This window comes from Carassius auratus, chromosome 29 (assembly GCF_003368295.1).
Source record: "Carassius auratus strain Wakin chromosome 29, ASM336829v1, whole genome shotgun sequence".
Taxonomy (NCBI): Eukaryota; Metazoa; Chordata; class Actinopteri; order Cypriniformes; family Cyprinidae; genus Carassius; species Carassius auratus.
In genome coordinates, this window is record NC_039271.1 from 11,891,491 (window position 1) to 12,443,468 (window position 551,978).

Consider the following 551,978-nt stretch of genomic DNA (forward strand, 5'->3'; position numbering starts at 1 on the left):
GTATTTTCTTCATTAGATAATCTTTGTGCCTGCCTCTCTTTTATAAATCATTATATTAGCCAATAATAGGACTGGCCTGGCTCCCCGCTGGAGAGAGCAGCCCGTTAGGCGAGTGGATAATGAGTGTTTTTACATGGGGCTGGGTGGACATGTTTTAGGGGAAACCTCATTTTAGTCTCGGCGTGACACAGCATGCGCAGACAGTACCGCAAGTGCTTCAGACGATACGTCCCTCAGGGGAGCCTCAAATTTGTCAGCCGCTTATACGAGCAAGAGACAAACAAAGAAGAAACGAAAAGGAGAGAAGCTGAGTGTGAGGCCGATTTTTGTGATTTTTTTCACGGCAAGAGCTGTGCCCTGGGCCTGTTGTCCCATATTATTATTCCAGCAATTTGGTTGCAGTGAGCCGGCAAACAATTTACTTTTCTGCCAAAAAAGCACTGACTACCTTTCAAAATTGACCACAGGAAGCAAAACCTAGGTGGAACATAAATAAGGAGACAGCAACATGCGGCACTGCAAGGGATGCAGTATACAAACCCTTTTTATTGTTTGCTTGAGTTAAATGTGGATAGTCATTTGTAGCATTTTACTCTAGAAGCATAACAGCACACGGAGGGAATCAGCATAGTAAATCTTCATGGAGACGAGCTACGGAAGGCAAGGGACTTGGTCGCCATAGCGACAGCAAATCTGTTTGCATGACAGGAAGATCATGGCAGTGCATTTAGAAAGAGGCGGCCAGTGTGTACACCTTGCTCCAGTAATGATAACTTTTACAAAGAAACTATAGGAACATTAATAAATAGGGGTGTAACGGAGAACCACGTGCCAGTTGAAAATCAATAAAAATATTTGAGGATTCGAATCAGTTGGGTTTTAAAAGAATCATGATACAGTTGGGGTTATGAGTTTATATGAATATATCTCTGATTATTGTGTATCTCTGAATATTACTGTAGTGATTATAAGTGTAGCGCTGCTTTGTTTTCAGTGGCAACAAATAAAACGCTGTATAGCTGCTGTTTCATAAGCGCCACCTGCTGTCAGAGAGTGAATTTGCAACTCTGCAGTTTTTGTCCTGTTCAGATGTTTTATGAAGCATAAATTCACAAAGTTAAAGTAAGTCCATTCTGTTTTTGCTTCAAATTTCGAAATTATACAATCTAATTTTGATTAAAAACTGTTCATGTAGCATGTATGCAGTATGATTGTTTGGATCATGCTTACAGTGGCTGTCTCTAACTAAATGGAAAGAGCACAGGCAAAGCATTGGTTTGTATATATGAAAATACATTTTATTTGTGTTATTTATTTATTTGATTTGGGGTTTGTTTTAAATTTTCAATTTAGTTTTGTAATTTGACATTTCACACAAAAAAAGTTTTTTTTTTTTCAATTTGTCTAAGCGATAGTCAAAGGTCATTTTTTATTAAAAATCTCATTTAGAAAAAAATGTAAAAAACAATAAAATAAATAATAAATAAATACATATATATATATATATATATATATATATATATATATATATATATATATATATATATATATATATATATACATACATACTGACAATACAATCAACTTTTTCTGATAGAAAAAAAAAGTTTGTCAAAACAAAAACCAGTAGATATCTGTTATTGACAAACAGAATGATAGAATCAATGATAAAACGACAGGAAGATAGATAGAATAATAGAACTACATATACAACAAACAAATGATAGATAGATGGGGCGGGGTCACCACTGTAATAAAAGACAGTGGGATCTGTTCAATATAAGGGCAAAAGCAGTAACAAATCCACACTAGTGGGAAACTATGGCTTCTTCAATCACATGCAGACACGTTTTTGTTGGACTCATGTTTCTGATTACAGTTAAAGAGTTTATACATAGTGTTTCCTGTGCTACTTTTCTAAATCTCAAAATGCCACAGCAAAATAAATGATATTTTACCAGTGATGTGCTCTTCTGAATCCAATGTGATGAGATGCAAAAGACTGCATACTGTGAAATAATGTCAAGACCACACATCTTGCATTGTCTTCACTGGCTGAGCTCAAAAACTATCATCAGCCCATTTCACAAACAAGCCGATTCTTCTAACTTATACAATTATTTATTTGCTCTCAATCTTGGCCAACTCAAAATAAAGTTATACGTACCCCTGATATTTACATCTGCTTCTATTTGTGAAAACTATTTATTTCCATATTCTCTGTTTATGTGTTTTGTCTTATGTCATGAATGGGGGGGGGGTACATTTTAATCTACACATAAAATGTAATTACTCTTCTCTAAAGATCATTCAATTAAACAGAGCTGTAAGATCCTTAGTTATTGTAACATGCTCATTTGTAATGTTCATTAATGCATCCTGGGACACATATTTTCCCATAATGGCACATGAGCGACAAGTAATCTATAGCACAGCAGCATTTTTTCTTGCTCTCTTATTTCCTTCCTTATTAGAATCATATAATATTCAAAATGTTCTCCAGTTCACCTTTGAGGCAGAGTCTGCCCTTTAGTAATAATGAATCCCCCCTGACTCCGACACACTCATCTTCAAGCAGCGGTGTGGGAGTAGGGGGCGTCAGTGGGGCGCTAGAGCGCACAGCTGGGGCATCTATATGGCCATGGGTTTCTCTATAGTAATGTTTGATTTGTGACATATGAAGTGCTAAAATCAGTTACTGCTTGAAGGATGTCATCTTTGTAGCAGGAAACCCAGATCTGAAAAGGTGGAAGGCAATTTTCTTCGTAACCTTCTCGTGAGGAAAAAGAAAAATATTCTTCTTTCAACAATAACACCTCTAATTTTCCCAAACGCTTCTGAGATCTTAGGGTGGGAAAGCAGATGTGAGCAATATTTGTACATTTAATAAATGAAGATGTGGTGACATGGGAAATTAAAGGGAAATTCTGCATTGTGGTTTGTGGATTTTCCCTCCATTTCTGGGAGGTGACACCTGAAAGACAAAATGATGACTCATGGCCCTGTTTTCACCCAAATGAAATGCTGATGCTTATTAGCTGTGACTTCTGTGAAAGCATTCCATTATTCTTAATTGTCACTAGAGCGTATTCATGCCAAATTATTGTGGCTAAAATTGAAGTGAGACAAGTCATGCGTGAAGAGAATGTTTCAAGCCCTTCTTAAATTGCTGGCTGTCATTGGTTTTTAACACTCTCCGTCTTGTTAAAATTTGCTAATGGAAGTGACCTAATTTTACATACAGTGTGACTGCTCTATTTTCTGGTTATGTTAAACGTTTGCAAAGAATTAGACTAAACCAAGCTTAGCGTTTCTAAATGTAAGAGTGATTTCTTACTGTTACATAATAATTTATAGCATATTAATATTCCAATGCTATTTTTATTTTTTTTGGCTGATGACTAATATGTCCAACAAAAATAATAATCATTATATAATAACACATATTACAGACATCCTAAAAAAAATCAGCAAATTTCTTGGTCAATTCATTAGACCATATAAATTAGATGACATTGTTTGAATACAATATTTATCAACCAAAAAAACAAAAACGTCCGCAAACTGAAAGACATACAAATAGACCAAGACAAGGGCATATCACAAAATGACTTTAGTTTAACACCTACAGGGTGACTTAAGTGCAAGACGTTTCAGCTCAACACTCAACGTCTGCACTTTGGTCTGTTTTTAAGACACTTTTCACTTTTTTGCACTTTTGCCACCCTGTATAAGTTAAAAAGTAATTTTTGTGATAGACACTTGTCTTGGTCTAACTGCATGTCTTTCATTTGGACATTTTTGGTTTTTTGGTTGATCAAATTTTTCTTGCTTTACAAACCTGAGAACGGACCGGTTATCTTTTTGGAGCGCATACAATATCTTTTTTGAATACAATATATAAATCGTAATTTGAATTAGGCCCATGTTATGTTTGAGGCCAAGCTGCAGGCAATACCTTGAGGAGGATTTCTGAAAAGCCAAAATGCTTATCCTCTCTGTTGTGATCAAGTCTGCATTGATCCTGTAATCCTAGTATTATCAGTGTAGGTCCACTGCGATCAAGACGGCCATGTCCCTCTAAAAACAGACAAAGACAATGTGTTGCTTGACCAAGGGCATAGAAGTAAACAAAATTGGATAGTAAATTTAACATGCTGGTTTAGAGCAATTATTAATAATCCAATATAATTAAAAAAGTGAATATTAAATGAAAGTAATTCATGACATTACTACAGAATGAGCACAGAGGAGTTTTCATTCGGATGTGTTCTTGTGTTTAAAAGACATCCGAATGAAAAAGACATATTTTTCAATGTTTAAACTTGTGTCATCTTGAAAGCATAGTGAGGATTCAAAAACCGCAAGAGATGACACAGAAGTCCAATATTTTTGCTCAATACGTGTTTACAAAATATATTTAATCTAATATAATCATTAATATGAATGACTCCCAAGTCTATCTAAGATAAACTTGATTGCAACACAGTTTGCTGTGATTTGTAGGCCAGTTATGGACTTACACTCAGTTATATTATTATGTAGAGCATGCATATTGATGTATTTCTCTATGATGTATTTTCAGTGGTTATATTACAACAATGTAATGTCTGTGAATTATCATCATTTGGGGGCATTTCATTATATGAATAATTTATTTAATTAATTAGCATATAAATGTAATTCATTTGATGACACTTTTTAATCAGTTGACAGCCCTAATAAATAAATAAATAAATATATATATATATATATATATATATACATATATATACATATATATATATATATATATATATATATATATATATATATATATATATATAGATTCCCTGAACTGCTATGAAAAATGGGAATATTACTATCGTTAAATCAAATAATTGTCTGTGTATTGTAATCATTCAGGGCTCAAGGTGAGGCTTCACCACTTGATTGCCCCCTTGTGCAATGATTAAAAAGAAGGACGTTACATCACTTCTGTTAACTACGTGCATATGTAACCGCCATGGTAACACAGGCGTAGCAAACGCTATGGAACAAGATCTGCTCACCACCATCTGTGAGTGTGTGCATGCGTGCATGTGCCAAGGCTGTGTTATGGAGTCAGAAGGCTGGCTACATTCTCCAAGGACCTCTCCTCCGTTGCTTAGCAATATGTGGAACAGTGAGCAGCCCCAATAAGGCAACTGCATCTACTGTATTTCCCTTGCAGAAATGTAGAAAGAATTTAGCAATTTAGCATTCCCATGACAAATATATATGATATGCTCTCTATATTTTGTAATATAAAAATCTAAGTTTTGGGTACATTTAAGGATTATACAAGATCATTAACATTAGTGGTGGACTATGCATATCGCATTTAAGAATAAGCACTGCACTAATCTATTTATGGTACTTGGCGTACTATTAACAGACATTATTAACAGATTATTACCTATTAAAACATTTTCTCTCTCTGTGTGTGTGTATAAACAGACAGACAGACAGACAGATAGATTTCCAACAAGGCCTTAAAAATGGGTCTATATTATGTTAGGTCAGAGCACTTTGTCAAACATACGGTCTCATGGCTCTTCTGCTGACCTTGAGAGTGTTCGTGTTCTCTGATCCATCAAACAATATTTATTCACCAGCATTTCCCATAAGTCCTTCCTGCTTGTGTTATGTATGACCCCTGCTGCTAGCCTGTACAAACACAGGCCCTTTTCTGTTATTCATCTCGGTCACTGGGTGAAGAATCACTTCCTTACTGTTGGTGTGGTTGCCAAAAAGACACTGTTTTAAAACTCAATCCCATGGATATAATGGAAAAAATGGATCCTTTCTAATGGATATCAATTATAACACCCCCTATGGCTTAGATTTTAATCTAGTCACTGGAAGCTCGAGTGCATAAAAAATGATGAGATCACCTTCAATTTTCCATGGTTGTAATATTTTATTGGTTTTGAATCTGTCCCAGTTACTCGAACTCACAGTGTGTGTCGTTTAGATGGTGTCTGTGCCTGCTGTGGTGTAACACAACAAGAGCATGTCACTCTGCTATTGCACACATTTATCATGGCTGCCCCAGACTCTTCACGGAGCATGACAGTGATCTGTACACTTCCCTCACCCAGGTATCTGCAGCCAACCAACCAGCTGTCCAAGGTCAAATCCTAATACAGCTGCTATTTTTATCTTCTGTCTGCTATTACTCCTAACAACAGCATATTGGCCTATTAGCAGACATGCACATATGTACACACGTGGTCACATTTATTTCTCCACCTTCAATTTCAACACACAAGGGAATTGTGTAGGCGAATGACAAAAGAAAATCATCCAGGTGACTGATTCTAATCTCACAGGCTGACATTAAAGACTTCCAGAGATACCGTGATGAGCATAAGCAACAGAAGAAGGGATGGTTAACTCCACATTTCGGAAGTACCGGGCTTGTATCTCACCTCATTAATGGATATTTAACAAGGCTGATAATGAACAACGTTGCCCTTGGCAACTGCAGGAGGTGTGAAATATTTGGGCCAACATCTGCCATCCCATATTGCCCTGAAAGGTAAACTCCTCGTGCCGTGTTGCTGACGTTGTCCAGAAACCTCTCGTGGGGCGATATTAGATCTAAGACCGTTGGGAAAATAGAAGAATATTATTGATGGGATGGGACTTAAAGTAACAGCTAATTTCCTTTGTAGACCAATTTTAAATTCACATTTTATTCCGTCATCACAAGAAATCCACACAACAAAAAAATAAAACAACTATTATAATAAAAAAAAATTATATTGAAGAAAATCATAGAGGTCCGTGGTTATCCTTTTTATTTAAAACAAATAAATTAAAATAAATATATACATTTGTCACAAAATCTAAAAGTATACAAAGTTGTTTAGTTTTTTTATTTACTTTGTTTTCAGATTTGGTGTGCAGACTTATTGATGACTTGATTGATCTGAGTCAACGCACCAACTGACCCTGAATAATTGTTTATACAGAACATTTTGATAGTAAAATGTAAATAAAGCAGTGCTGGTAAGTTCATAAGAACCATAGTTTACCATGGCATGTGCACTACCTGCATCTTAATGTGAAGTTGTGGTCTATTTTGATGAGTTTCTCAAGATAGTCTTATGGTATCACTTAGCAACTGTTTGACCACAGCTCCTCTTGCACCAATGTATTCCAGAGGAGGATCTGCACAACTGAATTGGATAAGCCCGAGGCTATAGCCAAGCAATCCCTGCTCCTCGCTCTCACCAGGCGTGCATAGCAACCGCTGTTCTGCCCAACAGAGATATGAGGTAATGACAGGCGCATTTGTTGGTGTGGGCAGCAGCTAGCCACAATGGACCAAGTCCTTCATAACATAACGGCTATAATATATAATATATAAGATATATAAGATATCAACTTGTTATGCAATCCATGCTTAATCCCTCAACTGCAAACAAAAGGAGCGCTCGAGTTGAGAACGAAAGTACGGTTATTAATAACAATCTTGAGATTTATATTGAGGGACGCCACAAGGCAAACATACTTTTCTTTGGCTGCCACTCTACGTTGAATGAGACAGCACCGATCTCCAAATGTACGCTGGTAGTCGTGATTCCCAGGGCAGAACAAAATAATGGTTTCTAGGGAAGAAAGCAGTTCTTTTACTGTGGGGATTATCTGCCTTTCTGAAATATTCCTCCACTGGAATACTTTACCACTATCCACCACCAAAGATAAACCCATCACAAATAAAGGGTAAAAAGAGAAAAGACGAAGAGAGTGTTTATCAGATACAGAGAACTGTGCTGGGATTAGTTTCCCTGGGATGAATACAGCATCTCAGCTTCCATCTCCCTTACCTTCCAACCTCAGCCGTCCACCCGCACACACACTCCCACACACAAACCTACATCTGAGAAAATACATCTCCAATCTCCAGCTACAAATGTGTGAATAATTTCCCCCTACTTGGATAAGCAGATCTCAGCTAAGCGTGGCAGTAGATGATGGCTTTCTCACAGGAACCATCCAACCAGTAAACCACCACCTTCCCCGGCTGGCCAGAAAGAGGAAGGAACTGTGCCAAAAGCAGCACTGGCATGAAAACAAACGGCACGCTGTAGGGGCGGGCATTTATGATGGCACGCTCTACTCGGACCCAGTATATTCTCTGTCAGAATCGCATGCAATATGAAACAAAACCAACAACATCCGAACACCTGCAACTTCAGAAAGGGAAATATGAGTGCCTACCTTTATGTAGCGTGCTGTTATCTCCTGCTTCAGCTGGAAGGAAGTGAAGTACAGATCATATGCAAGAGAGAGGGAGTCACAGAGAGATGGAGAGGAGGAGTCTTGTCTGGTAGAGGTGGAGAGAGCAGGAGAGAGCAGGAGAGAGAGAGACAGCTGCTGTTGTCTCTATTGTCTGCTGAGCCTGCAGGGAGTAGTGTGCATGGTAATGTGCTATCCCTGTTAAAAACCAGACCGTTCGTGCATCCAGTCCAGAATTAGAGAGAGGGAGGGAGAGAGAAACGGACTCTTGTCTGTTAACCATGCGCCGTCACAAGGCACTTCCCTTGGAATCCCTCCAGTTAGAGTGGCACAGCATCACTAAGTCCTTGACTGTGATTGGCTACTGTGGACGATGATGCAGTCAGCTGGTGATGGTTCTGGCAGCAGTCAAATAAGATGACCCTCTCAGCTAGTATTAGAATCCTCACACATCCTAAGCAACGGGTTCAAGGATAGCAAACAAGAACATTTACGAAACACGCCTTGGAGCGTGTTCATGCTCTCCAGGAGGTTGGAAGCTGGATGGTGTATATGGCAAGTCCTAGCATGGTGACTTGTAGACGTTTGTGCACATATAAAGACAAAGAATTCTCAGAAGAACATCTAGGTGTAGAGGTTGTGTTTTCCCCAAAGACAGCTCCATCAATAGGAAGGGTTTCTCATTGTAAAGGAAGGGCAGGTGCTAATTAACGGGATGAATTCTGGTTAACGTGACCTCCCATCATGAAGGAAGAAGCTTGTAGAGTGTCTATTATGCGGTCTGATATTCATTAATTTCTAAATGGCCTGAATCTGTACTGCGGATATAGCTAATAGCAGTTCCCTGCGGGTCGCCTGATGTCTCTTATGTGGACCCTACTGTTGCTGTGCTCAGAGTTCGACAATTTCACAGTGAAATGCCTCCACTTCAAAAGGCCAGCATTCTGCATAAGAACAAAGATATAAAAAGCGAGAAGGGCAAATGACTCATCTCTTTTGTTGAAAATTAAATGTCAGATGGGTTATGCTTGCAAGTGGTGGTTGTGAAAAATCTTAAAATGCTGCAATTAAAATATAACTGCATTAAAGAAATTACAAATTATTAAAGAAGTTTGAAAGACAGTTTGAAGGAAAGTTGCCTAGTCAATTACCGAGGTGATGATGAGGGGTTTAATGTAATAATTACTTTAATTATAAAAATGATAAAGAGAGCATGAAGTGATGTGTAATCCAATATAGTGCCATCGATTCAATATCGATTTGTAGTGGCCTCTTGGTCAGCACTTCTAAACAATGTTCAGTGTTCAGTCAAACAACTGGTCATGAATAATGTAATTCCCAGATCTGCTGTTATTGTATTAATCTTACTCAATACTCACATTCACTATTGCCATGACGTCTTTCCCAAAATCATCTTTCTGTTAACATGATGTCCAAAGTGACATTGTCCAACTGTCACATCTATGATAAAAGAAATAGCACCAAGTCTGAATTATTTTTTTATTTTATTTTGGTGCCATTTCACACCGATGCAATTTTGTGCTTCATTTCTTTCCTTCTAGAAATCGAAGCTAGAAATGAATGGCTGCAAAGTGACATAACACGTTGATCCTCTATGTGTTCTGGTGAATCACCATGGAAACCCTCTTAAATGTAACCCTCTTCAATGACAGGGAGTGGTCAGGAAGGGAAAGTGTTAATTGCATGGGTTCTTCAGGGTCTTAATGGTAACTTTATAACCCCATATGAACAACTGACTGGTTAATGTTTTTCTCCGTCTGCATTCTGCTGTGACTGCACCTACCACTGTCTCTTGTTTGCTGTTCTGCAAATGGCCTCATCAAAGAGTGATCAGCAAGTTATTTCTTGTGTCTGCATACCAACTCTTACCTTGAGATACCCTGACTCACACACATCTAGACCTTCAAAGCAAGCAGTAATTGCATTTTTTTTAGAAAACACATGTGGATTTCATACACAAACACTATTCTTTTTTGAAAGCAACTAAAATGGAAGATCATGCATTATTGATGCAGTTCTAGGTAATTTAATGTGCACTTAATCTGACTGGAATATTAATTATAGTCATCATGTTTTATTTTGAATTGGTATGCAGTGTGCTGCAGGTGGCTGTGATGTGCCTGTACACACTGCAATAATGTCAGCTATTCCTTTTGAGTTCTGATCTCTTAGAAGCATTTCTGAAAAATTTGAGGATTTGTGAGCTTTTCACTGAAAGTGACCAAGATTTGGTGCAGCAAGCAGGGATGTCATTGATGCTCGTTATCAACTCTATCCTTATATTTATCCTATCAAGGGCTAGGAATTGAGACAGATTTCCAAATTAATTTCAATTATGATTCACAAGCTCCCAATTTGATTAGACTCATATGTCAATATGATTTGATTGGATTTAATTCAAGATTACATTGGGTACATTTCAGTTATAACAGCCATTCGCTTACTGTTCTTGCTTGCAAGAAGTTGTTATGAAACACAAAATCCTACAATTTCATGACTTAAATATAATAGAACAAATATGTGTATGACAAATGAATGCCGTATATTTCTGAATTAATTAAGAGAAATGGATCAGATGTTCATGGATCAGACTAAACTGGTCATGATGTACTGTATGTTCGTCTTACATTGCAGTCTGCGAACCGATCAGACTAATCAGAATTATCAAGCTATCGTTCTGATTTAAACTGTGTTTAATGGTTAGGGTTGGAGTTAGGAATGCCTTGGAAACGTTTCTCCAGTAAAAACATACAGATCCAAGAGTATGTCACCAAATCTACCCCTCAAATCTGATTACCAAATAGCTAATTAACCAAGAAAACATGATCTGTTCCATAATCTAAAGTGCAGTACTTTACAGTAACATGTAGAGACAGTAAATGCAGATGAGTGCACACAACAAAGGTGAAAGAAGTACAAGAGGCGGGTTTGAATCCATTGAAGACAGACGGTTTCTCAGCAGCAGCTGATTGGCTTTGTTTCAGCAGGCTGGCTGCTTTACACTCCGAACAGCAGAGAAACCAGCTGTACCCTCCCCAGTGTCCTTCAGAAATAGCCCTTACCCAGCAGAAGCCTGGCCTCTGCCCAGCCTTCCCAGCAAACCAAGGCATAATGTTGGCCCAGTGTTAGCAGTACCAAGACCTGAGCGCTCTCCCTGTGGGAGGTAGATTTATATCAAGCGTTGACCTGTTGTTGGCTTCATTAGCCTGGCCTCGCCCTCAGAATTCCCATCAATCGCTGGCCCAACATTGGTCAAACGTCAGTCTCAATGAAACGGATGGCTGTCATAAAACAACTCACTGATATCACCACAAAAAATATTGTGTTCATGCACACTTTGTAATCATACACCGTGACTATAGAAATCAAAGTGACATTATTAATTATGCAGTGGCAAAAAAAAATAATTACATACCAATAAAAGATTAATGGAGAGACTTCGACCATCTGCAGCACTAGATTGTGCCTCAGCCTGCCGGGCAATAAAAACACAAAACAATGTGTGCAAAATATTTTACCACAATTAACCATTAATGCAGCCTCCAACCTTTTTAGACTCATATTCTATCTACTGTATCTATTTTATCACTGTTTCTGACAGTAACTCAAGAGATTTTGAAGAAGGGAATCTGCTTCTCCCAAAATTGTTTGATAATACTCAAGTCAGGTGATTTATCTGGACAAGGCAGAAATTTAAGCTCATCTTGGTCTCTCTAAATTAAAATTTTAACAACCGCAGCCAACTGATATTGGTTTTGTGAAGCTCTCTTTTTTTATGTGGAAACTGGATCTTCAGGGTGAATGTTGAGGTTTGCTGTCACATTCCTGCAGTAGTTCTGTGTTGCCTGAACACAATTCTTTTTAGTGCTCGACTGACCCTTTCATCTGCTTTCGGTTTTTACCCACTTCACACATCCTTCTTCACTAACATGTCTTGCCATGCTTTGTGTATGCAGTTTTAATTGAGAAGACTGTTGTTCTTAAAACACCAAACAACTGGGCTATTATAGTTACAAGTGCTCCTGCTAAACAGCCTTCCATGGTTTGTGTTGCACAATTTATATTAACCCCAAAAATAACGGGTTTTCACATTATTTTATCCAACTCCTGCATATGACGTGCATGTATGGTTTGAGTAATGTTTGGGTACAGGTTTGTCACAACTATCTCCACTCTGAATGAGATCCAGCGTGGAAAAAGACAGGATCTAATAACGATAAGAGCACACAACTCAAACACAGACCAAAATAAAAACTAAGTCAAGCTAACTTCTAGGATTTTACTCAAGTAATTCCACAAGCGATTATTCATATACTATAACCAAGCTAACACCTCCGTAATGTGTCAAATCTGTCATTCGCCACCGAGAATTTAATGATACGCTTCTCCCTGTCTGCATAAGAGTGAGTCATGCGGGGAGGCCCCTGCTCGCCCCCGGGGCCCACGTGCATCTCTCATTTGGTGGTTTACAGATCACTGGCATTCCTCACCAAAGGCTTGGTCACCCGCCTGTCAGTGCCTGATGGATGGCTTGGCATCTTTACCACTGAATGGGTAAGATACAGACACAAGAGAGCAAGATGGGAGAATCTGCATTTTAAAGGAATAATTCACCTAAAAATTACGATTCTATCATCATTTACTCACCTTGTTGTTTTTTTCTAAATCAAATTATATTCAGTTATATTCTATTATATTCAATATGTGAATAAGGACCAAAATGACAGAAAAATAAATGTGTCATTGAATTTTTTTGGTGAACTGTTCCTTTAAGGGAAATAGATAAATAGGAAAAAATAATGAGAAAGAGCGAATGAGGCAATCGAGAGTGAGGAGGAGAGACCCTTGTGCTGTAACTTCAATGTGGCTGATTCGTTCTGCGGGCTAAGTTAGATTGCAGAGAGTGCGTGGGCGGCCATCAGTTTGCCTGCCTGTCAGAGCCTGGTGACAAGGCCAGGTCTGCCTGAACAACACAAGAAAAGAAAAGACGAGCAGCGAAGAAACACACTTTTATGAATCTTCCTGGAAATGAGTATTTTGGGGGGTCTGGACCATTTCCCCTATCCGGCCCTGTCACGGTTTTAACCTCATGGTTAACATGCAGCTGATCACAAAGTCCAGCCAATCAAAACCAAGACATAGGTGGAAACAGAACCATCTTCATGCATCATGTATGAACAAGCAGCGTGTTTTTCTCAAATGCAACCCAACAATTGTAAATTCGCCATATCTCCTATAACACATGCAAAAGATTTCAGACTCTTTTTCTGTGTTGCTACCAGTCAAAAATTTGGACTCTGTGATGTCAGTGATCTTTGTACTACTGCACTAAATATATATATATAAATATAATAACTGTTTTACTAATTTCTAAGGATTGGAGAAAGAAGCTCTTTCGATTTAGCATCTGTCTAATTTGATAACATTTCTTTCTGGAACATACTGTAGATAATCATGATTTTCAACTTCACAGACTTAGTGATTGACTAGAACTCTTTGACAGCAGATCTCAGAGCGTACTGGCTTTGTATATGCTCCAAACAGTTAGAGCTCTGTTCACTATTATAATTTATATGGAACTTTTTCTGGCAACTTCTTAAACTGGCAAATTGCTGCAGCAGCTTCTTAGAAGCACTGTAGAGTTATTCTGGTGCAACTTCACAAAACTGACAGAGTGATTGGAGAAAAAAAATGTCAAATGGAAAAAGTACTAAACCAAGAATGAAGAAATTAAAGAAAAATAAAATTGGTCTCAAGAAAATGTGTCTTTTATGGGCTAACAAATAAGAAAGGTGGAATAAATCAGATGTTATAGCATCTACTAATCACATGACAATAAGGAAACGGCTATAAAATAAACTAGCGAGTAGATGAGTTTCCTCTTATGAGTCTCTTCTAGCCACTTGTTAGCAACTGCATTTTTCAAGACACGTAAAGTTTTAAAATATCTGAAGTGAAGTATTACTTATGTATTTTATGCTGTAGAATAAAACATGAAAATAACTTTAGCCTGTGTTAAACCACAAACTTTTTTAGGCAATTAACCAAAAAAATAATAATAATTATAATTTACAAGACAAAACACACATTTCCAGTTTTTTGTACTCATTCCTGCAGCACTCTATTTAAATGAGCCTTTTTGCACTCTTTTAGCCCCGACAAAGGCCCATGTGCCAAAACGCATTAGCAAATACAAGCCTCGTGTCCAATCTTTTGATTCTTTGATTTCTCGATTCTACAAGTGTTTCTGGTTTTGTATGCAAAAAGCACTTTAATGCATGTCTTCTAAATGGAAACATGCTGTTACACTTAACCAGTACCTGTGAAAGCTTCTCGTGATTTTCAAATAGTTTTGTTTAAGGATGCTATCAGACTTCAAACCCAGCACAATGCTAAATATGTTCATTAAACAAAGTAAAGAAAAAATGTCTAAATCAAATAATCATGATGTACTGCAGAGGTCCAACAACATGTTATATTATTAATATGACAGCATCAACAGGACAATTGGCTATTTCGGCTTCTAAACAGTTCTTGAATTTTGATGGTTTCATGCTGTTTGCAGCCAAAGATTCACAGCACAAAACACATAGTCGAGTCTTCATCTTTATAGCAAGTGAACCTGTATTTAACATAATCTGGATTATATTTTTGTTGTTTCTTATGTAGTGTTGCATACCCTGTCTACAGTATATTGGCATCTGTCTAATTTAACTAGCTTTTACCAAGTGACAGATTAATTTGTAATAAAATAATAGTCTGATTGGATAGCCTCTACAACAATAACTTAAATGGGAAGTATTTTACCTCCTTTCTGAAAGATAAGATGAAAGATAAGTAAAATTTATTACACTATTCTATCCGTGGTTGTTTATATGGTTATTTGCATTTTACTGGTTGCTTTTTGCTCCGTTTATGACCCTATCAGAGCATCTTTGGGCGTGAGACACCACCCACCAGTTGAGATCTGTTTATTTATATCACCCACATGACAAATTAGTTGCTTTTTTGCTCATCACCAATCATGTGCTATTTTCAAAAGACATATGGACCAAAGCCAGCATATTTTGTCATGCAAAATGTCATGCATAACTAAGCAGCCAGTAAGTTCTTTTTCCTAACACACTGATGAGTCACCTAAACACATGACACTCACTGATCAAGACCAATTCTGAGCATTTGATTACACTGGCTATTAGAGGAGTTCTCAACATAACAGCCACTATTTGCAGGGACCAATCAGAGAAAACGATCATCCCACGAGCCGCTCTGAGAGCATTTAAAATGCACTAGATAAGGTCTAGTTTTCTCAAACAATTAAGCGTAATGAATTGATATTGTGCATGTGCCTAAATCATTTACAAAGATAAACAAAAGCCTCTGCTGAACTCTTTAAGGGATGCAGAGCCCTGTCTTGTCACAGTCATCTATTACCCCATCGATCTGTTGACTCAAACAGACACATTCACTGCATTTGAATGTGCATGTGAAGCTGGCGTGATCATTTAAATTAAAGCTCCAAGATGTCCAGATGCTGCAGTGGTTTACCTTATGTTACTGTTTTGTGTTGATAAATGATAATCAAATGTAATTACTGTGCACTTCACAGAAGTGTTTGTATAAACTCACTGTGTAATGATAATTCTAACTTTCATGCTAAAATACTGACACTAGTTATTCAAATTCTATAATTTACTCTATGTGCAAGTGTAATGTAATGTACTGATGTGCGAGTGTCTTCCTAATTAATAAAAATGTTATCAAAGTCACCCAATGTGACCACAAAAATGTGTCTAAGGCTCTCAGTGAATATAGAAAATCTGTGTTCTGCACATCTGTGTGTGCATTTAAATGTACAATCACTGTTTGAACAATCTAATGCCAAATAAATCCTTTGAGAGCTTGATTGAACAATTGAACAACAGAGACAGATTTCTGCATGTGCATGTTATGCAGATCTTGGTATGACTATATGCATGTGTTTTGAAGTCAAAGCTGGAATCTATCATTTTAAATAACAACTATTCTAAACACTCAATGAAAATGCCAATGGAAGTCTCTCCAAAGCCAATAAAAATGTTTAAATTACAAATACAAATGTGCTGTTCATTGCAAGCAATTGTGTTCCGCCTTTTTACCGATGAGATAAAATTTTAGATTAGGGAACACTATTCACTATTAACTAGTTGCTTAGAATACATATTACATACTGTATATATTAATGCATTCATTTGCATGACCATATTCTAGATCCCTTAACCCTACCCAATACTTCTGAGTGATAGGTGGAAGGTGATGATGACACAAAATGTATTTTTGCTTTTAAAAACATGAGATTCATATAGTTACTATAGTACTGTCTGCAGTAGTAACAATGTTGCAGTTTAGTCGTAGACCAATCTGCATCTAGTGCATTATGCATTACAGGTTGGTGGGCTCACATCCAATACTAGTGCTGCATGCAGAACAGTGTCCATAAGCAAGACTTCTCTGGTCTTTTTTCATAACAGAGAACAAAATCCCCATTTTTTATATGTATAAAACAGATTTAGTGCACTGTTTACACGAGCTCTTTCATGCATCTTTTATTAAGCTGTACCTGGGCTATTGTGCTTGTGATATTCCATGCCTCATTTTCTCAAAATTATGCATCCACCATTGATTTCAGCATTCTTGGTGTTTTGGCTATGCAGTTCATTGCATATTATACTTTGACATATTTCTTCACACACTCTTCATAGTGCTGTTGATACAATGGACAGTTGTGGCAATGAGTATAATTACATTTGTTTATTTCTTAATTTTATATATTTATTCAGCCTCATGTTATCTGACACCTGTTAATGACTGAGGAGACAAATATAATGTGGGCAACTAAGACTAGACACTGAGAACATTCACTAAGAACAGACATTGCAAATCGACACATTTTAAATGCAACTTGACCAGTTACTTGAAAAAGATGGGGCAAGAGTCCCATTTAAATGGACAGATAATAATAATATTATTATGTAGCTACAAATTTCCATGAACTGTTTAATTTTCTCAATTTACACATCACATGGGATTCTCATCACAAAAGTATTGTACTTTTACTTGACATCCCTACTAGATATCAACAATCTCTTAAGATGATTTTTTTTTGGTCAAATTTAAAGTTGCAATGAAATGGAAGGGGTATCATTTCTCATGTATTACAAAATGGAAGTATCTTTTCCTTAAGTCAGAATGAAATGTACTATTGAATTTTGAGCAGGCCCAGAAGTCTGCATTATATAGACCCTGAGTTAAATTCTAGTTTTGAATTTAAGAATGCAGTACATGCCTGACATGTTCAGTACGATTATTCGAAACCTTCTGACACATTCACACATCAGTGACACTTACTGGGTCTATTTAGTAATGCTGAGGCAGAAATATCAATAAAGACAGATGCCATTATTCCTAATAACCCCAGAAAAGCTACAGGGTATAAATGAAAAGCATAGGAAAGGTAATCAAACTTTGAACGTGATCGGAGCACCTCTACTGATCACCTACTGTATGATCAGAAAAAAAGCACTACTGAATAATTTCAAATGCGAAGGGTAATTTTATAAAAGCAAAGCACCAAAAATGGCTTATTACTACTTAGGATCAGACAAAAAATGGTCAGTAAAAACTAAACCACAGAAACCTTGATGAGCTTTATATAAGGAGCACTCAATGTAAAAAAATATGACTCTTCTAAACAAAAGCTAATGTAATATTTATGAGAAAGACAGAGTAGAAAGGTCAAGAAAATTCAGACGTCAATAACGCTTTCCCCAAATGCTTAGCATTACCTCTTATTCTTATTTCAATGCTAATTATAATAAAATGAATGAATGAATGTATAAATAAAATCTCTTATAAATAAATGCTAACAAACACTGAGCCTACCGAACAAGATGTATTTCTGTTCAGCTGTTCAGATAAGCCTCAGGTGGTTGGATACCTCTGATTTTGACTATAATTGAGTGTCATTCAGTCTGGCACCTCCAGGTGCCCACAGAAGAGACAAGAATTGTATTTAAAAAGGTGCCTGAGTCATGACTAATGCATTTACATGCATAAAGCCTTAAAAGGCAACAAAAGGAAGACGGGGAGAAAAACGGAAGATGAAAACATGGTCAAGTACAACTAATGTATGACTGCTTTTGCCGCAATAAACCTTGACTAACTTAATGGCCCATTCACGCACTTTGCAGGTCGTGGAGATTTTTCGTGTACAGAGACACGCCAATGCATTTACACTGGCCTGGGTGCAATTATTTCAAATGATGATTACATGACATGAATTCCTCTGTGATTTTCTCTTGGTAGCTGATTTCGTCAAGATGTGTGATTGGAGAGCAAACGATGCCAAATCCTCCTTAAGCTGCCTGTGTTTTTCTACCCTAGTGATAAAAGCACTGTTTAAGGTGACCTTTAGGCTGTGTGATATTACATCACGTTCCCAGAAGCACTGTATTAACATGGCAGATGACCAATATAGTACTAAACTTTATGGCACTGTGTGAGAAATAAAAGTGCCTTTTTTATGTAAATTTGTGTAAATGCAGAAATCTGAAATGCTGATCTTATGGACAACATGGAGCTGATGCCACATCAGCGCTCTCAATCTGAGATTTCTGTTGCATACGGGCCCAGGTGACTCTCATCCCCTTCAATCTATGAAGGTGATCTGAGCCAGAGCTCCAGTCGTTCCTCTCTCTGCTCACACTTAAACTTGCTAATTCTGCATCCTTTTCAGCACTGCACCCTGTGTGGGTTCTAGGCTCTAATAGTTTCTTTTGTGCACTGGAAATGGATCTCAGGCTCTGGCAGATAAGTATGAGGTGGGAGGCCATTCGGCTCATCTCTACAGCACATCTCATTGGCTGAACATGGAGGGGAGATGATAGCTAAGACACTGGCTTACAGGCAAGAGAGCATGATGGATATAGAGAATCCGTTAAGCCTTTAGTCAATAAGGCTACAAGGTATTGCGTGGTGATTCCCATGGGTTGGTTTGGAAACGGGTGCTTATAGCTAGGAGGATTCAGAAGTATGTGGGACTCACTGGTTATGTTTGATTTCTAACTGGCATATGTGATAAAGCACTAACATTCTATAATGGGATGTCATGTCAAATGTTGATGAATATTACCTTTAAAAGTTACCTGCAAACTGTAAGTGCATACAAATTTGTTAATTATGATGAGAGCAAATAAGGTTTGGCAATCCAAAGGTGTATAATATATATATATGTATATGTATATATATATATATATATATATATATATATATATATATATATATATATATATATATATATATATATATATATAGTTTTTTGATTGTTTTTGCAGATTAATGCCCACTCTCTGAATCAACCACTGGAAAAAAAAGTGTCAAATTATTTTCAATTGTTGGTCCACATAAAGTGCTAAAAATACACATGTATATTCACTGTATATTTGTTCAATTAATGCACATTTTTGAAAGATATGACAACAGCTGGCCTATCTGAACTGACTACGATGATGCAAGGCAAATTAAGGCAAGTGGTACCAAGTTAAACTAACTTTAACTGTAGAAGTAATGCAAATATTGAAAAACATAAAAGCATACTGCAGCATAACATGTTTGCTTATTCGTGACACATTTATAGCGAATTTTTCCTTTAGAAAAGGCCTACTGGTGCTAATGTAAAGTTCCATAGTATTGTGACTGTAGGCTGTCAAACGGTAAATATGACACTTTTATTTATACTAACAATTATTACTTTCCTGCACTGTAAAATGTATGGGACTCGGGTAACTTACGAATACAATTGTATTACCATGGCACAAGTAATGTCAAGCCTACGTTTTGGCATTTTACACGTTTTAACGTATTCTTGTTTACCTGAGGTCGTTCACAAGCTGCAGGTGCAGGTGTTGAACTTCATAAACGCCCTTTACATCGCCAGCAAACGACATGACGCTTTTCCATGTTGGGTTTCGATGGATTCTAGTTGAATTTCCACTTTATCTATCACGTTTCGTGTTTTTTGTCTTTTAAAGTCTTTCTTTAACGTTTTAATTACTTAGAGAACCCGCTGAAAAGACAAACGCCCGAGTGAACTGTCAGAATGATTCAAACTGAATCCCGAAATGATTCAGACTCGTTCGACCGATTTATTAAAAAAGAATTGACACAACAGAGTCATTCGTGAATCGATTAAAAAAACAAACAAACAAAAACAACAACACCAGGGGTTCCCTTGCTCTCAAATATTATTTATTTTTAGTTTCGTTTTTGATTTTGGCCAGCGGTTATGAAAACATGAATGATCACATGTCGTAGTCTTGCTAGACTAAAAGTAATCATACAAACAACAGCCCTTACCAGTACTAAATTATAAAATAAACCACTACTTCTTGGGACTTATTGCTGTAGTTGATTTCCAAGCAAAAAATCTATAAAAAGACTCTATGTATGTCTGTTAACATTGTTATTTGTAAGTTGTAGAATTACAATTGTCATCAATGTGAATTTGTATGGTGAGATCTCTTTTTCTGCCTCTGCCTTATATAAGATATCTTTCCATCCAGATTCTCACCCATCGATTATCCCTCTTTTAAGCTTGGAGCTCCTCTGAGACCATCAGAAGGTATAATAGAGGAAAGTCAGAGATCACATGCTGTATATAATGTCTTTGACCTGAGCCCGTGCAAACACTGAACACACCTGCCTGACAGCAGCACACTTCACTTATCAGCCTAAGCACGGAGAGCTGGATTTGCCTGTTTGAGGCCTGTTCACCGCTCTAGAGTGTATGTACTTTGCACTCTCAAAGTATTGTTGGAAGAAATGACACCTTTACCTTAGCCTAACATCGTAGAAATAGTCATATGATTATTATTATTATTATTTGTTTGTTAAATAATTAGGGCCTGAAATAGAGACTCTTTAGTGTAGAAAATCATCCCTCAACTCAGGATGGTAGGCTACTACAGATCCCGAACTTCTGAAGTCAGCTATTTTCCCTGAAAAGTTTTAACACTGTACTAAATTTTCTACAATTAGGACATAGCCTATTTGCAAAAACAAGGCACAAAAATCAATTTCCGTCGAAACATTGAAGTCACTAAGCAGGATTCTCAGACACCCACCTGATAAAAGCTTGACTGAGTTGAAGCTGATATAATTGATGTGGGTGTTCAAGAGCAACTCACACAAATGACTGACACCCTGTAATTTTCGCCAAACGCTCAAGCTATAATTTACCTCATTATGCCACACAAAGGCACTTTTTATTATTTCTGAAAAGTATATATATATATGTAATGGGGAAGGCTTGGTCAACCACTGCAATTCTGCATGCCGTTTTTCATTTTAGATTATCTCATGGGTCTTTGTAGATTATAATTATGAGCCCACTGAGAATGAGGGATTTCAAATGTTCTTGATTTATTTTGAATTGATATGCTCAACACACAGGAAAGTCGTGATCATGAACATTTTTTTTTTTTAATTATTATTATTATTATTTGTAGGCTCAGCACTGCCCCCAAATTCTGTAGATCACTGATTCAGGAAGACTGAAAACTTTCTGCAAGTAATTTTTAAAAGAACATTTCCACAAATATTCTTTTTTTTTTTTGGAATGCGGTGAAAGTTCAATCATTTAAAAAAAAAAAAAAAAAAAAAAACGACTGTAATTTTTGTATCTGATGGTTTGCTATTCCTTGATGCATACATTTTCTTTCTTTAGCTTATTTTGATCTAGTACCACACAGAAACTGCTTTACCAAAAACAGGTGTTTTGTGTTTAGCTGATGGGAATTGCTCTTCAGCGCACTGTGTAGTCTATTTGAGGTAAGCAGGTAAAATGTTGACACTAATCAAATCACTTCATCATCAACATAGTGAGAGTTTTAATCTATCATCTGCCAGAGGGCACGGATCTACTGACGTCTTTTGTGAACCAGAGAGAATGATTCAGTGTGAGGTTGTCTCTTTTCTTAGCACTCAACACACAATGTCCCAGCCTCCTTTCAATTACACTGCCAGCTCATGCAGATCAATAATTAGCTATTATGGAATTAGACACTGATAAGCCATTTATTTATCTGACAAGTGGAAGCCCAGAGAGAGACTGAAGCTAAGCATTACATCACTTGCTCACCAATGGATCCTCTACAGTGAATGGGTGCCGTCATCATGAGAGTCCAAACAGCTGATTAAAACCTCCACAGGACTCCAGTAAATCAATGTACATCTCGGGAAGTGAAAAGCTGTCAAATTATGAATCTTAATGATTTACATTACAAGCTATCAAAACTATGAAACTAAACTGAACTCCACATTGCAAGACAAAATATGACACAGATAAGACATAAAAAAAGACCAAACATAATTATAAAATCATTTTCATAGATATATAAATAACGAATCGACGCTCAATGCTCAGGTGACACCAAATACCATTTATTAGGGCTTTACAAAGACTACAAAATCCCCCAGATGAATTAAATTGTGGTCTCTTTCTATTTACATGATATGCTACTTACAAATGTACAAAATATAAAACATCTACCACCAAATGTTCCACCTGAAAAGAAACGTTTTCAAAGTCGCCCCGATGTTCTGCCCTCATTGAGAGATGCGTTTGCAGTGAAGAAAACGAAAGGAAGATTTCTGATGTACCATGGACAATCGCTATTTGTGTTTGAGGTTAAGGGACCATTAGGCAGTTTGATACCTTTACTGTTCTTCTTATAAATGTTTCTCTTAAGTATTCCTACACTGAACAAAGGTTGACAAGCAAAGGATCAGGCACAGAGTCACAGAGTTTGGAGGTTAATACGTAGCACCGCTGTAGTGCCGAAGAATTATAAAGAAGCAGTTTCCTGAATCAACAAAAAGGTAGATTGGAAAGACCCAAAGCCTGTAAAACTGTGGCTGTAAAAATGAGTTACTTTGTGACAAGCAGTTCAGGTGAAGCTGGATGTGAATACTGTAATACAGAGATCTTTTCAATGATTCACCTATAGCACCTTGTATGAAACACCTTGTATCTCTTGACCATGTGCATCAAACAAACAGAGATTCATTCACTGTAAACATGTGCAAACTCTTAAAATCTAATCCAATGAAAAGTCGTTCACAGTTAATTGGGTAATAATCTGTTAAAAAGTTTTGCTAAATCGTTAGTGATTTACAGTGGCCCTAAGAAGTACTCAGGCACACTTTAGTCAAACTTGAATATCATTGCATTACATAGCAAAACACCAAAACAAGTTGCATTTCATAAATAATATTACACCTTCAACTAACTTTTTTGCAATTAATTTTGCCTCAGGTTACCGTAATTTTGTAGTGGAGTCACAAATAAGTCCTAGCAAATTAACCACTTGTGTAGTTTATTTGCAAAAGTGTCCTCATATAATTTTTGTCTTCATTTTGAACACTGTAATGTTCCCTTGTTTAAAAATGTAACTAAAATATATGCCACTCTTTAATTTTTTATCATCTAGGGCAACGATATTCATAAACTAAAAATAAATTAAAATTTGTTTTAAATAGTTTTGTGGCTTTTTGTCTTTCATAAACATTTGAATCAGACAAAAACAGACGCGCATACACATTTTTGTCCAATCAAATGCTCTTTAGAATGGCTATTTTCGGCAGTCAGGTTCTACATTAACTTGCGGTTGTCAGAAAACATTCGTGGGGTCTTTAGGTGTGGCTTTACATCCAAAGCGACCAGTGTTTCTTAAAGCTGCAGGACAGGAAGTTTAACAGTGTGATGCAAGTTAGATATGGTTGGGCTCTGATGCATTGCGAAGATAAAACAGTGAATCGTTCTGAATGATTTTACGCCCTTGAACAGCAAACTGACACTAAAGTTTTCTGAAATTGAAAAACACTTCACCCTTCACTGTACAGTTTAGAGCTCTGTATAATAACCAGTCATTACAAGACATATACGGTTTGGACAGGTTGCTGGTTTGCTTTTTTTTCCTCTGTAAATCACAAAGAGCGTAATGCTAAACTAGAAGAGCAGAAACGCATACCGACCGGGCAGAGTGCATCTTTAAGAGGCTGTGCAAGACTTGGATATTTACAATCACCTTATCAACTGTGCAAAACCCACATAGCAAATAAAAGAAAGGATGAATGAACTACAAGAGCACTGGCACACGGAAGTGAAAAAACTTTTTCGCGTGCACGTACACACATATAGCAAAGTAAAAACAGCATGCTAGCGAAGCAACACGTCGGATTTGTGCTCTCGATTCAAGTGATCCCAGCTCAGCTGGGAGTACATAAAAATCTTTTTTACTTTTATACATTTGGACCGTTTATAATGGCACACACACACACAAATTGTAACAAAAATAAAATATGTGGACGTGGCATCTTTAGGAAAATGTTTGATCGTTCTGTCCTATTCCATCATTCCAGCAGTGGAACGAGGGGGGTGATTTGCGAATTTGCGCACGATTTCACAGTAGCGGTAATGACACGTTGCACGTTTGTGCTTGTTGGCTAGACGTGTTTCCTGAATGGTGCTGGCGAGATGAGTGTAAACCACATGTTGGTTTTGGCACCACAGCAGCACCAGTTTATTAACTGAGGTCAGAATTCAGAATGTTGCCCTTTAGGTTTTTACACCTCAGTGAATTTAAAAGAAACTCTCGCCTCTGTAAACATTTTTAACTAACGTATCGCCTCCAACAAATTGAAATTCCAGTTGTTGTTTTTTTTATTATGTGGGCACACATGCTTTATCGCCAGTGTCGTGTGCGCCACCAGCACCTTTTCATTCACCGTATCCCACCCGAGGTGTCAGGCGTTTCATAAGCCTGTTTCATAAGCACAAGTCCTATGGGCCCTTTGCTCTGTTTTTAAACCAATCAGAAGGTTTCTTCTTCTAATGGGGAGGGGCTTAGAGGGCAGACTCCAATGAGGAGTCCAGCAGGTCGTCGTGGTGACTGGCGCTGTCGCTGTCACAGCTCTGGGCGCTGGAGTAGTTAGCAGCTTCCTGTAGCCTCATCAGCATATTCATCTAATGGACAGAGAAGGAAAAATATGTGTTTGCAATGTGGAAGATGTTACTCAACAGAGCATGCTGAGGTAACAGTCAGTGTCAGGGTTACAAGTAACAAATAGTTGCCAACTATTTAAGAAAAAATAATAGCCAAGACTTGTTCTGTTGTTCTGGAAAAAAAAAACACAGTCAGTCAGTGACGGTGAAAATAAACAAACACATTTAGCCAAAATGTTTAGAAGTAGTCACACTGCAATGTAATAAGTTATTTGAAATGTAACATTCCCCCATGCTAGTCTGTGCTAAACAAACAACACGCTACTTCAATAGTACAGCACATGAACTCACACAAACACACTAGTGATGTTCACAAACAGTCACAAAGCTTGAAACTAATGGTGTTTACAAAAAAACTCATTCACAAATTCACATCAATGGCTATTTAAACACTGTAGTTTAACACACAGACAAAGACAGACCAAACACACAAACACGGATCAAACGCAGACAGACAACATGTTTGTACCTTAACGCTCACACAAAGAGACAATAGACAGAAACAATACGACAGTCAAATCCTTTAATCTATAAACACAAGCGCTACGAGACTAAACTAGAACAAAGTAATCGCTGATATTTAAACAAACAACAGCAGTTCTGTCACCTTATAATCTCTGAACGTCTGTTCTCAGAAAAAAAAAAAGAAATGAGAGGAGATAGCAAGATGAGACAGCGCAATAAAATTTGTTTAAAAGCCTGTTGGCAAAGCACACCATTGACTTCAGGGAGCCAAAGTCACTATTATGATATTACTAGCAGAAAAATGATAAAAGCTAGCAGAACCCATTTCTGTGTAAAAGTCTATTCTCACGTAAACTGTTCAATTTCACTTAATGCAACACGTTACACACAAATGGTTTTATTTATGATTTAAGACATAAGTTCTGCGTAAGTGTCATGATTCATAAATCCCACTTCTTGTGCTAAATCTATATTTAATATCTAAGTGGTGCCACCTAGAGGACATTGATATCATAGCATTCATATTCATATTCTTATATTACAGTGATGTCCAGTGATGTAGGAGAGGGCTGAATCTATTTTGACTCTCTCTTTCTCTCTCTCTCTTACACACACACATTCTTTTTTTTTCAATGAAGCCCATATTGATAATACATTATAAGGGTCTCATATATTGCCATTTTTCATATGCTACTTTACAGCAAAGACCACTTATAAGTAGTAGTAGTAATAATAATAATAATAAATCTCTCAAACAGCCATAAGATCAGATATCAGATGAATTTGTAATATGTCATATTTACTTCAAACTATTTTTATTGTTATATCAGTTTGATTATTTTGATGGTACCCTGTTGATAAGTAACTCTGAAACTACATGTCAACTAGCGGTCATTGGCATATTAGTATGTCTGCTACTGTAAATATATCTACACTACACTCTATATTGATGGTCAACCATCAGATAAACTGACTATAAGTATCACTGCAACTTATTCTACCATTCTTGAGCATACTAATACTCTATTGAGAGATTGTTGTGATGTAGTTGCAAAGTTGCTTATAGTCGATTGATTAAATTGACCATCTTAATAAAATGCAACCATATAAAACATTGAATTTTTTTCAGTTGGAATATTAAACTCACATCAATTAATTAACATTAGCTCAACATCTAACCACTGACAAGCTGTAGTAAGTACTGTGCAGATCTGAAATAATCAATGTCAAGTCCATTATACTGTAAATGAATTAGGTTTAATATGGTGTTCAATGTGTGTTATAAATAATCATACTCTTAAACATATAACCACACATGCATAAGTATTATGATGTATTATAATTGTTGTTATGATTATTTATGAGTTGATACAACATATTATACAGTACATTTTTTTTTTTATAATGAATTATGCATTTATTAAAATGCCTCAAGAATACCCTTATAATGCATTATAAATACAGGCTTCATAGAAACTGTTACCGTATAGACTATTTCTAGCCTCTAGTTTTTTAGTCTATTTAGAAAAAAAGAGTTAGCCATTTAGCAAGACTTTATCTCTTGGCATATTATAACTTACAGTACAGTATACACTACCATTGAACGATTGGGGTAAGAAATCAGTGCTTTTATTTAACAAGGACACATTTAATGTTTCAAACGTAATAGTAAAGACATTTTATAATATTACACATTTTCAATTTTTGTTTTAATACTTACCATAATAATACATGTTTTTTTTGAGATGCAAATCAGCTTATTGAAATGATCTCTGAAGGATCATGTGACACTGAAGACTGCAGTGATGGAGTAATATTTCACAATATTGCTATAGTTTTAATCCGACCCCAAATTTTCGAACGGTAGTGTATTACCTAAATGAAGTTTTATGAAGCTATGTTTACCAGTGGGTCTCCCTCAGTGTCGCTCTGAGACACTTGTTTGGAGGTGGCTCCATCTTTAGAGGAGCTGTAGCCATCATAGCCCACATCCTCCGGCCGCAGCTGTAGCAGTGACTGGCCTTCATGCTGCAGGGAGGCGGAGCTCCAGGGGTAGGTGTCAATCACCCACTTGGACGGGTCCTCCCATGCTGCCCGCTTTCCATACAGCTGGAACATGAGTCAAGTAGAAAGCAAAAAGTTTTAGCAACAAACTGTGAGAAAAAAAAAAACACAATACATGATTACGTGTGATTGCATGTATACCTGCAGTCCTTCTCGTACTGCTTCCAGCAGATATGGCACTACAGAATAGTTCCACAGGTCGGTAAACCACACACGTGAACCGTCTGCATCCATCGGACAGGACAAGAACAGCCGAGGACCTAGAAGTGACAGGAACGAATATCTCACCTCTGCTCTGTGCAGAAAAACCATCTCAAATGTGGCTTGTGTGTTGTGTGTATTACCGATAGTGACGTCTGAGGAGCTGTGAGCCTCTAGGAAGGAATTGAGGTGTTGCCAGGTTTTAGGGATCCAGTCGATGATTTTGATGAGGTCGTTACTGCGCATGTTTTTATCGATCTCAGTTTCAATCAGCTTTCTTCTCAGGAATCGGCCCAGGAAGCCCTTCACTGGCTCAGTATGATTAGCACAGAGCACCCACCTGAAGGGATGATGGACTGATATTACACTGGAGAACATCACTGGAAAGGTCAGTGTGTGTTTGTTTTTGTACTGTACGTGTATGTATGCTTGTTAAGTGACAAATGTAAAATATGATCACTTATGGCCCCCATGTGGCGAGAGGCTGTAATAACAATCATCACATGCATGTAAAATATTTGAGCAAAGTACCTGAAGTTATGATGCAACTCCAAGTTTGGAGAAGAGGAAACACCCTGGTTCATAGTTCCTATGACGTACGGGCTGTGGAAGGGACAGTTGCACAGAATCAGATGCAATTTATGTATAATCAATCAGTTTGATACACAAGAAAAATCAACAAAACTGGATGGCATACTGTGGTTCCAGTATTGGATGCTGACTGGTCAATAAAGCTTAAGTACATGGTTAAAACAAGCTAGGATGCAATGCAGTACTCATATATGAAAAATTAGGCTAAAACTAATAACATAATCTTTTTATTTCAAATCAATTTTAAATAGTAAAAAATGTGTGTCCATTTTATTATTATAAGGTAGTAGCTGTTGTCTAAAACCTTGCTGTATGCTAATATGAATTTTAATTTGGTACTCTAGAAACATTTTAAATAATTATCAATGTTGCAAACAGTTGTAATGCTTGATATTTTTGTGGAAACCATGCTACATTTTTCAGGATTCTTTGATGAACAGTTCAAAACAGCAGCATTTATTTGAATTAGAAACCTCTTATCTTTCTAAACATTATAAATGTCTTCTTAAAATTTTTAATTTAAACTGACCAAAGAGTTTTGAATGTAGACAGTACAGCAGGTCTCTCGTACCTGATTGAATTAAGCCAAATAATAAAGTTCTCAAATTTGGGATAATCACCATTTGTGATATTTGCAGTTGAGGAATCCATTAAAGATGTCACTAAGGGAGCCAATATGATGGAGGTTATCCAGAATAACTACAGAGGGCAGCTCGATCTCACACTCTTCTGTGTTGCACTGCTCAGCCAGGCTTGAGAGGTACTGCCGAAGATCCTGCTTACAGCAAACACAAAGCACATGAAGTCTTACACATCTACTGAAGACCTACTTAATTCTTACTAAATAACTAACATATCAGCAGCATTGATCGATTGTGTGAGTTTGAGGTGGGATTATATGTCGGTTCAACCAATGGCAGATAAGGGAAATGTATAGAAAACCTTCATTAAAACAATATTTTTATTTGTTTCCACTAGCAGCACACCTTAAAATTATTTATTTAGACCCTTTCCCGGACTGGAAATATGTACCTTGCTGGATTTCTGGTCAACATTGAAGCGAGCCAGGTTAGTGTCCGTCACTACTTGACCAGTCTTGGAGATGATGTAGTAAGCTAGTTTAGTGGCTAGGTAGGATTTACCCGTTCCACTGGGACCAGACAAGATAATTCTACGGTGCTCCATCAGCAGGTTTAAGTAGCGTTGAATGATGGGTTTAGGAATCAGTGTGTCAAACACCAAGTCATCAATGCTACCCTCCTTCACACCTACAAAAACAAAAAGACATTTTCAAATCTTTGCCGCACATTTGACCTCTGCTATGGAGAACCCTCTTGAGCATCCTCACCTTTGAGACTGACTGTGATGGCGTTGTTGTCACCCACCAAATACCCACATGGCAACAGTTCAGGAACCTCGGAGGCATGAGATCGGACCACATCCCCCATCCTATAGCACACTATACTATCCGAATTCAGGCCCAAACTGGTCAATGGGTCCACCCGGAACACATACTCCTAAATGCAAGCAAAACTGAATCTGTTAGACCATGAAATATGGCAACTGAAACATGCATCTTATTTTGCAAGAGGCTAAACTGGCACCTTAAACAAGCGTCGTATTACACCGTCCAACACATCCCACTTAGTCTTGCCGCTGACGCCAATGGAGCCAATCAGATACGCCTTCTTCTGCACAGCCTAAGATGATGAGAAGATATGGAATGATGCATGTAAGGTACTGTTTATTAGTAGTTTCACTTCAAAACAGATGATGGAACTCAAAAGACTAGTTGAAATCTCTGTATACCTTGGTTTTGTTGGAGTCGCTGTTGATGGTGACCACTATACGGACACTCCTGCCCTCTTTGCGTAGATTGCCCTCATAGCCATCATCGAGCAGAATATCTGTGCACACAAATGCAAACTTCAAACTCACTTCGTGACAAAAATATCAAAGCCTGAACAACTCAAAAGACTTATCACCAAACGAGACATTAACTGTGGGGGAGCAGAACTTTTTCAGCACTGACTAATTCGGTAAGCGACGACAGTAATGTTCAGTTTTGACTGTAGTTAAACACCGATTGCTTTAAGCTTTGCTTTCAGTGGGGCTGAGCTGTTTTGTTGTAACAAGGCTTTGAATACAGGAAGAAGACTGTAAGTGGAGGAGGCCGAGTGCGAAAGGGTTGGTGAATGGGCTTGAGGGAGGCATTTTGTATTCGTCTGGCACGCTGTTCTGCAGAGGGGTGATAACGTCCTTCCACTGCACGTCCGTCCACACTCTAGTGCTCATATACACATCTCTCCATCAATTAAGCAGCCCAAAGTCCTGAGAGAGCACAAAAGTCACTACTTTTAATTAGTCGGAGCGCAAGCGAGTCTTTGCCAACGCATCCCGAGACGTGGCCATAGGCTCGGCGTTCAAATCCTCGCTTACAGAAAAGAGGCCATTTCACTCTTGGCTGCGTTCATTCTCTTCCTGCACAGCTGTGAAATGGTCTTCCACATGCCAGGGGGTTTTCATCATCGCCACACTAGAATCATCAATAATACAGCCATATGCAAATCTACACTGCACACTGGTGGAAAAAACTAAATCATCAGTTCGAAAAATATCTACACGGACAGCCACGACGAGAAAATTATATATATGAGGTTTGCATGTAATGCTTTTAAATGTGACCTTATATGCCAAATAGAAGCATGGCTCACAAGAGAACACTAATGCAGCACTCTTTATCATGTATCACCAAAACGCTGAAGCATAAAAAACTGCTCGTTTATAGTAATAAAGGCTAATCTGGCTTCTACATTAAATTTTGGCAGTTTTTTTTTTAAACTAGTTGTACTTGCACAGATAAAATTCACTGCCTTGATGCTGCCTTGGGAGTGGCAGATGGTTGTGATGCCATTGCTGTGTGTTTTCTAAAGTGTTCTGGTTGTTTTTTTGTTTTTTTTTTAAGCACTGATATGCGGTTATAGCAACCTGTCCTCCAACCAATACGCTCAGATCCCTGAAATGTGACCCATCAGAGCGTATACTACAATTGCGCCCCTATGGGCAAAAGGTCGTTTTAATATGAATGTTTTATACTATTTTATTTGCACTCTGGTTTGTGTTTCGTGTAGCTCAGTTGGTAGTTTATTGCGTTATACCTTGATATGTAATCATGCTATCATGGGTTCGATCCCAGGGAACGGACGTGCACGAAAATGTATATTACATATGTATATAACAAAGCATGTTTTCTGTGAGGGTTTAGGGTTGGGGTTAAGTGTGGTAATTCGAACGAATAAGCAACCTAGTAAAATCTGTAGGAAATACTGTGAGATCGATGTAAAAAGCCCACACATTGCATTTAAATAAACATGCGTTTTGATTGGAAATGACGTTATACTTCATTTCATGACGACAGACGCAACGCGATACTGTCATTATTTTTACGCCCGCTAAAAGGCGATTAACTTTAAAACGTAAATATAGATCGTAATAAGGTGCTTGCACAAACGACCTATATATTCGTTTTTTGTTGGAGGATAGGCTTGGTCATAGGGCGTTTTTGAAGGTTGAAAGGTGGTTGCTTGCTAGCCAATGTGCAAAGAGTCCATCCCTAAGTCTATATAATATTGTCATTCCTAGATATGGCTCCATTAATGTGACCCTTTTGGATTCTGTCAACGATTTGATCATCCACCACTAATAACACGATTAGTGTCAATCTGAAACCTGTTATATTGTACTTTTGTTGCATTATATGAGGTATATTAGCTTGTATACTCTAAATATCCATGTTGGATAATGTATATACTGTTATATTTGACCATGCTAAGTATAAAACTAATGTAATTGTTGCTATCATACTGGCATTCTAGCTACTTTCATAACAGAATAACATTAAAAGGACATCCAAAGGCTTTACAGAGTCATCCAAAACAAGGCTTAGAACGAAATTTCGATGGTGCATAAACATTGTTAGACCTAAATAGCTCCACACTGAAATCACGAAGCAAATTCTGACCTGACATAATGGTGTCTGTGATGTTGAGGTTGTTCAGCGACAGCCCCAGAGATTGCCGTGAGGATGAGGAGGACGTGCTGGAGGTTTCTGAAGGCGGACGGGCCGTTTTAACAGGCGTGGCAGCAGGTGTGGTGTTGCCGCTAGACTTCAGTCTGTCGTTCTCTGCCTTCAGCAGCTCAATTTCATTCTGCATGTAAAAACAAAACAGATAACACTACAGTGATGGTTTTGACCAATTTATGTACATTGGCCTAACTGAACAGAAACACATATGCAATTCACACACAATACTGTGATTAAAATTCACAAATTTGGTAAGGTTAAGAAGGGATAAGTAAAAAAAAAAAAAAAAGAAAACTGAGTGAAATACGCTTCTGTGAAATGCTAAGCAGATTAAGACTTGCTGTCTGTTGTCAAAGTTTCTAAACGATTTCTAAGGCTTTTAAAGTCTGTCAGTAAACTGATGCAAAGGAGAAGCTCAGACACATACTTTAAGAATACTCCGTCTGGTTGTTTTATCTTGGAATTAGAGCAATTTAGCCCTTTTATCAACCATTTCTCTGATCTTAGTCATTCAAACACTCTGTTACCGCTTTAATTCATGTACACATTGTAACATAAGTGTTCCCCAGCAAACAGTTTCTTAAACAAATCAACTCTCTTTGATTTTTTTCAAAAAAGTATGCGGGACTCCACAAACTTCTTAACAATCTCTGCTACTGTTTGAGTGTTTTGTGTGGATCCCAAGAGAGTACTTTCCAGAATATGTATATATATATATATATATATATATATATATATATATATATATATATATATATTTTTTTTTTTTTTTTTATCAGTATGAGATCAGTTTCAGATTCAAAGATTCAGTATGATTTTTGTTAAAGAAACTAATACCTTTATTCACCAAGGACACATTAAAGATATTTATCATTTTATCAATATATTTATCTTTGTTTTTTACTTTCTATTTGTGAAAGAGTCCTCCTTTTAAAAACATAACAAAATCTCACTCAGATTTCCATAGATCACTGCATTGCACAAAAACACTGTATACGAATTCATAAGGCATGTATATTATGTTGCAGCACTCTGGAGTGAGTCAGCATGTATACATGTGTGTGTGTGTGTGTGTGTGTGTGTGTGCGTACCTGCATGCGGTTCATGGCTTCTCGTATCTGGTCAAGGTGGTGGGCGGAGCTTAACGCCTCCAGTCTGATATCAGTCAGCTTCAGCTCCTTCTCTCTCAGCTCGTTCTTCAGCTGGAGGATAATCTCTGCCTCGGCCTCTGTACATTCACACAATCTGCACAAACACACACCATACAGGGAGGAGGGAGTCACAACACTGTTACACATCCAAGAGAGCTACAAAACTCAGGCGGGTTTAATACACAACAATACACACTCCTGGGGAATTAGACGTGGTCAGAATATTTACATAAACACTTTGATGCACACATATTCACACTCTAGGCTTTATATATTTATGGGGAGTGTTTACTGCATTCCATTCAATGTTGGACATAGATTTTTGTTCTTGATATCTCTGAAACATGGTTGTATGTTTGAAAAATTATAAGTAAGAACATGTTTAAAAGTAAATTTGTAGCATTATCTTTGTTTGGTTGTCAGCATGTTCGACTGACATCATACATCTTCACACTTTGATGGAATCAGAGTTGTGAATTTCTGCATTTTTTGCAATCTAGACTTTTACAGGTAGGAAATTCCAATATTTTGAGTTGAATGGAATCTAGCTTTAGAAATCACGCACATGGCCTTCATGTTGTCCAATTAGTTTGTGTTCTAAATGCTCATGTGAAATGTGACTGAAATATAGGGGAAGGGATATCTTTTGTTTACTAGCTTTGGTGATTTTAGTCACTGCACACTCTCAACCCTTCCCAGCATGCCACACTGTGCCTGTTACCGAGATCTGTGCTTGTAGACCACATGACCGTTTGACTTTTTCTTTGGCATCCAAATAGGGGAGGACTTGCTATCGCAAAAACACTTTCTAAAGACACATGGATTTGAGGAACAGGGACAGAATACAGATTAAGAGAAAGGATGAAATCTAAAAAGGATTGTCAAAAAAAAGAAAGAAAGCAAAAGCTCATGTAAAAAAGAAAAAGAAAAAACAAGAATCTCAAAAAAACATGCAATAGATTCACTAAACAATACAGTAGGTGGAAGTTACTGATGAAAAATAATGATTTATTGTTGTGGTCCATTATATACAAGTGAGGTTTGTGATTGAAAAAAAACAAAGTATATAAAAACATAAGTATGCAAATTTTCATGCATGTCCATTTCATAGAAGTGTCTAATACTGTATACAGTATATGCGTGTCTGTACTCACTCTGTGGAGGACGGTGATGAGCGCAGTGGTTGGGTGGTGCTGGTCTGTCTGTCGGTGTGTTGTAGTTTGGGTGAAGAAGGGAGGGAGGAGTCAGTCATCTCTTCAAACTCATCATGAGGTGATTGGGGCTTGTTGGTCTTTTTCTTGCTGAAGGCCTGCTTAAAGGAGCTCCGCAACTGTAAGTAAACAACACAAATCAATATAATTAATATAGCCAGACAACAATCATTTCAAATTATTCTGTGGTCAGGCAGAAGAAATGGTTTAATAAGATTCATAGCCTGGGAGAATTATGTATCAGTACTAACTCTGGATATTCCAGTAACAATTATAAAACATTTAATTAATTTTTGTTTAAATTCTGTCAATTACCACAGAAAATAATTTACCTTCCAAGGGAAAAGTACAAGGTAAAATCAAGGGAAAAACCTGTGTACAGAAATGTACTTACAATGACAGTCTATACAATATACAACAAGATTTCCAAGGTAAGGGCATTTCTGTCACCATTTATTTTTTCACTAACTTTTCAGGATAAGTTATCTTCTGCGGTAACCCAAATACATGGCACAATAGTTTTATGTAGCCCGAAGTGTGTGTGTGTGTGTGTGTGTGTGTATGTATATATATATATTAGGGGTGTAACGATACGCGTATTCGTATTGAACCGTTCGGTACGACGCTTTCGGTTCGGTACGCGGTACGCATTATGTATACCGAACGGTTCGTTGGACTAATTCATTATATTAAAAAAAAAAAAAAAAAAAAAAAAAAAAAATGGGGAATATAATGATATGCGTTCAACAAGGTAGCCCAATAACCCAAACGACGTAACAGGCAACGCCCCTGACACTCCCGAAGAAGAAAAAAACACCAACTTATATGTTTATGTTAGGGTACTACTCAGTCAGGCGCTCGCTCACTCAGTACGCGCTGAAGGCTCGTTGCAAAATGGCCAATGTGTTTAACATACCAGAAAAAAGAAGATCCTCCAGTAACCAACAGGTCTGGTGTTTGGGTGCACTTTGGATTCCCTTTAAGCTATAATGGTGATGGCAAGAGAGTGGTGGATAAAAAAACAACGGTATGTCGCATCTGCAACATGACAGGGTACACCAGCGGGAATACAAAAAAAAAAAAAAAAAAAAAAAAAACACCAGCGGGAATACTTGAAACATGTCAACTCATTTACGCTGACATCACCTTATTGTGTCAGTATCTGGGAAAAGACGAAAAAAATGAGAAACAAGCACGCAACAAACTATCCCTGCAGCATTTAGACACCGGTATTATAGCTTACAGGGAATCCAAAGTGCACCCACACCAGACCTGTTGGTTATTTTAGGATCTTATATTTCTGGTCTGTTAAAGGCATTCGACATTTTGCAACGAGCCTTCAGCGCGTGCTGAGTGAGCGAGCGCCTTAGGGGCCGTTCACATATCGCGCCTAAAAACGAGTGGAAAACGCTAAGCGCGTCTTTCTCCTCCTTTCCAAAGCGCTCGGGCAGAAGCGCTCATGAGGCGTCTGTCTTTGCTAAGCAACAAAGACGTGCTCTCTCCATGAGACGCGGAAATTTCAGCGAATGATAAATGGATTTGCAAGCTCTAAAAATCGCTTGCAGTAGCTCTGCTACTAAATTTAATTCAAAATTGCAATCCATATACAACTGTGAACAGCTGTTCCTTCATCTTGGCTGAGTTTTCAACGTTGTTACGGGAAAGGATGAAGCTGATTGGTTAGTTCTTGTCACATGACCCGCGGTGCGCTTGCAGCATTCTGAAAAGTTGAGATGTTTTTACATTTTGCTGTATCTAAAACGTACCGAACCGAACCGAACCGAACCGTGACATCAGTGTATCGTATCGAACCGAACCGTGAATTTTGTGAACCGTTACACCCCTAATATATATATATATATATATATATATATATATATATATATATATATATATATACACATACATACATACATACATACATATATATATATATATATATATATATATATATATATATATATATATATATATATATATATATATACATATATACATACATACATATATACATATATATATATATACATATATACATGTATGTATATATATATATACATACATGTGGCGTCTTTATCTATATAATAACACTTTATAAAACTTTCACTATTTAATATAATTTAATATTTAATTCTGGATTGTATGGATTGTGTGTGTATATATGTATATGAATATATATATATATATATATATATATATATATATATATATATATACACATATACATATATATATATATGTACATATACATATACATATATACACACACAATCCATACAATCCAGAATTAAATACTAAATTATATTAAATAGTGAAAGTTTTATAAAGTGTTATTATATAGATAAAGACGCCACATGGATGATTTTTGGTAAGCTAAACATAAAGGTTAAAATATGGTTGATTGTAAAATTTTGGGAGGCTTGCTCATATAATTGACTGAGCAGAACTAATTAAGCAGCAGAAACATACTGTCAGTCAGTGGGACTGGGGGTGCTGGTGGCATGCAAACGTTTCTATGGAAATGCTTCGGATTTAAGGGGGTAGAGGGGTTGCAGTTATCGGGGTAAGGTTATCAGAGGCAAAAGGCCACACTGACCTGGGCGGGAATGGAATCAGCCACCTATGGACAAAACACACTTACTGTTACCATTGACTGAAACGTACACACCGCTGGACCAGAATATTCAGACACAGCGGCATCATTTATTCATTGTTAATTTTATTAGCTCTGAATGATTCATGGAGGCTGTGTCTGTCAGTATGGAACTAGATAATTCCACATAACAGAAAGTCTATGTTTATGTCTATGCCTACTTCATTCGAGATCAGTGTGCTCAAAAATACGGATTTTTGATTTCATTTTTTGTAGCTCTGACTCTTGTAGCTAATATCACTTATTACATTTTAAATGTATTATATATATATATATATATATATATATATATATATATATATATATATATATATATATATATATACGAATAATCATTCAACTTTTGTTTTCTTTTTTTATACAATCAAATATTTGCATACATACATAAAATTATAATCATATATTTATAATATATTTTATGTAGTATACACAAGAATGTAAACAATGTAAAGTTGCAACACAAGAATAGACTGCATTATATTTTATTTTTAGTAATCTAGATTTTAGTATTTTTATATGCCATGAATTTTTTTTCATTAAAAATTCCCATATATGCATATTCAATTATTATTCATAAGATAACGCTCTCATGATGTATCCTTATTGTTAAGCCCTGCTATGAATATATTGTTTCACAACCTTGTCTCACTCACTTTCTTTTTAGTTTGCTTTCTCACGCGTCTTTCACCTTTAAGACTGCTTGAATCTAGAGACCACACTGCCTCAATTATGCAGATGAATAATTAATGGGCGCATAAATAAAGAGGTGATTTGTATTTATGAGGTCAGTTTGAGCTCTGCTCTCATTACAAGAGTCCAGGGCAGCTTGAGGAAAAGTAGCCATAACTGCTGCACAAAATGCCAGTGTTATTTTTCAAACAGCTGTTTACCTCAAGTGCTCTTGACTTAACGCACACCCTAAATGAGAATAAACAACAGCCCGCTAGTGTTAGGAGGTAATAAATCTGTAAAATAACTGTGAACTAGAACAGCTGACTAGGAGTAAGACATGCACAATTGCATCTTTATAACATGAATACATCACCAGTAATGACTGCATCTTGAGCAAAACGATGTTCTTAATTTGTGTGCATTCTCAAAAGAAGATACACAGATTTGTTTTCTAAAGGGTAAGCACCAAAGGATGAGGAAGTTTAGGGTTTCAAAGGGCCACCGATGGGAAAAAAGTGGGACGAGCATGTCGGATCCTCCATAAGGACATGCAGGAGAGTTTGAGGGTGTGTTATAGTCACCTTGTGTTCTTTATCCTTGCCCTGGAGGTGTGGTGAGAAAGTGAGAGACAGAAAAAGTGTGAGAGAGGGTGTGAAAGAGGGAGAGACAGCTGGAGGGGTGAAATGACAGAAATGTTTGTGCTACGTGTACTTAATGTTCCCAAAGTCAAAACTGAGTGAGAGCAGATGCCACTACTAGAATGATGACTGAATCAACATCAATTTGATAAAAGCTTTAAACTATGTGATGAAGACTCTCTAGTTTCCTCAGTTCGAGTCAGGATTTCAAAAACTGTTGCTAAATACCTAAAATGCGTTAGTATGTAGACATACGTCTCAACATCATAACTGTAATGGTTTTTCATCAGTTTGGTCTGGGTGGGGCCATTTATGGAGTATTTGCCCTAAAAAAGTATTTGGACACTAAAGTCACACTTAAAAAAAAGCATGAACATCATTACATACTACCAAAATATATGAATGATTACATAATAAATATATGTTTAAATTTTTTTTTATTATTTTACAGATAAGAAAATTAAATCTCATCTCTATGTAAAACAACTCACAAAAGTTTTTGTCAGAAAAAAAGAGACATTTTTAATTTATATTTGTATAATAAATTATATTTAATATTTAAGGCAAAAACAATGCGCTGTGATGATTTAATATAAATCATTAAAGGGATAGTACACCTAAAATAGAAAATTAGCCCATGATTTACTCACCCTCAAGACATCCTAGATGTATGTGACTTTCTTTTTTCAGACGGATCCATTGGAGTAACATAAAAGCTTTATAATGGCAGTGGGTCCTAACGTCATCTGCCAGGAACAGTTTCCGCGTACAACAGTTAGCGCAAGCTCTAGAAAAGTGGTTATAAAGTTTTACATATGGATATGTTTCTTCCAAGAACGCATTGATTCGCAACATGAGGCCTTTAATCACCCCCCAGAGCTGTGTGAGGCACTTTTTTTATTATGGATGGATGCGCTTTATTGGACTTCTTTTGAACTGTTGAAAAGAAACACCCAGTCACTGCAATTATAAGGCTTGAAAGAGCCAGGCCAATAAACTGGACCCGTCTGAAAGAAGGAAGTCATATACACCTAGGATGCCTTGAGGGTGAGTAAATTATGGGCCAATTTTCATTTTTGGGTGAACTATCCTTATTTGTACAAAATTAATTTATAATTTCTGCTTATAAAACCTTAAGGTAACGAAAATAACCTAGACATCAGTTCATTGCACAAATGATGCTGGAAATGTAGTTTTGAGTAAAGATCTAGCCAAATTTGAATGCAGATGTTACTAAGCTGGATATTCATCACAGTTGCAGTCATTATTCTAAACATGGATGAGCCTTGTGGTGTGAAGATGAAGCTTTGTGCAGTGACTCACCCAGCTTTTCTTCTTTTTCTTCTTGTCGTCTACATCTTTAGCGCTACCCATACTGGAGTGGCTGGCTGCACTGTTAATACTGGACATACTTTCTGACGAGTGCTGTCGACGGAGCCTCAGGTCTGCCACACACACACACACACACAATGGTCAATTACAGAGTTACAGTAAGACACTTGCAATGGAAGTGAATTTTAAGAGCATAAAAGAAGATTAAAATTTTACAAAAGCACTTACTGTAGATTTATTCTTTTGCTAAAACTTGTATTATTGTATTATTTATCTGTGAAGTTTAAATCGTCTATTTTACGGTTGTTTTTCAGTTATTTTACAGGGCTTTATGCGTTACTTGTCACGTTCATGAACTTTCTGTTTCCTTTTTTGGTCTTCCTGTTCTTGTTTTTGTTAAGTGATTGATTCTTCCCACCTGTTTCCAGTTCCCTCATCACCTCCTGTTTGTTTAAATACCCGTTCTGTTGAGTTCTCCCTCGTCCGTGATTGTTTGTATGATTGGATGTTCGAATGTAGATGTTTGCATGGTTCCCAGTATATGTAACTTGATCTAAGTGTTAATGCTAAATGTAATCTAGTCTATTATCTTTGTCCTCCTCCTTCTTCAGTAAACTCCTTATTTGTTCCATATCCTCTTCTCGCCCTTTGTTTGACGTTTAGCACTACCTTAGTTTATAACAGAATCACGGACCTAAACAGTATAGTTAATTTAGCTGCGTTTTTCTTTCTTTCTTTCTTCTTTCTTTCTTTTTTCTTTCTTTTTTCTCCTCTCCCGGAATGGCCATCCCAGCAGTCTGTCTCCTATGCCTGGAGCAACTTGACCGTTCGCTGGAAGACCACACCAGGGACTTTTTAGATCTGGCGTGCCTTACTCACTTTCCCGACCGCTTGCTCCGGCCGGTATAGAAAAAGTTAGAGAGTGAGTGGTCGGGAAAGTGAGTAAGACACGCCAGATCTAAAAAATCCCTGGTGTGGTCCTCCAGCGAACGGTCAAGTTGCTCCAGGCACAGGAGTAAGGCACGCCTACCAGCGAACGGTCCCCGAGAGGATTTCGCCGCTTTTGTGGAGTGGGTGCTGGAGAAAAACGGATCTTCATGGACCATCAGCACCGCCGAAGAGGATATCTCCAGCCCCACTCTCGACCCAGAGACCAGCCAGCCACCATCACGCCGCACGGAGCCAGAGCCCACCGCAGCCGCAGAGCCCGAGCCATCCACTGACAGGGAACAGGATCTCGAGAGCGCGACTGACCAGGTGTGTGAGCCGGCAACACCGTGCATCGTGGAAGTCCTCGTGGAGGTCGAGGGCATGGAGGAAAGCCCTGCCCACACTCCTGCGACTGAGCGTGAGCTGTATGCAGTCTCGGGAAATCTTATGGAGCAAGTTCTGGACCGTATGGACTGGTCTATGGAGGTAATGCCTAATTTTCCTGTTTCCCCGCTGGTTCCGTCCAGCCCTGATCCCCCGGTGTACCCTCTCAGTCTCCCACTCCTACCTCCTCCAGTCATTTCCTCTGCTCCATTTCCGCTGGTTCCGCCCAGCCCTGAGTTTTCGGTTTCTCCGCTGGTTCCGTCCAGCCCTGAATTTTCTGTTTCTCCGCTGGTTCCGCCCAGCCATGAATTTTCTGTTTCTCCGCTGGTTCCGCCCAGCCCTGATTTTTCTGTTTCTCAGCTGGTTCCGCCCAGCCCTGAATATTCTGTTTCTCCGCTGGTTCCGTCCAGCCATGAATTTTCTGTTTCTCCGCTGGTTCCGTCCAGCCCTGAATTTTCTGTTTCTCTGCTGGTTCTGCCCACCCCTGATTTTTCTGTTTCTCCGCTGGTTCCGCCCAGCCCTGATTTTTCTGTTTCTCCGCTGGTTCCGCCCAGCCCTGACTTTCCTGTGTCTCCGCTGGTTCCGCCCAGCTCTGAATCTTCTGTGTCTCCGCTGGTTCCGCCCAGCTCTGAATCTTCTGTGTCTCTGCTGGTTCCGCCCAGCTCTGAATCTTCTGTGTCTCCTGCGTTCCCTCCCGGCCTCCCTCTCCCACCTCCTCCAGGACTTGCTGGTCCCTCTGCTCCACTTCCGCTGGTTCTGTCCAGCCCTGATCCTCCTGTCCTCCCTCCCATCCTTCCTCTCTCTCCTCCTCCTAGACCAGCCAGTTCCTCATCATCCCTGCTGGTGGTTCCTCATCATCCCTGCGCAGCCTACGCACAGTCCGTGCCATCTGGGTGCGATGGTTCGCCGCTGGACTGCCAGTCTCCAGCTCCGCCTTGGCGCGTTAAGGCCCTGTCTCCGCCTCCAGCCTCCGAGCCCTGGACTCCTCCTCGGTCCTTCGACCCAGCGGCTCCGCCTTGGCTCTTAGCTCCCTCGTCTCCACCGTGGTCTGGCATCCCACCTGCTCCACCGGGCTCCCTCGTCCCTCCGGCTCCACCTTGGTAAATCGTCGACCATCCGCCGCCTCGGGACTCCACTCCTCTGGTTCCACCTCGTCACTCCATCCCTCCGGCTCTGTCAGGCTCCTCCTTCCCTCTGGTTCCACCTCCATCCTCGGTCGCTCCGGCTCCACATCGGTCTGCAAGAACCCTGCCTCCGCCTTGGTCGCCTGAGCCTTCTGCTCCACCTAGGCCCTCCGGATCCTCGACGTCACCCTGGCTCTGCAGCTGTGCTGCTCCATCTTGGGCTCCTCATCCACCGGTGCAGTCTCCACCTGTCGGCCCCCTGGTGTCCTCCCGCTGTCGACTCCACCATGGATCTCCGTCCTGGCTGGTCTCTGGTGGACCATCTGGCTCCTCCTGCTCCTCCCTCCATCCACTCCGCCCTGTTCCCTACCTCCATGCTCCCTCATCACCTGCTCTCGGCCTGCTCCTCGCCCGCCTCCAGAACCTCCACCCTCCCTCCGCTGGTATTCCTCTTGCGGTGCGAGGATGCACCGTTCCGGGAGGGGGCGAACTGTCACGTTCATGAACTTTCTGTTTCCTTTTTTGGTCTTCCTGTTCTTGTTTTTGTTAAGTGATTGATTCTTCCCACCTGTTTCCAGTTCCCTCATCACCTCCTGTTTGTTTAAATACCCGTTCTGTTGAGTTCTCCCTCGTCCGTGATTGTTTGTACGATTGGATGTTCGAATGTAGATGTTTGTATGGTTCCCAGTATATGTAACTTGATCTAAGTGTTAATGCTAAATGTAATCTAGTCTATTGTCTTTGTCCTCCTCCTTCTTCAGTAAACTCCTTATTTGTTCCATATCCTCATCTCGCCCTTTGTTTGACGTTTAGCACTACCTTAGTTTATAACATTACTACTGTATGTCATGGAAACAAAGAAAAATGGCTAATTTACCATTACACAGAAAATATTAAGTAATTTTACATCATATTAAAGTCTAAATTAATTTTACTGGTCATTAATATTATACCACAAGTGTTGCCGAATGGTGTGGTCAGATTGAATCAATTTTGTGGGTAAAAAAGGTTAATTATCTATTCAATAGTGTAGCGATGTATGAAGCTCAGCTAAAACAATCACAAGTCACTTTCAAGCTAAGCAGCTTTACGTTGGTCAATGCGAAATAATTTAGACCAACTTGAACCCCCTATAAAATCTGAGTGGGAAGATCCACATGAAATGTCTGGACTTTGCTAAAATTCACTGAACAGCAGTAAATGTGACCGCATCTTAACTTGCAGTGAATCCAAAATATTCATTTAATAATTGTAAAACAGTCAAATTGTTATGGACACAAGCAGCACCTTTATGAACGTGATCAGGGCCATTGAGGGCAACTTGAATGGCCGTCTGAGCATCTGTATTCTGAGTTTTCAATGCCTCGATGGTCTCTCTTAACTCTGCAAGCTCGGACTCCTACAACACAAACACAGTTACTATAAAAAAAAAAAAAAAAAAAACCACAAACCACTTCCCTTAATTGATTAGAAAAGAAAAGGCATGCCTCACTCCATCAAGCCACTTGATTATGATTAATGTATGGTACTGAAATAGTGCAAGACGAGTTGTGCACAGAACTTGAACGCTTATGGTAAGCGGTTTGTTCAAATCCCAAACTGTAAGTATGCACAATAATATTTGTGATGCTAGCAAACATTTCAAATTAAAATTTCAACATCAGCCTCACTTCAGAATCACTAGAGATGAAGCGAGCCACATGGCACTTTCGGTTTTTAACCCTACACAAGCTCATTTGTATACAAAACGCACACTCCCCCTTGTACCACCAGCTGTCTTATTCCTCTATCAGATGTTTCCTGCCAAAAAAAGCACATGTGGAGATAAACGCCCTGCTGATCTGAGGATCTATACATGTGTTGGGGGATCTCAACCATCCTATTTAACAGCCACACGGTCTCTGTATATGCAGAGCTCAGGATTTTAGAGCTTGCGAAAGGGTTTCTGCTTTAATTGAAAGGCAGGCTGCCTTGACAAAGATGTCCCTCTGTAATCTCTGATGATTTATTCAAGAGGGATTAACAGCAGCAGGAACTCATTAAGTCGATGAGGGTGCTTTGTGCAAATTAAGGGAGCAGTGTGACATTTTAACCTGAAGGTAACATTTGGGTGCTTGGAAGAACTGCTCGGACTTAATATCATCTGATTGGTAGAATACTGTATGTGCTGAACACAGAAGAAATTTTAATGTTTAAGTTATTTGTGTGTGTGGGACGATTCCTACCTTTTGCTCTGCTGTCATGGTTAGACTCTGCAGTCGACAGGTCATGTTTGCCAGACTTTTCTCAAACGCTGCCACCAGGTGTGCCTGTCAAAACACACACACACACACACATCGATTTGGAGTTTGGTAAGATTTTTTTTTCACATGTTTTGAAAGTATTCTCTCATAATCAGAAATGCTAAAAGTCTATTTGATGCAGTTAAAACAGTAAATACTGTTACAGTTTAAAATAAATGTTTTCTTTTGCAATACATTTTAAAATGCAATTTATTTCTGTGTTGGCAAATATCAATATACTATATGTAAAGGTTTGCCTATACATAAACTAAAAAACATATACACACTATACGAATGCTTCACATAAATACTGTACATGAGCAAAGAGAAATATCATATGTCCAGTAAGTTTCTAATATATTTCAGTGATCCTAAAACCTTCAAAAAAGAGTTTGAAATTGTATGTTTGCATAGTGTATCTGGCTGACCTTCTACATACTCTTGACTTCACATTTCATTTCTAGCATTATGTATAAAACTAGAATGAAAATAATTTCTAAACAAAACAGAATTTAAAAAATTTACAATTGTCAATATTTGCTGATTTAAATGACATACATTGAATGCTGCAGCTTCAAATATGAATCACCAGATAATGAATTCTGTTTCCAACATATTTTAAATAGTACGCAGTATACAGTTTATAATGAGCAGTATGCTTGTATTCCATTCCAAACATAGCAATCAACTCACATTGCCTGCTTTCCTTTCAGCTATACAAACCGGTGACGCCAGTGGTGTGAATGCAGTGGGTGTAAAACATGTACACAGTGAGACCCACATTATAGATTCACAGGTCTATTAAGTTTACTTCCTTGTATAAAAACCTGAAGCCCACTCTTGGCATCTGAGCACAAAAAAGTATTATGTGTCTTTGTATACACCTAGTCTGAGCCTCCAGAGAGTTCCTCCTGGGTAATTCAGATCTATACTGCACCAGCAAGCTGAATAGTGCTGTAGACTACTCAACAGTCACCATGGGCTTTGAAGCATGTTTCAGATTTAAGCTACTGAGTTGGAGTGCAAAAGATCCATAATGTCTAAGGCTTGTCTGAACATAAGGCCCCAGGGCTTTGATGGAGGAGACGTCTCTAAAGCTGACCTCAGCTACACTGAAAAGACTTCTGATGTCAGTGAATGCAAAGGAGAACATACGAATATTCACATAACAAAATATAACAGTCTTAGATTTTATACATCAAAAAAAAAAAAAAAAGAAATTACCCAGGTTATCATCTGACCTTCGACTCTGAACAAAAAAAAAAAAAAAAGCAAAAAAAAAACTGACTTTGTTAACAATGCATACAATAGTCAGAGTTGGCGTAAAACTAGCAATAAAATAAAAATAAAACAAAAGTAAATGCATGTTTGAACTTATGTTGTCCTTCTCGATTATTTCTTGTTACATCTACAACTATACTATAAAAATGACACTATAATCAAAGGTATAAAGTACAACACAACTTAAATAAAAGTAAAAAAAAGAAAAAAGTCTAAAATTTTAAATGATACATCACTGTGTTTTATTATATTTTAGCAGTAGGCTGAGCTGTATTCAAAAGGTTCTTGGTATATACTATTTAAAATGCCTGCCAGGAAGTGAAGGCGAGTGAACACTGAGAGGCACAATGCCTAATGCTTGAGTGACTCTAATGGGCGAGTGCCTCTATAAACACACTTTTACGTCGCGCCCTGCCCTGACCTGTTTGTACATCCATTTATATTCTCTCAACTATCTGTCCACACTGAGGCTCTCAGCCCAGTCAATCACACCTGAAACAAACAGCATTTCCAAAATCTGTCCACAAAGGTGCCTGACGCATGAATCCCACTAAACAAACTCACCTGTCTACAATCTCAAGGTGGACATTTTGACATTAAAGTTATTTTCAACTATGATATTCAACAAAAATGAAAGCCACATATTAAGAATATGACACAGCAACATAAAACCACATGTCTTCTCATCACCCTACCTACCTGGTGTGGTTGGGATGAAATCCAGATGTTTTGCAGCCATAATGATAACGTCTGAACAAACTGATCTTGGCTCTCTTTGCCTGGATAATGTTTCAGCTGTGGCCAACATGGTGAAGTAACTAAAGCACTACCACTGTTAGCCACAGCAATCCTTAAGCTCTCTCACACCTTAAAACACTATAGAACTGCACGGACTCTCTGTCACAAATGCGCATGAGACTGAGGGATTATCCAAGAATGGGCACAAACTTGTGGATGGAAGAAATCGAGAACCCTAACTTGGACACTTAACATACACTTAAAAGCAAATTATGGACCTTTTGAATTTGTAGGTGACTTTTAGTGGAAGTTTCCCTCAAGTTCAAACAGACAAATGTGCTTTTTCTAATTTTAAAATAAACAGTTTGTTTGATAAATTGGTTTGATATCTAATAGAATGGCAATCAGGCATTTTTAACTGTGTTATAAGTGTCCAAATAATTTTTCTGTAACAACATTTTTTATTTTTATTTTTTAGAAAGTGCAATATAATCGTCATACAATGTGTTTCTGTGTTGTTCATTCATCATTTATTTTATACACCATCTTACTATGGAACATTAGGATTCAACAGAAAGAAACAAATATGCTCTTTTGAATCCCTGAACACTGAACACCAACTTTCAAAAGTTGTTCTGACACTGAGAAGTTCAAAAAAATCTGTCAGGAGAGCAGACATATCAATCCACTCAACTACTGTACAACTTGAGGAGATGTAGTTCTCCTGTCAAACACGAATCACAGAGGAGGTCGAGCGGAGAGACGGTAGCTGTCTCATGCTCTGACACACTTCTCACTAAACTGTCAGAGAGCAAAGCCCTGAGTCACACCTGTCTTCATCACTCCAGAGACAGGAAAGTGAATTCGAGCTCAGTCCAGTCCAAACTTTGCTCTCTTCTTGCAATGCATTCACACAGAACTGTAATAAAACTCTGGGAAACACTGTGTCCTACTTTGACAATGTAGGGAAACAAAGTAAAACTCCAGTCTAAAATAAAATATTTGAGAATTCAAATTCCCAAACATACCGACTATGAACAGTTTATCTTTTAAAGTCACCGCAGTGCATTTAAAATAAAATATTTTTCTTCTATAACCTTTAGTATTATATATCATATTATATTATAACTTTCTTTTCCCATTTCAAAATATTCATTATTATTATTATTATTATTATAGTACATTTCTAATTTGTTTGCACCTGAAAGTGATTTATTTTAATATTTTTTTGTATATATTCTATTTTGTATATACATATTAAAATCTATTATTTCAAAGTAAATATTATTAATTCTTCTGGGATTTTGGAATTATGCAGAATTTTACCACAGAACAGGCATTTATTATGTGTTCTAAATAATAATAAAAATAAAAAAGTAAACACTAGACAAAGGGTTTTTGTATGACTTTTGACTGCTTTTCTTCGTTTTTTTTTTTTTTTTTCATCAAACTCACATTGGCCGCCAGCTGAGAGGTCAGGGTCGCCACTTTCTCCTGAGAAGCGTCCAGCTCTCTTCGCAGTTTTCTGATTTGCTGTAGGAAAATAAATGGTTTCTCATTACAACGCTCTATGAGCTGTGCACTCAAGCAATGGAGAATAAACTGCTTTCATTTTCTTTGCTTAGCGGTAACAAAAGAACCTAGATATCAATCAGTGGCCTCTGGTAAACACTCTAGCAAGACTCTGAAACACTTTCCAATGCATTCTTTCGTATTATACTAGAAGAGAGTGTATGTAAAATGGGAAATTACCGTTGTATTTTGGACTGTTTGGCCCTTGATTGAAAAAAGAAAAGTACAATTAACTCTTATGTTGCATGTTCGTACAAAATGCAGGTTTAACCATGAAATAAGAATACATTAGTTTTAAGCACTTCTAATAAAAGTTAGCTGTTCGTTGCATGTGAAGCATTAAATGTCACAGCATATGCAAAAGTCTTGGACAAATGTTAGCAGGAGAGAGAATAGTGATGGCACACAAACACAAAAAGGAAGTGAAATCAAAAGAAAGCCAGTGATCAAATGAAGTGTCCAAATCAAAGTGAACCTGGGAAATTATGGATGTGAGTGTTAAAGATGTTTGTCCATTACTGTATGTGTGCCAGTGTAAAAGTGAATAAAAGATATTGATAGCATAAGATAATGCAACATAGGTTTGCATCTTAAATTTTGAAAACACTTAAATATATTGGTTTGTTTGTCCGATTCATTCAACCACCTGATGATGGACTTTGCGAAAGTGCGTCACTGTTGGACCTTTTATTGATTTTACATATTTGATTCTACCAAAATCACAAATATAAGTAGGAAACAAGGTATTCTTACCTCAGAGTGGGCTTTCTCCTCAGTCTGTGGAAGAAAACAACAGTTAAAGGACATGAAAATGACTCAAATACAATATTACCAACATCCAAATAGTTTTTTTTTTTTATCTACACATAACCTTAAAATCACTTTCCAAATAGATCCAATAAGAAGAAAGAATTAAAAAGCCAAAATCCACACCAGCTTTTTCCAAACAATTAAAGGTAAGTCAAAAAAGCCATACAAAATAACCAATGATCAGAATTTTGCCATTTGGATCAGACTTTTGGTTATCCGTTAGTAGTAGCTGATTTGAAGCCAAAAGTTAGACTGTTAGGGTCTGCATGTAATTAAAAATGGAAAGGTGAAAACAAGCAGGCTTTCTGCATGACAAATTATTACCTTGTCTAAAAATGCCAGCACCTGAAAGTGAGAAAATGTGTGTTCAAACAGTGGCAAAGTCACAATACTGAGCCACCATGAGCCAGCTTTCTAAATCTCTTCACAAGTCTTTATTCATAGCCTTGACGTATAGTGAATATAACAGCAAGTGTTCAACTTGCCTTCTCAAATAAATGACTCCTTAAAGTTATTAGTTTTTCAAGCTCAGGCAAATGGAAACAGCATGTACAGTATAAGGTTACTGTTATTCAGAGACTAGTAGTTAATATTGATGAATTTACTATTAACAAAAATATATATACAGAGAAATCTAATATAGAAAGCAAGATTCAAGCAATTATTTTGAAAGGAAGCCCAGTACATGGAAAAAGGGTAAATCAATATATATATATATATATATATATATATATATATATATATATATATATATTAGGGGTGTAACGATACGCGTATTCGTATTGAACCGTTCGGTACGACGCTTTCGGTTCGGTACGCGGTACGCATTATGTATACCGAACGGTTCGTTGGAGTAATTAATTATATTTGAAAAAAAAAAAAAAGAGAGAGAAAGAAATATAATGATATGCGTTCAACAAGGTAGCCCAATAACCCAAACAACGTAACAGGCAACGCCCCTGACACTCCCGAAGAAGAAAAAAACACCATCTTATATGTTTATGTTAGGCTACTCAGCAGGCGCTCGCTCACTCAGTACGCGCTGAAGGCTCGTTGCAAAATAGCCAATGCGTTTAACAGACTAGAAATGAGAAGATCCTCCAATAACCAACAGGTCTGGTGTTTGGGTGCACTTTGGATTCCCTTTAAGCTATAATGGTGATGGCAAGAGAGTGGTGGATAAAAAAACAACGGTATGTCGCATCTGCAACATGACAGGGTACACCAGCGGGATTACAAAAAAAAAATAAAAATAAAACAGCGGGAATATCTGGGATATATGCGTCAGTACTATCTGGGAAAAGACGAAAAAAAGGAGAAACATGCACGCAGCAAACTATCCCTGCAGCATTTAGACACTATAGCTTACAGGGAATCCAACCCAAACACCAGACCTGTTGGTTATTTTAGGATCTTATATTTCTGGTCTGTTAAATGCATTAGACATTTTGCAACGAGCCTTCAGCGCGTGCTGAGTGAGCGAGCGCCTTAGGGGCCGTTCACATATCGTGCCTAAAAACGCATGGAAAACGCTAAGCGCGTCTTTCTCCTCCTTTCCAAAGCGCTTGGGCAGAAGCGCTCATGAGGCGTCTGTCTTTGCTAAGCAACAATGACGTGCTCTCTCCATGAGACGCGGAAATTTCAGCGAAGGATAAATGGATTTGCAGCTCTAAAAATCGCTTGCAGTAGCTCTGCTACTGAATTTATTTCAAAATTGCAATCCATATACAACTATGATCAGCTGTTCCTTCATCTTGGCTGAGCTCTCAACGTTGTTACGGGAAAGGATGAAGCTGATTGGTTGGTTCTTGTCACATGACCCGCGGTGCGCTTGCGGCATTCTGAAAAGTTGAGATGTTTTTACATTTTGCTGTATCTAAAACGTATCGAACCGAACCGAACCGAACCGTGACATCAGTGTATCGTATCGAACCGAACCGTGAATTTTGTGAACCGTTACACCCCTAATATATATATATATATATATATATATATATATATATATATATATATATATATATATATATATATATATATATGTGTGTGTGTGTGTGTGTGTGTGTGTGTGTGTGTGTGTGTGTGTGCGTGCGTGCGTGCGTGCGTGCGTGCGTGCGTGCGTGCGTGCGTGCGTGCGTGCGTGTGTGTGTGTGTAAATTAAAGTTTAAATGTCAGCACAAATGAGTTTAAGTTTCTCTCAAAATAATTTTAATGATCATCATTTGTTTTAATAAAAACATTAAATATTAATTAAAAGGTAATGCAGAATTGACTTTGCATTGCTGCACGCATTTTAAATTAGGAAACATGAGGTAACATGATTATTCACAGATATATAAAATCCCAAAGAAAGCTACAGCCAAGACTTCCTACTTCTTTTGCAAAATGTAATTTTGACAGTTTAGTCAGTCTATGACAACCTCTTATAAGAACACTGTAAGGTCACTCACCGCAGAATACAAAGATGATGTGCTTGAGACCAAAGATAGAGAAGAACCATGAACTGCAGACAGAACAGAACAACACAAGAGTGCAAAAAATATTTCAGGAAACACACAGTTGCACAAACAGAAAAGTTACAGTTGTACATGCACAGATGTAAATAAATAAATTCTTCTAGAGGAAGTAACTGCAATGCTAACCTTCATCTGTGCTGTCCCGGAAGGAGCCGGACCGACTCATCCCACGTGGCCGTTCCTCCAGCGAGGTGGCACTGCCACCCAAATTGTGTCCCTCCCCATACAGCTCGAACGAGTCCTGTGCTGGAATACTGTTGGAGCGGCTCATACTAGTGCTGGGAAGATTGTACTGCGACATACTGGTGGGGCTCACTGCAGCACAAATTCAGGATGTCACAAAAATATCATTTATTTCTCCATAGAATAATGCGAAATCAAGATATTTATTGGGGCTCTATTATTAAAAAGCATGTCAACATACGCAGGTTTGAGTAGTGGTATTTGCCAGTGCTTATACTGGTTGTGCCCGGTGGTGAAAGTGGACTTCCTGTGTCCTGTAGTCCTCCCGTGGAGTGAGAACGCAACCACTCCTTTCCTTCCTCATGTGATGTCTGTCTGGAGGACGGAGGGTACCTGATTGAGGGCAAACAGACTATTTTAGTCATTCCATGAGGGAATATTTCCCCAAAATGCCTTTTCAAACCGTTTTTTTTTTTTTTTTTTTGAAAATACAATCTGTTTCAAATGTTTTATAGGGTGTAAAAATGATTTATGCAGTAAAGCTTGATGATAATAACTGCCCACACATTCATCCATTGTTCTGCAGTAATAGCTTAAGGTATTGGGCAGTCTTAACAGCATGTTTGAAAGACAGTTTCCATAAAACGAATGGAGATCACATGGATCTTCCTGACTGGACACATCGCTTCTGACCTGAGCTGAGAATTTAGTATTAATATACCATATTGTGACCTAACTGATTTGCTCACATTGTGATTTGCTCACACGCATGCAGCATTAAGGCAGTTTATCTTTCATCATGACTGCAGATTGATGGCTCATTTATATTGGTTTTAACACAATAGTCTGATTTCATTCAGATGCTGTGCTAATCTTTATGAACGCTTAATTGCTTCTTAAAAACATTGTGATGTGTCCCTGCTGTGGTTTCTGTGGTCGTCTCTTGCTAAAAGCATTAATAAATGGAAGACTGGTGAGTCACACAGTGTGACAAGTCACTGTGGATACAGGACGCAAAACATTTCGCCCAACACTGCCAGCTTTGTGGTTCATTGTCATAATGTTGCTATGCAGTTAATAAGGTGTTTATTAACTGTGGTTGTTTGGTAGTGAATTAATGGCTCAGGTCAAAAGAAATCATCCCCAAGTCTCTTGATATTCTAGTCTAGAGACATTTTTTAATAAAGTCTCTTTCTGCATAAACCCTCAGTTTTCAGCAGCTCATAACAGTTTTAAATAAATAATACACTGCACATGTTTTGAATGTACTTTAGCGTCCATGCTGAATAAAAGTATTCAATTCTTTTCACCAATTTTACCATCTACCAGGTGAAAAATATAGGCTTATTCACTTTGAAAAGTAATAACACAAGTCCCCTCAAAAAGCCTCAGGATTCGAGGTTGTTGGTATAGGTGGAGGTGCCAAAGTTTAGTATTTAGGGTTAGGGCTTTGTTCAAATCACTAACTTGGTAGAATAATAGTGATGCTTACTTTAGCAAACACCACTAATGCATAAATAAACACATGTAATGGGTAAGTGACACAAAAGCCACTACTAATGCTAGGTACTTGATAAAGGTGAGAACATAAAACATACTTCTAAAGACAATTTAATATATAGTGGTTATATTAGTACCTTAATCCCTTTTTGGGAAGAGTGTTTCTGTCAAGAGGCATGCTATTAAAACAGAAGAAAAACAGGAGTGTTATCTACGAAAAACAGGCAGTTTGACAGTTTAATCATGAATAATATATTTTAACATCAAACTAATGCTCCTTTATTTTATTAGCATTTTTTTTTTGCCTTTTTTTATTAAGTAATATATTATGTCATCTTATCAGTCAACGAGTACCATTTGCTGGGTATACTCCACTTACCCCTCAGAGAGGGTGGACTTGACGCTGCCCGTGCGGGTGACTTTTGGCCCATGGTGGTGTGGGAGCAGCAGGTCTATGGACTCTGAGCTTGTGTGTAAACTGGTCATACTTTGGCAGCTGAGTGTATCTTTACTGCCCGCAGATGAACTGCTGAGGTTTGGTGGCCATGGCCGGGTGTTAGAGGGCAGAGAGAGGCCTGACGCCGGACTAGAAGCCAGGGAGTCAATACAGAGATCGGGTGTTTTGCCATATAGAGGGCTGCTGCCTCCGCTCTGCCCACCCATGCTGCCCAGACTACCTGTTCCTGAGGAGGGTGAATCCAGGCTGGCCTGCCGTGCCATTGTGCCATGGGGGCTGCCCAGTGCTGACGGGCATTTACCAGAGTCAGGGGTGCCAGGGGAACTGGGTTTACTGCTGGCTTTACTGCCAAACAACCTGGGCAAAGTGATAAGACAAACAATTGCTCATCAAATCTTGCTCATGTACACTGTTGCATTGAATTGAGTTGATGAAAATGTGTTCATTCATGACAAAATGTACATTTAACCATGCAATTTCACTTAAAAACAAAGTTTCATAACTCAGTAGCCTGCATAATTTAATTGGCCAGCTTTTACTCCTTGCAAATGATCAAATCAGCTTTCAGTGGTAGATCTGCCCATGGTTATCTCTGTAAGGCTCCAGCAATAACAGTTAACAGCCTGAGGTGAGGCAAGCAAACCTAGTTATACACTTCAACTAAAAAGAGCAGTGCAGAGCTCCACATAGACGTGTGTTTAAATGGACACAACTATTAATACAGAAATCAGTGCGCTTGAAACACGCTTACACGTCTACATTAATCAGCCCTGAATTGAGTCTGTTCCGAATGGCAAATCACGGCCCCTGAGGAGTGTTTCTATAAATGCACTTATACACTATAACCACCAGGTGGCAATCTGCCCCTCCACCTTCTTGTGTGCAACTGTCCTCTGATGTGGGAGAGAGGCGCTGAGAAAGACTGCTAAAGCTGCAGTGTGACTAGGATTCTTAGGTTGCAGGTCTAATATGAGAGTCGCAGATAGCCGAGGCACAGACTACAGGGAGATACAATGCTAATTTTTAGCTAATGCTAGCTTTTTAAAGGCTTTCAGCATCTTTCATTATTGATATGAAGGCTGCGTTCAATCAAACTTCACAGTGTTTTGGCACAAAATCAGTTTCTAAGTAGAAGCTAACCAAGTTAGCTAGTCAACATGGACAAGTTGCATAACAAGACCTCATTCTCATAAACAACGAACAAAACTACAAAAATATAAGGAAATGAGCCAGACTACATGCAGAGGATGGACATGGTTTGTTCTGACCACAATTTTGTTTTGTGCAGTAAATCACCACCTGTCATGAAGAAATCAATATTAGAAACCCAAATTCCCATGTTTCCCATATGTCATGGATAAGGAATTTGCATATGGCTAGGCCTATCTCAGCCCTATCTTTATTATCTACACTTCTCATACTTCACTGGGGTATCCCTTGATGTCCACAGTGAAATCTGATCCTGAAGATAAACCAGTTAAGAACCACATTACTTCCTGGTCTATTCATCAGAGCTTTTGTGGGCTGCTTACAAGATTTGAGACAGTGAGACTGACGACTATAGACGTGACTAAAACAATGAGCTCTGTAATTCATCACAACATTTCCTGGATTTTCAAGGTAAGCCTTAACTCATTGGAGAACCAATTCAGTAGTACAGCGCAGCCTGAGGCAGCTCACACACATGCTGGAACGCTTCCTCAGCTCTGGCCAAGAGGTCACAACATCACAGGAGTGAGCCAGACCACAAAAAGCAGTTGTTCTTTCTTACTGTCTGCTTGTGTCCATTTGTCTCAAGCTAACTGCCTACTTTGCTGTCATATTTTAGTCTTATCTCTGCTTATGTCTGCCTCGTGTCATCTTTGTCTAACTTTTCTTGTCCTCCCATTACCCCAGTCATTTTATTTAGAAAGAAAGTCAGTTACCTGCGGAATGTGGGGGATGCAATGTCTGGGTATTTGGAGCCTGGCTGTCTGAGTCCAGATTGGGTGGAAGTGGGACTGGATTTTGGCGAGGTGGACAACCCTGTTCCCTCCTGATCTGACCCTGTCACTTTCTCCTTATCCGTCTGGTTGATGGTGACTGGACTTGAGCATCCTGATCCTACTTTCCCAGGGTCTCTTCTCTTTGTGCTGGTTGGGGTTCCTACCACTCCTCCACTCCCTCCTGTAGACTTTCCGCTGACATTCGAATCAATGCTGCTAGAGCTAGAACGATGGCCACTCCGGCCCACCACGCTGCTTCCCCCACTAGACGACTTTGCCGGTCTAGGTAGGGAGCGATACTGGAGTGTAACCTTTGAACCTCCACAACCTAACAAAACAGCGTCGTCCTGGTGTTGAGCACCATCAAAACTTGTTTTCCGCCCATTACCAATTCCTGTGCCCTTCCCGATGCTTGCAGACTTGGGTACCTTGCCTAGAGTAGCGGAACCACTGGCCAGAGTGGCTCCGCTGGCTGTGACGAGGGTCCCGGCAGGACCCGGAATCTTCTTAAAGCCAAAAGAGCTTGTGGTAGGTGGCCGACCAATGCCTGAGGGTGGCTTCTTCCCTTCATCTCCGCTACTCTTGCCCGCATCTGATGGTGAGCGCTGGATACTTGGGCTCTTAGATGGGGCCTTGCCTTTCTCAGATGCCTTTGCATCATCCGTTTTACCTGTCAGCACAAAGATGTTTGTTATGGCACTGGTACCTCCTGCTTAATCATGGCCATTTTTTCAACATTTTTGCTAATAATTTCACAACCCAATCATCACCAATACAATGCAAAGCCCCTCTGCCAAACACTGCTGTGTTCTAGCCAATGGAACTTTTTTGCAACTCAGCAAAACAGCACAGTTAAGGTACTCCTGGCCAAAATTATTTGTTCCTACTGAGTATCACCCAAAAAAAAAGAAGACAAAATTGTAGCTAGACATAGCTTGGGTTGCAAAAGTTGGCTGAGATAAAAAAATAAAAATATACAAACACTCAACAGTCCCTTAAAGTTACCAAAAAGCCTCTTCTCTTTTGATTGCACCTTGTCTGTGAAGCTACAGTTAGCAATTTTCTGGAATACCATGCATAAATGGTCCCCTACTGACAGATATCATTGAAATTGTACAGCCTTTGGTTTTGTAACAAGCTAAAAGGAATCATTTTCTTTCATGCTTCCTTGCAGAAACTTGCGGATTCCATTTTAAAAAGTTATTCCGAGAACTGACATTTTGAAAGGGTACCCAAAGGTTTTCTAAAGTGCCAATGTGTCACTCTGAGGAACTACTGCTTCAAATATCTTTTCATTTTTTACAACACACAACTGTATGAGAATTTGATACCTGGTGTTTTGAGAGAGGCTGACGTGCCTTTGGTCCGTGATGCTGTGATGCCAACCTGGGCACTCATGCCCCTCCTCCAGGAGCCTGTTTGAGACATGGACAAACCTGCCTTCTGGCCAAGATCCTCACCCTGACAAGAGGATGAAGGGGATGAAGTCTTCCACTTGTCCATTCCTGGCTCCATCTCTTCATCAACCGTCTTCAGATCCTCAGCACCAGCCCAGCTGCTAGCATCCTGTTCGGTATGCCTGTGTGTATCTTTATTTGACTGTGAATCACACAGACACACAGAATATAGTTCACACACACACACACACACACACATAGAGACAATTCACTTTGGCAATCCATCTGACAGATGGCCTAACTTTTCTTACTAGCCAAAGCAAAATGTTTAAAACTCTCAAACAGTTCAATCTGCTGTGGCCTACTAACAGATTGTTGATGCAAAGCTAATTAAAAAAAGAGGAGAAAGAATACATAAGATTAGAGTGTATGCATACCTGTGCTGCTTTGCTTTTGCGAGATGAGATGCCAGAATACGTGGGTGGATTCAGGTCGTCAGTGCCGATGTTATCTAAAGTATCACTCAAACCACTGCTGACTGAACTACTGTCATCCCAACTGTAAAGACAAAAAGAGAAAAGTGTTAAAAAATAAAACCTTATGAGCAGAAACAAACACAGCCAAAATTCTTCTTCTTATCCACATCCCAAAAGTATCACTAAACTCGTACTCAATTTAAGCTGATAGACCAACATAAATCCGTTGACAAGCCATGATTATGTCAAATCATTCAGCACTATTGATTTTACTGTATAAAGAAAAATTACTCATTAATATCATGCCTGGCTAAGAAATATTAATGCACATTTTCTGTTAGGACACAAGGGTTGTCTTCGATTAGAATTTTCCAATTGAACATTTCTGGACTGAAAATATGATTCCAATGCACGTTTATTCATATTTCAAAGCCCACGATTGTTGACTCACTGTCACCATCTCATTCATATTCATTTGCTTAATTAGACCACTCTGCGGCTTCGCCACTTCAATTCTCATTAACAGTTGACAATATTTTTCTTCCCCCCAGTCTTTACATTCTCATTCCTCCTAATTTACCAGACCGTGTCTCATTAATGAAGAATATCAAACAGTAGCTTTGACACCCTTGATTTTGTTGACCCAGTTCAAAATCCCATAGTAAAAGCTGGGTGTGAATACATATGAAGTTATTACTACTCCCAAAGTGGAATTTTGCAGACTTGCGTAACATGTCCCAGTCAATTGCAAGTTGCTAAGAGAACTCTGTTTGATCATGTGTGTCCACACATATGTCCTCACATTTAATGAATCTGATCATAGAGATATTGTGTTAAATTCTCTGACGACTGTTTGCTTCCCGTATCTCCAGACAAAATTGATAGCTATACCGACATGAAATCCATTTAGACAAGACAAAGAGAAACATTCTGGCATTTACTGACATCTTCTGACATAAAATGATATCTCTGAAATATTCAAACCACTTTCCTGATGTCAGTATAGTTTAATTATTCATATCAATTCTAAGATTCTGAGTAATTCTTCCAGAACAATGTTGGCATTGAAAATTCTATATATGCATGTCTACACAGGAGACGTGCCTGTCCAGGATGTTTTGTCTTCTTCTTGAAATGTTTGATGAGCTAGTAAAGAATCTCTCAACTTTTATAATATATGCAGGACAAGAGCAAGCAAGAAAGAAAAGTCTGAGAGGCTGAAAGCGACTGGATAATAATCGTGAGAAACCTCGCAGGGCTCTAAACACCAGAGCGTGGGTGTTTCTGAAGACTCCAGCCTTAGAAATAGGCTCGGTGGGAGCGCGTATGTGCGCAATCACTCTAAAAATATCATTATTGATTTTTCAACATCCTTGTTTCTCCCTTATTTAACTCCAGGAGCACTTGACACATTTAGCTTGAGATCTGATACTGTTACACAATAACAAAAATTAAAGATTAGAAATGCCAAATATTAAAGACTAATATTAAACAACAGACCGGTTTCTTAAATCTGATGAGATGGACATTTGAAGCCAACTGATATATGCATACATCTGACTGCAGAAATTCAACATAAATGGAACATGCTGCTACAAACCATTAAACAATCTACAGTTATATAAATTAACTATATTACTTGGCAGATAGCCTTATTTGTGATCCTCCCCGTCAATTGGGATTTCAAGCATAAAATACATTAAAAACTGATAACATCAACGATGGTTGTGCCTAAAACTAGTGTCTAAACTACGCATTGGTTGGAACTTTTCAAGAGTGAAATGACTTCAGTATCTAGTGGCTTGACACACATTAGCAGCGAATGCTTTAACACCTGGGTTGAGTTACTGACTTGTTGGTGCTATGTTGTGTTGAGTTCAGATGAATGTTAAATCAAGCTTAATACTGCAAGTTGAAGTGCAAAGTGATGCAGGTGAGCACCCACACAAATCAATAACCACCAAACGCTTCACTCCAGTTGGCAATTTCCTAATAGGCACTCTGCTGAAAGCTTACCCTGCCTGAGAGATTTCTAGGTCTTTCTATCTTTTCTGCATTAGCCCTCCCTCAATGCAACAGTAAACATCTAAAACTGTGGTGCTCAAGCTTAGGTGGACACCCTTTGTCAGCCGGACACTTTTTGGCAAGGGCTCACTGGTTAAGGTCACCTTGACAGTCTTGTTTCCACACACCCTTGTCCCCACTGAGTGTGTGCCCACTGCTTCGAGAGAATGACATCAGCAGGAAAAGAGCACAGTCACTGTTATGCAGCCAGAATGGTGATTTAAGCACTACTTTAAAAACTCGACTTCACAGGAAGCTGCAAGTAGGAAACAGACTATCTAATTTTGGGTGTTCATGTTAAAAATGTCTGTTTTGGTTTGACTGTTTCATATTATTTCATAATATATTAATTTTTGGAAACTAATACTTAGGGCCATGGGTAACATTTCAAATATATGTTCCTGGTAATTGACCATGAGAAATGAACTGTGAAAAATGTTAAATATCGAAGCACATTGTCAATGAAGGCAAAATGAGCTGCAAATGAGTTCCCTATTGTGCAGTTTAAGATAACATTACATGGCTCTCCATTAAGCACATGACTAGGATTTGAACAATTTGACTGTATAAAAGTATTAGCAATTTTTTTTTTTTTTTTACACATAGCAATTGCTTCCTTCTTATGCTAATTCCGCAAAATATAATAGTTTGTTCTCCTGAACACATGGACATTATCTTAAATATCAATTAATCGATTAATGTTTTAATGAAATAAGTGATTAATTAGTAAATAATTATCTCAGCTTTTGGCTACTAAAATTTGTCACAGGAAATACAGCAGAACAACTGTCTCTTGGCAACTCTCAGTGAATATCTCTAGGGTATATTATTTTTGAGAAATTAGATGCCCTTACAGACAGCAATACATGATAAGAAGTCTGTTAGGGTGGCAACGTTCTATGAGACGGCAGGAAGCTCTGTCACCACATACAGTGAGACAAACAGCCCATATTTGGGTTATCCACTGCCGTTTTACAGGAACATGCATGCTGTCTGTACCAGTCATTCTTATTTAAAATGAATTGTGATTTTGCAGATATGTTTTTTCAAGCCTTGCCACAAACTTTCCTTCGCTATCCACTCTCATCACTATCACTCTAGGCTGCTATGCATAAAATTGCCCATGAAAAAAATGTTTTATATGCTAAAAGGCAAAACAGATCAAGTTAATACAATCTAAGCCCTGAGCTGTGGAAGTAGCAGCTGACTACCACAATCTGGTATGCTTTACTGGGATTATACAACCTGATCTCACTGTGTTTCAGTTTTTTCATAAAGTTTTTTTTTTTTTAACAACAGTCAGACCTAATGCTGCTAGCGAGATAAAGACCCTAGAGAGCTGCCCTAGAAGCTTGCCTATATGAGTTGAATATTTTATTCTTTCATGTGCTGTTGTATTTATGACAGGACTGACAGTCACCGGTCCATTCATGACAGCAATTCCAGCCTGAGAAAACACACTCAAACTGCCTGCAATGTTTGCCTCCACTTGTGTCTTATTAAAGATGTTTTTTTCTAGTTAAAATCCATCCATAATTCACTTCAGCCAAGTTGCTACATAAAATGTGTTTCTGACCCATGCACCTGTGTTTGGTTGGATTAATATTTTCCACATATTTTTTTATTTATTATTATTTAAATGCCCCACAGTATGAGTGTCGGCATTCACTTTACTTTCGTTGAGTGTGCGGTGCAAATGTCCATTCATGCGTGCAGTAATACTCTCATGCAATATTCAGTGATGAAAGAACCATGCAACAATAAAACTCAATAAACCTTGATTACATCCTACTGTACGTGGTTTAAAACAAATCAATTTCTCGATCACTAGCGGTGTCCATTGGTCTGTAAAATATGTTTCATGCAGCGGCATAATTATTGCAAAGGAACATATTTCAGATGAAACTAACCATTGTCTGTATGGTTGCATAACAGTCCTGTACATGTCTGTCTGTCTGTCTGTCTATCTATATATATGTGTGTGTGTGTGTGTGTGTAAAGAACAAATGCTGTCTTTTAAGTGTATGCAGCCATCAGCCACTAATTTTCACTTATATAAATCAAATTGAATCCTTAAACAAGACATACAAGAATTCAAATAAATTCAAAGTCTTAAGGACATGATGCCATGATAACATGGAAATTCATTTCAAAGAAACACATTTACAGAAACAATTTCTGTTATCAAATCATCCCCAAAGGAAAATGTACATTTAGCAGTCTTTCAATGTTGACGCTGATATACAGTAGCGAAACACTAAACGTCATTTTCAAATGTGCAACACAAAATATAATCCAATTTAACAGAGTAAATCTTGTCAATATACATCAAAACGAAAACAAAGTATTTCGTGCTAACCTGAAACTACATTAAACCAAACAGTGACAGGCCTTTTAGAGTCACCAACATACCAAAGTATGTCTCAAAACCAGTGACCACTACTGGGTGAGGCAAATGGGTGAACACTAACTCACCGCCCTGCGATTGATGCTGTCTGGCTGTCTGCAAGCCACCCATGTCATGCTGTAGCTCCAGGGGAGGAGAAATCAAGAGAATAGAAGCAAAGGAGAGGGAAAAAGGATGGGAAGAAGATAGAGGAAGAATTCAACCCACCTGCTTGGCTGCAAAACACGGGCTGGAGGGAAGAGAGCAACTCGCCACTTCTTACAGCTCCACTCCGCCCCCCACACCTCACCCCTCCCCTGGGCCCATCATGCACTCTGAGAAATGCTTCAGACATCCCCAACCAACTGGGGCGTTGCCAGAAGAGACAGACTCCAAATCAAAGTCAGAGTCAGGGTCAAACCTGAAGTTGAATGCTGGGTAACACAAGGGAAAGGATGCGCAATGACCTTTAGCCACTGAAACTTTGGCAACTGGAAAAATCAATCTCCTATTTATAAATTCTTAATGGTCCTGATTAAATAAATGCATACTTGCCTTAACAAGATGCGTCATTCGAAGTAAAAAAAAGAAGTGAAATGGTCTTCGGCAGTTGTATTTGTACAGCTTAATCAAATCAGTTTGAATGAAATGACCTTGTTGAGGCAGAGTATGACAATGTCTTTTATGAAATCAGGGACAGTCAAACGTCACTCCACTGGCTTGAGTGAAAATATTTACTTGATTTCTGCATTGCAGAGGAAAACAACAACCAGCCACCACCGAAACACTAAATCTGCAAACCTGAGCTTCAGATATACTGCATTACTTCTGCAAATCAATACACTGGCACCACTCAGGGATGTAGAAGCTCTAGCTCTAGTTTTCAAACAGACAAACCCACAATCACAGAACCAGGGAACTGCATTCTAGATTAGAGATTGTATTTCATGAAAGCTCATTGTGACGAGTGGGGCGGGGCCGAGGGACATGGGAACAAGCGAGGCCGGTGGAGTGATTGGAGATGAGCGACACCTGCGACACTCACCGGTCTCGAGTCCCACGGAGGAGATGGAGGGATATAAAACAGGAGCTACGACAGTGAAGGATGAGAGAGGACCAGGCCTGGGCTTTATTTTATGTTTTGCTTTTTTATTTGGGATCGTTCCCACGTCCCTCGGCACTGCCACACTCGTCACATACCCCCATCGCCCCTCGCAGGCGGGGTGTACTCCCGAGACTGCCGCTCACGGGGACCTGCGGGTACCTGGGGGTAGGACAGACGAGGCTGTTTTGTGTTTATTTTGAATTATTAAAGTTTCATTTGATTGTCCGCCGGTTCCCGCCTCCTTCTTCTGGATGAATATGAAGGTTTTATTATTACAGTGGTGCTGAAACCCAGGAGAAGGAGGGACGCGCTGCTGAAGATCCCTTGCCGCTGTGTTGAATCGTGAATCCGCGGTGCCATCGAGCTGGCGAGAAAGTCTGCCGCCATGGATGCTCAAGGTGGTGGGCTGGAGTGAGTTGCCGGGGACGGGCGAGCTCGCTGCCGGCCGCCCGCGATGTGGAGGGGTGGCTGCCGTTCGCCAGGGGGCCGGAGCCTGCTGCCTCCGTGAAGGAATCCGGAGGAGCAGGGAACGGGGGACTCCTGCCAGCTGCCCAAAACCGGAGGAGCCGTCGCCGTCCACCGGTGGACGGAGGAGTGTCGTGCTGTCCGCTGAGGGCCGCCCAGTGCCACCGCCAGGCACCGCGGAGGAGATCACCCAGCTCTTTTCTCCTCTCTCCCCTCTCTCGTCTCTGTCACTCCTCCTTCCATCTCCTTTTCTCTCGCCTCGTCTGTCCTACCCCCAGGTTCCCGCAGGAAGGGGGGGGGAGGGGGGGTAGAGCGCAGTCTCGGGAGTACAAAGATTATTATTCAGTTTTTACTGCCACAGTACTGGTACCCAATCTGGCTCTGTCCCATTTGTTTCTGCTGAAGAAAAGGCAGTCCAGGGCCATTTAAATTATATATATATATTTTTTTTTTTTTTTTTTTTTTTTTTAATCGTCACATTTCAGTACTCCATGTAAGTTTTTTTTTTTTGTAATCAGCACTGGATTACAAATTTAAGAATGCAGCATAATTATGTTGCCAATAATTATTCTGCTCTTCTGTAAATTCTTTAAAAAGTGCTGACCAAGTAACATTCTGAGTAGCTTTCTCTATTTAGTTACTACTTTACATCCTGAGGGAGTTAGAATAGACATACCAACACTGACATACCAACAAAGTTTGTATACTGAAATGAGGAGGAATTATTTAGAAAAGGCTCAAGAGAAAAGAAAATGTTATTAACATGAAACTGTTTATAGTGTGGGTTGACCTTAAACTGTCTAGAGTCAGGCTCGGGTTGATTTGGTGTTTGATGGATGGTCTTGAATGCAAAAGGAAGGAAACACAAACCAAGAGACTGGCAGGGGGTCTCAGGATTGGGAGTCATGGGAAACATGGTCAGATATATAGTAAAATACAGAGAAAACATAGTCCTTAAAATATGGTGTCAAAAGCACCTCTCAGCGTTGTAATCAACAATTTATCTCTCAGAAATTTCTGCGCACTTTATCTAGCTTATGTATTGTTTCTAAATAAACTGACATTGTATCATACATATCCTGATTGTGAAATACATAACATTTTGGAGACAAAACAATAGAAGTAAAAAAAATCTATATATTCATGACTGTTTTAAAATATAAACTATTTGATGTACTTTGGGGAGCAGAGTAAGAAGATTCATTCATTTATAAAGCGGGCACATGAATCTCAATTAGTGAGTTATTTCCTGCACCAAATGAGATGGTACGGTGACCATCTATAACCTGAAAGAACTATGTGACTCCATTTCAATGTGATGAATGAAGTTGCAGGAATCATTTTCAGTTTAGAATAATTATTCATCCTGTCAGACTGGTGCATAAAAATCCTTAATCCATCACAAAACCACATTGGTCTAATAGGAATCTTAGTCAATGACTGTAAAATCACATCACTACAAAATCCTCCTGCTGTTTACCACAGAATAACAAAACCACGGCTCATTTTAACATCAGTCCTTCAAACACAAACTAACCCTCATATCTTCATTTGCTCTCACTCCCTTCTCAGGAATAAACACAAAGCAATCCCATAAGCTTTCCTTTCAAGTACAAAAATGCCGAGCAAGCTGTCATAAGCAGCCAACCTCTTTATCTGCATCTGAAAGCGAAGGGTTTTACTTATTCACGTTGGCGTGCTGTCATAAGGGTCCTGCTTTCTCAGACTCAGAGCTGCCGCTAGCCATGCCTCATCTATGTTGCATGATGGGAGTATTTATAGCTAAAGTCTTTCAGCCACCATTGGTCTAATCTCATGGTAACTGATTTCCAGACATCATCACAATGATGCATATATAACTTTTTTATCAGACTGTGGCGAGTGGGGCGGGGCCGAGAGGCGTGGGAACGAGGAGTGAGGCCAGGTGTAGTGATTGGAGATGAGCTACACCTGAGCCCCACCGCTAGTATCGAGTCCCACGTAGGAGATGGAAGGATATAAAACTGGAGCGACGACCGTGAAGGACGAGAGAGGACCAGGCCTGGGATATTACTTTATGTTTTGGTTTTTATTTATGCGCACCAGTCGTCCGTGAGGGGCTGGTGCGCCGTTTTGTATTTACTTTTGAATATTAAAATGAGTTTTGATTGTGCGCCGGTTCCCGCCTCCTTCTTCCCGATGAATATGGAGATTTGTTTATTACACAGACACACACTGAAATCCCATTACGTTTAGTCTGAAATGGCTTCAATGCAGTAAAATGAGCTGTTTCATGCAAGTCAACACTGTCTTTTTAATGAATATTATTACAGGATTACTAAAAACAACACTGTGAGATTACAGTAAGATTAACTAGCAGCAGTCCAGTTTTGCACTTTTGGCGGATTTCTACGAGGCAAAATTATTGCCATTATACGGGAGGCATGTTGCTGTTGGCCAGGCCTCATTTCTGCTTATTCAGCAGTCAGAGTTTTAAAAGGGCAACAGCAGATTGAAATAATCTCATTTCCCCCAGCCTGAGGGATTCAAACTGAGCTGCACACCACAGCAGGAGAAAGATGGAGTAAGCTTTGTTTAAATGCCCAAATCTCAGCAGTCACACTCTTTGATATTCTTCATACAGATGGCCACTCAAAGCATATGACAGCCACAATTACACTACTACACACTGCCAAAAAGTTAGCCAGCCTCCAGCATGTTAAGCAATGATAAGAGTTACTAACATCAGCCGTGTATGTCGACTAGGGGTGTGACGGTTCACAAAATTCACGGTTCGGTTCGATACGATACACTGAAGTCACGGTTCGGTTCGGTACGGTTCGGTACGTTTTAGATACAGCAAAATGTAAAAACATCTCAACTTTTCAGAATGCCGCAAGCGCACCGCGGGTCATGTGACAAGAACTAACCAATCAGCTTCATCCTTTCCCGTAACAACACTGAAAGCTCAGCCAAGATGAAGGAACAGCTGATAATAGTTGTATATGGATTGCAATTTTGAAATAAATTTAGTAGCAGAGATAGCCTACTGCAAGCGATTTTTAGAGCTGCAAATCCATTTATCCTTTGCTGAAATCTCCACGTCTTCATGGAGAGAGCACGTCATTGTTGCTTAGCAAAGGCAGACGCCTCAGGGGCGCTTCTGCCCGTGCGCTTTGGAAAGGAGGAGAAAGACGCACCTAGCATTTTCCAAGCGTTTTTAGGCGCGATATGTGAACGGCCCCTAAGGCGCTCGCTCACTCAGCACACGCTGAAGGCTCGTTGCAAAATGTCTAATGCATTTAACAGACCAGAAATAGAAGATCCTCCAATAACCAACAGGTCTGTTTGGGTGCACTTTGGATTCCCTGTATAATGGTGTTGATAGAATGAATGGTAAATAGTAAGGTCTCATATCCGCGGCTATAACATAAATCTAACGTAAATGTAGCCTACCAATCGACGCGGTGATGTCTTTTGCCCTGTTTGAGTCAGTTGGAAATGTCTGTCTAAATGCTGCTGGGGTTGTTTGTTGTGTGTATGTTTCTCCTTTTTTTCGTCTTTTCCCAGAAACTGACACACTAAGGTGATGTCGGCGTAAATGAGTTGACATGTTTCAAGTATTCCCGCTGGTGTTTTTTTTTTTTTTTTTTTTATTCCTGCTGGTGTACCCAGCAGATGCGACATACCGTTGTTTTTTTATCCACCACTCTCTTGCCATCACCATTATAGCTTACATGGAATCCAAAGTGCACCCAAACACCAGACCTGTTGGTTATTGGAGGATCTTCTATTTCTGGTCTGTTAAACGCATTGGCCACCACGTACCGTGCATGAACTGCTCGCTCACTCAGCGTGTACTGAGTGAGCGAGCGAGCGCCTGACTGAGTAGCCTAACATAAACATTGCAGTTGGTATTTTTTTTCTTCTTCGGGGGTGTCAGGGGTGTTGCCTGTTATGTTGTTTGGGTTATTGGGCTACCTTGTTGAACGCATATCATTATATTTCACTTTCTTTCTATTTTTTCAAATATAATTAATTAGTCCAACGAACCGTTCAGTACATAATGCGTACCGCGTACCGAACCCGAAAGCCTCGTACCGAACGGTTCAATACGAATACGCGTATCGTTACACCCCTAATGTCGACAGTTCAACCTTTGCCTTGATGCTCATGTAGGCAATGCTAGTTTGAGTCTAAACACTGGTATAAACACTGTACAATATATTGAGTAAATTAATATTTTTGGAAGAAAATACAAGTCACCACTATTTTAATGATATAATATAATATAATATAATATAATATAATATAATATAATATGATATAATATAATATAATATATATAATATAATATAATATAATATAATATAATATAATATAATAAATAGCTTATTATGACATAGCTTAGTAAAGTTTTATTTATTTACAGTATTATTCAGATTTCTGCAGCAGAACCAAAGTGATGACTTCAGCTGTAGATTATAAGTGCATTGCAGGAAAGAGTCAGAATCGGATTTGGAACAACATTAAGCAGCGACTGTAATGAGTCCCTCTGGAACCTTCTGCTTTTTCCACTCTAACATCACATCGCACAGAGAAGAAACGCACAGGGATCATGTTTATCTCGCCAATTAGTGCAGGCGATTGGTCAGGGAGTCAGGGATCAGTGAAATACTTAAAATAAAACACAGGTTCGGACTACTAAACATTCAGTAATCATTTATAGAAATCCAATATATGAGAGAAAGCTATCAGAATTGGAGAGAAAGAGAGAGAAACATTTCTCAATGCCAATCTAATGTCGCAGGGGATGTGAGCTGACAGTTTTCCTCAATCACATACCCTCTGGACAGGTAGGGTTCATTAGTCTAGGGACTGAGGTTCAGTCTGGGGATTTTCAGCACAGCTGATCCTTATCCACAGAATGCCTGACTGTTACCAGAGGCAAGACCAAAATACAGTTCCCCCCTAGGCCTGCGATTCTGCCAGTTTACTGGATTTTTGATTGTGAAAAACATTTGACACCGATGGGAAATGGAAACAGATGAATCCCAACAATTCCAAATGAAGCAGCAGGTAGTCCAAAGACAGAACTGTCTAATACAAACTGTACACAGAAATGGCTAGTGTTGTCAAAATCGTAAGCTCCAGGCTTTATCATTGCATCAGCATGCACTTTCAATGAAATGGGGAACATGGATCATATCATATTAATACTGTAGTATTAGTAATAGTAGTAGTAACAATAATAATAATAGTTGGTTTTGTTATGATCAGGGTTATTATTAGTTTAGTTCCCTTTCGAAAGGGAACTCCATGGTGCGTCCTCTAGAGGGTGCTTTGGGCACCCTGTCAGCATAACCGTGGCCTGAAGCATAAATGAAATAACGACAATGAACTTGACATTGGAAGGCGGAAGCTTATGACGTAAGCAAATGAGCGACTGCGGATATAAAAGGGCACTTGTAGAACACATCATCCTCTTTTTTGTCTTAAAGCCTTGTGTATGAAGCTCATATGAGTTTGACTCACGAGAGAGTAGGATGCGCTCACTGTGGAACTCGCGTAACTAGAGGTCTGTATTCGAGTTTTTGCCAGCGTTTGCATGAACGCGTTCGCCTCTCGGGTGAGTTGAACAAGCTTGCCCCGCTGTGAGATGTGATTCCATTGAGAATGCCTGATTCTTTTTGGAGAATTTAGCACCTCTCACCCATGTTTGGGGTCTCGCGGATGCCGACGCAGTTAATCAGGCCGATCACAGGGATTGTAGGCAGGGCATGGAAGGAATCTGATGAGGAATGCTTTTTCTTCCATAATTCCTTATATATATATAGCATAGGAACTGTGTATAATGTGGGTTATCTACATTATTGGTGAAGGAGGCTCCTGACTTGCTGTAAAAAAAAAAAAAAAAGTTGTTAGGCACTTGTTTGAGCCTCCTCATTCTATCAGCCCAGGTTGTGAAGCTCTCTGTCAGTTGTCCTGAGGGATTGCTAGGCTGAGATCACAGTTCACGGTGCTCTCAACAGAGCTCTGTGGAGCTGCTTAGACAGAACTATAAGTATGAAGGAGATTCACTACTGTGTCTAGCGTTTAGTAGTCAGGTCTCCTCTCGTTTTAGAGAGATGTTATGTTGAGACCTCCACTCTTAACTTGATTGACAGCCTTTATGTTGAGTCGATTTGGCCTCCTCTCGCTTGAGAGAGTCATTCTGCTGAGGCCTCCGTTCATCAGTGCTAGTTAGATAGCGTAATCAAGTGTTCGGCCTCTCGAGGCCGCTTTGATAAACCGCTACAAGTCTTCCTCTTATTAAGAGGGTGTTCTGGCGAAGCCTCCGCTCCACAGAGCTCCACCTAGGCAGTAGGAAGGAGTGTAGGCTCTTTTATTTGAGCCTCGCTAAGTGCCTCTGGCGTTAAGTGTAGCTATGTCTCCCCTCGGTTTAGAGAGTCATTATGCTGAGACCTCCACTCTTAGAACTTCAGACTCTGGTGGATGAGTTAGTCTATGATGTTTGGAGCTTGAGCCTGCCGTAAAGCCTAGCAGTTTTGCTGGTAGGGATGCTGTTCCTCAAGTCCTGCCTTGGGGAAACAGTTACCTAGGCACTTATCCTTCAGCATGGCAGCGTTGGTATACCGTTCCCAAAGCGCCATCTAGAAGACGCAGCGTGGAGTTCCCTTTCGAAAGGGAACGTCTCAGGTTACGCATGTAACCATGGTTCCCTGAGAATAGGGAACGAGACACTGTGTCTCTTTGCCAGGCTTCGGTATCATGCCTAGTGTTCCTGTAGCTCAATTGGTAGAGCACTGCACTATCAAGCGCAATGTTGGGGGTTCGATTCCCCGGGAACACATGATATGTAAACATTGATAGCCTGAATGCACTGTAAGTCACTTTGGATAAAAGCGTCTGCTAAATGCATAAATTAATTAAATTTTAATTTATGCCCGTGTCTCTTTAGACAAAAAAGGATGATGTGTTCTACAAGTGCCATTTTATATCCGCAGTCGCGCATTTGCTTACGTCATAAGTTTCCGGCTGCAAATGTCAAGTTCATTGTCATTATTTCATTCATGCTTCAGACACCGGTTATGCTGACAGCGTTCCCAAAGCACCCTCTAGAGGACGCAGCGTCTCGTTCAATATTCTCAGGGAACCATGATTACATGCGTAACCTGAGACGTTTTTAATTTAGTTAACTTTTTATTTTTATTTATTTTTTTTTATTTTTTTTTTAATAAATGTTAGCTAAATTCAATGACTTGCCAATGTCAATCATGTTGCTAAGAGAACATTTCTGAATTTTATTTAGATTTATATACTAACTAAAACTCAAACTGTAAGAAATAGGTATGAAATGTATGAAAATAGACATTAAGTATATAGACAAACATAAAAAAACCTACTAAAAATGAATATATATTACTAATACTTTAACTAAATACATAACATTATAAACAAGACCTATATTTCATTTAGTTCTCAGAATTACATCAAATTTTATAAGTACAACCCTAAACGTCTTGTAAACACTGTTGGTTGGTCACTATGGATGTGGGTCAAAAGGCTTGATATATAACTGAGTAGTTCATTGTACAGTTAACCTCTAAAGTGAACCAGACATTATGCTAAACTGCAACACTTATGTGAAACTAACCAATAGGTGAATCCTGTCAAAATATGCTTTGCATTTGAGTCTCAAAATATAAGATTTGTTTATATACAGATACTGAAAAGACGTTCTTATCTTCTAGTTTGACAGCAGACAAGATGCAGGTTACATGTAACTGACAGGCTGCTATGATACCGTCTGGACCTCATCAGTTACAGTCACATCCCAGTCATTCATCTCTGCTCTCAAACAGCACAGACAAAAGCAGGAAGAAACTCACTGATCACAGAATGGTGATATAAGGTCCATAAAACGCTGAATCTCATTCATCACCTGATCTGAACTCTGTTAAAGTGGTGTCAGAAATGGTGTCACATTGATATAAATCACTTGGATTAGAGTTTCTGCTAAAAAAATTCATGGTTCCCATAATCAAATGACACAGTGAAGGAGACCAGCAATGAAATGAGCTCCATTTTCTAACATTTTGCCAATATCCCAGAGTTATGGAAAATGTCACATATTCATTTAAATCTTGTCAGAGCTTCTTACTTTCTTAAATGAGATTTTCTCTCAACCTGTCAACACTTGGCTGTTTCATAGTCTGCCAAGAGACCTAAAACGAGTGGAAATCCATGACAGGAAGTCTTACCTGTCTTCCCCTTGCATCTCTTTGACCCCTTTCTGAATGACCTCTCGTGCAAGTGTCATCTCTGGTGGGCGTCCAACATTTCGAGAGTAGAGGTCGACATTCCGAGAGTAAAGACCCCCATCTGTGTGGTACCTTAAAGATTAAATAACAAATTTATAGTGAACTATTATCTGGGAGAATTTGTCATATGATTATATACGTGTGGTTTAATAAGTGAGGTTACATATGCATACATACACACATACATACATACATACAGCTTTCCACAGAAATATAAATGTAATTCCAGTTTTGAATGGCAACAGGGTGAAGAATTCCTTTTTTTTATGTAAATATATATATATATATATATATATATATATATATATATATATATATATATATATATATATATATATATATATATTAAAAATAATTAAAACAAATTAATTTCCATTGTGTTCGCATTCTTATTGTAATAAAACGAAAACTATTCAAATGATTATTATTATTATTATTTTTACTGAAATAAAGCTTAAATATAAATATAATATATAATAACTAAAAAACACAAATTTGAACAACTGACAAAATAAGTTTTAGTATTAAAATGACTAAAACTACAAATGAAATAAAAAATAAAGCTAAAAAGAAATATTAAAAACTAAATCTAAATGACCAAAACTTAAACTAAAATTAAAATAAAAACCTCAAAATATAAAAATGATACTAAAACAACACTGCTTTGTGCGTTTAAATGAGCACAATTTTAACTTACAATTTGTTAATGCTCTTAGGTGTGAGTCAGGGAGTTATAAACATGCCGCAGATGAGAGAGCACCAAAACCACAAATGTTCTGATAATTAGCATCTTACATCAGCTAATCGCTGTTTTAATCAGATGTACTGCCTGCAGGAGCTTTATTGTATTTATTAACATTCTCAAATCCATCACTTTCATGCAACTTTCTTCAGGTTCAAGTATCAATACTTCTGTTCCCGTGTGAGTCAGTCTTTCATAGACTTCATTTCTAGTGCTATTTTGCTTTCTCTGTCAATTCATCAGCGTAGAGACGGCAAGTGCAGAAGCAATAGCGCATCAAACACTGATGTATATGTGACCCTGAGCTATTTCTCCAAACACAGACACATGACGGCGTATGAGTGTTTCTCACCCACATATGGATACTGTGAGGCAGCTGTAACTGCTTCTCTGCTCTGATAGAATGCGTGTAAATGTTATTAATCAATCATCATTTTTTTTCAAAAAGCCTTACCAGTGCTTGATAATTCGATTGACCTGCTTAAACTAACTTCTTTTAGTTTAGTTTCTTCATGGTTTGTTATCCAACGTGGTTTTGTCATTTCATAGTTTCTTACCCACTGATATCATCTGCGTGCACATTCTTGAGGAGTATGTCACCATCGCTACCGTATCCGGTCATGTCCACCTCTGGCCCCGCCTCCGAAATCCCACCTTTCTCTCCCGGCTCTGACCCTCGAGCCCCTGAGGCGGCCGCTCTCCTCAGGGGGGCAGTGTATAACAACCTTGAGGGGTCACAATAGCGACCAGTGGTGCCGGCACTGGATCTGGGAGGTGTGTAGCTAGGGGCATCGCCGGCCTGAAGACGGGGGTTCGGCGCTTGGTTGAGACGCCAAGACATTGGGGAGGAGCGGCTCGAGAGGGCAGGGAGGCCACGACCATTCACTTCTGTAGTTACAGTGGTGTCGAATGTCGTCTCAAGGGTACTACAAAGAAAAAAAATAAAGGAAGAGGAAATTAGAGGAGAGAATTTGGCGGATTTAGGTTATTAGATCAATATTCTGCTTCCGAAAGAGCTGACTTGCGATATAAAGTCATAAATATCCAACACCTGTGCCAAGTTGTGGAGCGTGCTTGACAGTTTTGAGGACTATTCTGTACCCTGCAATGCAGCACTGTTTTTAAAGTAAAGTTTAGAGTTTAAAATATCCACCTACTTGCTTGAATATTTGTGCTGACTCAGACTTGTATGTTGAATACACAAATAATGTTGACTACTGAGTTGATTTGCTACAAAACAATGGTGCCCATGCCATGAGCAAAGAATTACACTACTGTTCAAAAGTTTGGGGTCTGTAGGATTTTTTTAAATACTTTAGAACAAGTATCTTATGTTCTCCCAAGTTGCATTTATTTGTGAAAAAAAACAAAAAAAACACATGAATAAATAACATTTTAAAGTATGTTCAAATAGAAAATATTTATTTTAAGTCTTAATTATATATCTATCTCTCTCTCTCTCTCTCTCTCTCTATATATATATATATATATATATATATATAATTAAGATTTAAAAATAAATATTTTCTATTTGAACATACTTTAAAATGTTATTTATTCATGTGTTGGCAAAGTTGAATTTTCAACAGTCATTACTTCAAGCTTCAGTGTCACATGATGAACAAGTTGTGTTGCCAAGTATTTTTGTGGAAACTGTGTTTTTGGTTAAGGATTCTTTGATGAAAAGAAAATTTTAAGAACAGCATTATTTGACATAGAAGACATTTGTAACATTATAAATGTATTAAGTCAATTTTGATCAATTTAATGCATCCTTGGCAAGTAAAAGTGTTTTTTTTTTTTTTTTTTTTTTTTACTTGCAAATTGTAGTACATTGAAGAGCGAATGCAACTGACATAAATAAGAATGCTAATTGACACAATTATATTGTAATGTTTTCAAACTGTATTATCACTAGATAATGCTACACATATCACTGGTATGAGACGACCCTTAGAAATGTAAAGCAACTATTTAAATTACATATTTGATATTTGTTAACTAAAATAAATAAAAGACGATTCTAATAAAAAAGACAAAGGAATAAAATGGTAAAGATACAAATAACATAAAAAAACACTCCTATTAAAAACTATAATAACTATGCTTTTTAATTAACTGATGCATACAGTAGCATCTTTGCAAGATCCTGCCCACAACAGATCCTTGATATGTCCATATTAGACCGAGTCTCGCTCCACAGCAGGTCTTCTATCTGTAGGTTGTGAATGTTTAGCGTGGTGTGAAGGACCCAGCTGAAGCAGAAAGGTTGCCAATGTGCCGGTGTTTGATTGCTACTCATCGTGTCATGTCTAATACACTTCAACTAGCAGCAGCCCGTCAACAAGCATGTTAGCGCGGGCACCACTTCAGTTTAACCTCCTGACCTTTGACTGCGTGACTATAAATGTGTGAACTGATATGTGCATAGGTGTCTCCACACATCACAAACTTGTTGATGCAGGAACGTGTGAGAAGAAAACAGCATACGGACTGATGCTTAATAATGACACACCCAAGATGACTGTCCAGCAACGGCTCTCTCTAGTGGTGAGATCAAGTCATATTACAAGGATACTTTTAATGGGTAGGCTTCATTTTGAATATTCAGCATTAAATATACTGTTCAAATTCATACATTTGAAATAGCCTGTTTAAACAATATCTACAAGCATAAAAAAATCCCTATGACAGTCAGTTGTTTGCATGAATATTATTGTCAATTAACTAATAAGTCATCAGCACCAAGGCAATGTTGGTCATATATTGATATCTTCAACATCAAATTCCATTCAGAATGAATCTCATTAGTGGTTTGCTAGCATGTAAGCTGGTTAACAAGGTCCTATGGAAGAAATACATTATCAAGTACTGTGAAAAAGTGAGCTACAGCAGTTATAGACCAAACATACAGTACATGTAATGAATTGCACTGAACGATCCAAGGGTCTCATTTACAGAAACAGCTTTCGTGCCTATTGTTATTCTGCTGCGCTAGGTGTATTTGAAAGGGTGGCCACCAGTGCTAAGTGTGGCTATTAAAGCTTGTTCTGTAATGCTCCTGTTATGAAATACACCAGAGACTTGTGACTCAGCTGCAGTGGAGGTTGAATAACAACCCAGTGATGGTCGCACACATGACTGACCAGTGTTTTTGAATAGATAGGACACAAACACAAATATCTGAGCAGTAATGTTGAATTTTGCAGTCTGAACACAACACAGTTGATTTATGGAATTGGAGGTATTTATGGTGCCAATATGTAGACAAGACAGATAAGAATCAAAAGCATGCATGCATATACGATTAAAAAAAAGAAAAGAAGAAGGGGACTTTGGGTGCACTGTAAAAAAAATATTTTGCATGATTTGTAAATAAACATTACTTTAGTATGTTTTCAGAAATACCATTGTTAATTCAAAGTTTTACGTGCCATTTATTTGTTATTATGTGAAAATTACTTAAATTTTTTACTTTTTTTATTTTTTGTGTAGTACAGACAGAAATAGATTTGATGGATTCATGCAAGAGGATGAATAAAGTTTGTACAGTAACGCATCTTTAACATTAAGTTATGCATTAATGCATTAATATTTTTACAGCACTATTCTGGGCCATTATTTATTCATAAATATACTATTGTTTGTTGTACAGTAAACGAATGTTCATTCAAAATACGTCAAATAGTGTTGTTATCATTAACTTAAACGAAAACTTGCTTATTAATAAAATAAAATATTATTATAGGAAAAAACTAACTTGAAAAATAAAAATAAAACAAATTTCAAAAGTTGTCTTGGCAGCTAACTGAAAGCGTTAATGTAAGTACTTAAATAACTACAACTAAAACAAACAACAAACTTAATAGACATGTTTAAAAATAATACAAATCATCAAAGCATATGTAATCACTAAAACTAAAATTACAACTGAAAATATTAAAAAGCTAATTCTAAATATTAATAAATGCTATCATAGTACATGAATAATACTAAAAAGAACACTGATTTATAGAGTTTAAAATATTATAAAACAAATTCATACATATTATCAAAGTACTTGAATAATGTTAATTCAAAATGCATTCAACTCAAGAAGCAAAATGTAAGAATGTAGAGACACCAACATCATTGATTGGTGTGTATTAACAGGTCTTCAAACTGTGTGGATTGTATTTAGAAGCAAAAATTTGGTCAGGTTTAAAGACTGTATTCACTGCCCTCTGGTCACCCAGCATTTCCTAAAAGTGGTTCCAGAACTGTGTAATGTGAGCATACCTGCAGTACTGTATTATATACTGCTCCCAGTAGTGTTGAACAAAGAACCCTGAACAACCAAGAAACAATGACTTCCTTTTCATCTACAAATCAAAGTCAACAGGAAGCGTGTGAGCTGAGGTTTATGGCTTGCTAATAAGATAAATCATGTATCTGGAGTTAGTTAACGTCACTGGATGCAGGACATTTGGGGTAAGTTGCTCTGACTAATCTATTGATCTCCCGGATCACCCTGTGGCCCAGTCACCAGTGTTTATCTCCCTCTCTAATGTCACTCCTCATGACAGCTGACAGTTCCACTATATATATTCCTGATGTCTCGTCTTCTCGACAACACCCGTCTCTTAGCAACATGCTAGTGCTATTGGGAAATGGTAAGACTGCAGCGTTTTTCTGAATTTGCCATCCTCCACTGCTATCCCTTGAATGGACACACAACAAGGAACACAACAGAACACTTACAGAAGCCACTGGTGGAAAACAGCTAGAGCTTATTTCAACATCAGTGGAAATTAGAAAAATGTTCTACAGGGAGTATTACAGGAAGATAGGGAGGTGCTGATCAGGTACATATGTAATCAATTATGGCTTATGATAGTTTGTAATCTTCTACAAAATTTTTGAGATACACATGTACAGTACATATAATGGTAAACAAGCTCATATTACATATAATGTAACAAGCTCTAGCTGGATAAATCTGCCAACATTTCAAACAGTTTGACTCACGCAATTATTATTATTATTATTTTTTGTCAATTTATAATGCATAAATATTTTTGTGAAGTTTGTAAAATAAGTGTTTAGTCAATTTTAGCAATTTCATACACATCTTTTTCGTCATCACTGGACTGCATTATGTATATAATGAATCTTTTTATTTTAAATCTGGAAATAAATACAAATATTTTTTTGTTAAAGTCATGGGAGTACAATAAAGAAGAAATGTATTTATAGTAGACTGCTGGAGATAATATATTTTACAATACAGATGAATAATAAGAATATTTAAAGGCAGAGGTTGTAGGACTTGCCACGAGAGGGCGCACTACCAAAACAATAACAATCACGTGGTTTGATGACGCTAAGAAGGAGCATGGAATGATGGCATTTCTTGTCTTCTACCCAACCGCTGACGGCCATCAATCAGACGGAAAGATAAATCATGGATTTAACGCGAGTTCAATGATTTGCGAGAGTAGATTACATACAAAGTCAATGCAAAGACGCGATCAGACTATGGATCAGATGCGATGCCCTTTGTTTGGCGTGTATGCCCCATAATACTAATCTTGTTGATCGTTATAATAGCATACGTTTTCTGTAAAGATACGAATCAAAACCACTCACCGGTCGAGTAAAACACAAGCGAGATCAGCATCTCTTTCTAGTAGCGAAGCTACTTCCGCTTTTGTCCACGAGACTGTTGTCATGTCGTTTCTACGTCAGTAAAGGCAGTAACAAAGGGTAACTAACGTCAATGACAGTGTCACTGTTTAGAATGGGAATTTTCTCATGATTTGCAAGTAGTTGAAAACATTAGAGATATTGTTAGTAATCAGATGGACAAAATATATAACACTAGCCTAGTGGTTTTTCGATATTTTACTGCAAATATCTTACAAATTGTACCTTTAAGATAATATGTAATTAATCATAAAAAGATAATCAAAAACTAAAATATTTAACTTATGCTGCCTTTATAGTAACTACTTTCATTGAGTCAACATTTTTTAAATCCCCTTGACATTCTTGACTTTAATTCCAGAGGGATTTGTATTTTCTTTGAGATGCTGTGTTGACCTTGAAGAATATATATATATATATATATATATATATATATATATATATATATATATATATATATATATATATATATATATATATATATATATATATATATATATATATATATAATTTTTCTAACAATCAATACAAAATGTAATCTCTGAGAATCTTCAAAATATGAAAACAGACTAAGATCAATAGAGCTGTGTGGTGTTCCCAACACAGCACTATATATGTGTGGGAAGAAGATTCTGAAAGGACACTTACACTCTATAATCTTTCAGAAAATATACCATATGGTATGTTTGGGGATGAATGGAAGTCAATTTTAAAAGCTCCTGCTAGAATCCAACGTATGTGTAATGGAATCCACATAGTGAGCCAATGTCTCAGAAAACCACAGGTCAACTTCCTGATAACCAAACAGTGTAACGAAGGTGACTTGTATGGAGATCTACTGTACAATTAAAAGAGTCCTGGCTGGATCGCTAGATTTTTTCCATGTGTGCAACCCTGTCGTATGTTAGAAAACATATTCTCCTGAATTGGTCTGTTTAGTTGGTCACAGGGTAGAATAGCTTTTGCTTATCTTCATTCATTGTGAGCACAGCTTGACAGCTATGTCAACAATATATATCTGACCATTATGAACACCAAGAGTTGGAGTTTTTTGATTCATGGGCTCTTAAATGGTTAGCTTTATAGCGAGGGAATGTGAGGAAGTCTCTAACTCCTTTCTGGCTCCTTTTAAGAGGCAATGTGCTATGAAAAAAAAACAAAAAGGCCAAGCATTGATTTCCAAAGAAGATGCTCCCCGTGAGGGAAAGAGAGAGAGAGAGGGCCGACACCATCTGTCATGTCAGAGCGCTGCCTCTGAACCACTATCCTGTGAAATTATGTCCACATTGTGAGTGAGATAAAGAGGGAGGTGCCGAAATAGGCCATTCCAGAGTTGGATAAATGTGGTTACTCTTATGTATTTTCTGCAGTAATTGGGTGTTTGGGAATTTGGGTTGATAAATTCAACAAAAATGAAAGCATTTTTCATTTCACAATGAGATTGGTGAGAGTCTTTGTTAGCAAAGATGTTGGCACAGTGAGGGTTTGCATTGTTTGTGAATGCCAAACTGAGCTCTGTCTTTAAAAATATTAAATTGGCAAAAGACACCTAATTTTTTGAAAGTGCAGCTGTCACTGTTTTGGAGCTAATTAACTTTCTTTTCATGATGTTTTACTCAACTACTATATATATATATATATATTTATATATGGATAAGACAATCCCAGAACACATTGCAACTACTCATTGCAAAAAGCTTCACAAGTAAGATCATGCTTCATCTAAATTTTGATGGTCCATCAGATAAACTAGAACTAAACCAGCTCAAACTTGCCTGGATATTTGTTTTTGCTGTTTTTTTCCTTCTGTGCATTACAATGACCCAACACTCACCTGTGGCTAATCTGTGTCCCACGTAAACTAGACATGGTTTCTTCAAGATTCTGTCTCAGATCTGCAATGTTCTTCACTGTACGCATCCGTCTTGTTTCTGGATCCTCCCCTGATGGACAGAGAGAAGAAAACATAGGTTACTGACCCTGTTACAGGTGCCAAGTCACTTGCTAGTAAATAGTCCGGAAGACTGGGCATTTGATCCAGTCAAATGTGCTGCGACCAGTGGTTATGAAGCGGAGGGTGTCTGCTCTTGCATGTAAGCTCAGACGCTGAAGTTACAGCTTGCTGTGCAGCTGATGGGATAAAGGGACAGATTTCACAGTCATCATTTTTTCTGTGAAGCACAGAGTAATCCATGCGCTATGACACCCATTCTTAACCCCTAAGCCTGGCTCAAAGTTTGGCTGGAGCAAGATTTGCTCATAAAGCAGAAATTTGTCAATTTTAAACAGACTTAATCTAACAGAGTTGTTTTCTAAACAAAAGCAGAGGTATGAACTCATAATAGATTCATCAATAGAATATTATTTGGATCTGTTCCCCCATAAAGATTAATTCCGAGAACCTTGTCTTCAGCTTTATTGTTAGTGACTAATGAGTGCCTTTTTGTGTGAGACATTGAGTCATTCATTTAATTGATTCATTTAAACATCTGCTTTGAGATGCAAAGTAGACACCAGAAATGTTGTTTTGCCACAAATTACAACAAAATATATCTTTTGTTTCTATAAATTAAATTAATATAAATTAAAATACATTGTAAAAACACCTTTACAAAGCAAAAAACAAAATAAAATAATAATAATAATAAAAATTATGTCAATAATGTTCTTTACAAAGCAAGAAAGCTGATTTGAATATGATTTGTTTGCTTAAAAGAGTTGTTCATGAAAACAACACTAGAGCACAGGCTCTAGATCTGCAGAGGTTCAGTAAAGTGCTTTCTTTACATTGAACTCAATGAATAAAGACACTCATAGAGACACTGATAAAGGCTGATGATGGCAGTAGGTGGTCTAACAGCAGGTTTGCAGGGTTCTCACATCCCATCAGAGACCTGTTTATTTGATCCAATCATATCTGGTATTACAGACTCCTCCTGAATATATAACACCATGTTAATGGCATGGCCTATGATATAAAACACGAATTAATAGAAAAAAAAATCTATCGCATAGTATATTTGTGCACTGATCTTAAGTGTGTTGCTTGTGTGTTGCAGTGAAACTCTCATATGTGGCCATTCATTTCTTTGTATTTTTTTATTTATTTAATGCTCTTTTTTCATATTTACTTTCACAATTCGCATTAATTTTAAAATAGATTTTAAATGTGACATTTTTGAACATTTTAATGAAATGTATAGAAGCCTTCAGCTAAAAAAAATAAAAATAAGAAAGAAAGAAAAATAAGAGAAATATAAAAGGTGATTCCCATCTGAACCATGATGAATCACATTAAGATTTACACCTAGAACTATTTCCAACAGCGTTTCTCACTTGTGAAATACTTCAAGGTCAAAGCTTATTTTTCTTCTGTGTAAGTAAACGCTTCTACATGTTGAGTGAGAGCATGTCTGTGCTGCTGCTGAAAGAACTGGACAAGTCAGAGTCAAATCAATGTTTTTTTTATTTTTTAAGGTAAACTGTCTGACAAACAGAAACAATTATGCAATTAATCCTGTCTCAAGGCGTCTGAGTGGAAGATGTGTCTGAGAGTGCATAAGATTGATGAAGAGCACAACCAAGTGTGAGAGTGTCATGATGACTAACCACCAATCCAAGGCCAGAATGAGAGGGAGAAAAAAAGTTGAGAAATGTGTCTTGAGGCTGTTTTATATTCTTATCAGACACAATTTGCAATGGATGCATTATAATATTCAGTTTTAGATGGCTAAACTGCAATCTAAAGATGTTCATGGTATAAGAAAGTACAAGATGTCTGTTTTCATATGTATATAGAGCATTATAATCCTCACAGCAGATGATTGAATTTGTTTCAAAATTTGACTGCAGAGGGAGTAACATCAACAAGTTAGCAACATAAGATCTCAAAAATGACTTTTTCAGCTACCATGCCAAAATCCTCTTTGAAAGGTTACATCTTAAAATCATATCGCACCAAATATTAAATATAAAATGTCAACCTAACAGAAAAACAAAAACAAAAAACATTTAAACTCACAATTTAACTATTTGACCGTCCTGATCCCTACAGCAAAGAATAGCACTGCCCTGGAGCACAAACAAACACATATGGAGTCACTATGAATGTATCAGGGCCTCTTTTACCCAGAAGGCTTTGTTTTATAGGCTTGCAATGGACCATTCAGCCAAACTGTGTAAGGCAAGGCATTTATCTTCCCTTAAATCTCACATATAGAGCTACAGAGCCATTTAAACATAGCAGGTGCATGGCTATTCTCACTGCATGTGAATGCTGGATACAGACAAACAATACAAGCTTCTGAAACAGATTTTTGAAAATCAAGAGATCTCTGGGTGGCATAATGTGCACTTCTTGCCCTCTGGGTGAGCAGACACATTTCTGCAAGCACCACTTGAGCCTGTCAACAGCAAAGGAGGGCGTGAGGACACACCGCTGGCTATGTCTGATCAGATGGTAGCTGAGAGTTTCCACTGATTTAACCTCATTGTGGCAGTGTGAAAACTAACCTCAGAGTCTACAGCTTCAAACCTCAACATCAGACCCTACTGACTTTCACTGTATTGCCAAAAAGCACTGAATTTCTCTAAAAAGCATCTTCGTTTGTGTTTCACAGAAGATGAAATACACAGAGGGCTGGAATGAAAAGAGGGTAAGTGATTTTCAGACCAAATGTTCATTTTTAGGTGACCTATCCCTTTAAGCATTAGTAATAGTTATACTGACGACAAAAAAAAAAAAAAAAAATGAAATAGCATTTAAAACATTTCCTTAAAATGGTGTGTGAAAATGCTGTGTGAAAGAATGCTGCTACAGGGAACTGAATTACTTCAGTAATATGAGGTGGTGGGCTTGTGAACAAATAGCCCCGTGGTTGACGGTTAACACTAGATGGACTGGGAATACAAGCATTGATCACACCGACAGGAGGGTAAATAGAGCTATTGATCAGAGCAGCAGACATCATGGCAGCACCTCAATAGCCGGCAGGTGAATCTGGCTTCCAAATGTTCTTCTATAGCACAATTAGAGCACCATAATTCAACCAGACACCCCCCAGAAACATTTCTCACGCAATTACACACACACTCGACCCAGAGTTCAAGAATAAAAATGATCACGACAACAGCAAGGCACAATAAGCTACTGATGCGTTTGAGTGACACTTACGGCGTGCCTGTGGGTTCAAAACCTGCTCCAGGTCTCCCAACATAGTGAGTATAACCTCTTTATCCAGCTGTGCCTGCTCCTCCCTGGCACTCTCAAGCTCCCAGTCTCCTCCAGTGCCCGCCGGACCTGCTCCGGGGTCCTCACCCGATTTTCTACAGCTGTCCGCTTTCTCCACCAGCTCGGGCCGCTGGTGCTGATGTGCAGGTGCCATCCGGTTGGACTTACAACCCCAGGGCACAGGTATAAGGGAGTGTTCGGATTGGGAAAGCACCTTGGTGAGGGACAGCGAGAGTGACCGAGCTCGGGTGCTGCTGTCGGGATGTCTACGGGCGCTACCTCTGCCATGTTGGGGCGAGGGCGACGGAGACGATGTCCCGGAGGCTGACGAAGGTGGGCATGGTGGTTCATCCAAGTCAAAGGCATAAACCCTCTGCTCCCCATCGCTAAGCAGCACGAGATTGCCAAGAGAACGTTGCTTGCGGAGGTTTAAGTTGTCCCGGAGAGGCAATGGTGACTTGCAAGGCGGGCTACCGCCCTGGAACACAGAAAACTCGGCTCCTCGCTTCATATTTTCACACGTTCTTTAGGATCCCTCAACACTTTTTTGTCCTTATCTTGAAGCTAGTTCCTCCTCACATGATCTGTGAGCTTCAGGTGGCTGCTGGCACACGCTCAGTCGCAAAGCTGCCCCTTGCTCCATGGAGCTTCAAATATTATCCTGCCCACACACATGCTCGCTCTCCGCAGCCAATAACCAGCATCCAGGTGAATGCATTGAGAGCACGCTCCTCCTGTCTTCCTCTTCTCTTTCTCTTCTAACACTTCTTTCCTTCAGTTCAGCACGGATGATCGTGTGAAGCAGATCTGCACCAGATCACGGTTATATTGTGATACACGCCCTTCACAGCATCTCTCCCTCTTCCTGTTTCTCTTTCAGCGACCGAAGACTCTTCACACACTCTGTCTATTAATTACCGGCTAGAGCAAGCGCATGTGGTTTGCTCCAAGGGACAGCAGCAGAGACTGAGTGTGTGTGTGTGTGCATTCTCAGACACAAGCTCAGGGTCCGCCTGCTCCTTTTAACATGCTGTGAGCTGCTTCATTCTCTTCATCTATCGCCCTCTTTCTTCTCTGTTTCTCTTTGCAGCAATGATGGCTAGTTTCCCGTTGCTGTTAGCTACCAATTCAGCACACACCTTGTGTGTGTGTATGAGAGAGAGAGAGAGAGAGAGAGAGAGAGAGAAAAAGAGAGAGAGGTGGGAAAAATGTAAGACAAAACTGGCTGTGATCTCTTCTTTAGACTCTTCATACTGGAGAAAGGTGTTAAGATGATACATTTAAGTTATGCAAAAAAGCTAAATTATGATAATGTATAATAAGATATATCCCAAAATAAGTATTTTCAACTTTAAGCAATCAGGGGCCCTATCATACACCCGGCGCAATGCGACGTAAGGCGTAGCACAAGTTTAATTAGCAAATGCATTTGCGCCCATTTGTGCGCGCTGGTCTAAATAAGAGGTTTGTTGTGCATTGCTATTTTAAGGAGCTGAAAATAGACTGTGCCAACTCAAACCTGGTCTGAAGTCTAAAGTCAATGGTGCAATATTTGTTTGTTATTTAAAGAGCGCGTTGGTAGAAAATGCGTCTCTGGGCAGGTCCACAGTGCGCGTTGACATTGCTTATTACACACAGGGATGCGCATCACAAAAACATGCCAAATATTAAAAACAAAAGGATTACAGTGTAAAATAATATTATTGTGTAGGCTACATAAATAAAAAAATGTAATGATGGATAGTCATTGCGTGTATTAGAATTAGGCTACCTATTTGCAATTCATCCTATTACTACTTATAATTATGAATTAAACTGGCAAATTAATTAAACAATTGTGCCAATGCACACACATATATATTAACAGACTCATCGCGTGGAGCTATTTGAAAGCCTGCATCCAACGCAGACGACTGAAAGATTGACTGGCCACTTAACAGGTAATTTCAGCAAAACATCACTCGCTGAACTCCTCAGTTTAATCAAGGTGTTTAATAAGTCAGTGTATTTCTATTATGGTACGTATTACGTATTACGAGGACAAAGTCACTGCTACTTCATCCCACGAATTCTTCACCTCGGGACGCTTTGGTGAATTCCTGCTTGTCCCATAGATGATCTGCTCATGTGCTTTAACTTCATGCACAAGCAGATCGGTTTCTTTGCTTGAGAAGCATTCAAGTTCCTCCATGTAAATAGCGATCTGCTATGGCGCGAGCACATCTCGCTCTTAAAGGGAATGGGAGATGACACTCTGTTTGGTTTATTGAACATTACGCCAATTACTTTTTAAGAGAATAGGGACAACTCATTCCAAAAATGAGCTCCGGCGCACGGACCATTTTTCCATCGTTATAATAGCAAAAGTGGATTTGGACACGCCCTGAGTGCACCGTGCACTTTACACTTTGCGTTTAGATCATTAAAATAGGGCCACAGGATTTCAATCAAAACAAGGACCCCAAATATAAAAATCTAGATTTTAACAATCTAGATCTAGATTTTAATTGTGTAATATTTCGGAATTAAACTGATATTTTTTCTGTTTTTGTAAACATTCCATCACTGAGCTAATAGGGTACACATAGCAGAGATGCTTATCCAAACTTCCAGACAATTCAGCAAATAAATGTCTACATTTCTTGCAATACTACCCCCACTAACCAGCCTTCTAAATGTGCTAAAACAGAACAGGTACATGCAGAGATTTTGTTTATGTACTTGCTTGGAGTGGAACATATTTTACAACCGGGCGGACCCCACAATGCCCTTCAACAGGAAGTGAGTTCTGAGGCTAACGTCTATAAGAACTCCATATGAAGGTTTCCCTGACCACATTACTGCCCAAACCACAGCATTTCAAACATGACCAGACGTTCCCAAACTCTAACAATGCAATGCAAAACACACAACAAATGTCTGACCATGAGTCATGATGTTATTGCTGCGTCTAGATCCACTTGCAGACAACAATGTCCCTCAGCTTCAAAATGACCACAGCTGGGCTGCATTCTCATTGACGTGCAAACACTGACCACATTGTGTCTGCAGTTTATTCACTTTAATTTGACATTCCAGGCATTTTTGTGCAAGCTGGAGCACTAATTCATATCTCATTAAAGAAGAGTTGGCTGGTTTGAGGAACAATTTTCGAGTCTAATTTGTTTTTAGCTGTTTTAGATTGTTAATTATGAACAAAATGTATTAAAGTAACAAACAGGGAACCTCAGGGAAACAACAAGATGATCAGATCCCAACCTGATTAAAACTAATATTAATGAATAAATGAAATAAACCAAGAGCATTTGCAGAGGGATATAACGAGAGTGTCTGTGCTGATAAATATGCACACAGGAAATGAACGACTAGGACTGCATGTCATAGTGCACCCTGCAATTACAGAAACTGCAGCACAGGTAAATGCAGTATTTGGGCACGATTTGCATTTATTTCTCACAGTTGCTCGCCGACTGGTTGTTAAGAGAAGTGTGCAAGCAGAGCCTGATCCCCAGGCAACTATCTTCAGCTAATCAGCTGTCACATCACGGTCCCACACACAGAGAAATACACACAAGCACAAATAAACAACACATTCTGCAGCCTGGCCTCCCAAACAAGGTCAGCCTTTGTCCACCTGTCATATCTGACCTTTTCTTGCTGCGATAGCAACATGGAATTAGTGGCCTGCAGAGAGAATCTGTGCCTGTGTTTTGGCTTCTGTGTGTGTGTGTTGGGCTTGTGCCACTCTCTTATGTCTGACTGTGTGTAGGTGTACAAGTGTACATGTGGCAGTACTCATCCTACTGTACCTGAGATCTCCTCCAGGCACTGTTTGGCGGTCTTGCTGTAGACCAAGTCTTTTGTGGGACTGAGGCAAGGTTCAGGGGGGACAACAGTTGTGCAGTCGTTCTCTGAATATGTCCTGAGTGAAGCAAAAGAAAAAATTACTCAGCATTTTACACAGAGTAGATTTTTTTTGCATGCATACAGTCAACATGAATTTTGCATTAGATCAATCCAAGTTCCATTTATTTTAAAAGACAAAAAAAAAGTATCTATGCACTTTTAATTTTAGTAACATTAATATACTATAACAGAATTTGATTATAGTTTGAACAAGACTCTTTTTTTTTAATTTTCTGTTTTAATTTAAAATTTTGTTCGTTTCATAATTTTGCTGTTGTTTTTGTTATTTCAATTAGATTTTTTTTATATGTCTATATAGTTTATTTTAAGTAATTTTTTTTTTTATTTAGTTATGTTAGTATTTCAATTTAAACAAAGCAACAAGAACAAAAAAAGTATAGATATTAGGGGTGCAGAATAAATATCGGCCGATAATTAATAAATAAACAGAAAGGAAGAGGGCTTAAACTTTCAGAGCTGAATGAACTCATTAAGTGATGAAACTGCATAAAAGACGTATTCAAGAGAAGGTCAACTAAAATGTTTTATATTAAAAATCTTTTTAATATAATTTTCAAGCAACTTCACTGAAGCTGAGAGTGCTGATGTGAGGAGGGGCAGTGGATGGTTGGTCAACCCACTGTTCTCCATGCCAGTGGATGAAAAATACAAAAGCTTCCAAACCCATGTGAGCTACCCAACTAGACATCATTTTTTAGGAAACATCACTCCAAAAATAAAGACTTAAACAGAAGCCTGCAAAATTAGACAGCAAGTAAATCCTAGAATTTATTGTGGACATTGAAAATATTCTAATGTTTAATGTAAATAATATTTCATTTAATACAGAAAAATACTGAATAACCTGATAAATCATTAATTTATATGTAATAAATAAATACATAAAACTAATTTTTAAATAATGGCAATGGCAAACACTACTATTGTAATTTATTTATACATTTATTTGTATGTTTACTTTTATTCAACAAAGACACATTAAATTGGTCAGTGCCAGTAATATAATATCACAAAAGATAAACTGCTGAAAATTTGTCAAGTTTGCCATCACAGGAATAAATTACATTTTAAAATATATTCAGATTGAAATGGTTATTTTAAATTGTAATAATAATATCACAATATTGTCATTTCTACTATATTTTTAATCAGATATGTGACCCTGGAGCACAAAACCAGTTTTAAGTCACTGGGGTTTATTTTTAGCAATAGCCAAAAACATTGTATGGGTCAAAATTATACATTTTTCTTTTATGCCCAAAATCATTAGGATATTAAGTAAATATCATATTCCATTAAGCTATTTTCTAAATTTTCTATTGTAAATATATCAAAACTTATTTTTTGATTAGTAATATGAACTTCAAAGTGATTTTCTCAGTATTGGTTGTTTTGCACTCTTAAATTATAGATTTTGAAATAGTTGTGTCTTGGCCAAATATTGTCTGATTCTAATAAACCATACATTAACGGAAAGTGTATTTATTTATCAGCTTTCAGATTATAAATCAAACTTTAGAAAAATGGACACATAAGACAATAAATTTCACAAACATACAATAATTTTTCCCGACCCAAAACCTTTAAATAGTAGTGAATATATAATTAAAATTAAAAATTATAAAGAAATACAGTTCTGAGGCTGGTAATGCAACATCCTCAACTCAACTGCCCTTGTCAAGCATGCCAAAAGGTTTGACCCTTGTTGTAGTTCTAGGAGCATGATAACCATGTGGACTTGTGGAAATGCAATGTATCGTCTCTCAGTGGGCTGTCGCAGCCCTACGGGTTTTACAGAGACAAGCAAAGCTCTCGAGAGGAAGATCTGCAGTACTGGAGAGGAGTGTGATAAGAGCTCCAGTTTAAAATTCCATAAAGACTTTAGGTTATAATCCTTATGAGACGGCACAGAGAATGCCAAACACAGCTTTAAGAAAACGCCACCGTCTTCCTGTGAATAATGAACCTGTGGCAGGCCGGTAAGGAGGTAAGTGTGTTTTTATGAGAACTGTTAAACACTTAAGGTTCAGTTTGTGCAGGTGCGCAAAGGTAACTGGGTTTGAGAGCTCTATATTCAAGCAAAGGATTAAACCAGCTACTGAACATACACAACCACTCAAGGACAAAACCCTTTGGCTCTCGTTTTCAACATTCTCATCTGTCTTTCATGTCATTATTATTTTTTGTTGTCTATCACAGGCCCATTAACACTCTCTTTCTCTTTAATAAGCTGACTCAAACTGTTATGAATGCCCTTTGCCCATCGATCACATATTCTCTTTTCTGTTCCCACATTCTCTTCAACATATTCACCCTCATCAGTCTCTTTGTGAGGACTGAGAGAGACCATGCCCATTAAACGAGGCGGTCTGGCAAACAGCTCAGTGGTTCCCACTTGGGCTAATAATACCATCGAGATGAGACATTTACCCGCTGCTTTTTCTTACAAAGCACTGGGTGATTGGATAGGTGATACAAGGGACAGATGATCAGTGGGTAGGTGTCTGTATATCTAAAAGCTGGTTTGATAAACTATAGATAGATTGCTGGTTAAACATATATTTGCCTGTAACTAAAGATGCTTTATGATGCTCTGTCAGCCTTGGTGTGTAAGCAGGGTCTCACTTTGCCTGGTCGAAAAAGGACAATTGTCTAGACAGTCTATACTGAAAAATAGATCAATTCTGTTAAAATCACCCTCCACACTCAGATTTAACAAGACATCCTCCAAATTTCTCGCTCTGCCTATAAAGTGACAGCAGAGTGGAGAAACGATTGACTGGAAAATGACTGAAAGCCGGGTTAGCTTGCACAGAAACATCACTGTGCACTTCCCACCAGGTCACCACTAAAAAATGTCTTTCTTTCTAGATCTATCATGAATAAATGACTTTCCACTTTTCCAAAAGGAAATTATTTTCTGAATCTTATTAAGAATTGTTACATTTTGTTACAGAGATGCTCAAAAGTGTCCGCCTGGTTAGTGGTGTGCAAAATAAGTAAAAGAAGAGGTAATTATTCTGGACCTCCTGGGGATGAGGGTTTCATCTTTGCCTGTCTATTGAGGGTATTTACAGAGACATGGTCCTGCTGTCTGATGGATAATGATAATGATTTCACAACCCAGAATAGAACTCAGGAACCCAGATCTGTCTGTTTGTCTGAGTCTTGCCCTTTTAAGTCTCTAAGGGTCATTGGATATCTAGACCCTAGTAGCCCTGCTTAGGACTAGAAGTCAGCTGGGTCCATGATGAGGACATAATAGGGTTGAAGAATGACCAGCTGGAGGGATTTCTGTCCAACAACTTTAGCTCAGAAATAATTTTATCCAAAGGGACGACATCACAAGGAAAGCCCACCTGCCATTAATTATATTGCTAGGGTGCAATAATAAATTGTAAAGCAACAGAAGTGGTATCTTATGTACTTTTCTGTGATTGAACGTTACAGATCCAGATCTGTAATAATTAAGCTGCCCCCCCCCACAACTTCAGCAACCATCATTCACAATATGCAAAGCAAGAGATCTGAAAATGCAAAAATCATGTGCAATTGTATTTAAGAATCACTCACCGATACATGAAGGGGGCGACAGTTGCCGTGTTGGGATGGTTGTGTTGTTGCTGCTGTGGAAGTTGTACTGTCCCATTACCTGCTAAAGCTCCTCCACCACCCAGCCCAGATGTGGCGGATCCAGAAAGTGCTGAGGTACTGGTTGACGACACCATGCTGGTCTTCCGATTCTCCAATCCTCCCAAGGATCTCTGCATATATATAGACTGACCACCTTTACTAAGTTTGGTTTTCTCACCACCTGTAGCAGGTACACTAGTTGCAGGCACACTGGATTGGCTTGCTGCAGGCTTGGCCATTGCTATTGGAGCCTTCAGACCAGGTTTGGGGATGCTGCTGGAGGCAGGGATTACACTTTCTTTCTTCACAGAGGCTGCAGAAGTTTTGCCTCCTTTTGGGATGAGGCTGGCAATCTTGGAGCCTTTCTTAGAGGGCTCCACTATCACTGGCTCCTCCTTGGGTGGCGTGCTTGCTTTGTTCTTGGTTTTGTTCTTGTCCTCTTTGTCTTTGGGCTGGGGCAAGGACTTGTTGTTGTGGTTCTTGCAGTTGTTGGTCTTGTTTGGGGGTGCAAAGGAGGATGCAGGGGATTTCCCCTGCTGCTTTGAGATCCCGCCGGGTGGTGTAGGACTGCAGGTCCCCTCATCTCCAAACTCCGACAAGTCATCCTCCTCCTGGAGAGCCATTTCAGCCACTGAGGGTGATGTTCTGGATGCAGATCTAGGGTTGATGAGTCTGAATTTCTCCAACATGGAGCGCTGATTTCCGGGGGCTGATTTGGAGGAGTCTGTGATTGGGGGCCGGAGGTGATCGGATGATGAGGGAGGGGTTGGGGAAGCGGTTGGGCTGGGCGGCTTGGTGGCCAACATAGACGAGGTGGCACTGTGCTTCATGTTCATGGATTTGCTGCGCCAGGTCTTTCCAGCAGTTGGAGAGGGGATGGCAGAGGCCAGCTGCTGCCCACTGGTGCTGGAGGGCACCGAGCCACTGCCATTCATGCTGCCTGGCAGAGGAATGCCCTTCACCGACTCTACATCAAAGAAACAGACCAAACAGTGGACACATATGTTAGACTGATATAACTACACCCTAGAAGCAATACATACTTTGTCTTTGGCAAGGAGGAACATTATGACTACCACAATAGTCAAATATTAGCATAAGTAGAAAGAGATCGTAAAAAAGGCAAAGCTTCCCACAAACACATGAGGAATAGATGCTCCATCCAAATCTTTGCTCTGCAATCCCAACGCATACTGAAATCCCAAGCAATGCGGCGAAGCACTCAGGCAGAAAATTGGATCCTAAGTTGATTTTGTGGGATTTCAAATACTCTGTTGTTTCCATATACCCTCTTGCTCTTTGTAAATGCAGTAATATTTTGGGAGAAATCAACACGTCTCTCAAGATAACATATATAAACGTACTTAATACTATATAAATAGATAATTTTAATGTGGGGGAAACAGATTTATCAAGCCCCTTGATAGCATAACAATGCAGATATGTAACATCCTTTAAATTACAACTTGTCTAGGCCTTGACTATCAGTCCAGTGATGACTGCTACAGTGAATAGCTAAGCTTAGGGCCGAGACTCAAAATGCATTACACATTTAGTCCACATAAATTGAATCGCTTTGACTAGGTCTCAGTGGATTATACATTACTGTCAAAAAAGCTGTGTATAATATTGTTTTGAGTACCTTGTAAATACAATGCATATGAAAACAGTAATCAAACAGTACCATGGTACATACCAAAAACCCATGGTACTACTATGTAATTTCACCAACATACCATGGCGCCAGTACTTCTTTGTAAGGGGAATGCTAATGCTCCGAACAGTTTAAGAGTGAATCTCATGCAACTAGCATAAACATTTATTTTTATATAAAGTATATATATATATATATATATATATATATATATATATATATATATATATATATATATATATATATATATATATATATATATATTAAGTATTTAATGAGAATCCCAACTGAGAATTATGGAAATTCCCAAAAAATTAAACATGCAGACACAATAAGGAAATGTAAATTTGAGTCATAAATGTGTGACAGACAGACAGACAGACAGATAGATAAATTAATCTTACAGCAACTCAGGCTGCACATAACTTTGATTTGCACACAGACATATGAAAGTTAAGCTGGAAAGGAAGACAGAAATAGATGGGATTTAATGGTTCCATTGAAAATCTAGTAGAGTGAACAGAGATTGGACTGTGAATGAGCGCTGTGTGGATCGGTTTCAGTGCATGTGTCAGCTAAATTAACCCTGTCTTTGGAGATAACAGCAGCTTAAATAACAGCCACTCACACACATACACACAACAGACCATTGAAACAGGGTTACCATAGCTACCCTTTTTTCCACACCACTTTATGTTGAAAGTGAAATACCACTTTGTTCTGGGAAGTCTGAAAGGATGCCACACACATTTCAAAACAAACACATTGATAGGTGTGATGACAGCAAACATGGCATTGACGATTTTCCATCTTAATCCACTCTTGTCTAATCATGAATGGACTGCAGGCATTAGGCATTTTCTTTGCCTCTGGCTCTCTGTTATCTCTTCTGCCCAGTTCTGATCAATCTTTCCCATCTTCGTCACAGGTGCTACTATATGAAGCTATGCCAAAAGTTCAGTAAATGTACGAAACAACACTGATTTCCTTAAAATTAATCCAGAAACTGAACACAGTGCTTTTGAAAGCCTTCTGGACTGAGCTAATGCTAGCAAACATGATGATTCACTCCCGCAGCCTGTGTGAATGGTGAAATTAGCTTTGTTATACAAGACTATTTAACATGCAAGTGTTTGTGCCCACTACCTTGGCACAGGGCTTATAAACAGTATGAGATGTGCGTCCACAGAGAGGCTTTGTGCTGAAATACGTAGGTGATGTAACGCAGGGTGTTGACAGATTTGGGGTTAAGGATTAAATCAGTTAAAGGTCAAACTCAGGATTATGACATTCTTATTCAAGCCTGCCATGAAATGAAAGACTACATGCTAATTCTGTTTCAAAACCTAGTGAGATGCCTAGTGGGCTACAAAGGTGGCGTCCTTACTGTCACGAAAGTCCAAAAGTGACTGAATAATCTATGTAGGCAGCATGAAGCACAAATGAGACTCAATTCACAATTGAGATATTAGCATGTAGCTAAGCTAACAAAGTTGTTTGTTGTTACACTATTGAAATATTTACTTCAAAAAATATTCTAGGTCTAAGGAATTTGGCTGAAAAAAATGTGTAAATCCCTGATCTATTTAAATAGGGACAGCCTGAAATCTATATAACCGTTGTTAGAAATGATGCTTTAACAACACATGCACAGACAAAAATCATATCATTGAAAATTGTCAGGATGATCCAGCTAATGCACATTTTTGTGGTGATTTGCTCTGCATGACGGGACTTCTATTCCTACAGCTAACATTTTGAATGTTTAACTGTCTCTTTTAACTGTAAAGTGAAACAAAATTCACGATTTCGCCCATTAATATTTGTTCCAGACCATTTCTGAATGCATTTCAGAACTGCATTCTGGGATAGCCTCTCTTATGAAGAATAAAGAACATGTGATACTGCGTCACAATTTTTGTTGTTGTTCTTGTAGGCAAAACTGGTAGAAATCCACACAATTTCAGTTTTGAATGAGGGGGATGGATGTTCTGGTGCAGATTGGGTAATGGATTCAAATTGGTCACACATTCACCATGTTGACCATCAGGAAGATGATTGGTTTGAAAGCTACTGCTGTGTGAGTTTGCTTCATACATCGCTACTGACTTGTTTTGCCTACAAAATTTAACTGGGATCGCACCTTTACAATTTGGCTAAAACATTGCATCTCACACAAAATCATTTGTTCTGCCTACTGCTTGGAACAGCATTTGTGTCAACTGAACACCTACGATGCCTTAAAATGCTAGGTAGGCAGCTCACTAGGTTTTGGAACAGAGCTCTGTTCTCTCTACCAGCCCCTCCCATAGTTTCTCCAGTGCGGGAGACTTTTTGGTCAGAGAAAAAAGGAAGATGAGGGAAAAAAAGGCAGATGGGAGTTTGCTTTTCTCATCTATGGAAGTACTAGCGGAGTAGCCCTGTAAATCTAGGTTTTGAGTAATGTTAGGCCTGATGGAAAAGGGCAGGAATAAGTTTCGAGAGAGACGTTGCCTATTAGGACTCTCCGATTCATCAAAGCTCCCGTCTGCCATGTAAGACCCTCTGTCTGGCTTTGTGTGTACTGTCTTGCCCTTTCCATAAATAGTGTCTGGGAACACCAGCCTCTGTGCTAAAGTCCGGTATAAATCTAACTGGGCAGTACAGCCAAAACAAAGAGTCTGGTCGGGAAATCAGTTACGTTTTCTTCACTGATCGCCTTGCAGTGAGGGGTGAACCAGGGGCGAAATACAGGTCACACGTCTGTGAACTCCCAACCCTGCTTCAATCGACACACTCCATCAGTTTGAGCACAGATTTATGAAGTAACCAATTTAGCCTGTGGAGATTTACACACTGGTGGCTAAATAGCCATGTGGTTTTATGAAGTCAACTTTGAATGATGTTTCGGCTCTGACAGGAAGATGAAATCTGAAGTGAACTCTGAATAGGCTGGTTATGTGGAAGAGGTAGAAATGTAACATGAACGTCATCTCCGAATATATTGGAGGAGGACAGTGAATGCCGATGGCAGATCACCTTTTCAGATGTGAATAACACACCAGAGAAGAACCACAGTGCAATATCATACTTTAATTTCCCAGGAAATAGTTTTTTTTTTTTTTTTTTTTTTTTTTTTTACAGATTTATGTCATTATGAAAATATAACAATAAATGCATGAGGGAACCAACTCAAGGCAACCTGCCCTGTGCTACAGCGCCATTGTTCATTGTGATAGTGGCACCATCTAGTGGATAACAGGATTTAGCTGTTGCTGTTTCATTTGAGTAATGTGCAGAGACCTTGATTTGAATATTAAGATTCTGTTTATTGCTCACCTCTGTCATTGCCACTAGCATATTGCAGTGGTTTGCTCTTGTCAATACTGTTGAAGCTCTGGCTCCTTCGGTTCAGGTTTGAGGATCCGTGGGCTTTGCTACTGCTACTGCCGCTGCCTGCAGCGGGGACTTTGGAGGGACCTGGCAACCTGTAACACACATACTGCACTCATTAGTTTGGGTTTCAATCACAAAACAGCTCATTTTTCAATATGACAACACAATAGACATCTCTTAGTTGCTCTATAATCTGCAATAAATATTGCATGGAGGGTGTGTGTGTGTTTCTTTGCATTGTCTCATGCTCCATTCATAATATTGATGACTTACTCGTGAATAAAGCTTGTTAATGGCTCACGAGTGCCAGTGTTTAATTGGGAAACACGACCCTGTGACACATCAGCCTAACAACGGCTCATAAACATGTTGCGGGGTTACAAAACAGCAGTAAGATAACATTCTTTGCCATTGACAGCTGTTTCACCTTCCTTCAATCTGATTATGCCAACAGACAATTGATTTTAACAAACCAAACTGATGACCTAATAAAGACTCAATTATAGTTTCATTTTAAAAATAATCATCATTTGAAATTCTCTTCACTGATTAAATGTTTTGAAAAGTCTTATCACACAGAATCAGAGCAAATAGCTTTCTTAGAGATGATGGAGTGGAGAACGATGATTCAGGCAGTTCAGGTGCATGTCTCATCAAGCCTCTAATGACACTGCTTCATCACTCGCTCATTTCCCATCAGGCACTTCTGCTTTTCCCCATTAACCTGTGTGTGCAGACCACCATAATATGCAAGCTCTGATAAAGCATATCTGATGATATTTCTCAAACAGGTTATTTTGGTGAAAATTGGGACGGACATCAGTGTCTGAGTTGAGGACATGGGTCTGAATGAAAGGCATTTAGAGAGTGCAACAGAATCCTGCTGGGCTTTGTGTGTTTGTTTATTATACATTCTGACTAAATTCATCGTGCTTTTAACTATCAGTAAGACTGCGTAACTCTCAGCTGAACGTAACACATGTTATCATGTTAAAATCGGCAGATTTCTGCCGATTTTTCCGCTGAATGTACAGAGAAAAACATCAAAAGAGAGCAGATTCAGTTTGGCCTGGTTCAAGGATGCAGGCAACATCTGACATCAGCATTTATTAGACATTTGGTTTTCTAATCTGGTCTTGAAATGTTCCTTACGCAAAGATTTGCATAAATATGTATCATGTACACATTCACAAACACAAATATGCCTGTAGAGGATACATTTTGTGCTTACCAGGCATCTCAAGACAGAGAACGATGCTAAAATAGACCTGAAATAAACCTGTGGTGTGTAATGTTTCTCTGTGCTAAAGGATTTTATTCTACCCAGACTTATATTCAGAGACAAGTATGACATTTATAGGTTGATTTCCCTGAAAAATCCATGACGCTTTCAATGCATTGCTTTTTTTGAGCATCCCAACCAAGCCAACACAGCAACACACTGGCTTAACCAATTGCATGAGTTCGGGGTGGGACTATATGTTAGTTCGGCCAATGAAAGGGAAGCAGAAATATGTTTTTTTTTTCTCCTAACTGTTTGTTTGATGGCATTAGTGGCACAGACATATATATTCTGCTTTAAAGTCTGAATCTGAGGTGGTCAGCTGCGAGACCAGGTCTCTGGATCTGTTCTTGTTTATTTCACAGTAAGAATTAAAGTGTTGGGGCTCACGGAGTTCAACTGTAAAGCATCTCAACGTTTAAATAATCACTGAATTTTAATAACGCTTCACATCTTATCCAATCTGTATCCTGCATGCATAAAACGGCCTTATGGAAGATAAAATCTTTCAAATTATGCTTATTAAAATTTAGAGCAGGATGTTTAAGGATCAAATAAGACTGTTTCTGTCATCTCCGTTGAATCTTAATAATATCTTTCTGATTGAAGTACACTGAATATAACTAAAAGTTTTGGATTCTAGAAGACAGCTAATATTATGCATTATTATCCACCCTGCTTTCCTTCCTTTAAGAAACAAGATTATAGGTTATTACAATGTTCTATCTATCCCAAATTACTGCACAATAATTATGTGTTGAATTGAACAGACACAGAGATTCATATGCATTTCTCTGAGGAAACAAACAGGAGTGTGTATTTTTGTTTGTGTAAATGTATATGTGTATTAGTAACCTTTGAAGCCTCATGTCAATTCAATTTAATGACAAATTAATACATGATATTGCTGAAATTAAATTAACAACAATAAAAAAAAAAAAAAAAAAAAAAAAAAACTGATTTATGCATAAAGGATAAAGCTGAATATAACCCACCAGCCTATTACTGGAATATATTAAATATTAATTAACTATAATTAAAAACGTGTCTCAAATTCATTAATATGTGATCATTCATTTGTGAACCCACAGCCATGCAAGCATCAAAGCCATTACTCCGGTCTTCAGTGTCACATGATCTTTCAGAAATCATTCTAATCTGCTGATTTGGTGCACAATAAACATTTACTTTTATTATTAATGTTGGAAACAGTTTTGCTGCCTTTTTCAACAGAGCAAAAAAAAAAAAAAAAAAAAAAATATATATATATATATATATATATATATATATATATATATACATATATATATATATATATATATATATATATATATATATATATATACATATATATATATATATATATATACATATATATACATATATATATATATATATATACATATATATATATATATATATATATATATATATATATATATATATATATATATATATATATATATATATATATATATTGTAATAGAAATCTTTTGAAACATTATAAATGTCTTTAATTTCACTTTCAGTCAATTTAATGCCTCCTTGCTGAATAAAAGTTTTAATTTCTGAACTGACCCCAACTTCTGAATGATAGTGTATAGTGATGTCATCTGGGAGAAACAAAATAAAAACGCCTAAGAAATGCCATGAACAATTCATCCATTTTTACAGTTTACTCTTTAACGATTTTTGAAATACGGTTCATCTGTTTTCTGGTGCCTCTAAACACAGGCATTCTCACTTGCAATCACCAATAAATCTAAATTCTGATCCGATTTTCAAAAAAAAAAAAAAAAAAAAACTGTGGCCAGTTGTGCAGTCCAATGACAATATTAGGTGTGAACGTCTCTCTGCATATTTATACTGCATCTAAACATCTACATAATAAAGTATACATTACATCTGAACTTCGGAAGAGACCAGAGTCTAGTATGAAAAAAAAAAATATTCAGGTCACTGACCAAACATTGTATATAATTGCTTTGAGAGAAGATACCAGATCTCAGATACCTCAAAGAAAACTGCAGGCACATGTTGTCTTTGAGCAAATAATGCCGTCAGTCGAACCCTACCCTTCAGGCTGTCAGTTCAGAAAGCACCATATCATACAAAGTGTCCATCACATTTCTCACATAGTTTGACCAGGGGCTGCTTGAAATGCTTTTTGCCAGCACAAAGCTTCTCACCAGCTCTGAGATTGGAGCAAATGCTTTCAGGGCCAAACAACTGCTGCCGGAGACTGAAACGGCAAAAACCTCAGAAATAAACCGCATTCAAGATCTAGGGTGCATCCAACACTTTCTGCATCTGTTCATCTGGAATCAACCAGGCTGTTCAGTTCAAAACCCTCAGAAAAGCTCCAGAAATATATTTTTTTTTAATGATGAAAAAGCCAGACTAAAGTTGAGTTGAACTGCATAAGTAGATTGGCTTTCCCCGAAGGTCTGCTGAGAGTTTCAGGTGGCAGAACAGAGCAAGAGCAGACAGATACAGTTGAAGACTCTACCTTGTGTTTTTCTTCTGAGGGGCTGCTATTCCACTGTGACCGGGTGGACTTGTATATCGTGCGGTGAGACTGTAAAGAGGTAGTAGGAGAGAACGAGAGAGAAACGGGAGAGAAAAAGAGAAAGGGAGAGAGAGAGAGAGGAATGAAGTTAATGATTGGATTGAATTGTTTTTCAAACTGTGGCATCTTTCTCTCTAATGCAATAAGGGCGGCACTTAGCGAGGGCTTGGCGCACACGTGCAAACACAAACAGCATGGCCTCTGTCCGCACCTACTCAGATTCACATGACATGTCACTCGTCTCAAACCACAAGTATGTGTATTTCCTCCAACTGTCCTTCTGTTCTTGTCGCTGTTGTATGTTGAAGATCTGTACAAGTTCAAAGCCAATCATAATCTTCATAAACACATAAGTGTTTGTGTGAATGCAGTGAGAGCTTTATTCTCAATTCTGGTGAATCACTGATCGGTTTGGATTGACCTCCACAACAACATATAACTCAGAGAAAGAAATCCCATTTGACAGAGAAGATATTCCTGCAGCTCCAGTCATAATATTTTAAAAAATAGACTTATCCACACACTCTCTTTCACAAACACACACAAGCACACACCTCTTTCAAGAATAATTTACTTGAAACTTGTATATACTGTGACCCCTGTTTATACAGTTTTTTTTTTTTTGTTTGTTTGTTATTTATGTAAAAACATGCACTGTTCAAAAGTTTGGGTGAGTATGATTCTGCATATATATTATACATTTACTGAGCAAAGACACAGCAGAAACTATAGACCCTCTCTTTTCTAGCACTTCACGGATGCTCCTTTATGCTTAAAGAGTCCGACACCATGGTATAACAAGCGCATTTGCGTCCTAAAGAGAGCAGCCTGGAAAATGGAGCACAGCTGGAAGAAAACAAAAGTAGAGGTATTTCGTATTGCATGGAGGGAAATTGTTCTACTTACAGAAAAGCTCTTAAAATGATCAGCTTACTTTTTCTCACTTTTAGAAGAAAACAAACACAACCCCAGGCATTTATTTAATACAGTGGCTGAATTAATGAAAAATTAAGCATCAACTGCACAGACATTTCCCAACATTACAACAGTACAGAGGTAATGGCTTCATGGACTTCATTACTTCCAAGATCAATGCTATTAGGGATAAAATTCTAGCCATGCACCCGTCAGCTACAGTATTGCATCAGACAGTGCACTACAGATCCCCTGAAGAATAATTCCATTCATTCTCTGCTATAAGAGAGGAAATATTGTATAAACTTTTAAACCTACAACATGTATGTTAGACTCTATTCCATCTAAGCTACTAAAAGAGGTGCTTCCAGAAGTCATAGATCCTCTTCGGAATATTATTTATTCGTCATTTTTATTAGAATATGTCCCAGAATCCTTCAAAGACTGCACTAACTTGTCATTGGGACAAGATCACGGAAACCAGATAAAACCTCTGCACAATATGACCTGTGTTGTAGCCTGGAATTAAACCACACCATGCAGGTTTCGTCTGGCCAGAGGAGAACTGCCCCCCTGTCTGAGCCTGGTTTCTCCCATGGTTTGTTTCTCCATTTCTGCCACCGATATAGTTTTGGTTCCTTGCCCCTGTCACCTTTGGCTTGCTTAGTTGGGATGCTTATTTTCTGCTAATATTGTCGCCCTGATTGCATAGAAGCTATTGGAAGAGAGATGAACTGATGACATCACTGATTCGTCAATGAACTGACTTTAACTGAAAAAAAAAAAATGAATCTGTCTTGTATAAAGCTCCATAACTATAAAGGTGACTTCACTATATCAGCTATTTAATGGCTTCAAAAGTAGTTCAATCAGATTTTAGAGCTGAAAACACTTTCATACTTTATATCATGAACAAACATGCACTGTATATAATGTTTTAAAGGTTTAACCTTTGAATATATACGTAGCATATGTAGAATACCTACAGTTACTGTGAAAATACATACTGTAATCTACAAGGTATTAGACATATGCTGCCTTCAAGTGGAGTTGTCCTTATATGTTTGGTCATTCATTACTACCATAGATGTAACTGAGTTCATGTACAGCCTGGAGGCTGGAGTCACTTTCCTGCAACACTTGATACATTACTGTAATAAACTTCATCCAAACATGTTTTATGGCTGTTTAGGTGAAAGTGCTACATGTTTCTGAACCAATCTCTGTAGGACAGAGATGACCCTTGCCTGAGGCTGGGATGAATGAGTGCAATTTGTCAGATCGAAAATATGCTGGATAGAGGCCCTGCCAGTAGGACTTGTACTTACAACACACTCACACATAAAACAAAGCACAAACACCACAGGCCAAAGCACAAAACACAGAACAGTTGGCTATACAGGTCTCAAATCTCTTTATCTCCAGCCACTGATGGCTGATTGACACAGGCTTTGTTCGTTTTGGGTGTGCACTCGTGTTTGTCAATGTTTGGATATGCTGTGCTAAGCTGTAAATGTGCCTTGACAAGCTTTATAGCAGGTTTGTTAGCCCTGCGTGATGGAACGAGAATGTCTGTGGATGGATGGAAGTTGATTAAAGTCAAAGTATGAGAGAGAATGAGAAAAGGGGGATGTCCAGTTTGCAATGGTTGAACAGTTACAATAGGAGGGCTTCCATATAAATTACATCTAGGTGGTTTTACCTTCTGCCACGCTGAAGACATTTTTTTTTAGCTTAAGGTCATCGGTAATATTTGTTGCTAATCCAAAGTGGTTTACCACCAACAATCAGCCTGACCAAGATGGTTGACAAGGTCAAAACCAAGTCTAACAGCTGGCAATCAATCTGATCAACCATCTACATTACTGTATCCGGGGCAGCTAGAGATCATGAATGACCAGCTTAGACCCGCAGAAAACCATGGAACACTTGACACAACAAGTGTTCAGTCATTTGATTTATGTTTCTTTGGTGTTCCATGCTAGATAACCCCAACCACAGTGAAATTAAAAAAAAAAAATTCTGATTGACTATGATTTTGTAATGTGACATCTAGTTAGGACATAAGATAAAACAAGCATCCATCTGTATTTCAACCAACAAGAGTCTTCCAAAAATGTCCTTCCAAAAGCTTCCAATATTGAAAGATAGGTGGGTGTGCATCCTCAGATGGAGATCATTATGACCACCATGAACGTTCACTTTAACAAGTAACTAGGAGCTGGCTTAAAATTACAGACTCCCTCAACAGAAACCCTGAGGAGCAACAAAGACTTCACCAGACTGGGAGAACGAGAGGAAGACAGTAAAATAGGGAGGCAAGACAGCAGGTTAACAAGCATTGTAACCTAAGACAGCTCCAGTGAGACACTAACACTGTCTTTCACTTTCTCATTCTCTCTTTCTCTCTCTCATGAGAATGTGATCATGTCCACATGATTAACGAGGCCCATCGTTTCTCCTCCATTTTTTCTATAGTATGGCAGAAAAAAAAACACTCCTTACTCTACATCTTTCTTTCATTTCCCCTTACAGTCTAGCAGCATAAATGTATGACAGTGGTAGGTCTGACAATCTCAAAAAAAAAAACATTTAGACACATTTCACAGTGAGAAATCACTTTAAATAATAATCATTTCAATCATAACCAGTAACTCTGCCAAGTCACTATTCGGAACATATTAAAATTCATCTAAACGGTAAGGTTTAGTAAGGATCTCAAACTCACTCACTACAGTTTCTCTAGTGCAAGGGTGCCCAAACTCAGTCCTGGAGGGCCGGTGTCCAACCCCAATCAGACACACCTGAACCAGCTAATAAAGCTCTTACTAGGTATACAAAAAACTTCACAGCAGGTGTGTTGAGGCAAGTTGGGTCTAAACTCTGCAGGACACCAGCCCTCCAGGACTGAATTTGGACACCCCTGCTTTAATGGAAATCAATAAATCTGAAGATTACCCTACCTGCTCAATATAAAATCATCACAATGATAAAGAAAAGAAAAAAACAATTCACGGTCTCATGTGATGAATTTCCAGTCATTTAAACAACAGAGACCACTTTTTGTGTGAGGCTACAGTACATTCAGAACAACAGATATCAGTATTAAATTCAAGACCACTGTAATATCAAAGGGTAAACATAAGGTGCATGACAAAAACAAATAATATAAATCAAATCTGTAAAAATTTACACAACAATGTAAACAAATGCATTTTTAACATTCTGACTAGTCAGTGTCTGTTCTGAAAATACCTTAAGTGCATTATAATATACAGTAAAGTACACTTGCTAATTATTCGTTTCTTATCTTTATCTTAGATTAAGTGTCATACGTGCTATGTATTGTGTACATGTGTATATACACGCGCACACACACACACACACACACACACACACACAAACATACACAATCTTACCTTTAAAATTACAAATCTTTTCTTTAGCTGTACTTCACAAGTTCTGTTAAAATAATACTGTGATACTGTATGACTTCCCACAGCAAAAGACAGCAAGCAAAAATGACCACCCTCCGAAGAAGTTTGAAAACTAAGAGAAGCTGAACAACCCATAAAATGAGTTTAAGCTTACCTCCCGAGAGAGAAACATCTCATTTTCAAAGCAGAACAGGCAACTTCCAAAAAAAGGAACTAAACACCTAAATATAAAATGTGACACTTTGGATCCAGAATAATGATCAAATCTGGAGTGACACAATAGCCTCAATACACAGAAGAGCACAAACCAGAAACTTGTGCCATAAAGAAAAAAACCTAAACAATAACCATATGGTTTCCAGTCAAAGTTCCTGTTTAACTCAGATATGTAACACGGTCAATATTACTATACCTATTGCTGTCAGGCTTTCTCTCATAGGACAATTGGCTCTTCCTGTCCCGTGAGTTGGGGGCAGGCAATCGTGAGCATGAGACCACCGAGTAGAGCCGTTCACCTCGGGACATGGTGCGCTGAGAGGATGATACTTCACCCCCCATATCTTTCCCAGACCTAAAGGCTCCCCAGTGTCCAGCTATCCCTCTCTCTCTTTCTCTCTCTCTGACCGTCACTCCAGCTGGTGTTGGCAATAGAAAGCTTGGATCTCTAAAACTGTAAATGGGAGCAGGGCCTATGGGTAAAACCAGCCAGTGTGTGTTATAAAAAGCCCACCCCTCATTCCCAGGGATCTCAGACGGTGTTGTATTATGGTATTTAGATCTTTAAAACGTAACAGATTCCCAGCTGACTGGGTGTCACAGTGTAAAAGGGAATTTCTAATACCATGTTCTAAGTAGTGCTAAAGGTTATAGTAAATCTATGATAAAGACATTTAGATTGTTACAAAATGATTTCTGATTTCTGAAGGATCATGTCACTGTACTGTATACAGTATAAGTGTGGAATATCTTCTCATGTCAGAAAAACCGAAAAATTATTTAGCACCAGCAATTCGACATATGAGTACAGACCAAAGAAAGATTTAGTTTAACCCTAGTGACGCAAGCGAAACAAAATTAAAGCATGCTGAGATTGATTTAGATGGTAAAAGTATACAAATATGCCAAAATTAACTTTTTACTCCATATATCTACACAAGTTGCGTTTAATGTAATATACACTGTCCTATTTAAAAACACTAGATTGAGCGATAAACAAGTGTTGTGTTGTGATATTTAATTTGAAAATAAATGTATGTCTTTTATCTTATTTAACCATAATCATAATACTGTGACTGTTGTGTCTTGCTCACTTTCCCACGAACAACCGCACACAAATCATTATTGGGACTAATGAAATTAAAGAATTACGGTGGAGCCTCAACATCTTTTCACCCAGTTTATTTTAATAAAACTTTTTACAATGGCCTATCCGTTGTGATGCGGATGGCAGGTGGATTAATTTCCCTCTCTACTATTGCATTAATCGTCCATTATCACCTGATCATACCTTCCGCAGGTTATTCGTGTTCGTGCTCTGTAGTCTGAAGACCATCAAAGATTTCTATTTACAGTTCGATTTGCTCACTTTCTGTAGCCTATATCATGTTATCTTTAAAGCTTCTACAGCCTGACAAATGGCCATGTATACACTGCAGAGTTTAAGGAGAGAAAATGTAAAAGTAAAGGGTTATGTTTACATTTTTTTTCATTTATTTCATTGTTTACAGAAAGGATGCATTTCAAATTTTCTGTTTTCTTTTTTTTTTCTGTTAATAATCCATGTTGCGCTGCTTTTCTAGGCTATTTTTCTCCAAAGGACACACTTAGAATGCCTAATGTTGGTTTGATTTTTTTGTGTTACAGGAGAAAATAAAGAATTTAGTCTACCTGATGTAGTAGATTTAATGCGGGTGGGGTTCAGGTTGTGGTCTTCATGTCAAACGGGTTAGTTTTTCGTTTATTTGACCATTTTATTTTATTTCAGTTTCTAAGATTTTTTTCCGATCAATCATTTTCGTCTTAGCTTTCGTTTTCATTTACGAAAATAACCTTGCAAGCCAGTAAACGTTTGGAGAAACACTTCCCAAATGCCAAACAATAGCTTCCCTTTTACCCGACTGTCTGAAGCTGGACAGAGAACTGAGACTGTTATCTGAGAAGACTGTGTTTACAACATCCTCCAGGCCAATCTACAGCCCTCCTGGCCCAATTCTGCTCGCTGATGTCATTTGGTGTGTGTGGAATGCTAAAGCGTGTGTGTGTCTGTTTCAGGCTGGCAGTCCAAGACCCTCTGAACACCTGTTACTGCTGGATGAGAGTTGAGAGAGCTCCCACAGGCCCTGGACAAGAATGAGGGGCAGCTGTTGTCTTTCTCTCACTCTCTTTCTCTCTTTTCTTCGAACTTGTGAACGCTGACAGAACAGAGAACTCAGCACTACAAAGCGTACACTCGTGCTTTTCTGCCTGTCCCACACACACACATGCGCAAATGCATTCTGGGTCAGGTAACGTGAGCCAGGCTGTGTAACGCCACTCATGTGTGGCATCTCCTCTTCAGAGCTGCTAAGAAAGATTACTCATCTATTTACATCATAGTCACAGCCTTCCTTTTTTTTTTACCAACACACATATCCACACTGTATACAGAGGCGTTTAGTGTTTAAATGAGAACATGGCTGAGACTTTCGTCTTATATAGAAATATTTATAAATACTGTAACCTAACCCTAACCCACACCTGAACAGAAAACTTTCTGCATTTATTTTTACAATTGAATGGATGAATGATTACTTTATTTTGATTCCGTTATTACAAACAAGGATGTACCCAAATGGAACTTTGTCCCAAATTTGTAAACAAACACAAACTTGATCAAATCTGAAATTAATTAAATGCAATAGAATGACAAATGTTGTGTATAAAAAGTCCAGTGTGATAATGATAATTAAATACAGTTGTTATATAGTGTGAATTGCACACTAATCTAGTATTAATAAATAAGCAATAATAATAATAAGAAGTTGTATTGCACATGAAAATCCCTTATTGCACATAAATATATGTGAACTGCACAGAAACTCAGCTTTTTCCCTTGTTCATCTGTAAACTAAATCACATTATATTTCAAGAATTTGAAAGAAAGAACATCTAACATTCCACCCCAATATATATATATATATATATATATATATATATATATATATAAAAAAAAAAAAAATATATATATATATATATATATATATATATATATATATATATATATATATATATATATATATATATAATTTAATATATTAACTTTGTTTAACTGATGAAAGAGAAAGCATGGACTGTGAAATGACATATGGCTTGGATGTTAAGACAATATTCTGCTTACAATTTCTTACAAAGTATTACAAGGTCTCTCTCTCTCTCACACACTCTCTTTTCATGATTAAAGATGCAAAAGTCAAATGAAGAAGCAACAGCAATAGAGATTATAAGACATGTCCTACCTGGACTGCATGTCTTGTGTTTTGTGCTGGCTCGCTGGCGCCGCCCCCGTGGTCTGATGCGTGACGTGCTGCTGAAGCTCCACTAACGACTGCAGGTACTGCTGCTGGTGCTGCTGTTGCTGTTTGTAGCGGGACAGGATGAAGAACAGACCCAGGATGCTCTTCAGATTCCCATTACACACTTCTGAAGATCAAACACACCATATTTAAAAAGTACCACGGGAAGAGCACTTTAATCCTGCATTACTTTGATGCGCTAAACCTTCGCATGTTTTCGGTACAGAATCAAGTGAGAAGAAACCGTTGTTATGACACATGGCAGTTAGCCTCATCATAGGGAAGTTCAAGTTTTGTTTACAAGAAGTTGAAAATATGGGGAAGATGAGTTCTGCTCTGAATGAGGAAGTGATATATTGTATGACAATATGAGACCGTCTGGAGAATCCAAGTTTAGCACAGTCATTTGACTGTCTGGAGTCCTGTGCGTCATAAATTAGATGTTAACATTTATAAATAGTCACAGAAACAACTGACTTCTATTTGACATCTTTTATGAGGATATGCCGATTCAATAAGTAAAACTCTGGAGTGACGGGTTGGAGTTTAGAAGCCCAAATGCTATTATCCTGATTCAGAGACGATGTAAATGAAGTGTCCTATGAGGAATGCTTTTCCGAAACTTTGTTCCACAATTGCAGTTGTGAGTTTGAATAAGTGCCAACACATCGTAGCTCTGATCACAGAGATAAAGGATTGGTGTTGAAGGCAAAGGCATCGATTGTCTGTGCTCCGCCTGCCAGCGACGCTTTACTATCTTGTGCCCATTTATGAAATGGCCTTCATTCATACTCACACACTGCTAATGGTTGGTGCTGAAAGCGACTGAAAGATGGGGGTGCTGAGGCAGCGCTAAAGAGAAGGATCTGGCTTCATTCTGACAGCCCGCCTGTTTGTTCTGCCCATCAGCAATCTTCGGGGTTATTAATCTCCCCCCGGTTCAATTTGGGATCGTGCAGAGCTGTAATTTGTATTCTACATAATAAAGCAATCAGATGGTATGTTTCAGCTGAACACATTTTCTGTGTCAGGCAACAGAAATCTGGCACTATTTGGTTGCATTGCACTTTAGATCAATATGGAAAATGCGAGGCGCAATAATGTTTTCAACTGTTTATTCTGGAAGGCTAATTTGTAAATATGCTTTGTATGTTTGCATTTATTGAGGGAATTAGTCTTTTTTGTCACAACTGCTCTTTGAAACAGCTTACGGAGTGCATTTGTATTATGGCAAAGGCTGTTTTGATTCACATTAATGGGATAATTTTATGTTCATCTGCTTATCCCCAGGATCCAAGATGTAGATTACTTTGTTTCTTCAGTAGAACACAAACAAAGATTCAGAACTCAAATCGTTGCAGACTGTCAGTCGTATATAATGTAAGTGTATGGGAATCGCAGCTTTGGGAGTCCAAAAACATACACAAACAAAACCAAATTAAATATTGCGGCTCGTGACGACATAAAACCAATCGTCTGTGCAAGAAACTGAACAGTATTTATAACTTTTAATTTAATTTCATTTTCACCGCAATGTCCAAACTGTCTGTCCTGAGCGTGTCTTCTTCTTTCTTTCTTTACAGCAGATTGCAGACTTAATCGTGCATTACCGCCACCTATGTCTCAAGTGGACCATTCACACTCCTAACTGAGATTTTAGATAGCGTGTCAATAGTCCATTTGAGAGATAGGTGACAGTAATGCACTTATAAGCCTGGATCTGCCATAAAGCAAGAAGAAGAAGACGTGTCAGGCACCTGCTGTTGAAAAGAACGCGCTCAGGACTGTTCGGAACTTGCTGTGAAAACAGATGAAAACAGAAAACTATACAAAAACCAAACAAAAAACAGAAAACTAACAGAAAACTATATAAATATGATATGTACAAATTGATAGCCTGAATGCACTGTAAGTCGCTTTGGATAAAAGCGTCTGCTAAATGCATAAATGTAATTTAATTTAATTTAGTTTAATTTAAATACTGTTCAGTTTCTTGCACAGAATGATGGTTTTGTTTCTTTACTCATTACACATAATTTGGTTTTGTTTGTCTATGTTTTTGGACTACTAAAGCCGTGATTCCCATCAAAATCTTGTGAAATATTATTTAAATTGCAATAATATTTCTGGATATTATTAATACAAATTATTAATAAATATAATAAGAAAGTGTTAAAAATAAATCTGTCAGTCTATCGACAGACAGACATAGTGAAAGTGAAATTCTAGCACTTACATAACCCTGAAAATACTCAAGCTAACAGATCACGCCACATGTTTTGCAAACTAACACCTGAGCTAGGACTTAAATTGGAAACATGAAGTAAAAGCTGTCAGCAAATCAACACACTTTTAACAGAAGTTTAAATGTGGAGTCTTTAGGCTTTGCTGTCACTAGCTGCAAAAGATCAAATGTCGTATCTGTTCAGAAGGGCTCATAAAGGGAAGTGGGGACAGAGAGGTGTGCATGCATTATCTATTTACAGTGATGTGCCCTTGACCACTTCCACTTTAAAAAAAAACTTTTTTGTCAGTTTTTTTGTCTATGGGTCGTTATATTTCTCAAAGATTTCTGCTCGTTCTAAATCAGATACAGATAAAGTAACATAGTAAAGATTACTTGTATTTATGTATTTATTTTTATTTTAACTGTTTGGAAACGGAGTGTAAATGTGGAAGTCTTTCAAAGATTTATTATCCTGTTGCGCCCTCTATAGGACCAATGACTAGTTGACGTCAAGCTTAAAGCATCAATAGATGACTACTCGATTAATCGGTGCAATCCCTACTGTATACAGTAGTTTTCTAGCATTCCCTGGCAAAAATAGGCAGTAAAAACGTAATACTTTATTCAGAATTACAATTTTTTTTTAGGTGTGTATACAATATCACTCAAAAGTTTGGAGTAAGATTATATTAATGCTTTTGAAAGTAACTAATGCTCACAGAGGGACTATTTATCGAACATAAAAACAATAATATGGTGAAATAGTACATTTTTAAATAAATGTTCAAAATATTTTAAAATGTAATTTACTCCCATGATAGAAAACTATCCTTTTAACATAGCTAAGATTAGGAGAAGTGATTTCTGTGAAAACAGGCTTCCTGTAGTTTACATATTAATGAGTGTCTTTCAATCTTAAAACCTCAGAAGGTCATGCTTGATCTCCTTCGACTTGTGAGGATTTTTTTTTTTTTTTGAGCGAAAGGATTAAACAGTTCAGCAGCGGAAGTGCCTCTTCAGTTACGCTGAGTTAGCATGGACGACAGTTGCATGAGTATCTTCATACACGTGTGTGTTTCTTGTCCTGGTGAGTTTCATGGTCACATCACCGAAGAAGGTGCCCCCTTTTGACCCTGGCAGAAGTCTTTAAGACTGACCTGCTTTATAACAAACTGCACCTTTTCACCAGATTCTCAAAGCCAATGAGATCAAAGCTCACTCTGTGCAGAGTTCATGGTGTGCCCTGCACTTAAAAGCATTTAAAACCAGAGTCCCGCTGTGCATTCTGATACCCTACACACTGTGAACAGGGAGTCACGGCCACCGCAGCAAGAAAAGGGATATTGAGAGTTTGCACCTATCTTTATTGGGGAAATAAGGCTAGGATAACACTCAGCAGGGGTCAAGAGCAAACTTTCCCAGAGGACGATTTTATTGCACAGATGATGTGTTTTTTTTGTAGCGTAGGAGGTTAGGTTTCATTTAAGTATCAACTTTGTCTCAGATGTTTCTTAAAAATTCCTAGTAGAAATAGTATTAGAAACAAATAACTGTAAATATAAAGTAAGATTGTAAGTGTCATTCTACGAAACAAATGCGGTTTGGAAAAGTGATTTGTTTTAAAGTACATTCAACATTCTAAGAATGGAATTAAGTGCTAATAAAATATCTAATTTTTTTATTCTATTTTTTATAATTACTCTTGAATTTATATATTTAAGCTTGTCTTATATTTCGATAACTTCTAAAGTTTATTCTGCTCTAAATTGAATCCAATTTCTGTCTAGGAGAAATCATTTCACAAGTTCAAAAATAAACAAATTCAACACTGACAGTAAAGAGAAAATTCTATATATGTGACATATTGTCTGTGGCTTAGACATCATTACTTTTATATTCCTTGGAAAACTCCTACACACTCAGGCACATCAAACACAAAAAACTACTTCTTTTATTAAGGCCTCGAGTCGGCATGCCTCATAAAAAATTAAACACAACCGTATGCAAGCCTTCAAACCCCTAAAACTGAAACCCCAGCTAATTTAATTAAGACAGCTACTCACAGCTTTAGGAAAGATGCTCAACAAAAACACAAACACAGCTCTATGGAAGCAAAAGTGTGTGAGAGTAAAAGCTTTGAGAAACCAAATACACTGTATATTTATGGACCCTGTGCACTCATGGTGCTGAATTTAGCAAGAATACAGTGTCCAAGCTGTTTTAGGTAAATGATATCATTCCACACTGTATTTAGTACGCTTAAGCTCCTACTTATGCTAAAAAATGAAAATCATGGATCTTTAAAGTTTGTCGATCTTTGTGGTTTGTCGATGCAGCATATCTAAGAAAAATGAAACGATCATATTCAGATATCAACAGCTCTCCATGAGCTCAAATACTCTAATAACAATGATGTGATACTTAGAAGTGTACAGTATGTATGGAATTTAATGGAAATGCTAAAATAATGATTATGCCCCCTTACCACTACAATGCTAAGCTACTATAATGCGGTTTCTAACTTGTTCTGAGACGCTAATGTGTGGTTACTCGGAAGTTTTGGATGGTTGCTATAGTGGTCCTAATTGGGTTTTTATAAGCTTGAGTCAAAATAGTCGACCCCTCAAGTCTCTACAACATTACTTCTCACACTTTTGCCTCGAAGGCCCAATTCAACATTTTATATATTTCATTACAGCATTTCTGCTGTAATTATGATGTGTTTTTAAACTTTTTTATTAACAAAAACTGAGAGTGGTAATATATTTAAGTAATTAAATTAAATTAAATTAAACGATTTATAAAAAATGTGCTTCTAGAAATAAAGGTACAAAAGCTGTCACTGGGGCAGTACCTTATCAAAAGGTACACTTTTATACCTATTGGGTTCTAATATGTACACTTTAAGGACTCAAAGGAACCAAAATGTTCCAAAACATATACAAATATGTACCTTTTGAAAAGGTACCGCCCCAGTGACTCTATTTCTGAGAGTTTATTATAAAATTCTGATTATGTTTTATTTTAAATAAAAAATAAAATAAAAAAAACTTAAGGTCCCATTAGTAGTTTACTTAATGAAATAACTGCAATACTTAATCTTTTTTAAATGTTAGTTAATAAAATACACGTGTTCATTTTTAGTCCATCTTAGCTCAGGTCTGGTAAAGGATATTAACATATACAACTTTAGATTTTTATAAATGACGAATAACATTAACTAAGATATTTAAGTGCTTTAGAAGTTTATTTTTATTTTTAGTTCATGTTAACTAGTGCACATTAGTTAATGTTAACAATTGGAACCTTATTGATACAGTATACGTATAAGTATGACGGTTTTAACGTTGAAGTTGAACATGATAATACTGACACAAACACCACTGATGATAAGCATATTTGTGTATATGAAGGCATTTAGCAGTTGTAAAAGTTTCAAGCAGACAGAAGGGTCTTACCTTCAGCAGAGAGCCCTTGAACACCGACTCCTCTGGCTCCTAAGAAATTCAGACAAGCCTCCACATTCTCAATCTGAAAATGAAAAACAAAACAAAAAATCAGCCATAGAGCAAAATTACCAGCACATGGTTTTGGCAGTGAGGACTTGGACGGTGTGTGTGAGGGGGGAGTGATGTCAGAGAAGTGACTATTGAACTTCACACACACATTCCTGTCAGCATTTAGAGTTCAACGAAGCCTTTGATACAGAATGCAATGGTTTCTTCAGAAGATCAGCGTATTCAGCGTATTTCAGCATGTTTAACAACTCAACTGGTGGCTGACGAGCGCATGTCGACATTGTGTGTGGACACGTCCATGGCCTTATGCCCACAAAGGCTCTATTGTCATGAGTCAGATAGTGTCATGCCCCCTGGCTAACCTTTGTGGGTCAAACTCAGAGTGTGGCACTGTGACGGCAGTGTGTCACACCTACACACAAGCTGACGGACAGTCCAGGCGTGACATTGTGGCCCAATCGAGGGCTGTAATAATACAACACTTGACTGAAAGTGTGGTGATATCCTGGCGCTTCCACTCATGGGCACACGAAGAGACTTTAGCCATGTGATATTCATGGCTCACATATTTTGCATTAGTGTAGGGCAGAATGCTGGAGAAGTCGTACAGTAAGGTCAAGGCCAGACCGCACTATATTATTATGCGACAAGCACAGTACTGTGTGGAATGCATTGTGCTGTGTGACAGAACCGAAGAGAGTTGACTCAGCTCATGAAGTACATGAGACCCTGAAGGACTGCTTCTGTGCACAGTTATCAATACTGTCCTTAATACACCGAATCACAAGGAAGATGTCACTCTGGCCACAACTTCCAATGCTGTTTCAAAGGGTGATTTAAAGCCCCAGCTGTCCCTTCAGATGATTGTGTAATATTAATGTATAACATTCAGGTCACACTTTAGGTTGGGGGTCCAACTGTCCAATTGTATTAGCTAACTGTTAACTACAACTTTTACATCAAAGAACTCCTAATTTGCTGCTAAAAAATAGTTCTTAAGTTTAGGTATGGGTTAGGATTAAGCTATCTAAAATAGTGTCATGCAGAATAATGCATTAATATGTGCATTATTAACATTATTCATATGTGCATAATATATGTAAACAGCTAATATGATTAAGTAATATGTATGCCATAGTTAACTATAGTTAATAGTGAAAATTGGTTTCTTTATATTATGTGTAAGCTTTATTCATATCTATTATAAACACAAAGTACAGCACCATAATATAGAATTTTATGTTTTATGTATTATTATTAGATTACCATTGGTGCATTTTTTTTTCCGGCCCATTAACATTAATTCACAACTCTTGTCACGTTGTAAAATCATATTCAATTAAAGCATCCAGAGTAAACAGCAAGTGAGTAAATGTATTCATAAAGTGCTTTCATAAAGAAATAATGTTATGAAATGTTATGACACGGCTCTGTATTGTATAAAGTGCTCGAGAAATATAAGTGACTTGGAGGTGACTCGAATACTTAATCCTGATTGGTCAGTTTTAGCTGTCAATAGTTAAAGACTGCTAAGCTGTATAAAGGGGGTCGCACACCGGACGAGAAGCGCAGCGCCGCGTCGCGTCGCGCCACGTCTTTAAAATTCGAACACATTATTCTCTATGTGAGTACACACACCGGCGGCGCCATTCGGCGTCTGTCCGCGGCGCCCAGCTACGACTCAGAACGATGTTCAAATTTCTGCCGCGCCACAGAGCGCCATCCGCATAGTTTTATATTAAAAAACCCAGATGTTATAAACTGAAACTGAAATTAAAGTACAGCACACTTGTTTCATTCAAATAAAACATTACAAAGTGTTTGGTTACGTTTTCAGCAGCACAGTTGCCTAGACAACAGATACAACAAAACAATAACAGACTTATTATAATAACAGATTCTTTTCATTAATTAACGTTCAAAACCCAGCTTTTATCAATTAAAATAATATATTTAAAATTAAAATAATAGATGAAGTTAAAACTCTCCCATCTTGCTGCGAAATTGAGCTCACGCATATAGAATGTGCGCGTCCAGTGTGCGATACCTCGAGTTGTCCTACATGTGGCGCGACGCGACGCGGCGCGTCTCGTCCGGTGTGCGACCGCCTTAACTGATTGTATCAGTCACCTAATTTCCTGTTTGTAACCCATATCACTTCATATCGTCTTTCCTGACATAAGGAATTATTTAAACTTATTTTTAACAGGCAACACTATCTGTCATTATTTAAAATATTGCTGCACTGCCGCTATGAGGGATGACTGTGTTCAATTTAAACTAATTCTCACAGCTGTCCTAGTGCAGCACAAAAATGTACCTAAGTCTATCCATCCAGTATCCTGACCTCTGACCACAGTGCCTCACAGCGTCCAGTATTAAGCCAGAAAGATCCACACAGATCACATACAGAATTAACTCCCACACACACTTGCAAACACACAGGATGACGCATGAATGAGCAATTGTTAAATGTGATCCATACCGATAGCATCTTGTTTCTTCTTACATCTGTCCCAACGACAAGTAGCTGCTTTTCAGACGACACACATTCCACACACAGCCGCACATGCAAAGAGCCTAATGCACTTTAAACATTTCATTTATCTTCTCTCATAAACCTCTTTGAAAGGCAACATGGTGCAGAACATGTGTGGTGCACCAGAGATGGGCTGTTTTTCATTGCAGTCTCATTAGACGACAGCAACCGCGCACATAGGCACCCGACAGCATGTCCCGACCAAAAAACTGATTCAGACATTCTCAACGTAAATTAAATGTATTTCACACTAATGTGGTGGAACGCTAAATGCTGGCCTGGCATTTCAACCGCATCATTTAATGCTTTTCTGGCGTGTTTAAGATATATGATAGCTGGTAATGTCTTGGCGATGGATTGAACATTTGTCGCCGAATCCAAAAGTGTGAGCGCACACTCTTGATTGTTGGACGTGTGCAAACAGACGTAAGGATGGGGCTTGCGCTGTAAAAGCGAGATCATCATCATATTCGGTGTCCATTACGGATATAACTCCCTAAGTATGGAGGGAAAATCCATCCTCGTTTTAATAGCGATCCCATCAGCTCATCGCTCTGTTTATTTTTAGTCTGTCTCTCAGCCTACAGTGATGTACACAAACAAAATCTGAGAGTCTATATGCTAATGGTGATGCCGAACTGCTGCTTGCCGAGCAGTTTTCTCAAACCATGTGGGATTTTAACAACACTCCGGGAAAGTCAGATCATCTGTTTTTCCGACATAAACTGACATTTTCCAGCACCAGATATGTCATTAAACAAAATTAGGGAGGAGAATGTTTTGATGAGGTATATTTTCACAAAATAATATTGAGAAATTTATAAGCGAGCAGTTTTCGGAGCTGACATGGATGCAAAAGGATGGAAGATTACCATGAGTTGGCTTATGTCCCTTCCTCCAAATGACAATGATGATTAGTCGTTTATGATTATAAGTTTACTGTCGCCGCGAGTGGCAAACATCATAAATATGTTTGTGTTTAATCTATACTAGACACTTATCAGAGCAAGGCTTTAATGCGGAGTAAATGTTTGTATTCGGGTCCGGCTGTGTGGATCCAGATGCTGAGGGGCCCAGCTTGTTGCGCAGGGACTGGGTCCAAGCGTATCGGATAACCGTAGGGTGAGCGCTGGCTTTGGAAAGTGTTGCTGTTCCAACACTACCATGAAATACAAATGGTCTCAAGCCTCAATTATATGGGTTCCACTTAAAAACCACTCGGAGCTAAGAGAACAGATAAACGCTGTGTTTTCTCCAGTACCTTTGGTTTTACAGAGAGAGAGTTGCAGTCATTTTTTGCAGCATTTCATTTCCTCTGACTGTAGTGACCACATGCACATGAATCTGATGAGCTGTCATAAGTACACAGCAAAAACACTGTACACACTGTCTGAAAGGTTAACTGTCATGCAGTTACCAAAAAATACAAAATAAATAAGTTTTCTTATATATATATATATATATATATATATATATATATATATATATATATATATATATATATATATATATATATATATATATATATATTAAAGAAAAAGTTAATATTTAGTTATAATTTAGGAGAATTATATCATACAAACTAACTTTTGCTTTTATAACCAACATGCTTTGAGTTAAAAAGTTATTTTCCCCCTCAATTTTCTCATACCAGGTTTACTATTTCAATTATGGGATAACTATAACTATATAAACATAACTACTATTTCAACTATGCGATATATAAAAAAAATAATAATAATAATAATCTGACAACATGTCCTTATAAGTAAATGTGTGTCATCTTTTTTATATGGCAAAAATTTTGGAAATATTTAATACATATAATTTGCAAATACATACATACATACATACATACATATATACATACATAAATTTGATTAGTAGCTGAAAAAAAATATTAAATGGAAAAGTAAAAAGTAGTCCCACTCCCTCCCCCTTTATTCAATTTATTATTATTACTATTTTTTTTTTTTACTCCAAAGTATGCCACAGAATTGCCATTACATCAGTATAACAATACGTACAATCTAAATAAAAATACAAATTGTGAATTTTGCTCTTTAGGACTTCTGTGATAAATTATTAATACCTTTTATTTATAGGTTCAATTGACAAATGCAACAAATAAAATTATTTCTGCACTAATAGTGTTATAGTAATTCTTGGCAAGTCTCTTTGTCAGAGCCATCCCAGTGCCAACTTCAGCATGCCATTCTATGTGCCCAGTGGGCACTGAGACAAACAACCGTAGCTGAGCCATTAAAATGCCAGCCAATGATGACAGCTGTTAAATTCCTGTGGCCTCCTCTGTCTAATTAGCAACTAAATGGATCAGGCTGCAACCGCTACCCAGCACAAGACTGGTGAAGGAACTACACCAGTGGACGGCCTGCCTGCAACATGTGCTTTCAAGTGTCTCCTGTCTCAAAACACTTGAGAATGCCCAGATTCCATATTGCAGATCCACCATTTAGGACAAGATAAAATGCCCACAATTTTTAAGAAAGCACTTACATTGTTCCAAACCAGTATTATTATTATTATTTTTTTTTTTTTGAAGATTAAAAATGACCCAAAAGCACAACAAAATATCATAAAAGTGGCCCATGTAACTTTTGCATTACAATAACGTCCTTAATACAAGTATTTGGGTTAACCCAAGATCAATCTGATTTGTAACCAATGGTTAAGAGTCTTTTGTGAACCACATCACTGAAAAGATCTGACTCAAAGAATCTGATCTTTTACCCAAACACACAACTAAAGAAGATGGCAAGATCTACAGTAGTTAATAACTTGGAAGATGGCACTTTTAAGTTTGGAAACTTTAATGATAGAGTACTTGTAGAATGCTTTTGCAAGAAGTTTTTTTTTTTTTTTTTTTTTGCTTACTATCTTTGGAAATGCATAGAAAGGAGTGACTAGCAGTCTTAAAATTTTCTCGTTTTTTTGTGTTCCATGTAAGAAAATGGATGTACATGTTTGGAACTATATGAGGTTAAACCCATGGTGACAAATTTCATTTTGGGATATCCTATCCTTATGAGGCCATCATCTCATAAATGAGGCTTGTGGATTTTTTAGTAATGTTCTGGGTGTCAGATTTGCTCTTTTAGCCACATCACACATCAAGTTCTCCCATATTACCGTCTGAAACCATGACTCTATGCTGTGGTTATCCTCGTCACTGTCTGTTTTATGGTTGGATCTTTGTAGATTTCTTAAAAGAAACAGAGTTGCTCTGGGATTTAACAGACTCAGTTCTATAGTTTTCTCGGCGTGGTATTAGTAAGCTTCTTATTGTTGCAGAGCAGAATTTGAATGAACCACAGAAAAGCATTCAAGTGAGATGTCATCAAAGGCTTAGACGTTCTGATTTTCACTCTGGGAGAGCGGATATTTGGAGCTCCATTAAAATGTCTGTCAAATATGTTTGTTGACGATATAATAAAGGAACATTTCCTTCATTTGTCTAACTGTAAAGATGTCTTCAAAGACATCATTACAATAGGACACAGAAATTTGATTTTGAAAGCGTGTAAACAATTCTGAGGCAGTGTTGCCAACTTCTTTCAATGGAAAGTAGCTAAACCGTGCCTGAAAAGTCGCTAAATGCCGCTAGATGACGTCATATGCTAATTAGCATATTCATGACGTAAGTGCGTCATATTATTTTGCCCTTTCTGTGCTCATGTACTGCATTTTAATGCAGCCAAAATTCTCAATAAAACGTTTTTTATTATTATATGTTAATGTTTCTGTTGTCCGACAATGGAATTAATATTATAATGACTGAAACGCGTTCCATTAATACTACATACCAGGTCTCAAAGATGTTAATCTCTGCACTAAAATCCTATTCACGACATTGTCTAATGAAATCACATACACATAAGATTAAGACAATGGTAGTACTGTGATTTTGGCTATACTTGTATGTAAAATAGATTCGGAAGCAACAGAATATCTTTTTTTAACTGAAAGTGCTCCTCTCTGCTCGCAGATGCAGAGAGAGAGAGGCGTGTGCGCACGCTGGGAGAGAGAGCGAGAGAGAGAGCTCGTGCTGCAGTACCGGAGAGTCTCAGAGACTAAATAAGGTCTGTCAAAAAAAGTCGCTAGATTTGTCGCTAGTAGCTTTTTTGGAAAAAAGTCGCTGAGAGGGTCTGAAAAGTCGCTAAATCTAGCGACAAAGTCGCTAAGTTGGCAACACTGTTCTGAGGAAGGAAAAACGACATCAGTACCTGCCAACTTCAAAGTAATTTATAAAAGGATAGAAATCCCGACAATTACCAAAATGATTCCCCGTCAAAGGGGTGGAAGATGCATCAATCCAAAAACAGATCCTCCCACAGCAGAGGTCAAAGCACAATCACAGTCCAGTGACAGTAAATATATCTGACAGGAAACAATCAGAACCATTTCTGTTATGTCTACAAGCCCAGATGGAAAGGTCACTGCTAATGTCAAACGCTACTTGTCACAAATCAAATGTGAAAATGGGGCGTTAAACATACGAAAAGACAAGGTGAGAAATGTCTCATAATTCTGTGCAAGACACACTTGGTTAATATCAAACTGCTCAACCCCTTTGAGAGAGCTGTGCATAGAAAGAAAGAGAGTGAGAGTTGAACTGAATAACTGATATTTAAGCTGACCACCACCTGCCCCCAAAAAAGAAAGGATTATCATAAGTTGGCACAACAAAAGAGGGAAATCGGAGGCAAAAGTCTGCTAAAAAGTCCATCTCAAAAAAAAAAAAAAAAAATCATGTAGGATACTTTATAAAATAATGTGTGCTTAATGATTAAATGTAAATGTGTTCCAAAGTGTATTCTCTTAAGAAACTAACACACTAAATAACCAGACCAACTCAATAATGAGCCATCATCACGTTTCATTTACAACTATTATGCAAACTAACTAAATCAACACCAAAATCCCATCCTTTTGATGAACTCTCTTACTAACTGACCATATTGACGCATTAATTAATTTTTTATCTAATAACTCAATCGAACCAAAGTGGTAACTAACCAAACAGACTCATTATAGACTCAAAGTCCATCAGTTAAGGGCTGCATTGATCTTGAAATTATGTGGACCAGCTGATATGTAGCATCCTGTGGCCTATCCAACAGCTGGGTGAATGCTGTATTAATCACATGAAGGTAAATGCGGTTTGCCATCAGAGGGATATGCTGATGTCTGTAGATGAAGCAAGGAGTGTACCTCTCAGCTGTCAGGCTGTATGCTGCTTACAGATGGAGCCCAGATGATGCATCCACTTTACAAGCCCTAACACACTTAACTGCACCGGTCCTCCCACACGACCTGGAGAGGTAGCTGATCAGTCAACCTCTCTTGAGCAGTAGAAGACACTGAAAGCAAGTCATATGTCCTGTTTATAGACAGACTTGTGGCTGCAACCTGTAGAGTTTACAATACCCAGGTCTATGTGGTGTATTCTGGGAAGTGCAGTCCAATTATGTGCCTACACATCTGGCGCCTTTTAAAGTGCAAAGTGGTTTATTAATGAAAGTTTTAATTATATAGATTAGTATTCTGATGTTTTTGTTTCAGCCGAATGGATCTGTATAGTGCTGTTTGGATTTCTTTCTGTCTTTTTCTGGGCTGGAGGGTGTCTGGTTGTGTTCAAAGGCACTCTCTGCATGCTCAGTTCCTGCAGTTTCCAGTTTTAGGGACGAGACAACACTTGTCAGACTGAATTTGTCCTAACAATGTCTAATAAGAGAGGAAAGAGGTGCAAACAGAGATTTGTTGAAGCAACCGTCAGCCACAAAACAACCACTAAGAAGCCAAAACATTCCTCAGTAACATCTTAATGTTAATACTACTCAAACTGCATATTAGATTGGCCAATTTTCCAATATGTCACCTCTGATGATCTTTGAGAGTTGTATACATAAAATATGTTGTTTACACGCCTCGGGGACATCTCCAAATGTTGCAATCCCTGGATCTGCTAATCAAGGCAGGCCTATGGGATATGCTCATGTCCAGGGGAACTCCCATTCTGATTCATAACCTCTAGAAATAGCCGTCTCTCACTAACTAGGCCACAAATGGCAGCGGGGACTCATTTTGGTGGACCGGCATGTTCAGAATTCCTGACTAATCATAATACCAGCCTTGGGATCATAGCCATTCCTTTTGGGAAAAATGGGTCCTACCTTTTTATCTTCTGGTGCAGTTGCGGGGTCCAATGACAAACATTTCCATAAAAGCCAGTGAATGAACAGACAGCCTGTAGGCAGCGATTTATCTGCCTCTCTTCATGCCAGTTTAATTAAGCCCCGAGAGACCAATCAGATCAATGAGAGAGAGTTTATTACGCATGTAATTTAGCAACCATCTTCATTGCCTGGGAAATCACCCAACAGTACACTCATTTAACTGAAGCTGAGTCACTTTTAACAGGTGCTTTTAATGGACGTGAGCAAACATTTCTTTGCTAATGCCAAAGTTGTAAATCTTTACTGGTCCACAGTGGAAAATGCATAGAGGACTATCTATTCTAAATCGATAAGGAATTTCTTTTCTGAAGGATATTTATAATTGATTATTCCTCAATGGCAGATTGCCGACTCTCTGCGCAATGAGGCTTGATGTGATTTACTCTTTAATATTGACTGCCACACAGTAACAAATACAGGAAAAGGGGCACAATAGATTAGCTTCCTGACTTATTCCCGAAAAAGTTAACCAGGCTGTGGCCAGGATATTTCTTATCCTCTCATTTAACACACATAAATGACAAAATCTTACACAAAACCCTCCAGAAAAGACCAGCTTAAAAAATAATGAATTTGGATGGTGAACCAGCAAACAAACAACAACAAAAAAAGCTGATTATTCACCCAATTTTTCAATGGGAGGTGGAGCTGGTTAAAGGACCCCTATGATTTATTAATTCTGTGGAAGATACAACTAAATAATTGAGCAATGTTTCAGCTATTTTTGTCCATTCAGATGTAAGTCAATTGAGTCAAAAAGATTAAAGCTCCAAAAAGGATATGTAAGTATCATAAAAGTAGTCCATACTGTTCCAGTGGTTTGATCCATGTCTTCTGTCATACTGACTTTCACTGCTTGGACAAAGGCAACATTATCATTCTTGGCTGAACTATTTCTTTCAATCTACCCTGACCACCAGAATCCCATCTACCAACAAAGTCCATTTTCTCCTCTGGTTTAAATCATTCTTTGAATCTTTTCCCTGTCATTTCTGTGTTCCTGTGGCTCAATGGTAGAGCATTGCATTAGCAAAACAAAAGGTTGTGGCTTCAATTCCCAGGGAACACGTTAGGTAAAATATGTTAGCCTGAATGCACTGTAAGTCGCTTTGGATAAAAGTGTCTGCTAAATGCATAAATGTAATTAAAAATGTAAATTTAATATGAAAAATCCCCTTGCAGCAAGTTTAATTCCCTTCCTAAACAATACAGCCAGTTTATAAAAGCATAAAATAAAACCTCAAATTAAGATGAACATAAACCTTTTTTAAAAATCATTAAATTAAGATGTATCTCTAAAGCACTTTGCACAATGAATATAAGAAACATTCCAAAGAAACATGTTGAAATTATAAAGAACTGTAATAATGTGTCGACAGATGGGCTGGATAAACCTGGAAGTCATGCTGTAGACTACTTGAAAAATAATCTGTTGATCAAACTTAGAGTGCACTGTACTGATATTGGCGGGGGCGGGTCTAGGGGGACTAGGTAATAGTGAACCACTTTTTTTCTTTAGGACTACACCACTGATTCCTATCAATCAAATACTGACAATTATCTTAGAGTCACAGAGAAGTCCCCTGTGCTAATGTTATGGCCGTGAAGTTGGCAGCGATACATTGTGTGTATGTCCTAAATATTCCTCCCTAACCTCAAGTTCCCGTAAACAGTTCCTCATAAACAGACACACTTCCTCAGTGTAAAACCTCTACATATGTCTGCAAACTCATGCTGGCAAACAGGTGCAAGATCAATGGGCACTGAATGGAACAATGAAACCTCCTACGCCTCCCCCAAAACACACACACACACACACACACACACACACACACACCATCTCACAGTTAGCCTTGAACGTAAGCTTTTACTGGGGTCTTTGTGCTCTTCCAATCTGAAAAGCATACCTACATGGGAGTTGTTAGGAGAAGCCCACAGCAACTAACCCAGGATTCTCTGCTGTACTCATTGACATGCAGAGAGTTATAGCCCAGGACTCGACTGGGCCATTCTACTGCAGAAAAGACCTGTGGGTCCACTAAAGCCTTTACTCGATGTGCTACAGCAGAAACACAACGTAAGATCTTACCTACACAGATAACAGAAAATAATATTCATTTTGCAGAACCATTAGCAAAAACGTCTTGATTGGGCAGATCAAAATATGTTTTCTTGATTTTCTGACAGGTGCATTTTTTATGAAACTGGTTTATCTTAGTGACACAGTGAAACGTGGTGTTTATAGGAAATATGCTATAAAAAAGCTATATGATACTGTTGTGACATAAATAAAACTTACTGAAAAAAAGTTTGCACATAAAACTAGTTTCCTTACTATCAGTTTCAGTCAATTTAATTATTTTCATTTACTATACTGTATATGCAGACACAATTTTACGTTTACAGTATTTTCGCCTTTTGATCAAAACATTTGTATCTGTAAGAATCATTTATCGCTGGCAGATGTGGTAGAAAGTTAATATGTCAGGGAAAAATGAATAATATAGAAAAGTAACAATAATAATGCAGAAAACAGACATTATGCTGTTAATGTATTACATGCATTATGAATAAAAAAAATTTAACTTACCATTTGAGAGTGACTCTTGGGGCAACTGTTAATATCTTCTACCTTTTCATTAGCTGCAACAGAGATATTGCTGGGTTAAAACTCTGCAGTACGCTTTACAAAACACAGAAGTGTAAAACAACCTCTGGCCTTTCCATCCAAGGGTTACCGTCATGAGGCAAGATAGTTTGTGTTTGCAGTTTGTGATTGAATGAGCATGTGTATATTTGCAGTGTGGAAGAAAACACTGAGAAAATGAATGGCTGTTAATTCATCAGCTTCTGGTTGCAAGTATGTAGCATAAGATCTGCCATTGTAGGCTGGAGGTTCATAATAACGTTTCAGGACAGCCCAGAGGAGGGGAAAATGGGATGGGGGAAAGAAAGAAGGAAAAATAAAAAAAGACAGACTGACACACATGCACACAAAGCAAACCACTCAGGGCTCTGTAAAGTGAACATATGGGAGACACATGCTTTAATTGTGCAGAAATTGCATTCAAATTTCATGTTGCTGATTTCCTAATCCAGTTAAACGTGAGCAAAGTAACTTATATCTGAATCACAGTAAGTAGTTATGTTTTACACAAATAATTTTTTTCGCTGAAATGAGCTGTGAAGATTTATTAGCTTGCACTGTGTGTGTGTGTGTGTGTGTGTGTGTGTGTGTGTGTACCCTTACCTATTATCTGGATGATTTCTGCCAGCAGAACTCCATCGGGTATGTCATGAGTCAGGTCCTTAATAAGCCTCGGACACCCGGATTTGGCCAAATAATGGTTTGCCCAATCAGTGTAGATCTATGGGGAATAGGAGAGTAAAAAATCTGATAAGGAACAGAAGATGGATGAATAAAAACAGGAAAACAGCCTCTAGACAGACAATACTGATTAATGAAGAATTGTGTCAAAGAGGACCTAAGCAGGGAAAAGATTTCAGTGGTTTGATTGACAAAAGATCAGAACCGGTACCACTTAAGAAAACAAAAACAATGAGAGTAAGAGAAAGAAAAAAATCTAACCACCAAATCACCCAGCTTGAGTATGAGGTCAATTTAATCAAAACAATCAATAAGGCCTCTGCATTTGTAATAGATTACCTGGATTTTTTTTACAGGATAAAATGCAGCCCTTACATGATGTTTTGACAACTGATCCATTTAATCAGATGTGGATTAAGGATAGTGCCAATTTACAAAAAAATAACTTTTCAAAAGGCTGATTCCTCTCTTAATGATGGTGTTATTGCAGCTAAGTTTTTACAAAACTGTTTCAGAACAGCAAAAGTGTAACAGCAAAAACACTGAAACAGCATGCAGGGAACACTAAATTAAATAAGTCATTATTTATTGCTTAATATACCAGGTCTATACGAACAAATGCAACCCCCTGGTGTCCTTGGATAGGTGTTCCTCAGGGGTCTGTTCTAGGGCCCCTTAAAAACTCATGTCACAAATCTTAGCGCTCTTTCATTGTGATCTTTGGGTCTCATTTCACATGAAACAAACGGTTTTCCATTTCCCACTTAAGTGAGAGCACCCCAGTGGCAAGGGACACTCTCAGAGCTCACATCCTCTCACTAATAGAATTGCCTGTATGGGGCTTTTGTCTGTAACATTTCAAATCACTGTGAGATTATACATTTTTCAGCTCATATTTTACTTTTTATTTGTTTCAGTTTTTTTTTTTTGAAGTACTGTACCATCCAATTTTGATCCTAACAGAAAACAGTCAACCATCCTAATATTGCTATAGCCTCCAATCGTTTTGTTCTGGCTTCTTCTATGCAGTTTCAGCCTTAATTAGGGTGAACAGACCTCTCCAACATCTCATAACCTGCACACTGCTTAATGTTAAAGTCATGAATGACGTGCAAAAATGTATTTAAAGTGGTAAACCTAATTTACACCCACAAACCCAGTAAAATTTCAAAGGAATTTACATTTGCGTAGCTAGTTTCATTTTAGACCATAATATAATGGCTCATAAAATTCAAAAAGATCAGCCATGCTCTCTAGCCACCTCAAACGCAGTGACCAATTAAACACATTTATGCCTTTGCCAGGCAAAAGGAAGCATTCCACTCAAAGATGCCACAGTTTAAATATTTTCCTATGTTGTGGTTTCAGCATATGATGAGGAGTTGTTAACAAGAACAGGGTGATGAAGAGATCTTTAGTCATCCTCCCACTGAAACACAACACAATACAAAAGAGATCCAATAAAAATCACAGTCATCTCCAAGAGTTGAGTAAACAAACAGCTTCACTACCGCACATGCCAACACCTCCAGTCACAGCAGAGGAGACAGCAAAGAATTGACCCATTTCACAAGTATCTAGAAAACCAGGTGAATTCTGCTCTGGTTTGGCTATGATATTGATATTTTGGTTCATCCTGTGGCCCGGGTTGTAGAAGGAATTTGTATTTCTGTGGCTTAACCTGAGTGAGTTGGCAAGGTAAACTGATGCAGTGGTTAAAAGGTCAGAAAAGGAAGTGGAGTATAAGACAGCGATTCTCTGCAGCACAACCCTGTTCTTCTTTTCCCTGCCTGACGGAGGGCTGAGAGAATTAGAGGTGCCGCAGTGCCACAGTTGTTCATGTGCTCGACAATGTCCATCTGGACCTATGAAAAGAAGGAAAGAGAAATCGCTTTGTCTTCCTTTTATTGCCTCCAGTGCCCGGAGATCAACAAAGAAAGCAAGTGAGACATGGGAAGAGAACGTAATATGAGGGAATGAAATGACAGAGAGAGAGAGAGCGAGAGAGAGAGAGAGCAAAGAACAACAGAAAAAGCAAGAGACTAGTGCACATTTTACATTTAAAATTGTTAACCCAACAGCAGCTATCTTGATCTTACTTTAATGTAACTTACTACAATCATAGGTAGTCAGGATTTTCACAGTTTATATGTAAATGTTAATGTTAATGTTCATATTTGTATATTAATGGTTAATAATGTCAACTGGACAAATACAGCACATAGTGAGCAAAAAACCTGGACAAATCTATGCACAAGCCAATCACCAAAGCCATTCATGCCATGTGACTAATGATCACTCTAGAGCTGTTGGAAAATGACAGTGCTGATGGCACCACAAGAAAGGACATAAACATGTCTATTTCATGCTATTTCAAGTCAGACTACACAGCTTCTTTTGAATGGCTATCAATGGAAATGCTTTTGGAAATGCTTTTTGGTGTAGTTAAGTTAGGCCATCTACCAGCATGGGCCAGCTAGCAATTGCTTGTTCATTATTCAACCTTTTTCAACCCCCTTAGACTATGAAACAAAAGAGTTTTTGGGAACATTAAAAAATTCACGAATATTTAATGATCGCAATACTTTTTGATAAGTAATGTCCCACACTTCTATGTTTAACACTATAGTATATACTCTACTTTTGGGACTATAAAAGTTAGGCTTCATAAACTAGGGTTAAAAGTGTTGCTAAGGTCTGTCAAAATTATACATGTGAAACGCTGCTTAAAAGATTCCTTATTTCTGTGCTACCTGTTTTCAAACAGGTTTCCTAAACACCCCTACCATTGGCCAGACAAACAACTACTCCCCAAACGCTATTGGTTGAGCTAATGTTGGAAAGCAGGGCCGGTTGGGATGCCAAACAGAAAAAGTGCTGTTTTGAAAGCACCACAGAGCCAAAGCTTTTTACTTTTTAGGGAAAACTGTGTTACTTAATGTTGCCTCTGCATATTAAGCTGGGATAAGATAAGGTATTTAAAGAAAAATTACAAGCTTTAGCTTTAACTTGAGGTTTAAAAGATAAGCAAAAATGAAAATGAAAAAATAAAAAGCTGACAGGTAGAGGAAGAGGAGAATCTCATTAAAATAAAGCTAAAGGAGTATCTCTGCATTCTAGTAATGAGGATAGCAGTGGATACAGATTAAATCTCGCTGAGAGAACCATTACCACAGTCAATTACTTTCTTAGAAACAGATTGGTTTATCTGAAAACCACCATTAAAATTTTTATCAGCCTAGGCAATGAAGAGTATACCGAAGAGAAGTTCTGTTACAAGCAAGCCGTCTTCTCCAATGCACATATGACAACCAGCAGCACACTGTAAATGCTTTAATCAATGCTCCCATTAACACTCAGGCACGAAGGAGGGTGAAATGGGACGTTCTGCAGCTGTAAATAAGCGACTGTTATGGCAGAAGGAAGCTGGTTGTAAAGCAGTCTTTCAGTCCAATAAATTCATGGAGGGAAGTAGACAGAGCCAAGGTTAAACAGATTCCTGTCCCGTTGTTTCAGGGAATGAACTTGCTGGTGTTTCCCACTGTGAGACCGGCAGAAGCTCACACGAACGAGAACACATCTCAAAGTCAGTCCCAATGCTCCTCAGTCCCCAAATGTGTGCTGGATCCCATCTAAACTGCATTAATCTTTTCATGCGTCACTGTTTCTTTTCCCGCGACCCATTATTTTCGATTCATCCTAACAGCTCTGACACTGTGGTTCTGTCTCTATTAATGAGCAAGGGGCTTGTTTGGCTAATGCATCACTTCACTGTAAAAAAAAAAAAACCCAACTATGCCACCCTCAGCGTTCACACAGCATTAAACGGACACACACACACACGCGGCTGTCATTCATGAGCGCTGCCTCCTCCCCTCGCAAGCAGGTTGCCAATGTACACATACATGCATCCACACACACACACACACACACACACACACACACACACACACACACACACACACACACACACACACGTCCCTCAAACAAAAACACAAATCCCTTGGCTTTCTCCCCAACTCTAAGAAGCAGTAAACAGTTGCTGTTTCAGCCTGCTAGAGTTAAGCTCAAGTGAAGTGTGTGTACCTCTTATGAGTATCTGAGCCCAGGTTGTCCCCGTCCCCAGCGTCCCGCTGATAAACGCCAGCATTCGGCTCTCTCTACAGTCTGCTCTCTATGCAGTGCTTATGACTGCGCAGGTACTGGAAGACTGCAATTACGATCGTCAGCCAAAAGGGGGAGTCAGCTGCTGAGAAAAGCTGTCATGCATCAGCCAGAAGGGTCTGTGAGTTCATCGCCATGCGGACTGATCCAAAGACTGTATTTGGGGTTTATTTGAATGTTTTTAGATGAAGTTTAGATTATGAATCACATGACTGGTGTGTAAAAGGGATGGAGTTGTGTTGTTAATAAACAATGAGGCACTTCACAAGCATATGGAATACTTAACAGCCCTAAAACACTTGAGGGCTGTTGCGTAATGCTGTAAATTGAGTTATTCTGTACTGTACAGAACTGTAAAAACTTCTTATTAGAGGAATTTACGATAATTGGAAACAATACCAAGGCAAAAGGAAAGAGGTAAATAAAGCAGAAAGTTGTGGTGGTGTTTGTTTTTGATGTGCAGTTCATATGAGTGTTTTTTTAAATTATGGTTCTGGTTGGTTCAAAAGTTGTGGGTCAGTAAGATTTGAAAATACTTTTTCGAAAGTCTCATTCTCCTCAAAGGCTGCATTTTTTTTTAAAAATATATATAAAATATAGTAAAACTTTAATATTTTGAAATATTATTACAATTTAAAATAACCCGTTTTTAATGTGAATATATTTTACATTTTAATTCCTGTGATGCTAAAATGTATTTTTCGGCAGCCATCAGTCTTCAGTATCACATGATCCTTCAATAATCATTTTAATATGCTGATTTGGTTCTCAAGATTTTTTTTTTAATCTTTATAAATTTACTTTAATGTCACTTCCGATCATTTTAATTCATCCTTAATTAATACAAGTATTAATTTATGACCCCAAACCTTTGAATGCAAGAGTCAAATTTAATAGGCAAAAAGTGTCAGTATCAAAAAGTATCATTTAGTTCTCATGTTGTCCCTAACCTGTATGCCTTTCTTTCTTCTGTGGAACACAAAAGAAGATATTCTAAAGGGTTTCTTTTTTTTATCTTTAAATACAAAGTTAACAATAAATGCTGCCCAAAACAACATTGCAACCCATTGACTTTCACTGTATATACACTTTATTCTTTTGTGTTTTACAGAAAAAGTCATAGTTTAGAAAAAAATAAGGGGGTAAGATGAGGCATTTTAATCATATACAAAGAATCAAATAAAGCTAGGCTGTGCTGCAGAGGGAGAGCATACAGAATGTGTTTGCCGTATTCAGGGATAGAGTGACACTTCAAGGAAAAGTGTGACACTGTAACTGAGAGACGAACAAGACTTTGCTGAATCAGGGCTGAGGCGGCAGCAAACGCAGCTCAACGCTGTTTACCCATAACACACCAGCTGTCAGTCTATGCAACACTGAATTGAACGCAGTTTGGATGAATTGAATTCAGTTTCTTCATTCATTTCATAGAAGTTTTCCATTCATACAGAGGTATACAGATGACATATGGCTGTGATTCTCTCATTTGGCTCGGGGGAGACTTGAAGAGGATGGGGTCTTGGGTTTTATTGCGTGTGTACGGTTGTGTATGTGTACTTCAAACATCACTCCCAGATGAGACCCTCAGCCGAGAAGGGCGAGAGTGTTTGTCGTTTCTGCAAGGACGAGACGCCACTGTGTGTTTTGACAGGAAGCGCAGGCAATTGGGCTGTCAGTACTAGTTTCCTGTGTGCGCGCTGGCCCTTGGCTGCCCCTCGTCCCATTGAAAGATTTGCCTCTCAAATGCACTCAAACTTGAACCCAGTGAGACCATGACAAATGTCCCTTCCTCTCACCTGGCATGACATTATCAGTGTTGACTTGGCATAAAGATGACATTTGTAGATGCGCTTCATGTTGGGACCTCATGTTTCCGGTGAAGGTGAAACTGATAGGATGCCAAACCCTACCCACTCTCTTAGACTGCATTCTCATTGGCCCATTGGTGATATTTTAAAATGTAACAAAATAAACTGGCAAAATCTCTCTCTTAATTGTATATCAGGAAGATAAAAGGTTTGCCATTTGCATGCTCTTAACCGAAGACCCACACAACCGACCGCCAGATTCATTAAGTGACCTGAATAAATCAGTGTCAGTAGCTGCCGACGGAGTTAATTGTGTTTGTTTGAAGGTTGATTGTGCATCTTCATAGAATATTCTCCTGAATGATGAAGACCATAAAAATCAATGGATGATGATGCATGCAAAATAAGATTAGATAATTGTAAAACAACTCTTGTATAAGTTTAGATATAATACTTGTTTGTGATAAACAGTGAAAGGTTCTCTGTTTGAGCCGTGGTTTAGTGGTGATTCATTGAGCCTGAGTGTTCATATGGGGAATACATTTTCATGTCTTTGTTTAGTGAACATATTTCAGACATCATTATGTAACATGGTTGTCTACGTTGACACCTTGAGAGATTTACAGCATGAACCACACTGGACACATCTGGAAGATATCACCATGCCAAACCTTTCTTCTCAAGGCATCTTTAAATAGCTCCTGGTTTTCCTCTTTCCAGCACAAACATCATTATCGTGTCCGAGGGAGCCAGTGGCCCTTCATGTCACTTAATGTTCCCAATAATAGCACCTTTCAGCCCCATGGTCACTTCATGAAGGGTCTACAAACACTCACAGCAAAACTCTTCTTCTTTGTGCACCGTACAAAAAATAAATAAATAAAATAAATCTCTCTTTAAGTGGAAAATAATGCAACATCGTTAAGGCAAACACATTTGTAACCCTGCCACTTGTTAATGGCTGGAACTTCTGCCAAGCAACAAATAAAATACCTTTTCTCATATGCAAATGGCTTATAGTTTGTCAATAAATCTTGAGGTGCATCCGTTTCCCAACGCAAAAACATGTCAAGGCTATATTTCACCAATAAATAAAATATAATACTTAAAAAAAAAAAAAAAAAAAAAAAATATATATATATATATATATATATATATATATATATATACACTGTGTATAAAAATATTAAATTATACAAACTAGTACTATGATTCAAAAAACGCGTATTACATTATGCAAATCAGATTGAACAGAAATAGAAGACACTCAGTCTTTAAACTTTTTCAAATACTTTTCTGAAGCCCAGAGAAGTGGGAACGTTTTTCGATCTGTTACACAGACACATGCCAACAAAGCACACTTGTCTGATGAGAGTTGAGACAGAGATGTGAAGGCGCTCACGGCAGGGGCGCCAGTGTCTTAAAATTCTCTTGTAGATGTCAATCAACAGAGGTGGAGAGAGAGAAAGCAAGGAGGAGGGACAGAAAAATACAGAGATTAAGAATGCTAGGGAGAGAAATCTGAGGGAAGAAAGTACATAAGCCGTTTTCTTGAAGTGACATTCAGGATTTATGGAAACTGAAGGCATTTTATAAAGGCTCCCTGCATTTCCACACAAACGGTGAAGGACACACTTACATGCAGCCAATAACCCGTTCAAAACCGGAATATTAGCAATAACCCGGTCGCGCATGTAAACGGTTTATCCCGAATGTTTCAGAAACCCAAATAGTGACCTTAACCCGACCATAACCCGAATTTTAACAGCTTATAAACGTAGTCACTGTTCCTAGTCTCAGATGGGAAGACTGGATCAGATCTGATTGGTTTTACACAACCTCAAAGGTGACAAAACTGTGGTAAACAAAACTCGAACCATGACTGGTTGGCTTATATGTCCATCAAAAAGTCTCTTCCTGCCTAAGTGGGCGGATCTTGACCAGAATAAACTGCAATGAGGACCAGATTTATGTCGCAAGTCAAAAGTCTCCACGACCACACTGACTCTGACCTCAGTTTTTGAGTTTGAGTGACAGCACGCCGCCGTCTAACTAGTTACCACAGAAAACATAATAAACACAGGGAGGTTTTGTTTACTTTGACCTACGATGCGGTCACACTGACTCCCACTGTTGCAGAAAAAAGGAATCTCCCTCGGCCTGCCCAATTTCAAAAAATGCAATTACTAAAACAGGCAGCGCTTCCAAAGAAATATTTTTCATCTAATTAGTAAGCACATTTCATTCACCGGAAAGGAATAATGAGCGCTACGCTAGAAAATGAAAGTATATCCAGTGGGATCTAGTGTGAAATAGAGCTTAACCATCTAAATCCTTAAATAATTCTGCTGTCAAGGTGAATTGTAGCACTGGGATGCAGCAAACACTGAAGCCTGTAGCCTATATATAATGCATTAAATGTATTTATAATGCATTACGGTGCACATTGTAATCGGGTTTATGCTGCCGTGAATAATTGTAGCTGCAGTTAATACATTCTAATACCCGTCTTTACATATTCAACGAGCACAGTGCATTTAAACACTTTGTGATCTCAAAATGTGATGATTGTGTGCTATAATGTCAAATAATTAATCACTTAGTATTCATATATATCATAGCTGTGATTTGAAGTATACAAGTATATAGCTTATTATAAGGTGTCATCAGACATTATGTATCCATATAGAGTAAATGGCACATTAGCACAGCATTTATATACACTTCATGGGAAAAGTGTTACACCAAAATCCTTTAAATAATTGAAGATTTACTGAATAAACTGAATAAACACACTATTTATCTGGATATGTGCACTTATAGCTTAGCTGGCTCTGGTTTAAGACATAGCATCTTAGCTCTACTAGCTAGTGCGCTTTGTCTCTTAGCGACACAAAAAAGCTATTCCTGTCTCTTCGTATGTCTCTATAATTAGCAGCAGACCTGTAAGAGCCACCTTCACTAAATAAATCACCCAGTTTAGAAAAGTAAATACCAAACATGTAATTAGCTTCCATCAACTCCACCACCAGCTAGACTGCAACAAGTGACTGATGTGTGCGCGGATTGGGTAAGAGACATGTTCCAAAACCTAGTGAGCTGGCTACCTAGAAAGGATTTTAAGGCATCGTGGGAACACCAGAATAAATGAATATGCTACCAATAAAAAAGTTTGAGGTCAAAATTAAATAAAATATTTATTTTATTCAGCAAGTATAAATTTAATTGATTAAAAGTACAAGTGAGGACATTCAAATATTTTTATTTTATTTTTTAAAGCTGATGAAAATCTACCTTTGACATCACAGAAATAAATTACATTTTATAATATATATATATATATATATATATATATATATATATATATATTGCTATAGAAAACAGTTATTTGAAATTGTAATACTTTTTTCACCTGTATTTCTTATCAAATTAATGCAGCCTAGATGAGTATTAAAGACTTGTCCAAAAGGAATAGCATAATCATTGTCCAAAGTAATTAAATTAATTACATTTTTATGCTTATTAGAGCAACATTGTATTAGATTAGAAACATGCTTATGTCAAACTGTACTGGAAACAATTGTGAGTCAAGTCTTCTTGGACTTCACATGAGTTTGTGTGGCCTGTGTAGAGCATTCCAAATCAGTCACTTATAAGGTCCCATTACTGTTGTGAACTTTGAAAGCTGCTGTCTATGTAGGTGACTCACTAGGGTTTAAAAGCTCTAGATTTGCATTCCATTATCATTATCTGACCTCAAAAAGATGTCAATAAGAAAAACACTGCACAAGTTGTCCTGTTAATACAGGATGACTGGCTGGTATGGAGGAGGTAGATATGGTGGTCCCGGTGAGTAACACTTCATCCCTGTATCAGTAGTCTGATTTAACATCCCATAAGAGGATATTAGTGAGCATGTATTGCATTTGGAAGAGCACCGATTGCAGCATTGCATTGCAGCGAGTCTGCTTCCTCTGGTTAATTAGTCACGCTTCCTGACAGTGTTCAATTAAGTCTGGCCTCACGCTCACCCGTGACTAGAAGGTGAGTCAAAGCCTGGAGAAAACCAGTGACACACCAAAATAACAGCACACTCAATGATAGCATGAACCTGTGACCTTCGCTATGGAAAACACATGAATGCACACTCTCTGCTTTTCACTTATTTGATATTTCCCCCCTCTACACACACACACACACTCATGCTTGCAGTTAGGCAGAATGCAGAAACACGGAATGGTTACTGATTAGATTTAATGCCCAAGTACTTTCATAAATAAAGTCAAATTATACTGCCAGCTAACTGAATTGCATCCCATCTGCCTTGATATCTTAAACCAATAATGTTTTGATGTGAGGAATTGTGGGTGATGTAGTTACTATGAGTATCTCTGTACCCAAAACCACCTGTTTTTCAAATAACCATGATGCAAGAGGGATGCCACATGATAAGTGTCAGAGCTTATCTTTGGTTTTGACGTGGCACTAAACTAATATTTAATACAGATGGGCTTTCTTTCATCTGAAAGGAATTTGCTGCAGTCTGCCATTCCTGTCATACTGACGCAACTGTAATTGGTTTTATAATCAATAATTATGTGGGCTGGTCAGTCGAACACTTGATGCAAAGACGTCCTCATGTTCCATGGATACCGAGAGTAGGATTATGGTTACTTTGAATTCAGGAGACACGTTCTCTCTATGTAAATCAATCTGTGATCAAATGTGATTTAACTCGCTGGCTTTTCTAATGGTTTTTTGATTTGCATCTTCACCCGGACTGCTTGGAGCCCGGCTGTCTGCTGTCACCCCACTACCAGAAGCCCCCACTAGAGGGCATCGATTTCACTCAATATTGTGGTGTGTCTAACAGTGGAGGGAAAGCTTGGAATTTTACCCACACCAGAATCCAACGAGCAGGAAACCAAAATATACGGAGTCATTTACATCCACTTATTAGTCATTTGAGAGTGAAACCGAATGCAAAGAATAATTTCTACAATTTGATACAAAAGCATTGTCATAAACCAGTGCTGTATATCTCTGCGCTTCGAATCCTTATAAACCAATAAAAGGCCAACCACCTATCAGATCCTTGGGGTCTGTCATTATTCAGCGAGAACAGGGTTGCTGAGTTTGGGTTTGGTCTGACCTCCACAAAAATTCACAGTTTTTCTCTTTCAGGACAAGATTAAAGATACTGATTGAATTTACTTGACACATATTTGGGTCCAATCAAATGGTGTTTAGAATGAGAATATCAATATGGCCTATCCTACATTTCATGTTTCAACATGTCCACACACACACACACACACACACACACACACACATAAACATGTTTTACAGAGATTTTGTATACAGAAAGTTTTTCTTATTCAGAAAGACCTTTCATCAGCTGAGCAATCAGTGTGTTATTACTTCTATCCCAGACAGCCCTGTTTTCTTTCCTAAAAAAAAAATTATTATTATTATTATTATTATTATTATTATTATTATTATTATTCATGTATTTTTTTTTTATAAGACTGGGTGCTACCCTGATAAGGTCTATTAAAGCCATTTTAAAGCCACATTTTGAAACAATTGTGTTTAAAATGCAAGTTGCTGCATAAGGACTACAACAACCATCAAGTTGTCAGTTTATGTGCTTGATGAATCAGACAGCTGTTGTAGTCCTTATGTAGAGATTTCAATTGTAAAGCAAAAAATCAATCTACATGCACTATTCTAAAAACCTATCAGAAATTCCTGAGGGAACCTATGGTGAATTAGCCTTCCAGGTTGGCCTAAAAACTGACGTCATGACCAAACACCTCCTTAAATAGTAGTCATCCAATCCTCTCCGGGAGAAGAGGACAACATTAGTCATCATATATAGGATAGAGCCAGACATTTTGTGTGTGTTTGTGTGTGTGTGTGTGTGTGTGTGTTGATGGATAGCACGAGTCTGCACTAAGACACTTAACAAGTTAGTGGCTGGTAGACATTAAGTTTTAGTCAAACATGTCACATTAAATTACTCTATGTAATCCATAATGATGGCATTTACAGTAAAAGATTCTTTTCTGGATGTTTGAAACATCTGCCAGCGAATGAGTGTGTGTTACTCATGTCTGACATTCTGTGAATCATCACTGGTCACTGACAGCTACTTATTTTTTTGTGTGTGTGTTTGCTTCATTTGAGCTATTTTCCACTGCCTTTAATCAGTGTTGACTCATTCAGGTTCAACTGCATATCCTGCTCTCTGAGTCATGTGACTATCAGAGGTCAGAGGTCAAGAGCCCTGCAGTCGTTCAGGATTTCCCTGGGATGCTGTCTAAAAACGCCTCTCTGCCGCCTTGAACCGCTTTACCAGCTTTCCTGCATGAAGTTTCCTCCTCCACTCGACTGAAAGCTTTTGCTCTAGTTGGCACACAGCTCAGCCTTCCACTCCTTCACTCAACACAGCTATAATAACAATATCAGCTCAGGAAAGGAGAGATGGGAAACACACAGGCACACGAGTGCACACCTGTCAGGGGAACGGGAAGAGGGAAACCCAGTCTTATGATCCCTTTAAGGATGTTTATGAATGCCGGCTTAGCTACTAGAGGGAAAATATGAATCTGAGTCATCTGAAAGGAATCTTCAAAATAAGTTCTATCGACAGCTTCTGAATCATGCTATTGATACCACTAAAATAAAAAAAAACATAAATAAATAAACATGTATATTATTATTATAGATAACCATATATTGCTTTTACAGTGGCTATTACAATGCATTCCCATTTTAATAATAATAATAATAATGTCCACATTAATTTTTGCTTGTTTTTAAAAACTGGGAGGTGGGGAAACTGAGATGGAAACCCTTATCTGGCTGGAAAACCGAGTGTCACAAATCACATCAGTTCTTTCAAAAGAACTCTTTAGGAAAGAGTCAACCCCTCTCGTTGCTTTTTTTACTCGCTCCCTCCATCCTAAATGTCTATTAACTTTCCAAATTGTGATATTTCTTTCAGAGTGAACTGCAGTAGTGTAGCCCCGGGAGACAAACAGACCTAGAAGAGTTACAAGAACCATGCCAGTAGTATCAGTAAAGGCTGTTGCTAAAAAGCCTCTTTCACACACACACACACACACACACACACACACACACACACACACACACACACACACACACACACACACACACACACACACACACACATTTGGATGTGAGGACACTATATCCACTCTCAATCTCATGCCTTCTATTTGCTGTCTGTTTTGACCCACAGTCAACTCCGCAGTGGTAGAGAAAGGAAAAACTGAGATCTAAAATTACAACAGTACTGGCTTGTCAGTTCAGCTGGTTGAGTGTTGAGAACTTCTCAGTGGCCCTTAGTGGCCTTTGCACTCACCAAAAGCTCTCCTCCTGAGTTCACAGTGCGTAAACTCGGAGAATCGTGGGCCGCCACGGCTAAATGAAACGCTTAAATAATATTCCAGCTTTCCTGACCACGTGGCTGAAACCAAAATGCACACATTTTTCTAATAAGTCCTGTTGAGTACATCGAACACACAAGCATTTTGATTACCTATTAGTCATTTTTTAGTTATGGGCTTGATTTACGATCTTTAACTTGATATATGCGTGAATGCTGAATACATTAAAGAGGGATGAAAAAAGGCTGGATTTGAAAACTTCACGGCATTTGGGTCCAAGTATCTCTCAGGACTTTGATTTGTCCACTGCCAGTTCTACAGGAATATTTAATGAATGAACAGACAGGTGAACAAACTGACGGATGAATGAATGAACAGAGCTGAATGAAGAGAAATCGACAAATGGAATGAATGAATGAACCAACAAGCACAATGAACACTGAATGAGTAAAAATAATAATAATGAAAGAATGAATACAAATTTCAGTAGCATGCACATCTGGATTTTCACTATGCATACAAGCCCACTGTACACAGAGAAAAACATCTGTCCTTCATGGAGAGCACAGCGTGTCTTGACACTTTAGTAAACGTGAACCTGACCCATATTTGAATAAGGACGCGGGACAATGGAAGGAGCTGAATGAAAGAATGACAGTGAGCAACAGAAAATGAGGCAGTGCAGCTCAACTGTCCTTAACCTCACTTCGCCGACATGCTGCATCACCATGGAAACAAAAGAGCCTTTATAAATACATGTGAACACCACAAAGCTATGCCTTGAAAAAAATGAAAGAGAGAGATAGAGGTCTTAGAGCTCAGTATTATTACTTTACTGCATTCTGCTTTCTAAATATCCTATTCATAAAGACCATTACTGAGAACTTCACAAACGAGAAAACAACTATTAAAAGGGCTGCTCACACTGACTTCTGTTTGACTTTTCTTTGTAGGCAAAATCCAGACATTTTAATAGGAAGATAAAAATATTCCCCCACAAATATTTCATATAATGTTCAGGTGGTAATGTGAATTGCCACATAGATCAACAGAATTAAATTGATATACAGTACATCACTATATTATCAACAATATATGGACATTTTCTGCTTGCAAATATCTGCTGAAATTTCACACATAGAATGAGTCTTGGATCTGATGTTGGATGCTGATCGGTCACTACAACATAACTGTTTTATAAAAGCAGTAATGCACTTGTGGCTGGGATATATTATCAATATAGTCATGGCTAAATGGTTTGTAGACCACTAAAACCATCCTTTAGTGGTGACTGTTCTCAATACACTATCAAAATAAGCATTCTTATGCCATTTTTAAACGAGAATTCCAGGTTCAATTTAAATTAAGCTCAAGTCAATTGAAGGCATTGGTGGCAAAATGTTGATTGCCACAAAAAATGGGTTAAAAAATGTGTACAATGCTATTTCAGTGTTTCTACTTGACAATTTCACATTAAAATCATGTGCATATTCTTTTATAGCTGTACTATTCAAACATTGAGGATTGTATAGTTTACAAACGGTTCCCATTCACTTCCATTGTAAATGTCTCACAGTAATTATTCGTTTTTTTTTTTTTTTTTGCCTTGATTGAGAATCCAGAACTACCTTTAACTCAAAACACCATATTGCCTTATTATAATGGTTTGTATACAATAAAAATAAACTGTAAATGTCTTTATTTTTTCTATAGAAGTCTGGTGTGCTATTTAGGGCACTAGGCCAGCATGTGTACTTTCCCATCTAACAGGAAAGAAAAAATACAATTTTATGAAACGAGGAGGGAAGGGGTTTGTCTGGTAAACTGATGAGAGAATCAGTTGCTGAGTCGCCTGGTGACATAATATGATATAAAAGCCGTCTCATCCCAGACTGCTTTCTCCCTTTCTCTCTCTCTCACTCCGATACGACTGGAAACGTGAGCCACTGTGACAATCGATTTTCCAGCCAGCCCTTCCTGGATTTTTTTCTCCCTTTCTTTGCAAAGAAAAAAAAGCTAAGCGTGTTTTTGATTTAGCATCTCAATATGTGGTGGCAGGGCACGAGCTATTGAGGGAGAGATCGCTTATTAAGTTCTCACATAGCGGCAGGCACAGACGCAGCAGGCGAGCGGCCCATGTGATTTTGTATTATTACTTTATTACCAATTTGCTCCAGATGCACCACTAAATATCCTAGTGATATAACAGCACAGGCTTATGGCCTGTAAATGTCTGTTTGATATGAATGAAGCTGGAATGATGGAGCGATGTTGCGGTGTATCCGTTGTGGCAAGTCTGACTGCACGTCTATCCAATCCAAATAGCCGTGGAAAGTGACGGTCACTCGTAATTTAAAACATCACCGGAGCCATCAAACAAAGGCTCTTGAAATACATCCGTCAGTTCTGACAGAAGTCTACAGAGAATGTGTGTGTGTGAGAGAGACGGAGAAAGAAAGAGTGAAAAAGGAAAGTCAGTTTAGATGTGTAGATCTATGCATGTGTCTGTCTGGATGCGCTGGACAATCGCCATTAAATCCCACATGCAAATACAGGAAAATATATTCGAAACATTTAAAAGATGCTTTTGCAAAACGCAACATTTTAAATATTGCCCTTTCGTGGGGTTACTGAATAAAAAGATCTAATAAAAAAAAAATCTGCACTGCACTGAAATTTCAGGAACTGAAACAGCAAAAAAGATGAGTGTTTTCTTATCGCCTCTCTGATGACGTTTTAACTGTGTTACTGCCTATTTTGTGCAAATAACACGATAAGAAGTATGGACACACTTCAGGGCTTCACCGAGACCAAAAAATATGCTGGAGTAAAATGTGTTAAATATGTAACATTTAACTTGGTTTGAGTTTAAGACTTTTGATTTTTAAAAAAAACAAAAACAAAAAACAATGAATCTGTGTTTCTGTAAAAAATAATCTGGAGCATCATTACTAATGCACTTTCCTACAAAATCTGACTTTCACTTTTTACTTGGCAGATGATAAAATTCCCACCGAAGGAGAGAAATCTAGAGACCAGACTATCATTGACACTACTTGGAACAAAACAACTTTTACAACCACGTAACAACACCCGTAGAAACCATCCATAATAATGTAGCAACGTTAAACAAACAAGATGACTTTTGTTTGTTTGTCCTTCTCTTTCTTTTTTAGTTTCTTTATTTCCTCACACTTTTCAAATTTTTTCCGCCCCAATAATTATTATTTTTTCTGGGTCATGTGGCGCTTTCAGGCAGCTCTGTTGGAGGTTTTTCTTGGTCGCCTTAAACTCATTCATCAAACTCTAATCTTGGTCTTTTTGAACGCAGAACAACAAATAAAAGAGACTTTTTGAGAGCGTGATGATTTTCTGAGAGAAAGAAACCACTAATCACCACAAAACCAAAATCTTTCATCTCTGGCGATGTAAAACTGGCACAGACAAAAAATAAAAAAATAATAAACTCTTCACAACACACATTGACATTGGTTCAGTGAAAATCTGCTCTCTGGCCCAAATCATGAGTCATACTGACCGATAAAAATTCAGTCCTGGGGAATGCTTTGTAAATGATACAGCGTGCTCAGAAAAGGCCTTTAAATCTGCTGCCTGTAACTCAAACCCGACTCCTGGTTTCTGTGGTTCATGTCGGTAATTCTTCCCATTGGGCAGAAAAGTGATATTTTGCTGCCGTAGGGGGAATGCCCTTGTCACCACAAACCCATCTTACCCCTGAAATGCTCACATACACACTCACTCACACACAGCCTAGAGCTGAGAAAACGGTCTCTTTCATCTCTTTCAGATCACACATGGGCTAAGCGTTCAGTCATTCCCATCTACTTATCGGCACACCTGATGAAAGTGCTACAGCTCCATACAGACCAACAGGTCCCCCACAGGAACTTGATCCCCCAAACTTCTCGGCTCCCAGAAGCTCCAGCACCTGCTGCTTTGTTTCACATGTGCCCTGAATGCAGAAGGGGAGCCGTGTCAAACATGCACTTTTGAGGAGAGCTGGGAAACTCTCCGTGAAAATCTGAACAAGCATCAGGCCTGATGTTCTCTGTGATCATGTGTGTATAAAAACAAAGGACGAAAAGCCCTGAAATAATATCCCTATCAGATTCCATTCAAGACGCAGCCTGTGGTGTTAGGAGAACCCATAAATTAAAGTTTGTGATGGGTTCTTTTTTCAGTGAGGACCAAAATGTTTTTAACCTCTTTAACTTAACTTCAAGTTCTACCCACAATATCTAGTTCTTTAGATTTTTTTTATTTTTTTTATTTAGTTTTCTAAATGGTATTTATATATAAAAATCTTATACTGTACACTGAAAAAAAAAAAAAAAAAAAAAAAAAAATATATATATATATATATATATATATATATATATATATATATATATATATATATATATATATATATATATATATATATATATAACAAATATTATTGGAGTATTTCTTGCTGATTTTTATTTTATTTTATTATTATATTATTTTTTATATTTGTGAAATTAACCATTTCTTAGTAAAAATGCTGACATCCCTCCAGAGAGCCATATAACCAATTTAGGAACCATATATAATAAAAAAGTGGTTATGAAGAGGGACTTTGGTTTAACCTGAGGTGATAATTTGGTTCTCATTTTCCTGTCTGCCTTTCCCTTTCTGCAAATTAACAATTAAAACCGAACTGAAAACTCACAAAGATAGTATCTCATGAGAAAAACTACAGTTTATTCAGTTATTAAGTGCTTTAGACAGAGACTGCAAGTACTCCTCATAATGTTCATATCAGCAATAAAACTGACACACAACTTTGTGTGTCTTCGTGGAGCTCTGCTATATATCCCCAGTGCCTCTGAGGCAGTAATAATCTCCTGTCTCTTTTCCACATGGCCACAGATTCCCACACCCCCCCACATGCCCTGTGAGGTCAGATGAGCAAAGCAGGTATGCAGCCTTGGGCTGGGCTATTATATGGGTAAATATTGGCCTTATCTCTTCTCTGTTTGACTTCTGCATCCATTCATCTCCCTCAGCGTCACTGGCTAAATACCTGCCATTTTGGTGAGCTGCACAAGTATCTCATGGGCAAAAAAATGATCCCAGCAGGCAGACATCTGTTAAACTTTCACTCACAGTCTCTCTTTAGAGGGATTAAGTCCGAAGATCTAAGAGCTTGTATCACAAACCTTCACGTGATTAATCAGCAGTTGTGGACAGCGAGGGGTGAACCACTATGTCTGTGTCCCCACATGCATATGATTTAACATAGGACCACCAGCTAAACTCTGCTCTAGCTTTATATATATATATATATATATATATATATATATATATATATATATATATATATATATATATATATATATATATAGTCCCAATGAATAAATGAACAACTGAGCACTGTGCTATCTGCTTCTTTAATTTACTGGGGAGGCCTGATGAGAAAGTAAGAACTGATTTGTGGCAGCTGTTGTTTGCATTTTGTTTTCATGAAGGGATGCAGCTCACTGTGGGGAAGAATGCAACGAAGAACAACTGTCACTGAATGAGCATGTGAAGACAATTAAACCACCCAGAGTGATGTCAGAAGACATTAACATGGACAGGATATCAGTCTCCGGTTGAGGAAATGACATTAGACTACAACTGCTCCGATATATCAGGTTCATTTCCGCAACTAAAGGGCTTAACACAGACTTTAATTAGCATAACCGGTCAAGATTTACATCGAGACACAACAACACGGACAAATTCCGTATTAAGACGCGATATCCATTGATGGCAATTGAATCTTAGGGTCTTATCAGGCACCTTGACTCGTAAACAGTATAACCAATGCAGTCTAAGACAGTGCTCATTCTTATCTTATTGCAGCAGCCTTGACTAATCGAATTCAGAGCAGCAGATACAATCTGCTCAGCGTGTCACTAGATTAATGGGGCTTTACGCATGTGGTCGCTACGGTAATGGAGGAGTGGGCTTCCTTCCCGATGAGCGCACAACATCAGTGTTGTGTATCAAGAGATAAAAGAGAGAGAAAGAGCCTTGCATTTGTTTATCAGGAGGAAATGAGTGAGTTGGAGTTGATGGGGATTTGTTCCTGATGAGCCGTGCATCAGGTGCTCCTCAGAGAGAACAGAGGTCTATTAATAAGATGCATGTGGAAGGATGTTTGATTGAGCCTTGATGTTGTTTCTTAGACGGTCTTTTCCGTCGTTTCCTATTTCCTGTTTTATCTAATTGTAGAAGGATGTAAACACACAAAGGCTATATGTTCGGAATGGAATATTAGCAGACTCATAGACTCTTCTCTAGAGCCTTAGTTTCAAAGTCATACTGCCTGCTGATCCAAGTCGAGCGAGCGAGTGAATCAGTGGAGCAGAAGCAGAAACAACATGACCCGTCTGACAAGTCATGTTCCACTCAGGTAGATAGGCAGCAAGCTCATGGCTTACTAACATGCTCCGAACTTTCGAACCCACTTTGCCTCAGATTGCACAAGAACTGCCAGAGGAATATGTTTCCAAAAAGAATCCTCCTGGATACAGAAAGATCTTCTCTCTTCTAAGCTTTTCCGTTCACATGACCTCGGCCGGCTCCCTCAGCTGACCCCAAACTAACTACCCTTCCTCCCACTCCTCTTCCTCCTCCTTTGCCTCTCAGAAACACAACAGAACTGGGAAACTCAAAGAAACAGAGCAAAAGAGACAAATAAAAAAAACGAAACTAAAGGGAGATCCCCAAACAAATGTATAATGCATTATAAGCATGACTATCTCCAAATCCAAGAATATTTTCATACAATTTTGACAAATCAACCCCAACCTTTGAGAAACAGTGCATGCAGGTGGTGGATCAGAGGAGAAATTACCACTACTACATACTTAAAAAGATAAAGGACAACACTAAGCAGTTTAAAGTTTCCGTCACACTCTCACTTTTCATCTTTCTGGACGACTTCCAGCAAGTGTAAACCTCTTACACAACATGAGAGACATGAAAGCAAAAACATCGGCGATCAAGGGAGTCAATGCCGGCCCCATCATAAACAACATCTCCGGGAAAACAATGATCTGGAGCTGGTCCAAACAGGTGCTGATCGTTTCCTCCCATCAGCAGCGACTGATCTAAAGGAAAGCACTTTTACGGCCTTATGGTTATGATTTCATTATGTCTTTTAAGGCTTTTTTAATCGGCCTCCAGCTTATCTCTGACTATCTAGGGTGATGAAGATAAATAAAGATGCTCTTTTGTATCAGTTCCAGCTGAGGTGAAGAATATAAGACTTCAAACAAAAAAGCTGCACATGGGCTTTTGACAAAAAAAGTCGACAGGTATTGATGGCTTTTTTTGTAGTGCCTTACGAGAGTACAGGTGGCTTTAGAAAAGGACTCTCTGGAACATATATTGAGGGAGAGGTGTATGCTTTCAACTGGCATGAAATGTACAATACATTTACCCTGTGGTAAATGCAATGAAACCCAGTTTAAGGTGGTAGGTGGTTTTACATGGTTCAAGTTGGTCCAAATTGACAAACTGAGCCCAATTCAGTCCAGGTATTTGATCGGTAAGTTGGTACACCAGGTTTCAACCTAGTACACCAACTTCATAAAGCTGATTTGAGCTGATAGACCAATTTGGACCAACAGTATTCTACCTATCTTGTTCAAAAACAATCTGGAACACCTTAGGCATACACTGTGCGATTTTCATCTGATTTTGAGCCGAATTCTGACTCGTGCGACTCTTTTTTTTGGGTCGGGCCGATTTTCAGCATTTTCATGCGTCGTTTGTCATGGAGTTTTCATGCAGTATACAAGGGGAAGCGAGAGGCGATTAACCTCTCCCGACCAGCAATCGGTTGGTCGGATGTGTCATAAATTTTGGTTGCCTCTCGTGAGGTATCGCACTATTGAAGCAGGGCTACGGAGCGATTTTCCGTGTTTCCCTCACTGCGCGTGCGCGAAACCATAAACAAAACCATGGTGACACGGCGTGTAGCGTGGACTGAAGTGATGGAGGGAAAACTTGTGGAGTTATGGCAAAGAAAAATTAAAAAATAGGGAAGAAAACGCCTGCTTTCCTCCAGTTCACGTTGCAAAATGGATAAACCATATTGCCCACGGCCTCCGAGCCACCTGCGCGTCTAGATATGCCTACGCCTTTTTTTTCTTTTGACGTTTCAGCACACAGAATTGCGCATATCACCAAAGCAGTGCGTTTATCCTGGGAAAGCATGTTTATTCAGAAACCGCCACAAACATCCGGGTTCTGAGGGATCCTACGTGTTGATTCGGTTGATTCGGTATAGTGTGAGCAGTCAAATCGCAACGCGACAATCGGACCGTACAGTGAGCGCATAAAATCGTGAGCCTTGGCTTTAAATCGCAAGCGATCTACTCGCACAGTGTGAGTTGGTACCTTGCCGAAATCGTGCCTTTACGTCGGTATGATCAGGTTTTTCAGTAAGTGGTGTGTTCCAGCAGTGCAACAAACAAAATATGACATGGTTATATATGATAACAAAGCTTTTTTTTTTAGAGGGCCCACGTACAAAAACTTATTAGCTCATACATATGTAGGCCTGGAGACACTAGCACTGTTTTATCTTTTAGGCAATATTTTATGCTCTTAAGAAGACAAGAAAAGACTGGAAGACAGTTGTGTGGAAGCTGTGGGAAGATGAAGGTGGCATCAAAGTATCTCTCCCATAGTGTCAGATCACACAGTGCTCCGGATGACCCTGCCGTCTATCTGTAAGTGTACACCGGCAGATACCACTGAGAGAGACGAGAACACAAGTACACCCTGACACTCGACTGAAACAGCAGTTTGCATTTCATCAAAGCTGACACAGAGACTTTGAAGTCATATTTCATGAAAGCATAACACATACAGTGCAGTTTATTTGCAACTTATTCTCTGGGAATGTGTGTTCTCGTTGAACGGGCCAATCGAGTTGAGCCAGTAGCAAAAGGAACCATCTTCAGTTTAGCAATAAAACATGATACTAAACACTTTACTGCAACGCTAATTCAAGAAAACAACTCTTTCTCACATTTGGATCTCGTGTTCCCTCTGAGACTTTGTGGAGATTCGTGGTTTCCTGTGAGACAGTGGGTTGTGGGAATGAGGACAGAGAAAGCATGGATGCAATCACAGCAGTTTTAAAGAAGAGTTTGCTAATAACTCCCCTACCCTCTCTCACACTCTCTCTGCCAGATGATATTGCATAACTACCATCAAACCAGTTCTTGATGTGGGAATGTCAAGCTGCATGAGTCTGTAGATTCGACTGCTAGTCTTTGATTGTGAATGTAGGCATATGTGTATTTGTCCAGTCTTGAACCATAGGATCAAAGCCTTCTATCTTATCATCAGCGAACTGAATGTATATGGTGTATTCTTATCGTTCACATGCCTATGACTAAACATAACCTGTGCTCCCCATCTGGATGTACCCTTCTCTGCAGGACTGTGACGTCCACGTTCCTCTTTTGACTCATTAATGCAACCATATGCACACTTTCTCACTTCCTGTTAGGCTTCAAGGTAGAGGTCTCCGTGGGTCCACTTGGATCTGAAAACCCAAGTTACAACCTGAGACCCAAGCGGGTTTGGTTTCAATACTTTGTCGAGTACCTCAGAAATAGGTTGGGTTCGGTATTAGCGACCTTGGGTCTTGGGTAATAAAAATAAAAACATGCTTTTTCCAAATGGACCTGATTAGACCTGAATTATTTTAAACTATCCTGATTGCGTAGGTGTTAAGTGAGGAAGGCACATAGAAAATGAAGGTACGTTTGTAACCATATTATATATATATGAGATCCATCAGGAAAATCCACTCGCTTCATTATGCTGTGCTTTCATGCAGGGCTTTTCTTTTTTTGTGCAGCCCTTCGCCAGAGATCAGTGAATACTTTAATTATTAGCCTATCGATTTATTCTTTATCAAACTATCATGCTTATTTTTCAAATCCACTGGTCACAATTGAAGCCAAGCTCAGTAATAGGTTAGTCTCCATCAAGGAAGACACTAATATAAAGTAGCCTAATAATAAATTAATGTTAAATAAATCAAAGTAATGGAGAAGCAGCCAAATCAGTCAGCAGGACACCGGGAAATTTTCCTGACTGAATGCAGGTCTGCAGGCTGTACACACATCAATGGCGTTTACATTAGGGTCCAGTCGTTTTCGAAAATAAATGCTGTCGGGTCAGACTAATTTCACCTGGGGTTGAGTTTTTTCTTTAAAAAAATGATGCACTTAGGGTTCGGGTAAGAAGTTATTCGGGTCTTGTACAGATTTAAGGACTTGAGAAGACCTCTACTTCAAGGTGGCATAAGATGCTTTCAATATATTATGTCTAAAAATGGCAGATCAACTGTCACTATTCCATCCAGGGATTTCGAAAATTGCATACCTGCCACAGGACCAACAGCCTGAGACTGATTTTAAGGGATGTCAGCAAATAAATTTGTGTTGCAGATGAGGTCGAAAAATAAAAAAAGGACACTGGTGCATGGCATAGTTATTATCCAGGGCACTGACAACTACTAATAAACACTACAGTACTGAATTCAGTAGCTATAACAAGCTGTACTGTGCTAAGAGACACACAAACAAAGTTGTTCCTGACCAAAGAATAGGGTTTTCTTTTAGTTGCTTTAACACAAGGAAGAAAAGACTTTGCACAGACACTTTGGCAGAGGTGCTGTTCTTAGACAAGCAAACTTGGCATTTGCATCTTGACCTTGGAAAGAGAACAGACAGTGTGAACATCATTACCACACGCTCTCACCATATCACCTCCCTAATTAATAAACTCAAATGCAAAGCTCAATGAATATGTGTAGCCTCAAGCAAACAGTGTATCATGGCTGGATATTATAGCTGGGGTACTTGGGGCTACAAGAGTAATTAACCACAAACTTTGAAAATATCTACTCTGGCTTGGGGGTCAGTATTGTGTGTGGGATACTTGTAAGAAACTACTTTTCACAATGCTCTCAAATTCCGAGAATCCGGTGGATAAAACTGTTCCACAAATCCTATTAACCCCTATGATCTAGCCGAGCGTTTTTCAATGTCAGGACTCGCTAAAGTTCAGAACAGTGAGGTGATGACTGTAATTGTAGGTACAACTTCTCAAGGATGGGATAGATTCATCAGTCATAATTCTGACCAAGCCTCCACACACCCATACAGTAAAGGCTGTTCATTGTGGCATTTCCAATCATTTAATTACAGATTCAAAGAGCAAAAACAGCTCTCTTACTTTCTCAGGTGGAACAGGAGGAAGTGGAGACGGGGTCTCAAGTGAATAACCAGACTTACAGTAGGTCATGACATTAGGTTGAACTGCACCCAAACTCTAGGAAGAGAGAAAAACAGTTTCTTAATCTTTGGATTGGCTTCCTTTTTTTCACTCTTCAGAACAGGAATCAGACAAAAAACTAGTGAATGTCTCTGTCCTGCTTTCTGCCTCTTATTTCTCTCTCTCACACACATTAAAAGTTCTCACCTGAGGGGCCCTGCGCTCAGAGAGTGTCCAAGTAGGGCAGACATCTATGCGTATGTCTGAAATGCTGCCAAGCACAACAGTATTAGGTTTCAGTAGTCAGACTTCAGAAGCCGTTCACTTTTTCTCGAACCAAACCAGCAGCAGCAACCTACATGACCCTGCTACACTGTTTAACCAACAACCCTCAGTAGGTCACTTTAAAGATGGTCTCTCCCTGAAGTTTGTACAAGTACGAATATACATTTTGTATGTATATCTACAGTATGTCAGTGTGTGCAGATTATCCCATGTCGCTCTTCTCCAGGCAGGAAGGGCCATGTTTGGAAAGCAGTGAAAGCAGTGGTTGCAGAGGCAGACAGGGTCTCTGCATCACAGCCCAAAAACATTTGCTCACAGAGGATCCTGCTGGGCCAGCTTGAGGCCAAGGCCCTTATCTGACTTGCTCCTGTCCTCTTGCAGCTGTGCAAATACAGACTACAACACATTCGCTTGAATGCACAAGGTACCAAGTGCTGCTCTGCTGGAAGCCCACCAACACACAGACACACATAAAAAAACAGGTGAATTTTATCGTAATATCTGCATGCAAAACATTTAGCCATTGTTGGACTTTGGTTACAAACATTAGATAGATAGATAGATAGATAGATAGATAGATAGATAGATAGATAGATAGATAGATAGATAGATAGATAGATAGATAGATAGATAGATAGATAGATAGATAGATAGATAGATAGATGAGAGATCAAATCAAAAACATCCAACACAAATGTAATTTTTTTTTCAGAGGAAGCCCAATTTAAGGTTGTTAAATTATTCATTATGGATCTCTATGGATCCAAAGACTGCCTCAGTCATTGATAAACCAACGTCATTCAGCAGTTGACCTTTATAAAGACGGCGCTTAACTGCTGAAAAACTGTACATCTTAGGAGTGGACCTTAAATGGTCATGTCATATAATCTATAGGCTTGAAGCCTGTGGAGGAGGAGGTTTACATTCCAAGCCATAAAGCTGCAAAAAAAGACAGAGTCTCCGCTGACCAAGTGTGAGGGTAGTGAAGAGAGAGCGAGACATTGAATTTAAAGCAAAACCCAGAAACATATGTAGTCATCAATTACTCGCAACCTCTTGGAGAGTACTTGTGCAATTTTCAGTGAGGACAAATAGATCCAAGGCCAAACTGTTCCTCCTGAGAGCCAGGCCCTTATAAACAAATGCCAGCCGTAAGAGAGAGGCTAACATAATTCTCCATGTCACTGACCAACAACAAGTACAACAAATAGTTGAACAAATTTTCCAAATTATAGTCTTTACAGTAGTGGAAATGGAGTTCCTGTTGGAGCTATCAGCAGGGGATCATGTTGGAGAGACCACAGATGCAATCCTGGCTGATAGCTGCCCGATAGCTTCACCAGTCGGTGCAAATCTTTTTTTTTTCTGCAGAGTGTAAGCGGTGTACCCCTAAGTGTAGATGCAGTCCAATCCAAACATTCCTCACAGAGCTGTCTGAGAGGGTTAAGACATTTGGTCTCTCTCTATAACATCATCGGCCTTCTTAAGGTCTTGACAGAAGGCTTAGCTATTGGCAAATGCCGACCACTGTCCTTGGTTTTCAACGGGTTCTCTGATCACTATAACAGGGTACTGTTGAGTCCCATCAAAGCCAGACCTCTATATTATAGATCATGTAATGGCTAACCGCAATTACAACCTTTTCTTTTTGTCCTCAATCAAGAGCATCACATAAAGCAAAGACCAATCTGCTCTCCATTTCCTACAAGCAGGAAGAGATGAAAGATCAGGTGCACGTGGCATTCATGCTGCCTCTTGGCCAGATGTAAAAAAGTACAGCTTTTGGCAAGCACACCTCCTCTTTCATCCCTTCTTCCCACCACCCAGACTAGTCCACTGGACCCCTTGTCTTATTTTAATCCATTCCTTTCAGGGTGCAACGGAAAGCTTATGGGCCCAATATCTATTAATTAAAGCCATCTGAATACATTGTCTTCTTTTAGTCAGTGAGTTCACGGTGTTCGTCACCCTGTGGTGTTGACTATGTCGGAATGAAGGAGGCCTAAAACAGAGGTGGGTCTATTTCCCAAGCTCGTTTGCATTACCTACAGCTATCATAAAAGAGAAGCACTTTTTGGGCGGATTGTAAAATCAGTTAGTAAGACGGTGGTGGGCACGTTACAACGTTAACTTTACTGCTCAAAGCATACCTGCCAGCAAAGAGGCATACTCCGAAGTAGAGTGCATCCAGAGTGGGTCTGGAAAAGAGTAAACAACTGGCCTATTAAAGTGTAACTGCTTTCAGCCCGCAGCCAAGTGCTACTTCAGAATATAAACCTGAGAAAACAAGATCAGACCCACAAACACACTCACAACATGCACATAAACAGTGAAAAATCAGGCAAGCCTGGCACGCTTGTAGTTCTTCTGTCTGCCAGGCAAAAAAAAATAAAATAAAATAAAACTATGTAACCACAGAAAAATATTGGGCAAAATCGAATCTCCCAAGTTTTTAATGTTTGCCTTCATCCTCCTTTTCCATTTATGTGGGAGCAATTTGATTGGACCACCAGGAATACACATCCAACTGTATTCAATTAAATGGAATTCTGAGCAAGCTCTATGAAATTGGAACAAAATTTGACACCTCTCTTGCCCCTTCTATGTTTGTTTAGGTAATATATTTTGCTACTCTGATTTGAGTGCATTTGGCAACATAAACAACAACTTTATTTTATTTTTTACAGATTTTCATCCCATGATCAATGTGGACATTAATATTTCTTTAAAAAATAATGCTGGTCTCAAAAATACAGTAAATATATATAATTTTTTATTTCTTAGTTTTAATTATTTTTTCATTTAACAGAGTTTCTCTCTCTCTCTCTCTCTCTCTCTCTGTAGCAATGCTCTTTATATTTGCAAGGGATATCCACATGTCTCATTAAATGATAACTTTTTTTAAAAGGTTTCTTTTTTCACTAAAATTATCAATTTCATTACAAGAAGAAAACTTGCAACAAGCGGCAAATTATACAGCTATAATATAACTACCCAAGTTCATAAACACTTACTGATGCTTTCAATATGATCACGTCATTTACATGACATAAAAAATGGATGATCTTTTCATTGGCAATGCAGCAAGACTTAAAAGTCTTAAAACTCTCTCGCAGATCCTTGTAAAGTCATGCAAAAAAGAGACCATGGGGCAGGACTCTAATTTACACAAGGATACCTCTCTGTCAAGATGGTGCAAAATATCTTTCTCTCACTTTCCCCATCTCCCTCCCTCTTTACTTTTCTCCCAGTCTTTCTTTCTGCACATCTTTAACACTGCACTCCAGCATCCTGTTTTAATGCAACTCTCAGCAAAACAGGCTTCGACCCCTGAGGCACCAAGTGCAAGGATCATCCTTTGCCCAGAATATAAGAGGTGTCACAAGCTGCCACACCTATGAACAATTTAACAGAAAAGCAAAAATTGTTTGCAAGTAGTTCCAAGGCTGTTGCAGTTTTGAAGTACACACACAGAGATACATAGCACAGGAGGGGCTGACGTTTTCTCAATGCAGTGCTCTTTAGCCTGTAGCAATGTAACTTACTGTAGCCATCTTTCGTATGACTAACAGCTCCTGTCAACCTGGGAAAATGAATATCAAAGCATGCCTTAGCTATACGCACTACTGGAACGGCCCATTTGGAGACTCTGTGCCAGTACTATGGGTGTATGTCTGGCATATGTGTGTATATTTATGAGATCAAAGGACACAAAGCATGGCACACTCCTTCCCTATACAATATGCTTCTAATCTAAATTTGCCCTTTAAAACTTAATTAAACCGGATTTACTCCACATTACTGCAATACTGGCTCAGTAGACTACATGGAAAGAAGGGCTGAGATCCATGAAAGCCAACCAGACCTCTTCATCCGCCTAGCTAACTCATCCCGTTTCCTTTCCTCACTTAGCAAGTCCTATTCGTCCTTTACCTTTTCCTCTTAGCTGTTCCTTTATGAAGTTACAATAAAGCATGAGTGAGAGAATGAGGAAACAGGCAGATGTGGGCTTTAAAAATCTGCAGTTGGTGCTTCCATCTGTTTCCAATGCAATAAGTCTTTCTCATGCACATCTTCTTTTAAGGTGAGCAAGGGTGTGAGCCAAACACACATTACCACTTCAGTGCACAGTGCCAATTCAACTGAACTAGCCTTGCTGAAAAGACCTGCTAAATGTGTTGTGTTTTAGATTTTGGTGTACTTGAACTGGTGCTTGGTAAAGATTTATGAAAATTCAGTTTTCCTTGCCCTCATGCTGTTCCAAACCTGTATTGTAAGTGATAATTAAAACTAAAAACTACTAAATATTGTTTTCAGTAATTGATATAAAGCTTAGATAAAATTTAATTTTGCTGCAAAATATACCTTAAAACATAAATGGAAGTGCGTGCGAAGGTACACATGCTTATCGACATCGGGATAACAGCAGCAAAGGGGAAGAGAAAATGAGATGAGGCTGGGCGATATGACGATTTTAAGCTATATTGACGATGTCTTGCAAGTATCGCAATGTCAATAATAAAATTTAGTTACAGACGATAATCACCAATATCGAGGAAAAATAAAATACAAATATAATTAACATAGTTCCGTAGTTACCATGCACATATTTATTCACTTGAAGTAGCATGAGTGAAATATTTTGTAGCCTATGCTAGCAGCTAATTTGGGAATTAAAAAAATCTATTCTGGAATCACTTAATTTACGTAAGGCCTGGAATCGAACAGCCAATATATATGTTTACTTTTTAATAATGTGATTTTATTTTTAATCCATTCTTCAAGCAAAAGATGAAGCAGACACTTCTGTAGATACCGTGCACTGTTTTCTGAGCTGCATACACATCTAAAGCACAGAATAAACTCATATAGTGTGTATAAAAGGAATAAATATGCAGTTTATATATATTCACTTATTTACAAAATTAACAGATTAACAAAACTGCATGGCAAGTGGTAACCTGTAGGCCTTTGCTGCGTTTCTATTTATTTTTACGCATTCTCCTCACAAACACGCTCAAGTAAAAGGAAACTTGAGATGGAAGTAAGTTTTCTTTATTTTACAAAAACACAATGTTTTTATTTTTATTTTTAGTTTACATAGATAAAGGCCACAACACCAAAAATGAAAGAGAAACATCAGACCTTTTGGAAAAATAGGCAAGACACATTGCAATGTAACATCAACATGCATTTATCATTTTTACAATCACCACCAAAATGTCCACCTTCACAATGAACTCTGTTAAACACTGTTCAGTTCGACACAACTGACCCCTGTGCCACTGTCATAACCGCAGTAATGGAGTGTTCATTCAATGATAACCTCCCGCTGTCACTAGATCATTATGAGAGACTGATGTTTGCATATATATATATATATATATATATATATATATATATATATATATGTATATTCAAGGCCCATCAAACATCAACCACTGCGTTAATGGCTGACCTAAACCATGCATGAACAATTTAGAGGACAACAGTTCCCTCTCTCTCTCTCTCTCTCTCTCTCTCTCTCTCTCTCTCTCTTTCTCTCTCTCTCTCTCTCTCTCTCTCTCTCTCTATATATATATATATATATATATATATATATATATAAATATATATATAGACTCAGAACACAAGTAAAATTTAGAAGCATTATGCTATTAAGACGATTACACCATAATTATGAGATTAGGAGGTTCTGGCAATCTTCAAGGAAGCACAGAGAGTAGTCTGTGCAGTGTGAGAGAAAAAGAGTTTGTGGTAAAAGCCAGACCCCATCATGTCTGGTCAACCTGGCCTTGACCCGCACAGTTTTGTTGTCCATAATGCTGCACTTCAGTTTTAAACACCGTTAATGAAGAGCTTAACACCTTTCCAAAATAATATTGTTTTGTTCTATATTTATTAAACCCTTTAAATAATGGGAAATATTTAACCTCTGGTCTGTTGTTGAGGCAAGATACGAATATCAATTTTCAGAAATGATTAAGGATTAAACTAACTACAAAGGTACATATAAAGCTGGAGTTTATTAAGGGTAAAGTAATTTGCCACCTGCTAAATTGAGAACTGCTAAAATAAAAACTAAAACATTTTGTGCTGAGCAAATAAATCTGAACCATCTCTTAAAATTAAATCGCTTATCAGATCTAATTAGTTTCTGCTGGCACAGCTTTTTTTATTTTCTTGGATGTCGGCTGGTGTGGCAGGACACACACACACACACACACACACACACACTGAGTTCAGAGTCTGTCTGTACTTCACAGTTCATTTGTTGCGGTCATCTGGGCAAACACAGATTCAATCATTTAACCAAATGAAGTACTGGGGTGAACCACTGCAAATGTCACTAAAACTTTAAAATCACAACAAAATAAGCACCTCACAGTGTTTCAGTTATTCTAAATATGTTCTAAAATTTAAGTAACTCGCTTGGCAGTTCGGCAATTCATTTAATGTAATGTACACTACTGTTCAAAAGTTTGGCCTAGGAAAGATTTGTATAATGTTTTTGAAAGAAATCTTTTATGCTCACCAACCTTGCATTTATTTGAGCAAAAATACAGTAAAAACAGTAATATTGTGACATTACAATTTAAAATCATTACAATTTAAAATAACTGTTATCTATTTTCAGCAGCCATTACTCTAATTTTCAGTGTCACATGATCTTTTAGTAATGATCTAATATTCTGACTTTCTGCTCAAGTACATTTAATTTAATTTCATATTATCAATGTTGTAATAGATGTATAGCTTAATATATATATATATATATATATATATATATATATATATATATATATATATATATATATATATTTATATATATTTCTTTACTGTTACTTGTGACCAATTTAATGCATACTTGCTGAATAAAGGTATTTCTCCTTTCTAGTATCTTGTAATATTTGAAGACCATGTGACATCTTTGACAAGAAAAGCAGTTAAACAGTAGCCAGCTAAAGTTCCCTGAAGTTTGCAATAACCTCTAAACATTCATGCATGTCAGTGCATAAACACTCCAATAAAACACTCTGGACTTTTGCCCATGGGCCAGGAAATCCCATGATTCTGTAGCAGGTCACAATGTAACCATGCAGTCTGTCTCAGAGGGGCGAACTGAACTTGTTCTGTTTACTTCTCCTCTCCTCTCCTCTCCCCTCTCCGGATGAGTAAACTAGTCATTTTAGTAGTTTTAACTCACCCTAAGACAGTGAGACTAATGAATGTAGACCAACTCGTCCAGTAGTTGTTCAGACTTCCTAATGACTAGTCGATCATGAAAATGCGTAGCTGTGTGCATCCCTACTCTCCTTTCCTTGTGCGTATTAACAACATGCTGGGATGTCCGCTCTGTCTCAGTCCCTGCTGATTGCTAATGAACCCCATGCTTTGGTTCCACAGATGTGTCTCCTTTGACCCGAGCCAAGAGGAAGAGAGTGTGTGCATGACCTCTGTGTGCAGCATTGGGCTCATGGTGTGGATCAGAGCCAGTTATACAGACAGTGCCAGGTGTGTGCACTGCCTTTATCCCTCAATCAGCACAACATCAGTGAGAGAGAGACAGAGACAGAGCACAAACTGTGAGAATTAGTAAAGGAGAACAGAGGTCTGGAATGAAGTGAATGCTCCAGGAAAATGATTAGGTAGATTATGTAACAAATGACAAATGCAGCTGATTGGAGCAATGACGGAAAGGGAGTGAAAGAAGAAAAAAATTAAACTAGAAGACTGGAAGTGAAAGGTAATAGACTAACCACTTGAATGTGCGTGTTCATGGGTTTGCTTACCACACTTTGAGCTAAATTATCTTAATAAGTTAGCTATTCTGACAAAACAATGTTTTCAGAGCTAGCATAATTCATAAATAAACTCAATTGTTTTATTTATTTTTAAATATATTCAATTAAAATTAAGACTTCTTTATTTATTGGTTTATTCATTCATTCTTAAAATGCATTGTTCTTTTTGTTACAGACATTCCACAACAATATTCAATCCTTTTCAATACGTTTTCATTATTTATTTGACAAGGATTTAAAAAATATATATTTTATACAAAATTTCTTATGCAGAAAAAATGAATTACAATAATAAAGATTTAGATTTTTAGTTGTTAAGATAATTTTATTGCTTGCCTCATCCTATTTAAAATCATTTTAATTGATCTTTAGGCCACCTTGGAAGTCTGCTGAGGCCCCATAGTGGGTCCAGGCCCCCTGGTAGAGAACCACTGGTCTTTGATATGTCATTAGATAACTAGGTAAGTTTGCCTTCTGTAGTTGGTCTGTTATTTTTGTTCTTAACACACAAGTAATCAACATCCAAGTCTCAATGTATAGTTTGTCTAGAAATTATTTTGCAGCTCTACCGTGCCACATCAGTAAGCATCATTCAAGAGTATCAGATATGGAAAGGCCACTGAAACTGGCGATAAAGTCCTCAGCTGAACCGAGGGAAACAAAATGGCATCTGCCAGATCATTAAATGTTATTAGATGTAATTTTTTTCTTTCAAATTGAGCTGTATGCACAGAGTGTTCTTAGTCTCTGGACTGCACACCCCTGTAAAATAAACAGGATGCCTGGCAACTTTTAGTTTAGGTTGCACGCTGTTTTTTCTCACCAATTTTTCTTCCTGTTTTAACTAAAGACTGATTCAGGTTCCAGAAAAGTTCAATATAAATTTGCATGGCTGTTTTGTAAACAAACACTATAATGTGACCACAAAACATTTAAAAGAATAGTTATAAAATATCTAAATTCTTTCATCACTTACCCTTATGCTGTTCAAACCTTATAGGACGTTCTTATTAGAAGTTGTGAATAATTAGCTGGTTTTTCTTTTCCTCGGAATTACAGTGAATGGGGAGTGAAGCTTTGAGCTTCACACAAGGATACATCAGCAAAAATAAATACTGTAAAAAAAAAAAAAAAATTTTTTATATATATATATATATATATATATATATATATATATATATATATATATATATATATATATATATATATATATATATGCAAAAAAAATATAGAGTCAACTTATGTGATACTTTATTGGTGCTTCTGCATCTCTTTTGAAGCTTGAAAGCTTTAGCCTATCTTTCTTATCTGAATGAAAGCGTTTGGAAATAACTTAGGGATGTATAAATGACGACATCATTGTTTGGGTGGACTAATTCTTGTTAATCAGAGTCAGAATTAACATTTTCATTAAATAAATGAATAAACAGCGTAAATTAAATTGTCTGATTTTATCTGCATAAACAGCATCATCACTAAACCCTTGAGTTGGTACACTGGAAAAGAATATGTAGATGAATTAATAGATTATTTCGATTTGTACAAGTCACACATCTTAAGAGAGTTGTTATATAATATGTTTCCATGCAAGCTGAGCTGTCTAATTGTTCTGAGACTCCACTTCTGCTTGTCTAAGGGGCGGGATCATCACTTGTCTTCAGTGTCCTGCACTCTTCCAGATAAGGAGTGCAACATGCCAGACCACCCATGGCTGCATCATACATAAAGTCTCAGTGTTTTGCCAACGACAGCACCTCTGCTGCTGGGAAACATTGGCACTGTCCCCTTGCACTCTCAGCATTCCCCTGCCTCCTCATACAAAACACTGTGAACCGTCAGTGGCCTGTCTACATTCCTTGACTTCCTAATCTCACACATACAAATCTTGAGTGGGACAAGTACAGAGCTCTGGGGAATCTCGCTATTGGACTGCACCACTAAGCTTACTAAGAATGAAGATAATGAAGCAAAATGTGTGTGTCTGTGCGCATATGTAACAAGATACGCCAACAGCCTCAAGATATTTTTAATGAGACATAACTGTAAAAATCAAACAAACAAACAAACAAACAAGAAAGGGTTTGTGGACCCAAATATTTTGTCTAGGCTATATAATGAAAGTCAAAAGGGTCCAATGTTGTAGGGGCAAAAACAGGTGGAACATTCTAAAAAAGTATTTTATTTTGTTTTCCACTGAAGACAAAAAGTCATACAGGTTTTGAACTATCCCCCCTTGAAAAGTTATACTAAAAAACTAGCAACAGCAAGGTCCGAGTTTAAGAGAGGCTACCTTTCACTGGACAGTTAAACTGTCTAATCAGAGGTGTAAATACAGCGACCGCATTGGATCCATTGTTGACAAGTTTTGAAAGTTAAGAGCATCTGATGGAGAGGGATTTAACATAACTTTATTACAAAAGACAATTCATAGAGCAAAGGAAACACATTAAATAAATATGTTAGATGGCAAAAACAAACTAAGGATTTGCACACACGGAAGACACGTTTACTTCTTAGAACAGGATTTTGCTGCCACTGGATGCTAAAATAGACAGACAAACCTCAGTTTCCACATGCAGCATAGAAGACTCCCCCACCCCATATGCATTCAAAGCCAAGCACTCAAAGGAGGCTTTTCAAAAGCTGTTGGGACAATAAATAATGCAATAAATATGAGTAATAAAATCTAACAGATGGATTTATCTCAACAAAACATTTCTGGATCATTATTTTTGGATCTATATCAACAGCTGTTTTATTTGATGATCTAAAAACAAGAAAAAACTTCACTCTGCACAAGAAGATAATTCTTTATGTCCCAATTTTAGGCTTGTATAACAGAGAACAGCACCCTGTGGAGTCATTCCATTTTCAGTTGTTAAGTCAAGTGAGCGGAATGCAGAGCAGTGGAAGCTGAATTAGAGAACTGTTGTGATTTTTCATTTACTGTTCTACAGTAGTTCATAAAAGTAGGTTTAAATTAGAAAAGATTTCCTTATTCTTCATATTTCATAGAAACAGAAGACAGTTAATTAAAATACCGTTGTTTCCTTCTTTTTGTTGTCTTTTTCCTCATATTTTCACAAACCAAGCCTTCCACAGACACACATTCTCGAACACACCTTACTGCCCTTATTCTCAGGTGTATAAAGTGTACAGCATCAGCTAAAATCAGTACACCAACCAGACCAACCACATATTTCCTTTGTTTACCACGGGATACTGAACTTGCACAATCGGCATTTTTTACTCTCTTCACAATGTCATGAGATAAGGCCCTTACAGGCTCCTTGGATGACTTCTCTTACAGGTGTCCAAAAGAGCTTCTACAGCACATTCGCAGTCTGTCCACACATTAGCCGTTAAGTTGCTCCATGGGTTTACTTTAAATCTTGCTCTGTGGAGCTCCTGTTTGTTTGGAAACTTGATAAATAGCATTTGCAGATCACAGCACTGCCAGGCAAGAAGTATATTGATGTCCTCAAATGCAAAGTTTGCCATGAGTTTGCTGTCCCGGCACATGATTCAAATCAAACTGCAGTCAAATAAAGCCTGTGTCAACAATAAACAAGGTGAACATGCTGCCCTCTGTGGGAATGACTACAAACATGGCCAAATAGACATGTGGGTATAAACAAATCCACATCTACTGAATGAATGTACTCGTGACGTGCCACTGCATTATGATCTTAACTAGCCCTACAAAAACTACACTGTCAGAAGAAAGTAAGCACTGCCTCAGGCTCTTCAGCCATTTCAAAGAGAGCTGAAAGACCTGAATGGACAAGCTCACATTAGTACTAAATGCTCCATTGTGACCAGTTAGGAAGTGACAGGTGGGACATTTCTTTATTTAAGGAGACACTAAAAGGTCAGTCACATTATGACATTATTTATTAACATTCTAATAGGTAGTGCTTGCTCAGTTGTGCTTTATGACCAGTATTAACATTCCCACTGCTTTTTTAACAGCAAACTACAATGAAAAGACAAATCTAATCTTTTTTCTCACTAATGACGCTTGAGTGAATGCTGTATTAGGTCACAGAGCACTGAGTTAATAATAAAACACACTTCCCCTCATTCTTGGCCCACTGCCTTGCAGCAACCCTGAACATACTTGCGACTGTGGCACCAGAAACACTGCACAGTCAACCATGACCCGGCTTTGAAGTTATTACACACTTTCTGCAGGTTAAAAGAAAATCCCTCCTTTCAGGATTTGAAAATGAAAGAGGAAAAGCTAAAGAGGTCACAAATGATACAAAGATCAGGATGAGCTTACTAAACAGGAAAGTCTTTTCCCTACAGTCTTTTCATTTTTTCCTCCAGTTTTGACAGGCGGTGTAGCAAAACCTCAAATGAATATCCATGGCGGGATTTTTGAAAGATTCTCACTTCCTTCACTCAAAAGCACCCCGCCTTCCTTCTGTCTCCACTCTGGTTTCCAGCCAAATGTGTGAAAATTGCTTTCAGAAACACTGGCATGCTTTTGTTTTGAATGGGAAAGAGTTCACGGCAAGTCTAACATTCGCTAGCAAATGTGCCTTTTTAATATAGTGGTGCCTGAGCAGTGGAGCAGGGGGAAGACATTAGCCATCTATCTGCAACAGAGCACCACACATGGGGGATAGGGAGTTAGTGTTCTTTACTGGTCTACTATACACAAGGGTTTCTCAGGTGGCTCAGCCTCCCCCGCAAACACCCCCCTAAATCTGGCCCCATGCTTCATTTCACAGATAGAGATCTTAATAGCCATTCAAAACTACTACAACAGCCCTCTCGTAAACTGGAAGTATCAACGACATGAATGACATGGTTTGTAATGAGAAACTAGCCATGCTCAAACATTACATGACACAGCAGTGTGATTCTTCCCTTTAGAAATTAAAGGGTTAGTTTAGTCAAAATGAAAATTCTGTCATCATCAATATACTCTCATGTTGTATGACGCTTTATTCTATTCTATTCTATTCTATTCTATTCTATTCTATTCTATATATATATATATATATATATATATATATATAAATTTTTTTTTTTTTTTTTGAATGACATGATGGTAAATAACAATTTATTTTATTTTTTTATCGATCAATCAATATTAATTTCAAATCCAAATTCATGCAAATGCACTACAGCTTAATGGCTACCAAAAAGAATACTAATGTCTAGACATGACCGATCTATGGCACCTGCTAAAATATTGCAGTGGTCCACCAGGCATATAGCTGGTCTATTTCCAAACACGCATGCAATCATATTTCCACACAAATCAAACGAGAACCGTTACTAGCTTGAAGAAACATGAAAACCACTTGTAGAGCGAATCAGTACCTGCTCTAAAGACCAACCCAAACACATCACACGTTGAATGCCTGGATAAAATGCCATCATCAGTCTCACTGACCTTGCAGATCTTGCTCTCCTCTGCCTCTCTGCTGCTACGCGCCAAAGTTGTGGCTGGAGCTGGGACCAAGCTTGACCTCCTGTCATGGATCTCCGTCTTGAGTGACAGCTGACAGGAGAGCATAGACGTTTCTGGGACTCTGAGCTCCGAGCTCCTGGGTGTCAGTCCATGTGCCATTCTGCTTCTCCCAGGGTTGGGGATAGGTAGTGCAGTGTGGATGGGTTTGGACCCCACAGCTGGCTGCCGGAGTTTCGATGCAACACCAACTACCGGCATAGTCCCTCTGAGTGCAAGTCACAGAGAAATAAGGAGGAAAAAAAAGTGGAGGAGTTGTCTCTCGTGGCTTACTCCCACAAGAGAGAGAGGGAGAGAGAGAGAGAGAGACAAGAGCCCTGTGTCTACTCTTGACGTCTGGCAAGGACTGTAAGAGGTGGGAGGGGGCGAATGTCTCTTAGAGAGCGCTGGTAGCGGGAGAGAGTGCGGACATGCTCATTCGGTTGCAGAGAGCGTGTGCTGCTCTCAGTAACTGAGAAGGCTCCTCCACTACACATTCTCCCCTCCTCCTCTCTCTCTTCCACTCCTCCTCTGACGGAACACCACTACAAAACCAAACAGCTCTTGGGGGCGTGAACTTCCCTGGAAGGTAACCACCACTCTGCTCTCCTCACTAGAGTCTCTCTCTACACACACAGAGAGACACATCTAACTCTCTGGTTCCTCCTCTGTCATTTGAAGAACATTCCACAGCAGCGTGTCACACTCTGCCTGCAACTGTCAAAACAGTCTCTGGATAACCCAGCTCAGATTGGTGGACATAGACACCTCACACTGGCTGCAACTGGAATAACTGAATGCTGTGTTGAAAGAACGATTGCAAAAAGAACACTCGAAAGTAAGGGGAAACATTTGGGGTTGTCTAGAGTGAAAGTAAGTTTGTGTATATGTGATGGCCAACACAAACAGATGTTAGAGAAGGTCTACTCTCTTTAATCCCGGAAACAATCCACACTAAAGTTTTGTCTAGTTCCCTGGATTTAGCTGCCAAACTCGAATTCTCGTCTCTAGCTTCCTTTTTTGTGGTGTTTACTTTCACTCTCATCTCATCTATCATCCCCACCCAGTTTATGGAAATGAAGAATCAGTGAAGAATCAGAAAGACAGGAAAACTCGGAGACAGTGGACTGACAACAGAATTTGTGTTAGACATTTTGCATTGCATTTGATTGGGTGAAGTGGAGAACATGACAGTGGCGCTGACAGCTCTGGCACTGATATCACTGCTAATTCATGTCAAACAAATAATCAGACCATTTTCTTGTGTCTAGCCCAGGAGATACAATTCATTTCCCATGAACAGAGCAATGATCACTAAACAGTCTGTCATTTAGTACCTGGCAACTTTGGTGTGAAACTGAGCAGCCCTTGATGTATTGAAGACTTCATTAAGTGGGCAAAATATGACATGTACCATGGTTTTTAACAGCCATTAGCCCGGTGTGAGACTTAAAAGGGAGTGAAAGTTTTATATGGAAAGAGCCCATCTGGTTCAGTTTAAAAGCAGGGATGTGTGGAGGCACAGCAAGGATTTCGACCACATCGGAACACTTTAACACTGCAACATCCAGTTCCTAAGCCTACTCTGAGCACCTACAGTTTATTTAATACCTCAAGGGATAGACTCATCACTCTCAGTACTAAGCATAAATGCTTGTCTGTTTGGTATATGTAGAATCAAGCATATGTAATGGGAAGATGAACATTGTTTTTTTTTTTTTTTTTCATTTTCCTCCTTTACCATCATATTTTACAATCCAACGAAACTGCAAGGCAATGAATGTCACCTACACCTTCAATCTGAGAAATTATATACAATTATGTATTACTCTTCAGGATTTCAGGCGCTCAGAGGATCAAATGTAACTGAATGCTCCAGGCAGGAGGTCGGATTCAACACAAAAGTGTAGTCCAAAATTAATTTTCATTGTCTCCCTTGCAGAGTTCATCAAGCCGCTCTGGAAAAGCACTGCTGAATGACGTGGTTGCAGCTACCTGTGTTTTCTGAACTTACTGTGGTGACGCTGAGCTGGAAGTCTGCTGCTAAGCACCTTAGAGAAGCCAAAGTCAACAGGAGTAAAGCAACCTCCAGGTTCAGTTCCATCTAAGCATGGTAGGTCATGGCTAGTGTAATGTTCAGACACTCAACCACATTTCTCCACATCAGAGCCTGTACTCTAAGTGAGTTGGTTAAGTGGGGACAAAGATCATAAAACATGATGAAGACGTTGATGGGAATGACAGCAATATTGTTTTTGATGCCGCAAGGCGATGATGGTAATCATAGAGTTTACTCCCTCGGGCTTGTCTAGTGAGGCACAGTTGAAAACTGTGGCCTGTACCTCTTTAGTACCATAATTCAAGAACAAACAATGTGTCTTATGAGATTGGGCATGGGCAATGCTCTTTGGAAGAGGTTAAGAGCCCTGACAAGAGCTAAATTTACAGCCTCAACCTCTATTTCTGAATGTGGGCTCAGCAGAGTTGCTCCATACTAGGTGGCCTCCAAAGCCACAGTGGAGTATCTTGTGGCAAGGAAAAGGGCATTCCAACAGGAACAGGGGAAGGGGTGGGCTGAGGGAGAAACCTCAAGATCTTCGGGTTGGGGGAGAATTATGGAAGACCCAAAAGCCACAGCCCAAGAGATGAAATAGGAACTCAGCATCTCAAGACTCAAACCTCCTGGCCAAGCACCATAGCGTGTGATTAAGTCAACTTGCTGCATTCCACGAAAGAAGGAAGGAAATCTGCTCCTCTGATTGATGAGACACTCTCTTTTCTCTCTGACTGATAAAAACAGGGGTTCAGCATTATACAATGAGCCCAAACTAACGTTGGGAAATCTCCAGCTGACTTGCTCCCAGTTGCCCTTTTCATCAATGAATTGGAATATCATGAGAGGCCTGAGACTTTGCTCTGACAAAAAAAATATCCCATCGGTTACAGAAAAATAAATACCAGGTAGAACCAAAGCAGTGGTTCCTGATTATATGGAACATCTCTATGCGAACCATACATCAGAAAGTGGCCTGCGCTCCCTGTGAAAACAAGCAGTGAGAGAGTGAGAGACAGGCAGAAAGAGAGAGAAACTGAAAAGAGAAGGAGAGAGGGGTTGACCCTCTTGCATCCCTTCTGGACCCTACCCTGTCAAAACAAATCCCTTGAGAGGCTGATAGTCATGCACCTGGTCCCCACCACAAGCACATGCTTATCTTTCCTCTGCATATAGGATGGCATGGAAAAGAAAACACACACACAAGGGGAGCTAGTAGAGTCATGGATTCCTACTCCCCAGTCAACCTTTGATGCACTCCATGAGCTCTCACCCTCTGCCTGATGGGCTTCAGGCACCAGAGATAAGCATTATATGGCACTATGATGGTATTCATTTTTCATCATTAGCATCATAAGAGTGCTTCTTAAGATTCTCTTACCATGCTAATCCTCGTGAAGACTTCTCGTCTGGAGTGAATCATAGAATATCAAGACATGACAGGGGTTAGAGGAGATGGAAGAACCTCTATTCAATTTATTATTCGTAATTTCGTCATATTGAATTCTTAAGCCCTTAAGGCCACCGTGATGGAGAAAAGTAGTGAAACAGATCGAAACAATTCATTTTAGTGGGAGCAATTGTGCTCCGTGTCATATTCAAAGGAGTCGGAGCAAATGGAATGTGAACTATCCTTTTTCAAATGGCCAAACTTATAAACACGCATTTAGCTAAAACGTCAAAGAGATTCCAGCTGCAAGGAGAACATGTTTGGAGCGGGTGGCTTGGCCACAACCCAAAAAGGAGTGGGTGGAAACAACACAACATTGAATCAAAGCCGCATCCTGCTTTCCAACAGAAAATCTTCTACTTTCACCCAAAAACAGAGCTGCCACTTTCCTACTTAGTGGTCAACTTCATCTACAACAATCAACCCTCAAAATCTGTGATCAAGGGTCAATGACATAACAATATGTGTGATACAAAAAATCTATTTTAAAAAAATAATTTAAAACACCTTTGCCAAAATCAGTAAACTTGTTGCAATTATGGTCATTCCGTTTAGCTTGAAACTACCCTATTAAAGAAAATAAAAATTGTAAGTACATTTTTTTTCTAAGAAACCACATTTGAACAAGGTTTCATTCTTCATGTTGATTACATGACAACTTGTACCATAATATATAAGTATCATGATAAAACTCAAGCATCGAATCAATACCTTACCATCAAGAACAATAAGCAATATGTAGGGATGTACAGTAACTACAAAATGTGCCTATTGTGGCCTAAAAATAACATGAAAGGGAGGTCAGCCATTAATCCGAAAAAGAGGAAGAGGCCACCACAACACTGGGCTCAGTCCCAACCAAACATCCCAGCAGAATAATACTAACATGGATAAGCGCAATAGTAGATCAGTGAACACTCATCTGCCCAGTAGTCAACAGTTATGTAGCCAAGGTCAGAATAACAGACACAGACAAACTGTTAAAGGTCCAGCCCTCTGTGAGACTGACTGAGGATTATTGGGTCCAGAAATGTGCACACCAGACATTGTGAAATATACAGGGAAATGAAAACTAGTGATTAAAGAAGGGGAAATAATCAAAAGTGACAACACATATGAATTACAATGTTTAATCTTCATAATCATAACCAATATTCAGACAGTTGCTTCAACTTTATGTTTGATACTGTAAAGAAATAGCTTTTAAGTAATCTATTGACTAAAATGCCATAAATAACATGACATTACTTTACTGGAGTCCTACTTTGCAGAGATCATACTATGGCTGGACCAGAATATTCGATTATTCAAATATTAATTTGGTGGGTTGGCATTTGAATTTTGAGATTTTAATAATCTTTTTTTTTTTTTTTTTTACATCTGGCATCCCCCGCGAAACAGTTCTCATTCACTTGAATATGACTGTGAATGTCATGATTCATTTCATCTGGAAGAGAAGACAAAAATGCCAGGTATTCAGCTATGTGGGAGCACTTTAAATTGAGTAGGGGCAAGACAAAGGCAGTGTGCCAAAAATGCGATTTGAAACTGGCCAACCATAACAGCAGATCAAACTTAGAAAAAACCTTCTGTAAGTAGTTATGTAAGTAGTAAGCCTATAGTATATTGTTGGTGTAATTTCACACATGATAAAAACGTGCACTTAACTTGCTTGGAAAATACTTGTGAATACGGCAGTCAAAAAAAAAAACGTACAGTAGTAGGCTACAAACTCATCTTCCTCACACACAACATGGAAAGTGTGTAGGTAGACGAAGTAGGTAGCTTCACCAACTTGCAACCTGATTTTTTGGAAAGTTTGTAAAGAAATTGTTTGTTTATTGAAATGTGAGCTGTCTAACCACCCTAACATTACCTTGTTCTATTTAGCCTATTACAGTTTGTTTTATTCTACACTGAACAAAATTATAAATGCAAAACTTTTGTTTTTGCCCCCATTTTTCATGAGCTGAACTCAAAGATCTAAGACTTTTTCTGGGGACCCAAATGGCCTATTTTCTCAAATATTGTTCACAAATCTGTCTAAATGTGTTAGTGCGCACTTTTCCTTTGCCGAGATAATCCATCCACCTCACAGGTGTTGCATATCAAGATGCTGATTAGAGAGCATGATTATTGCACAGGTGTTATTTAATACAAAACCACATATAATGTTTCTACTGTATCTCTGTCAATCACTCTGATATTTAGTGTAAAATGAGTGCTGTGTGTCACCGTCTTTAATCAGTTATGTGAATGACTGTATGGTCATTCTTTATAAAGTAACAACAATGTTATTTGTGAAGTACAGTACTGTGCAAAAGTCTTAGGCACAATAGTATTTTCACCCCCCAAAAAAAGGGTTTTGAGCCAGTTATTTATATATTTTGCTGCAGTATGTCAGTAGGGAATATCAGTTTACATTTCCAAACATTCATTTTGTCATTAATTTTAATAATAATATAGTGAAATTATTAAAATTATCCAAAGCTGCAGTACTGTGAAAAGTGTTAGGCACTTGTGTAAAAATGCTGTAAAGTAAGATCTCCAAAATGACTTTCACCATTGGCTGTGGCTTCAGCCAATTGCTACTGACTTACATTTCAAAATAAAGCTTTATAAATTACACATTGTTTCTAGTTCATCTAAAATAAAATTTGCTATATAAATAAATATTCTCCATGAGAGCAGGGGCCATAGCTTGTGGCCAGTGGGGTTTGGACCCGAGTTTGAACCTCTGCTTCATGATGTAAATGGGAATCATTCAGGAGCCATCCCAGTGGAGGGGAAAAATTTTACTCTATCACTTTATTCCAAGCAACAGGGGCATCCTGGGGCACGAAATTCGCAGGGTAGAAGGGTTTTAGTGATGCTGGATGTAACTAAAAAGGCGCCATTGTCCGTTGAGTCTCATATCACATGATCTCCTGAACTGCAACTTTCTTTGCCACGCTATTCAGCGCCAATCCCGCCATTCAGTCAATTTACTGGTTAAGGTAAGGTGTTGGGTAGGTTTAGGCGTTAGCATTTTTTGTTGCATAGTGTAGGAAATCAACATTTTAAATGACACAACCAATAAAAACTTCAGAATCCGCTGTGGGGCGGAGTTTGCACTGAAGTGGATTGGGGGGAAAATGGTGCATGTGTGTCATGCGCCTGTCTGTCAATGGAAGGAAGCCCTATTTTGGAGCATCCACCCCGTTGTGGAGTTCCCGCCCCTATTTGGAGATCTCCAGGCAGCAGTTCTACCCTTCTCAGTTCCTTTAGCAAACAGCATGGAGTCACAGCTATCCAATGCCTTACAGGGTAAAAGCATTCACCAAAGACAAGGATGGGTGGCTGATGAACGACAGTCAAACCTAACCTCACATAGTAATAAAAAGATGAGATCCTTCCGCACCAAGTCATTAAAAGTGTATTTTATATTTCAGTTTCAAAACATAACTGTGGATATCACCCAAAAAGAAAAAAAGAAAAAAAGTCAGTTGGTCAATTTATCAGCTATACAACCATAACAACAAACAAACAATAAATAAATCAAAATTTCTTTAAAAAACAAAAAATAAACATCTTAAAAAAATATGTCATTTAGAATACACGTCACAACTCATTAGAACATTAACATGACCACCCACATTTGCATAACGCCAATCTAGGCTATGTAATACTTTTTATGGAAGTTTATGGAAACTTAAAGGTAAAGTAACAAAAACAGCCTCTTTAATCAAAAACAGCCATTTAAAACTATAGTAAACTTATTAGTATGCTTTTTAGTATGCTATTCTACGAATAGAAAGGGGGTCTGATACATGACTATAAATTCTGGAGCCTCCAGTTTGTGTTCCGAGCACATTCTCTCCCTATGTAAACAGATCTGTTGCATCTGTTCTTATTTTAAACATTCTTTTATACTAGACTGGATCTCCTCTCCCCCAGCTTCATTATAGTGTTTGCTGTGGATATCAGCATGTGTGCTTTGTAAATAGCACTCAGTCTCACAGTTTTTTCTTGCTAAAAGCACACAGTGCTGTTACCTGTGGCTGTATCCCCTACTCATTACAGATCGCTCATAAAACTGGAGCGGTGCTCCTCGAGAGAGAGATTCTGATTAAAGGCCTGGGATGTGAGGCCGTGCTCCTGTGGCACTCCGCTATCAGTTCCTTGCGCCAGCCTCAGTTCAGCAGCTCCAGATGTGGAGACACTGGGTCATTACTGGAGGCTTCTCATGTGGAGTTTGCTAACCGTCTTCCAGCTCATTACTCCAAACACTTGCTGCTCTGCGCCGGGGTGTTTGGCTCGTTTGGAGGATTCGTCTTGATGAGTTTGCGGTTTCTGAGTCCAGTGCACACTGACCGCTTCAGGCCTGCGAGAGGCTAGTCCAAGCATTAGCCAGCACACCCACAGATGTTTATGAACCGTGTGATGTGCACCCTGTTGTTCCTGCCAGGCTTCTTAACTAACTTATCCAACAAATGAAACATCAAAGAATGTGCTGTTAATGTGCTGTGCAGCTAAATCTTGCTGGTGAACAGCGTGGCTTAAGGTTCAGGAACTAGACTACCAGCAAACCAACCCTAACAGGTAGAAACAAGCTTTTCTTTGAGACACTTATCTTTGCTTATCTTGAGATGCACATCACCACACTCTCAGGTTTAAATACAATTTATATTTATCAATGCAAATATCAGGTAGCACTGGATAGTTAATTGTTTTATTAAATATTTAAATATAACCATTTGCAAATCATTCAAATACTACATTTTACATACGTTTTAGTAATTTTATTTATTTTATTTTTTTTTTTGCTTTGACATTTTATATATTTGACACTTTATAATATATTTTACATTTTTATTGAAGTATTAATATTATGTAAGCATATTATGTAAGCATTACTATTATTATTATAATTTTTTACTTAATCATGATTTTAGTACTTGAACCTAAGCTTATTTGATTTAGTTGTCAAGACAACATTAAAAAAAATTTAAGTTGTCATCTAAAATCAATAAACTTTCATCATTAGGGGACTATTTTACAGGCCCGTTTCTGTCTAAATGGGTAGTTTGTGGACAGATAAAAAAAAAAAAAAAATGGAAATGGGTTGTTGAAAACAGAGTTTATCCCTTGTGATGAACATATCACAAAGCTTCCTGTTTGACTTCAATGAGTTTGGGCAGGTGTTGTTCTACAGTGCAACAGAAACATCAAACCCAAACTTCACCCCCATCAGCTGTGATACAAACAGTCTCAGGCTGGCACAGCCAGAAGACCAATTACATAAAATATGAGCATATAAAAGACTGTATAAAGAATGGAACGTCTCGGTTACGTACGTAACCCTCGTTCCCTGATGGAGGGAACGGAGACGTTATGTCGACCGACAAATGGGGTCTCACTTGGGAGGCCAATCATCTCTGATTTTAAGAGAAAACGCCAATGAAATTGGCAAGTGGATTAACACACCTGAGCCACTCCCCGTGCCAGCGGGTATAAATAGGGCGACAGGTGCATCCACTCATTAGGTTTTACGCTGAGGAGCCGAGAACGTGTCCCGGCAACAGCGAATGGTTCAAGGTTGTGGCATGGGGACATAACGTCTCCGTTCCCTCCATCAGGGAACGAGGGTTACGTACGTAACCGAGACGTTCCCTATCTGTCGGTCACTACGAGTTATGTCGACCGACAAATGGGGTCCTATGGAAAACGCCATAACCTGAACCTCGTCACAACCCTGAGGCGCTGCAATTGTTGACAAGCCTTGGCGTGCCACAAAAGCTACGCTTAAGGTCGTAACCTTCCCAAAGCCCCAGCGCAAATTCACTGACCTTGGTACCGAAGGGGCCAAAGGGTGAGTACATCGCTGCTGGAGAAGGCCATGCTGCTGTTCCGCCCACATAAAGTAAATGGAAGGGATTTCAACCTTCAGTGAAAGATTGCTTCAAATCTTCCCTATTTGTTCTTTCAGCTGGCAAGACAATGGGGAAGCGAGCCTTTAGGAAAGGTCGCTACGGAGACCACATCCTACCCGTAGGGAGGTGACATGTGGATATACTGATATGGACTGACCCAGGGGGCAGTACTACATATGGAAGGGGTCTCTGAGGCAGGTCCTACCTTGGAGTAGGGATGGGACGGCTGCCAGAAGAGACCGACAGAGCGATCTGTCAAGGGAAGACACGGGTTTGCCAAGAGGGAAACCTTACCGTGGAAGAATACACATATGGGATTACCCGCAGGGAACCCAGCCATATGGACACCTAGCCCAGTACAGGGGCTGACCGGCTCCGGGCATGCTAACGCCAGTACTGGGCCTGGCGACAGACTGCTCCGCCAAGTCTGACGCCGAGGGTGCTGGAGGATGCTCGACCAGGGTACGCCAACCGGGGAACTCTACTGGGAGAAGAAGGCGCTCACATCCCCGTGTTAGGGGGAATGGCGCAGCAAGCGAGACACCCAGCCAGCCCTTCCCGCCAATTACCTGTTACCCAACACACGGGAGGAAACTGGCTCTACACGGAGGTTGTAAAACCTCGCAAAGGTGTTAGGTGTCGCCCAGCCCGCAGCTCGACAAACGTCTGCCAGAGAGGCGCCGTGCGCCAACGCATAGGAAGAGGCCACACTCCGTGTGGAGTGGGCCCTCACCCCCAGGGGGCACGGCTCGCCTTGGGAATGGTAAGCCAAGGCGATGGCGTCCACTATCCAGTGGGCCAACCTCTGCTTAGAGACAGCCTTCCCCTTCTGCTGACCTCCAAAGCAGACCAGGAGCTGCTCAGAGCTTCTGAAGCTCTGGGTGTGGTCCACGTATATGCGAAGCGCTCTTACGGGACACAGCAACGACAAGGCTGGATCTGCCTCCTCCAGGGGCAGCGCTTGCAGGTTCACCACCTGGTCTCGGAAGGGAGTGGTGGGAACCTTGGGCACGTATCCAGGCCGGGGTCTCAGGACAACGTGAGAGTAGGCCGGCCCGAACACAAGGCACTCTTCACTTACCGAAAATGCTTGGAGGTCCCCGACCCTCTTGATGGAAGTGAGCGCGATCAGGAGCGCTGTCTTGAGAGACAGGAACTTCAGCTCAACCGAATCCAGCGGCTCAAAGGGACCCCTCTGAAGTCCCGCCAGGACAATAGAGAGGTCCCAGGAGGGAATCAGGGGTGTCCTAGGAGGATGTAACCTTCTGGCACCCCTCAGGAACCTAACGATCAGGTCATGCCTCCCCAGGGACCGGCCGTCCACTGCATCGTGATGTGCTGCAATGGCAGCCACATACACCTTCAGGGTGGAGGGTGACAGCCCACGCTCCAGCCTACCTTGCAGGAAAGAAAGCACGACTCTGACCGGGCATCTCCGGGGGTCTTCTCGGTGAGAAGAACACCAATTCGTGAACAGACTCCACTTCAGAGCATAGGCCTGCCTCGTAGAAGGGGCTCTAGCCTGAGTGATAGTGTCTACCACTGCTGGGGGCAGATCACTTAGGTCTGCCGCGTCCCGTCTAGAAGCCACACGTGGAGGTTCCAGAGATCTGGACGCGGGTGCCAAATGGTGCCAAGCCCCTGAGAGAGAAGGTCTCTCCTCAGGGGGATGCGCCAGGGAGGGGCTGTCACGAGGAGCATGAGTTCCGAAAACCAGGTCCGGGTGGGCCAGTAAGGCGCAACCAACAGGACCTGTTCCTCGTCCTCCCTGACCTTGCACAGTGTCTGTGCGAGCAGGCTCACTGGGGGAAACGCATACTTGCGTAAAGCCCGAGGCCAGCTGTGTGCCAGTGCATCTGTGCCCAGGGGGGCCTGGGACAGGGAATAGTACAGCTGGCAGTGGGAGGACTCGTGGGAAGCAAACAGGTCTACCTGGGCTTCCCCGAATCGACTCCAAATCAGCTGGACCGTCTGGGGATGGAGTCGCCATTCCCCGGGGAAAGTGAGCTGTCGTGAGAGCGCGTCGGCTGCACGATTGAGCTCCCCCGGGATGTGGACAGCGCGCAGCGACTTGAGCCACGTCTGACTCCAGAGGAGGAGATGACGGGCGAGTTGAGACATGCGGCGTGATCGTAACCCGCCTTGTCGGTTGATGTACGAAACAGCCGCAGTGTTGTCCGTGCGGACCAACACGTGCTTGTCCAGCACTAGCGGACGAAACCGTCGCAAAGCTAGATGCACTGCCAGCAACTCCAGGCAGTTGATGTGCCAAAGCAGTCGAGGTCCTGTCCAGGACCCAGAGGCTGCCTGCCCGTTGCATGTCGCGCCCCAGCCCGAGTTGGAGGCATCTGTTGTGACAACAACGTGCCGGGACACTTGTTCCAAGGGCACACCGGCCCGTAGAAAGGCAAGGTCCGACCAAGGACTGAATAGGCGGCGACACATCAGTGTGATGGTGACACGATGTGTACCGCGGCGCCATGCCCATCTCGGGACTCGGGAGTGTAACCAGTGCTGAAGTGGTCTCATATGAAGCAATCCGAGCGGCGTGACTGCGGCTGCGGATGCCATATGCCCCAGGAGCCTCTGAAAGTGTTTCAGTGGTACCACTGTCCTGCCTCTGAAGGAACTCAGGCAGTTCAGCACTGAGTGGGCACGTTCGCTGGTGAGACGTGCCGTCATACTCACCGAGTCTAACTCCATACCGAGATAAGAGATTCTCTGCACAGGGGAGAGCTTGCTCTTCTCTCGGTTGACCTGAAGCCCCAACTGACTGAGGTGCCGAAGCACGAAGTCCCTGTGATCGCACAACTCTTCTCGGGACCGGGCCATAATGAGCCAGTCGTCGAGATAGTTGAGGATCCTGATGCCCACTTCCCAAAGTGGGGCAAGGGCGCCCTCCGCGACCTTCGTGAAGACACGGGGGGACAGGGAGAGCCCGAAGGGGAGGACCTTGTACTGCCATGCCTGACCCTCGAAAGCAAAGCGCAGGAACGGTCTGTGACGAGGGAGGATAGAGACATGAAAGTACGCGTCTTTCAGGTCGATCGCTGCAAACCAGTCCTGGGGCTGGACGCATTTGATAATGCGTTTCTGCGTCAACATCCTGAACGGGAGCTTGTGTAGGGCCCGATTCAAGACTCGCAGATCCAGGATAGGTCGAAGGCCACCGCTCTTCTTGGGCACGATGAAGTAAGGGCTGTAAAACCCCGTCCTCATCTCGGCTGGAGGGACCGGCTCGATTGCATCCTTCGCCAGGAGGACAGCAATCTCCTCGCGCAAGACAGGGGCGTCCTGGACTGCCACCGAAGTCTCGAGCACGCCATTGAACTTGGGGGGTCGCCGGGCGAATTGAATCGCATAGCCGAGTCGAACCGTCCGGATGAGCCAGCGTGACGGGTTGGGCAGCGCAAGCCACGCTCCCAGATACCGTACAAGTGGCACCAAAGGGACAGTCGACATACCCGCAGTGGTGCAGCGATGGGGAGTCGTGCCGGAAGGCCCAGAAGGCACAGCGTCCTGGGTCATCGCAACCACACTCCTCGTGTTCCCAGAGGAACTGGCCAGAGACGCGTGGAGAGGCGTTGCGTCTCCGAACCGCGACCTCTTGGCCGCTGGCGAAAGGGGGCGTCGTGGGTGAGAGTGAGGAAGCTGTGCGTCGCTCATTGTCAAGCCACGAGCCTTCCGGCCAGTGGCGGAACAGAACAAAACAGAAACTGAAGATTCTCCGCCCGGCCCTCCTCCGGGGGAAGGAGTGGCGCTGTCTTCGCCATCTCCTGAAGAGCAGTTCTCCGCATCTCCGAGTTGCCCGTGTCAGGGCCGCTTGGTCGACTTCCTGGAGGACTTCGCAGCCGGGAGTGACACGGGGGGCGCCGCTCTCCTGCGCGGGGCTCGACGCGCCGGCCTCGAAGAACTCTCAGCACGGGGCGGAGCTGGCGTAGAGGACGCAGGGGGGCGCCCACGGCGACGAGCAGGCTGAGGCGCTACCCGCGACGGAACGGTGGCAGCCGGAGAGACACGTCGGGGCAGGATGTGCTGGATGGCCTCAGTCTGCTTCTGTACCGCCGAGAACTGCTGGGCAAAGTCCTCGACAGTGTCGCCGAACAGGCCTGCCTGGGAGATGGGGGCGTCGAGAAAGCGCGCTTTGTCCATGTCCCTCATCTCAGCCAGGTTCAGCCAGAGATGCCGCTCCTGGACCACCAGCGTGGACATCGCCTTCCCGAGGGACCGCGCCGTGACCTTCGTTGCCCGTAAGGCGAAGTCGGTCGCCGTGCGCAGCTCCTGCATCAACCCCGGGTCGGTACCACCCTCGTGCATGGTTTTGAGTGCCTTGGCTTGGTGTACCTGCAGGATAGCCATGGCATGCAGGGCAGAGGCAGCTTGGCCCGCAGCACTGTAAGCCTTGGCAGCGAGTGCGGCCGTCAGCTTACAGGCCTTGGACGGGAGGCGCGGACGATTCCTCCAAGTGGCGGCGTTTTGTGGGCACAAGTGCACCGCAACCGCCCTCTCCACCTGGGGAACCTCTACGTACCCCCTGGCTGCCCCGCCATCGAGGGTGGTGAGGATGGAAGAGGGAGAAGAGCGGCTTCTGGCCGTGAAAGGGGCCGTCCACGACTTTGTCACCTCTTCATGCACCTCCGGGAAGAAAGGCACCGGAGCAGAACGAGGTTGTGAGCCGCGTCCCGCGCCGAGAAACCAATCATCCAGCCGTGAGGGCTCGGGACTGGGCGGTGTAGTCACCTCCAGTCCGATACTCACGGCTGCCCGGGCAAGCATGGCCGACAACTCCAAGTCCGATTCGGCAGTAGCGACAACACCCGAGGGGGGCAGCCCCGCCGAACCTTCATCCTCAGAGGTCGATAACCCATCCCCCGATGCAGCAATCGACATCTGGTCCTCGGGCGGCGCACCGAAAGACACGCTGGGACCGCTGTGAGACGGCCCAGCAGAATCAATCGGCAGCTGCACGGGACAGTCGCTGCGTGAGGAGTGAGAGGTCCGTGGGGCGTGGCCCGGCGGAGAAGCTCTCACTGTGATCCTCAGATCTCCCAGAGCGCCAGCCGGCGGCCCTCTGCTCGAGCCAGAGAGACCGGGACGGGTGGCGACAGAGGGGTCTGCTGCACTCCCCTTGAGGAGTGAGAGACGCGATCGCAGCGCTGCCATGTTCATACGCCCACAGTAGACGCATGAATCATCCACGAGCGCAGCCTCAGCGTGTTGGACGCCCAGACACTGCAGACAACGCTCGTGACCGTCAACCGAAGACAGGAAACGACCGCATCCAGAAGGACACGGACGAAACGGCATCTTGAAAAAGACGCGAATCGTCCGTGATTTGCTCTTTTAGAACTGTCTCTTTTAGCCGAAGCGCCCAGGGGAATCGCCGACTCGCAGGGACACCGCTGTAATGCGCCGTCACACCGACCAGGAACAGTAGAACAAAACAAAGATGATGGCTTTGTAGAGGTTTCTTCATCCACTACTCGGCTCCGAAGCAAAAATCTAATGAGTGGATGCACCTGTCGCCCTATTTATACCCGCTGGCACGGGGAGTGGCTCAGGTGTGTTAATCCACTTGCCAATTTCATTGGCGTTTTCTCTTAAAATCAGAGATGATTGGCCTCCCAAGTGAGACCCCATTTGTCAGTCGACATAACTCGTAGTGACCGACAGATAGGGAAGTGCTGATATTTATCTGCAGAGTGAATTTTCCCTCTTTACCCCATCCATCATTAACAGATAGGTGTTGTTAAATGGGGGTAAAAGGCTGTGGAGTCAGCACTTTGGCCCATGTATGTGAGCATGCTGAAAGCTTAATGGGCCTTTGCCCACACCGCTGGTGCAGATCAGAGCCTTGCGTGTGTTTGAGCAGAGAGCACAACTCTTTCATCTGCAGCAGTGTGTTTACGATGGGCCTCTCTCTGCTCTGTGTAATCAGCAGCTCTGAGAGACTCAATCCGCACCTTCTTTGAAATACTTAAAATGCCCAATTGGCCGCAATGTGAAAAGAAAGACCCCTAATGGATTCTGACTCATTAGCAACGAGATACTGTATTTACATCGTGTGCATTGTCCTCTATTACTAATCACCCATGGACACAGATCACAGCTTTGAAGAAATCTTCTCCACTAGAGCTATTCAAATGTCAGATTCACTAAGATTTTTCTGTTGAACTTTTTTGGAAAGATATTTTAGCCTGGAATCAGAGGGCAAACTTTACTTGGTGACTGATGTTAGAGAGAGAGAGAGCAACCATGTGCTACATAACAGGGTTGGGCAAAATTCTAAATCGAAGAACTGGCTCTATTTTAACTTATGAGTATGAATCTGAATTGAATTGACCACACTGAATAAGATCTCTAATGGGTACACACAAGTGCATTCTGGGTATTATACCTGCATATACAGTAAGACATGTAAACCTCCGGACTTAAAAAAGGTATTATTTATTTATTTATTTAGATTTTGTCAAGTCAAGTCTGCATTCAGCATTTATTTATTTTTTTTAATTTCCAGCTTCAATACCTTTTTAATTGCTTTTCAAATTCAAATTGCAATTCCGTTTGTAGCCTTAATTCAAATTAAATTACAAAGAAGTGTTATTTAACATTTTTATACACTATTAAAAGTAGTTATTACTTTGAATTCATTTTTATTTTTATATCTTCAGTTTTCATTTAAATTTAGTTTGTTTTAATCAATTTTGTTAATTTATTCTGGTAATTTATATAGCTTCAACGTCTTTTCATTTCAGTTTTAGATAAGTTTTAAATCTAAACATATAACAGTTCATTTTTAAGGATGCAGTTTTTCATGTCTAAGTAGTTTTTTCCTAATATTTAGGTTCCACTTCAGTATCATGATTTTTTAAATAGCCTAGTTTGTTTGAATTAACAATAACAGCACTGCCATTCTCACCTCAATTCTCAATTCACAACCCTGCGAGGCAAAACACAAACACATGAGTGAATGCTTGGCCTGAGCATTGGAAGCGTAATCCCCATGCACATATAGAACTTTGGGGGGTGTTAGAGTTCCCCTCAAATTTCTAAGTCATTGGATTTGAAGTGTCATTATTTAGGTGGCTAGCTATAAGGCCAGCAGTTTAACTAACTTTACCCAACTTACTCCTCGAAATAAAATGATGCCATGACAGTACAAAAAATACAGTTTTGAGAATTCCCCGCTAAAGCACTCCATGCTAATATGTCTGAAATGATGTGTGAAATCAAGCTTGTGTACTCGAGCTAACAGCAGTTGTCTTTGCAAAGAAAATGTCATGCCTTTCTCTCATTAAAGCCATCAGAAAAGTTGTTCATCATTACTTGTGCACACATGTAGTCAGTTTAGACCGTGAAATGACCATATAAATACATTTCGAATGGAATCCCATGGTAATTCAAGGACTAATATGAGTAATGGAGGACTTCCGTCCAATTTCAAACTAGTAAACCTCAATAAAATTACTTTTGGGATACAAAGTGGAACTCTGCTATCACAGAAGTACTGTGAGTCTAAAAATCAATATCCAGGTCTACAGTCTATTAATCTCACAGCCAATAACATCTGGCTTCTGCTTGCCAAATGCTCTGAATCTGATAGTTTAAGCAGAGAGTTTCGGAGCCTGTTTGCTTAACTCTTGGAACCGTGTGGCCTCCAGGACATGATTACATGCGATGCTGTGTTTTCTAACACTGGATGTATTGTGTTTGGCCAGGAAGCAGGTCCGGCCCCTGGAAGAGCGTCCAGCACTGTGTTAGGTTTGGCACGACAGTCTCACCTCCGTCAACATATTCAGATTGTCTTGAGTTCCCGCTCCCATTCGCCCCTTACACATGCACTCATACAGTTGAACAAACTCTTTTGCCTGGGCTAGTCCAACACTCATGGGTGAGATTAACAGGATGTAAACTATTGTGACAAGCTTATCAGACCTTGACTTGCCTCAAGAAGGCAAGAACAACAGAGCATTTTGGATTAAGGGGTCCGCAGGTAATAAATCACAATCTGCTTAGACTGGTCAAACAGATAAGGCTATTAGAAGCAATAATACCCATCGCACCCAGTTTTAAGAACGTGCCTACCATGTTGTTGTTGTTACAGGGGCCCCGTAACAATTTCTAAGTCAGATTTGCCGCAGTCAAGATGTGGCCTGGGAGACTCCGAGTTAAACTTCAGGGACCGTGTGGCTAAGTAGTGTGGTGCTGAGAGGTGAAAGCACTCACTTCATTTCTCTTCATTATGGCCTGCTGACGGAAACCAAATGGGAAGCTGGAACCGGCAAGAAGCCAGAGCGCGTGGTGCCCAATTAAGGGCCTGAGTGGGGAATGGGACATGGCATTGCCAGAGCATAAACAGCTGTGTTAATCTGTGCCATGTCTGTCTTATGAATGACCCGGCACTTCATCATTCATGAGTGGCCACTGGCGTGTGGGGAGAGGCCTATAAAAGGCCTGAGAGTACATGTGCAGCACGGTCCCTAGCGAGAAACTGGTGGGGACCCGTCACAGTTCAGTGGAACACAAGGACTGGAATTACAAGTGAAAACTTATGATTCATGCCTATTCTTTAAAAATCAACCCGGTGATGAGCCATTAATCGTGGAAGTGAATTGGGACAATTTTTAGAGGATTTAAAAGCAATTACATAAATAGTTCTTGTTAACACTTTCTATTAGAACTGTAAATTTGTCATCATTTTTAGGGTTACTATCATTTAACATTTTAGTAAAGTGAAATCAAGCTTTAGTGAATTTAAATAAAACAAAAACTAATACAAATTTCAAAAGCATATAACAAAGTAAAAAAAAAAAAAATTATTGATACTAAAATGGTAAAACTTCCAAAATGTAAAAATAAAAGCTTATTCAAAATTAATTAATAAAACAACTAGATATTAAAACAACACTGGTCATTTTTTAAATCAGTTTAGGTGTTACACTGTCATGGCACATTTGGATAAAATGAAATAAAATAAAATTATGTTATATTTTACACAGAAAACATTTTTTATTTTTTTATTTACTGAAATCATGTAAACACATTGCTTATGTCTTGCGTTGCACTATTTCTTTTAGTATTTTAATGTTTATGGATTGGCCCTATTTACTTTCACTGTAAATGGCAATTTAATATTTTGTACTTGTCTCAACGCAATGCCAGAATTGCTTTCAACTGAGCTTAACCAGCACTGAACCAGCACTGAAGTCGAAATATTCCTTTAACTGTGCGATTGTTTGGAATTATAAAATCCATTGATATGGAAGGAAAATGTTCTTCTACATTCAAAGAAAGCTTTCCGAAGGAGACTGAGTCATGCACATTGGGTTCACATCACATTTGTAAGTCTTGTTCTGTTTTTCCACACAACGACTAACATTTTCTTATTATGCAAAACTTTCCCTCTGTTTGTTTACATCAATGCGGTATGTGACACTGTGAGAGGTGATTGATACCAGAAAAGCTTGGCTGGAGAAGAACAATCAGTTTTGTCTGTGTCTTCAAAAGAACCTATGCATGCATTATCTCAACATCATAGAATACTCAGTCCGGCATGCAATTTGTAAAGTGCTTTCATCCAATGAGGAAAATTAGTCTGTCTGCGGGTCTAGACACAAGGTGATTGATCGAGTCATGATAATTTGCAATCATGTCACGGTGTTCCTGTGGATTCAGGGTTTTCTCTTCCTACATCAGCTCATCAACCTCCTTACATTTTAAACAAAGCAGAATGTTCCCAGTTTCATTTTCCTGGCGTCAATAAAAGCCCGTTAAGTAATTAGTCCCATTTTTAGGTTTTTCTTACTTATCTAGAAGGAATGTGGTAGAACTCGCTTCACATGTTTGCCTTTACTGATAAAGTGGCTCCAACAATACTGTCCACACAGCAAACCTGGCCAAATCAGTTGTGCCCCTTATATTATACCCATTTATTCAAACACAGAGACGTCATGCTTTGTTATAGATAAAAAGGTAGGCAAGATCCTTCATTATCCTTTGCATAGCCACACTGTCTTCTATTATGATTCACAGGCTCCGTCATAACGCTGTGAATCCATCATTGGACTCGGTCTGTGAAGCATAATGCCTCTGCTCTGCTGTGATAGGATTTTCAACCCAAACAAATGCTGTCATGGCACATATCAAGCCAGCAGACACAAAATGCTACAGACAAAGAGCAAGGCAGCTTGCTCACAGTTCAGGCCGAAATTGAGCCAAAGCAGGACCTGCTGACCAAACGATGCTACAAGAACGAACTCACACAGTTGTTAAAATCACATTGTGATGCTACATGCCTGTGCTGTGGTCTGAATTAACTAGAGAACTGTCAAATACAGATGTTTAAAAATGGACAAATTATGCTTCTTTGTAGATAATGCATTATGCATTACTATTCCCTATGAATAGGGATGCCCAATGTAACAGTTGTTGGTGCAAATTAGATACATATTGGTCGGTATTGGTTATTTAATTGTGCATGTTCATTTTTGTCCATTTATTTTTCCCAGCCTTATATATTATACTCAGCTCAAGTTTCTCTTCATTGTTGCATAAATATTTCGCCTTTTACTAAAGATTTTGTAAAGGGGAACTTTTGCGAGTGACCTGTATTTTTGGGTGCTCTGCTCACAGCAGAGCTACAAGAGGAAGTTGTGGCCTAGTGGTTAGAGAGTTTGACTCCTAACCCTAGGGTTGTGGGTTTGAATCTCGGGCAGGCAATACCACGACTCAGGTGCCCTTGAGCAACCTCTGAAGCTTTAATAGCAGCAAACAGAAGACAAACTTAATACCCGTGGTACTGAAATTAAATATAAGAATGTCCACATAATTTTGGCCGCATTGTGATTTTCAGCTTCTCTACAAAGCTTCCAGGGTAAATGGTCTTGAATAAGGACCAAGTCACACTATGCTTGAGTTTGATCTTCAACAGCCAGTGAGATCTCAGATTCAAAGGCAGGAGGCTCTCCGGGAAACACTCGAATCGCTCAACTGTGAAATTGCCAGTTTGCCATTGCAAGTTTTCTCTTAATCTTAGGATGTTCATTTCAAACAAATTCTCCACTCTTAGATGGCAGCGTTACCATTTTGAGAACTCCTTACTCAGCACACTTACATAAACAGATAAAAAAAAGGGAAAATTAAAAATGTATTATCAGCTTCTTTCAGAAAAGGAATGCGGGGCTGCAAAAATAAACAACTGTACTGTATATAAAAAGCCATGTATTGGTGTACAGTTTAAGCATTTTTATACACGCAACACAGCCAGTTACAAATGACAGAAAAACACAAATACACTTACATGCACAAACAACAAAAAGGACATGATGGATACAAATGGATAAATCAGCTAAATATGGTTTGCAGAAAACCTCAAAAACAGTAAATGCAGGGTGAGAGAGAAGCCATTATTACATCCACCTAATGATTTTCCTCAGTTGTTTGGAGTTTTCCTTCTTTTCATTTCTTTTAACCCAAAGCAACATTCTCTGCACTCCCACTTAAACAGGAGGTCAGTGGGGAGCTCGGACTTGGCCGGGCCTCATCAGTGGGAAAGAGCTTCTCTCAGCTTAATACCACTGGAGACAGTGATCGGGAGCATGGAGAAATACACTCGGCAGGCAGCTAATAGCAGAGTAGGGAAACCCTTTTGGAAAATGCTACAGAGATGCTCCGCTGATTGTTTGCACAAATGGGATTGCACCTACTAATTATGGTAACAGAGTACACATAACGGCTGACGTATGGACAAACTGTTGTGGTGAGCTGGCATGGATGACAGAGCGAGGTTGTGAGGTTCCAGGACCAAGCCAAGACTATGCAACCCTTCTGATGGTAGAAATTTTATAGGCCCCATGGCTGACGTGATGATCAATGTACCTGGGAATCTTAAAAATAAAAAAAATACTTTCAAGAAAATTAAGCATATTTTAAAGATCAACACGATGCATTGTGAAGTCATTATTTATTATCATAAAAACACAGTTACAGCTATATATCTGTCATACCACTTTTATACTATGCTTGTTTAAAATAATACAATTAAATTAAAATTTAATTACATTGATATCTATCTCCTGGTATTTTCTGTTACGATAATTAATATTGCATTGTCTGTTTCAAAATGCAACAGCGGATATAAAAAAAGCAGGTGGTCAGTAAATCACCTAAATAAAAATAAAAATGAAAGAAAAAAAAGAAATGAATGTATAAATAAGCTTATATTTGATATTTTAAAATACAACTTTTCTTATGATTTTGGGGTAAACTAGGACATGGCCTTGACAGGTTTCCCATATAGGAGCAGCAGACTGTAATGTCAACACATAAGGATAGTGTTCCACTGCAACCAAGGGTTATGTTATCAAGTCAAAGCGTGACGGATACACTGCTAATTTGCTCGAATGATACTGCTATCCCTTCCATGGCGTGTCTCAGACTGCAGCATTCAGACAAATTCTAATCTAATCATTTTGGGGCTCTAAACACAGCTGGGTATCTGCAGAAGTACAGATAACAACTGTTCTAAACATGAAAGCCTGTGACTATTCCAGGCACTGAACTTAAAGGCATTATGTCTGCTTGTAAAACACTGCAGTGCAACACCAAGAAAAAGACTGTCTGCGTTGGACTGTAGAGTACATCTAAAACTGGCACGGACATGCTCGGAGAAGAAGACCTTTCCCCTGTGGACCTCCACTGATCCACTATAAATGAACAGAGACTGTGTGGGCTATAGATCTGAAGGGAAGACTTCTATAGCAGCAAACCCAGTGGACTGCTTTTCTCACAGCAGCATTGAATAAGCCTGTCCCTTCGCTCCCACTGGTTGAAATCCCTTTAAATGCATAGGAATAATGAATTCAGAGACTGATTATAAACTATAAAAAAGTCTATTAAAAGCTCTTATATGACCAAACATGTATCTGCATCTCTCACAGTCATCCAAAATGTATGTCATTTACTACCCTTACATTATTTTAAAGCAGTAGGATGCTGTGTTTGGCCATGTGACATGTGAGAACCAATAGGTTTGGTGTCACTCATAGCAAACGTCATATTTTAGGTGTTCAGGGGGAAAATGAAATAAAATCAAATCTGTAAATTGTACTCAGAAGTTTCCACACACAAAACTGCTGCATGTCTTTAGAAGACGTCAGGGGATTGAAACATTAAAAGCATTTATAGTGGTAGTTTTGTGGGGCTTTTTGAGCCTCAAATTATGAGAAATGACAGTCAATAGGAAAAGAGCAGGAGAACCATAATCACAATGTTTCCTGTAATGTTTTGTGTGGATTTGGAAAAACATGCTTGAGTAAATTATCAATTTTCATTTTGGGTGAACTATGCCTTCAAGAACATTAAAGTTTAAGACTAAAAAAAGCTAAGCAGACATGCCAATAGGGAAGACAGCACACGCTGTGGGACAAAGCAATGAGTTTGAGCTGTTGATAGCCTGTCTAATTTCTCTGTGGGTGACCAATTAAGAACGCTACATGTGTTTTTACATATTCAAACAAAGATTGGAAAGAAAGGCTTTTTAAAGGGATAGTTCAACCAAAAATGACAATTCTCCCATTATGTAATCTACTTCAAGAAGATATTTTGAAGAAATGTTGGTAATTAAACAGTTGACCATAGCCGTTGACTTCCATAGTATGAAAAAAAAAACAAAAAACTGTGGAAGTCAATGGCTACTATCAACTCCTTGGTTACCAACATTCTTGAAAATATCTTCTTTTGTGCTCAACAGAAGAAACTCTTACAGGTTTGAAACAATATGAGGGAGAGTAAATTTTAACTTTTGGGCAAACTATACCGTTAAATAAAGCATAGTAATAAGTGTCTAAAAGAAAAAAAATTATAAATGCATGTCTGACAGCAAAAAAAATGCCTAATGCCTAATCCTGCTGATGGTCACTATGGATGCCATATCATATTCACAGAAGTTTTCGGGACTGGCTTAGTTTCTCTTTTCTTTAAAAATGTTGCTCTGTAGCTAATACTCTTTGAAAAAAAAAAAAAAAAGCTGTCAGAAAAAGGATTAAAACCACAGTATTATTTAACAATGACACTTGAGTTTCACGCTGCCAAAATAATTACAAACACTTTCTCATATAACATAACCAGAGCATTTGTGGTGTGAAACAAAGCCTTCTTTCTGTACTCCCATTTGCAGAGATAAAAGACAAATAAACATTCACATTCACAAACAGATGTTGACAGCAGCAGTACTGGCGGATGTCTATAGCAGGTGTACCATGAACAGGAAGAGAAAATTGTGCAAACCTGTATACTTCATATAACTTATGTATTTATGTATTTCTTTGTCTGTATAAATTCATGTATGGCCTAAATTAATCTAAAGTAATTAAAATGTGATACTGCTTCTGTTGTTATAATGATGCAGTAATTTAATTTATTTCTCTCTTTTTTTGCTCATTTCATATATCTCTATATTTCAGAACATATTTAATTAATGTTATAGACTAAAGAAAAAAATGCTCTATATATTACCCCAAAAATCTTACTGTTAGTAAGAATTTATATACACATGATTTTTATAGAATTTCCAATTGTTGGCAAGATTTTTTGCATCAATAACCACTCCAACGACATTATTACCCAAATAATAGATGGCGGTAGAGTAGGATGGAGGGTTTGCATCTTTTTAAAATACATGCTGAGAGACCAGCCAACTGTGACCTCCAACAGTTTTCAAGGAACCAGGCAATTTCATAATTTTCAATTAAATTCATGTATCTCCTTTCATTACATCTGCTTTTCCTCTATCAACTTACAAACACGGTAATATAAATGTCTGTCATTCATCAATGTGTTTCCTATAATCTTACTGGAATACCATCAACAAGACGCCTCATTCTATATTCCTGGACTACTGTAGCATGAAGCTCATTTGTCTACATGACAGTCAGGAAATGCCTGGCCTTAAGTAACCAACGCAGACATCTTTAAGCTGAACTACAGCTACTTGACTGATGTGAGCACATATATATATATCCAGGCCTCAGAAAAAATAATTATATTTTGGCAGTGTATAGTTGTAAAATTCCACAGGATGTTAAAATATAGACTAAAATCTAAAGAAAAATGGAGGGAGTGAAGAGAGTTAGGAATGCCATTGAAACCTTGAAATATGTGGAATATCCCAATTGCTCTGACGGAGCCGTGAGTCAGATCTAGTCATGCTGCTACACGGCAGCTATTGGTTCATGAAGTGCTTTTTAATGAAAGCCTTGTGAATGCAGATTTCACTCTGATTATGGCTTTGGAAGGCGGCCTGAATTTTGTAGACCATGTTTAAATTCACTATCGAGAATCAAAGCCAGTTTTGAAGAGCGTTGGTACATCCAGGTTTGAGAGAGGACCCAGTTTTCCCAGTTCAGCTGGACATCTGTGCAACAGAGCCCACACCAAACCAGACCAGTTCATCTCGGGGTCAGTCTCGCACTCTGGCAGGCCCACTTTTGGAAAACAGACTCAAGACCACTCAAACAAACCAGCCGTGCTGGAAAAGCTTGCACATAACCATCTACAAACCCACACTATTTTATTTAGCTGCACAATGGAGTGATTACACGAAACTTTCCCAAAGAACAAAGCATTGTGTAACATTCGCTTTTTCACAACTTCTTTTCCTTTCACTCTTTCTTCACTGTTTCCCAGCCTTGGAGGAGGCGTGAGATTTAGAGACCTCGGTGCAAGGCACTGTGGGATGGCTAATCTGGGATGTGCCGAATGGAGGATTACACGGAAACAGGGGAAGCGCAGAGCTGAAGACGAGAAGAGAGGGATGGAGAGCTTCCTTTCATTTGTTTCTTGGGAAAGATCAGCACGAGGTTGCAGCAGCTGTGCAGTAGAGCTGCGATGAAAAAAGACAAAGAGAGAGGCCAGGAAATGGATCAGAAACGCAGCTGAATCCCAACAACCCACTGACACATGTGACAAAGCAGCTGCACATGCTGTCAGTCAGCATCCAGCGTCATGCAAGAGAAAGAGATAGACGTGGCAGAACCATCAAGATGTCAAACTGTGCCAGACTGCAGAGGCTGGATGAAAAACTCCAGGAACCATGAAACTCCAGGCAGCGGCAAGAATGACGAATGCAAGACTTCATAGAACATGACAATATGAAGTCTTCCAGTCATTGGACAGTAGTTAAAATCAGGTATTTTAGAACTAATGCTTTTGCCTACATAAGCATCAAAGCCTTTTTTGTCTGCAAAGGGAGGTGGCTGAGACCAAAGGTTAATGTTGCTAATAGCCCTCATTTACTCATAATACGTTCTGAAGAAGTGGAGGCTCATTGTGTGTAATATAGGTTTGAACAGATATTAAACTGAAGCCTCAATTCAGCCTGTAAATGTGCTCAATTCAGCCTGTGACTTAACCCGACCTGACAGAATCAGAATCAGAATCAGAATGAGCTTTATTGCCAGGTATGTTTACACATAAGAGGAATTTGTTTTCGTGACAGAAGCTCCGCAGTACAACAGAATGACAGCGACAGAACATAAAACACATAATAAAAGAATAAAAAATACAAATAAGTAGATAGTGAATGACAATATACAAATGACAATTGTAGGCAGGTATATTACAAATGCAGTTATGTATGTACATATATATTATGTGCAAAATTTAAGAGTATACTAAGTATGTGTGTTAGATAAATAAAGTGTATGTGTATATAAATATAAAGTGTAGTGTGTTCGCCGTTATTATCAGCTGTTCATAAGATGGATTGCCTGAGGGAAGAAACTGGTCCTGTGTCTGGTTGTTCTAGTGCTCAGTGCTCTGTAGCGTCGACCAGATGGCAACAGTTCAAAGAGGGAGTGTGCTGGATGTGAGGGGTCCAGAGTGATTTTGACAGCCCTTTTTCTCACTCTGGATAAGTACAGTTCTTGAATAGATGGGAGAGTTGAACCGATGATTCGCTCAGCAGTCCGGATTACCCTCTGTAGTCTTCTGAGGTCAGATTTAGAAGCTGAGCTGAACCAGACAGTTACTGAAGTGCAGAGGATGGATTCAATGATGGTGGAGTAGAACTGTTTCAGCAGCTCCTGTGGCAGGTTAAACTTCCTCAGCTGGCGGAGGAAGTACAACCTTTGCTGGGCCTTTTTCACAATGGAGTCAATGTGAATGTCCCACTTCAGGTCCTGAGAGATGGTGGTTCCCAGGAACCTGAATGACTCCACTGCAGTCACAGTGCTGTTCATGATGGTGGGTGGGGGGAGTGCAGGTGGGTTTCTCCTGAAGTCCACGATGACCTGACTGATACTGTCAAATTTAAGGACCCAAACCCCAAATTGCTCAACATCTTTTATTTTATTTTATTTTTTTATCTTTTATTTCCCCCTTGAGCAAATGGACCCAGAAGTATGGATTCTTATAGCCATGAAGGTTGAAAGAGTGTATTTTAATCAGAGATGGGGACTCGAGTTTGAGACTCGGACTCGAGTGCGACTTAAGTCGCACAAACAGTGACTTCAGACTCGACTTGAGACTCGTCCTCGAAAGACTTCAGACTCGACTCGGACTCGAGCTCCGGGACTCGTGAACAATGTTAATTTTTAGTAAACGTCAGATGAGCTCGCTGTTAGAGTTGTGACGTTCGCGAACGAACCGATTCTTTTGAACGGCTCATAAACATGAACGATGGGAGCCGAGTCACGGCTGGAGGGGAGCCGTTCTTTCTGTCGCTCTTTTTTCCTATGCGTGTTTCAGAGCGCGTGTTTCACACAGATGCACACAAATGAGCTCCTCCGCGAGACAGAACAGTTATAGGGGGAGGGGCGCACCCAGCGCAGGCCAACCCTTTATAGCGTGATGTTATTAGTTATTAGTTGTGCACGCATCCTTCACGTGAGTACTCCAGTGGAAAAAAACCTGCGTGCCTCTGTCATTGGGTAGGAGCGGAGCCATGACGTTTTGCACAGATATTCATTGCAGCCCACTTTGTTATTGTTCATTGACTTGAAGGGGCTGATGTCCTATTTGCAAAGTTTACAGTAGTAATAGTATGTAGACATTTCCATTTTATTTATTCTAATTTTATCTACTTTAAATATTTTTGGTTCTCTATCAAAATGTTCTTGTGTGATAACAATGTTCTTGTGTGTAAGTGTTTGTAGTAAAAGCTGTTTTGCACAGAAATTCATTGCAGCCGGCTTTGTTTTTGATATTTATTTGTGAGTAGGTATTGTATGAATAACATAAGTCAGCGTAGCTTCGTTCATTCTTAAGCCAGACAAGAGGTGTGCAGCTATACAGCCAGGACAGACAGAAGGCCATTACTGAATCCATAAATGCAAAATACAGATATTAACTTAAAAGTGAAGCATTCTTGGTGTTTTTGTCATGTTGCAATAGCCTGTTTACACTGATTATATACCAAAATCAAAGTTGATATTGTATGCTAATAGATAGAGTTGTCATAATAACATATTACATGCTTTGAATTCCTTATATATAGCTATGCAGTGTTCTAAGCAGCTTGGATGGGTCGCTGTACGTGATGCAACATTTATTATAACCAGAGACTTAATATAATAAAGAGACTTGAGACTTGACTTGGACTCTAGCTCAGAGACTTGAGACTTGACTTGGACTCTAGCTCAGAGACTTGAGACTTGACTTGGACTCTAGCTCAGAGACTTGAGACTTGACTTGGACTCTAGCTCAGAGACTTGTGAGCATCTCTGATTTTAATATACAATGAACACATACAATATATATATTGCTCCAAATCAAAATGATCATATTTACGAGAAAAGCGCATACCCGCCACATAGTTATAATTACAGCTGCGACATTTCTTTTAGCTCACAGTTGGTGGTATCGATTAAAGACTGAAGAAGCAAATTGATAATTTAATCCAAATTTAGATTGAAACAGCAAAAGCTAGCTGTTAGCATTTCCATTCATCTCAATGCAAAAGCTAGCTGTTAGCATTTCCATTCAAATCAATGACATTGATCTCCCGTCTGGCTTGAATCAGGCAGACCTCCCATGTGTGCATATGTTAGCTGTCTTTTTCTAATGTACAAGGAGAGCAAACAAAAAAAGATAGTGTCTGAAAAAGAGAAAGAGAAAAGAGAGTGGTTTATTTTTCTCCCTCTCTTCGGCGAGAGGCCCGTTAACATTAGTTCAGGGTGATTTTGGTAATTATTTCAACAGCAGCTGAACATGCTTGGACAAATAACAGTAGTGCCACCCAATCTCAAAGGTGCTGAGTGAGCAGGTCTCGTGCAACCAAAGCAGCACTTACCTTCTCACCCGGTCTACAATGTGATCAAATGATCAAGAGGCATCAGTGATCCACTGCGATTCCTCTGCACTACAGTAAACAGGAATGTTTTATGTACGCTTTTCAGCATGGGAATATAATGAGAGGATTTAAAGTAGCTTCTGACTCAGCATTTTCTCCCATGAATAAATAAATGGAACAGAGCATTTTCTGGCAGCATTTAAACTGAATCTAGTGTTGTGGTTGACAGTGATGGACAAGTGTGGTAGTTACGGAGGAAAATAGAAAGGAGCGGTTGTTAAAAACTGGCTAGTATACTCATTCCTTCGAGGTTAGTGGGTAGAGGGAGAAATAATGAGTAGAAATGGACTGTGATAGGAATACAGATATTGGCACAGACAGTGCATCTTTACAGTTGATATAAAATAACTTGCATTTTCGTTTACTGGGAATTGAACCCATGACCTTTGTATTGCAAGTGAAATGCTCCACCTGTTTATATACAGTACAATAGACAAATCATCTTTCAGTGTTGTTGTCAAAAGCAGATCATCCAAATCTGGTTCCAGACCAAGATTTTAATAGGATTGAATCAAAATCAAGGCAGAGACCAGAAGAGGATCAAGTCAAAACCAAGACGAGTAGAGGGCATAGTCCATAGTCCCGAGCCTTGACCAAGTCCACATACTTCCGAGTCCTTGGCAAGACCAAGACAATGAAGATGTTATCTTAGGCTCGTACTCAAATAAGCTGCTTTTCATTTCAACATTGACATGTTCCTTAAGACTTTAAAAGACCAAGAGCAAAAACTTTACTTCATTTTTTTCCTCCTCCTTTGGTTTTGCAAGCATTTTCTCTTGGGATATCATCCAATCATAATGAGTAATAACAGAATTAGTTTTCCCCCAAAAGTGGTTTTAAGACATCAAGGTGATTTGACGGTAAGAGGTCATAAATCATTGATTGTGGGTGTGCTGGTCCTGTGCTGAGTGGATTGTTGAACTGTCATTATCCGTCATTAGACTAATGCAGTCAGGCGCTAAGCCCTTGTCAGACCTCGAGTCAGTTCCTGCAGACCTCGTCTGCCGTCCATGGGAGAGCACAGTCATTTAACATGGGCTGATCTTCATTAGCCATGAGATTGTCCAAACATGGCACAAACCTCACCACCCACATATCTCAACACACAAACTCAAATATTTTAATGTCCATATGTGAAGCATAATTGGCATTCCTGTAACACAAGACAAAAATCTGTTTTTTTTTTTACACATCAGATGTCTTTCAGATGTGTTTGAAGCTGTGTTTTGCAAACAAAGTGGTTGAACATAAAAAATAATATATATATATTGCATATTAATAATTGCATATTAATTATTAATATATATGTGTGTGTGTGTATATATATATATATATATATATATATATATATGTGTGTGTTTGTGTGTGTGTGTTTATATAATTTTATTACAATAAAATGGCCAGCCCTTGACAGAACAGGACATTAATAATAAACCAATTGTAAAAGCAAAATGAATATAAAATGTATCTAAAAATGTTATGTGTTAGCAGAAATAAGCTGAAATGTTAAGTATGACATTGAGGAAAAGGGTATTAACTTGACTGAGAATTTATGGGTGCTTCTCAGAGATAAGCCTGGAAGCCATAAAGATATTATCATACAATAACTGTGTCATCAACCAGCCAGCAGGACTCAATGCATTTGAAGCACATTGTGAAATCCAGACAAAGCAAATCCAAACAGAGCACACATGAATAATACACATAAACATTCACATGCACACATATAGAGGGGCTTTATATTCTGTGCAAAATGAATGTGATGCTTCATGGATTAAGGTTGCTCAGCTGCTGCACATGTTATCATATACTCAACCTTAATATCTTAATAAAACACAATCAATTGCAGAATGCATTGCATTTATGGCTGCATGGGCTGAGACTACATGGGCTGATCATGATTACAATAATTTGCCACATTCTGAGCAGTTCAAAAATATTTACATATATTTACTTAAATTGTTATAATTTTTAAAATTCATTATGTCCTAAATAAAACACCATATGTGTCCAGAGCTTGGATCTTCGTTACTATGCCTGATATTACCATTCAGGTCTCTTACCTGTTTGGCTGAGATGTCTTTCTTTGAGGGCATGCTCAGGCTGGAGGTGGGGGTCACTGGGGCACCACGTTCACCCCCTTTGAACAACGATCGTACTGTCTGTAACCACCTCATCTTGGAGAGGAACTTAGATTTCCAAGAAGTCTGGACTTCTCAAAGTAATAGTATGCCTGAAGAGCTTGAAAGATCCTGTGAAAAAGTCCTGCCAGATACCGAAGCAGATTACAGAGTGGACTGGTTATGATCTGCTTTACGGGTCCTATCTCTGATCCCCCTCCTGCCGTCGCTCCACCAACCACCTTCGGAGTGACACTCAATTATTTTCCTGCTTTTCTCCTGCCACCATCTGTCGCATTCCCTTTCGCTACCTCCTGATTCCTGTCTCTGTCTCTCTGCCACCCCATCCCACCATTTCTTGCCCTTCCAAAGACCACATTTCTTCTTCTCAGCCTCCGACTGAGCAGAGTCCCTTGGGGTGTCCCATGTCGCAATTTAGATTGAGTTGATTCAGTGGCATTCCCTCTGGTGCTCAGATTCCTGAACATAGACTTAGCCTTAAAAAAAATACAATCATACTGTATGCACTAGGTAGCTTAGTGTTAGCATAACAAAGCATTGGAGGCAGGCACTGGCACTGGTAACCAGAACAGACTGAAAGTAGCGGCTTAGAGTGTACTGGACAGAATGAACAATACTAAGGCGCAGATATGGGCACTCAGTAATGTACTAGACCCCCAACTGTTTCTGACACAGCCGGATCATTAGCTTTTCAGTGGCTAACAAATATCCCAGCTTGCTGTCTGTTGTTCCAGGCATGTGTGCTTTTGTTGTTAAATGTCTTCGAATAATTATTGAGAGACAAAGTGAAAGAATACAAAATGAAGTTAGGATATAGTTACGGTTCAGCTAAAAATTACAGCTCAGTTACATTTATCCATACAGTGACGTTCAATGGGGGCCAATATTTTGGAACCCTTCAACTTTAATTGTATCTATTTAAAACAGCTGGAACATCTTCTGTGTCACACAGAAGAAAGTCATACATGTCTACACAACATGAGAGTGAGTAAATGATGAAAGCTTTAAAAAAAAAAATCTAACGCTTTAACTGACACTAAAGAGTAGAACTGTATGGGTGGATACACTCAGTCTCAGCGGTATGTGTCTGATCTTCAGTTAAATGCTGTCCATCTTGTCAAACTCTCTTATGCTCTACGTGGCTTCACAGTGTCTCTGTGCAGACATGAAGAGAGTCACATTGGCAAATTTCTGACAAGGACAGGATAGCACACGAGACCAGACAAAGTCAATATTACAGACATAGCGCTCTATTTGAAAAAAAAGAAAGAAAAAAAATAGAGATACTAAGTACATAAACTGTTTAAGTGAGCTGATTACTCACCTAATTTACTGTCTACGAGGAAACTATTTTTTATTGGAAAGCCAATACAGACCAAAAGTTTGGACACACCTTTTCACTCAAAGAGTTTTCTTTATTTTCATGACTATGAAAATTGTAGAGTAACACTGAAGGCATCAAGGGCTATTTGACCAAGAAGGAGAGTGATGGGGTGCTGCGCCAGATGACCTGGCCTCCACAGTCACCGGACCTGAACCCCATCGAGATGGTTTAGGGGTAATCTGGACCACAGACAGAAGGCAAAAGGGCCAACAAGTGCTAAGCATCTCTCTGGGAATTCCTTCAAGACTGTTGGAAGACCATTTCAAGGGATATGTTACGGTACTGAATAATGTAATTTTTTTCTTTACTCATTCACCATTATTGTATGTTTTTCTCTTTTTCCCACCAAGATTGTCTGATTCTGGGTTTGCGTTTTCTGTGAAGGATACATGCAATGCTGCCTTGATAATTTGTATTGTGTAATGCCTTAAACGTTGTCTATGCAGACAGATTGCTAGGTTTTAGAAAAGAACCTTCTAATAAAATAAAAACTGGAAGATATGTATGGGGATATATCTATCAAATACATCTAAAGAAATAACAAAACTTGTAGAGAAAAGAAAAAAGAAGGCAAAAACATGGTCATAATCTACATTTCAGTTAAATCTTAAAGTGGATATCTAAAATGTCCTGTTTTTAGTGGATATCTGAAATGTCCTGTTTTCAGTATGAGTGCCATACATTAAAGGGATAATGAAAATTATGTCATTAATAACTCACCCTCATGTCGTTCCAAACCAGTAAGAACTCCCTTTATCTCCGGAACACAGTTTAAGATATTTTAGATTTAGTCCGAGAGCTCTCAGTCCCTCCATTCAAAAACTGTGTTTACGGTCTACTGTCCATGTCCAGAAAGGACATAATAAAAATACATTTTGGTCCAAAAATAACAAAAATTGTGACTTTATTCAGCATTGTCTTCTCTTCTGTGTCTGTTGTGAGACAGTTCAAAACATACCAGTTTGTGATATCCGGTTCGCGAACGAATCATTCGATGTAACCGGATCTTTTTGAACCAGTTCACCAAAACGAACTGAATCGTTTTAAGCCGTTCGCGTCTCCAATAAGCATTAACCCACAAATGACTTAAGCTGTTAACTTTTTTAATGTGGCTGACACTCCCTCTGATTTCAAACAAACCAATATCCGGAGTAATTCATGCACTCAAGCAGTACACTGACTGAACTGCTGTGAAGAGGCAACTGACGATGAACACCGAGCCGAGCCAGATAACGAATGAACAGACGAACGAACGAACTCAATCAGTACCTTCTGTGAATAGAGAGATGAACACCGAGCCAAGCCAGATAATGACTCGTTCACGAGTCAAGAACCGGTTGCATCGGTTTTCGGATCACCAGTAGTTCTTTCTGACAGTTCGATTCAATAAACCGGTTGAAGAAAACGGTTCACCAGTTCTTTTGCGCTCGACGTAATGGCATCATTGGCAATGACTGCAAGCCTTTGGTTTACCTGGGCTCATAACATTAGCACAGAATCAGTTCAGAATCAATCACCAAAAGAATCAGTTCAGTTCAGATCCTCTGTGTGTCAGTTTGCTTCACGCTGAATCACACATGCGCAGTTTCATGATTCGTTCGCAAACTGGATATGATAAACTACTTTGTTTTGAACTGTCTTACAACAGACACGGAAGAGAAGACAATGCTGAATAAAGTCGTAGTTTTGTTATTTTTGGACCAAAATTTATTTTCGATGCTTCAAAAAATTCTAACTGACCCTCTGATGTCACATGGACTACTTTGATGATGTTTTTCTTACCTTTCTGGACATGGACAGTAGACCGTACACACAGCTTCAATGGAGGGACTGAGAGCTCTCAGACTAAATCTAAAATATCTTAAACTGTGTTCCAAAAATAAACGGAGGTCTTACGGGCTTGGAACAACATGAGGGTAAGTTATTAATGACATAATTTAGCAAATTGGGCGAACTAACCCTTTAATAATTTGGCATTAAGAGGTGCATGTTAGACAGGGCCAGACATGCAGGCTGCACCATCTGTGGCCCACGGCTCTGACCCTACTGTCTGCGGAGAGCTGGATCCTACGAAGCAGAAATCATATGGAAAGCTTTGGCTTAACTTTGCCTCGGTAATCTCTTTCATATACCACCACGACTTCACACTGAGAATGACGGTGCCAAACCGCATTTTACTTGTGCTTTTAGAAGGATGAACGTGAGAACAGGGAGTGATATATTTTATGAGGCAAATAAGATGTGTCAAAATGTGGTTATTCACCAAAGAACAGAACAAATCTTGCAGAAGAGATGCAAATCATCTCCTCATCTTTGTCTCGGTGGGTTTAACTTCTATCCCATTTTGCTGTGTGTTTAGCATCTAACCGTTGCAGACCAGTCACATGGGAATATGCATTTGTCATACGTAATGTGTTTTGTGTTTACATGCCAGCACGTAATAGACTTGCTCTGTATGTAAAATCATTCAGCTCCAGCCTCGTAACAATCCAATTAAGCTTTAAACGAAGCCAAACAGAACAATATCCCAGTTTAAATGGTCCCAGAGGGAGGGCAAAGAACAATGGATGGAGAAAGTATTCCTCAGCTGCTTCACTGGAATCTGTTTTAGATGTTATTATGTATATAAGTCACCCAAAGCCCCTGAAATGAATGGATTTGTTCTTGGCAGATCCAGATCATTCAGCTCAGGAAGACCCCATATCTGCTTCATTTGCAGCATCTGCTGAGCTAAAACAAGCGAAATAAGCCTGGCACAAGTGTAAAAATAAATCAATTGATTTGCTGGGCGGGCAAGTGAGCATTGTACAGTGAGAGGGTGTGTGTTAAGACTTCACACGTTGAGTGCTTTAAAACAGATGGTCTGAAGACTGGCTGGAATAGTTTCCAAACTGAACTTTCAGCAACGCAATTATGGGCTGAAGCAGAAAAAAAAAAAGAAATGAAAAAAGAAATCAACATATTTAGATGTGTGGTTAGATGAATTTAGAAATATCACAGTGTTTACAAAGCAAAAGACAAGCAGTTGTGCTCCATAAATCTCCCCACAATCTTGAGTTAGATTTCCAGTTATGCTACTACCAAATTACACCAGAAACATCTGTTGACCAAACAGTGATACTATTGACATCAAATAGAGCAAAATGGGAATGCAGTTTTCCCCATTCCAGTAACTTCTCTTACAGACTTAAATGTCATTAAAAAAACAGACTTATGTAATTAAAAGCAAAAAATATATAAAAAAATATATATAAAACTAAATCTGTGCAAACCATTAAAGGGGTTATATGACGTTGCTAAAAATAACATTATTGTGTGTATTTGGAGAAATGCAATGTGTTTTTATGCATTTAAACTTAAAAAAAAAAAAAAAAATCCACATAATGTACATCGTTCTGACAACCGAGGTGTGCTCTGATTGGCCAGCTATCCAGTGCATTATGATTGGCCGAAATCCTCAAGTGCGTGATGGAAATGCTGTCCACTTAACATATTGTGATGCCCAGCATGACAAGACAAACACATCAATACCCATTATAAATAAGGTATTTGTAGCATCCAGTGGGCACATAAATACAGATTATAACGACTTATACTGTCTTTTTATGTGTTGCGTCTGCATTTGTGATTGGAGAAATGACAAACAACAAGCACTACTCTACACTGCTCAAAACTTGCGTTTGAATCATCAGTGCCAAATTCTTTAAGAAGTGACAGTACTTACAAACTTTATACGTAGAACAGCCTTCGTGCACAGCCTTCCCAGGATCAAGAAACAGTCCTCCATAAAATGTGCTGCAAGCATCTGGGTTGAACTGTTCTGGAACACTGTTGTAAATACAAAGTTACATCTTCTTTCTTTGCGTAAACATTTGGTGGTGTTATGCAAATCTTCCCACATCGTGACATAGACATGTAGGGGGGCGTGTTAAAACGAGCCGTTTAGGAGGGTGTGGTTGACTCTTAACTTTTATAAAGAATATCTCTTTGGATTTGAGACTTTACTCTTTGCAACTTTACAGAGCTTCTTTATGCACCAAGAGCTTGTAACACTCCAAAGAGAAAGGAAACAATGTAAATGGCATCAGGGGCCTTGTTAAAAAATCCTCAAGTGCTCTTTCCTAACACTGCAATTCTTCAGAAGAATTTGTATAGCAGAAAGTGCTACATCATAGTCAGGAACAGCAGAAGGTTTGGCAAACATTCCCAAATACTATTGTATTATTTCACCATGACTGAGCAGTCCTGGTTTCTAATAACCTAATGTTTATCACTGACATGTAAAAGTGGGAGGTAGTGCCAATTCTCAAACGTATGGTTCCTCAAATCCAGTCCTAAAGAGCCATTCCCCTGTAGAGTTTATGTCAAAACTAGATATAAGCTATCTAAGCTAATCAAGATCTTCAAGAGTTACTAGAGAAATAACAGGTAGGTGAGTTTGATCTGTGTTTGAGCTAAACTCTGTAGATCAGTGACCTCCATGGCAGGATTAAGGGACCCTGTACAACTAAACCTCTGTGATGTCACAAAGTTACTTATGTTTAGTAAGAGTCCCCCCCCCCCCCCCATGGACTCATCAGATTGGAACGTTATTGTAAGTTTTCATAGTAAATCAAGCTATTTTATCTCAAAGGAACATTTGATTGCTCATGATATGAACCTTTGAAACTAAGTCCAGGATGTAGAATTTACTGCCATTACACTCTTTCACAGAAAAATAAACATTATCTTCTCCTAACCAACCAGGACTATGGTTGCTCCAACAACAGCAAATGGTGGTTAGGTCTTGGCTTCATTTCACAAGGGATCGAGCCAGGCTTCCCTCGGCCTCTCCAGACCCCAAGGTAAAGAGGGCCGGGTCTGGGGACGTTGGTTTGGATCCTCTCCTTGCACTTCAGCTATCCCACCGCTGCTTTTCAGCACTCACTCTATAGCGAGCGCCTGCCGGGGACGTGGTCTTTCATCCCAGGCCAGGCGGCTAGAGGGAAAATCAATAGGGCCGTAACCATCTCCCCATAAGAAAGCCATTAGCACAAAACCATGCAGCCCGATTCATGCACATGCAGAAAAAAATAGGGTTAATTCTTTTCAACTGCAGGGGTGAAAATGACAGACTTTTGTAAAATAAAGAGATTTATGGTTATGTTTTTTAGTAGAAACACATGACAAAAAATATATGGCTATAAATAAATCACTTAATTGCTAAAATTCAAATGCTTCGAATAACTAATATGTGGACACAAATATAAGAAAGCTTGACTTGTTTGAAAATGTTATCCCTTGATATAGAGAATACACATTTCACCTTTACATTGCATGCTATTAGTTTAGAAATTGTAAGCGATACTATTATATTTTATTTCTGTATTGTTAAGAACTAAAACAAAAGAGAAAACAATCAGTATCAGAAATGCACGCACTAGCACACACAAAACCTGTCTTGGCATAATTTTAAAGAGAAGTGGTCCTCTAACAACCTTTTGGCATGTGATCAGAGTCAGTAAACAGGTCCTTTTATTGGACTACAGGCCAAGCGTAACTTGAGCAATCACTGAAGAGATGAAAGTTTCGAGTAATACTTAATATTCAAGGTTTTATATTGTAACCTTCCTTGATGAGGGCCCCACGCATACTTCAAAACAGAAAAACAAACTAAAATTGTTGTCCTACTATATGAAACAACTTTGAAGCACAAAATTGCCTCAGCATCCCTTGCCTTAAAAGACATCTCAGACAATTCCATACATCAAATGGGCAGTGCTGTTGAGAGGTAAATGTCGCGGGTTGATTCTAGCCCGTGCTTCAGATGGTATATGATAAAAACAGCCCATGTGTAATTCCATCTCAGAACCTGGAGTTAATATACGGCTTTTTGAGTCCCGAGTGGCAGGTTTTTTGCAAGCAAAAGCAATGCAGATCTGCTTAACTGAACGTCTAACAATGCACGAGACAGGACTTCTGATACCAAATTGCAAGGCTACAGATGTGATAAAGAAAATCATAAAGTGAAATGCCTACAAAGCCTTATTGTTTCTCTTATCCAGTGCCAGAGCCTCCCAGAGACATTCAACAACAATCCACTTTGTGACGACTGCTCATGGACACACACACAGATGTAAACAATTACACAACCAAAGAAAAGCTGACATGACAATTGGAAATGGGCTTGAATTAGTGAGACCAAAGCCTCAATGTTTGTATTAATTGAGTCCTGCTGTTAATAACTGGTCGGTGACCTCAAATGTGTTTCCAGCCCAGAGTTTCTGGAAGAGCATGTCTATTACCTGCTGCTGAGAGGCCGCTCCAAAGAAAACAGAGGCCAGATAAACAACATAGACCGATACACGGATTGCATCACTCAACAGAACTATAAGGGTAGAATTCTCCAGTGTCAATGTAAAATGTTAGCTATATTACTGCTAATGATGTCTCATGGAAAGATAGAGTCATGGCAAGAACTAGATATAGCTGATAAATTATATTAAATGTTATGTATTTATTTATTCATTTGTTCGTGGTGCAAAGAGTAAAAACAAAGTAGGGTATTTGGTTTAAAAGGAGTATTAAACATACATATTTAAGTTGTTAAAGTTTTTTGTTATTATTATTATTCATTATCACTTTTTGTTTACTTTAATGATTACACCCCTTGACAGTTTAAGAAATAAAATCAAAATAATTACATTTTTCAAAAAGCGCATTCCTATGGACAATTACATTTGATGACTCACCGCTTTTTTTCTTTTCTTGTAAAGACATTTCTAAACTGTTCATAGCACACTTTCAAGAACATTTAAAAAAGCCCCATTCATCTCTTGTAGTGGGACTCTTTTACAACTTGTTGAAAATACACTACAGAAGAATCCAAAAATAAGCTATGAGCGCCTCTGTAATCTGAATTTTCTCCTCGCATAAGGCTTACAACACTGCCAGATCTAAAAATAAATGGGCAGAGCCTTTTTATTTTTCAGCTTTAAGAAACAAAACAAAACCAAACCTCATTTACAAAACATGGGCATGGCAGCGGAGTGCAGGGCAGATCTGGGTGCAGCGTAATCTGTTTGTGTGTCTGCAGTAAAGGGCAGGCTTTATCGACAGCATCCATCATAGACAATAACCCATCTGGGTGTAGAAGCTGGGACAGCCTAGAGGGATGGGTGAATGAAAGCAGAAACACGGGCGGATTTGGTCTCCCGCACCACAGCTGGTGGTAATGCAGGTCCTGCCAAAATAAACTGCATCAAAACAACACAGTTGCTCTGCTGTACATACACAGGAAAAACTTGACAAACTAGCATTACCTCTAAACCATATTCTATGCACTTTAAAGATATCAGCAGACTTCTGATTTATTTAATTGTATATATATATATATATATATATATATATATATATATATATATATATATATATATATATATATATATATATATATATTATTATTATTATTATTATTATTATTATTATTATTATTATTATTTATTTATTTATTTTTTTTTATATATTTTTTTTTTGCAGCACGATGAAGCTACAAAAAAGCATTTCGTTTATGATAGCTATTTGATCTGTGACGATGTGCTGGTCTTGCTCATGAGCGAGATCTTTCCGTCACCAGACGGTGGAACCACACAATCCCACAGGACTCGGCTACAGACATTACACCCACATTAATCACCGCATTTCCTGACAATGCAATCATGTTAGTAAGACATGTTCCCTGTCTCACGGTTTTTCCTGCTCGCATGGCAGGTGCAGCTTGGGAAAACTGACACACCACTGTGTTTGTGCAGTACATCAAAGCCCCAAAAGTGTGTGTGTGTGTGTCCGCTTAAGCTTGCGTGAGTGTGCGCACGCCAGGTATTTACTTATGCCCTGCTGGTGAAGTTTCCCTGAGAAAGTTGCTAATGTGATTTTAATGAGCATGTAAGGCACAAACAGCATTTAGGATCAGAGCGCTGTAATAATACCATTCAGAAGCAGAGCAAAGGGTCAGACGATACACCCCAAACCACACTATTTTTACTTAGATCAGTGCACCGGCACTGCTCCGGGATTTCACAAGGCAGAAAAGAAACACCACTCATTTTAGAAGGACTTTCACTCACTTTACAGTAACTGGCAGTAAGGGAGTATAAACAAGCTCCCTGTGTCCTTCCCTTAACCTGGCGGGACCTGTAAGTGTTTTCACATCTTGAAAAAGCACCAAATGCAAGGTCTCACAATGCCGCAGGTGTGCAAGGTCTGTCCCACTCTTGTGTTTTCTACTCAATACTACACTCAACATTGTTATCATAGTTTGTTTAATCTCTGCAATAAAGACACTTAATCTTGCATCACCTTGATATCCTGCTTGAAAAATATTTTTTTTTGGTAGCTGTGTTTAGGTGCATGGTACCTGATTTTACCTGTAGCTGGTTATTAGTTGGCCTAAGATGGTCTTAAAATGGGCTAGGCTGCATATTAGCTGGTCTAAAATGGCCATTAACTGGTATAAGAAAACATAAGTTGGTCTTAATTTGCCTAAAATGAATAATAACTGGTTTAGATTGGTAATTTTCTAATCTTAACTGGTTGTCATTTATGGTAGCTAGTCTAAGCTTGTCCAAATTGGACATTTTGGAACACAACAACTGATTTTACTTTAAAGCTGGTCATTAGCTGGTTCAAAGATGTTTGTTAGCTGGTCTGACATAGACTAAGCTGCATAAAGTGACGTAACGTGCAGCCAAGTATGGTGTCACAAACTCTCAATATGTGCTTTGCATTTAACCCTTCTAAGTGCAAACACAGCAGGGAGTAGTGAACACACACACACACACACACACACACACACACTGTAAACATACCAGTATAGAGAGCATGCATATATTTTTTTCCTGCGGTGCCCAGGTTTGGTTACAAGTTTGACTCCCTAACCAATAGGCCATGACTTCAATGATCTAAGATGGTCATTGGCTCAGCTAAACTGGTAATTAACTGGTTTAAGATAGTAATTAGATATTCTGTGCTGTTCTGAGATGGTTATCAGCCAGTTAAAGTCAGTGGCTGATCTAAACTGGTTTTAAATGCTCATTAACTCATCTACAATGGTCATTAGATCTGATCTTACTGTAGCTGAACTAGGCTACATGTTAGATAGTCTAATATGGTCACTAGCTGATCTAAACTGGTAACTAGACTAAGATCAACATTAGCTGGTCTAAGCTATCCCAAGAAGATGGTCAATGGTTTTCTAAACTTGTCAATAACTGGTTTAAAACAGTCATTAGCTATTATAATATGGTCCAAGATGGTCATCAGCTACTTAAGATAGTAAATGGTTATCTAAAAACTGTCAAATGTGGTTGTTAATTGGTCCCCCAGCTGAAAAATAAATGTGCTAAGTGTACTAAAATTTAGCATACTTGTGTGTACTTGTGGCCACACTAATCATCATTATACTTCAAGTGTGTTCATGATTAGTTAACTTGAAGCATGCTGTTTTGGAACAACTAATTTTGTACTAAATATATTTTAATTGTAATTAAATTGTAGAAAAGCTCAACTTAAAGTGTATTTAGTGTACTTTTATGTGCTAAAGTGGAACAACTTAAAGTATATTTTGTATACTTTAAGCATATGGCTATATAATATATGCTTATAAGTACCATTATAGTATACTTTGTCTTATTTAAAATGAATTGTTAGTGTTTTATAAATATATAAGCTGTATATTTTGAATATATTTTTGCTGTGCTAATAATGTGCCTAATTAAAATTTTGGCTCATTCCAATTACCAACAATGTTGAAAGAGATTAAAATTCTTGGGGAGCTAGTACTTTACAGACATCAACGCCAAACCGACCTCTATATCAGTCCTATATGCATGAATACTGCCAGTGACTTTTTGATCTGTACACTCTCCAATTGGTCTTGTTTGCAGTAGACCTGCTTTTTCTCCATTAAACAATACCAATGAAATATTATTTTTTAAACACTTGTGACAATGTTAACACAGTGTGAGTGAACTTCATTTTTTTGCTTATAATTCTGGCAGTATTAACTTGTCTGTTGCAATATGTATGATGCTATCTGTTAAATCATAATGCAGCACTGCACCAAATTTAAACCACCTGCTGTCCAGCAACACATTATTTTTGCACCTGTACTTTTGAAGTGTGCATTTCATGTTTTGTTTAATGTCATTTTGTGTGTAAGATGTATCATATTTCTTTGCAAAACTGATTAAACATTACAGAACAGCTGCAATAATTGCTATCTGTGTACCTACACACATCAAAAAATTTCATAAATGGGGTTAAGTGCACTTTCATAGTAATACTATTGAACACTTTCTTAAAGAATGTCCTGAAGTACTGGCGTGAATAACTTCACTACACAAATAGACAAAAAAAAAAAGTTTTTATTTTAAAATGTGTTATTTTAAAATGTGCTTTTATTCTGTTACAATGACAATTTTGAGCATACAATTTAAAATATATCAAAAATTATGTTTTTTTTTTTTCAAATAAGTACAATTTAGAAAGTACACATAACTTCCACTTAAAGTTTATTTTAGGATAATATATTTCTATAAAGTGTAATATAGTATAATTATTTTAAAGTGTGTTAAAAGTGTTAGCGTGAAAGCGTAATGCCAGTATACTTTTTATATATTTACAAAAAGTACAGTTTCTGTAAGTACATTTTCAATATACTATCAGAAATATAAATATACTTGAAATACAATGAAGTACATTTTTTTTTCGCTTGGGCCAGGCTGTCATTAGCTGTCTGACCAGCTACTAATTTCCAAAATCCAGCTTGACCACCTTAAACTGATATAATCAGCTTGTTGTAGCTCTGCTACTGGTTAAACACAGATCACATAATGATAGCCTCGGCCTTCTGAAGTTAATGTCCAGTTTAGATCAACTGAGGACCATGGTATATTTTCCAAAAAACACAGATACCAGGTAAAGCTGGATAATCAAAAAGGGAAGAACCTAATGAATCACATGCTTCTGCTAATGCTGACTTCTCAGCTGGGCTAAAAGACAGCTGCCAATCTCTAATGAGCAGCCAGAGTGGCCTGCGAGTGGCGCGTCTGTTGTGGTTTTGGCATGCACGGCAGAATTTGCCACAAAGAAAACTCTCATCCTTTTTAAAAACAATAAAAAGACCGCACTCTGCGCTGGAGAGAAAACAAGAAAAATGAGGGAAAACAAAAAAACTGCTGGCTAAACATATTGTTATTGAATGGAAATGTCCATTTTCTGAGAAGTGTTGAAAAGGCGCCACAGAACTGATGTTCTATTAGTCAAGCATGGTTACAAGGCCGCAAAGATTTCTAGGATGGAGATGAGTCAGCCAAGATATTGAATATGGTATAATATCTTGTCATCTGAGCCCTGTTAGTCATATGTGAATTATGCATGTGTAGTTGGAAACTGCAGGAACATTACTTCTCCACTGATCGTGATCCATGGGTCATGCCTGCAGCACACTCAACTCAAGCACAGGACCAGAAATAATCAGAGTACATATCCAGGTTCATTCTTTCAAGCTATATTACTTTCTTTCTTCCATATATTCATAAGTGTTGAAAAGTTCAATCCTTTATTTGCTTAAACTATCTCCTCTCCACCACACAGTGTGTCTCAAATGTCATACTTGCACGCAGAGCTATCTAGCACCAAATTGTGTTTAAATAACAGTGACATACAGCTTTATTAATTCTCATGCGTATTGCAACTGGCTCTGATATGATGCAATTGAACAAACTGCATATAAATATGAATTCAGTTTACTTGGATGATTCACTTTCATAATCTGGAAAACAGCAGTTTGAACATTCTGATAAATATTTACTTTTGGGTTTGACCCAAGTTATTTTAGTATTATTAATTTGTGTTTATAGTTTTTTCTTTTATGTTTTATATTTTAAGTTTTAATTTTAATCGTGCATGTATTTATTTATAATATTAAATATTACTATTTAGGTTTTAGTTTTTGTTTATTTTCATTTCCATCTAGTACTTTCAGGCACTCAACTTTGTACATTATTCAATATCCGATTTGATAAAAAAAAAAAAAAAAAAAAAAAAAAAACATACATATATATATATATATATATATATATATATATATATATATATATATATATATATATATATATATATATATATATATATATATATATATATATTTTTTTTTTTTTTATTATTATTTTATTATTAAGGATTTTTTTTTTTTTTTTTTTTAAAGCAGAAAGCAGACAATAAAATTAGGAAACTGAGAATGGGATCAGGATAGGTCGTGGGTTTGTGACAACTCCTCTAATGTGTCACAAGCACATGCACTCCCCACAATGCCATGGCTTTGACCTTCTCTCTTATTCCAAACCATGTTTTCTCCTTCTTTCTTTATTGTTTTCTACCCCTTTCTCCCTCATTGCTTTGTGGTGGAGTGAACTACCACAGGCGATTCCAAAATTGTGTAAAACCATTTCTGTTAGACATCAAAACAAACCAGAGTAAATGAGCTAATAGTGTCTGCCAACAGAAATAAGAAAAAAATATGAGAAAATAAGATTGCGCTCATTCCCTCAGTGATGTAGTACAGCAGATCCAAAGAAGTTTGCCTTGCTTTGAGCCTTGTAAGGCTGGCTGCGGTTCCTGCATGCTGTGTTAGCGAACAACAGTCCTGTAGCAATCCTATTCCTTCCCTCACCGTCCCTCCACTCTGCTATAAAGAGATAACACACCACAATCCTGGCAAAACCACTAATGGTGCTGTAAAACTTTCTCTGCCGACTGGCTCTGACTCTCCAGTTCTGCAGGACACATGGAGAATTCCCCTATAATGATAATGCCAGTATAAGAGTGAATACCACGGCAAACAATGGGATACATTCAGCATGCACAGATACCACACAGATGCTGGTCCAGATTAAACACAGCCTCAACACACGGTGTGGGCAAGGACCTGCACTTTGTCGAAAGTCTTTATGTATGCGTGTTTTTGTATTTTACAGCTCTGTAAAGCAGATTCACATCAATGGACGAGAGAAAGAGGCTATAAAAGAAGAACTGGGAGACAGATATGATTGAAGGATGTCCAGCATTTTTACCAGCCCCAAATGCCCCAACTGTGTGGATTATTTCTAAATACCACAATACACATGCATCAAATTAAAAAAAAAAAAAAAAAAAAAAAACATCTGTCCCATTTGGTAAAAGGATTAGTTCACTGAAAAAAAGAAAAGAAAATTCTGACATTATTTAATCATTCTACTGATTTTCCCTTCCTTAAATGGGATACAAATAAAAAAATAAGGAAGAATTTTTGAAGAATAGCCACTCCACATGTTTTAATAAAATAAAAGTGAATGAAAACGTTCCAGGTTATGTATGTAACCATGGTTCCCTGAAGGGAAAGAGACACTGCGTCCGAGAATGCTTTTTGGGAATGCTTTTTGGGAACTTCAGCGTGACCAGCACTGAATAATATGTGTAATCAGTTTTATGAATGGGCTTGACGTCATAGGCGGGTGACGTAGCGACCAGGAAGTTATAAAAGCATGTGAGGTGGAACAAGCTACAGATTCTGGAAGCACAGCTAAGGCAAGATAATAGAAGAGCTGGGAGTTGCTCGCAGATCTAGACCATAAAATCTGACAAATGTGAGGGACGTGGACCATCCAGCTGCGTTGCAGATGTCTTGCATGGACACACCTGACAAGAAGGCCTTGGAGGCCGCCATACTGCGGTTTGAGTGAGCCTTGACTCCCAATGGTGAGGGGAGATTAGAGGACTCATAAGCAAGAGTAATTGCATCCACTATCTACTGACTGAGGGTATGTTTTGTGGCTGGAAAGACCCCTCTTAGGGGGACCATAGCATACTAGGAGTTGGTCCACCTTTCTCCACATGGCAGCTCTATGGATGTATGTGTCTAGTGCTCGAACTGGACACATACAGTTTAGCTTCTGCTGGTCTGGATCCCTGAAGGGAGGGGGACTGAAGGCCTACAGTATGGTAGGCTGTGTGGGGTAACTGAGGGAACCTTCTGGACATACCCCGCTCGAGGGTAGAGAAACACTTTGGCCATGCCGGGTGCAAAGTCTAAATAGTAAGGGGCCACTGAGAGGACCTGAAGATTCCCGACTCTCTTTAGAGAAGTGATAGGTAGAAGAAAGGCAGTCTCAATAGTGATTTCTTCAATAGGCTCGAAAGGAGACTTGCAAAGAGCTTCTAGCACCAAAGCCAGGTCCCATGTGGGGACACAAGATCGTACTGGAGGCCTCAGCCTCAGTGCACCGCTGAGGAAACATATAACTAGTCTGCCCACTGACTGACCAACAAGAGGGTCGTGGTAGGGTGTAATGGCCGCCACATAGACCTTCAGGGTGGAGTGAGTCAACCGTGCGTAGAAACGGGACTGCAGGAATTCCAGTACTGAACCAACTGGGAAATTAACTGGATCACATTGGCGATCTCAACACCAAGAAGTGAAAAGTTTCCACTTCAAGGCATACAGTTTCCTTTTTGATGGAGCTCTGGATTGGAGAATGGTCTCAACAACCTCGGCTGAGAGACCAGAAGCTACGAGATGTGCCCCCTCAGGGGCCACACCCATAACTTCCATAGCTACGGGCGGGGGTGAAATATCTTGCCCTCCGCCTGTGAGAGGAGATCCCTCCTGATAGGAATCTCCCAAGGAGAGCTGTGAGGAGCAAGATCGGATCTGAGAACCATACTCGGCCCGGCCAGAACGGGGCTACTAACATAAGACGCACTCTCACCAAACAGATCCACCTGAGCCTGACCAAATATAGTCCATATCTGCTTCACCACCTCGGGGTGAAGCCTCCATTCCCCGGGCCTCGACCCTGCCTTGACAGTATGTCTGCTCCCACATTTATATGCCTAGGAATATGTACTGCTCTTAGTGAAAGGAGTTTGTCCTGGGACCACACAAGGATCTTGCGCACAAGCTTGTACGGGGTCGCGAATGCAATGGTGAGGGAAGATCAGAGGACTCATAAGCAAAAGTAATTGCATCCACTATACACCGACTGAAGGTCTGTTTTGTGGCTGGAAAACCCCTCTTAGGGGGACCATAGCATACTAGGAGTTGGTCCACCTTTCTCCACATGGCAGCTCTATGCGTCTAGTTCTCCCACTGGACACATACAGTTAAGCTTCTGCTGGTCTGGCTCCCTGAAGGGAGGGGACTGAAGGCCTCCTTGGTGGTTGATGTAAGATACCACTGCTGTGTTGTCGGTGCGCACCAGCACATGATGACCTCTTATGTCTGGGGGAAAATTAATCAATTCTCGAAATACTGCTAACATCTCTAGACAGTTGATATGCCATGTCAGATGGTGACCAATCCACAGACTGTGGGCAGGGTGGCCACTCATGATCGCACCCCAACCGGTGATGGACATGTCCGTCCCTATCGTTACACGGCGACAAGGAGCTCCCAGCACAGGGCCCAGAGACATGAACCAAGGCTTCCTCCAGATGTCTAAGGCACGTAAGCATAGCTGTGTGACCTTGATCATGCGAAGTGGGTTTCCCCTCGGGGAGAACCCTTTGGTCTTGAGCCACCACTGTAGGGGTATCATGTAGGGCTGGCCAAGAAGTAAAACTTTGGATGCAGCTTCCATTAACCACAATAGTTTATGAAACTGCTTGACAGTGAGTGACTGGCATTCTCTGACTCTTGACTGACGTGAGGATCGACTCGATAAGAGCAGGGGACAGACGTGCCTGCATCGCAGTTGAATCCCACACCACACCCAGATAAGTGGTCATCTGTAATGGAGAAAGCACACTTTTCTTGGCGTTTAATCTTAAACTTTTTTATATGGGCGAGAATGACATCTCGATGCCGAACCACCATCTGCTCTGATTGAGCCAAAATCAACCAATCGTCAATATTATTTAGTATGCGGATGCCCTGGAGTAGCAGTGGAGCCAGCGCAGCATCCACACACTTCGTGAACGTTCGGGGTGAGAGTGCTAGGCCAAAAGGAAGAACTCGATACTGGTAAGCTTCGCCCCTGAAAGCAAACCTTAGGAACTTCCTGTGATTTGGAAGGATGGAGATATGAAAATAAACATCTTTTAGATCATTCGTGACAAACCAGTCCTCGGACCTGATCTGAGACACGACCTGCCTGATAGTAAGCATCTTGAACTTCAGTCGCATGACTGAGCGGTTTAACTGACGCAGATCTCCTGGTCTTGCTTTTTGATGTTGGTTGTCAGGACCGCTTTGTCGAGGGCTTCCTGGACTGAAGCACGACCCTCAAATCGGGCCTCGTCTTAGAAGCTTCCTGCTTAGAGTGCCCACCAACCTCTGTCCCATTGCGAGGGAGCACGAGAGGCGACGCTCACTTTTTTTGCACCTCTCTGTATGAGGAGCAAGTAAGTGGCCAGGGCTGCTCTTGCCCAGGCTCCGGCGTGGAGGTGGTGGCCGAGATCGTAAAAACCACTCATCTAATAAAATTTTAAAGTTTTAAAGCTTTTTTCTCGGTGGGCCAATCAATGTTTAACTTGGCTACCGTGCAAGTTATCACCTCCAACAACTCCTCATACTGTGGTGAATGACAGGGCATTTCATCGACCTCATCCACCTCCTCGGAGGCAGATAGGCAGAGCGTTGTGTCTGCTTCACAGGGGGAAGTAGCGCCGAATCGCTTCCGATCCCCGAGAGCGAACACTGGATCTGTCAGGTGAGGACGAAGATAAGGACTCACCCGTCACACTTGTTCCACCTCACGTGCTTTTATAACTTCTTGGTCGCGACGTCACCCACCTATGTCGTCACGCCCATTCATAAAACTGTTTACACATATTATTCAGAGCTGGTCATGCTGAAGGGCATTCCCAAAATGTGTTCTCAGATGCAGCTTCGAGTTCCTGAAGGGGAACTGGGGCTTTCAGGCTTCAGAAAGGAGGCAGAAGCACCATAAAATCATTATAAAAGTAGCCCATACAAGTTTGGTTCTACATTTAAGGCAGTTGATGTAAGATAACTTTATGTTAGTAGCAAACCAAAATTTAAGTTGATATTCCCTGATTATCTTCTGATTCATGAAATATTACCAAGACCATTAAGTCATTAAATTGAACGAGTGAGTCAAAAATGTGAATGAATCGTGACCTGTTTTGTTAGTTGATTTGTTAAAATGATCAGACTCCAGATAAAAGTTTTTTCTCAAATAAGGAATGCTACTTATGAAAAAACTAGTTAGAGTTTGGATTTTCATACAGCTTAAATTTCGGTCTGTTCTCAACAAAGTGCTTCAGAGGCAATAAAGTGCAAGTCATCTGGTGCAATTTTATTGTCCATTCTGTACTTGTTATACCCTTTTTTGTTATTGCAAATTCATTGTAAAGAGCTTTCAAAACTCAAAATGCTGGTGAAAATCAATTCTGGCTTGAGCAGGGCACTTCCTTATTCTATTATCAGATCAGTGCTCTTTATATATCTCAGGGTTATGGGTCACAGCATACAGGCCCTGCAGAATTCATTACACCAATCACTTTAATCAAACATAATTCCTTTGTCATGCTGTGGCAATTTAAACAATAAGCTTTCATTGAGGATTCAGCACCTCATCTTGCTTTGACCTGACACGGATAAATAACCTCCCTGGTGTTTGGTTTCACACGCAATTTGCGTGGCATGGTGGCACAGAGTGCATTATCATCATCTAGAAATAGAAGCATAATTCTCTTTTTCCATGCAGGTGATGATTCAATCAACCACTGCTTGATGTTTTATTCATCATCCTTCCACAGTTGCCTGAAGATAGAAACACTGTCAGGACTGTGAAGGGTCAAAGTGTGAGGCATTGTGTGGAATTACACAAAACATGAGTGCTACTCCGTCACCATGTGCAGATTATACATAGGTATTTAATTAAATGACAGCCTTGCACATGACCATCTTTTGGTTTGGATTTTATAATGAACTGTGTAGACCTAACTGTCAAACAGGGCTGGTTCTTCTCAATATAGAACAAAAAGTTCCTTTCAACTGCCCTACAACAAAAGCTGTAACAGGTACGTTCTGCATGAGCTCGACACTGCCATCATACTCAAATCTCAAACCACATATGGTGTTTGTAAGGTTGGAAAATTTAAAACGCACAATATATATTTTTGTCTTGTAAATCTACTATTCTTTAAATAATACAAGTTGTTGAGAATTACCCATTGGCATTTACAAAGGGTATTGTATACTACTGTAATTTCTCATCTATTACTCTTGCAGACCACCTATGTGAGAGCAGACCCCAGAGTGATGAGTGTACGTTAACAGCGAGGACCACCAGTTCAGTCCATTGCGGGTGACATTTCCTTTCTCTGACCACAAAAATGCCCAGCATCTGAGAAACAGAGCGCATAACGGCTGCAGCCAAGCACTCATATTCATCAGCTCTTACTCTTTCAAGCTGTTTCAACTTCAATTCATACTCACCGTGTCAAAATCGTTTTTTACAGAACATTCCATTTCAATACTCTGTTTCCATCAAATGTGCGATGTGAAATATGGTGTGGATACTTAAGAAAAGGCTGTCTTTGGCAGTTTGCACACTTGGTTTGTGGTTTGCTGCTGCACACCAGAGTTTGGAAAACTGCTTTTACACCGACTGAGCAAAACAAACTGCTCTAGTGTGAAAGCACTCTTTATCTGTCTCTGAATGCAGTACTCAGCCTGCATTTTAAAAACCTGCGCCGCCACCACCAAAGCCAGCATGACTCAACACATAAGGCCGCTAGTCATTTTTACGGTCTAAGTTTAATAGAAATGGGTAGTAGCAGCGGTTAAGAGTGGGCAGCAGATCCGACGGGCTCTTCTAATGGACCATCTGGTTCTACTGAGCATCCAAAAGCACCCAAAAAAAGATCGGAAGCGTTAATGTTTGTGTACTTGGTCATGGTCTTCACTCCGGACACCTGGGGGAAATCACAAGCTGCCAAACACCACCCGGAAAAACAGCAAACAGCATGATTTATCTGATCTGGGGTCAGCTTCCCCTTCGCTCAACAAAACTAATGGCTGTTAGTCTTTTGTCGGGTGCTTGTTTCTGTTGTTTTGGAGGTTAGATGAGAGGAAACACGCTGCTCGGCATAAACACCCTGACATAAATAGGTCTTTTGTGTCAGATATAATCAACAGGACAACACTTCTTGAGGAACTCAAATAGATCTATCAAATACGGCAATAAGACATCCAGAGTAGTGGTTCTCCGAGCCTTCCCTAAAACATCTGCCACAAATTCCCAATTTGCCCGCCTTGGTTTAGCTAGGTTACACAGTACTGATCAGCAGGGTAATTACAGCAATTGTGTGGCTGCACATACAAGGCTAAATGTCTTGGCCTGCCGCATCATCACATCAATTGGCTTTTGGGAATCTCTTCTGTGTAATTACATATTTAGGACATTATAGTCATTTAAGACAACAATATGACGTGGAAAACAGAGGGTTAGTAAAGAAAACGACCCTGCTGTGTCTGAATATGCTAGAATTAGCATGATTTATACAGAGGCCTTTCAAAGTTATGGTATTAAAGTGAAGAATTAGCCTTGTTTTGCTATATGCTGCTATTAGTTGCTCTATTAAATTACTTGCGTATAATGAAAATGTGTTGTTGTGTAATATAAAAAATAGTTTTCACTGATTTGACCTCTATATGTCACTAAATGATGATGTATCGAATCTGTTAATGATGGTAATTTACGATGTTTTGTGTGCTAATACAGTAATTAGTAGCTCAAATTAGGTTTTCAGCAAATTATAACATACATTTCAGTATGCACTTCATTAAAATTCTAATTACTTATATAGACTAATATTCCGATAATTTTTTTCCTGTTGTTGTTTTTTTAGCTTGACAGTGTCCGCCCCAGCTGACATTTCACTGAATGAAAACATCAAAAGGGAGATTTTGCTAAATCTCTGCCTTTGTGCTGTACGTAAGAATGAGAATCAAACCGGTTTGGATCAACATGAGGATGAGGATGAGACAAGAGCAGGATAGACCTGAATGAAAGCTATTTTTGCCACAGAAGCAATCTTGTTGGAACCTGTAGCTTGATCTTTGTGAAAGATGGGTTGTGAAGAACTGGCTCGCCAGTTTTAAAAGACTGCCTGTCAAAAGATGGTGGAATAGTGAGAGACTTGCACTCCCACCTTGCATGCGAAGACACATACGTTCACTCATAAATACAGATAATACCCTGAAGGCATACAACTCCCAAAACTGAACTGAGAGATTAAGTTATTCAATATTACACAGAAAGGCTGTTGGATGAACAGACAGTCTGGCAGAATATATACATGGATCATCCACAACTTTAAAATCACTTGCCTAGTATCATGTAAGTCCACTTCATACTACCAAAACATCTCTGATATCTCAACGTAAGACCTCTGAAGTTGTTCTGTGGTAACTGGCACCAAGGCATTAGCAGTAGATTCTTTAAGTCCTGCAAGTTGCAAGGTGGGGCCTCCATGGATCAAATTCATCGGTCCAGCACATCCCATATACAGTAGATGCTCAATTGGACTGAGATTTGGGAAATTTGCAGGCCAAAGCAACACCTTGAGCCCTTTGTAATGTCCTTTTATCTATTACATGTCAAAGTAACAACCACATGAATGCCAGGCCCCTAGGTTTCCCAGCAGTACATTGCTCAGATCATTACACTGCTTCCACCGTCCTGCCTTCTTCCCATAGTGCATTTTTCTGCCATCTCTTCCCCAGTTAAACAATGGACACACTCAGTCACCTGATCTAAAAGAATCCAACAGACAGACAGACAGACAGATAGATAGATAGATAGATAGATTTCAATTGACAGTCTGCAGTCAAACTTACTAGACCCTACATGCTGGTACTATTTTTAAGTATAAGGAGCATGAGAGAGTTTTAGTGTGTGCCTGCAGCACTTTCTTTCCACTCGTTTTCTGTCAGCATAGGTGTATGCTCATATGTTCAGAGAAAACACAGAAATATCAGTTTAACTTAGAATCACCCTTGCCTTCATTCATAAAACTGTCCATCAAGAGCGCAGACCTCAAATGAGCACACCGGTGCCTCGAAAACCAACTCAAGCAGAAATCACGCAAGCCTGTCGGGAATAAATAACACAAAAGTGACACAATATATGCCACAGGAAAATAAAAAGTGTCAATTACAAGCCCATAAAGGGTAGATCACCATCTCAAAGAAGACGAGGCTTCTAGTGTTAACTGTGCAAGACATTACTTTCTGTTCTACAAGATAGCGAAGGCAGACAGACAGTTTAATTACTACTCTCAGAGCTGACTAGGTCCAGCAGAGAAATCAGCCCCTGGGCTACATGTCTCATGCTTAGCTCCTAAACCCTCATTTCCGTAGTCTTCATCACTGCACTTCCCGAAGCACACAGTAACGGCCACTTAGGCAGAGATGGTTACGCAACTTCTGTCTCTGAAAGAACAAGGTAAAAAAATAATGACCGTAAGATACAAAAGGAAACTGGGAAAAAATGGAAAATTCCTAATTTTGTATGTATTATATTCAATTATATTATATATTATTACAAATTATCAGTATACCTCCCCTCCGCCATTCATTAACCCCTTCTTGCTCTCTGCCTTACAACATAAAGCAGCACAATCTCAAAAAAAAAAAAAAAACTGTTCATGACTGTCAAACATCTAAAAAGGTTGCACAGTCTTCTTTTACAGTAGGAGTATGGTTGTAAAATGCTGTGTGAGTGCTTCGAATGGGGTGAGAACAGTTATTAAATCAAATGGATTGATTAATGCTCTACTGGAGAGAGAATATATTCTCTATCCCCACAGGGCCAAATGTGCGCGTGGTCACAGGTTAAGGTCCAGTGCTAAGTCCATTTGCTAGAGCTCCCTCTTCTGGTCATAATGCAGAGTGATAAAAGTCAAACCAATACAGCGTCCACACACATGCACACACACAAAAGATTTAAGTAACACTTTACAATAAGGTTCTATGTGTCAGCATTGGATAAAGCAGTCAATTAGGCAGTCATGCTAAACTAACAACTTTCAGTGTTTCTGATTGGCTCTCTTTTTTTGCAGCTTGGGATTTCTCAGGATTCTATTTCAATGAAATCTTTCAAACTGAAAGACCATTTTATGTGTGCATTATAAAAATCAATTGCAGCACCTTTAATCACCCTAAAAATGAATGAACAATTGCAGCTCTTCTGCGTTCACCCGAAAATCCTCCTACCTGAAGTCTAACAAAACATATAATAGATAAGTGAATAAATATGTCATCAAGTATCACGCCCGCTTCTCCAGCAAGAAATCATAAAGCATTCAAAAGCAGCAGGCCCCGCTGGACTCTGACAAACAGATTCGCTCATACAGACCCAAAAACTATTCCCCAACATTCACCACATATGTTTAATCTCTCCCCCTCTCTGCCTGATATGGTAATAATACACCATCTCCCCTCTCAGCCTACCCTTCTTCAATTAATTCAAATCCAATTAACTCTCCCACTAGCTTAACGAATGACTAATTCAATTTAGACAAAACAAATAAGCATTGGATGGCACCCTTATCATCGCTTCCACAACATTCTTTTTTCCCACCAATGAGCATCGAGCTCTGGAAATCTGTGGCGGCTGAGGTTTATTGATGTACCGTTATCTCGTTAAATCAAATCAGTGTGACATCCAATGTAAACCCCAAGCCGATAAGAATCAACACGCAGGAACATCGTCAACGTGCGCACATACACATGCGACCACACCGAAAACCTCTCACACTTCTTCGGGGCAAACAAGTCATGGCATTTAACAGCAAGGGTTTCTGTATTATGAGTCACTGAGAGCGTAAAGCCTTGCAAAACTGCCAATCTGCTCTATTAGACACCTGCCATTATCATCGTAAAGTTGTTTACATGCTCCTATTGCATACACGCCTCGGGCTTCAAGCATATTTTCAGGCTAAAATATGTCTAATTGATAGGCGTTTCTAGACTTTATTTAGAGAGGCTATATAGTAGATGTATGATATCAGCTCCCACAGGTGTCCTAGCAGAGTAACCACAGGTGTGCTTTATCATGTAATGCTCTTTTTTTTACCAACTGCAGTGTCGTTTTTCAAACTTTTTTTCTTTTTATGAAAAGGTTCTTTAAATGTAGTCAATATTTCATTGTCAAATGATTATTTTTGTGTGTGTGTGTTGTGGTTAATACCAACCCGATCTCATGGCAATTCATACATTTTTCACGAGGTGGCTTATTCGTACAGATTCGTACGACCACACTCGTACAAATTCATACGATTTTTGCCAAATCGTATGTATTTTACGAGTTGCAAAATTCGTATGAATTTGTACGAATGACCTACACCTAACCCCGCCCCTAAACCTAACCGTCACTGGGGTTTAGACAAATTGTATAAAATCGTACGAGTGAGGTCATATAAATTGGTAGGAATAAGCCACCTCGTAAAATAAGTATGAATTGGTCGTGAGATAGCATTGTTAATACACACACACAAACACAGATTTTATATTTTCATTTTACGAATAACTAAAATCGTACTAAAATTTCTTCATAAAAAAATCTACTTCAATGCATTAACTATCTGTAAGAGCCTTAAGTTAATTATATAGATGTAGATTTAATAGCTGCGGATAAAGTGTAAAATAAGATACTATAATATCGTTTAAAGATTGTTACATCACTTTCTGCAATAATCACTAATTAAAAAAAAAATACACAGTACAGACCAAAAGTTTCGACACACCTTCTCATTCAAAGAGTTTTCTTTATTTTCATGACTATGAAAATTGTAGAGTCACATTGAAGGTATCAAGTCAAATATGCTTTGATACCTTCAGTGGGAATCTACAATTTTAATAGTCATGAAAATAAAGAAAACTCTTTGAATGAGAAGGTGTGTCCAAACTTTGAAATCCTAGAAGCTCCGCTGGTTTAATTCCTGCTGTACTGCAGTGATAGTGACAGATCAGCCTGGATTGAAAACTCATAATTAACATCATCTTTGGTACGAGGAGCAGGTCAGCCTGGCCTTTAGATCGGGATACGACTGATTGATAGCAGCCCCTCTTGCGCTGACCAGGCTCTGATCAGATTTACTGTGTGTAATTGAAGGTTGGACTCAAGTACTTCATTTGACCGCGACCCAGAGGGTTTCCGCCACCAGGTCTCTTCAGAGCCAAAAGCAGTGAGTGATTTGTGAGATGAACTTACATTGCTCTGAACAGTGCCTTTACAATGACTCGGAATAAACGTATGAAGAAAATCCAAGAGTACAATGCTTTTACACATCGGAACAAAGTGGCTCATTCATACAGAAGCTCTCTCTCTTTCTGATGAGGTGAGCTCATGAATTAAAGAGGGGTGAGAGTGAAGGGAGGAAAAGCGACCTCTCCGTTGAAAGGCAACAAGGGAATGGTGTTTGCTTTCCAGAGGAAGACAAGTACATACAGGAAATGCCCCACGGCTTGACATGTGTTTTCTTACAGCTGCAAAGCCTAGGAAAACAAAGAGAAGAAAATGCCATGAAATAATACAAGACAATGGAAAGATGATTCCTGACACACGCCTGTCCTTCAGGGACGTGATGGTCGTGAAGGAAAACATTCCAAGAAAGAGAACAGTCGAAGCTATGAATGGCCTCTCTTTAAGTTCTTCCCACAATTCCTGATGAATAAGTCAGGCCTGTCAAAGATAAGATTAAGAAAACCTGCAACTAACACTGGAGAAAGTGGCGGTGGGATTTTTCCGACAGGTTGCTGTCTGCTTTGGTTTTGCTCTGATCTTCAGAAGCCGTTGGAAGCTGTTGGAAATTCGTTGAGGTTTGACTCAGTCGGCTGGATCCTGAATCATCAGCTACATTCTCCTTTTATCCAGATCTGACCCCTAGTAAAAGCTCTCTGCTGCTGGTTTACGTGACCTAACTGTGTAGTTTCCAAATAAAAGATGGATAGTGTTATGCAACAAGTGTTGCAACAGAAGGAAAACATGGGTGGTCTGCGTTCAGGCATAAATATCATATTCATGAAATGAACAATGGTTTGTTAATCTAACTGATAACGCTGTGAGCTACAACCCGTGCTAGTATAATCACAGTGACTTTATTTGTAAAACACTTCAACCCTGCTGTTTAAATCAGACTTCAGGCTGCATTCACTTATGAAGTATGTAAATAAGCCACATATACGATGGGACATCTGTAGTTGGAGAATAGAGAGACTGCTAAATTGATGGGGCCTCAAGTCCAAAAAGATGTTCTTTGCAATAAAAAAAGAGGCTAATCTCTTAAAAGTAGTTTAGGTATCATTAAAACTCTGTAGGATGATGCAGGGTTAATTCTGAACTGAAATATATATTTAAGTATTTATGCAATAAGTATGAGCAATTGCAATAGTGATGGACAGAACAAGAGCAAAGAGAAACAGAACAAAGAGAGATGAAGACAGAGATGGAAGTGCATTCCACAGCTCTATATATCATATCAATCATCATTCAAATGACATGAGGAAGACAGATAGAGGGTGATATGAGAACAAACATATAGTGTGCAACTGATCCTTGCTATGGTGATAAGAGACATCATTTGCTGTAGTTGCTCTGAGGCATTTTCCAATAGATACCTGAACACAAACATAAGGCTTAAAGGGAAAGTTCACTTAAAATGAAAATTCTGAATGGTGAACCAAATGCATAAGGGGCTGTTAACACAGTATATATTTATGCATTCGACTACTGCTTTTTCATTGTGTTTGATTTTCACGTGTTTGATTGCTGCACTGGTGTCTTGCATCTTTTATTCTTTGTTTTAAAAATGCTGTGCACACGTTAAAAGCAGTTCAACAACAACAACAACAAAAACACATCAGACCGTTTTATTGTCTCAGTTTTAAACTCAAAAACAGGCTCTGTGTGAATGGCTCTCCAGACTTCCTTTGTTTTGACAAACACAAAAGGATGAACGTGTGAAGAATATGCAGGCTATTCTTTAAAATATAATGAGAATGAAGGAGGACTGGGCCGGTCAAGTTCCAAAATGACAAAACAGCACAACAAACGTTATATAAATGGAATTCAAATGATTTCTGCACTATATTTTGTGAAGTTTTGTGAAGCCTTTTTGTGTGACAGATTCTCATATGTTTTCAACTAATCTTTTGATCCTGACCGCAAAACTGGCCAGAACGATTTGCTCTATTTTATCATTTAAGAAGACATAGAATTGGAATACAGAGATCAAGTCGTAAGTACAGAAACCTTTATAATACTTTTATGTAGTACTCATTTAATACTCATTTCCCATTCATTGTAAATGCTGCAGACAATACATTCTGCCTAATATCTCCTTCTGTGTTCCTCAGAAGAAAGTTGTAAAGGTTTGAAATGACATGAGGGTGAGTAAATAAAGACTTTTCAGCAGTCTTCAAAAACTCTCCTATACACACACACACACACTCGCACACACTATATTCATGCAATCAGTTCTCGTGACCTATTCTCAGTGTGGAGACAGGTCTCATGATAAGCACCTGGCTGACAGAATGCGTGACCTTTCATTCTTAACGGAGCGGTTTGGTTGTGGTGCCGCCAGTCTTCAGAACTCCAGCCTCCACTTCCTAATAGCACGCTCAATTGACCTTCAGATAATCAGGGGAGTCATCCGAGCTTCCAGCAGCACAGCTTCACTGCGCTCATTACACAAACCGAAAGGGCTCCTGCTTTAAACTTCCGTTCCTTCTGGAAAAAGTGTTCAACACTCAACTTCCATTTGACCGTCACGTTTGTGGGTTCATTCCGGTTGTGAAGGAGCTCTACAGAGAGGAAGGAATGCTACATTGACATAAAGGTAGAGAGAGTTGAACTCAGAAAAACCTGTAACACCACGTATGACCAATAGATGACAGTGTTAAGTCTGTTCAGTCTTTTACAGGGTAACATGATGTGGTGAATCCCTCTAGACACTTCAGATTGTGGTTTGTTGAGACACAGCTACAAAGGAAAAGTGAGTTTTGTGAAGGGAATCATCCAAAGAGACATCTTTCCTGTTTATAAAATGATCAAGCTTTTTACTTTTAACTGCTGTGCACACCCTTAATGGCATATATTTTTAATGTGAACCTTTCTAATCATTACATTTTTTTATATATGCATCCACCATTTCATATATGCATCCACTGCTTCCACTACAATAAACAAATAATAAAAAATAAAAAAATGTCTCCCCAGTTGTATATTTAATATCATGTGCTTGATGCACTGAGCTTAAAACATCCTCCCTTCACTCATAAGCATAAGCAGATCTGCATTTTCCACATGGGAAAATCTTCAGTCAGGAGTGACTGAGCATATTTTCCTGTTAGTGTGGCTCACTAAAGAAGTCAGAAACATAGTAATCTCTTTTTCCTTACTAAATTTCCCCTGAGGGATCAATAAAGTCCATCTATATATGTCTATCCACATCACAACACCTGTATGCGGCCTGGTGTATCCCAGGGATCTGATCACATATACACAAATAAAAGCGTTATGGTGAATAAATAGCACTGCTGCTGACAAAGGTATTTTGAGAAATCAGTGCACTTTTAGTGGTTAAATCAGGAAGATGACTTAAATTTTATGGATCAATCTCATGGAAACACAACCAGGTTGCATCGTACCCATTATAACAATGATAATAATAATACTAATTTTGCATTGTGACATGTTCATAACAACTAAAATATAATTTTAAGAACCACTAAGATTAAAACTATAATACATTTTTAAATAAATTTCTTTGTTTCTTTGGGTTGTAAAGTGACTGGGACAAGTTTTGTGGGATTCTCCCATATGTCAATTTAATAAGAATGCTTTCACTAAGAACATAATGGTAAATGTAATTGAACAGGCCAGGTTTGTTTCATCCCATGTCTCCAACAGGAGTTTTAATAGGCTGAGGGGCTGAGTGAAGGTCATGAACAGTTTGACCTTTAATAGAGCCACACCCACATACTCTAAATTATATATTAGGGCTCTAGATATCTCTCAGGATGCAATCTTTACATCCTTTTGAAATCCTTTCTGTCTGATATACATGTTTGTTCAGCATTTTTCCTTTCTGCTTATACAAGACTTATTATAGATTGTGCCTTATTCAAAGTAAACACTGTTGCAAAAAAAAAAAGAAAAAAAGACTAGAACAAAAGAACAAAACAGCAGAAAAAAAGACAAAACAGCATAAAGCAAAGCAAAACAAAACACACCCTCATGACCTTTCCGAATCCCGAGCACAGCTCTGCAGAGGCAGCCCGTCTGAGTGCTTCTACGCTGCAGGTGTAATGAAGAGGTCGAGAGAGGGAGAGTGGAGGTAATGAAGTGGCTTTGAGCAGTGCACAGAACCCGACCTCCGCTCATCAAGTAGATCACTAGTCCTGGGCCATTACAGATACATTAGACCAAAAGTGGCTGATCGGAAATGGGAAAAATCTCAAACCCGGCATCTAGTATATTAGAACAGTATTTCTGATGTTTCCAGGTCCTATTTAGGAAGTGTTCAACAAGACTTTGGGTATAATCTCAGTCACTGAAGAATTTACATTTATGCATTTACACAAAAGCTCCCTAAAGCTTCTTAATCAGGAGTGTGTAGCACTTTATTTTACAGTCCTGTTCCTCATGTACATACTATGTACTTATTATAGTAATTACAATAACTATGTAATAACTAGGTACTAACCCTGAACCTACCCCTAAACCTAACCCTACCCCATGTAGTTACCTTGTATTACCAGAACTTTCTTAGATAAATACACTGTAAGTACACTATAAGTACATGTAAGTACACGTACCGTAAAATAAAGTGCAACCGTTATTATTATAAATTATTATTTTTCATCCCTAAGAGAACTTCAAGAGACACAATAAAATTTGGGATTATTTTGTGTTTTTATTTCATATTCTATTAAAGTTGTGTTTCATATATGTTATTTTATTAAATATTTCCATTTTAAGGCTTGACCTCATAATAATGATGCGGTGACTGCTAGTGCTCAATTTATGTTCATGATACATGACAGGAAGAAACATGACATAAACAGCAGAATCTTCTCAACTAATTGGTAACTTGCGTTTTTAGCTTCAAGCTCAATCCGTCTCAATGGTTTTATATTCGTTTAGCTTATGTCTGGTGCCGAGGTCTCACTTTTGGTGGAGCTTCCTCCATGTCAGTTTGATTGGCACCCTGCACTTAAGCTGTCAGTATTTTATGATAGTACAACATTGAATTAGATGCTAGAATCTGCAACGAAACTGTAATTTGATTGATTTGTGTTGGTGAAGGAAAATAAAACGCCCTACTTTCTCGAAAATCCATTTGGTTCGCATGAAAACCTCAAGCAGATTTGCTCTGGTTTGTCAAGCCGGGTCATTATTTGGGAGCAGAGGTGCGGAAAGGCCTGTACTGGTTTGGCTGAGGTTGGCGGGCACCCCGCAGACATCGCCGTCCAAACGGGCGAGCCCACACCACTTCATTCCGCTCCACTTTACCGACCGACATGTGAGGTTTCCCGCTATTCACTGTAAAAAAGCATTTGTAGAATTCAAAAGCCGTATTTCTGGTGATTCTAAATATTCACCCATTTTGTTTGCATTATGGGGTGGATCCCAACATGTGTATGGCTCTCAAGCTTGATCTGACGCCACAATGTTGGTACTCCCACTGCGGTGGAGCTGTTCATGGTGTGGGAGCGACAGACCGCCGCCCGGCGTGGTGCCTCACACTTCAGCTGCTGCAGTCTGGGATATATGGTATGATTCAACCAGGAAAAGGACCTGATAGAGAGCTAAAAACGTACATTAGCCCATCTGGCAAGGATGCCCATCCTAACACAAAGTTACAGTTTGTTAAGCCATTCATTGAAATGTCACTGTAAGTTAGAAAAATGCTAACACACAAGCAGTGAGGAAATCTCTAACAAGTAGTCTTGGACTCCGTTCCACAGTTCAAACATGATTCTCTGGCTCCTAGTGGATGTACACATTTCCATAAGGTTTTTATAAGGTGTCAGTCTGACACATGGATAAATAGGTGGCTCTAAACTGCAAAATGTACCAGACTTTATGCTCATTGTCAAAAGTCTGGTTATGTGAGAATTATTATCTCTGATATAATCCGATATGACAAACAAAAGGAAGATTCTGACTGGTGTAACAGATGACTATATCTCTCTTCCTGCTCAAATCTGGTTCTAGAAGGTCATTGGAGCAACCTGTTAGAACAGCCAAGAGAACAGATGTGCTCAGTCAAAGGTTAGAGCTTAACAGACCCTCAGAGATGCACTGTAGAGTCCATCACAATAAAATGATCTGGCCTATTGCCAAACAGACAAAATCAGGGCTGAGGAAATGCATTTTGCACTGTGCCAGGAGTTTGCCTCGGCTTACACTTTCCAAACCCATCATCTGTCCAGACAGCATGACCGTAATACAATTAGGAATGTGTCGAGAAGCAAGTAGAATACGGATAGAAAGAGTTTCTGAGATTAGACACACCTGCATATTTTTAAAGTGCAATCCACTGATATGGCTTGGTATTGCTTACAGTTGCAGAAGCAGAAATCCTCTACAACAAGAATCTGCAAGTGCCAAGAACCTCCAAATATTAAAAATATTCTTGCGAGAAAACCCAATTCAATCAAATTAACAGTGAGGCCACCTTTTGAAACAAAGAGAGAGATACTACTATTCAGAAGAATAAGAATTGTGTTTAGTATTTGATAAAAAAAAAAAAAAAATACAACAGAATTGTGAAATATTATTACGATTTCAAATACCTGTTTTCTATTTTAATACAAGTAAAATTGTGTCTTTAGTGACAGTCTTCAGTGTCACATGATCATTCAGAAAGCATTCTAATTTTGTGTATTTGGCACCATTGAAAATGTCTGTACTATGTGATATGAGATCTGAATTAACAAAAAAGAAATTAAGTTGTATTTACTGTATGAGAAAGTTACAGCTGACCCTTTTTCCTAATCCAAGTTGTAAATAGGCTTACACCGATATATCTTTCTGTGTATCTATGTATTTCTATAAGAGAAATCATTTATTTCTTAATCTAAAAGTAATGTAAAATTAGACTGCAATCGCTCTTGCAGCACCCTAAAGGTTGTCCAGTTTAAAAACCCTCTATTCAATTCCACGAGCGGCGCAATGTCTGAAATTTGCGCTCAAACGTTCTTGCAGGTTTCTTTTTTCGAAATCCTACGAAACTTCAACATTCTAAAACAATCAATTTTCTTCACCAGCACATCAAATCATGCAATGCATCGAGCATGGACGGAAGCCAAACACAACCTTGACCGCCTATGTGCTTCAAAAGACTCAAAATGTTTAAATAGAAAACCGATGCAGTGTCACCGGGAGACAAGTTATCACATTTCTAAGGCCGAGACCTGACAGGGGCCTGTGTTAAATCTTAGGGAGAACTCGGGTTCAATGGTTCAGAATGAGAGTGACACTGTGCGAGTAGTGGAGCAGGACGATGAGATACGACTGCTCGTTTTACACTTCAGAGGAGAAACAAGCCTCCCAGGGTTCCAGGAGAACGGACTGGAAAAGGTAAGGTTAGTATAAGGCCCATGCTTTGATTTATACCTCCCTCCTTCCTACAAGGCTATTAAGGGTAAGACAATATTTTCATATTGTTTTATTAAACATCATGTGGGTTTATTTATTACCCCAGTCCCTAGATGGTCATAGCCGAGGCTCCATTCATTTACAGTGGTCGTACCCTACTGAAAAGGCACATTGAAGACCCATTAGGAGGGAAATGAGAGATCTAAATGGATATACTGCATTAGAATGGCCTGGATAATACTGGCTTATTGGTAACATGAGTGATTGTGTATTTTTTTTTCTTTTTTTCACGTCATCAAAAGATTCCCACTTTGTCCATCATTACTGACGTACAATGGGCTTTGAATACGTTTTTTTGTAAGTCAGTGCAGTTTTCTTTGAGTTAGAGCCAGAATTGACATTGACAGTAAAACATACGTCAACAACAACTTAACATTTTTTAAAACAAATATGGGGGAACTATAAATCTTGCATTGCATTGAATAACAGACTTGAAGAATTGTCTGAGGTTTTTAAAAGCAACTGATCTTTCCACTGCATATAAATACAGTAACTGTGACGGCTGATAATCCAGAATCAACAACTATTAGTGTCAATTAGTTCCTATTCTTAGGAGAGAGTATAATAAAAGCATGAACTCTAATAAATCCCTCTCACCTCTCTATTATACACTCACCCACACAAAGATCTATGCCAACTTATTTTAATTATTTATAAGGAATTTGCATGCTGGCAATTAGCATTTCTGAATCATTCATGCTCTGTGCCCTAAGACAATCTCACTGTCATTCCAGTGTGCTTATTCATCCTGATTGTTATTTTATGTCTGCAGTACAGACATCTGAATATCCCCGTGTGTAGTCAAATCTTAAACGAGCACAATAGCTCACTTGCAGTGTCTAATACACAATCTTCTGTGATCCCAACCCTCACCTGTCAGATCTATCACTAGTCCTTGTTCTGGGACCTCATAATTTACAAATTAAGCACATAAACATTGTATATTGCAGGTTTTAATGAGGTAATGTGGCACAAAACACAGCTAGAGGCTTATAGAGCAAAGAAAGTAGGTGAGAAAGAAAATCCACAGTGAGGAAGAGAAAGGGAGAGAGGGATGGATGGATGGACAAAATGAAGAGCATCCTCCTCTGGCCCTGTTCTCCGCAACAAACGATCGAGCCGCCCCGCTGACAGCCAGAGCAACACTCCTGTCAAAACAACTCAACACCTTGTTTCTCTGCAGATAACAATCCACTGACAATCAAAATCCATCCCTCACAAACCTCCAAGACACGTATGCTATCTAACCCTGTCAACAACCGAGCAAATCTCTATTTTTCCAGCGTCTTTTATTGGGCATTGTTTAATGAACTAAAAGGCATTATTCTGCGAGACCGGCGCTACAGACAGGTGAGTGAAAAAGATGAAAAGGAGGAGAAGGTCCTGCTGACTGCATGTTAAGACACTGGCAGGCCTGTCATATTTCCTATTGTACTGACAGAACAGATGGTGCAGAGCAAGCTCCTCCATGTCTGGGGCCGGAGAAAAACAGCTGCCACTGTTCTGCAGATGAGCTCTGTCAGTCACCGGCGCCTGCTGCCTGTCATTGTCAACACTACATCTGCAACAGTCACAAGGTGACAGTCAACAAATATATGGACATGTACGGCTGCCAGTGTGTATATGACATTTTTCCTTGAAATATTGGGACGGAAGAAAGTTTTGACGCATCAATGCAATGTAGGTATGTAGGCAGGCTGCTTTAAGATATAAAAAAAAACTTAAAACTGCATTTATTTTTTATTTTTATTGTAATTGTAATACAATGTGAAGCATCTGATGACTGATTCATTTGTTAAGAATAAATTAATACAAATATATTTTGGTGTGCAGCAATTTCCACTAACTAGCCAACTAACTAAATAAATAGGATTTTAAAAAAAGTAATCAAATTGAATAGTTAAATATTGAAATAAAAAATACAAAAGAATAAATAAAAATTGAGTAAAAAAAAAATAGACAAACCAAATTATTATTTTTTTTTACTTTTATTAAATTGAAAATGGAACATATACTAATAAAAAAAATAATAAAATCAATAAAAACTATAATTATATCAGAATGATACTAAAATAACACTGTTGTGAGGATTATCTTAAACATGCTTCATGCATTGGCTAAAAAAAAGGAGTCAGTCAAACCCGCCTGGCCTGTGCTATTCCTCCTCCTGTCCCCAATAGTTTGCTGTCTTTCTGTACTAATTTAATAAAAACAAAATCGAATAAATAAAGAAAATGAGTATCTATAAGGTAATAAAATAACAGAGATAACTTCAAACCAGTGTGGTCTGATCCTCCGCACAGATGAACACCACCCACCGCATGCTGATAAATGTCTCCGTAATCCTCGACTGGAAAACAAACAAGTGTTTAGTGTAGATTTTCTAAGTAAGTGACAAGCTAATTAGGATGCTAAGCTATTTAGCCTTGATTGCATTGCTATTGCTAATGAACAGCGCAAGCGAACCTCTCCTCACCACATTACGCCTATATTCAGAAAACTCCAGAAAACATTCCCTCTCTACAATATTAAACTGCTCTCTGAAAGTATGAGGGCATGATGATGTAGAACTAAAGCAAGAAAAAAGCCCTGAAAAACGAAAGCACTAGAGCAAATGAACTCAGAGGAAGATGGGCCAGGTTGGTTTTATGGGTATTGATTTTGTTCAGTTCAGCTACAGGTCACCCCGACACTCATGAGAGGCGGATCAGATAAGAGTAAAACTGCTACTCGTAGCATGGAAAGAGCTGGCCTGCACTACTAATGAGGGCATGGACTTTGAACTTGTGCCAATCTGAATGCATTTTCTGAAGTGCTCAAGAGTGTGGATTCTCCCGTACTATGCTTTGCCAGTTTGTTGAAAAGAAAAGAATGAATTTCCATATTGGTTATGCTAGTATACGTTGGTTATTGTTAATTTGTGCTGAGGTTGCTGGTCGACAAGTGTAACCATTCTGGGATCTGTTTCCTGTAACACAACATAACTCGCTGCTAACTATCATCCAGTAGTGTGATGTGTCAATGGAGAATTTACTAGCTCACAACCTTTTCCCAAAACTGTAATAACTGTCAGTAATGATGCCACACAGGTGCTGGAGTAATGACTTCTGCTAATTAATCAGTCTGAGATCAAATGAATGCCATGTTATTTCTGTAAATAATGAACATGCAATCAAAGGACTATTCTGCTATTTTTGCATTGTTTCTCTTGATTTACAGATGATTGATTTAAAATTGCGGTTTCCATCTCATCTCATCTCATCTCATCTCTAGAGCAGTTGTTCTCAACTCTGGCCAACGAGATCCATTTTCCTGCAGAGTTAAGCTCCAACCATGATCAACTATGCTTCTAACCACAGGTCGAGAGTTGAAGTTTCAACCAACTTTCCGATGCTGTTTGTGCATGTTTCTTGGAAAACGTTTCAGGAAAAAGTCAAGTCAAGTCACATTTTCTTATATATCACTTTATATATATATATATATATATATATATATATATATATATATATATATATATATATATATATATATATATATATATATATATAAATATTTCAAAGAAGCTTCACAGTAATAAACATTTCAGTTATGAAACTAATTCAATTTGACTATAAAGCATCTCTGCAGAAAAGCACCATTATTTAGCCCAATCTAGTTCAATGCTAATACAATTCAGTTCAGTGTTGCAAAGTTCATCAATTATGAAACAAAAGGCATATCAAAGACAACAGTGTCATTACCCAGTTCCATTCAGTTCAAGTTATTCTCATCTGGGAAACACTGAATCGATGAACTATATTGGTAAAAACATGCGACCATAGCTGGCTAACAAAAATGCTCCCTTGTTCAGCAAAACTTGTTTATACTTGCTTATGCAGATGCAGGATATTTAATGCTGATGAAGGTAATTGCCCAAGGAAGTCTTGCTAGAACATGCTAGAGACCAGCATTCCAGATGGGTGGGAAAAGACGGAAATGGCACACTTCCAGGGAGTCCCGTGGCATCCAGGTAACTGCCATTGGGGTGAATGGGAATGTTATCGGATAGATATCTCCAGGTATTACAGATCTCCTTAGGGTGAACCAGTATCCACCACAATGATCAGACATTGGTCATTTGCTAAGTTTGTAACTGCCACCAGAAAAGAGAGCTTCTAGGAAGAATGCATCTATGCAGATGCATTTTAATGAAAGCAAAAAGCATAGTTTAACCTTTTAAAGAGGTGGAGGTGTCTCCCACAGCAGGAAAGGTGATTCATGGAGCTGTACAAGATTGGTCAGGAGATGTGTCTTCCTGTCTAGTTGACAAAGTACAGGCCAGCGGCTGCATTGCAGAAGGTTAGTCATGGCAAATTTGAAATGACTTGACCTCTCCACCCTCGCTAACATGTAGAACATTCCCTGTGGCTTGTCATCTCTTCACTGAGTCAGAAACAATTGAAGCATTGTGACAAAAGCATGATGGAAAATGGAAATAAATTATTACCTCTGTTTAGTTTCATTCATTTAGGTAATCTGCTCGGTATCAGCATCAATACAAACAACAGCTTCAAGTCCGTATTAATATTTATGCAGGAGTTGATTTAATTAGTTTTTATTCCAGATGAAAAATAGTCTCAATAGTCCAAGTCATCCAGTCCAGTTCAGTGAGCTTACACAAGCTAATTTCTCTTCAGGGTTTAATTCCAGATTTCTGAATGAAAGACAAAGCTATAAAAGGAATCTGTCAAAGCACAAGTCCAATCATCTTTTTAGTCAATCACAAGTTGTACCGTCACCATCTTTTGTCCAACAGAATGGCTGTGGTCAAACCTCCAACATGTGGTGCAGCCCAAAACAGAGAAATAGTATAGGCAAAGCCTTAGATTTTTGACACACCAACACAAGGCAAAAAGGGTGGCAATGTGACCTTTCAGCCCTGGCTTCATAAATTTCCCCACCCTTTGATCAAACAAGTTTAAGAAGCAGCCTAGAGAGCTGATACGGCAAAGAGCCATCCCCATCTGTACCCAATTATCATGACAGCTAGAGGAACTTAATCTTGAGGTTCATTCACGTCTATAGTAGTGCAAGGTCATAAATCTGAACTGAAGTTTACAAACTTAAACTTTATTGTATCAGGAGCGCTAATATGAGAAATCATCAGCATGCATTATTAAAGAGCTCTGATTCATCAGGTCTTTCCAGTGGCTCCCTTGAGTATCTTAATTACAGTGCATTTATAATGATTTCTGGGATAATGGAGATCAAAGATACAGGGTCAAAACTGAGGCCTTGGGGGTAGGGGTGGGGGTGGGTTTGGGGTTTCTCATTGACAGCTATTAAATTGCTGGAATTGGTAGTTAGAAAGCGTTCTTATTTGACTATATTATCCAACTTTGCTGAATAGCATGGCACATTGCTATCTACACTCCAACTGGGCACTGGATCTTGTTACAGTTCAATCATTTTCTATAATGGTTGTTGCCAGCGTTTTCTCTCACTTATGAAATCAACAGTAAACATTTTAAACTAACCAGTAATGTTTTGCCATGCATTCCACCATTTTTATGCAAAAATGTTTATTAATTGATTTAAGTTTCCTGTTTACATTTCCAGCTGGTCCCAATGTTCTACTGGTCCAACTGGGCAACACTGCAGTACTGCAGTGCAACCCCATTTAACTTTGTAAAATCATGTCTTTTCAAATGGCTGTTGTTGTTGCAAATTGGCAAAATAAAATAATTTGTCACAAAACTGAATTAGAAAACTAAAATGAAAACTAAACTATGAAATACTTAAACTAAACTAAAATGAACCTCTAATTGTGCATACTTCTATAATAATGTCATTCATCCAGTGTTGGACTCTTGGACCCCATGGGGAAGTCTGGCCAAGTCAGAAAACATTATCAAACTGAGGAGCAAATCTAGCAGTCGGAGACACTGTTCTTTGCCTTATTTTCTGTCAGAGTCATGCAGCTCTTCTTTCAGGCTCTCCTGAGAAGGAACAGTATCGTGAGAGATGGAGAGACAAACACACTTATTTTCCATTCCCTCTGTCTCCCTGTGGGTCTCCACATGGTTGTCTAGCCAGAAAGCCGCCACATTGTCCATGTGAAGTGAGAGTATGAAGATGACTGGAAAGGTCGGATGAAGCAGTGCATGTCATCTCGAGAGAAAAACACAGTCGGCGAAAAGTACTCTGCAACACTGCAAACGCGCCAATGTAGCTAACAGCCCAATGTAACCTTGTGAACTGATATGACTGAGAAGAGACTCAACTGAGCCAATAAACATAATAAGCATCACAGTCTGTAATATTGTATATTTTATTGTATAAGTATATTCTGAATGGCATAATACATCTTTTAATTATTAAGTATGCCAAACGGATAACATATAACAGGCACAGCACGCAAGATTTTCCAGACCTATATCATTTCCTAAAATACGCATTTTACAACCACAGCACACAAAGCAGTATGCTGTATCCCATGATGCAATGTGATTGATTTGAACTTCCATTTTCAGTGTGAAAAATGTAATGTAAACTAAATTAATCTGGATTAGAAGTCTAATTATTATTATTATCTTATGAATGCTAAATAAAAGTTTGTCACAAATCTGAATTAGAAATATTATAATAATCATCATTAACATAATCAAATGTACATAAAATAACAATAAATAAAATAAATGAGAATAACATGCCACAAACTTTCTGAAGCATGCTGCATACTACCTCACGATATATTTTAAGCATTTGCAAGTGTACAGTGTATAGCTGCGAGTATGCAGTAAGGATACAGAACTTACAGCTGTGCTTGGAAAAAAAATATGAAAAGCCACTGAAATATTCATAAACTCCTGATTATGAAGCGCATTAATTGTATTTTCATGCATATTTGTAAATCCCAACTGAACTGCCTTCTGCACTGCAGCATTTTTACAAGAGCAAGTACATGAATATAAACAGTGCATGTTCAAATATCTAAAGCCATATGATAAATCAGAGGGAAACTTCAGAGAATGTGATCTTCTTGTAAACTTTTGATCTTTCCCCTTATGACAGCAAATAAATCAGGGGCCTGATCTTGCCCGAGACTTTCCTTTTGTGGCTGAGCGGAGGTGTTGATTGCTTTCATGGATATTTGTTTTTCAAAACACTCTACTCTTATCTGTACTGTTCAATCCTGTCTTACATTTGTCTGGTAGAGACAGTTCAATGCTAACCACAGCCAATACAAACATGGCTACCTTATACCTTATATGGCTACCTTATTGTTCCCCAGCTTTGGCGCAGAGTGACTACAGATGACATGGCACCACAAACCATCACTGACTGTGGAAACTTTACACTGGACCTCAAGCAATGTGAATTGGGTGCCTCTCTTCTCTTCCTCCAGACTCTGGGATCCTGATATCCAAAGGAAATGCTAATTTTACTTTCATCAGATAACATAACTTTGGACCACACAGCAGTCAAGTCCTTTTTGAAGCGAGATGCTTCTGAGGCTGTCTGTTGTTCAAGAGTGGCTTGACACAAGGAATGCGACAGCTGAAACCCATGTCTTGCATACGTCTGTGCGTAGTGGTTCTTGAAGCACTGACTCCAGCTGCAGTCCACTCTTTGTGAATCTCCCCCACATTTTTGAATGGGTTTTGTTTCACAATCCTCTCCAGGGAGTGGTTAGCCCTATTGCTTATACACTTTTTTCTACCACATCTTTTCCTTCCCTTCACCTCTCTATTAATGTGCTTAGACACAGAGTCCTGCAAATAAATGCACAGGCACCATTTAAACTGAACAGAGATGACATAACTGAATTATTGAGACACTGTTTTCCAATTGAATGTTGTTCAGTGCTTTGACGCAATGTATTTTGTTTAAATCACTATATAAATAAAGGTGATTGAACAGCCAACCTCTTTTGCAATGACGTTTTGTGTCTTGCCCTCCTTGTGCAAGGTGTCAATGTCTTTTGGACAATTGTCAAGTCAGCAGTCTTCTCCATGATTGTGTAGCCTACAGAACTAGACTGAGAGACCATTTAAAGGCTTTTCAGGGGTTTTGAGTTAATTAGCTGATAAGAGTGTGGCACCAGGTGTCTTCAATATTGAACCTTTTCACAATATTCTAATTTTCTGAGATACTGAATTTGGGATTTTCCTTTGATGTTATAAACATCAAAATTAAAAGAAACAAACATTTAAAATATATCAGTCTGTGTGTAATGAATGAATATAATATACAAGTTTCACTTTTTGAATGGAATTAGTGAAATAAATCAACTTTTTGATGATATTCTAATTATATGGTCAGCACCTGTAGGTTTGGAAAGCACAGCAAGTCTTTTAAGTCATCTATACAAATTGAAACGTACAACTCTCACAATAGAAACCTATTTTTGCATAACGTTAATTTATTTACTTTATAGGACACTATATATTTAACAAATTCTTAAAGGATAGTTTATGCAAAAGAAGATAGTGATGTTCATCCAAATGAAATAGCTTAATGATAAGAAAAAAAGTGTTTGGAGAAGTCTGGCATAGGTCACCATAGAGAAATCTAACTTTTAATTGGAAAATCAACATTTTGATAAAAAATAAATAAATGCACAGATAAATCACTCAAAACAAGATATTTCATTTAATGTCAAGTAAAAAAAAATAAAAATAAAATAAATTGTCCATGCCACGAAAGTCAACAATACATTCCTTTGTTTTTGAGGTCATACAGGTTTGGAACAACATAAGGAAATTGAGGAATCTAAATTTGACACAAAAACAACAATCTTCTGCGTCCACAGGATCCATTCCTTATATTTTAGCAATTGTGGACATTTAACCCAGATGATTGGCACTTAATTTCTCTATACATAGACTATTCACTGCAGAAAAGTGAAGGAATTTAGAGGAGGAATGCAACTGGTACATAATGCAGGCCAGATTCAAACCTGCATCCCACAATTTTTGTCATGTGTCAAGCATATTATTCATACATCCTGAAATTATAACTTGCATCCAGAGCTCTACAATAGTTGTAATCGAACAGCATCCCTCCTTGCTCTCTCTCTCTCTCTCTCTCTCTCTCTCTGTGTCTACAGTGACAACCCTTATTTCAGTGCTCGCGAGCTCTAAAGTCTCTTTAATTAAATCTCTTTAATTAAAATTGACTATGGCAGGTGGGCTTGAAATTTCCTCTGTTGCCAAGGTGAAACAATGCAATGCTGTGGGGGCGCATTTTCATGATGCACTGCAAGTGGCATATGGATGTATTAAAAGAGGCCGCGGATGCCGGCTGTACAACAAACACTACAGCGAAACCACTGCAGGAGAAATAACAGGTCCCAGTGCCTCCGCTGAGAAGGAGTCTAGGCCAGTTGATGTTAATTGGATGGAAAAATGAGCACGTGTGTCTTTGGGAACTGGGGAAAAGCATCACATTGATCATCTCTACAGGAAGTGGAGCTGGTACTGAGTGATTGAAGCTGAATATGAGTTAAAATCTAATTTCTACACATGGCAGGAGGAATAGGCAGTAAATTACAGCAAAAAAATTGTATGGCTGCTTGTTCATAAATAAACCTGGCAGTAAATTAAAGGACGGCCACATAAAGAAATGCAGATTAGCTGACTTGGCTTGATATGGTTAGGATGTTGAGTAGGACATAATCAGTACACTGTGATTGGACCACAGGGCAAGACAACACTTGGTCATTACTCTCAATGTTTATATGATGTTTATTAGCTCATATTAAAGTCATTAGAAGTAATCTCAGAGGGCCCTGACTTTCTTCTCTGCAGGCAAACGAGAAGCTGTTATATTAATAGCAGTAATCTTACAATGGACATCTTCTCTGTGGAAAAAAAAAGTGCATTTTGAGTCGGTTTTCCAGCTTTTGGAATTTTAAAAGAATGTAAATGCTACAAATCTGAATCCAAAAAGAAGTAAAGAAATATTTATTTAAAGTATGGGTTTTTTCAGGATGTGCCAATTTGCATATTGAATATTTGATATCACACTGTGTTTACTGAATCATATTATCTTATTTCCCCAGGTTCTAGGTCTTCAGTTAAAGTGATTCAGTGCCATGAAATACACTGTCTGCATAACTAAACAACAGGCCAAGCTTTAGAATTCTTTTTGCATTAAACTGGTGCAGAGTAGATTTTAGATAAGCACCCGAGGACATGAGGGTGTTTGCCATGCCTTGAGCTCTCATGTATGACTTAAATAAATTTTAAACATCAACAGATGGACAGGTGAATCCACAATGCCTTGAGAAATTACAAGTCAGAGCTTTGATTGTAATTTAATATTAAAAACAAGCTAGATAACCCTTCTTTTATTGGATATATATATATATATATATATATATATATATATATATATATATATATATATATATATATGTGTGTGTGTGTGTGTGTGTGTGTGTGTGTGTGTGTGTGTGTTTTAATTTAATAATTGAGAAACAATTAAAATGATGTGCAGATGAAGACTCCAGTCCGTAATGTAAAAATGGTGCTATCTAAACATGAAAATCAAACAATATAACATGGATGAAAATAATCCATGAAAATGTGATTGAATCCAACAATGTGGATTTCTGGAGGTGTATATTAAACATGCTGACATCAGATGCTCTCTGAGAAGGTACTTCTTTTGTCATTACTAGACACTACTACTATTACTTATCAACCATTAATATAGCATGTTATAGTATATATCTATATGGTATAAATGTGTGTAGTATGAATGTAATCTGCACATTCATCATTTTATATATTGAAAGTGACGTGACATGAAGCCAATTATGGTAACTAGAGATGCCACAATTCTCAATATAACATTGAACAATTCAATACTACATCCACGGGTCAATACATGCTTGTAAAGTTTTTTTTTTTTTTTTTTTTGTGGACGTGAGTCTATGTAGTGACTCTACATAGTGTAGAATAGGATCACACTCCCCTTCCACATGTACACACACACAGTTTGCCATTAGTTATCAGAAAATGAAAGCGATATCTATGTGGTAGTATCCTTCCAAAGTTTAAGGGGATTTTCCACAAGTGGCTGTTTAATGCATTGAAACAACTCCATTGATTTCTGTGAAGTGAAACATCAGCTTCAGCTTTATCCAGGTAACATACAGTACAGACCAAAAGTTTGGACACATCTTCTCATTTAAAGAGTTTTCTTTATTTTCATGACTATGAAAATTGTAGATGCACACTGAAGGCATCAAAACTATGAATTAACACATGTGGAATTATAAATTGAATTATATACATAACAAAAAAGTGTGAAACAACTGAAAATATATCATATTGTAGGTTCTTCAAAGTAGCCAGCTTTTGCTTTGATTTCTGCTTTGCACACTCTTGGCCTTCTCTTGATGAGCTTCAAGAGGTAGTCACCTGAAATGGTCTTCCAACAGTCTTGAAGGAATTCCCCGAGAGATGCTTAGCACTTGTTGGCCCGTTTGCCTTCTGTCTGCGGTCCAGCTCACCCCTAAACCATCTCGATTGGGTTCAGGTCCGGTGACTGTGGAGGCCAGGTCTTCTGGCGCAGCACCCCATCACTCTCCTTCTTGGTCAAATAGCCCTTGATGCCTTCAGTGTGACTCTACAATTTTCATAGTCATGAAAATAAAGAAAACTCTTTGAATGAAAAGGTGTGTCCAAACTTTTGGTCTGTACTGTGTGCGTGTGTGTGTGTGTGTGTGTGTGTGTGTGTGTGTGTGTGTATATATATATATATATATATATATATATATATATATATATATATATATAAAATTTAATTGCAAATACAAACATATTGCAATACATATAGAGTATCGTACAAAAATTAACAATATCGAGATATATATCCTAGGTGAGTATAAAAGTGTATGACCTTCAGACATAAGTCTTTGATTCTTTACCCCTCATTTTATTTGCCAGTCCCACAGAGCATATTTCCATCCTATAAATGAGGGATACAACTAAGATGTGTTTCCAAAATAAAATGCGATGTGTAGCAATATCCAGTTCCAAGATTGTCTCAAATAGCAGCACATTTTCAAACCTGTCTTCCAAGAGCTCTGCAGTCCTGACACACATGGTGTCTCTTAATGCACAGGCAGTGTGACGGAGACTGCATCTCTGGATATGTGTGGCATCTCATGTTTACATAAGATAATCTTTTGAGTTTGACAGTATGTTTGACTGCTCCCACCACCCCCCACAAACCTCCCAGGCACAAATATGTCATGGCAAGACTGTACGAGGTGACAAGAGATGAGCAAGATGATTATTCTCGTTCGCTTTCTCCTCATCCCTCTAGCAGAAGTGAGGGAGGAAGATGTTCGGATGTTTAATCCACAATTAGTCGCGCTGCAAATTGATTGCTGAGGGAAAGGGAGAGAAAAAAGCCTGGAATGAGCTTAAAAAATTGACATCATTATCACATTCCTCCAAGAAAGAAAAGACAATCATAATAAATTCCTTTTGTGCCTTTGTTGAGAACTGATATTCCCCTTTGAGGGACTATGATGAGGACAAGCTGAACCAGAGATCTGAAGATATTGTAAAGAAACCGCAAAGAGGTTTTATCATTATATAATTACAAGATCTGTATTAAAATGAAGAAAGACAATGACAAGGAACATTAAAGGCCTATCACAAGTAGCAGAATTGTGCCGTCAGATTGCTGACAGAATCAAACCTCTGAGGTTTCTGCCCGCATTTTCCACCAACTTCCGATTCTTCCTTGTCATGCATGAACTCCTTAATTTTGAGTCAAAGTGACATTTAAAGGCCATGAAAGGGATACAGGGATCCTAAGCTGATACGAGACTTGGCGAGGCACCACAAAAAAAAAAGTATCAGGCCCAGATTGGGATCCAGTGACAATTCAGTCGCCCTATATATGTATCCCAGCTTCTGAACATTACGTAATGAGTCTTGTGGATGTGTAGCAGTGCAGAGGGCCACAGCGGGTTAGCTGTTGTTGGAAAAGTTTACTATGATGTTATGAACATCATAGAACTTTCAAGTAAAACAAGAGGAAATCAGCTCCCTGGGACGAGCGTGTCAAGAAACAAGCAAAGCCCCACGGTTGAGTGACACTCTATCCCTCCAAGGTTCACTTCCTGCTGTTTGTTGCTCTCTCACTGGTCTTGTTAGAAGGTTGAGATGCATTTCTGTTTAAAGTGCACTGTACTGCATGTACTACACTTACCAACAACTAGATGAAAGGCATTTATTCAAAATTCAAATGAGATTTTAATTACTTGGCGACCTAATTTTATAAAAAAATATAAAAAGAAAATAATTGTAAAATGTTTTTTTGGGGGGTTATTTATAATCGTGTCAAAGCAGACACTGTAAACCCCCCCCCCCCCCCCCCCAAATGTTTAAATATATTTTGTGTTATTGCATTAAAGATATGTAAACCTTCAATTAAAGTTGCCAAATCTCTATCAATTTATTAACATTTGATTCAGGTCACCATAATGCGGACAGCAGCTGAGAAAAGTTAATAGTGTTGTAGAAATGAAAAAAAGAAAAAGAAAAAAAAAAGATCATGCTTAATTATCATAATTGTGAGAAAAGTTACAAAAAAGAGAGGGAGATTATAAATCATAATTATGGCTAAAATGTGGAATTATGAGGAAAAAAAGTAAATTACAGGTCAAATTTATTTTGTCATAATTTTGTCAACTTTGGCTTTTTGTCGACTTATATGTAATAATTTTGTCTTATAACAATGATGTAAAATTATGACTTTTTTTTAATCAATTTAGACTTTTTCTGTCTGATTTTAAAGACCAAACAATAGTAGCAAGGATGGGTATGTGATTTTTGTCAATGATGTAAATAATCAGAATTATATTCTGAATTCTGATTCTGCACATTCTGTCCCAAACAGTACTGTCCTTAAAAAAAAATAATAAAAAAAAACTATACATACATACATATATATATATATATATATATATATATATATATATATATATATATATATATATATATATATATATATATATATATATATATATATATATGCTATATATATGTATATGCTATATATATGTATATATATATATATATAGTTTACTCTCCACCCAAACAGGTCTTCTTCAGTCTTCATGGTCCACAAATTCTGACTGCTTTACTGCTGCTCACAAAACAGGGCAGAGGTTTCCACAGCAACAGTGAAGTCAGGGATGGACGCGCAGCTCCTATCGACAGATCTAAAATTGAACTTTCACCAAAATAGACTTCTTTCATGCTTGAGCTCCAGGGACAAGTCGGGAAGAGGTGTTGGTGGAACTTTTTTTAAACAAGCCTCAGATATCCTGCAGGCCTGCCTTGCTTCTTTGCTAACTTTAGTTGCATACATCAGAATGAAAGCAAGTAAAACACATTCCCCATTTGAGATCAAGCTTTACTTGAGTTCACAGACCTAAGAGGAGAAGAGTTACCACATGCAAACTAAAACGTTGTGGGGAAACAGCTGATTTTGCAGCAGATTAGAGTGAAGACCTTCAACACAGTTGTTGGTTTGAGTAATTTGGGCCGAAGGTCAGTAGTGAAGAAACATCTGGTCATCTGAGCACAGAGCCTCTTTCTTTTCTTTCATAACTCTGTATAAACGGAGGAGGCCTTCACAGTATGTGTTTATCTCTGAAACTAAATTAATTTTCATGTAGACCACATGACCTTTCGATGCAGCGCCCACTCTGTGTTCACTATAGCGTAACAACAGGCCCAAAGGCTCATAAGACAATGAAATAATCATATATATATATATATATATATATATATATATATACACTGAATTCACTTATCAGAATTCTAAATTAATTTTAGTTAGTTTTTAACTAGAAACTGTTCAAATGTTGCAATCAATGATATATTAAGATTAATTGTGATGATGAATCCATGTAAATAAAATAATGTAAATGCTTTCAAACAACAAGTTTTATTACAGCACCTAATGAAAATATAACCATGTCATGTGCAGGTTGGTGAGGGAAGTGTCTGCAATTGTGGTGGATTAAAGGGGGGATTAGTCCATCACAGCTGTTTTCTGATGAGGAACAGTGCAGGTGTGCTAAAACTATACTGGGGTCTCTATTCATTCTCCCACTCTCACACCCGCTCACAGTTTCCCAGTGGTTCAGTCCACAAGGCTTGTCTGTCTTCAAGATGCTAACGTGGCATACCTCTGCAGAGAGCAAACTAATGAGGGGGATGACAGCTGGAGACGCTATGAGTAAGACTAAGAGACTGTGAGAAAGCGGAACATGTACTGAGTAAGAGAACTGAGGTAAAGTTATATCATATTTAGCAGCACTAGCTGTAAGATTTCCAAGTTTCAGGATTACTGTGTGGTGCCGTCAAAGATATTTTTGTACAATATTTGTTTTTCTTTTTGATCTACTGACTACTTTTTGTCACACTAAACTAAATGTAGTGTAAAAAAGAAAATAAAAAAAGTATTACCATATTTGTTTTGACATGGTAAAAATATGATGGCTGATCCTTGGAGTCAAATATTAAGTTGAGTATTAAATATATTAATAATGGGTAGGTGAAAAGATGAAGAATAGATTTTAACACTACGAGTATTTTAATATCATGGCAGCAGCATATGCTCTATAATAATAACATTTTAATAACTAATCACTTTTTGACAATCCAGTGAATTAATTACATTACAAATAAAATGTTTTACATTTGATTATTTTCTCTTTTTATTTCAGATAATATTAAATAATCTTATTTAAGATGAAATAAGGGTTGCACTTTATTTTACAGTACGTGTACTAACATGTACTTATGATGTACTTACAGTGTATTTATCTAAGAAAGTTCTGGTAATACAAGGTAACTACATGGGGTAGGGTTAGGTTTAGGGGTAGATTCAGGGTTAGTACCCAGTTATTACATAGTTATTGTAATTACTATAATAAGTAAATAGTATGTACATGAGGAACAGGACTGTAAAATAAAGTGCTACCGAAATAAGATTATGCAGCCTCATATTGTTTATTTTAATTAGTTAAAAACTAATTATTCAAAACAGCAAAACTAATCTAAAATATATAGCTTTAAATTGTGATTTTAAATGATTAATTAGAAGAAACAACAAATGTCTTTATGTGTGTATTAAATATTACTGCATTTATTTAATTAATCCTGGCCCTGACCAATGCAACATTCAAAGACATAAAGTAGCCAAAATATGCATTTTTTGAACAGCTAGTTCAAGAAACCACCCAGACAACTGCAATCCTTATTATCTATTGTATAGCACTAACTTATCCATTGAACACATGATGGTATAACTATGTGAGGACATTGTGAAGACTATAATGGCAAGACTGCAATCCGTTTAAGTAAAAGCTTTTATCTACAGATTAATCTTTCCTTCATCACAGTTTTCAAGTGTTGACACACAAATCGAACAGCTTACTCTTTATGAATCGCTAACTAAAAGTAGAAGTGATCAATAAACAGAAGCCATTTGTTTGAGTAACAGTCTAAATGGGAGTTTGAGATTTCCCCTCACTTTGAGTCAATGTAGCCTTGATGCATGGTTAAAGACACTGGGAACTAGCAATCAGGCCAATTTTACCCCATTCAAATATTCCACCTGATCGATTTTTCTTCTGAGGGGAAAAAGAGCAAATGGCAGAGGGGGCAGCACTTAAGTCTTCTTTGATACCAAACAAACAATATTTGGACATAATCCATTATCATTAACCCAACGCCAGTCCAGAAACATGCAGCGTTTATATGATATCTTGCCTGGAGCAAATTCTTAAGAAGATTTTCTAGAATCCGTGCCAGTCATCCAAATGTTCCCCCTCTCTCTATAAGGAAAGCTATTGAAAAAGATGATACATTATTCTCTGCAGGCTGCACGCTTTCCATCGGTGGAAAAATCCAAAGTATGCTATGGCACCTGACTAACAAGAGAAGGATCGGAATATTCTTTTAGGTATCTGCACTGTTGTGGGCCAGAGTCAGACTGGAATAACATAAGATGTTTTCCATAGTGCTACAACTCTCTATAAGCATAGAGAGTTGTCATTCCCATTAAAAAATATCGATTTAGACATACAAATTATATAAAAACATATATAATGAAAAATGAATTAATTCTGCAGCCTTTGTTTGTGCTGATCGTCATGTACAAACACGTCATTAAAATGAAGTGTAACTCCGTGAATACTCAACGAAGAGACATGAGAGAGATATCTATAGAAAGCTTGACATGTCTACTTTAAAACTAAACAAGTGCTGCTAACAGATATTGTGTGATAAAGTAATCCATATGAAAACAATGCAATGTCTGTTTTTCATGTATCCCTTCGTCCATTCATTGTGACCACGCCCCCGCGCTGAACGCGCTATTCAGATTCAAACTGAAGCGCGCGGCTTGAATACACCCACACAGAAGAAAAAAGCAGCGAGGCTGTTCAAGTTTTTTATTTTACTGTTTGCTTCGCAATGAGAGGAATAAGACATAATTCACCCCAAAAAGATGCTAACGCATAGTTTACCGTGGAGGTGTGTGCGGAGCAACCAATCCAAACTGGTTATGTTAGTTGACCAATCAGAACACAGTATGCTACCGAAAGGTGGGGTTTAAGGAAACCGAATATTTTGAACAGCTTCACGCGAACCGTTTGGGGATCTCTGAGAATTGAGGTAATTTTAAAATTATATTTTGGCAAAATGACAATGTTTTTTAACCTTGGATTGATTTAAACCTAATGTACAGGACTTATAAACAGTGATAGGAAGCTTAGAATTTTCATCTTACTGACTCTTTAAAATATAAAACAGTTATATTATATTGTAATAATATTTCACAGCATTACTGCTTTACTATATTTTTTTTAAATCGAATGAATGCAGTGTTGGTGAGCATAAACATATATATATATATATATATATATATATACTGTTGGCTTCTCCACTGCATTGGGATTCACTCTATTATTACACTCTTCCTGACTCTGATCACATCCGCAGCACAGCACATCAGGCTCCGACAGAGTGCAAAACTCTTGTTAGAGGGCAATTACAGTACAGCCAGATGCTAAAGTGCCTGAGTTGTACTTCTAACTTAATAGAAGCAAAAAATGTTCAAAATGGATGAGGGCAGAGTGGTGATGAGGAATATGGGCAACCTTTCCAATCAAACCCTGTTGAAAACGCCAGCACGGTTTAAGCTGGTCTGATGTTGGCATAGCTGTTGTTACCCAACAAAAGACATCCGCCACACAAGCCACATCTCTATCGCTCGACCTTAACCGTTTTATAGGAGTGCATCCACTATTATTAAAAATGAATTGTGACCTACATTAGCAGAGCTGCTCTTCTCGGCAGAGACCTGCAATACTTGCCCTCTGTTGATATAGTAATTGGCTTGTTGTTTTGGGTGATGTAATGGCTCAACAGATGCAGCTCACACTATAAAAAAAAAAAAAAAAAATCATAATAACATAAACAAACCATTTGACCTTTCACATGTGGCGCATGTGAATGTCAAAAAGAGATTAAGCCGAGCATGAGGTGCTGCAGTAATGAAGTCTGTGCTGTGGACGACAAAATTAATTAGCAGTAATATGGCGCTATTTGGTTGTCTAGGATGTGTTCTAAAGCTACCCATTACTTTTATGTTGTGCAATGCATGTGTTGTTGTGGCGACTGCAAGAAATTGTCCTTGTGTGGAGCACACAACTAAACACTAAAAGCCTGAAGACAAGAGATGTGACAACCAACCCAGTTCTCTGCTTTGTAAACAGTCTTTGTTAAATCTATCAGCCATTGAGGTAACAAGAGTGAGAGATAGTGCTGGTTGGGCCTTTAGTAAATAAACCACCAAGGCAGTCATCTCATCTCATGATCTGTGCACAGAAAAACAAAGGTGGTGAGGAAACCTTTGCTGGTGTATCTGTGCCCTGAAATTAGAAGGATGTTTCAAAAAGTATGTGATCTGTGTAAAGAAAAAACAAATCCAAGATAAAAGAGATGTTGATTAAATGTTGATTGTGGTTTTAACTAAATTCTGAAATGCATATGTGTGTACAATATTTGTGTTTTTAATGCATATTTAGTGCTTTGTCCACAGCCGTAAATGTTAGAAGAGTTGGTTCAATTCTTTTTTCTTTTTCTTTTTTTTTACACAGTACTGTAATACAATATTTCACAGACATGTTTAAACACAATAAATGAAAGCAACACATTATTCAATGCTTTTTTTTTTACTTTTGCATTTTCTATACATATATATTATATGGAAAAACATTTAAACTACTTTTCTTACGTTATCACAATTTTTTTTGCATTTAAATATTTATTACAAGCAATCTTGTAGTTTATAAAAAGAGCTTTGTTTTTATACCTCCACAATTGCAATCTATTATTGCCTTATTTATCTAATAGTGCTCTTTCTCTTTAAACCTAGCCGAAAAGCCATATGTGTTGACTGTGAAACACAGTAGACTTTAATAATATGCATTTATGGTGTAAGTACTACAGCATCATTGCATGCAACGCTATGCGCAGCAATATACTTTGCTTCTGAATGCCCTGCTTAACTACAACCGTGTGCAGTGAACACTTTAATCCATTAACATGAGCACAGAAAAAATACACACCATGTATGCATTGCAAACGGAGTGATGTGAACCTGCCGTTATGTGTGTGCACATGAGCGTACGGTCTCCAGGAGAGCGTGTGAGCGTGTGCGAGCACTGAATAATTAAACACTGACAATAATTAAAAAGAAATACAATTTATTAACTTAAGTGACGATGTGGCACTGCCTCGACTGTGCAAGTGACGATTCCTGTGTCAACTGTGCAGCTTGCAGCTCGCTTATGGACAGATGCAATGTGTGGTGATTTGCGGCCATTTGCGCATTTGAGAAAGAGAGAGAGAGATTGTGTGCACATCTCACACAAGGTTTTCAAATTACTTTATACATTTTGTTATGAATAAATATGCATTATAATTATTTCACCCATGCCAGTCAGAGACTGAGATGGTAATGTTGGATGTCAGCCCAAACCACTCATGTCAGCGTCATCAGCTTGAGATAGTTTAATAAATCTGCCTTTTTAGAGACCGCCGATCAATCATCCCAACATGATTATCGGCCAATAGTGATCGTTATCCCAATCAATCGGAGCACCCCTAGAGGATAGTTCAATTAAAAATATATATATATATACTATCATGAATAGTTACAAGCTATGGCAAAAGTATTCTAAAGTTTGCTAAAGTGCCATGGAGCTAGGTCTTGAGTGCACAAGAGCTACTTTCTCATCATTCCAACCTTCTATAATTTTCTGTTTGACAACTTAAATCCAGTTTTAATTGAAAAATGATATTTGTCAGCTGGGATCAGCCAGCCTTATGTAAATCATGAGCTCGGGGATGACAGGTCAATGTCACAGACACTAAAACAAGACTGCTTTGCTTCAGAGCTCGAAAACCATTTGGAGATATTATAGGGGAAATGGATATTGTGTGGCTTTACCCCGATGTTGTTAGTGTTGACCTTGAAGGATCTTCCCACAAACCCAAAGTGTGCAGTTACCGCAGGCTAAGAGAAACTCTGTCTTATTCCGCAGGGCCATTTGTTTTCCACAACTCAGCTACTTCCAAAACCAGTGCTGCCTTATTAAGATGATCTCTCTATTTCTCTCACTAATGGTTTCAAAAGTCACTGAAATGTCATGACAAACCTTTATTTTCCCTTTATGAAAGCCAAGCAAGAAAAACTAGAATGTAACAGTTATGAAACTGCTTGGCTTCAGGACATATAATACTAAGTTCACATTTAGCAAACACCTCCATATAAGATAAGTAAGTACGTTTATAGGGACTGGTCTGATCTCTTCAGAAATCCTGATTGGTTCACTGTTAATCTGCTCACAGTCAGCCAAAACATCCCACAACAGGTCAACACTACAGCATTTACTTACTCATACCAGCCTTAGAGTGCAAAACATCTTGAACTGTGGTAAAAACAGAAAAACACAAAATGTCTTCAGTTACATTTACACTGTCTTAACAAGAAGAGATTGTAGAGAGAAAGCAGTTGGCCTTTATTTTGCTGGACAGCAAGTAGATAGGAAGCGAGAGGTGGGGACTGGATCAGGAAAGGTCTACGAGCTGCGACTCGAACTCGGGACGCCTGAAGCTCAACAGTGCTACGTCAGTGTGTTGCCCCCAAGGCTATCAGCACTGACATAACTGAATATTTTAAGGCCATGTCCACACGTACATGGGTAGTCTTTCCTTCTTCCGTTTAAAAAAAAATCTCAGTCCACATGAAAACGTGTGTGGTCGAATGGCCAAACCGCGTAGAAAAATAACTTTTTTGTTTTTAAAAATAACCGCGTTCTTGTGGACAGGGCCTAAAGCTAACAATACTTTCCGTGTTCTCGTTTTTAACTCCACATGTCACTAAGGGTTTTGTATAATAATTACATCCTGTTATGGTCATTAAAACAGAATTTTGTTGAGCACACCCCGAACGTAATCCAATCTCGGCAAAATTTGGTTTATTTTCATTTCCCTATAATGTACACGCATCTTTCCTCCACCGCGAGAATAGAAGAGAAAGATAGAGAGTGTTGCCTAGAGTAAAACCTTGACAGCTTTGTGCTCTGCCTATGAGACGGACAGCTATAGTGACATTCACAGCAAGTAAAGACGATTTGCCCCTAAATCAGCCGCTACGGTTCTGTTGTGATCCCAGGCACAGGCACTTACTCCATTGTAGCGTGAGATGGTTATGGGCAGGAGTGAAAAACCGTGATTCCGTGCCTGTCAAAAGGGGCGATGAGAGTAATGGATGCTTGTCTGCGGCAGCTCAGTTCTGCGATTAATAACTGTTTATGTGACGCCGGTAAATGCATCTAAAGACTGATGGAAATGGAATGATATTCAGAGTGATGCCAAGATTACATTTTCTAAATGGCATTCTTCAAACAGAGTTGAATGGAAGTTTAAACACATTACTTTCTTTTTGGGATGAGGAGTTACAGAGCTGACACTGAAGCTGAAAGATCATTTTGGGTCTTGTTGTGACTAGACTTTTCAAACATTGTGTACTTTAATGTTTATTGCTTAAGGTTTTGCTATAATATTAGTGTCATCTGACAATGGTTAAGTGCTTCTGAAGGCTCAATACATCAGTCATGGTGCGTTTTGCAGGTTAGAACCCTGCAATAGTGACCAATTATGGCAGCCACAGTGAATCTGAGGCTCATGTAAATTCAGGACTGCATTTCTTTGCCAGTTAGTGCCATAAGGACACACACAAATATCCCTCCAGCTCATCTAGCTATGTATCCCATGGTGTAAAGTGCCCCCACATCTCATGAGTCACCTGTGACAGATGTAACCGTGGCTATGCACAAACACACCAACCCTCACTGCACACTCCCATGTGACCAGGGCTTCTGACCGCAACAGATGGGAAGGTATCAAACCATGAATCTTTGTTTCTACATTCTAGATTTGAAATGATTAGAAAAGTTTATAAATCTCTCTACTTGAGACACTCTAAACTTGAGATAAGCTTGCTGGGAAAATACATTATTTAAAAGACATTACATTACAGATGCAGATTAAACTCAACCCAATTGAACCGAGATCATTTAATCAGTTTTTTCTTCTTCTTCAAAATATCAATAACAGTATCAATTCAAATTTTGCAGTCAACCATGACTTTATTTCAGTTTTACAAGTACCATTCAAACGTCTCTGAAAGAATTATCTTGTGCTCACCAAGGCAGCATTTATTTGGTCAAAACTACAGTAAAAGCAGTAATATAGTGACATATAAGTACAGTTTCCATTATAATATATTTTCCAATAAAATGTATTCCTTTGATACCAAATCTGAATTTTCAGCAGCCATTATGCAATTATAATCACATGTACAATCAGAAATCATTCTATTTTTCAGATTTGATGCTGAAAAAAACATTTTTATTATCATTATCAATGTTGAAAAGAGTGCTGCTTAATATTTTTGTGGAAATCATGAAACTTTTTTTCTCAGGATTCTGATGAATGGAAAGTTTAGAAGAGCAGCATGTATTTAAAAACTTGTGTAACATAATTGTCTCTTCTGTCTCTTTTAATTAATTACATGCATTGCAATGATTTTTATATTTTTTATATATATAAATAATAATTACAAACCCCAATGTTTGAACAGAAGTGTATGTTATTATTTGTCCTTACTGTTTTAAAGGCTTGTTTCAAATTGTGAAGAGGTTGTTGATAAAAAAAGATGATCAAGACAATACAAAATATGTTGCTCAATAAACAAACACTTGATCTTAGCAAGTAATGTGAAACCACAACAACACTCACTGGTAGAAAACAGAATAGCATGCATGATAAATGACAGCCAAAGGTATTGGTAAATGATGCACTGCTGTTGAGGAATGCAGGTGTAACAAACATCAGTTATACATCATGTTTCCAGATGACAAGATGTAAAAAAAAATAAAAATAAAAATATGTGGTTGGAAGGGTGGGAAGTGTAATCAAAATGACAGAGTGATGGGAACTTTGTCTACATAAATAAATACATGATAATATATTAATATATTAATATATACACACACATATAGACAATTCAATATTTTAGTTGATTAAACCTCTGAGTTCAACATAATTGAACTTTATATGAGTGACAGTTTATATAAATGCAAATTCATGCGCTGAAATAAACAAATTAATAATTTCATACAGATGAAGTGGGTTATTTAATTATATAATATATTGCATATTTTATAGAATATAAATATATGCAATTCAGTCTTTTTTGGTCAACTGCAATATATTGAAGGATTATTCAATTAAACATGAATGCAAATTTACAACTGAATGCTGCCTGAAGATCGTAACTAAATGAAAAATCATCAGCCGAGCATATACAGAGGTCTGAAATCAAACCACCCGACTCTTAAGCACTCAGGACCATGCTCTAATAGAGGGGCACACAACGAGTCACAGTGTTCAGAGTTTAAACTCATTGTACAGGTCACTGAACCTTGAGTTTTCGCATTAGGTGGAAAAAGAAATATGATAAGCTCTGCTGAATTAGTGCCCGACTTGAATTACCACTATACTGTCCGCTCTGATTTCTGACAGGGTATCCTGAAACTAGATTTAGAGCCGTGTGTTTCCAAGCTCTTTGATTACCATGAGACAGCGCGTGTCTGAAGCCCCCAAATGATTACCATTTATATTGGTTGCAATATTAGATACAAATTGTTCCTCGGTCCACAATGCAACTCACTTAGACTTTTGCCTCACTAGTCAAAAATGGGATTCTATTTCAACGATACTTTTTCTGGGTTAGGTTGCAGTATTCTTCTTTGATGTGCCCGTATATCAGGAAATCAGCATGTTAGCGTTGATATGGCTGGAGAAAGCCTGCTATGAAAGTTTATGGTGGACATATATATTTCCATACAGCTCTGGCGATCCATTTGAATTCCCAATCCCGCTGTAAGCACATATGCTTCCCTGTGATTTAAGGCTGGCCTCTAACAGGCACAGCGTTGCTGTATCTCTGCATAGGCACGATCAATGACGGATATTCGATCAGGAGGAGAAAACGATCTCATCTCCTCACCACAGTGAAACTAGTAACCCAAGAGACTGGCATCATGGGTAAAGCAGGAACAAGGATTTCTGGAGATTTAGAGACACTATTTGAATAATTTGGTTAGATAGGGCTGCAGGGGATGTATTCTACAAGCTCCCTGTGAGTAAAAACCACCAAGATCTGAAACTCAATGAGCCATTCAGGCAGAATTTCAATCCAGAAATGATCTATGTGTACCAATATGGTGATAAAATGACTTTGGTGGCAAAGCAAATAAGACTAGGTTAATGTCATGACATTAAGCTTTGGTTCTGGTTTAATGCTTAGGAAACAAATAAAAAGCAAATCAAAGCATCTAGACTAGATACATTTTATGAAGGAAATGCTAGGGTGTTTTGGGTGGCTGCCACTGTATTTCTATACTGATGCTAATGTCTTTTGAATGGTTGTTTGCATGTTGCTATGTGGTTGCTATAGTTTCAGACTTGTTGCTAAGCGGGGCCCAAGTCAAAGAACTCAAAAAACAAATGCATTACATACATTACTTTTTAATGTTATTTTATCAGTCTAAAAGAATAAACATGCCAATAAATTTAAGACAACGAAGTATAGTTAAATGATCAATAGACAAAAGCATACATTCTGAACCCTTAGTATGTGCAATAATAAAAGTAAAACAAAACATACAAAAATTTGAATGTAAAAAAATGGATATAACCTGTAGTTTACATTAATACTGTAAAATAATAACTTCAGACACACAACAGATGCGAGACCACTGACACCTCATTCTCTTCCCCAACACTCAGCTAACTGCCAAGGTTAAGAAATGAGAAGGAGAGAACGACAGACAGAGAGTGACACGGCAAACTGATTACAGCAAACTGACGTGTGCGTGCAAAAGTGATGTTTCTTTTGAAAGTCGACACTGAGTGACAAATTTCCTTTCTTGCTGGAAAAGAGCCAATGTTGTATTTCTCCATTTTCACAGTTTCCTGTAAGCTGTCGGTTATATTTTTATGGTGTCTCGGTTATATTGTGACACCCACACCCGGTGCCACCGGCACTTGCGCGCCCAGCTAATTCCCCAGCAGCTCAGACCCAGACAAGCATCAGTCTTCCATCCCAAGGGGGAGTAGGGCAAAGTGGGCTTCGTTTGAATTAGCCTGCTAGTGCTCCGATGTAGGGAAGCATTGCTCCTGCCAGCAGCAGTCGGCCCGAGGTCAAGTGAGTTCATTGCTTCAATGCCGCCCTTCAGACTGTGTGCCAGCTCACGATAAGAAGATTAGAGACCCAAAACGCATCCCACACCTGCCTCTGACTGCAGGTCCTTCATGTTACACAGTGCCAAATCACTATTTAACCCAAGATAAAACATGCTTGTCATGCAGTGAACCAGGAAACAGGTTTATAGCTGAATTAAACTGAATGAAAAGGGAAGATTATGATTTACATGCTTACTTTGAAGAAAAAAAAAAACGGGCTTGTTAAAAAGAGTAGAACAAATTAAAAGCGACAAGCTGTGTAATGGGGCTGCTGGAATAGTTTGTCAAGTTGTTACAAAGGAAAACAACATCCTGTTTCAGTGTGGTTACAGCAATGTTATGAGAAGCACTGTATTTTTATGACTGTGAAACACTAAAACTAGACTCTTCAATTATTCATCTGATATCTACTAAAGATCCAGTTTATTAATGCTAAGAGCATACATTTGCCAACGATGAGGGTATGGCGGCTCACAGACACAGCAGCAAAGATCCTGAGATTATACTGACTTCCTGGCAAAAGACCTCCGCAGTGATTGGACGTCACTCATTGGTCATCCAAAATGGAATGCTAACACACTGGTTACTACACAGTACATGATATATAATACCTACTATTTTTAGTACTACTATTGTTATGCTAAGTCGCCAGTCATTCAAATTATGCAGTTTATACTGTTATTAATATTCATGATTATGTATTATTATTAGTGCTGTCAAAATTAGCGCGTTAACGCATTCGATTAATTTGAAATATTTAACGCGTTAAAATAAAATAACGCAATTAACGCGGTTGCAGTTTTTTTTATTTCCAGTTGTGGCCTATGTGTGTTCAACGTGCAAAGAAATATGGATAAGACCAAGGAAGGACTTTTAGACGGAAAGTTTCAGTATAAAACTCTGCCGGATTACTCTTCAGTCTGCCACAAGAAACATTATGACTGTATGACTGTAACAGTGCGTAAATCAGACCTTTCTGTAACGCTAACGTTAATAAGCTTAAACGAAAATAAAGAAATAATTGTGTAGCGGAGTATTTTTTGTACACAGTGCCGCGAACTGTCAATCACTCCTGTGCGCGTGCATCACTGTCCTCCTCGCAGCTGCAGCAACTTGCTCTCTTCATCAAGCTTTAAAACAAAAAGGGGACAAAAAGATCATATTGTCTTTGTGCATAGGCTATAGATTAATTAGATAAATGAATATCTAAATTTGTGCCTTGCCGTCTAAGGTATTTTTTTAGAACTTAGAAAAAAGATGCTGCAGCCAATGAACAGCCAGCGGGGGCTGCAGGACGACTCAACCTCCGCAGACAGTTTTTAATGTTTATCAGACAATAAATACTCAAGATTTTGCTTTAGTATAACTCACAACGAGTTTCACACACATTCTCCGGCCACGTTGAGTTGTTGACACTTAACAGTGGGAAAAGCGACACATGCGCTATTCACTTGTGTAACTTAAGGGTGAATGGGTAATGTAGTTTCTGCTCTGGGTGGGATGAATTAGGAAGCTTGCATTGTGAAGGGCGCTCTGAAAATCGTCAGTGCAGGTAAAAGATTAAAACCTCTATTAAAACAGATGTCCAAATGAGCGTACCGGTACGCTGAAAGCACGTTCTGGGCGCACGGAGAGGTGGCGGTACGCTCAAGAGCTATATTTGGAAGTGGCGGTACTGAGTACCAGTGCATACCGGCCCACTTAAAGCACTGGCAATGACTATACTTTGGAATTTTTTTGCAGTCCACTTAGAATTCAACATGGAAATCATTTTTGTTTTTTATTGGCATTGATTGTTTTGAAATTCAAATGGTACTTACATGCCTGTGTTTTTATTTCTGTAATAAATATGGCTTTCAAGCCAACAGTTAATTTGGAGGATATTGATGGTTTATTGCAGGTATGTTGTTTACATGAGAAAATCTGTGTTACAAGTTAAACAAAAATTCCAATAAACAATCATATTTTTAATTTAAATAGTTGCTTTGTCTTGAGTTTACATTAATTATTTACATTTTACATTTACATATCCAAAAAGTTTCAGTCTTTTAATTGCGATTAATCGCGATTAATCGCGATTAATTTTAAAAAATTGTGCGATTAATTAGTTAATTTTTTTAAATCGATTGACAGCACTAATTATTATATATATAACCCTAAGCATTATGGGTATATTTTTATATATTTATATTATATATTTTATAAATTTACAAATGAATTAAATTATCAATAAATATTGTCTTAATGTTTTAATATATTTAAATAATAATGATTATATATATATATTTATGTAATATTTATATTTTAATACATTAAAATATATTTAACAATTAAAATGTTAAAATAATTAATAACTATTTTTTTTGTTTGTTTCCTAGCTTCTGTATAAAGATTAAAAATAAATAGTTTTGTCATAATTATTCCTTACAAAATTGTATTGGCAATATTAATAAAACACGTAAAAATAAAATAAATAATTGTGATACATTTTATTTTAAAAATTCATATTTGGATGGAACATAAGATGACATGAAATCTAAGTGTGGGGAATAGGGGGAAGTCTTTTGGTAGAGTGATAAAACATTGAGTCGAGAAAAAGACGTCAAAAATTGCAGTAGATATTGCTTTGACTTCATAAGTCATACCGGAAAAGGAAGGTGTCAAGCACATTACATTATCAGAAACCGTATTCCTCCTTGCTGTCTACTCTGGTGAAAAATATACATTTTGGCAAATATACAAGGCATAGAGAAAATCAGCATAAGGTGCAATACACATACTTCATACAAAAACTGAATAAGTATAATGCTATTCTGAACACAGCCAATGACAGTGGTAGGTAACAGTGGTGCACAGCAGCCATTTGTCAGACAAGTGTCAGCAAATCCATATCTCCTTCCAATTGGCCACGGAACTCAGGGTGGCCTTGATAATTGCGTGCTACTCCCTGCCAAGCTGAACTAATGGAGAGCAGGTGTGAGCAGAAACAGAACGTGGACCGCTGCCTCTCAACTCCAATATGCAAAAATACCCACCTATCAGATTCTCCCAGCATGCAGGAATGGGCAGAATGAAGGTGGGCTATGCTAAAGAATCTACCTTCCTCCAGACAAGACAAATGGGAGCAATTAACCGTATCATATACTCACACTGCCTCAGACTCTATACATAATGTAATATAAATCGCTCATTGTAGCCAGCACGTCCCAAAAGGGGCCACAAGAATTAGTTCCCCCGAAAGGGCTGATAAGAGTAAAGTGGGAGAAAGGACCGCAGACGGCTTTAATAATCGGAGCAGGCGACACAGCAACCTCTGTATGCTGTGTTTAAGTGATTGTGCATTTATCTAGCAGTTTACAATAAAGCACACCGCATTCTGTAGAGTTGGGCACTCTGCTGGGAACACAGCCCTGCAGAGCAGCCAAACACAGCAGTTCCCTCCATTCAGCCCGGCAGTTTGCTGGAGGCGAAAGGAAAATGAGAACTTGGTTTCCCTTTGGTCCAATTTGAAAGGCGAATCTGCATCTGGTCAAATGTGGCTAGAGTGCTGCACATGAGCAGATTGTGCAGATATGCAAAGCCGTGGGGTGTTTTGGTTAATTAATGCATTGGTGAATTTTTGAATCATTCATAACATTGCATCATTCAGAACGGCGCAAACCCTGAAACAAAAGCAGTTAAAACTGAGCGATATAGCAAAACACTATAAATAAAGTGTAAACTTTAAGGGGCAGATTTACTCACACTTTGAGCGCGTGCAAACCCTCTTTTGATGTTAAAAAATACTGTCAGGAATTAGCTTAAGGCACACAGTGAAAGATAAGTAAGGAAATTGCGGACACAGTCATTTTAGATTTTAAAGGAGAGTATTTAAATAAATCGTGCAAGGTGGTTTACTAAGTTTTGCAGTAGTCGATTTGCTGGTATTTGCACTATTCGTTTATTGCCCAGAAAAGCATGTCTTAACCCATTTTGCGCTTGACTTGGCTGTGATAGTTGCTGCTAGGAGGAGGCACCACGGAGAACCGAATTTATTTGGAATGCCAGAGGAAGACGATATCTGAAAATATCAGTTGGTAAGCCACATTATCTTTAATTTGCTCTCCTCTTGGTAGATTGTGTTGGTTGCTATGAAAATGCACTGGCTGTGTCTGTGTTCTTCATTAGATTAACCACAGAACTTCACACTCCCACCACCACTTTAAAGGGGTTGCACTTGCAAGCAAATTTTCCCTGATTAGTAAATCTGGCCCTCATTGGTTTTTCTTTAAATGTTTCCATTTTTTTTATATAAATCAAAAAAAAAAAAGAAAGAAAAGAAAAGAAAAACATTGCCATATCATGTTTCCAATAATGACATAGCCAGAAGCAGTTATCTCAGCTCACTGGAGATGGTTTCCCATCTTAAAGATGCAAGGAAAGCCAGTGAGAATGATATTTTTGATGCTGACATTAGTGTTAAAATTTGCCATCTAAATTATTCATGAGACATAAGTCATGCATTATTATAGATGCACATCCTTTTCCCATTGATGCTAACCCACTGAACTGACTGGGTCAAGCAACTTTTCCTTGGATCTGTCATGTTTTACTTACAGTATGTCTTAACATGGTATTCAAAAGTAGTGTTATACTAAATATATTTTTCCTTATTCACTCAGTTTAAATTCACTGTATGGGAAAAAGAACGATATTAACATTCCTCAAAATATCTCATCGTGTTCAATGAAAGAAAAAATGGCCTTTTAGTTCAGAACAACTTGAGAGTAAATGGTGAAAGTGTTTACATTTTTTGAAAAAAAAAATGTATGTTTCTGTGATAACCAAAATACAACAATATAGCTTTGTATTGTTTTTTAACTAAATTAACTAAAATCTAAGCACTTGACTAGAGAATCTGATGTAAATTCAAATGGGAAGAACTGTGTGTAGCCCAATGTACCTACAAATCCAAATGTAACAGCAATCCAACATTAAAACCATATTCTGAAGTAGTTCTGAAATAAATAATTACTGTCAGAGGATAACAATCACATCTGAGCGAGAAACCAGCTATATCAGAGCTGGTCATCTCAATTTTGCTTCAAAAACTCAAGCTGGTGCAGCCAAACATATCTGAATGCCTGTATTCTCCTCCTTTCTCCTCACGTACACCTCTTGAAACCGTCAGTAAATCTCTAGTGCCACACTTGATGGTCAGTCTCTCTCATGAATATTCAACAGCACTTCCTGTCCATTAGCATGCAGTGTTTGAGATCGAACACCTCTGGCCATGTCTATCTCAAACTCAAATGAACCGAGTGGACATCTCTTCATCACTACTTCACTAGTCTAATTCAAGTGAGCTCTCAATGTTTACTTTGCATTTTGACCTGCTTCTTTCCATTAACGTAAAAGTGCATGATTAGGATGATTGAGGAGGACACTGTACTCCGCAACTGATGATCAAAGCCGTCTGTCTGCACAAAGCTTTTATTTACTACAAAGAGACCATGGAAGTAAAGAAGCTGCTTCTTCAGTTTCTTCTTCTCTTTCACTTACATCAGTGTTTTGTGAAAGCCAGAAGGCCTCTGGGTCTAAATCATCACTAAACCACACAGAGAAGGAAAGGTGATGATATCAATATACTGGCGTTAAATTACACAGTAGTACATAATTTCCATGGATTACTATTATGCTGTGTTGAAGTGGATTTTTGACCAATGAAATTTCAGTGGGTAGACTGAAGAAAACCAAGTAATCTTAGTAATCTATCGCTTGTGGGTGGTTATGGCTGGTTAGATTTGCACTGAATTCCTAACAGTCATTGCTTTATTACGTCAAATCTGAAATCGCACATGATAGCGCGCCATTTATACATTCCAAGAACTTCCACAACTGATTTAGGCTACATCCACATGATGCCAGAGCTTTCCCTACGCAATCATATTTTTTCCTTCTCTCAAGAAATATCTGCATCCACACGATACCACAAAACCGACACAAGACAATGTAGTATGCATGCCAGACCAGCATGTGGTGCTCTGTCCACAGAGATACATAAAAAATTTAGAAAAAGACTTGGACTATGCGCATAAACCTTGTGCACAGTATACAAATGAACATGGTACAAACCAGTTATTAATATATATGTTCATGTTAGTTAATAAAAAGACAATCGTTCAGTGTTTGTTCATGTTTTTGTTTCTGTCACATGACATAGCGGTGTCTGACTAGGGCCGAGATTTGGGCTGATGACTTCATTGCTTCAGAAAATATATGGATTCTACACGAAAATGCAAGGCAGAAGTTCTCAGATTTATCCACTCTGGGACCTGGTTCCAAAAAATATCGATTTCACCGTGTAGATACAAAAAGGATGCGTATACAATTTTAAAAAGTTGAATAAAACTCAAGAAATAAACTAAAGGAGATAACTGGCTCTAATTACTGCATACATTTTTATTTTATTTTTTCATTTCGAAAAGTTTTCGAAAGCGTAAGCAGAAGCTTGCACCTGCAACACACATACACATCCATCTTTCTTTGCTCGTACTCTCCACTTGTATCGTTAAAGAGCTAATATGGCACCTCCCGGTAGACGTTAGGCCTAAAACAGAAATAAAACCCCCAATAAAGTCTGGTTCCCAACTTCATCAACTCCTAATGATTTTGCAGGTGTCAGGCCTGATAGATTATTGGGCGTCTTCTACACTCTCGGGAAGAAGATGGCTTATCATAGGTCTCTCATTAGCCAGAATCAGGTCAGCGGGACTCCATCCAGATCAAACAGAGCACACACTTCTCTCATGTCCATAGGCAAAGTGTTAAAAACTAATCACATTTAAGAGCAGGAGCTCCACTCGTACTTGCAGTGTGAGCGACAGAAGGACAGTGTCCTAGATGTCGAATATAGAGCAGGCCTGAGGCGCTAAACAACTTCCTAGTGCTTCAAAATATATATATATTTCTAGCTATGTGTACTGCGCTGGACTACCTGAGACTTGTCATGGCACTTGTATACTGTTGCTGTTCTCTTGTTGGTCTAATTGCTTCTATTGTCCTCATTTGTATCCCGCTTTGGATAAAAGCATCTGCTAAATGATTAATTGTAAATGTCTAAATCTGAATTGTGTTTCAGTGCTTCTAACCAGTGCAAACACCAGTATATTCCATATGTAAAGCATATAGTAACTTTAACCTAACTTTCCTCCCCTCCGCTCATGCTTAAGATATTAAATGTGGCCAGCCATAATAGGTTTAGTCCATAATAGGAAGGATTTCTTGACCTACTGAATATTAATTACATGATAACAGTTCATATGAATTGGCTTGATAATAACTGTGTTATAATTGTGTTCCCTCCACTTCACGAATCATTCTTACACCTCTGCAGAACTACCTGAATCTCTGCTTATAAAAAACCAACAGGACATACAAAACCCAGAGCAGCAGCTTTGAGAACAACAAGAAAACCGGCGTGGATAATCTCATCCATTCTCCACTGCTGATGGTCTTGAACTTTCAGCCCTGGGGAAGACAGCGAAAGTGGTAGGAATGAACCACATGTCTTACCTTTTTCTGATCCTCCAGCTTTTGACTTGTGGACTTCTTTACATGCTTGCTGGTTTCAGGCGGTACATCCATCCCCGTTGAGAGTGCTTATATCTCCAAGAGAGACCAAGTGAGAGAGAGAAAGACAGAGAGAAAGGAGCTACGAGCCAAAACGTGTGGGAGAAAGGGAGGGGGCTACAGGCAGATTATTCCTTTCCCTGGGTCACATCTTCTCTCGGGCTGAGGTGGGCCTTTCTGGAAGAACAGGAGATGGAAAATGAAAAGGAACGGAGACAACCCGAAACTACCGAGATTTCGTCAGCAGGACGAAGAGACCAGCATCTTCTTCACACGTGAAAACATCCATTCAGAAGTTTGTAATTTCCAACCAGTAGATCCCAATGTGTGTATTCTGGTAGTCCAGCTCAGTGATGCATCCTTGGTCATCAAATCTGGAAAACAGATGCATCTTATCAGACCAACAAATATAAAGAAGTCATAATAAAAAACACACACAACCCAGCAATTTCACATGACAGTGAATCCCAAAAATACATAACTAAGAGAAAGATGCACTCGAGTGATCAATACACAACTTATAAATGACACCACCAGTTTAGATAATGTAGCAAACAGTACAAATAATAAAACAGTACATAGATTATTTCATACTATTAGAGAATACTGTATATGGTGCAGTTATTATAGGGTCAGTGACATAAGAGTTTCCGAGATAAACTTAAGAATTAACCAAACATTTGCTTTTTTTGTTTTGTTTAGAATTTTGTAGTGATTTTTTTTGCATTTTTCTGTATGTTGGTTGCTGGAGTTTTATTCAAGAATTCAAAATCTGTTGACCATAAACTAAGTCATTGTGTGCAAGAGCTGCCTTTTCATTGTCCGTTTGCAAAGTATCATGTAAATGTCCCTAATAAGAAATGTAAAAGCAGAATATTGTTTGCAGAAAATGCTGCCCCCTTCCGTAGAGCATCTTTTGCAGTCCCAGCATCCCAAATGTGAAGTCGCTTCACCAAGACAGCTAGCGCTAGTCAATATCCCTTGAGATGTTTTCTGCAACGTGTAAAGGGAGGCAGTACATCTGCATATCAAAGTGAATTTTGCTACTTGTGTTCTTCTCTATATATGAGTAAACACGCGTTTGTTTTTGGCTTGGGATTGTTTTCATCCTTCTTCTCCAAAAGCTGCTAAAGATAGGAAGGCTTGTTTCATGCTGAGGTTGTAAGAGGCATTCTGGGAAGAGACCAAGCTCTGAGCAATTACCACGGGATTGATGGCTGGCCTTGTGTGCTCTTTTGGCAGACTTCAAAACATTGGCCTGTCGAAGGGAGTTTGACTTGCAACTTGCAAGATGTTAGAGGTTCATGGACACCACGAGCAAAATGACAAGGATAGACACTTTGGCTTGTGAGTCCCAATTTTCATCTTTAGGATGGAGATATACTAGGGTTTGGATTTCATTAATAATAGTTCTTAAATCTCAGAATGCATTGACTTGTGGCTATTTGTGTAAAAGTGTCCATTTAACAGTCCTCCCCAAGCCAAACTGCTCTTGTCTAGTTGTCTTGCATCTGAATCTTGCCAACTCGTAACTTTCCATGTACCATAATTTTTATTTTTTACTTCAAACTGCACTCATGCCGCTAAATCAAGAGTCACACCAAGACAATTCTGTGAATTCTTCTGAGCATTGGGCTCAGCTGAATCAGTGAATAACATTTTTGAACTAGTTCATTTAAAATTAACCAGTGCATTTCAGTTGCAGTCATCTTGTTTTCTTTTAAACAAAAGCGTAAAATGCAGCATGTGGTTCTCATTTTTTGTCAAAACTGGAATACAAAAAGGTAATTAAGAAGTCATTTTGTCAGCTACGACTGTCCTGAATCCAGATGGAAAGAACCATCTTGAGGAATTCATAGTGGGATAGTATTATTATGTCACTATTATTTGTCAGAGAACAATTCAAAGAAAATAGACCCAGGGACTCAAAGGATTTGCAAAACAATAGTTTGACTGAATCAACAAATGCACATAAATCTACATCCAAATCTACAGCATCACTCGAAGGCTCCCATAAAGAGCACAACTGAGTTCTACCATCTCCTGTATTATTCAGTAGTTCTAGTTTTCTTTATTTTCACAAAAAGAAACATTCACATATTCCTGCAAAGGACTGACACACTTTACTCTACATATCTTCATGGTTTTTATCATTTATAATTGATTTGGCTGTTTATTTTACAGCAGTAAGGGCAGTAAAACATTTTTCGAATACACATGTGATGTTACCAGGCTGTCAAAACGAAGAGGTAAAAGCACTCATGGTGATGGAAATACTCCTCTTTGTCTATCAGCTAAATTGTTGTCATTTTGAGGTGAAGAACAATTTCTATTATTTCAAGAGCAATACTTTGCATATTCCACAGCTAATTGACAAATTCAGAGAGAGAGAGAGAGAGAGAGAGAGAGAGAGAGAGAGAGAGACAACTGCCGAATTCAGAATATAATAAAAATGGTAAGAGTAGTAAGAGTAGTATGCAGTTCCAAATTCATGTATGACGCCGTAGGCATAAATAAGAAGCCAAGCACAGTAATTATAAAGAAATGTGTAGACTAAAAAATTGTGATTAGAAAAAGAGGCAGAAATCTAAAGCAAATCAAGCGGGTGTATGTGGGCCATCTCACTGCTGCTAATATACATCCGTTACTCTTGAGAACAGAAGCTGTTATTATTCCAATCGAGAAATCCAATTTTCTATCTGAATAGCAATGTGCTAATTCAAAGAGGTGAGACAGGTACATGTTTGATTTAATTGTGCCATTCAGTCATAAGTATAGTTATTACGTAACCATAGTTACTTAAAAAAACTGCACAAATAACATTTTATGGAAATAACTTTGATAGCTTGAATGCACTGTAAGTCGCTTTGGATAAAAGCGTCTGATAAATGCATAAACTTTACTTAGAACTAGTGAAGGTGTCTGAGGATTCAAAGATAATGTAAGGCAAATGTATTTTTTATTATTATTTTTTTTTATTTTTTTTTTATTGTGAGGTCATTGTGAGATATCCAGAGTGACTGATTATTGAAGAATTTAAGTCTTTTTCTCTGTTCTTTTACAGACTTTTAGCATTCAATGAGCATCCATTGTCAGTGAGCTAGACTATATCCTATAAAATATGATTCATTGACTTGGCCTCTGTGCTGCCACTTTAATTTGATGTAAAGAGGTGAATGTCTATGGTGGACTTCCACTGACTTCCCCTGGGAGAAATGATCACAGCATGGAAATGTCCCCTGTACTGTCTCATAACAGATCAGAGGTCAGTGACATTGAAAACACCTAACTGATCATAGAGGCCTCTGAGGGCATCCTATAATAAATCAGGCAGATTTGCCCTTGAATCTGCTTTGAAATTGACCAGCAGTTAAATGCTTGGTAATTGCAGCGATGTGGATGTGCTGGAGTGGTGAAGCATTTGAGCTTTACTACCACAATCACAAATACACACAAATAGTCCACCCTACCCGGCATTTGTCTATCAGGGAAACGATGATTAAAACATAATAAAGGTGTAATTACCAGCCAAGCTTTCGTGCTTGTCCTCCCTGCACTTGCAAAGACAAAAGATGAGTTTTATTTCGAAAGCAATAAATTGATTTCACTGCTTTCCCGAGAGTGATTTATTCCCCGTTCCTGGTTTATTGAGGGAAATCTGGAGAGAGAGCGAGTGTGAACGAAGCACATTTCAGAGATAAACGGAAGGAGCTTTAACATCACTCTAAATGCATGCCAAACAACATGCTTTAAATAAAACTGGACGGGCTATTGAAACCCCCACACGACATAAACATGTCAGACTTCCTTGTGTCTGTGCCAACTGCTTGCCTCAGCATTACAGAGAACAAATGCAGCAAACTCAGATTCATTCATTCATTTGTTCAGTCCTTTCATATGATTTGAGTATTGATTCAAAGTGCACTGGATGATGCTTTTAAAAAATTATTAATATAAAAATATTGATGTGGCATGAAGTTATGTCACTTCTCTCTGTGATTTCAATGTAAATGTATGAATCTTCAATGTATGATGTCATCCAAAAGCTGTATGACATCATATCTTGCACTATATGCTGTGATCTATGTAAATGAATGAGATTTAAGTGCTACACTTAAGTAGCTAGAAAAACTACTTATATTGTGTCTGTTTGTCAAACAAAGCAATCGTATGACTTTATGAGACTAATATAACCAGCAAGTCATGTGGACCATTTTTATCAGCTTTTGAAGGCTTGACAGTCCTAAAAAATTGTAATATAGATAAAATATAATATAATAAATAAAATACAATAAAAAGAAGTAGTGCAGAGGTTAAAACAATGCTGTATTTGCTTGGTACACATGTGTACAGGACCAAAAGTCCCATACCACATACATGTACTGCTATAACACTAGTATATAGCTAATACTGCATCCTATTTATCTCCTCAAACATCTTCTTTGGTGTTCCATGGGAGAAAGAAAGTACAGTTTTGAAACGACATGACAATGAAAAAAACAAAGCTTTCATTTTGAGGTGAACTAAACCTTTAAATGAGTCTGTCCTCCACCAAAAAACGACCATATAGGTCGTTTGTGCAAGCATTTATTACGACCTATATTTAAGTTTTAAAGTTAAGCGCACCCCCTAGTGGGCGTACAAATAATGACAGTATCGCGTTGCGTCTGTCGTCATGAATTGACGTATAAAGTCATTACCAATCAAAACGCACGTTTATTTAAATGCAATGTGTGGGCGTTTTACACCGATCTCACAGTATTTCCTACAGATTTTGGTACTGTAGGTGGCTTATTCGTTCGAATTACCACACCTAACCCCACCCCTAAACCTAACCCTCACAGAAAACATGCTAAATTATGATTTATTGAGCATATACATTTTCGTGCACGTCCGTTCCCTGGGATCGAACCCATGATAGCACGATTACATATCAAGGTATAACGCAATAATCTACTAACTGAGCTACACGAAACGCAAACCAGAGGGCAAATAAAAGAGTACAAAACATTAATATGAAAACGACCCTTTGCCGATAGGGGCGCAATTGTAGTATACGCTCTGATGGGTCGTATTTCAGGGATTTGGACAAACGACCTATAGGAGCGTATTGGTTGGAGGACAGGTTGCTTTAAATTATACATAAGTGAGTGCAAGGTTATTTGAGATTTATATGTACAAAACATTACTCCTTAGGTAAAAGCTAAATTTAGATCTCAGTACCATTGAATACATTTTGTGGGGACGTTTAATTGGACAACAGATGTCATAACAGTCTCTATGCGAGTCCCAACTGTGCCCATTTACTACAAAAGTTTCTCAGCAGCCTCGAGCCCCAGCTGAATTTACAATTCTGTTTACCAAGCCCTGAGCCCTCAAGCAAGCGTGTTTTTAACTTTAGCCCATATACCTGCATGGCCATCCTACTCAAACAGAAATACAGTCTACGCAGTCTACACGTTTTGTCATTGTCTGACGGGGTAGACTGGTTTGCTGCTGTCGGAATGACCCTGGCTTTCCTGTCGCCACGGTAACAGGAGATGCAGTTACCAAGCGTCTCTCTTTCTCTTTGAGATCTTGCACTGATCCTAACAAATCTGTATATCTCCAGGAGCTTTTAAAATATCATAAACCAGAAACTGCAGAAACATGCAATACCTTTTATCCTTACAAAAAAAAGCTCATAATATGGTACTAAACACTTAACGTATATGTATATATCATGGTATTTTGGGATAACGTAATACTTCAATAAAGATAAACCTGGTATGGTATTACCATCATGGTATTACTAGAGTACCACTTCTTAAAAGCATGTTAATGCATTTTATAAGAGTTGAAAAGCAAATTCTCAAATGTCTCAATACATTATATTATTATTTTATAGTCACATCCATGAAAAGATGTGCACTTTTCCCGAGTTTTATAAATTGGCAACAAAATGTGGCATTCAGTGTACATTCAATCTGCTTTGGAAAAAAATGGCCAGTGGAAATCTCTATAAAAATAACATAAGTGCTTTAGATCTTCAATATTTTGTCAAAACAGGCTAACTTGTCATTTATGAAGGTTACACCATATGAGATGTTTTAAATACTATGCGCTCTGTTGTTCTTATGCATTCTCGAGCGAAAACATGAAGCCAGCACTCGTTTCTTTGTATTCTCCACCATTCAGGGGCACTCCCTTTCTCATTCAGAGAACAGAAGCAAGGAATATTCTATCTGAGCAACAGTCCCTGCCTCATTATTCAAGGCAGAGCAAGCACAGCTAGACATAAAACACCTTTATTCACTCATTCGTTTCAATGGATTTCGAATTAGAAGTCAATTAATCTTAGATTACACTAATACCAAACCACAGAACTGCCTTCTCCATTCAGTTCCTGAGCTGCTAATCTGGAGAACAGAGTGATTTAGTGAGATTATGGAGGGATTATGGTAAAATCCCATTACGACAAACTGGTAGAACCAAGGCAACAAATCATAACATGAAATCTCAGTTTGAGCATATAGCGTTATAATGTAAAATCCCATGATCAAATCCCATGGAGGGCTTTCTTGTGTTCCCTCTTGCCTGTTTTCCAACATCAGGGTGTCGGGGCCATTGTTGCACAGTGGCTCCAGCAACTATTTTTCCTTTTCATGTAAAATTAATAAACACTACTGGTTAAAATCTTTGAATAATTAAAAATTACTAATACTTTAAATTAATTATGTTTTTGAAAGAGGTCTCTTATGCTCACCAACGCTTTATTTATAAGATTAAAAATACTGTAAAAACTATAATATTGTGAAATATTATTGCAATATACAATATGTTTTCTATTTTAATATATTTTCAAATTATTTAATCCTGTCATAAAAAAATAAATTCAGTAGCCATTACTCCAGCATATTTAAATATGTGTATATATTTAATTTACAATTAATTCAAAACGCGGCAGCAAGATTAATTTTTAATGAGCCAAAAATAATACACGTCACACCTCTGTTTATTAATTTGCACTGGCTTCCAATAGCTGCTCGCATAAAATTCAAGGCATTGATGTTTGCCTACAAAACTACCACTGGCTCTGCACCCATTTACCTAAATCGTTACTTCAGACTTATGTGCCCTCTAGAAGCTTGCGTTCTGCAAGTGAACGTCACTTGATTGTGCCATCCCAAAGAAGCACAAAGTCACTTTTACGGACTTTTAAATTAAATGTTCCCTTCTGGTGGAATGACCTTCTCAACTCAATCCGAGCAGCTGAGTCCTTAGCCATCTTCAAGAATCGGCTTAAAACACATCTCTTCCATCTTTATTTGACCCTCTAACTTTATCACTCACTATTCTAATTCTATTCTAACTCTAATTCTAATCCAACTACCTTTCTAATCTTTTTGTATTCTATTTTCTTTTCATTTATTATGCAATTGTATATGTATGTGTGTGTGTGTATGTGTAAAGACCTCTAACTAGCTTGCTCTATTCTTTTATTTTTTTATTCTATCTGTTTTCTTTTTATTTATTATATTAGTTAAAATCCCATGCTACGTGTACTGTGTTAACCTAACTGAGACTTGTTATAGCACTTATATATCATTGCTCTTTTTGTTGTTTTTGATTGCTTCCACTGTCTTCATCTGTAAGTCGCTTTGGATAAAAGCATCTGCTAAATGAATAAATGTAAATGTAATGTAAATATATTTGCATGCATGTGTATATTTCTATATTAGAATGATCATTGTTAGTTGTACTGTAACTCAACTCTCAAGCTACAAAAACCAGCACCACTTGAACAAAGCGGAGCTACCAGGCAGCGAGGTCAAAGTTGAGACGGCTCAGTGGAGATTTCCATCCTTATATCTTCTTCACCATGAGCATCTCTTATTCATGCCCTCTGTCTGCATAAAACTGCTTTTATTACATGGCAAAGCACTGAGGTGTAATTGCTGGCATGATAAACAGCCTCCCTCCGCGCTCAGCTCAATTTTTGTTGCATTTTAGATGCTCTTCGTTTCCATGGTCTCCTTAATAAAGCAACTTCTTCCGTCCAATAATGGGGTCCAAATCTCGTTTCTGCTCACATCCTTCGCCCCAGGGTTATATACACTATGAAACAGCCTGTGACCATGCCCATTCTTTCCATCAACCCCCCACCGTTCATGAGTATATATTGAACAATGTGAGCCTTACCAGATTACATGAATGCATCAAAATGACAGATAATTGGTGGGCGGGAAATACAGGCATGTTACGTGTGCGGATTGCAGAAGCCATCTTCTTATTTTACTCATCAGCCTTGTAGGCGAGCCACCAAGCTGGCAGTGCTTGCTAAACCACAAATACCTGAGAATGTAATGGGAGGGAAAATTGCAACACGTAATGCAATCAACGAGGGATGAGAGCGATGCGCATTTTCACAGCTCCGCGGTGATGATTACAATGTAGCGCGCTGAGGATTTTCAATGAGTTCGGAAAATCCATCTACAGCAGGGTAAACAAACTCGATCTCTTTACACGACTTTACACACTCAACGGTAAAAGGAGATCACTTGAAGTGTCTTGAGCCATGAAAGCTTCGCCGCACACATCCGAGACTTTAGTTTCGTTTAATCAAAAGGGCAGCTGGGTAATCTGTGAAGCTGAGTGGATAAGACACATTAGTCATTATCAAGATGGAAGTCATAAGTACATTAAATGAATATGAAGGCAGCCACTGGAGCAACAGCAGTCGTGGGGGCGGAGTTTGTTTTCATCAAGCCTGTTATTGACTATTAATCATCCTCAACCTCAGATTCAATCCACAGCAGAGCCATTGACCCATAAAAGGCAAAGGGCTGCCGGCATTGGTGGATTGGTAGCATTCTTGTGTGATCTGGGCTGGGGATGCAGGTCGAATATTTAGGTGAGCGCGGATCTGTCAACTCGGCAGAATTCTATTATCCCAACCATGATATACTGCCACCAGTGGGATCCCTCCTTTCCTCTCTCTCTCTCTCTCTCTCTCTCTCTCTCTCTCTATCCCCCCATCTTCAGAGGTGATCCATCAAGCAACAGTGCTAATCCAGTGTCCCACGCAGGTGAATTAAGCAGCGATCATGGTCCGCTCAACCACATGCTTCAAAATACAGCAAGCCATTACTGACCTGAGAGATAATCATCAGCTGCTTACTGCCACCACAATAAAATGAGAATCGCAGAAAGACAGAGACGAAAGAGCGTCTAGGTAAGACATTGGAAACAAAGCAGCGTATGCACAGGGAGTGGCAGATTTCAGGCAGCTGTGCATTCTGACTATCTCAGAAGGTTCTCTAAGGAGACAAAGTGGCATGACATGTACAGTACAACGCACAATGCACACCTTATGTCGTGAGCAATATATTCATGAAGAGCAGGAGATCTCTGCTTCACTGTTATATGGCTCATTTATCAACATTAGGCACAAGAATACAAAAAAAAAAAATGCATCAGAAATCTGCTGTGACTGAGGATGTGTAATTTAGGTTAAAAAAAATGATGTTTATGTATTTTTTTTCTCTGAAATGGCACAGAAAACCAACATTTCACTTAAATTCTTGACAAACAGATTTCAAATATTTAATGCAAGAATTAAAACACGAAGACCAATCAAGACATTTTCAAAACTGAATACGTTTAAAAAATTTATTTATTTATATTAATATAGTCTACATTGATGTAATACATTTACCTTCATTAAGTACACATTACACGTTTTTATAATATACACATATTATTATTTTATTTTCACAAACATTTTTTTAATAAGGCAAATTAATCTTGAGTTTAGAATCATTTTAATTAACAGTTTGACTGATTTGTGAAAATGAATCAAATTTACAAACTCTAAAGCCATTTATTTATATTAATATAGTCTGCATTAACAGATTACCTTCATACAGTGCATGTTATAGATTTTCATAATATACACATATTATAATTCTATATACACAAACTATAAAGGCATTTTTTTGTGACTGAAGTTTAAACTACAGGCACTTATAAAAAGTCAGCATGAAAGTCTTAAAAGCCGGCATAAAATTTAAATGCACCCTATCTATTTTTTAAAAGCATGTTATTCATTCCACTCTTCCATGCATATGTTAATTATTTATGTATTTTACCATGCAATTTTTAATCAAAATACCATAACTCGACCTACTGGTTGTCAACCTCTTTGGTGATTTATACTGGTTTTGTCCAGTCATTATGACTGCTTAAACCCCACCACTTTTTTACAGTCGATCTCAAGCTCGCATTGATATCTGTCTCAATCCAATCTTTAACTGATGGATAGAACCAAGCCTCCGCCCTACAATTTACTGTTAATCTGTTAAACTTTGATGTACCACAAAACAGAAGAAAAGATCTGTCGCTACTTCCTTTTTCAATGCGACTTTAACACTCTCATACTCAAGCATTGACAAAGAATGACCACAGAAACTAAATTTTTAGTCTTAAGAAATTGTCATAGTAAAAACAAATATTAACAGTGCATTGCAATTTGCTTGAATTCAATGTTATAATTAAAATATATATGCAAGAATTTAATTTTACACTGAATATTCAATATCACCCAGTCCTAGCTGAGACTTTACATGCAGAGAGACCAACAGGTAGAGTTTTATGTAGAAACACCAGACGCCTATCTTACCTTCCCCCCCAGTGTGTCTAAAGCATCCCTCCTTTGAGGGGGTGGGCAAGGCCCACATGGCGAGCCAGGTAGTACTACAACAAGTGCCATAGTGCCTATATGTATGGAAAATCCACTTGGTCCTCGTTGGTCCCACTCTAAGAACAGACAGTTCACTCTGCACACAAAAAGGGACACTCGATCACTTCCATCACAATCCAAGGGTGTGTGCCGCCCTCCATGTTTCCAACCAATCCAGGAGTCAGAGAGAAAGAGAGAGAGAGAGAGAGAGAGAGAGAGAGAGAGAGAGATGCTCAGCCTCCCCTTTCCCAACCCCCTTCCCCATCCCAGCTACACTCTGGTCTCAGTGCTGAAGAAGAGATTGCGTTGCAGTGATGAAATTTTAATGATTCTTTTAAGAAGAATAATGAACAGGCTGGTCCCAGGGGGTCAAGATCTCTGTATTAAACAAACATACATTTAAGCGCACATACATTAACGTGCACAGCCGAATGCACAGTTGGACGTCTGACACAAAGACTTACGCCTCAAAACAAACACATTCTAACAAACATACACACAGGCTCACAACTCCAACCAACAAACACTCCTTACGACAGCTTCCCTTCTCCCTATTCAGAAGTGTCGGGAGTGCGGCGCCAAACACGGATCCACCCTCGATCAAATGCTCTCCAGACGCGCTTGTACGCACACATGCGGAGTGGAACAAAGAGAAGGAGTTCAGCGTTGATCCTCTCACTCATGTAAAAGTGGATAGCTGCTTTGATAAGGAATCCACAGTCTATTTCTCTCCAGATGACTTTCCTTTCCCTCTGTTTATCACTTTCTCCCCCTCTTTCTGGCATAAATAAATAAAGGAATGTCAAACCGAGGGAGACAACGTGGAACCCCATCAGCCATCTGCAGCCAACGCCGATCGCAGCTACATTGATTGACTCATGAATCAAAATAAACCGGTGATGGGTTATTTACTATGTGCATGCATTAGGAGAAAATTATTTCCTCTGGCTCTGGCACAAATACATACATCGTCTCGCATCAAACATAAACTTGCATCTATATTTTCAGCTCATTTATGATGGTTTCCAGGCTTTGCCTGCTTTGACAAATACAAGGTGTTTAAGGGATCTAAAGAGTATTTGTTTACCTTTAATACAATATCCGAGCCCTGAAGCTGATAAGCTAATGCTTGAGAATATTGATCTACTGTATGACTGAAAAGGTGCTTGGAATAGAAGGTCCAAATGCAATAGTTTTGTTAGCCATCTTGCTAAGTGGCTTTTGTTAGCCATCTAAAGCCACTTCCACTAGACTTCGCTACTGAATTAAGGCGCATTCACATCAAGAATGATAACTTTAAAGATAGCTACTTTGATAACTATATAAGGATCCACACTATCGCACAATAACATTCTGTTTTTAATAAACATACACCACAGTTGTGTCCTCTGTCTCAAGTTATTTAAAGCAGGATGGATTCTTTTTGTCATTCAATACATGAAAAAAAAAAATCATTTTGAAATTACCACCACTTCATCACTTTAATCACATAGGGTACCCATGTGATTAAAGTGTTGAAGTGGTGGTAATACATGAAAAAAAAAATCATTTTGAAATTACCACCACTTCATCACTTTAATCACATAGGGTACCCATGTGATTAAAGTGTTGAAGTGGTGGTAATACATGAAAAAAAAAATCATTTTGAAATTACCACCACTTCAACACTTTAATCACATGGGTACCCTTTTAAAATCCTGCCCTCTAAAGATATGTCAGTCAAACCAAGAACTGTACACAAAATGACTGAAAGAAACAGCATTTTTTTAATTAAATTAAATTAAATTAATTAACTATTGTATTCTACATTAAATTGTACAATACATATGTAAATAAATCTAGTTTTAAATAAAAAATGAGAAATGGATGAAAATAAAGTACGGAGCTCCGCACATGACACAAAGGAAATAATATAAGGCTTAATTCGTTCCCTCAATGTACTAAGACGTGCACATGATTACTATAACATTCCCTCGATTTACTGTTGCGTTCAATTGATTTATAAATTGTGCGCACGATTTCCTAATTCGTTCCCTCTATTTGCCAAATCGAGCGAACACAATAGTAACTCCGGGGAACGCAATAGTAATCGTGTGCACGTTTTAGTAAATTGAGGGAACGAATTAGTATACGGTGCACACACTTTATTTATTTTTTCTCGCATGTCATGTGCGGGGTTCCGTAGTAAAGTGTAATGTTTTTATTTTTATTTTTACTAATAATTTTCTAATTTATTGTTATTGTGTGTGTGTGTGTGTGTGTGTGTCTGAGCTCAGATTATTTTAATTGTTACAAAGCCTAGAGCTGTCATAGAGAAAAGTCGCCAATTACAGATAGATGTCAGGCAGTTGGATTTGAAAAATGATCCAATGGAATTTCTGTGAGTGCCGTACACAAACACAAACAGTTGAAACTATTGCAAGGAATCAACAAAAGCCTGGTCTTGCTGAAAAAAAATGATTTAAGAGCAAAAACAAAACAAACAAACACAAAAATGAGTCGTTATGAAGTTATCATTAGTCTGCAGTGTGGAGAACTGGTCACTGATGGTTCTTGTCTTATTTGTGAAGAAAAGTCATCGGCTGTAAGAGTCGATGAAGGAGGGGGAGGAGGACAAAGAAAAGAAGAGAAAGAATTTACTTCAAATTCCATTGATAAAACATTTTTGTCAAACTTTAAAAAAAATAAAAAATTAAACAGCAGTGTCTCTATCGTTGTTATAAAAGTATATATTCATTTTTAACAGGTAGTGCAAATATTTTTTCCCTTTCTTTATTTTAACTTAAATAACAAAAGAAAGAAAAATGCACCCAAATAACAACATTGCACTGAACAGATGCAAACACTGAATACATTTGTACACTATTCTATTTCTTGCCAGACACCTGGCAGCGCTTCTGCTCACACAGCTGAGCCAAGTTTGTTCTGATGGAGGTCACAGTTGAAACTCAGCTTCAAGATGGGCATCACTAAGCCTGGACCTGTACTTGCATTTTTTAAAGTTCATAGTTCAGAAAAGTTTCTCAAAGATATGTGCTTCCAAAAAGGCACATTAACTGACTGAACACTTTGGACAACTCTGGGAAGCATGGTGGTAATTCTCTCAAAAACGGTCCAGTCTTGTCTGCTTGTCCCTGTGCCTCTTTTAATTTAGTTTTTAGCTTACTGTTGCACTGCAAGTCAATAAGTTCCATTTTCAACAAACTTGGGACAGTCTCCACATCAGCAGGGAAGGGGTCTGCAAACAGCTGGAAAGTGTCACGATGTGCCTTGAAGTCAGCAAAATGGTGATCAAATTCCTGCAGTAGGTTTTTAATAGCAGAGGCATATTCATCACTACTGAATGCTGCGCCCTCCTCCCCAAGAGATCTGAATGTTGGGAAATGACTGAGGTTTTTTGCAGAAAGCTGAGTTTTCTACAATCATAGTTTTGTTGAGAAGGCTTTCACACTCTCATAGGCTGCTGTGATGAGCTGACCTAGGCCCTGGAGCTTCAGGTTAAGGATGTTCTGCTCCTGTATTATGTCAACTAAGAATGCAAGGTCCATCAAAGAATCTCTTCAGGACATTCCCCCTGCTGAGCCAGCACACCTCAGTAAAATAAAGTACATCACCATATGCTGACTCAGTTTCTTCTAAAAAGGCCCAAAACTGGTGGTGCTGTAAACTCCTTGATCTGATGTAATTGATACATTTCAGGACAACAGACATGACATGTTCATATTTCAAGTATTAGTTGCACAGTGCCTGTTGGTGAATAATGCAGTGCAGAACAACTGCTGCATCTGCATTTTCCTCTTCTAACTTTCTTTGTACTAGTGCTACAAGTAAATTTTTTTCAATGTCATAGACAGGGTGCCATCAGTGGTAATGCCAACCAGCCTATTTCACAGCAAACCAGTGCTCTCAATTGATGCAACACCACTGCTTATATATATATATATATATATATATATATATATATATATATATATATATATATATATATATATATATATATATATATATATATATATATATACATATAAATTGATCATTAATACCCCTGATGACAATTGCTAGCTGAGCAATGTCGGTTATGTGTGCTTTCGTCAAGCTCCAGAGTATGCAGTGAAAACTTTAGATTTGCTGCGCAACTGATTATACATGTCACTCGATAACTCACTGATTGGCTCTGCCACTGTGTTTGCTGACAAAGATAGATTGTTGAACAAGTTTTACAAGGAATATCAGCGACTTTCTGCATGCAATCCTTTATAAACTGCCCTTCTGTGAATATCATTCCCGCTTTAGCGATCAACTCACTCACTGCTTCAACTGCAGCATCAGCATCCTTTTTGGCTTTATGGAAAAGGTTTTGCTGGGACGTCAGCCCTCTCTGCAACTGCGTGGCTCGTATTTTTCTCTCGTCTTCCTGGTAATTCAACTACTGTTCTCCATGTTTAGTCAACTAATGATGCTTGAGATTATATTCCTTTAAAACGGCAACTTTATCTGTTCCTATCAGACAGGTAGCATTTCCATTAAACACCACAAAAAAAAAAAAAAAATACTGCGACATCCATCTTTCTTGAAACTATCTGTGATCCTCATCCACTTTCCTTTTCGGTTTGGAAAGAGACATCTTTCCTCTGGCGTAAATGGCCAGAGGAACAGCAGTTTGAGACCCCTGAGTTAGAGGGTAGTTTGAAGAAAGAGTTCTTATATTTCAAACAATTTCACAAAGCATTTTTTTATGTTTAATTTGTTAAACGCATATTTTCTTATGTATCACTAATATTTCCACTAGGATGGACTCAGGAGCACTGTGGAGCATATAGACAATTTCAACCCCAAAAATCAATTACCTGCGGCACTGAAAGTTCTTTCCCTCCCTTGCTGAGAACAGACAAGGATATTAATTTAAATATATGAGAGGAGACAAACAGTCTCTTCCTCCCTTATCCCCATCACATCCCCTCTTACAGGTGGGTCTCAGGTGGGTGTATGGATGACTATCACTGACTAAATCTACAACAACACGACTCCACTCCAATAGAATTCCCCTTGGCTCTCGAGGCATCGACCCAACATGGAAAAACATCTGCTTTTACAGCATTGAGGAGACACAGAGGCATTTAGATCGAATGGCAAAGTTGTGCTTGTTGAGTTCAGATGATTCCTCATGTCACCAGAACATCAGTACTAAAGAATGTTGTTTGTAGATAGCAAAGACAAAGGAAGACTGTTGCACATGTAAGGAACAGCCTAGAGGTGCGTTTAAAGCTTTTTAAGAGTTATTGATGAGGAGTGTTTTCTTGCTCTTATTCAAACAGAGAGCATCATAGAGACACTACTGAACTTCTGTGAGACCTCTCTTTTGTATTCCACCCCTCTATTGCAACAGTCTGTGCTTTAGCAGAGAAAAATGATGTTTTCCTTAAATGCTGGAGTGCATTAGAAGATAAGAGCTCAATAGCTTAGAGGAGTGTGTGAGAAGAGCAACTCTGATTACCAGCCTGTCTCTGAAAATGCATTTTTAAGGCCACATGAATAAACAAACATGGACTAAATGTCCCAAAACAAATGCAAAATGAATTTTATAGAAGCAAATCACTAGCAAACTCAATGTCTTCGCTGAAACAATCGACATTTTGGACCCTGACATGTGTTGTATTTTGCAGACTGGTCACAATGGACATTTTTAAATCTACGCATTTACACTGAACAACATTATAAACACAACACTTTTGTTTTTGCCCCCATTTTTCATGAGCTGAATCTTAGATTTTTTTCTATGCACACAAAAGGCTTATTTCTCTCAAATATTGTTCACAAATCTGTGTTAATGAGCACTTTGCCAAGATATTCCTTCCACCTCACAGGTGTGGCATATCAAGATGCTGATTAGACAGCATGAAAATTGCGTAGGTGTCCACTATAAAGGGCCACTCTAAAATGAAATAAAATAAATTAATAACCATATGTTGCCAGTGTGCTATTTGATCAGATTTATTTTATTTTGGCTGACAAAAAGTACCACACAGTTCCACTAACTAACTAACCAGCAATAGCAACATAAACCAGACTGGAGTGGACCATCATCGACTTCATGCTATTTTAAAATTCCATTAAGGCTGTGGGTCCGAAGAGAAAATGCTTCTCCAAAGGAGACATGCTAAACCACACATCCTTCACGCAGCGTTGTAATTTCAGACAATTTACAATATGGTCCCAGACATACAGTCTGTTGCTAGGAGAACTGCAGCTCTTGGTTTTTATTTCCAATCCCAATTTCCATTAGGATTTGAAAAAGCAACAGCAGTGGGACTGGTTTCAGCAATTTTCTATTAACTACTTAACACTGATATGAGGTTTCAGCAAAGACAGAGGAAAGGAAGGTGTGAAATTAGCAAGTGCTTTATTAGGGAGCTACTGTAGCATGTGGCAGAACAAATAGCCATGTCACAGTGTGCATTCACACACCAGTGATCTAAAGTGGGCCACAATGAGAGCAATAGAGCAGTTTTCTTGGAAATCTGATTGGATGATGTCCTGGAAGAGCTATTAGCCTTTTCAGATGTTAGGACCTTGAATTCAGCTCATAAATTTTAGGATGCATGTTGTTCATTAAGGTTTTAAAACCTTAAAAACATTACTAACTGAAAATCTTTCCATCTACTGCAACCCTTCCTGTAAATGTCCCTCCATTCATATTTCAAACACGTGAACTACTTGTTTATGACACATGTAGGAAGCCATGGTGTTTGCTAGCATACAGATGATCAGGTGTTTTTTTTTTTTTTTTTTTTTTTCAGGAGTGTCCTTAAAGAAAAGTGCTCTGAATTACATTTTACATTACATAAATCACATTGTTTCCACAATCAAATCAAGCTACTTCAAAGTAGTTCTTTATACAGTTATTGGTTAAGTAATCTCATTATAATTTTTTTAGGTAATAATAAAAAAGTATATTTTTATCATCTTGTCGAGTAATACTTAATTTAAATATCTACTCTCCTAAATTCCAATGAAAAGCTTTATAATTTTCCTTCAGAGTTTCAGTTAATGCAAACAAAAAATGAACACAATAAACTCATTTTAAAGATCCTGGTGGATAATCTTTAAAATGCTTTTAAATGGCACATGGGTTTGGACTGACATAAGGAAGAATAATGTCAGAAATTTCTTCTTTTTTTTTTTTTTGCCAATTTAAAAGAAAGTGTTTTACATAAATAAACAGGCATCATATCCAACTTCTTATGTACACAGCACGGGTTCTAAATGCCAGGGTTTCCTGTTCCGCCTACTGATATTAATTAGCCATCATTAGCCATCTCCCCTGTAGGCTATAATCAAACAGATGTTTGCCATTTGATAGACAACCTGCTCACTGAGTGTCTCCCAGAATCCCTGCCTTGGGTTTCAAACTGGAAGATGTCACCACTGGCATCAGAAACCCACCACTACTCATAGCAGAACTCACATTTTGAAACGCAAATGCCGATGCATAGATGAATGGATCAACAGATGAAGATGGAGCAGGAATGAGAATGGACCTGAGTCGGACGACTGCATGACTGCATGACTGCTATCGTACATTTCAGCGCTTCCTTCATACTGACAGGCTTTCGACTCTGGCTAAGCTCATGGCATCATTATTGAATTAAAGTGTCGTATGAGAGGGTTTTAAATCAGGGAAGAATGACATGCAGACATCTTCTTCGCTTGGGTGCTAGCAGGGTTAACAGATTTCCTTAATGCGCATACGCTCTCGCGCCTCGCTTGAGTGAATGTTCAGCTGTACGCGAGGCTCTCAGCGAAATTGGGTGGACGGGGAACGGGAAGGCCAATTGGGAGTTTATTTCTTTTGCACTGGCTGGACGAAGCTGGAGAAGCAGTAATTAATGGCATAATGTTATACGAGTATCAAATATGCATGAGAGACATGCAGAGGACAAGGACTTTCAACACTCGTGCCTTTCTGGACGAGACACAAGCCTCTAGAGACAACAATGCCCCCTTTTATGCATGATCATTATTCCCGCCTGGGAATTAGGGAAGTCTCTTGATGAATAAATGCATGGGGTGTTGGAGGGGAATAGCTCTCCTACTGTGAGTGACACTGGATGACTAGGTGACACACATCTTTATCGAATCTGGCATTGAAAAAGCTGGAAATAGGGATCCAAATGATTGGTCTCTTTTAGTTAATGGAAGGGAAAATAGAAATGGCAGTGCAGTATGGAGACTTTCACGCCTAGATGGTAACAAGAGTGGGCTGGATCCATTTACCAGTTTCCAGTAAATGCATCGCGGCAACGCTCCACCAGAAACAGGCAATTCCTTCCAGGAGCCAATTAAGAGCTGTGGCTGGATTTGTAAAGATCACAAGGAATGTGTTTTTTTTTTTTTTTAGTTAATTAGCTACATAATGCTGAAACAAGGAATTTGCATAACATACATTTTAAGCTGTCATTTCATTTGATGTCTTGTTCCTTAAAGGAGTAAAAGAGGCACTGAAAAGAAACAATGGATTTATATTGCGCAAATCTCTCCCTTGTAAAACCCATTAAAGAATGCTACATATAATAAGCTAATAGATGTCACATCAAAAGAATTTACTCATTATGAATAATTTAGAATGCCTCTGAAATACCTTCCGGAGGAAAAAGCACTTGCCTTGCTCATTTCCCCCCACAAACCGAGCTCGTTTTGCTCATTCTCTTAATAAACAACACCATTAGACCTTTGGCATGATGTGCTGATTCCAATTACCATCAGTGTAAAAGAATGTTAAAGGGATAGTTCTCACAAAAATGAAAATGTTGTGATCATTTACTCATCCTAATGTGATTCCAAATCTGTAAGACTTTCTGTGGAACACAAATGAACATCTTTTGAAGAATGCTGGTGATCAAACTTGTTTTTTTTTTGTTTTTTTGACCACTGACTTCTAAATTCATCCTTTGGGAAGTCTCAGAATCTGCAGGCTAATACATGACTGAGCAAGAAGGTTGTTGCCAATCGATCAGACTTCATTGTGAAAAATCCACAAAGCAAGAAAATTAAAGAAAACATTTTTTAACATAACAAGGAAATCATTTTAGTATGATGTGGATAAAGCTGAATGAGTCCTTAAATTTAAACAAACCGCCGTTCCACAAAGGGCAAACAGCCTTTCCACATGTCAATAATAAATAGCCCCTATATAGGGAATTCATGCACCAGCCTCAGTGAGTGGGGGGTGGGGTTGGATTTGAGAAGGAGGGGTAGTGCATTGAGACATAGGGGTCCCCTGGGTGTATTTGATCCACTCTCTACAAGCAACAAGAGTATAATTATAGGGTGAAAACGTGAGAGGATGCATGACATTGTCACATGAAATTACACATTTTGATGTATTCCATATGGCATCACCTTGGCAATCTGGAAATATCAATCTCAGCAAACTGGGAATCTGACTGGCCAGTTCCCCAAGGATGATGTTACTAAATGTAGCTGCGTATAAACTCGACCAGAGCTGTTTAATTAATTGAGGGTGACTGAAACACCTAATAGATACTAGGTGAATGTCCTTGCATGGCCTACTCAGAGCACAGACTTAAACCCATTGAAAATCTGTGGGATGACATAAAGACTGCAGTCCACAAACAGTCAACAAAAATGTTACTGAACTTGAGCAATTCTGCAAAGAAGAGTGGGCAGATATCGCAAAGTGTAGATGTCAGTTTCTCCCTGACATTTTGGTGTTATATAGTATCTTTCACTAAGTTGCATATAAGAGTAAATACAGCTGGATAAAACTAAAACTGTCCATCTTCATTTTAGGAAACTATAACATCACATTTCTAATTATTTTTTAAAATGTTTTTAAGATCATTTTTATCCATATGATTTTTAGTAAATGTAACAGTAGTCACAGGTGTAATTCAAATTAACTATGAACTTTTTCCATTAAACTTTGACTACTTTAAACCGTTTACGTTGTCAGACTTCTTGACAAGTGTGCTTATGCAATGACATTCATACATTAAAGGTCCCGTTATTTGTGCTTTTTTTGAAGCTTTGATTGTGTTTACAGTGTACAATATAACATGTGTTCATTTTTCTTGTGTAAAAAAACACTGTATTTATCTGTATACCGCTGTTTTCACTGTCATAAAAACAGGCTGATGTCTTCCTTGTTCTATAAAGTCCCTCCTTCAGAAATACGTAATGAGTTCTGATTGTGCCAGCGGTTCCTGTCTTGTGATTTGACAGCAGCTGAGCGGGCACCGCCTTCCTGCTAACGTGATTGGGCTAGAACGCACGTGCTGTACTTATAATCACGAGATGTATTCATAATCGCAGGAGCGTTTTTACTGACGAGATGCGCATGAAAACAGCATTCGTTTTTTTGCACAGCCCTTACATCTAGTTAACAAAGCTAAACAGCGTTGCCCTTTGTGTAATAAGTTACAGAAACTGTTAAACGCACCAACTTAAATAATAAAATACACTTACCAGTTGTGGTCCATAAACAACGCCTTCTCCAGACAAAGAGGGAACTGCTCCATCTTTCAAGAATAATCTTTGTGCGAATCCGGCATTAAACTGATTGAGATTGAGGAAGCTGTCCTCAGCAAAATGTGCTGCACATAGCTTTACATGTGGATTATAATTTTCGGGAACCGAGTTAAACATAAATTTTAACCATTTATCTCCAATTAGAGCGTCCCTGGGAAGCCCAAACAAAGATGATTGGACTCCGAGATGAAAATAACAGCGTTTCAACGACATGTCGAACACAAACGCAGCTCTTCCTTCCTCTCCGTCGAAGCACAACAAGACCACGCCCCCTTTTTGTGAATTCATGTGGGCAGAGGCTAGTCAAAAAACTGTTTTAGTGACATCGTTACTACAGGAACTAGAGGGCTGTAGTCCAAACCAGTCGTTTTTTGTAGGCGAATTCTGTTAAATAGAATATCTCGCTTGGGATTGAACTCTGAGCTTTAGCATTTTACAGATATTATTTATACTCTAATAAGAGCATTACACACTAACTAAAGTTTAAAACATGAGATCACGAAGAAGGGGACCTTTAAGTTTGTCTTCAGTGTGGGGGCCCCTGAATGGCTGCTAGAGCACTTTACTCAATGAAAGCAAATAACCGTTCACCTGCCAAATGTAGGTCATTTTTATAAAGCCGAATATGCATTAATTAAGTATGCACTGTGTCTCATTCTAAAATACAAGTGAGGTACTGAGTAAAAGCCAAGGCAGACTGTGCCATGTCTTTTATGTCAGACAACACAAGATAAACCTCATGATAGACAGCTCTGATTGGGCATTTTCATTCACGAGTCTACATCCATTCTGACATTTATACTGAAATAGATTTAATCATAGCAAAAAAATCATACAGTATGCCCCTGACTTTAGAAATCCAAAGGCCTTCTGGGGCAACTGTGTAGAGGTCTATGAAAGTAAGTTGAAGAGTTTTTATATGCCAGCAGGTTCTCCTGCTGTTCCAGTCTTGGGTTGGGCTGCAAATGTGCCAGTGTCAGTGAGCATCTGCTAATGAGGAGCAGCCTGTGCAAAAGCTATTCAAGACACAAAAAGGACCGTAGCAATCAGGAGCCCGTGCATTACAAATCACATTCGCACATTCGTACACAGTTAACACTGAGAAAAGTGACATTATGTGGGTGGTTAGCTTTCCTAGCAGAGCTGATCTGGAATCAGTTGGAAATTGACTACTATATCATCTCAAAATATGGTCATATGAATGGAAGCTGATCTGAGATCAGATCACGCCTCTTTGAGCTATTTATGCAGCAACTGCTGTTTTTTTTGCACTGATGCATTTGGCAGGTTGTGAACAGATAACTGGATATATATTTTGGTCTTCTTAGGAGCATATCATCATCGGTGCTGTCAAGGTATTAATGCATCCTCTTTTATATACGCTGACATGTGCATTAATATTGATTATTATTTCCACATGGTAACACATTGGCTGCTGATGATATCACCCTCCCTGTACACTGAATGTGAACAACGTACAGTGATTAGTTTGACCTTGATGTACAGAAAACAAACTTTTGCGCTGTTTATTTAGGGAAAGGAAATTGCAATACAATAGAAAGTTGCAGACAGAACCCTAAACCAAGAAAGTAGATAAGTTAACTTTTAATAGCACATGAAAAGCTATGATTGGCTGATTTTTCCACTACATACAGTACACTTCGTACGTTTTACATTGTTCCACAATGTATAAAGCATATTGATTTAGAAAGATGTCCTACTTGCTAAGTCTACTATTCCATCACAATATTCTGTGGTTCATATCAGATCATGTCAGAACCTTGGGTGCATTTCAGTTTGACAAGCAATTTACCGCTAGACTGAACACGCATCTCACAACCATCTTATTAAAAAAACAACAACAACAACAATAAAAACAAAAGCATGAAGCTTCTGCATTGCTCCCTCCCTTTGTTTGGCTTTTTAAACTTCAGTAAGTCAAGGGAGGCATTTAAAGTCCAGCTGGGTTAGTCGTGCTTTTTCCATGGGCTTGAGAGCTTTAGCATAATAACCTAATTAAAGTGAACTAGAGATGATTTATCAGTTTTTGTATGCATTCGTCAAGGAAAAGGGCAATGTTCATAAGTTCATTGTATACCCACAAGCCATAGTTACTATAGTCCGTTTAGTTTCCATAGGTGGGAAATACATGCCATACTTCATTTTTTTTTTTCTTAATGAATATGAGGATTATGAGTTATGCATGTTTTCTAGAGCAGAGGAGCTCTTCATCTTAGAACATATGATTATTCCATCACAATGAATGGCCACTGTGAGCAAAGTGGCCTGTGTTAAACACCTACTTAACATTTATGGAATACATACTTTATTTTTCCAACTCATAGATCTGCCGATGTCTTGGGGGGTGATGGAAGCAGCTGTTTGTGCAGAGCTGACACACAAAGCATGAGCTCATCTCCAAGAATAGAAGAATAACATCATCGGGAGAGTCTCTCAGGACATGTGGAGTAGAGCAGATGCTCTCTGATGACCCTAATAAAGACAATCCCTCCCTCCTCTAGGCACAAGAGGTAGAAGCCCACACATGTAAATACAGACAAGAGAGCACATCTGCATGAAAGTAGGTGGAACTTGGCACCCTTGATTGAAATTTCCAGAGAACCTGTCTCAATATGCATATACAGTATGTTTAATTTAGTACATAGTCTCTTGAAATCTATGGCATATACCCTGCTACAAAATCCAACTTAAGCTTTGACTCATGGTAGCTGGTCTAGAGCTGGTCATTAGCTTGGTAAACATTTTGCACAAGCACAAAACCACTAACACTACCAGCTGGTAATACTAGTTTAATATGGTCAACCTGTCTGGTTAACTAGCTTAGACAAGCTAATGGCCAGCTTTGACTAACATTAAATCAAACTAATTAATGAGCAGGTTTGACCAATTAATGACTAGCTTTGACTAGCTAATGACTAACTTAAAAAAGCTAATAAGCAGCTTTGACTACTTATTGACCAGCTTTGCCGAGCGTTGACCAGTTAGTGATTGGCTTAAACCAGCTAATGACTAGTTTAAAAAAAAAAAGTTTATGAGCAGCATTTTCAGAAAATCCAAAAGTCCATTTGACTATTACAAGCCAAAGTCTAGCTACATGAGATGCTTTGAACATCTTGGACTAAACAGTCAAATATCAGCTTGAACTAGCTAAGCTAACAGTTTGGACTAACTAAGCTTGGACTAACTTATCAACATGGACCAGCTTATTACCATCTAATGACTAGTTTAGACAAGCAGTCTGACATTTTTTCACCAGGATAAATTAGCATTAGTCTGATTTTGCTAAATGTGTTTTGCAAAGATAGTTGTAGAAAAATCTCTGATTTATTTCTACAAATGGGTAAAAGTCTTAACAAAGCATTGCACAACTACAACAAACTGAAGGGAGAACCACCCCAAAAACAAGCAACTCTGTATGTAAAGATCCGTAATTATTGTAATTATTGTACTAGAGGTTTGCTCTTCTAAAGACCGGTACTTAAATTGCTTACCTGTGCTTGTTTTGATTAAGTTAGCATATTTGATTTTGGTTGCGGCGATGTAAGGTGGGGCTCGGTGTCACATGGGCCGCCGAGCAAGCATTATCTCCTGCTGTAATGATCCAATTACAATGCCTCAGCATCTATTAACGTATCTTAATTACAGGGCTGACCTTTGATTCAGAAATTAAACTCTTCCGTTAAAGATCCTGCTTTGTAAATCAAAAGAGTGAAATCAAGCTCTACTCCACCCTATGTTGATTTCACACTCTCACTACTATCTACATATCACACTCTCTAACCTTGATTTCAACAGCATACTACCATACTCATGGTATATATATATATATATATATATATATATATATATATATATATATATATATATATATATATATATATATATATGAAAATAATATTAAATAACTATTTTCATATAAAAATAAAAGCTACTTCAAAATATTAACAACTACTATAACAGTACATACATAATACTAAAATGAAATGAATTAATTGATTGAACTGCCAAAGCATGAACCTAAAATTGTGCTAAATAAAAAATATATTAAAGAATATAATATATTCTTTTCATATTATTTAAATAATTGTTTTATATTATTCACTTGTTTTAAATGTTTATTTATGCACATTTTGAATACTATTAAAACAAGCATGTAGAATTTAGTGTAAACCATGCAATATGCATGTAACCTAATATGCATGTAATGGATTTAAATCTAATAAAATGTGTTAACTGTAAGAGTACTACACTCTAACTGATAGTCCAAACAGTCATACATCTGCCAACATATTTCAAAAATAAATACGAAAGGCGTTGGCCACGTGTTGAACTTTATGAATAATACAGATTAAGTGAGGAAATCCGTAACGGAAAACAAGCCAGAGCATAATCTATATGTTTATAACATTCTTTCTCTGACAGCCCAGGAGGCAAAACACTACAACAATGTGAAAGGTGCATTATTTCATGTGCCAATTCTAGCGCAGCCATTAATGAGACCATGCATTAACATTTTGCTGACTTGGTGTTCCTTCCTCATCTTTTCTTTATACTATTCAGTCGCTCTCTATCCATCAGAGGAGCAGCAGCAAAGTACTGGCATGGTTCACGCATTACGCTCAGAATATAGTCTGACAGTATAGTGCCTGAGGCCCTGTACGCTGTACCCTCTGTAATGTCCAGCCATAAAAGTCATGTCTCTGTTTCTCAGTCTCCAAAAACACCCCCAAACCAGTATGCCTATGCGTGTCTGAAAGCAGCCAATCATGGCCACCATACACCTACCTTTAAATATGCATAACACCAACACATCACAACTGCTGCTGATTTTTACAGGCCCTTAAATTTGAGCTTCACTAGATTAAACATAAAACCACCTTATATTCATGTGATCTGTGAGCTAAGGTTTATTCATGTAAGGATGTTTCTCTGGGCACTTTTATGCTAAGGGATTGTGGACTCAGGGACTACTTCTTTGTGTTACATTACTTGTGTTTTATTACACACTAGATTTATTTGTGTTATATAAGGTCATATTAATATTACATTAATAATATATTTTTTTTTTTTTTTCATTTCTGAAATTGTATTGTTGTAGCCTTGTCCCAGATCTGGAATGTTAACCTTAAAATTTGTAAAAGCATCATAAAAATATGATACACTATTCACCTATAATATTCTAATTTGTAAACAAAGAGTGAAATAAACAAACCATTTCACTACCTTTTGTCTGATTTAACTGGTTTTCCTACCCTAGAGGCTTTTCATTAATATATATTCTACAGTTCAAACAGTGAGTAATGTCTGAAGACAAATATGGAAACAAATCTGAAATGTCAGTATGGCCATTATTGATGTCGGCCCATTTTCTATTTGAACTGTCAAACATGCACACAAAGACAAAAGAAATCAATTTCTCCCTGCAGTCTGGCTTTGCTTTAATTACATGGACAGGCGTGCAAGAGCTCATGAGAGCTCACTGCTTGCTTTGTCACATCCCGCTAATGTTAATTAGCTTCCAATGAACATCTTTAAGGAGAGATTATCAAGATATGTATAATCTTTGATCTAACACAAATACTTACTCCAATTTGCGTTACTAACACACAAAGCAACGGGTCAACATTCTAAATATATTTATCCACTAAATAAATAGTTGTGTAAAGAAAATTGGAAGTTTTAATCTATACAACCATACATGACAGTTAGATAAACACAAGCAATAAACACAATCCAGAAAGCACACTCATTTCCTCAGGTGGCCGGCAGCTCTGGGAATGAAAGATGCAAACATATCTATTTGTGATCATTTGGCTTCATTAAAAATAATGCATCTGTCGCAGCAAACAAGTGCAGCGGTGAGGTAATTCCACCTCCCATGCATACTGATGACTCCATTTACACAGCTACCAATGTAAAATCCCTTGAACGTGAAAAAAGAGCAATGCTTATTTCATGACCCTACATGTGAACACCTACAACGCAGCCATTACAAATCAGAAAATGAATTAACCACAAACTCCTATGACTCTCACACAAATAAATACATAGATATTCATTAACAATTGCACCAGTAGAGTGTCTTTCATGAAATTCTAACAGAATTTCAGAACCACAATGCTGTGCAACGATCCTAATGTTCTATGATCCCATTTACTACATGAGATAACTAGATTGACAGCTGGTTTATGGGATGGGTGTTAGACACATGGTGAGTATAGAACCTTTTATTTTACCATCTCTATCATGGTTTCTGAAAACATCTGGAACTTATTGTTCAAACATTATTTTCAAGAACACTGAGCTGATGGTTAATGGACGGTAATGGTAAAAATGGATAATAGTCAGACTGCTGATAATATTCATGTCTATATGGTCTATGTTAAAAACTTACTTTGATATTATTTGATGGTGGAAAAAAGTGTATACATATATGTATGTGAATAAATATATTTTGATGCACTTTTTTATCAGTATAGTGCTTTCATGGGTTTAAAAGCAAGACTTTGGAGTTCCTTTTACTATGCTTGACCAGTTGTGCAACATGAACATATGTGATTTAATAAGGTAACAGCATGTGATCAATTCTTCACCCACATCATGAATCTCATTAGCAGTGAGAGGGTAGAATATAAGTTGTAATTTTAACATTTTTAGACCCTCAAGAAGTCACATACATACATGACCGACTCCCCCAAAACACAAATTTACATTACAGTCCATATTAGAGTTTTATGTATGCTTGGGGCAAAAAAAAAAAATATATATATATATATATATATATTTATATATATCACAAATCAGTCATAGACTCTCATTTACATTTTTTCCTGCAGTGAAATCTCATTCCTCCCATTGTCAGCAAGACATTTACAAGAAAGTTTCTGCACATAAAATGTGTGTATAGTCTTTATACTGTGCATTTTATTAGATAGCTAGCTATCTTTCAGTTATCTAGTCTGGTAAATCACAGTCTATTACAGAGGTAATATTGCTATCTCTTCAAGTTCTATACATGTATGTCTGAGAAATAAACTGGACATGACTGGACACATAATATATCAAAATATCAATAACAAGACCAAAAAGAAAAATTAAAATGATGCCTAGACTTTTTTGGCAGTTACTCAGACTAAAAATGCTCTACATAGCCAAATTTCAATGTATTTAACTGCTTAATAACAGGTCCTGGCAGACTCACCTCAGATGATGAAATACGAAAGAGGACATTTTAATTCCCACAAGGCCTTCTCAGGTAAAATGAAGTTTAATGAAGTAGAATGGTAGGAGAACTTGGCTGAATGGAGATTAAAGCAAGGAATTTCAGCAGGGAAAAAAATGTGAGAAAAGGTAATTCCTGACAAAACTTCCTCAAACCTTTGTGGGGTTGAAGTAATTTACTGCACTATCAAGTTTAATGTCATGCCGGGTCTGCACAGTCATCAAGAGGTGGCAATGAGAAATTTAAATAAAAAAAGACAAGAAAGGCAGGTGAAAGAGAATAAAACAACAAAACGGTGATTTCTCAATCAGCTTTTCTATCTGATGATAATGTTCTTCTGTCTGTGAGTGAGAAGGATACGAGAAGTGAAAGGCAAGCCAGGGGAGAGATGAAGAAACAGATTTATAGAGAAACCAAGAGAGACAGTGAGACAGAGATTGAGAGCGAGATTCCTTTAGCATCTGCCCTGCTCTCTCCAGGGTAATGTACTGTGATTGAGGATAAACGTGCTTAGGGTAAACACGGTGATTCTCAAAGTCTTCCTTTCTCTCTCTCTCTAAATCTGTTCACTGTCTCGCACTGAGCTCTTTCTTGAATGCCCTCTAATATACTTTCAGTAACACTAAACTCTGCTATGAATGCTCAACAAACGCTCAACCTTTGAACTCCACATAGCAGGCCATCCAGAGAGAAATCGATGCTAGCCTAGTTGTTGATAAATCCCATCAGGTCAGTGGATCGAAAACAGCCAGAGCACTACAGCTCTTGTGTTGATATCAGGACCCATCAGATACTTTTACCCTACTGAAACAAATATCATGTCTCCGTGACATATGAGACAATCTCTGTTATTACCAAACAAAACAGCCCAACACGTGATTACAGTGTTTTATTGCAGAATTAGAAGCGTAAAACACTGTGTCCTTATCATCCCAAAATAAGAAGTTAACCATAGTGAAGAAAGAAGGGACAGTTGGATACACTGAGAACATTATATAAACCCAAAGCCAAATATTCATCCTGTGTCCTTGTTCTTCACGACTAAAAAAGACCTATAGAAACACAAAGCCTCAGAAAGCTAAAGAGGGACACAGTCGTTGATAAGTTACAGCAATATTGACAATAGAGACAGGATCGTAATTCAACTGTCATTCAAACAATTACTTTTAATACCCTTTTGCGTTCGTGTGTGTGCAGGTGCAATTGATTGATTCCAATAACTCAAAAAGTTCTGGGAACCTTGAGAGATTTTAGAGCCCCATTGATTCCCACCAGCAACGGACACCATTAAAAATCCTAGCATCCATAATCCAAAATTGAAATGGTTGTGGAATGTGTAAATGGCATATTAAAATACTTGAGAACTTCTCTAAGACTAAATCAACAGTTTGGACAAATGTAGCAGAAGCCAAGCCTTGTTCTTCACTTGGATTAGTTTCTTAATAATACCGCATTTGGCAGAATAATTCTCAGCCAATGATTCCAATTGCTTCTTCGCTGTGGAGCCGCCTAGACAGACTATATTAGAGTGTTGTTTCCATCCTTGTCCATTTTGCAAACCACTCTGCAACATGGTTCTAATGTACCCGGCACGACTACCAGCTGTTCTGTTCAATCAGTGAATTAGAGCCGGTTGCATATGAGGACAGTTCATCCGAGGTTTAGCTCCTCTTTTGAACAGAATGGCTGATCTGGGTGCCAGTGGCTTAATTGTAGCAGTAGCAGGGGGCTGTGTTTTTTAGCCTGGCTATTTTAAGATGCAAAAAAAAAAAGGCTCTGGAGATTGCAGAAATGAGGAGAGAGCTCAATGTAATTGGTAGAGTGCTTTGGCCTGGGTCAGGGTGTATAATGTGAAATACATGAAGCAAACTGCAGTTTGTTTTTCCCACGATGCTTCTATAAACACAAATGTCACTGTTGTTTGACCAGGGCAGCAAACAAATGAAATTAGTGTAGATTAAGACCAACTCAGCTCAAAATGACAAGCAACCCAAGGGTGGCAGGGGAGAACATGATGTTTGTGGGGCTTCAGAAGTCCAGACTTGCATGGTGCTATAGGCAAGATTAGGCATGAGTTCACCCCACACCTTGGGAAAAAAATAAATAAAAGCACAACACAGTACTTATTTGCTGTACATCTAAGTATGCTGTAAACATACAATATTAAAATTAAATCAATTAACTCATCACAAAACAATTATTAATATGTATGTAATAGTATACCCATGCATGCTTTAAAAATACTTTTTTTCTTTAATTTAATTAACTTAAATAAACTAAATCAGGCATGAGGCAAAATCACACCTCAGAACTAATAAAAATTAAACACAACATAATTACTTATGTTCTGTGTTACTATATGCTGTGAAACTAAACTAGATTAAATCAGGCATGAAGGAACAATTATTAATGTGCTGTATTAGCCAAAAAACACAACATGTATGCAGTGTACCTATGTAGTCTTGGAAAATAAACACAAAAGCAAAGCCCAACAAAAAAAAAAAACACATAACCAAACTTAACTGAAAGTAATATTTAAATAATAGAGGTTTTGAGATTTAATATCGGAGGACGGTTCCTTTTTAATAACACACATAAAATGTAGGCCACCTTTTATATTGTAATAGGACTCATTTGACCTAAATTGGATTATAGCAGGTAAAAAAAAAAAGAAAAAAAAAGATAGATAGGCAGATAGATAAGTGGACTGAATGTCTGACGGCAAAAAAAAAGACATAAAAAAAGGATAGATATGCACTGTTTGAATAGAGGTAAGCAGCAAACTCAATCCTGCCAGAAGTAGAGCCAATAGAAAGTCAGCGTTAATGAGACCGTTCTATCCCTGTCGTACAGACAGTCAGCCATGCTCAGAGGAAAGGAAGGTTGCACTGGAGACTGGACCACAAGGTCATGCCTACAAAATCCAAACTTGGATAGGCAGAGTGGAGATAAAGGCAGCTGTGGCATCGGCCAGGTTTACCGCAGCATGGGAAGATGACCTGCTATAATTGGAATGCCACTGTGGTGAGATTTGATTACAAGGGTGCGTCATTAATCAGCCACAATCACCTCCATCTTGAAAAATGACTTCAGGGCTTGCTTTTCTAAAGCACTGCTGGGAGTTTGACAGAGAGAGAAAGCATAAAAGTGGCTACGACTGTAGGGAATTGCAGGATGATTTCATTACCTTTGCCTCTATGATTATATCCCATTGTCTTGCGTGTGTGCATGCACAGCCTTGATCGAGCATTCATGCTCTATGAAGCAGGGGGAAGGGGATGTAGACACACACACACACTCACGTACACACTCTGGATGAGAGATGGCTGGCTTTGACGTGCCGCCAGACAGTCAAGCAGGGATGGGCAGCGCTTGTTGCCCAGGGTAACAGGGAGAGAGTGGTACATTATGGCACAGGTTGGCGAGCATGGTGAAGGGAACTGGCACAAAAGCACCAGTGTGTGGTGACATCAGAGCATGGATAAGAGATGACGGACATCCGTTTGGCCAAAATGGCCCCTCTTTAATACGATTTCTGTGGTATGAACAAAATAATATCACTGTATGAGAATTTTATATCATGAAATCAATATATATATATATATATATATATATATATATATATATATATATATCACAATATAATATTTTTTTTATGTTTTATATATTCCATAACCATGTATTATTTTAACCTTAAGTTCTTTCTGTAGTTTTTGGTCAGAAGGATTTGTTTTTATTTTTAGAAAGAAATGAATACTTGTATTCATCTTTATTACCATTATACTTTTTATATCAGCTTTTATTCAGATGCACTGAATTGAAAAAAGTGAAGTAAAGACATTTATAATAATAATATAATAACAATAAGTTCTTTTGAACTTTTTATTAATCAAAGAATCTTGACCATTTCATCAGCGATAATATTAAGAAATCCTGAGCACCAAATCTGCATATGGCTGCTGAAAAATCCGTTGCCACCACATTAATAAATTACTTTTTAAATTATACAAAAAAATAAAAATAAAATAAAAATCCTTTAAATTGTAATAGTAACAATATTAGAACTTTTACTGTATTTTCATCAGATAAATGTAGCCTTGATGAGGATAAAAAGAGCTCTTTAAAAAAAAATCTTACAAACCCAAACCTTTTTAATGATAGTGTACATGGGTATTTAGTTAATACTTTGAATGGATTTTAAATACATAAAAAAATAATAAAAAAATACATGAAAGTGACATTACACATTTAGCTAAACTCTAGCTTCTCAAATATAGACTAGCTTTGTTTGAAGTTTACTACTCGTTGTATTTTAGAATATATATATATATATATATATATATATATATATATATATATATATATATATATATATATATATATATATATATATATATATATATATATATATATATATATATATCGCGTAAAACCTAGTTTACAATTGATCAATATTTGGGAGATGCCTTGTAGCACTACTGTGCATTTGAAAGGGATCATGGATCCTCTGTTAAAGATCCTGGTATACATTGTACTATCATACCACCTAACCATACTCAACCACAGAAACATGTGTTATCTGTAATTATCTGTAGGGAAATTAACCATAAACAGATGTAAGGAAGTAAAAATGTGTTGAAACAAAATAAACAGCCTTTTACTTGAGATGCTAACGTCTCTCACTGATTTCAAATTTTACATCTCAATTCCTAGAAAAAAAGTACCTAAAAACCATTCCCTAAATACACTCCTGCCTCTGTTAAAAAATAAAATGATTCCTCACGGAATATGATTTGACATTTCAACTGGCAGCGTTGCGCAAATCTTAGTCTGGATCTGGGCAGTCACAGTGGTCCTACAGGCACTTAACATGACCACAGTGCTGGTAGATGAAAATCCTCATGATAAAAAAAAAGGTCAAACGTGAGCCTCTTTATTCCACCATGATCTTTATTCCATCAAAAAGATGGGGACTGAGGATGAAACATACAAATTCAAAACCTAACAGCTTTGAAAGCCAAAGCAATTCATAAATATAAACACACTCAAGAGATGGACTGTTTTATGAAAAGGTCATGGAAAAAAATAAAACTCTAAAGAATTGTCTTGTTGTGGTATTTGAACGCTATCGTTATTTTGCAGGGCTCCAAACTGCGACTAAAACGGTCGCAAAATGCGACCATAAATATTAAAATGCGAGTGAAGTTAGGCCTATATATTTACATGTTATCTCTTAAAAAATTGCACGTAATACCTTTTTTCCTGATTGTTTTGCATTCACATCTTTTGTTATATTCGCGCATTGAGAGAATGCGCATCAAAGTTTTAGTGGGGAAAAGAGTTAAACCAGGGGCGTAGATTACACGGGGGACGCGGGGGACATGTCCCCCCCCACTTTTAATATCATGGAAATTCGTCCCCCGCACTTTTTCAGTCAAATGTGTTCCCATAGATGTTTTCATGAGCTGGTGTGAATAAATATAGATAAACTCAAAGAGACAAGATAGTCTGCGCATGACCTGATATTTTATTCGGACCCAGAAGCGCTAAACACTCCTGCAGTGTGTGTTTCATTCATCCTCTAAGCCGGAGTGCTCTCGCGCAGAAAGTCATATCAGGAAACTCCTAATATGGGCAACAGCGTCCAGCTATCGCTGTATGAAAACAGTTGTTTTGACAGAAGAACTGAAACGTTTACTTTTGGAAACACAAAGACATTAATATACGATTGCGACAATATATGGTTTTTCAAGTCATCTCCAGCAGGTGATATATACAATATATCAACAAAACAGTACTAATTGACATAGATTTATTATAGTAAAGAAACTATTCTGCCTTATTATGTGATAAATAAGTGTTTGTAGTATATATATATATGTATATATATATATATATATATATATATATATATATATATATATATATATATATATATATATACATTATTATTTGTTATTGTCAAGCAATTATAGATTTCTAAGCAAATTAAAAGCTGGAAATTAGAGAATAATTAAAGTTGCCTATAGTATCCACTACCAGTCAAGTCTCTTCTGTTCACCAAGCCTGCATTTATTTGATCCAAAGTACAGCAAAACAGTAAACAGAATTATTTTACTAGACTATTTAAAATAACTGTTTTCTATTTGAATATATTTCAAAATGTTATTTATTGAGATATTAAAGCTTGCTAAATAAAAGTATTAATTTCTATAATTTCTTTTCCCAAAAAAATATATTTTTGAATGATATATTGTATAATGTTGCAAAGGCTTTTTATTTCACATAAATGCTGATCTTTGGATCCTTCTATTCTTCAAAGAATGCTGAAAAAAATTTACTCATGTTTTAAATATTGATAATCAGCAAATCAGCATATTAGAATGATTTGAATTCTTAAGGATGTGACACTGGAGTAATGATGCTGAACATTAAAATAGAAAACAGTTATTTTAAAGAGTAAAAACTTGTAAAACCTTTGCTGTACTTTGGATCAAATAAATGCAGGTTTGGTGAGCAGAAGAGACTTCTTTAAAAACATTAAAAATCTTACTGTTCAAAAACTGTTGACTGGTAGACTATAGATTACAGATAGATTACAGAAATGTTCTATTGTAATGTTAAAAAACAGTCCTCATCTGCCACGCAGCATCGCTGACACACACCTGATAAACGCGCGAGAGAGAGAAATGATGGAGACTTGAAGAGAAACAGCGTCTATTTCATTCATAACTTGAAAAACTATAACAAGTAAAGCTGTTATCTGTGTGGATACTGGCATTATCGTTAACAGTTCTCGTTTATAATCATAAGGCTTCTTCTTAACAAGATCTTAGTCCATGCTGAATTCTGTTAATTCATGAACTTTATTATATGAAGTGCACTTGCCGTCCAGTAATCACTTTGTGCTTTGTTACTTTTTAATTTACAAAGTATCAGCTTTAAAATTATTCCAAATTCATAACAAAATTCAAACAATAAATACAGTTTTGGTGCTCTTTAAGGGGCCGTTCACATATCGCGACTAAAAACACGTGGAAAACGCTAGGCGTGCCGCTTTCTCCTTTTCAAAGCGTTCGGGCAGAAGCGCTCCTGAGGCGTCTGCCTTTGCTAAGCAACAATGACCTGCTTTCTCAATGAAGACGCGTAAATTTCAGCAAAGGATAAATGGATTTGCAGCACTAAAAATCGCTTGCAGCAGCCATGTTACTAAATTTATTTAAAAATGGATATCCATATACAGCTATGATCAGCTGTTCCTTAATCTTGGCTGAGCTTTCAACTTTGGTACTGGAAAGGATGAAGCTGATTGGTTGGTTCTTGTCACATGACCTGCGGTGCGCTTGCGTGATTCTGAAAAGTTGAGATGTTTTTACCTCGATGCGGTGCGGATACGCCTGGAAAAAACGGGGGCGTCGCACCTCACTTCCATTATGAGCGTGCATGTCGTGCGCCTACATTGGAAATAAAGAACTTGCGCGCGCAAAAGACGCGTTATATGAACGTTCCCGAAAGCTTGTTAACATTGTATTAACTACATAAACTACATAACTGTATTATACTACATAATATTAACCTCAGTAACCTTTCGGTGTCCCATCATCAGTCAGCTAGAAAAATAACTATAAAGGGGAGCATTTTGCTATATTTATGAGCTATTGAATTTTTATATTTTTACTTAACCTGTTGTCTACATGATTCAACTCCTCCTATAAAATTTTATTTTACTAATTAAGAAAAACAGACTGAAAGTGTGAAAGACATTGACTCCTAAAAATAAAGGAGCTTAAAAAGTTCTTCACAGAACAATTTTGGTTCCTCAAAGAACCATTCAGTCAAAGGCTCTTTGAAGAACAATCTCTTTCTGACCTTTTCATAATCTGTTATTGTCTTCAAATGTTAAAGGTTCTTTATGAAACCATTTAGACAGGAAAAAAAGGTTCTTCTATGGTATCATGAAGCACCTTTATTTTTAAGAGAGTATGACAACATTTACAGGATGCATTGAGGAGGACCCCAAACTATAAGTGATGCTAATGGTCCATGATATTGGTACAAATTTTGTAAACAACGCATGCCTGTATATTTCAAGCTGGAAAAGACATTTAGATCCCACTTTAACTGAACCTTCATTCCCAGGTCATCTACAAGATGGATTAAAATGCTGATAAAGTCAACAAAAGATGAGACATAAACACATCAGTATGATTAAAAAGTTAAAATGTAAAATAAATAATTTAAATAAAACACATAAAACATGTTTATTCTGTGGCACCTAAAAAAATCATTTCGCACCTACGTTTTTTTCTTACAGAAGCCAATGGCTCCTTACTCGATTTTTTTGTTTGGAGCCCTGATTTTGTGCTGCATTTGGCAGTGGTGTTACTTCATTAACTGTATTTGTTCGAACTCTCATTTACTGTGATTGAAGGCAGCGTGAAAGCTTCATGAATAAATATGCTCTGTGGTTTTTCACAACACTTAATTTGTATGATTTCCATCTGGTGAAATTATTTATTTTTTGGATAGATGGGAGAACAAGGTTATAGAGAAAAAATCATAAAGAAGAAGAGAAAGGGAAAGCATGAAAAGGTAACAGGCCCTCATCTGAAGATGCGGGTCACGGCACCAGATTTCTCCAGAAGGTATCCTGCAACGTCCGATGCATGAGGCTCTCAAATTCCCTAGAGACAAAACAATCCATGACACCAGCAATGAATTCTGGGCCAAGACTCACCGGCATCCAATTACATCACTGCTGTAGCATCAAAGTTGTACAGATCAGAGCAACAGACACTGGGGAACGTCTGACTCCATGCAGTCAACCAACCTGATATTAGCAACACGGGCTGTAATCTCAGGCCGGTGATGTGGTGCTGTGATAATGCTTTGTTTGCACACACTGGCATTGTTGCATGGTGCTTGTTGCACAGAGAACAAAAGTGACTATTATCAGATAAAAATCACCTCTAGCTGTGACTGACACACTGCTTGTGTAGATGAAACTGCCATCTTTTTAATTTAAACTAGTTTATGAAACTGGGTTTCATTAGTGGGGCTCTTGTGGGCAATATGAGTTTGAATCTGCCTTGTGATGCTTCCTGATTTCAAAAAGACCAGGATAAATTTCCATGAACCATCTGAAAACAGCTAAAATAAAACAAAAAGTGCATGGTCTTTCTGAAGCTTGTTGACCAAGTGAGGTTTGCTGGTCAAGGTAGGAAAGAAGTCTATCTGGCAACACCACCAAAATCACAACCTTAGTTGGTAACTAGCAATTCTTGTCACTATCTACCAGAAGACCTGTATAAATCCTGGAAAAATGAGTGAAGTGTTAATGCAGTTGCTGAAACGTGCCATCACTAGGTTATATGGAGCTGAGCAGAAGAGGATCAAACGTGACCTCTCGCTTCTCATGTACCTTTAATGATGAGCTGGGCTAATGGGCCAACATCTTAGCATCTGAGAAGAACAGTGATGCTCGGAAATCTTTCACTGTGAATTTCTGAGCTGCTTTATGAGATCAGTAGCTGGAGGCTTGTTTCTATGAATGCATATCTCGGTGTCCAGTGCTGCATTTGTTAATCTGTATTCAAAAACATCTATTTCCTTTGGCCTTCTTCCTCAATGTCCAGCACTCGTGTATTTTTTATGTTTCCACAAAAATGGTATGCCAACACAAAAAAAGAAGAAATCTTTCTTTCCTTCCTGTGAAACCCTTTCTATACTGCCCACAGCACAACATCTAGACACATCAACCCACAGCAAATGAATAACTATGTGCTGCCATTCAACACAGTCACTTTATTGTAATTCCCTTTTTTTTTTTGGAGCAGGAAATAATAAATTCTCATTGTCCAGTGGAACAACAATATACTGCAGCCTAGTGTCCAACATGTTTGGACTGAAGTGTATTGTCAGTATCCCACAACATCTCATAGGAAACAATAATCACCATTTTTAAATCTAAATCCTAAGTGGAGAGCAAAATTAGACTTTTGCAGAAACCCCTTTCTTTAGATGTCCATCAGACTATTTTCATTGCAAATTGCATTTTCATTTGTGTTTTTGCGAACACACAGTGAGTGCCAAATTTTTAAATAGCAATATTTAAATAGCAATATTAATTACCACATTTGCTTTTTCACTCTCTCTGCACAGCGCATGTAAATTGCCAAAACTCAAATGGAATGGCAATTCATTTTGCATTTGAATTTCTGACGTCTACACGGAAACCTGTCAATCAAGTGACAGGGGTGGGGCTATTTTATTGGGCGTTTGCATTGGGATGTGACGTCACTCACAGTCAACGGTAATAAACAATTATTAATAGACGATTTTGTTTGATGTTTTGAAAAATGGAAGTAATCTGTGAAACTGTGGAGGACATTTTGACACTCGCGCAGCAAGTTGACGACAGTTCATACGTTACAGATTTCCTTTTACACAGAAGAGTAAAGCAAGACTTCCAAAAAGCCATTGCTGAAATTAATTATCATCCCTTATCGCTGAACAATGATTAAAAGCAAAACTAACTAACTTACTATAAATAAATGTGTTTTTTGATAAACTAATTGTTCAACATCTGTAAGCATTCACAATTTGATGCCTGCAAAACATTATTCATGTTGCACAAATTAAATTAAAAAACCAATTAAATGTCAGAAGTAACTTCACATCTAAAATTCACTTGTCTTCAAGTCCCTGAGGGGACATTTAGTACAAAACAGTAGCAACCTCAAAAACAGACAGCACACAAACAGTGTGACCCATATACAAACTAGAAAAAAGGGAAAACAGGAGACCCAAATACAAAGCAGGTAAGTGATGAATGACTTTAGCATGTGGAGACAGGGCACGCACTAACAGCATCCACAACAAGAAGAGAAAAACCCACAGAAATCAACACCACCTGACAAAACAACACACATGAAGAATAGATGGAGCAGGAAAGAGAGCAAATTGTCTCCTGCCAGCTGCCCTCAACAACTTTACACAGCTTTGTAGGAAACTCCACTGCATGCCTAGAGCCTAGGATTTCTGGTTAACGTGCATGCAAAAAAAAAAAAAAAAAACACTTAACGATTTCTCTCACTACAACATTCAATTGCAATAAAAGCAAAGGAAGACATTGATTTGTTTCTTGTGAGTTTGCTTCATTTGTCCTGTTTTGCACACTAGCTGAGCCCTGCTAAAACCTAACCATCCTAATGCAAACAGTCAATATGCATTTCTTCTGACTGGTCAGGCCCTACACTTTTACTATCGCCGAAGTCAGTTTCGATCAGTGACAGTGGGCCAACAGCCAATTATGTTCCTCCTTGGTGGACAAAGGACAAAGGTGTACCGTGCAAAGCCTCAGCACTTTCTGAGCAAACAGTGAGCCACTAAACTTGAACCTTGAGATGTTCAATATGTCTTCAGCATTTCGATACATATCACCTGTAATGGTGACAGGTAAGGTCTCTCAGAAAGCAATTTAAATATCCATACTGACTTTAGGTCAGTCTACCATTAATCAGATATATAGAGCAATGTATGATAATAGGCAAGATATGCGTTGCATCAGTGTTGCAATGTAAAAAAGTTTGATTGACAGATTGCTTCCTTCATGTGTATACACACATGTCCTTGCAAATAAAGTAAAACATGTCAACTCTCTTGTTGAAACTTTTTTTGATATTCTAAATCAAAGTGCACTTCTAAAAGTGCAGTCACATTTCTGAATTTCTGTGAACTTTAAAAAAAAAAAGTCCATTATGTAGCACTGTATGAAAAATAACAATTCTCCTAATCATCTAGTATAGGGTTCCACAGTGACCAGACGTCCCAGTCAGCAAATTTTATTAAAGTGGCTGTAGATTATCAAAGTCATGCTTGACGATGACACTCCATAATAAATCTCTGCAGGGACTGGCTGTGCTTCTTCAGTGACTCTCTGTGCTAGTCACAGTCTCCTTTGTCTCTCATCAGAGATCTGGTGTACTACATTAGGTCTTAGAGGTTTGATTAATAGGATTATTATGCTATCAAAGACTTCTGCGATATGGATCAAAGGCTCTGAGCGGGTTCATGCGTTGAAAAATGTGCTAAAGCAAAACACATATTGGACCCAAGCATCATATAGTCTGAACTTATCTGGCAAAACAAATGTCATTTAAGTACACAAAGGACCATTCAGTTCCATCCAGTGAGTTAATGGATAGTGTCTCTGATGGTCATTTGTCTTGACTTCACCCTCTGCTAGAAATTAAGGTGTCGAGTAGGTCTTAAATCACCTATACAAAATAAAAATAAATAGGAAACACACTGGCATATCTAACTTGGTAGGGGGAGATGTGAGAGACTCATCCAGTGAGCACTGTATTGATCCAGAATGGTGAAGAGTCTACTGTTGGTTAACCTTTCATTTTATCCTCCATGGACAAGATTAGGAATAAGCCAAGACTGGCCAGATGGAAAACACTCTGGCCAATTTACCTGGAGGAGTGTTATAAAAGGATGCTGATTTGAAGTGGCGGGGTGGGGGCGAGCCAAATAGGGTTGTCATGTGACATGTAAAAGCTTTCTCTCACCAGCTCCAACTATTCCCAGATGTAAACATGCGAAAATCCAATTAGCAGTATATTTTAGTAATGGCAGGCATGTCCACGCAGTTTTCTGCCTAACTTGGGGCTGTAAAAATTAAATGCGATGTCAGTTTCTTTATTTATTAGAATTAAAAGTCCTTGTGACATGTTTTGTGTGGCCATATGTCAACACTAGATGTATGTGTTGGGGTTACACCTCTAGACCAGCTAATAACCTGAAATTTCAGTACAGGCGCAAACAATTGATTCTCACGCAATCTCTACGCAATTTCTGTTGGGTTCTCAGACAATGCCCAAAAACACATTTACATTATGGCCATGTCCACACTAATACGTTTTCGTTTGAAAACGCATCTTTTCCTCTCTGTTATGGCCTTCTGTCCACATTAAGATGGCACTTCTGCAGTGAGCTTTTTTGAGGTTTTACACATGCGCAAAAAGCAAATTTAATGTTTTCTAATGTTTCAGTGTGGATAAGACACTTCTGGAAATTGCTTGAAAACACTAGTGTGGACGGAGAGCATTTTAAAATGAAAATGCGGTTTTCAAATGTATCCGGAATAATGTAGACATAGCCGATGTTAAGACACCCTTGACATGGCAACACTTGTGATACTGTTTTTTTTTTTTTTTAAAACAGTCAATAGCTATTTGTGTTCTTGCACTGTATTGGGGTAATTGTAATCAGATAAAAAGATGGATTGATCGTGGTGCAAGTGCTATATTGACCTACATGGCCTGCACTATAGCAGAAACACTGATGCTGAGATATCAAGATAAACACAGACACCATGACATCCCTGACTTCACACAAGGATGCAACAATCTATATCACTAAAAGGGCACAGTAAAAACCTAATTCTAAATTGTGGTTTAAATGGTTAATACTATTCCACAACACTAAAGCAGTACTGATTATTTGGTCTGTTTATTTACAGGAATCCAATTTTTGTTGTATTTGCAAGGCAGAGTCATTGACCTTTCTCAGAGGACCAAGAGCTGATTCTCCTCCAAATCCCCAAATGAACAATTGATTCATGGAGTAGAAACCTAAAATAGGACATGGCATTACCTTGCTCTGTCCATTCCATTTCCCTTTATCCTAATCTTTCTCTTGCTGTCTTGCTCTCTCTCTCTCATTCCTTCTCTTCATCTCTCCAAATGTAGATTTGTTAGTCTTTGCAAGTAATCTTGAGTTTCTTAAACCGGGTTATATGACATTGCTAAAAAGAACATTATTTTGTGTATTTGGTTTAATGTGTTCACGCAGTTTAAGGTTCAAAAAACACATTATTTTCCACATACCTTACATTATTATTGTTCCTCTATGCCCCGCCTTTCTGAAACATGTCAAATTTGACAAAGCTCATCATTCTGTAAAGTGCGGTGTGATCTGATTGGCCAGCTATATAGTGAATTGTGATTGGCCAAATACCTCAAGTGTGTAACAGAAATGTTATGCCCCTTGCCAGGTTCACGGAACTTTCCTCCTTAATTAAACTTAACCACTCAATTTCTAGTTGTGTCCTCATTTGGAAGGCAAAGTAATTAGTCAAAGTAGTGTGAAAGCCAAAGTAATCTGGCATTCACAGATAAGCACAGCATCTCCACAACATGGTGGCAACAGCAACAATACTACGGCAAGAATAAAAGTTAAGCCTTCTTTCTTTGTGTATACATCTGGGTGGTTATGCAAATCTTCCAACATAATGAGGTAGATATGTGAGGGCGTGTTTGAATTTTAGGATGGTGTGGATGAGCGTTCACTTTTATATAAAATATCTCTTTGGGTCTGAGACTTTAATCTTTGCAACTTTACAGATCTTCTGTATGGAAGAACAGCTTTTAACACTCCAAAGACAAAGGAAAACATATATAGCATCATATGACCCCTATCACAAACCTAATATTGTTCTATATATTTAGCATACAAGTTGCTAAGCAAAGAAATTAATAAAAATAGTGACCACAGGTCCAGCACCAGCAGTGAACTTACTACACAAAGTGTAAATTACTAAAATATCACTGAATTTGCTGAATAGTTCATTAAATGTCTGGTGCATATCTGATAAACAGTCAGAATGTTGATAGTCACTAGAAACATTAAAGTACAGTTTCATGAGTCAGAGATGTATCTATCACTAAACCATGCAACTGCATTTGCTCACAATCATTTCAATACCAATCCCAACATTGACATTTTCAACGTGGTATGGGTACAACCAGGGAGAGCTACTGATTCCATGGGAAAGTAATGTTCCAGATCCTAATCTCCCAGCCTTGCACTCTCCTAATGCTTCCCTGTCCAATCCAAACACCAAATCCCGGTGACCCGGCACCAAGCTGGGGAGAGTGATTACTTTATCAGCCAATCTGAACCACTTTCTTCATCTCCCCCATACCATCAGGAGACACCTGATGTGGCATATGACACTGGCGAGAGCTCAGCCCCAGTCATCACTTCTGCATGTTGCACTTGGCAGTAATTTGCCCATCCATCTACACCATCCCATCGCTGCATAAATCAGTGGCTACAGTAGATCGGCAGCAGATATAAGAAAGTCTATGTTGTCGCCATGGCAATCAGCCTAGACCCTCATCTCTAACCCATCCCCCAACTGAAGACTCCTCATTGTGATTTATTGCAAGATGCAGGTTGTATCCCTCTTCCCTATTCACCCCGTTAGGTCGGGTAGAGGTGTTTGACCCCGGGGTCCAATAGAAGGGTGTTTGGACACCCAATACTAAAGTGATTAAAGTGTACAAGAATGAATTTGATTGAGTAGTGCTCTCCTTTCAACCATGGCCTTTGTCTGGGCTGTCAGTCTACCTTCAGTGTGACTCTTGGAGTAACTCAAAAAGGTCTTAACAATTTGCAGTTCCAGATTGGCTTAATGGTTTTTCAAAAGACTTTGATTGTAAGCGTTGTTTTATTCAGGGTCAAAAAGAGAGATTTGTTTGGTGAAATCAAAGTGTAAAGACATACGTTTTGTGTGTGTGTGTGTATGTGTGTGTTGTGGGTAACAAGCGCAGCCTTTACTCTGTTTCAACAGCCAAGGAAAAAAAACATTTTGATTTGCCACAGGAAAAATGGGATCCTCAACATGTCCTGTCACTCCCTGGCAACAATTTTAATCTTGACTATATGGCTGGCTGGGTTTTTTTAATGAATATTGAGCAACAGGGCCTTTTCAATGCAGCAATGCCCTTAAAAATCTAAACCACAAGATGAACTACTGCTCCAATTTCATGGAGCATAGTAAGAAGGGCTTAAAGACAAATAATGGCTTGGGAAAGAAATTGCAGAAGAAAGTATGAGGCACTGTTAGGTTCACTTCCATAATTGTCCTAATTCCACATCCAAAAAGGTCTCAGACTGGGCAAAAACAATAACATAACAATAAGACATGCAGTGTATGTCAGATCCACAAACATTAGTCAGAAGTCCCCAGAGGCATCTATTGGTGAGACATGTATGGTGTTTTACAGCTTGTTTTTACACTCAAGGGACTTTGTCCTCCACTGGCATGTTTACCAATCTCTTATGGGTAAACACAACCATATATAGGCTTGTACATCCAGATATGGGGCTGAATTCGAAGTGTGGGATGAGAGAGTGGTGGTAAGAATCATTGTGGAGTAAACCGAGAGAACAAGAGACATTATATTTTTGGCTCTTATTGGCAGGGTGTCACAGGAGAAACATGCATTAGTGTTTTTCAGGTTTCAAAGAGCCTAAACTTCCTGAATACAAGGCCTGATGTGTAGCGGTGGGCATAATTTATGAAATATACACAAATGAAACACAAATTACTTATTCCTTAAATTCGAATTATAATTCAATATAATTCCAATCCAATCTCTAAATTAATTTATCTCTAAAAAAATGCAACTATAATCTACGTAGCCTATTTTACCGTTTTTAATAACCATTAATATGAAATTTTCTCTAAAATAATTAGAAGAGTAACAGTGAAACTAATCCAATCAATGCTTTGCTTTTGAAACCCCTTTATATAATCCTGCCAAAAGAGCCTATGATTAGCTCTAAGCATTAGAGAGAAAATACAGGCTCTCTGCAGTGAAATTCAAAACACCTCTCACCCCACTATGGCTGGGATGCTTTAGACGTTTCATGTTATCTGTGGTGCTCTGTGAGCGTCTCTCTGAGGGGCACCTTGTTACCATTGGCCTACATTCCCTATGATAGAATCAATGGCATTCAGACCTAAACTTTGAAGTGAATGCTGTATGTGCTGGGATGGATCAACAAGGGCCTTCTTTTTGGGAGGTTTGGGGTGAATAAAAGCATCACAGATTATGAGGATCTATGAAGATGCTCTTAAAGGAACAGAGACGTATCTACCTGTGCAACTCAACCGGAGGATTCAAGGAGACACTGAATGAGGAGGATGACCTAGTCTGTAGGTGATGTAATTGACTGGAACAAATATGACATTCGAGCAACAGTTTCACAGAGCCTCTCAAGGTCTTACATCAGAGACCAGCAAATCATATATTATGTTTACGGTGCGATGACAAGACCAAAGCGAATCTGCAGGCTTATGCCCCGTAGTCAGGTCATCCTTGGGGAGTAATTGTAATACAACGGGCTGCAGATGTTGTATAAAAGAAAACCATGAGGAGAGAGATGACATGAGCAGGAAATAAATGGAAGCACACGAGAAGATAATAACAAACCATGTGGCTTTGGCTTACTGACGTCCCTTTTTCCGAGTCCTGACATGGTACTGTTTTTATGCCACTCTAAAGTAGCGGTATCAGGATTGATGGTCAAAGAAAATGTTATTCACTGGAAATCCATTTTGATAAATTTACAGAAGATTACTCTCTTGAAATAAAGTGAGGAAACATATGGCGTGAGGTGTAAAGAAGACTTCTGCATTATAAACATTCCATGAGCAATTTCTATGTTTCGGTTCCGAAAACAGTTCTGGTGCGACACGTGTCTTTCACCGGTGTTCTGATGATTCACATGATGTCACAAACCGAATAACAGAAACGCCGCCCTGTATCTTTAATTACTGTGCACATTGTTTCCAATGATATGCACTCCACAGACATAGTGTCTTTAACTGGCGAACACATTTCCCATGGTTGTACACATACTTGCGCCTTTGATAACTGTCTGTGCACGTTGTTTTGTCTGACTGTACATGTACCGGCAGCATGCAGCACCTGCCGGCAATAAATTACATTATATTTGTCCCATATTTTCATTAATATACATACTGACTTCACCTTGGTCCACTAAATAAATAGAATGCTATTGTTATGTAAGTATGAGGGTTAGATTATTTAGTGTACAGGACATTTCAAGAGTGTTAAAACGGGTTAGAAATATGTATTTTCATGCATTTTAAATGTTTACTGCATCACACCATCTCCTGACTGCATTATTATTTGTAAAACAGGGGCTTTATGGGGAGTGTGCACATGGTTATAAGTACAACAGTTTATATTTCATTAATTCAGGGAAATGAACAAGTTTCTCAGTCCTCAAGGGACTGTTTGGCCAACCAGCTCATTCCTGCTTGAAAAGCAAAATGTTATAGATAGTGTAAAAATCATCAACTTTGAAGCCCACGCTGATTGATGGACTAGCATTACTCAACATCACTCACGTCCTTCCAGCAACACTATTTCTAACGATTCCCAACCCTACTAATAAAGAACATTTTAGGTTACCTGACCAAATTTCTTAACAGTATAATCATGTAGTATTTGGGAAATGTTACCTCTGTAGGGCTTATACAACATGCAATAAACTACTTCAGCTCAAAGACATCTAATGAAATCAGATGTGCATCAACATGCTAAAAATGTTCAGATCATTGCAAACTGTTGTGAGCAAACACACAAGAGATATTCAAACAATGTAGTTATTAATATTTTAACTTTAATAACATAATTTCCTCCCAATAACACAGTTTGTAGTCAAATCCATTGTATCCTGCCATATGGGCTGACATATTAACATCGAGAACCGCCATCTGTGTGTTATCTAGCACAGACAGTGTCAAAATCAGAAATGTCTTGATGGTTCATATTTGCATGCATCAAGTTTTAAAATGAAGAGGAATGTAATGAATTACTAGATTTCAAGAAATTCAGCACAGCTAGACAAGGATTAATATATTCAATATATCTTAAATAAATATTTGTGTGTGTGTGTGTGTATGTGTGTGTGTGCGTGTGTGTGTGTGTGTGTGTGTTTCAGGTGGCCTAATGAAATTCAGAGTATGGGTAGCCATACTTGGCCACACATACCTTGACTTCACATATTTATTATTCATATAATCTAATGTTTCTGAAATATATATATATATATATATATATATATATATATATATATATATATATACATATATATACATATATATATATATTAAATTAAATGTTCACTTACAGCAGGTGAACTCGTACATGCCTACAGTAGTGTATAAGCTGCCATTACCATGAACATATAGAACATTTACCCTGATATGTTACACAATCACAGAAGCATAAACTACTTTAATGCTCTCAAACCCCGGGACAAAAACAACCGGTGAGCCCATAGAAATAAGGAAAATTACTCTTGTCCCTTATCAGTGTACCACAAGGGCCTGAAACCCATGCATAAACACACATCCAAATGAAAATGGGCGCTTGCAGTCACCATTACACTCATCCTATCCCAGATTGGGCCTGCCACTACTCCGCCAACAGCAACTGCGTCTGAGCAAACATGACAAAGGTCGGGATAAATTGCTTGGCTGTTTTTTGGTACCAGATTAAAGCTATGGATCATTCATACACAGGGAGAATAAAAAAAAAAAAACAGGAAAGAGTGACAGGCAGCAGAAAAGGATTTTCCGAGTCATCGCTGCCTTCCTGCAGTAGGCAAATTAGGCACAGAGGAAAACTCCACCATTCCCGGAACAAACTAATTAGAGATGTGTTGGATGATGCATGACTTAAGCGTTTTCCCATTTTCTGGCAGCATTTCCAGTTTTAAAAAGCTGATAGGCCCCAACAGTAATTGTAAACCATAATTCCCACTGTGGAACATAATATCCAATGAGGCTCAAATTTCACAGTTCACATGACATTTGGGGTTCAAAATCTAATTTAATTAGAAACAAACAAACTGTTAAACTTTGAAACATTCAAAATAAAACCAATTTCAAAAAAGTCTGATGAATATTTAAAGCAGATTTTTTATTTTATTTCATGCATTCTGACTTATTTCCACTGCTATCTTCTGAATGAGTTTACAACCTCCCAAACAAAAACACATGAACAGGACGGAGAAACGATCTCTTATGTAAACAGATGCATATGATAAATAATGCGATCATCAGCAATAGACAGCGTATAAATAAAAACTGCATAATGTAACAGAGTAAAATGTTGATCTAGGAAGTGGAATAAGTCTGTGCAAGCTTTGGTGTTGATGGAAGTGATTTACTAGATTTATTATTTGATAAATAAATAGACAGATAGATAGATTTTTTTTCTTTGTTTAAAAGTATTAAAGTAGAGGCTCTGATCTTTATTTTGTTGTACTGCATATTAAAATATTCATACAGCAAAATATACTGGAGGCCATTACATTTTAATGGAAATCATCAAAATAGGTTACTTTGGTACTTAAAAAAAATGCTGGCAGGAAAAGAGTTAAAAAGTTGGATTCTCATGCTAAACATGACCAAAGCCTCATAAAACGAGTTGGACATATGATGGAGTATTCCTGTGCCAAATACACTCCCTCAGGGCTTGTATAAGTGTCTGAACCTTATTTTATTTTTATTTTTTTGTAAACATTATTATTTATTTTTTTATCAAGTTTGGCCCTGTATGATGTCATAAAGGGCAGAATTCCTTATATGGGCACTTTTACAGGAAGAGAGTGCACACACATCAACCAGAACCAGAGCAAGAGCATCCAGGTGCTTCATTCGGGTTACGTAAGTCGTCAGCAGCCCTGCACAGGACTTGCTCTAGAAGGATTTAACATTTTGTTTTTGACCGTACAATCAACAATATAAAGAAGGGTGTTTTTGGTTGTGAGAGAAAGATAACCTTGTTCAGCTTCCCAAAGAAGGGAATTAGTGTTAAGGTGATGAGATTTATGTCAATGTGACAGCTTGCAGATGATCGTTACGCAAAAGCTTTGTGTGCTCTTGACTCTTTAGCTCCACCTTGCATGCCTCCAGGAGCTCGACTGTTTTCAGAGAGAAGCGGTACAGCTCTATCTGTCTTTTATGATTCTGATAAAACAAAAGACTCCTTAGAGATATGAAGGATGAAATAATACTCTAGGAACTCAAGATTAACATGAGTTTGGCAGAAACTGTGAGTGTTATGTCCCCTTTAATATATGTGAGATGAGATCATGTTGATTCCTATTGAAATGACTGGATTTCACACATGACAATTCAGTGAAAAATGACCGAATCTTCATGCATGCACACCTAGGAATGATAAAAAAACCATGTTCGAACCCTCTGGCACCTCTTAGCATGTGACAACCATAGAGCACCAAAGGAACATCCTCTCAAATATAACAGCTTCTGACAGCACAACTTCCTTGAGTCCAGATATCGACCCAAAAGATCACCCTGGTAGATATAAGCACACTCAAACCACATTGTACCATTAGGGAATAGCCCAGAGGTCACTGTAAACGCCAAAGCATTAACCCTGTTAAAGTCTGGGTTTGTGCAAAGTTTGAACTTTATCCAACTGTCATGTGTTCCAAGAGCTTTAGGCCTGTGACCGGATGTTTGCCTCCCTCCTTTCCTTTGGCAAATTCACACTCTCACCTTTTTTTTTTCCCCACCTCCTGCAATAATCCGCACGCCTGCCGTGCTGGCATAAATAAATGCCCTCTCATGAATTCTGCATGCCTGCAGCTCACAGAAAGCTAATGACATCCATTACACCACACTTGGTCTGACAGGCTGTGTGTTTGCAAGTGTGTAGGAGGATGATGTAAAATGTTTTTCCGATTCACAATGAATTGAGTGTTAAATACTACAAAGCAGTCAGGCGATGTCTGCACTGTTAAGTCAATTGTCTCACCAATCGTGCATGTTCCAGTGTGTTCTTATCATCCAGCGGGCGAATTTCTTGCATTTTACACAAAAGGGGAACAAAAATCTGCAGTGCATCAAAATTGTGGTGAGAAGACTGCAATGGAAACCATTGCTTTCAACCGCCCAAATTAAGTAAAAAACATGCAGGCATGTCAGTCCCCAACCATGGCAGGAGGAACCACAGGGCAGCAGATGAGACTGACTGGGAGAACAAGCATTGCGTGAGCTGGGAGGCCTGGGATAACGGGAGTGGAAGGATGTAAAGACATGAAAGAAAGCAAAAGATGAGAGTTGAACATGGAGGTCCTCCATTACTGTTTATTAGTGTAATTGGCCAGTAAATGCTCCAGTAAGTTGTAGCTTTGAGGCTGAAGGGCTGGCCATATTGGCAGAAACCCATTAAGCTAGAAAAAGAGTGAGAGATAGCAGAGCATGGCATCTTTAGTCACAGCATCTTCGCCTGCCATGGTTTGCGTGGAATTTCCCTTGAGTTTTTAAACTAAATAGTACATAACTTAATTGGGTCTTGTTAAGGATCATTATGGCAGATAATTCCATTAATGCAGACAGAGACACCAGAGTTTGCAAACTACTGTGGTGGACAAATAGACCTTAGAACTTTAGAACTTTATAAGGTTTAAACTCATGCAGGTGAAAAGAAGTAATTTCACTGCATTTCACAAAGTATTGTACATTCGCTACATTTCAAATGTTTGGGGTTCATAAGATTTTTTTTGTTTCTTTTAAAAAGTTAAATTTTACTGTATTGACACAAAATACAGTCAAATTATTAATATTGAGAAATGTAAACTATTTATTACAATTTTTAAATATTTATTTTCATTTTAATTTATTTTAATACGTAAATTATTCCTGTGATGCAAAGCTGAAGTTTCAGCAGCCAGTGTTCAGTGTCAAAGTATCCTTCAGAAATCATTCTTATATGATGATTTTCTGTTTAAGAATCAATTAATATTTTTATGTTGATTGTCATGTTCAAAATGACTGTCATGCTTAATATTTTGTGGAAACTGTGAAACATTTTTTCTGAATTCTTTGTTGAAAATTAATTTTTAGATTAAAAGTTTTTGTAACAATTTTACAGTATTTACTGTCACTTTTGATCAATGAATTGTGTCCTTGCTAAATAAAAGTATTAATTTCTTTAAAAAAAAAAAAAAAAAAAAAACATTCTGACCCCAATTATATTGGCTAAAAACAGAATGTGAAAATATTATGTCCAAATTCACAGTATTGATTTAACAGAAGGTTTTAATTCTAATGTGTGCATCCAATGGACACTTTATTATCCCATGAGGCCACAGAGGAATTATGAATCTAATAAAGCCACATAGCAGACATAGGTCTGTATAATGTAGTATGTCTAAATTACACTCATACAAACTAGAAATCCATCAAACTAAAAATGAAGAAAGTTATATTCAAAATGGCAAACATGCTTTGATTTGTTTACGTTATGATGGTAGACAGAAGCAAATCAAAAGAACAAATGTAGACAGTGATCAGGAAGGGAGTCAGAGGGGAGAAGATGCTGTTTTTGGCCTGCTGGGATAATCCTCAATGCTAAAATCCATTCACTGATTTATGCTTGATAAAAACCCATGACTTCAACTACCATCGCCACTGAACGCAGGATCATTTGATATGAATTAAGTTTATCCATTTGAAACAAATGATCCAAAACCCGCTTTGAGTAGACTAACTTCTCTGCCGCTATGACAACAACACAAAAGCTAGTTAAAAATTCATTGCTATCATGAATTTAAGCCAGAAAAGTATGGGTCTCGTTGTAAATAGAGTATTCAAACCACCGAGTAAATGAACCCAGTGACAGAGAAACCCACAAAAACAGCCATTACACACAATATTCCTCTTTTGCACGCAGCATTTTATGATACAATGAATGCCACAATGATTGTTGTAGGGAAGGAAAGAAATTCTTCCTCTGCATTTCTTGGACTCGGTCCGCACCAGTTCCCATTCACACACACACACATGCAGAAATAACAATCAGTGTGGCTCCCTAGACTCAGCACTGTGAGGTGGAAAAAGCCCAAGTCTAATTCTCTCTTAATAGCACACGAACAAAAACACACATACGAGGAACAATCTTGGTATCACAAACACACACACACACCCTCAAACTAACGCCTGAACTGAGGAGATTGGATTCTGGCTGACAGGCTGATTGTCTAGGTTATTTGGCATTAGGTTAATTTATGCCTTTCAGTGTTAAAAGTTTACAGGACGCCAAGCTTTAATTGAACTGAAACTGGGGGTTAAAGATCTTTGATGATAAACATAAAAACCTCAGCAACTTTTGACTGACATATTTAATGAAATGTTAAATGTATGAGTGGGGACCGGATTTAGATTCACCAGCAAGATCTGTTAGAGATATTTTGAAGACAACATCTGTGGTGAGGAAGTGAAAATGAAAAATAATAACAAGTGACATTCCTTTTTGATCAATCAGATTTGACTGTCACGTCTTTCCCAGTTTGTCTGCTTCAGCTGTAGGCTGACGAGTTCATTAAAACAGATCAATCTCATGATGTTAAATCATGTTTAGCCTCCGTTTCCCTGTTGACAGAAATGAGGGAGAAGTATGGAATCATGGGGCGTCTTCCTGATCTGCTTCTCTGTTTATTCACTGCAACTTTACATTCGAAAGGAAGTAGAGAATCATGACATGCTGGAATTTATGAGCACTACACATACAGTAAGGAGGGCATATATGGACTATTGTGGTTATTCACTGCTGTCAAGTTAATTTAAACAGCTAAGATATGCTGAGCAGAATATGAATACATTATCACATGAATATAATATAATATAATATGTAAACCTATAAAACACCTCATTGAGCCATGGTGATTATGTGAGAAAAGCAAGTTTGAGTAGCTCACATCATTTCCAGATCCTCTTCTCCCCATCATATCCCGTATATAAAAACAATTACGACATATTTAAATAATACACTGTAATGTCTATTATCCATTACAAAAACTTTAGATTTTTTAGTCAGTTAATATTTAAATATATACTACTATAACATAATAAACCTACTAAAATGTGATTTATTGCTGTCATAGCAAAGCTAAACGTTTATCTGCCATCACTCCAGTCTTCAGTGATCCTTCAGAATTCAATATAATATGCTCGTTTGCTGCTCATTTGCTGCTCAAGAAACATTTCTTATTAATTATCATCAATTAAAATAGTTTTGCTGCTTAATGTTGTTGTGGAAACCATGACACATTTTTTTTCAGAATACTTAAAAAACTTCAAAGTAACAGCATATAGTCACTTAAGATCATATTCTCAGCTCATAAAATGCATATAATCAGAATGTAAAATTAAGATAAAACACTATTCAAGATTCTCCAGAAATGTCTAAAACCACACTAACAACTCAAAATACCACAGTTGTAGAGATGGATTGAGGCTGCAGAGCAGAAATAAAAAGGAAGTGGTTACCAACACATTTTCATCTTTTTTTTTCATTATTTCCTCTTTTTCTCCCACTTAGAGGCAGTGTTGACCGCAGTCACAGACAAGTTTTGTCATGACAACCTAATTCACAGGTATTTGAGAGTCGCTTCACAAGCCATCAGTGTCAGAATGTGCTCTGCCTTTAATGGATCCAAGTGACAAATCATCTAGACCTTTCTTGTTCTCTCTCCTCATCCCTTTCTCCTTCTCTCCATCTCACAATCTCTTCTGTATCTCCCCCTTCTCAACTTCTGTAACAATGCCCATGAAGCATTTCTCAAGCAACAAGGCATAGTTTCTTGTCGGGTTTTTTTTTTTTTTTTTTTTTTTAATTGCACTGGAAAATCTGATTCTAAATAATGAATAATGCAATAGAAAGCGAAGCTGATATACACATTTAAAACACATTCTTTCTTTTCTGATGGCACCCATTAACTGCAGAGGGTCCATTGGTGAGCAAGTGATGTAAATTTAAAAAAAAAAAACATTGTAAAACTTTTCCTAATTTGTTCAGATGAAGTAACAAACTCTTTTTTTAACTGAAATGTTCCTTTAAGATAAAAGCTTTATGCTGAGGTAGAACATGTCAAATTAAGTGTGAACAATGGTCAGAAGAAACACAGCATGTGAAAAAGAAGAACTGCAGATGGAGATGGGAGGAGATTGAGGGATGATCTGTGAGTGGAGAAAAGGAGAAGCGAGGAGTCCTTCAGGGTCCACTGCACGGCTAGTGAAAGTAGCCACCAGCTCAAATTAGAAACCATGTGGTGACAAGTGTGAGAAAATCTCATTAACCCTCCATCCGCCCAGAGCACTGATTCATCTGTCTTTACATGATGCCTTTCAGCAAGCCTGGATTACAGCGATTCTCCCGTGTGCCATTCAGCACTTGAGTTCATTTACTGTAGCGCAGGATTCAGCATGCTTTGGGAAGAGGAACTGGATTGGGACCAAACATGCGTGTAAATAACACAATCATGTAGAGAGACATCAAGTGTCTTGTCTTTCATGACCGTGAAATCAGGAGACGATTAAGAAATGAGCAAAAGGCAATTAGCAGAAATGCGTGTAATCTGCTATAGCATTCATGGATGATATCTGTTAAAAATAAGTCCCTTTAATCATAATCCATTCATAGGGATCATTCATTATAATGCCCAAGGCTTTTTTAGCACCCAAAATCATCAAACAAGAATGCAGGATTTGGTCACTACGGTGTTTGTTTGTGCTAAATTGTAATGAGGTAAATGACATGACATGTCAAGTAATGTGTTCTAATATGACATACTCCATCAACAGCTATTTCAATGGCATTCCTATCATTTTTGTATACTTAAATGGAGGCTTTTGTGATGTTTCATTATATTTAATGCATAAAAAGTAGGCTACTTCAGAGAACTGAAATCAAGCAATTATGCACTTAGACACACTGTAACATTAAATCGTACATGCAGTGAATACTTGGCTTTGAAAAATATTAACGTTTCTGCATGCATTTGATGTTAAACATGCAGCACATTATACTAAATCTAACTGATGAGACTAAAATGCTTTTTGCATGTTCCGCTGAAGCCTCAGAGCATGTTTTGTTGCATGATTTGCATCCCTGAGCATCCTTCATGCGCGTGGGTAACAATTATGGGCAACACTTTATCAACAGTAAGCAATTTAACCATTTAAACAAACACCAGTGCGAGTTCCCTGAATATTTAACACTTTTAAATCCATGTCTAACCACCTTTTTTTTTCAACTGTAATGCCTGGTGAAGGCTCGTGCATCACTGCAACAGTTGAAATACGATTTTCACGTTAAAGTAGGCTATCTATTCACTTCGGTGCACTTCATCTCAAAGATAAGTTTCTAAGATGAGAGGAGCAGTACGTACCTTTCCGGGGATTTACAATATGTCCGCAAGTCTGCAAGTCCAGTTATTTGGCATCGTCACAGTGAATTCCACAAAAGCAGCCTCACCTGCTCCAGAAGCAGCTCTAGGCAACGGAGGATGAACTCAAAGCGGAGATGCTGTGAAGAGAGTCGAGCTGCGGATGGCCACTGACTCTCTCCGGGAGGTGGTAGTCCGCCCAGGGATCCGGGAGCGGCTGTCACTCCTGACTATCCCTCTCGCGGACCTGACAGCTCGAGCCACCCGCTCTCACGAGCCAAACCCTGGACAAACAAACGCGCCTCGCCGCTGTAACGGCTCCCGCACCCACCGCGTGGCGCTGTTGTCTCCAAAACAACGTAGGTTTGAGGAAAGGGAACACTTTCAGCGCTGTCTCGAGACAGCTTTTACTTTATTAGTTGTATAAATGAAAAATAGAGTAAGCTGTTTTTTGGGGGACCGAATCTCCAGGTGACTCTCTCCACAATGATTACTTCACGCCGCGCGAAAACTAATTTGTCTTTATTAAATCATTTTAAACGTCACATTGACTGCAGCTCATCTTGACTAAAATCTAAACACTTGAAAACACCATGTGAGGGGCCATTATAATGTTTGAAGAGGGAATTTGTCAATTCAGCCTAATAAATATAAAACTGCTTAAAATGAGTGTTAAGTCATTGTTCTCTATTCACACGTGCACATGCTTAAGATCAAAAGATAACACATGGTCAAAATAAATAATATTTCTACCTTTCTAACTAGAAAGATGTTAGAAAGATAGAAGATGTTAATTATGTATCACCACAAAGCTGCCCTGTTTTTCTGTTAAATTCATCCAGCAGCATTGCTGTGTTGCCATGGTGACTTTACCATAAGTTTCTGTGTACTAGCAGTTGATTGAATTTCTCCCTTCAGCTGGTTTGCTCTGTTAAGTGCCGTCAGTGTAGCATTTATGTGGTACTGCATACACACAGACATATGATTGTGGTGTGCACACTTGTCATTAAAAATAGTTTCCATCATGGTACCCACACAGAAATACAGAAATACACCATGAAACTTTGCTTATAGATACCCCAGAGTCATTTAAATGGATCCCCATGCTTAGATTGTTTGTCTTGTTTCCAGCCAAAATATCTTCTTAAATCAAGAAGGATTTTCTTGTTTAAAAAAAAAATAAAAAAAATAAAATAATCAAAATTAAGTGACTTTTTGCTTGAAACAAGCTAAATAATCTGCCAATGGCGTTATCAAAATAAGCTTGTTTTCTGTTTGAAATAAGACCACCCTTAGGTTTTTTTTTTTTGTGTTTTGTTTTTTTTAGCACCACCTTCTTGTAGCCAATCAAATGAGGCTTATGCTGACTCTCCATCTACTCTTATTTGATTGGTTTAATAAACACATCATATGCCAAGACATTTCATTTATAATTTAATTGATATTTAATGTACAGATACAGTAAAAATAATAATGAAAAAAAAAACTTAATTAAAATAACATAAAATAACTACTATTAGGTTATATCTTCATACTGTATTTCGAGCTGTGTTTCCTTCTCCTCCTCAACAGTTAATATGACTTATTAGTGTATTGTAATATTATATTGTAATTTTGATGATACTTAAAAAGGTGTAATATCTGCACTAGCCTAATACATGCATAATCTCATCTGTCTACTGATCCATTTTTAAACACAAATTTGTTTCAGTAATATTTGAACCAACAGTAATATTTTTATTTTAACATGTTGTAATTTAAAGGAATTTTACAAAATGTTACTAGAATATTTATTAAAATATTAATCTGTAACTTATTTAGCATTTAGCCTTTCATATGTAATACTATCATGTAACCACTAGATGGATGTTTAGCTCTCTCTATATAAACATAAACATGACTGTACTGTAATTTGTTTTTCTATAACAAACTATAAGATAATTTCTATAAAAATTGTAATGTCATGGCAGTGAAATATAGCTTGTTTTATATTTAATGTAATTACATTAATTTTAGATAAACGGAGATTTACGCTACAATAAATATTATAACTGCTAATATGTTATATATATATATATATATATATATATATGTGTGTGTGTGTGTGTGTGTGTGTGTGTGTGTGTGTGTGTGTGTGTGTGCGTGTGTGTGTGTGTGTGTGACCCTGGACCACAAAACCAGTCTTTGAGTGTATATTTTTCGAAATTTTGATTTAAAAGTCATTTGAAATCTGAATAAATAAGCTTTCCATTGATGTAAGGTTTATTAGGATCAAACTAAATTTGACCGGGATACAACTATTGGAAAATCAGGAATCTGAAACTGCAAAAAAAGTCAAAATATAAAAAGCATAAGCCTATGAGGTTATCCAAATGAATTCTTAGCAATTCATATTATTAATTAAAAAAAACTGTTTTGATATATTTACGGTTGGAAATTTACAAAATATCTTCATGATTTTTGACATAAAAGAAAAATAGTTTTGACCCATACAAGTTTTATTTATTATTATTTTTATTTTTATTTTATTTTTTGGCTATTGCTAAAAAATATACCCCAATGACTTAAGACTGGTTTTGTTGTCCAGGGTAGCATATAATATTGTGCTAATTGATTTGATTATCTGAATGTGCTCATCTATAACTTTTTTAATTTAAGTTTTTTTTTCTTACAATGGGAGGAGAAATGCAGAGAAGAAACAGAAGGATTGTTTGTGTGTGTGTGACTGTGATCTGAAAGAGTATATCATTGGATTAAATACAAATAATGAAAACAAGTAGCATTTACAAACATTTCATGGTTTTCTCAGATCCAACTTCTCTATTCTTTGTAATGACTTTTAACCAAATGATGTCAAGTTGGTTTGATTTGTTGATTTGTGTTGTGAATGTAAAGTTGGTTACCATCAAGTTCACATGATTGTACAGTAGAAGAGTAAGCACAGTTTTGTTCCTCACAGTAACACATGATAACTGCACACTTTGTGTTCAGTTTGACAAGTACATCTGTAAAAAATAAATGGCACTTGATTTGAAAGTTTGTTTTATATTCTATTCCAACAGCATTAAAACATTTTTAATGTGACCTAAGGGTCTGTCACATGATTATTTTTTTATCCATAACTCTTAATTAGAAGACCTCTTCTAAGACAAGATTTTCTTTTCCTTGAAAAGCAAACATTTAAAGATAAAATATTGTATAATTATAAACAAATAAATGAACAAAAATGAGAGAAAATAAAACACAAACACATGGTTGCCACACATACACAGGTAGTTATTAATAATCCATAGATTCTTTGTTGCCACACTTTTAGCCTCTAAAGTGCCAAATTAAAATCTTAGACTGATTTTGATACTCATTCATTCAGAAGTGATTTTACTCCAGAATATCTGTTGCTCTGAAAGCAGCATAAAAAATAAAAAAAAAATCAAATTTTCATTAACTAATTAACATAACCCTAAAGCATTTAAAATAATACCAAAACATCAAAGAGTGTAAAAATACAGGGAATATTTTATAATACACTATAAATTCTTAAATACTGTAAAGGTTTTTACAGTGCACTATTCATCCTTGTGCTCTTCACTGTCTCTAACAGTCATCATTTTGCCTGTTTGTTTTTTAACCAACACATTTCACAACCCATCAGTAACCTCTAAAGCTATGTGGTGCTTTAGCAATAATTTGGCTAAATGTTAATATTTTCTTTTGTTTTCTTTTGTCTAAAAATAATGAAAACTGAGCCATAAATTACTCATCCTGAAGTCATCCTATGTGTATATTACTTTTTTCTTTCAGGTGAATTCAGTTGGAGTTATTAAAAAAATTGTCTTTGATCTTTCAAGCTGTTGTATGGAACTCAGTGGGTGTTGCACTCCATGGGTCCATGAGAAGTTTAATAAAAAGCTCATCCATTAAAAAAAGTGTCTCACACAGCTCCGGGGAATGAACACATGCCGTGTGTAGCGAAGTGATATGTTTTTGCAAGAAAAATATCCATATTCAAAATGTTATAATCACTTTAATCTAGCTTGCGCTTACAGTTGTAAACGAAGCAGTTCTGGGAATGACCTCATGTCTGCTTTGTGCATGCACCGCTCAGAAGTGACGCATGCAGAAATGCAACGTAGAGATCAAAACAAAACAACAGTCAATAATTAGAAGTGCAAACAAAGATTTGTAAAGAAGAATGAAAGAAGAGAGTCATATACACTTAGAATGATTTAAAGGTGAGTAATTTATGGGCTAATTTTGATTTCTGGATGAACTAAAACTTTAAGGGTTACAGTGTTTAATCTTTGCATAAAGCTCAGAGGAGTCTGCAAACAGCTCTTCCTCTGAGTTCTTTGACTCTGTTTGTTCAGTAAGCACATCTGCACTCACAATCACCTGTGCTTCTCTTTCTCTTGAAGGCTCTCCCATTGAGCTCTTAGTCTTTACCAGCCCACCAGAACAATCCTGGACCATACTGTAGACAGCATGAAGTGAGGAGACGCTCCCGATCTCTCGTGGTTTAAAGTTTGTGAAGTCAATGGAGGAATAAATGATGGATTCTTGGTTTGCTGTGGCGTTTCCAGCAGATGACATCGTGACATGAACAGAGTCGTCTTGATTCTCCTGTGGAACGACCTGAAGGATTGACAGGACTGAATCAGTGCTGGAAAGCTCCGGTGTGTCTGTTTAAAGTGTTTAGCAGTGTACCAGTTGTGTAGTTGTGTACTAGTTTCGTTTTTGTGTATTTATTTACTTTACATTTTTTGTGAATGTGTAGTTTTTATGAATTCATGAATTGTGGGTTTTTCTGTGTCTGTTGTTACTCACTTCATTGGTAGTTTGATCACTTCTCTTAGCACCTACTTGTGTAGAGTGTGAAAGTTTCCCATTTTCTTTTCTAAAACAAACAAACAAACAAAAAACCTTTAGTCCAATGTTTAAATAATTTATATTCTAAATGAGCTTCACAGTTAGCAAAATCAATAAATCAGACAGGATTGGTGTTTAAGTCACATATTATGAATATCATTGCATTAGATACAAATGATCAAAACAACTGACATATACTAACTTTTTACTGTATGCTCAAGGGCTTCTCAGATCTGACTTCTCTATTATTTGCCATGACACAAAATGGTTTCAAGATGGTTATTAATAGTGTGAATGTGAAGTTGGTTCCCCTCAAGTTCACAGAAATGTACAGTAGAAAAAAAAACAGCAATTTTCATCACGTGACAACCACATGTCATTTTTATTTTTTAAGTTTGAAAAGTATATCTACAGTACAAAACCACACAAGTCTGTATTTTGAAAATATAATTTTGTAAATCTGCTTGTACTATTATATTATATAAATAATCTTGTTAGTTAGTGTTATTGCTGCAACAACAGTGAAACATTTTTAGATGTGACTTAATGGTACATTAAATTATAATACATCTACTGATTTTTCAAAAACATGTACAGTGAATAGAGATAAACCTCTTTTATGATGTGAATGTGTTCCCTTGACAAATATACATTTAAAACTGTATCAAAAATTGGTTAATGTACAAGGTTTATTACTGGTTTCACAGTGATCTTCTATTATGCATCATTCTTGATTCCTCATATGTGTCTTGCACCTACCGTACACAGAAACATGTAATGGTGCACAACAACACGACCACCGAACCCACAACAACTCCAATCAGCACAGAGGAAAGATTAAAACCTAAAAAAATAAATAAATAAATGAGTGTTTGGAAAACCACTGATGATTCACTGATTCAGTTAGTAAAGTGCTGGAGAGTTATGGTGTAATCTTTAATGTTATATATACATTACATAATAAATTAGCATTAGCATTCATACTAATGTTAATATTTTGTTTCCCAAAGCTCAGACAGCTGACCTGTTCCATTATATCATAACTAAAGATATATAAATATTCTGCAATTAGCTTAAAATGTATCTTTTAACCGGGAACAGTTGGGTGAAAACCTTAAAATTTGTCAGGGAACCAGGATACACCTGTGCTACTTTTAAAAATTGATCAATTGAAGGAATCTCAGGAGACAGTAAGTGAAGCTAACATTGGATTCAGATGTACCTTGATGCCTTCCTTTCGATTTACATGTATTCATTAAAAAATTATTGACACAAGTTCTTCTACTGGATGAATCACAGAACTGAAACTCACGTGCAACAGATGAAGTAAGCTGATAGAGTTGACTTGCATTTCCATGAATGTTTCTGCTGACACACTGCAGTGTGGATGTGTGTGTGAGAGACTGATGAAGAGTGATGGAGCTCCTCAAGCCTGTGCTGCTCAATCGCTCTTCACTGATGAACGTGTTTGAAGAGTTAGTGACAGGACGTCCAGACAGATGCCACTCCAGTTCAGGAGAGGGATTCCCATCAGCCTCACAGAAACACAGAGTTACATCAGTCCTGTTACAGCTGGGGGATGGAGAGATTTTAGGTGCATCTGATAAAGAGAAAGAGAGAATGAAGTGATACATGGAGATCTTATGGAGAAGAAAAGAACTAATGCCACAAACATCTTACACTGAAGATGTACTGTGATGTTGTCCTGTGCTGTTTTGTTCTGGTCCTGTAGCTGGTAGGTTATAGTGCAGGTGAAAGTGACTCTGTGCTGACGGTGAGTAGCAGTGAAGTTCAGATCAGAGATGAGCTCCTCTCGTCTGCTGCTCTCACTGAGGGGGATTCTGGGAGTGGAGCTCCATGTGAGAGTTGGTGGAGGAGAGGAGCAGAGAGTCTCAGCAGAGCAGCGCAGACTCACAGAGCTCCCCTCCAACACCTCCAACACCTCCTTCTGATCCTGCACCTCCTTCTGCTCCACATACAGCTGCACGGTGGGTTTGGGGGGAGAGTCTGAAACAAACACACATTTATGTTGTATATATGAATATGCTGATTATAAAGTAAGATTTTGGAGGATGCCTATTTTCCTCTAAGATAAATAAATAAAAATCTATATTGATCATGGTAATTCTGTCATGGATTAAAATGTTGTTGTCCTTTAGATTTCTGCAATAAAATGTTCATTTCAGATAGTGATTGTGAAAGAGATTTCATTGTACTGTACTAGATCATAATTTACAGTTTATAATATTTTCCAGTCATGAAGTCACTCACCAATCACATCAATTGAAACACTTGTTTCTTTAAAGGTCCATTTCAGTCCAGCTTCACCCTCAATCCTGAAGTAATATTGACCTTTGTGATTTGATCTGAGGTCATAAAAAACAGTGGTACAGTCTTTGTCTTTTAATTTTCCAGTTATATTCCCTTTCATGGAGGATTTCTGGATTGATGAGCTTGAGTAAAACACTAGATTGTTGTCCACACTGGTCCCGTCTTTGAACCACATTCCTGTAGCACTTTCAGTGAGGTTTTTGTCATATTGTTCCTGAATCTCAAATCTGCACTTTATGATCACACAGGATCCACTGAGAGCGTTGATCTTCTCTGGCAGACTGATGTTGAAATCTCTACAGCAAACAGCTACAGTAACAACACACACACGATGAAAAGCATTTAAACACAAACAAAAATAAACCCTGAAGCATTCAGACACACATTTCTGATTTGTTATGAACAAAATTTATATTTATTTAATTATATTAAAACAGAATTTTATAAAGGGTGAACATAAGCAGAACAACAGCAACATTTACCTCAAACATACTATTAATTTATTTAATAGTAACTGTAAAATTGCTTATAGAGAATGAGATCCCAAATTTCAGAAAAAATATTTTATGTATCAGTCACTATCTTAATGAAAAGTTTCAGTAGTTTCATGTATGAAGACTAAATGTAGTTAAGCACTTCAATTTAAGTTACTAGTTAATTTATATCTCAGTCATGAAGAAGAAGAAGAAGAAGAAGAAGATGATGATGATGAAGAAGAAGAAAGGAATGAAAATCAAACCTTGTAAGAGAAAACAGAAAAGAATGATTTTCTCTGCAGTGTCCATCTCTTTATTAACAGATGCTCAGTCCCTGAGGAAAAACACGCTTAAGTATTTACATGCATATATAACTAAAAAAAGGATTCATGAGAATCACATATTAAGCTCCTCAAATAATGCAAATTAATAGTTTGGAAATATACAAAATTAAGCTTCTAACAAAAAAAAAGGTTTCCAACAATGAAACATCTAAAGAAAAAGAAGAATTTAAGACTTACCAGAAACAAGAAAACAGTCTGAACTGCTGCTGATTTGAGACTGAGTGGAAGTGTGTGAATCACAAGCACAGAATACTGACTGAACTTCCTGTGTCAGCATCAGCTTGCATGTTTAACTTGTAAATGAGAAAGTGCTTCTTTAATCACTTGTAAATGCATGACCTTTTAGCATTTTAGCACTTACAACAAACTTCCCGCATTTTTGTAGTATTTTATGTTCTGAACTCCACTTCTTTCTCTTGTGGAATGATAGAAAAGATTGACAGAGTTAAATTAGAGCTGAAAAAAATTATTGCAGCTTTTCAGCTCTGTGTCAGTTTTACTAATTTATTTTCTGAAAAGCATGTGTTCATGTTTTACTTTTTTGTTTTGTGCTTTATGTTTGTCAGGCAAGCCTGGATCAGAGTGTATTTTAGTGTCTGTGAAGTCAGTTCCTCACAAGTGCAAAAACCCAGCAGAGGAAACATGATGTTCATATCACTTCTCAAATACTGCTCAAAATACTTTTTGTGTTTATTTTAACTTGTATATTTAGTTTTTATTTACCATCAATTGTTAAAATAACATTTCAATTATTAATTTAATACAGTGCACTTTTTTGTAGATAGCTACACGTATTTACATTGTGAATCACTATAACTGGGTAAATCACTTTTATCTGCACCATATTTTATGTCAGAAAAACCTGTGAACTCATGATTTACACTAATTTTATACAACATTAGTAATTTTTCATTTACAGATTATATTTGGCGTCGACAAAAAAGGGATTCAAACCGATTTTTAGATATGTTTAGAATATACTGGTTAATATGAAAATATGCCAAAGAGCCATGACATTTTTCTTTATATCAACGGCTACATTTATTTATGGTAATCATCTTTAACAGCAGAAAGCAAAAAAAAAAAAAAAAAAAAACAGTATGACTTTTAAATGGAAAAAGAATTATTTGTTATTTTATTTTCATTTTTTACCTGTTTTAGAAGTCAAAGAAAAAAATAGTATTTATTAGTGGTTTACCTAACAGTCCATAAAACAGTTACATTATATTATATTAAACAATAACTAGAATGCATGCACATACAAAAAGTTGTAAAATCCATTCAAATATATATATAATGACATTTGCAAAGTAATTACATTTATACATTTCTGCCAGTATTTCTTAATCTTCATGCCTGTATAACATATTAAGACATAACATACACATGTAAAGATTTCTTTTGTTTTTATGAATCTTTCATGTGGAAATATAAGTATTTTAGAAACTTGAAAGTACAGCTGACTGAAGAAGACAAAGGAGGAAATCAGATGAGTGTTTGTTGATTATTGTGTGTCACTTCTCTTAATGTTCAAAGTCTCATATTCAGAGGGTGGAGCAGAGAGCTGAAGAGACGCATATGTGTCCGCTGCCTCATTCTGAGCCTGAAAACAGAAACACTCTTCAACACCATCATCATCATCATCATCATCATCATCATCATTCTGCATTAACATATCCACTATGAAATAAAAGACTCACCTTTTGCATAGTGGACAATCTGGGGGACAAAAATATACAAGTTAAGAATAATAGGTATATTGATAAATTATTTATATTTTGCAACAACATTGTATGGAAGTTCTAAGCGGCCATGCATTATAATATTTTTTCTTCTCGTTTTCTCGTTATAATGACTTAATTTTCTCGTTATCTCGACATAATGAAGTTCGTTTTCTCGTTATAACGACTTCATTTTCTCGTTTTCTCGACATAACGAAGTTCGTTTTCTCGACGTAACGAAGTTCGTTTTCTCGTTATAACGAATTAATTTTTTCTATGAAGTTACAAAACTGCGCCAGCAGGTGGCACTATAGACCTGAATATAACTGATGGGGCGTTGTACACTATCCACTTTACTGTACGTGGACCTTCCTCATGATCGCTATAATTTGTGCAGTCTTCATTACTGACATTTAATGAATTCATAAATGTTAAATGCTTGAATCAATATGAATATTTTGTGTATTAAGTTCCTGCTAGATGCATGAGTTTCACCAACGCGTTCTGTGTCATAAAATAATTGCTTATCAAAACCAAGGTTGACATGACTGTATTCTGTTTATCTACAGTAGGACGGGATTTAACGATGTAGGCTGATGTGCTTCTTTTCCATATTACTAATCTTTATTGTTAACCATATTGATGAGAAATGTGATGTATATGTAAAACCCATAGGCTAATTTAATTCAGTTTTGTTCTATAATGTTGTAATCGTTTTTTTCTACACACACACACACTACACACATGATATCTGCCACATCGTATAATGAGTACTACAAATTACAAATTATATATAATTTTATTTCAAATAAAGGGAAAATGAAAACTGAGTTTAATCCAAGCAGCTCTAATTTCGCGGTGTTGCCATTTAAACATGTTAATTACAAAACCAAAACGTTCATTGTACTGTCTCTGGAAAAATCAACAGTGATTGATCAGCCTTTATTTATATACAGTATTGTAGACGTTATTACCTAGGTGAAGCAAAATTTGCTGAAATATAGGCTACAGTAAGAGCGCCTGCATGGTTGTCCATCAGATGCCTGTCAAAGTTGAGTTTGTTACTATAGCAACAGTAACACTGTCGTGTCGTTATAACGAGAAAACAAACTTTCGTTATGTCGAGATATCGAGAAAAATAAGTCGTTATAACCATAGACAGTAAAAGAAATGGACACAGCGACCCCATTGGAACTCAATTGAGACAAGTGAAGCCCATTTTTAGCGTTTTTTAGCACTTCCGTTTCTGACGCGCAGACTCAAACGAAGCTTGACGACGTCAGCAACCTGTCTGACAGATGTAAATCTTCTAGTAGCTGTGCGTGCAAACTGCCATCGTTAATCTTGCAGAGACGGCGAGCTTGAGCGGGGAGTTCTTTGTCGTGAGTGAGCAGGAGTAAGTTTTCTTATTAATTATTTTGTATAGTATTTTAAAATGTAACGCCAGTACGCCATATTAAGTTAATTGCCTGCGAGCTTCTCCTCCTGTCTGTACGGTAATGGGACAGAGAGACGAGTGGTTATGACGCAATCGTTAGCCTATTTTTTACGAAAACTGTTTATACGGGGCCATAATGTAACATAGAAGGTAATGGAGCCCTTTATACATTGTCGTGTATCTTTAGAAATAAATAATGGACAAACGTAGTCTTTAAACGCCTCAGATATAAAGTTATTCGCTGTCAAAGTGACGCCAAAATGAATGGGAGTCAATGGGAATGCTAACGCAAGTGAAGTTCTGCTAAAAGATGGCAGCCCCCACCCGACTTCAACTTCCGGTCGAGTTCCTTGCCCCCTGGTTATAACGAGAAAACAAAAAGGAAAACAATTATAATGCATGGCCGCTTAGAACTTCCGTAACCTTGTCAAAGTTATTATCATTATTTATTTATTTGTTTTGCAAATAGATGCATCATGCAAGCAGATTAACAACCATTTTATTCATCACAACAACTAACGTTTGGCCAGTCTTCTTGGACTTGATAGATATGCTATAGTCCTAGTAATAAATGTGACTTGCTTTGACAACGAAATACTAGAATATTCACAGATTTTTAGTATTCAAGCAATTTTTGGGGCCACTGTATGAGACTAAAGCATGTTCTTTGATTTTTAAAGGTATTAACTTTGCGTGAAGGCTATAATAAACTACAGCATTTTGTGTGTGTGTGTTTTCTGAACACACTTTAAATTATAATACATTTTATCTACTGATTTTTCAAAAACATGTACAATGAATAGAGATAAACCTCTTTTATGATGAGAATGTGTTCCCTTGACAAATATACATTTAAAACTGTATCAAAAATTGGTTAATGTACAAGGTTTATTACTGGTTTCACAGTGATCTTCTATTATGCATCATTCTTGATTCCTCATATGTGTCTTGCACCTACCGTACACAGAAACATGTAATGGTGCACAACAACACGACCACCGAACCCACAACAACTCCAATCAGCACAGAGGAAAGATTAAAACCTAAAAAAATAAATAAATAAATGAGTGTTTGGAAAACCACTGATGATTCACTGATTCAGTTAGTAAAGTGCTGGAGAGTTATGGTGTAATCTTTAATGTTATATATACATTACATAATAAATTAGCATTAGCATTCATACTAATGTTAATATTTTGTTTCCCAAAGCTCAGACAGCTGACCTGTTCCATTATATCAAAACTAAAGATATATAAATATTCTGCAATTAGCTTAAAATGTATCTTTTACCTGGGAACAGTTGGGTGAAAACCTTAACATTTGTCAGGGAACCAGGATACACCTGTGCTACTTTTAAAAATTGATCAATTGAAGGAATCTCAGGAGACAGTAAGTGAAGCTAACATTGGATTCAGATGTACCTTGATGCCTTCCTTTCGATTTACATGTATTCATTAAAAAATTATTGACACAAGTTCTTCTACTGGATGAATCACAGAACTGAAACTCACGTGCAACAGATGAAGTAAGCTGATAGAGTTGACTTGCATTTCCATGGATGTTTCTGCTGACACACTGCAGTGTGGATGTGTGTGTGACAGACTGATGAAGAGTGATGGAGCTCCTCAAGCCTGTGCTGCTCAATCGCTCTTCACTGATGAACGTGTTTGAAGAGTTAGTGACAGGACGTCCAGACAGATGCCACTCCAGTTCAGGAGAGGGATTCCCATCAGCCTCACAGAAACACACAGTTACATCAGTCCTGGTACAGCTGTGGGATGGAGATATTTTAGATGCATCTGATAAAGAGAAAGAGAGAATGATGTGATACATGGAGATCTTATGGAGAAGAAAAGAACTGATGTCACAAACATCTTACACTGAACATGTACTGTGATGTTGTCCTGTGCTGTTTTGTTCTGGTCCTGTAGCTGGTAGGTTATAGTGCAGGTGAAAGTGACTCTGTGCTGACGGTGAGTAGCAGTGAAGTTCAGATCAGAGATGAGCTCCTCTCGTCTGCTGCTCTCACTGAGGGGGATTCTGGGAGTGGAGCTCCATGTGAGAGTTGGTGGAGGAGAGGAGCAGAGAGTCTCAGCAGAGCAGCGCAGACTAACAGAGCTCCCCTCCAACACCTCCTCCTGATCCTGTACCTCCTCTTGATCCTGTACCTTCTTCTGATCCTTCACCTCCTTCTGATCCACATACAGCTGCACGGTGGGTTTGGGGGGAGAGTCTGAAACAAACACACATTTATGTTGTATATATGAATATTCTGATTATAATGTAACATTTTGGAGGAAGACTTTTTTCCTCTAAGATAAATAAATAAATACAAATTTATATTGATCATGGAAACTCTGGCATGGATTGAAATTTTGTTGTCCTTTAGATTTCTGTAATAAAATGTTCATTTCAGATAGTGATTGTGAAAGAGATTTTATTGTCCTGTACTAGATCACAATTTACAGTTTATAATATTTTCCAGTCATAAAGTCACTCACCAATCACATCAATTGAAACACTTGTTTTTGTATAGATATATTTCAGTCCAGCTTCACCATCAATCCTGAAGTAATATTGACCACTGTGATTTGATCTGAGGTCATAAAAAACAGTGGTACAGTCCTTGTCTTTTAATTTTCCAGTTATATTCCCTTTCATGGAGGATTTCTGGCTTGATGTGCTTGAGTTAAACACTAGATTGTTCTTCACATCAATCCAATCTTTGAGCCACTGTCCTGTAGCACTTTCAGTGAGGTCTTTGTCATATTGTTCCTGAATCTCAAATCTGCACTTTATGATCACACAGGATCCACTGAGAGCGTTGATCTTCTCTGGCAGACTGATGTTGAACTCTCTACAGCAAACAGCTACAGTAACAACACACACACGATGAAAAGCATTTAAACACAAACAAAAATAAACCCTGAAACATTCAGACACACATTTCTGATCTGTTATAAACAAAATATATGTTTTTAATTCTTACATTTAATTATATTGAAATATAATTTTATAAAGGGTGAACATAAGCAGAACAACAGCAACATTTACCTCAAACATACTATTAATTTATTTAATAGTAACTGTAAAATTGTTTATAGAGAATGAGATCCCAAATTTCAGAAAAAATATTTTATGTATCAGTCACTATCTTAATTAAAAGTTTCAGTAGTTTCATGTATGAAGACTAAATGTAGTTATGCTCTTCAATTTAAGTTACTAGTTAATTTATATCTCAGTCATGAAGAAGAAGAAGAAGAAGAAGAAGAAGATAATGATGATGAAGAAGAAAGGAATGAAAATCAAACCTTGTAAGAGAAAACAGAAAAGAATGATTTTCTCTGCAGTGTCCATCTCTTTATTAACAGATGCTCAGTCCCTGAGGAAAAACACACTTAAGTATTTACATGCATATATAACTAAAAAAAGGATTCATGAGAATCACATATTAAGCTCCTCAAATAATGCAAATTAATAGTTTGGAAATATACAAAATTAAGCTTCTAACAAAAAAAGGTTTCCAACAATGAAACATCTAAAGAAAAAGAAGAATTTAAGACTTACCAGAAACAAGAAAACAGTCTGAACTGCTGCTGATTTGAGACTGAGTGGAAGTGTGTGAATCACAAGCACAGAATACTGACTGAACTTCCTGTCAGCATCAGCTTGCATGTTTAACTTGTAAATGAGAAAGTGCTTCTTTAATCACTTGTAAATGCATGAACTTTTAGCATTTTAGCACTTATAACAAACTTCCCGCATTTTTGTAGTATTTTATGTTCTGAACTCCACTTCTTTCTCTTGTGGAATGATAGAAAAGATTGACAGAGTTAAATTAGAGCTGAAACAAATTATTGCAGCATTTCAGCTCTGTGTCAGTTTTACTAATTTATTTTCTGAAAAGCATGTGTTCATGTTCTCCTTCTTTATTTTGTGCTTTATTTTTGTCAGGCCAGCCTGGGTCAGAGTGTATTTTAGTGTCTGTGAAGTCAGTTCCTCACAAGTGCAAAAACCCAGCAGAGGAAACATGATGTTCATATCACTTCTCAAATACTGCTCAAAATACTTTTTGTGTTTATTTTAACTTGTATATTTTGTTTTTATTTACCATCAATTATTAAAATAACATTTCATTTCAATTATTATTTAATACAGTGCACTTTTTTTGAAGATAGCTACACGTATTTACATTGTGAATCACTATAACTGGGTAAATAACTTTTATCTGCACCATCAGTGCTTTAAGTGGCCCAAAAGAGGTGCCTGTACTCTATTATAGCATATATATAATAATAATAATAATAATAGATAATGAATTTCAAACCTTAACTAAACACATCTTTATTCAAAGATCAACCGTCTGTCATTACTCTTTAGTCTGCCACAAGAAACAACAACATTAAAATCATGAAATCAAAAAACAATGACTGTTGTAACAGTGCGTAAATCAGACCTTTCTGTAACGCTAACGCTAATAAGCTTAAACGAAGCGGAGTATTTTTTTGTACACAGTCAGTGCCATGAACTGTCAATCACTCCTGTAGGCGTGCATCACTGTCCTCCTTGCAGCTGCAGCAACTTGCACTCTCTTCATCAAGCTTTAAAACAAAAAGGGGACAAAAAGTTAATATTGTCTTTGTGCATATAGATTAATTAGATTAATGAATATCTAAATTCTTGCCTAGCCGTCTACGGTAATTATTTTTAGAATTTAGAAAAAAGATGCTGCAGCCAATGAGCAGTGGTCGGTGGCTGGTTGCAGGACGACTCAACCTCCGCAGACAGTTTTTAATGTTTATCAGACAATAACTACTCGAGATTTTGCTTTAGCATACTTTTCGGGACAATTAGGGCCAGATTTGGGATTCAGGACAACAGTTTCGATTTCGTGACTGTCCCAAATTTTTCGGGACGTCTGGTCACCCTTCCTGAAAGAGCTACTGCTTTACTTTACTAGCTTGCATCTGACATGCAGCGATATCATTTAGGCTTGGTGGGGTGACAGTCAATGGGTCATGTAATTTTGATCTTGTTGCTTTAGTTCTTAGACTCTGAAACCAGGAGAGCATTTGAAGTGTTGTTCACTGTATATGTGCGCATTTTACACACTCTCTCCGGCCACGTTGAGTTGTCAACACTGATAACGATAAAAGTGACGCGTGCGCTTTTCACTTATACTGTAAAACTCATGGGTGTATGGGTAATGTAGTTTCTGCTCTCGGTGGGACGAATTAGGGACCTTGCATTGTGAAAGGCGCTCTGAAAAGCGGCAGCGCAGGCAAAAGATTAAAACTTCTATTAAAACAGATGTCCAAATGAGCTTAACCATACGCTAAAAGCACATTCTGGGCGCTCGGAAAGGTGGCTGTACGCTCAAGAGCTATATTTGGAAGTGGCAGTACTGAGTACCGGTGCATACCGGCCCACTTAAAACACTGTGCACCATATTATATGTCAGAAAAACCTGTGAGCTCATGATCTACACTCATTTTATACATATATATATATATATATATATATATATATATATATATATATATATATATATATATATATATATATATATATATATATATATATATATATATGTGTGTGTGTGAGTGTGTGTGTGTGTGTGTGTACATATATGTGTATATATATATATATATATATATATATATGTGTGTGTGTGTGTGTGTGTGTGTGTGTGTGTGTGTGTGTGTGTGTATTTATGTACATATGCATATTTTACAAATGAGTTAGATAAAGAAAAAATTATGAACTTTACATTTTCAATTGAGAATATTTACCAAAAATACTTAAAGCTGATATTTGAGACTTAAATTTTTTTAAGGGCAACACAGATACATTTCCCTTAAGTATATAAGTTACTTACTACAAAATAGTCAGAAGAACACAGACTGCAGGATAGCAGGTTTGACGAAGGTGTGTTCCAAGCATTCTAAATTGTAGATGGCAAAAATCCTTCTGTATGCTTTTTATATTTATATAATTTCATGTACTGTAGGCCTAGTTAACTTAATCTATATCACACAAAGAGTAAAATTCTTCTGCAGATGCATGAACACATTAAATAATAATTTTTATGCAAGTTCAGCAAAGCAATAAATGACTTACATTTTTGACATAATATTGCTTGTTTTTACTCAATTTTGCCAACGAAAATAGATTTGCTACTCTGAGCAATGGATAGTGTAGAAAAAACTCAATCAACTGAGACGTTTTTTAACTAATTGAACCTGAAGAATCCGACCAAAAGTACAAACATGTACTACTAACCTGGAAGAACCTGAGCTTACCTCTAACCGATTCCAAAGGGTCTCCACCTTCAACTCCCTGGTAAGAGGAGTAGCGTTCCTAGTTCACATTGCAAAATCCTTCAAGCACACAAACCCAAACGGAAAATGCAAAGGTTGGCATAAATGTGACTTACCTCGTACTCCAGATAAAATGGACCAAGCAAGGAATGTTATCTTTAAAGCAACACAAAAGGCTGCATTTGCAAAAGAACTGTCAGCCCTACAAACTAACCAAGCTGTATCCAAAAGTAGCCGCTTACGGAAACTCAGTCCAATCATGGAGGACAATTTCATTTGTGTTGGTGGATGACTGAAGTACTCTGAGGTTGCAAACTGCAGGAAAATAATCCAATAATTATCCGCAAAGATAGCCACATATCCTTACTGCTCATTCGACATCACCATGAGCAAGTGAAACATCAGGGCTGCCACGGAAGGAGCAATAAGGGCAGCAGGATTGTGGATCTTGGGAGGCAAGTCACTTATCAATTCAGTACTCCATAAATGTATAACCTGTCGCAAGTTACATGGAAAGCTTGAAGAACAACACATGGCAGACCTACCAACTGAACGTCTGAATCTGTCCTCCCTTTATGTACGTGGGTCTCAATGTATTTGGACCCTGGTCTGTCACAAGCAGACGCACCAGAGGACAGGCAGAGAGCAAGTGGTGGGCCATCATGTTCTGCTGTATGAGTTCAAGAGCTGTGCACGTTGAGGTCATTGAGTCGATGGACGTGTCAAGTTGCATAAATGCTCTCAGACGCTTCTTTGTACTTGGAGGTCCTGCAAAACAGCTCCGTTCGGATTGCGGTACCAATTTCATCTGAGCGTGCAAGGGGCTTAGAATGGACAAAATGGTGCAGAATTACCTCAGTGAGCAAAGCTGGGAATTCAACCCACCACACAGTCTCACATGTGAGGCTCATGGGAGTGCCTGATCGGCATTGCCGGAAGAATCTTAGATTGAATGTTTCTGCAGCTGAAAACTCGCTTATCCCACGAAGTTCTTTGCACACTAATGGCAGACGTTACTGCTATCATTGATGCACGACCACTCTTACCTGTGTTTGCAGACCCAGAACAACTATTCATACTTTCACCTTCAGTGCTCCTTACACAGAAGACAGGAGTTCCACCTCCTCCTGGAGACTTCTCGAACAAGGACCTGTTCACAAAGCAATGGAGACAAGTTCAGGCTCTTGCAAACCAGTTCTGGACCCGCTGGAGCCGTGAATATTTACCTTGCTTGCAACACAGACAAAAGTGGACAGTACCTCACAGGAACCTTCGAGTAGGAGATCTACTGTAGTTCTGCTCAGGGACGAGCAGATAGCCCGCAAGTGTTGGCCTATGGCCAGAATCTCTGCCACACTACCTGGAAAGGATGGCTTTGTAATAAAGGTTGATGTCACAACATCTGACCAAGGCAATATAAAAACATTTCTAAGGCAAATTGCAGAATTTTTTTTACTTCTACCCAAAGAATGATCTAAAATCTAAGGTTTAGCCCATTCACAAGTTCATAGTGACCTCACATAGGTCAGGTATAATACATAATACAAATATTCTCAAGTAAAAATGTGAAGTTCATAATTTTTCTTTGTCTAACTCATTTGTAAAAAAGTATATATTTTTGTTTCATGTGATGAAGTCACTTCCTGTTTTGTCACTTCCGGTTAGTTAGTCCTGCATGAAAAACAATGAGACAGACATTGTGTGCGCTCTCTGATAATCCATTACATCCACTTAAAAGCACAGATTCATTTGTTCACAGTTCATTTGACACTAGATATGTTAAAGATCATATATTAGTGATGATTTTGTTAAAAAGACGATGTTTTGATAAGTTACTAAAAATTTTTGTTTACCATTGTGTAAAAGCTCTCAGCAATGTTATAGCCATTGTAATCGCTGCTACAAAGAGAACAATCGTTTATGATATGTTAAAGTAATTTATAATGCTATGTTAGTCAGGACACTTGACACTCAATATTGCTGTATTGTTTTATTACAGTTTTCACCACAAATTTTAATGAGGAAGAGTGACATTAAATGATCAACCTTACTACAACTCTGTCTTCATTGGCTACGGTTTAACTTGGTGTTTAGTCAGAATTTCAACACACTGCACGAGAACACTACAGTATCGGAGTAAACGTATACATTTTAATTAGGAATTGTAGTGGAGTAAAAGTAAACGGCTGAAATATAAAAACTCAAGTAAGGTACAGATACTCCCAAAAAATACTTAAGTACTGTAACAAAGTATTTTTACTTCGTTACACTACACCACTGGATTCATCTGCCCTGTTTGAAATAATTGATTCACTCAATGTCATCGCGGGGAGGTGTCACAAAGGCTGTACTTTTCATATCATAGTGAATTGAGGATTAGTGATTATTATTCTGCAAGTGAAATCTTGTTTCTCCTGGATTCGTGAGTACAGTTTTTTTCCTTTTCATCGAAAGAGCTCCAACTACCGCGCCAATGATGTACTGCAAATAAAAAACCAGAGTGTTACATTGAAATTGGGTTCATTATTATTATTATTTTCATTTTTTTTTTTTTTTTTTATTATAATGTTTTATAATAAATGTTGTTTTTAATTATTAATATTGTAATTAATAATGTTGAAACTGTGTGAATTGAATCATTTAGTCACTCACGTAACACACGAAAGAAAAAAGACAGGGAAAAAAGAAAAAAACATACCTGAGGAGTTCCTGGAAATAATAAATCAACATTTATTTATCATTTATTGTTATGTGTGTCCTGTTTCCTGTGGAAATTCTAAAGACTTTTATTCTCAAGTTTAAAAGTAACACAGTTTTAGGTACTTTAATTTACAAATAAGAAACATCAATCTGACACAACCAAGTGAAAATCTGAGACCTGGAGTATATACTGTAAATACTATAATGAAAGAGAAATGTTCCTTTACTGAGGTAGAGGTGGAAATCTCTTCTAGACAGATTGTTATTGTGTGAGCCATAAGATATTAACCTGGCAGGAGAACTACATACATAATACTGAACAAACAGTTTTAGCAAGCATCTTACAGCTCAACAAACTAAACAGTACTTCGGACAACTAAACAACTAAAGAACAAGAAGAGTTTAAGACTTACCAGAAACAAGACAAGGATATATCCAGTGTGCAGCAGTGTGATATGTTTCCTAAATGCAGAAAGACTGAGTGAACCTGTGCTGTGGGAACATACATTAATATACTGACTGACAAAACATATTCCTGTTTCAGCATCAACATAATGTTCACGGACACCATACAGACACAGTTATGTTAAATTAATATCAATCTAAGCCTCTTATTTTTATTCTTTTTTTTTCATCATGGGAATTATTCACCTTTCCTTTTTTCAGACTCCATAAAAGGAAAGACCATTCAATTTAGTAAACTAATTTTACTTCAAGTGATCTGTAAGACATATTCAGTCACTATCATACCTAATATAAAAAATAAATGTCAGTTCCACCACTGTCCTGCTCAGCTTTCATGCATTGAGAAGAGCTTTTCACACCCTTTCTGTCAGTATATATTTTTTCTTTAGACCAAAAGCATCTTATATGCCTATTGCCTTAAAAAAAAAAAAAAAAAAAAAAAAAAAAAAGAGAACTATTTGACAGCACCCGTTGCAAATTCTCACACCACAACCACATGCAGAAACGTGCTGCAGATTCTCACAACACAAACGAAGAAACGCTCATTAAACATTTCTGATGTGGTCTGGGCATATTTGCAGCGTGTTTCATAATTATTATTAATTTATTTATTTATTTATTTGCAGTGCATTTCTTTGGTTGTGTTACGAGAATTTGAACCACAGGTGTTGTCAGAATAATTAAGATGTTTTCCTAATATGCAGGTGTTGTTTTATTTTTATTTTTCAGCACGCTAAGCTTTCTCGGCTACCATACCAATGTTCCAAATAAATGATATTTCTACCATTCTAACTAGCTGTAAATTATATTTTACCCTTGTAAGAATTACAGAACCTCAGACACTTTGATCTTCTGAGACACTGAAAAGACAGACAGTGCATTAACATATAGTCATCTGTTCCCACATTTCACTGTGAGAAAGTGCGGGAAATGCCTCTCTCAAATATGTTATCAGTTCCTTCTCATCCCCTTCCTTATCCATCCTCCCTGCACTTGGTTTCACTCAGAATGGTCAATAATATAATGTTCTACATTAATGCAACTGATATTTACTGTCATGTTTGGTGTCATTTGAATTGTCTCAGGGCGACTGGTACAATGGTCTCAATCATACAAAAGTATAGACTAAAAGATAATACAGATCCTAAGAGTTAAGGGATATTTTGATTACTGTAATGGGAGTTCCCTTATCCCAGGGTCATCCATGTAAAATACCTTCTGTTCCCTTTGAGGTGTAAACTACCCTGGTCTGGGACCTGACTTAATGCAAATTCTGATGCATAAACAGACATATATTGCACACGTGCATGAGGAAATGACATCAATCAATCACTGACTGTTAATACAACACCAAGCAGTAACACCGACTGGATGATTTTAACAGAAAAACAGCACTGCCTTGTGGCGATACATAATTTAACACCTTCTTGATTCATGACATGACATGCTATACTATATCTGTTAAGTCCTGTAACTGTAGCTTCTCTGTAGTACTGTGTGCAGATATACAAGTGCTGGTCATATAATTAGAATATAATCAAAAAGTGTATTTATTTCACTAATTCCATTCAAAAAGTGAAACTTGTTTATTATATACATTCATTACACAGAGACTGATATATTTAAATGTGTGTTTTTTTTTTTTTTTTTTTTTTTTTTTTTTGATGATTATAGCTGACAGCTAAGGGAAATCCCAAATTCAGTATTTCAGAAAATTTCAATATTGTGAAAAGTTTCAATATTGAAGACACCTGGTGCCACATTTAGCTAATCAACTCTAAACACCTACAACGGCCTTTACTTGGTCTCTCAGTCTAGTTCTGTAGGCTACACAATCATGGGGAAGACTGCTGACTTGACAGTTGTCCAAAAGAAGACCATTGACACCTTGCACAAGGAGGGCAAGACACAAAAGGTTGTTGCAAAAGAGGCTGGCAGTTCACAGAGCTCTGTGTCCAAGCACATTAATAGAGTTTACACATTAAACATTTTTTTTTTTCTCCACCTGAACGTTTTTGTCTTTCTAGAAGAAAACTGTCTGGATTTTAATCATTGAGAAGACAAAATGAAAATCTTTGAACTACATTAATAGAGTGTCGAAGGGAAGGAAAAATGTGGTAGAAAAAAAGGGTACAAGCAATAGGGATAACTGCACCCTGGAGAGGATTGTGAAGCAAAATCCATTGAAAAAATTGGGGGAGATTCACAAAGAGTGGACTGCAGCTGGAGTCGGTGCTTCAAGAACCACTACGCACAGACGTATGCAAGACATGGGTTTCAGCTGTCACATTCCTTGTGTCAAGCCACTCTTGAACAACAGACAGCATCAGAGGCTTCTCAACTGGGCTAAAGACAAAAAGGACTGGACTGCTGCTGAGTTCATGAAACGCACACATGAATACAGAAATACACCATGAAACTCTGCTTATAGAGATCCCAGAGTAATTTAAATGGATCCCCATGCCATTCCCATCACTCCACATCTTAAGTAAATCCATGCACAGTTTGGTGCACAGTAGTGTTGTCAAAAGACCCGGTACTTTGGTACCAAGTCGGTACTAAAAAAATGTAAATGTGACTGTACCAGGTTTCTTTAAGTACTGGTAGTACAGAGGTCCCGTTCAAACCCGGTTCTTGATGCATACAGCGTTATGATTTCCGCGAAACATAAAACGAGGATGGAATCTCAAAATCCAGTCATGAAAATGAAACTATGAAAATATGGTCAGTCACGGAATTTGTCAAAGTTAGCATAAATTAATGAAATCATATCTCCATATGGACCAATATCGGTAAATGTTAAGCCAAAAAAGTTGTTTGAAATATGAATCCTGCATGTTCTGTGCGTCTCTGTGTGAATGATCGAATGGCAGAGACGTGCAGGTTTGTTTACTACATAGACTGAAGATTAAACATGGATCGGATCAGCCAGAAGCTAACACTGCTTCTAAAGGCGGGCGTATACGGTGCGATTTTTTGTTGTCATACGAGTTCGCATGCGATTTTTTTTCTATCGTGTGGAAAATCGCGTCACAGAAATGTTATCAATGATTTTCTCAGAGTTTGACTGTTTTCCTATTGCAGGGGATTTTAATATTCACATAGACAATGCAGAAAAAAAAACTACAAAAGAAATCATGACGGTTCTCAACACTTTTGACTTGACTCAGCATGTGCATGGACCCACACACAGAGGTGGACACACTCTAGACTTAATCATCAGTACATTTCATCCACTGTTATTAAGGACTTAGCACTATCTGATCACTTCCGTATTTTCTTTGATATATTGATCTCTGCTACAACTGAATCTACAGCTGTGTCAGAAGGAGATGCATAAACAAGAACACAAGTGTACTATTTATGGAGGCTATATCTTTAACACCAAGCATTTCTCCAGACTCTGTTAATATTCTCCTTGATTCCTTAACTCAAAAGTTAATAATGTTATTTAAGATATTGCTCCAATAATAGTCAGCAAGAAAACAAACAGACAGAAATCAGTTTGGAGAAGATCAACAGCAGTTCAGACTATGAAAAGACAAAGCAGAAAAGCAGAGTGGATGTGGAAAAGACAGCCTTCATGCTTTTATTGTGAAACTAGCCACAGCTAGACAGAATTTCTTCTCAAACCTTATAAACAGTAACTTAAATAACACCTGTACTCTTTTTGCGACTGTTGAGAGACTGACAAACCCCCCAAGTCAGATTCCCAGTGAAATGCTCTCAGTCAGCAAATGCAATGAGCTTGCATCCTTCTTTTCTGAGAAGATCAATAATATCAGGAAGGCGATTAGCACATCCTCAAGTAATGCAGAGGGGTCAGACAGATTAGGCCACAATATCAAAAAGATACTATGTCTATTTTTGAAAAAAATTGATAGCAAAATTCTGGAAGACATAGTCCAGCACCTAAAATCACCAATCTGCTATCTTGACACAGTTTCCACATCTTTTTTCAAAAGTATACTTAACTGCTTAGAAGCAGATCTTTTAGAAGTGGTGAACGCCTCACTTCTCTCTGGGACATTTCAAACTCATTAAAAACTAGACCAATAGCTAATCTTCCTTTCATAGGCAAAATTGAAAAGGTCGTTTTTAATCAGCTGAACAAATACTTAAACTCAAATGCATACCTTGACAATTTTCAATCTGGTTTTCGACCACATCACAGCACAGAGACAGCACTCATTAAGATAATAAATGATATTCGCTTAAATTGTGACTGGCAAAATATCGGTGCTGGTATTGCTAGATCTCAGTGCTGCTTTTTTTTTTAATCATGGTAAATATTCACCTTTCCTTGTTCAGTCTCCATAAACTTTAAAGACCATTAATTTAGTAAACTAGTGTACTTCAAGTGATCTTTAAGACATTTTCAGTCACTATCATACCTAATATTAAAAATAAATGTCAGTTCCACCACCATCCTGCTCAGCTTTCATGCACTTTTTCTTTAGACCAAAATATCTGATACCCCTAATGCCTAACGTGCTGCAAATGAAAAAAAGAAAGAAAAACCACAACACAACCAAATGCAGAAACGCGCTGCAAATTCTCGCAACACAAAGAAACGCTCCTTAAACATTTCCGATGTTATCATGTTTGCATTCCAAAAACCAGCCGCCTTATTGGTCGTGCTTCCCACAAGTGACGCGAAGCCTAATCACTCATGATCAAATATGTGTGTGTGATGTGATGTGTGTTTTCATATGCAGTGCGCTGAGCTTCCTCGGCCACCATACCAATGTTCAAAATACTTCTACTTTTCTAACTAACTGTAAATTATATTTGACCCTTGGTCTGTTTCTGAGAGTGGCCACAAATTGACTTTTATGTCATGAATCAAGAAGGTATTCAATTATGTATAACCACAAAACAGCGCTGTTTTTCTGTTAAATTCATCCAGCCGGCTTACTGCATTGGTGTTGATTCAAGATCTTTCTTTGTCACATAATAATATAATATTAATATTATTATTATTATTATTAAAACATGGAGATGTGATTGACTGACTGGCAAACACTTATGTCATCTCCAGCTGCATCACTCATCCAATTACAAAGCACTGTGTTTCATTAACCCCTTATGGGCACAATTTGTTATGGTAGTTTGATTGAAGTTTTTAGTACTTATATACTAAACATAAGTATTTAAAAAATAATTTATATAAAATATATATTGTTGTTGTTGTTGTTATTATTATTACAATTTTAAAAGGTTTTCTATCAAATGAAACCAGGAGCTTGATGCTACACACTATATACAATACAGACCAAAAGTTTGGACACACCTTCTCATTCAAAGAGTTTTCTTTATTTTCATGACTATGAAAATTTTAGAGTCACACTGAAGGCATCAAGGGCTATTTGACCAAGAAGGAGAGTGATGGGGTGCTGCGCCAGATGACCTGGCCTCCACAGTCACCGGACCTGAACCCAATCGAGATGGTTTAGGGGTGAGCTGGATATATGATTATTTAAATAAGTATCATTTGTAGTCCACACTCATGATTTTTTATTTATTTATATATTTACTTATTATTGAACATGCAGGGTATTTTCATTCTTAGAAGTGTTAAATGAAAATAAATAGAATTAAGAAAATAATACATCTATATAATAAAAAAGGTATACCTAAAAGGTAAATTAAACATTTTTAGACCCATAGTATAATGGCTGACTGTAATAGGTGATTTCTTTAAATATAACCTCATTACTAGTATGAATTTCAACATTATGATGGAATCATAAGCTACTAGTCATAAAATGTATTAGGGTCCTTGACCAATTATAATTAAATGCATCCAAACTAGATAAAGGGGACTCAATATTTTGCCGCTTACAAGACATAATGTCATAAAAGGGTTAAAAAGATGATGTACATCAAGTAATCCCATGTGTTAGCTCTTTAACGTTCCAATTTTACTTTGGTGTTTGACAGAGTTTTCTCTACTGGTTGGACAGTGTTTTCTCTACTTCCTTTTGGCCTTCTGTAGCTAATCGTAGCTCCATGTAGCTGTGTATTTATTTTTCTCTAGAATCTTTATCTTACTATCACTCTGTGTTTTTTTAAGTGATAAAATATAACTTAAATTCACACCATATTTCTGATATTATCGATCAATCTTATCAGATTTTGATCGTTCACTTTTACTTTATATCCGTGAGTACAGTACACCTGCAAAGCGTTAGCACTCATTAGCATTTCATTAGCGTTTTCATTCGAACCTATCGCTGTTTTCTTTTCTCCTCTCCTCTCTCTCGCTCCAGTTTTTCACAAGTTCATCAAACAACTGTGGTAAGAATATTTTATCAAGCACGGTGAGTAATGGCTTCTCCTGCTATTGTTCTATCTATCTCTGTCGCAGATGAGGGATTCACATGTGATAAATGCAGGGAAATAGTTAGGCTGACAGAGAAGATTTCTGAATTAGAGACACGCATCCAAACTTTAATTGAGGACAGGAAGAATCTTAGCACTCTAGATGCGGCTTCGGATGCGTCTAGCTCAGGGATTCCAGCAGCAGGGCAACTGGATGACAGTGAGGCAGCGTAGTCATGGGTCAAAACACCGCTCTTCTGTTCCGATCAAACATTAAACAGGTTCTCCCCACTCAGTGATGCACCCACTGAGAAACCTGATGAAAGTGCTCTAGTTATTGGTGATTCTATTGTACGGAACGTGAATATAGAGACAACAGCCACCATAGTCAAATGTTTACTGGGAGCCAGAGTGCCTGACATCTTAGCAAATTTAAAAGTGCTGGCTAATGCTAAATACAGTAAGATTGTTATTCATGCCGGCGCTAATGATGTTCGACTTCGCCAGTCGGAGATCACTAAAAATAACATTAAAGAGGTGTGTGAACTTGCAAGCATGATGTCACACACTGTAATATGCTCTGATCCCCTCCCTGCTTACCGTGGTGACGAGATGCATAGCAGATTGTCATCACTCAATGGCTGAATGTCTAAGTGGTGCCCGCAGAATAACATAGGTTTCATAGACAGTTGGACATTTCCTCCTGAGGAACTGGGTCATCCAGCCTGCTGTTAAAGTAATCCTTTAGGGCCGCGTCATTATATCCCATGCCCTAAGCCAAGGACCAGAACACCTGTGCCATGGCACACACCTCATTGCCCCCTTGGCGGAGAGCGGTCAACTTTAAATACTTAGCTCTCCGCTCCACCATCCTGGCTGGGGAACGGGAAACATCAAACGACATACGGCTGGATCTTGCTGTGATGGAGTCCTTCTGTCACGATCGGTGATACAAGGATACACAGAGAGAGATCCAGTTGCGGGTAAGTCTTTATTTAAGGGCAATCCAAAGAGAATAAACAGTCCAGGCAGGGGTCGATACCAAACAAAACCAAACCAAACCAAACATAAACAAACAAGGACACAAGGCAAGAGTAGGACAAGATGATGGACATGAATTAACAAGGACTCCGTGACACATACTAAGACAGACCAGGTTAAATACACAGGAGAGACAAACGCTAATGGGAAATTGACAGAGTGTAATGATTGGTAACAAGTGACAGCTGGGTGTAATACTTAAGCAGAGAACGTGAGGAGTGTAGTTCATAAAGTGACAGACACCGTGGGGAAGGAGGACATCTAGTGGATTCCCAGGGAACACAACCCAGACACTGTGACATAAAGTTTTAACAGTTGGTGATTTTAATATCCATGTTGATAATGAAAAATATGCATTGGGATCAGCATTTATAGACATTCTGAACTCTACTGGGGTAAGACAACACGTTTCAGGACCTACTCATTGTCGAAATCATACTCTAGATTTAATACTGTCACATGTAATTGATATTGATAGTGTTGAAATTATGCAGCCAAGTGATGATATGTCAGATCATTATTTAGTTTTGTGCAAACCTTATATAGCCAAAATTGTAAATTCTACTTATTGTTACAAGTATGGAAGAACCATCACTTCTACCACAAAAGACTGCTTTTTAAGTTATCTTCCTGATGTATCCAAATTCCATATCCAAATCCAAAACCCCAGAACAACTTGATGATGTAACAGAAACTACGGACTCTCTCTTTTCTAGCATTGTAAAAACAGTTGCTCCTTTACACTTAAGGAAGGTTAAGGAAACCAGTATGACACCATGGTAAAATTAGCATACTCGCACCCTAAAGAGAGCACCTCCAACAGGAAAGATCCTCGCAGTTGTCTCCCAGTGCCTTCAAGTCAGAAGTATGTATACTCACCTCAGTGTTACGCTAACCTGATTTCTTTTTCTGCTGTTTCCAGGACTGTGGATCACCGTGCGATGCCATGTGATGCTCTATGGTCGCTGTATTCTCCCATGATCATTCCAAATGGATAGCAAAGAATAGTGAGCGATCTATAACTGTGTCTGTGACATCTGAGATCCAAACTCTCGCACATGTGCGATTCCCCCATTCCACGAACTATACTACATGCACTGGAGAAACGGAACTTCACTGTACAACGAGCACAGATGATACACTGCACACTTGAACTCTTAAAAATAAAACCCAATTCTGAATTCACATTTACCTCTGTGTCCCAAGTCATACCTGACAGAAGGCTTGACCGAAACCTAAACAATAATTAATTCAGTGCAACCCGAAGACAGCACTTCCGCTAATCCTACTCCCACGTTGGTATACATGGCAAACTGGATATCCCGACCAGTGCCCTTCTCCGGTAGGGAGGAAGATTGCAATGGGTTTCTAGTACAGTGTTCACTTGCAATGGAACAGCACGCGCACCAGTACGCTACAGAAAGATCTAAGATTTCATTTATTATACAGCAATTGTCTGGACCAGCACTGAGATGGGCCGAAGCATTATGGTTTCAAGAATCTACTATCACCTGATCCTTACAGAATTTCATCGGCCATTTCAAAGAGGTGTTTGGACGTCCGGTGGGAGATTCCTCGGTCAGTGATCAGCTGTTAAATTTAAATATAAAGAACTGTTTCTGAATACTCCCTTGAGTTTCACACTTTGGCCGCAGCAAGCGGATGGAATGAAAAGGCCCTACTAACTAGGGCTGTGCAAAAAATCTAATGCGATTTTCATGCACATCTCATCAGTAAAGACGCTCCTGTAATTAGAAGTTTATCTCCAGCACGTGCGTTCAGATCATGGTTGCCAGGTTTTCACAACAAATCCTGCCCAGTTGCTTCTCAAAACTAGCCAAATCGTGTTTCCAGGAGGTTCCCCGATAAAAAAAATCCATTGCGGGGTTAAAATTTACATTTTATGGCATGGTTGCCTTGGTAAAATTCGCATTTTAGGGGCTAAATATCACCTTATTGGTATTGCCGCTTCGACCTGCGGACATGAAAAACAACCACAGACTTGGCAACATTGGTTGGCATTTACTTCACAGAGCCGTAATTCACTGACAATCGACACAAAATCGATTTCAAAATCGGTGGCGATTCTTTGTCGATTTTGAAAGCGATTTTGTGTTAGTTGTTGGTAGACTACGGCTCTGTGTAGTAACTGCCGCTCCACCTGAACCAATGTTGCCAAGTCTGCATTGTTTTCCATGTCCGCGGTTCGAAGCAACCCCAAATACCAATAACGTGATATTTAGCCCCTAAAATGCAAATTTTATCAAGACAACCATGCCAAAAAACAAAATGTATATTTTAACCCCGGGAAGCAATTTTTTTTTTTATCTGGGAACCTCCTGGAATCGCGATTAGTTTTGGACTAGTTTTGAGAAGTAACAGGGCAGGATTTGTTGTGAAAACCTGGCAACCCTGATCTGAACACACATGCTGGAGATAATACTTCTAATTAAAGGAGCGTCTTTACTGATGAGATGTGCATGAAAATCGCATTCGATTTTTTGCACAGCCCTACTACTAACTGTTTAAACAGACTAAAAACACACTGGAAAAGGAGATCAGAGTGGCAAAGAGGAATTATTCTGGAAAAATAAGGACTCAATTCACTTCCAACGACTCAGCATCAGTGTGGAAAAGTCTGAAAGAGATTACAAGAAACCAGCTCCCAGCACTGTGGAGAATCAACGACTGGCAGACGGTCTGAAAGATTTTTATAGGTTTGAAAGAACACCCATCACCTGCCCTGAACGCCTCCCCTCACAACTGTTCACACCATTCACAACTCCTGCAACCCATCCTGAACACCTCTCCAAACAACCGTTCACACCATTAACAACAACTGCAACCCACCCTGAACACCTCTCCAATCAAGCGCTCTCACCATTCACACCTCCTGCATCCCCCCTTTTCCCCACACCTGGAATTCAAATAAGCAAGGATGCGGTGCGCCAGGTCTTCCGGAAGCAGAAAAGGAAAAAGCACCAGGCCCAGATTGTGTTGCACCAGCCTGTCTGAAATCCTGTGCTGACCAACTGGCCCCCATCTTCACACAGATCATCACACAGATCTTCAACAGATCGCTGGAGCTGTGCGAAGTCCCTTCCTGATTCAAACGCTCCACCATCATCCCCATCCCAAAGAAACCCAAAATTACAGGACTAAATGACTACAGGCCTGTGGCTTTAACATCCGTAGTCATGAAGTCATTTGAAAAACTGGTGCTGGCCCACCTGAAGGACATCACTGGACCCTTGCTGGATCCTCTTCAGTTTGCCTACAGAGCAAACAGGTCTGTGGACGATGCAGTAAACATTGGTCTGCATTATGTTCTGCAACACCTAGACAGATGGTAAGTGGTGAGTTTGGTCCTTCCTCAATCTTCTGTGTCGACACCACCAACCATCGCTGTGAATTTTAAGTTTAGAGGCCTCGATGTCGAGGCTACCGCCATTGTTGATACCGGATCAGATGGAAATTTTGTTTCAGGGAAGTTTGTCAAGACACACCGTCTCCAAAGGACACGAACTCCAACTCCCTACTCCATTTACGCAGTCACAGGAGAAGTTATAAATAAAGGGTACGTAACCTCTCAAATTACTCCAATCATTCTTAGTGTGGAACCTGACCACCAGGAATCATTCTCCCCATTAATATAAAAAATAGTCGTGCAGAACTAATACTGGGCCAACCATGGCTGATCCAACACCAGCCCGTTATTGACTGGAAGACTGGGAAGATACTTAAATGGGGGTTGTAACTGTCAAAACACCTATGTAAGTCATCCTATGTCAAAAGTTGAAAGTCAGCCTGTCACCCTACCTGTTCACTCCACATCCATTGAAAGCCCCAAGGAAAACCAGACTGTCAATATCCCACATTGTTATGCCTCATTTGCAGATGTTTAACCCCTTAGCAGCCTACAAGCTTCCGTTGCATCACCCACAGGATTGTGCAATCAATCTGGTTCCAGGAGAGAGCATTCCTAAGGAGCGAATTTACTCAATCTCCATCGCTGAACAGGAAGCTATGAAGGAATACATGGAGGAAGCCCTCAGACAAGGATACATCCGGCCATCCACTTCCCCAGCAGCAGCTACTTTCTTCTTTGTTCCTAAAATGGATGGAGGGTTGAGACCATGTATTGACTACAGAACCCTGAATAAAATAACGGTAAAGTTCAGTAATCCTCTTCTACTAATCTCATCTTCCCTCGAACAGCTCAAGGATGCCCGTATCTTCACGAAGCTGGATTTATGAAGCGCATACAATTTGATCAGAATCAGAGAAGGAGATGAGTGGAAGACTGCTTTCATCACCCCTGCTGGCCACTACGAATATTTTGTGATGCCGTATGGCCTTGTTAACGCTCCATCCGTCTTCCAGAGTTTCATGGATGAAGTCCTACATGAGTACCTGAACCAGTTTGCTGGACACTACGAATATTTTGTGATGCCGTATGGCCTTGTTAACGCTCCATCCGTCTTCCAGAGTTTCATGGATGAAGTCCTACACGAGTACCTGAACCAGTTTGCTCTTGTATACACTGATGACATTCTCATATATTCCCCGAATGAAAAGGATCACCAGTGCCATGTGGCCAAAGTACTTCAACGACTTAAGAGACTTCTTATTTGTAAAAGCCGAAAGTGTATGTTCCATCAGCAGTCCATCGAGTTCTTCGGCTACACGATAAACAAAGAGGGGGTAAAGATGGACAACAAGAAGACCCAAGCAATTACCTCATGGCCTACTCCAAAGACCATCAAGGAACTGCAAAATTTTTTGGGTTTCGCTAATTTATACTGCAGATTTATTAACCAGTATAGCATGATTACTGCCCCACTTACCTCTCTATTAAGGGGAAAACCCAAGGTACTTAACTGGACCCCCGAGGCTGAGCAAGCTTTCCAGACGCTGAAAGAGGCGTTTACCACAGCTCCCTTGTTACAACACCCAGATCCTGAAAGAAGATTTATAGTTGAAATGGACATCTCCATGACAGGTGTCGGGCCATTCTCTCCCATTGTTCTGAAAACGCCTCTAAACCCATGCCTTGTGCCTTCTTCTCTAAAAAGTTGTCTCCTGCAGAGAGGAACTATGACATCAGTAACCCAGAACTTGCAGTGAAGCTGGCGCTAGAAGAATGGAGACACTGGCTGCAATGATGCGCGGGTAGATCCAAAATGAGCGGGTGCCTGCAGTCGCCCGCGTTTGCCCGCGGTTACGAGTCATCCAAAAATATTTTTTATGATATTCGGGTCGCGTTCGGTCGGGTCTTTTAAAATAAAAATGGCAATTAAACCTTCGTCATTTATATAGTACTAGACACATTTTTGAAATACATAGGCCTACACTTTATTGGCTGAATAACTGGCATGAAGATGACATACGAGCTCATCTGCACGTAGAGATGGAGGCGGCAAAGAAGACTCCATGGAGAGCAATGTTGCTGTTTTTGGTAAAACATGATTTTGACGGCTTCATTAAGTTTTGTTTTGTAGAAAACGATTTTCGTTTTGTATAAATTGTATCTTAATTTTGATCAATGTTTTATCAATCAGTTGCCTGTTGTGGCGGGGGGGCGTGGTTTAGCGAAGTCAGCAGCGGGAGAGAGAATCAGGAGACGAATGGTAAGTGAGTGGTTTGGACAGAAACGATCAACAACTGTTTCTTGTTTCAGTAATTGGCGTGGAGAGAGTATAAAACGCCAGGAGAGACAGAAGCAGTCGAGAGAGAGACAGACTGCTGACTGGAACCGGAAGGAGTTACCCGGAAGCGCTTGGCGATAGTGTGCACGCTAGTGTCATAATAAAAGTCACCGTTGATGTTTGTAAAGACTACTTTTTGTTTTATTATTAAAAACTTGTCAGCAGTCCATCCGACCCCTTGTCCTCTTCCTTTCCTCCTACGAACGTACTACACTGGTGCCGAAACCCGGGAAAGGAAGAAGGAGTGCCGCTGCCATGCAGAGCCCATCCTCCTCGCCATTTGCGGATATCATCTCATCACTCGCGGCCCTGCACCAAGAGCAACATCAGGCCCTGTTGGACTTGAGAACTGATCAGGAGCGGCGGTTCCACGCTATCCTAAAAGCCCAGCAGGAGGACTGTGAGAGGTTCCGGAGCTGGATCGACCGGAAGGTTCGTGCCGAGGCCACGGGACCGTCCGCGGTCCCCTTTCACCTACCCCTCCACAAAATGGGACCGCAGCACGACCTGGAAGTGTTTCTAGAGCTTTTCGAAAAGTCAGTGGAAGCGTGCGGCTGGCAGCATCCTGGTCTTTGACAACTTGAAGAGGGCTATCATTCAGCGGGTCGGCCAGACCCCAGAGCGGCATCGCCAGCGGTTCCGTTCACTGGACCTGGGGAATCCGGTCGGCCCTTCACGATGGCCCAGCAGCTCCGGGACTCCTGCCGCAAGTGGCTACTGGCCGAGGGAAGTGACATGGAACACATCATCGACCTCGTGGTGCTGGAGCAGTTCATCGCTCGGCTTCTGATGAGAACAGCCGAGTGGGTCCCGTATTTAATAAATAAGCAAATATATAGCCTAGCAGACAATGTAATAAGGCGCCGGCATGATCACTTGCATTACATGTGATCTGGAGAGCGCCGAAACTCGGCTTGTGCCTCACAGATTTGAGAAATATAGGCTATATATTACAGAAAGCTTGAAATGTCTTCTTTTAAACTAAAATATTCAAACCAAAATAAATGGGCTACTCTCTGATAATGTAATCCATATGAAATGTGCATTTCTCTCTGGCGTTAATAGCGAGTCTACATTGTCAAATTCATCTTTGCAGCAACACAGAAAACCCCAGTTTATTACTAAACAATTAAATGACTAGCATATTTTCGAACCAGCAGGCCACCCACAGAATAACCGAGCGGATTGGGATATTCAGAAATGCGCTCTCCGCTCACGAGCTCAGATCAGAACAAACCTGAGCCTCAATGTCTTCTGACCTTGCAGAAACATACAAATAGACAGCCAGACTAGACTATTTTAGTACAAATTATGATTTTACTGATGATTTTTTATAATTCTTGACAAAATAATAATATAAAAAGGTGGGGTGTTTTTTTTTTTCTCTTTTTTTTGCCTAGTTAGTATTGCTTATGTTCCTATGGCCCAATGACACTACGATGAGCATTTAATGCTTTTTAAAAATGCGGGTCAGTAAGCGGGTTGGATACAATATTTTATTTTTATTTTTTTGCGGTCCGAGTTGTGGGCAGGTTAGTTGAAAATGTCAGTCGGGTGCGGCTGGAAGGGGCCTAGCAACCATTTCTTGTGCTGACCGATCACAAAAACCTGCAATATGTGAAAGAAGCCAAAAGACTTAACCCTCGCCAGGCCAGGTGGGCTCTTTTCTTCACTCTGTTTCATTTTCAGATCGCTTATCGCCCTGGATCCAAGAACACCCGAGCGGATACCCTGTAACAACTGTACGCCATGGAAGAGAATCCAGAGGAGCCAGAGCCTATCTTACCCACAAAGTTGTTCGTAAATCCTATTCAATGGGACTTAGATTAAATGCTCAGAGAACAAGCTCAACAGCAACTCGTGCCATTAGCATTTTAGCATTTTAAGCACATATAACAAACTTTCAGCATTTTTTTTTTTTTGTATTTTATGTTCTGAACTCCCCTTCTTTCTCTTGTGAAAGGACAGAAAAGATTGACAGAGTTGATTTAGTGCTGAAAAATTTCTTACAGCATTTCAGCTCTGTGAAATTTTTCTAATTTATTTTCTGAAAATCATGTGTTCATGTTCTACTTCTTTATTTGGTGCTTTATTTTTTTCAGGCCAACCTGGGTCAGAGAGCATTTTAGTGGCTGTGAAGTCAGTTCCTCGCAAGAACAAAAAACCCAGCAGAGGAAACATGATGTTCACACCACTTCTCAAATACTTCTCAAAATACTTTTTGTGTTTATTTTAAATTGTATATTTTGTTTGTTTTTATTTACCATCAATTATTAAAATAGCATTTAAATTCTTCATTTAATAGAGTGCACATTTTGTAGCTAGCTACATGTAAACTGGTGAAATCACTGTATGAGTTATTAAATTGAAAAAAAGTTTAAAATTTACTAAAAAATATTTTAGAAGGCAAAGAAAAAAACAAATTTGTTATCAGCTTAACAGTCCATAAAACAATTGTATTGTATTAAACAATAACTAGAATGCATACACATACAAAAAAGAGAAAACCAAAAAAAGAAATCCACTAAAATATATATTTCCAAAGTAATTACATTCATAAACTGCTGCTAGTATTTCTTGGTCTTCATGCTCATACAGCATACTAAGGCATACCGTATTTTATGTGAAAATATAAGTATAATAGAAATCTTGAGAGTACAGCTGACTGAAGCAGACAAAGGAGGAAATCAGACGTTTGTTGATTATTGTGTGTCACTTCTCTTAATGTTCAAAGTCTCATATTCAGAGGGTGGAGCAGAGAGCTGAAGAGACGCATATGTGCCTGCTGCCTCATTCAGAGCCTGAAAACAGAAACACTCTTCAACACCCTTATCATCATCATCATGCTGCATTAACATATCCACTGTGAAATAAAAGACTCACCTTTTGCATAGCGGATAATCTGGGGGAAAAATATACAAGTTAAAAATAATAATAGGTATGTTAATAAATTATATATATTTTGCAACAACCTTGTCAAAGTTGTATAAGACTAACGCATGTTCTTGTTTTATTATAGGTATTAATTTTGCTTGAAGGCTCTAATAAACTACAGCACTTTTGCACTGATTTGCCATCTGAACGAGTCGATGCTAGTCGCCGAAGTTCAGTAGCCGTCTGCAGATTTGGGTTCTCCCAGTCATAGCAGTTTGTAGATTTCACAGAAAATCAAGCAGTGTATGATGGACACAGAATCTGGTATTTTAGCTTCAGACTTTATTTATTAGCCTTTAGAATTCCAAAAAAGTTTGCTCTCTGTTAACACTTATGATATTTCAAACAGGTGCTATATTATGAAATCCAGCTATGTATAAATATTTATCTTGCTATAACTGTGTACATCACTTTTATTGGGAATATACAGTATGTCAATACACTATAAAATACACCAAGTCATCATAATATGCTAAACCTATTCTGTGATAATTATGTTCTTTTTAGTCACTTAGTTACAATTGTTATTTTACTTTTAATCATTCCATAATTTTTAATGTGTGTCATGCACCTACCGTACACATGTATATATGATGACAAACATCATTATGACCACCAAAGCCACAACAACAGCCGCTCCAATCAGCACAGAGAGATGACTCAAGCCTAAAGAATAAATGAGTGTTTGGAAAACAAATGAAGATTCACTGATTCAGTAAAACAAGTGCAAGCAAGTCACATCATAATCTTTAAACAACAAAAAAACAATAATGGCAAGGAAAGAGGAACAATCTGACAAGTAAGACGCACTGCCCCATCTGCCCCCTGGCTGTCCGAGGTTCTCCGTGAACATCGCTCTAAACTCAGGGCTGCAGAGAGGAAATGGCAGAAATCAAAAAACTCTACGGACCTCAGTGTGTATCAATCTCTCCTCTCTTCCTTCTCTGCAAATGTCTTCACAGCTAAAACATCCTACTACCACAACAAAATTAACAGCTGTTGTGACGCTCGGACACTATTCAAGACTTTCTCTTCTCTTCTTAATCCGCCCGCCTCCACCTCCTCCATCGACTCTTACAGCGGACGACTTTGCAGCTTTCTTCACGATGAGATCCATCAGTGAACAATTCTCCACACCGCAGACTTAGGAAAACTTCACAATGACTGATGCACACTCTTTACCCTCCTTCTCCCCACTCTCAGAGATGGACGTCTCCAAAATTCTCCTGTCCAATCATCCTACTACTTGTCCACTTGATCCTATCCCCACTCACCTCCTTCAAGCGATCTCTTCTTCAGTCATACCTTCACTTACTCACATTATCAACTCCTCTCTTCAATCTGGAACATTTCCCTTAGCATTCAAGCAGGCTCGGGTAAGCCCACTGCTCAAGAAACCATCTCTAAATCCAGCGCTTCTTGAAAACTACAGACCGGAATCCCTTCTTCCATTCATTGCAAAGACACTTGAGCGGGCTGTGTTCAACCAGCTTTCTATGTTCCTTGGACAGAACAACGTCCTTGACAGCAACCAATCTGGCTTCAAAAGTGGCCACTCAACTGAGACTGCTCTGTTCTCGGTTACTGAAGCCCTGCGACTAGCAAGAGCAGCTTCAAAATCCTCGGTACTCATCTTACTGGACCTGTCTGCTGCTTTTGAAACTGTTAATCACCAGATTCTCCTGTCCACCCTCAGAAAGATGGGAATCTCTGGAACTGCTCTCCTGTGGGTTAAGTCCTACCTCTCTGACAGATCCTTTAGTGTGTCTTGGAGGGGTGATGTTTCAAAGTCACACCACCTTGCTACTGGGGTTCCTCAAGGCTCAGTACTTGGACCACTTCTCTTCTCCATCTACATGACATCTTTAGGATCTGTCATTCAGAAGCATGGCTTTTCTTATCACTGCTATGCTGATGGCACCCAACTCTACTTCTCATTCCAGCCTGATGAACCGACGGTAGCTGCTCGCATTTCAGCCTGTCTGAGTGACATTTCTAGCTGGATGAATGACCATCACCTTCAGCTTAACCTTACAAAGACTGAACTACTGGTGATTCCAGCTAACCCATTGATTAATCACAACTTCTCTATACAGCTGGGCTCGTCAACCATAACTCCTTCGAGGACAGCCAGAAACCTAGGAGTTGTGATGGATCATCAATTAAGCTTCACTGACCACATTGCTACAACGACCCGGTCCTGCAGGTTTGCCTTATACAACATTAGGAAGATTAGACCCTTCCTGTCAGAGCAAGCAACCCAACTTCTTGTCCAAGCTCTTGTTCTCTCCAGACTGGACTATTGTAATGCTCTCCTGGCGGGCCTTCCTGCATGTACTGTCAAGCCTCTGCAAATGATCCAGAATGCAGCAGCGAGGGTTGTCTTCAATTAGCCAAAAAAAGCTCATGTTACTCCTCTCCTCATCAGGTTACACTGGCTACCAGTAGCTGCTCGCATCAAATTCAAGGTACTGATGCTTGCCTACAAGACGACCACTGGCACGGCACCAACTTACCTAAACTCACTGGTTAAATCCTATGTGCCCTCCAGAAGTTTGCGCTCTGCAAGTGAACAATGCCTTGTGGTGCCATCCCAAAGAAATTCAAAATCACTCTCACAGACCTTTTCCTGGACTGTGCCAAGCTGGTGGAATGACCTCCCAATCTCAATTCGTACAGCTGAGTCTTTACTCATTTTCAAGAAACATCTAAAGACTCATCTTTTTCGCCTGCACTTAACCTACTAACACCAGTACTTTTCCTTTTCTTGTCTTTTTCATTTAATAATAAAAAAATAAAAATAAAATAAAATTATATACACCTGGCTATGCGTTCTATACTAGACTAACTGAGACTTGTCATGGCACTTGTATTCTGTTGTTGTTCTCTTGTTGACCTGACTGCTTCTATTGTACTCATTTGTAAGTCGCTTTGGATAAAAGCGTCTGCTAAATGATTAAATGTAAATGTAAATGTAAAGTAAGAGATTAGCTCAGTCACTCAGTTGATGACTGAACAATTTACATGTTTTTACATTAACATGTTCGATTTGTCTTTTATTTGACGAATCACAGAACTGAAACTTACATGCAACAGATGAAGGCAGTTGAAAGAGTTGACTTGCAGTGCCATGAGAGTTTCTGCTGACACACTGCAGAGTGGATGTGTTTGTGAGAGACTGATGAAGAGAGATGGAGCTCCTCAAGCCTGTGCTGCTCAATCGCTCTTCACTGATGAACGTGTTTAAAGAGTTAGTGACAGGACGTCCAGACAGATGCCACTCCAGTTCAGGAGAGGGATTCCCATCAGCCTCACAGAAACATACAGTTACATCAGTCTTGTTACAGCTGGAGGATGGAGAGATTTTAGGGACATCTGAAAAGAGAAAGTGAGAATGAAGTGATACATGGACATCTTATGGAGGAGAAAAATCTGATTCCACAAAAAAAAATCTTACACTGAACATGTACTGTGATGCTGTCCTGTGCTGTTTTGTTTTGGTCCTGTAGCTGGTAGGTTATAGTGCAGGTGAAAGTGACTCTGTGCTGACGGTGAGTAGCATTGAAGTTCAGATCAGAGATGAGCTCCTCTCGACTGCTGCTCTCACTGAGGGGGATTCTGGGAGTGGAGCTCCATGTGAGAGTTGGTGGAGAAGGGGAGCAGAGAGTCTCAGCAGAGCAGCGCAGACTCACAGAGCTCCCCTCCAACACCTCCAACACCTCCTCCTGATCCTGTACCTCCTCTTGATCCTGTACCTCCTCCTGATCCTGTACCTCCTTCTGATCCTGCACCTCCTTCTGCTCCACATACAGCTGCACTGTGGGTTTGGGGGGAGAGTCTGAAACAAACACACATTTATGTTGTATGTATGAATATGCTGAATACAAAGTAACATTCTGGAGGAAGACTATCATCGCCACAATTTGAAATGTTCATTTCAGATAGTGATTGTGAAAGAGATTTCATTGTACTGTACTAGATCACAATTTACAGTTTATAATATTTTCCAGTCATGAAGTCACTCACCAATCACATCAATTGAAACACTTGTTTCTTTAAAGGTCCATTTCAGTGTATGTTCATCCTCAATCCTGAAGTAATATTGACCTCTGTGATTTGATCTGAGGTCATAAAAAACAGTGGTACAGTCCTTGTCTTTTATTTTTCCAGTTATTTTCCCTTTCATGAAGGATTTCTGGCTTGATGTGCTGGAGTTAAAAACTAGATTGTTTTTCAGATTGGCCCCGTCTTTGAGCCACTGTCCTGTAGCACTTTCAGTGAGTTTTTTGTCATATTGTTCCTGAATCTCAAATCTGCACTTTATGATCACACAGGATCCACTGAGAGCTTCGATCTTCTCTGGCAGACTGATGTTGAAATCTCTACAGCAAACAGCTACAGTAACAACACACACACGATGAAAAGCATTTAAACACAAGCAGAAATAAACACTGAAGCATTCAGACACACATTTCCGATCTGTTATAAACAAAATGTATTTGTTTTTTTTTTTATCTTACATTTAATTATATAAAAGCATCAAACATTTCGTGTATGATTTACTATCTGAATTAAAAGTTTTAGTATAGTTTCATGTATAGGCTACATGTAGTTAAGCACTTAACGTTTGTAAATTTTCTAGATAATTTAGCACTTAAACAAGTTAATCTAGTTAATTTATATTCTCAGTCACACTGAACATGTCACACTTTACCAGAAGAAGAAGAAGAAGAAGAAGAAAAAGAAAAAGAAGGGAATGTAAATCAGACCTTGTAAGAGAAAGCAGAAAAGAATGATTTTCTCCACAGTGTCCATCTCTTCATTAACGGATGCTCGGCCCAGAAGGGAAAACACACTTGTAAATCTATACAAATTACAAAAAATAAACTAATGGAAATCGTTAATTTAGCTCTATGAATAAATGCACATTGATCAAGATTTTTCAAAATACTGAACAAACAGTATTAGTAAGCACATTACAGCTCAACAAACTAAACAGTACTTCTGAAAAACCAACTAAAGAACAAGAAGAGATTAAGACTTACCAGAAACTAGACAAGGATATATCCAGTGTAGTTGCAGTAGTGTGATATGTTAGATATAATACTTCTGAGTTCTGCGCTGATAATTTGAGACTGAGTGAACCTTGTGCTGTTGGAGCATACAAAAATATACTTACTGACAAAACAACTTCCTGTTTCAGCATCAACATTCAGTTCACGGAAACCATAAAGACACAGTTATGTTCAATTAATATCAACAATTTTTTTTTTTTTCATCATGGTAAATATTCACCTCTCCTTGTTCAGACTCCATAAAAGTGAAAGACCATTTAATTTAGTAAACTAAGTATACTTCAAGTGATCTTTAAGACATATTCAGTCACTGTCGCACCTAATAATAAAAATAAATGTCAGTTCCACAACTGTCCTGCTCAGCTTTCATGAATTGAGAAGAGCTTTTAAAACCCTTTCTGTCAATATAATTTTTTCTTTGGACCAAAAGCATCTGATGTTCCTAATGCCTAGTGCACTGCAAATGAACAAACACATTCAATAAAAATAAAAATAAAATAATAAAAAAAAAACTGCAAAAAAGAAACCATCATCAGTTTGACAACACCCAATGCACACCACAACCACATGCAGAAACGCGCTGCTGATTCTCACAACACAAACAAAGAAATGCTCATTAAACATTCCGATGTGGTTTGTGCATCTTTGCATCACATTTCCGGATTTTTCTTTGCAGCACGCTAATTTTTCTCGGCCACCATATCAATGTTCAAAATAAATGACATTTCTACCTTTCTAACTTTCTAGCAGTAAACTATATTTTACCCTTGATCTGTTTCTTTTTTTTCACAATCATAAAAAACACACAGTAACAATAACAATACAAAAAAAGAATGCTAGGGGATAGGTAAACAAAATTGTAGAAATACATTAAAAAGTGAACATGCTTGCAAAATTTGTATATCTTTTTGTTTCTTCAAGGGTAATATAGATTCAATATAGTATTTCACCTCATTTTGAAATGCTATAAAACATGTTTTTTTTTTTTTACCTGAAAATGAACATTTATGGATATGGGATTTTGCCATTAAAATAAAATAAAAAATATATAATATAAATACAGGTTTATCTTTTAAGTTTACAGTAATACCTAAAAGAACATCTTTCCACTATAAAATGTATTATGTATTTAGGAATTTTGGGTTTTCATGAGCTGTATGCCAAAATCATCAGTATTAAAACAATAAAAGACCTGAAATATTTCAGTTGGTGTGCAATGAATCTAAAATATATGAAAGTTTAATTTTTATCATTACATTATGGAAAATAATGAACTTTTATCACAATATGCTAATTTTTTAAGAAGGACCTGTATTTTCTTATAGAATTCACAGCAGTAATTAGATACCTCTCTTTTTATGTCATCATACATTAACTATGAATTGTTGAGTTTCCAGTATCCCCCATTATTGAAACAACTTGTATTAGATAATTTAATATTAATACTTATACCTTTATGGTCTGTTAATGGGGTAGAAGTAATATCATCTATACCACATTATCTATATTGAAGTTCTCGGACACTAACCAAAAGACAATTCTGGACTGACAGGACCCTGTTTTATTTCTCCAGGTAAATTACTTATAATGTGGAAATTTGTCTCTTCAAATATCTGTGAGATTGAATTTATCCATGGAATTTATAAGATTACTGTTATTTAAGTTAGAGTAAGTGTAAAGGGATCTGTGATTTTTTTTTTTTTTTTTTTTTTTTTTTTTTTAAGTAATTGATTTATAGAAGTGGCAAATTGATAATGATGTTATTTTTAATAAATATAAATAAATATAGAACAGATTAAACATATTGCCAATAGACAATTACATGAATACATGTTTTGTCTATATTCTTAATGAATATTAGCTGGTTAGTTAAATGATTTGAAATGAAATAAATGTTCAGGGGCTGACTTGATGTATAACCAACCATATTGTTGATTGTAAAGGCTAAAAAGCTAAAAATTAATAATAATAATAATAATAATAATAATAATAATAAAATATAATAATTTATATTTCATTGTAGATGGATATACAACATTTTTTTTTGTCGTGCGGGAGTAGGTCTGCAAATGAGCAACAGTCAGGTGAGAATAGAACAGACACACACACAATACCACTGTGTTCCCAAGATTCATTGCAGTCATTGAACCCTTATGTTGTTTTAATTTTCTGCCAATTTCCACGTACATTTCATAAGAAAAAGCAGTGGTATCATCAAAGGATAAACATGAATGTCCTAATACTGAATCAGGAAGTCTTTATTGTAAAAAAATAAAAAATATAAAAAAAATATCTACATTCCCAATTCAAAATTTTCCAGTGACTGGTCACATGTAAAAAACTGTATTAGTTTTTTTTTACAGTGTTATATATGGCTCAGTCAGTACTACTACTCCCATATATGAAATACAGGGAATACAATGGAATAGTGGATTGCAATAAGGTTAGTAGTATACAACCCTACCCTAATAGTAAAATAATATTTTTTAATCATACCCTTATTGGGGGCTGAGCCCCCCTAAAATCAAAATCTTAGAATCGCCCCTGATCAACATACTTAATTGCATTGCAGATAAAATGCCCTGCAGGATCACATTGTTTTCGCAAAGCATCTCTATTAAATCTAAGTGTTCAGACCCATGAGAAATGAAAGATGAGACAGACTAGTTAAAGAATATTAGACAACTGAACTGGCTGATCAATCTGTAAATGCTGAAATCAAAGTAGTATCAAGATCAGCACAATTAGCAGTGCTAAATAAACAGTAGGAAAATAATCTTAATCTCAAAATGACCAACGGTAGATGATAAAACGTAACAACTCCCTTAAAATCCTGTAAAAGCTAAAGATATTCAGTGAAAACTGTTAGCAGTGTTTTACAAATAACTGATACATATGCATAAAACACGATTTTCTTTTGTTGGCAAGTAGCGATGGCTGCCGTTGTTCATTGGTCAGGCATTGACCAATAAAATGTCTTCATTCATACCAAAGCCCAGCCCCTGGCTCTGCTCTCTCACATACAAGTGCACAAGTGAGTTTAGCAACAGGAATACCGCAAAAGGAGTTGTAAATTGATAATTTCAGTATACAAATATGAATGTTAATATGACAAGTTCTCACATTCAGATTTTCAACTTCTTGAGTTTAGCCACTGATATACCTTCATAAATTATGAATCACCAAAAGGCTGCACTGTTTTTCTGTTAAATAAAAATCCAGCTGGGATTACTACGTTGGTGTTGTACTAACAGTCAGTGATTGATTGATACCATTTTCTCATGCACGTATGCAATATATGTCTGTTTATGCAATAGAATGCTTAAAAACATCAGAAGAGGATGTTCACAATTTATCCCTTCAGCTGGTTTGTTCTGCTAAGTGCTTTCACTGTAGCATCTCTGTGGTACTGTGTGCAGATATATTATTGTGGTTTGCTCACTTCATAAAAAAACAATAATAAAAAAATATCTCATGAAACCATGAAATCCATGGACAGTTTGGTGTGCAGACCTTTATAATGAGCTGCCTCAGTCTAACTGACTGACTGGCAACCATGTATTACATATCAAAGATATGTATAAAAGACCCCTCTGTCAAACTCCTAATGTATATATGTATATAATATCAGATATATGTGTGTATATATATATATATATATATATATATATATATATATATATATATATATATATACACATATATATGGGAAGTTTGAACCCCGAACATTATCAGGAAGGCTATTCCAGAGTTTGGGAGGCAAATGTGAAAAATCTTTACCTCCTTTAGTGGACTTTGTTATCCTAGGAACTACCAAAACTCCAGCATTTTGTGACCTTATGGAGTGTGATGGGTTGTATCCACTGATATATAATATAGAACTGGATTGCTCATGACATCATTAAAGTGAAGCTGCTACACCACCATATTGGTAATCTCTAGTGTGCGTAAACGTTCTATTCAAGATTCAAGATTCAAGATTTTTATTTGTCACATACACAATTATATAGCGCACATATAACCAGCAGTGAAATGTGAGTCAGGTCTGTCCATGGACAGTGCAATTATTAAAGAATACAACACAGATAAAAATATACATAAATGTACTTATAAAAAAATTAATAAAATTAAACAATAAAAATATTAGAATAAAATATAAAAAGATGTATACTGTAGAATTAAATATAGAATGGAAAATAATTAGCATGAAAGTAAACTGTTGTCGAAAAAAACTTTATTTATATATCGCTTTAAACTAAATACATTGCGTCAAAGCAACTGAACAACATTCATTAGGAAAACGGTGTGTCAATAATGCAAAATGACAGTTAAAGGCAGGTTATCATTGAATTCAATGATGTCATCTCTGTTCAGTTTAAATAGTGTCTGTGCATTTATTTGCAATCAAGTCAACGATAACGCTGTAGATGAAGTGACCCCAACTAAGCAAGCCAGAGGCGACAGCGGCAAGGAACCGAAACTTCATCGGTGACAGAATGGAGAAAAAAACCTTGGGAGAAACCAGGCTCAGTTGGGGGGCCAGTTCTCCTCTGACCAGACGAAACCAGTAGTTCAATTCCAGACTGCAGCAAAGTCAGATTGTGCAGAAGAATCATCTGTTTCCTGTGGTCTTGTCCTGGTGGTCCTCTGAGACAAGGTCTTTACAGGGGATCTGTATCTGGGGCTCTAGTTGTCCTGGTCTCCGCTGTCTTTAAGGGATGTAGAGGTCCTTTTAGGTGCTGATCCACCATCTGGTCTGGTTACGTACTGGAACCAGGTGACTGCAGTGACCCTGGCTTTGTTAACCCTTTCTAGTCAATTAACACTTATATGCTTTATGAGTCATTTTCTCCTGATAACCCTGAAAATAACTTAAATTATACTTTCAGTTTTGATCGTACAGATAAGAGCAATACATCAATCGAATCTGGTTGGTAAGTGATGTAGGCAGAGAGGGCCATGGGAATCCCTGCACAGGCAGAGGCTGTCAGGGGTAATTGGATGATGTTGTGCAGGGGCTTTTGTCCCAGTACCCTCTTTTCTGACTGTGCCTCAGAGGAGCCTTGTCTGAGATGAATCCAAGGGCCAGCCAGACACTGTACAGAGCAGAAAATAACATTAAAGTCCCCAGTGATGATAATAGCAGCATCAGAATGTTTGTTAATAATGTTGCCGCTGAGCACATCGTGAAGCTCAGACAAAGCCAAGCCGGTGTCTGCTTGTGGTGGGATGTAAACCACAGTAACGATGATCGATGAGAACTCCCGGGGGAGATAGAATGTGCGGCAAATAATGGATAAATGTTCCAGATGAGGAGTGCAGAAGGGCAACAGAGTGGAGATATTCCTTGGGTCAAACCATTTCTTGTTAATCATGAAACACACTTATCCACCTTTGGATTTACGGGCCTCAGCTGTTCTGTCCATCCGTAAATATTACAGCAGCATCTGGGACAGAGGGTGTGCGCCATTTTTCGGACAAACAAAGAATGTTACAGTCCCTAATGTCCCGTTGGAAACTTTTCCTGGCTCTAAGATTGTCTATCTTTTTCTCCAGAGAGTGGACATTGGCGAGCAGAATGCTCGGTAGAGGAGGACTGTGAGCTCTTTTTCTCAGTCTGTTGCGAATCCCACATGTTTTCCGCTTTGTTTCTTGATCCGTCGCCTCAGGTGGTTATTCAGGCAGCCATTGTTCATCTCGGCGTTCCAGAAGATCTCAGATCAGTGCAGACATAATGGGTGTAAAAAGGAAAAAGCAAAAGTAGGTTAAAAAAAAGTCAATAATAACACAATCGAAGCGGAGCAGCCTGGACGGCGACCAGACTTGGTGGCGCCGCCTTGTCTTCAATGTCTTCTATTGAATTAAAAGGAAATTGTATGCTTTTAATGAGCAAACATCACATAACAAATCAGCATTTAGAAATCTCAAGTATTTCTTTATATTATTACAATGCAAACACCTTAGGCATGTAAACTGTCTTTTTTTATTTGGGGAATTTATATTTATGTTACTGACTATATACATGTTACGGAGCGAACCAGAGGGGAGACATGTGGATCCATATGCAAAGATTTTATTGATAAGACATGGTCAGAAAGAGGCATAGATCAGGTGATGGCAAACAGGCATGTAGAAGGAAAGGCTAGAGCAGTCCAAGAAACAAGCAAGAGTCAGTCCACGGCAAACGTAATCCAGCAGGGTGAGACAAGAGGGATAATCCAGGTACAAGTAAAGTCCAGGCAGGGGCAAACAGTATCCAAACAGGGTCAAACAAGAGAGGTAATCCGAGGCAATCATGCAAAGAAGAGAACACAGGGAAACAGGCAAGGCAGGACTAAGACTAAACTTTAACCTCAAAAAACTAACTAGTGATAAACGCATACAATACTCTGCAGCCTGAAGGTGTCTGAGTGAGTTTTTATATAGTGAGTGTAATTAGCATATTCAGCAGTGTGTGTGTGTGTGTGTGTGTGTGTGATCAGTGACTTCAGCTGTGTGTGCAATTAGTGCAATGGGTGATGGGAACTGTAGTCTGGAGGGAAGTGCAACAGTGGGTGTAGTGCCGGAGTCCATGTAGTGAGCGGGTGACCTCTGGTGGTGAATGAATGGAAGTTCATATACCAGATTTGTGATTGTTTTACTTGACTCTTGGGTGTTAGTGGTGACTCGACCTAACTCTAGATGGTCAATGGTGACCTGACTAGACTCTGGAAGGTCGACGGGGACCTGAATAGACTCTGGAAAGTCGACGGGACCTGACTAGACTCTGGAAAGTCGACGGGGACCTGACTAGACTCTGGAAAGTCGACGGGACCTGACTAGACTCTGGAAAGTCGACGGGGACCTGACTAGACTCTGGAAAGTCGACGGGACCTGACTAGACTCCGGAAAGTCGACGGGGACCTGACTAGACTCTGGAAAGTCGACGGGACCTGACTAGACTCTGTAGCTCTGAAAAGCACAAATCAGCCCCCTTAATTTTTCAGAGTGCTGACTGTGCAAACTGCACTCCTCATTAATGCTGCTAGTTATAATATTCAGGAACAATATTCTGAATATTCTTGAGTAACTGATGCTTGTGCAACTGATGTCTGTGCAACTGATGTTTATGCAACTGTGAGCTCATCGATGCCCTCCATGTCAATCTCCTCAGAGAAACAAAGGCAGAGCATTGCACCTGCTCCTTGGGGGCGGGTGTCTCCCTGTTGCCATAACCAGGGTTTTAAAACTGGTGTCAGGTGGGGTGTTCACATAAAAACTCATCAATGCGTAATCAATGCATCAATGCCCACCGACTTTTTTTTCAGCAGGCTTGGTTCTCTTTGTCCCATTCATTTTCCTTAGTTAGTTTCAGTAGTTACTTATTTCCTCCCATTCTCTGGTGTATACTCTCAATGATTATTGAAGTATAATTTTTTCTAATTCTGTCATGCATCTCTTGACAGACACCTTATACATAAGCAGTCGCTAATAAGGCATCTACTTACACATATCTATAGTTTCACCTGTTTTGCTTGCTTTCTTCTATGGAACTTAAAAGAAAATAATGAAGAATGTTGGTAACCAGAAGAAAAAGAAGAATGTTGGTAATCAAGCTGGTTTGACCAAAGACTTTCGTTATATTACAAAAAATACTGAGATATTTATCAAATTATCTTATTTTATGTTCCATAGTTTGTTAGGACGCAGTAGACTTAACGGTTATGTGTAATACATTTTGTTAAAGCAAATAAAATATTTATTTATAAAACTACTCTTTGTTATATCTAATTGACATTTAACTAAAAATTGGCTTTAAATTATCTTTTGGGGGTATTTTCACATTGTGTAATTAATTAGATAGAAAATGTTAATCGACTGACAGTTGCAGAGACACCAGTTCTAAAATGCAAATGAAAATTGGTGACATCGCTGCCATCAGTCACTACTTCAACCATGGACATACTTCCAGAAAAGACATCAACACCCGACCCTCCACAGGATGTTTGGATGCCCCGATCGATTGGCAAAGTCCACCCAAACACCAGACCTGTTGGTTATTGGAGGATCTTCTATTTCTGGTCTGTTAAACGCATTGGCCACCGCGTACCGTGCATGAACTGCTCGCTCACTCAGCGCGTACTGAGTGAGCGAGCACCTGACTGAGTAGCCTAACATAAACCTATAAGTTGGTGTTTTTTTTCTTCTTCGTGGGTGTCAGGGGCGTTGCCTGTTATGTCATTTGAGTTATTGGGCTACCTTGTTGAACGCATATCATTATATTTCACAATTTTTATTTATTTTCCAAATATAATTAACTAGTCCAACGAACCGTTCGGTACATAATGCGTACCGCATACCGAACCGAAAGCCTCGTACCGAACGGTTCAATATGAATACGCGTATCGTTACACCCCTGATATATATACAGTGGGGGTCGAAAGTTTGGGCACCCCTTGCAGAATCTGTGAAAAATATGAGTAATTTTCAAAAAATAAGAGAGATCATACTAAATGTATGTTATATTTTATTTAGTACTGTCCTGAGTGAGATATTGTACATAAAAGATATTAACATTTAGTCCACAAGACAAAAAAAATGCTGAAATTATTAAAATAACCCTACTCAAAATTTTGGGAACCCTTGGTTCTTAATACTGTGTTCTGTTACCTGATGATCCTCGACTGTCTTTCTGTTTTGTGATGGTTGTGCATGAGTCCCTTGTTTGTTCTGAACAGTTAAACTGAGCAGCGTTCTTCAGAAAAATCTTAAGGTCCTGCAGATTCTTCAGTTTTCCAGTATCTTTGCATATGTGAACCCTTTCCAGCAGTGACTTTATGATTTTGAGATACACCTTATCACACTGAGGACATTTGAGGGACTCAAACACAACTATTTAAAAAGATTCAAACATTCACTGATGCTCCAGAAGGAAACAAGATGCATTAAGAGCTGGGGGTGAAAACTTTTGAACACAATGAAGATGGCCAAATTTGTCTTATTTTGTTGAAATATAATTTTTTTCCATTTAGTTCTGCCCTTTGTAAGCAACAGAAGATACTTGTATGTTTCCCGGTAAACAAACTAAGTACAATTTACCTTGATCTTCAAATTCCAAAAGTTTTCACCCCCCAGCTCTTAGTGCATCTTGTTTCCTTCTGGAGCACTGATTTGTAGATTCATAAGTCTCTCAATTAATTCACAGTTGCATACCAGCCTATTGCATGTCAGCCTGATTGACTGCACAGCGGCAGCCGGCATGCCAGAATGACAAAAATGGAAATGTCCCGGTGCTCCTGATGGACAGTCTGCCCCTGCCCATCACCTTGGAAACCCCGCGACTCCCCTTCTAGGGGAGTCCAATCTTCTGGCATTTTTCAGCAACTTTGTTGATTCACTTCGGAGCAGTCAACCCATGGATGAAATGATGAAGGTTTCACTCCAAACAGGATTCAACAGGAATCTATGCATCATACTGTAAATGCACCATGACACTTTACTCAGGAAATACAGAACCAATGCAAGTAATGGCTTGTTAACTATTTCGATGCGCTTCTAGGCTCCAAAACCGTCAACAAAACCGAACCGTGCCATTGGTGTATCGTTACACCCCTATTAAACAACTAGTTAGAGTTTGTAACAAGTTAAATCAAATAAAAAGTAGGCTACTGAGCATCTATCTAAAACAAACAAAACAATAAAAAAATAATGTTTAGATATATTTGTTAAAAAGCACTTGGCAGTCAAAATCTTGTAACAGTAACATTACGATTTAAAAGTTTGTTGCCACTTATAAAAGAAAAGAAAAAAATGTCTTACCATGATCTAAACAAAACAAAAGTTCAGAAGTGAACGTTAAGCAATAAGATACTTGTCAAAATCTGTTGTAGTCTGTCATTACAATTCAGGAAAGTTATCATTTTGTGACAATGGTAGAAAAGTTAAACAAAAGAAAAATAACTGCCTCTAAAAGAAAATGCATCAGACGCAGTCGTTAAAATGCCAGCATAAGATGCTTGTCAAAATCTATAATGTACTCTACCATTAGCTACAATTTTAAAAAGCTAGACTTTATTACTGTCAGAAAGTTAAACAAAAGAGAAAAGACTTGACCATCTTACACTGATACATCCTTACACGCTGCTGTCAAAACTCTGAATGCTCACGTGCGGTCACATTCAAACCACAACCACTAACCGCCCCTAACACAGGAGGCCGCAAACATAGATTTAAATTTACATTCAAAGAAGTCAAAAAAGTAATGTTTTTAATAAATCATCATCATTTATTAAAAGGAACAGGCCAGGAACACACTGAACAAAGAGATTAGAGCGGCTAAAAAGACCTACGCTAAAAAGTTGGAAGACCAGTTTACTTCCAACGACTCAACTTCAGTGTGGAGAACTTCAGTGTGCTTCAAACGCTCCACCATCATCCCCATCCCAAAGAAACCCAAGATAGCAGAATTTAACAACTACAGACCTGTGGCTCTAACGTCTGTCGTCATGAAGTCGTTTGAAAAACTGGTTCTGGCTTATCTGAAGGACATCACTGGACCCTTAATGGACCCCCTGCAGTTTGTTTACCGAGCAAACAGGTCCGTGGATGATGCAATCAACATGGGATTGCACTCCATCCTGCAACATCTGGACAAAACAGGGACTTGGATGTGAGGATCCTATTTGTGGACTTTAGTTCGGCTTTCAACACCATCATCCCAACAACCCTTCAGACCAAACTGACCCAGCTCTCTGTTCCTAGCTCTATCTGTCAGTGGATCACCAGCTTTCTGACAGATAGGCAACAGTTATTGAGACTGGGGAAATTCACATCAAACAGCTGCTCTACCAACACTGGTGCCCCTCAGGGATGTGTTCTCTCCCCTCTGCTTTTCTCCCTGTACACCAACGACTGCACATCTAAAGACCCCTCTGTCAGGACGGTGATGAGTCTGCTTACAGACAAGAGATTGAGCAGCTGAGCATAGCCTAAGTTTTCTTCTAAACAAGCACATCTTGCAGGGGTAAAGAGTGTTGTTTGGTTTGTTTTATTTTATTTATGATATTCACACTTAATTTAGTAATTCCTTTATTTACTATTTGGTTTTTGTCATGCTTAAGACTTCTGGATTGCTATATAACCCAGACATTTTTTCTTTCTTTAAAAATTAGGTTACACAAGTTTTCTTCTCCAAGCCACAGGAAAATGTTGTTTGTTTTGTTTTATTTTACTTTATATAGTTTTTCATCTTAATTTAGTAGCCTAATAATAAGCCTGTAATTTGTCTTTTATTTTTGTCAATCTTAACTTCTAGCATTCTATATCAGTTAAAACACACATGCGCGTACAAATATTTAAATGTAATGAAAGTGGTAAAAACCAGACAGGCTTTCTCTTTGATTTTTTTTTTTTTTCGGAAATAGAAGAACAATGTCACCGTGACGAGAGGGGCGGAGCCGAGAGCTGTGGGAACGGAGTGAGGCCAGTGGAGTTAATGACCACCGGTCTCGAATCCCACGGATTAGCTCCGAAAAAAGTTTTGGATGGGAAGTGTTTAATTACAATTAAAACATGTCATTCAGAGAGCAGAGCAGATATAATGATTGAGATTCTTCAAACAATATACTGTATAGGATCCAGATGATGGAAATTTATGTAGCTTTCTGTTGGGTACCAGCGCATGTGGGAGTAAAAGGAAATGAGTTAGCAGACCTATATGCAAAGGAAGCAACAAAGAGATAAGACATACTGTAGATATGCAGATAAAGTATGGTAAGAGTGAAATGAAGTGTTTAATCAGGCAACATGTGAAGAATAGATGGCAGAAATATTGGGAAGAAGAAAGAGCAGGCAGAAGGTTTTATAGCATTCAAAGAATTGTTGGTAAGTACAGAGTAACGGGAAGAAATAGGCAGGAAGAATATATCATCTCAAGGCTTAGATTTGGTCTACTACTCTTAATAGCAGTTTGAAGAAAATGGGTTGACATGAAACTGGAAAATGTGAGTATTGTAATATGGAGGAAAATGTAGAGCATATTAAATGTAGAGCATAATGAAGTGTCCATGACACAGAAAGGAAATAAATATACTTGTACAAAAGGCTAAGATTTCTAATGATGCTAGTGCTCTCTGCTGGACATTTAATTTGTTGCACTATAGGGTTTTACATATTTCTGATTCAACTGACTATCATTCCTGTAATTTCATTGGTTTAGATCGGGAGAACTGAATGTCAGTCAAAATGTGTTCATGCCCAGACATGTAACTATAGCCCTATTAGTTTTACAGGGGGTCGTTAGAGACAGGGTTGTAGCTGGGGTCTGCTGGGCCCTGGTGCAGGTTGTACCAGTGGGCCCCATTTGAAATGGTTTAATTTGTTTGTTGGTTCTATTTCTTAATTTGTGCTGTTTACACAATGCTTAAGATTTTTCAAGTTTGTAGGTGTCCAAGCACAGTAATCAAATAATTAAATGCAAAATAGCACGTACTGCATAGTCTTCAATGTAAAAAAAAAAAAAAAAAAAAATAATAATAATAATAATAATAATATAGTCAAACCAAAAATGTATTCAGACACCTTCAACATTTCTCACATTATCACAGTTTATTTGCTATCATTTAAAAATGGTAATGAAATATGACAAGAACTCAGAGTTATATTGTCAAAACAAATTAATCTTGATAATTTCAGATAACTTTGATAGAAAGGTATGTAAGCTAATGAATTACAATGAAACAAAATTTCAGACAAATGTTAGCGCGATTATAATTACACAACTATCAATACTTTTTTGAACAACTACCAAGCTATCCTTAAATTTGATCAATCTGTGAATGTAGCATTCGTAATTCAGGAAAAATCACGCAAGCCAAACATGGTGAGGTCAAAGTGTCACAATAATTTTGGTCCCATTTATTATTTCTTGTGTGAATTTTTGTGTATAACATGTCATAGTTCGCTTTATTTTGCTATATTCACATGAAATATATTACTAGTAAAAAAAAAAAAAAAGAAATATATATATTGTTGGTTTTACTATGCATTAATTCTTGTTGAAACTACAAATTCATCAAGAGCAATGTGTGATTCTCTTTCATTTTGTTGGATTAACATTGTGAAGTTAAACAAATTTATTTATTTTATAAATTAATTAATATTAAGTACATAAGTTAAACACGTTTATTTATTATTAGTTTAAACATTATTGGGGATGACTGAAGAGAAAACTTGCATGCTGAATTAATTGTCATAGAAAATTGTTATTTGAAAGCCACGAAGAGCGTCTTCATCCAAATTCAAAAACCGAACTCAACTGATGTAATGAATCTCTATCAGGTGTGCTTGTAATTACTAATAAGAGCACAGTAAACACCAAACACAGGCAGAAACAAAGGAGTGAGAGCGCTTGTCCTTTGTCCTTCAGTTATATCCAGCTTTTCTCCTTTTGAGTTTGCAACTGGAAAACGTTATGAGGTGTGAGTAAATGAGTACAAATGAAATGGGATGTGCATCAGTGATTAATCAACCCGAGATGCTGCTGGTAGGATGACTGTTTAAAGCTAAATTATCTTATATTCAGATAAATGCATCTTGTGTGCTATTTGTAATGTTTACATTTTTGGGACCTCTTTATTTTGAGTAAGGCTGCATTAGAGTGCATACGATTCATATATGAACTTAAATGTCTGTTGAAGGTGTATATATTGTAGGGTGTCAGATTGTTGATTGAAATTAGGAGTTGTATTTTTCTTTCTTCTTTAAAGGTTATCAATCTAATTTGAGCTTGAACTTTTCTACTAAAGAAATGACTGTTTCAAGACGAATCTAACTGCAAACAAAATTAATCGGTTTCAATCTATCGTGGTATGAAATCAACAGATAGCAAATCAAGATTGTTACAACTTTATTGAAAGTAAAAGCCAGTTTTGAGGTGATTCCTGTGTCCGTAGTTGACTAAGCCCCTTTTCAAGTTAGAGGCAAAACTGATGTGTGTCAATGAATGCATAGAATTGTAACAAACAGACACTGGGACTATGGCTTGGCGATAAGATTATGCACATTTAGTCAGTTAATCTGGTCCCATGATTAACGCTAAATTGCCATCACCTGCTTTCAAATGGAGGGGCACTTAATAGACAGAGCCATAGATCACTGACAAGCTACGCAATATCGTGTTCATTATCGCACATGAATCGCCTTCGATAATGAACTGGATTATTGCATAGCTTGTCAGTGATCTACAGGTCGGGAATACAACTGTGCAAGTGTTTTTTTTTTATTTTTATTTTTTTTTATCCGATTTTGAGCCGAATTCTGACTCGTGCGACTTTCGGGTCGGGCTGATTTTCAGCATTTTCGTGCATTGCTTGTCATGCAGTGACAAACAATGCACGAAAAAGCCCCGGGGAGGCTTAGAGGCTCCCATCGAGGGACCATACGTGCAGAGCCCAGAGTTCTGGCTGCGGATGCCAGATTGTCCTGTTCGCCTGAGAGAGGAGGTCCTGCCTCAAGGGGATCGGCCATGGGGTTTCATGGAAAGCCTGAATAGTTCTGAGGATAGGATTGAAGGCAATCTGAAAGGGTTGGAGGGCTTGTAGGAGGGCGAGCTGCAAAACTGGGGAGCTGGAAGCCATCAGCCCTAGTGTCCTCTGAAAGAACTTCAGAGGGAAACAGGATTTGTTCCTGACGGAGACCGTGAGCTGCTGAAGTACCAGAGCACGCTCTGGTGATGTGACCGCCCTCATATGGACTGAGTTGAAAACCGCTCCCAGGAACGTAATGCGTTGGCTGGGGAGCAGTGAGCTCTTGGCAAAATTGTCCCTGAGTCCTTGGCACTCTAAGTGGCTCAGGAGCACGGATCTGTGGTGGTCTAGCTCAGTTCACGACTGGGCTAGAATGAGCCAGTCGTCGAGATAGGTCAGAACGTGGATTCCCATTTGTCTTCGAGGGGAAAGAGCCTCGTTCATGCACTTTGTGAAAGTGTGAGGAGCTAGAGACAACCCAAAGGGAAGGACTGTATATTGGTAAGCCACACCCTCAAACATGAATCTCAAGAATCATCTATGATTATTTGCTATATTAAAATCAGAATCTAGTACATTATTCAATAAACAATATAACAATGTAGTTTTATACTGGAATACATTATATTAAAAGTTTTTCTAATATTCTATTCATGAATTTGGGATTCAGGTAACGTTAAGTAAAAAGAGTGATCAAGACACCTCTTGTAATGCTGTCCACCACTGCAAACTACAGCCTCAAAAATAAACCTGTACTTAAATGTATGAAGTGGGGAGGATCATATTTCACCTAGTTTTAAATGCAGATCTAATATTTTGAATTGTATTTATGCATCATGCTATGGCATTTTTTTATTGTTATTTTATTTATTTATTTATTTATTTATCAAGAGGTATCTTACTGTGATTTTAAGCCACAATGCAATTAATTTATGGTGGTAGCACTTTTGAAATCTAATCTTATATAATAATCAAATATCAGAAAAATCTTAATGAAAGCATTTGAAGAGCACGAAAGAAAGAATTGTAGCATTTTTCACCTAATTCAGGAACTTGTTCTAAACATTCAGTCAAGGCACAAAACGAAGGAATCTTATGGAAGTTTACCTTCTGGGAAATGAATTTCATATTTAGCAAAATATGCAATTCCAAAACATCAAGAAGGTCAGACCTATTAAAACACTATAGATTACAACATGGCATTTTAGTTGAAATCAGTCCATACCCTTTCTCCATTCTGATTACCCTTGCACCTTTAGGATACATTTGTCCAGGTTTCATACACAGACAACTAAACCAGGCCAGCTTCATTCCTTCACATGCATGGTGTGCAATTCATGCGGTTTCAACACAGAAAGGCTTTTATTTTGCTTTGTCTTGAAATAAATATGTTAATTTGCTTAATGTAAAAAATGTATACGTCTTTTTTTTTTCTTTTTTTTTTTTTTTAACAGGAGCACGGAACTGAGGGCAACACACACCAAATGATGAAGATTTTGGTGATTCAAAATCCCACAGCTGAGGAGGACCCATCAGATGTATGGGTTGTTGTTGAGGGCAACAAAGTCCTTACTGGATGTGGAAACAAAACCACAGCATACATTCTGTTGATGGGGTTGATGTATGCCCTCAACTTGGAATACCCGAAAACCCTTAAATACACTTTTGACATGTTCCAGAAACTCTTTTTTTGGATCTTGATGGAACAAAAATACTTCAAAAGGTTAAAAGTATCAAGTGCAAATTAATGGAATAGACCGTTCCATCCCATGGAGACCATTTTTAATTATTTATAATAAAAAAATTGCATTAGAAGTTTCTAGGCATGATTCCTGTTTTTTGTTTGGAGAATTGTTTTCAGTTTCAATTTCAAGGTGTGGCGTTGCATTACCTGCAGCAGTGTTCAAAGGCAGTTTACAAAATTAAGGCTGCAGTCTGTGTCTGCTGTGAAAGTAGGCAAGTGTGGATTTGTGAACGGAGTGAGGTTCTTTATGTGCATCAAAGACCTTAATTAAAAGTCAGCCTCAGAACATCATCAGAATGAATGCAGAAATATAACTTGATTAACAGTGATATTTATGTTTTTGAAGTTTTTAAGAAGTTGTTAGTGATTTGTGAATTGTTGTCACTTGAAAATTAATAGAATGAGCTGTTGTACTGCCACAAACTGTTCCCATGGAAACCAGCTTATTTTTTGAATTGGAAGTTTTTAAGAAGTTGTTCACTAGTTCACCCTTACATCTAATCTGAAGGTGAATAGTAGGCATATTTTGGCGTGCTTTCCTGGGGGAGGGGTCCGGGCCCGGAGCATAGCCCGAACCCAAATAACTCCCCCTATCCCTAATTTGGGATAAACAGATTAGAAGTGAGGAGTTGGGGTGGAGGAGGGATCCCGAAAACTGTCGTGGGACAGGAGATAAGAAGACTGGAGATATATATATATATATATATATATATATGCTTGTGTGCTAGTTAAGATAATTATTTAAATGAGATGCACCTGTGCCAAATTGGAGGATTATCTGATCGTGCTCCTCCCGAACTTTAATACAACCACATTTCACGATTTCACCCTTACATCTAATCTGAAGGCGAATAGTAGCGACTTAAAAATGAGCACGGTAGATGCAACAAGTCCTGGATAGTCTAACGGGAATAGAATGTACGAGAGTATTAAAGAGAATTAAGAAACAATCTTGTACCTGATATAAACTAGGATAGTATGATAATACAACGTAAATGTAGTGAAAGAAGATGAAGGATTAAAGCAATATTTTATTTAATCAAGCAAATTCACAGAAAAATTGTCCTCTTACATCTTTAACATGGCATCAAAAACTAGGAAACAAAGCACGAGGCCTACGTATTACGATTAGATGGGAAAATACTTCAAGAGTGGTGAAACTGCGGTCAACAAATTCAAGCAGAAATAACTTACAAAATCATGGAGACATATAAAGTTGTTCTTGTTTCGAGGTGTAACCCTCGTAGTAGCGCCTGTTATACACTAGGATAAACTCAAGATATCTAATGATTGTAGGTTTACTTACCAGGAATGAGACTAGTGTGTGAAAGAGTTATAGAACAAGCATTTGTGCTTGTGTTATTAGGCTATATTGTACTCATTGTCATTATAAATATTTGTACGTTTACATACATATCACCGTATTTATGAGACGCTGTTACAGAATTTGTCTTTGTGCCATACAATGAAATATTTTATTAAAAGATAATGCTCAGGACTGGTTGAGTAACACTCTGTCAAGTGTTTGCCAAACTAACGGAAACCTGTCATAAATATAGGTTTGATGCAACTGAAACAAGTCCATATATAAAAAAACTAACATTTTAAGCTAATCAAACATTTAGAATTGTGAAAAATTAATAGATGTTAAAAGCTGCTGACCTCATGATTTCTTAAAGCCAGACATGACAACGCCCATTTACAGTTTATTTTTACAGAGCATCGACGGAGTTTTGCAAGTGTTTTTGTTTGTTCCCTGCATTTCGAAGATGCTTGTTTTACAAACAAGGCCCAGTTTGACGACGGATTTGCGTATCATTTTTTCTTAAGGATGATGCAATCCCAACGAAAAACGGTCACGATCGTGTGTTGTAACCGCTGGCAGTGAGTAAAACTACTTAAAATGTCTCTGCCTCCTTGTTAGTGCGTCCGCCTCCCATGCCGGAGACATGAACGGCTGAATCTGACTGTTAGCCATGGTTTGTTTTGGATGATGTTTTTTTTTTTTTTTTTTCTCACGGTAATGTCACAACTTCCAAACGCTCTCAACGCAAAAGCTTACTCGCACTCGTGATTCTTTAGCTCCGCCCACACGTCACGCCTCCAGTGGCTCTTGTTTTTCCGAAAAAAATCGGCACAGACTATTTTTCTCTGATAAATATGATAAAACTAAAGACTTTTTGGAGATATGAAGGATGCAGTACTACCCTATAGGTACTCAAGATTAACAGGATATTGAGTGAAAATGAGCATTTCACCCCCCCTTTAAAACAACCGATTTATTAAAGTCGTGTTTAATAAAATAATCTAAATTGTAATCAAACTATTATCTTTTATATTAAAACTTAATGAAAAATCGTTTAGTAACACACAGTTGTGAAAGACATGAACCAAAACATCTCATTAATGTGATTGAGTCAAACTCCCAAAAGAATCGTTTTGTGAAAATTAATCAGACTTTTCATCACTAACATTGCCAAATTGCAACATCGCCACAGGGAAGAAGCGTATACTTCACAAATAGTGTGTAGATGCAAGTCATTTATATAGGGAATCTGAGCATGTGTATATTTAGAACTCAGACGTTTTAGACCACTGGCCCTGTATGAGCATTCTGGGGTCTTGCCCCCAGTTGTCATGTTTGAAGTCTGCGCTTTATGCTGGGATTTTTAGTTCCCCCGACCTAGAAGTCTGTAGCATTTGAATGAGGTATTCGTTGCTCATGTTAAATTTAACAGCTTTGGAAAAAAAATAATAAAAAAAGTTAAAGATTTGTTAACCCTCTCAAGGCAGGTGTTGCTGATTTGCAACAGTTAAAAACTAACTACCTTATTACTCCAGATACATATTTTATTTATCATATCATATTTACTTTTGGAGTACTAAAAACTTGTTACTAAAACTTAATCTAAGCCTGAGAGGGTTAAAACATATTTAGACTAAACAATTATATTCAAGAATAATATAATATAACTATGATAAAACAAACGCATGTATGCGTTGTTATTTCAAGAAATGGCATTAGGATTCGGTTTTATGTTTTTGATTTTTGAAATCAGATCATTGTCTTTGTCTTAAGAAAGAGTTAAACAGCCCATCTGCTCACTGAATATTCAGGCCGTGACTGGTATTTAGGGTGACCAAGGCTGTTAGGCAAGGCAAGGCTATCTTGTTTGTTGAGCACATTTCATACAAAATGGTAATTTGCTTTACATAAATGGAATTAGAATAATCATAAAAAAATTATAATCACAACAGTAAACAAGGAATAAAAAATAAATAAATAAATACTTCTTAAATGATTTAAAATTAAAACAGTTAAGAATAGAAAATGGTTATTGATAAGATACTGTACGACTGATTCGAACATAGCACAGTGCTTAATTCATTCAGTAAATGCACAGTTAAACAGAAAAAAAATTACTGCATAGTAATTCCCATAGTCACATGACTCCATAGTCACATCAAGATTCTTGAATTGTTTTTAGTTGTTTGCCCATAGAGTCAAGGTATGCATACGGCTTGAGAAATAAATCTTTGTTTCCAAATGCAACAACTTCAGTTTTCTCATTGTTAAACTGAAGAAAGTTTTGGCTCATCCAATTGCTAATTTCATCAGTACATTGGCAGAGGCAGTCAGTGGGGCCGTAGTCATTAGGTGACAAGTCTAGGTAAACCCTGGTAACATCTGCAAATCTGTGATAGGCAATTTGGTTATTTCTCATTATTTGCCCTATAGTTGGAGCATATACAGTATAATCAAGAGCGGGGCAAGAACTGAGCCTTGTGGGACTCCGTGTGTCATGGACATCCAGTTAGTCTTATGCTCTCCTATACCCACCTGATGACCTGAACCAATTGATTACCATCCCAGAAAGCCCGACCCCATTTCCAGTCTCTCTAGTGATATGTTTTGATCGACAGTGTCAAACGCAGCACTCAACTAGTCAACTAGTAATACCAGCACACATATTTTTGCCAGAATCAGAATATAAGCTAATATGATTTCACGAGTTCAGATTTAAAATATTATTAGCTGAGATATAGTATGCGTATTTGGCGTGCTGTTTGGGGAAGGGCTCAGAGCTCGGGAATGGCCTGAACCGAGAGTACCCCCCCCCCTCTTCCCCATCTATTTATAAAGTGAACTCAAAGTGAGGAGATGGGGTGGAGGAGGGATGCTGATAAACCGTCAATGGACAGAGGTAAGTCAGCGATATTTACACTGTGGTATGGATTACTTGATTGTGGTCCACCTGTGTTGATTTAAGCTAAGTATCGGATGCACTTCTCCCGAATCTTGTTAATAGAACATCATTTACTATCTTAATGAGCACTGTCTCTGTGCTGTGATGTGGTAGGAAACCAGATTGAAAAATGTCCCAGGAATCCATTTGAATTTAAGTAGCTGTTTGGCTGATTAAAAACTACTTTAAAAACTGCTTTGGGGAACACCTCGTCATGACCCGTGTCTGAAGCATACATTGAAAAAACACCAACTTGTTGGCCGGTGACAGCCTCCGACGTCACTACCGGTGTGACTATAAATAAGCATCGGGAGAGCACGTCATTATGGTCTTCATCTTCACTGACTGTTTTGTTTGAAGCGTGCATCTGAAAGAACCGTTGAGGGTGATCTTTCTCTGTTTATCATGGCGACAACTAGCAAACGTTTAGACGATGTGTGCATCCGTGTCTGCGTTATTTGACACCCGATGACACACGCGATGTTTGCGTTATTTCTTTGGGTGAAGAGCACACACGCGATGTCTTTGAGGAGGCAATCTGCGGGCATTGTGAGCGTTTTTTCAATGGAAAAAGCTCCACTCTCATTCGTCTCTCTTCTGAGAGAAAAGGGGAAAAAAAGGCAGTCATCTGCTTCCCGTGGTTCAGGACCTGTCCGCGTTGAGGCGTGGAACAGAATAACACTACAGTATGTGTTTTTCCCCAACAAACTGGTTGTTCAACAACAACAAAAAGAAGTCATAAGAAAGTTTGTTGTGTTTTGAAGAGAAAGTCAGATAATGTATATAAATTAAGTTTTATATATATATGTATTTATTAATACGATAGAATCATGATGAATTTATGAGTTTATGATGTATTTATACTGTTTCATGTATACTCGCTGCTAGTCGTGGATATATATTCAAGAGAAATGTACAGTATGAACTTGATTGTTTTAATCAATCTAAAGCTTTTAGTCTGTAATTACAAATATCTTAGTGACTTAGAAAAATGAAAATAGATTGTCTGAAATATTTTTCTCTAAGGATTTGAATGTGGACATTAATTTGGTGGACACTAAAGCTAAAAAGATTACATTTTAAACAATTTTAACAGTGATATTGAACTTTTGTGTCAGTAAGATATTTATATCATCAAAAGCCATCAGATAAATCAGGCGAGGGGTGATAAGTTTGACTTATTATCTGATTACTGCTTAGCAATTATTTGATCAAAGCTTAATAATATAATACTATATAGACCCTCTTGTTTTTATTTTAATAAAATAAAACATCATAGTGTGAACATAAATACGGTGCATTTAAACATCACGGTTAATGATACAATTTTAGTGAGAAAGAACATGTAATCTGTTGTAAAGATTCTGTGAGACATTTGTAGAACCTTTATAAAAGATATTTTGTTGCATAAAAACTTATGACCACTGATTTACAGTCTAGGTCTAATGCATAAAGAAAACTCTCTGTGAGCACCTTGCATTCATCTGATGCTCATTTGACCAGCCTACTTCTAACCCCTGCATTAGAGCATCATGAGATTAGTTTGGAAAAATCTACTAAATTTTAATTTATTTGTTAAAACAAAAGTTATATTGTTGTTTGCGTGCTTATTCTTATTTTTAATATACTGCTCTTCATCATCTTGTAGAGATACAAGGTGTGATGGTAAATATTTTTATTTGTAAAAGGTTTGTATGAGACCCAGTAAACTTTTCAGTGTGATTACTTCCACATGGGTAAACATAGCACTCTGTTTACAAAAAGAGCCTGAAGTCTGTCAAAATGACCAGGACTGTGTCTTTTACAACCATGTCGTCACGGTTAAAACCGAAACAGGCTCTAAGCTACCTTGATGTTATTCAAATGAGCTTCTTAAAACAAAGTGTAAGATAACGGCGGTGAAGATAGCCTCATGAGACCTGTCTGTAAACATTCCAACAATGTACTCCGGATCACTTTTTCTGAAAATTAGATGTAGCCTACTGTATAGGACGTGTCGTGTCTGCACCGCAGCTAAAAACACTGTGAAATAAACAGACCCAACGCCAAATGACGAGACTAAAAGCTGATTCATATTTAAAATAGATGTAATTTTAGCTAAACAACTAAAAACCATTTGAACCACATTTGAGATGGAGTTAGATACAATGGTCAAAACTATGACTGCGTAGACTGCTTATCCAATCTAGATCATGTAAAAAATGCCAAATCATGATTAAAATAAGACACTTAGTTAAAACAAGAACCACCGGACAACAGATGTAATGGGAGTCTGTTTATTTAAACATCAAAGTTATGTCGCTCAGTCGTGAGAGATGTAGTGCATTTAAAACGTTTTCTCAGCATATCCGCTTCATCTTTCGCAGCGGACCGAAATGACAGGAGCATGCGCTCACACATGCGGAGAGAGAGAGAGAGAGAGAGAGAGAAATAGAGGGCTCGCGATACTGATTTAGTTTAAACACAACAAAATATGGGAACAAGCCATATAATCTTCAAACAAATTCTTCAAGGAGCTCATTCATCAATTGGTCGCTGAACAAACAACACCATCTCCCGAAGCCCAAAGGATGACGGATCAATTTCATGCATGCCGGAGGTTCAGATCTGGACATAATACATAGGTCAAAGTGCACATCTGGACATAATTTATAGGTCAAAGGTCACATCAATCATAAAAGTTGAAGGGTGCAGGCGCATATTAACTACTATTGGGTATAAAAAGAGCCTATCAGAGTGGCAGTGTCTCTCAGAAGTAAAGAGGGCCGAGAGAATCACCAATTTCCCCAATGCTGCAACGATAAATATTGGAGCAATATCAGAAAGGAGTTTCTCAGAGAAAAATTCCAAAGAGTTTGAAGTTATCATCGTCTAAAGTGCATAATATCATCCAAAGATTCAGAGAATCTGGAACAATCTCTGTGCGTAAGGGTCAAGGCTGGAAAACCATATTGGATGCCCGTGATCTTCGGGCCCTTGACAGCAGTGCATCACATGGAAATCACAACATGGGCTCAGGAATACTACCAGAAAACATTGTCTGTTAACACAATCCACCATGCCATTCGCCGTTGCCAGCTAAAACTCTGCAGGTCAAAAAAGAAGCCATATCTAAACATGATCAAGAAGCACAGGTGTTTTCTATGGGCCAAGGCTCATTTAAAATGGACTGTGGCAAAATAGAAAAATCTTCTGTGGTTCAGAATTTTTTTACAATTTGAAGTTCTTTTTGGAAAACTGGGATGCCATGTCATCCGGACTAAAGAGGACAAGGACAACCCAATTTGTTATCAGCACTCAGTTCAGAAGCCTGCATCTCTGTTGGTATGGGCAGCTTACACATGTGGAAAGGCACCATCAATGCTGAAAGGTAAAACCACTTCTAAACATACATATGCTCCCATCCAGATGTTGTCTCTTTCAGGGAAGACATTGCATTTTCCAACATGACAATGCCAGACCACATACTGCATCAATTACAACATTATAGCTGCATAAAAGAAGGATGTGTGCATTATCCACCAGGGAACACCACTGCCATGAATGGGTGTACCTTGTAAACAATTATGTTGGTGTCGTGTATCAAATTTACATCCACATGAATAACAGGAGCCAAGGTTTCCCAGCAGAACACTGGACAGGGTATCACACTCGCTCCACCAGTTTGTCATTGTCCTTCAGTCTATAATGGTGCCATTACTTCCCTGGGAAACGCACATACACAGCTGATCACATGATGTAGAAGAAAATGGGACTCATCTGACCAGCCAACCTTCCTCCACTGCTACATCTTCCAGTTCTGATGCTCATGTGCCCATTGTAGGTGCTCTCAAGGGTAGACAAGGCATCATAGGCACTCTGGTTAGTGGAGTTGTGACAAATTTTACCAAACAACACAAGTGAAATTAAGCAAATAAGCTGAAGGTGGTGCTGTTGTCTAAGGCATGCAGCAGTCAGTAAGAGCTCTCTGCCCTGTAACCAGCAATATGCTAATATTGTTTATAAATAATCCCTAATGAAACACTACAAGAGAAGTATAAACAATCAAGAAATTAAGCAATTTTTTATAATCATATTTGAAAAACTGACAATCTATACAGATGGTTGGACGGTAAAAAAAAAAAAAAAAAAATTGAGATGGTCCAAACTGTAGAACACAAGATCCAGGGGGCGTGGCTGGATTTAGATCCAACTCCTCCCACCTTACACAGACCTAAACCTACCCATCTCCCAGATCTCCACCCCTAAATCTACCCATCTTCACCCCCTGATTCCTAAACCTACCCATCTCACAGAGCTCCACCCCTAAACCTGCCCATCTCCACCCCCTGATTCCTAAACCTACCCATCTCCCAGAGTTCCACCCCTAAACCTGCCCATCTCCACCCCCTTATTACTAAACCTACCGATCTCCCAGAGCTCCACCCAAGTTTGGTGGGTTTACCATGGTAATACCTTGATACAGAATGAGTGCTACATTCTTGTTATGACATTCCAAGCCACTTTGAAGAATATTACAGTTGTCTTAATGTCCAGAAATGCTCCTGCTGAGACAGAAAGCTGAGAAGACTCTTGTCAACAGCTCTTCCTCTGATTCCTTCAACTGAACTAAAATGCGTATGTGGACACAGTATCACACAGTGACACAATGTCTAAATGTCAATCTGCAAACAAAACCTTTCTCAGAACTAACTTCCCTCTCTGAGCTTTATTTGTTATGGCAACTGCTATCAGTGTGGTTTTAGTAGCTGTGAAAAGACTGTTCTTATCAAGTTCACACGAATAAAAGAGAGAAACTACAGCAACGATTATCACATTAGTGTTTAACTGCCACAAAAAGTCGAAGTGCTTTTTTGAATTTGTCTATTATTATTTAAACCCTAACATTAAAAAAAAAAAAAAAAAAAAAAAGGTTTGTTCTGATATATTTTAAACAAATGTCACTTTTTGTTGTTCTCATATTTTCTGTTGTTGTTTTATTTTATTCTAAACAACAACAACAAAAAATAATTAAAATAAAATGTTACTTACAATTGTCTGTCTTCATCGACACGATTAAAAATAATTGCAAAATGAAACTAATGTGAACTATGACTGCAGCTTCTGAATTTTAAGAAGTCAGTCACCATCATCCTCAGCATTAAAAATAAATGTGGCAGCACTATCAGTTTCCTGCTCAGCATTCACACTTTAAGAAGTGCTTTTTAGATCCACTCTAATTAAGGAAGATTTTTTCTCCAGACCAAAAGCATCTAATACAGTCTAATAAGATATTAGTGCAAAAGAAACAAGTGGCATATAAACCATTTCAGAAGAAGCTTGTCAAGAATAATAATAAAAAAGATAATTGAAAGGTGTTTACGGCTTACATTTTATCAGCTATACCAGCAATTATAAGCAAACCATTAGGCTACTGAATAAACAATAATGTATTCTGAATTACATGTACTGTAACTGCTCAGAATTCACACATTAAAAAAAGCTTTTCAAATCTTCTCCAGACCAAATTTCTGATACAGTCTTTTTGCAGAACAGAACAGAAAACAGAGGCCTAAAAAGCTAATCTGCAACACAAGCAGATAATTGCATAAGCAATTGATTAAAAGTTTTTTTTTTCTTTTCTTTTTTTGGGGTTTAAAGAAAGAGAGAGAATAGATAGTTAAATAGTTAGTTGAGATTTTTAAGCCATGTCAATTAAGCTGAGGCTAATTTGACGGTACCATTCACCACGAGTCTGGAATCTTCATCTTAATGTGCAACGCATATCCACTTAAAATTTTTAATTATTAGTTTGTTTGTTTTTATGCATTGTAATGCCATGAAAAACTTAACACAACATGCTACACACACATTTGTTTGTTTATTTTTAAAGTGTCAAAAGATTAACTTTACAAATCTTGTATTAAATACATTTTCTCAACTATCTCCCTTTTTTATTTTTAAGCCCGATTCACACTGCACAGACACCGACAATCACCAATTGAGCATGTTCAGATAGCGGAGAGGTACTTTGGTCAACAGAAAATGCAATCGTATGACTATATACATGACCCAGAAGTTATATGGTGGCTTTTTTTTTTTTGACGCTTGAAAGCTGCAGCTAACATTCATTGTAATTACATGACAACACTGCCATTCTAGCTCAGATGGTGATATTTTGATATATTGTGTCTTCTGATGGCTTGTTTAACACTTCTTCCATTTTTGACTCCTGCTCTAGTATGGTTGGATTTTTCTCAGAATTCATTACAGCTGAGATGCCGTTGTTTGGCTGACCACCTTCTGTTGAGCTCTCTGCCCCTGATACTCTGCCAGGATAACGTTGGACCACAGCGTACTCAGCTGTTAGCGAGGAGACGCCCCTGATCTCTTCTGACTCTGGTTGGATGTTTGTGAAGTTAATGGGGGCATAATTGAGTTCTTCATGATTCTGGGTGGCAGCTCCAGTAGGAGACAACATGCCATTATTGGCACAAACTGGTCCACTCTCATCCTTCTGTTGAACAGATGTACAAATTGACAGTAAGAGCTGTGGTGTATTCTGCTTGTAAAACAATTGTTTAACAGAAGTTGCAGTATTTTAAAATGAACAGTGTACTTTGAGGGAACTCACCCTGTCAGTCAGAATGAGTCCAGTGTCACCGTCTCCTCTTGGGTTGCTTTCTCTCCTGAAAAAAATATATTTCCATATGTCCATGATCAAAAAATATTGGCAAATTAACATCAGCCATGTATGGATTTGAATTTTTAGAGAATTTGGGCAATGTGAACATACCTTGCACAGATAAGTAAAATGCCACAAACGATCATCATCACAGAAGCCCCACCAGCAACTCCAACCAAAAAAGAGAAACGTTGGAAACCTGATAATGATAATAATAATAATAATAATAATAAATTACATGATTTTGGAGACCCGTTAATATAATTGATCAGTTATATGAAATAAAAAGCATCTAATTCTAATAAAGCTAGTGATTCCATTCCCTCATCCTCTCTAGAAGAATGAGCTGAGCAGGAAGTTTGAATTGTGGTTAGTATCAAAACTAGTTTGTATTGTAAGCAAAAGCATGTCTTTAAGGAAAAAGAATGTTCTTCTACAGCTTTTCCTATAGACATTTACATAGAAGTTTGTGATGTGTGAGGTAATAAAGAATTAAGCATTTATCCTTTGCCCTTTTTTTAATGTAACAACTAGAAATGAACAACACAAACAGAACTGTTCAAATGTATAAATGATGGTATTTAAGATTATACATCTCTAAATACTTTAAACCTTAAAAATCAATGTCTAAAATGTACCTGACTCCTGAGGAGAGACATGAAGCAAATTAAACTGATGACTTGCAATGCCATGAGTGTTGTTGCTGACACACTGCAGAGTGAATGTGTTTGTGAGAAACTGATGAAGAGAGATGGAGCTCCTCAAGCCTGTGCTGCTCAATCTCTCTTCACTGATGAACGTGTTTGAAGAGTTAGTGACAGGACGTCCAGACAGATGCCACTCCAGTTCAGGAGAGGGATTCCCATCAGCCTCACAGAAACACACAGTTACAGTCCTGGTACAGCTGGAGGATGGAGAGATTTTAGGGGCATCTGAAAGTATTCAAATACAAGAAACAGAATAACTACAATGATTCTGCTCATGTCAGTGATAAATGCAGCAGTTCAGCACTGCTGGATTTGCATCACTGCTGCAGAATACAAAATTTGTTGAATAAGTTGTTTCGAAAAATATTTAATTAGTTCATACAATGAAAGCCAAATGGGTTCAATGCTGCTTTGGACCCCACTGACAATATAGTGCTGATGTATAGTCTATTAGAATCCAGACTGGTTTGAATCTCTGAAGCTACAATTTATACTGAAAAATCAATGTCTCAGCATTTAAATGTATGTGGTAAATTTAGCTGGACAAATGATAGGCCTTTCAATTATATTATCTGGCCTTAAACTTAATAAAGAAAAAAAATGTAATTAAAAATGCTATTACTGCATCATAACACAATAACAGTGTCATAACTGTTCATTTTATGATTGACATTAAGGTGCTAATAAATGTGACAAGGTAAAATTGACTGTTATGTATTACTCACACTGAATGTCCAGCATCACTGATGAGTTTTGGGTGCCATGTTGGTTGTGAGCTGTACAGTAGTACAAGCCTCTGTGTACCAGGTCGATCTTATCGAAGGTAAGAGTGTCTCCAGTCTTCAGCTGCTCCATCTGTCCTTCACTCTCTCTGGACCAGGTGTAGTTCACTGCTGGGTTTGCTTCACTGCTGCAGGTCAGAGTCACTGAACTGCCCTCCAACACGGAGCTGGAGGGAAGCACAGACACTGATGTGTTTTTAGGAGCATCTAAGAAGCAAAAAAAAAAAAATTGAAATTGAAAAGATAAAAGATTAATAGAGGAAGGAATAACTGTATGAATGAGGTAATGTATGAAATTTATGAAAAAAAAAGTATTTGGATGCAAGCTCGATGCATTTGCATTAAGTTAACAAAATCCAGCTGAAATCAAAGTAGATGCCATTTTGCTTGGTGTTTTATCGAACATATATATATTCTTATGATCTCTGTTTTAGTATTGGCTCTGTCTTCCTCACACTGGTCAGAAAAGTGTAATGGAAACTGAAAAAAATGTGTCTATTCATGTTTCTATGTGTATCATATATATTTGTGTATCACACAAATATATATGTTGAACGAGTAATTGTGCTGATGCATCAGGAGTCATTTCAGTCATGTGTTTTGCAGATGCACACAGAGACTGCTTTCCAGTCTAGAGTTCAAATGTACTTGTCTGAAGGTCTGATGCTACAAAATCATGCACTCAACAGCAACTCAAATGAATTATGAGATAGTGAACTTAAAGCTCTGAATGTGTGCCAACATTTAAATGAAACTGAATTAAACAGTAATGTGGTAAGGTTAACAGAAAAATTTAGAGGCTTTTTAATTATTTTTTGGGCTCAAATTTAATCAAGATGCAGAAAACCCTGGGAGCGAATAGCCTTATGGATAGAGAATTACACAGATAGAGTATAAAATTGTTAAGTTTAAAAAGATTGCAAATTATATTGATTAGAGTTCATTTTAAAAATGTTCTCTGCATATTACAAGAGCTTGTCACTCAGCGATAAGCACTGTTATTCAATGAAATTGACGTTAGATAGTGGGATAGCTTCACAGATTATTGTTTTTTATCAAGTGGCAGAAAATTATGGTTTTCAACTGGAATAAAATAATAATAAAATTTATTGATTTTATATTTCAAAATTCTGACTTTATTCTCGCAGTTCCTAGATTATATCTAACAATTTTAATAAGGAAAAACAACTCGTAATTCTCTCTTTTCCCCTCAGCTCTTCAGTTTTGTTTTGTTTTTTTGTTTTTTTCTCAGAGTTATCTAAGTCGAGTTATACAGTGGATATATAAACTTGCATTTGTGAGGAAAAAAAAGTCAGAATTGTGAGATAAAATAATTAAATGTTATGTACAAATGTTAATAGTAAGGTTTGTAGGGCTAATACAATACATCATTGAACAGCAAATGTGAATATTATGTAGACCTATTGTTTAAATCAAATGAACACTGTAAATGATTTCTGTTGTTTACACAATATTATACTGTTGATTACTACATAAAAAAAAATCAGGACTCAAAATCAGGTGCTATGCATTAACACTCGTAATTTCTGTCAGTTGGGGTTGCAAGAGAACGCATTGGAAAGAGTTTTGTCCTGTAATGTCGGAAACATTGTGTCTTCTCTGCAACCTGGAAACGTGCTTCATCTGGTAAGTAATAAATATTAATATTTTCATACATACAGACATTATAGCTAATTCTAGCTAATAGATTTAATGTTAGTTTAGAATAGCTGACTGCGATTTCGACATTCAAAGTTTATACTCAAAACTTTACTAGTGTATAAACTGTGTACAGTATTCTTTCAATGTAGTCTGCGGCATGTTCCTGTACATTTAAACACAGTAATGCGAAATGCCCACGAAAAAAACAACCTCAAACTGCCATTTTGTGAAGAACTCTTTCAGTTCTCTGATCAACGGGTGCCTTCGCCTAGCAACACTGTCAGTAAAGTTCGCCATAAATATCTTTTACATAAAAAAAAATAAATAAATAAATAAATATTATGCAAACCAAAATGTCAGTAATAGTGTAAATGTTAGTTTAGAAGACCTGCCCGCAGCGTTGATGTTCAATAGCAGGGGTAACGTTAGTGAACGTCGGTCCTGGAGAGCCGCAGCCCTGCAGAGTTTTGCTTCGACCCTAATCAAACACACCTGAACAAGCTCATCAAGGTCTCTGAAGGGTTACTAGAAAGCTACAGACAGACGGGTTTTAATTAGAGTTGGAGCTGAACTCTGCAGGGCTGCGGTGCTCCAGGACCAGCACTCACAGTCCTGTTCTACAGTATAATGTCATCTTCGGAACACATAAGTTATTTTTGATTAGATCCGATTGCTCAGTGAGGGCTCTATAGACAGCACTGAACTTCTCAAGATCCATAAACTAAAGGTATTAAAAACATATTTAAAACAGTTCATGTGAGTTCAGTGGTTCAGTCTTAATATTATAGAGCGACGAGAAAACTTTTTGCAAAAAACAAAATAATCACTGTGTTCATCAGAAAGATGAAAGTCATATCCCCCTAGGATGGCTTGAGGGTGAGTAAAGCTTGGGGTAATTTTCATGTGAAAGTGAACTTACCCTTTAAGGACCACACTTACAATAAACATTATTCAGTAGCACTATAGAAAATAAAATAACATTTCATAACTGTATACAGTATTATTGAAAATCAACAGTTTAATATTGTACTTTGACATGGTAAAAAAAATACAGTACAATTATGTATTCAGTATTAAAGGTAAATACTACAGTTGTTAGTGTTACAGTAATTTTACTGTTGAATGAAACACACCAACTATTCGATAATTGTTGCCAGTAAGTTACTGTTAATTTGACAATAAATGTTTTACAGTGTATGCTTTAAAAGTAGAGTAATCATAGCAGTTTTCATCCAAAATATGTCCATTTAAACATCAGCGTTTAGCTTCAAATTACGTCTTTGACGACAGTATTCTATAAAAATTATTTGCATTCCGATCTTGATATCAAAAGGCACAAATATATATATATATATATATATATATATATATATATATATATATATATATATATATATATGTATTCTCTTATTCCATGGATTTTACCTATTTATCTTCACTTGTTCTCAGTGTTTTTTTATTGCAACCACTATGCGCACGCAGCTGCAAATGAAGTTTGACGTCTACTCTGAATTGGTCTATTATTGCATCATAACACAAAATTACAGTGTCATAACTGTTAATTTTATAATTTACTTTAAGGTGCTAATAAATGTGACAAGGTAAAATTGTCTGTTATGTAATACTCACACTGAATGTCCAGCATCACTGATGAGTTTTGGGTGCCATGTTGGTTCTGAGCTGTACAGTAGTACCAGCCTCTGTGTACCAGGTCGATCTTATCGAAGGTGAGAGTGTCTCCAGTCTGCAGCTGCTTCATCTGTCCTTCACTCTCTCTGGACCAGGTGTAGTTCACTGCTGGGTTTGCTTCACTGCTGCAGATCAAAGTCACTGAACTGCCCTCCAACACAGAGCTGGAGGGAAGCACAGACACTGATGTGTTTTTAGGCGAATCTGAAGGAAAATAATCACAATAAAAACCACAATAATATGATTAAAAACTAAAAAGCATCTCAAAGCCTCACTTACACTGAACATGTACTGTGATGTTGTTCTGTGCTGTTTTGTTCTGGTGCTGTAGCTGGTAGGTTATAGTGCAGGTGAAAGTGACTCTGTGCTGACGGTGAGTAGCAGTGAAGTTCAGATCAGAGATGAGCTCCTCTCGTCTGCTGCTCTCACTGAGGGGGATTCTGGGAGTGGAGCTCCATGTGAGAGTTGGTGGAGGAGAGGAGCAGAGAGTCTCAGCAGAGCAGCGCAGACTCACAGAGCTCCCCTCCAACACCTCCAACACCTCCTCCTGATCCTGTACCTCCTCCTGATCCACATACAGCTGCACTGTGGGTTTGGGGGGAGAGTCTGAAAAAGTAAAACGAGAATGGCGTCAACTTTTAAAACACTCATTTTACACCTTTGTTTATAAATTAAAACCTTAAATCACTCACCTAACGCATGTATAGTGGAGGAATTTACAGAGTAGACATATTTCAAACCACCACTTTCAATCCTGAAGTAATATTTACCAGTATGCTTAGAACTAACATTATAGAAGATAGTGGTGCAGTTCCCCTCATGTAGCTTTCCAGTTATTTTCCCATTAAAGTGATTAGGATTGGGATCTGTGGAGTTAAACACTAGATGCTTATCCGTATTATCTCCATCTTTGAGCCACAGTCCTGTAGCAGCTTTCTCAGTGAGGTCTTTGTCATATTGTTTCTGAATCTCAAATCTGCACTTTATGACCAAACAGGATCCACTGAGGGCTTGAATGTTCTGTGGCAGACTGATGTTGAAATTTCTACAGCAAACACCTACAACACACATAATGCAAACATGTAAGAAATAATAAAAAAATATATTAATATCAAGAAAAGGACTGGAAATGTTGTTATTAAATTTAATTCATGAACAGAAATATACTACCTTTCAACAGAAACCCAAGAAGAATTATTTTCTCTGCTGTCCAGATGTCCATCCCTTCATTCAATGAGGAACATCAACCTATAGGTCAAAAGAAAATTGAACCTAAAAAAAAAAAGAGGAAGAAACCTGTAACACTGATAAACTCAGCCACCCTCATTCCTCTCTCACTTTTTCTGATTAACCCATTTAAGCCCACCGGCAACTATTGCCACAGTTTAAAGTTTTCATTTTCCTTTTGTAAGTATTTTTCTAGATGTTATCCATTTTATATTTCTCAATGGCATGCAAGTAAACAACTAAATAAAGGATTTCAAGAAAACAAAATAAGGTATCCACTTCCCCCTTGTCACATGAGGCTGTCAACTTCCTACCTCTACTTCCAGGAACCATGGCGAAGGCAAACCCTCCCAAAGAAATGTAATTTTCATAATACTAATAAGTTTTTATTGTTGACATATACATATCAATATAATCATGAAGGTCTCTAGAATCATCCAAACAAAACAAATCTTCCAGGAGATCTATAGTTTTTTGTAAACATAGTCAAATGTCCAAGCGGCAACTATAATTGCCGGTGGGCAAATAACTTGTAAGTACATATCATGGGGAAATGGGGTGTACTGTGTTAACAGGTTAATAAATCAAGGTTATTGGTCTTGTTTAGTGCTTTTTCCTTTCATAATATCCCACCTAAAACATAACTTAACCCGTTAACTAACATCTCTAGTGTACAGTAGACCTTAATTTAATCTGGAATAAATCTGTCAAAAGGAGGAGATGAGAGAGCAATCTTTCCACAGCTGTACTGCCGCACTTCTTCTGCTTTTTTGCCACGGGTGGTGACAGCAGCAGTTTACTAACTTCAGTCAGTCACACAAAAGGAAGAATGGAAAGATAAAGAGATAACACGTGGGATGAACTGATGTACATCATGTTTTTCGCACTTTTCTAAAATTATGTCTCGTAAAGGGCAAAAAATTGAGGCCCCTTTATCCAGTTTGGATGTGTTTCATTTAAATCTTTCAAGGACCCTAATTAATTTTATGACTAGTAGCTTATGATTCCATTGTAATGCTGAAATTCAAACAAGTAATGAATTTACATTATTATATGAAATCACCTATTACAGTAAGCCACTGAATACTATGGGCTTAAAATTGTGTATATATAATACTTTCTATATAAAACATTTTCTTTAAGGTTTACCTTTTTATTATATAGATGTAATATTTTCTTCATTCTATTTATTTTTATTTATTTATTTTTATTTAACACACTTCTAAGAATGAAAATACCTGCATGTTCAACAATAAGTAAAAAAAAATAAACAAACAATCATGTGTGTAGCCTACAAATTATACTTATTTAAATAATCATATATTTAAAAAGAATATCATTAATTTCATGAATATTAAAGATTTTGTTCGAGGTTCATTCATTTGACCTAAACAATATGTTCCTATTCATAGTTTTCATTGTTTCATAGAGTTTCTTTCTTCTGTTGAGCACAAAAGAAGACCTTTTGCAGAATGTTGGTAACCAAACAGTTAAATTTGAAATTTTCTTTCAGGTATACCCTTTTTATTATATAGTTGTAATATTTCCTTCATTCTAATTATTTGTATTTATTTATTTTTAATTAACTTATTGATACCCAGTACCCTGTTGGGTCACCTTAATGGCTGCACTTTGTTCTGCACTATGTCCCACCATTTTAAGACAAATGGATTTACTGTGTTTTCATATTCTAGAGATTATAAACTAGAAGCAACTTTGGGGGGGGGGGGGGGGGGTGCATTAAATGTTCTTCGACTTTTATGCTTAATTAATTTATTTATTCATAAAGATTGATCTTTTGAAAGCAGTTATTTTGAGTTAGATGCCAACTGCTCTCCTATTCAAATTTGACATTGAAGGAGTGAATACAGCATACTGTGGAAAAGTAATGCAGAACATGTTCACATAGGACACTATTAACATGACTATATGTATGAAACCATTCAGAAAAAATTGGGCACAGATGGTTTAAGAGACTTTTCTTTGAGTTTGAGAGCAGTGACAACATAAAACTCAACTTTGGTTTCAAAGAAAAAAAAAAGTTGCAAAAGTTTTTCACAAATATGTGCCAAAGATGATACCTCAGGAAGAAGAAAGTAACATTTTATATTTTACATCAACATTAATTTTTGATTGAAAACATTGCATTACTTTTGGTTTATTCATATGTTTAACCATTTAAATCATCTAACTATTCTCTGCATTACTTTTTTATGTTGCTTCATAAAATTGCTTGTTTCATGCAGTCAAGATTAATAAACAGTGCAATGAATTTGGAATTGAATATTTAAATGATATGTGGAAATTTTGCTTTATCTTTTGAAAATGAAGCATAATTAGAATAACATATATATATATATATATATATATATATATATATATATATATATATATATATATATATATATATATATATATATATATATATATATATATATTTAAATAGTGTATTGGTAAAACTGATTATCATTACTTGGATAAAGCATATTATATCCTGTATTTGTTTTAAAAATATAAGTTAAATATGTTAGATATGAAAGCTTCTATTAATATTCAACAAGTCTATTAATGTTGGTTTAATATGGTGGAAGTAAAACAGCAAAAATAATCTGACCTTCCTGGGGCCAGAAAGTGTAATCTCCTGTTTAGATCCCAAGTTTCCAGCTGTAACACCTGCTGATGATTAGAGACGGACTGAAGCTCTGCTGCAGAAACTGAATCTGACTGCATCAGATCTATTATAACTTCCCTTTTTCATCACATCACACCAGTACTTCCTGGATCAACATTAACATGCCTTCTGTGCACAAAGTCTTTAACTGAATATCTGGAAAGTCTTTTGCTACAAAAACTATAAAACTTACATAATCTTCTACATGCCATATAATTTCAGTCTGTTGCTTACACAAAGCTATAATATGGCTTCAGAAAACTTGAGATGTAGTGATCAGGTTTTATAGATACAGTATTGTTCAAAATAATAGCAGTACAATGTGACTAACCAGAATAATCAAGGTTTTTCGTATATTTTTTTATTGCTACGTGGCAAACAAGTTACCAGTAGGTTCAGTAGATTCTCAGAAAACAAATGAGACCCAGCATTCATGATATGCACGCTCTTAAGGCTGTGCAATTGGGCAATTAGTTGAATTAGTTGAAAGGGGTGTGTTCAAAAAAATAGCAGTCTGGCATTCAATCACTGAGGTCATCAATTTTGTGAAGAAACAGGTGTGAATCAGGTGGCCCCTATTTAAGGATGAAGCCAACACTTGTTGAACATGCATTTGAAAGCTGAGGAAAATGGGTCGTTCAAGACATTGTTCAGAAGAACAGCGTACTTTGATTAAAAAGTTGATTAGAGAGGGGAAAACCTATAAAGAGGTGCAAAAAATGATAGGCTGTTCAGCTAAAATGATCTCCAATGCCTTAAAATGGAGAGCAAAACCAGAGAGACGTGGAAGAAAATGGAAGACAACCATCAAAATGGATAGAAGAATAACCAGAATGGCAAAGGCTCAGCCAATGATCACCTCCAGGATGATCAAAGACAGTCTGGAGTTACCTGTAAGTACTGCGACAGTTAGAAGACGTCTGTGTGAAGCTAACAGTGGTGTCAAAAGTATTGGCATTCATTACTCAAGTAGAAGTATAGATAGGGTTTAAAAAGACTTTTGTAGAAGTTGAAGTATCAACTCAAGCTTTTTACTCAAGTAAAAGTGTAAAAGTACTGGTTTAAAAAACTACTTAAAGTATAAAAGTAAAAGTAATGTAAGAAAAAATGCCATTAAGAACAAAAGCTTGGGCCGTGCCAGAGGGGCCTATTGTGCACTACCCCACCTCTCAAAAAAAAAAAAAAAAAATTTCTAAAGGCCATAATGACTATAATGTTATATTAAAATGTTCACGTTGAAAAATTTGTGATGCACTAGGGCTAGGCTACCTTTTTTCAGCCGCATATATGCCCACTGAAAATGAACGCATTTTAGTACAATGCAAATACATTAAAGAGCTGGAGATATGATGACTAGTTGCCAATAAGTATTGTTATGGTGCAAAAAGTCAAACTTCAGAGGCTTGTCATCAATAAGCTTTAATGGAATGTAAATGTACAACCAAGCTTAGCTGCATGAATCTGCGAGGGCAATGGACAAGAACATTGGTGCAGGCTAAAAACAATTACTCTTGTGTGGTTGACTATTTACAATAAACATTATAGTGCTGTCAAAATGAATGATTAATCCACATTGTTAATCAAAAACTAAAAATAACTCATAATCCTGATACCTTCTTGATCGATAGCTTCCTGTATTCGGAACATATGTCTGCTATGTCCAGTGTTCGGGGTTACAAAGTTGGTAAAGCCTAGTTATCACAAAATTGTCAATCGCGTCGTCATTCGCAAACGATAATTTATTAAAACGTCTCGCTAACGAACTAGCTACAGCTTAATTTGTGGAGGATGAAGAGAAAGCCCCCATTTGGTAAATGAACCAGTGAGAAATAATAACTTTTAAGAAGGGTCCAGTGCCTTTTTTGATACTTTTAAAACGGTACCGGCGCCTAAACGGTGCCTTAAACGATACTTAAAAAAAATAACCTAAAAAAACTATGGATAACATTAGAGAATATTATAAATATTTAAAATAAATCCATAACTTTCACCTTGGATCCTCTCATTTCCCAAGTTGTGCTTCCCTTAATAAGGCTAATAAATGTATTTCACAATCTGGGTCATTATTTAATACAAATGCACACATAATGTTTCTACTGTATCTCTGTCACTCACTCTGATATTTAGTTCAGATGAGTGCTGTCTGTCACTGTCTTTAATCAGTCCTGTGAATTACTATATGGTCATTCTTTATTAAGTAGCAACAATGTCGTTTTTAAAATACAGTACTGTGCAAAAGTTTTATGGAAAAGAAAATATAGTATTTTCACCCCAAAAAGAGTGTTTTACGTCAGTTATTTATATATTTTGCTGTAGTGCGTCCTTAGGAAAAATCAGTTTGCTATTAATTTAATAATAATCTAGTGCGATTTTGAATGCACAAGCAGTTTGACGACGGCAAAATGGATGTTTGGAAATATAAACTGATATTTTATACTGACACACCATCATGACGAACACCATTCTTTTAAGTGAAAATACTAACGTGCCTAAGACTTTTGCACAGTAGTGTATTAAATATATTTAAATAAGAGTAATTAAAGTATGCGTTCGTTCATATGTGTTAAGGGCTAGATTTTCGCTGGAGGAAACGGCTGTGATGAGCGCGCGGTGACAAGCGAAAACTTTATACTAGATGAGAAACCGACTGCTCACTCGTGACCTTTTGTAAACTGTATTTATGACAAAGAACTGCACGGATACAGATATTCTAACAATCTATCGAGAAACACACACCTTGTGTCCTCTGTCTCTGTTTGAGCTCGCATTGAATCACTGTTTCACGGCTGATCACTGAGCTCGGATTGCAGAGCGCGCTGAAAGACAGAGAGGAGACCGCGGTCTGACGCCGGTTTCATATGAAATTTAAGCGGACTGACTCTGAGGCGATCGGAAGCCAGTTCCACCCTACTTTTAAGAAATATAATTTTTGATAAACGAACCCAAAACCGGCTATGTCCTTGCTGGAGTGTGATGTGATTTGTGTCATGTGCAGGTGCGATGGATGGATCGCCTACAGACCAATAGGGTGGGTGTCGGAATGGTATATGTTTATACTTCTCATCCAACCACAATCAAATTCACTCCATCCGGATGGCGCGATTTATCTGGATATTTTTTTTCTCAATTATGACAAGCCAGAATGAAAACAAGCCGAAATAAAATAGCAGTAACTAAGCTATTTTTAAAATGTAAGGAGTAGAAAGTACAGATACTTGCGTGAAAATGTAAGGAGTAGAAGTAAAAAGTCGGCTGAAAAATAATTACTCAGGTAAAGTATAGATACCCCAAATTTCTACTTAAGTACAGTAACGAAGTATTTGTACTTCGTTACTTGACACCTCTGGAAGCTAATCTATTTTCAAGAATCCCCCGCAAAGTCCCTCTGTTAAAAAAAAGGCATGTGCAGAAGAGGTTACAATTTGCCAAATAACACATCAACTGGCCTAAAGGGAAATGGAGGAACATTTTGTGGACTGATGAGAGTAAAATTGTTCTTTTTGGGTCCAAGGGCCACAGGCAGTTTGTGAGACGACCCCCAAACTCTGAATTCAAGCCACAGTACACAGTGAAGACAGTGAAGCATGGAGGTGCAAGCATCATGATATGGGCATGTTTCTCCTACTATGGTGTTGGGCCTATTTATCGCATACCAGGGATCATGGATCAGTTTGCATATGTTAAAATACTTGAAGAGGTCATGTTGCCCTATGCTGAAGAGGACATGCCCTTGAAATGGTTGTTTCAACAAGACAATGACCCAAAACACACTAGTAAACGGGCAAAGTCTTGGTTCCAAACCAACAAAATTAATGTTATGGAGTGGCCAGCCCAATCTCCAGACCTTAATCCAATTGAGAACTTGTGGGGTGATATCAAAAATGCTGTTTCGGAAGCAAAACCAAGAAATGTGAATGAATTGTGGAATGTTGTTAAAGAATCATGGAGTGGAATAACAGCTGAGAGGTGCCACAAGTTGGTTGACTCCATGCCACACAGATGTCAAGCAGTTTTAAAAAACTGTGGTCATACAACTTAATATTAGTTTAGTGATTCACAGGATTGCTAAATCCCAGAAAAAAAAAAAATGTTTGTACAAAATAATTTTGAGTTTGTACAGTCAAAGGTAGACACTGCTATTTTTTTTAACACACCCCTTTCAACTAATTGCCCAATTGCACAGCCTTAAGAGCGTGCATATCATGAATGCTGGGTCTTGTTTGTTTTCTGACAATCTACTGAACCTACTGGTAACTTGTTTGCCACGTAGCAATAAAAAATATACTAAAAACCTTGATTATTCTGGTTAGTCACATTGTACTGCTATTATTTTGAACAATACTGTATATATGTAAATATTATCCCAATGTGCAACTTATGTTCAAAGTGAAATTATACTGAAGTCTTTCTACATTTCTAAAAAATACCACCTGGTATTGTTAGACCACACTTCTGAGATACTGGTCACAGCAGAAATATATCTCTGTCTAAAACATTATCTTTTAAAATGACGTTTTTCCTGAAAAATGGTACTTTCTCCCCTGCTCTCCCCTACAGCTGGAGATAAAAAATAATATAATAATAATAATAAACTTTAATTTCTATAGCGCCTTTAAAAGTTACATCTCAAAGCGCTTTACCAAGGCATAAAAGTAAATATATATATATATATATATATTAAATAAATAAACATACATTGTGATTGACCATCAGAGAAACATATCACATATATGCTAACCAGAAAAAAATGGTTTTAAGAGAACATTTAAAAATACTAAGGGATTCAGCCTGTCTGATTTCAGTAGGAAGAGAGTTCCAGAGTTTAGGTGCCACAGAAGAGAAGGCCCGGTCACCCATAGAGTGTAAACGAGTTACAGGAATAGTTAAAAACCCAGAAACTGAGGAACAAAGATTACGCATCGGGGTGTAGACAGTTAAAAGTTCAGTCAGATATTCTGGAGCTAAACCATGCAGGGCCTTGTAGGTAAGCATAAGAATTTTAAAATCAACGCGAAACCTGACCAGAAGCCAGTGCAAGGACTCCAAGACTGGAGAGATGTGCTCACTTGTCCGGGAACTTGTCAGGACTCTGGCAGCTGCGTTTTGAACATACTGCAATCTGCCTAAAGTAGATTTCGAGACCCCCGCGAGCAAAGCATTACAGTAGTCTATTCGAGAAAAGACAAACGTATTGATCAGTTTTTCAGCCACTGAAAAAGACAACATGGGACGTAGTCTTGCAATGTTTCTAAGGTGAAAAAATTATACTTTAACCATGTTCTGAACATGAGGATCAAAAGTTAAGTTTGAGTCAAATATCACCCCCAGATTTTTTAATTTAGCTTGAAGCTCCATAATAGACCCATCTATCTTTAAATTTAAGATATTAGCTTTACGTACTTGATGGGGTGAACCAATCAGCATAACCTCAGTCTTGTCACTATTGAGACAAAGAAAATTTTGAGACATCCATATTTTTACCTCCAATATGCAATGTTCAAGAAAGGCAACAGCCGAATTATCACCAGGTTTTGAGTGAATATAAATCTGAGTGTCATCTGCGTAAAAATGAAACTTAATAGCCCAAGGGGAAAATGTACATGCTAAAAAGTAAGGGACTCAAAACTAAACCCTGTGGAACACCAAACTGTACTGAGCCAATGTTGGACCTTCAACCACCCAGGGACACAAACTGCCTACGATCTGATAGATAAGACTTGAACCAATTTAAAGCTGTGTCAGTAACACCAAAAATGTTTTCCAATCGAGAGAGTAAAAGAGAATGGTCTACAGTGTCAAAAGCTGCGCTGAGATCGAGTAAAATCAGGATTGACAAAGAGCCAGAGTCAGCAGCAATTAACAAATCAATGGTGACTTTAACCAATGCTGTTTCAGTACTGTGCAGTTTGCAGAAGCCAGACTGCAGGGGCTCAAAAAGATTGTGCAAGGTAAGATGAGTATTTAACTGAGAGGCCACAATTCGCTCAAGTACTTTAGCTAAAAAAGGCAAATTGGAGATGGGATGAAAATTATTGATGTTTACCCAGTCTACGTTGGGCTTTTTTAGTACAGGTGTTACAGCAGCAATTTTGAGTGCAGCAGGTACAACACCCGTGTTCAGTGAGTGACTTATTATACTCAAGACGACTGGGCATAGTGATGCAAAACATGATTTAAACAGGCAGGTGGGTATTGGATCAACTATGGAAGTGGCAACTTTCATTTGTGAAACCACATTACCGAGAGAGAAATGATCAAGTAGTCTAAAATTTGAGAAAAAAGTCCCGGAAAAATTTGGGATACTAGGAGCAGAAGCAGACGCAACAGATTAAATTGATTTGCGTGCATCAGCAATTTTGGAACTAAAATGATCAAGAAATCCATTACAAAGCTGATCTGATATTGGAGGAGCTGTTACCTTTGAACAGTTTGTTAATGGTATGAAACAATTTTTTTGGGGTTATTTTGATTATTATCAATTATCTGAGAGAAATACTGAGATCTGACAGATACAATCTCTGCCTTATATTCAAGTAAGTGGTCTTTCCAAGCTTGATAATGAACATTCAGGCCAGAGGTACGCCACTTACGCTCCAGCTTACGACCCGCTGCCTTCCTAGAGCGCAGTTCACCATTATACCAGGGAGCAGATCGTACAAAGGCCACAGACAGGGATTTCATCAGTGCAAATAAGTCCAAACCAGACAAAAGAACAGTATTTAACAGAGAGATGTTGACCTCCAGAGGGTCTGATAAAGTAAGGCCACTTAAGGAGGATTCAATAAAAGCAGAGAAGTCATTGAGATCAAGATATAATAAATAACGATAAGTATTCCTACATCAAAAAATCTAAGTTTAGAAAGTATATGAATCTCAAATTAAAGGCATACTTGAAAACATATGGTCAGAAATAGTACATAAAATGACAGAAATTATAATATACAAATAACTAGTCCATGTGCACATAAAATGTTTGTACTGCATATGGCTTGAAAACAGAAAGAATCAATGTGCAGTTAGTTATTTTCTATTAGATTATGAATACAAAAGAAAACTCATATTAACTGGTCAAATCTCGTGTCAAGTCATTCATGTGGAAATATATGCATTATAAAAATTCTGAAAATACAGCTGACAAAGAAAAACAAAGCAGGAGATAAAATGTCAGTAGATCTATTTGTTGTTTACTGTGTCACTTCTCTTAATGTTCAAAGTCTCAGAGGGTGGAGCAGAGAGCTGAAGAGACGCTTATGTGCCTGCTGCCTCATTCTGAGTCTGAAAACAGAAACACTCTTCATCATCATCATCATCATGCTGCATTACTATATCTACTCTTAACCTAAGGAGACCCACTTTCAGCTTGCTGGACAATCTGAAAAACAGGAAATTCATTACTAAAAAGTGTTCAAGCTCAGCACATCAGTACATTTATCTCTAGAAAGAGAAATGTGTTACTTTTTGAATGACTTGCTGTCTAATTTTGTAAAGTGCAAGTCCAACAGTCAGAACGAAGAGAACCAGAATCAGGGGTAATATGATCAAGAATGAAACTGTAACCTGTTGACAATCTAAAAACACATGTAAATGAAACAGAAAATTATCTAATACAGTAGAAAGAGAGAAAATCAAGAATCCCAATCCTGTCCAATTAGTATTTACATGGAGGGCAGTTTTTTTTACTATAATCTTAGTTCCTCTTTAGGAACTCGAGCTGCGTCGAAACGCTTTGGGGAACGCGTTTAGTATGGAGTGAGTTTTGGTTCTTTATTACATGCGAGAAAATAAAAGATCTGAGAGAGAAAAAAAAGTTATCACACTGATAGCAAAAAAACATTTCATGAGAGAAAAAATAATATTTGAGAGAAAAAGTTTTCATGCCAATAGCAAAAAATTATAATATTTGAGACTAAAAAAAGTTCTGAGAGAAAATATTTTCTCATAGAACATAAAAAAAAATACATTTGAATTTTTTTTTTATTATTTCTGAGAAAAAAAATCTCTCTCAAAATACTTTGAAAAAAACTCTCAAATATATATTTTTTGCTATCAGTGTGAAAATATTTTCTCTAAAAAAAAAAAGTGTTTCTCTCGAAACGCTTTTCTTTGCTCTTGATGCAATTTCTTGCTCTCGTGTCAGGATTTTGCTTTCACTGTGAGAATTGTGTCATGGGCGGGGCCACGTTCCTATTGGCCAGTCGGGTGAGCATCGTCTTGTCTTGGGAGTCGAACTGAATCATTACACCATTGTTCGGTTCACCTGCATAGATGCCATGCCGCCTCTGCCTTATGGCTAGTTAAGTTGAGCAGTGAGCACGGACACTCCAATGTTTGGGTAAGATGATGACACACAGCTGGCTGAGCAAGTTCAGTATCACTGAAGCTTAAACATTAAAAAATAGCACTCATATTCATGAATGAATGTGTATTATATTATTTGCTTGCTAATCGCTAGTAAAGCTAGCCAGCCATCATGCTAGGTAAACTTGCAAACTCACCTGGTTTATAATTAATGTTTTGATTTAGATAGTTTCACGCCTCATTTAGTGAGTAGTGAGCTAGTTTCTACCTTTGCACTTGCTAGCCTCAAAGCACCTGAAGAGTAACTGCTTGTTCATACAACCTCCCGTACAACTTTCAACTAACGTTAGTATGCATGGAAGTTGGCAACCCTACAACTAGCTAACGTTAGACAATGTTTAGACATAGTTTAGCGTGAGCGACTCTGAATATGATATCTAATCTGTTTTATAGAAGAGTGTGACGTCAAAGGCGAGGTGACGTAAGCGACCAGGAAGCTATAAAGGCACGAGCCGCACAGCTGGCTTCAGCTTCTGCGTTTTCAGCAAGCGCTCTGTGTGTGCATGTCATTCTGTCTTGTCAGTCTTATTTATTGTTGTTTGTCACTATTAGCTCCTCAAAAAGTAAGCAATAGTCAAAGAGCAAAGCTAAGACGAGACATCTGAAAGGCGATTCAGATTGTGTGTTCATCACGAGTGAGAATACACGGTCTGTGCGCGGTCTGCCTGGGATTGAGGCACGCTGTTTCGGCTCTTGAGGGAGCCGACTGCCTGCACTGGTACAAGCCAGTGTGGACGCTTCGATCCCGGAGGACTCTCTCGAGGGGGAGTCTTCGCCAGCGTTCCTCGCAGTGTCGGTCCTGCTTTCGCCGAGGCGGAGTGGCGCCTGCACTCGCTGGTTCGCAGATAAGATCTGCTGGAGGGTAGGGAGACGGGCGCGTCCCTATCTCCTACCTCACCCGCCAGATCTGCCCGATCTCCGGGTGCGGAAGCTCGAGTGCTGCGGTCCTTCCCCTAACCCCCCACCCCCCCCCCACCCCCCAGAAACACAGTGTAAAACACTACACAGAATCTTGTAGATTACAATCTGCAACTGGATGTACTGCTACTTCCTCTACAGTCAGAAATCTGGGTGTTATATTAGACAGCAATTTGTCTTTTGAAAATCATATTTCCAATGTTACAAAAACTGCATTCTTCCATCTTAGAAACATTGCCAAGCTACGAAACATGTTATCTGTTTCTGATGCAGAAAAGCTAGTTCATGTATTCATGACCTCTAGACTGGACTATTGTAATGCACTTCTAGGTGGTTGTCCTGCTTTGTCAATAAACAAGCTACAGGTAGTCCAAAATGCAGCAGCTAGAGTCCTTACGAGGTCAAGAAAATATGATCATATTACCCCAATTTTACAGTCTCTGCACTGGCTACCTATTAAGTTCCATATCAGTTAAAAATTATCATTACTTACCTATAAGGCCCTTAATGGTTTAGCTCCTGTGTACTTAACTAGCCTTCTACCATGCTACAACCCATCACGCACCCTAAGGTCACAAAACGCTGGACTTTTGGTAGTTCCTAGGATAGCAAAGTCCACTAAAGGAGGTAGAGCTTTCTCACATTTGGCTCCCAAACTCTGGAATAGCCTTCCTGATAATGTCCGGGGTTCAGACACACTCTCTCTGTTTAAATCTAGATTAAAAACACATCCCTTTCGCCAAGCATATGAATAATGTAACTGTTAAATTGTAAGTGTAGTTGCATCTGATCAAATGTGCATTTTTATTCATTAGCTTGGGTTAAACTAATTTTACTTTGTTGGATCAGCAGCTATGCTAATGATGTCTCTCTTTTTTTTCTATGTTTTGCCACGGGGTAACTAGGATTTACACAAGCTCCAGTCTGGATCCAGAACACCTGAGAAAAGATGATGCTGACCCTCAGAGGACCCCAGATGAGGCTAACCTTGAATCAACAAACAGAACTAACAATTATTTCTAAATGTGTAACTGCATCATATAATAACTATTAATTACTAAAATTGATAGTTCACCGTCTAGCTGACTACGTCTTGTATTATTATTATAAATTTTTCTAAAATCCTGTCAAACGTGCACAAACTACTAGCTACTACTAAATATTGTAGAAACAATTTTCTGTAAAGTTGCTTTGTAACGATTTGTATTGTAAAAAGCGCTATACAAATAAACTTGAATTGAATTGAAATTTAATCTAAGAACAGGGCGAAGACAGCTCTGCCTATCTCCACCCGTATTCCCTAGATTTAGAGTTCATCTCGAGGTTCGGAAGCACGCGAAGCGGTTCCTTCCCCCTCTGTGAACTTGCAGCTGCAGCTACTTATCTCCGAGGAGATTTATATTGTTTGTGTGACTAAGCCGCTCGCGTGTTGCCGAGGCAACGTGTGTACTACATCATTTTCAGTTTTGTTTTAAATCTTACCAAATCCAGACCGTCTTTACTCGTCTGATTGGTTAACTGCATTAATTCTGAGGAATTAAATTCAGTATCTGACTATGAGAAGTTAGATATGAATTATATTAACAATGCAGACCGTGTTTACTCGTCTGATTGTTTGTTTGCATTAAATTCTGAGGAATATAATGACACTTATCTCACTCTGAGAAATTATATATACTGGAGGGGCTGCTGGGCGGGAGCAGCCCTCCCAATCTGTAGTCAGAGCGATGGTTGGCCCCGGGCGGGGTCTGGTTATGGAACAGGAAGTGAAACCCTATTAGAGAAGGAGGCCATCGAGGTGGTCCCTTCTCAAGACAGGGAGTCCAGGTTCTACAGCTGGTATTTCACAGTTCCAATTATGCGTCCGATTATAGACTTGAGGGTCTTAAATCATTCAGTTATGAGATTGAAGTTCAAAATGCTCACGATCAAGCATGTTGTAGATCAGATCAGGTCCGAGGACTGGTCTGTCACAATATATCTCAAACATGCATACTTCCACATTTCCATCCTTCCACAACACAGGAAGTTTCTGAGGTTCGCTTTTGGGGGTGAAGCCTACCAATATCGAGTACTTCCATTCGGCCTTGCACTCCGCACGTTCACAAAATGTGTAGACGCGGCTCTGGTTCCCCTGCACATGCAGGGCATCCGCATTCTCAACCACATCGACGATTGGTTGATTTTAGCTCAGTCAAGAGCAGGTTGCGGCTCGGCAGCAAGGTGTCGTTCTCGCACATATGGGGGAACTGGGATCGAGACTGAACGCCAAGAAGATTGTACTTTCTCCGGTTCAGAGAACCACCTATCTAGGCGTAGTATGGGATTCGACCGCGATGCAGGCACGATTGTCCCCTGCTCGTATCGAGTTGATCCTCATCTCAGTCGAGAGAGTCAAAGAAGGCCAGTCACTTACTGTCAAACAATTTCAGAGATTGTTGGGTCTGATGGCAGCTGCGTTCAACGTGATACCTCTTGGCCTGCTGTATATGAAACCCCTACAGTGGTGGCTCAAGACCAAGGGATTTTCCCCGAGGGGCAATCTACTTCGCACTATCAAGGTCACGCGGCGCTGCCTCCGTGCCTTAGACATGTGGAAGAAACCTTGGTTCTTGAATCAGGGCCCCGTGCTGGGAGCTCCTTGTCGCCGTGTAATACTAGCGATGGACGCATCTCTCACCGGCTGGGGTGCAGTCATGAGTGGCCACCCTGCCCGTGGTCTGTGGAGCGGTCGCCATCTAACATGGCATATCAATTGTCTAGAAATGCTAGCAGTTTATCGTGCACTGAAGCACTTCCTCCCAGACCTAAGGGGTCACCATGTGTTGGTGCGCACCGACAACACATCGGTGGTCTCTTACATCAACCACCAGGGAGGTCTGCATTCGCGCCCTTTGTACAAGCTGGCGCACCAGATCCTGGTGTAGTCCCAGAGTAAACTCCTCTCATTAAGAGCAGTATATATTCCTGGGAAACTAAATATGGGAGCAGACATACTGTCGAGGCAGGGGCCGAGGCCCGGGGAATGGAGACTTTACCCAGAGGTGGTGAAGCAGATATGGAGAGTATTTGGCAGGGCTCAAGTAGACCTATTTGCAACTCAAGAGACATCACAATGTCCCCTTTGGTTCTCTCTAGTTCATCCAGCTCCTCCGGGACTGGACGCTATGGTACAAACCTGGCCGAGGCTTCGTCTGTACGCCTTTCCCCTATTACTCTGCTCCTGGGAGTTCTGGCGAGAGTACGCCGGGACGGGGTACATCTGTTATTAGTAGCCCCGTTCTGGCCGGGCCGAGTATGGCTCGCAGATCCGGTCTCGCTCCTCAACGGCTATCCATGGGAGATACCGATCAGGACAGACCTACTCTCACAGGCGTAGGGTACGATAATTCACCCTCGCCCGGAGTTGTGAATGCTGTGGGTGCGGTCCCTGAGGGGGCACAACTGTTAGCAGCTGGTCTCTCAACTGAGGTTGTTGAGACCCTCCTCCAATCCAGAGCTCCCTCAATGAGGAAACTGTATGTAAATCTCCATTCAACCGATTCAAGATATCTCAGATAGACATCTGACTCTTAAAAACGCCTTTCTGTTGGCCATTACCTCTCTGAGGAGAGTAGGAGATTTACAGGCCCTCTCAGTGGCCCCTACCTATCTTGATTTTGCACCTGGCATGACCAAAGTGTTCATATACCCTCGAGCGGGATATGTTCCTAAGGTGCCCTCTATCACACCACAACCCATAGTGCTGCAGACCTTCTGTCCTCCTCGCTTTCGGGAGCCCGACCAAGAGAAGCTAAATTGTGTGTGTCCAGCTCGAGCACTGGATGCATACGCCCACATAGCTGCCCTGTGGAGAAAAATGGACCAATTGCTTGCATGCTGCGGTCCCCCCAAGAGGGGTTTCCCTGCTTCTAAGCAGACTATTAGTCGTTGGATAGTTGAGACTATCAACGCCACTCTGAGTCCTCTGGTCGTCCCCTGCTGTCGGGAGCCAAGGCTCACTCTACATGGGGTATGGTGGCCTCCAAGGCCTTTCTAGCAGGTGCGTCCGTGCTGGACATCTGCAATGCTACGGGGTTTCCATGCCTTCTACTTTTGAAAGATTCTATGGCTTAGACATGCCAGTCACTCCAGGCCCTTCATTCCCCTCGTCCTAAGCTGTGCTCTTCGGATACACACTAGGCAGGGGTTTGGTAGTCTGGCAGCGTTGGTACTTGGTAAAAGTAAAAGTAAAGTACTTGGTAAAAGCGTTGGTAAAAAGAATTTGCTTGTTAAATATAATGTTTTAAGTAAAACATCTCTAGGTTACGTATGTAACCCTAGTTCCTCGAGGGAACGAGACGCTGCGTCTCGAGGCCATACCCCCGGCACCCCTGCCGGCACTTGCTGGTACTCGAAGCTGAAGCCAGCTGTGCGGCTCGTGCCTTTATAGCTTCCTGGTCGCTTACGTCACCTCGCCCGTGACGTCACACTCTTCTATAAGACAGATTAGATATCATATTCAGAGTCGCTCATGCTAAACGCGTTCCCCAAAGCGTTTCGACGCAGTGTCCCGTTCCCTCGAGGAACTAGGGTTACATACGTAACCTAGAGACGTTTTACTTAAAACATTATATTTAACAAGCAAATTCTTTTTATTGGATTCATTTCACTAGAATATATAGTTATTTACAGGACACAATGTTGTGACGTGTAATGATTTACCTGCAAACTGCAAACCAGAGAGAGGCAGTTGAAACTGTTGACTTGCATTTCCATGAGAGTTGCTTCCAACATACTGCAGAGTGGATGTGTGTGTGAGAGACTGATGAAGAGTGATGGAGCTCCTCAAGCATGTGCTGCTCAATCGCTCTTCACTGATGAACGTGTTTAAAGAGTTAGTGACAGGACGTCCAGACAGATGCCACTCCAGTTCAGGAGAGGGATTCCCATCAGCCTCACAGAAACACACAGTTACATCAGTCCTGGTACATCTGAAGGATGGAGAGATTTTAGGGGAATCTGAAAGTATTAAAATGAGAGAAACAGAATAACTACAATGATTCTGCTCATGTCAGTGATAAATGAAGCAGGTCAGCACTGCTGTATTTGCATTACTGCTGCAGAATACAAAATAAGTTGTTTTGAAAATACAGGTCCTTCTCAAAAAAATTGCATATTGTGATAAAAGTTCATTATTTTCCATAACGTAATGATAAAAATTAAACTTTCATATATTTTAATAATGCACGCTTTGAAATAATGCACTTTTATCACAATAGGCTAATTTTTTGAGAAGGACCTGTATTTCATTAGTTCATAAAATGAAAGTCAAATGGGTTAAATGCTGCTTTGGACCCCACTGATGCTATAGTGCTGATGCATCAACAGTCAAAAGAATACATTTGGAAAACAATCTTGTTTTACTGATTAGAATCCAGATTAGTTTGAATCTGGTGTGAAGCTACAATTTATACTGAAAAATCAATGTCCCTGCATTTAAACGTATGTGGTAAATTTAACTGAATAAATTATAGGCCTTTTAATTATATTATTTGGCCTTGACCCCTTAACTGTCACTCACGTTTTTGAAGATAGACTTGAATGTGCATGATGCAAATTACATTTTTTCATAAAATTATGACTGAAAACATTTTGTAACATGATATTGATGTACCATTTACATAGTAATGCAAAGTCTGATTTTAAAATGGGTTTAAATTGATGAATTTTGAGATTTTACGTTTTTAGTTGATATGTAATTTCTGATGATTTCTCAAATGTGATAGAGAAAAAGGCAACGAAGAAGTCTTTTTTAAAAAACAAAGCTCAAAACTCCTGTTATAATGTAGATTTTTGAGGGTGCACTCTTGCCTTAAATTAATCTATTACTATAACAAAAAACATATAAAATATATAGTTGGGAGTCTCAGACCTTTCCAATGATATATAGTTTGTCAAGATTAGATTAGATTTAATTGTAATATAGTGAAGTATAGTGAAATCTTTATTAAGTTTAAAACTGTCACCCCGTCCCAAAATACAGGACAATGATATATATATATATATATATATATATATATATATGTGTGTGTGTGTGTGTGTGTGTGTGTGTGTGTGTGCGTGCGTGCGTGTGTATTATATAGCTAGTAGCTATTAATGCTAATTGAGCAGAGCAGCGCAGACTCACAGAGCTCCCCTCCAACACCTCCAACACCTCTTCCTGATCCTGCACCTCCTTCTGATCCACATACAGCTGCACTGTGGGTTTGGGGGGAGAGTCTGAAAAAGTAAAACGAGAATGGCGTCAACTTTTAAAACACTCATTTAACACTTTTGTTTATAAATGAAAACCTTAAATCACTCACCTAACACATTTATAGTGGTATTTACAGTGTAGAAATATTTCAAAACACCACTTTCGATCCTGAAGTAATATTTACCAGTGTGCTTAGAACTAACATTATAGAAGATAGTGGTGCAGTTCTTCTCATGTAGTTTTCCAGTTATTTTCCCATTAAGTTTGATTAAGTTTGGGATTTGTGGAGTGAAACATTAGATGCTCATCCATCTTATCTCCATCTTTGAGCCACTGTCCAGTAGCAGCTTTCTCAGTGAGGTCTTTGTCATATTGTTCCTGAATGAATCTCAAATCTGCACTTTATGATCACACAGGATCCACTGAGGGCTTGAATGTTCTGTGGCAGACTGATGTTGAAATTTCTACAGCAAACACCTACAACACACATAATGCAAACATGTAAGATATAATAAAAAAATATATTAATATCAAGAAAAGGACTGGAAATGTTGTTATTAAATTTAATTCATGAACAGAAATATACTACCTTTCAACAGAAAACCAAGAAGAATTATTTTCTCTGCTGTCCAGATGTCCATCCCTTCATTCAATGAGGAACATCAACCTATAGGTCAAAAGAAAATTGAACCTAAAAAAGGAAGAAACCTGTAACACTGGATAAACCGAGACACCTAATTCCTCTCTCACTTTTTGTGATTAAGAGACTTTTCTTTGAGTTTGAGAGCAGTCACAACATAAAACTCACCTTTGTCACGCTGCCAGTCTTTGTTTTCCTGGGTGTTCCCTAATGAGCTCACTTCCCCTTAGGCACTTCACCATAGGCACTTTAATTCCGCTAGTCTGGTTGTGTCTTCACAGTAATTGCACTCCAATTAGAATCGCACAGGTGTTGACAATACTCTGTCATTAGTTTCCCCATATAGAGCTGTCTTTCTCTGTTGTCATCATGGAGTCCTTACCCTATGTGTCTCATGCTCTCGTTCCCCCGAGACTTCCTCTACCTTCTCATTCTTCCGAGTTCCCCGTTTCATCCGGTTCCCTCTTTTGGTTACGTTTGTCTCTCATGACTGTTTATTTTTGTAGTTACCCCTCTGTTTAAATAAAAACCCTTACCTGCATTTGGATCTACCCTCTCTTTGTGTTTTCCCAAACCCAACCGTGACAGAAGGACTCCATCATGCCTAGATCCAGCGGTGTGAGATTTCGAATCGGTTCCCCAGCCACCATGGAGGAACGGAGGGGGAGATTCCGGAACTTAACCACCCTTCATCAAGAGGGAAGGGAGGTGGGTGGTCTGGCGCAATTGTTTTGGACTTTGGCAGTCGGGTTAGGTTACAATGATGCAGCACTAAAGGATTGGTTTAATAATTGCCTGGATGATCCTTTACCTCAATGGGAGATGAAGGGGTTAGAGATCCTGGACTTTTGGGGGTTTACCAATTACCTGCACCATCGTGCTCAGTGGAATGCAACAACCACACCAGAGTTTCCAGACAAGGCTGCCAGCTCAGCCCCACAACCCAAGATGGCCGACTCAACGCCACCGACTCTCCATCGTAGAGGACGGAGGAGGAGACAGGCAGCTACTGTTCCTCAGGACCCGGAGAACTGCCCGATGCAGTTCCCGAGGCGGTGCCCGATGCAGTTCCCGAGGCGGTGCCCGATGTTGTTCCCGAGGCGGTGCCCGAGGCTGTTCCCGAGGCGGTGCCCGATGCGGTTCCCGAGGCGGTGCCCGATGCGGTTCCCGAGGCGGTGCCCGAGGCGGTTCCCGAGGCGGTTCCCGAGGCGGTGCCCGAGGCTGTTCCCGAGGCGGTGCCCGAGGCTGTTCCCGAGGCGGTGCCCGAGGCTGTTCCCGAGGCGGTGCCCGATGCAGTTCCCGAGGCGGTGCCCGATGCTGGTCCCGAGGCGGTGCCCGATGCTGGTCCCGAGGCGGTGCCCGATGCAGTTCCCGAGGCGGTGCTCGATGCTGTTCCCGAGGCGGTGCTCGATGCTGTTCCCGAGGCGGTGCCCGATGCTGTTCCCGAGGCGGTGCTCGATGCTGTTCCCGAGGCGGTGCTCGATGTTGTTCCCGATGCAGTTCCCGAGGCGGGGCCCGATGCAGTTCCCGAGGCGGTGCCCGATGCTGTTCCCGAGGCGGTGCCCGAGGCTGTTCCCGAGGCGGTGCCCGAGGCTGTTCCAGAGGCGGTGCCCGATACAGTTCCCGAGGCGGTGACCACAAGGCCGTGGTGGTCTTCTACTCCACCCTGGGGGACTCGGGCGGTGACCACGAAGACGTGGTGGTCGTCCGCTCCGCTCTGGGGGACTCCGGCGGTGACCATGAGGACGTGGTGGTCTTCTGCTCCGCCCTGGTGGACTCCGGCCTCGACCACAAAGACGTGGTGGTCTTCCGCTCCGTCCTGGTGGACGCCTCAACATGCCCTTCATGGACTTATGTTTTGTGTTTTTTGAGTTCTGTTTCTGTCTGTTCCTTTTAGTTTAGTCTGGCCCTCCTTCCCTCCCCCTGAGCCTCCACCTGTCCGCCTCCCTCCTGGACTCCTTGTTTTGTGTTGCACCTTTCCATTCCTCCTGGTTGCTCCTGTCCCTGTTTTCTGTCCCTCCGTCCCTCCCCCTGGTCCGCCGCCGTTCCACCTCCCTCCTGCCTTTTTTTCTGTTGGGGTTTTCCTGGGTTTAGGTGGAGCATCTGGTAGCTGCTCCGTAGGGAGGGGGTAATGTCACGCTGCCAGTCTTTGTTTTCCTGGGTGTTCCCTAATGAGCTCACTTCCCCTTAGGCACTTCACCATAGGCACTTTAATTCCGCTAGTCTGGTTGTGTCTTCACAGTAATTGCACTCCAATTAGAATCGCACAGGTGTTGACAATACTCTGTCATTAGTTTCCCCATATAGAGCTGTCTTTCTCTGTTGTCATCATGGAGTCCTTACCCTATGTGTCTCATGCTCTCGTTCCCCCGAGACTTCCTCTACCTTCTCATTCTTCCGAGTTCCCCGTTTCATCCGGTTCCCTCTTTTGGTTACGTTTGTCTCTCATGACTGTTTATTTTTGTAGTTACCCCTCTGTTTAAATAAAAACCCTTACCTGCATTTGGATCTACCCTCTCTTTGTGTTTTCCCAAACCCAACCGTGACAACCTTTGCATTCAAAGAAAAAAAAAATGCAAAAGTATTTGCACAAATAATGTGCCAAAGCTGATACCTCAGGAAGAAGAAAGAAACATTTTATATTTTACATCAACATTTATTGTTGATTGAAAACATTTAATTACTTTTTGTTTATTTCCCTCCAAATAATTAAAATACTTTATGAATGTAATACTTAGCATGTATAGCACGTGTGAAAGCATTAGAGTTTTTTTCTTTCTCTTTCTCTTTCTCTTTGTCTCTTGTTTCTCTTATTTTAGACCCTTGAAAGTTGGTTCATAACCCATAAATGTTAATAATTATATTCACTTTAATAGTTCAGGATACTTAATCCATATGTTTAACCATTTAAATCATCTAACTATTCTCTGTATTACTTTTTTTTATTAGTTGCTTCATGAAATTGCTTGTTTCATGCAGTCAAGATTAATAAACAGTGCAATGAATTTGGAATTGGATATTTAAACAATATGTGGAAATTTTGCTTCATCTATCAATAAATAATTTTTAAATAATGTATTTGTAATAATGGTTATCATTACTTGGATAAAGCATAAAATATCCTGTGTTGAAAAAAAAAAGTTAAATATTTTAGATCTATTATAACTTCCTTTTTTTCATCACATCACACCAGTACTTCCTGGATCAACATGAACATGTCTTCTGCGCAGACAAAAAGCTACAAAACTATAAAACTTACATAATCTTCTGCATTCCAAATAATTTCAGTCTGTTTCTTGCACAAAGCTATAATATGGCTTCAGAAAACTTGAGATGTAGTGCACAGGTTATATATATATATATTATCAATGAATGAAAAAACCTGAATCACTTAAAATTCAGCCATGTTACATGGGCATCGGCCTACATAATGTGCTCATAATGGTGCTATTCTGGTCAAAAGATGAAGCACCAGAGCAGTGCATTTGTATTATCAAAGTTGTAACACTTAGATTTTTAATTCAATGTAAATATTCAACAAGAAAGAAACAGATCAGAATAAGAAGAAACATGCAAGATGTAAAAGTAATGAACTTGTAAGAAAATATATATATAAAATCAAACGCCACCAGATTGGGCCAAAAGGAATCAGTTTACAAAAGATTTTTCTCCTTACTTTCAGGTTGATTATCTCTATAATGAAAAAAGTCCTCTATGGAAGCTTTCTGCTGTAAAAACGTGTTTGTTTGTTTTTTTTTATTTGTTTTTTTTTTTTAGAGCAAATTGCTCCCATAAAGGAAATACTCCATAAAAATGTGTGTTTTATGGTCGATGGGATAATGTGTATACTGAATTTAAAAATTCTGCAGTCATGAGAATTTTTATACAGGTCCTTCTCAAAAAAAAATAGCATATTGTGATAAAAGTTCATTATTTTCCATAATGTAATGATAAAAATTAAACTTTCATATTTTAGAATCATTGCACACCAACTGAAATATTGCAGGTCTTTTATGAGCTGTATGCCAAAATCATCAGTATTAAAACAATAAAAGACCTGAAATATTTCAGTTGGTGTGCAATGCATCTAAAATATATGAAAGTTTAATTTTTATCATTACATTATCCTCAATATATATACAATATATATATACATTAGCCTTTTACTGCATTTGCATTCCAAGCTATGACATCATGTTCAACATGAAATATGGAGCTGAGAAAAATCATGTGATTTCATCATCGTTTCCCACAGTTAGGTCCGTAAAACAGTTTTCGAGTACAAAAAGTAAATTAATGAAGCTGTAATTTTTTTTTCATATTAGTTGTGTTGTTTTCTTGTTTCATGTGTCACAGTAATGATCAATCAACAGGTTATTTAGTACTTTAAAAAATCCTAAAGTTTGCAATTTGTTAGGAGCTCTTGTCAAGACGAAAGTAACAATTGTTACTTTTGTCCCGCTACAGTTATAAGCAGTATTTATTTTGTTCGGGTGCATGCTATATTGTGAATTTCTGTGTCTTGAATCATTTCTTAAAAATGTTTATGTCATATTATACTAAAATAATATGTCTGAGTGAGGGTTAGAAAGACAGACAGAGGTCTGGTTTTATCCAGATGTTTTTGAGAGGGCGTTTCTGGACATAGAGGAACATCACTCTTCGGGCAGCTGCTACAGTACATCACATTTATATTTAGGTTTTAGCCATATCTTAGCCTTTACACCTCCACCTATGAATTTGCAGTGTTTCCAGATGTTTTAATGCACATTTTCAATTTATGCATAAAAACAACTGGATAGAAACATAAATAGGCCTACTGTTACATTATGTTTAGAGTTTGTTTTATTATTCTAATGTAATTACATTTTTAGATTCATTATGTAAAAAAAAATGTTTTATCAAAATACATGAAACTGACAATAAAAAAATTATTTTAAACAATTCAAGTTTGTACAGTCAGGTTTTGAGACATTGTCACGCTGTCTAGTCTCTGTTTCCCTGGGTGTCCACTAGTGGGCTCACTTCCCCTTCTGTCACAGTGTCTGGGTTGTGTTCCCTGGGTTTCCACTAGGTGTCCTCCGTTCCCACGGTGTCTGTCACCCTATCACTTCCTGTTCCCTTATTTGGTCACCTTCCTTCTTGTTTTAGTTAATTGATTGTTCCCCACCTGTCTCCAGTTCCCTCAAAATTCCTTCTGTGTATTTATACCCGGTCTGTCTTAGTCTGTGTCACGGAGTCCTTGTCTTATGTGTGATACTTTCCTGAGTCTGCTCTTGACGTGTGTTCTTGATTTTGTTTGTTATGTTATTGAATATTCTGGTTTTGACCCTGCCTGGACTGTTTACCCTTTTGGATTTGCCCTTTAATAAAATCTCACACCTGCATTTGGATCTCTCTGTGTTTCCTGTATCACCAAACGTGACAGAAGGACTCCGTCATGCATAGATCCAGCGGTGTGGGATTTCGCATCTGTTCCCCAGCCACCATGGAGGAACGGAGGGGGAGATTCCTGAACTTAACCACCCTTCATCAAAGGGGGAGTGATGTGGGTGGCCTGGCGCAATTGTTTTGGACCATGGCAGTCGGGTTAGGTTATAATGACGCAGCACTGAAAGACTTCTTTAATGACTGCCTGGATGACCCTTTGCCTCAATTGGAGATGAAGGGGTTGGAGATCCTGGACTTTTGGGGGTTTACCCATTACCTGCGCCATCGTGCTCAGTGGGATGCACCAACCACACCTGAGTCTCCAGACAAGACTGCCACCAGCCCAGTGCCACAGCACAAGATGGCCGCCAGCCCAGCGCCACAGCACCAGATGCCAGCGCCACAGCACCAGATGGCCGCCAGCCCAGTGCCACAGCACCAGATGGCCGCCAGCCCAGCACCACAGCACAAGATGGCCGACAGCCCAGCACCATTGCACAGGATGGCCGAATCTACACCTGTGTTCAGGTGTTCATGGACCCTTCAGAGTCCGGACTAGTCACCGATGATCTTCCAGAGTCAGGGCTAGTCACCGCTGACCTTCCAAAGTCAGGGCTAGTCACCGATGACCTTCCAGAGTCAGGGCTAGTCACCGATGACTTTCCAGAGACCACGGGGACGTGCTGGTCATCTGCTCCGCCCTGGAGGACTCCGACTTCGACCACAAGGATGTGGTGGTCTTCCGCTCCGCCCTGGGGGACTCTGGCATCAACCATGAGAACGTGGTTCCAGTTGACCCTCCAGAGTCGAGTCAGGTTCTAGTGAACTCTCCAGAGTCGAGTTAGGTTCCAGTTGACCCTCCAGAGTCGAGTCAGGTTACAGTGAACTCTCCAGAGTCGAGTCAGGTGTTCGTGGACCCTTCAGAGTCTGGACTAGTCACCGATGATCTTCCAGAGTCAGGGCTAGTCACCGCTGACCTTCCAAAGTCAGGGCTAGTCACCGATGACCTTCCAGAGTCAGGGCTAGTCACAGATGACTTTCCAGAGACCACGGGGACGTGCTGGTCATCTGCTCCGCCCTGGAGGACTCCAACTTCGACCACAAGGATGTGGTGGTCTTCCGCTCCGCCCTGGGGGACTCTGGCATCAACCACGAGAACGTGGTGGTCTTCTGCTCTGCCCTGGGGGGCTTCCGCTCTGACCACACGGACATGGTGGTCTTCTGCTCCGCCCTGGGGGGGGGGGGGGGCTTCTTGTTATTGTTTGTTTTTTTGTTTTGTGTGTTCACTCCTGTCCCTGTTCCCCTCGGTTAGTCTGCCCCTCCGTCCCTCCCCCTGAACCTCCTCCGGTCCTCCTCCCTCCTGGTCTCCCTGTGTTGTGTTTTCATTCTGGTACTTGTTCCCCATGTTTTTCTTTTCTAGCCCTCCGTCCCTCCCCCTGAGCCTCCACCTGTCCGCCTGCCTCCTGGTCTCTGTTTTTGTCTATCGTGAAGCGTCTGGGAGCCGCTCCATAGAGGGGGGGTTCTGTCACAGTGTCTGGGTTGTGTTCCCTGGGTTTCCACTAGGTGTCCTCCGTTCCCACGGTGTCTGTCACCCTATCACTTCCTGTTCCCTTATTTGGTCACCTTCCTCCTTGTATTAGTTAATTGATTGTTCCCCACCTGTCTCCAGTTCCCTCATCATCCTTCTGTGTATTTATACCCGGTCTGTCTTAGTCTGTGTCACGGAGTCCTTGTCTTATGTTTGATACTTTCCTGAGTCTGCTCTTGATGTGTGTTCTTGTTTTTGTTTGTTATGTTATTGGATATTCTGGTTTTGACCCTGCCTGGACTGTTTACCCTTTTGGATTTGCCCTTTAATAAAATCTCACACCTGCATTTGGATCTCTCTGTGTTTCCTGTATCACCAAACGTGACAACTTCACCATAGGCACTATAATTCCCCTAGTCTGGTCCTCTCTTCACAGTAATTGCACTCCAGTTAATTGCACCAGGTGCAGGCAATCTATTGTCATTAGTCTCCTTATAAATACCTGTCTTTCCCTGTTGTTTGTATGGAGTCCTTACCCTTCGTATGTCCAGTCTTCTCGCTTCCCGAGATTCTTCATTCCTCATTCTGAGTTCCAGTTCCTATTTCCTTTCTTGTTTGTTTGTTTTTGTTTGGATTGCATTTCTGGTTTTGACCCTGGCATGTCTGACAACGAATTTGGATTATCCCAATAAAGCATACCTGCGATTGGATCTCCCATTCTCCCTGTGTCCCACTGGTCGTGAAGCATTACAGACGTCTGATGAAACTTGAAATTAAACTGAAAATATGAAAATGTAATTTTTTGCAAAGATACAGGACAGAATATGTTTGCAGTTGTGGCGGCGGAGGCGTGGTTCAGCGAGGTCTGCGACGGGAGAGAGAGTGAGGAGACGAGCGGTGGTAAGTGGCTCAAGTGAGAAACAAGTAACACCTGCTTCTCGTTGCAGTGATTGGCGTGGGGAATCGGCATTTAAGCCGCCCGCGAACCGGCAGAGACCGAGAGAGCTGAGGACTCGTGGGCGGAAGCAGCAGACGTGTGGGAGAGACCGTAACCCAGATTAGTGTTCAGTGAACGTGATTGATGCGCATGTGGCGCGAGTTTTGTTTTCTTTTTGAACTAATAAATATTCCCACGAGCCTCAGAACGCCGACTCCGTCCTCCTTCCTTCTCAGCTGATCCTGAGCTTAATATTTCCACAATGGTGCCGAAACCCAGGAGGGAAGGAGAATCACCCCGCCATGCAGACTCCGCCAGGAACATCGGGATCGCCGTTTGCGGAGATCATCACGTCGCTCGCGGGCCTGCACCAAGAACACCACCAGGCCCTGCTGGACTTGCGGGCCGACCACGATCGCCGTTTCCAGGCGATGATGCAGGCCCAGCAGGAGGGCCGCGAGCTGTTCCGGAGCTTGCTGGACCGGGAGGTTCGGACGCGGCCGGCAAGCCCCAGTGCCGGCCCCGCTGCCCACATGCCTCTCACGAAGATGGCGCCAACCGACGATCCGGAGGCGTTCCTGGACTTGTTTGAGAGGACGGCCGAGGCATGTGGGTGGCCATCAGACAGCTGGCCGGTCCGGCTGATCCCACTGCTGTCAGGAGAGGCCCAGAAGGCGGCCCAACAACTGCCCGTCCCGAACCTCCTGGTGTATGCCGACCTAAAAAGAGCTATTCTCCAAAGGGTCGGCCTCAGCCCCGAGCAGCATCGTCAACGCTTCCGGTTCGCTGGACCTGGCCGAAGCGGGCCGGCCCTTTGTCCTGGCCCAGCAGCTCCGGGACTCATGCCGCAAATGGCTGTTGGCCGGAGGAAGCGACGCCGAGAGTATCATCAACACGGTGGTACTGGAGCAGTTCGTCTCCCGTCTCCCGAAAAAGACTGCTCAGTGGGTCCAGAGCCACCGGCCGGCGTCGCTGGATCTGGCCATCCAACTGGCGGAGGACCAGCTGGCGGCTTGTTCCGGGGTCGGCGAACCCCTTCCAGCTATCTCTCTCTCTCTCTCTTCCCCTACATCTCTCTCTTCCCCTACCCCAAAGTCTGTTCCTTCTCCTAGGACCCGAGTCGGGGGGCCACCGAGGGCCGCGCCGCGTTGGAGGACGGGGACGGAACTGGCGGCCGGGTCGAGGGGTCCTGCCAGGGGGGCGGGGCCGGCACGCTGGGAGGGGGGCGAGGAAGCTCCTGTCACTTCCCCACGCCAATCACCTGAGCCACTTCCGGCCACTAGGACGGCGGGGAGGCCTGGGCCAGCCTGCTGGCGTTGCGGGGATCCGGGCCATTTTGTGGATAGGTGCCCGGTCATGGAGGTGGGGACGTTGGTCCGGATCCCGGATGACCCGCAGGCTGCCCCCGATCAAGCTGGGTTGTACCAAATACCTGTGAGTATTAAGGGGGGTATCTATCGGGCTTTGGTGGATTCAGGTTGTAACCAGACCTCCATTCATCAAAGCCTGATACAATCTGGGGCATTGGATATGGGCCGCATGGTTAAAGTGAGGTGTGTGCATGGGGATATAGTGGAATACCCCGTAAAAGCCATAGCTATTAAATTTAGGGACCAAAAGCATTACGTGGAGGTGGCCGTTAGTCCGCGCCTCCGGCACCCGCTAATTTTGGGAACCAATTGGCCAGGCTTCGAACAACTATTGGGGTGTTTAACCGTGGGTGCCTCGGGGGATAAGAATCGGCAGGACGGGGGAGCGAGCGCTCAGGTGGGAGAATCTGTGCCAGGACCCAGCGGGACAGCTCCAGGGGAACTGAGCGGCTTGGCGAGGCTGAACCTTGCTAGTTGCAATGACTTTCCCCTGGAACAGTCCCAGGATGAAACCCTCAAACATGCGTTTGAACAGGTCCGGACTATTGATGGACAGGTCCTCCATCCTGACCGTGCGCTCTCCTATCCGTATTTTGCCATTATTAAAGACCGGTTGTATCGCGTGACCCACGACACGCAAACAAAGGAGGATACAACCCAATTGTTAGTACCTCGGAGCCGTCGGGAAATGCTATTCCAGACGGCACATTGCAATCCTATGGCAGGGCATTTGGGAATGACAGCGACACTAAACCGCCTAATGACCCGGTTTTTTTGGCCGGGCATTCACGAGAACGTGCGCAGATGGTGCGCGTCTTGTCGTGAATGTCAGTTGGTAAACCCACCGGCCACCCCAAAAGCGCCATTGCGCCCTCTTCCTCTAGTGCAGGTCCCCTTCGAACGAATTGGCATGGACCTCATCGGGCCATTAGAGCGATCGGCACGTGGACATCGTTTTGCGCTAGTCATAGTCGATTACGCAACCCGATATCCCGAGGCAGTGGCGCTCCGCAACATCTCGGCAAAGAGTGTGGCGGACGCCCTGTTTCGTTTAATCTCCCGCGTGGGAATCCCAAAAGAGATTCTCACGGACCAAGGCACCGCGTTTATGTCACGCACGTTACGCGAATTGTACGAATTATTGGGCATTAAAGCGGTACGTACCAGCGTCTATCACCCACAAACGGACGGACTGGTCGAACGCTTTAACCGCACTTTGAAAACGATGATTCGTAAATTCGTACAAGAGGACGCGAAAAATTGGGACAGATGGCTGGAACCCCTCTTATTCGCTGTGCGCGAGGTCCCCCAAGCCTCCACGGGGTTTTCCCCCTTCGAGCTTCTTTACGGACGCCAACCCCGGGGGGTTTTGGACGTCCTGAAAGAAACTTGGGAGGACGGACGTTCGGAGAGTAAAAACGAAATTCAATATGTCTTGGACCTGAGAGCAAAACTCCATACACTGGGGCGGCTCTCTATGGAGAATTTGCTGCAGGCCCAAGGCAGACAGAGCCAGTCGTATAACAGGGGAACTAGGCTACGAGAATTTGCACCGGGAGATAAAGTGCTCGTTTTACTACCCACCTCTAGCTCCAAATTATTAGCAAAGTGGCAAGGACCCTTTGAGGTCACACAGCGGATAGGGGATCTCAATTATGAAGTAGTACGAACGGATCGGGGCAACGCGCGCCAAATTTACCACCTCAACCTCCTCAAAAAATGGAGGGCGGAGGCGTCAGTGCTGTTAGCAACGGCAGTGAGCGGAGAGGAGGATCTCGGGCCAGAAGCGTTTGTCAAAGAGAAATCCCTCGCCCTGGCCCCAGGGGGGGATCACCTCTCGCCCTCGCAGCTCACTGACATCGGGCGGTTGCAGTCCGAATTTGCCGACGTGTTTTCGCCTCTGCCGGGTCGTACTAATTTGATTCAGCACCATATTGAGACCGAGCCGGGCGTGGTGGTTCGCAGCCGGCCATATAGATTACCTGAACACAAAAAAAAGGTAGTTCAGGCGGAATTAGAAGCTATGCTAGGGATGGGAGTAATCGAGGAGTCCCACAGTGATTGGGCGAGCCCGATAGTTTTGGTGCCTAAAACGGACGGCTCAGTGCGCTTTTGTGTGGACTATCGCAGGGTGAACGCAGTGTCAAAGTTTGATGCTTATCCAATGCCACGGATTGACGAGTTGCTCGATCGGTTAGGCACGGCTCGTTTTTATTCGACACTGGACTTAACAAAGGGATATTGGCAGATCCCCTTATCTCCCATGTCCAAAGAAAAAACAGCCTTCACCACGCCGTTTGGATTGCACCAATTTGTGACGCTTCCGTTCGGTTTGTTCGGGGCACCGGCTACGTTTCAGCGCCTCATGGATCGGGTGCTAAGACCCCATGCTGCATATGCCGCGGCCTATCTGGATGATATTATCATCTATAGTGGAGACTGGCAGCGGCATATGGAGCATGTGAGGGCCGTACTTGGGGCGCTGAGACGGGCGGGGCTAACGGCCAATCCGAAGAAGTGCGCAGTTGGGCGGGTGGAGGTAAGGTATCTGGGCTTCCACTTGGGTCACGGGCAGGTGCGTCCCCAAATTGGGCCATTAGAGCGATCGGCACGTGGACATCGTTTTGCGCTAGTCATAGTCGATTACGCAACCCGATATCCCGAGGCAGTGGCGCTCCGCAACATCTCGGCAAAGAGTGTGGCGGACGCCCTGTTTCGTTTAATCTCCCGCGTGGGAATCCCAAAAGAGATTCTCACGGACCAAGGCACCGCGTTTATGTCACGCACGTTACGCGAATTGTACGAATTATTGGGCATTAAAGCGGTACGTACCAGCGTCTATCACCCACAAACGGACGGACTGGTCGAACGCTTTAACCGCACTTTGAAAACGATGATTCGTAAATTCGTACAAGAGGACGCGAAAAATTGGGACAGATGGCTGGAACCCCTCTTATTCGCTGTGCGCGAGGTCCCCCAAGCCTCCACGGGGTTTTCCCCCTTCGAGCTTCTTTACGGACGCCAACCCCGGGGGGTTTTGGACGTCCTGAAAGAAACTTGGGAGGACGGACGTTCAGAGAGTAAAAACGAAATTCAATATGTCTTGGACCTGAGAGCAAAACTCCATACACTGGGGCGGCTCTCTATGGAGAATTTGCTGCAGGCCCAAGGCAGACAGAGCCGGTCGTATAACAGGGGAACTAGGCTACGAGAATTTGCACCGGGAGATAAAGTGCTCGTTTTACTACCCACCTCTAGCTCCAAATTATTAGCAAAGTGGCAAGGACCCTTTGAGGTCACACAGCGGATAGGGGATCTCAATTATGAAGTAGTACGAACGGATCGGGGCAACGCGCGCCAAATTTACCACCTCAACCTCCTCAAAAAATGGAGGGCGGAGGCGTCAGTGCTGTTAGCGACGGCAGTGAGCGGAGAGGAGGATCTCGGGCCAGAAGCGTTTGTCAAAGAGAAATCCCTCGCCCTGGCCCCAGGGGGGGATCACCTCTCGCCCTCGCAGCTCACTGACATCGGGCGGTTACAGTCCGAATTTGCCGACGTGTTTTCGCCTCTGCCGGGTCGTACTAATTTGATTCAGCACCATATTGAGACCGAGCCGGGCGTGGTGGTTCGCAGCCGGCCATATAGATTACCTGAACACAAAAAAAAGGTAGTTCAGGCGGAATTAGAAGCTATGCTAGGGATGGGAGTAATCGAGGAGTCGCACAGTGATTGGGCGAGCCCGATAGTTTTGGTGCCTAAAACGGACGGCTCAGTGCGCTTTTGTGTGGACTATCGCAGGGTGAACGCAGTGTCAAAGTTTGATGCTTATCCAATGCCACGGATTGACGAGTTGCTCGATCGGTTAGGCACGGCTCGTTTTTATTCGACACTGGACTTAACAAAGGGATATTGGCAGATCCCCTTATCTCCCATGTCCAAAGAAAAAACAGCCTTCACCACGCCGTTTGGATTGCACCAATTTGTGACGCTTCCGTTCGGTTTGTTCGGGGCACCGGCTACGTTTCAGCGCCTCATGGATCGGGTGCTAAGACCCCATGCTGCATATGCCGCGGCCTATCTGGATGATATTATCATCTATAGTGGAGACTGGCAGCGGCATATGGAGCATGTGAGGGCCGTACTTGGGGCGCTGAGACGGGCGGGGCTAACGGCCAATCCGAAGAAGTGCGCAGTTGGGCGGGTGGAGGTAAGGTATCTGGGCTTCCACTTGGGTCACGGGCAGGTGCGTCCCCAAATTGACAAGACGGCAGCGATTGCAGCCTGCCCCAGGCCCAAGACCAAAAAGGAGGTGAGGCAGTTCCTGGGGCTGGCGGGATATTACAGGAGGTTTATCCCTGACTATTCGGACCTCACCAGCCCGCTGACTGACCTCACTAAAAAGGGGGTACCAGATACGGTCCAGTGGACGGAGCAGTGCCAACAGGCTTTCACCCGGGTTAAGGCTGCCCTGTGTGGCGGACCGCTCCTGCACTCTCCTAACTTTTCTCTCCCCTTTTTTTTGCAGACTGATGCGTCGGACAGGGGGCTGGGCGCAGTCCTGTCCCAGGAGGTGGAGGGGGTGGACCGGCCGGTGCTGTACATTAGTCGAAAGCTCTCAAAGAGAGAGACTAAGTACAGCACCATAGAAAAGGAGTGTTTGGCCATCAGGTGGGCGGTTCTCACCCTTCGCTATTACCTCCTGGGGCGGGAGTTCACCCTCTGCTCGGACCATGCGCCCCTCCAGTGGCTCCACCGCATGAAGGATACCAACGCGCGAATCACTCGTTGGTATCTGGCTCTGCAGCCGTTTAAGTTCAAGGTGATTCACAGGCGGGGGCGCAGATGGCTGTGGCCAACTTCCTCTCCAGGAATGGGGGGGGGGAGCTGCAGGCCGGATGGCTCCCCGGCCTGAGTCGGGCGGTGGGGGTATGTGGCGGCGGAGGCGTGGTTCAGCGAGGTCTGCGACGGGAGAGAGAGTGAGGAGACGAGCGGTGGTAAGTGGCTCAAGTGAGAAACAAGTAACACCTGCTTCTCGTTGCAGTGATTGGCGTGGGGAATCGGCATTTAAGCCGCCCGCGAACCGGCAGAGACCGAGAGAGCTGAGGACTCGTGGGCGGAAGCAGCAGACGTGCGGGAGAGACCGTAACCCAGATTAGTGTTCAGTGAACGTGATTGATGCGCATGTGGCGCGAGTTTTGTTTTCTTTTTGAACTAATAAATATTCCCACGAGCCTCAGAACGCCGACTCCGTCCTCCTTCCTTCTCAGCTGATCCTGAGCTTAATATTTCCACAGCAGTTACATATTAAAAAGGTCACAATCAGGTATACTTAAGAAAAATAAGAGTAACAGAAAAAAATCCAGCTTATATTGTTGTGTTGCTTTCGTCCCATCCAAAAGGGTCGAAAGTAACAATGTGCAACTTCTGTTCAAAGTGAAATTATACTGAAGTCTTTCTACATTTCTACAAAATACTACCTGGTATTGTTAGACCACACTTCTGAGTTACTGGTCACAGCAGAAATATATCTCTGTCTAAAACATTTTCTTTTAAAATGATGTTTTTTTCTGAAAAATGTTACTTTCGCCCATGCTCTCCCCTACAGCTGGAGATAAAGATATAATAAATGATGATAAGTATTCCTACATCAAAAAGTCAAAGTTAAGAAACTATATGAATCTCAAATTAAAGGCCCACTTGAAAACATATTGTCAGATATAGTACAAAAAATTACAGAAATTATAATATACAAATAACTAGTCTATGTGCAAGTAAAATGTTTGTACTGCATATGGCTTGAAAACAGAAAGAATCAATGTGCAGTTAGTTATTTTCTATTAGATTATGAATACAAAAGAAAACTCATATTAACTGGTCAAATCTCGTGTCAAGACATTCATGTGGAAATATATGCATTATAAAAATTCTGAAAAGACAGCTGACAAAGGAAAACAAAGGAGGAGATAAAATGTCAGTAGATCTATTTGTTGTTTACTGTGTCACTTCTCTTAATTTTCAAAGTCTCATATTCAGAGGGTGGAGCAGAGAGCTGAAGAGACGCATATGTGCCTGTTTCCTCATTCTGAGCCTGAAAACAGAAACACTCTTTATCATCATCATCTTCATCATGCTGCATTACTATATCTACTCTTAACCTAAGGAGACCCACTTTCAGCTTGCTGGACTATATGAAAAACAGGTAATTCATTACTAAAAAGTGTTCAAGCTCAGCACATCAGTACATTTATCTCTAGAAAGAGAAATGTTTTACTGTTTGAATGACTCACTGTCTAATTTTGTAAAGTGCAAGTCCAACAGTCAGACCGAAGAGAACCAGAATCAGGGATAATATGATCAAGAACGAAACTGTAACCTGTTGACAATCTAAAAACACACAATATGCACATGAAACAGAACATTATAGAATACAGTAGAAAGGGAGAAAATCAAAAATCCCAATCCTGTCCAATTAGTATTTACATGGAGGGCAGTTTCTTGACTATAATCTGAGATTTACATAAAACATTATATTACCAAGCAAACTCTTTGATGGGCATCATTTCACTAGAATATATAGTTCTTCCCAGGACACAATGTTGTGATGTACCTGTTATGATTTACCTGCAAACTGCAAACCAGAGAGAGGCAGTTGAAATCGTTGACTTGCTTTGCCATGAATATTGTTGCAGACACACTGCAGAGTGGATGTGTGTGTGACAGACTGATGAAGAGTGATGGAGCTCCTCAAGCCTGTGCTGCTCAATCGCTCTTCACTGATGAATGTGTTTGAAGAGTTAGTGACAGGACGTCCAGACAGATGCCACTCCTGTTCAGGAGAGGGATTCCCATCAGCCTCACAGAAACATAGAGTTACATCAGTCCTGGTACAGCTGGAGGATGGAGAGATTTTGGTAGCATCTGAAAGTATTAAAATGAGAGAAACAGAATAACTACAATGATGTAGTTGATAATATGTCAGTGATAAATGCAGCAGTTCAGCACTGCTGGATTTGCATTACTGCTGCAGAATACAAAATAAGTTGTTTTGAAAATATTTCATTAGTTCATAAAATGAAAGTCAAATGGGTTCAATGCTGCTTTGGACCCCACTGACACTATCTATAGTGCTGATGCATCAACAGTCAAAAGAATACATTTGGAAAACAATCTTGTCTTACTGATTAGAATCCAGACTGATTTGAATTTCTGAAGCTACAATTTATACTGAAATATCAATGTCCCTGCATTTAAATGTATGTGGTAAATTACCTGGACAAATTATAGGCCTTTTAATTATAGGGCCTTAACCCCTTAACTGTCACTCATGTTTTTGAAGATAGGCTTGAATGTGGATGAAGCAAACCTAAATTTGTATAATTCATGACTGAAAACATTTTGTAACATGATATTGATGTACCATTTACATGGTAATCTGAAGTCTGATTTTAAAATGGGTTTTAAAGGATGAATTTTGAGGAGTTTTTAGTTGATATATAATTTCTGATGATTTCTAAAAAGTCTTTTTTTTTTTTTAAACAAAGCTCAAAACTCCTGTTATAGTGTAGATTTTTGAGGGTGCACTCTTGTCATAAATTAATCTATTACATTTCCTACATAATTTTTAACATAAAAAAATATATATATATGGTAAAATATATATTTGGGAGTCTTAGACCTTCCAACGATATATAGTTTGTCAAGATTAGATTAGATTTAATTGCAATATACTGAAGTATTCGGGATGGGGTGACAGTTTAAAACTTATATATATATATATATATATATATATATATATATATATATATATATATATATATATATATATATATATATATATATATATATACAGTGTTGGGGAGTAACTAGTTACATGTAACGGCGTTACGTAATTTAATTACAAAATTAATGTAACTGTAATTAGTTACAGTTACTAAGAAAAAATGAGTAATTAAATTACAGTTACTTATGATTTTTTTAACGATTACAAAGGGGATTACATTTGAATATTTACACACATCCACATACAGATTTAACTGATTTCTTTCCCAAATTGCACTGACTATTCTAAGACATACGCCCTAATAATTTCCGGGTTGCGGAAACAGTCTGGTTCGTAGAATCCAGTCAGAAAAATGGAATGCCTAACGCGGACGGAATATGCCACATTTTGGATGACTAAATCAAAAGTAGGTCAGTACACTTGAATCAAAACATGACATGGACTAGTGTCTGTGAATATCAAGCCCCCAAAATGCAATATATGACTCCTGCACGTTCTGCGTGTCAGTTGAAATCACGCGCGGACTGGACACCGGGAGAACCGGGACAATTCCCGGTGGCCTGCCAGCTTCCTCAGTCTTCCTCAACTTGTCCCAATATTTTAATATCATTATTGTATAATTGCCTGCCGAATGTACTAAAGCGATCATTTGCGAATCCGCCATTTGATAATTAAATCTCTAATAAATCTGCTAGTCGTGACTCGCGCGCTCTCCGCGCCTCCGCCAAATGGTTTGGATCAGACTCCAAGTAATCAATGCGAAAGAGAGATAAAAGAGTGGACTGTGGAAGCGCACAGCTGGAGCAGAGAAGCAGAACTACTGTTCAGGGTTTCAGGTCAGTTTCATCTGTAAAGATGCTTTTTTGACACAACCCTTGCGAAAATTAACATTTTATTATTTTACTATAAATCCAGTGAAAATGGTTACTATTGTTTAACTGTGGTAACCAAAAATTTAAAAATAAATACGAATCCATTTGCAAAACAAAAAACCATACAAGGTTATTGTACTTTTATATAGGCTAATTAAAGCATGGTAAATTTTTGTAAGGGAAAAACATGACTCGTGTACAGTATTAGGATTTTTCTATAAATATATTGTAGTATTGTAGAGTATTGTATTATAAAGTACAGTTTTGTTCAATCTTGAGTATTAAGATGGATAACGGGGCAAAATAATGAGACTGAAGAGAGAAATGGAAGTGAAGGTGCCGTTCAGGAGAGAACTTTTAATTATTTGACATGTCCCCATATTAAAGATTTAAACCTTTTTTATGTCAGGTCCATACAAAAAATAGTATTGTCCATGAATTTGTTTGTATGAGTTTGAATTTTCCATTCTGATTTTTTTTTCCCAGTCTGCCCCTCCTGTAAATTAATGGCAAAGACATGCAGTTTCATTTACTACACATAAGCCTACTGACGCTCGCAGTGTTTTCAACCTCTGCCATCTCAATATATGAGTACACGAGCACATACACATAATTTCTAGAACTGCTCTGTCACTTCATGCATTTTACTTATTTTGAGAAAACTATCATCATATCATATATAAAGAGACAGCAGTTTAAAAAAAAAACACCAATGTTTCAGGAGTTTATTAAACAGCATATGACACATGCTTATTAGATAACTGTATTTGAGTTGATATATATGCTTTTATTTATTATAATGTTCACAAATTTAGAAAAGTAATCAAAAAGTACTCAAAAGTAATTAGTTACATTACTTTAATAAAGTAATTGAAAAAGTTACACTACTATTACATTTTAAACAGGGTAACTTGTAATCTGTAACCTATTACATTTCCAAAGTAACCTTCCCAACACTGTATATATATATATATATATATATATATATATATATATATATATATATATATATATATATATATATATATATATATATATATTATATAGCTAGGAGCTATTACTGCATCGTAACACAATTACAGTGTCATAACTGTTCATTTTATGATTGCCATTAAGGTGCTAATGTTACAAGGTAAAATTGTCTGTAATGTAATACTCACTCTGAATGTCCAGCATCACTGATGAGTTCTGGGTGCCATGTTGGTTCTGAGCTGTACAGTAGTACCAGCCTCTGTGTTTCAGGTCGATCCTACCGAAGGTAAGAGTGTCTCCAGTCTGCAGCTGCTTCATCTGTCCTTCACTCTCTCTGGACCAGGTGTAGTTCACTGCTGGGTTTGCTTCACTGCTGCAGATCAGAGTCACTGAACTGCCCTCCAACACAGAGCTGGAGGTATTCACTGAAGCTGACGTATTTTTAGGAGCATCTAAGAAGAAAAAAAAGGTTGATATTCAAAAGATGAATAGAGGAAGGAATTACTGTATGAATGAGGTACTGTATGAAATGTATGAAAAAAATAGTATTTGGGTGCAAGCTTCATTCAATGCATTTGCATTAAGTTAACAAAATCCAGCTTAAATCAGAGTAGATGCCATTTTGCTTGGTGTTTTATCGAAGGGGGTAATATTCAGACATTATGTGTGGCTGAAGTGTCCAGAACTGTTCAAATATATACACTTGTTCACACTGCACGCGATAAAAACTAGAAATAAAAACGTGTGAAAATACAGTAATTAATATCTAGCACATGAGCATAAAGTTGAGTGCACAGGACACAGTTAAAGTGAGAGGAGACACGTTTTAAGTGCGCATGCTCTCTCCGGGCGAGAGCAGCATGTGTCTGAGCAAGCACGACTGGCTCTGTGACAGAGCAGGGAAATCTGTGCAATCTGTGCAAACAGAGGGATTCGCGCTCATGCATTATGTGTATTTGCTTTCGCGTTACATTAACGCACTCTCGCTGCTGTTTCTGCAACGCTTACACATACTGTATATGCGCTGCAAACGTGTGAACCTGTATAATGTATAACAAATATATTTCAACACCTGAGGCACTGCTACTATTAATGAGCTCTAAGAACAATGCATGGCAAAAAGGAAAAAAAAGTCCCTGGAAACGGGATTTATATATTTTTTCCATAAGCCTAGAAATTTTGTTACACCTTTACTATACAGATTATTTTGACTTATGTCTGTTCTAGAGACGTTACAACTTTTTGATAAAGCTCTAATTAGTTTTCTTTTGGAAATATGTTTCAAATTCTTCCTGAATGCATTCATGACTGTAAAGCATATCTGTATGTGTCAAAATTGCGATTAAAATCGAAATAGCCAATTTGATCAAATAAATCGTGATATTTTTTTTTTTTTTTTTTTTTATATATATATCGCACAGCCCTATTTCATTCAATAAATACAGTTAAAAATCTAGAGTACTAACTTATTAACCCAACAATAGCGGGGTCAGTAAATTTTTTTGCAGTGAGCCGCACAAACATATGTGTTTGGTTGTGTGGGCCGCGAGTTGAAAGAGGTTGGGAACCACTGCAATACATCATTGAACAGCAAATGTGAATATTATGTAGACCTATTGTTTTAATCAAATGTGCACTGTAAATGATTTCTGTTGTTTATACAGTATTATACTGTTGATCTCAACAGTTTCTTGTTGTATAAGCTTTGTACAGTGCGTTACTGTATTTTACAGTATTATATTGTATTCTCAACAGTTGAGTGCTGTGTACACGGTTGATAGTATGTTACTGTAGATTTTCAATGCATTCTGGGAAATTATCAGTTACTGTAAATCAAAATACAAAAGGTGCAAACTGACCTAGAAAAACATCACACAGAATTCCACACATGCTATTGTTACATAAAAAAAAATATATATATATATATATAGTATATATATATCAGGACTAGGTGCTATGAATTAACAATCTTAATTTCTGTCAGTTGGGGTGCAAAAGAACGCATCTGAAAGAGTTTTGTCCTGTAATATCGGAAACATTGTGTCTTCTCTGCGACCTGGAAACGTGACTCATCTGGTGAGTAATAAATATTAATATTTTCATGCATACAGACATTCTAGCTAATTCTAGCTAAAAGATGTAATGTCTGTAGAGCCCTCAATGAGCCATCAGATTTAATCAAGAATAGCTTAATATGTGTTCCGAAGATGATATTATAGAACGTGACTGTGAGTGCTGGTCCTGGAGAGCCGTAGCCCTGCAGAGTTCAGCTCCAACTCTAATTAAAAGCTGTCTGTCTGTAGCCTTCTAGTAACCCTTCAGAGATTTTGATAGCTTGTTCAGGTGTGTTTGATTAGGGTTGAAGCAAAACTCTGCAGGGCTGCGGCTCTCCGGGACCGGTGCTCACTAATGTTACCCCTGTTATTGAACATCAGTTCTTCTAAACTACCATTTACGCTATTACTGTCATTACAAAATTAAGTTTTTTTTTACTTACAATATATTTAGAGACAGCGTCACGAGGCGAAGGCACCCGTTGATAAGAGAACTGAAAGAGTTCTTCACAAAATGGCAGTTTGTGGTTGTTTTTCGTGGGCATTCCGTATAACTGTATCTAAATGTACAGTAACATGCCGCAAATTACATTAAACATTTTCAGGATTTATCCTGAAAAGAAACCTGTAAATACAAAAAATAAAATAAAATAAAAAGGATATGTGATCACAATATGTAGCATCATCTCTAATAAGTCATGTCACAATAAGGAATAAGCTTTAAACGTTCATTTTATGCAAAAGCCCATTGCTATTACTAATGGAAATTAATTTGTAACAAAAGTGCATGAATGAAATGAAATTTGTTAGAGCCCAGAGCCTAGTAGTCGTTTTTTTTTTTTCTACTTTTTTTTTTTTTTTCATGAATCTAATAACATCCCTCCCGACTGGTGTTGAAGGCTTGGTCCATCCCCAACATTTTAATAATGTAGTTTACAGTTTACAACCTCTTGTTGTTCTACACACGTGAGACCTTCGATCTTCGGAACACAAATTAAGATATATTTTTTAAACCCGATGGCTCAATGAGGCCTCTATAGACAGCAATGTCATTGAACGTTGAACTCGAATCTTTTGTTTCGAATCAGTGATCCAGAGCGATCCAGAGCTTTTCCAGAGCTTTTCAAATCACTGATTCGAAACAAAAGATTTGAAGCATTGTTTTGACAAAATATTCAAAATATCACTAAATAAAGCTGAAAAGTTTTGTTTTTAAGGCACAACAAATTTCTCGTCGCTCTATAATATTAAGATTGAACCACTGAACTCACATGAACTGTTTTAAATATGTTTTTAATACCTTTAGTTTATGGATCTTGAGAAGTTCATACTTATTAAAGATGATGCTACATATTGTGATCACATATCTTTTTTTTTTTTTTTTTTTTTTTTTTCTTTTTTTTTTGTATATACAGGTTTCTTGTCAGGATAAATCCTGAAAATTTGAAATGCAATTCTGAGTTCCAGGTGAGCAGAACGAGTGGGAGGATTGTTAGGAGGAAAAACACAGCCTTAAACCCAAAAGTTGCATCTTTCTTTAGGGAGTTTGTACAATATGACTGGCAGAATCGTTAAGATAAGAGTAATAATACTGGTGTGCAATGGAGCCAATATCGTACCGTAATCTCAGAATTATTTGTGTCTGAATTTGTATTTAGAAAAATTTTGAAAAGGCCAGAAATATGTAAAATATGTTAAAATGTAATTCTGTGCCCTTCACAGTTTTTATTTAAAAATATGCTTTGTATAACTCACAGAATTTATATATATTTTTAAATTATAATTGTAACATTCCTTTAAAGAAGTTAAACAAGTAAAACAAGTACTTTTAAAGGATTAGTTCACTTTCAAATGAAAGTAAACCCAGTCGGAGATATACATCTATTAATTAATATCCTGACAAATCCAAATTTATAATAGCGCGGAGTGATACCAACAAGTATGAAGCTGATGAAACTGCTTCTATCCACATCCATCCATCATAAACGTACTCCACACAGCTCTTGTGGGGTTAATAAAGTTCTTCTGAAGCGAAGCGATGCATTTGTGTAAAAAAAAAAAAAAAAAAAATCCATATTGAAATAAGTTATGAAGTAAAATGTGTAGCTTTTGCCAGACAGCCTTACGTATTCAAGTTATGAAAAAAAAATGGAACTGGCATCACATTAGTTATGCTTTTCCCATAAGATAAATAGGGAAGGTGTAGGACATAGGGTAAGGTTTTTGAACTGCGAAAGTTTTACACTTACTTTGCAAGTTAAAGGCGGTTTGATGGAAGCTAGATATTTTTATATTTTTATTGCATAAGAAGGCCTTTATTACCCCGCGGAGCCGTGTGGAGTAGGTTTATGATTGATGAATGTGGATGGAGACATTTACCAGAAACAGGTATCTGTTGGGCATGATTCATATGTAAAAGAAAATAGCAGAAATGTTATATTTAGTAAATCCTAATGAAAATAGATGATTAATACATTTACAGTGCCGACTGAAAGTTTGTGAAAAATTTTAGTACAGTCCTGGGTAAAATATTTTATATAAAGGATGTTTACATCCTTTTAAGTCCACAAGACAAAAAAACGGCTGATTTATTAAGAATGACCCCGTTCAAAAGTTTGTGAACCATTGATTCTTAATACTGTGATTTCCTGGATGATCTACAAATGTTTTTTTGTTTTGTGATTGCAATTATCCACCAAAATGTACGTTGTATTTTTACTTTTGAATTAAAAATATTAATATTGCTGCGGGCCCTATGCAAAAGCTTTTGCCCATCATTTAAAGGTGTTGATGTGAGGTTTTTGATGATTAGTTCTCTGTTTGGTCTCAACGATGAATTTGGGCTTATCATTTCTTGCAGGATTATCAGAAGTGCAACATTTTCCACATGACACCAGCCCTCCTCGCCTGGCCTTCATTCTCACCTTCTTTCTTTGTTCAACTTCTTTGTTCTACTGTTGTGTAAGTTTGTATTTTAACTATTAATTTTTGTATGAATTGTTCACTGATTTTAATTATCAATTAAAAATGAATTAGTCGTGTTTAAAAATAGATTTTTATTATTGCATTAAATCACAATTATTTCCATTCTTAATTATAAATTGTTTTTTGGTTTTGTTTTTAAAACATATTTTATTGTTGTATTACTGTATATGCTATTATTATTACTAATGTATTGTTCTGTGATTTTAATTAATTATAAATTGTTAGAAATTAGTTAGTTAGATTTTTGTCATTATTTGTACTTTTGTATTGTTTAAAATTTAAATAAACAGTTTTTGTGCAATTAAAGCTTCAATTGATCTTTTTCCTATTTCCCTTCTGTCAGGAACACAACTGGACACAGATGCAGGTTACAGAGCGGGACCAATTTATTCAAAAAATTCAAAAAGAAAAACTTCCTCCAATGAACAGAAACAGGCCGGGAAATTAGGAAAAATGTCCAACAGAAAAATAAGAGACTTCAATGTCCTTGCATAAACACCCGGCAGGGGGCGCACAACGGCGCGGCCGCGATGAGAGCGGAGAGGGGAGGAAGCCACGAGAGAGCCAGCGACAGAACAAACAAAAACTCTTCAGAAAAATGCTGGTGCCTGGTCTAGGAAATGAGGGAGGGGAAAAATAGAAAAACAAAACAAAACCAATAGCAGCAAATAGTGGCACGACAGAACAAGGCTTGACACGATCAGACAAAATGGCTACACGGGGACTATTGACGAACAACGATCTGGCACCGATAGGCGCGTCAGACGGGAATAAATAGGGCAAGAGATGAACAGACATTGACTTCAGGTGAGCGGAATCAAACAATTAGAAGCGGAAACTGTGGTGATGAGGGGGAGGGAGGAACGCCACAGATATGTGCAAGATGAACGATCGAAACCAAAACAAAACACCATGGGGGTATTCCAAAAAGCAGGTTATGTGACATACCTGGGTATGTTTAAGGGTAAGTTCGTGGATAACCTCAACGTTCGGTTCCAAAAACAGAGGTAACTTTCTGGGTATGTATGTAACCATAGCAACTGACTCTCTGAAGATAACCTGCTCGAGAGCAGGTTATGTTTCAGTGTAACTTCGTTTCAGAAGGTTGGTGAGCATGGCGTGCCCTTTTGACGAGGATCCTGTGGACGTTGAAGCACAAATTATACGAGGTTTTTTTCATCGGGAGAGGGTTATAAGACCGCGTATTGATGTGTTTGCTTACCCTAATGAATATTTAAAAGAGCGTTATCGTTTTTCAAAAGATTCATTAGTTTATTTAACACGTCTTTTAAAACCGCATATCGCAAATGTGACAAACCGCGGCTCTGCGCTTAGCACAGAAAACATTCTGTGCATAGCACTTAGGTTTTTTGCGTCTGGCCATTTTTTGTACAGTGTGGGCGATTCAGAGCATGTGGGAAAGGCAACTGTGTGTAGAGCCGTTCGTACAGTGTGTCTGGCACTTAAACAGTTGTTACCCACGTTTGTACAGTTCCCTGGCCATAAACCTCTGCTTGTTATTAAAGACGAATTCCACAGAGTGGCAGGTTTGTCCTTTGTAGTAAAATATATGACGCATATTTAATATTTAGTCATATTATTAATATCTATACATGTATTCCTTATGCACACACTTCATACTTCCAAAACTTTCTGTTTCAGGGTTTCCAAATGTAATTGGGTGCATTGATGGCACTCACATTCCTATTAAAGCTCCATCAATAAATGAGGGAGACTATGTTAATAGGAAATCTATTCATAGTATCAATGTGCAGGTAACAACTTAATTTTTTCCCCTTCTTAAAATCATCAAAGTCATTACTTTTTCCACTAACTATAGGTAATATGTGAGGCAACCCAAATCATCACCAATGTCGAGGCAAAATGGCCAGGATCTGTGCATGATGCCAGAATTTTCCGCGAGTCATCATTATGCCAGACATTTCAGCAGGGTATGATTTGCTTTATACAATTTTTGTTTTTTCGTTTTTACTATATTTGTGTTGTACACTTCAATCATTACAGGACAGTACAATGGTTACTTGCTGGGGGACAGAGGATACCCTTGTCTGCCCTATTTAATGACACCCTACCCTGAACCTGAGCCTGGACCACAGACACGGTTTAACCTGGCTCACAGCCGAACACGGGCCAAGGTGGAGATGACTATAGGGATCCTCAAATCTCGGTTTCAGTGTCTGCGTGGGCTCCGGGTTAGTCCAGAGAGGGCATGCGACATTATTGTGGCTTGTGTTGTGCTTCACAATATTGCCACTATAAGAGGAGAGAGCCACCCTCCTTGTATTGAGGAAGATGGCCCAGAGGAACACCGACAGATTTTAGAGGCCAACAGAGACGGAAGACTTTTGAGAGACAGGATTTGTCAAAATTACTTTTATTAGTTTTTTTTGCACTGGTCTGCCAGGCAGTTTATTTCTTCATTTCCTGAAAAACAATAAAAGTAAAATTCATTCAAATGTTTTTTTTTTTTTTTTTTATATTGCTTTACACATACAGACAGACAGACAGACAGACAGACAGACAGACAGATAGATAGAGACAGACACAGACAGACAGACAGACCACTTTTAACATGCAACAGATTAATATTCAGACAAGTTCTCACCTTAAGGCGATTCTCAAGTAATTCTATTTCAAGTGCTGCTTTTTTAACGAGGAGCCTTTTCTCTTCCATTTGAAGCTGTATAAGGTCCATCTCCATGTCACTTTTTCTTATTTGTTTTAGAAGATGGACCTTATAAAGCTCCTTTGCTGGCAACTAAGGTGGAAAAATGTAATAAATGAGATTGTTTGGTCAGACAATAAAATTTTTTCTCCACATTTAAGATGGATGATTTACAATAGGCACCCTCACAAACAAGTCCCTCTTCTCCTGGCCATGGATGATGCGTGCAGTGACAGGAGACCAGTGTCAGGCCTGGATGCCAGGATTCCAGTAACACTCAATTTCACATTTTACTGTACTTTTCAACTGTACTGTTGTTGGGTTTCTCTCTCTCTCTCTCTCTCTCTCTCTCTCTCTCTCTCTCTCTCTTCTTATAAAAATTTTTTTTAACAAAAATGTTGGCAAAACCATTGTTGTGAGCTATTTCAACAATCATTCTAAGATTTTGTAAAATGCTTGCAATGTCTGTACCAGTGTTGAGTACTCGAGACTCGGACTCGGTCTTGGACTCGGTCTCGAGACCGTATTTTAATGGTCTCGGTCTTGTCATGGACTCGTGTGCATTTTGACTCGGTATTGACTCGGACTCGAACATATTAGGAATCGGACTTATGCCCGAGTCCACTCGAGTCCCAATCCAAATATTTCATGATTATTACTGTATGTTAATGTTTATTTAAATTGATGTATGATTGACACATCCAATGACTGGTGATTTTCTTTTGACGTGAGACGTTAGGCCAGCGACACACTGGATGTGTGGCGCAAGCGTCTCAGCTGCGTGGCGTGTCTGTTTTTAATTCGGCTCCCCTGTTAACAGGTTAGATCTTGCAGACTGCCTGCGTGAGACGCGCGTCCCAGGCGCGGCTCGATCCGCGCGGAAAACGCGCGCATGCTAGAAATAGAACCGACGACACGCGTGCATGTTGGAAGCGTTTCCAGGCAAAATATACTAGGAAAATATGTTTATATGTCATTTTGTACACAAATACATATTAATTCATGACATTTTGTGATGCAAAAAATGAGACTTCAATTCTGGTCAGACGGTGGGGTGGTATTTTAGTATGCAAATTTATTCAAAGAATATAGGAAATGAGAATACAACTCATTACTTGCAGACAGATTAGTAAGTATTAAAATCAGCTTCAAATATAGAAAATACGAATCCCAAAATTAATATAGTTTTAAAAGCAATCCATGGATGATGGATGTTGCCCAATTAAAAGTAATACAAAATGCATTATAATATTCAAAAGTAATCAAGATGTTAAAAATAATAATACAAAGTATACAACAATACCCTGTATATCAAAAGTCAAAAGTTATAATAATATTCATATAATAACAAATAATATAATAATAATCATATCTGAGATGAATAAAACCTGAGAGAAGTTCAAAGTATTCAAGTGAGCCCGGAATCAAAGATAAAGAAGGTGAGAAAAGACTAAGTCCAGCTAGAAGGGTCTAGGCTGAACTCAGTCTGAGCGAGCGTAAGGAGGGGTGAATTTGTCTCCTCTTATAGTCCTGCAAATCTGTATCAAACCCATGCCACGTCTCTGCAGCCACGTCTCAGACAGATATCAAAACCTTCGTCATCTTTCTCCGAAAATACATACTAGCCCTTGCAGCCTAATTTCAGTTCCCTATTTCGTAAGGTCAGCAGATTGTATGTTCAAAGTCCAACTGTCCTACCTCAGAAGATTAATCGTCTGGTTCTCTTTTGTTAAGAACCCACAGGGGGGGGGGGGGGGGGGGTTCAAATGACTCCAAATAACAGACGTGTGATGGAATATAAACGTCTCTGAATCATGCTGTTTTTAGAAGTATAAACATTTCGTGGAAATCTTTTATCTTTAACTTTTCTTATTTCCATATTGATATAGAAGTCTTCTAAGTCTAAAGTTCAGCTGAGGCCTTCAGCACAGGCTGTCCTGTACTTTTAAGCACATAGCAAATGCACACATGACAGAAGTCAAAATTTGGGTTACATCATTTTGATATTTGAAAGTCTATAGGTTGACATAAATTCAGATATAAATGTAATTTTAAAAATAAATTAATAATGATCGATTTTCAAATATTGCACCTGTCAAACATACTCTATTTTGCCGTCAATACTGTTGACGGTGTCTTATCAGTAGGTGTGTAAAAAAATAAAAAAATAAATTTGATATTGTAATAAAAAAAATAAAGAGCCTGTTTTTTTGGCGGCCTCCCTCTATGTCACCTACAGCAGCAGCAGCGCGCCAAGCGCCGCGTGCAGGCACGCTTCTGGTGTGTAAAGACACAGAAAACGCGAAGCAGCCACCACGCTTCTGGCACGCAGCAGAGACGCCACGCAGCCAGTGTGTCACCGGCCTTAAGTTACCCTCCTGCCTCCGTAACTAAAAAAACTTCGACTAGTGTGTATTTTACCCTGCATTAAAATGCACCATCCAGGGAAATTAGCATTAGATTATCCGTTGCTGTTACAGAAAGTGATGAAATGGTAACTGTTGTCAGTCCCCGCTTCCTCTGCGCCAGTAAAGAGAGTTTTTAGTTGGGGTGGATTGATCATGAGACCACATCGTGCTTGGTTGGGTAGCTGGATGGTCTCCTCACTTATTTTTTTGAAAAGTAATTATGCCCATCTGTAATCTTCACAACATCTAAAGTGCACATAATCCAATACATTGTAAGGATATTAGCAGTCATTAGTTAAGCTTCAAGGTTAAAAGTTATGTAAAAGCTGTTACAGTTGAACATTTACAGGTATAGTGGTACAGTAATGTTACTTGTACTAGAAGTGTTATGTAGAATTACAATATAGAGTCGTACAGTAATATTATGTGTACTAGAAAGGTTATATGGATGTGTATAGTGGTACAACGATGTTATGTGAAAATGAGCACTTAATATTGACAAGTAACACTTCATAATACTAGCCTAATAAAATAACCTTTACACCACATACTATGTGGCCCTTTTAACCTTTATTGTTTCCACCAAACATTTGACATACTCTTGAAGATTTCTTTAGGTCTTGTCTCAGACCCAATCTCTCTGGTCTCGGTCTTGACTCGGACTCGACCCTTTCTGAACTCGGTCTTGACTCGGACTCGACCCTTTCTGGACTCGATCTGGACTCGGACTCGAATGAGCTGGTCTCGACTACAACACTGGTCTGTACTTTGATCTCTCTCTCCATATATAGTATATTATTGTGATGTATGCATGTGTAGAATCGTAATGAAACCTGCATACCATGTTGTGAACTATTTACATTATTGTACTGACAACTGCACACAGAAAGTACATGATGGGTATCTTGTTTGTGTGTGTGTGTGTGATGTAAAGTAATGTTCCTATTCTGGTTGATAAGAAAGTAGTTACTTGAACCAGTGATTCTGCAAATGCAAGGCTTTGAATGCAACATGCATTTTGAACGATGTAAAGAACTGTGTTACAAATAATGACAGTTTTGAGTTTTGTGTCTCCAGTTTTGAAAAATGTCATTGGTGACAAAATGAGATGAGAAAAAAAAACACTGTATTAATATTAATACAGATTAACATTAATAAATCAATTAATGAAACAATGTGTTACATAATGACTAAATAAAAAAAAGTTATTTATTACTTGATCTTTTAATGGGAAAATAAAATTAGAAATTATGAAAAATTTATAAATTAAATTATAATGATAAAATAATAATCAATAAATATTTCACAATGAAAAGGAATGTACAACAACAACTACATAAAACACTTCATTCAATCAGATTTAATAAATTTCAAAATGCACATGCAAATTTTTGCTAAAAAAAGAAAAAACTGGATTCACACATTTTCAGGATTGAATAAGGAATACAGGTTTAATCAGTTATTTTAAAGGCCAATTATGTTTCTAATTTGTCTTTTCATTTCAATGCTGCTTTTCAATTAAGAATCAAATGCTTTAAGTAAGTGTATGTGCGCTTTACGTGTGTGCGTCATATATATAACATATATTATGTGTGACCATACACGTATGTCACAGTTCTGCATTAGAAATAGGCTCGCTATGTTAGATCTTACCTCCTTCGAGCACAACTAAGTTTTACAAATCATCACACGATAATATTATGACAAGATAAGGTAAACTAACATGGTATTTTTTGTCAAATATATATTTATAGGCAATAGTAGACTAAATGTAACATTTACATTTACATTTACATTTAGCAGATGCTTTTATCCAAAGCTATTTATCCAAAAAAAAAAAAAAGATATTGATTAAACAGCAGATAGCCTTCGTAAAGGTTTATGATGCAGTATCTTATTTCATGATACCCTATGCATGCTAATTAAATGTTTGATTACCTGTGCCTGGGATTACTCGTCCTTTAGTGCAGAATATGTATACTTTTCACTAACTTCTTACAAATCACTGACATAATTCAAAAGCAGTCCGGCAACGCAACTAAAAGAAATGTCTTTTACATAAAACAATACGTACTTTTCGCTAACAGTGCTATTGATCGATGCTCTAAGGGGTCGCACCGCACCAATAAAAAAAAAAGGGATTGACAGCATGTCAATGATGTCAATGATGACTATCTGTCAGATTGGATAGTACCACCTCCACCTTTGTACTGTAAAATAGATTATGTAGCTTTAAAACAAGTTTTAGCAATGTTATAAAAGTCATTCAAAAGTAATTATGAAATAATAAAAAGAAAATTAAAAAATGAAATACCCTCTAGTCTCAAATATATACATTATATCTATATTTTTTTAATACTGTAAGATTATTATAGCCTGTTATAGTGTGCTAATATTATTATTATTTGAGTGTCAATAGTAGAAAATGGTCATGTTACTGTTTAGATGGTGATGTTCCTCATGCATCTGCATAACTCCTTGATGTCATTCTGCCACAGCCTCAGCTGCAGCTTACTCCTATGTATGGGTAATAATACTATATTTTTTTTTTATACGCACTTTTCAGGATTCTTAGTAGGACTGGACGTTTAAAAGATCCCTAATGTTCAGCACAACAATTGAATGGAAAACTCAATGACACCTTACGGACACAGTATTGACTAATTATCAGAATATTGCAACACAACCCATTTCTAATGAAGAATTTTAAATTACAAGAAAATGAAGTGATATGTGTTATGTAACGTGTTAATTTCACAGTATCCACAGGCGAATATGTACATTTTCAGCAATACAAAAACAAAAGAAAAAAAAATCCAGCAATAAAGTAATAGATGTACATTATTTTATTATGTGAGTGGATCAGTGTGCAGCAGAGATTCAATAAATGTCCACAGGTGCTGAAGCCACAGTTGACACTGTTGTGCAGTCTGATCAGATGTACGTGGATCCAACTGCATGCTGAAAGTGGTATTGTTCTTTAAGATGCACATAGTTGTTCTCTGCAATAAAAAGAGCAAATATTTTATAAACTTTTATCATTTTTTACTTTTAAAGTTAATCTCAATACTATACAATGTAACAGCTCAGTCAAGGAAGAGGAGCATCAACGAATTAAGATTAAAGGAAACCTTAACACAGCAAAGCAATACAATAAACAAAACAGCAACAAAAAAGGAACAAAAATTACTTTGCAGGCACAATCTAGAACTCAACAGCTGCCAGTTTAAGACCAAACTGAAATGTCTATAAAAATCATAGAACTAAGAAACTACAGTATTGGTGAGTAACTAAGCAAATAACAATTTCTCAAAAGGATTATGAACATGATCAGTTTGTATGGTTACAAAAATGTGAAAGGGTCATGAATATGGGGCTTGATGTAAAAGGGATAGAATATACTTGGATGCTTGAAGTGACTTTAATGGTAATATAAGCAAACCTATAGAGGAAAGACTTTTATGAGTGTTTGAAAATGGCAAATGGTGCCAGTGCAAGAATGCACTTTGTTTTTTGGAGTGAATTTGATATTAAGTTTCTCCAAAACTATACAGGGAAAAAATGTGAAACTTAAAGGAATAGTTAGGGTGTCATTAATTCAGCACCAGAAGTCATCATCCACAATACAGACTCTCACACTACACAGTACACCCTAGACTACATTTACCATGCTCCATTGCACCAATCACATTCACCTGATAACAGTCACACCATGTCGAGTATTGTTCTGCACATATCCCTCCCCTAACAATAGCAAGCCATTCCGTGTTTTTTTCATACTTTTGTTTAAGTTCATTGTTTTCATAGTCGTGTCTCTTTTTCTAGTTTTTATAGTCTTGTTTAAGTTTATAGTTTTCATAGTCTTGTTTCAGTTTTTAGTTTTCATGGTTTAGTCTTTTTCTTGCTTTGCCCTGTTACTTGTGTTTTGACCCTTAGCTCTGAATTCTGGATTACCCCTCTTGCTTAGCCCTCTGGATATCGTTCGCTGATCAGAGACCCTTGTTTGCCCTTGGATTATTCTTGTGTCTTGGCCATACCATGCCTGTTTGCTCCTGTTTCAACCCTGTCTGTGTTTAGATCATGTCAGGGAAAGAAAGCTTGCATATAGATCGGCACTTCTCATGTCTCTGTCAGTCCATTAAACAGGGTGACTGTGAACAAATATAAACTGACAGAACGAGCTAACCTATAAAGCAAATATTTTTATTAGTGCTTGAAAATTGGATATGGTGTAAAAGTGCTTATGCACTTAGATGCTTGGGGTGAATTTGTTTTTAGTTTTCTCCAAAATTATACAGTAGAAATATTTTATACTTAATACAGTAATAATCAGGACCACTAAGAATAGGAATGAACTGAAAGAATGAGAAAACCTATAAAGCAAAGATTTTTATTAGTGCTTGAAGATTGGATATGGTGAAAAAGTGCTTATGCACTTAGATGCTTGGGATGAGTTTGGCTTTAGGTTTCTCCAAAACTATACAGTAGAAACATTTGAAAATTAAAACATTAACGGTCAGAGTGACTGTTAATAGGAATCCACTGAAAGAATGAGCAAACCTATAAAGCAAAGATTTTTATGAGTGTTTGAAAATGGGTAATTATGCAACAGCTAGAATACACTTTGAATTTGGCATGATTTTGCCATTTATGTTTTCCAAAACTATACAGTAAAAATATTTGAGAATTAATACATTAATGGTCAGAGTGACTGTGGATAGGAATCCACTGAAAGAACGAGCAAACCTATAAAGCAAAGACTTTTATGAGTGTTTGAAAATGGGTAATGGTGCAACAGCTAGAATACACTTGGATTTTGGCATGATTTTGCCATTAATTTTTTCCAAAACTATACAGTAAAAATATTTGAGAATTAATACATTAATGGTCAGAGTGACTGTGAATAGGAATCCACTGAAAGAACGAGCAAACCTATAAAGCAAAGATTTTTATTAGTGCTTGAAAACTGGATAAGTGTTTATGTACTTAGATGCTTGGGGTGAATTTGGTTTTAGTTTTCTCCAAAACTATACAGTAGAAATATTTGAAACTTAATACAGTAATGGTCAGATTGACTGTAAACAGAAATAAACTGAAAAAACGAGTAAACCTATAAAGCAAAGATTTTTATTAGGGCTTGAAAATGGGATATGATGTAAAGTGCTTATGCACTTAGATGCTTGGGGTTGATTTTTTCTTTAGTTTTCTCCAAAACTATACAGTAGAAATATTTGAAACTTAATAAAGTAATGGTCAGATTGACTGTAAACAGAAATAAACTGAATGAACGAGCAAACCTATAAAGCAAAGATTTTTTATGAGTGTTTGAAAATGGGACATGATGTAAAGTGCTTATGCACTTCGATGCTTGGGGTTGAATTTGGCTTTAGTTTTCTCCAAAACTATACAGTAGAATTATTTAAAAATTAATACAGTAATGGTCAGCTTGACTGTAAACAGAAATAAACTGAAAGAACGAGCAAACCTAGAGCAAAGATTTTTTATGAGTGTTTGAAAATGGGTAATGGTGCAACAGATAGAATAAACTTTGATTTTGGCATGATTTTGCCAATGATTTTTTCCAAAACTATACAGTAAAAATAATTGAAAATTAACACAGTAATGGTCAGAGTGACTGTGAATAGGAATCAAGTGAAAGAATGAGCAAACCTATAAAGCAAAGATTATAAATGTTTGAAAATGTGACATGGTGTTAAAAAGCTTATGTGATTAGATTATTGGGGTTGAATTTGGCTTTAGTTTTCTCCAAAACTATACAGTAGAAATATTTGAAAATTAATACATCAATGGTAAGAGTGACTGTGAATAGGAATCCACTGAAAGAAAGAGCAAACCCATAAAGCAAAGATTTTTATGAGTGTATGAAAATGGGTAACGGTGCAAGTGCTAAAATGCACTTTTTTGGAGTCATTTTGCCATTAATTTTCTCCAATGCTATACAGTAAAATAACTTAGAAAATATAAACTTAATTTATTCAGTAATATTCTGGGTCACTGTTAAAAGTTATCAATTGGAAAAAGGAGCAAACCTTTTAAGGAAAGCATTTTATGAGTAAGTGTTTTTTATGAGAAAAGAGTGAGAATGCACATTGAGTTTTGGAGTGATTTGCCTTTAAATTGTACAAAAATTGTATAATAGTTTTAACTTGAAAATAAATACAGCAATAGTCAGGATCACTATTAGTTGAAAGGTATACACACACAAACAACACACAAATACGCAATACATATTGTATCAATGTGTGTATGTATATATATATATATATATATATATATATATATATATATATATATATATACATAAACACATTGATACATTATGTATATTAATGTAAAATAAAAATGTTAATGTACAAAAACAATGTATTCACAAACATTAATTCAATGTTCAAGTCATTTAAAAAAAATGCATTATTTATATCATAACATAAAATAGCAATACATAAATATTTTGATGTCCCTTTAAGTTTTACCCTTTTTAGGGTTAAATTACGTTTTATGCAGATTTTATTTCATTTATTTTTTTTGGGAGGGGGTGGGCACCCGTGAACTATTGATAATATCAGAAAAAGTATAAAGGAAACGCCTTTACGACAGCTTCTTTATATCTATTTTGACCGCTCCCAGCACCCGTACCGTAAGTGCACGATTAGACGCACAAACAAAAAAAAAGTGCGGCTGGCTTGACCGTGTACTGTCAAACCGCGGCTGGCTTGACCGCAGTCTGAAGAACGGGGTGATCAGACAGCGGACATGACACCTTCAGCAGTTGAAATAGCACTTTTACAGGTTTTCTACAAATTCTAAACGTTATACAGTAACACTATAAAAAAATAAAAGAACACTTCATAATAGTATAATACTATACAGTATTATTGAAAATCAACAGTTTAATATTGTACTTTGACATGGTAATAAATACAGTAAAATAATGTATTCTACATTAAAGTAAGGTAAATACTACTGTAGATAGTGTTACAGTAATTTTACTGTTGAATGAAATAAACCAACTACTGGATAATTGTTGCCAGTAAGTTACTGTTGATTTTACAATATTTTTTTTAAACCGTATGCTTTTAAAGTAGAGTAATCATAGCAGTTTTCATCCAAAATATGTCAACGTTTAGCTTCAAATGAAGTCTTTGACGACAGTATGCTATAAAAATTATTTGCATTCTGATCTTGACATCAAAAGGCACAAATATATATATAAAAAAATTATCTTATTCCATGGATTTTACCCATTTACCTTCACTTGTTCCCAGCATCGTACACAGCTGCAAATGACGTAACTGTGACGTCTACTCTGAATGGGTCTATTATTGCATCACAATACAATGTCATCATAAAAACAGTGTCATAACTGTTCATTTTATAATTTACATTAAGGTGCTAATGCTACAAGGTAAAATTGGCTGTTATGTAATACTCACACTGAATGTCCAGCATCACTGATGAGTTTTGGGTGCCATGTTGGTTCTGAGCTGTACAGTAGTACCAGCCTCTGTGTTTCAGGTCGATCCTACCGAAGGTAAGAGTGTCTCCAGTCTGCAGCTGCTTCATCTGTCCTTCTCTCTCTCTGGACCAGGTGTAGTTCACTGCTGGGTTTGCTTCACTGTTGCAGATCAGAGTCACTGAACTGCCCTCCAACACAGAGCTAGAGGGAAGCACAGACACTGATGTGTTTTTTTGCCAAATCTGAAGGGAAATAATTCAGGGCCTCACAATAAAAATCACAATAATATGATTAAAAACTAAAAGGCATCTCAAAACCTCACTTACACTAAACATGTACTGTGATGTTGATCTGTGCTGTTTTGTTCTGGTCCTGTAGCTGGTAGGTTATAGTGCAGGTGAAAGTGACTCTGTGATGACAGACGGTGAGTAGCAGCAGTGTTCGAAATGAGGGGAATCTAGGGTGTCCCGGACCCTCCATAAGTCATTAGGGACCCCCCATAAGAATTTATTTTTTGATTTTGGGGGGTCCCCGACAAACATATTTTAATATTAAAAATGATTGTGAAAATTATAGGTTTTAGTGACATTTTGTATTTATAACGGTAATTAATTGATATCCTAGTGCGAGGCAGCAATCAGTGCAGCTATATTAGCCGAGTGAGTTCTTTACAGCGTGACAGATTGTTGTGGTGCTCCTGCAGACACGACCTAGATGAATGCGGCAAAAAGAGACATCAAAAAGAGTGAAATCCTGAATGAAAATCCTGTAAGTGCTTCGATTGTATTTATATCTCCATAATTGCTTTTAGTAAAATATTAGGAGTTCGAGTTTCCATATCAAAAGTTGCATTAACTAGAGATAACCAGTGTAATGTAGAAGAGCTACGTTTGTCAACGTTTCTTGCTAGCTGTAACTTATGTGTATGAAGCCAAATGATCTGACCTAGCAGCTAGTTACTCAAAGCTAGCTTAACAACCTAACGGTACTCGTCCAGTCAGTGATTACAAAAGATAACCAGGACTTAATTCAAGTCTGTAAGTTGATTAAAGTGAATGTGATTTGAGCATGACTGCGCATGAGAGCTTGGTAAGCAATCTAGGAAGCTAATATTATTTTTCTCAATTTGGAATCCTGCACATGGAGAGAAAAATAGGAAAAGGAAAGATCACTGACTTTTTCCAAAAGTAAATTGTGCTTATGTGATAACATGGCTGTTGTTGGGGGAAATTGTAGATATCAGGGATGCAAAAACTGTGCGCCTTTCGGCGCCTCTTGCCTAGTGTTTCTTTTTCTCTATGGTATCTGCAACTGCATCAAATTCTCATCAAATTCGGCTTTAAAAAACTTCCTGTCAATACAGAACGAAATATGCTGTTTCCTCTTCAGGAACTCGAGCTGTGTCGAGAACGATTGAGACACAGCCGGCACCAGCCTTTCTGTCTTCAGCAAGAGCTATCTGTGAGTGTCTACTGTTCAAAGAACTTTACATTTGTGAGTCTTATTTAGTGCTGTTTATCATCCCCAAAAGTATGCCAAAAGCACCCTCCAAGACAAAACACAAAATGGGCGAAGGCAAGCAGCGTTTCAGACTGTGTGTTCCTCCCTGTCCTCGCTATATCTCAGGCGGGGATACACACAGTTTGTGCATTGTTTGCCTGGGAGCGGAGCATGCAGAGTCAGCTCGCGAGAGAGCTCTTGCGAGCGGCTTGCCCTGCATGTTTCCGTTCCCAGAGGGCTCTCTTCACCGATGGAGCCTTCGCTAGTGTTCCCCGTGGCGGTGGTCCCGCTTCCGCCCAGCCGGAGCGGCGATCTCGCTCGTGGGGTTCGCAGTTGGATTTGGCAGAGGGAATGGAGACGGGCGAGTCCTTATCTTCTTTCTCACCTGCCAGATCCAGCATCCGGTCTCAGGGATCCGAAGCGCGCTCCGGCGCTACTTCTCCCCGGGGAGCAGGCTCGGCGCTTCATCTATCTTCCTTCGAGGAGGTTGATGTGGTGAACATCGCTGAGGATTCGCCCCCTCAATCGCCCCAGTATGAGGAGCTTTTGGAGGTGGTTAATCGTGCTGTGGCCAAGTTAAACATTGAATGGCCAGCCGAGAAAAAGGTTGAACCGCAGAAAAGTAAACTTGATGAGCGTTTTCTGCGAACTAAGCCGCCACCTCCACGCCGAAGCCTGCATTTTTTTCTCGATTTGCACGGCGAGGTGTGTAAATCGTGGGAAAAACCCTTCTCTGCCCGCGTCTTCATCCCTGTTTTTGATCACTACGGCAACGTAGCGGGGATGAATGAGCGCAGTTATAAGGCGATGCCCCGGGTTGAACAGACGCTCGCGAGCTATCTGTCTCCCGGTGCGGCATCGTCATTAAAGGCTCCGGCGCTGCCCTCCAAGCCGCTGCGTACAACATCAGCGCTGGTGGGCAAGGGGTACTCAGCAGCGGGTCAGGCTGGTGCGTGTCTGCACAACATGGCGGTGTTACAGGCGTACCAAGCCAATCTGCTGAAAGATTTAGATTAGCAATGGTAGCAGCAGAGAGACATTTGTGGCTCACCCTGTCTGACATGAAAGAAAAGGACAGGGTTTGTCTCATGGACGCCCCGCTTGTGTCCTCGGGCCTGTTCGGCGACGCTGTTAATTCTGTCGTCGACAGGTACCAGGAGGCTCGCAAGCAGGCGGCGGCGTTCCAGCGGTTCCTCCCACGTCGCTCTCTAAATCCGTAGGCTGCCGGGCGGGGGCAGCCTTCACCGAGTACCAGCTCCTCATACAGGGAGGCACAAAAACAGAGTGTCGCCTCACGTGCTCCTCCAGCTAAGCGGAGCCGTGGGTCCAGACGAGGCTCTGGGTCGGGGGCTTCTAAGTCTAAGCCGGATCTGCGGACCGTACTTAAGGCTAAGAGGTCTTCGGCCAATAAGCCCTGATGCCACTGGCCTGGGGCTTATGAGGGCAGTCGCCTCTGTGGTGCAGCGGGTTACACCGCATTACACGGTGTCCGTCGCCCCTCAGTACCCTCAGGAGATCGTTCTGCCAACCCTGCCGGAGTTACAGGGCGCAGCAGTCTCCCGCAAGCACCACGCCCAGTGACCGCCCAGAAACGTAGCGGTGCTGAGTGGCATCTCCGCCTCCGTGGAGGTCTCTAGAATGGTTAGTTCGGTTGTCTCCTGCCGGTCCGCCGTTACAGGGCACCGACCTAGCAGTTCTGATTACACCAGAGGTCAGTCTCGAGAGACTGACTCCCTTAGTAGATTATTTAGCAGCGTGGAAACTACTGCCAAATGTGTCTCAATGGGTCCTGCACACTGTAGAAAGAGTTCAGGATTTAGTTCTGTAGTTCAGGATGCTCACACTCAAACACAGGTTTTGTCTCAGATCAGGTCCGAGGACTGGTTTGTCACGATAGATCTAAAAGATGCATATTTCCATATCTCCATCTTTCCCCTACACAGGAAGTTTCTGAGGTTTGCTTTCGGGGGCGAAGCATACCAATATCGAGTACTTCCCTTTGGCCTTGCACTCTCACCCCACACTTTCACGAAGTGTGTGGATGCAGCCCTGGCTCCGCTACGACTTCAGGGCTTCCGCATACTGAACTATATCGACGATTGGTTGATCTTAGCTCAATCAGAGCAGATGGCGGTTCGGCATCAAGATGTCGTTCTCGCCCACATGAGAGAGCTGGGGTTAAGACTAAACGCCAAGAAAAGTGTGCTTTCTCCAGTACACAGAACCACTTATCTTGGCGTGGTGTGGGATTCGACCACGATGCAGGCACGCATGTCACCTTCTCGGATCGAGTCGATCCTCGCCGCAGTCATGAGAGTGAGAGAAGGCCAGTCACTCACTGTCAAGCGGTTTCAAAAACTGCTCGGTCTGATGGCAGCTGCGTCCAACGTGATACCTATTGGCCTGCTGTACATGAGACACCTACAGTGGTGGCTCAAGACCAAGGGGTTCTCACCGAGGTGGTGAAGCAGATTTGGAGAGTTTTTGGCCAGGCTCAGGTGGACCTGTTTGCGACTCGAGTGACATTGTCCCCTTTGGTTCTCTCTGACTCATCCAGCTCCACTGGGGCTGGACGTCATGGTACAGACGTGGCCGAGGCTTCGTCTGTATGCCTTTCCCCCGATTGCTCTGCTCCCGGGAGTTCTGGAGAAAATGCGCCGGGACGGAGTCCGGCTGCTGTTAGTAGCCCCATTCTGGCCCGGACGAGTATGGTTCTCTGACCTGATTTCCCTCCTAGACGGCTCTCCCTGGGAGATTCCCATCAGGAGGGATCTCCTCTCACAGGCGGAGGGCACCATAGTCCACCCCCGCCCAGAGCTGTGGAAGTTATGGGTGTGGCCCCTGAGGGGAAACAACTCGTAGCTTCCGGTCTCTCAACTGAGGTTGTTGAGACCATCCTCCAATCCAGAGCTCCCTCTATGAGGAAACTGTATGCCTTGAGGTGGAAACTTTTCACTTCTTGGTGCTGAGACCGCCAGCTCGACCCAGTTAACTGCCCGATTGGTACAGTGCTGGAGTTCCTGCAGGCCCGTTTCTCTGCAGGGTTGACCCACTCCACCCTGAAGGTCTACGTGGCAGCCATTGCGGCCTACCACGCCCCTCTCGGTGGCCAGTCAGTGGGCAGACACCCCCTTGTTACACATTTCCTACACGGTGCGCTGAGGCTGAGGCCTCCAGTACGTTCTCGTGTCCCCACGTGGGACCTGGCAGTGGTGTTAGAAGCTCTCTGTAAGCCCCCCTTCGAGCCTATTGAGGAGATCTCCGATCGCCTTATCTCTATTAAAACTGTCTTCTTGTTGGCGATTTCTTCTCTCAAGAGAGTTGGGGACCTGCAGGCCCTCTCTGTGGCCCCTTCTTATATAGACTTTGCGCCCGGTCTGGCTAAAGCCTTCCTTTACCCTCGTGCGGGGTATGTCCCTAAGGTACCCTCCCAACGTACTCAAGGCCTTCGGTCCTCCTCCCTTCAGGGAGCCAGACCAGAAGAAGCTTAATTGTATGTGTCCAGTGCGAGCAGTGGACACATACGTCCACAGAGCTGCCCTTTGGAGAAGCGGGGACCAGTTTTTTGTTTGTTATGGTCCCCCTTAGAGAGCTCTTCCGGCTACTAAACAGACCCTGGGGGTCAAGGCTCACTCCACTAGAAGATTGGTGGCCTCCGAGGCCTTCCTAGCAGGTGTCTCTCTGCATGATATCTGCGAGGCTGCGGGGTGGTCCACGCCCTTGACCTTTGTAAGATTTTACAGATTTTACAGCTCCAGGCCCCTCTGTTCTCTCGTCCTAGTTGTGCAGTTTCCCACACTGGCAGAGATTTGTAAGTCTGGCGGCGTGGGCATTTTCGTTCCCCAATCGTTCTCGACGCAGCTCGAGTTCCTGAAGAGAAACGTCTAAGGTTACGTATGTAACCCTGGTTCCTCGAAGGAACGAGACGCTGCGTCACAGTGCCACATTTCCGTCATCTCTGGCCGGTGCTTGCTTCATCCTTTGAGGCTGGTGTGGTGCTGGTGTGTCTCTCTGGCTTTTATGCTTCCTGGTCTCTGACGTCACCCGCCTATGACGTCTCGCCCATCCATTTGACTGATTACCCACATGATTCAGAGACGTCACGCTGGGGGCATTCCCCAGTCGTTCTCGATGCAGCGTCTCGTTCCTTCGAGGAACCAGGGTTGCATACGTAACCTTGCGTAACCTTGTAAAGACGATTTTGCTGTAAATACTGCCAACGTTGTCTTTGCTGTATCTGTAGGCTATATATTTATGTTAAACATTCAAATGTAGACTGGTCTGTCGGCGCACAGAGCCACACAGTCGCAGACAGAAGTTCGTGAACACCGAATTCCCTTGTCTTTCTTATCAGTGTTTGAACGGGAAAAAAATGAACGATGTGTACAAAAAAATAAGTCAAAGTGCCCGTCTTAACGAGTTTCCCCGTAAACGCAGTCAGAGAAAGAAAACGAATGCGTGTAATTACCGGTATTAGATACATGCATTCATCTTAAAGGGACAGCAACACAATATACCTGCAGCTGTTTGTGTCACCAAAGTTAATCAAAAAACAAAAGAGAAAGAGAAAAACACTTTTGTAGCTTAAGATGATCTATATTAATTATATGAATCATATTTAATGTATACATTGAATGCAGTCTTATTTTACATTTGATTATTCGATTTCTGTAACTTAATACAGTTCATTTACCTGAAAAACCAAAAGCACTGCTTTATTTCACATGCATTTTTGTTCTATTGCATTTATATATGCTTGTATTTTGTTTATTATTTTTTATGCAGAGGCACTAGGCCTACCCTACAAAATTACCCCAATCATCCTAGAACTTTACAAAAAGAGCTACTCAAATCATCAGGTGAAATTGTTTTTGGGAAGTATTGGAAGGAGTAGTAAAGCAAGAAGAAGTGATAGATAGTTTTTCTGAATTTCATTTTACTCTGTGTCTAAATGGGTGGGCCGGGGATGTAAGTATCTAGATATTTGCAGCAGGGCGAGGGCTTCAATTACCTCTCTCTTTTTTGATCATACATTTGTTTGCTAATTAATAAAATTTTAGGGGACCCCCAAGAGTCCCAAGTCATTTCGAACCCTGAGTAGCAGTGAAGTTCAGATCAGAGATGAGCTCCTCTCGTCTTCTGCTCTCACTGAGGGGGATTCTGGGAGTGGAGCTCCATGTGAGAGTTGGTGGAGGAGATGAGCATACTGCATGTATGGCGTACTGGCGTTATATTTTAAAATACTATACAAAATAATTAATCAGAATACTTACTACTGCTCACTCACGGCAAAGAACTCCCCGCTCAAGCTCGCTGCCTCTGCAAGATTAACGATGGCAGTTTGCACACACAGCTACTAGAAGATTTACATCTGTCAGACAGGTTGCTGACGTCGTCAAGCTTCGTTTGAGTCTGCGAAATAATAGCAAAATAAACGGGCTTCACTTGTCTCAATTGAGTTCCAATGGGGTCGCTGTGTCCATTTCTTTTACTGTCTATGGTATCACCTCAACGCAAAACATATTGCAGCTAGCGTGGACTTTACACTTTATGTTGAACTATGTATTATTTTGTTGGTGCAACTGGCAGTTTATGTTGAACTCTTTATTGTTTTGGCCAGGGTTATTGAGAGTTGGACTTAGTATGTTATGGCCTCTGAAGCAACAGAGAGATGTTTTCTAATAGTCAGGGTTTCCCTTCTGAATGTAATGACAGTATTGTGTTTTACTTAAAAACTTTACATAAGGTTCCAGCACCTATAAGCTACCTGAATTTCTGAAATGTAGTATTTCTAAATTGTTTCTAAATATGCTATTGCTACACTTAATGGCAAAAATTGAACCGGTCTGCTAGACTTGGTTGAACAAAAATAAACAATATTTTGTTGCTTAAGCTTATGTATTCAGTCATTTTTCAATGGTATACTATAGATCCATGTGGAAAAAAAAAATATTCTCACTGTTCTCAGGTCAAATATTTATATGCGATCAAAAAAAATCAGAAAAATTCTTTTAATCGAGTCCCGGCCCTACTTTTTTTACTAGTTGCTTCATGAAATTGCTTGTTTCATGCAATCAAGATTAATAAACAGTGCAATGAATTTGGAATTGGATATTTAAATAGTATGTGGAAATGTTGCTTTATCTATTGAAAATGAAGCATAATTAGAATTATATATATGTTTAAATAGTCTATTGGTAATAATGATTATCATTACTTGGATTCAGCATATTATATCCTGTATTTGTTTTAAAAATATAAGTTAAATATGTTAGATATGAAAGCATCTATTCATATTCAATAAGTCTATTAATGTAGGTTTAATATGATGGAAGTAAAACAGCAAACATAATCTGACCTTCCTGGGGGCAGAGAGTGAAATATCCTGTTTAGAAGTTTCCAGCTGTAACACCTGCTGCTGATAAGAGACGGACTGAAGCTCTGCTGCAGAAACTGAATCTGACTGCATCAGATCTTTTATAACTTGCCTTTTTCATCACATCACACCAGTACTTCCCGGATCAGCATGTACATGCCTTCTGTGCAGACAAAGTCTTTAACTGAATATCTGGAAAGTCTTTTGCTACAAAAACTATAAATCTTACAAAATCTTCTACATTCCATTTCAGTCTGTTGCTTACACAAAGCTGTAATATGGCTTCAGAAAAATTGAGATGCAGTGTACAGGTTTATATATATTATCAATGAATGAAATAACCTAATTCACTTAAAATTCAGCCATGTTACATTGGCAGAGGCCTACATAATGTGCTCATAATGCTGCTTTTCTGGTCAAAAGATGAAGCACCAGAACAGTGCATTAGTACTATCAAAGTTGTAACACTTAGATTTTTAATTTAATGTAAATATTCAACAAGAAAGAAAAAGATCACAATAAGAAGAAACATGCAAGATGTAAAATTAATGAACTTGTAAGAAAAATATATATATATAATCTAACGCCACCAGATTGGGCCAAAAGGAAACCATTTACAAAAGATTTTTCTCCTTACTTTCAGGCTGATTATCTCTAAAATGAAAAACGTCCTCTGTGGAAGCTTTCTACTGTAAAAATGTTTTTTTTTTTTTTTTTTTTTTTTTATAGAGCAAATTGCTCCCATAAAGGAAATACCCCATAAAAATGTGTGTTTATGGTTGATGGGATAATGTGTATACTGAATAAACATTTTTCTGCAGTCATGACAATTTTTATATATGGCCAGCTATTTTAAACTCTGTTTCATTACATTCTAGAGTTACTTTTATGCATAAAACCCCTTACACAACACTGAGAGGAATACTGAGATAAAAGACAAAAAATACAACCTTCAACGTATTTTACAATTGTTACTTTAATTACACAACAGGTCATTTAAATTCTCTCATCCTTTTTTTTTTGTACATTCACTGAAATTCTGTGCAATCAGCACTTTCAAGCTTCAATACGTATGAAAAGATATTGTACAGACAGAGCATGAGTACAATTAGAGAAAATTTTATATTAAATAACAATAAGTATTCCTACATCAAAAAGTCAACGTTAAGAAACCATATGAATCTCAAATTAAAGGCATACTTGAAAACATATGGTCAGAAATAGTACATAAAATGACAAATTATTATAGACCAATAGCTATTCCAAGTGCAAATAAAATGTTTGTAATGCATACAGCTTGAAAACAGAAAGAATCAATGTGCAGTTAGTTACTTTTATTTATTTATTAGATTATGAATACAAAAGAAAATTCTTATAAACAAGTCAAATCTCGTGTCAAGACATTCATGTGGAAATATATGCATTGTAAAAATCCTGAAAATACAGCTGACAAAGGAAAACAGAGGAGATCAAATGTCTATTTGTTGTTTATTGTGTCACTTCCCATAATGTTCAAAGTGTCATATTCAGCGGATGGAGCAGAGAGCTGAAGAGACGAATATGTGCCTGCTGCCTCATTCTGAGCCTGAAAACAGAAACACTCTTCAACACCATCATCATCATCATCATCTTCATGCTGCATTACTTTATCTACTATTAACCTATGGAGACCCACCTTCAGCTTGCTGGACAATCTGAAAAACAGGAAATGAATTACTAAAAAGTGTTCAAGCTCAGCACATCAGTACATTTATCTCTAGAAAGAGAAATGTGTTGTTACTGTTTGAATGACTCACTGTCTAATTTTGTGAAGTGCAAGTCCAACAGTCAGAGCGAAGTGAACCAGAATCAGGGATAATATGATCAAGAATGAAACTGTAACCTGTTGACAATCTAAAAACACACAATATGCACATGAAACAGAACATTATAGAATACAGTAGAAAGAGAGAAAATAAAAAATCCCAATTCTGTCCAATTAGTATTTACATGGAGGGCAGTTTCTTGACTATAATCTGAGATTTACATAAAACATTATTTTACCAAGCAAACTCTTTTTATTGGATTCAATTCATTTCACTAGAATATATAGTTCCCTTTCAGTCGGTCACTCTCGACGCCACGTCGGTGACCGACAAATATGGGATATTGCTTCGATAGACCAATCTACTTTGAGTGTAAACTAAACGAGCCAATGCACATTGGCATGCAATTATTGCATCCAGCTGCCGCTGATCACTGCGTTAGTATAAGAGGGCAGCAGGTGCAGTGCATACCAGTTTTTCGCTTCGGAGCCGAGCGTTAGTATCCCTATGCTTAACTGTGTCTGCTGTGAACTATGAGTTCAGCACGCTCTCGGAAGCTTTGTGTGTTGGCGAGACGGCGCATCATCGGCGGTCGTTCCTGTGTCGAGTGGACTGCACACTTCAGGCTGCACTACCCCTGTCGTCTTGCAAACGGCCAATTCCCCTGTGTGCTTTCCTAAAGAGCAAATTTCTCTAAAAGAGCTTCACGGGTGCGTCTTTGTAAAGACGACGGATCGTCCTTATTAGGATGCCGTTTCACCCGTGCGTTTCTGGGTGCGGTCGTTACCTGGCAACAGGTGATGGTCACGATCGCTGCCTCACGTGTCTGGGTGTCGAGCACACTGAGGTGGCGTTTGTGGATGAGTCATGTTCTCACTGTGGGAATATGACCTTCCTCGGAGCTGCGACCCAGGCTCCGCTACCTTCAGGGGGGCGGAGTCCCGCTGCCGCTGCCGCGATTTGGGGCTCGTTCTGGCGGCCGACAGACGAGGACCACTCATCCTCGTCCTTCACCAGATGGCAGCAGTGGGCGGTTCGAGAGCGTCAACAAATGCCCTACTCACGCACCCTCTGCCAACCCGTGGAACCAGGTGAGCCCTGCACCCCACACTCGCACCACACTCCGGCCTGCTCACAAGCCGCCCGAGTTGGGTCCCTGTGTTCCACCTCGCTTCCCCACTGCGGGTACGGCTGTGGTTCCGCTGGTCCCGCTTGTACGGTTCTTAAGCGCCTGGTCAGTGCTACCCAGCCCAGTTTTGCTGGCTTCTGCGAACCATCAGCCTCGGCTATGCGATTCAGATCGCCCGGCATCCCCCTAAACTCTGTGTTGTCCGCTTCACTACAGTGAAAGCGTCCGATGCCCTAGTCTTGCTGGAAGAGATTGCAGTCCTACTGGCGAAGGACGCGATAGAGCCGGTCCCTCCAGCCGATATGAGGATGGAGTTTTACAGCACGTACTTCATTGTACCCAAGAAAGGCAGTGGGCTACAACCTATCTTGGATCTGCGAGTTTTGAATCGGTCCCTCCGTCGGCTACAGTTCAAAATGTTGACACAGAAACGCATTTTCAGGTGCGTCCGTCCCCAAGATTGGTTTGCAGTGATCGACCTGAAGGACGTGTACTTTCATGTGTCCATCCTTCCGCGCCACAGACCTTTTCTGTGGTTTGTGGTTCTGCGTTTAAAGGACTGGCATATCAGTACAAGGTCCCGCGCTTCAGGCTGTCCCGGCCTCCCCGTGTCTTCACGAAAGTCATGGAGGCAGCACTCGTTCTTCTCAGAGAGCAGTGTTCGCATTCTCAACTACTTAGACGATTGGCTGATACTAGCACAGTCTCGAGATCAGTTGTGCGAGCACAGGGATGTGGCTGAGCCTGTTGGGCCTTCATGTCAGCTGAGCACGCCTCACAGAGGAACGTCCGCGGTCGGTTCTAGCCTGCTTGAATACGTTCAAGAGCAGGACAGCGGTCCCACCGAAACTCTTTCTGAGGCTCCTGGGCATATGGTGGCCGCGGCGGCATTTACACCGCTCAGCCTGTTATATATGAGACCGCTCCAGCACTGGCTTTATGGCTGAGTCCCGAGGTGGGCGTGGAAGCGCGGCACTCACCGGGTCCAAGTTACACTGGCCTGTCGCCCAACCCTCACCCCGTTTGTGTTTCTCAGGGCAGGGGTGCCCCTAGAGCAGATCTCCAGGCATGCTGTGGTTTACACGGATGCCTCCACCACTGTCTGGGGGGCCACATACAACGGGCATGCAGTCTAAGGGGTTTGGACGGGCCCACAGCTGCAGTGGCACATCAATTGTCTAGAGTTGTTAGCAGAGCACCTTGCCTTGAACCGTCTCAAAGGTCACTTATGAGGCAAGCATGTGCTGGTCCGAACGGACAACACAGCGACCGTTGCATACACCAACTGACAAGGTGGTCTGCGCTCCCGTCTCATGTCACAACTAGCCCGCCACCTCCTCCTTTGGAGTCGGAAGGTTCTGAGGTCACTTCGTGCCATTCACATTCCGGGCCTGCTCAACCGTACAGCCGACGAGCTGTCTCGAGCAATGCTCCCAGGAGAATGGCGACTCCATCCCCTCACAGTCCAGCTGATTTGGAGATGGTTCGGAGGCGATCAGGTAGACCTGTTTGCTTCTCCAGAGACCGCTCACTGCCAGTTGTTCTACTCCCTGACCGAGGGAACTCTCGGCACGGACGTACTGGCACACAGCTCTTCAATGATCTTCATCGTCAGGTTCCTTAGAGTGGCCAGGAGGTTAAATCCATCCCGGCCCCCTTTATACCCTCTTGGGACCTGTCTCTAGTGCTTAAATCACTACAGCAGGGCCCATTCGAGCCTTTGCATTCAGTTGAGCTAAAGTTTCTTTAATTGAAAACTCTGCTCCTGCTTGCACTGGCCTCCATCAAGAGGGTAGGGGACCTGCATGTATTTTCGGTTGATGATTGGTGCTTAGAGTTCGGGCCGGCTGACTCCCAGGTAATCTAAATGAATAAATGTTAATGTTAATGTAAATGAACCTGCAAGCGCTGCCCCTGGAGGAGGCAGACCCAGCCCTGGCTTTGCTTTGTCCCGTCCGAGCATTAAGGTGCTACGTAGACCGGACGCAAAGCTTCAGGACCTCATACCAGCTCTTTGTCTGTTACGGAGGCCGGCAGAAGGGGAGTGCCGTCTCAAAGCAAAGGATGGCCCACTGGATTGTGGAAGCCATAACCCTAGCTCATCAAGCTCAGGATGTGCCCTGCCCATTCAGGTTGCGAGCTCACTCAACTAGAAGTGTTGCATCCTCCCGGGCGCTGGCTCGTGGCGCCTCGCTGACAGATATTTGTAGAGCTGCGGGCTCGGTGACCCCTAACACGTTTGCTAGGTTCTATAGCCTTCGTGTAGAGCCGGTATCCTCCTGTGTTCTCACCTCAAACGGGTAGTGGCACTGAGAGGCCCCGGTTAGTGTCAGCTTGCTTAAACCACTCCAGAGTGTCCGTAATGTAGACCCTGTTGAGATCCTTCATCACCCATGGAAGGGTGGGTTCCATATTGAGACCTAAGCGGTACTCATATGTGTATAGTCCACGGTATAGCCTTAGAGCCCGTGTTTCCCCGGCATACTTCTGCCTTCCCAAGAGGGTTTTAATCACCTCAAATTTCTCCTTATACTCCTAAATGGATGCTATATGTGTATAGCAGTTTAGTTTACACTCAAAGTAGATTGGTCTATCGAAGCGATATCCCATATTCGATTCAATGTGGCGTCTCCGTTCCCTCCTTCAGGGAACGAGGGTTACCATACGTAACCGAGACGTTCTTCCCAGGACACAATGTTGTGATGTACCTGTTATGATTTACCTGCAAACTGCAAACCAGAGAGAGGCAGTTGAAATTGTTGACTTGCATTGCCATGAATATTGTTGCCGACACACTGCAGAGTGAATGTGTGTGTGAGAGACTGATGAAGAGAGATGGAGCTCCTCAAGCCTGTGCTGCTCATTCGCTCTTCACTGATGAACGTGTTTAAAGAGTTAGTGACAGGACTTCCAGACAGATGCCACTCCAGTTCAGGAGAGGGATTCCCATCAGCCTCACAGAAACACAGAGTTACATCAGTCCTGGTACAGCTGGAGGATGGAGAGATTTTGGTAGCATCTGAAAGTATTAAAATGAGAGAAACAGAATAACTACAATCAATGATGTAGTTGATAATATGTCAGTGATAAATGCAGCAGTTCAGCACTGCTGGATTTGCATCACTGCTGCAGAATGCAAAATAAGTTGTTTTGAAAATATTTCATTAGTTCATAAAATGAAAGTCAAATGGGTTCAATGCTGCTTTGGACCCCACTGACACTATCTATAGTGCTGATGCATCAACAGTTAAAAGAATAAATTTTGAAAACAATCTTGTCTTACTGATTAGAATCCAGACTGGTTTGAATCTCTGAAGCTACAATTTATACTGAAAAAACCATGTCCCTGCATTTAAATGTATGTGATAAATTTAACGGGACAAATTATAGGCCTTTCAATTATATTATTTGGCCTTAACCCCTTAACTCTCACTCACGTTTTTGAAGATAGACTTGAATGTGGATGATACAAACCTAATTTTTTATAATTCATGACTGAAAACATTTTGTAACATGATATTGATGTACCATTTACATGGTAATGCAATGTTTGATTTTAAAATGGGTTTTAAAGGATGAATTTTTAGAATTTTTTAGTTGATATATAATTTCTGATGATTTGAGAATGTGATAGAGAAAAAGGCAACGAAAAGTATTTTTTTTAAAACAAAGCTCAAAACTCCTGTTATAAGGTAGATTTTTGAGGATGCACTCTTGTCATAAATTAATCTATTACATTTCCTACATAATTTTTAACAAAAACATTGGTAAAATATATATTTGGGAGTCTTAGACCTTTCCAACAATATATAGTTTGTCAAGATTAGATGTATTATGAAGTATTCGGGATGGGGTGACAGTTGTAAATTTAATAAAGATAAAGATATAAATATAGATAGATAGATAGATAGATAGATAGATAGATAGATAGATAGATAGATAGATAGATAGATAGATAGATAGATAGATAGATAGATAGATAGATAGATAGATAGATAGATAGGAGCTATTACTGCATCGTAACACAATAACAGTGTCATGACTGTTCATTTTATGATTGCCATTAAGGTGCTAATGTTACAAGGTAAAATTGTCTGTAATGTAATACTCACACTGAATGTCCAGCATCACTGATGAGTTCTGGGTGCCATGTTGGTTCTGAGCTGTACAGTAGTACCAGCCTCTGTGTTTCAGGTCGATCCTACCGAAGGTAAGAGTGTCTCCAGTCTGCAGCTGCTCCATCTGTCCTTCACTCTCTCTGGACCAGGTGTAGTTCACTGCTGGGTTTGCTTCACTGCTGCAGGTCAGAGTCACTGAACTGCCCTCCAACACAGAGCTGGAGGGAAGCACAGAAACTGATGTGTTTTTAGGAGCATCTAAGAAAAAAAAAAAAAGATTGATATTCAAAAGATGAATAGAGGAAGGAATAACTGTATGAATGAGGCACTGTATGAAATTTATGAAAAAATAGTAGGCTATTTGGGTGCAAGCTTCATTCGATGCATTTGCATTAGGTTAACAAAATCCAGCTGAAATCAGAGTAGATGCCATTTTGCTTGCTGTTTTATCGAAGAGGGTAATATTCAGACATTATGTGTGGCTGAATTGTCCAGAACTGTTCAAATATATATATATATATATATATATATATATATATATTTGTTCACACTGCACGCTGTAAAAAGCTAGAAATAAAAACGTGCGAAAATAATTAATATCTAGCACATGAACATAAAGTTGAGTGCACAGGACACAGTTAAAGTGAGAGGAGACACATTTTAAGTGTGCACGCTCTCTCCGGGCGAGAGCAGCATGTATCTGAGCAAGCACGACTGGTTCTGTGACAGAGCAAAGGAAATCTGAGTGCAAACAGAGGGATTCACGCTTGTGCATTATTTGTATGTGCTTTCGCGTTACATTAATGCTCTCTCACTGCTGCTTCTGCAAAGCTTACACATACTGTTTGTATTATATATATATATATATTATATAGCTAGTAGCTATTACTGCATCATAACTCAATAACAGTGTTAAAACTGTTCATTTTATGATTGACATTAAGGTGCTAATGTTACAAGGTAAAATTGTCTGTTATGTAATACTCACACTGAATGTCCAGCATCACTGATGAGTTCTGGGTGCCATGTTGGTTCTGAGCTGTACAGTGATACCAGCCTCTCTGTTTCAGGTCGATCCTACCGAAGGTAAGAGTGTCTCCAGTCTGCAGCTGCTTCATCTGTCCTTCACTCTCTCTGGACCAGGTGTAGTTCACTGCTGGGTTTGCTTCACTGCTGCAGGTCAGAGTCACTGAACTGCCCTCCAACACAGAGCTGGAGGGAAGCACAGACACTGATGTGTTTTTAGGAGCATCTAAGAAGAAAAAAAAGATTGATATTCAAAAGATAAAAGATGAATAGAGGGAGGAATAACTGTATGGATGAGGTACTGTATGAAATTTATGAAAAAATAGTATTTGGGTGCAAGCTTCTTTCGATGCATTTGCATTAAGTTAACAAAATCCAGCTGAAATCAGAGTAGATGCCATTTTGCTTGGTGTTTTATCGAAGGGGGGTAATATTCAGACAATTATGCGTGGCTGAAGTGTTATTTGTATGTGCTTTCGCGTTACATTAACGCACTCTCGCTGCTGCTGCTGCTTCTGCAACGCTTACACATACTGTATATGCGCTGCAAACGTGTGAACCTGTATAATGTATAACAAATATATTTCAACACCTGAGGCACTGCTACTATTAATGAGCTCTAAGAACAATGCATGGCAAAAAAGAAAAAAAAGTCCCTGGACACGGGATTTATATATATTTTGCCACAAGTTTAGAAATTTTGTTACTCCTTTACTATAGAGATTTTTTGACTTATGTCTGTTCTAGAGACGTTACAACTTTTTGATAAAGCTCTAATTTGTTTTCTTTTGGAAATATGTTTCAAATTCTTCCTGAATGCATTCATGACTGTAAAGCATATCTGTGTATGTCAAAATTGCGATTAAAATCTAAATAGCAAATTTGATCAAATAAATCGTGATACTGTTTTTTTTTTTTTTTTTTACATATCGCACAGCCCTAGTTCATTCAATAAATACAGTTAAAAATCTAGAATACTAATCTATTAACCCAACAATAGCGGTGTCAGAATTTTTTTTTTTTTGCAGTGGGCCGCGCAAACAAATGTGTTTGGTTGTGTGGGCCGCGAGTTGAAAAAGGTTGGGAACCACTGCAATACATCAATGAACAGCAAATGTGAATATTATGTAGACCTATTGTTTAAATCAAATGTGCACTGTAAATTATTTCTGTTGTTTATACAGTATTATACTGTTGATCTCAACAGTTTCTTGCTGTATAAGCTTTGTACAGTGTGTTACTGTAGATTTGGTTGTTTTTATAGTATTATATTGTATTCTCAACAGTTGAGTGCTGTGTACAGGATTGACAGTATGTTACTGTAGATTTTCAATGCATTCTTGGAAATTATCAATTACTGTAGATCAAAATACAGCAATGCAAACTGACTGCAAAAAATATCACACAGAATTCCACACATGCTATTCCTACATAAAAAATAAATAAATAAATAAATTAGGACTAGGTGCTATGCATTAACACTCTTAATTTCTGTCAGTTGGGGTTGCAAAAGAGCGCATTTGAAAGAGTTTTGTCCTGTAATATCTGAAACGTGTCTTCTCTGCGACCTGGAAACGTGCTTCATCTGGTGAGTAATAAATATTAATATTTTCATGCATACAGACATTCTAGCTAATTCTAGCTAAAAGATGTAATGTTAGTTTAGAATAGCTGACCGCAATTTCGATATTCAAGGTTTTCTCTCTACCCAACATTTTACTAGTGTATAAACTATGTACAGTACTCTTTTAATGTAGTCTGCGGCCTGTTACTGTAAATTTAAATACAGTAATACGAAATGCCCATGAAAAACAACCACAAACTGCCATTTTGTGAAGAACTCTTTCAGTTCTCTGATCAACGGGTGCCTTCACCTCGTGACGCTGTCTCTAAAGTTCGCCATAAATATCTTTTAAGTAAAAAAACTTAATTTTGTAATGACAGTAATAGCATAAATGTTAGTTTACAAGAACTGATGTTCAATAACAGGGGTAACGTTCATGAGCGCCGGTCCTGGAGAGCCACAGCCCTGCAGAGTTTTGCTTCAACCCTAATCAAACACACCTGAACAAGCTCATCAAAGTCTCTGAAGGGTTAACTAGAAAGCTACAGACAGATGGGTTTTAATTAGAGTGGGAGCTGAACTCTGCTCCAGGGCCAGCACTCACAGTCCCGTTCTATAATATCATTGTGGCGAGTGGGGCGGGGCCGAGAGGCGTGGGAACGAGGGGTGGGGCGCAGGTGCAGCTCATTTCCAATCACTACACCTGGCCTCACTCCTCGTTCCCACGCCTCTCGACCCCGCCCCACTCGCCACAATCATCTTCAGAACACATATTAAGTTATTTTTGCTTAAATCCAATGGCTCAGTGAGGGCTCTATAGACAGCACTGCGTCACCTTGGAATTATAAGGTTCGAATCAGTGATTTGAATCGCGTGTCAAAATGTTTTCAGACCTATACTTGGGTCAAAATCTGTTTTTTATACAGGCTATGGTCAAAATGCACTCTGGATCGCTCTGGATCACTGATTCGAAACAAAAGATTTGAGTTCAACTTTCAATGACATTGCTGTCTATAGAGGCCTCACTGAGCCATTGGATTTAAAAATTATATCTTAATTTGTGTTCCGAAGATCGAAGGTCTCACGTGTGTAGAACGACAAGAGGGTGAGTAATAAACTACATTATTAAAATGTTGGGGGTGAACCAAGCCTTCAACACCAGTCGGAAGGGATGTTATATGATTCATGAAAAAAAAAAAGTAGAAAAAAAAGGACGACTAGGCTCAAAAAAATTTCACTTCATTCATGCACTTTTGTTACAAATTAATTTCCATTAGTAATAGCAATGGGCTTTTGCATAAAATGAATGTTTAAAGCTTATGCTTTATTGTGACATGAATTATTAGAGATGATGCTACATATTGTGATAACATATCCTTTTTTTTTTCTTCTTCTTTTTTTTTATACAGGTTTCTTGTCAGGATAAATTCTGAAAATTTGAAATGCAATTCTGAGTTCCAGGTGAGCAGAACGAATGGGAGGATTGTTAGGAGGAAAAACACAGCCTTAAACCCAAAAGTTGCATCTTTCTTTAGGGAGTTTGCACAATATGACTGGCCGAATCGTTATAGGGGGGGTGAAATGCTCGTTTTCACTCAGTATCCTGTTAATCTTGAGTACCTATAGAGTAGTACTGAATCCTTCATAACTCCAAAAAGTCTTTAGTTTTATTATATTCATAAGAGAAAGATAGTCTGTACCGATTTTTCCCGGAAAAACACGACCGGCTGGAGGCGTGACGTGTGGGCGGAGCTAAAGAATCACGAGCGCCAGTAGGCTTTTGCGTTGAGAGCATGTGGAAGCTGTGACATTACCGTGAGGGAAAAACCATCATCCAAAACAAACCATGGCTTATAGTCAGATTCAGCCGTTTATTTATGATCCAGAATCAGATCCCGAGGCTGAAACTGAACGAGAGCAGAAGCAGCAACGACTCGCTCCGAGCGGGGCTCGAATCCCGGTTCTCCGGCATTGGAGGCGGACACACTAACAAAGAGGCAGAGATGTTTTAAGCAGTTTTACTCACCGCCTGTGGTTCCAACACACGATCGTGACCCTCTTTCGTTGGGATTGCATCATCCTTAAGAAATAAACGATACGCAAATCCGTTGTCAAACTGGGCCTTGTTTGTAAAACAAGCATCTTCGAAATGCAGGGAACAAACAAAAACACTTGCACAACTCCGTTGATGCTCTGTAAAAATAAACTCCATCCACTGGTCCCTTAATGCTGTTTTTTTTTTTTTTTTTGGTAATCTGTGCAGGGTTATCTTGCCCTGGCAACCAAAAACACACTCCTTTTGTGACTTTTCGCGATGCTCTCACTCTGATCAGTGAATGCCTGTTGTGCTCTCAGTGCTCTGCTATAGGGAAGCGCGCGCTCTTCCGGCAGACGTGCCCTTAGCACCCTGTGGCGAGGGGGGCGTGGATTAGCGGAATCTGCAACGGGAGAGAGACGGGGGGAGCAGAGCGAGGCGTAAGTAGGTCAAGTGCAAATAACGAACACGTGTGTTTGATTGCAGTAATTGGCGTGGAGAGACCGGATATAAGCCGAGTGACCGCAGAGAGAAGAGAAGAGAGACACGCTGGGACCTCGTACTGCACTGGGAAGCCTCAACAGTGAAATTGAAGTTATTGACTGTGTTTGAGCAATAGTTTGCTGTTTATGCCCAGAGGGCATCGTGATTTGTTTGTTTGGTTAAATAAACGAGCGTCCCAGCAACAAGCCGACCCCTGCCTTCTTCCTTCCTATTAAGACTGTGTTGAACCTTGCTACACACCCATATAAGGAAATTCCGCTCCATCTAACGTCACACAGAGCCATACTCGAAAAAAACTTTCCGAAACTTGTGACAAACCGGAAGGAGTATTTTGGGAACAAAAATACTCCTTCAAACGTACAACTTAATTTTTGAAACTTTGTCCATGTTTAGCATGGGAATCCAACTCTTTAACAGTGTAAAAAAACTCAGTATGCATGAAATAGCATTTCACCCCCCCTTTAAGATAAGAGTAATAATACTGGTGTAATGGAGCCAATATCTGTAGTACCGTAATCTCAGAATTATTTGTGTCTGAATTTGTATTTAGAAAAATCTTGAAAAGGCCAGAAATAACCAAATGTTTGTGAAAAAATGAGAAGTCTGTTTTAAAATGTAATTCTTTGCCCTTCACAGTTTTTATTTAACAAATATGCTTTGTATAACTCACAGAATTTATATCATTTTTAAATTATAATTGTAACATTCCTTTAAACAAGTTAAACAAGTAAAACAAGTACTTTTAAAGGATTAGTTCACTTTCAAATGAAAGTAAACCCAGTCGGAGATATACATCTATTAATTAATATCCTGACAAATCCAAATTTATAATAGCGGCGAGTGATACCAACAAGTATGAAGCTGATGAAACTGCTTCTATCCACATCCATCCATCATAAACGTACTCCACACAGCTCTTGTGGGGTTAATAAAGTTCTTCTGAAGCGAAGCGATGCATTTGTGTAAAAAAAAAAAATCCATATTGAAATAAGTTATGAAGTAAAATGTGTAACTTTTGCCAGACAGCCTTACGTATTCAAGTTATGAAAAAAAAATGGAACTGGCATCACATTAGTTATGCTTTTCCCATAAGATAAATAGGGAAGGTGTAGGACATAGGGTAAGGTTTTTGAACTGCGAGAGTTTTACACTTACTTTGCAAGTTAAAGGCGGTTTGATGGAAGCTAGATATTTTTATATTTTTATTGCATAAGAAGGCCTTTATTACCCAGCGGAGCCGTGTGGAGTATTTTTATGATTGATGAATGTGGATGGAGACATTTACCAGAAACAGGTATCTGTTGGGCATGATTCATATGTAAAAGAAAATAGCAGAAATGTTATATTTAGTAAATCTTAATGAAAATAGATGATTAATACATTTACAGTGCCGACTGAAAGTTTGTGAAAAATTTTAGTACTGTCCTGGGTAAGATATTTTATATTTTTATATTTGTCCACAAGACAAAAAAACAGCTGAATTTATTAAGAATGACCCCGTTCAAAAGTTTGTGAACCATTGATTCTTAATACTGCGATTTCCTGGATGATCTACAAATGTTTTTTTGTTTTGTGATTGCAATCATCCACCAAAATGTACGGTGTATTTTTACTTTGCCCTATGCAAAAGCCTTTGCCCATCATTTAAAGGTGTTGATAATGTGAGGTTTTTGATGATTAGTTGTATGTTTGGTCTCAACGATGGATTTGGGCTTATCATTTCTTGCAGGATTATCAGAAGTGCAACATTTTCCACATGACACCAGCCCTCCTCGCCTGGCCTTCATTCTCACCTTCTTTCTTTGTTCAACTTCTTTCTTTGTTCTACTGTGTTGTGTAAGTTTGTATTTTAACTATAAATTTTTGCATGAATTGTTCACTGATTTTAATTATCAATTATAAATGAATTAGTCGTGTTAAAAAAAATACTTTTATTTTTGCATTAAGTCACAATTATTTCAATTCTTAATTATAAATTGTTCTCTAGTTTTGTTTTTAAGACATATTTTAATGTTGTGTAACTGTATATGCTTTTATTATTACTAATTTATTGTTCTGTGATTTTAATTAATTGTTAGTTATTAATTAAATTGTTAGTCTTTAATAAGTTAGTTAGATTTTTATTGTCATTATTTGTACTTTTGTATTGTTTAAAATGTAAATAAACAGTTTTTGTGCAATTAAAGCTTCAATTGATCGTTTTCCTATTTCCCTTCAGCAGTTGAAATAGCACTTTTACAGGTTTTACAGGTTTTCTACAAATTCTAAATGTTATACAGTAGCACTATAAAAAAAATAAAAGAACATTTCATAATAGTATAATACTATACAGTATTATTGAAAATCAACAGTTTAATATTGTACTTTGACATGGTAAAAAATACAGTAAAATTATGTATTCAACATTAAAGAAATACTACTGTAGATAGTGTTATAGTAATTTTACTGTTGAATGAAATAAACCAACTACTGGATAATTGTTGCCAGTAAGTTACTGTTAGTTTTACAATAATTTTTTTAAACCGTCTGCTTTAAAAGTAGAGTAATCATAGCAGTTTTCATCCAAAATATGTCCATTTAAATGACAGCGTTTAGCTTTAAATGAAGTCTTTGACGACAGTATTCTATAAAAATTATTTGCATTCTGATCTTGACATCAAACGGCACAAATATATATAATTTGTTTTCTCTTATTCAATGGATTTTACCCATTTACCTTCACTTGTTCCCAACGTCACGCGCAGCTGCAAATGACGTAACTGTGACGTCTACTCTGAATTGGTCTATTATTGCATCATAATACAATGTCATCATAAAAACAGTGTCATAACTGTTGATTTTATAATTGACATTAAGGTGCTAATGCTACAAGGTAAAATTGGCTGTTATGTAATACTCACACTGAATGTCCAGCATCACTGGTGAGTTTTGGGTGCCATGTTGGTTCTGAGCTGTACAGTAGTACAAGCCTCTGTGTTTCAGGTCGATCCTAGCGAAGGTAAGAGTGTCTCCTGTCTTCAGCTGCTTCATCTGTCCTTCACTCTCTCTGGACCAGGTGTAGTTCACTGCTGGGTTTGCTTCACTGCTGCAGATCAGAGTCACTGAACTGCCCTCCAACACAGAGCTGGAGGGAAGCACAGACACTGATGTGTTTTTAGGTGAATCTGAAGGGAAATAATTCAGGGCCGCACAATAAAAACCACAATAATATGATTAAAAACTAAAAAGCATCTCAAAGCCTCACTTACACTGAACATGTACTGTGATGTTGTCCTGTGCTGTTTTGTTCTGGTGCTGTAGCTGGTAGGTTATAGTGCAGGTGAAAGTGACTCTGTGCTGACGGTGAGTAGCAGTGAAGTTCAGATCAGAGATGAGCTCCTCTCGTCTGCTGCTCTCACTGAGGGGGATTCTGGGAGTGGAGCTCCATGTGAGAGTTGGTGGAGGAGAGGAGCAGAGAGTCTCAGCAGAGCAGTGCAGACTCACAGAGCTCCCCTCCAACACCTCCAACACCTCTTCCTGATCCTTCACCTTCTTCTGATCCACATACAGCTGCACTGTGGGTTTGGGGGGAGAGTCTGAAAAAGTAAAACAAGAATGGCGTCAACTTTTAAAACACTAATTTAACAGTTTTGTTTATAAATAAAAACCTCAAATCACTCACCTAACACATTTATAGTGGAGGTATTTACATAGTAGCCATATTTTAAAACACCACTTTCAATCCTGAAGTAATATTTACCAGTATGCTTAGAACTAACATTATAGAAGATAGTGGTGCAGTTCTTCTCATGTAGTTTTCCAGTTATTTTCCCATTTAAGTGATTAGGTTTGGTATCCTTGGAGTTAAACACTAGATGCGTATCAATCTTAACTCCATCTTTGAGCCACAGTCCAGTAGCAGCTTTCTCAGTGAGGTCTTTCTCATATTGTTTCTGAATCTCAAATCTGCACTTTATGATCACACAGGATCCACTGAGAGCTTGAATGTTCTGTGGCAGACTGATGCTGAACTCTCTACAGCAAACAGCTACAACACACATAATGCAAACATGTAAGAAATAATTTAAAAATATATTAATATCAGTGAGAGGACTGGAAATGTTCTTAAATTTAGTTTATGAATAGAAATATACTCAAACCTTTCAACAGAAAACCAAGAAGAATTATTTTCTCTGCTGTCCAGATGTCCATCCCTTCATTCAATGAGGAGCATAAACCTATAGGTCAAAAGAAAATTGAACCTAAAAAAGGAAGAAACCTGTAACACTGAATAAACCGAGACACCTTAATTCCTCTCTCAATTTTTTTGTGATTAAGAGACTTTTCTTTGAGTTTGAGAGCAGTCACAACATAAAACCCACCTTTGCATTCAAAGAAAAAAAAAAGATGCAAAAGTTTTTGCACAAATATGTGCCAAAGATGATACCTCAGACAGAAGAAAGTAACATTTTATATTTTACATCAACATTTATTGTTGATTGAAAACATTGCGTTACTTTTGGTTTATTTCCCTCCAATTCATTAAAATCCTTTCTGATAGTAATACTTAGCATGTATAGCACATGGGTGAAAGCATAAAAAAAAAATTTCTCTGTGAATTCTTATTTTAGACCCTTTAATGTTGGTTCATAACCCATAAATGTTAATAATTATATTCACTTTAATAGTTCAGGATGCTTAATCCATATGTTTAACCATTTAAATCATCTAACTATTCTCTGCATTACTTTTTTTACTAGTTGCTTCATGAAATTGCTTGTTTCATGCAATCAAGATTAATAAACAGTGCAATGAATTTGAAAGTGGATATTTAAATGATATGTGGAAATTTTGCTTTATCTATAGAAAATGAAGCATAATTAGAATAATATATATATTTAAATAGTGTATTTGTAATAATGATTATCATTACTTGGATAAAGCATATTATATCCTGTATTTGTTTAAAAAATATGTTAAATATGTTAGATATGACATCGTCTATTAATATTCAATAAGTCTATTAATGTAGGTTTAATATGATGGAAGTAAAACAGCAAAAATAATCTGACCTTCCTGGGGGTTGAGAGTAAAATCTTCTGTTTAGAAGTTTCCAGCTGTAACACCTGCTGCTGATAAGAGACGGACTGAAGCTCTGCTGCAGAAACTGAATCTGACTGCATCAGATCTATCATAACTTCCCTTTTTTCATCACATCACACCAGTACTTCCCTGATCAGCATGAACATGCCTTCTGTGCAGACAAAGTCTTTAACTGAATATCTGGAAAGTCTTTTGCTACAAAAACTATAAATCTTACAAAATCTTCTACATTCCATTTCAGTCTGTTGCTTACACAAAGCTGTAATATGGCTTCAGAAAACTTGAGATGTATTGTACAGGTTTATATATATTATCAATGAATGAAATTACCTGAATCACTTAAAATTCAGCCATGTTACATGAGCAGAGGCCTACATAATGTGCTCATAATGCTGCTTTTCTGGTCAAAAGATGAAGCACTAGAGCAGTGCATTTGTACTATCAGTTGTAACACTTTTTAATTTAATGAAAATATTCAACCAGAAAGAAAAAGATCAGAATAAGAAGAAACATGCAAGATGTAAAAGTAATGAACTTGTAAGAAAAATATATATATAATCAAACGCCACCAGATTGGGCCAAAAGGAAGCCATTTACAAAAGATTTTTCTCCTTACTTTCAGGTTGATTATCTCTAAATTGAAAAAAGTCTTCTATGGAAGCTTTCTGCTGTAGAAATTTGATTTATTATTTATTTATTTTTTATAGAGCAAATTGCTCCCATAAAGGAAATACCCCATAAAAATGTGTTTTATGGTCGATGAGATAATGTGTATACTGAATAAACATTTTTCTGCAGTCATGAGAATTTTTATATATGACCAGCTATTATAAACTCTGTTTCATTACATTCTAGAGTTACTTTTATGCATAAACCCCTTATACAACACTGAGAGGAATACTGAGATAAAAGACAAAAAAAAAAAAAAAAAACCTTTAACGTATTTTACAATTGTTACTTACGCAACAGGTCATTTAAATTCTCTCATCCTTTTTTTGTACATTCACTGAAATTCAGTGTAATCAGCACTTTCAAGCTTTGATACGTATGAAAAGACATTGTACAGACAATGAATTTTTTTTTCATATTAGTCGTGTTGTTTTTCTTGTTTCATGTGTCACAGTAATGATCAATCTACAGGTTATTTAGTGCTTTAAAAAATCCTAAAGTTTGCAATTTGTTAGGAGCTCTTGTCAAGACGATCCATGGACCTCTGGGATATGGGCCCAGTAAACTTCTGCTGTGCCACTCTGCTATTGTTTAGAGTATTGTTTACATTATGTTTAGAGTTTTTTTTTTATGCTAATGTAATTCAATTTTTATATTATGTTGAAAATTCTTTTTATCAAAATACATTGAAATTGACAATAAAAAAAAATATTTTAAACAGTTCAAGTTTGTACAGTCAGGTTTTGAGACATCTGATGAAACTTATTTAAAATTAAAATAGGAAAATGTAATTTCATATTTTTTTCCAAAGATAAAGGACAAAATATGTTTGCACTTACATATTAAAAAGGTAACAATCAGGTATACTTAAGAAAAATAAGAGTAGCAGAAAACAAATCTAGCTTATATTGTTGTGTTGCTTTCGTCCCATCCAAAAGGGTTGAAAGTAACAATGTGCAACTTGAGTTCAAAGTGAAATTATACTGAAGTCTTTCTACATTTCTACAAAATACTACCTGGTATTGTTAGACCACACGTCTGAGTTACTGGTCACAGCAGAAATATATCTTCTGTCTAAAACATTATCTTTTAAAATGATGTTTTTTTCTGAAAAATTGTACTTTCACCCCTGCTCTCCCCTACAGCTGGAGATAAATATATATTAAATAACAATAAGTATCAAAAAGTCAAAGTTAAGAAAATATATGAATTTAAAATTAAAGGCATACTTGAAAACATATGGTCAGAAATAGAACGTAAAATGACAAATGAAAAATAGACCAAAAACTAGTCACATAAAATGTTTGTAATGCATTTAGCTTGAAAACAGAAAGAATCAATGTGCAGTCAGTTATTTTCTATTTGATTGTGAATACAAAAGAAAACTCATATTAACTGGTCAAATCTTGTGTCAAGACATTCATATGGAAATATGTGCATAATAAAAATCCTGAAAATACAGCTGACAAAGGAAAACAAAAGAGGAGATAAAATGTCTATTTGTTGTTTATTGTGTCACTTCTCTTAATGTTCAAAGTCTCATATTCAGAGGGTGGAGCAGAGAGCTGAAGAGACGCATATGTGCCTGCTGCCTCAATTGAGCCTGAAAACAGAAACACTCTTCATCATCATTGTGATAACCCGAGTATTTAAAGATGCACGCATACATTGCTTTTTATCGTCTTTACTAAACTCAGCAGCAAATACAGAAACTGGCTTGCAAAAACTGCAACAACACATTCAAAACATCCGGTGTGCAACAGCTTAACTAGGACCGGGGGGGAAGCAAAATAACAAACAAACATTCCGGGTTTCACCCCGGCCTACACCGCAAATAGTCCCTCTGCAACAATCATCATCATCATCAAGCTGCATTACTATATCTACTATTAACCTATGGAGACCCACCTTCAGCTTGCTGGACAATCTGAAAAACAGGAAATGAATTACTAAAAAGTGTTCAAGCTCAGCACATCAGTACATTTATTTCTAGAAAGAGAAATGTGCTGTTACGGTTTGAAGGACTCACATTCTAATTTTGTAAAGTGCAAGTCCAACAGTCAGAGCGAAGAGAACCAGAATCAGGGATGATATGATCAAGAATGAAACTGTAACCTGTTGACAATCTAAAAACATGCAATATGCACATGAAAGAGAAAAATATAGGATACAATAGAAATAAATAAAAAATTGAGAGTCCTAATACTTGCAGTTTCCTGACTAGTATAATCTGAGTTTTACATAAAACATTATTTTATCAATCAAATCATTTGATGACATCATTTTACTAGAATATAAAATATAGATTCTGATGTGAGAGTTGGTGGAGGAGAGGAGCAGGGAGGCTCAGCAGTCCAGTAGCTCTATCAGTTAGGTATTTGTCATATTGTTCCCAAATTTCAAATCTGCACTTTATGATCACACAGGATCCACTGAGAGCTTGAATGTTCTGTGGCAGACTGATGCTGAAATCTCTACACCAAACACCTACAACACACATAATGCAAACATGTAAGAAATAATGGGGAAAAAAATTAATATCAAGAAAAGAGGTCTGAAAATGTTCTTCTTAAATTTAGTTCATAGAAATATACTACCTTTCAACAGAAAACCAAGAAGAATTATTTTCTCTGCTGTCCAGATGTCCATCCCTTCATTCAATGAGGAGCATCAACCTATATGTCAAAAGAAAATTGAACCTAAAAAAGGAAAAATCTGTAACACTGGATAAACTCAGCCACCCTCATTCCTCTCTCACTTTTTTTGATTAAAAAACTTTTCTTTGAGTTTGAGAGCAGTGACAACATACAACTCAACTTTGCTTTCAAAGAAAAAAAAAAAAAGACGCAAATATGTGCCAAAGATGATACCTACGACAGCGTTTTAGTGCCACGTTGTGATTGTGATTCTTGAAACAAAGTTATTTTCTGGACTTCCAAAACAGACGGAACACTCAGAAGACCGTAATCATGGACCCCGTAAGCATACAGCCAGTGAGTCCCATGAATATTCTGAATCTCAACAGTTTATACCAAGTGTAGAGGAACTGTGACGATCGTGTACCCAGAGAGACACAGGGAGAGCGAGAGATCCAATTGTAGATGTCTTTATTCAGGGATAATCCAAATCGTAGTCAAAAACAATCCAAGGTCAAAACCAAAAGACAGTCCAAAAATAAACAAACAAGGAAAGGGACAGGAAAGGGAACTCGGAAAACGAGAGGACTCGGGGACGAGCAGACTAAGAAGAATCTCGGGGAACGAGAATGCTGGATACATGAAAGGTAACGACTCCATACAAACAACAGGAAAAGACTGGTATTTATAGGGAGGCTGATGACAATAAAGTGACTGCACCTGGTGCAATTAACAGGAGTGCAATTACTGTGATGACAGGACAAGACTAGAGGAATTCTAGTGCCTGCGGTGAAGTGCCTAAGGGGAAGTGAGCCCACTAGTGGACACCCAGGGAAACAGACACTAGACAGCGTGACATTTACTCCCTGCTCCACAGAGCAGCTGCCAGATGCTCCACCCGAACCCAAGGGAAAACCAAAAACACAAAGAGACCAGGAGGGAGGTGGAGCGGCGGAGGACCAAGGGGAGGGACGGAGGGCCAGGTAGAATGGGGAAAACAGAGACAAGAGGACCAGGTAGAATGGGGAAACAGAGACAAGACGACCAGGTAAAATGGGGAAACAGAGACAAGAGAAGTGCAACACAAAACAAGGAGTCCAGGAGGGTGGTGGACCGCTGAGGATCGGGGGGAGGGACAGAGGGCCAGGTCCTTAGAGGGAAACATAATGAAAGACACAGACAAGAAACCCAGGAGGGAGGTGGACTGGCGGAGGATCAGGGGGAGGGACAGAGGGCCTGGTCCATAGGAGGAAAACAGACAGGAGAACAACAAAAAAAACACAAAAACACAAGTCCAAGAAGGACATCACGTGACGCCCACCAGGGCAGAGCAGAAGACCACCTCATCTGTGCGGTCGAACCAGATGCCCCCCAGGGCGAAGCAGAAGACCACCACCTCCGTGAGTTCGAGCCAGACGCCCCCCAGGGCAGAGCAGAAGACCACCGCATCCGTGCGTCCGAACCAGACGCCCCCCAGGGCGGAGCAGAACGCCACCACATCCATGCAGCCGAACCAGACGCTCCCTAGGGCGGAGCAGAATACCACCAATTCCGTGCGTCCGAACCAGACGCCCCCCCAGGGTGGAGCAGAAGACCACCACATCCGTGCGGCCAAACCAGACGCCCCCCAGGGCGGAGCAGAAGACCACCACATCCGTGCGGCCGAAACCGACGCCCCCCAGAGCGGAGCAGAAGACCACCACCTCCATGTGGCCAAATAAACAGGAGGATAAGTCTGATTGGGCAAGTCTGAAACAAAAAACATGAACAAGTTAAGGGTAGCCTCTGTGGCCACAGCAGGATCAGTTGGGTGCTCAGAGAGTTCAACTGAGACATGACGAGGTTCTCGAAGTTCCTAAGAAGCGATGAGAGACTCTGGTAGATCATCAGATACGTGGAGAGACTCTGGTAGTTCATCAGAGACGTGGAGAGGCTCTGATAGTTCAGCAGAAACGTGGGGAGGCTCTGGTAGTTCATCAGAGACGTGGAGAGGCTCTGGTAGTTCCACAGAGAAATGACGAGACTCTGGTACTCCCATGGTGTTTCCTTGTTCATGAAGATCACTGGTGACTTGTATTCGTTCATGAAGATCAATGGTGACTTGCCTTTGTTCATGAAGATCACTGGTGACTTGAATTCTCCCATGAAGAACCCCGGTGACTTGACTCGGTCCCTGAAGATCACCGGTGACTTGACTCTGTCCTTGAAGATCACCAGTGACTTGACTCTGTCCTTGAACATCACCAGTGACTTGACTCCATCCTTGAACATCACCAGTGAATTGACTCTGTCCTTGAAGCTCACCAGTGACTTGACTCTGTCCTTGAAGATCACCAGTGACTTGAATCCATCCTCGAAGATCACCAGTGACTTGACTCCATCCTCGAAGATCACCCGTGACTTGACTCCGTCCTTGAAGATCAGCAGTGACTTGACTTGACTCTGAAAGGTCAACAGTGACTAGCCTTGACTTTGGAAGGTCAATGGTGACTAATCCTGACTCTGGAAGGTCAACGGGGACTAACCCTGCCTCTGGAAGGTTAACGGTGACTAACCCTGACTCTGGAGGGTCCACGAGCACCTGACTCGACTCTGGAGGGTCCACAAGCACCTGACTCGACTCTGGAGGGTCCACAAGCACCTGATTCGACTCTGGAGGGTCCACAAACACCTGACTCGACTCTGGAAGGTCAGCAGGAACTAGCCCTGACTCTGGAAGGTCAACAGTGACTGACCCTGACTCTGGAAAGTCGATGGTGACCAGCCCTGACTCTGGAAGGTCGACGGTGACTAACCCTGACTCTTGTAACAGATATGCAGGTCATCGATTCATGGGTTCTGAACTAATGAATCACGGTTCGTTGAATCTAAAACAATGCAAACCCAACGCTTGTAGATTTTGAATTCAGGCATATAAAATGAAACATTTTTACACTAAATGTTTTACACTGGCCTGGCACCAGCCTGGCTGGATTTAAATTATTTACGACAAGAAATTCCAGAGTCACGCGAGAAGCCTCAAAGGAGAAACTTACATAAAGCTCTTTATGTAAGTCCTTGATAATATGTATTTTGAATATCTTTGTGCGTTGCATAAAATGGTTAATCCTTGTTATGCGAGGATTATAATTTGCTGACTTATAAATTGGAAATGTTTCTCCTAATTTTAATGTTCTCAAATAGAATCATTAGTTGTAACCCTACCCCCTTAACAGCTCATAAAACTTTATGATCCCACTGGGAAACAGGACAGGAAAAGCCAGCCCACTGGCACCTTCTCTCAATGTATTCTAAACTATTACCTTTTCTCAATGTATTCTAAATGTATTAAATATTGCTTTTTGGTTCATTAGATGTTTTCCATCTAATCAAATCAAAAATTGGAGTATCCACAATTTTATTGTGTGTTAATCTTTAAATGTGTGTAATTCTGCATATGAAGGTAACATTGTGTTTCTATCAGTTATATATGTAATTTTTGGTGTCTTTGGAATTGTCATGTTGTGACCCAACTATCCACCTATATGAAAGGTGTGTAAAGTGTATTAATCTGGAATTACGAATTTGCTAGAATATCACTGCTGAAATCTCATAAGCCAGAACTTATTAGAGTGGGTGTTTCCCCAGAGACAAAGGAACTTTTTCCCGCTTCAGATCGCGGACTTTCATTGGTTGTTCATGCGAACAGAGGCGTGAACTATTCAAGCCATAAGAGCTGACCCAGGAAGTTCCTACCTTCTTGGCTTCCCCTCTTGCACTCTGACCCCGCTCGTCCTTCTTCGCGGCCTTGGTCCGCTCTCCTATCGTCTGATCTCAGCATGGCAGCTGAGAGAACAGCCGTTCTCATGGCTCCTTCGGGAGCTTTCATCTCCATTGTTTTTGTTAGGAAGACGAATTCTGAAACATTGCTTTGTTGGACCTTTCAAAAACCGTGCGATTCCGCAGCAGCCCCGGAAGAGGAGGGTCCACGAGCATCTGACTCGACTGAGGAGGGTCAACCGGAGCCTGACTCCACTCTGGAAAGTCAACGAGCACCTGACTCGACTCTGGAAGGTCAACAGGAACTAGCCTTGACTCTGGAAGGTCGACGGTGACTAACCCTGACTCTGGAAGGTTGACAGTGACTAACCCTGACTCTGGAGGGTCCATGAGCACCTGACTCGACTCTGGAGGGTCCACGAGCACCTGACTCGACTTTGGAGGGTCAACGGGCACCTGACTCAACTCTGGAAAGTCAACGGGCAATTGACTCAACTCTGGAAGGTCAACGGGAACCTGACTCAACTCTGGAGGGTCAACGTGAACCTGACTCAACTCTGGAGGGTCAGCGGGAACCTGACTCAACTCTGGAGGGTCAACTGGAACCTGACTCAATAGATGTTTTCCTGACTCAGGAAAGCCCACCGTAGCTGCCATCCTCTGCAGTGGCTCCGGGCTGGCGGCCACCTTGTGCAGTGGTGCTGGGTTGGTGGCCATCTTGTACTGTGGTGCTGGCTCAGCAGACATGACGTGAACAGTCTCTGGATCAGCAGACGTGACGTGAACACTCCTGGGAATCTCTAGGATTTTTGACAGCATGGAGAAATAATCCAAAAACGTCTCAGCGGCCATCTTGGGTGTTGGCGCTGAGCTTGTGGCCATCTTGCATCGTGGCGCTGGGCTGATGACCACTTTGTGCTGTGGCGCTGTGCTGGCATCCATCTTGCCTCGTGGCGCTGGGCTGACAACCATCTTGTGCAGTGTCACTGGACCTGCGGCCATCTTGTGCTGTGGCGCTGGGCTGGTGTCCATCTTGCCTCGTGGCGCTGGTCTGTCGGCCATCTTGTGCTGTGGTGTTGGGCTGGCTTCCATCTTGCCTCATGGTGCTGGGTTGGCGGCCATCCTGTGCAATGGCGCTGGGTCGGCGGGCATTCTGCGCAGTGGCACTGGGCTGGCGGCCATCTTGTGCAGCGGCACTGGGCTGGCGGCCATCTTGTGCAGCGACGCTGGCTCTGCAGACTTGCGTCTCCTTTCCCATCTCTGTCCACAGTGGTGAGACGGCGGCTCCCATCCGTTCCTCCCGAACCCAAGGTCGACAGGGGGCCATAGTCCTCTCGACCACTCATTCCTGAGCGACCCCCCCCCCCTGTGCTTTTCACAGAAAATGGAGGAATTGGTGTATACTGGGACTAAACTCTCTCACTCATTCGCTGCTAGCCCTCAGATATCAACAAAAAAACTGCGGGCCCCCCAACCACCAAAGCCTGTGGGCCCTGTTCCTATGAGAGCTCTCCGACCGTTGACACAACGCCAGGGCCCAAATCCACTATCTGCTGAAGGTGAACCAAAAACAGCTGATAGCAGCTCTCAGTTATATGTGTTGGGTCCCGCTTTAATAGCTCAAATAAAAGTTTTTGCACAAATGTGCCAAAGATGATACCTCAGACAGAAGAAAGTAACATTTTATATTTTACATCAACATTAATTGAAAAATTAAACGTTGCGTTACTTTTGGTTTATTTACCTCCAATTAATTAAAATCCTTTCTGATAGTAATACTTAGCATGTATAGCACATGATGTGTGAAAGCATTACAGTTTTTTTTCTCTGTGAATTCTTATTTTAGACCCTTGAAAGTTGGTTCATAACCCATAAATGTTAATAATTATTCACTTTAATAGTTCAGGATACTTAATCCATATGTTTAACCATTTAAATCATCTAACTATCTAGTTACTTCATGAAATTGCTTGTTTCATGCAATCAAGATTAATAAACAGTGCAATGAATTTGGAATTGGATATTTAAATGGTATGTGGAAATTTTGCTTTATCTATTGAAAATGAAGCATAATTAGAATAATATATATATTTAAATGATGCATATGTGCCTGCTGCCTCATTCTGAGCCTGAAAACAGAAACACTCTTCAACATCATCATCATCATCATCATCATCATCATGCTGCATTACTTTATCTACTATTAACCTATGGAGACCCACCTTCGGCTTGCTGGACAATCTGAAAAACAGGAAATTAATTACTAAAAAGTGTTCAAGCTCAGCACATCAGTACATTTATTTCTAGAAAGAGAAATGTGTTGTTACGCTTTGAATGACTCACTGCCTAATTTTGTAAAGTGCAAGTCCAACAGTCAGAGCGAAGATAACCAGAATCAGGGATAATATGATCAAGAATGAAACTGTAACCTGTTGACAATCTAAAAACACACAATATGCACATGAAAAATAGAGGATACAATAGAAATAAAAAAAAATTGAGAGTCCCAATACACGCAGTTTCCTGACTAGTATAATCTGAGATTTACATAAAACATTATTTTATCAAGCAAATCCTTTGATTGCATCATTTTACTAGAATATATAGGTCTTCCCAGGACACAATGTTGTGATGTACCTGTATTGATTTACCTGCAAACTGAAAACCAGAGAGAGGCAGTTGAAATTGTTGACTTGCATTGCCATGAATATTGTTGCCAACACACTGCAGAGTGGATTGTGTGTGTGACAGACTGATGAAGAGAGATGGTGCTCTGTTAATAAATAAATATCATATTCTTGCGGGCGCTAGGATGCAACTATATTCAAAGCAATCCCGGTGGCCTGCAACTTCTCCTGGTGCTCTCAATCCAGGACATTTAAATGCGCAATAAAGGCCTACTTTCAAAATAATAATAATATATATAACTTTTCATTTCACTTCACTAGAATTATTCTCCTAATATTTAGAAATGTTATGATTTTAATCTCGTAATCTTAGATTATTATTTTTTTTACGTGGCACTAAAATGCCATCGTAAATACCTCAGGAAGAAGGAAGTAACATTTTATATTTTGCATCAACATTAATTGTTGACTAAAAACAAAACATTGCATTACTTTTTATTTGATTTCATCCCATGAATTAAAATACTTTCTGAAAATAATACGTAGCCTAGTACTGTACAGTTTATTTTCTCCGTGAAATCTTAGTTTAGACCCTTGAAAGTCAGTTAATTTCCCATAAATGATAATTATTTGGAATTGGATATTAAAACAATAATTTAAACATCTATTAATATTCAATGAGTCTATTAATGTTGGTTTAATATGATGGAAGTAAAACAGCAAAAACAGAGAGTGAAATCTCCTGTTTAGATCCCAAGTTTCCAGCTGTAACACCTGCTGATGATTAGAGAAGGACTGAAGCTCTGCTGCAGAAACTGAATCTGACTGCATCGGATCTATTATAACTTCCTTTTTTCATAACATCAAACCAGTACTTCCTGGATCAACATGAACATGCCTTCTGTGCACACAAAGTCTTTAACTGAATATCTGGATAGTCTTTTGCTACAAAAACTACACAACTAACATTTTCTATGTTCCATCTAATTTCTGTCTGTTGCACACACAAAGCTATAATATGGCTTCAGAAAACTTGAGATGTAGTGCACAGGTTTTATAGATGTACAGGTGCTGGTCATATAATTAGAATATAATCAAAAGGTGATTTATTTCACTAATTCCATTCAAAAAGTGAAACGTGTTTATTATATTCATTCATTACACAAAGACTGATATATCTCAAATGTTTATTTATTTTGATGTTGATGATTATAACTGACAAATAAGGAAAATTCCAAATTCAGTATTTCAGAAAATTAGAATATTGTGAAAAGGTTCAATATTGAGGACACCTGTTGCCACACTCTAATCAACTAATTAAATTGAATTAAATTAAATTTATGCATTTAGCAGATGCTTTTATCCAAAGCGACTTACAGTGTATTCAGTCTATACATTTTTACCTATCATGTTTTCCCGGGGAATCGAACCCCCAACCCCCTCTACCACTTGAGCTTCTAACTCAAAAACACCTGCAAAGGCCTTTAAATGGTCTCTCAGTCTAGTTCTGTAGGCTACACAATCATGGAGAAGACTGCTGACTTGACACCTTGCACAAGGAGGGCAAAACACAAAAGGTCATTGCAAAAGAGGCTGGCTGTTCACAGAGCTATGTGTCCAAGCACATTTATAAAGAGGAGAAGGAAAGGGAAAAAAATTGTTCTAGAATAAAAATGTGTACAAGTAATAGGAATAACCACACCCTGGAGAGGATTGTGAAACAAAACCCATTCAAAAATGTTGGGGAGATTCACAAAGAGTGGACTGCAGTTGGAGTTAGTGCTTCAAGAACCACTACGCACAGACGTATGCAAGACATGGGTTTCAGCTGTCGCATTCCTTGTGTCAAGGCACTCTTGAACAACAGACAGCCTCAGAAGCATCTAAAGACGAAAAGGTAAATTTTGCATTTCCTTTGGAAATCAGGGTCCCAGAGTCTGGAGGAAGAGAGGAAAGGCAGACAATCCACGTTGTTAAGGTCCAGTGTAAAGTTTCCACAGTCAGTGATAGTTTGGGGTGCCATGTCATCTGTTGGTGTTGGTTCACTGTTTTTTTTCTGAGCTCCAAGGTCAACACAGCAGTATACCAGGAAGCTTTAGAACAATTCATGCTTCCTGCTGCTGTCCAACTTTATGGAGATGCAGATTTCATTTTGCAACAAGACTTGGCACCTGCACACTGTGCCAAAGCTACCAGTACCTGGTTTAAGGGCCATGGTATCCCTGTTCTTAATTGGCCAGCAAACTCGCCTGACCTTAACCCCATAGAAAATCTATGGGGTATTGAAAAGAGAAAGATGCGATATGCCAGACTCAACAATGCAGAAAAGCTGAAGGCCACTATCAGAGCAACCTGGGCTCTCAAAACACCTGAGCAGTGCCATAAGCTGATCGACTCCATGCCACACCGCTTTACTGCATTAATTCAGGCAAAAGGAGCCCTAACTAAGTAATGAGTGCTGTACATGCTTATACTTTTTATGTTTATACTTCTTAGTTGGCCAAGATTTATAAAAATCCTTTCTTAGTATTGGTCTTAAGTTATATTCTTATTTTCTGAGATACTGAATTTGGGATTTTCCTTAGTTGTCAGTTATAATAATCAAAATTAAAAGAAATAAACATTTGAAATATATCAGTCTGTGTGTAATAAATGAATATAATATACCAGTTTCACTTTTTGAATGGAATTATTTAAATAAATCAACTTTTTGATGATATTCTAATTATATGGCCAGCACCTGTATGGTCATATTCCCTTTCACACTGACCAAAGTTTCTCTTTTGGAATATACACACTTTTAGAAAATGTACAATTTCTTTGCTGCCCTGCCTCTTCTCCAAGATTCAAATGATTTTCCAGAGCCTGAAGCAACTTGGGACAATACTTATAAACCTATGGAATGTCCCACTCTGGCAATGCTGTGAAGCAAGCTAACCAACCAACTCTTTCACAGAACAGCTCTCAACATTAACACCATTAGAAGAATTGCTGACAATTTCAATTCGGAAAAGAGATTGTCAGATTTGGGCCAGGTAATCCAGACTTATGGTCAAAGAGATCCACAGCATGGCCATCACATGTAAACCCATGGTAGTAATCATGATCACAAGATCTTTGGATTGACTTCCCCCACCTAGAAGAAAAGAACCAGACTGAAATTAATTTAAGGGGACCTTTTAACCTCTGGTCTCCATAGAACGTCCTTATGTCAGAGAATGGCACAGAAACTGTCTGTTATGTAGATGCACCAAAATGAACTCAAAAAGACTTATAAATGAATATCAGTCCATTGCTTAACTCCATATTCATTTATATGTAACCCACACATTTGACTATCATGTTTATAATCACTTATTGTGTATGTATTTTTAATAACTATTGAATAGCTTAAGGATTCATATTCATGTTTAGTATGTGTGTTTGAATCTGCTTGCTTAAAAGGTTTCTGACCATCGGTTATTTGTCAAATGTATCATATTCTTGTTTTAGGAATCATGTCCAAAATAATACCCTGCAAGATCGGGAAAATTTGGACCATATGATTGATAAGATAGCATATGATTTATCTATGGGGGTGTAGAAACATCGCAACACTCCGAGCAAAGACAATATCTAATTGGTCAAGAAAACATTTGAGGTGTGGCCAAAAGGCCAGTTTAAATACTCAGAACTCCATCAAATTTAGCTTTTAGCTTTTAGCTTTTACTTTTTAGCTTTTGCTTTTAGTCATGCCAGCTTTTAGCTTTTGCTTTTAGTCATCACTTTTTGCGTTCTTTGTGCACGGTTCCAGCGTGCTTTCAGCCTGCTGGTACTTAGCCACATAAACACCACATATTCTCGTCAAACTTTTCTATTATTCTTTTACTTTAGTTTCTTTTCTTTTCCGTTTGAGAGTTTTGTGCTCTAAGTTTTGTAACGCAGTGTCTCCGAGTCTGACCTCGACTGATAGTCTGAAACTTCAACCAGCCCACAACTCCGAATCGTTAGCCGACGCCCAACCACAGGCTTCCCAAGACGTCACTTCAATGACTAGACTGTAAACAATTTGGAGTAGGATTTACTTGAGAAAAGCTTGGAAAGTTTTAAATTAAGTTTGCTTGGGAATTTCCAGGTTAATTTTGTTGACTCTTTGTAAATTTTACATTATGTAATGCTTATTACTGTAAAAAAAAAAAAAAAAAAAAAAACTGAAAAAGAAAAAACAATATGTAAGATTTACTTAATTTTTTGTTTTCTTATGCAAATTTTGCAATCATATATTATAAGTGAAACTTACCCATTGAATGAAATAAAATCTGTGAGTTTATAAAATTTACTTTAACAAGGTAACACTGGAATAACACCAAGCTATTAGAGCATGTGGTTAAATTGCAAACATGCAAGTAAGCATGTAGACAGGCTTTCATCCTTTTAAGATAATATGCCCACTCAATAAAATGAATAGCCAAATTAACACAGAGACCTCAATGCATGGTACACCACCATACACAATGATGTCAATAATCAATGAATAGTGTTTGAGTATGAATGGGTCATTTTGAGTAGAAAATGAACTCCAGGTGTCAAAAAAACAGTATGTTACTAAAACAAGCTAAAACAAAAAGAGTGAAAAATGGAACATATTTAATTTTTCATGCCCCAATGCATGATGGGAAATATGGGAACATAACTTTGATATACTTAAAGAATCCTTGTAAACATAACAAATGGTTCCAAGTAAAATATACTTATGAGTTCCAACTTTAATTTCTACAAGTTTAAATTGAGTACTAACATAAAATGTACTTTATATTTTTTTTATTATTGCCTTAACTTAATTATTTAATGTAGAAATTACATTTGTTTTTGTGTAGTATTTACTGCACCACAAAATAATTGTTATCAGTGTACTGAACTTCCCCCTTTTCAACAAAAATAAAGGGGACCCCTTTTACACAGGCAATGCAGGTAAAGTATCTATGTAACAATTGGTGTGGAAGACAGGAGGCAAATGCAAGTTAACAGAGTTTATTGTAAAGAGATGTGATGGATGAAGGTTGGAGAGTGAACGGAGGGGACTGCGACTTCGGATTCCAGACTGGGAAAAATAGGTGGCTGGTAACCTAAACTACACTCAAAAGGAGATAGGCCCGTAGCTGATACTGGTAAGGTATTGTGGGCGTACTCCACCATTAACAATTGTTGGCTCCAGGAGGAAGGATTCTTGCTCTGGGGATGAAACCCTGAGGACAGACTTACAGTCGCTCCCAGCAATCTACAGAATTCTCGCCAAAATTTGGACACAAATTGGGGTCCCCTGTCGGAAACCACGTCTATCGGGAGGCCATGTAAATGAAAGACGTTATCTATGACGGTCAACGCTGTCTCCTTGGCTGAGGGTAATTTGGGCAAAGGAAAAAGTGGGCCGCCTTCGAGAACCGGTCCACCACGGTTAAAACTACCGTGTTGCCCTGGGAGGGCGGGAAGGCGGTAATAAAATCTATAGCGATGTGGGACCAGGGTCTCGAAGGGACCGGCAGCGGTTGAAGTAACCCATCAGGGGGCCGATTGGAAGTCTTACCAGTGGCACAGACAGAGCAAGACAAAACAAAACTGTGAATGTCGCGAGCCATAAGTGCCCACCAGAATCGTTGCTTGACTAAAAATCTAGTGCGGTTAACCCCTGGATGGCAAGCTACATTAGAGCAATGTCCCCACTGGATAACGTTGGACATTAATCCCTCACAAATAAGCGATTTGATGGGCACCCGGGCGGAGGCGTTACCCCTTCTAAGGCCATTCTGACCTTCCATTCGATCTCCCATGAGTGTGGAGACCACTAATGTCTCAGGAAAAATACACTCGGGAGTGGACGGGCGTTTGGAATGGTCAAAAATACGTGACAAAGAGTCGGGTTTGATATTTTTGGAACCCGGGCGGTACGAGATAGTAAAGTCAAAACGTCCAAAAGAAAAGTGCCCACCGAGCCTGCCTGGAGTTCAACCTTTTGGCTGTGCTAATGTATTCTAGATTCTTGTGGTCAGTCCATACAATAAAAGGAACCCCCGATCCTTCTAACCAGTGTCGCCATTCCTCCAATGCCATCTTAACTGCCAACAATTCTCAGTTACCAATATCGTAATTTCGTTCAGCAGGAGATAAACGATATGAAAAATACGTGCAAGGGTGGACCTTGTCATCTAAGGGAGAACATTGCGATAACACCGCTCCTACCCCCACCTCCAACACATCGACCTCCACCACAAACTGACGTGTTGGGTCAAGGGTGATCAATATAGGGGCTGAAACGAAGCAGCTCTTCAGTTTGGCAAACACAGCCTCAGCTGTGTCTGACCACCTGAACGCAGTCTTGAAGGAGGTCAAGGCAGTCAGAGGTCCGGCTAGTTGGCTGAAGTTGTGAATAAAACGCCGGTAGAAGTTAGCGAACCCCAGAAACCTCTGTAGGGCCTTACGGAATCTGGACTTGGCCACTCTACTACAGCCTTAACCTTCTCGGGATCAATGCGTATTCCCTCAGTCGACACGATATACCCCAGAAATGGAATTGACGGTGCATGAAACTCGCATTTCTCCGCCTTGACAAAAAGCCCATTCTCTAGCAACCTCTGAAGCACTCATCAGATGTGACGAGTGCCTGGAAGACAGCTGGGGAGTTGGAAAGCCCGAAGGGCATGACCAAATATTCAAAGTGCCCTCTGGGGGTATTAAAGGCGGTCTTCCATTCATCCCCTTCCCTGATACGAACCAAATCATAAGCATTGCGTAAGTCCAGTTTTGTGAAAATTGACGCTCCCTGCAACCTCTCGAAGGCCGAAGACATCAACGGCAAAGGATAAGTATTCTTTACCGTGATGTTGTTCAGTCCCAGGTAATCAATACAAGGTCGCAGTGATCCGTCCTTCTTCCCCACAAAAAAGAGCCCCACCCCCGCAGGAGAGGAGGAAGGGTGGATGAACTTCGAAGCTAGAGAATCAGAAATATATTTCTCCATAGCCTCCCTTTCCGGAACAGAAAGTGAATATAATTTGCCTTTTGGCGGAGACTTACCTGACAGTAAATCTATGGCACAGTCGTAGGGACGATGCGGAGGAAGAGAAGCAGTACAAGACTTACTGAACACTTCCTTCAGATGGAGGTACTCCACGGGCACGTTAGACAAATCCACCGCCTCCTCCTGTAATACAGACATAGACACAGACGGACAGGCAGACACTAAACAAGACTCATGACACTTTTTACACCAGGACAGAATGGAATTGGAGGACCAGTCTATTTTGGGGTTATGGAGGAGGAGCCAAGGGTGACAGAGGACTATGGGTGCCAGGGGAGAGTCAAGGATGTGGATGGAAATAGTGGTTGACTGAGAGTGGTTGCCTGGTGTGATGAGGGTGATGTCTTCAGTGATGTGCGAAATAGCCGGGAGTTTCTGTCCATTAAGGGCGTGAACCGTGATGTGGTGTGGAAGGGGTTTGAGGGGAATGTGGAGTTTGTGTGCCAGAGTGCTGTCCATGAAATTACCCTCTGCCCCTGAGTCCAGTAGTGCTTGACAGTGTGTCTGTGCTGACCATCTCAGTCTAACCGGAAGGAGCGTAGATGATGATGATGAGGTCTTCTCGGCGGAGATCCCACCCGATAGTAGCCTCATACGTACTACCGGGCTTGGCCCTTTTACCGGACAGGTGTAGGCTTGATGTCCGGCTCCCCCGCAGTAGAGGCACAGGCCAAGGGACCTCCGCCTCTCCTTCTCCCAGGAAAGCCGAGCTCGCCCTACCTGCATGGGCTCGTGATCGTAGGAGGGGCGGGCCGCGTCCCTGCCGCTGAATAGCACGTCCGCCGGTGTTCTGGATGTGGTGCTGGGTAAGCTCCTCCTCTCCATCCGCATCAGACGTGTGTCGACCCGCAAGGCCCATGCAGGAACATGTCCCACTGTACCTCCTCGTTCCAATGACACTCCACCGCCAGGGTCCGGAACTCGATGGAATAGTCCGAGACGGATCTCTCATGCTGGCGTAACTCCGCCAGTTTTGTGGCCGCCTCCTGTCCGGCGACGGCCCGATCGAAGACCTGTCTCATCTCGGTGGAAAGTGCCTGAAACGAGGCGCAGCATGGATCCTGGTTCTCCCACACCGCTGTCCCCCATAATGCCGCCCTCCCAGAAAGTAGAGTCAGCACAAAGGCCACCTTGGCCCTTTCATTAGCGAAGGTCCTGGGCTGTAGGAAAAAAGTGCATGTCACAGCGGGTTAAAAATGCTCTACAGAAGTTGGGCTCGTTAAGAGTGTCGTTAAGATTCCTCTCCTGGAGTCCATCCTCTGAACACTGGCACTGAGAAATTCCTCGAGAGTGGAATGTTGACTACTCGCTACCTCCATAATGGTCAGATCGTTTTGTAACAATTGGTATGGAAGACAGGAGACAAATGCAAGTTAACAGAGTTTATTGTAAAGAGAAAGGTTGGAGAGTGACGCAGGGACTTCGATGGCAGCACAGACTGGTGAGTAGGTGGGTTGAGTGCGCTGGTAGAGATGACTGTGGTGGTAGATCCGTGAGAGGTGAAGATAATCCGTGGGTGAATGGAACAATCCGGAGACGGCCGAACAGGAGACAAAGCAAGGGCAGGAACACGAGAAGCTGAACAGACATCAAACACGGAGGACCTCAAACAACGATCTGACAAACAAGAGACGAAAGATTAAGTATTAAGTAGGCTGTTGGAATGAGCTGCACCTGTCGCTGATCAGATGATCAGCGGCAACACCCACATGAAACAATCAACATGACATAACATGAATACAGCAGGAGACAGACTAAGTTAAACTGGTGTATCTAATATAATTGTAAGGAACTCGAGGGTCGAGGGTCAATTAAGTGATTGGTGGTTGTTCATGTCTATGCAATTTCACGTATTGCTGTTAACTGGGATTTCACATTTTCATTCTTTGAAACTCATTATTTTCTAACTTTCTGTCTTCCTCCAACTTATGTGAATGTGTGAGTGCATGTGCTTATGTGTTAGATTAGTTTATATGTCTTAGATTTATCTAATAAAGCCTTGTTCATAGTGCTGTAGTACTCGAGTCCGGTCTTGGACTCGAGTCCGGACTCGAGACATTTTTCTGTCGTCTCGGACTTGTCTCGGACTCGTTGAATTTGCACTCGGACTTGTCTCGGACTTGGCCATTGGACTCGCCAAGTCTTCTAATTGGTCTCGACCGAGTCCAGCAAAAAAATAAAATAAAAAATTTCTCCTTCAAAACAAAACCACATTTGCATGATGTCGCGACTGAAAACGTGTGGAAAACGCTAGGCGCACCGCTCTCCTTATTTCCAAAGCACTGTAGCCTGCGCTTGCGCTCCAGTGGCGTCTGCTGTTGCTGGGCAACCATGACCCGCTCTCCATGATGATGCAGAAGTTTCAGCAAAGAATAAATGGAATTCCAGCACTTAAAATCACTTGCAGTAGCTCTGCTAATAGATTCATTTAAAAAATGGCTATCCTTGTACAACTATGATCATCTGTTTCTCCATCTTGCCTTAGCTTTCAGTATTGTTCCGGGAAAGGATGTGCATGACCAGTGGTGCACTTACTGTGACCTGAAAAGTTTAGATGTTTCTAATTTAATTTTCTACCTGTTAGATTGTGTTTTATTTACGTCTACACCTAGATAGCCTATTTTTTTTATCAATAAACGCATATTAATGCATAGCCTTATGCAACAATTACATATGTAAATTTTAAAAACTTTATATATGACATTACATATTTACATTTTCATGTAACAGCCAGTATTTGTATCTGTAACAATCACAAAAATTTTCCTATCTGCATTCGGATACAACATCGTACAGTTACTTGATAAGACTGTTATGACTTTTTATATATTTTTTCGTAGTTATCACTGAACAAGTATGTCGTGTTAAACTGAAATAATTATTAATTTCTAAAATAATATTTATCATGCAAGCAGAGAGATGTCATGACAAACGTGTCATAGTGATCATTTGAACACGACTGAATCCATTCAATGCACACATTCTCATTACGCAGAACACTTTAAGCGAGTCTTAATGTTAATGAACTTCACTAAACAGATGTGTGTGTTCCGCGCAAACCAGCAAAAGGTAAATATGCAAACATGTAGGACAAGTAGACAATGTATCCGTATCGAAGCTGATTATTAGCCTACTCTTGAGAGAGAACTGATTTGGTTTTTGAGAGACTGAGACGCGCAGCGCGGCTGTTTGATTGGTGAGCGCGCTGTGCTTATTCCATTCATTCGTATCATGGTAGCCTAAGCTTTCAATATTTGCCTTTTAAATATATACAAATAATATAATGTGTAGCTCTGATGTATTATTATAGGTAAAATTACTCTTGCAACGCTCTGATTTCTGAGAGATAAACAGAGAGGCGACAACAATGGGGTGTTTGATTTGCGATCTTTTCACTCAAAGTTTACATTCATTCACTTCTGGTGCTGATCCCCTGGCTCACCTGTTATCTAGCAAACACCAGACTCTGTCAGCTTTAGCCGAGTATTCAGGCAGAATTATTCCTTGAGCGTTATTCGTTTTTTAAGCCATTATCCGTGCCTTTCCGAATAAGGTATTCGGCTTCAGGCACAACCCTAATTATTACATTACATATTTTATTTTTACATGCAACATAGATAAGGTCATATAGTAACAGCTCCACACAATATTGTAATTCTAAAATTCACGTCGTACTTGCAAACACTTTGTATGCATTATGGTTAATGCATGCTGGAGTAGTCGATTGTTTCCGACAGAGCTCGACTAGTCTATGCAAGCACTAGCACAGTATGACAAAAATGTCGCTGTATTTATGTGCGCATGTCCAGTAGAGCCAAACGTATCCATTCTAGCCTTGCTGCGCGCATTTGTCATATCCCAAGCTTTGCGTGTGTCTGTGCACTGTGCCAATTAGGCATAGTCATATACATTTTTGACCACAGATATAATGTCAACAAAAAATAAAGTACATAAAAATAATTTGACCTTACAGTTCCAAACTTTGTTTGTTTATCCAAGTTTAGCTCCCAGGGTCGGACTGGGGGTAAAACCACTCATTAGCAAGGCCCCAAAGGAAGAGAGGGCCCTTGAAAAGTATGAATCTGAAATATATATTTTTTACCTGGATATTTTCATGGGTGGGGGCCATGGGGGCCCATCAGGACTGCCTATGCATAGGGCCCAGGATCTTGTTTAACGCCCCTGTTAGATTTAACCCTAATTATACACAATTGAATCTAATCAAGCTCTTACTAGACACACTCATCTTCCAGGTGTTTTAAGGCCAGTTGGAGCTAAACTTTTCAGGACATTGGCCATCCAGGATGTAGTTTGGAGACCCCTGTCCTACAGAGTTGTTACTTTGCACATGCTTTTTGATCATTACAAATAATAATGTAAAATTATTTTCTTAGAATAGGAGATATGCTTTCTCTCGCATCACAAACATTATCAGTAGTTAAGTATGTGGTCTTGAAGAGGACCCTTTTTTCTTTCATTTGGACTCGGTCTTGGACTGGGACTCGAAACTTTTGGACTTGGACTTGACTTGGACTCGAACCTCTTTGGACTCGGTCTTGACTCGGTCTCGACTAGTCCTGGACTTGGACTTGACTTGGACTCGACAAAGCCGGACTTGACTACAGCTCTACTTGTTCATATCGAAAAGATAAGTATTTTGTGTTTTGTGCTTACAAGTTAATGTCTTAAAATGCCTATCTTCTTACTGTGCTAATTAATAGTGTTTTCACTATACTTTGGATATTAATATCCATTGCAGAGTTGATGTTATATGGCTCGTTTCAGTAAATCACTGGCCTTCTCAGTGATCAGCCATATAACAGTGATTCTGTCCAAATTCCCTTTGAAATCTTAAATGATTCCCTTTGAGCTAAACTGATCTGTTTACCTTCACAGAATGATTAAACAACTCTGGTGTATCAATATCACCCTGCAGAAAGACTGATAATTTACCCAATTAATTATTTTTCCAGGCATGAAAATATCCAGATGATGTGTAATTAGTAACCCTTTGAAATAAATAATAATTATAATATTTACAAACCCGATTCCAAAAAAGTCGGAACACTGTACAAATTGTGAATTAAAACAGAATGAAACTAGAAAAAAAAGTTTGTTGAGACAAACTTTAAGTTGGCTTGAGAAAGCCTTACCAGAAAGTTTGAAGAAGTTTAAAGAAGTTAGAAGTTTATAATTTAAAGTTAGATTGATAGATTAGTTTAAAGAAAGAAATATATATTAGTTAGAAAGAATGACAGATAGATTAGTTAGAAAGAATGATATAGATTAGCTCAAATGAAAGAATGATAGATAGATTAGTTTGAAAGAAAGAATGCATGCGACTAACATGTTTCTAGCATGATTAGCAAGTTACTAGCATGTTGTTAGCATGACTAGCATGTCGCCACCATTTTTGTAGCATGACTAGCATGTTGTTAGCATGTTTCTAGCATGATTAGCATGCGAATACCATGTTTTTAGCATGACTAGCATGTCGCTGCCATGTTTCTAGCATGATTAACATGCTGCTAGCCTGTTGCTAGCATGTTACTAGCATGACTAGCATGGGACTAGCATGTTGCTAGCATGTTTCTAACATGATTAGCATGCTAATAGCATGTTTTGCTAGCATATTGTTATCATGACTAACATGTTGCTAGTATATTTCTAGCATGATTGGCATTTGAATAGCACGTTGCTAACATGTTTCTAGTATGATTAGCATGTTGTTAACATGTTTATAGCATGATTAGCATGCAACTAGCATGATTTTAGCATGATGAGCATTTCACTAGCATGTCTGTAGCATGATTACCATTTCGCTAGCATGTTTCTAGCATGTTTCTAGCATGATTAGCATGTTTTTAGCATGTTGCTAGCATGTTTCTAGCATGATTAGCATGCGACTAGCATGTTGCTAGCATGATTTTAGCATGATTAGCATGTTGCTAGCATGTTTCTTGCATGATTAGCATGTTGCTAACATGTCGCTAGCATGTTGCTAGCATGTTTGTAGCATGACTAGCATGAGACTAGCATGTTTCTAGCATGATTAACATGTTGCTAGCATGTTTCTAGCATGACTAGCATGCAACTAGCATGTTGCTAGCATTATTTTACCATGATTAACATGTTGCTAACATGTTTCTAGCATGATTAGCATGCGACTAGCATGTTGCTAGCATGATTTTAGCATGATTAGCATGATGTTAGATTGTTTCTATCATGATTAGCATGCGACTAGCATGTTGCTAGCATTATTTTACCATGATTAACATGTTGCTAACATGTTTCTAGCATGATTAGCATGCGACTAGCATGTTGCTAGCATGATTTTAGCATGATTAACATGATGTTAGATTGTTTCTATCATGATTAGCATGCGACTAGCATGTTGCGAGCATTTTTCTAACATGATTAGCATGTTACTAGCATGTTGCTAGTATGTTTCTAACATGACTAGCATGCAACTATGATGTTGATAGCATGTTTCTAGCATGATTAGCATGTTGCTAGCATGTTTCTTGCATGATTAGCATTTTGTTAGCATGTAGCTAACAAGTTTCTAGCATGATTAACATGTTGCTAGCATGTTGTTAACATGTTTCTAGCATGATTAGCATGCGACTAGCATGTTGCTAGCATGATTAGAATGTGACTAACATGTAGAAACATGTTAGTGACATGGTAGCAACATGCTAATCATGTTAGCAACATGTTAACAACATGCTACCATGTCGCTAACATGTTTCTAGCATGATTAGCATGTTTCTGGCATGGCTAGCATGCAACTAGCATGTTTCTAGCATGTTTAGCATGTTTCTAGCATGACTAGCATTCGACTAGCATGTTTCTAGCATGATTTTAGCATGATTAGCATTTTTAGCATTTTGCTAGCATGTTTCTAACATGATTTTATTATGATTAGCATGTTACTAGCATGATTTTAGCATGATTGACAAGTTTTTACCATGTTTCTAGCATTACTAGCATGCAACTGGCATGTTGCTAGCCTGATTTTAGTATAATTATCATGTTGCTAGCATGTTTCTAGCATGATTAACATGTTGCTAGCATGTTTATAGCATGACCAGCATGTTTCTAGCATGTTTCTAGCATGTTTCTAGCATGATTAGCATGTTGCTAGCATGTTTCTAGCATGACTAGCATGCGACTAGCATGTTGCTAGCATGCGACTAGCATGTTGCTAGCATGCGACTAGCATGTTGCTAGCATGATATTAGCATGATTAGCATATTATTAGGACAGATAGATAGATAGACAGATAGATAGATAGATTTACCATAGTTTACCATGATTTACTATAGTATACCATGATTTACCATGTTCAAGTATGATTTACTGATTCTAGCATGATTTAGCATAGTTTACCATGATTTACCACGATTTACAGTAGTTTACCATGATTTACTATAGTATACCACAATTTACCATGTTCAAGTATGATTTATTGATTCTAGCATGATTTACCATAGTTTACCATGATTTACCACGATTTACTATAGTTTACCATGATTTACTATAGTATACCATGATTTGCCATGTTCAAGTATAATTTACTGATTCTAGCATGATTTACCATAGTTTAGCATGATTTACCATAGTTTACCATGATTTACCATAGTTTACCATTATTTACTATAGTATACCATGAGTTACCATGTTCAAGTATGATTTACTATGATTCTAGCATGGTTTACAATAGTTTACCACGATTTACCATAGTTTACCATGATTTACTATAGTTTACCATGATTTACCACGATTTACCATAGTTTACCATGATTTACTATAGTATACCATGATTTACCATGTTCAGGTATGATTTATTGATTCTAGCATGATTTACTATAGCTTACCATGATTTACCACGATTTACCATAGTTTACCATGATTTACTATAGTATACCATGATTTACCATGTTCAAGTATGATTTACTGATTCTAGCATGATTTAGCACAGTTTATCATGATTTGTCACGATTTACCATAGTTTACCATGATTTACTATAGTATACCACGATTTACCATGTTCAAGTGTGATTTAATGATTCTATTATGTTTTACCATAGTTTACCATGATTTACCATAGTTTACCATGATTTACCATGATTTACTATAGTTTACCATTATTTACTATAGTATACCTTGATGTACCATGTTCAAGTATAATTTACTGATTCTAGCATGATTTACCATAGTTTAGCATGATTTACCATAGTTTACCATGATTTACCACGATTTACTATAGTTTACCATTATTTACTATAGTATACCATGATTTACCATGTTAAAGTATGATTTACTATGATTCTAGCATGATTTACCATAGTTTACCACGATTTACCATAGTTTACCATTATTTACTATAGTATACCATGATTTACCATGTTCAAGTATGATTTACTGATTCTAGCATGATTTACCATAGTTTACCATAGTTTACCACGATTTACCATAGTTTACCATTATTTACTATAGTATACCATGATTTACCATGTTCAAGTATGATTTACTGATTCTAGCACAATTTACCATAGTTTAGCATGATTTACCATAGTTTACCATGATTTACCATAGTTTACCATTATTTACCACGATTTACCATAGTTTACCATGATTTACTATAGTATACCACGATTTACCATGTTCAAGTATGATTTACTGATTCTAGCATGATTTAGTATAGTTTACCATGATCTATGATCTATGATAGATAGATAGATAGATAGATAGATAGATAGATAGATAGATAGATAGATAGATAGATAGATAGATAGATAGATTAGATGAGTTTGAATGAGTTTAAATTGAATAGCATCAAAGCTTGATTGAGTCTAATGGGATTTGGAGCTTGGGTCATCTGAACATCCTGTCAATGAAAGTCTATGGGCATTTTTATGATTTTTAATATTAATTTTTAAGAAAACCGTAACTCAACCAGCCTGACCTGAGTTTGGAGTATGTAGCTTGAACGTTCTAGGAGGAGTAGGAGTCCAAAAATTTTCCGGCCAGAAAACTAAGAAGAAGAAGAAGTTTAAATAGGATTTCAGTAAGTTGGCTTTCTCAAGCCAACTTGATGTGGAAGATTCAAATTTCAATATTTTATTCAGAAAACAACATAGATGACATATCAAATGTTTAAAATGAGAAAAAACATTTGTGTGAAGATATATAAGATATTTGATATACACATTTTTCTGTAGTCATCAGAATTTTTATATAACTCATACCAGTAATTTTGAGCTCTGTTTCATTACCTTCTAGAGTTACTGTTATGCATAAAACCCTTGATACAACACTGAGAGGAATACTGAGATAAAAGACAAGAAATGCAACCTTCAAGTTATTTAACTTTTGTTACTTTACTTACACAACAGGTCATTTCAATTCTCTCATCCTTTTTTTTGTACATTCACTGAAATTCTGTGCAGTCAGCACTTTCAATCAATTTGTATGAAAAGATAGTGTACAGACAGAGGATGAGTACAATTAGAGAAAATTTTATATTAAATAACAATAAGTATTCCTACATCAAAAAAGTAAATGTTAAGAAACCATATGAATCTCAAATTAAAGGCCTACTTGAAAACATATGGTCAGAAATAGTACATAAAATGACAAATGATTACAGACCAATAGCTATTCCAAGTGCAAATAAAATGTTTGTAATGCATCAGGCTTGAAAACAGAAAGAATCAATGTGCAGTTAGTCATTTTCTTTTAGATAATGAATAAAAAAGAAAACTCTTATAAACAAGTCAAATCTCACGTCAAGTCATTTACGTGGAAAAATATGCATAAAAAAATTCTGAAACTACAGCTGACAAAGGAAAACAAAGGAGGAGATAAAATGCCTATTTGTAGCTTATTGTGTGTCACTTCTCTTAATGTTCAAAGTCTCATATTCAGAGGGTGGAGCAGAGAGCTGAAGAGACGCATTTGTGCCTGCTTCCTCATTCTGAGCCAGAAAACAGAAACACTCTTCAACACTCTGCATTACTATATTTACTATTAACCTAAGGAGACCCACCTTCAGCTTGCTGGACAATCTGAAAAACAGGAAATGAATAACTAAAAAGTGTTCAAGCTCAGCACATGAATACATTTATTTCTAGAAAGAGAAATGTGTAACTGTTTGAATGACTCACTGTCTAATTTTGTAAAGTGCAAATCCAACAGTCAGAGCGAGGAGAACCAGAATCAGGGATAATATGATTAAGAATGAAACCGTAACCTGTTGACAATCTAAAAATACACAATATGCACATGAAACAGAAAAATATAGAATACAGTAGAAAGAGAGAAAATCAAGAATCCCAATCGTATCCAATTAGTATTTACATGGAGGGCAGTTTCTTGACTATAATCTGAGATTTACATAAAACATTATTTTATGTAGGACACAATGTTGTGATGTACCTGTTATGATTTACCTGCAAACTGCAAACCAGAGAGAGGCAGTTGAAACCGCTGACTTGCATTGCCATGAATATTATTGCCAACACACTGCAGAGTGGATGTGTGTGTGAGAGACTGATGAAGAGTGATGGAGCTCCTCAAGCCTGTGCTGCTCAATCGCTCTTCACTGATGAACGTGTTTAAAGAGTTAGTGACAGGACGTCCAGACAGATGCCACTCCAGTTCAGGAGAGGGATTCCCATCAGCCTCACAGAAACACACAGTTACATCGGTCCTGGTACAGCTGGAGGATGGAGAGATTTTAGGTGCATCTGAAAGTATTCAAATGGGAAAGACAAAATAATGACAATGATTCTGCCCGTCAGTGATAAACGCTGCAGTTCAGCACTGCTGGATTTGCATCACCGCTGCAGGTCAGAGTCACTGAACTGCCCTCCAACACAGAGCTGGAGGGAATCGCTGAAACTGTCAGGTTTTTAGGAGCATCTAAAAAGTAAAGTTCCCAAAAAAAGACAATAAGGACCCCATAGACTTTCATTGTATAGATATTCAAATATCATCTTTTGTGTTCTGCAGAAGAAAGAATTTCATACAGGTTTGGAACAACATAAGATCAGATCATGACAGAATATACATTTTTTGGTAAACTGCATCTTTATTAAAACTTAAGAATAAGAATGTATGTTTTATTGCTGACTCTGTCCTCCACACACTAGTAAGAAAAATGTGATGTAATTACCATTTACTTTATGGTAAATGTTTATTGAACAAAAGTTCACACAGAACACCTGAGAACAAGTAGAAGGCAACATGATGAATTCAGGGCAGTAGATAGTCTCTCAAGGCCAAGGATCAGATCCGGAACACAGACAGCAGGAGAGCGTGACGCAGGGACTGAGACAGACGATCCTGAAGTGCGTGAGTGTCACGGGCCAGCAAAGAAAGAATAGGGTCTGGGTCCAAATGCAGGGAAGAATCTTTTAATAGAACAAAACCAAAAACAAACAAGGGAAAAACAAAACAGAACAAATAACAAGGACAAGATCAGGATCAGAAGCAACCGCAAGACCAGGCGTGCAGATGGCACTAGGGACGGGGGGAACATGACCCCACCAGATTCATAGTAACCAGATCCGCCCCCCTCACTTTCTCAATGAAAGGTTCTATTGGTAAACAGAGGATTAATCTGAGTTTCCGCGATGTACATTAGACCCAGCCGCGCTCCTTTAAATGTGTACTAGACACCAGTAACAAATAAAAATTTAATACAGCCAGACAGAGTGGTGTGTGAGACGAGAATATTTAATTTCCATGACAATGAGCAAAAGCTGTGTGTGTGATTGAGAGACAGGGGTGCGGAGTGAAGGTAAATGAGTCCGGGAGCAAGGGAGAAACACAGGTGTAGCAACAAAACATAATGAGGTGAAAAAGTGGGCGGGGTCAGAAAAGGACAGGAGAGAGCACATGGCACCAAACAAACACAACACTCACAGAAGACAGTGACAGGAAGACAGAAAACTGTGACAGTGAGGTGATGAAGATGAACCATGAAGATGAATGGTGAGAACGGGAGTGAAGCGATCGATCACAGGAGGCTTCAAACAATGATCTGACAAACACAAGACAAAAGACAGGGCAATAAATAGGAGCTGGAATGGTTTGCTGCTGCCGCTGATTAATTAATCAGTGTTCACGCCCACACAAAACGACACACACATAAACCCAAACACATAAGACAAGAATGAGACAGCGGCTCTACCAACCGTGACACTATAACGGCATCATAACACAATAACATTGTCATAACTGTAATTTTATAATTGACTTTAAGGTGCTAATGAATGTTACAAGGTAAAATTGGATGTTATGTAATGCTCACACTGAATGTCCAGCATCACTGATGAGTTTTGGGTGCCATGTCGGTTCTGAGCTGTACAACAGTACAAGCCTCTGTGTTTCAGGTCGATCCTATCGAAGGTAAGAGTGTCTCCAGTCTGCAGCTGGCTAACTGGTAAGGTTGCGTAGCTAATATTTCTGTCAGTCGTGTCAGTGTACCCTGGCCAAATTATTTGGACATAAGCAGAGCTGGGAGGTTACTTTTAACATGTATTTCACAACAGATTACAAAATACAAGCTTTAAAAAGTAATCAGTAATGTATTTTGTTAAATAACCCAGGTTTAGTAACTTAAACAAAATACTTTAGAATACTTTGAAATACTTAAAGGGGTCATATGATGTGGTTCAAATTTTTCCTTTCTCTTTGGAGTGTTACAAGCTCTTGGTCCATAAAGAAGATCTGTAAAGTTGCAAATACTAAAGTCTCAAATCCAAATAGATATTCTTTTTATAGATAAGTTAAGACTTGTCCACGTCCCGCTAAAACGACTCGTTTTAACATGCCCCCACATTTCTACGGAGAAGCTGTGTGTTTCATTGTGAAAGTGAAACTACTTGTTTGGACTTCCAAAAGAGCACGATATCTGCTCCGTCACGCCTAGAGCTGATTTGTGCTGAGGAAATATATCAACTTCGTGCTCACTGTGGATGAAGAGGAGTCCAGCCCGGGGTCATCATATGTGGTTGCTGCAACCCTGGGCTGCTCCTTTGTTGAATCTGCTGGCCGTTTCTCATTATAGCTGTTAGCTTTTGGCCAATCACATGTCCTGGATAGCTGGCCAATCAGAGCACACCTCAATCATGCATGATTCGTATGGATCTGTTAATTGAATGCAAAGTGTGAATTCTAGAATTTTTATGTCGTGATGAGCATGTGATGAGAAGTTGCCTTTTTGGTTCAAATCCCCAAACTGTTTACTTAAATATTAAATTAAGAAATTACATTAAAATTAAAAGTAATCACTTTGGTAATCTAAAATATTTTTAGGATGTAACTGTTATCTGATTACCCCTTATTTAAAATGTAATTATAACAAGATGGTTGCTCATATTTTGTATTTTAAATATGTAATGCCGTTACATGTATTTCATTACTCCCCAGCCCTGAACATAAGCTTCACTTAATATATGAATGCATTTGCATTAGGTAACAAAATATCAAAACAAGTGGAATTGATTTCAAGGTAGATGCTATATGGGTTGATATTTTTATTATTTAATGTGATAATAAAAGTGGCTGAAGTGTCCAAACATGTTCAAATATATTTTGGGGTCACTGTGTATATATATTTTCACCATATTATTCATATAAGGAGACAGTTACACCATTAACTGACTCTCATAACAATCTAAACTGTGTGCATGTCATTCTTTTGTGGAATACAAAAGAAGTTATTTTGAAAAATATTTCATTTGTTCATACAATGAAAGTCAAATGGGTACAATTCTGCATTGGACCTCACTGAAGCTATAGTGCTGATGCATCAACAGTCAAAAGAATGCATATGCAAAAAATACTGACTGGTCTGAAAGTCTGAAGCTACAATATATAGTAAAATCGAATTAGTCAGGCTTACTTAACAAAAAAAAAAAGTACTTGATAATTTACTTTAGGTTTACTATTAATTTAATAGAGCTACTAACTTTTTTTAGGAAAATCAGCATCAATTATATATATAAATTACTTCTCTCAGATGTTTCAGTTGTATTGACAATTCAACATTCAAAATGACTTTGGGAAACAAGTCAATGCAACTAGGGAAATAAGTGGAGAAAATGAGTGAAAATTCTATTAAGAATTACCCTGTCTCAAAAAGAACGATTCTTCTTTTCCTTCTCCTGTTGTTATGTTCCACATTAGCAACATTTTAGTGCACTGCTGCCTCTCACTGGTGCATTAAAGGGTTCACCCCAGAATAAAAATTTGCCTGTGCTTTACTTACCCGCAAAGCATCCTAGGTATATCTGACTTTCTTCTTTAAGACAAATCCAATCAGAATTATATATATATATATATATATATATATATATATATATATATATATATATATATATATATATATATATATATATATATATATATATATAAATTCTTTCCAATTCAAGCCTTTCGATGGGGGTCAGCAGGTGTTGGTTATCAACAATTCAGAAGACGTGAAAGAAAAGTGCGCGCAGAGTTGCTTTGTATGGAAATTTGACTGTTTCAGGGATTCAAACCTGGCTTCTACGTCCATTTGTGTTAATTCAATTGAACTGCGTGTGTTGAACAGTTTGAACTGAACTTGAGAAACGTCTTCTGTTTTTTGTACTGGATTTTTAAAAACTTTTTTTTATACTTGTTCTCATTATATGGTTAGTTTTTTTTTTTTTTTTTAATGGTGTCGGGGTGTTTATATTTCATTTGTTGCTATATTAATCACGTGCAGGAAGTTAATGCAATGATGAATATCATTGCTCTGATTTATTGTTTTGAATTTCATATTGCTCTGACACAAACTGATTTTGTTACAATGAACAGACGTATTGATGATGACACTGACTTAACTGACCAATCTGCATGCTTTGAGTATCCACCCAGGTGGAGAGTGCCAACAACAGCGGATTTCCTGAAGACGCAGGTTGAGTCATTGAAGGGGGAAGTAGCATTGCTGTGGAAATGCCTGAATGAGTCTCTTGATCTACAGAGAGATATTATTGACCATTGCTTAATAGACTTGCACATACCTGCTCCATACCAATTGCATTACCATCAGGCCTGTTCCTTTGTCAACCCCATACGCTCAAGCACAAACTGGTCAAAAACATTACTTCAGTCCTTTGAGGGGGACATGAACAATAGAACGGAAAATGCGTTTGGCCTGGCTCAAAGTTCTCTTGAATTGAACAATGCAACCAGAACTTTGGCATCAGTCTTACATCATTCTAAACTGGAACCCCCGGTGTTTGTGAACGATGGAAAAGTTCAACCTGATGACTGGCTTCTTCTCGTGTATGCCTACAGAACTTCTTTGGGTCACGGTGATGCTCAAATTTAGCTTGAATTGCCACATTTCTTAGCTAAAGAGCCCATAAAGTGGTTAACAGTACTGAGTTAACACATTACATCTAGGACACAGTTCTGCACCCTGTTCAAGACTGTATTTCTTCCTTTGGATAAAAAAGAGTGTGTCAGGAGAGGTATAATCTGTAACCTTCCTTGCCGACATGCGTGAGTCTGCTTGAGGCCTATTCCAGTGGTTATAGTCAATCAATCAATCAATCACCTTTATTTATATAGTGCTTTAAACAAAATACATTGCGCCAAAGCACTGAACAACATTCATTTGGAAAACAGTGTCTCAATAATGCAAAATGATAGTTAAAGGCAGTTCATCATTGAATTCAGTTATGTCATCTCTGTTCAGTTGAAATAGTGTCTGTTTTAATTTGCAATCAAGTCAATGATATCACTGTAGATGAAGTGACCCCAACTAAGCAAGCCAGAGGCGACAGCGGCAAGGAACCGAAACTCCATCGGTGACCGAATGGAGAAAAAAACCTTGGGAGAAACCAGGCTCAGTTGGGGGGTCAGTTCTCCTCTGACCAGACGAAACCAGTAGTTCAATTCCAGGCTGCAGCAAAGTCAGATTGTGCAGAAGAATCATCTGTTTCCTGTGGTCTTGTCCTGGTGCTCCTCTGAGACAAGGTCTTTACAGGGGATCTGTATCTGGGGCTCTAGTTGTCCTGGTCTCCGCTGTCTTTCAGGGCAGTAGAGGTCCTTTCTAGGTGCTGATCCACCATCTGGTCTGGATACGTACTGGATCCGGGTGACTGCAGTGACCCTCTGATCTGGACACAGACTGGATCTGGTGGCCACGGTGACCTCGGAACAAGAGAGAAACAGACAAATATTAGCGTAGATGCCATTCTTCTAATGATGTAGAAAGTACGGTGTTATGTGAAGTGTTCCAAATAGCGCCAAATAGGAAAAGGATCTGCCGCCCGCAGTTGATTTTGATATTCTAGGTATTATCAAATTGCCTGAGTTTTGAGAACGTAGCGGACGTAGAGGAGTATAATGTAAAAGGAGCTCATTCAAATACTGAGGTGCTAAACCATTCAGGGCTTTATAAGTAATAAGCAATATTTTAAAATCTATACGATGTTTGATAGGGAGCCAGTGCAGTGTGGACAGGACCGGGCTAATATGGTCATATTTCCTGGTTCTAGTAAGAACTCTTGCTGCTGCATTTTGGACTAGCTGTAGTTTGTTTACCAAGCGTGCAGAACAACCACCCAATAAAGCATTACAATAGTCTAACCTTGAAGTCATAAATGCATGGATTAACATTTCTGCATTTGACATTGAGAGCATAGGCCGTAATTTAGATATATTTTTGAGATGGAAAAATGCAGTTTTACAAATGCTAGAAACGTGGCTTTCTAAGGAAAGATTGCGATCAAATAGCACACCTAGGTTCCTAACTGATGACGAAGAATTGACAGAGCAACCATCAAGTCTTAGACAGTGTTCTAGGTTATTACAAGTAGAGTTTTTAGGCCCTATGATTAACACCTCTGTTTTTTCTGAATTTAGCAGTAAGAAATTACTCGTCATCCAATTTTTTATATCGACTATGCATTCCATTAGTTTTTCAAATTGGTGTGTTTCACCGGGCTGCGAGGAAATATAGAGCTGCGTATCATCAGCATAACAGTGAAAGCTAACACCATGTTTCCTGATGATATCTCCCAAGGGTAACATATAAAGCGTGAAGAGTAGCGGCCCTAGAACTGAGCCTTGAGGTACTCCATACTGCACTTGTGATCGATATGATACATCTTCATTCACTGCTACGAACTGATGGCGGTCATACAAGTACGATTTAAACCATGCTAATGCACTTCCACTGATGCCAACAAAGTGTTCAAGTCTATGCAAAAGAATGTTGTGGTCAATTGTGTCAAAAGCAGCACTAAGATCCAATAAAACTAATAGAGAGATACACCCACGATCAGATGATAAGAGCAGATCATTTGTAACTCTAAGGAGAGCAGTCTCAGTACTATGATACGGTCTAAATCCTGACTGGAAATCCTCACATATACCATTTTTCTCTAAGAAGGAATATAATTGTGAGGATACCACCTTTTCTAGTATCTTGGACAGAAAAGGGAGATTCGAGATTGGTCTATAATTAACTAGTTCTCTGGGGTCAAGTTGTGGCTTTTTTATGAGAGGCTTAATAACAGCCAGTTTGAAAGTTTTGGGGACATATCCTAATGACAATGAGGAATTAATAATAGTCAGAAGAGGACCTATGACTTCTGGAAGCACCTCTTTTAAGAGCTTAGATGGTATAGGGTCTAACATACATGTTGTAAGTTTAGATGATTTAACAAGTTTATACAATTCTTCCTCTCCTACAGTAGAGAATGAGTGGAACTGTTCCTCAGGGGGTCTATAGTGCACTGTCTGATGCGAAACTGTAGCTGACGGCTGAATGGTTGCAATTTTATCTCTAATAGTATCGATTTTAGAAGTAAAGTAGTTCATAAAGTCATTACTGCTGTGGTGTTGGGAAATGTCAACACTTGTTGAGGCTTTATTTTTCGTTAATTTAGCCACTGTATTGAATAAATACCTGGGGTTATGTTTGTTTTCTTCTAAAAGAGAAGAAAAGTAATCAGATCTAGCAGTTTTTAATGCTTTTCTGTAGGATATGCTACTTTCCCGCCAAGCAATACGAAATACCTCTAGTTTTGTTTTCCTCCAGCTGCGCTCCATTTTTCGGGCTGCTCTCTTTAGGGTGCGAGTATGCTCATTATACCATGGTGTCAAACTGTTTTCCTTAACCTTTCTTAAGCGTAAAGGAGCAACTGTATTTAAAGTGCTAGAAAAGAGAGAGTCCATAGTTTCTGTTACATCATCAAGTTGTTCTGAGGTTTTGGATATGCTAAGGAATTCGGATACATCAGGAAGATAACTTAAAAAGCAGTCTTTTGTGGTAGAAGTGATGGTTCTTCGATACTTGTAACAAGAAGTAGAATTTACAATTTTGGCTATATGAAGTTTACACAGAACTAAATAATGATCTGAGATATCATCACTTGGCTGAATAATTTCAACACTATCAACATCAATTCCATGTGACAGTATTAAATCTAGAGTATGATTTCGACAATGAGTAGGTCCTGAAACGTGTTGTCTAACACCAATAGAGTTCAGAATGTCTATAAATGCTGATCCCAATACATCTTTTTCATTATCGACATGGATATTAAAATCACCAACTATTAAGACTTTATCTGCAGCCAGAACTAACTCGGATGTAAAATCACCAAACTCTTTAATAAAGTCTGTATGGTGCCCTGGTGGCCTGTATACAGTAGCCAGTACAAACATAACAGGGGATTTATCATTAACATTTGTTTCTCTGGATAATGTTATATGAAGCACCATTACTTCAAACGAGTTATACTTGAAGCCTGCCCTCTGAGAAATCCTAAAAACGTTATTATAAATTGAAGCAACACCTCCACCTTTGCCTTTTAGACGCGGCTAATCTTGGGGGGTGGACTCATTTAAAATAATGTAATCATCAGGTTTTAGCCAGGTTTCTGTCAAGCAGAGCACATCTATATTATGATCAGTTATCATATTATTTACAAAAAGTGTTTTCGTAGAAATGGATCTGATATTCAATAAGCCAATCTTTATCATTTGTTTATCCATATTGCATTTGTTTTTTATTTGTTGAACCTCAATTAAATTGTTAACCTTAACTTGGTTTGGACGTTTTTTGTATTTTCTAGTTCGTGGAACAGACACAGTCTCTATAGTGTGATATCTAGGTGAAAGAGTCTCTATGTGCTGAGAATTAACTGACCTCTGTGACGGGAGGCAGCTAGCAGACGGTCGGTTTAGCCAGTCTGTCTGCTTCCTGACCTGGGCCCCAGTTAGTCAAGTATAAACACTAAGACTATTTGCCATATTTCTAGACAGAAGAGTGGCGCCACCCCAGGAGGGATGAAGACCATCTCTTTTAAACAGGTCAGGTCTGCCCCAAAAGCTCGTCCAATTGTCTATGAAACCTATGTTATTCTGTGGGCACCACTTAGACATCCAGCCATTGAGTGATGACAATCTGCTATGCATCTTGTCACCACGGTAAGCAGGGAGGGGACCAGAGCATATTACAGTGTCTGACATAGCATAGTGTGAGTGGCCCAATGCTATAGCGGACATTTTGGTGGCTGACAAAGCAGATATTTATTCACATATCTGTGGATTAATTTTGCATCTAGGATTGTGGTTCGTTGAGGTTATATGGAATTTGACTTTTTGTGAACTTTGACTGTTTCAGGGATTCTGACCAGGCTTCTACGTCCATTTGTGTTAATTCACTTGAACTGCGTACGGTGAACTTGAGAAATGGTTACTGTTTTTGCACTGTTTTTTTTTTTTTTTTTTTACATTTTAAGTTGTAGGTTGGTTTAATTACTCAGGCTCTCAAGGTGTGTGCTTATCCAAGGACCTCTGGAAGGAAATTGGATCAAATTTATTGGACTCGGTTTTAAGTTTGGGGATAATGAACTGTTGTCATTGTTTAAAAAAAAGATTTTTTTGCACATGCCACATTTCTTATACGGTTAGTTTTTTTCAAAAGGTGTCAAGTTGTTTATATTTCATTTGTTGCTATATAACTCATACAGGAAATGAATGCAAGTTGAACATTTTTGTTGAATATCATTGTTCTGATTTATTGAATTTCATATTGCTCTGACACAAACTGATTTTGTTACAATGAACAGACGTGTTGATAAAAAGACTGGCTTAACTGACCAATCTGCATGCTTTGAGTATCCACCCAAAGAGAGAGTGCCAGCAGCAGTGGATTTCCTGGAGACACAGGTTGAGTCATTGAAGGAAGTGCTGGCAATGCTGTGGAAATTCCTGAGTGAGAGATATTACTGACCGTTGCACACATACCTGCTTTATACAAACTGCCTTTACAAGGCAGGCCTGTTGCTTCGTCAACCCCATACGCTCAAGCACAAACAGGTAAAAAAAACTTCAGTCCTTTGAGGAAAACATGAACAACAGAAATTCAAGTTGAGGTTTACTGTCACTCCGCTAGTTGTGTGGACATACAGTGGAACGAAATGTCTTGCCTCACAGGACCACGGTGCTACATAAATATAGACATACAATAATGATGTAATACAGTATAAACCTATACACAACCAACCTACTGACAGATTTTGACAATAAATATACTATATATAAAAGTTTACCTATACATAAGCTAAAAAATACAGACTATACAAATGCTTCACATAATACTATACCTAAACACAACTAACCTACCGACACATTTTGAATATGAATATACTATCCAGAAATGTTTACCTATACATAGACTGAAAAAATATATATATATAGAATATACGAATACTTCACATAATATTGTACAAATACAGAGAGCAACATCGAACGTCGCTGGCTGGGGAACAGTGAAAAATGATATTTAGTGCAAAAAAAAAGTTTCAGACAGTTTTTTGTGATGTGGAAAAACTGGGGGATGTTTGGGGGGTGGAGGTGAGATGGGTCATGTTTCAGGATGTAGGGAGTTTGTGTGGGGTTGTACGGGAGGGTGGCGTGGTTTGAGTTCAGGGCTCTCAGTACCTGAGGGAAAAAATTGTTGAGCAGTCTGGCGGAGCGGGTTCTGATGTTCTGGTACCATAGAGGCTCTGTGAGGGATGGGTGGGGTCCTTCATGATACTGTTGGTTTTGCTGGAGCATCGTGTGAGGAAAATGTCCAGGATGGAGGGGAAAGGGGCACCGATGATCTTTGCATCTGTGTTCACCGCTCACAGTTCCTGTACCGGTGATACAGCTGGTCAGCACCCTCTCTATGGTTCCTCTGTAGAATGTGGTGAGGATGGGTGGAGGGAGACTTGTTATTTTCACCCGGCGGAGAAAGTGTAGACGCTGTTGTGCCTTCTTGGAGAGTGACACAGTGTTGGTGGTCCAGGTGAGATCCTCTGTGATGTGCATCCCCAAGAATTTAGTGCTGCTGACTCTCTCCACAGTCGTGCTGTCGATGGTTAGTGAGGGGTGATCAACAGAGTTTCTCCTGAAGTCCATCACAACCTCCTTTGTCTGCTGCACATTGAGAGACAGGTTGTCAATGTCACACCATTTAGCCAGCTGTGCCACTTCCTCTCTGTAGTGCACATTCATCATTTCATGGCTGATGAGACATACCACAGTTGTGTAATCCGCAATCTTGATAATGTCGTTGGAGCTGAACTTGGCAGTGCAGTCGTGGGTCAGCAGCGTGAAGAGCAGGGCAACTGTGCTAAGTGTTGTGGCTGAAACGGACTGAGTCCAGTTAGAAAGTACAGCATCCAATTACAGAGGAAATTGTTAAGCACCCACAGGTTTAGTTTATTAATGAGCTGTTGCGGGATTAATGTATTGAATGCTGAGCTGAAGTCGATGAACAACATTCTGACATAAGAGTCTTTATTTTCTAGGTGGGTAAAAGTCAGGTGGATGGTGGAGGAAATTGCATCGACTGTAGAGTGGTTTTGACAGTATGCCAACTGGAGTGTGTTGGGGAGGCCTCTCAAAGCACTTCATCATGATTGGAGTCAGTGCTATGAGATGGAAGTCGTTCAGACAGGACACAGGTGTAATGGTTGTAGATTTGAGACATGTGGGGACGACTGCATGGCTCAGCAAGGTGTTGAAGATATCTGTTAGGACATCTGTCAGCTGTGCACCACAGTCTTTCAGTACATGGCTAGGTATGTCGTCAGGACCCGCAGCCTTGCGTGGGTTAATGTTGGCTGGAGACAGACAGAGCACCTGGTCGTTGTGAGGTATGGGCAGTTTTTGTGCAGGTGTGTCATTCTGCATTTCAAACCATGAATAAGAGTGGTTGAGTGCATCCGGAAGGGATGTGTAGTCATCACAGGCCTGTGGCGGGCGCTTGTAGTCAGTGATGGTCTGAATGGCTTGCCATAGGCTCCGTGTGTCTCTGCTGTCTGTGAAGTGATTTATTTTTTGTATTTTTTTTTGAGCATATGACCGTTTTGGATTTTTGATGCCACTGTTTTGAGGGCTGCTTCATCTCTGGTCTTTAGCAGCCCACAAACCTCTGCGTTCATCCACGAACATCACTTATGGTGATGGTCTTGGTGACTCTAACATCATCAATGTACTTTTTGATATAAGCACTTACAGTTTCAGTGTACTCCTTCAGGTCTGTGTATATGTATATAATTATATATGTATATATATGTAATTACATTTATAATTGCACTGTTGACCCATACTTTACACCTTAACCCACCCTTAAACTTACCCATACCTCTAACCCTCTCCCTAACCTTACCCTTATCCCACCTCAATAGCAGCAAAAGTGTTTTACAATACAATATGAACACAATAAGTACATTGTACTTATTTTTTATGTAAGTACATAGTAGTTAAGGCCACCTAATATAAAGTGGGACCGAATTATTTTCTCTGCTGTCCAGATGTCCATCCCTTTAGTCAGTGAGGAACATCAACCTATGTGTCAAAAGCAAATTGAGCCAAAAAAACAAAAAAAACAAATGGAAGCAACATGTAAAACTGGATTAACTCAGCCACCCTCATTCCTCTCTCACTTTTTGTGATTAAGATACTTTTATTTGAGTTTGAGAGCAGTGACAACATAAAACTCACCTTTGCATTCAAAAAAAAGAAAAGATGCAAAAGTTTTTGCACAAATATGTGCCAAAGATGATGCATCAGGAAGAAGGAAGTAACATTTCATATTGTACATCAACATTAATGGTTGACTGAAAACATTGCTTTTCTTTTTTGTTTATTTTCCTCCCATGAATTAAAATACTTTCTGAAAATAATTCTTAGCATTTAAATGTTAGAAGACGAGTCCCATATGTGTCCTTGGAAGACCTAAAAGTAAAAGGAACTTTTAGTCCCTACTTTGGTGCTTTTAGTCTCAGTATATACTACGTGTGTATATAGTTTAGCTTAAACTTTTGTATTGTAAACTACGGGAATAGGGAAAGTAGCTTTCAGGTAAGTAGTCACGGCCAAAAGTTTTGCAGGGACATGAATTTTGTGTTTTGCAAAGTTTGCTGCTTAAACTGTTGTGGTGTTCATTCAAATTGTTTCTACATTAATGTGTAGACGAGGATGGCTGTGGTCAGTCCACAAAAGTCAAGTGGACAAGCAGAAGCCCACAAAATGTGATCAACTCTGAGAACTAAATAAGGCAAGAAATGATCGCCATCAGTCAAGATTTGGCCCAGAGGCTATGCCAGAGTGAATTGGCAGGGGTTATGAAGAATAATTGAATGAATAATTAACTCTTTAAATATTGACTCATTATATTTTTTGCCAATAAAAGTCTTTAAAACTTATGATATTCTTATCATTGTTTTTCAGTATACCATAGAAACATAAGAAAAATACTGAAGCAGTAAACTTTGCAAAACACAAATTGTATGTCACTGACAAAACTTTTTGGACATGACTGTAGCTCCCTGAAGTATGCTCATGTAAGGTAAAATAAATAATTCACATTCCCACTCAATAACTGTTGACTATATGATCCCTTAAAAACGAATAATTTATAATTTTCCAAGAATGTTTTTTTTTTTTTTTTTTAGGAAACTTGACTTTGGCTCTAGTTCACTGAAAGAATAAAATAAATAAAATAACTGATGACAAAGTTCACTGAAGTTTTCTTGCAACTCTGATAAATCATACATTTAACTCATAAGTTTTCCAATAATTAATTTCAATATAAGAGCACAGAAATTGATTTACAAAGAAGCCACAAACATTCCCAACACAACCCGCCCACGTCGAAGCATTACGTCATAAACCACAAACCATATAGGTCATTTATATTGTACGTTTTATTGCACAGTATCTGTGGGGATCATGTGCTCATAATGCTGCCCACTGTTTGTTAGACAATGAACAAATAGATGAAGTTTTACTCATAAGTACTGTAATGTGAGTGACTTTTTAATCTTTATTTTAATGTTCAGAGAGAAAATGGCAGAATAAGAAACCATCAAGATGTAAAAAAAATATTAAAATATGCAAAATGTTGTTATTTTGGAGTTTGACATCCCCATTTTATATAAAAGAGTTACACATAAGAAAGAAAATATGAGTATGAAACTTCTTGATTTTGAGTTATTTATAACAAAGCTGTAGTTTGTGAGTGGAAAACACTGTTAAGATTTATAAATATTGACCAGTTTTGATTTGTGCAAGGTTGCCATATTTGAATGGAGAGTGTGATTTGTTGATGCACCCTATAAAGATTGTAATATTATCTTCTTGTTTTGTCCATTAGGATCTGCTGTTTTATCTTCTGAAATACTTTTTTTCTATGATTGTAAAAGCAGGTCACATTTATGACTTAGAGTAGGCTACATTATACAAATTTACTCGTCACATTTCCCAAAATAAGCCATGAATGGTCAAGCATGACCTCACCATATAGCTTGTGTCATCTTAGCTTCAGGTCATTTTTGCAACAGTCAATAACTGAGATTCAAGATTGCACTGGCTGTGATTGAGCAAAATAGGGAGTGTGAGTCCATGGTGTGATACGAGAGACATGAATGTAACAATTTAGTTAATGAGATGACTTAAAGCTGCAGAAGGGAACTTTTGATGCTCTAGCAGTTAATTAACAGAACAGCTTGCGTCTTGCGGAAGAACATCGTAGCCGGAGCTACTTCTCTCTGTTTATGCCTATGAAGAATCACAAAGGTACTGGATTACTCCACCGCGGTACCCCCCGAAGCAATCTAAAATAGTCAGAATATAAACACTTATTATAGGTGTACCCTAGTGATTCAGGACAAGCTAAAAACACGGTTTGGAAAATGGATTCATGGTGTACTCGCTTATTATGTTCATTTTTCTACATTTTGAACACAAACAAAGTTACGGACCGGACCTCTGATTGGTTGTTTTTTACCGGGAGTGCATGACTTTCTGCAAATGACAATAGGACCACTGGGAGGAGCCAGAGGAGCTTGATTTTTTTCACAGATTATCTGTCACATATTCTACTGTCAGGACATAATGACAGGTTTAATAAATATGTAAAAAATATTTTTTTTTTTTACAAAAGTTCCCTACAGCACCTTTAATATACATTGCTGGACAATGGCAAATATTACAAAATACCTGTGGAGTGAATGCTGTGAATAACCAATAAGAAACAAGTATCCCAGAAAGTTACTGTTACTTTACATGTATTACTTACGCACCGTGCACAATATATAATGATACATAACTTCATTATCACAGAAACCCCAACAGAAACTCCAATCTGGACAAAGAAAGATGTCCACCTTACAAGCAATATATAAAATATAGACTATACATAATAATGAATGAGAATACTGCATGTAAAGGATCATAAATGTTGATTAGAGAATCAATTAGCAGTACTTCATGTTCTACATGGCTAATTATTTTTGAGTTCTGAAATCTTTATTAAACTGCATTAGAAGTTGAATGTGAGTTTCTGTTTACCTCTGTTCCATCTTTATGCCAACATTCCTGTGGCAGCTCTCTCTGTAAGGTAATGTCTTTATCATATTGTCCCTGAATCTCAAATCTGCACTTTATGATCACACAGAATCCACTGAGAGCAGCACTCTTCTGTGGCAGACTGATGCTGATATCTCTACAGCAAACAAATGCTACACAAATGTGAAAAACAGTTGTGCCACTTTTTTTAATTTTTTACTTTTTTACTGACATTAATAATGAAAAGGAATTTTTTTTTTTCATTTTTTTCAATTATTCTGATGTGAAAACATATAGAAAATAAATAATATAGTTTGCTGTAACTGTGCAAAGTTTACAGTGTCATTGTTTTAATTAAGATTGATAAATGTGATTTGCTCTTGTGACCTAGCAAACACTTTTTTTCTTCTTCTGCGTAGCATGGATGAGAATCCAATAGGCATCCCATGGCATCTTTAAAGGTGCCATGTGTAAAAATTGAGGTAAAAATATCAAAAAAATGACCTACAACCATCAAAAGAATGAGAAGAAATAAGGGCGATGATGTCATTAAAAAATGTCAAGTTATAGTGCTGCAGAGATATCAACCTTAATTAGCATTAGCATTACTAGCCACGGCCCGACAGGTGTCGTAATACCAGTTTCGACCATGGGAGGCGGTATGCGGGCAACATAACCACCAGCCAACCTGCAATACACTAATAACTTGCACGGCTTGTGGGCATACTTGAACCTGATGTCAATTGTGTGGAAAGTACAGCCCACTACTTCATTTCAGTTCAGGGAAGAGAGCGGAAGGGTGACTGAAGCCCTTGGCAAGAGACCAACACCCGCTACAGGGAAACAACCGCGCCCGGAATCACAAATCAAATCTGATAAGAAAAAGAGCTGAACCAGAGTAAACATCGGCACTGCTTTTAATCGCTGGAGACAACTGATGGACCTGAAAGAAATGAGGTTTGACTCCGAACTTGCAACATTTCTTTTGGATTGGTAAGTTAGATGCTGTTAGTGTTTCGCTAGAAGTTTGTTTTATATGTTTGTGTATTTTTTTCGGGAAGCTATAACATAGAAATGTATCGAAGGCTGTTCGATAAACGTGCTAATGTTAGCAATGGCTAACCGTAGCTGCGTTTGATAATTAGCTAGCTATAACTAGCTAAAACCCATTTTTTTATATCATAACTAACCTGCTCTGTCTAGTCTGTTGGTCTCCGTGTCTTCTTTGCTTCGTGGTTTTTCTGTGCGTGAGAAAATTAATGTGTGGCGTGAAAGCGTGTGAAAAGAGTCAATTGTGTCTCGCGGTGAATGCTTGAGAGTTGGCAACTCTGGTTACGTTGGTTGGCGCTAGCTTGGTCAACATCAGCTGTCTGATGTTGACCAATGATGTTGACAGAATGCTGTCTGTCAAATTAATTTAATTCAAATAATGTGTATATACAACTCAAAATGTAATATGAACAAAACGAATATGAACATATTCACTGGTAAAGGTGAAGGGGAGTAGCTTGAAGATCACTGAAGCTTGAAGATCATTGAAGATCAAAATCACTTGACATCACCCAGCGTTCCTCTGGAGGCAAAACGTCCTCTTAGGCTTCGGCTATGTCTGTAGTGTTGTTGTGAAGGTAGGGGCGGAGCATAGAGACTATGCCGTTTCTCGTTTGTTACTCTAGAGTAGACCAATTCACTTTATTGAGGCATATTGCCCCCCATCTGGTATGGAATGTGGAGTATGACTTGTTTTTTTTTGCCAGACATGACAGATGGCACCTTAAATGGAGACAACAAAGGAAAACATAAACTTAAAATTTTTTATTTTAAAATGTAATCCCACACTGTAATAATAGTTAAGCCACAGTTAAGTCTGTTGACCAGTAAAGGAACAATGATGCTATTTAACTGTTTGTTTACTCAAAAGAAAGAAAAGGTAGACAAACCTTTCAACAAAAAAAAAAAACTGAAAAGAAGAATTTTCAAACAAAACACAGTCAAAATTTGACTTCAGAAATGAATTATGTTTAGTTCTCTGTTGCAATGCCTGCTGATTAGAGATGGAGTGAATCTGTGGTTTGTGACCAGAACTGTGACACAACATACTGACTGGCATCAGATCTATAATTGCTCTTTTCATCACATCAGTCCAGGAATTCCTGTAACAGCTTAAACATACAATGAATAAATAAAGGAAGGAAGCACAAAATGATCAAAGTTTGGAATGGGTGAGTAAATTATGAACTACCCATTTAATGCTATATTTACAATGCAGTTCTAAACAAAAATGTTGCATCATATGCAGAAACATCCTTCACCACCTTAAGCAACACTGTGGCGTGCAGTGCTTCTCAAAACTATTTCCTGCTTGAGACATGTCTACAAGTTACATACACACTACTCATCTTTAATAAAAAAAAGAAAGAAAATAACTAAATATTTGATAAAAAATAATCTTTGAAAAGACACATTGTTATTAACAATACAACAGTTGATACATAAAATTACACAAAAATGTATGAATAACTGATGGAAAAAAATTAATACATTTAAAAATAATAGATGCAGAAAAAAATTGTCTAAGTAAAATAGTTGCAGAAAAAGATTTTTTAAAAATGATAATAGTAATCCTAATAAATTATAATATTGAAACTGCATCCTATTTTAAAGCTGTACTAAAATGCACAAAGAATTCATGAAATTACCAAAGACCTGTTGTTTGTTTAAACACACACACACACGTTTGTTTTTGTGAAAAGTGGGGACATAGGCGTAATGGTTTTTATCATCATTAATTCTTATTCTATCACCCTACACAAACCCTACACCTAACCCTAACCCTCACAAGAAACTTTGTGCATTTTTACGTTCTCAAAAAGCTAATTCTATATGATTTATACGCGTTTTGAAAAATGGGGACATGGGTTATGTCCTCATAAGTTAAGTATAAATTAGGGGTTAGGCTGCATATATGCAGAGCTTGGTCAAAGTTCAAATATAGTGCATTATCACTCATGTCATGTAAATTTGCCAAGACAAATGATTTGCAAAGAAAACCAATATATATTTTAATGCAAAACAGGTGTGGCATTAAGCACTGGTGCAACTGAATTCACTTCATTTACTAAAAGTAACACTGACATCATCATATAGGTGTAGTAGGTAGGTATATGATTCAATAGTGATATATTATTTTTTATGTTGCATACATGAATGCACTTATGTAAACATGGATGTTTTTCTGATGAGACAACTTCATAAACACTTCATAATGACTATTCAGCAAGCAGTAGGCCTATTAACAACAACAACTATTGCACATGCAGTGCCCCACAGATTAAATATTGATTGAATAACATAGCAAAATAATAATAGTAGCATTCATTAAAAAATACATTTTGGTTTGTTATCTAATACAATAACAGAAATGACATAGTATAGTAAGCTTTAAATCCATATTTGAATTAATTAAATATGACATGTTTGTAGAAATATTGCATGCATTCGTTGATGCACCTTGCTTTATGTTCATGTCTGCACTAGTTTTGCTTTGGCTGCTGCTTTGTGAGGAACCTGATAGATGGCTTCCCCGTGTGGTATTGAGGGAAACGTTCTGATCTTTGCCTCGCTATCTTCTATGTTTTGACCAAAGTATCGGACCACAGCATATTCAGTAGTAAGCGATGAGATGCCTCGGATGTTGTTTGACTCTGGATCGGTGTTTGTAAAGTTAATTGTTGAATAATGTAAGGGTTCTGGGTGATTTAGTATGGGGGCTTCAGCTGATGACATCATAACTTTATTAACATAAAAAGGTTCTCCCCTGATGTCCACCGAATCAGCCTAGAAGATGAACAAAGATGGAGAATCATCAGTTGAGAGCTTTTATGCACAAGACACTTGAAATGTGTTAGTAGGCGGGGAAAATAATTGTAAAAGCAGTATGGTGTTTATGAGTTTGACATATGTCTGAATCAATAGCATGTGTGTTTGATGTATTGGAACATACCCCATCAGTCTGAATCAGTCCAGCTTTATCTCCACTCTGAGTCCTGAAGATACATCTAAAGAAATTATTCATAATTAAAAAAAAAAAAACATTTATCAGAATTTTTTATTTCTTAGAGGTTTCTCTTTTATAGCTCAGGAGGCTTTAAATATAGTAAAACACAAGGTATATACAGTAAGTTAAATATTACTCCAATAAATAATAGAGTTGGCTCGGATGATTCTTCTACAATTCTTTAGGTGAAATAAAACACAAGAAACTAAATTCTGGACATAAAGTTATTCCATAGAGCTATGAGATGAATGTAGATGACCAAGACAATTTGATCTTGGAAGTATTTGGAAGCAGTTTATAAAATGTTTACATTGAAAAGCTCAAACTTTTGGTTGCAGACCAAAATCATCAAATCTGACACTACTGTAATTTGAGACATTGTTGAGATCGTCTCTGAAACTCTAGTGGACATATACAAGAATATTAGGGTGTTTTCTGGGAAATGGAGATGGTGGGAAAACCAGGAGAGTTCAGCAATAGTTTCTTTGCTTTACATTTAACTCATTACTGTCTGTTATAGAGACCTCCTTTGTTATTTTTCTTTCTTAGGGTTAACTTAAAATCATACTTTACATACGTTTTTACATTAGGCAATCACACTGTCTACTTACTTGTACAGCCGTGTTGTGACCCATAAGATTGCCATAAATGAAGTTCCAGCTGCGACTCCAATCAGGAGGGAGTTAATGTTAAACCCTATTAAATAAATAAGTGACAGTTCATCGAAACTTCCTTTATTCTAGAGAGCAGCTGTTCTGGTATCAATGATATATTTAACCATACATATCTGAATAATTGTTGTCTATTCAATAAAAAATCAGTAGGCTAGTTGATTCATTGCCATATCAATAAATAAAACAGATTAACTGTTACATTTATATTTGCATGGAGCGTTTTGAGTGATGAAAACCAGATGAAACAGTTGTTCGTCATTGCCATGAGTGTTGTTGCTGACACACTGCAGAGTGGATGTGTTTGTGAGATACTGGTGAAGAGAGATGGAGCTCCTCAAGCCTGTGCTGCTCAATCGCTCTTCACTGATGAACGTGTTTGAAGAGTTAGTGACAGGACGTCCAGACAGATGCCACTCCAGTTCAGGAGAGGGATTCCCATCAGCCTCACAGAAACACACCATTACATCAGTCCTGCTACAGCTGGAGGATGTGGAGATCTGAGGAGCATCTATTAGAGAGAAAGATTAAGAATGTTCTATGCAGCACAACTGGAAATATTTCTTAGTAACTTTTTATGCAGTTTACATTGCTTACAAGCACTTGGTTGAAAGATTTTCTCGGTTCCTTTATTACTCACACTGAATATCCAGCATCACTGATGAGTTTTGGGTGCCATATTGGTTCTGCGCTGTACAGTAGTACAAGCCTCTGTGTTTCAGCTCGATCTTATCGAAGGTAAGAGTGTCTCCAGTCTTCAGCTGCTCCATCTGTCCTTCACTCTCTCTGGACCAGGTGTAGTTCACTGCTGGGTTTGCTTCACTGCTGCAGGTCAGAGTCACTGAACTGCCCTCCAACACAGAGCTGGAGGTATTCACTGAAGCTGATGTATTTTTAGGCGAATCTGAAGGAAAATAATTCAGGGCCTCACAATAAAAATCACAGTAATATGATTAAAAACTAAAAAGCATCTCAAAGCCTCACTTACACTGAACATGTACTGTGATGTTGTCCTGTGCTGTTTTGTTCTGGTCCTGTAGCTGGTAGGTTATAGTGCAGGTGAAAGTGACTCTGTGCTGACGGTGAGTAGCATTGAAGTTCAGATCAGAGATGAGCTCCTCTCGTCTGCTGCTCTCACTGAGGGGGATTCTGGGAGTGGAGCTCCATGTGAGAGTTGGTGGAGAAGAGGAGCAGAGAGTCTCAGCAGAGCAGCGCAGACTCACAGAGCTCCCCTCCAACACCTCCAACACCTCCTCCTGATCCTGCACCTCCTTCTGATCCACATACAGCTGCACTGTGGGTTTCGGTGGAGAATCTGAAAAACACACAGATTTATCTTTTATATATATATATGACATATATGATTCAAAGGTTTGTGCTGTCAAATAAAATGGATGTAATGAAATTTGGTAGGACACAGTCATTCTTCTTTCAAGAATAAATCTACAAGGCATACATATACATTACGTATGTTGTTCTGTCATTTCATCATTTTAGATAATGATGGTACACAGATGTTGTTGTAATGTACTAGATGACAATTTGTCATAATGTTTTCAGTCATAAAGTCACTTACCAATCACACCTATTGAAACTAGTGTTGTAGTATATGTCCATTTCAGTCCACCTTCACCCTCAATCCTGAAGTAATAATTACCATTATGATTTGAATTAATATTGCAAAAAATTGTGGTACAGTTTTTCTCATGTAGTTTTCCAATTATTTCACATTCAAAGTGATTAGGTGCAGGGTTTTTGGAGTTAAACACTACGTTGTGGTTCACATTAATCCCATCTTTGAGCCACAGTCCTGTAGCAGCACTCTCAGTGAGTTCTTTGTCATAGTTTTCCTTAATCTCAAATCTGCACTTTATGATCACACAGGATCCACTGAGAGCTTCGATCTTCTCTGGCAGACTGATGCTGAACTCTCTACAATGAACACCTACAACACACACAACAGAAACATGTTAAGCATATGATGAAATGTACAACTACAAACATTATATACTTTTTGTTTACTTAAATATACTTATTTATACTAAAATGTATTTAATTAACTATTACTGTAGTTAATTCATTAACAATAAAGGTTCAACTTGTTAGTCACATGAGGAATAAAAAAATTTTACTTTAAGGAAAAATGTCAGTCATGATGATTGACATAATGTGCTTTGTAGTTTTTAGCCTACATTAAATTATAATGGAATAATAATTATAATTTTTTTCAGTAACACTTTATTATAAGATGTCCTTGTTTCATATGTTACATGTCCTTACTATTATAATAACAATTAATGATGCATAATTACATGCATCCAAATCCTAATCCTACAACCATATAGTAAGTACAAGTACTTAATTAATATTACTCAGTATTTATATGTATAGTTTCTATCTGTATCTATCTGTGTATATGTATAGATACTGTACATTAAAATAAAGTGTAACCATTTTTTCCTTGTATATGTTATTAAGTAAAAGTACAAGTATTCTGTTTTAAAAGAACTCAAGTGAAGTACAGATTCCCCAAAATAATACTTGAGCACAGGAGTATAATCTATTATTCAAATATGTTTCACCTATGCAATTAAACCATTTAGACCTATTATATACAACAGACTAAACACACTGGTGTTATAAAACACAGTCAGGATAAATGCTTCAGTTGTTTACTTCTACTTCATCTTACAAAATATTTTTTTTAAGTCTCTAAAGGAAACAACAAACATTGTGGAAGTTAAAAGAGATATACACGCACCTTGTAAGAGAAAGACAAAAATGCTGATTTTCTCAGCTACGTTCATCTTGCTATTAAAAGATGGTCAGACCTAAGTAGAGATGATACAATCACTTTACAAAAATGATACAAATATGAACAACATACAAACACACACTCAACACTGTTGTTCTGGAATGATTTTAGGCAAACAAATATCATTCTCATAATCACTTATCATCATAATTACTTTCAGTTTATAAATTCATCAATTGAATAAATTACAAACATTTTTCTTGGAGAGATGAATGAACAGAATAAAACATCAGAATCTTAAACATCAGAATCAACACACCTGAAAATATTAAAACTATCATTTAGGTCCTACTACATACCAGAGAAGTCTGATAAAAAAGCTTGAGGAATCCTCTGAATATTGGTAAAGAGTAAAGCTGACTGTTGTGACACAGACTCTTTTTTTTTTAGACTAAGAGCCGCTATGCTCTATGAAGATAACTCAATGCATGACTAATATTTGACTAATCAAAACTTCCTCTTTTTCTCACCAGTGACTGTATCTATAACCTTCATGCTGTTCATTAACAGAACAATCTATGCAAACATTCTTAACAGTCAATACCTTAATGCAAATATGTTACACTTTCCATGATGGCAAAATTTGTGTAGCCTAAAGTCAATACGAACTGAGCTTTTATGGTATATTTAAAAGTCAAAATAATAATAATAAAAAAATAAACCAGTACTGTAGCTCAAATTTTGTGTCAGAAAACACAGTGCATGGCAGTTTGGCGTATTTGGCTGTAAAACTGCACTGTCCCAAGGATGTCTCTTTGCCAGGTTAAGGTTAGGACATACAGGACTGAACAGCGGCTTACACACAATAGGGAAACATGAGACAGGAATGTGTCCATATTGTACGGAAACAGAAACCGTGAAGCATGTACTTCTGACATGTAGGCAGTACTCTGAAAAAAAATAGAAATATTTAAGAGGGTAACAAAGAACTCTATTACTTTGAGCAACCTGTGAGTCTACCTGGAACACAGTCTAGCTGAAGCTTGGGCTCTGATATCCTTTTTTTTATTTTTTTATATTCATTTATTTATGACTTCCCAATGTCATCACACCTCAATCCAGTAGATGGCGGTAATGCGCAAAGATTGCAAACTGCCAATAAAATTCACTGAAGAAGAAGAAGAAGAAGAAGAAAAAGAAGAAGATTTCTCTTTGCACTAGGAATGTTTTGTTTTGTTTGAGTTCTTAGGGCGGAATTTAACTGACGGACGGAAGCGAGTGACGGCGTTTTATGTCCCATGCGCTTTTATTTGCTTCTGACAGGTTTTTAGCTAATCCGCCTTTTTTCCGTTTTGTGTTTAATCTTTTTAACATTTGTTTTGACTAACGTTTTATCCCCCAATGCACATATATATATATTACCATTTTCTATGCGAGCGGTCTTACTGAATGCGGATTTACTCTCGATGGAAAACTAGCAGGCGATGCTAGCAAGCGAAAGCTAGCTAACGTTACATTTCTGTGACACAAAGGTGACAACATAACAACTGTTATTGTATAAATAATTAACGTTACGGCTAATTAAATAACCATCGTCAACTCTCTATTAATTGAATATTTTCTTTTGTAAAACTAAATACATTTTCATTACAGAAAGAAATGTTGACAAGCATAATTTCCAGAGCAGGGATGGCTAACGCTAACGTTACTCCTGTCGTATGACTTTAAACTGCCTATTTGATTTTCCAGAGTCTCTGTGCTGCTGGACCAGGATGAGGGTGTTCTCAGTTTCACACAAGACGGCCTTTGTGGTCGACCACTGCCCGTACATGGCAGAGTCCAGCCGGCAGCTGATTGAGTGTGACATGCTGACCAAAAGCCGCTCGCAGGGGTTGATTCCTCTGGCTCCAGTGGCCAAATCTCTCTGGACCTGTGCGATCGAGTGCTCCATGGAGTACTGCCGCATCCTGTACGACGTTTACCCCACCAAGAAACTGGTGAGTGTATGGAAACTGGAGCTGTTTATAGGTGTAAGTTAGATACTGTTAACTAGTATCGACACATTTTTCACAAATGGATTTGATTCCGATTTACAAATTGTTTATTAGATTTGGATTCGATTCAGTACGGATTCACTTCACTTGGATAAGTAAAACATGTCCGTTTTTTTTCCCTGAAGGAAAACAATCTCAACTAGTGCTTTAAAATACGTCTAAAACTGGTACATTACTGTTATATTTAAGGTTAAATTTAACACACACACAAACATATAAACAGATATTGATTCAAATATGATATCTGAAATCATTAACAATGAATTATATGGAGTAAAAAATATTTTGTACAATGGTCCTCCTCTCTAGAGTTCTAGAACATATACATTGTACAAATATTATAATATAATGTTTTATTGATGTCTTCCCATGGTTTAAACACTGATCGAGTATATGAGACATGATACTTTTCAGTAAACTGCGCTGTTTCTTTCAACAAACCTTCTGCATTCATTATTTTTCATTTCTTGCTGTAACTATAGTAAAAATGAGAGTGTGATCTGTTTATGTGCGCTCCGTGCTGCTTGGAAAGCTTAAACAGAAACTAAAAGCTGAGACTTTTTCATATGAAAAGTAACACAACTTATTGCTATTATTGTATGAGGCATGCTACAAATAATGTTTAGTGAAATTTAGTTTGCCACCGTTTCATTTCAGTCAACAGAAATCAGCATAGACTAAATGATTGATCTTGGGTTTTAAGAATCAGTATGTTTAACCCAACCCTACTGTGAACTGTTTGCTCTGAAAAAGATTCAAACGAGTTCTTTAAAGATATTCCTTTTTTTAATGCTCCATGAAAAAAAAAGTGCAAATGAAATGTGGGTAAGTAAATAATGAGAGAATTACAATTTTGGGGGTAAACTATTCCTTTACTGTCTCTCAGGTGAACTACATCGTGAGCGATTCTGAGGTTCACATTTTGAACAGCTGGAAGCAAGAGGACCAGAGCACCCACAAGGTAAAATGCACATCTGTCACGCTGCACATCCATATGGAGCGCCCTTCTTGTACCAGAGTAATCTGAGCATTGTGTTGAGCTTTGTGTTGAGTCTTTCTCAATTGCTAACACACAATTCACAAAACAATTTTCTCGTAACCATAAACAAGATTTCAAAACTGTACATCAGCTTGTACAAACTTCAGACTTACAGGTCAAAAATCTGATATTTTAGACAAAAACATGTTCTCGTTCATCAAAATCCAATTTTTTTGACACACATACCTGTCAAAACACTACTTTGCTGTCTAGAGAACACTAGTGAGATCAATTCAAAACACTGTTACAAAAACAAAATTTTTAGGAAAAAGGATTAATTTTCCAAGTCTTGGTCTAATTACAGTATATACAACATAAAAAGAGGGGTGCAGATACATGTGCTGAGGTTGTACGACATGTGCTACAGTATTAAATGTGCATATAATAATGACACTTATCTTAAGTACTGTGTACTGTTATTATATTGTATGTGTAAGTAGTATAGAAGCCCTGTAGATGAGCCTGTAGGCCAGCTTCCCTCATTGTCATTCAACACACAACAACAAGGTCAAATATAGTGCTTTGTATTTCATCAGGAACAAATGACTTTTGACCCCATCCCTTCGTTTTCCTCTTCCTCATTGACTCTCACCAGTAGGATTCATTCAAATTAATCTGTTACAGTGTGTTAGCAATCATGGATAACTGTAAGTCTCTGTCTGTGGTGTTTGTTAGCTGATGACTGCTTTGGCAGCTGTTGGGCCTCCAAACCCTCGGCAGGATCCTGAATGCTGCAGTGTCCTGCACGGGCTGGTGGCGGCTGTGGAATCGCTGTGTAAGATCACAGAATATCAGCACGAGTCTCGTACCACTCTAATGGACACAGCTGATAGAGTAGCCAACAGGGGGCGCATTATCTGTCTCACCAATGCCAAAAGGTGAGAACTAAAATATTTTTCTACATTTGTTAAGCATTTAAAATATTAAGCAGCACTTAATGCAACTTTTCTTTTCAGCATTGATAATAATAACATGAATTCTGAGCACCAAATCAGCATATTAGAATGATTTCTGAAGCATCACGTGACACTGGAGAAGACTGGAGCTGAAAATCCAGCTATGCCATCAAAGAAAACAATTGCTTTAATTAGCACTGATTTTAGTATATTTTTCATTACATAAATGCAGCCTTGGTGAGCAAGCATATTTAAAACACATTTTAATAACGGCAAGTTTCTTTCTCTGTTGTCTTCTGTTAGTGATACTCATGTCAGAATGCTGGAGGACTGTGTGCTGGAAACCATTCAGGAGCAAAACAAACGGGCAGCAGGATCTGACAGGTCAGTTCTGAGATCGCTGGAGTCCGTTTTATTGTCATGCCATTAACGGCAGCAACAAAATTTTTTACCCTGAATGCACTGTAAGTCACTTTGGATAAAAGCGTCAACAAAAAGCATAAATTTTATTTTAATTTAACGTGCTCATATTCTTATTGTAATGTGTTTTTACATTTATTCATTTAGCAGACGCTTTTATCCAAAGCGACTTACAAATGAGGATATTGGAAGCAAGCAAAAAAAAAAAAAAAAACAGCAATGGTATATAAATGCTATAACAAGTCTCAGTTAGCTTAACACAGTACACGTAGCTTTTGAATAATATAATAAATTAAAATAAAACAGATAGAATAGAAAAAGAATAGAGCAAGCTAGTGTTAGAGGTCATAAGGTACCGGCATAATTGCATTATAAATGACAAGAAAATATAATAAAAAAAGATTAGAAAGGTAGTTAGATTTTTTTTTTAAAGAATAGAATTAGAATAGTGAGTGCTAAAGTTAAAAGGTCAAAGTTGGCAAGGTCATTCCACCAGGAGGGAACATTTAATTTAAAAGTCTGTAAAAGTGACTTTGTGCTTCTTTGAGATGGCACAATCAAGCGACGTTCACTTGCAGAACGCAAGCCTGTATAGGGCACATAAGTCTGAAGTAATACATTTAGTTAAATGGGTGCAGAGCCAGTGGTAGTTTTGTAGGCAAACATCAATGACTTGAATTTTATGCGAGCAGCTATTGGAAGCCAGTGCAAATTGATAAACAGAGGTGTGACGTGTATTATTTTTGGCTCATAAAAAATGTATCTTGCTGCCGCGTTCTGGATTAATGGTAAAGGTTTGATCGAACTGGCTGGAAGACCTGCCAAGAGAGCATTGCAATAGAGACCAGAACAAGAGCTTGAACAAGGAATTGTGCAGCATGTTCCGAAAGGAAGGGCTTGATCTTCTTGATGTAGAATAAAGCAAATCTGCAGGATCTGAGAGTTTTATTAATGTGGTCTGAGAAAATCAGCTGATCATCTATCATAACTCCAAAGCTTCTGGCTGTTTTTGAAGGAGTTATGGTTGATGTGCCTAACTTGATGGTGAAACTGTGATGAAACGATGGGTTTGATGGAACCACAAGCAGTTCTATCTTGGCAAGGTTGAGTTGAAGGAGATGGTCCATCATCCAGCAAATAAATGTCTGTTAGACAAGCTGAGATGCGAATACCTACTGTCAGATCATCAGGATGGAATGAGAGGTAGAGTTGAGTGTCATCAGCATAGCAGTGGTATGAAAAGCAATGTTTCTGAATGACAGAACCTAATGATGCCATGACAGAGAAGAGAAGTGGTCCAAGAACTGAGCCCTGAGGCACCCCAGTAGTTAGATGTTGTGACTTGGACACCTCACCTCTCCAAGATACTTTGAAGGACCTGTCTGATAGGTAAGACTCAAACCACTTAAGTGTGGTTCCTGAGATGCCCTTTGCCGGTTAACCATGTCAAAAGCAGCGGACAGATCAAGCAGGATAAGTACTGAAGATTTTGGATTATGCTCTTGCTAGTCTTAGGGCTTCAACAACTGAGAGCAAGGCAGTCTCAGTTGAATGTCCACCTCTGAAGCCAGGTTGGTTGCTGTCAAAGAGGTTGTTCTGTGTGAGAAAATGCAGAGACCTGGTTGAACACATCTTGTTCAAATGTTTTTGCAATGAAAGGAAGAAGGGAAACTGGTCTGTAGTTTTCTAAAAGAGATGGGTTGAGGGTGGGTTTCTTAAGTAGTGGACTTATACAAACCTGTCTAAATGATGAGGAAAAAACATTTTCCTGTTTTTACTGTGCAGACTAATGCCAATTCAGCAGTGTGAGCTTGTGCTGGTCCACATCTATCCTCAAGGTGAAGAAACTCTGGTTTCAGATCGGCAAAAGAAAGAGGTAGGAACTTGCTCATCATTAGTGCCAGAAAAAAAAAAAATATATATATTTGGGATTTCCATAAGAAATGAATAAAATCATCTTTATAGAGTTCTGACCATTCAAACAAACCTACCAGATCCAACCAGCTTGTTTTATGAAACTACTTTATTTTGATTCCCAACTCTACTTTTAAAGCATGAAACTGTATTGAAAACAATTTTTTTTTTGTCTGTTGTGTGTGTGCGCAGCTGTCGTCAGTATTGAGCAGTGAGGTTCACAGTGTGCGAGCTGGACGGAATCTAGCCACTAAACTGAATGTGCTGGTTCAGCAGCACTTTGATTTGGCCTCCACCACCATCACAAACATCCCCATGAAGGTCAGACTTACTGTCAAAGGCTTTCCTCTCTGCCTGTCTCTCTCTTCTCTTCATCACTTTTTTTGCACTGTATCGGTTGCTTACAAAGCTGCTGTTTTCATGGTTTATTGTTTGTTTTGCTAGCCTACATTAAATATCTGTGAGCAGGTCAGTACTTTACCAGAGCTACTATTACTTCTCCAGTTCATAACCCCGCCCTCTCATCCAGCTCTTGCTAATCTCTGATTATTAATGGGAGCTTTAAAGAGCTTTTATTTAATTAGGCCGTACTACTTTTAAAAGCTTTTTCCAAAGCACATCTTAATACACTTGTGAGATTATCTTCAATTAGACTGTTGTAATGTTTACAGTCCAATATAAAATAAAGGAAAGTGTTTTTTTTTTTTATTTAATGTAAAAATTTAAGTCAACATAAAATCTAAATTGACCCCATTTACTTTCTTAATGCACATTCCTTGTCTTATTATGTACGTTATTATAGAAAATAAAAAAGTTTATCTTGTTGGTTGGAAAATCAATTTTCATCACATTTTTTTAGGTATTGCAGACTTTCTAAAATCCTGCTAAATAATCAGTGTAGTAATTTATTGTTTGTTGGGGTTAAATATTAGTAGATTAAATGGATTGGATTGGATCACAGTGATTGAAGTAAATTTTTTATGATCTAATAAATTCATAATGGGTAAAATCTGGTCCCACACCATTTTTATCTTTATGAATAATCAGTTTCACTTTAAAATTTGTCACATTAAGTTAAATGGGTTGCGAATGCCATTTCATGTTGACTTTAACATAATTAATTAAAAAGATTTCATGCTCTCCAAGGAGTGTAGATCTGTATGATTAGCATCCAGCTGGATAGAGAACTGTCCCTCTAGCACCCCTTTCACCCCCCAGACATTTCTTTCTTTCTTTCTTTCTTTCTTTCTTGCTTACTCGCTCCCTCTCTCTTTTTCCTGGGTGGTGTATCTTGCCCTGGATGGGTGTGATCGGATGTAAAGCGTGATTTCTTGTTGGTCGCTGGTGTTTTTAAAAGCTGCAGAAAAACACAGTAGTTTTAGGATGTGTGTGTTTGAGACCAGTGACCCCAGGGATGGAACGTCCCGCTCCATGGAGTCCACCCTTCTCCGTTTTCCCTCAGTCCTTCTCCTGTTCTTAATGTGCATAAGCTCTATTTGTAGCTTAAAGCATCTGATCTGGACTGGATATGAACCAGCTGGGAGACTCGGATGCCTTCGTGGACATCAGATCTGTGAGGGCACAGTTAATGTTATAAACTGTGCTCTTCAAACATGAAAGCAGCAGTAGATTGTGGTGTTTTAGTAGCATAGATGCCCAGCTCCTTATGTGTTTGTGTGTGTGTGTGTGTGTGTGTGTGTGTGTGTGTAAAGGAGGAGCAGCATGCTAACACTTCAGCAAATTACGACGTTGAGCTTCTGCACCATCGAGATGCACATATGGAATTTATTAAGAGTGGTGAGTGAAATGTCTCTTGCATCAATAATTCAACACAGGCTTCATTTCTCTGCATGACGCATATGGACATTAAACAGCAGCAACTGTTCTTAACCCTTACAGTGCATAACAAGTTGCTGATATTTTTGCATTCCACATCAGTTTTGACTTGGTGCAATGTAAACTCATAAAACAATCATAAGTTAATGTTTGTACTCGTATGTATATCTAATTATAAAACAAACTAGTGTCATGCAAGAAAAAAAGGTTTTATAAGTAGGTCTATTTATTAAAAATTGCATATATCTTTATATAAAATGTAGAAGAACATAATTACCAATGTAAACTCCTTTGAAATCAGTTGGTTTATTTAAAGGGATAGTCCAACATTGTTTTGTGGAAAGTAAAATTAGAAGTTTAGGGAAATGTGATGGTTTATTTTTCTGTTTCTCTCATGTTTAATGTGTAGGTGATTTGCATATGGCCGGAAGCACCAGCAGAGACAGTGGGCTGAAGGAAACGGTCACTCTCAAGTGGTGCACTCCACGCACCAACAGTGTAGGTGAGTGGAACTCTGGGAAAAGTTCTGTTCTTACTTTCGAAAGACAAATTCCTGATTATCTCTTTTTTTTCTTTCTTTTTACAGAACTGCATTACTGTACAGGGGCCTATCGTATTTCTCCGGTAGACGTTAACAGCAGGCCATCTTCCTGCCTCACCAACTTTCTGTTGAATGGTGTGTGCACAGTCAGTTGTTCCGCCATGCATTTTTTTCCTTATTGAACATATGTTTCACTTGACAGAAACCGAGAGGCTGTGATATAAAACTATGGAAGTAAATGCCTTTTTTGTATCTTTACCTTATGTCTGGTGTCTTCTCAGGTCGCTCTGTGCTGTTAGAGCAGCCTCGCAAGTCAGGATCCAAGGTCATCAGTCACATGTTGAGCAGCCATGGAGGAGAAATCTTTCTGCATGTTCTGAACAGCACGCGCTCCACACTGGAGGATCCACCCTCCATCAGCGAGGGCTGTGGTGGAAGAGTGACTGATTACCGCATCACCGTAAGCTCAACGAGTGATGCTTGAGCTCCTAGACTTCTGCTGCATTCCCGTCATGTCGTGATTACCATGATTACGAGGTTCCATCCTACAAAGTTGTAATTGCAACTTGCAAATAACAAGCAAAATGGCAGGAGCTTAAACTATTAAACTTAGATATAGAGGTACATTCATTAGTAGTGGTGAAGCATTTTCGGGGTTCACTACAGCAAAGGCACAAATGGATTCAATTTGCAGCTATGAGTGTTGCCAACAAATTTGAGGACGTTGATACCTTAGTAGAAAATTGTCACCTAGTAATAAAAGCAAATGCAACAGCATAAATGCAGTATTGTATTGGGGTACATTTATATTTCCTGTGTGGTTGCAGAGTAAATCTTGTTATTATTTGTCTGCAGGACTTTGGCGAGTTTATGCGTGAGAATCGTCTGACTCCATTCCCAGAATCAATGGTCGATGCAGCAAGCAGAACTCCAGTCGAGAGAGCCAAATTTCAGCTCGAACGGCACACACGATACTGGCCAATGATCATCTCCCAGACTACCATCTTTAACATGCAGGCGGTGAGGAACGCAGTCTTTATCTATGGTTCTCAACCACTATGGGCCTCCACAGACTTTCAAGGAGGATGCAAGATGCCTTATTGTATTCTGTTATATTAAAGGATTACTCCACCCCAAAATGAAAATTTTGTCATTAATCACTTTACCCCCATGTCATTCCAAACCTGTAGAACAGAGCTTTTACAGTTTTGGAATGACATGGGGGTAAATTAATAATTAAAAAAAATAATAATTTTAGGGTGGAGTATTCCTTTAAAGGTTCTGTATGTACGATTGTCACAGAGTGGTAAAACTAGGTATTGCAGTCCAAATTCAAAATATTGGATAGGGTTTTTTTCACCCGGCTCCTCCTCCTCAGACTTGACGCACACACAGGTTGCCAGATTTAGGACACCAACAAGACAAGCGCACTTGACAATGAATTAAATGAAATGCGCTGTGTTTTCCACCAACTAGCATCCCGGGATGCAGAAAAACAATTGGGTAAACTGGCAGTGGGCGTGATTCACAAACCGAAACATAGACCGACATTCCGGCCCTGAACGCACATTTTCAAAGGAGAATAACTGACTGTAGCATTGTTTTTCAGATAAACATTGGTTAACTTAGCATGTTTCTTAAATATCTGCATACCGTATTTTTCACTTATTTAGAACCATGAACCAAGAGAAAACATTACCATCTACAGCCACGAGAGGGCACTCTATGCTGCTCAGTGTAGGCTTCAGGAACACTGAGCAGCATAGAGCGCCCTCTGGTGGCTATAGACTGTAATGTTTTCTCTTGGTTCATTTCTCTTGGTTCATGTCAAATTAATTTTGATAAATAAGTCACACCTGACTATAAGTCGCAGGACCAGCAAAACTATTTAAAAAAAGTGACTTATAGTCCGGAAAATACGGTACATATTGTGGTGTTTTTATTTTTTAATAAAGTAAAAAAAAAACTTACAACACCTTTAATCATTTAAATTTGAGGTTTTATTTGGTCATTTTTGTGTTCATTTCAGGTGGTACCGTTAGCTAACCTCATAGTGAAGGACACTCTAACAGATGAAGATGTGCTGACTTGTCAGAAAACCGTCTATAATCTTGTTGATATGGAGAGGAAGAGTGACCCTCTGCCCATCTCAACTGTAGGCTCCAGAGGAAAAGGCCCCAAACGGTGAGAATATCACATCGAGTTTCAATCTAAAGGTTTCAGTTTGTCTTAAAGTGTGGCTTTGATCCAAAACCTACAAAGCTGCCTCGCTATCTGAAGTCTATATTTGAAGTGACATTTGTGTGCAAATACCTTCTTAGTTTTATTAGTGAATGCATGTTTTTGCTGTGTATGTTGATGCTGGTGTTTTTATCTAAATAGTGATGAGCAGTATCGAATCATGTGGAATGAGTTGGAGACGTTGGTAAAGGCTCATGTGGGCACCAGTGAGCGACACCAGCGAGTGCTGGAGTGTATCACCGCTTGCCGGAGCAAACCACCCGAGGAGGAGGAGAGGAAAAAAAGGGGAAGAAAGAGAGAGGACAAAGAGGACAAAACCGAGAAAAACGGCAAGGACACGGAGGAGAAGGGCTGGACCACTGACTCTGAGAGGTTAGTGTTCGTGAACAAGATGCTGACGTTAACATTTACTGTACTGTCAAGTCGCAGCTTGTAGATTAATGAAGTGGATTTCCTGATCTGTTTCTAATGTGTGTCTTTTTTCTCCTCCAGGCTGAAGGGAGTAATGGAGCGAGAGAAGGACGAACAGAGTGAATGTGAGATCATCAAAGATTCACCGGATTCTCCCGAGCCCCTGAACAAGAAACCACGCTTAGCTACAGAGGAACAACACCCTCCAGAACAATCTAAAGGTTCAAATTCATGTTTTATTGAAAATCGGTCTAAAAGCCTAAACCTAGCTTTACAAGATACAGTGTGTGATCACCAAACATGTTCTGCTAATAGAATACACACACATAAATGCCTAAATGCAGCAGCTGTTCCAGTTTACAACAGTGATAAATGTGTTTTTGGGAAGTTATGTGATACTGACACCTTGAGGTATCTATGTGTGGACCGTCATGATGTTTTTAACACTGACACCGGTTAACGAGAAAACTAGTAAAAGAAGCACCAGCTACGTCAGCACATTCAAGTTACTTGTACAACGCGCCGTCATTTTATGGTCAGGATTAGCTGCTACAACTCGAGTCAGAAAAGTCATCATCCCAAGTGCGTAAACAGGCAAGTCAGAATGTGACATCATTAGGTACAGCAGCCAATCAGATCTATAACAAGTAGAAACGGCTTCAAATACGGTCTCTTCTTTTACAGGTCCTGTGTCTCTCCTCACCCTTTGGACCAATAGAATCACTCAAGCCAACTCCAGGAAACATCAGGAGTTTGCAGGGAGATTGAGTTCAGTGAATAGCAAGGCTGAGCTTTACCAACATCTGAAAGAAGAAAATGGGTGTGTTGACATCATCACTTGTGTCATTGTGTGTCACATTAATCAGTCATTTTTTTTTGGTTACTCACTGTGTTCTTTATCAGGATGGATGTTCATGAGAATGGAAAAGCCACCAGATGATGTGTGGAACACGCCTCTTCTCATCTCTGCAGGATCATTGATTTGTTGAGAGGATGTGATGTGACCTTTGGCATGATATCAAATGAGGTTTTGTGCCAGACCAAGAAGAGCAAGGCATTGTTTTATAAGGACACGCTTTTTATATGCTTTAGTTTGTACAAAGAGTCTGAAATATTCTGAGACAGAATAAAATAAATTGTCAACCGTGTTAATGTTCATGTTTGTGTTTCATTATAAATGGTCTTTGTTTAATGCTCATTTTCTTTATCATAGTTCATTTTCCTGCCTGTATTTTACTTGGATGTTCAGAAAGCATCTTCACTTAGCTCTGGAAATATCAGTGGATGGTAACTATTGTTCATCATGACATTCCCTGTCCCAAATGGCAACCTCAGTCCCTGCAGTCCTCATCCAAGTCCACATTTTGTAATGCCAAACGTCCACTTTTGAGCACCCTTTGGAAAGCATAAAATGAAAAAGGGGTAGCCCTGTACCAAATGGCTTACTTGCACTTGCGGTCTTGTGGACTCACAATGGCCCACATGAGCAGGTGTCCACACAATCATAGTGTGTCCCATTTGTCTTTTTGGGTTTCAGAAAGGTGCTCATCAGTAGCCCTTTCTTTATCTTGTTCCACACTACCATTCTACCCAGCAGTCAAAGCAGTATTATGTCACAAAATCCAAAAGCGCTAAAGGCGGTCGCACACCGGACGAGACTAGCCGCGTCGCGTCGCGCCACATGTAGGACAACTCGAGGTATCGCACACTGGACGCGCACATTCTATATGCGTGAGCTCAATTTCGCAGCAAGATGGGAGAGTTTTAACTTCATCTATTATTTTAATTTTAAAAATATGATTTTAATTGATAAAAGCTGAGTTTTTAACGTTAATTAATGAAAAGAATCTGTGTTATTATAATACGTCTGTTATTGTTTTGTTGTATCTGTTGTCTAGGCAACTGTGCTGCTGAAAACGTAACCAAACACTTTGTAATGTTTTATTTGAATGAAACAAGTGTGCTGTACTTTAATTTCAGTTTCAGTTTATAACATCTGGGTTTTTTAATATAAAACTATGCGGATGGCGCTCTGTGGCGCGGCAGAAATTTGAACAGCGTTCTGAGTCGTAGCTGGGCGCCGCGGACAGACGCCAAATGGCGCCACCGGTGTGTGTACTCCCATAGAGAATAATGTGTTCGAATTTTAAAGACGTGGCGCGACGCGGCGCTGCGCTTCTCGTCCGGTGTGCGACCCCATATAGACCTCCATAAGAAAAAAACTAGTAGAGCAAATGAAGGGCTCTGTTTGGGACAGAGTCTAAATGTAGTCTCTTCCTTAGGTGGTCAACTCGCAAACCATTTGATGCAAACTGTACACACAAATAGAAAGAAATGCTAAAAACTACCATATTTGCTATACACTTTATAAAATGTTTTACCACTACCAAAAGGCAGTTGTATTTTTGCATGGATGAAAACACGTGGGAACTTCTCTTAACTATTTTACATGTGGGTCAGATTCCATATACGTGCCAATAACTTCAGGTTATAGTCAGAAGTCTAGCTCATGCAAGACCTAAAAAGGCTCCAAAAATGTGTTGGCTGGATGTGTTCTGACTCCGTAATGAAGAAAAAGAAAGGATTCTAGCCAAGGACGGTGGAAGGTGGTGTTGAGTTTTTTGACTCCTCTGAGGACGAGACATCTGGTCTTGATATATGCGATCTTAACGCTTGCTGTCAGACTGTGCACATATTGAGTAGAGGTGAAATTGATTGTTTATGTGGGACTTGATTCCTGGCATGCAGTGCTCCTTTTCTCAGCAGAAGTCTCCACCTCTGCACTGGAGAAGCCTGCAGTCATTAGATTGGAGTAAAAATCCATCCAACAGTCTCGGTGCCTGCAGCTCAGACTTCTGTTAGGAAGAAGCCATTAGGGAAATCAGGGTGTTTGAACATAGTCAGGTCTTTAACCAGCTGGACACCCTCATTAAGCTGCGACAGGGATTTTTCTGATATTATTAGGACCAGTCTTGTGGTTGCTTTTTTTAACAGTTGCCAGGCTGAATGAATCTCTAAATCGGAACTACTGAAAAATATCTGAGCCCAGAATTAACCCAATTGACCAGTTGTGTAATAATTTTGCTAAACACACATAAAAATAACAAAGGAGTTGTAGGATGGTGACTGCAACAACCAAAATAATTTACAAAAGACAGTAAACAGCGATGCTCTACTCCAAATTTATTTCATTTCTTACAGTGTTAATGCACCTTTTCCACTGATGCCATAAATAGTTTATGCTGCTCGATAAACATGTCAACATAAATCATTTTCCAGACATCTGACACTTTTCAAAGAGGAAATAGTTCAAATAACAACTGGTTAAAAAAAGAGCTAAATAGAAGTCTGTTGGCCAAAGAGATTTTGGTACTGCATTAAAGGTTAAAACTTGGGATCCAGAGATATCAGACCATTATGCCGTCGGATCTTAACAACTTTCAGCTGAGCTTAATGTTTTAGTCACACCTGTGTGCATAGCAGCAGGCGATAAAATACAAACTGTTAATTTCTAATGCACAACATCAGTCCCATACCTCAAGCCTGTTACGACTGCACAGATATTTATACAGGCATTTAGTGCAGTTCATATTACACCTTAATACAGCAAGTTGAGTATTAAATGCCATAGGTGGATCCTCAGGCCTCTCACACAAGCTTAAAACTGAACGTCAGTGCATGCATCCTAACAATGCTAAAAAATAAACATATTTAGTTTACTTTAGCTGTTTAGAGATTTTTTTCATCTGTTAAAAATAGTCCACTTTGCTACTTATTGATATGTTGCTATATGCTATTTACACTTTTTTTCTTTGAGTAAAGCATGCTTCTGAAACGTTCCCCTTGTCACATCGAGATGGGTTTTGTTCTTCAAGTCAGCCAAATTCTCTTTTGAAGATCATCTAAGCCACAGTTCTGTGTGAAATAAACAAGACTTCTCCAAAAATAAAAATGTAGAAGCAGAGGGTTTTTGCTTTTAATGTATAGATACTGTTAGCAAAGCTTTAAACCAAACCTGTTATTTGTTTAAATGATTTAGTCATCCAAGAACATCGCATTAAAATTTTGGCTTTTGGCAAACTAGTGTTTTCTGGAGAAAAAAAATATATATATCTGTAAGCTTAATTAGTTGACAAAAATGTCAAAACAAGTCCAGAAGCTACTCAGCAAATCTAAATGAGCAAGTCCTTACAGACACTTCCAACAGCTCATTTCTTATGGCCATATTAAATGTAAAAATAAATGTCATTCTGCATCTGTATGAATATAGCTTTAAGGGAAGCAGGTGCTAATACAATAAAAAAAAAAAAAATGTCATCAGCATAATATTTTGGAGCTGCTTCCTTTTGCACATACGCACAATTACAAACCTTTACATTCATGCAGATATTAATGACTTCCAGAACACTTTGGTTTGATAAGAAATAAAGTTCTAAAAACCAGTAAAAACTCTAAATATTTTCTTCAAATATATGCAAATGGTGTGGTATTTGCTAGTATGTGGGGGAAAAGATATAAGGATTTTAGTGAGATCAGCTAAATAAAAAAATAAAACTATTCAGTGTCAGAAATAAAATGCATTTATTGGCCAAAAAGGTCCACTTGAAAGCTTAAGAACACACTGATCTAATAAGCCACTCATTACGACTTGTGAGTAACTACAATGTACTTGCATAATTTAAAAGGATTCTATTTAAAACTAAAGCTGTTCGTCACAAAACAACGTTCCTTTGCTTTATTTTAAAAAGTAACATATTTCACTTGCCACAAGCTGCTTTCATGCAAAAACACCTCTCTTACTCGCTCTCACACGGTTTTAAAATATTGCATGCACCTGTTTTCCTGATTAGTGTGATCAAACGTGGAAAATGTTTCTTCAGCTCTTTCAGTAAAATTCCACAGCAGATGTTTTGGCCAATAAAGTGCAAACTAAGGCGCAACACCACCCCTTTTCCTTGAGCTTTCATCACAACGATGAGCCATAACATATAAACTGCATAATTTATCTTTGCATCTCCCTAAAATTCCTGCTGCTTGCATTATCGCATCGAGTATGAGGTTTACCTGGAGATTCAGAAACATTCCAGAAATGAAAGACATCATGATGCTGCATTTTTCTAACTTGCACCAGAAGATTGATGGATTGAGCGTAGACTGAGGCAGCATGGATTCTGTCTGTTTTTCAGTACGAGTTCAGTAGTTGCCATGTTTGAGACATATTCAAAGCCTTACTGCGCTTTGGGTCCAGTGAAAGTGAGCATACATTCAGCTGGAGATGTCTTTGTAGGATCTGGAGAAAGCACTGATTGGGTTGGATTAGTCAAACAGCCATCAAGAGGAAGCAATCTTCACCGTTAAAAAACACTCGCTGCTTGTTGATGAATCTTTAAACAGCATACACTACTGTAATTCCAGGAAGTATGATCCAAAAGGAAATCTTCATGGTGATATGGAGTCATTTAGGAAGTGCAGATTTTGTTTAAATGTTGATGCCAGGTGCAAAATCAGACATAGATGCCTTCTGGGTTAAAGGTCGTGTTCAGCGGGCTCTGAAGTGCTCGTAGGTCAGCGGGAAGTTGTCGAGCTGATCCAAGCCGCTTCAGAGATCCTGACTGATTTTCTGACTCTACACAGATAAAACAAAGAGTGACTCTACCCGTAAAGTACACTTTAAAATTGACACATTGTGTTTTAGAGTTTAGAAACATGCGTTATAGCTTGGTTACATTAGGTTAAATGAAGAACAAAACAAAGTATGTCCGTGTTTGTACCCGTGTTAGCTTCCTCATCACCAGGGTCGGCTGGTAGAACTGTTACTTTGGTGCCAGTCTGTTGGATAAACTGTTGAAGGTTGACCTGCCTCAGCTCCTTAGTTAACTGTTCCAGTTCCTGTTCTCTCTCCTAAATGAAACAATCAAAAGTTAAAAAAATATATAACCACCAAAACAGACAAATTCTTTATATCGTACTATGTTCACACATTTTTTTTAACAAAGAAGCGGGCCAAGAGAGTGCTCCAAAATCTGCCTTACTATCATTTGTTACTTCAACAGTCCAGAGAGAATTTAGTGCTCTTAATACAAGTGTATCTTTGTTATGTAACAATCCTGGTGAATACAAACTATACTGGGACATCCTGCTCCATCACTTCATCTGTAAGCTCTGGCAAAGAACTTTTACATAATATCCGTGACCATTACCCTCCACCCCTACCCAGCTCCCATTAACATGCTGCAAAGCCGATTAGTAGCATTGTTGGAACTTAAGGCCAAAGAGTCCAAAACAAACAACTGCACTTCAGACGATTTCAGCAGAGCCATGCTTGTACTGTCTGGAACAAAGTACTGGCTATTCATTAGCACTTTGCTTCATAGGTTCTTGTCACACTTGGTTAGAGAACACTGGATTTGCTACCAAAACTTTATATGTACAGAAAAGCTCTTGAGTGTATCCTCCTTGGATGCACTGCAAGAGATGCAAAGACTGTATACTGCTCTCTGATGGAACAGCTATGACAGGATTGTCCAATCCTGCTTCTGGAAGGCCAATGCCCTGCAGAGTTTAGCTCCAATCTACACCAACCAAAACACTTGCCTGGATGTTTTTAATGATCATGAAGACCTGGTTCAGGTTTGTTTGTTTAGGATTTGAGCTAAACTTTGCAAGATAGTGGTCCTCCAGTATCAGGACTGAACAGCCCTGAGCCAGGGGCGGAGCCAGAAGATGTAAACATTCGGGGCTTAGCCCAAACCTAGGGGGCTGCAGGGGTGTACTCCGCAGGGGAGATTTTTTTCCCCCACGTTTATGTCAGCTAAATGCACTATTTTTCAGGCTGTTTGAGATAACAGAATGCCTAAAAATCTATACACTATCTGGGAAAATGATGGTTACTCAGAAAAAAAAAAAAAATTCACCCAGTAGAGCCTACAAACTATTTTGTATTTAATTGTTCTCCAGCTATATTTCTCAATTAATCTATCTTCTTATCCCACTAATGTGCCGAGAACAGTTGTAAAACATGCCCTGAAATAACTTAGCATTTGATACATTGGGATATATTGCTTTTGAATCTCTCTCTGGCCGGTGAGGTTTGCTGTTACGAGTTCCTTTTAAAAAAAATTGTTATGTCCATAATGCTAATTTCAGGCGGTTAGTCAGTGAGCTCGCTACGACGGCGGTGAAATAAAAAGCCCACCAGCCCCTAATGACAACGACGAAGAAGATGATTTATATTCTTCTTCGTTAGTTTTTATCGGCAGTTGGCAAACAAGCGAAGTGATGCGTGATGCTTTACCGTCCGCCACAACGCACAGTAATCGAGCTTTTGTTTCTTTTTTTTGCCGCTCCAGTCTGAGAGACTGAGAGGAAATGAAACAAAGTTGAAGTTATTTTAAAAAAGCTAAAAGATTCGGGGCTTTTGACAAAACATTCGGGGCTTAAGCCCCATTAGCCACCCCCCCGCTCCGCCCCTGCCCTGAGCTATGAGATATAAATATTTTGGAAATTCGTCCACTTTTACACCTCTGCATGCTCCCCAAGTCGTCAGTAGTAATTAACTTCTACTATTTTGGACAAATTGCTTTCATACAAACTACAAACTTGAATACTTGGTTTACTGTTGTGCACCAGATTTTGGAAAACCCTTCACACTAACCAAATCTACCAGACTTGATGTCAAATAGATTTGGTCCTCAACAAAAGTCAATTCTTATCACTTTCAACTGTTGGTTTAAGTGAAAGTTAGTTCAGTTCCCTCAGGCGATCTTACCTGTAGTCTAATGTTTGACTGGCCAAGTGAGAGCTCCACAGCTCTGCAGCTGCTCTCCAGTCTTGCAGCCTGCTGCACTTGCATGTCCAGCTCGGCACGAGCCTTATCCAGTCGCGACCGGACCTCCATTTCATCCGCTAATCGTGTCTCCATCAGCTCTTGTTGCAAGCGCTCTGCCTCCAGGCCTGCTTCCATGCACTGAATACGTGCCAGGTACTCTCCTAGTTGCTCCTCGCACTCCTGTACACGGCTACGCAGTTCCTGCAGCTGCTCACGAAGTTGCCTTTCATTGTCCTGCTCAATCTTCAGCTCATTCTCCCAGAATTCATGCTCCTTCATCTCCGCTTCATTCCTTCGGACCTGCTGCTCTAGTTTGACCAGTTCCTCTTCTTCTTCATCTGTCAGTTGCTGCTGTAACTCAGTCTCGCAGGATTGCAGTTTCTGCTCTAGGATGCACAACTTGTCCTTCTGCAACTGCACCAGGCTGGACAGCTCCTGTGTAGGGGCTGGAGTGCTGCTTCGTATTGTGTTAACTGTTCTCTGCTTGGTCTCACCCTCACGACTCTTCCCAAAGATGTCACGTAACCCCTTGGCACCACCGGTGAAAGTGAGGGACTTGCGTTTTGGTTCACGACGTTTGAGAGAACGGTCGTGGGCAGTGGGGCGGAGCTTTGCCATGGGAGGGAGACTTTGGCGGTATAAGCTGCGCTCAGGGGCTCTTGCAGAGGTGTCCGATGTGGGACGCTCACTCAGAGATGGGCCTGTACGTTGAAGCACCAACTGCACATCACTAGCGTACTGGCCCCACTTGTTTAGAGAAACTACAGGATTCTCATGCGGCGCCAAGTGCCTCTCTGTCTCGCGCCATTTTTCAATCAGTGTGTAGCGACCAGTCCGCCCTGCAATACAATACTTTTACATTATCATTGCTTTAGACATTTAATAAAATGTTTGTAATTTGCTCTGTGCTGCCAGTTATAGCTTCTAGTTTCAGTTATAGTTGAAGTGTCATTTAAAAAAATCTGAATTGCAAAAACAATGATTGTATTCGAACAAGTTTCCTAAACATTCCCCCAATCTGTCATTAGTCAGCCAAACAAGTAGTACTGCTTCAAAATCAGGCCACTGGTTGAGCCTCAGGATTTTCAGGATATTCAAACAAACACAGCATTGTGCGGTAGCAAAGCCATTTCCTTTAAGCTATAGGAAAATATACCTATGAATGACTTGCATATAGTTAGACAAAAATATTTTAACATACTTCAACTTTAATAAAACTGTCAATGGCTAAACAGAGAAGCAAGCAGACATGCAAGCCATGATGACACAAAGATTCAACTTTCTAAAGGAAATCCATCCAACATTCACCAGAGATGAGGCGCCTCAGTGGCACAGAGGCAGCTCTTATACATGAAATAATGGAATAAGACAGTCTCATTTTTTTCTAGTATGGGGGGATCAGGGTAGAACTCCGAGACTAGATGGGACAATGCTGCATTTCACTGCTCCAATCTCTGATCTCAAAGAGGGCTTGTTGTCAAGGAGACAGCCATAGTGAGACTTATGTTGTGTAAAAAACAGAAGCAGAAGAGGAACAAAGGAGCAAGGAGCTTGAAAGGGAACATGCAACAAAAAAGGGGGTGGGGGGGTCTCTTAAAAAAGTTATTCACCATAATGTTTTTTGAGTGTGTAAAAGTGACCAAAACCCTATTCGGAGCTAAATATGCCTATGCAGATGATAAGGGCTCATTGTGTTTAGGGTCTCACCTATTGCTTGGGCCAAAGCGATGACAACCTCTTGACATGTAGTGACTTCTGTGACCCCGCAGACGATGCGCTGCACTCCATCCACCCATACCTTCAGCTCCATGCCTCTCATCTGGATGATGTCATTCCTCACCTCTGCAGGCACCCGTTACTAGCTCTCTGGTCTGCATGCTGCTCTTATCACTGCTTGAAAGACCAAAGAACTGTTTGTGCTAATTCCACTTACATAAGAAATGATTTAACTATAAATACCTCTCTGTATTCGGAGCCTTAATCAATAACAGTGACTTTACTAGCACTTGGTTCTTTATGATGCTCCATCCATACTGTTAGTCTTGCAGCAGGCATCTTTAGCTCCTCATGTCGAGAGGGTGTTGCAATTCTATAGTTTTACCCCCAGCTTGCTCACAGAAGCCCTGATTTGATATTATCCTCAAATCTGGGTCACAAATGAATTTTCACTTACTGCACTGTGATTTGGCCTTTTTTGTTATACTGTTGTTCTCTTAAGGATTGTTATGAATGTTAACACATTTTACTACACAGAATATATGTTGCAAACTCCCAATTTCAGATGTGGTCACATAAATGTTATTTATTTTTGTGCCAGTTTTATTTATTTCATTTCATTGGTAGGGAAAACTTTGGTATAGACTGATGCCTGTCCTCCTCTGTGGCAGTGTACTGAGTGATGAGGGTGATTTATTTAGCCATGAAGCGCTCAAGCAGAAGAACTGGTCCAAACAGGCCTGTGTGAACAGTATGGATGGCGCCCACTCCCATGAGATGCACTCATAAAGGATAAGTGAGATGAGCTATACACCCTTGGCAGGCAATACATCTAATAAGTGTGTGTTGTGACGAGAGAAAGTCCTCTGTTTGTCTCTCATTCTGTCTGACTCTGGGAGTGTTTGGGCTGCTGAAATCTGAAGTTGCCTCTGATGGGCAGTGGGCAATATCTTGATATGCCATCTGACACCCAGCTGATATCCGTGTTAACTGCATATCAACATAGTGCAATCAGTATGTCAATACTACGCAAACACCTAACCCCAATTATTCCCTCAAATGGCATGGATATCATCCCTACATGTGTGCTATGGATAATAAATACCTCATAATGTGAAACCTGTTGAGGAAGGGTGCTCTATAATGTTTTAAAGTTGCAATGTAAAAAGCAACATCTCTTCTTCCGTATTGTGATGTGAAATGAACTGAAAAGGGAAAAATATATAATTGTAGGGTGGTGGGTTCTGTCCATCAGTTGCTGATTGGATGGAGGGAGATCTGAATGCAAGCTTGTAGTCTGTCGTAAACAAGAAGCAGGTTTAAGTGAACTAAATTATTGGAGAAGTCCAGCCAAGTCGAATCATTACTTTAATCCAATACTTTTAAATCCATTTTTTTTTCTTTTTTGTTGTTATGCATTCCACAAATCTTCTAGACTAGAAAGGAGGATGTAACGGATGAATAAGATGCACTTACAAAACAGGGTAAATTTCTGTTTCATGTCAAACTTAATTGATTTTATTACCTGGTGGATGATTTAAAAAAAAAATTGAAGGTGGTATCCAAGCAAGAATAACAGAGACAGGGGGTTGGGTTCTTTTGACTTGGGCTATCTATAGCAACCACAAGGAACACCCTAGTAACTACCTTGAAATGCACTTAAACAACTTAGAACAGCCCTACCCCCAACAGTATTGAATGTCAGCTGCAGAATCTGTGTTTAATACATGATACGGGCATCTGCTCCAGACAAGCTTCAGCTCCATGACCTGGGGCTAAATTTAACAAACTCAAGGTTTTGGCGGCGTGTCGGTGTAAGGTACAGCCAAGACAGCTGCTAAAGGAGATGTAACATGTAACACTAAACTCACATTCCAGTCGACTCACATGTCTGACGTCTGTAAACACAGATCAGTACAGCACATATGGCTGTATGCAACAGTAACCCTGTTGGGTGTAACGGTCCCTGCGTGCTATCACATACTCTGTCATGTCAATGTTGTGGATCCATTCTGCTATACTCAGGGTTGTTGAACATAAACAGTCAAACCTTTATAAAACTTCTCAAGGTAGCTGTCATATTTTTGGCACAAATTGAAACTAAGAGGTGAGGGTTGGCAGTACAGTACATTAAATGTGTTGATCTGTTGTGTAATTTAGAGTCAATTGTTTATTCATCAAAAACTTGTGTCAAATTAAACTTGGTGTCTACCTTGACCATAGTCAGTACAAAAATCCCAGATCTTTCAACAGGTCTGCTGTTTCAGAGACACGTTTTGAGATGAAAGCTTGTTCCACTGTCTAGCATTTCAGTCGCTAAAATTCTTGGAGTTTTATCTACAGCCCTTGAAAAACTCCTCAGGACCCTAACGCTGTGTGGACTGTAGTGGGCGGCTGTTCTCACAGGGGTCCAGACACACACAAAGGTCCACTGGAGAGACGCCCACCCCTGCAGGCCTCACAGCATGACTGGACACAAACAATCCATCTCCATAGTGATGCGTTCGCAGCTTTGTGAATTTCTAACATGGCCGGCTGTGACCGGCCTGGGAACTAACAAACACCAGCAATTAAGGAACAATCTCTTTGTTTTAACTTACATCCATGTCCTTCTGTATAACTGTATCCTATCTGGGGTTCCCAGCTGAACAACGCACCAATGGGTCACAAACTGACACTGAATTAAAACCATTTAAAATAAAATTGTTTGTCAGTACAGCCTCTTTTGAGGGTGAGAAACCCCATTCATTAACTGAGAGTAACTTTAGTCTGAGGTCAGTATGTCACAGTAAGTGGCTTTATCACACACAATAATGTGGGGGAAGGGATGCTGGACATATGCATGTCGTGCAGTTCAAGTACCAATTATTTAGATGTTTGGTCTCCAATAATGTGTTGCTGTTCGGTCTTATCCTTTTCAACAGCCTGGGCAGTGTTGCCACTTAGACAAACTAATTAGTGCAAAATAAGCTGAACGTATAAAGCAGTGTTTCTCCACTAGTGGGTCGTGACCCAAAGGTGGACGGAAGAGGGTGCAGACAAAGAAACAACCAAAAAACTGAATTCTAAATGTTTTGCTGATGCAGGACTTTTATTTTGAAAGATATGTGTGAAGGCTGTTGTCCACTCTTTTTATTTTTGCAGTTTAAGTAAAGACTGCTGTAAAAAACAGTGCTGTCCTGATTTACTGTCTGCGGTCAGATGAGAAAAATCTGATTGTATGCATGTAGTATATACTATGCTGATTATGAAATTTGTCGCACATTGTGCACATACCCTAACATGCATATAAAAAGGTGATTTATCTCGTTCTTGACATTGTTCTCTTATTGCGCATCAGACAAATCTCTTCATTTCCTCGAGTTGGACAGTGTGGATTCGAACTGTCTGTGAACTATGACATGCACTCATATTAGAAAAACATGGACGGTTTAATTATCTGAAGTTCCTGAGAGACCCTGAGCTTCATTCACACAGTCCTGTGGTTACACGCATACTGTAGGTAGGTCTGGTAGGTCTTGCGCCGGAGTTATTTAGCACGTTCATGTTATCCATTATCAGCAGATTTGATCAGTGGGTGTTTGATGAGCCAGCTGTTGTCATATGAGAGCGTGTGTAATGAGCGGCTGAGGTATGTGGAATTGGTTGCAAAGTGAGTCAGTTCCGTGAATGAGGCGTGTGTAAACAGATCTATGAGTGCGGCAGAGGAAGGTGGTGTCCGACAGATAAAAAATGCACATACAAATCCTGTGTTTGCACAATATCCTGGCTACTAAGATGACTCCGTCTGGTCTATTTTTGATTGGCCTTGCCCTGCCTTGCTAAGTCTGAAGGAGTGGTTGAAAGAAGTATGTTGAAAATGAACTAAAGATTTCAACATAGTTCAATTTTGACCAATAAATAAGCAATGCATTCATTACATATTAACTTGGTTATTGCTGAAGCACTCTTGAATTTGTTCTAGATCATCATAATGTGACATTAAGATGCTTCTGGAATGTTGTCTAGACATTTCCGTTTCCCTAACAAACAACAGTTTTAGTACGAAGGCACCCTTTAGTTTTACACACAAAGTGTCAGTAAGCAAGTAAGCAAAAATGTAAGTTATGTATCAGAATTGTCAGTGAAATTGAGAGAGTGGACATGTAGAACATTAAAATATGATGCAGATAAACAGAAATTCAAACCTGCTGTAAAGCACATTACCTTAATAACAAAGGCAACAGATTGGCCTCTACTGCATGTTCTTGTGTAAGTTCTGATAGTCGGTTTATGTAATCAAGCCAGCTTAACAAATACAGTACTATCTATTAATAAGAAAATTATAATATTTTCACTGTACATACTTACATGTACACTACTGATCTTAAGTATATGAATAGTGAGACTGGGGCTAGTTGTGGTACTTTTGCTCCAGTGAATGCTTTTGAAAACAATTTCTGCACATAACTTACGGTTTACACGAATACACAACAGTGGGGCATGTTGTCACACTATTCGAGGTATGTGACAATGGACCATACCATTAAATAGCTGAACACATTTTGATTCAAAACCTTATGAATACCCAGATACAACCACTGTGACAACTAGCCCCGGTCCCTTATTACGTCTATTGAGTCATTGATGAAATTTACTATAAAACCTCTAGTCGTAGTTAGTGTTTATGGGATGCACAGCTGTGTGTTTGTAAGTTTAGGAGGGGCTTCAGGCCTGCTGCCGATCTGATGGACAACACTGACCATCACCCGTTGAAACGCATATCAGTAGATCTGGGCTGGGGATAAAGCCCTGACATTGACTGTAAACAGTATGTTATCCTGCGCGTTCATGTAACGCGTCCCGTCAATTTTTTTTTTAAATGCCCCATGAAAACACATGAAATACATGTCGTCCTTCTCTCTTGCTTTCCCGACTGTCCAAAAACACGGTGCGGAGATGTTTATTTAAAATCATTTTACGTACCTGCGTGTGTCTGCAGTCCCGGACCGCTTCAGTCCTCAGTCCGGGTTCACTTATCTCCGCCAGAGCAGAACCGAGATTTAAGCAAACGGTGTGTTTTTCCTTTTAACGTTTCGTAAAGACTCTCTTCATTTGACGTCCGTAAATGTAGTCCCGTTAGGAGGGTCCGCGCGCTGAAGTTGAGTGTGGCCCGTTACATCAGCAGCAGCAGCAGCTCTGCTCTCAAGCGAGTAAATATGAGCTGAGCGCTAGCGGGACACCGCAAGGCATCATGGAGCGAGCGCTTTAAAGCCGCACAGCCCACACTGAACAAGTGTGCTCAGTCACACACACACTGCGTGTACCGCACATTTAGGGCTTATATGGCAAAGTCTGAAGATTTTATACAAATTACAAATTGGTAACCCTTTCACGTTTTTAGCCAATTAACTATTCATTTACCAATTGATATAGTAGCCTTTGCTATTTATTACACTTTTTTTAAAACATTACTTAGACACTAAAAGTGGTAGTTGAAGCCCACTCAGTGAAAACATTCACTCATATACCTAATCTTTAGGCCAAGTCTGCAAAACTACAAGCACATTATAAGCTTTAAACTCATGTTGCTATAATAAAACTAACTTTTTTCAAAACTTTAACCACAGTATTATACACATTCAACCAACAGCTCTCTTGTTTCATGTGGGGAACAATGCCATTTAAATGCCACACTCATTTACTGATGACCTATGTGTGAAAATATAGCCTATATAATTTGAAGAAATTTCTTATAATTTACATTACTTACATTTCTCTCTCTCTATATATAAAATGTGTGTATACATATAGTACATACATATATACACTGAATATGCATACAAGCCAAGTCAGAATGTCAACTTTATTTCTAAAGCGCTTTAAATAACTTTTTTTTTTTCACTATAAAGTACTTTTTTATGCAATGGAAAAGTTTCATGGATGTTAAAGGTTCTTCATAGATGCCAAACAATAACCTTTATTTTTAAGAGGCTATAGCTGCATAAACTGGAATCATATTTTATGCTCATGCTGTATTTTACTTTTACTCTGCATTATCCAATTAATTAAATTTACAAACAGTGACATAAACGTGAAAGTCATAATGTACAGTAAAAGAGAGAAGAATAGATATATTTTAAATTCTTTCATTACTTACTTTCAGTAATATTTTTATAATGAGAACTTCAACCACAAAAAGTAAGAACACTGGTTTTAATTTAGAACATAATTTTCTCGCAACTGAATGTTTTTGCTGCTTGATAGAAAGAGGAATTATCCTGTAAAGTGGTACTTTATTTTTATTTTAATCATGCAGCTCTAACAGTTGTATATATTGGCAGAAGCTTTGCAATGGTGCAACAAAGTTATAACAAATAATCAGCTCCAGCATATGAATAATAATAATAAAAAAAATATCTATATGATTCACACTGTATTTTTAAAATTAATTCATTGCAGTTCATTGCAATCAGTAATTTCACAGCAGCTTCACAATAGTCTCAAATCAGCTCTAACAAGTCAACAGTGTCATTATACATCTCATGTCAGTTCAGTATTGATTCCGTTCAGTTGCATAACTGTGTAAAATTCATCAGTTGTACATTTGTGCATATGCATGTGCTATGGCAAACTCCACTGCACTCTGAAACAAGCAAAAGACACATGAGAGATTTACATTCTTCACATTATTAGACAAGTAAAAATAGTTTTGAATGAAGGGTTTGCTTTTGCAAGATATGTGTGAGGTTGAGTGTGTGTGTTTTGTGGTTTTATGTGTAGAGTTTTGAGAAATGTGCCATTTCTCCCTGGCATCCCCTACAATAAATGACCAAAATGGTGCAACGGAACATGTTAAATAACACCAACAGAGCAAAAGTTGATCTGTGACTACACTCTTAACACTCATTTGAATAATATCTCGTAACAATAGCAATCATAACATATTTGTAATGTAAATTACTGTGCCGCATCAACCTGAAGTGTAGTCATATAGCCCTGATTACTGTGGATCAGTAATGCACTTGCTGGGTAAATGTGTTACAATTTTCCATTGGTTATAAGATTATAATATATATATATATATATATATATATATATATATATATATATATATATATATATATATATATATATATATATATATATATAAAAACATCTCCACACACACACACACACAACACATTACTTTAATGTTCCTTTACCCAAAATTAACCTTGAAAAGGAGAGTAACATGAAACATTTTGCACACTCAGATAAGAATGCATTGTTAATGTGTACACGTGGAGAGATTGTAATAAAGCTCAAAACAGTGGATTAGTCTGTGCACTAAATGCCTGGATGAGGTCTGTTTATCTGCTGTGTTGCATGTGACATCTGTCCAGCCTGTGATGAGATTATCCACCCAGAAATCTGTGATCTGTTACTGTTGTGTTGTGGCGGATAACATGGTCTGCAATCTGTGTCCCATAGAAACCTTCTGCTGACCTTATTCCTCCCTTAACACAAGAATTCTGTGACGTTGTTATTAAACAACCATAGCAAATATCCACAGAGAGAAAATACATGTCAGATGTGAGAATGCAACATGCAACATTTTTTATTATTGTAAAATAAGAATGTGTTTCTCAGTGGTATGTAATACATGCAGTCTTTAAATACAAAATATAAATCTGTAATCTCTGTATGATAATTAAAACACGCTTTCTTCCACGAGCGCGTCACGTTCAGCATGACACCTTTGGATCATTAGCAACGTGTCGCTTGTAAACAGTCTGCACAGCACAAGTTTGAACAGATTTAACAAGTGCAGATCGTGGATTTGAAACCTTAGTGTCTACTTT

General features: G+C 38.7%; 9 protein-coding genes, 1 long non-coding RNA gene, 1 other non-coding gene and 1 pseudogene across 18 annotated transcripts; 3 read left to right on the top strand and 9 right to left on the bottom strand.

The window, feature by feature from the left end:
- Positions 1–22,746: 22,746 nt before the first annotated feature.
- LOC113048087 (neuron navigator 3-like) lies at positions 22,747–318,088 on the bottom strand. Of its 7 annotated transcripts, XM_026209608.1 has the most exons (43): positions 317,695–318,088; positions 262,031–262,461; positions 126,199–126,316; positions 125,539–125,591; positions 114,093–114,165; positions 108,351–108,534; positions 100,445–100,513; positions 96,597–96,745; positions 91,565–92,591; positions 87,874–87,986; positions 80,669–80,777; positions 73,707–74,075; positions 72,348–72,479; positions 58,046–58,166; positions 57,543–57,810; positions 56,152–56,881; positions 54,149–54,583; positions 53,907–53,948; positions 52,511–52,662; positions 52,213–52,401; positions 52,021–52,073; positions 49,898–49,918; positions 49,517–49,540; positions 48,944–48,967; positions 48,647–48,724; positions 45,116–45,199; positions 44,178–44,289; positions 40,444–40,565; positions 39,064–39,084; positions 37,754–37,777; positions 35,101–35,276; positions 33,887–34,040; positions 32,733–32,919; positions 30,521–30,618; positions 30,316–30,411; positions 30,060–30,228; positions 29,744–29,979; positions 29,332–29,486; positions 28,652–28,723; positions 28,264–28,460; positions 28,061–28,179; positions 27,761–27,964; positions 22,747–25,351 (listed from the first exon to the last, which is right to left on the bottom strand). In XM_026209608.1, the coding sequence occupies exons 2-43, from the start codon at positions 262,100–262,102 to the stop codon at positions 25,232–25,234; spliced, it is 6,951 nt and encodes a 2,316-aa protein (XP_026065393.1). In that variant the 5' UTR covers positions 262,103–262,461; positions 317,695–318,088; the 3' UTR covers positions 22,747–25,231. The 7 variants fall into 7 exon arrangements, with proteins under 7 accessions (XP_026065393.1, XP_026065387.1, XP_026065394.1 ...); XM_026209602.1 differs by lacking the exons at positions 262,031–262,461; positions 317,695–318,088 and adding an exon at positions 164,504–165,308; XM_026209609.1 differs by lacking the exons at positions 262,031–262,461; positions 317,695–318,088 and adding an exon at positions 130,363–130,483.
- On the top strand, positions 184,498–184,611 carry LOC113048687 (U5 spliceosomal RNA). Its single transcript, XR_003276529.1, has one exon. It is a non-coding gene; the product is annotated as a U5 spliceosomal RNA (small nuclear RNA).
- Positions 318,089–321,606: 3,518 nt separating the features above from the next.
- On the bottom strand, positions 321,607–323,401 carry LOC113048089 (uncharacterized). The gene is made up of 3 exons (XR_003276397.1): positions 323,317–323,401; positions 322,516–322,585; positions 321,607–322,323 (listed from the first exon to the last, which is right to left on the bottom strand). It is a non-coding gene; the product is annotated as an uncharacterized LOC113048089 (long non-coding RNA).
- A 321-nt stretch (positions 323,402–323,722) lies between these two features.
- On the bottom strand, positions 323,723–326,015 carry LOC113047735 (Schwann cell myelin protein-like). Its single transcript, XM_026209020.1, has 6 exons — positions 325,886–326,015; positions 325,628–325,698; positions 324,829–325,197; positions 324,238–324,564; positions 323,870–324,157; positions 323,723–323,736 (listed from the first exon to the last, which is right to left on the bottom strand). The coding sequence occupies exons 2-6, from the start codon at positions 325,671–325,673 to the stop codon at positions 323,723–323,725; spliced, it is 1,044 nt and encodes a 347-aa protein (XP_026064805.1). The 5' UTR covers positions 325,674–325,698; positions 325,886–326,015.
- An 894-nt stretch (positions 326,016–326,909) lies between these two features.
- LOC113047736 (SIGLEC family-like protein 1) lies at positions 326,910–359,174 on the bottom strand. The gene is made up of 6 exons (XM_026209021.1): positions 359,129–359,174; positions 357,817–358,197; positions 357,447–357,734; positions 354,935–355,025; positions 327,409–327,427; positions 326,910–327,311 (listed from the first exon to the last, which is right to left on the bottom strand). The coding sequence occupies exons 1-6, from the start codon at positions 359,172–359,174 to the stop codon at positions 327,213–327,215; spliced, it is 924 nt and encodes a 307-aa protein (XP_026064806.1). The 3' UTR covers positions 326,910–327,212.
- Positions 359,175–385,662: 26,488 nt separating this feature from the next.
- Positions 385,663–392,993, bottom strand: LOC113047738 (sialic acid-binding Ig-like lectin 11). Its single transcript, XM_026209022.1, has 8 exons — positions 392,975–392,993; positions 391,713–392,039; positions 391,374–391,637; positions 388,026–388,289; positions 387,232–387,525; positions 386,705–386,792; positions 386,543–386,597; positions 385,663–386,425 (listed from the first exon to the last, which is right to left on the bottom strand). The coding sequence occupies exons 1-8, from the start codon at positions 392,991–392,993 to the stop codon at positions 386,072–386,074; spliced, it is 1,665 nt and encodes a 554-aa protein (XP_026064807.1). The 3' UTR covers positions 385,663–386,071.
- A 16,567-nt stretch (positions 392,994–409,560) lies between these two features.
- Positions 409,561–411,486, bottom strand: LOC113047739 (myelin-associated glycoprotein-like; annotated as a pseudogene).
- Positions 411,487–436,335: 24,849 nt separating this feature from the next.
- LOC113048091 (putative nuclease HARBI1) lies at positions 436,336–437,876 on the top strand. The gene is made up of 3 exons (XM_026209611.1): positions 436,336–437,188; positions 437,254–437,365; positions 437,439–437,876. The coding sequence occupies exons 1-3, from the start codon at positions 437,027–437,029 to the stop codon at positions 437,813–437,815; spliced, it is 651 nt and encodes a 216-aa protein (XP_026065396.1). The 5' UTR covers positions 436,336–437,026; the 3' UTR covers positions 437,816–437,876.
- A 19,461-nt stretch (positions 437,877–457,337) lies between these two features.
- LOC113047740 (B-cell receptor CD22-like) lies at positions 457,338–490,327 on the bottom strand. The gene is made up of 8 exons (XM_026209024.1): positions 490,057–490,327; positions 471,781–472,068; positions 471,290–471,616; positions 470,942–471,205; positions 463,901–464,164; positions 462,907–463,170; positions 457,657–457,753; positions 457,338–457,554 (listed from the first exon to the last, which is right to left on the bottom strand). Exons 1-8 carry the CDS (start codon positions 490,325–490,327, stop codon positions 457,338–457,340), a joined length of 1,992 nt encoding a protein of 663 aa, XP_026064809.1.
- Positions 490,328–518,590: 28,263 nt separating this feature from the next.
- On the bottom strand, positions 518,591–523,705 carry LOC113048090 (sialic acid-binding Ig-like lectin 14). The gene is made up of 9 exons (XM_026209610.1): positions 523,619–523,705; positions 523,266–523,335; positions 522,081–522,449; positions 521,493–521,819; positions 521,145–521,408; positions 520,707–521,015; positions 520,445–520,529; positions 519,780–519,834; positions 518,591–519,613 (listed from the first exon to the last, which is right to left on the bottom strand). Exons 2-9 carry the CDS (start codon positions 523,309–523,311, stop codon positions 519,299–519,301), a joined length of 1,770 nt encoding a protein of 589 aa, XP_026065395.1. The 5' UTR covers positions 523,312–523,335; positions 523,619–523,705; the 3' UTR covers positions 518,591–519,298.
- A 723-nt stretch (positions 523,706–524,428) lies between these two features.
- LOC113048092 (integrator complex subunit 13-like) lies at positions 524,429–535,759 on the top strand. Its single transcript, XM_026209612.1, has 17 exons — positions 524,429–524,791; positions 525,009–525,256; positions 526,200–526,274; positions 527,028–527,230; positions 527,552–527,632; positions 529,454–529,544; positions 529,775–529,903; positions 531,295–531,379; positions 531,828–531,920; positions 532,005–532,094; positions 532,241–532,419; positions 532,815–532,979; positions 533,989–534,143; positions 534,342–534,572; positions 534,693–534,832; positions 535,296–535,431; positions 535,515–535,759. The coding sequence occupies exons 2-17, from the start codon at positions 525,032–525,034 to the stop codon at positions 535,549–535,551; spliced, it is 2,115 nt and encodes a 704-aa protein (XP_026065397.1). The 5' UTR covers positions 524,429–524,791; positions 525,009–525,031; the 3' UTR covers positions 535,552–535,759.
- Positions 535,760–537,775: 2,016 nt separating this feature from the next.
- Positions 537,776–549,390, bottom strand: LOC113048093 (ras association domain-containing protein 8-like). Of its 2 annotated transcripts, none has more exons than XM_026209614.1 (5): positions 549,121–549,390; positions 544,147–544,332; positions 542,380–543,278; positions 540,383–540,512; positions 537,776–540,237 (listed from the first exon to the last, which is right to left on the bottom strand). In XM_026209614.1, exons 2-5 carry the CDS (start codon positions 544,256–544,258, stop codon positions 540,116–540,118), a joined length of 1,263 nt encoding a protein of 420 aa, XP_026065399.1. In that variant the 5' UTR covers positions 544,259–544,332; positions 549,121–549,390; the 3' UTR covers positions 537,776–540,115. The 2 variants fall into 2 exon arrangements, with proteins under 2 accessions (XP_026065399.1, XP_026065398.1); XM_026209613.1 differs by having other exon boundaries at positions 544,147–544,329; positions 549,121–549,389.
- Positions 549,391–551,978: the final 2,588 nt, after the last annotated feature.

Bases quoted from the DNA above. Each gene is read 5' to 3' on its own strand.
- LOC113047736 (XM_026209021.1), bottom strand. From the start codon at position 359,174: ATGGACACTGTGGAGAAAATCATTCTTTTCTGCTTTCTCTTACAAG. The intron at 358,198-359,128 runs GTCTGATTTACA...TGTTTGTTTCAG, and splicing joins TTTCTGCTTTCTCTTACAAG to ACTCTCCCCCCAAACCCACA. The intron at 355,026-357,446 runs GTAAGTTTCAGT...TTTATTCTTTAG, and splicing joins ACTGCCTTCATCTGTTGCAT to GCTTGAGTCATCTCTCTGTG.
- LOC113048090 (XM_026209610.1), bottom strand. From the start codon at position 523,311: ATGAACGTAGCTGAGAAAATCAGCATTTTTGTCTTTCTCTTACAAG. The intron at 521,820-522,080 runs GTAAGTGACTTT...TGTGTTTTTCAG, and splicing joins AGTTTCAATAGGTGTGATTG to ATTCTCCACCGAAACCCACA. The intron at 519,614-519,779 runs GTATGTTCCAAT...TTCATCTTCTAG, and splicing joins GACTGATTCAGACTGATGGG to GCTGATTCGGTGGACATCAG.
- LOC113048091 (XM_026209611.1), top strand. From the start codon at position 437,027: ATGTATTCCTTATGCACACACTTCATACTTCCAAAACTTTCTGTTTCA. The intron at 437,189-437,253 runs GTAACAACTTAA...CACTAACTATAG, and splicing joins TTCATAGTATCAATGTGCAG to GTAATATGTGAGGCAACCCA. The intron at 437,366-437,438 runs GTATGATTTGCT...CAATCATTACAG, and splicing joins ATGCCAGACATTTCAGCAGG to GACAGTACAATGGTTACTTG.
- LOC113047740 (XM_026209024.1), bottom strand. From the start codon at position 490,327: ATGGACAGCACTCTGGCACACAAACTCCACATTCCCCTCAAACCCCTT. The intron at 471,617-471,780 runs GTAAATATTACT...TTACTTTTTCAG, and splicing joins TGTTAGTTCTAAGCATACTG to ACTCTCCCCCCAAACCCACA. The intron at 471,206-471,289 runs GTAAGTGAGGCT...ATTTCCCTTCAG, and splicing joins CATCACAGTACATGTTCAGT to ATTCACCTAAAAACACATCA.
- LOC113048093 (XM_026209614.1), bottom strand. From the start codon at position 544,258: ATGAGAGGCATGGAGCTGAAGGTATGGGTGGATGGAGTGCAGCGCATC. The intron at 543,279-544,146 runs GTGAGACCCTAA...ATTGTATTGCAG, and splicing joins CGCTTTGGCCCAAGCAATAG to GGCGGACTGGTCGCTACACA. The intron at 540,513-542,379 runs GTAAGATCGCCT...TGTTTCATTTAG, and splicing joins AGTCAAACATTAGACTACAG to GAGAGAGAACAGGAACTGGA.
- LOC113048092 (XM_026209612.1), top strand. From the start codon at position 525,032: ATGAGGGTGTTCTCAGTTTCACACAAGACGGCCTTTGTGGTCGACCAC. The intron at 534,833-535,295 runs GTTCAAATTCAT...CTTCTTTTACAG, and splicing joins CCCTCCAGAACAATCTAAAG to GTCCTGTGTCTCTCCTCACC. The intron at 535,432-535,514 runs GTGTGTTGACAT...GTTCTTTATCAG, and splicing joins CATCTGAAAGAAGAAAATGG to GATGGATGTTCATGAGAATG.
- LOC113047738 (XM_026209022.1), bottom strand. The intron at 391,638-391,712 runs GTAAGTGAGGCT...ATTTTCCTTCAG, and splicing joins CATCACAGTACATGTTCAGT to ATTCGCCTAAAAACACATCA. The intron at 386,598-386,704 runs GTATGTTCACAT...TATTTTTTTCAG, and splicing joins ATTTTACTTATCTGTGCAAG to GAGAGAAAGCAACCCAAGAG.
- LOC113048087 (XM_026209602.1), bottom strand. From the start codon at position 164,779: ATGCCGGTAGTTGGTGTTGCATCGAAACTCCGGCAGCCAGCTGTGGGG. The intron at 87,987-91,564 runs GTGAGTGATTCT...TGCTTCACTCAG, and splicing joins GTCGCCCCCTTCATGTATCG to GACATATTCAGAGAACGACT. The intron at 25,352-27,760 runs GTAAACATAGCT...TCTGTCCATTAG, and splicing joins ACACTGAGGGAGACCCACTG to ATGAATATGCTGATGAGGCT.
- LOC113047735 (XM_026209020.1), bottom strand. From the start codon at position 325,673: ATGGACACTGCAGAGAAAATCATTCTTTTCTGTTTTCTCTTACAAG. The intron at 325,198-325,627 runs GTTTGATTTTCA...TTGTTACTGTAG, and splicing joins TTTCTGTTTTCTCTTACAAG to CTGTTTGCTGTAGAGATTTC. The intron at 324,158-324,237 runs GTAAGATGTTTG...TCTCTTTATCAG, and splicing joins CATCACAGTACATCTTCAGT to ATGCACCTAAAATCTCTCCA.